This window comes from Camelus bactrianus, chromosome 16 (assembly GCF_048773025.1).
Source record: "Camelus bactrianus isolate YW-2024 breed Bactrian camel chromosome 16, ASM4877302v1, whole genome shotgun sequence".
NCBI classification, from domain to species: domain Eukaryota; kingdom Metazoa; phylum Chordata; class Mammalia; order Artiodactyla; family Camelidae; genus Camelus; species Camelus bactrianus.
Genome location: NC_133554.1, coordinates 40,375,873 through 40,887,418, shown reverse-complemented (window position 1 = coordinate 40,887,418; position 511,546 = coordinate 40,375,873). Strand labels below are relative to the sequence as shown.

Genomic DNA, 511,546 nt, shown 5'->3' with positions numbered 1-511,546 from the left:
CCACATCTAGCACAGAGCATGTCAGATAAGAGGTGCTAATCAGCATCAGTTTTCTCTTCACCCTTCCCTTGGGAGATGAGCCTCACTGGTGAGACACTTGTAATGGAGATCCACATGTTGTTTCGTGGCAAGTTCTGAACTGGGTGGTAACGGTCCCCCACACCCCTGAGACCTTAGGTGTACTCTGTCAAAAGCCTTAACGGCTGTCATCTCATAATTCCTTATATCGCCCCACGATGTAGGTAGGGTAAAATGTTCCCGTTTTGCAGGTGAGGAAATGAAAGCTCAGACATAGGGAGTTACCTGCCCAGGTGACTGCTGGCTGGTGGTAGAGCTGGGGTTAGAACCCAGGTGTCCTGACCTTTTGGAGGCTTCCACTGCCCTCACCCCTGCCTCTCCCTCCTCACCCCTAAAGAACAGAGCTGGGAACACAGGAAAACCTTGCTCCCCAAAGTGCTTCCTGAGGCTTCTTGGATAAGGACAGCCTGAATTGAGGAGGAAGAGGAGGGCAAGAGAGAGGGGGGCCAAGAGTCTTAGGGGTTGTGGTGGGAATGAACCAGCCTGAGGGCTCCCTAGGGACAACCTGGGCTCCTGGCAGAAGAAAAATTCAGCCTTCCAAGAGTCAAAGGCCAAGGGAGGCACAGGAGAGCCTGGAAGCCTAGTAGAGTGAGTGGGTTTCTCATTTCTGGGAATGCTTAAGGGGATTAGTCCTTAAATAGGCGCAGGGTGAATTCTGGGCCAGAGGTGGCTGCATCACAAAGTGATTATGTAATGACACAAGGTATTAAAATACAGCCACTGAGCCATCATTTCGTAATTCCTTCACTTGAGGAGCATGAGAGCATTGTCATCACCTGACAGATGGGGAAATGGAGGCTTCAGGAAGTCAAGTGACTGGGAACGACAGCCTGGATATCCTGACCCCTGACCCTGTGCCCTTTTGATGTCAAGACTCTACCCTTGTGCTCACGGGGACGGAAGGGGGCTGACCACTTCCTCCTGGCCTCTTGACCTTCAGTGAGTCTGGCTTTCTAGAGGATTGGCCCCTGGCTCTTGGCTCTGCAGGTGCTGGCTCTGGGAGGGTCCAGCCTCCAGGGCTCAGAGACAGGGAAAGACAGGGAATGCTGAAGAAACACGTGGCGTATTTGGGGCCAACCTCCGGCAGGTGGCAGAGTCGAGAGCCACTCTGAGGTTTGAGTTTATCCAGCCATGAGCCCCGCTGAGATGGGGTAGGGCCCCCTGGAGGGGTGGGGTTGGTGTTATCTGGACCAAAGTCTAGGTTCTAGAAAGAGTATAGACAGGGGAGTCAGGCAGACTTGGATTCAAAAGCCAGTGTCTCCCTATTCTTATCTGTGTCTGATTTGGGGTAAGTGGCTTCACTTAGGCTCACCTGTGGAAGGAGGGCGGCCACGAACAACCTCATGAGAAATGAAGGCGGAGATGTATTTAAAGCACCTGGCGCATAGGTAACAGGCACTCAGGGAATTGTCATTCTCGTGCCCCTGCCTTCCTGGTGCAAACCATTGTCATACACCCTGTGCCTGCCTCAGTTTCTCTACCAGTGAAATGCAGTTGGCTGCCTTCTCCCTGTCTGCTACAAGGACCACCTGAGGACACTGGGGATAGGGTGTTGAGAAGTGAATGTACTTGCCAAGGTTGGAGCACTGTCTGGTGTGTGTGTGTCTCTTTAAGCAGCTGGTTGTATCCAGAACCATCAATCATGTTGCCTTCCATTCCCTACACTGGGGTGGGCAGCTCGGCAGCTGGACCTGTCCTTGGAAAAGTTAACTGTGCAGAGTCACAGCCCTCAGGAACCCTGTATTCTTCATTCTCCCCTACCTCCTTCTCCCAACAGGCTTCTGAGTTCCCCCTCCATGCCCCCAACACGCACACAAAGGCCCTTGTCCAATTAGGTAGAAGTGGGTTCCTCGAAGGATGGCCCAGGCATCTGCATCACTGGGATGCCTGTTAATCATGCAGATTCCAGGCTCCTGCCTCACACCCACTGACTCAGATACGTGCCTGTGGACTCAGGCTGCATCTTAACGGGCACCCTTTGGTTATTTTTATGTACAATTATTTTTATGAGAATCGCTGGGTTAGAAGGTGCAAATGGTTTAATATTCTCACTTGTTTTGCTGCCCCCACCCTGTTTGATGTGCAGTACTTGGGGTGAGGGTTGGAAATTCTAGAGTGCTTTGACAAAGTCCCAATGGGGAGCCTGATTCACCCCACACTGGGCATTATGACTTCTTTCCTGGCTGAGAGTGACTAGTTACAGCCTTTCCTTCCAGGAGGTAACAGGCAGTTTAGAGGAAATGACCTCTACCCTGCACTTGGTTGGATGTCCTTGGTCAGTCTCTTTGGCTGGTGTCATGGGAGGAAGGCCCCTCCCTGGCCTTGGCCTTGGCCTAACATGTACCCCCAGTTTCCACCCTTCCCTGATTACTGGAGGAGCTCTTGGCCTGCTGCATCTCTGTATTAAGAGGAAATTTTAACAAAAAGGAGTGGCTGATTGAGGAATTCCAAGCACTTGCTGTTTGATGGAGAGGGACATTTCTGGGGCTCCTGTCCGTTCATTTCTTTCTGAATCCACACTCTAACAAATAATTATTGAGCACCTACCCCATGACAGGCTGCAGGCTGCATTCTGCAGGGGGTCTGATGATAAACAAAGACCCAGTTTTCTTTAGATTCCAGATGATGGAGGACAGATCAGGAATGGATGGGGGATGGTCCCCTGCCACTTCCTTAGCCCACACCAGGGCCTCTGCATGGGAAGGGCATGGGGAGCCAACACAAGCAAGTCACTGTAGGCATTTGCTGTATAGCCTGTGGTGGCTGCAAGGCAGACTGGATGTATTAAGCAATATTAAAAATGCAGCTCTTTCTGATAATTTATTACGCACATTTCATAAACACATTCTACTCGTCACAGTCCATTTACTGGCACTGGGCCTACCAGTGGGGAAAAACTGACACTTACCTAATGATGTTATTTCGCAGATGTCAAATGCTCTCGGAGATGCTGTGATGGCCTAAGTGGTTCCAAGAGATGCTTGTCTCCTTTCCCTCCTGGGACACGTGTCCAGTGGTCTGCAGACCACAGGTCTGGGAGCGCCTAGCCTCACCCACCCTTCTTGCTTTCCGAGGCCGAGAGATGGAGGACCTGGCCCCAGGTCACTGGAGGAGTCACACCCCGGGTCTGTGTGGAGGGACTTCGGCTCTGTCCCTCCCAACCCAGGCTGTGGTCTGGGCTGCCAGATTGGAAAGAGGCCGAGGTGAGAGGCTCACCTGCCAAGAGGGGCTTAGCCCAGGATCAGGCTGCCTCTGGCGGGAGATCAGATGCCAGGGAGGGATAATGCTGAATCCTTAGGGGAGGCTCCAGAAATAACCTGCAGGAGGACAGGGGTAGGGTGGGGGATGGGGGGTAGCCTGAGGCTTAGGTGACAGCATGGATGAGGCAGTGCCCCCTCCTCCCACCCCAAGCAGCCTGAGGAATGCTGGAGCCCAGGGTTTTGCTCCAGTGTCTTCTAGAATGGGTGAGCATTTCAGCATTATGAATGGGCTAGAATGGGCAGGAGCTCTAACTGGCAATTTTGAAACTCAGAGCCAACAGCCACAAATGTTCCCTCAAACAGCTTTGAATTATGGTGCCATTCAGAAGATAGTAATGATGCAAATGGTGGCTTCCAATTTTAACTCACTCTACTTTTTAAATGTATAAAATATTTCAGCCATACAGAAAAGGTCTAGAATATAATAGAAAGACTGCCCGTACCCACCAGCCAGCCTAAAAGCAAAACAGTACTGATTTCTCAAAAAGCTAAACATGGAATTACCATACAACCCAGCAATTCCACTCTTAGGTATAAACCTCAAAGAACTGAAAGCAGGGACTCAAACAGAACCCCTACACTGACGTTCATTGCAGCATTATTCACAACAGCCAAAAGGGAAAAGACCCATATGTCCATCAACAGATGAATGGAGAAAAATATGTGGCATGTTTATACAGTGGGACAATTACTCAGTCCTAAAAAGGAATGCAGTTCTGATCTATGCTACAACCTGGATGGATTTTGAAAACATGTTAAGTAAATAAGACAGATGCAAAATATTGGATGACTTTCCTTATATGAAATGTCTAGAATAGGCAAATTTATAGAGATAGAAACTAGGTTAGAAGTTACCAGGTCACAGTGAAAAAAAAAAAGTGACAATATATGTATGTTCATGTATAATTGAAAAATCGTGCTCTACACTGGAATTTGACACAACATTGTAAAATGACTATAACTCAATCAAAAAATGTTAAAAAATTAAACTAAATTAAAAGCTAAAAAAAAAAAAAAAGAAGTTACCAGGGTCTGGGGCAAGGAGAGTGAGGAGCTTAATGGGTACAGAGTTTCTGCTTGGGGTGATGAAAAATTTCAGAAATAGATAGTGGTGATAGTTCCACAATATTGTGAATGTAATTAATGCCACTGAATGGTACACATTAAAATGATTAAAATGGCAAACTTTAAAAATGACAAATTTTATGTTATATATATTTCAGCACAATTTAAAAAATTACAGATGCATTTGAAATCCCCTGATATTCCTCCTCTATTGTACTGCTGTCCCCCAGGGGCAATCACTGCCTTGAATTTGTTAATTATTACTCCATGCATTCATTTTTACATTACTAAATATGTATGCATTCATAAACAATATATGGTACTGTTTTGCATGTTTTAAAACTTCATATAAATGGTATCAGACTGTACATACCCTCATTCAACTGATTTTTCCACTTACCATTGTTTATGAGATTTATTCCTGCTGATGCACATAGCTATGGTTCATTTGTTTTCATTGCTGTATAATATTCCACTCTGTGACTACACCACAATTTATTTCTCCTTTGCCCTATTGTTGGCCATTTAGGTCGATTCCCACTCTTTGGTTATAAACCTGTTGCCATGGATAGCCCTGTCTCCTGGTCCACATGGGAGAGTTTCTTTGCAACTTCCTGGACAGGGAATTGCTGGGCTGAAGGACATATGTATCTTTAGCTTGACCAGATAATTTCAAAATTCTCCCTCTATGTGGTTATGACTACATCCATTCCCACCAGCTATGTCTGAGAGTTCCAGTTCCTCCACTTCCCCATTAACACTTGGTGTCATCTGACTTTTGAATTTTTGCTGGTCTGATTTGTATGAAAGGGCATCTCACTGTGTTTAATTTGTTCTTCTTGCTAACAAGGTGCTGTTGCATTTTTTTCTCACTAAGGGTGGGTACACACTGGCAATGGATAAATGTAGCAAATTGAAAATTGAAGCGTTTCTATTAATAAGGTATAGGTTAAATACCCTATGATTCACCTTTACAGTGGAATATTATTACGTAGCCATTAAAAAGGACAAGGCAGCTCTGAGTGCACTGACATGGAAGGTACACTGATATTCTGATGCACTAAAAATCTTTTCATTGCAGATACACTGTTTAATAAAAAAGGAAGAGGCATGAAACAGTGTGTTTCCTTTGTATATAAATAAAAGGATATATACACATGTATATTTTTAAGTATGCATAAGATACCTCTGGAAAAATAAATAGGAAACTGATAAAGCTTCATCTGTGAAAGGAACTGGGGGATAGGGAAATTGTTCTGTTCTGTGTACTTATACTACATACATGTATTACCCATTAAAACCAAGCCTAGAATAGGCAAATTCATAGAGACAGAGTAGATTAGAGATTACCAGAGGCTTGGGGAGGAGGGATGGGGGTTTATCATTTACTGAGGACAGTTTCTCCTTGGGATGATGAGAAAGGTCTGGGAATGGATGGTGGTGATGGGGGCGCAACACTGTGGATGTACTTAACCCACTGAATCATGTACTTAGCAATGGTTAAAATGGTAAATTTTATGTTGTGGATTTCTAACCACAACAAAAAAGAAGGAAAAGATTATTCTACAATGAAAACATTTAAAAATAATGATGATTTGTCACTCTCTGAATCTCTGGCCCCTGAGACAAGTCCTAATCCTGGCTCCACAGTGGGGTTGGTGGGAGCTGGGAGCCAGGACCTGGGTCCAGCAGGCAGGGATCTCTGCCATAGGGGAGCTGTGACTTCCAGAGTCCCCCAGAAGGCAGAGGTGCCAGCTCCTGAGGCCACATCCTTGGCCAAGCACTTCCTACTTCCCTACCAAGACTCTGGTCCCATCAACGTGGTGGCCTGGGTGCTCCACGCACCTCTGAGGTTCCCCAACCCCCATGCTTCCTTCCACAGCTGCTTCCCTCTCAGCCCTGTCCCTGTGCCTGACAGATCCCTGCTTCTATGTAAATAAGACATCCGAAGACCTGGGCCTCTCCCACCATCTTGCTCACCCTGGCCCTCCCTATCCCTTCGGGTGGAGTTCCCCCATATCCCTTTGAGGCTTTACCAACCTGCTGTGCTCCTGCCCCCACCAACACACCCACCATCCCCTCCACGTCATTCTCATGGCCCCTGACGCCTTTGCCCACCAACACGACAGCCCTGGTCTAGTACTCCTCGACTGGCAACCGCCTTTCCAATGGCTTCATTTCAGCCACCACTTCCCATGGCCACACCCTGGGCCCTGCTGTGCCCTGTGGCCGTGCTACTTCCTAAATCACGTCTGCAGTGCAGGCAGGGGGATCAGATGCCAGAGCAGGGGGTACTGGTCCAGGGGGCAGAGCAGCATCCTTCAGGCTCCCCTTTGCTGCTGACCACTCTCCCGCCTGCTAGTCCCTGCATCTCCACCTGCCCAAGCCCTCGGGTGGTCCCAGGCCCCCAGCGAAAGCCCAAAGCACTGCCAAGCAGGCGAGACCCCCTAACCTGGCATTCCCCAACCTCCATCACTCATAAACCAGCTTCTCATCCGGGACCGGCATTATTATTTACTATAAATCAGCTTGCATTAAAGAATGCTTTAAATACTCAAGTTAGCTTTGTCTTACCCATAATATCTGTGAAGGGAATTCATGTGCTAGTTATATTTCTCTATTATACATTGAAATCAACATATAATTATTACAATAAATAGTTTTCATTAAGTAAACGAGGTTAAGTCAATTGCCCGGGGTCTCATAACTGGAAAGAGGCAAAACTAACACTTGAGCCCAGGCAGTTTGGCTCCTGAATCTGTATGCTGATGTGTTCAGCCCTGTCACCTCCAGGGCTGTGACATTACTGTTTCCCCAACCCCCATCACCAGGCCAAGTTTGCCCCACGCTGAAGCTGAGGGTGACAGAACACAGCTCTGGGCAGGTGTGTTGGGGGTGGGGGCCGAGCATGGTGAGGTTTGCCTAGCATTCTCACAGCGTCTGCCAGCTCTGGACCAGCGCCTTCCTCACCGGGCAGTGGCCTAGGGGACAACACTCCTTCAGGGCCAAGCCTTAGGGCTCACCTCCCTCCCTCCTTGAAGAGCCCAGCGTCCGAATCCATGGCAGTCCCCCTCCCCTGCCCCACGGCTGGGTCTGTGTCCTCAGCTCTGGGTCCTCAGAGACTGGCTGGCCAGCACAGGAGGCAGAGACTCAGCCTCAGTCCTGCATTGTGGAGGTGAGGGAGTCAGGTCATTAAAGGGGGTGGAGGAGGGAGGAAGAGGTCCAGGCAGGACAGCTGGTGGTGGACCTGGCTGAGCTCGGGGTATGAAGCAGGGCCCTCTGGGGCAAGGAGGGAAGCCTGACGGCCCTGCTGACACTCACACTCTCCCTGGAGGCTCCCACCCATGGGCTCCCCCTGCCTTCTGGGCAAATGTGTGGAGTGATTTACTGCATCTGAATTTAGAGTTCAAGACTCCAGGACAGTGACAGGTCCTCACAGCTCATCCAGCCTCCCCTCCCAACGCCAGCCTGATGCACAGACACACCCATCGGCCCAGCCTGGCCGCTACACCTCTGCCTGCTGCCCTCACCTCCCCTACCTCCCCTTGACCCAAAGGCACACACCCGTGCTGCCCTTGACCCCTGCTCAGGTGTTGTTCCTTGCTGAGGCTGGGCATTCCTCCCACGATGCCCGCCCCCCTTCCCCCTGGCCACGTTAGAGCACTTATCTCATTTTCTGTGAATTTTGTTCAAGTTTCTGGAGGAACTGCTCTGCCTTTGTAGCTTTCAAAGTTGGTATGCCTCCAACACCCAGGGAAGAGTCCCAGGATTCCCCGCCAGGAGCCCAGCCTGCAGGCCCAGAGTGGGGCTGGGGACCACCCCTGCTCCTAGAGTTCTGAAGCTGGACAGCAGGCAGCCTTCCACAAGCATGGCCAGTCTTTGTTAACATGGAAACCTAAGCCCAGAGAGGTGACCTGCCCTGCCCAAGGTCGCTCAGTAACTCTGAGGCTGGGCTAGGGCTCGTGGGTCTGTGTCTGCATCTGTCTGGGGGACAAGGAGGGTAGGTCTACCCTCTCCTGCCATTTGGGATCCTTTGGGCATAGGCTTCAGCTCAGGACAGTTAGGTCAGTGGGATTTTCCTGGGACTGCGTCCTGGGCCCTGGTTGCGCTGGTGGTGATTGTACTTTGACCTCTTCCCACAGGGCTTTGTCAGAAGGTACTTAGTCCTGAAAAGGAATCCATTTCCTTTCCTTCATCCTACCCTCCCCTGTCCGGGCCAGCAGATATAAGCCTGGGTCTGCCTCAGGGCCTTTGCACTAACCAGTAACTGCTCCAAAATATCCTTGCACCACATTATCTGATGGAGGCTTATTCTCACCTTTTAGATCTCAGCTCAAAGCCATCTCCTAAGAGGCCTGACAACACAAACAAAGCAGCTGTGTTCAGGTCCTGTTTCTTGTTTATTGTCTGACAGCTCCTTGGAGGCAGGAACCTGGCACAGTGCCTAGCCCATGGCTGGCGAGCACTTGATCCACCATGGTGGAAGGAGAGAATCGAGCATATTGGCAGCTGGGACGACCAGCACCAGCTGAGGCTGTTGGGGAGAACCTTGGGGTTACAGGCAGGGCAGCTGGGTGGAAGGAGGGAGGGAAGGCCCGCAGAGGCCTCGCCAGCCTGCCCGGCCGGCTCCTCCCTGCCCGCACAAGCTCCCGCCCTGGGAAGGCTGTGGCCTTGGAGACAGCAGCATCTAGAGGGGGAAGGGGGGGGAAACGGAGGGTCATCTGTCAGCCAGGGACGTGGAGAGCCTGGTAAATCAGAGGGCTTGTCTGAGGCTCTGCCACCAAATGTCTGCCTGGTGCTCTAGACGTCTGGGAGCCTGGTGGGCAGGTGGAGGGGCCGCTTCAGCCCAGCTGCTCCTGTGGGGACTGGGGACAGTCAAGGGGACCCTAGGGCCATCTCCCCCTGGCTGTCCCCCAGGCACTTCAGTATGCGACAATTACCTTATACAACTTTCACCCCATCCTGCAAGGCAGGTTATTTTGTTTTAATTATATTGAATTTCAATACCCAAGTGTATAAAGGCTGACTTAGCAAACCCCAAAACACTATCCACCAAAATTTTCATCTTTTTTAAAAAGAGGTTTTAACTTAAAAAAAATGTGAACTCTAACATAGAAAATTGCCTAAAATGCAGATGCACAGTGTAATGACTAGTTATAAAGCAAACACCAGCATAATCACCAGTACTTCATCACAGAGGTCACAAAATAGGAAGTTACCACACCCCATCCTTCAGCCACCCATGCTGGGTCTCTCTCATTCTACGTGTCCCCTGCCTTTATATACTTTGATTTTTTGCCTAGACTAGTGTCTAGATTTCCTGGTCCTTTAAGTATATAAATACAATAAAAAATTACAGATAAAAATTTCCCTTCCTGAGTCCCATCCACCCAGCAGGCATCACTATACCATTCCAGGCTCTGTTTGATATTTTTACTATGTGTACTTGTATTAGAGAAATACGGTTTTATTTAGTTTAAAACTTTTCACAAGAGGCAGCAATACTGCATGTATAATTCTGCAACTTGCTTTTTCATCTGACTCTAAATGTTTTACCCAAAAAACATCTTTATTGAGGTATAATTTATACATCATAAAATTCAACTGTTTCAAGTGTACGATTTAATGGTTTTTAGAAAATTTACAGTTTTGCAACCATCAGCACAGTCCAATTTTTAGAACATTTACATCCCTCCAAAAAAAGTCTAAATGTTGTTTTCTCTGTTTCTCTAAGTGCTTTTTTGATACACATTTTGACAACTGCCCCCTATAAAGCCCCTACTATGTGCCATGGGTTCTAAGAGCTTTATGCACATCACTCATTTAACCCTTGGAGCACCTCTGTAAGGTGAGTTCAGAGAGGGTGAGAAACAGCCCAAGGTCCCTCTGCTAGAAATGGATGGAAGACCGGGAACCCAGCCGCTTGACCTCTGAGCCTGCAGAGCAGTCCCGCTCCCCAGCTGCTCGGAATCCGTGCATTTTGCCTGCTGCGAGCTATGTCCCAAGAACACGTTCATCCTATGGATGAGACACTGTGGCTCAGAGGGGCCAAGCGACTTGCTCGGCATCCCTGGGATGGGAACCAGCAGAGCTGGGTCTTCGTCCCAGGTCTGTGTGACTCCCAGGCCCCCTTTTCTGGTCCCCTCTGCTGTTTTTCTCTTCATTACAGAAAAGGGCAAAAGAGAGAGAGAAAGGAGGGGGAGGCTGGGCAGAAAGGGAGAGAGATGTCAGAACCAACTTCTAAATTCTTTCAGTGGCACACGCACTCGCCTGACCAGAGTCACTGTTCAGGGGTCCCTTGTGCTAAGAATGAAGAGAATGGCTGTGTGCGTGTGTGCGTGTGCGTGTGTGTGTGTGTGTGTGTGTGTGTATGGTGGGAGTCGGGGGTTCAGCCTTGCTGGGTCCCTTGGTGGCCCCTCTGTCAGGGTCCAGGCCTGGGAAATGCTCCATCAGGAGCGGGGCCCCTCCCTGCTAGGGGGGCTGGGTCAGCTTTCCCCCATCCCCCTCCAGTCCCGGTGCCAGCGAGGGACTTTGCTAAATAAAGTCTCAGCTCCAGGGAAACAGAGCTGGGCATGATCTCTAGGGACTTCACGGAGCTGCTGGAGCCACAGGGCCAGCCCGACTCCTGCGTTGCCAGGAGTTGAATCACTGTCTCTGCTCATTGGCCTAGATGCTTCCTGTCCCTAAAGATCATTCCTGTCCCGGGACTCACATGAACCTACAGAAACCTGCAAGGGGCAAGAGCAAACACAGCAGCATGACCTGTGGCCTCAAGGCAGGTTCACGAGGCATACGTTGTGGCTTCTGCCATTTTAAAGATGGAGAAACTGAGGCACTGGGATCCTACGGCTAACAAGGCTGGGCTGTGGGTCTGCTCCCCCTGGACTGGGGGGATACCCAGTCCCAGCTCACATGGCAGCACAGTGGCTGCCCTGAACCTGGAACCCAGGAGTTCTGGCATCCAGCCCCCAAGCCTGGGTCCTGCATGGCGGTTCACAGAAGCAAGGATGTTGACAGGTTCGTGATGAGGTTTTTACCCAGCACTGGCAAAATGGGAAAAACAGAGGACAATGTAGTAACTTTTTCACAAAGTTAAATTCCCTTCATTCAAAAGAGGTAATGTTTTTCTTGATTCTTTTTCCCTTCTTTTCTGAAATGAAAGTGATCTCATATGATGGTTATGATTTTATATTTTTATTCGGCAAGCTAAAAATGTTAACAGCTGCGTGCCAGCCCCCAAATCTACGGGAAGGTTTTTTCTGGCTTATGGACCCCCTAGAGTCTGGGCCTCTTTGGGGTCCCCACCACTCAGTCCACCTCAGCCTGGAGTTGGGACTTTCTTCTTTTGTATCTGTCCTCGCCAGTTTCATATTTGTATTTGCCAAAACAATCTAGTTGAGGAAGTCCTATCCAGGATGTTTGAAACCTTTATGTTACCAGCTCAAACTTTGGATCGAGTTAAGAACAAAACAGAGGAAAACTTTTTATCTTCTTCAGTAGTCGAACTTCAAGGCAACTTCCACCTGGGAACTCAGCCAGTTCCTGGGAAGTGAAGGAATCAAAGGCCTCTGAACAGTTAAAAAAAAAAAAAAAGTCTTTAGAACCGAGTTCAACTCAGAGTCCAGGCTTCGGCCTTAACAGACATTGAGAACAATGATTTGGTAAAGATTGTCTCCTTTTCACGGCAAAGGCAGTGTCCCTGGAGACAGCGCGCAGAAGGTTGGAAGGGAGGCTGGGACGACTGTCTGGGGCTGGTCTGTTGACAAGAGCATTTAGGGGAAGGCAGCAGCCCGAGTCCCTGGGGCCATGTAGTGCGGGGAGCCATGGGGTCTCCTCCCTTCCACAGCACCCTGAGTAGTCCGGCAAAGCTTACAATACACTTATACGTTGATCTGGAAAAAAGGGGCCTTCCTAATACATGTCAGAAAGGTTTCCACAAAATTGGCTAAAATGCAAGCATAAAACCGAAATGAAAAACAGACTAGGGAAAGGAGAAACTTCAGTGGTCTGGAAGCTTCAGAGACAGTGGGGAACACTATAGGGTGAGTGCCTGGGCTGGGTGGGAGGCTGGGGTCAGACTGGGGCCCCCAGAATGAGCAGTGCTGTGCAGGGGCAGGAGCTTACCTAGGGGAGCTGTCTCTTGGCACGGGCTGGTGCCCCAGACGGCCCCAGGGTCGTGTGTCCGCCCCTGCTGGAGCTACACTCAGAGTTTCCCTCTGATCGTGGCGCAGGAGCAGCCAGAGAGAGTGGGCGGGTCAGGGCATTTGTTGCCCTGGTTATGCACGAGCACCAATCAGAGCAAGTGTTTTACATTATCTCTTGTAAGCCTCACTACTGTTACTGCCAGGAGACTGAGTCTCAGAGAGGTTAAGTCACTTGCCTAAGATCATACAGCCGGCAGGTGCCAGAGCTGGGAAGAGAACACAGCTTTGTCTGACTCCAGGACCTGGGCGTTCTGCCCTTGAGTCCCTAGACTCTTCAGCCAGCTGGTGGCAGGTCCTGCCGCCTAAGTCTTCCAGGGAGGACACGCCTGCTCAGGGCCAGCTGTGCGCCCGGCCTGGGATTGACCTCACACTCTCTCCCACCCCTGGGGCTGCCCTGATGGCAGCCTGCAGAATGCTTTCATTTCTCTTTCCCTAGATACCAGCTCTGACATCTCCAATTTCTACTGTGATCACAGTGTTTTCTGAGTCAAGCAGGGTATAAGGAAAATCGCTCTTTCCTTGGAATAATTTATCATCTTGTTATTTTCATTAGCTGACTCTGTTTGAGCCTATTCCATGCTGAGCTGTTTGAATTCCCAGCCTGGAAATCCCTGGGCTAGGTGGGAAATACTATTTCCTGTCCTAGGAGTGGATGAGGGAGGTCTGCCAGCAGATGGAGGGCAGGGCAGGGAACCCAGTGGGGAGGGGGCTGATTAAGATCGGGGTTCTTCCGACTCCAGTAGAGTTCCACAGGGCTCTGCTGGGCTGATGGGTGGGAGTGGCAGAAGCTGGCTGGGACCCACAGCCAGGGGGCCCAAGGAAGGCAAAGCCTTTGGCAGGAAGGGGAGTGGTTCCAGAAAACTAGGAGATTCCTAGACCCAGGCCCTGGACCAAGGCACAGAGTAAGGCTGTTTGAGGATGCTCATTTCAACTTTCAACGAGTTAAGCATCCTCAGGGACCATGTAGATGAGCAAACAGCTTAAGTGCAGGAGGCTGGGCTTCAAATCCTTGCTCTGCCACTTGCTAGCTGTGTTATCTTGTGCAAGTGGTGTAACCTCTCCCAGCCTCAGTTTCCTCATCTGTGAAGTGGGAGGAATATGTCCCCCTCCCAGTGTTGTGAGGACTAACTGAAGTGAAGCGTGTAAGGGGTTTAGTCTAGCTTCCAGCGTGTCCATGCAACCCAGATGTCAGTTGTTTAGGATGAGTGACCCTTTCCAGGGGGCCTGGGACCTTTTCTGGCTTTGGCACTGAAAGTCCTGCATCCCAGAAAACCCCAGAATTGTGGGGACACTGGGATGGGTGGTCACCCCATCTGTATTCTCTGTGCTCCTCAGATCCAGGAGAGGAGGCTTCAAAGTCCACTTGGGCATCCTGGGAAAGGCTGAAGTCCTTGCTAAGATTTCCGCAAAATCCTGGAGCATTTGCATCACCTCTGGCTCGGGGGTCTTGCTTTGGCTAAGCTGACTCCATGTTGTGGGGTGGATATCATTTCCAGATCCAAGATTCTGGACCACGGGGATTCAGATGTGAAATCCAGCCCCTTCTTCCCCCAGATCCATCTCCACATGGTGTCTGGGTGTGCAGGCAACACCGTGGGTGTGTAGGGTGGGGTAGGAGTGGCTACGGCACCGCCATGCAAACAGCATCACAGGGAACAAGACAGGCCAGTCCTACCCCCTATGGGGGCATGTGGCCATGTTGGGGGCAGTGGCAGTTCTACTCAGGGATCCCCAGCCTCGCCCCATTTCTCTAGCTTCACTCTCTGACCTCTTTTCCTTCCTCTAAATCCCTGTCCCTTTCTATCTCTTTTGTGGTCTTGGCCCCTGGTTGTTCTCGGGATCCTCCCCAATCAGCCTTAAAAAGTATTTTCCCAAACAAAGACAGTTCCCTCCCCAAGAGGACCTGTGGGGACAACCATTCAGATAATAGCCGGTTGTTGCACACGGAACTGTGTTGAATGATCTGTTTAGACTGGGAAGGCACTCGGAGTAGGAAAGGCCACATCTGGGATCTGTTCCTGGTTGTGCAGGGCGCCCATCCCTGGCTCCTTCAGAGAGGCTGGTCCTGGTGTTCTAGCCCCGAGCCCTACCCACCTCAGACCCTGCAGTCTGGCTGCCGCTGTCGCTGTCGAGTGAGGCCTCCTTCCCAGATGACACCTTTGAGAGGCCCGTGGCCCCAGGCTGGCTCTCACCCCAGAGTTTAAGGACAGATGCTCCAAAGTCACCTCCTTTAGGGCCAGAAGACCCTGGAACATAGCTGGTCCACCTTTTATTTTTACTGTTTTTTACTGAAGTCTATTTACAGTGTTGTGCTAATTTCTGGTGTACAACATAGTCATTCATATATATATTCCTTTTCATATTCTTTTTCATTATAGGCCATTACAAGGTACTGAATATAGTTCCCTGTGCTATACAGTAGAACCTTATTGTTTATCTATTTTATGTATAGTAGTTAGTATCTGCAAATCCCAAAGTCCCAGTTTATCCCTCCCCACCCCTTTTCCCCCCGGTAACCATAAGTTTGTCTTCTATGTCTGTGAATCTGTCTCTGTTTTGTAAATAAGTTCATTTGTGTCCTTTTTTCCCCCTTGGGTTCCACATATAAGTGATAGCATATGATATTTTTGTTTCTCTTTCTTGCTTACTTCACTTAGTATGACAATCTCCATGTCCATCCATGTTGCTGCAAATGGCATTATTTTATTCCTTTTTATGGCTGAGTAGTATTCCATTGTGTATATATACCACAACTTCTTTATCTAGTCATCTGTTGATGGACATTTAGGTTGCTTCCATGTCTTGGCTATTGTAAATAGTGCTGCTATAAACATTGGGGTGCATGTATCTTTTCAGCCTTTTATTGAACAGGGAAACCGAGGCTCATGATGGCAAGGTGACCATCTGTACTCACACACTCTGGGGACAGTAGAGTCAGGACAGTGAGGAGTGGGGTGTCACAGCATATTTGAGTGATTTATTTTAAAAGACTTCAGTGTGAATGAGTTTAGCGGCTGCTCTGCATATGCATTTAGGGTTGGGCAATTAATATGTGAAATAAACCTATTAATCCCCATCTGCAAAACCACTTCAGTTGCTTTATTAGTACAAAGAACGTTGCAGTGGTTTGATGGGTGGAGTTTGTGAGGTTTAAGGTGGAGGGGCAGGAGATATCCTGCAAACTCTGGTAGGGGGTTTGCTGGGACAGGCTAGAGGGGCGCACGGGGTTAAGATCCTGACACAGGCCCTCCTACCTTCCATAGACCCCAGCAAGTGGCCCAGCCTGGAGTGGGAGCTGGACTGGGTGGGCAGCCAGACTTGTTACCCCCGCCCCCCAGGCAGCAGCTGCTGTGGGGTCTGGAGGCTGGCCTGGTGCCCAGGCAGGTTACCAATGGAGGACCTGAGGACTGGGTCCTCAGCAGCCTGGGTTTGTCTCAATGTCAGCTCTTCCCTGGGAGCCTATCAGCTGCTTGGAATCGAGTGAGCCCCAGGCAGGGGACCCCACAGTTTGGGGAAAGTGTAGGCTTCTGACCTGCTGGCCTTTCCCTAGGGATGGGGAACAGATGGGCCTGGACTTGGGAGTGTGTCCATCCATCCTCCCTCAGGACAGCAGTCCATCCTTTTGTCCATCCTCTCATATATCTTTCAATATATGGTCCACACATAATAAACCTTCACTTATCTTTCCATCCATCTGCCCAACACTCCATCTGTCCATTCCTCCCTCCATCTACCTCTCCCTGCCTCCCTCCCTCCCCCTATACCTCCATCTTTCCCTCCCTCCCTCCATCCACCCTGTCCGCCCACTTATCCACCTTCCCGCTTACCCATCTCTCCACCCAGCAATATTTCTTGACAGCTAACCAGGGACTCAGAGATGAATAAGACATAACCCTGCCTTTAAGGAGCCAGGGGTGGGGGTGGGAGTTGGGGGACGGACTCCAGGGAACTCTGCTCAGCTGCAGGTGCAGGGCCCTGATCCCAGCAGACCCTGCTTTGGGGGCAGGGATGACAACACCCAGCTTTATGTTCCCTTTTCCCCATTAAAGAGCCTGGGTAGAGGGGCAGAGGAGACGGCAGTCTGGAAGGAGGGACGGGGGAAGGGAGAGGCCTCATTTGTCAGCTGCTCAGTAGGTACAGTCAGATTTAAAATGTCCCCAAAGAGTGTCTGCTGAGAGGCAGGAGGTGAGCACGCTGAATTATTTCTCCAGTAATTGGCGCTGAAGAAGCTGCAGACATCCTGGGGTCTGCATCAAAGAGCTCAGAGCTCCGCCTGTCTCGGTGCTGCCTGCCGCAGGGCGGCTTGTCTGGGTCTCCCTGGGTTCTTCCAGCCCCCACCCCCTCTTTTCTCCCCCTCTCCCAGTACTGATGGGGCCACCATGCTCTCCCTGGCTTTCTGCACCAGGCAGCCTGGGGGTGGGGCTGGGCGTGTGCAGGCCAGAGTACCGGCCATCTGCAAGTCAGCTGCTGGGGAAGGGACAGGGATGAGGAAACTGGAGCACTGAGGCCCTTCTCCGCAGGGAACAGCCTTGCCCAGGGCTCTGCCAATGTCTGCCCGGCAGGGTCCCTCTCCCCACATGGTCTGGGCAAGGCCAGTGCCAGGTTTTCCTTTAGTCTTATCCCTCCCGTGTGCAGAAGATCCTCAGATGAGCAATTTGAACTGACTGGTCACACATGTTTTATAAACAGTTGGATCTTTCTGTGCCTGTGTGACTGCATGCGTGCGTGCGTGCGTGTGTGTGTGTGTGGTGCCTGGGGCACCCCTCCTGCAGAGGGAACCTTCATCTGGCCCCCTGATGCCCCTATGTTGGCAGTAGGGGTGGGGATGGGTCCCAAACTACCTCCTGGGACTACCCCCGCAGAGACTTCTGGGGACACATTTAGAAAACTCTCTATTTAGTTCAGCTCTCCTGTCTCACAGATGGGCTGGCAGCAGGGCCACGATGACCGGTGTCCCCAGGCAGCCCCTCAGCAGAGAGTGTGAGGACCACTCCCCACCACCGTCAGGCCTTGACTATGGATCTGGCCATACACTTACACAGTCTGTGCCCAGAAAGAACAGCCAGGACCAGCTACATAATCAGCAGGGCCCAGTGCAAAATGAAACTGTGGGGCCCTTTATCCAACATTATTGAGAATTTCAAGAAGCAACAACAGAGCATTAAACTGAGCTTGGGGTCCTGCGTGACCACACAGGTTGTGCGTGGGCCCGGGAGGCCGGCACTGAGGCCGGTGGGGTTCCAGACATTGAGGGAGCAGCCAAGGTCCCTGGGTGACTGCTGTTTCCCTTGCCATGAGCCACAGGGGGCAGAGAGACGCAGGAGGACAGCATCCTGCTTTAGAAGGAAAGGCCGAGTCTTGTGCGCTGCTGGTGGGGATGGAAGATGGTGAAGCCGCTGTGGGAAAGCAATGGTGATTCCTCAAAAAGTTAAGTGTTAGAACTACCACATAATCCAGCAATCCCACTTCTGGGGAGACACCCCAAAGGATTAAAAGCAGGGTCTCAAACAGATACTTGTACATCAATGTTCTCAGCAGCATTACTCACAATAGCCAGAAGGTGGAAAGATCTCAAATGTCCATCAACAGATGAATGGATAAACCATGTCATACTTCTAGCCAATGGAATATTATTTGGCCATAAAATGGATAGAAATTCTGACACAGACTGCAATATGGATAGATCTTGAAAATACTAAGCTAAGTGAAATAAACCAGACACAAAAGAACAAATACTATATGATTCCACTTGTAAGCAGTACCTAGAGTAGCCAAGTTCATAGAGACAGAAGGGAGAATGGGGGTGCCAGGGGGTGCGGGAGGGAAGAATGGGGAGTTAGTGTTCAACAGGCACAGAGTTCATTCTGGGAGGATGAAAAAGTTCTGGAGATAACGGTGGTGATGGCTGCGCAAGAATGTGAATGTACGAGCTCTACACTTAAAAATGGTTAAAATGGTAAATTTATGTTATATGCATTTTACCACAACAAAAAAATAAAGAAAAAAAAACAGGAAAGATGGGCAGGTGGTGTGGAAGACAAGACAGTCGTGTAGGGTTGACAGTGGAGATGGACGGGGGGTGGGGACTGTGGAGCTGCAGTTTCCCTGTTCTGGAGTTCAGGGGTCATGTTCGGGGCGGCCCCCACAGCCCTGGGAGGAGGTGCGGGTCAGTCCAGAGACAGGCTCTGACTCCAAAGGTGTTGAGGCTACTTGATTGATGGAAGCTTCTGGAAACCCTCGTAAGCCAAATGCACCTGCCTATACGTGGCCTGAAAAGACAGCCACTCCACTGAACCTATCCTGGGCAGACTCCCAAGAGCACAAGATATTCTCCGCCATGTGGGCCAGGGGCAGGAGACAGTGTCCGACATGGGGGCAAAATCTCTGTGCAGCCATTGAGGGTTATTCTCATTTGTTACATTAGCAGTGGGAGAATACCCCAGCGGGACAAGGGGCTGATTTTACCCTATTCATCTAGAAGTTTCAACCTGTGCCCTTCTCTGCCTGCACCCAGCTCCCTCTCCTGACTTGTTCTCACTAGCAATGCCCCCTCGCCCCCACTGCACTGAGCATGGTCTTTGGCAACCGTATCCGACTGCTCTGCACTCAAAGACAGTCTCTCTTGACCTCCCTGGGCCTCAGTTTCCTTTTCTGTAAAATGGGAGCATCGAAAGTATCTGCCTCATAGTGGGGTGAGCATCTCTAAATCTCAAAGCAGGTGCCTGACTCAACAGATGGTGGCCATGATAGTTATGACTCAGCAAAACGCTTTGGCTTCCCTGGCCTGGCTCAGTGGAACTGAGGGCTCTGTTTGTTGTCAGCAAACAAAGTTGTGTGAGGAGGCGGGGGCGGTGAGGGAAGTGAGCGAGGGCACTGCCTGGAGTCCTTGATGAGCCTTCCGCCTGGCAGCGCTCCTCTCTGCTGCCTGCTGCACTCCGGCTCTGGGGCAGAGCATGCAGCAGACAGTCCCCTGGAGAGGCAGGAACAGGCAGAAGTAGAGATTGCAGGCTTCTGGGAACCAAGGGATGCGACACCAGAAAGTGGGCGTTTTCTTGTTTGGGGAAGATGCCAGCCCCCACCTTTGTGGGTGGAAATGACTCTCACCTGCTGGGGCTGTGAATGCTCTTTTCCTCCAAGGCTAAGGAACAGCTGGGGGCGGCATCTCTGTTGAGGGGGTGGGATGAGGCAGCAGGGCTCAGTCCCAGGCTCGTCTCCTTCTGCCTGGGTTGGTCTGGGGGGTGTCAGTCCAAGGAGACATTGATCAACTTGTTCCACCAGGGCTGAGGTTTTCCAAGTTGGCCTCCCAACGAGGAGCATCAGCATCACCCGGGAACTTGAAAATGCATGTCCTCAGCCCCGCCCTGGACCTCTGAGACAGAAGCTCTGCAGTGGGGTCCAGGGATCTGTGTTTTAACAAGGCCAGTGGGTGATTCCGATGCCGCAGGAGGGTGGAGACGACGTCTGTTCTGTCTCCTACCGAACCTCAGCCACTACCACTGCACTTGGCACCCCAAATGCTGCCCAGTCAATGTTGCCCAGTCATCATTCCCTGAAGGGAAGAGCATGACCATCTCTGTGCCTCAGGCTCCATGCACTTACCTCCTTACATCCCTGAACAACTCCCGAGGCAAGTGCCACATCTGAATTCTATGGGAGTCATAACTAACAGCAGTGGTAGGAGTTTTCCATGGGCTTTCAGGTTTTTAACTTCCACCAGGATCCTGTGAAGGTATTATCCCCATTTTACAGATGAGGAAGCTGTGACAGAGGATTACCCATAATTTCAGGTACTAAGTAGTGGAGCTGGGATTCGAACCCAGGTGTCCAAAGTTCCTGAGCTTTCCCCCTGTGGCCTCTTTGAGGGACCACTTGGTTATCTGGTTTTGGGACAAATCAAATTTCTTTGCTTCCTGATTTTTACAGAAGACACAGAACACCCTCCACTCCTAGCCAGGAGAGTCTCAGGTCCCAAAGTTAATTTATAAGTTGGTTGCTTGAGACTCAGAAAGCATTTCTGTAAAGGAAGGAATTCTTGGTTCCCAGACCAGCCCACAAAGTACCCTTGACTCCTGGCAGCAACCAGAGCCCGGTAGGGAGATCTGTCCCATTTCTGCCTTAAAGCTGAGGGCTTCTGGGGTGAACTCGTGATAAAACTGCTTCAGAACCCTATCAACCCTGTGACGCATCTCTAGGAAACACATCTGGGACTCACAGGGGGCTGCAGGGATTGGGTCTCTCTCCTGGACTGGGTTTGGTCCAGGCACAGGGTTCTGGTGGGAGCTGAGTGTGGTGGCTTGTGCTGCATCAGGTCTGAGGGGTTAAGGGGATGTTTGTCCCAGCACTGAGGTATCTGAGAGCCGGGAGGCAGAGGCAACAGCCCCTTACAGGCTGGATATTTGGATATAGTGACCCCGGGGGCTGTATTTTCCCTGCTAGGCAAGTCCTCAACACCTCCTTACCTTACTTACGTGCTTTGGCCTCAGGGCTCTCACCTTCACTCTGTGGGTTTATCCTGTTTGATATGTATTTTCCCATTAAAAATTCCACTGTTAGAAATGTAATACAGTGTAAAGTTTAAAAACTGTCCTACAAAGTTTATAACACAGGGCAGCAATCCTCTGCTCCCCTCTCAAGTCTGTCTCTAGGCAACACTTAGAACTCTTAGCTGCTTCTGCTGGTGTTTACCTTTGTATTGAAATCTCATGCTGATTCTATTTCTTGATTCTGCAGTTTTATATATTATTATATATGTCCTGGTATATTGTAAAATATCATGAGATCATAGACAATCTCCCCAACACATGTATGCTTCTTATCCTTTTTGTACATTCTTGTGTATCTCCTCTGTCCTCATCCTCCAGTCTGGGCTGGCTGGCCTTGGTCTCTGGTCCAGCCACACAGCCACTGCCATCATTCTGGGGACTCTCTCTGCCCCTCTCCTGTGTCAGATCTCCAGTTTCCTGTTTCCCCCATATCCTCTTTCCTGGTATTCTCCGTTGTTTGGCTGGAGCACATCCTGTAGTAGCTGCCTGAGAAAGAATGTATGGGAGGTAAATTAAGGAAAAAAACCCCAACAACTCAAGTCTGAAAATATCTTCATTCTACCATTATTGAGATCTGGGTGGATATAAATCCAGATTAAAAATAATTTCCTGTCAGAATTCAAAAGCTACTGTTTCATCATGTTCTGGCTTCAAAATCTGCTTTGAGAATTTCAAAGCCATTTTAATGCCTAACCCTTGGTGTATGACCTGCTTTAAATTTTTTTTCTCTAAGTTTTTAGGATTTTTTTTCTTTAGGATTTTTTTTCCCCTGGTGTCCTGAAATTTCATGATAAGGCTTCCTATGGTTCTCTAATTTTTTTTTTTATTCTGAAAGATTTCAGACATACAAAAGTAATACAAATATAACATATAATGAAATATTATATTACAAATCCACCCATCCATCATCGAGACTAAGAAAACACTACCAATAAAAACCCCTCCTAATGCCTCTTCTTCTCAAGATGTATCTTGAAATCTGTTGTTTATCCTTCCTATGCATTTTATTCTTCCACTGCATAAAATATATGTTAATATATAACATTTTTGCATGTTTAAAAATCTCTGTGTAGACAGTGTCATAACGTACTTATTTTTTCTGCCATCTGTTCCTTTGCTCAGCGTGGTATTTAGGTTGTTTCCAGTTTTCAGCTAATAAAAAGTGCTGCTCCAAACATCCCGTGCATGTCTTCTGGAACCCACATAGAAGAGTTTCGGTCCTGCCAGCACATGGAGTCATCCTGATGTCAAGGCTGGGCCCCACACTGACTAAACCAGAATCTTTGGGGGCACGTCTGGGGGGCGCGTCCAGCGTGAGTGTTTATAAAGCTTGCCAAGTGATTCCAAAGAGCTGCCAGTGGTGACAGCCACTGCCCTGGACCAGGGTGCCTCAGAGTGTGGTCCTCCAGCCAGCAGCATCAGCTGGGAGCCAGACAGACATACACGCTCAGCCCCCGGCCCAGACCTAGGGGGTGAGAGTCTCTTTTAGCAAGACTTCAGGTGACAGGTATGACGCTGCGGCTGCAGGCCAGGTATTGTCACACGGCAACTCACAATGGTGGCAGCCGTCCACATGGCTATGGTTTTACATCACTGTGCGCGGCACGTGGTGAGTTCTTTCTCTACAAAAGAGTGTTTCCTTCAGTCCTAGGAGATATTCTTGTGTCATTTCTTCCACAATTTTCTCTCCTCTATTTTCTCCTTCTTGGTTTGAAATTCCTGTTAGTTGGAGGTGAGACATTCTGTGTGGATGGATCTGATCTTTTGGTTGTCCGAATGTCTTGACTTTTTCTTCCTACTTTTACATTTCTTTGTTTTGGTGTTTCATTTTCTGGGAGATTTTCTCACATCTTCCACCCCTTCTAATGCATTGAAACATTTGTGCTATTATATATTTATCTTTTAATTTTCAAGAGCTTTAACAGTGCCTTTTGAAAAATAACATTCTTTTCTTCCTGTTTCAAGGGCAAATATCTTCAGAGGATTGTTCTCTGACCCCTTTCTTCTGTGTGCTGGGGTCACTGTGTCTTCAGCTGTTGGTTTTGGTTAACTATGAGTGCAACATGGCAAAGCTAACAGGAAGCTCTGTACACCTGGGAGGGGCTTGGGAATGGGGGCCTCACGATGGTGACTGGGCAGAGATGGGGGAATCACCAATTTCAGCATCTGTCTGTCTTTTCTCTTTGGTCAGTTTCCCAGAGAGAAATTCAATAATGTCCTGCCGTGGGGGTGGGGGAGGGGCTGGATGGGAACAGAGCCACCTATGAGCAGGTGAAGAGGGCTAAGGGTCTCCCCATTAACTATCACTTCACCTCAGCTTTTGGTTGGGCTTAGGGTTCCCAAACCCAATCCTTCTAGCTCAACCTTGGCCAGCTGTAAACGCGTCTTCTACCAGAGGGAGAGAAGGGCCATCACGAGCCATCTGGGCTGGGAGACGAGGCTTGGGTGGCACTTCTTCCAACCGATACTATTTTCACACCCACCCTGAGCTTCCGCCTTAGGCATAACCCGGTCGCTCCACGTTCTGAGCATTTGGGGGATTCTGCAGAGTGAATGGGCTTGTTAATGGCTGGCTCTCCCTCTTGTAGACACTTTGGGGAGCGCGGGAAGCTGGCACTAAACAAGTGATGCTCTTCCATCTTCCAAAGTCTTCGGACCTCTCTTCCCTGCTGCCGTCGCCTCTCCTATTCCTTCTGCCTTTGTAGCTCATGCCATTTTCGCTCCTTTGTGTCGTTTTGGTGGGGTCTGGGAGGCAGAGGAAATACAGATGCGTTCAGTCGACATGTTTCACCAGGCATCCTTGTCCGTTGTTACACATGTGCCTACATGTGTGTATAAGTCATTTCGATTATTTGTACTCACACTTAACTTTCCCTTTAACGCAGGTGGCCTCAATTTTTCCATTCAGCATTGGCTTTGTGAGCCCTTCTAACACGCAGATCAAGCTCACACCTTTTCCTGCGGCTGGGCAAGTGTTCCCGCAATCGGTGTACCATATTTCCCCCATCCACTTCTCTACTGAAGGCTCTCAGAAACACAAGCGATTGTAGCCTTCTGGTCAACACACTGGCTCAATGCAAATTCTAATCTTTATTGTTTATGTTCTGAAGCATAACTTGTCGCAGGGCAACAGTGAGGTTTCCTACTGTCTGCCAGTGACAAAGGTAAAAGAGCTAACGGTGGGGGCCTGAGGGCCTGGAGAGGAAGGCCCTTCGAGGACCAGGCATGGGGGGCGGGCAGGAAGGACGGGAGGGTGTGGGCACCGCACACACATAAACACACGTTCTCTCTCCTCAGGGAAAGGGTTTTCTAGAAGCATCTGCCCACACTTATTAGATATTTTTTGAAGAGAAGTGAATTAATGGCTTAGGGAGGTTCACGCCCCAGCAGGGGACTCAGCTGAAGGCTGCTTTCCAGTGAGCGAATTCACAGAGTTCACCAGAACCCTTCCCAGCTCCACCACCCAGTGAGAGGCTGAGCAAAGCCGGGGAGGCCAAGGAGGCCTTCCAAGAAACCTACCAGCTGGCCAGGCTTAGCAGTAGCTCCTGAGCCAAGAGGGAGAAGGCTGCTCCACTCCCGGAGCTGCAGGGGGAGGGACGGGCGGGTGGACCTCTCATCCCACCTGCTCACAGCTCCTTTCTGGGGGCCACGTTCAGCTGTGACGGGTACCGCTCAGGGTAGGATGTCTTCCTCCATTAATACAACTATGGAGAAGGCCCTGCCTGGCACCCTCAGAAACTGCAGTGCATATGGGAAGGCCCCACACAGTGTTTTCGAATGCCCTTCCGGTGCAGCCAAGACGAGAGCAAACTGAAAATGAACACAGGGGTGGCCTAGGGGTTGGGGGAGGGCAATAAATAAAGGCCATGGCTGAGTGGAGTCGCTGGGGTCGGGGTGGAAGAGGGGAGTTCCCGAGAGAGAAGGGTGCAGAAAGGCAGTGGGTGGGGGAAAGCGGACTCAGCCCCCAAAACACTGGATGTTGAGTCAGAGGTCACGCTGGGCAGGGCTGGGCGGCACAGGCCTTCAGGACTGGTCGGGAAGGAGCCGGGGAGGGCCTGGCTCCAGCTCCCTCTCTCTCTCCCTCTCAGGCTCTTCCACTGGAAAGTCTGCTCCACGCACCAAACATGCCTCTGCCCAGGGCAGGCGGAGGGGACCGGCGGAGGCCACGTCAGCAGCGGGGACTCGCCCAGGTGTGCCTTTTGCCTTTGAGAGAGAGAGAAAAAAGGCCACTATAGGGTGAGCAGAGGTAGAGTCCCTCCCCAGTGACAGCTGGAACTTTGGGAATGAAATGCAGGGAAGGCGGACTCCTTGCTGGAATGGCCCGCACCTGAAGCGGCTTCCCCGGCTGAAACTAAGCCAGGGGCTACCCTGGAGGGGCTGCCTTTGCTGTGTCACTGCAGGCAAGTCTTCTCAGCCCAGTGGGGCCATCAATACCCCGCCTGTTTAACAGAGGTGGTCCTGGGACGCCAGAGGAGCAAGTGGACATGGGAGCATAGAACTTTCCTCCAGACCAGTCCCTTTCAAGTAACAACTGAAGCCCTGGAACCCTTTTTATGCGCTGGGCCATATGGCCTCCTCCATTTGTTACTGGACATTTCCTGAAGACCGGCTCATGGAGGCACTCCATGTGGACCCTGGACCTTACCCTCTCAAAGCCCCCGAGAGGGACACGATGTGGTCCCCACTTTAGTGATAATGGAACTGGGCGCCGAGAGATCAAATATTAAGTTGAATCATATGGAATTGCCAATGTTGAATTATTTCTGATTTACAAAAATGCAGTTTCCTGTGATTCTGCCTGATAGTTTGCCCACATTCACATGGGGATGGGTGGCAGGGCTGGGACTAGAACTTGAAACTGGTGGATTTCAAACTGCCTTCAGTGGAGGATTTCAGGAGGCGAGAGGGAGGGGAGAGGGTCTGCTCCAGGCAACGCCCAAGGTGCCTCCCTCTCCCTGAGACCTGCCTACCCACCATCACATCTGTGTTGGTCTCTCTCATGACCTACAGCTTCTCTTCCTGGGAACCATTGAGGTGGGGAATGAGGGAGGAGGGGAAAGGGTCAGGGGACGAGAGCCCCTGCGTGGTTTCCCAGTGGGTAGTGCCAGGCACTCAGGCTCCTGCAGCCACCCTGTCCATGTAGGCTGGGGGATCAGCAGTGTGTGTCTGTGGGTCCTCTGGTTGGAGAGGCACTAACTCCAGCTGGAGATTCTTTCTTAAAAGAGATTAGGGGCCGAATGTGGACCTGCACAATTTTCTCCAGCTTGAGTGTGAGGACCCCCTGCCCCTCAGCTGCATGATGATCCTAGGCTGCCCGGGGCAGGGGGCAGCTGGGGTTCTTGCCCTGGGCTTCCACACCCATCAAATGGGGATAATAAGCCTCCTGTGTGCTTGGCCAAGAGAATGAAAGTTGACCTTAGAGGTGCAAGGGCTCCATGCTGCCAGCTCCAGGGTCCTGAATTCTCCCTCTTAGGATTTGTCCTGCCCCGGCCTGGGCTGTTTTGGGTGAGCTGGCTCGGTAGGTTTCTGGAGGTTAAGGACTGTCCCCCACTGCACCTGACCCAGGCTGGGCGCATACAGATGCTCTCAGAACAGAGTTACTTCAGCTTCATGGAAATACTATGAAAGGTGATACGTTTTATAAAGCAGGGCACATAACAACTGTTGTTCCAGTTACCGAGAATGGAGAGGAATGGTCACCATTATTATTTTGGGTCCCTGTTTCTGTTCACTGCAGATGGGGTCCAGCTCACCTCTGCTCCCCTAGCACCCAGCACGATACTCAGTAAACACAGAGGACTGAAAACACCACCTCGCCTCTCCAGCTCTGAAGCACTGATGGGGGCGGAGGAGAGCAGATGGAGAGGAGATGGGTGGGTTGGAAGAAGCGGGGTGGTACTCACCGGGGCCCTTTGGGTCTGGCCAGGGCTGGGTGCCCCACTGCGGGTCTGCAGAGCCTGTCCCAGCCTCGCTGGCCAGGCTGCTCTGGCTCCCAGAGAGGTGGCTGGGCGGGCGGGTGGGTCCCATCTTGGGTGACTCCACGCTGCCACCTGCAAGAGACCACGTGAATGGCTCAGGGCTGGGTCCTTTCGGTCCTTGAACTGAGACAGGGATGATCTCAGCCTGACAAGGAGCTGAGCTAAAATCTCATTTGGAATTGTGACATGTGTCTCCGGAGCCAGAGCCCCTTCCCCTGGGAGCTGCCACCCCCTCCCCACTCGCAGGGTTGCCACATTCCAGCGGGACCCCATACTCTCTAGCCACTGCTGACTGGTCCTTGATCTACGAAGGCAACCAAATGGCCCCAGAGTCATCTGTGTGCATTTCTGTTCACCCACTTGTTGCTGCTTTACTAACTGAAGAATCCTCACCCAAACACGGTTGTTAGTTCCTGCCTGGCCGAGACAGCAGAGATGGGGGTCTGTAAGGCTCTCCATCTTCCCCCATCTCCCAGACCTGCTTGGTCACAGTGGAGAGTTGGTGTGAAGAGAGGGGACAAGAGCTATAGTAGTGGGGGGAGGGGGAGGAGCATAAAACCTGCCCCAGAAACCAAGGCTGGCAGGTAAGTTTCCTTCACCCTTTTCTAAGATAGAATCTTCAGCCTGAAGGGGCCTACAAAATCATCTAGTCCAGGGGCAGTTTTCACCTTACACATTATCCCTGCCTACTGATACTGATCACTGGGAAAACTGCGCCAAGGAGGATTCGGAGGCCATGTCAGGCTCTGTGGGAGAGAGAACCACAATCAACTAGTAATGTCTGCTTTGGGCACAGGAGGGGGAGTAGAAGCACGTGCACCAGGCACTTGCCAGGCACTCACCCAGACTGCCACCCCAGCAGGAATTCCTTCCATACCAGTGCTGGCAGATCACCCAGCCTTCCATTTCCTTCCAGTTTGGGGCAGTTATTAAAAACCCTTCTTTGTATGTACAAAAATCAGCCTCCTGGAATGTCTTGCAAATATCCCAGTTCAGCCCCAGACCCACTGCGCCTCCCTGATCTAGAACAACTCCATAGACTCCTGGTAGCCTGAGGAAGCAGCAAGGCCACTGCACCTGGGCTTGGGGAACAACAGTGCCACTTCCCACACTTACCTGATTCCCCACCAGGTTTGTCACCTTTTGGGTCCCTGACCCCAGCAGGCGGGTGTCTATCCTCTATGCTGGAGGAGCTGAGAGCTGAATCGCTGTCGCTGTCGCTGGAAACCACTGGAAAAGAGACACCAGCACAGGAGGTCACCCCTCACTGGCCACCACCAGCAGCCATGCTGGACAGAGGAGACCGGGCAGGCCTCCTCCTGCCAGGACAAAGTGGCACAGAACCTCCGCTGGCCCTTGTGTTTGGGGCACGGGAACAACGGTCCAGGGAGGGGGACAGCAGGGAACTCCTGCCTGCCAGTCAGAGGTGAGTACCAGTGCGAGGAGGCTGGGACTCAGGCCCAATGTCACCAGCACCAGCAGGGAGGGCTCACACCTTGGGCAGCCATCTCCACAGGTTGCCCCCTCCCTGGGGCAGAATCAGAAGCCTCCTGCTGGGAGAAGCTCGTTATGGCCTTTGGTGTAGTCACAGCTGCTCTGACATTTGCACTTGGCAATGCTTAAGGTTGCACAGCCAGGCTCTGCAGGAATGAGAATCCCTGTCCTAACTGCTGACCCTGACAGAGGGCTCCAGGCAGCTTGATGTACGCAAATTCACGGAGGCCTCAGAACAACCCCGCAAGGTAGGAAATAGCACTGTCCTCATTTCATAGGCAAGGAAACCGAGGCATTTGCCCAAGGTGGGCTTCTTACCCTGGCAGGCTAGCACCACAGCCCCTGTTTGTGACTACTCTGATCATGCTGGAAAAACTGAACCAGGAGCAGCAGGCCCGGGCTCTCATCCCAGCTCATCCAGTCACTCCCAGTGGGGTCTTGGGAATGCAGAAGGGAGCCAGGCTGATGGGGCTGGGATTCCAGGAGAGGGAGGAGGAGGGGAGCTCTCACAGTGAACACCCACTGTGGTAGAAATCCTCTTTTCTGGACTAACTGGGACCCTGTTTGGCTGGTAAATCAACAGTGGGAGTCATAAAACAGGATCTACTCATACATTAAACACTCTTTTAATTTTAAGCAGAGAAATGTACATCCACTCGCCAGGCTTTTGATGTAGGGCTTGGGTGCTTCTCTGAGATTGGCCCACATGGTCTCTCATGTTTAAACTGCATCCACACTGAGTTGTCTGTGATTCCAAGGTTCAGCTTCTTTAAATTGGAAAAGAGCTTAAACACACCCACAAAGCAAGATGAGGGCAGAGTCCTTCTCCGTTTTCCATTGCTTTCTCCTGTTTTTTTTTACAGCTGTGCTGCCCACACCTAATTCAACAGCTTTTTTTTTTTTTTTCAAGCAAGTGGTTTCTATCAAGACTTTCCGAAGTCTTGGTTTTAATGAAACAACTCTGTCTTTCCTGACTCTTTCCATCAGTTTACACGACATTTAATGAAATAATGTAATTGTTATAGCAAGTACAGCCACACAGAAAGGTTTGGGATCACAGGTGACCAGCTCTCACAGGTGACTAACTCAGCGGGTTGGGTACAAGTCGGTGTGTCTTAACCCAGAAATGAAAGATGCTGGTTACGGAGGGAGTTTGGAGGGGTTGAGTGTTCTGCCGGGCACTGTGCTAGGCACCTAGTGAGCATGATCCTACTGGATCTGTAAAACATCCCTGAGCCATAGGGACCTGTTTGGTGGGGGATGAGATCGGAAACAAAATCAGTCTATACCAAGGGCGGCTAGTAGGTTTCATCTGCTGCTCCAGGCCCCTTTGGAGCAGCGTGTAGAGGAGAAACCGGAAACCGTGTTAACGCCCGGCAAGGGGAAGAGCCCGGTCAGTGAGGGAAACCGACTGTGGGCTCAGGAGGGCAAACAGCAGGACCTGTGCCAGGTAGCTTCCAACCGGATCTAGAGCCTTCTGAAAAGCCTTCATGCCTTCAGCTCATGTCACCTTTCAGCTAAGGATGTCCTAGGTCCCAGTGCTAAGTAACCAGAGGGGCTGGAGCTGCCTGATCACTTCAGACTAAGAGATTCTCCACCCTGTACTTCCACAGCAGAGTGGCTGGCACACAGTAGGTACTTCAGGAAGCTCTGATGACTTGTTGGCTCCTCCCTCTCCCTCATCCCCACCTCCTGCCAGTTTCATCACCTAAGTGGGGCTTGAATCAGTGGCCTCCTCACCCTGGTCGCTGCTCTTACTTAGTTCAAGGCCGCAATGTCTCCAGCCTGGACTCCTGCAGCAACCTTCCTCCCCCTGCCCGGGCACCATCCACAGGCACCTCCCTCTGCACAGCTGGGGAGGCTCTGCTAACACATAAATCCCGGCTCCCCCTTCTTTACAGGCTCTCCGTGACCTACGGGATCAAGCCAAAATTCCTGCCCTCTGTCTACATCTTCAACCCACCCCACACAATCTGCTCTCCTACCTGGGGCTCCTCCAGCCCCACACGGCCTAGAGCTCCTGCCAAATGGTCAGTCAGCACCTCCCACAGTGACTGGCTTCCCTCTGCCCAGAATGCCCTCTTCTGGCTCAGTTTGGGTACCACCTTCTCCAGGAAGCCGCCACCTGGCTGGCTGAATGCCCTGTGTGTTCTGCTACAATGGCAGCAACCACTTCCTGCTTTAAGTGTTCTGTGTGTGTTTCCCCCTGCAGATTGCATGGTTCCTTGAGGGCAGGGCCAAACTATACCACGAACGAGGCTGGCGTGCTTCTCCTGGAGAGCATGATCCCTGGGGGTGGGGCACACGAGATGCTAACTGGATTGTTTCCAGCTTTGCCCTCCTCTGTCTGCTCAAGGATTTTGCCTTTTCTGCTCTGTTTCTTTCCCTTCTTGCCTTCAAGGAAGAGTTCTACTTTGGCTTTCTGGGCTTTTGTGATGTAGAATCAAAGGGAGATGGGGACAGGAAGGACTGTGGTCCACATGCCCCCTTCCTCGTATTTGAGAAATGCGAGTAAAGGACTGACTTATTTTGCAATTGCTTTTTTAGGTCTTGGACTGGGGTTCTTTGGTCATGAATCTGCTGAGACCTGACTCTATGGGCATCAGTTTTATTATAAGCATTTACGTATTTTTGACTCATTCACTGACTAGCTAAACGCCAACCCTGTGGGTCCCCAGACAAAGGGAGTGGGAGGTGGGGAGGAGGCAGCAAGCAGCCCACAGCTCCCTTGGGGCAGCTGTAAAGGAATCAGGGCGGCTTCTGCCCCCTCCTCTCAGCAGAAGGGGGATCCAGCAGCCTGTTAAGCAGTGGGGGACATGGTGACTAATCTCCACCTTGGTTTCCCCATCTCTCTGATAGAGATGCTTCTGGATAATTCAGTCCTTCTTCCTGGAACGTTCCATCTCCCCCATGGTTGATATGCAGGATCTTCATAATTCTGGGGTGGGGTAGGGAACATGGGGCTGGGGGCAGTGAGGGGAGTGGTAGGCGGACATGACATGGGGCTCCACAGGGTTGAAATAAATACTGGATCCTTTGGTGCTAATGAGCAGATGTCACGGGGCACAGCATACCAAGAGCCTGAAAGCAGATGATGGGAAAGGACGTGCCAGGACGTGAGTTACTATGGCCACTCATTCACCCCATCTCTTCACTCTGCTCCCTGTTCTGTCATCTGTTGTACATGGTCACACGAAAGTGGTCACGGAGTGGGCTTAAATTGTAAGAAGACTGTGCTGTGCCAGATTGGGGGATCATTTTTTACTGGGAGGAGTATATCTTATCCAAAGTGTCAACCCTGGAGGTGGGGTCTGGGCGCCATATTGCCTCATTCCCACGTGGTGCCAACGCTATGCAAGGTTTAGAAAAAAATAAACCTCCCCAAGTGACAGTCGGTTGGCTTGTTCTTTGTCTCCTTTTATAGGCTCCAAAGGGCCATAGTCATGGAAGCAGGGAACAGCCCCAGATGACAACAGAGCTCACAAAGGCATCACAGAGCAGAGAGCCAGCCAGCCGACGACCTGTTCCTTTTGGCTGCATCTCCCACGGCTCAAGCATCTTGGCTCATTGTGTCTGGGATTTGAGGCAGGGGACCAGACCTCTGCTTAGAGGTCTTTGTGGTGCAAACCCAATCCCATTTCTAATCCACTCCAATAAACCCCACTCGAAAGGAATAAACCAAAGGAAGCCGGCAGTGTCCACGCCTGGCCTTGGCACTTACTGTCAGCGGGAAAGAAACACACTGAGGAGACACTGCTGAGAGCATCCCTGGACACAGCCCAATGCAAACGCCATTTACCCAAATACTCCTCCGGTGGCAAAGGAAGAAGTTTTTCTTCTTCCTCTCCCTCCAAATGTCACCGTAAAACTGAAAACTTGGCTAATTTGCCATTTGATTACTGTTGCCACCTTTCTCCCTGCACAGCAGCTGTGATCGTAAATCCTCCAGTTCTATTAACAAAGCTTTTAGGCTCATAAATCTTTTGGCCCTTGCTCTTCCATCCTCAGCGAAGCACCGTGTGTCTGAAGGCTGATTTTTTTCCCCTCTAATTCCCCAAAGACTCAGTCTAGGATGGCTCGGTCAGTGGTGAGCGCTTGTATTCTGCCTGATTTTTTCAGACTGAAGATGGGAAAACACCAGGGAGAAGACTGTCCTGATAGCTTCCCCAAGAAGGAGGTATCACTAAATCGATTCACTGGGGCTCTGCCACAAGGCAGGGAGGAGGGGGGCCTCACCCACTGCAGGGGCCTGAGCCCCTAAACTACTCGCTTGGGGACCTGGCATCACTGAGATTTTCCCATCTTGCCCCAGCAGGGCTGCCCCACTCTGCCCAGCTCTCATCCTCTGCAGCGGACAGTCCCAGCGCCAGCCAGGCCCGCTTCTCTGGGGATGGGCCAGCTTTTTTCTTCCCCCTGGCTCACTCTTGGATGGATTTGCAATTTGACTATCACCATGGAAACTCAGAGTTTTGGTACATGAAGGTGGGGGGAAGTCTTCCCTTTTGAAAAATCTTTCCTGATTGCTTCAAAGGACATGTGTGGCAGCTGCTGTCTTGTGGAGACACCTTGCCTGGGATGATCCAGAGGACAGGCAGGATGCTAGCCACTTGACCTCACAGCACTGCATTGGGATTTGGGGGACCCGCTTCCTGGCTCTGCTCTGCCATCATCCTTTTTTGTGACCCTGGGGGCACCTCTCAGGGCTTCATCACACACAAAAAGAGGCCAACCTAGGCAGCTATTCTGGGTCTGAATCCTAGGATTCAACGTCAGGTCAGCTTTTTTCCATTAGCGGGGAGACCCAATGTCCCTCTCTGGTTGAGAGGCGGGGAGAGGTGACTTCTGGGCCACACAACATCCGCCTGCCTGGCACAGGGACAGCCAGCAGCCTGTGAGCTTGGGAGGCCCTTATGAGCTGCTGCTGCTCTGCTTGGAGGCTCCCAAAGCCCCCAGAAATTATGGGAATTAGAGAGGAAGAGATATTTTCAGCAAACATTCTGCCAAAGCAAAGCAGATGGTGGAAAATTTTGCATACTAAAAACAAAAAAATTTTTTTTAACGTAAAGGAAAGATGATAAGGCCCTGGGGAATGCAGAGACATCCCCAATTAGCCTTACTCAGCCCACCAGGCTGGCGCGGCTGCAGAGAAGTGTCACAGAGCCGTCCCCACTGGGACAGGCGAGGGCTGCCACACTTGCAAGCAGGGCCAGGCTGGCAGCCTGAAATCCCACTGAGATGCCACCTAAGTCTAGGACTAGGTTTGGTGGCAGCAGGAGGGAGAGATGGGGGTGGTGAAGAGGCACCACTCTCAGTTAGACAGTGTCCTGGCTCTGCCACTTGCCAGCTGTGTGACTTTGGGCCAGTTTCCTTACCTCTCTGTGCTCTGCAGGACCACCTATGAAATAAGGGGATGATGGATCCTCTCCTTGGCTTTCCTGAGCATTAACAGAGGTACCACAGGCAGTGTCTGGCATGCAGTAGGTGCTTGACAGATGGGAGCTATTTTATTTGAGGTAGATATCCTGAGCTCAGGGTCCACAACACCTGGCCTGGGGCTGGTCTCTGGGCTCACCATGCTTGGTGCTCAGGCCAACATCACAGGGATGGACTTGCCTTTTCCAGGGAAGCTTAGATTTCCAAGTTGTGCTTCATAGGACACCGAAGGCACTAGACGCCTTCAGAGGCCATCTGGACGCAAAGCTGGGACTTGAACCCAGGCTTATCTATTGCTGAATCTCTGCTCTCTCCTCCTCACCTAGGATGTAGGGCACCCCCTGGTCTGGCCTCATCCTAAAGGCTATGGTCCCTCAGAAGTACTCCCCTCCAGGCAGGCCAGTTTGTCCTCTGTCTCCCAGACATGCCCTTTCCTGTCAGAGGCAGGGGCTGCCACGTGGGTGACAGACAGCTGGTTTACCCCCAACAACTAGCGGGGAATTCCAGCTCTGCTCTGGGCACTTCTGGACCAACACCTTCATCTCCCTGAACCTCAGTCTTCTCAGCTATAAAATTGAGACAATAACAACTACCAATACAGTAAGATCAAGTAGGACAAAAGGCATCTCAAGTTTGAAAAGCCTGACAAGCCTCTAAATATTTTTAAAAATTAGATTCCAATTCACCCCCCCAGGTACCCATCCAAATAGCACCTCTACTGGAAAGTCCAGCCCTGGGGAGGGAAGGGAGGAAGACAGGCCCTCCCTTACTCTCCCCACAACTCTTCTGGCCCCTGTCAGACACCCTCTGGTACTGCATTTCTTTTATTCCAAATGCCTGCCTCAACTTCCCCAACTGTCCCAGGAACCTTGAGGGCAGGGCCACTTCTTAATCGGTGTCTGGCTCCTTCCCTCAGCCCCCAACACTGGGCCTTGGGCCAAGCAGGCACTCAGTAAATACTTGTTGACTATTTCCTGAAAAAACCTCCCCAGGAGAGGACAGGACAGCACAGAGAGAGAGGGGCTGGACCGCAGTCAGCAAGGTGGTGGCGAGCCAGCTTGGGCCGGGCCTTCCACCAAGCAGGTGCCTGCAGCCTCTCTCAGAAGGACACTCAAGTGGGATGAGCCAGGCAATGGTGGCCTCAGCCTGAGCCAGGGACAGACTAGTGGAGGGAGGGGCTGTTGGAAGCTGCTTGCCATGGATGTGGGATGAGTGGGCCCTGGAGGGGGTGCGGGGTGGAACGCCCAGCTCAGACAAAACCTTCTCCTCTTCCAAACTGGAGGCTTGAGGATGGGTTCTTCTTTTGTTTTGGAAACTCCCTCCAGGGCCCGAGTCATGGTCTGGATAAGGAGAAAGGTGGCCCCAAGGCTAGGGGGCTTGTCCTCATTGGGATGGGCTCCGTGGAGCCAGAGAGGCTCAGAGCCCTTCATCCTTCCCCCCTCCCTCCTAGGCCCGAGTTAGATCTGGATGACCCTCGCTGCCTAGATGCCTGACCACCCTGGGCCTCGTTTCCTTGTCTCTGAGGTGGGAACAGTCACAGGTTAGTCACAGTGAAGGGCCCAGGGAGCCTCCCTTCCTTGGCCCCCCTCTTCCAGGTTGCCACCAGGGACCTTGGCAGGGACAGAACAGTCCAGGCCGGAAGTTGAGAGTTGGGGAGTGGAAGGTTTCCTGTGTTTGCTTATTCATTAGCCATTGATTTTAATTAACTCCCTCCTTGGGGCCTGCAGACAGACAAGAGGCACCAGATAATGAAGACGAATCCTCAGATCAATAGTGATATAGTTGCCAGCAGTGAAATCCTGTGGTCCTGCTCTGGCTGAAGGAGCTCCAGATAGAATGGGAGACAGATGGATGGGAAATAAGAACAGCTCCTTCCAGAGAGAACATGATACTCTGGAAGGGAAGTGGAGAGTGTTTAGGGAAAGGAGAAGTCAGGGAGGGCTTCCTGGAAGAGATGGGATTTAAAGATGGTATGATTTCAATAGATAGAAATGCTGGGCCCAGGGTGTGCCAGGCACCCCTGAAAGAGTACAGAAAAGGCAAAGGCCAGGTTGTAGGCTTCTCTGGGGCCAGGTCAGCTGTGTGGACTCAAGAGGAAGGCTCCTGGTGCAGGCACTTAGAGGACGAGGGGCTGGTATGTCTTGAGTGTGTTCTGCACTGTTTCTCTCTGGCGGGTTATTGCTTCTGATTTATGGCAGAAATGAAGCCAAGCGGGTGAGTATCCTCTGCCAGCTCTTTTGCTGGGAGACAAAACACGCCTTCATCTGCTCATTACATCAGTACTCTCTCTGTCCTTCTTTCTGTCTCTGGGTGTCTCTGGGCCTTTGACTTCAACTCTTTGTGCCTCTTTTTCTGATGGTTTAAAAAAATCTCTCTCTGCCTTTGTTTCTCTTCTTTCTTTCTGTCTCTTGTGTATCTTTGTGTCTCTGCGTGTTCTGAGTCTTCTTGGGTTTGTCTCTTGGTTCCTCTTTCCATTTTTGTCAGTTTTGCTTACTCTCCAGTCCTTCCACATGTCTGCCCCTCTATCTCTGTCTCTCTGTCACATTTCCTCAGAGTCTGGCCTTCTTGGCCTTGGGCTCTGTCCCTCAGGTTCCCTAACCTGGGCTGGATTCTTAGCCCCTGCTCAGGCCCATGGGGTCTGATCTCAGAGCCTGGGTGGGGGGAGGGGCTGCCAGCTTTGCCTTGACCCCGGGGGCAACTGAGGCAGAGGTAGCCTGGCACCTCCTTCCTATATGAAGGTCACTGCGCAGACTGACTTTCCCAGCCTCTGCTGCCGCTCCTGGACCAGCAAGTGGAAATCAGCCCAGCCCCACCCTAGAGGCCGGCCTCCACCCCTTGATGGACAGGAGGCAGGGGTGGGGGTGAGGGGCAGGGGGAGAGGGCCGCTGAGCTGAGTGGAGCCAGCACTGTTATTTCCGAGGGCTTTACTGGAGTCAGATGAGGCAGGCGGGCCCAGATTTACGCACTTCACCCAGGTCCCCGAAAGCCAAGACATTTAGAGTGGTTGGAATTAAGTTGTAGGTTCACACGGTGAGACAGATGAGCGGCTGGAGAGGGCTGGGCTGTACTGCGCATGGTAAGAGCTCTATGGACATCCGCTGAACTGAAGCTGGCTAGCGGGGGTGGGGGGTGGAGTGGGCCCTGCTTTCCTGTTTCAGCTCAGATGGGGGTTGGGGGTGTAGAGGAGGAGTAAGGAGTCCCAAGACTGCACCTTGCAGCTGGAGTCATCCAATCAGCTGAGGCTGTCACTGGGTTTGGACAAATTAGAAGGGACAATCATCCCCTGACCTCTGTGGTGCAGCTAATGAGGGCCTTCTGCTCTGGGGAAATCAACCCCCAGGCCAGCCAAGACACTGGGACAGGCAGGAGTGGGGCTGGGGGCAGGGGTGGGGTGCAGCAGTGGGGATAATAGCGGCTCCTGGATGCTCAGGGCTTATGTTCTGGGGGCAGCCCCTCCATTCACATACTCCAGCATCGAGCTCATGTCTGGCTTCGCCAAGGGCTCTTAAGGTCAAGACAAATTAGTAATGCATGGGCTTCTCTTTCAAAACACAGCCACGCAAGACGTGGCCAGGCCTCTTTCCCTGAGACTTAGGGAAAGGGCAGTTTCTTGAAAACTGTGGGGATTTCTCGCTCTGCCCACGTCAAGATGACAGTGCAAGTTATCTCACCTCTCCAGGCCTCAGTTTCCCCTTCTATAGACTGGGACAACAGGACTCCCCCTGACACAGGTGTCGGGGGAATTACATGAACTCACAGCGCCCGGCACAGGCTGCAGTCAGTGGCATCTGAGGCCAGGGGCCTGCCTCTCACCTGCACAGACCCACAGGCAAATGGTACGCAAGCCCTCAGCTGAGCCTGGAGGAGTGGTGGTCACACGGAGGACCCACAACTGACCAACTGTCAGCGTTTGCCCCCGAGGGGCCCACAGGGGACTCGGGCAACTTGGCACCATACCACCCCCTTCTCCTGCCTCTGGGGGGATGGATGGCGTTCCTGTCCCTAAATGGCTAGTGGGAGCCATAGATGGGACTGTCCAACTATGACATCTTGGTTTATTTATTTTCTGGACCCAAACAGCAGACCTACATCACGAAGCCCGGGGTTAATGGCCTTCAGGGTGCGAGGCTGGACACACAGCACCCTGCTCAGGTGGCTCAAAGGCAGCCTCTCCTCCCTCCTCTCCAAACAGTGCTTTCTGGCTCACATCTGCCTGTGCGTATTTGGTGGTTTCTATTTTCTTTACGTATAAAAAAATCTCAGGCACTTTCAGCTCCCTGGGACTCTAGAACCCATGCAGGGAGTAAAAGGAACGGTGATAATGAAGCAGAAGAGGCGATCCTGGGGACAGGGCCGTGAAAGGAAGACTCAGGTGGTTCATAAGCGCTTAGTCAACCATTGCACAAGCACAGTGTGCAGGGCGGGGGCGGGGGATTTAGGAGAGGGGGTGCTGGGCGGTTTGATGGGATTGCACTGGCAGCACATACCAGGACTGCGTGTGTGTGTGTGTGTGTGTGTATGTGTGTGTTTGTGTACGCGTGCATGCACACGACGAGGGTGGGGCCGCTGCTGAAATAGGGCTGATCTTTCCAGCAGAGGCAGCCTCAGTGTGTGGGCTGGGAGCTGCTTTATCACCTGCAGAAATTCCTCCTCATCCCCTTGGATTTGGAACTGTCAGATAGGAAAGCTGGAAGAGAACGGACCCTCTGTCCTGACCCCTGTCATCCCCGTCCTACTCGTGGGGAAACCAAGGCCCAGAGAGGAAGAAGGACTTCTAAAGACTAAAGTTTTCCTGCCCTGGGTCGCGGAGGGGGTACCCTATTAAAACTCAGATGCTCTGCAAGGCTGACCTTTTAAGCCCTTACTGGTGAGGCCCTGGGGGTGATGATGGTGGGTCACCTCATAGAAGGCACAGAGCCACTAAGGGCAGGAGTTGTGGGGTCAAGGTTAGGAGTATGGATGCACAGATGTGACATGGTCAGGCTCTGGCCTTCCACTGGTCAGATGGAAGGGTCAGTGAGTGAGGTGGGCTAGATATAAGAAACCCTCACTTCCAAAGAGACGTGTGCCCACTTTTTTTTTTTTTTTTTTTGGCAACAGGTGTACCTGTTGGTCTAACTTCTATTCTCTCTCCTTCACAGGGATGTGGAAACAAGAACTATTTCACTTTCTTCTTAATAACCCAGCAGGGGTGATGATCAGAGTGTGAGAGACAATAGGGAGGGGTGGGGACTGCAGCAGACCAGAGACTGCCAGCCTAGGGTGAAGGGAGATGCTGCCACTTGCCTGTCCAGTTTTCCCAGGGAGGGGTGGTATCGCCAGACCTTCTGATTTTCAAAAAAGAAGCCCCAAATCCTTTTTTTTTTAAACGAGAATTCTCCACATTTAAATAAAGTTGAACATAAAGTAGTGAGCCAGATCGAGTCACCGTTCCACCAGCTGCGACCTCTAACACCGGCAAAAGTCCAACCCACCAAGGACAGATGGCATCCCCACTCTGAACATGGAAGCCCTCCTGCTTTGCTCTGCCTCCTTCTCCAAGCCTCAGCCAGCCTGGCCCCCTGCACGCAGCACACACTCCCAGCTGCTCCGAAGATGCAGGGAGTTCACGCACCACGGCCAGGCTGATGTGACAGAAACGGCGAGTCCCGAGTCTGCGGGGGAAACACTGGAGGTGAATGGTGAGGTGGAAGAGGGCAGCTGAACGCCCCGAGGAGCTTCCAAAATGTTACTTTCTCAGGAACAGAGAAAGAAGGAAGGTGGCACAGCAGCAACTGGCTCTGGGCAGTGAGCAATCCTGTCTGAAAATAAAACATTTTACAATCCACAACTGTGGCTCATTAGGAATGAACGGATTTACTGGTATAAATAGCCCACTGCGTTAAGAAGTCAGGAAACGGCTTACGCGTTTGATGGAAAAACGGCTGCCACACAACTGCTTATTAGCTCAGTCGGCTGCAGCTCTGTGCTAATGAGACAGAGGTCTCAGGTTCAAAGTTTTCGTGGGCCACGTGGCTTCCTCGATCTGGGGACATAGAATGTGTCCCCATCCCCCTAGTGCTGGGCACAACATGGGGGCATAACTCTGGGTATACAGTAACAAGCCCATAGTAAGCTTCCCCTATTTTCTGAACCATAGTATCCCTACCATATATCCAGCCTCTGCTTGAATGCTCCCTGTGACAGGGAGCTCACTACCCTGTCGGATACAAAATGCCCAATTCTGTGGTTCAGCGATTATTGATCAGGAGACACAAATTCCCCCTACTCTGTCCCAGCTCTGTTTTTGGGGAAAGCAGCCACAACTGGGCCTAACTGGCCACACCATCTATAATGTCTGATCAGGCTAGATGCAAAAAGGGCTGCCTGCACAGGAGGCGCCTGGGCCAGTCATGTCCTCCCCAGGTGTGGATGTGGGGTCCTGAGAGTGGCAGCAGAGGCTGAGACTGAAGGGCAGCCAGACTTGCGGCAGAGTGCACGCTGGGGAATGGAGCTCATCCCAAGTTCCCTGAGAAGCAGCCTCTCATCCCCACAGGCCTCGAAAGCCTTCCTCTCCATCCCGGCTTCTGGGAGACCTTCCTCAGCAGCCAAGCAGCAACCCCCTAACTTAAGCCGGCCTTGGTGGTCTCTGTTCCTGGCAACCAAAAACCCTCCAACCAAGTCCGAAAGGGTAAAGCCAGAATGTGTGGTGATTTGGGCAGTAGCTTTACTCCACATGACACTCAGAGGTGAGGAGCGTGGGCTGGGATTCAGAAGCCTGGGTCCCACACCCTCTTGGCCTCTGTGACCTTGGGTAGGCATCTCCCTCCTCATCCATCACTTAGAGTCGGTTTCACATCTGTAGCTGCCCCATAGGCTGTTCTGAGCATCAGATGAGACAATGGCCATGAGTCACAGAGCTCTGGCTGAGGTCAACGCAGCACCAAGAACTCAGCTTCTCCGGAGGGAACGGAGGTGGCAGCATGGGGGCGGACGGGCTGGCCAAGGGGTCATTCGCGAAGGGTGGCCCCAGGCAAACATTTGTAGCTGAGCTGAATGAGACCACTCAACCCAGACAACCCCAAAGCTTGCTTTCACTGGACTGCAAACAGCAACACAGTTTAGGATTTAAAAAAAACATTTTTTTTAATCTAGAGAGCCAATAAAGTGATAATGAAACTACCCAAATGGAATAAAATTTTCCTAAAGCTACGCAAATGGAATAAACCCAAAACCTCGAAGTACTTTTCCAGAACAGACCTTGAGATGAACCAGTATGTAATTCTGCTCAATTCCACCCAGGAAGCCTGTGTTGCAGAGCTCAGGGGGATGACAGAGGGCGGTGGGGTGGTGGCGGTAAGGATTCCTGCGGAGAATCCTGGGGAGGGACTGTTATCCAGGCCCCAGTGGGGATGGGAAAGTGAATTTGCCCTGTGGCTACTGGGTGCTCAAGGCACCTGCCTGTGCTTAGCTGGGGCTTTTTGGGGTCTTGAGGGGAGGACAGAATGGAAAGGCTTCCCTGATCCAGCCAGTTTGCAGGGCAGTGGTGAAAACTTTAGATGACGACAGGCCCCCTACACCTGACCCCAGGCTCCCTGAGAGAGGTAAATGCAGCAAAGCCTCACTGATCCAGGGGTCAGTCTCCTAGGAACCTTGGCTCTCCGGTTCCTGACTGAGAAAAGGACACATGTCCTAAAAAAAAAAAAAAAAAAAACCCTCAGAGTTCTGTATGGACTCAAGACTTGGGGCTTCAGCCTCCACCCTACTTGGTCTCAGCTGCTCAGCTACAACAGGCAAAGGCCGGATAGACCACCACAGAGCAGACCCAGGACAGGGCTGCCTCCAGGTCACAGCCCTCGGGGCTGAGGAAAACAAGCCCCATCAGGTTAAGCATCCTTGGCATTGGAGGCAGAGAAGCACAAAGTCCTATCTGAGAAAAACTTCCACATAATTACGTCATCTGCAAATAAGAGAATTTTTTCTTTTTCAGTAGTAACAGGTAAGTTTAGCTCTCTGTCACTAGGGAATCAGGCTCCACCAGCACAAGCACCAGCCTGATTCTATTATAATGCAAGGCTGCAGAAACTAAAAGTTTAATTTTTCAAGCCTCCTCTTTGATCTTTCTTCTTTTCTTTATAGTGATGGCTGGAACTGTAGCAACCATCTTGTGACCATGAGGGAAAGAACAAGAACTATAAAGACATCTGTTCTGATGTCTCTGAGCTGCTGAAACAAACCTGCGGTTGCCTTCTCTAAGCTTTCTAGGGTAGGAGGAAAAACATGTAATCTCTTATTACTCAAATATGCCAGATTAAAACCCCTGCTCCCAGTAAATATATTTCCATACACAGCCCAAGGGTGAGAATCCAGCTGAAAGGAAAGAAGCCTGTAGAAGAGGTGGGTCCAACTCTAAAGGGATTTAAGAGCCAAGAGCTGACCATACTGGTTCCACCATATATATCTTACATTTCTCAGGGGTACAAAGACACCTGGGAGTGCTCAAAACTGACTATATTTATTGCCGCCATAAACTTGGAGCCATGATCTGCCAAGGGAAAGTAGTGTGGAACACACACCCCTTTTGGACTGATTGCGTGGCAGAGTGGAGACCTCTCCCCAGAGGCAGACAGGTCAGATCCAGGGCCATCACCAGGAAGAACTCAGATCACACTTTTTTCCACCCCATCCTAGAGAAAGAATAAAGGTCCTGCTATGAGCAAGCTTGTCAGGGCTCACCAGGGGGTCTGCAGGGAAATCCTTGACCAAAATCAACACACAGTGTCCAGAGGAGAGAGAGAGTAGCAAACCCAGGCAGTCGGCCCACCTGTCCTGAAGGTACCAGAGTGCCAGCAGCTCTCTGAGCTTAACACAGAGGAAAGAAACACCTCCAGTCTTCTCTGATACGTTCATTGTGTTATTTTTAACATTCAGATCTTTAATCTGTCTTCAACGTGTTTCTGGATACACATGGAAAATCTAATTCTGCTAGCCCTGGCTGTTAAGTAAACCTGCTATTTTCCCACCGAACTGAAAAGCTACCTATGTTTAGCTTCCATACATCCTTAGGTCTGTTATTTCTCTTTTCTGTGCCATTATCTTTATAAATAAATATTCTATTTGTGTCAATACTCTACTGTTTCTTTTGATTATAGTAACTGTATAGCAATCTTTAACATCTGGTCAGGCAACTCCTCCCACTACCCTTGCTCTTCTTTAAAAAAAATTTTTTTTTGTTCAACTATCCTCTAGCTTCCTTACGAAGTTTTTAAATTGAAATATAATTCGTATAGTATAAAATTCACTCTTTGAAAGTACGCAATTCAGTGGTTTTAGAATATCCATCAAGTCGTGCAACCATCACCACTATTGAGTTCCAGAACGTTTACACCACCTCTAGAAGAATTCCCATGCCCATTAACAGTCCCTCCCCATTGCCCCACATCTTCCCCAGCCCCTGACAATCACTGATCTACTTTCTGTCTCCATGGATTTGCCTTTTCTGGACATTTCATATAAATGGAATCATATACAATGTGGCCTTTTGTGTCTGGCTTCTTTCACTCAGCATAATGTTTGCACCTACTTTTGTTGTTAAACTAAAAACAAAACAAAACAATCCTATATCAAGTATATGTTGGTAGGAACAAGGAGAAAGGGGTTTGGAGACGAGAGCAGGCAGAAGAGATTTTACTTTTTCATAGACTTTTGAATTGATCAACTTGTTAACAATATATTGTGTATGCTGATGTAATTAAAAATTAACAAAGAAAACTGAAAGGAGGAAGAAAAGGAACCTGCCTCAGAGACATCAATATATTTCCCTGAATGGCTCTGTGGACTGAAAAGTTCATGGCTATATCTATTGATGACCCTTTGTCTTCCAAGTGAAGGGAACTGGAATCAGGGGAGGAGCTGGGATCAGGGGAGAAGCTGGGAGATGCACCCACATCAGAGCAGCGACCGCAAATACCAAGGGGCCCCAGGCACAACAGTCCTTTGCTGTTAGGACCAGGAAAGCCAGAAGTTCCCCCCTTCCTGAGACACAAGATAAGCGCTGAGAAGAGATGGTACAGGCCTGCTTTGGAAAGATGCATTTTCATACGTTGCAAAAAACCTCCATTGACATCGCATTTCTGCAAAGATCCACAGTGTTGTTCACAGCATCCCCAAATTAGTGCTTGGTTGGCCTCCAGTGGACCCTCCCACTGCAAGCAAGCACCCTGTTGAGGTCCAGCTGCCCACGTGGTACAGGTTGGGGGAGGCCAAGGGCACCAAGGACAAAGACCAGTGTGAGCACATGGAGGTGTGGTGGGCATTGGCCTGGCACCCATGGCACTGCTCAGCTGGCTGACAGCACAAATGTTGGTTGCTGTCTCGGGACAGGGGGCAAAGAGACTTACCTCTCCCTCGGGCCCATGTGTAGACGCGGCTGGTCTCAGTGCTTCGGGGCTCTTGTTCGGCTGGCTCCACGGACAAGGGTCGGAAGTGGGGGTGATCAGTCTGGCTGGGGGTCTTCAGGGGCAGGATGTACTTGGGGAGTCCTTTGTAGAACCAGGCCCCTGACCTCTTCCAGACCTGGGTGGGGAGACATCTGCTCAGAGTACAGGATGCAGAACAGCCCTCCCTGTACTGTGCTCTCAGCCAGCCCACTCTCCCCTCCTGCTAGAACGTGCTGGGCACTGTGCACAGCACCCAGAAGGTGCTCAGGAAGCCACCTGCATTCCTCCTGCCAGCCCCTTCCCCTCGAGACTCTGGGTAGAGAGACAAGAGGCTAGAGGAAGGGCTGGGCTGGCCATGGTTGGCTTGGCCGTGGTCTTGGAGAGCTTCTCAGATGAGATCATCTCTGCAGGGGATACAGACGTCTCAGAGAGAGCCACAGATTAGAATTCAGAGCAGCAATGGAGATAAGGGTCCCTTAACCCTACTTCAGAAAGCGCCAAACACTCTGTAACCTCTTTTCTGATGAAGGAAATGCACTCAGGATATTTGGTAAGAAGAGTGTGAAGGGAGGATGTGACCTTTTCTGAGAATAGGAAGCCTTGGTGGTTCAGAGTAGATGTGCTGGGGTTGAATCCTCACCCTGCAGCCCTAAGATTTGGATGCATCAAGCTTCCTGAGCCTCAGTTTCAGCATCAGTTGGTGGGAGCGGGGAACGACGCTGTCTCCCAGGGCGGCCATGAGTACCAGACTCGTGAATGAATGTAAATTCCCACAGCCTGGTGCTGGGCACGGAGCAGCCACTCGACAGACTTGGTGACCATGATCGTTGCTGTCATCCTTCTCCTCTCATCTGACTAACGTGCGCAGCTTTACAACCAGGGGACCAAGTTCCCTGCTCAAAAGGGAGAATTTAAAATCAGAAGGCCAGAGTCTGCCCTGAATCTCTAGATAACAGTGTTTCCCACTCCCCAAACTTCCTCTGCACCACATTGGTTCTATAGGATGTCAGCAGGGGTCAGGCCAAAAACAGAAAGGAAAAAAAAAAAGAAAAAAAGAAAAAAAGAAAAAAAGAGTTCCCAATCATGTACCCTGGGAAACACTACATTAAACCAAGCTCTGTAACTGCAGGACTTCTCAGAGCCTTTAATCTACCAATGTGTACAGGGTTCTCCAACAGGGTGAAAGGATGTACAGTGCTTCCCACTTAGAATTTACCCAGCAAGGTTTCCTAAAGAAACTCCATCCTAGTAACGGGCGTGCACAACCTTAACTGCACAGCACTTACGCTTCACTTGTGGAGTGAGGCGTACCTATCTTTCCAAGGAGACAGCATCGCCTCTTTGTGCTCCAGAATGCCAGGTACAGGGCCACTGGGTCCAAATCCTATCCCTGGCACGACTCACTCAGCCCTCCCTCCCAGCTTCCCTGTGCAGAAGGGCCTGCTTTTCTGTGTGGCCCCGGGATAACACAGAACCCATCTGGTTGGATGAAGGCTTCATGGAGCTGCCTTCGGAAAACTCTTTCGGATCCTCTCACAGCCCCTCTACAGTATGTGTTTACTTTTTTTGAGTCGGTAACACATGCACATGATCTAAAATTCACAAAGTGCAAAATTCAGAAGTCTCCTCTCCCATTCCCAGAGGCGTTGGTTTGATAAGAGTGCTTTGTGGAAGCTCTATTATTATCCTCACTTTCAAGACGGAGAAACTGAGGCTCTGACAAGTTAAGCAATGCGCCCAAGGCCGGCCCACCATTCCATTGGCCTCTACTCCACACAGGAGGTCCCCGAGCCTCATCCCAACAGTTTACAGATGCAGAGTAGGGACTCACTAACTTGTGGTTGAGTGAGGGTTGACTCTTTCACGGGTCAGACATCACTGTCATGGACACTAAGTGTCTGGATGCCTAGAGGCCACAGAAGTGCCAAGTAGGGTGAGGAAACACACAAGCAGCTGCTGCCAAGGTCACCTTGTCCCTGCAGAGCTGCTGCGTGGCTCGTGAGAACAGGTGCCCAAGCCTAAGAGGCCACGGGGGCTGGCGAGGGGCTCGGTCAGCCCCCCTCTGCTAAGCCAAGGCCTGCGCGTCCGTCAGTGCTGGCTTGGCCTGCCCTCCCCGAGCACGCCAGCCTCCTGTCCCCTGACATGGACTGGGCCTCTGGGGACCACAAGAAGCCGGCCCTCCGGAGCCCGCTGTGGATGGTGGGGCCTGGGGGGTTTTAGGACCGGCACCGCGCTGCCTCCCTGACCCCCGCCAAGGAGGCTGCTTTGCCTTTTTTTCCCCAGAGAAATACATACACGGCATGCAAAATTAGGACAATAACAAAAACGCAAAAGAAAGAAATCTAAGTCACTCGTAACCTCACCACACAGACAGAGCCCTGCTTAGCACTGTGCTGTGGATTTTCTTACGCTCTTTCCTGGGCATATACACAATTTTGTTTCTTTCTTTCTCTCTTTTTTAAGACTAGGATCATGTAGATGCGATTATATGATACTTAACTATATATCTTAGCAGTTGTTTTGTGTTAATAAGTAATAGTCGCCACATGAAACTATGGGTCTGTTTTTAAAGTTTTTTAAAACAAAACAAAAATTTTGAGGGGGTATTTAGATTTATCTATTTATTTATTACTTTTGGTGGAGGTACTGGGGCTTGAATCTGGGACCTTGTGCATGCTGGGCACACACCCTACCACTGAGCTATATACCCTCCCTCCAAAACTATGGTTCCATAGCTTGGATTTATTAAACTTAATTCATTCAACCCCTCACTGGTGGACATTTAAATTGTTTCCAGTTGTTCACTCTTATGAACAGTGTGGCAACGATCATCTTGGCTCACCCATCGTCAGACAGGTGTCGGTTACCACCTTAGAAATACCTCCAGGAGCGGAACTGCCAGTCAAGGGATGTGTGTACATTTATACGATGACGTACATCATCAGACTGCCCTCCAGGAAGAAAAGTCAAATCCCCAGCGGGGCACTAAGTATCTTCAGTGGGGGTGGGGACCCCACACAGTGCTGTTAATTGTGTTAAAATACACAGAAAATTTATCAGTTTATCACCATAACCATTTCAAAGTGTGCAGTTAGTGTGTTAGACACACTCACACTGTTGGGTAGCCCCTCTCCAGGACTCTTTTTTATCTTGCAAAACTGAAACTTCACCCATCAAACAACTCCCCCTCCCCTTCTCCCCCCAGCCCCTGGTCACCATTCTCCTTTGTGTCTGTGAGTCTGGCTACTCCGCATGCCTCACAGAAGTGGAATCATGCAGTATTTGTCTTTTTGATGCACACACAGTATTTGGCTTATTTCACTGAGCGTAATGACCTCATGGCTCATTAACATATGTCAGAACCGCCTTCCTTTTTGAGGCTGAATCATATTCCATTTTATGTGTACACATTTTCTTCATCCAGTCATCTGCTGATGGACACTTGGGTTGCTTTCACCTTCTCACTGGTCCTTTATTTTTTTTTTAAATTAAATTTTTTTTCTTAAACCAGTTCTTTAAAGATGTCATTTTGGCTTACATGATTTTTTTTAAAAAATTGAAGTATAGTCAGTTTACACTGTTGTGTCAATTCCTGGTGTATGGTACCATAGTTCAGTCATACATATACATACACATATTTGTTTTCATATTCTTTTCCATTATAGGTTACTATAAGGTATTGAATATAGTTCCCTGTGCTATACAGTATTAACTTACTGTTTATCTATTTTATATATTGGTCCTTTATTTTCATCTGTCTCTCCCACTAGGGTCTACCATCCAGGAAGGAGGCTCAGGGCACCTCTGCTCACCACCGCATCCTTAAGCTCCTAGTGCACACCTGACACATAGTAGGTGCTTCTTCAACACCGGCTGAACAACTAGGCTCTTAGCTGGAATGTGTCCTAATGCATCGAGTCTGTCACCTTCCTGGGGAAGTGGCCTGAGGGTTTTGCCCAAGCTCTTGTAACTAATCAAGTGGGTTTAGACTGAAACAGGGATAAAGAGGGGGAGCCTAGCAGGTGCAGAGCGAGCTCCTGTGCCCCTCCCGACGTGCACCTCAGAGCACAAGCAGCCGCGCTCTCCCAGTCTTTCCTCCAGCACCAGTGAGCCCCGCAGCCCCAGCTGCCCCCGCTGGCCCTGGCACATCACAGCCAGTGGGCCCCACGCCACCAGCCTCACTTCCTGTTGTGATGATCCCCCTCCACCCCTACCACCCCTCTAAAAAACACTGATCACTCAAGTGCTTTTGGAAAACAGGATAAAGAGCACAGGACACAAAGTACTAGGTTGAATTGCAGGAAAATGCTGATATTCAACCTTTTTCTTTTTCTTTTTTTTTTGGTATTCATTTTTGACCTGTAAAAACTTCTGTCAATTTCATACAATTCCCCTCCATATTTATGCTCAGCAGGGGCCATGGCCCACAGGTCTGCCAGGCCTGCAGCGCCTCCCTGGGGTCCAGTGGGCAAGTGAGTTCACTGTAACGGGGCCTCAGGTCTGTCTGCTTCTCTCCAGCTGGCGCTGCAGTCCAGGTGGGAGCTGGACACTGCCGCAATGGGCAGAGACCGGACCAGATCAGATCGGCCAGCGATCCTGGACCAGCTAAAGGAGAAGCATTTTCTGAGTCCTTGAGGCAGGGGGACAGGAGCACACAGGTTCATCACCTGGTATGGGGGGCACACCTGGGGAGAGGTGCATTAAAGACACTGTCGATGTTTTGGAAAACGCCTTCCACATGAGAGAGCAGGATTGGGGAGGTGAGGCGTGAGGGATCCCAGTTCTGAGCAGCAATCCTTCCCCTGCCCATGCCAGCCCACACACATCCTCTCCATCCAGACCTTCTCTCGCCTCGCTACCCTACCCCCACCCTGCAAAACTCACAGCAGTAGCTTCTAATCACATGATTTCTGCTCTGTGCATCCAAGCCCATCACCTGAGGCCTGGCATCAACACCTGACCCCCTCCCCAAGGACAGTGGCCAGAAAAGCCCTCCGTGGGAATTAACCCCCCAACTACCCTGTCTAGGGCTACTGATGGGAAAACCTTCACTTCCTGGAGAAGCCCTGAGATTCTGCAGAGCCCGGCTCTGCTCCCCACGTGTGGTTTGCTGTGATAAGGCCAGCAAAGCAGCCAGCCTTGAAAATGCCATTTAGTGAGAAAAGACCGGCACAGTCGCCATGCTACTTGCAGGGTGGGGGAGGGGCGGGTTGTGGCCTTAAATCCTCCTCTAGCACCGTTTTGTGCCTTGTGCTCTGCTTGGAGGTTTTCATTCTGATTTCAGCTCACGGCCAACCTGACTGCAGATACTGATGGATATTAGCCAAGCTGTTCCCAGGGAATTTTAATTACCATGATAACAATCGCTAATCATAGGCATTTCCTAAACGGCTGGGGCTGAGAAGGTGGTAATTGGCAGGTCCTGTTGGACAGAAGGGCAGGCCTGGGGGACCAGCCACTGGGGAGGATGCAGGAGTGGGGGGCCTAAGACCTCTGTCCCTGTCCACTGCTCTGCCCCTTCTGTGTGTTACTGCCTCACTCCGCCTCCCATGCAACTCAGGAGTGGCCCTGCATGAACTCAGGTGAGGTGTCCATGTTCTCTGTCCCTCACCCCATGGGTCTGAGCAGGGGGACAGTTTGGGGCCTTTGCACATGCTGTTCCTTCTACCTGGAGTGCCCTTTACCTTCGGTTCCATGAGGCAGGGACACCTCCCCCAGGAAGCCTTCCGGGCCACCTTGTGTGCCACTGCTGCGCTCCCAGAGGCCACGTGGTTCTGCTGCCCCAGCACTTTACCCAGCTAAGGGGCTGTGTGAGCTCTTCAAGGGCAGGGCTGTGCCTGAGCCATCCCCATATTCCTAGGACCCAGCAAGGAGTCTGTCCGTGGCAGGAATGTTGCTGCCTGAGTGACTAAATGAACAAAGGAAGAAGGCAAAGCAAAGGAACTGTCCCCAGGGGACAGAACGTGGGACTCTGCCTTCAGGGAGACCATGTTCTGTTTGCTTAACAAGCTCCAGTCTTGAAAAGCCACAGGAAGTGGCCTGTTATTGAATATCTCTTAAAGGGTCAAACTACCCTGGCAGAGAGACAGTACAGCCCTCCTTATTCCATTACCTGAACACACACACACACACACACACACACACACACACACACACACACACACACACACACACACACGAGTGCTGGCCTCCCAGGAACTCTAATAGGAAAGCTAAACTCCACAGCAGGGCCAATAAGACCCCAGAGCTCCGCCAGCACCTGCCTCCCTCCCCAGCCTCATCTTCGCCTCCTCCCTCCCGTCACACTGGGGATCAGCCAGACACAGCCACTCCCACTCCCGGACCACACTAAGCTGTCTCATGCCCCTAGGCCTTTGTACCTGCTGTTCCTTCTTCCTTCCCTGGGCTGGGATAATGAAATCCAGCCTTTAGGAAATTACTTATACCCAGAAGCTTCCACAAAACCGTGCAGGTCTCCCACTGCAATGCACACACACTCTTATGAATGCCTATTTCTGTTTCCTGCAACTGATCAAGACATTCCATGATGCCAGGAGACCCCCAGGGCACCCAGCACATGCTAGATATCCAACAAATATCCATCATCTGAGACTACTGAACACGTGTCCAAATGTCAAGGCTTTAAGAATCTCAGGTTACTTAAGAGAAACACTGGCTCTTAAGAGTGTGCCATGGACCGAACCGTGCCCCAGCCCCAAATTCATATATTGAAGCCATAACCCCAAGGTGATGACATTTGGAGGTGGGGGCCTTTGGGAGGTAATTAGGTTTAGATGAGGTCATAAGGGTGGGGCCCTCACAGTGGGATTAGTGTTCTTATAAGTAGAGACAGCAAAAGATAGAAAAAGGAATATATGAATGTATATGTATGACTGAGACATTGTGCTGTACACTAGAAATTGAAGCAACATTGTAAACTGACTGTACATCAATTTAAAAAAAGAAAAAGAGACAGCAGAGAGTTTGCCTTTCTCTCCTCTGTGTGAGGACACAGTGAGGTAGAAGCCATCTGCAAGCCAGGAAGAGAGCTCTCAATGGGAACTGTATGTGCTGGCACCTTGGTCTTGAACTTCCAGCTTCTAGAACTGTGAGAAATAAACTCTTGTTTTCTAAGCCCACTGTCTGTGTTATTTTGTTTTAGCAGCCCGAGTTAAGACACAGGGAGAAGCTGCCTCGGAGGCTGAAGTAGATTGAAAACAGCCCCAAATTATTTTCCTCTCCTCCCACCGAGAAGTGGAGTCTATTTCCCTACCCCTTGAATCTGGTCTAGGCTTGTGATCTGCTTTGACCCAGAGAGTGTAGTGGAAGTAACTTGTGACTCTGACAGGTCTCGAGAGGCCCAGCAGCCTCTTGGAACACTGCTGTGGTCACCCAGTATCTGGAGGACAAAAGGCCACAGAGGGGAACAAAAACACCCCAGCCAACAGCCAGAGGAGTGAGCCTTCCTGGACCTCCACCTCAGTTGAACTGCCGGATGACTGCAGCCCATGAATGACACCAGAGATGCCAACAAAAGAACCACCCTGCTGAGCCCAGCCCAAACAGCAGAATCACGAGCAAATAAATGATTGTTATTTTAAGCCTCCACACCTCTGGCAGGACATCCAACCTACAGACACTTCTAAAAAAAAGAAGCAATCGGATATGTTGCTAATTAACTGAGTAAAGTAGGAAAGTTAAACTCAGGGACTTAAAATATACATAGACTCATTTATCAAATATGAACAACATGCTATGAAAATGGGACAGTGGGAGAATAAGAAGAGGTGCCTAGAAATTAAACATATAATGGAGAAATATAAAAATGTAAAATAAAGGAAGAAATTTGGAATGTGGAGCACAAAATTAAAGAGACAGAAAAAACTGAAAAGAATAAGAGACAAAAATGCTCAACTTGAAGGGTCAAAGTCCTAATAATAGATTCCCCAGAAAGACAGCAGTAAAAAACATTTCCAGGAGCTGAAGATGGACATGAGACTTCAGATTAAAAGGGTTTTATTGAATATAAGTCAGGAAAAATGAAAAGTAAAATAGACACATACTCAGAAAATCACTTCCTTACAAACATAAAAAGAAGATCCTAGGAGCTTCCAGAAAGAAAAAAATAGGTCTCCTCCAAGGAAACCAGAATTAGAACGATATCAGACTTATCAGCGACGACACTGGAGCTAAAAGACTGAGCGTGTACATTTCTATCAGTCAAACTATCAATCAAATAAGAAGACAGAACAGAGAAATCTTTAGACTTGCAAGGACTCCTATTTTCCTAAGCACATTGCCTTTTAAGAAGTTACTTCAGCATGGGCTCCAGCAAAACGCAGGTGAAAAACAAGAAAGAGGAAGGCAGGATCCTGGAAACAGTGTCTCCAACTCAGGAGGTGAGTCGAAGGGAAAGGCCATGAAGACAGCTTTCAGTAAGTAGCGCAGACTAGAGACGGAAAAGGGTCTGGAGGGGTTTCTGACAGGAAAAGAGAGGGTTCCATGCAACAGAAGGTAAAAATCAAGAAGCTGCATAAAAGGACATAGAGTTTCATTATTCTTTTGCCAGTGAGAAAAAAAGGTTGATAAAAATCTCCAGGGAAAACTAAAAATTATGCCAGAAAGTTATGGTCTAAATGGCAGGTAACTTAAAATGTGACATGGTTTTAAGATACAAAGAGTTAAAAAGAAATCCATTTGATCATGATACTAGGAACATTTTCCTTCGGATGGTCCAGGGATCACAAATTATCAAAATGTGATCCTCACGTATCATTTGACCTTGAAGTGTTTAATGTTTATAAAATAATAAAAATTTTAAAATCCCTAATAATTATTGAGTACTTTGTATATATCAGTACCATTCCACAAACTTAATATAGAACTTATTTGATTCTCACAAAAATCCTGTGAGGTAGGTCCTCTTATCAGCTCCATTTTACAGATGAGGAAATCAGGCCAGAGAGAACACACCACACAAACAGGAAGAACAAAATAGATTGGAACCTGGCAGTCTAGTTGTGGAAGCTGCCCTCTTCACCCTCGTGCCAAGTCACATTCAGGTTTGTGAAATTAAATGCTATTTATTGATGTTCAACTCTTAGCATTAACCTCGAGACAAAATGGTCTGTTTTCTTAGGTTCTGTATTTGTATCTGGCATCCATTAATCCCAGGACCAAACCAATGGCCAAAGTTGTTTACATCTTCCCTGTGATGGAGCTTTTGTGGGCTTGCAAGAAGCATATTATGAGCCCTCCAGCCAATCCTGAGTCCACACCCCAACCCAATCACCTCCTTGATCTAACTCTCAGACACCAAGTCAACACTCTCCCTGCCCTAACTCAACCCGGGACCAAGTACCAGACAACTAGGGCTAGCCCCTGTGCCCAATACCTGCTGGAGCTATTCAAGCTAGCCAATCCTAAGATACTTACCCTACTCTACCTTGCCTTTTCCTGTAGAAACCCTATTAAAGGCTATGGGCCATGCTTTCCCTTCACTTCTTCCCGCCTCCTGACAGAATCTGGTGCCTCCCCACATGGCCCTGCATGGACATGGCGTGTCCCCTTTTCTTGGGAACTGTAGGCAATAAACTCTTCTTTCAATGGCATTAGCCTTTCCCTATCTTCACTCAGTCACTTTTGTAAATTAAGATCCAGGCACAAATCACAAAGCGTGGAAGAATTAATTACAGCTAAAGAACAATCTAAACGTACAATTCTGGCAACCTATTACTAAAGGTATAACCTAGAAAAGGAGGGAGGTGAGAGAAGGGGAGGGAAGAATAGAGGCATTCCTACCCACAGCTCACACAGCAGGAGTCGAGGTGTGAATGACAAAGTTGATGGAAGAAGAAAGAGGCAAATTGTATATAAAGGTACTAAGTTGATCAGAGTTAAAAACAGTAACAGTATCAAAAATTAGGAGGCGAGATGGGAAGCCGAGTAGTCCAAGCTTGCCGGCTCCTCACTTTTCAGAATGTGGACTCAAATGAGAGGACCTGAAGTTGATAAATCAAGAAAGTCACGGCAGGAGCCCGCACATGAACTAAGACAGTGGCCTGTGCGTGATGGGCTGGGTGAGGAGGGGCTGGACAGGCGACTGCCACCCTCCAGTATAAACTCTATAGAACAACTGGATTTTTTTTAAGCACATGCATTTATTACTTTGATTTAAATTGAAATACAACAGATTGGTAATTGGATGTCGATGTTATGAAATCCCTGGGCTGCTTGGCCGGTTGACATATGGGGACTCGGGACAGGCTATGGCTCGTCTGTTGAATCTGGATGTGCTTAAGGGAGAAAGGCTGGAAGCTCAGGGAAGGAAAAGAAAGTAGTAATTAAAATTTTCTGTAGTGGAGCAACATAGGAAAGACTTGTAGTCAAGTCATGGATAGTTTGAAAACACCAGCACGAGTTCATAACACTGGTATTCCTGCCCCAGCAGAACGACAAGCTCCCCTTCGGATGTCACAGCACCCACCTAATCTCCAGGAATCAGAATTTTGACAATGGGAAAAACCTGGACAGCTTTTCAAAGGGAACCAGGGCTTCCCAAAATAAAGGCAGGAGGGGCTGGATCCCTAGGAAAACAGGAAGGGTCTGGGGCATCGTGCCATTGGCTGGAAGGGGGGCTGCTCTTGAGACAGCTGGGCGGTACCCTTTGAGCAGGTTTCCGTGGTGACAAGCTGAGTATGAAAAGCCACAGCTACTGCCTAGGCAGGTAACCTGATAGTGAGCGTCGAGTCCACATGAGATGTGCTAATCTAACACGTGCGTTTGTCTTCAGTATTATTTTATGCTAGAAATGCTCTCTGTCCAGTCAAACCAGATTGGGACCCTCCTGCTTTACGGCTGGGTTACCTGCGGCCCTCCTCACGTAGGATGGAGACTTGGAATTTACACGGTGTGTGTGACTGTGGCCTGGATGTGACCGTGTGTGTTGGTCTGTTCAGTGTGAGGAGCGAGTAGGGCAGGAGAAGGTCACAAGCCGTTTTACACACATGTAACCACACACAGGCAGCCTAGGGAAGACGGCACATCTACTGTCCTACGGGCGCGATGACACCTCCACCTGCCTCTGCAATCTGGAAAACGGTTGGGATTCTCAACCCAAAAGGGTGCTGTCGATCCCATCAGCAAAAACTGAAAAAAGATGCATCCGGTCTTGCTAAAAAACTGCTGAGAAGTATAGTTCGGCTGACTAACAGATGATTAAAATAAAAGGTTCCAGAATGGGAGGCCTCAATGATGCCAGAAAATTCACGGTGAGCAATGAAATAAATTAAAGACATGATCAGTCTAAATAACTAATGTAAATATAACTACAAAATGGTAAAAATGTGAAAGAAATGATGCTTAAAAAGTAGATATAAAATAATCAGGTAACAATAATAATCTGACCCCAAATTCCAGATTGTCTCTGGAATGAAAAAGAACTGACCAAAACAAACAAAAAAAAGCATTGGGTTCCTCATTCTTCATGACAGAGTTAACAGACACTGTTTCTGTTGTAATGTAAGCAATTAGACAAATGTTGGTTTGAATAATTTAAAAGTTACATATGCATACTACACTTTATTTATCTGTCTGTCTTTAAGACAACCAGAATTAAAACTAGGGACAAGGTTTGTCATATTGAAATACTCGATTTTCTGACAGTTTATTTTTCTTTCTCTTCCTTCCTTCTTACTTTCTTCCGTCCCTCCCTCCCTCACTTTTTTTTTTAATTGAAGTATAGTCGGTTTACAATGTTGTGTTCATTTCTGGTGTACATCATAGTGATTCAGTTACACATATATATATTCCTCTTCATATTCTTTTTCATTATAGGCTATTACAAGATATTGAATATAGTTCTCTGTGCCCCTGTCTCACTTTCTTGTTTTAAAATTTTTTCCTTGTTCTTGCCTTTTTTTTCCCCCCTTTGGTAGGAATTAAGTTTAGAGCAGCCATCTTTGCTCATGGCTTGTTTTCCCTACTTCAGAAAGGTGAAGCTTATGAACAACTTCTGCTGAGGGAGTTAGCACATACTAATTCATTCAAACAGCATTTATTCAGTACCTCCTATGTGTTAAGATAGAGCTACCGAAAGAAAAGAATAAATGTCCTTGAAGATGGGTGGCCCCAGGGCCTAAATACACGAAGGGCTGGGGTCTGGCTGTTTTTCTCTGCCATGTGAGTGTGTTCACACTGTCTTTGGGAGCCAGTCTGTCCTGGGAGGGTTTCCCTACATCCATCCCCCAAGCGTCTGGGGTGAAACCTTCAGTAAGCAATTTAGAGTCCACAAAGGGCTTTGAGCAGCCAGGGCAGCTGAGCAGAGGTCCCTCCTACCCCAGGCAACTATCAGGTTCCGGCTTTCCGCTAATCCCTTGTAAAGTGGTAACTAATAATTGAGGTGTTAGGGGAAAGCTAAGTGAGACCCCTCCCAGGAGTATTTGTAATTTAAAGGATAACACTTTAAAACCTCTGTGTGTGTGACTAGGGAGAAAGCCTCCAGCATCCTCCCAGTCCCCTAGGCCCCCCTTTCAAGAGTGCACAAGCTCATCCCGCCTGGGAGGTAGCCCCGCCCCCGTTCCTGCCTTCCCAGCTGCCTTTCAGGCTCCCACATGGGGCCAGGCCCAAGCCTCACCAGGAGATGGGCTGGAAATTAAACCCTCACCGCCGCCACAAAGACAGAGAGAGCACACACCTGCCCCTTCTACTAACCCTGCCCCAGCTCCCTGCGGGCAGCTCCTTGCTCAACCCAGGACCACGAGCCCTCGCCAGGGCCTGATCAAATTTCCCCTTCAGTTCAAGAGGGCTTTTGAGCAACCAGGTCAGTCTAGAAGGCAGGCAATCACCCGCATAACAGAAAAGAAAAAAATGCGGTGAGAAGAAATATTGAGGGGGCCATCTATTTTCTTGACAGATAATTTAAACACTTTGGCTAGATTATTTCAGAACCAGAGGAAACACTTTGGCTTCCATTAACCCCTGCTGAGGGGTTTGCTCTGGGGAGGCTTCTGCACAGTTAATGGTGAGGAAGCGATTGCCAGCTTCAGCAAGAGGTGGTACCCAAAAAGAGCTCTGGATGGTTGCGGATGGTTGCGGGGTCGGGAGAACCGCTGTGGTGGGTGGGCCAGCCTCCAGCACGGCCCCCATGGATACTCGCCTCCCCAGCCCTCACATCTCCCCTATTCCCTGTGACGTGGAAGGATCCCTGCAAGTCCCTGAGAACAAAGAGCACTATCTTCCTTCTCTCTCTGCTCCCAGGCAGACTGCCTTCTCCCCTGTCTAGAATGGTCTTGCAAGTTTAACAAATCCACGGAGGGGAATGACGCCTTCACGACTGTTCTTAATTACTTGCTTTGTCAACACTGTAGTCCGCCTCCTCTTACTCCTCATTTGCATGCAGCATGAAATCCCTTTGAATCCCAAATATTTAACTGTCTTCCCTGTTCCAAAACGGATCTGAGAGAGGGCAAGCATGCTGTGGTGGCGTTTGGCTGCGAAGCCAGCCTCTGCTCCCCAGTCGAGGGGGCCACATGCGGGAAATGAATAGGGCTGGAATCAGACAACTGAACAGGCCCGTTATACTCAGCCAGGTCTTTTTAGGGAGCTTTGTGATTTTGATTCAGTTCCCAGAACAACAAACGTGCCTCTGTTTAAACACAGTCTCAGAAATACATTCCAAAGCCAACGTGTGAAACCGTTTCTGGGCTGACCCCCTACTCGGCAGGGCTTGTGGGCCTTCCCAGGTGTGGTCTGGAATCACGGATGCCTTCCTTGGTTATAGATTTGGTTACTGCTTCATTACTAATTGGTCTTGTTCCTTTCGGGGGAAAATCTCTAATTCTAAGGTTCCACTGCCTTCTCTGTCTTGCAGATTCATCATTGTTTCCCTTATTGTTTTTAGCGCTTTGGGTTTTTTTTCCCTTGGCATTCTGGGAGATTTTAAAGGTTTTTCTCCATATCACTGATTCAAGCTCTTTTGGGCCTGATTTTTGGTGATCTCCTGTTATGTTTTTGGTGTGTGCCTGTGAAATCTAGCATACATATAAAAGTGTATGAAAACATAGAATGTTTCAAAGAACCACATTCAAGCAAACACCTGTGAACTCATCAAGAAATTAAATATGACCTTCCTGAAGTAACCACCATCAGGAATCTTGTGTTCAGCAGTCCTTGCCTTTCTTTCTATTTTAAAAAACTGCTTATGTGTGCATTTCTAAATAAAATATTTACTATTACCTGTTTTTGAACAACATATTTTTGAATCATTGTGTATTCTTTAGTGGCTTTCTTCTTCTTTTTTTTTCTTTGTTCATTGTGTTTTTTAATTCATCCTCTGAAATTTATCTAAACCACCACGTTTGGGGGGCTTCCAGGTTTTTGCTATTACAAAAATGCTGCTGCATGCATCCTTGGTCACATGTCCCAGGAAGCCTGTATGAGAGCTTCTCCAGGCTGCACAGCTGGGAGTGGGGTGTGAGGCTGAGCTTTGTGGATAGAAGACATTCATGCCAGTGCCAGGGGCAATGTGGAGACAACTAGCCAGGACCCCTACTGAATGGCCCTCTCTGATTTAGCTTGCAAATAGGAAGCATCAGGAGCAGACCCATGACCATGATGACCCTTGGGTCGATGCAGGGTTGGGAGCAGCAGGTAAAGTTCAAGGGTGAAAAGGACAATCAGGTGCTGGGACCCAAAACCAGGTTCAGGGATATGAGCAGTTAGATACTGGTCAGGGTCAGGCTGGGCTTCAGATGCATGAGCCCGGGCTGGGATATAACAACTTATACAGTCAGGGCAAAAAGTAGGATGGGGACCCCCAGGGAGTCAGGGACCACTACGCTGGCCACTGATGGTGGAACCTCCAGTCATCCATCCTGTCTTCCTCCAGCCTGCGGGCCGTCCGGGAACAGGAAAGGCAGAGGGCTGATTCCTGAAGTCAGTGGCCACCAGCTTGGTAGAAATTAGGAGGAGGAAGTCGGTCTAGTAGCAAGGGCCTGTCAGACAGCCCAGGTTCTGCACATCCCTGCTCTGCCACCTTGGACTTGCCACTTAAGGTCCCAGGCCTTCTGTCTGGCTGGAAGAATGGGGACACAGGGCCCCACGTCTGGCACAGACAAGAACCCCAACAAAGGCTGGTTCTCTTCTGCGTCCTTTTTCATCGAGGGATTTTCTGGCACTGCAGGAGGCACATATCTTGAGTTATTTCCTTAGGAGAGGGGATGGGTGTGTGTTTTCTAGGGCTGGGCACCAACTGGGAGCTTAATAAATCCCTCCTGAAGGAGGGAGCCACACTCATACTCCCCGGTTTCCATCTGTGAGACAGCTGGTGGCGGGGGGTGGGGTGGGCCCACTATGCTAGCCAGTGTCATTTGGCATTGGGAAAACGGGCAGAAAAATCTGATTATCCAAACTTTTATTCAAATTAATGCAGGAAAATGACCATATTCAGATGCTTTCTCTCTAGCTTTTCGCCTACCTCCCCAGGGCCAGGCAAAGGAGGGTATCATAGCAGGGAAAACCACGTGGTGCCGGCCCAACAGAGGGGGAGAGAGGGCGAGTAGGTTGTGGTATCAGGATGATGTCACAGGGACAGGAAAGCTGGTTCCACCTTGTTATTCTCAAGCTTGGTCACGCGGACCATGCAGTTTCCAACCCCAAGGACCGCCAAGAACATGGAGGTGGCTGGGTAAGTCGGGGTTGGGGGCGCCCAGTAATGTGATGGCCAAACACTAGGACTTGGGGACAATGTTCCTGGTGTGCTTGGACCAATTCGCCTCCTTCCTCCTCATGGCCAGAGAGTCTCCAACCCTCCCACATCTGCTTCAGGGGACCAACCCTCCCACATCTGCTTCAGGGGAACCCAGGACCCCACATATAGAAGACAGGGAACCTCGCTGGCTGCGTACTGGGTGCAGCCCTGTCCTGGGCTGCTCCTTCCCCAGAGAGCCGCGGGCCTCTCTGCTCTATCTCCTCCAAGTCTCTGCTCACATATCACCTCCTCAAAGAGCCCCATCCTGGCCAGTTTCTGCCCCTACCTTTTTCTTTCTCTGTGGTAAAATATACATAACAAAGCTGACCATTCTAACCATTTTTTAGTCCAGGGGCATTAAATGCATCTACACTGTTGTGCTACTGTCCCCACCATCCATCCCCAGACCTTTTTCATCTTCCCAAACTGGAACTCTGTTTCCATTAAACAAGAATTCCTCACTCCCCCCATCCCCAGCCAAACACCCTTTTACTCTCTGTCTCTACGAATTTAACCATTCTACAGCTCTCATATAAATGGCAATCTTACAGTATGTGTCCTTTTGTGTCTAGCTTATTTCACTTAGCATAATGTCTTCAAGGTTCTTCCATGCTGTAGCATGTGTCAGAATTCCATTCCTTTTTAGGGCTGAATAATATAGATAATAGTAGGCATAGACCACATTTTGCTTATCCATCCATCCAAAGGTAGATGCGTTGGGTTGCTTCCACCTTTAGGTGAATAATTGTGAACAATGCTGTAATGAACATGGATGTACAGTATCTGTTTGAGTCCCTGCTATCAATTCTCTAGGGTATATGCCCAGAAGTAAAATTGCCAGGTTATTAATTTCTTGAGGAGCCACCATACTGTTTTCCATAGTGGCTGCCCTATTTTACATTCCCACCGGTGATGCACAAGGTTCACATTTCTCCACATCCTCGCCAACACTTGCTATTTTCTGCTTTTTAAGTATTAGCTACTCTAATGGGTATAACATGGTTGCTGGTCTACTTTTAACACTGCTACCTCCCTCCCCACCCTGCACCTCATACTCCTGATCTCTTCGCCCTATTCTATTCTTTTTTCTTCCCATGCAGAATCTAACATACTATATAATTTGCTTATCTATTAGTTTGGTTATGTTTATTGTCTGTGCCTTTTCTCCTCCCCCAGTCTCTGCTAGAATGTAAACTCAAGGCAGGGATATTTGGCTGATTTGTTCATTGCTGTTTTCCAAGAGCCTGAAACAGTGCCTGGCACATGGTAAATACTGAATGACTGTTATGTGAATGAATAAAAAGAAAGTAGAGCTGTCAGAAGGAGTTTTGGAGGCAGATACACCTGGCTTCAACCTCTGGCTTCCATCTCTGGCTTCATCAATTGCTACCTGATGTCTTTGGGCAAGTGCCTTCCTTTCTCTAAGCCTCAGTTTCCCCACCTGTCACACAAGGACAACATTGAGCCCAGTGAAGATGAACCGAGATACTAACTGGCTCGTAGTGGGTATCCGGTTAATACCTGCTACTCAGAGCCAGACCGGACTCCCTTGACACCGGTCTTGATGGACTGGAGCGCTGCGGTGAGAAAGGCAGTTCCCTCTTGGATCAGGCAGCATCTGAGAGGAAAGTTCTTTCCCTAGTGCACGGACACAGGCTCAGGCAGGCACCCCAAACAAGGGGCAGGGAGGGGGTGGGAGGCCACTCTGCCTCCCCACTGGAGGAAGCGGGTGCTGGTGGGCCCCAGGAACACCCCCCTGCCATTTCCACATATGTGGGAAGCCAGGAGCCTGCACCGACAGTGACTCCACTTGTCACAGCCATGGCTCGTAGGAGGTGACCAATACACTGAGGAAGTGTGGCCATCCGGGTCCCCTGGGGCCGCGGCGACAGCAACCTAGAGCGAGCCAGACGCAGATGGCTGGGCGCTCGGGCGGGCGGTCGGCCTGGCGCCAGCCACCCACTCCTGAGCGCACTCACGGGCCTCCAGAGGGGGCACTCCGGCAAAGCTGTTTGCAGCAAAAATCCAAACTGCAAGTAACAGCAGGGCCAGGAGAGAACCAGCGTGGGGAGGCAGATGGCAGCCTATGATGAGCACAGGCCGCCTGCCTGGGAGGCAGGTGCCACAAGGATGCTAGGCTCCGCAGGCACGGCTGCTTCCTATGGGTGCTGGCTGGGGGTGAGGGAGCCCCCGAGTCTCCTGGCCTCCTACAGGCAGCTTGTGCCAAGGCAGGCTCTCCCCAGGGCCCCTAACTGGGCTACTGGTCACCCTCCAGGCTGGGTGGGTTGAGATGATTTAAAAACCACCAGGTGAAGCCACTTTCCTGCTCCACATCTTCCTCTTGCAGTCAGTCAACAAGCAGGAGAGAGGGGCGGAGGCAGGAGGAGTGGGCACTGTGGGACTCCAGCCAGGGCCAGTCTGTGATAAGACTTCAGGGAAATCAAAAGCCCACTGCTGGGAAAAGGTTCGCAAGTGATCTAAACAAGGACAGGCTTTCCTCCCTTGCAAAGGTCTCTTTCAATCAGCAAATGTTTTCTGAGCACCTTTTATATGCAACGCACTGCAGGGAATACTGTAAGTGTTGGTGCAGCCCAGCTTCCGCTGAGTTACAATCAGGATGCCGAGTGAAACACGGAAGGCGCAGCAGACGCTGAACGGAGAACCCTCTAATTGTATTAATCAGCTTCCAATTACTGACAAATTGGCCTTCTCTTTCTAGCTCATCCTCCCTCAGAATGCCTGCATCCTCCAAGAAGCCTTCTGACTCCAAACGTACATTTTAGAGGCTGGAGGAGGAATGGTTTCTAAAATCCTGGGGAATCTGGATTCCAGTTAACTTTCGCACTGATTACAGAATAACTTTGAGTGAGTCATTCTGGTTTTTTTTTTTTTTTAATGAATCGAGATGAAAGGCTAAACAATAAATGACATGAATTTCCGACTTGCAACGTCATGTGTTTAGAAGCCTCTGAGGCAGCCCTCCCCAGGCTCCCACTCACACACCTGGGAAAGCACGTGAGAAAAGGGCATGCAAACATCATTAGCACAGGAGGGATCTGATGGTCAATGTATGGACAGTCTCTCCTCCCACAACAGTGGGGTGGGATGGGTGATGGGTGAAGAGTGTGTCACTGGTCCACCCGCCGCTGACTGCCTGGCAGGGACCAGGGTGCAGTGTCCAAAGGCCCTGGGTGGCTTTCCTGCGTGGCATGTCTGCGGGTTTCTGGTGCCGCACAAGGGGGCTGTCCTCCCTCCTCCAACCCAGTCTTTATGGATGGATGACAGACTCCCAGAAAATAACCAGGCAGGAGTGGGAAGGAGCTGGCAGCGGTGAGCTGCATCTGGGAAGGTATATTTTTTTAAGTAAAGCTCAGTCATGGGAGAGCGAGGAGAGGCAGGAAGGGCCAAACCAGGGGCTGCAGATTTCCAAATCCTGCCTAGTTCTTATGGCCAGAGGGCCAGGTGGCAGGAGAGTCAAAGTGCCTTGCCCGTGGGGCAAAATTTCGGATAAACCAAAGGGACTGTGAACGGTGCTCGTGCTGGTAAACCTTGGGCCTGCACAGCTCACAGCATCAGAAAGGAGATGAAGGCGCATGACCACCAAGACCAAACACAGGAAACCACTAAAGTCAGACCGGAAAAAAAAAAAAAAAGGAATCAGTGATGTGGAAGAAAAGCTTTAAAATTTTTCACAGTGGAAGTAAGCCAGAAGAGAAAGAAAAATACCATATGATATCACTTATATGTAGAACCAAAAAAAAAAAGAAGACACAAATGAACTTATTTACAAAACAGAAACGGACTCACAGACACAGAAAACAAACTTCTGGTTCCCGGGGGGAAGGGCATGGGAAGGGATAAACTGGGAGTTCGAGATTTGCAGATTCTAACTACTATGTATAAACTAGATAACAAGTTTATACTGTATAGCACAGGGAACTATATTCAATATTTTGTAGTAACCTATAATGAAAAAGAATATGAAAAGGAATATATGTATGCATATGGATGACTGAAACATTATGCTGTACACCAGAAATTGACGTAACACTGTAAACTGACTATATATCAACTAAAAAAACAAAATTAAAAAATTTTTTTAAATTAAAAAAAGATTTTTCACAATGGAGGGAAAAATGAAGAGCTTGAAAATGACTTGGTAGAAGATGATGAAGACAGAGAATGGAAATGCATTCTTTTTGTTGTTGTTGTTGTTGTTAGAAAATTTCTTTTTTTTTTTTTTTGGGAAATGCACCCTTCAAATTAAAAGTGTCCCCAAGAAGAAACTAGAATAGTTTGAGAACAAAGTAAGAATCAAAAACATAATTAAAAAGCTTTCCTGAATCAAAGACCCAAATATGTTTGTTCTAGACAAAAATCAATGCAAATGACCTGGGTATATCCAGACAAACATTTTAATTTCCAAATATAGACATAAATAACACCACCAGGTTATTTAAAGGGGGATAGAAGCATACGTCTGGCTTCAGACTTCTCCCCCATGTCTCTGCTCCTGCCTTCATTAATTACCTCAGCTAATTATAGGTCAAAAGTAATAACTGAAAGGTCTATAAGAAGTTCTATAGGAACACTGATGTTTATTTTTCCCTTCTAGGTATCCATTCTGAGGATATAATCTAAGATGTAGGCAAAGAGCTATGTACACAAATCTACAGAGCAATTAGCAATAAGAAGGAAAAAAGGACATGACTCAGACAGCCTAAATTAGCAGAATATCCATGAGACAGAATGTTTACAAAAAGTTATTGATTACACTGAGAACTGCTTAAAATATAATGTTAATTTTAAAACACAGGTTCAACGATATAAAGAAAATAAACACAGAAAAAAGACCGTAATTACACAAAAATGTTAAGTGTGGTTGTCTCCGGATGGTAAGATTATGGATTTTGGGGCGATGTGTATTTTTTTATGGTTTCTAGACATTATAAATGTCAATGATCCATATTAACATATTATAATTGGAATAGAGTAAAATGTATATAATATTTTTAAAAATGAAAACTTCTAATGTTAACGACAGTCAAGAACTTAAACATCTGGGGTAATATTAAATAAGAAAGATGCTACTAACTCTGAGATTTATAGTCTATAATTTAATACCAACCCAGCAACCAGAGTATCCTTTAAAAATTGGGAGAGGATTCAGGTCATGCCTCTCCTCTACTCCAGACCTTCTGAGGACTCCCCATTTCACTCAGAATAAAAGCCAAAGTCCTTACAAGGGTCTACAAGGACCAACATGAACCCCTGACCCCCTGCCATGTCTCCAACTTCTCCTGACCTGACTTTGTTCCAGTCACACTGCTCTCCTTGCTATTCCTCAAACCTACCAAGGACATACCTGCCTCAGGATCTTTGCACTTGCAGCACCCCCTACTTGGAATGTTTTCTCTCCACACAACCACACAGTGTGTTTCAGACCTCAGCTCAAATGTCATTTTGTCATGAGCCCTTCCCTGACCCCTGTATAAAACAGCGCTACCCCTCCATGTCCCCATGGCCCCTTCCCCTTTACCCAGAGCACTTTACTTGAATGTGTTTGTGGTGTCCATCTCCCACTCAAAGAGCTCTTTTGCCTGGCACATAGAAGATGCTCGATAAATTTGCATTGAATGCCTGAATGAACAAATGCATTAGATTGTAAAGTCCTCAAGAGCAGAGGGGCTGAAGCGGACATCACTGCATCACTGATGCACACAAACCAGGCAGCAATGCCAACCTGACAGCCCCAGGGACATTTAACCCACATTCAACTCACTCTGGAAAAAATACAATTACAGCCAAAGATGATGGCAGTGAAGAGTCAAATGGAAAGGAAGGCAAGAGGGTTTGGGCAGAGTGCTATGAGAGTTAGCATCAGAAAATTTAAGTTCTTCCATCAGGATGTGGTTTTTGCTGCAGGACAAAACTCCACGTTTTTATCGCAGACTCAGAACCAGCTTATATGTGGCACTTAGGATGACATTTTAAATGCTCTCTCTATTTAGCTATCTCTTTGTTGTGATTAGATATTTTTCCATGAAAAAAACAAAAAGGCATTAGGAAGCCAATTACCTTGTCACTCTCCCACCCCAAAAAGCAGGCAGGAAAATGCAGCCCCTGGGTAGGGTACCCACAGGCACCCAGACTAGTAGACACGTTCTTTCAGGGCCCATCCATGCCTCCTAAACGTCCACGGTACGCCTGGGTCTGCAGAGAGGGCACAGAGCATCCTTGATCTTGCTCAGTTTTATCGGCCTCGAGAAATTCAAGGACAGACTGATAGCATAATGCACAGCCTCATATTCTTCGCCTTAGGAAAGATAAGAAAATTCATCCTAAGCTATTTCGGACTTTTCTGGGTATCGGAGGGCTCTGGAGATTAGGATGGGCTGGTGGCGGACATTGCTTGTGGCGGCTCAGGACTATTAAGAAGCGCAAGGGTAACTTGTGGTGGGGCTCGACAAGGGCAGCTGCCTCCCAAGCCCTCCACTAAATTATTACATTTGCTAAATTTGTCTTTCCTTTCATCTGCCTTTTTTTCCTTGACAGTTCCTTCATCTCTGTGCTCCCACAGCTCAGCCATGATCGTCTTTTCATCCTGCTAAGGTGTCTCCCACAGATCCTGTTTTAAGGAATTTTCCTCTCTCGTGGATTTTTGCATCTTAAAGGGGACCCTCTGAAGACCAGAAGGACCTCAAATTCAAGGGGGTGGGGAGGATTTTCCAGCTGGGTGAGAGAGAGAGGCCTCTAATGTATAATGGAGTATCTATTCTGTACTGGACATTTTGTACACTTTGTATACTTTAATGATCTTGCTGAAATCTCACAGTATCGCCAAGAAATGGGTATTATCGTCTCTATTTCAGGATGAGAAATCAGAGACCTCCAGGCAAGACAGAATAGAATGTTCATTCACAGTTGGAGGCCCCACCTGCTATCTCCCCTGTTTCAAAGACACAGCTGTGATACATGAAAAGGTTCTCACAAGTAAACTCAACTGTGCTCAAAAACAAGATATAGCTCTCAAGGGATCAGAAGGTCCAAATTTTTACTATTCTGAGGGGCTGAAGGCATAGCCCGCTGAGCTCAAGGTTCAGAAGCAGGTGGAGGCAGCTGGAAGATCGGTCTTCTAAGGGTATAGGGACTAAAAGTGACCCATGGGACGTGGGGGACCAGAGCCAGTGTCCCTGTAAATGGGGGCTGGTGAAGGCATTTCCCATGTGGGAAAGGCGGCTGAAAAAAGGCAGAGATACCACTGCCCCTCACCCTCCCAAGACTAAAGCATATCTAAGAATGCGAACACTGATGGAAGCTGGGAGAAACACACACACACACACACACACACAGCCTGGCCAGACTGCCAACGGCTTTGATGATCGGCTCCAGGAGTAAACCCATTATCACTGTGGACACGCAGCTCATCACAAACCCAAAACAGCTGGACCTGCAGCAGGGTACCCAGGACCTGGGTGAAGGCAACACGAAATCACTCGGCAAGGAGAGCAGAGGGGAGGTGATGAGCAGGGAGAGAAAGAGAGAGAAACTGACTCCCACTCAAGATGAGTGTACAAACTGCAATCCCAAAACACCCGAGGAGAGTGGTGGCTGAGAGAGACAACCAACGGAGAGTCTCAAAGAGTTAGTGCACTGGAAGGCAGTACCAAAGAAGTTACCCAGAAAGTATCTCAAAGAGATAAAAGTAATAACCAAAAAAGTGCAGTTGGGAGCTACAGAGGATGTATGGAGACACTCTGAAGTGTATTTGACAGGGTTTCCTGGAGAGGAGACATGGAATGATGGGCTAGCAATATTCAAGGACATCATGGCTGCAGATTTTCCGTAACTAAAGCTATTTTATGGATCCTCAGATGGAAGGCACATATTAATCACCAAGCAGATAAGTAAAAAATAAATCCACATGTGGAAAACCAGGGGCATCCTCCCTCTGCCCAACTCCTGTTTCTGAAATCCCTGTCCCCTGACCCTTCCCAGGAGCTGCCCGACCCTGTCCTCCACTGTTTCAGCCCCACTTCTGATTCTGGAACAGTCAGGAAAGCCCTGGGTTTGGGGTTAGGAGACACAGGTTCGAGCCCCCCATCTGTTACTGCCTCAGAGTCCTCACTGAACCTTGATTCTTCCCTTAAAATGGGATCAGAACTAGAATTATAGAAGCTTAGAACCAGAAGGGACTTTGGGGGTGGTGCCATCCCAGCAGACCACGGCTGCGTTGGAGTTCCAGCTCTCCCACTAACTAGCTCGGGGTCCGCAAGACACTTGACCTCCTCCTGTCTCTCCAGTTCCCCATCAGGAAAAGGGGGTAATGGCAGCACCCACCTACGGGGCTGTATAAGGATGAAATGGATTTATACTTGTAAAGAACTTAGCACAGTGTCAGGCGCACAGTAAATGTTCAGCCTGGGGCAGCCACTTCTGTGATTATAACAATAGCCCCCCAACAAAACGCTACTTGCACCTGTGCTCAGGGCAAGGGCTTCCCACTGAAGTCACCGACCCCGGCCATAGCAGAACCAGGGTGCACTGCCACCTCTGCACTGGGGGACGGACAAACCAGCAGGCTGCACCTCCCCACCCTTGTCCCTGGCCTCCAGAGAAGCCCCTCTCAGTGACCAACCGTGAACTTCCCCAAATTCGAGCATGCCCTGCCCCCGCCCCAGCCCGCCCCGACCCTGTTGCCCGGGGTACCCTACCTCTCTCTGCTCACTGCAGATCTTACATAGCCACAGGGGCCGCTTCTGGCCAGGGGAGGCCTCGATCCCACATTTGGTGCAGACTTTCTACAAGAGAGAGGACATGGGAATGTAAACACTTCAGCCCCCTTTCCCTGCAGCTGACAGGCTGGGAAAACTGTAACCAAGGAGCCCTTTGGCAGCTCCCAAGGGGATGGTTTTTGCTTCAGGCCAGAGGGCCAAAGGGCACAGATCATGTAAAACCTGTAGCTGGCTTTGGGGCACAATGGATTTACCCACGGACCTCCATGATATAAATGCACCCCGACAAGGACGTCCTGTTGGGATCACATGAAAAAAAAATCAGCTCGCTGATAATCACAGCTGCATCATTTTCAATAGCAAAGCACTGGAAACAGCCCAAACGCCTGATACTAGAGGAAGATCCAGGCAAACACAACAGAATATGATACGGTCTTAACACAGCAGACTGTGTCGGATCCCGGAAATGTGGGCAGGAAATGATGTTATTCAACAAAGAAAACATACATTTGTATATAACCGTGCGGAAAATTCACCTGTGTGCCTGACGTGGTGAGAAGACGATATAGGAAGAAATACCAGTGGCAGCTTGAGCACTTCTTTGATACCGAGGCTCTTCATTTACTGATTCCTGGAAACCCTATTATAAGCATCAGGCCCATTTTACAGGCAGTAGTTTGAGAATTTGCCCAAGTTCACACAGCAAGTAAGTCACGGACGCAGGTCTGCCTCTAGGGCTGTTGCACAACCGCCTGCGGCCACATAAGTAGCCAGGACCTAGTTTCCGTAGTGTTTTTCCTTCTACAGAGTTGCTTAAGCTCCTAACTTCTAAATATGTATTTTCCTTCCCCGAAATGCACAGGCACCAGCAGCAGTGGGAAGAGCTAGATGAAACGCACCGGGAGGCAGAGGGGGACTTGGTAGGGCTGAGACCTGTTCCCAACTAACCCGGGTCCAGGCTGATTTGGGGACAGCTGTCCTTAGGTCACACCAGCTGATCAGTCTTTCTGCCATGTGGAAGCTATCAGTCCCTGGGGGGCTGGGGGCTCTCTCCTGCCTCTGGGCCAAGGCAAGGCTGGATCTGTTGCTTGGCCTTTCCAGCAGGCTGCCAACTGAGCGAGGAATATACCTCTCTGTGGAGAAGGAAATGTCACCAACTTGGCTTCCCAGAGCATGTTGTCACCACCTGACTGGGTGGCTGAGCTGCAGGAGGTGGGGAGCCAGCTCGGGGCAGAAGGGAAGCTATGATACATCCGTGGGGGGCGGCGGGGGGGATCCATTTGCTTCCACCCAATGCTCAGGTTTAAGAAATGTCACTTTTATTTCTCCAAATAAATTGACGTGGTCCCTCCTGGAATGTGCCAACCTGCTGGAGGGAAGAGACACACAGAGACAGGAAACACTCCCTCGGCAGCAGGGGGAGGTGCGCCCCGTGCACACTGAGTGATTGGCGGGGCGGCAGGAGATCAGATGAGGGAGAATCTCATCCGGGGTGGAGTGTCCAGGGGCAGTGGGACCACTGTCTCTCTTGGCATGTGGGGCAGGAATCCAGGCTGGCTTGGCTCCAGAAGAAACGACATTGAGGGTCCCTTGCTAAGGGTGGGGGGCAGACATGTGTGCCCCGTCCTCCATGTGCCTGCTCCGGCCTGCCTCCCCAGGGGTGCATCCTGCAGGTGTGTGTAGACTCATTCCAAGGTCTATGGGGTACCGTCCAGTGCATCCTCATAATCCAGGCCACTTTGGTCACTCCAAGTTTCCCTGGACCCCCAATTCTCCAATCCAGCATCATCACCTTCAACTTCCCACACTGCAGGCCAGAGTCAGAGGCACAACAAGGCCTGAGACCCCACGGCTCGGGCACCTCATTCCTGGGTTGGGACTTCATTGTCCTCACCATGAGCCCCCAGGTTCCGAGGCAGGGTTCCCCAGCTGCGGCCGATTAGCAGCAGGGAGCGGGTGCTGTGCCGGTGCAGGGTGGGGAACGAAACTGCTCGGAAGCGGCCGTCTATGAGCACTTAGTACCCGGGAATCAGCCACACCCTCCTCGACAGGCCCCGAAGGCTTCGCCGGACCCTCATCCATCACACAGAAAGTGGTGTTTGTGATGTTCAGCCAACCAAAAAGAGATGAAATTGTGCTCAAATGTTCCACACAAGGAGCCTGGAAAAATGTACGCTGTGCTGCAGAAATGAATACTGGAGACAGTTAATTTGAAAATATTTGATGCTTCAATTCAACAAGCATTTATTCAATACCAGATGGAAGGCACTGTTCTAGGAATGATGAGGATGAGCAAGGCACAGCCCTTTGTCCTCAATGAGGGTCACATCAAACGGAGGAGTGGACGAAAGAGCAGAACGCATCTGGAAAAGGACTTGCCCAAGAGTTACAATCAACTGAAGTGTGTCGGTGAGACGGTCTCTCATTAGGAAGCAGGTGGCAGTGATGCTCGTCCCCCCAACCCTGACTGCAGGAAAGCAGGGGAAGAAGACATGACCATGTCCAGCTGCTCTCAGCACAGGCACAGAGCCACTGTGAAGCAGTCAGCCTACACGTGTGCATTTCACGTTGCACGGTGTGTTCCCGACGCTGGAACTCGAGTCTTCAACGAGGAAAGATCCGATTGTTTTGGGACAAAGCTACATGGCAATAAAAACGATGACGGTCTCAACAGAAAATCAGGACGGCACCATGTGTTCACTGACACAGAGCCACGTTCACAGTAAGTTAAAGAAGCACGTTATAAACAGTATGCCTGGTGTGATTCTCTACCATATGTAAATATGTACATGTGCCTGTATCTACTTAGAAGTCGGCACGGGCACAGGCAAGTATCTGCACGGGTATTGGTCCAAATGTAAGCCAAATTGTGCTAAGTCAGAATCTATTTTAAATGGGCGAAAAGAATTCTTATTTAAAGGAAGCCTGTGCTAAATGCTTTAGGAAACCACTTGCCCCCAGCTTCATTTTTTGACCAGATCTGGATTTTTGGTGGGTCAGGATGGATTAAAGAAGCTGAAAGCATATGCACAGGTAGGAGGGAGACAGGACTTAACGGCTGAGTGTGGCTCAAATGTAGACACTTAGCCGTGCCTCCAACCCCTCAGCCCCAACCCCCATAGATGGTGTCAACGGGTCACTGACCCCTCTGGTCACAGGCTCAGTGCTGCTCGGCCCCCGAGACATCATCAGCCAGGCCTGGAGATGCACCACCAGCCCCGGAGTGCGGGGGTTAGAAACGGCCTCCTTGCCGTAGACAGACTCCATCTCCAGAACCCAGGTCCCGCTGCCAAAGGGCTTTAAAGACTTTAGATATTGATGTACATATTATAAATATTTATATACTTTGTAGAGCACTGATGCTACACTAGGCACCAGGCTAGGTGTTTAATGCAGAACCTCATTTAATTTTTATAACCACCCTACGGAATGGGTATTATTGTCCCTGTTTCATAAACGTGGGATCTGAGACCTGAGGCTAAGTAAGTTGACCACGGGGAGCTGTGATGGAATCCCATGCTGTTTGAGCCCCAGGTTTCAGCCCAGACAAGAGACTCATCCCAGCCTTCATTCTCCCCTGGAGGCTCAAGTGCAAGGCAGGGACGGCTCTCGGCTCTGGGGGCCCCAGCCCCTCCTCCAGACTCCAGACTCATCAAGCCTCAAGTGGGAGAGGGCACAGCCAGGCCCCTCCTCTGTTGATTCAGACGCAGGCTGAGGGCCAGCAGGGCTGAGGGCACGCTGACCTGAGCCCTGAGCACTGCCAATATCAGGGCCCAAAGATGCACGGCCTTAAAAAGGCCAGCCACCTGCTGCTTGGTGTGAGACAGAAGCCAGGAGGTGACCAGAGAAGAATTTCAGAAGGAAGATAAGTCTCTCTGTGCTTCCACCCCAGTGCCCTGCCAGGGAGACGCCAGCCTTCCTCCATCTGGGCTGCGGGGGGGGGGGGGGGGGGCAGGTGCACTGCCCACACAGGGCTAGGCCTCCTTTGTTCGCTCAGGCCTCGGGAAGGCTGCACCGCCTTCTTTGAGTGGGCCCTCCCCCGCCCCTCTCCAGATGAGCCACTGACGCCAAACACACGGGGACCACCTGTAAACCCCAGGCCCTAGCAGCCTCTCCCAGCTGAAAGGCAGCACTGCAGATTTCAGAACCAACTTCCACCCCCGCCCCCACCCGCTTGCCACCCGCTACAGTCAGTACTGTGTCCTGAGTGGAGAGGAGGGTTAAAAAGGCAATGGAAGGAGCTGGGGATGAGCACTGACAAGTGCATGATAAGAAATCATGCCCTGGATGTGGCTTGGGCTCACCTCTGTGCTTGTGCCCCACTCTCTGATGGGCCCTGGATACCCGGGCAGGATGAAGCTGCTGGCTGCCTGGAGGTGGGGAGTGGCTGTTTCTCTATCCGCATCGGCCCCGGTTAACCCTTCCAGGTCCAGGTTATCCTCAGCATCATCTCTCAGGACGGAGACTCTGTGCTCGGTTTCTGCCTCTTTTCTAGGCAGTCATGGGAAACAAAGATGTGAGCTGTCTTGATGGGCCCCGGGGGCATGCAGGGTGGGTGACAGACAGGAGCATGAGTGGAGGCAGCCGTGGCTGTAAACAAGAATTTGGGCAAAGGAGTGGAAATGGGTTATTCAACCTGAAGCTGAGAGGGAGGTTTTAAAAACCAGCAAATTTATTAATGTACCATCAAAGGGGGACCCCATGAGACACAGCTGGGTCTCAAGGAATTCACTCATTCCTTCAACAGGCATCTGTGCAGGACATGGTGGGTGCCTGGTATGGGCTCAGCGTGGGTGTCAAGAGATGCCCATGACACAGTCCCTCGTGGGGAAGAACGCTGGCCTGTGTGGATGGAGCACTAAGTCCGGCCACGACTGCAGAGTGACAATGCAGACACTGAGTACAAGGGAATGACCAACCCAGACAAGGAAGGGACGGCGAGCCGGAGGAGACAGCCAGGGATGGTTCCCAGAGCCGGCCTGTCTCAGGCAAGGGCCAGATGTCACTGGGGTGCGCCTGTCACCGGGTATTTCTGTGACCATTCCACCACGGCCACTAGTCTGTGACTCCAACTGGGGTGCCTCTCCCCTGGGAGGGTGTCAGACCCTCCAGGCTGGAGGACAGGACACTTGTGGAGGGAAAAGCACATTCAATGTTACGCTCACTTTTTTCAAACGTAGAATATTATTTTGAAATTTCAAACAGCATTAAAAAAGTAGGAAGGTTTCCACCTCTACGAAAAGGGAGCCTGAGGTTTGACAGGCTCAATGATGCTGCTCTAAAGTCCTGGTGGAGAAGAAGCCCCACCTGCCCCCAGTCAGGCAGCCGGGTGGGGCTCCACATTTGTCCCTCTCAGACATCTAAGGGGACCCTGGGGCCTTGTGTGGGGCCAGGCGATAGCACGGACTCCCCCTGGCTCCCCGGGTATGTGAAGATAGAAATTGATGCATGTAGAGAGAACGGTTCTATCAGACACAACCCTCCTAAAATGTCCCAGGCCTGGTGTGCACCCCAGGGTCTGCGCCGCCCCACCCTGGCCCTGAGCCAGCCTGCCCAGGGAGGCAGACTCCGCAGTCAGTGCAGCACCACCACACTGAGGGCTCCCTGCCTCGCACCAGGCTTTCCTTAGGCTTGGAACACAGCCTGCTCCCCCCTGACTCGTGTGGCTCCTACAAGTCCTTCAGGAACTAGACTCCCTGAGCCCTTGTTAGCTCCTTTCAGCCCTAAAGAAAGAAACCCCTTGCTCCTGGAACTGACGGGGCTGTGACTGAGCTCATCAAGTTCTCCAGACTCCCGGCTGTAGGTCCATGTGGCTCCATCCAAATTACTGGGGGAGGACACTCAGGCCAGTGGTCTCCCAGGACCTCCACATCACACTGCTGCTCCCCAAACCAATTCTGGCCAGGAGGGAGTCAGGGTAGAGGAGAACCCAGGTGGTAGGACGTGGGCTCACATCCTCTTGCTCCCTGCCGTGTGGTTACTTAAGAGTTACGACTCATAATGATAACAGTCACCATTTACAGAGCACTTAACTCCATGCCTGGCCCTGAGCTCAGCGCTCAGCACACATCATGATGATCACTTTTAATCTCGTTTATGTTCACAACAGCCCTGCGAGGAAAGTTTTATGATCTGAACACGGTGGATGATGAATCGGAGGCCCAGAAGATCTTGGGTGGCTTAGCTAAATTCATGTCGCCAGGAGGCGGCAGAGCCAGGATGGGGACCCAGGTGCACAATCATAAAAGCAAGAGCTTATATAACACGTCCTGTGTGCTGGGCATGGCAGGGGTGCTTTCCGCGGATTAGTCACTCAACAGTGACAGCACTGGGCAGACAGCTCAGGTCATCTCTCTGGGGTCACACGAGGATAGTAAGTTGAGGGCCGGACCAGGGTCCTACTCCCAATCTTGCCTCCCACCCACACCCTCTGTGACCCCTGCTAGTTGAGAAGGATGCTTATGAGGCCCGGGAATCAGATGTCACTGAGAGAGAGGAAGTGGACTGAGCTGTCCCATGGACAGCCGTGGTCTGAAGACGCACAGCAGCCTGCTTGCCGAGACAGACATTGGACATCCCGGGAACATGAACTCAAGGAACTAAAGGCCCCACACAGCCAGCTCTGGCCTCTGCCAGCCAGGCTCTGGTTGCATAACCAACCTCTGTTTTCCCGAAGTGCCGGGCTGGGGCCTCCCACAGACAGTTTCTCACCCATGCCTGCCACCTGGCAGCCACCTGGCCCAGGCTCTGTTGCAGGAGCCCGGTTCTTGATTCTCAGAGCCACAGCCAAAGGAGCGGCTGGATCATTCTGCTTTTGTTGTCCTGAAAATGCTTTGCTCCTCTCAGCAGCACCCCGAGCTAAGGCTCCAAGTGAGCCTGGCTCCTCTGGGCCTGCCACAAAGATGCACCTTGGAGGGCCACACACGGAGCCTCGGGTCGGGTGTACTGGGCAGATCCCGCCTCAGAAATTCTGCGGTTCTCGGGTGCGTGACCGATCTGTGAGCCTGACCCCAAAGACACTGAAGTTGCAGCCCTGCTCTTAGAAGGCTTAAAATCTCCATGAGAAGGCAAAGCAGGGGCCTCTGGTGAACCTTCCACTATCCCTCCCCCTGGAAGCTGGTAGGCTGCAACCTTAGCTGCAGGTCGGGACCAATGACGTGAAGAGCATTCAGTAAACACTTTAATACTTCCTAAGGTCCTGCTGCTGCCAGGCCCTGGACTAGGCAGAGAACACGGCGAGGCTCCCAGGCTGAGGGCACAGATACAAGAAGACAGATACACACGTATGTGAGACCCTTCCTGCTCGGCCCCCACCTGACTCTCCACCCTAGCCAAGCCCCCCGTGCCAGCCCCCCGCGCCTCACTCTCCGCTCCCAATATCCTAGGTACTCCCCTGCTTCCATTCTTCCACCCAGGCTGTGCCTCATGGCTAGCAAACTCCTATGTATCCTCCAGGAACAACTCAAATGTCTCCTCTTCTGTGACGCCTTCCTTGATTTCCCCCCAGGGGAAGCACAAATTACTCCCTCCTTTGCATTCCCAGTATGGGTCAACATCTCCAGAGGACTGCTGATTGCATCACATTGAAAGTGTCTGTCCCATGACTGTGCCGCCTCTAGAAAAAGAACTTTGTTGTTCGTGTTTAAATCCCCAGGTTCAACAGGTGCCTGGCAGGCAGTTGGCTAGGAAGGGAGTAGAGGGCTGACTGACAGGCATCATGTGCTATGGGGCTGGGATTCCACAAGCATCTGGGGGCTGATGGTGGCTTTTAAGGAAGGGAGGGGACAAGATCAAATCTGAGTTTCAGAAAAGCACTTTTGCTGAAAATATGGGTTTAGTCACTCTCTCCTGGTCAACTTGTCCCCCATATTCTCAGCAGAGGCTCTTTTTCCAGAACATTCCCAGATGCCTGTAGAATTCCAGTCCCTTGCTGGGTATGGAAAGTGAGGAAGAGGAAGGACTCTGGTTCACTCTGAGGCTACCAACCGGCCAACAGGATGGACAGTAGTGATATTAACATAGTGGGACAAACGGCAGGAAAAATATTCGGCGTTGGACTCACTGACGCTCGCGGTGCGAGTGGACTCCTTGGCAGAGCTGTCCAGCAGCAGCTGACACCCAGGACCACGAAAGGGAGGAAAGCAGGCACCAGAGAAGAGGGAGGGCAAGCACGTGGCGTTGGCTGAAGCTTAGGAACTCACGGGAAGTGAGAGGTCCTGGAGATCAGTGAACTTTCAATATTGATCTGAGTGCATCTTCTGTCGGTTTCGCCACCCCCGAAACAGGTGCTTCACGAGGGCCAAGGCTGAGCCTGACCCTGAGGTCACTCTGGAACCCAGACTGGTGCTTGGCACACTGCAAGTGCTCAGTGAATGTTTGTTTAGGCTGAAGAAGACGTGCACACTTGGGTTCTGGTGGAACTAGTGGAGGAGGAGAGCATAAGAAGGGGAAGGGGCCTTCACGGGGGCCGGGGCCTGGGGCAGCAGGAGGGGCCCCACAGCACAACCACAGGGCCGAGGCTGGACGTAGCCAGCCGGCCAGACAACAAACTTGAGTTGCTGCCCAAAGGGAATAGGGTGGGGAGTGGGGAAGGCCAGTCCAGGGTCCACCAAAGCCAAGTCAGCACCAACACCCCTGGCCAAAGACAGGACGTCCTCCAGCCCTGCCCCCACCAACTCTGCGTGGACGCGGCTCCTCGGCAGCCCTGCCTATTCCAGGGCTCAGCACCATCCTCTCTGACTCTCCAGGATCATCGTGACTCTTAAAAGGTCAGTTTATGTGAAAACACCCCCTCCCTTCTCTGTGCCCCTTCCAGGGCCTGGGACACAGTAAATATCTGCGAAATCATGAAGTACCTGTCATCGGAACCGATTTTTTTTTTTTTTGGAAAAATACAGCAGGCTTGACAAACACCCAGGGGCTTCTCAACATTCCAGGAGCAACAGCACTAATGATCAATTAAGGACCCTGCTGATGTGCAGGAGCAGAGCTCAAAGGAGAGCGGTGACAGGTCTGGGCCAGGTGGAGTCAGGTCCGATCCTCAGGCCTCAGAACTCCCAGCCTGGGTAGACTGTTTATGCAGCTAAAGTCAGCAGCTGGTGCCCAGGGAATGAATGGGCTGAGGGCCCTGGATAACATGTGGAGGTGGTTAGACTTTATTCTAAAGGCAGTAGGGAGCCACTGAAGACTTCAGGGGGAGGGAAAAGCCACACTTGAGCAAGACAAAGAAGCAGAGAATGAGCTACAAAGCAAATGAGACTCCACTGCAGGCGGTCAGGAGCCTGGTGGTGAGGCACCCAGGTGCTTAGGCCTCACTCCTTAGGGGGCCCAGATGACACTCCTGTCTGCGCCTGGAAACTCAGCCAGGCAGAGGTGGTTCTTGGGCAGAGGGGTCTCTGGAAGGTGTGGCAGATCACAACCCCTCTCAGCCTTAGTTTCTCCATCTGTAACCTGGGTGAGTCACCCCTCCCACAGAAGGCAGGACGACAAGGGTGAGGAAAGGGTTTGGGAGGGAGAACACTCACAGCTTCCTCTGAGAAAGGCCGTTCTTTCTAGGTTTGAAGGCTCAGGTTAAAGGGTGCCTTGGGTGAGGAGCCGGCCTCCCCGCCTCCCCATCCATCGGCCCATCCACAGGAGCAGCGCCCCAAAGTCCCCACGGGGAAACAGACTCAATCCACCTCCAGTTAAGGTCAGTGAACGGCAAACAGCTGTGCGGGAAACGACGCAGCAGGAAAAACAGGAGCAATTTGAGAGCGCTGAAGAATCGCAGGCTCTCTGAAGTGTGGCAGCTGGTGGGGCACTGCCAGCGAGGTGAGGGCCATGTGTGCGGTGCCGGGCCACAGCCCGGACTGGAAATGTCATTATCTGTTATTTACCCCAGCAGAGGACAAGAGGCCGCACCAAATTGCCGTTCCTGGTAACAGCTGCTAAACAGATTTGCCACCCCTGCTTCCTGCTGCTGGCGCTCCCTTGATGCTATGCTGACCAGATCCTGGGAAGAGCCACTGAGAGGGGGTGGCAAGGGTCCCAACGGTGCTGGACAGGGGTCTAGGGAAGAGGCCTGGTCAGTGTTCCCAGCCCAAGCCTACAGAAGCTCTGCCCACTCAGTAAGGGGGTGGCCTCACTCAGACTGGTCTATGACTCAACAACCACAAATACCCCACGTGTGTCTGGCAGCTGTTCAGCCACTTTGGGGGTGTGACAAACTCTGTGGGGAGGTGTACCTGGGGAGGGGGGGTCCCAGGGCGCCACACCTGACTATGGGAGGTCAGTAGCATTGGGGTTATATCCCTTCCCCAGTGTTGGGGGCACTTATCCAATAGCCTTTGCACCCCATGTGTGATCTGGCACTAGACAGCACCTTCCTCTGGGGGTCTCCTGCATGTCTTTAGCTCTCTTTACTTCTCAAAGGGCACGTGGGCAGAGTTCTGAACCAAGCAGTAGGAGGAATGGCAAGGCCCTGGCAATGCCACCAGGAGCAAGTCATCTCTCCAAGCCTCAGTTTCTCCATCTGGAAAATGGGCATAACCACAGCCATTTACCTACCGACCCCCAGGGGATGCAAGGGGCTTACAGCATCACAGGAACATCAGAGGCAAGGGGGGGCTCTCAGAAGCACATGCCAACCCCCACCCTGGCTTCCTCCCGCTAGGAGGACACAGAGTCCATCACAGTCTCCGCGAAAGCGAATTGAGAAGCAAAGCCACCATGGCTTTAAAATAACAACCACCGAGCTGTGTTCCGGAGGTGCGGACAAATGAGCTTCAGCCCACAGCTGTGGCCACTGCTGCTCTGGTCTGTGGGGGCCAGCTCTGGGGAGGGGATCCTGTAAGGACTGGGCTGACCTGAACTTCACAGCAGGAAACTGCTAGAAGGCCAAGGAAACCCTCTCCTCCAACCCCTCTGGCCGCTTCCCTTCACAGGGAGTATAAGAGGCCAGCACGGGACAGGGTTCTGATCCGAGGTCACAGGGGTTGTCCAGAGCAGAGCACTTCTGTGCTCCTGACTCCTGGTCCACTCAGAGCAGGCGCGGGTGACGTGGGCAGGGCCGGCAAAGATGCGGCTGCATTTCACCCATGATTTCAGGCAACACTGCCCCCACCCCACCCCCACAGCTATGTACACAGGGACCAGTGCCCTCAACTGGACTTCTGACATGAGTGGCAGGGGCGGGGGTGGGGGGGACACGTGTGTCAGGAGGAGAGTGCTGAGCAAAGGAAGGCAGCGGAAGCCGAAATTCAGGGGGCCACCGCCCTGGGAGAGATGCAGCGAGGGGAGAGGCCAGGCCCAACAGGGAGCAGAATGGGGGTGTCTGCAGTGACACCAGGAACAGCACCCCTACCCCAGTCCTGCCCCTGACAGGTATCTGAGCAGCCTGGAAAAGAAGGAGCTACAGGGAAGGGCAAAATTCCCTTCCACCTCCCTTATATCTAAGGATGGAATTAGATTTCCAGGTATAGACCTGGAGGAGACATCTCTGATATGTTATTAAGTGAAAAAGGGAATTACAGAATGAGTATATTACAGTCCCATTAAAAATATGTATACACATACACCTGTGTGCATTTGCAGGTGTGTGGAGAGAGAAAGGTATAGAAGAACAAATGTTTAGGCTGCTGAGGTCGGGGGTGGGGCAGGGGGTTAATATTTTCCACGCTCTGTATTGTTTGATTTTTTTTATAATTTGTGTGCAGTTACTCTGGGCCAGGGACTGTTTCTAAGAGCTTACTGTATACCTCACTCATGTCTGTCCTCACCACCTTATGACGTAGGTCATACTGTTATTCCCTATTTCCAGGTGAGAAAACTGATGCCGAGAGGTGAGGTGACTTGCTCAAGCCAGGAGATGAAGCCAGGCAGCCTGAACCCAGGGCTCTTAACCTCTATGCATGGTGTAATACTTTTTAAAAATTCCAGGGAAAGAAAGCCGATAGGATAGTAAGAGGACGCCATCTCACTAAATTCTTTAATACTCTGGAGTCCAAGAAACCGACCCTGGCACCGCCCACCTGGTCCTCACTAACAGGCAGCAGGGAGGGGCCGGAAGCCACGTTCCTTCTCACCTCCCAGTGGCCCAGCGCCCTGGGTGGGGGCTCATGGTTAGGACAGGGGTGGCACTGTTTTGTAAAGGGCTGTAAAGTTCAGATCATGACTTCCCAGCATGGCTGATAACTACAGGGACAAAGGCCTCTGTTAATAGTGGCAGCTTTTGTTATTTATAACCCTTAACTGTCTTTGGAGTCCCTACCCTGGTGGTTCCTGCCTGAATTCAGGCCTTTTTGTTGCTAATTGGTTAATTCAGCATCTGACAGGCTCTCTCCAACGCACTAGACATTCCCTCCTCCAAATGTGCCTCTGGGCATAAGCTCCCCAGAGACCCACCTGGCTGTCATCCCCTGCTTAGCCCCCTCTGATGCCAAAAGCCTGGCACACAGGCCCTTCATGGCCCCCACTTCATTCTCTCCCTCCCTCAGCCTGTGTCTCACCATCACCCTCTCCTTTTCCCTCTATCTCCCACACCCACCAGCTCTGCCAAGTGCCCACCAGTCCCTGCACTTCCTCCACCACCCTTCCTCCTGAAATGCCCGGCTCCACCCGCACCCTGGCACCTGGGTGCCCACCCTTCCAGGCCCAGATCAAAGTGAGCCCCACCCTGCAGCCTCCCACAGCTCTCAGGTACCCGCCCCGCCACCCCTCTGCTCCGGGATTACCCCACGCCACCTGTGTCTACAGCACTTGTCACGCTGGGATGCAGGCTGTCACCAGCAGTGAGCTCCTGGGGGGCCGGGCTTGGCCTGAATGTGAGCTAAGCAGGCAGTGTCTCTAGAGGACCAATGACTGTGGGTTCCTGATCCCAGCTCAGCTCTCAGCAGCTCCTCAGCTGCCTTTGTCCTGATGACCTTGAGCTGAAGGTCAGCGGCAGAACGAGTGATGGAATGGGCTGTGAACTGCACAGAGTGGCAAGAAAGAAGCTACCCTGGGGGAGGAAAGGCCATGGCGCAGGCACCAGGGCAGCAAGAAAGAAGTGTGTCTTGATGGAGACGTTCTGTTTGTTAGACTCCTGAGCAAGGCAGATGTTCCAAGATGCTGCGTGGTGTCTGGTCCAATCCTCCCTTCCCGGCCGCGGCAGCCAAGTCAATTCCAGCCAAGCAGCCAGAGCAAGCCCTCGGGGTAGACGAATTAAGTGACTTTTTCCGGGAATTTGGGAAACATCAGTAGCTGAATGAAAAATCCATCTTCATAATGAGGCACAAACACACGTCTTCAACATCTGAATTAGGTCACGGAGGAGAAAGGACATTGCGGGGCCAATCTGGAGGCAGCTCAAATGAAATGGCTGATGTTCAAGGAGGCGGCTGCTCTTGTGGCCACCCCTGAGGGACAGAGGCGCTGAGGACTGGGTCTGGAAAGGGAGTGGGGGATAGGGAGCCACAGATGACTTTCACTGCACCCTCATTCGAGAGGGAGGCCCTGCAAAAAACTGTCCCCTGCTGAACCTTGTGCACTGCTGGTGGGACTGTAAAGTGATACCCCTGCTGGGGAACACAGCATGATGGGTCCTCAGAAAATTAAACAGAATCACCATGGGATCCAGCAATCCCACTGCTGGGTATACACCCCCAAGAATTGAAAGCAGCGTCTCAAAGAGGTATTTGCACACCCACATTCACAGGAGCATTATTCACAGCAGCTAAAGTGTGGAAGCAACCCGAGGGTCCACTGACAGATGAATGGATCAGCAAAACGTGCTACATACACACCGTGGAGTATTATTTGGCCTTAAAAAGGGAGTTCTGACACATGCCACCACATGGGTGGACCCTGAAGACATCATGCTAAGTGACATAAGCCAGTCACAAAAAGACAAATACTGCCTGATTCCCCTTATATGCAGTATTGGAGAAGTCACCTGCACAGAGACAGAAAGCAGAATGGGGGTGCCAGGGGCTGGGCTGGGTGGGAGTGGGGAGTGATTGCTTAGTGGGTATAGAGTTTCAGGTTTACAAGATGAGAAAGCTCTGGAGATGATGGTGGTGCTGGTAGCACGACAACGTGAATGTACTTAGTGCCCCTGAATAGTACACCTAAAAATGATTAAAATGGTAAATTTTATGTTATGTGCATCAATTTAAAAATAAATATATTTTTTAAATTGCCTCTGATTGGGAGGAATTCAAGTTAATCCAAGGAGGAGGGTGGGGCAGCCCCACTATGGAAGCCGAGCAGGGGCCAGGGTACAGAGCTGGGAAGGGTCATTTGTAGGGCCCTCCCCCTCCCCCTGCCTCCCTGGCCTCCTTTCTGTTTCTCACTTACAACCATGCTCTTTCCCACCCAGCGCCTCGCCCATGCCACTCCTTCTGCCTGGGATACTTTCTGCCCCATCTGACTTTTGCTCATCAGCGCCTCAGCTCAAAGGTCACCTCTTCACACAGGCCTGTGCTGTGCATCCAAAGTGAAACAGCTGCCTTCCCACACCCTCCCCACTGGCTGTCACACTGTCCCCCACCCTCAGTTTTTATATCTCTGCCTGTCACTCTCTGGAAGTATTGTATTTACTTGTTTTTTCCACCTCGACTTTCTCAGTCATAAGCTCCATGGAGGTGATATAGCACCGCAGTTAATGGTAAGGATGCTCAGAACCAGACTGCTTGGGATCAGATCCTGGCTCCAAGACAGACTGGCTGAGTGGCCTTGGGAAAGGTACCTAACCACTCTGTGTCTGTTTCCCCATCTGTAAAAGGGGGATGATAAAGGTGCTGAGCCCACCGGGTTGGTAGGAGGCTCAAACGAGTCAACACGTGGAAAGCCCTTGGAACAGAGTCTGGCACAGGCTCTTATTATGCTAGTGCTGGTCCCAAGGGCAAGGCCTCCTCCCACCCTGCTCACCACAGTACCTCCAGGCTCTGGTATAGAGTCAGTACCCAATAAAACACTGTAGAATGAATGCATGAAAAAAATTCTGCAGAGAAATAAGCTTTTCATGAAATTCAATTTCATTTGCAAGGCTGGGCCTACGGAGCCGAGTCAGCTCCAAAGGCGGTAAAAGCCCTCCCAGGAGGGCTGCTCTGTTCTCTGGCCTGCACAGCCCCTGTGCCCCATGCTGCGGGCTCCACCCAGCCCCGGTGCTCAGCTTTTGCACTGGGAACATCCCGAGAATATGCAGGCTGCTTCTGAAGGTCCTAGGAAAGTAGGTAGAAAAGCTGTTCCCCTCCAGTGGTGGTGAGGGCAGCCAGGAGGCCACTGCTGGTCCTGGAGGGAGGCCAGGTGGGAAGGTGGCCTCCCGACAGGGCCATCTGGGTGGACCCGGGTCCTCAAATCTTCCACTGCTTCACCTTAAAGTGACTCCTCCTGTGTTCTTTCTTATTTATTTGTTTGCACATTTACCTATTTACTTACTTATTTTTCCTCTGAAATATTATTTTACCTTCCACACTTAAATCTGAAATCAGTCTGCAATTGCCTCTTGTGCCCAGTGTGAAGTGGAGGTCAAGCACCATTTTTTCCATACGCGTATCCAAATGACCTTGCATTTATTCAAAAGACCATTCTTTTCCCACTGCCTGTCTGTGTCCCCTCTGTCTTAAGTTGGACTATTTATTTTCTCTCATTTTGTCTTAGGTGTATAGACATACAGGCAGGCCTCGTTTTATTGCGCTTTGTGTTCTACTCCACTTTGCAGAGATTGCTTTTTCTTTTTTACAAATTGAAGGTTTGTGGCAACCCTACTTTGACCAAATCGATTGGAGCGGTTTTTCCTATACCATTTGCTCACGTTGTGTCTCCGCGTTACACTTTGGTACATGTCCCAATATTTCAAACTTTTTCATTATTAAAGTATTTGTTATGGTGATCTGTGATCAGTGACCTTTACTGTTACTACTGTAATTGTTTCGGGGCACCACACACTGCACCCATATAAGATGGCAAACTTAATCCATAAATGTGTTCTGTCTGCTCCACCAACCAGCTGTTCGCCGTCTCTCTCCCTCTCCTTGGGCCTTCCTATTCCCTCAGACACAACATTATTGAAATTTTTTAGGCCAATGAATAATCTTACAAGGGCCTCTAGGTGTTGCAACTGAGAGGAAGAGTCACACGTGTCTCACTTGCAATCAAAAGCTAGAAATGATTAAGCCTACTGAGGAAGGTACGTCAAAAGCCAAGACAGGCCAAAGCTAAGTCTCTTGTGCCAAACAGCCAAGCTGTGAATGAAAAGGAAAAGTTCTTGAAGGCAATTAAAGGGCTATTTCAGTACACACACAAATGATAAGAAAGCAAAACTGCTTTATCACAGATATGGGAAAAGCTGTCGTGTTCTGGATAGAAGATCAAACCAGCCACAATGTTCCTTTAAGCCAAAGCCTAAGTTGGAAGCTAGCTGAGGTGGTTTCATGTGGTTTGAGGGAAAACAACTGCCTCCATAACCCCAAAATGCAAGGAAAATCAGCAAGTGCTGAGGCAGAAGCTGCAGGAAGTTATCTGGGAGATCTGCCTAAGAGAATTAATGAAGGTGGCTACGCTACAGGACAGAATTTCAACGTAGACAAAACAGACTACATATTGGAAGAAGATGCCATCTAGGACTTTCATAGCTAGAGAGGAGAAGTCAACGCCTGGCTTTAAACTTTCAAAGGACAGGCTGACTCTCTTGCTAGTAGTTAATGCAGCTTTAAGTTGAAGCCAAGTTTCATTCACTACTCCGAAATCCTAGGGCCCTTGAGAATTATGCTAAATTGACTCTCCCTGTGCTCTATAAATGCAACGGCAAAGTGTGAATGACAGCATATCTGTTTATAACACGGTTTAAGCCCATTATTGAGACCTACTGCCCAGAAAAAAAAGATTCCTTTCAAAATATTACTGCTCATCGATAGTGTACCTGGTCACCCACGAATTCTGATGGAGATGTACAATGAGATAAATGTTTTGGGTTTTTTTAATGAAAGGACTTGAGAGTCTCTTTTTATTTTATTTTTTGGGGGAGTGTGTCTAAGTAGGTTTATTTATTTATTTACTTTTAATGGAGGTACTGGGGATTGAACCCAGGACCTCGTGCATACTAAGCATGTGCTCTACCATTTGAGTTATATATACCCTCCCCAAGATTAACGTTTTCATGTCTGCTAACACAACGTCCATTCTGCAGCCCATGGATCAAAGAATAATTTCAACTTTCAAGTCTTATTATTTAAGAAACACATTTCATGAGCCTTTGGCTTCCATAGACAGTGATTTCTCTGATGGATCTGGGCAAAGTCAATTGAAAACCTTCTGGAGAGAATTCACTGTTCCCGATGCCATTAAGTACATTCATGATTCATGGGAAGAGGTGAAAATGTCAGCGTCAGCAGGAATTTGGAAGAAGCTGATTCCAGCCCTCACGGATGACTCTCAGGGGTTCAAGACTTCAGTGGAGAAAGTAACTGCAGATGTGGCAGAAAGAGTAAGAGAACTAGAATTAGAAGTGGAGCCTGAAGATGGGACTGCACAGCTGCAGCATCACGGTCAAGTTTAAACGGATGAGGAGCTGCTTCTTACGGGTGAGCAAAGAAAGTGGTTTCTTGAGATGGAATCGACTCCTGCTGTGAAGATTGCTGAAGTGACAACAAAGGATTTAGAATATGACATAAACTTAGTTGATGAAGCTGCAGCAGGGTTTGAGAGGATTGGCTTCGGTTTTAAAAGAAGTTCTATTGTGGGTAAAGTATTATCAAACAACATTTCATGCTACAGAGAAATTGTTCACGAGAGGAAGAATCCACCGAGGTGGCAAAATTCACCGTTGTCTTATCTTAAGAAATTGGCCAATGTTCAGCAACCACCACCCTGATCAGTCAGCAGCCATCAGCACTGAGGCAAGAGTCTCCACCAGCAAAAAGATGACAGCTGGTTGAAGGCTCAGATGATGGTTAGCATTTTTCAGCAATAAAGTATTTTTAAATTAAGGTATGTACACTTTTCAAACATAACGCTATTGCACACTTGATAGACTAATAGACTACAGTGAAGTGTAGACATAACTTTTCCATGCACTGGGAAACCAAAAAATTCATGTGACTTTCTTTACTGCAATATTTGCTTTACTGTAGTGGTCTGGAACCAAACCCACAGTATCTCCGAGGTGTGCCTGTACTGATTTTATTGTATGCATATTAAACTTGTACACAATCACCTTGCTAAATTCACCAGCTAATACTAACCATTTACATTCAGTCTTTCAGATTTTCTAGTTACATAGTCATGTTTTCATGGATAATGACAGTCTAAGCTATTCTTTTCCAATCATACCATACGTTTATTTTTCTTGCCTGATTGCACTGGCTAGGCCTCCAGTGTAATGCTGGATAGAAGTGGTGATAAAGATACATAGAACTTGTCTTCTTCCTGATTTTATGGGAAAAGTTGTCAGTACTTAACTATTGAGTATGTTTCTTCTCCTGTGTTCTTTAGAAAGATATTCCTGCTTCTCCAAGGAGGGGAAAGCATGAGATGTGAATGCCTTGGTCTGAAGGAGTGGAGGGGCAGCATGGCATAGCTGTGCCCGGGGGACCAGCTCCCTACTACCTGGCCACACCACCTCAGCTGAGCCCCTGTTCTCTACCTGTGAATGTGGAACAATCTTACCTCCTCTGCTTTCCTTACAGCCTTGTCCTAAGGACCAAAAAGGATGGTTTTTGTGAAAGCACTTATAAACTTCAAAGGACACCATAAGGTAAAACAGTGGCCTCAGTGTTCACTGTTTGCAAGAGCGAGGATGGCCTGAGGAGACCCTAAGTTGAAGGTGTGTATGGGGGGCACTGAGGTATATGTGGTGGGGGTTAAAGGGTGTGTGACATGTTTGTGGTGTTTGTGTGTGTGTGTGTGTGTGGTGGGGGAGGTCGGGGCTGTGGTGCAGAGAGGACAAGGGGAGAAGACAAGCAGAGGGAAGGTGGAGTCACCTGGGTCCTTCCCCACCGCCCTGAGCCAGGCCTGGAGCTGGAACCTTAGAGCAGGGGTTTTCAAGCCCAAGGAGGATCAGAATCCCCAGGGGTGCTGCTTGGGAAGCACGCAGAGTTCTGGTTCAGGAGGTGGTATGGACCAAACATGTCCCCTCAAGATTCACGTACTGAAGTCCTAACCCTCAGTGTGACAGTGTTTGGAGGTGGGCCGCTGGGAGGTGATGAGAGCTCAGTGAGAGTGCACGAGGGTGCGGCCCTCACGATGGGATGAATGGCCCCAGGGCTACAGCCTGCTGGGGGTCTGTGCTGACCTCAGCAGGACAGACCTCCTCAGAGCCTTGAGCAGGGTCGGCAACAGGGATCAGATCAGGCTCTGGCCTGGCTGCTTCCCTCCAGAGGCCCCCCATCCTGGCCAGGGGATGCCTGAACCTCAACTCCCGAGCTAGATGTCCCCTAAAGGCTTTGGGCAGAGGATGGGGCTGCCTCCTTCTTTCTCACCAGGACTCAGCCCACGTTACTAAGAGCATCATCTCACGGGCAGGCTTTTCTGCTCCCACACCATGGAACACATTTTAGATGAAACCGGAGAAAAATCTGATTGCTTCCCCAACACAGTAACAATGCCACCCTGGGCTCAGGCGGGCTCTCCTGCAGCCCTGCCCAGCCTCCTTATCATGGGTGAAGCCAGACTCTCAATTAAACAGAAAGCTGGCGGACTCAGATCCTAAGCAATTAGGAGTGCCAGGCCTCTCTAATTAACCAGCCAGCCCCTCTCCCTTCCCACCACAGCCTTCTGATAATGAGAGCAAGCTGCCTGGCCACACGGGCCCAATTAGAGTGGACGCTGCTCTGAGGACCCGCATCACAGGTTCCACCCGCACGCTCATTAGCTTGTGGCTGCTAAACACTGCCAGGGCTCTTGCTGGAGTTGGCTCCATGCGGCCGGGAGCACCTGCAGCCCTGCTCCCCCTTGCCCCGCCAGGCCTGCATCTGGACACTTCCATGTCAGAGACCTCCCAGCATCCTGTCTCTGCAGCCTGCCTGTGCCCACCACCTCCCGGGACCCAGGGCTGCGGGCAATCGCAAAAGGTGGGGAGGTCGAGAGTCAAGATAGAAATAAATAGGGAGGCACCCCAGAAATTAGTGAGCCCAGAGTGGAGGGCTCCTGACACCCCCAGTTAAACGGCCAGTGCCTTGTTAGAGCTCTCTCCGCCCCCAAGGGCTCTTTCCTTCCTGAGCCCCTCAGTCACCCCCTCGATCCCTTCCCCTTGGCTTAGAATACACTGAAGAGATGGAGTCTCTTGGTGTATGGCCCCTGTCCCTATATTGCCTTGTCCCCAACCCCATCATCTCCCAGTGGCAACCATCACCACCTAACTCATCTCCTGCTTTCACTCTATGTCGCCTTGCAATGCACTTGCCAGAGAGCAGCCAGGCTCACCTCTTAAAAACACAAATCAGATCACGTCACATCCCTGCTTAAAATGCTCCACTGGCAACTTGTTAAACTTAGAATCAAATCTCAACTCCTGACCTTGATTTACAAAGCTCTGTGTGATTGGCTGTGCCCACCTCTCGCTCCCTCTGCCCCAGATACCTTCATTAGTTCCTTGAACGTGCCCAGCTGGTTTCTGCTTCGGGGCCTTTGTGCTTGCTGGTCCCTCTGCCTGAAGCACTCTTCCATCTGGGTCGCCCTGGGGCTGGCTCCTGCTTGTGTTCTGGTCTGAGCTCAGAGAGGCCCTCCCAGTCACCCTCTGTCACATCACTCTGTTTTAATTCACTACAGAGCCCTTGTTATGCTTGATGTTATTTTATGTTTGTCTGTTAGTTTGTTGTGTCTTCTCCCACCCCTGGAAACAGTCTCCATGAGAACAAGGACTTTATCTTGTTCACGGCATTGTCAGCACCTAGGACAGGGCCTGCACACAGTAGGCTCTCTCCTATTTGTGCAGTGAGTAAATGAATGAACGGATGGATGACACAATCTTCTCAAGGATGAATGAAGAAAAACCCCAAATGCCCATCATTCAGTTACGGCCCCAACTGGCTCCCTCTCCCTCCACTTTCAACTGGAACAAGTCCCCTCAGAAGCTCAAGGGCTCCTCATCTCACCACCCAAGCCAGGGCCAAATCCTCGGCCTTCTGCAAAATAAGAACAATTTCAAATGGGACTGTTCTCCAGACCAGCCTCGTGCTCCAGGGTACGACGGGGTCGGGGTGGTAAGGGTGTCTGGAAGAGCATTCCCCGGCCCCTACAAGAGCTGAGGTCCTCCCCTGGGACTGCCACTGTTGCCTAGGAAATGGCTCTGCAAGGAGCCGCCGGCATTAACCCCTCAGAAACCAGGGGCAGCAGCCTTCCTCTGCCGCAGAGGCCCTGGACCCTTCCAGGGGAGGGAGACCAGGCTCTGACCGCCCTTCCCAGTCCCACAAACCTGGACATCTACAGCAGTGGTGGGGTTGAGGGGCAAAAGGAGGAAATAGGCTGTTGGGCCTCATTCTCCCCGGCAGAAGTCACATAACCCCACCTGCCCGGGTGCTGGGAGCAAGACATCCCCGAGTCCCTGGGCCCACTCCTGCATCGGTGTCTTGTCCAGGCCTATGGAGGCTGTCAGGAGGAGCTGGCACATGAGTGCCTACCCCCTCCCTGACACACAGGCTCCTGCCACACTTCCACTGTTCTTGGGACCCTTCACCACTTAATTCACATTCCTCAGCCCAGTTCCCCACATGTGACAGAACAGGGGTAAAATGACCTTAGCTGAAATCCTGGCTTTCCCACCTATTCGTCCAGTATCTTAACTTCTTTGCACCTTGGTTCTCTCATCCAGCTTTTGAATGTCACTGAAAATGCCCTTATCAAGGCTACCAACGGCCTCTGTGTTGCCAAGTTCATGTTTACTTCCTTGACTTCCCCATATTTTACAGTCCTCTCAACTCTCAACACCCCACTGCACCCCTAGTCTTCCATCTCCTGTTACTTCTCCCCAGAATTTACTTCTTCCTGAAACCTTCTTATCTATTGAATCATTACTTGCTTTTTGGTTCCCTCACCCAGCGTAATCTCAAGAGAGAAGATTCTTTCTCTGTCTTGTGCACCAAAGTAACTCCAGGCTTAAAACAATAACTGGCACATGGAAGTTACTTGAGGATGGATTCCAGTAAAACTAGAGTGAGGAAGAAAAAAGAAGAAAAGAAAAAGAACAGTGTCTCTAACCTGGGAGGGCAGTAAAGGGAAGTCCCATGACGGCAGCTATGCAGCAACTACTGTAGGCTGGAATGGGGATGAGTCTAGAAGAATTTTTGGCAGAGAGAGAGAAAAGAAGTAGGCCTCATGCAATAGATGCTATTAATATCTTGCTAGATGCTAAATAATCTTGAGAATTGGAAGGCATATTATTCTTTGGTCAATAAGAAAGGCAACTAGAAACTCCAGGAAAAACAAAAAGTTATTTCAAGAAGTCTTGGACTCAATATGAAACAATTTAACATGTGGCATGAGTTAGAACAATAAGTGGAGTCTAAGAAAAGAACAAAATCCATTTGAACTTGCTGCAAAGATCATATTCATTTGGGTGACCAAGGATCAAGAGAGCAGACTGATAGAATAGGAAATATAATCCCAGCAGACTGGCCCTGAGGAGAATTGTCTGTATTTAATAACAGCTAATAACATCCACTGAATACTTACATGCCAGACAAGGTTTTAAGAGCTTTTCATATATTTAATCCTCACAACTCTCTAATGTACATATTATCATTATCTTATTTTATAGATGAGGAAGGTGAGGCTTGACATAGTAAACAAATTTTCTGAGGTCATGCAGCTAGTGGAAGAGCTGAACTCACACCCAGACCATTTGACCTTCAGGCCCCAATCTTTGCCGAGAAGCACAGGACACACATGCGCAAATGTGTGCACAAACACACACACACACACACTCCTGGGAGCCAGGATGCAAAGCCACAGAGCAGCAGGGCTGGTCCAGGCTGGGGAGCCAGAGCAGGCAGGGCCTTACCTTCCTGCAGTCTTTGCAGAACACGGACGAGCTGGCCAGGAAGCCCAGTGCCTCCCCGCAGAGCAGACACTGTGAGAGGCCATTGCCCATCACGTTGCGCCTCATGGTCTCCAGCCGCTCCACCAGCCGCCTGCAGCACAGGACAGAGTCAGGTGGAGTGAGCTTCCTGTCTCCAACTCAACCACTGCCCAGGCACAGCTGCTGTGGGGCGCCCACAGTGTACCATGGCCTGTGGGCTGCTTCCCACGCTGGGGTACTGTTCCCTGCCCCACCCTGGCCTCTGGCTAACTCCTAATCACTCATTTACTCACCAAACCATTAACTGCACCTTTGAGGTACAGACACTGGGAATATTGTAGCAAACAAGCCAGAGATGGACATGGTCAGGAACTTATGTTCAATAAAAGGAGAAAGTCCATAAACAAACAAACTGACTTCAGCTAGGGAGGGGTGTTATGAAATAAGTGGGGGCGGGAGAAAGACTGAGGAGGTCGGGGTATGTTTGATGCTGATCAGCGAAGGCCTCTCGGTGAACATGCGAGCTGAGATGCAAAGGATAAAAAGGTCTAAACCATGTGAAGAGCTGGCAGAGCAGCCCGGCTCTGCACAGGAGAACGGCCGACAGCCAGGGGGGTTCCTGCCTCGGGAGCGGCTGGAGCCTGGGATAAAGGAGGCTTTAGGGGCGGGGAGGGACCAGATTACATGGGTTTTCTAAATCGCCAAATGGAGTTTGGATTATTTTCTAAGATCACTGTGAACTCCCCGAAGAGTTTTAAGTAAAGGAGTGACGTGATGTAAGTGACACTTCTTAAAGCTCACTCCAGCTGCTGTGGGAAGCTGGGCTTCCAGAGGGAATCAGGTGAGGAAGCCGGCAGGAGGTGGTGGGAGGTCCAGGGAAGCCGACAGAAACTGGGACGGGCTGTATTTCAGAGGCAGCACCGATGGATTTGGGGTGAGGGGAGGTCTGAGAAAGATCTGAGATGGAGTAGAGGTTTTTGGTTTAAGCAACTGGGCAGATGCAGAAGTTGGAGGGAGAAAGAGAAAGAGATGCTCTTTGAACCTCTGATGCTGGAGTCCAGAGGTTCCCTGAACCCCACTGAGCCTGGGATCGGTGCCTTTCCTCGGGAACCCCGGCCCCTTGGCCCACTGTGACCTGTTTCAGGACAACCTGTAATACAACACTGCCACGCACACGACACGGTGGCCACTTCTGTTTCACTGACCACTGTGTCTCCAGTGCCCAGTGGATTCTCAGTGAAAATTCCTGAATGAATGGAGGGTAGTGTGTGGGGACTGTTTCTCCTCTAACTGTCACAACCCCCCAGTGAGGAGCACGCTGTTTCCCCCCATTTAATTTTTTTTATAGTAGGGTAGCTGTCTGTATGTATTTTTTAATTTAAATTTTTTAAATTGAACTATAGTTGGTTTACAGTGTTAATTTCTGGTGTATGGCGTAGTGACTCAGTTATACATACATATATATCCTTTTCACATTCTTTTTCAATATAGGCTAATACGAGGTATTGAATATAGTTCCCTGTGCTATGCAGTGGGACCTTGCTGCTTATCTATTTTACATATGGTAGTTAGTATCTGCAAATCCTAAACTCCCAATTTATCCCTCCACCTTGCCTCCCTCCATTTTAAAGATGAGAAGACTGAGGCTCCAAGATGTGACATCACTTGCCAAAGTCGCACAGCCCCTCAGAGGTGGGACCGGGGCCACACCCAGGGCTCCGTCTCATTGCAACCCCACACTCTCCTCTGGGGTGATCAGGCCCTGCTGGGGGCTGAGGGTGGGCAGATTGGGCACTGAGGCTGCCTTACCCACGTGCTCTTCAGCAGGCACTCCTGAATTCCACAGGGGTCGCCGTCCCTCACCCAGGGAACTGCAGGGCCCTGGGAGCAAACCCAGCTTCAGCCCTGGCCTGATCATCTTGTTCTCAGGGACACCCCACCCTGTGAGTACTACCCTGTGTCTCCCAACTCATGGAAACACACAGGACGTGCCTCCTCCTTCTGAGATGATTAATGTGAGGCAGTACCTCCTGGGTCATTCCTGCCCCAGCCAAGCCCAGCACTCGCAGCCAGGGCCAGGCAATGTGGGCAGCACAGGGGGCTGCCTAGATGGATGAGGGGGCGCCAAAGCTTCCCACCGCTCGTGGGTTGGGGGGAGTCCACATGGACCACCCCCACCGGCTCCCAGCACACCCTCCTGGGAGAGCCCGAGGAGTAGAGTGCTGGCCCGTCAATCATCAGCACAGGCACACTGGAGATCCGTTGTACCTTACAGGACCCTCGGGCAGGTCTGAGAGAGGGCGGAGCCCCAGCCAGGGGCGGTGGGGAAAAAAGAGCCAAAGACCACTAGCCCGCCTGATATAAACCCTTTCTGTAATGACACAGCAGTCATATGTCCGCATTCGACAGGCACACGCAACCAGCTGGACAGCAGCGGGCTCTACAGTGGTTGCTTTTGCTTTCTAGAACTGGGCATTTCTACAATGTCTGGCTTTTTTAAATGGTCGTAAATGTAACAGAAAAAGATAAATAGAAAAAGAACAAGGAGCCCAGAACCAAATTAATTCCTGCCAGTGCCCGGCATGCATGTTTGCCTGCTCGTGTCTGTGTTTTTCAGATTGTCTGGGAAGTATGAATTGCTTTTGTAATTAAACAAACCCCCAAAAAAGACACAACAAAACTGAAGACTGTGTAGGAGTCAGCTCTAGCTGCCAGAGGCCAGGGGAAGAGCTTAGAACAAGCTGGAGAGCGGCTCCTGTTGGTCTTTGGTGGAACCACGGTTCAGCCCGCACATCAATCCCCCTCCAGGCTGAACCACACAGGGACCCTCTGGTGTGCAGAGCTGAACAGAGCCTAACATGCTTCGCCACACTCATGCATCCTCCCCACACATCAGCTGCTATCCCCATCTTGCAGGGGGGTATGCTGAGGCTTCGACAGGCTTGATCATGAATCAATGCCTCAGGGATATTCAGGCAGAGTTGACTGGCTCCCAGAGGTGAAAAGCCAGCACGAGGACTCAGGGCGCCAGATGCCCAGCTCCCCAGGCCTCACTCCTGCCCCAGCTCAGGAGCAGCCCATACCCGATTCTCTGCTGCTCCAGGACGTCCAGCCGTTCGGCCCTCTGGATGACCTGCAGGATGGCCTCCACCTCGGCCGGGCTGAGGCATTGGCTCTTCCTCTGCTTCTCCGTCTGGTAGGTGTGCACAGACCAGCCTGTCTGTAGCCTCAAGAGAGAACAACATAAGAGGCGTTGAGGCCATCCTGGTGCAAATCAGCACCCCCACTGCATCCACACAGCCCCCTTGAGGACAGTATGTGTTCCCAAGGCTACTGTAGCCAATAGTTCTTGCTTTGCTGACACTGTAGGAGTTCGGGGAGTAAAGAGCGTGTCCTTTCTCTGAAAGAGAGAAAGCCATACCGGGCTGGTGAAGGTGAAGGACACAGATCCTCACGTCCAGTGGACGGCCTGATCTTACGGCCCTGCCCCTTCCCAGCCAGCAGCTGCTGACAGCCCCACCAGGCTCCCCAGGGCATCCTCCTCCGAGCCTCCCTCTCTGTCTCCGTCTGATCTCCCACAAGCCCCAACAGTTTATGTGCTCTTCTCCCAGGCTTACTGCTCCTGGCCAGTCAGGCCCTGACACCCACTTACAGCCACAGCTGCCACCAAGCACCTTGCTCCCTGCAGCGCCCTCCACACAGCCTTGAGGGTCAGAAGTAAACAGGGCTGCAAATTCTTGGGATGAGACTTCAGAGGTGCCCAGCTCCCATCTGTATGTTCCCCAACTATGGTGCCCTTGTCTCTGGGCTCGCCCGGCCAGGGTTACCGATGATACTCCTACCTCCCTTGTGTTCCAGGAGGTGTGTAGTCCCCAGGACTTTGCTCAGGCTGTGCCCCTACCCGGAAGCCTGACCCTCTCCCTAACCCCCTTTCCACTGCCTCATTTCTACTCCTTTTCAGAACACCTTTTAGACATGAACTTCACAGGAGGCTTTTCCTTGATCCCCTCCAAGTCGGATTAAGAGTCCATTCTCAGAGCTCCCAAAGGGCCAGGCATAGCTCCACCACTAGGCTTAAACATTACTACAAGGCAAGGTGTCTCCCCCTTTAAAATGAGAGTCTCAAGGATCAGGCCCTGCCCTATCTGGCCCCTGCCCATCTCTCTGTCTTCTTTCCACATCACTCATCCCCTCACTCTCTGCATTCCAGCCACACTGGCCTCCTGCCCAGTCTTCTCCATGCCATGTTCCTTCTACCTCAGGGCCTTTGCACACACTGTTCCTGCTGCCTAGATGCTCTTCCCCCCATATTTCCATGTAAGAGTTACCCCTTCTCTAGGACTCAACATAAAGCATCACACCCTCAGGGAAGCCTCTCCAAATCCCCAGATTAAGTGAGCACCCCCATTCACCTAATTGCCTGTTTCCATGGTCAAATCAGCTGCACATGGGTAATTATGTGTATAATACTCATTCCTCCCCATCAGTGCCTTAAGACAAGGGACCATGTTGGTCCTGTTCACTGCTGTGCAACAGTTGGGCACAGAGTCGGGGTTTTGAAAATGTCTGAGAGTGGCTGGAGGACAGGAGGACAGACGTGAGCTGGAGCCAGGGAAAATAACTTCCCCAGGTCTCCCCTGGGATCCTTGGTGCCCAGCCTGGCTGCAGGGATCTGTAGCGCTCTCTTTTAAGGAGCCTAGCATTACAAGGAACCTGGCACTACAAGGCAGCACGCCCCAGGGAGGAGATAAAAGTGTTTGCTCTTCTAAAATGTGCTACAACAGCTTTTGGCTGCTGCTGAGCGTGAGACAATGTCAGGGAGAACTGAAGGCAAGGCTAGAAGGACACCAGGGGTCACACGGGGCCCTCCTACAAGAGTGCAGCTCTCCCCAGCTCGTCCAATCCAGCCATGGAGGACACATCATCTCGCCTGGTGTCAGAAGAGAGAGGGAGAGGGATGGTTTCATCCCAAGCTCTCCCCGCAGGGGCTACATAGGGCTGGAAGAACTGAGTCATCTGGTAAGACGAATTAACTACAGGGCAAAGACTCCTGCAAATCACGCAGGTCTCCACTCTTCTTGGGCATCTCAGATGAATTTTCCTATCTTCCTTTGATGTTTCAGCTCTGTCCCCTGCAGGCTCACAACATCTAATTGCAAATTTCTTGAACTTGGTCCCACTGGGAAATGCTTGGCACGGTGTGACAGATAAAGAGGTGCTCTTGGGCTGATCCCATACCAGGGACCCCCAACTCCTTGGAGGGATAGGAAGAGGCAGCCCTGAGAGGCCAGTAGGTGGAGACGGCCTGACCGAACCAGTGCTGAGGGCTCATGGGGCTCAGAGATAACAGGAAAACTGGAGGCAAACCAGAACTGGAGAGGCCCTGACACAAGCATGGCAGAAACCTGCAACGCTTCAAGGTGGGCTGTGCACCCAGCCCAGGGGGCAACTCTTTGTAAACTAGACAAGCCATTCCTGTCTGCCAGTGCAGGCGCTTGACCATAAAGTGGGCATCCGGAGATCAAAGGCTCCCCACCACCAGGGACATGGGGACTGAAGGCTCGGTGCCAGGGGATGGGTCCTCTTAACAGAGAAGGCACAGGAAGCAACCTGGCTCCGCGGAGCCTGCTGTGATAGGAAGAACACAGGCCTAGGGGTCAGATGGACCTGGTGAGCCCCAGCCCCGCTGCTCACAAGGTAAGTGACTTGGGGGAGGACCTCAGCCTCACTGTCCTCATCTGAGAAATGGGGGTAAATTCCGTATGATGGTTAAATGAGTGAATGGCTGTTAAGTACCCAGCTCAGGGCCAGGAGTGTGGTGTGTATTAGACAGACCCTTGCCTCCAAACTGCTCTTTCTGGGGCCCTGAATCTTGTCAAAGAAAGGAGGGGAGTAGGGAGAGAGGGGAGGAAGGCCTGCCCGGGTCTCGGAGGTACTCACTTGGCTCGCAGGGCTAGCTGCCGATCGTTGGGGCAAACCCACTGATTACTCCCGCTGCCGAAGATGGTGTCGGCCATGGCTTGGAGCGCCCAGCCAGGGTGGGGAGTCACAGCTGCGGTGAGAAGAGGGAAGAAGAAAGAGCAGGTCACTGGCTGGGGTGCAGATGGCAGGCATGGTCCCACAGGCACCAACGTCGGTACTTTCACCCTGTCCTCATACGTTGCCCGCCCCGCCCCCACCCCACTCCCGACGATGTCTGCAATCTCACCATCAGAATCACTCCTCTAGCAAAAGGCTATCCCTCAAAGCTCCTTTTTCAAAAGACTCATGATTCTGGGAAGGGTAGCTGAGGACCGTGCACCTAAGTGACAAGATTGGGCTTGACGGGCAGGACATCAAAGGGACAGAATCAGAAAGGAGAGAAGAGTCATTTCCAAGTCAGTGGGCAAGCCCCAAGCGCGTGTGATCCCTGTTCCGTCTGAGGACAACCCCTGCTGTACCGCTCCGTCCCCTGGGACCACAATGAAAATGACCCCCTCCCTTGGGAATCCTGCAAGGAGGCAACCCTGTTCCAGAACTTCCTGGTGGTTTAACTTGTGTGGTCTAGCTCAGCTAGCTTTCTCCTTGCCGCCAGGGATATGTGCTAGGGGAGAGGAAGGAGGGGAAAGGAGAGATGGCTTTGAGAGACTCCCAATCCCAGAGCAAAGAGGGGTGGTATTGAGTTATCCACACTCCCCTGGTCTAATCCCATCCAGACCAGTGGTTTTCAAACACAGGACTCCTTTACACTCTTAAAAACCACCGAGGTTGGAAATGAGCCTGGCAGTTCCTCAAACGTTACACAGTTACCATTGAGACCCAGAAATGACTTCAAGGTATAAACCCAAGAAAACTGAAAACATATGGCCACAAACTTGTACATGAATAGTCACAGAAGCGTTATTCATAGTAGCCAAAAAGTGGGAAGAATTCAAATGTCCATCAGCGGATGAATGGATAAAATGTGGCATATATGTACAGTGGAGTATTATTCAGTTATAAGAGGAAATGAAGTACTGACAGAGACCACAACATGGAAGACCCTGGAAAATACGCCAAGTGAAAGAAGCCAGTCACTGAAGACCATACATTGTACCGTTCTGTTTATGTGAACTGTCCGGAACAGGCAACTACACAGAGGCAGAAAGCAGACTGGGGGGGAGGGTATAGCTCAAGTGGTAGAGCGCATGCTTAGCATGCATGAAGTCCTGGGTTCAATCCCCAGTACCTCCTCTAAACATAAATAAGTAAACCTAATTACCTCCCCCTCAAAATAAAAAACTGTTTTAAATTAAAAAAAAAAAAAGGAAGCAGGTTAGTGGTTGCCAGGGGCTGGGAGAGGAGGGGAGGGAGGAATCCGAGTGACTGTTAATGGGTTCGGGGATTCTCTTTCAGACGATGAAAATGTTCTGGAATTAGATGGTGGTGATGGTTGCACAACTTGGTGAATTCACTAAAACCACTGTGTTGTACCCTTTAAATGTCTGAATTTTATGGTATGTGAACTACATCTCATTAAACAGTTATAGAAAATTCTCAAGAACTTCAAATGATGTGGGCTCTATCCATTGATATTTACCATGGAAATTAAAACTGAGGGAAAATGTTAAAATTATTAATTCATCAAAAAATTAACTTCAGTTAAAAATAAAAAAAACCCACATGAGATGATTACATATTATGTTAAAAAAGCTATATTTTCCAAACAAAAACAATTAGAATAATGGCACTGTTTTACATTTTTAAGATCTACAATGTCTGGCTTAACAAAAAACAGCTGGATGTTTGCATCTGATATTTCATTCAATCTTCTGTGATATGCGGGGTTGTAAAAGTGGATGAAGGACACCCAGACTCTCACAGACAGGTACTGTAGTTGGAAGAGGGTGGAGTATTTTAATAGCCTTCCCAGATAATTGTGGATATTTTTCTTTCACAACGCACCCAAACTCAATAGATGATCATTTCTTGAAGATTAGTTCCAATGTGCCATCCTAAACCATGTCAATGAACTTTTCATCTGTATATTTGTGGGAGAACTTGACCAAGTGTTTATTTTTTTCATTATTATTACAATAGTTTTGACCTTGTGGACCCTCTGAAAGGCGCTGGGAACCCCCAGAGAGCCTGTGGTTTGAGAACTGTTGTTCCAAACCAATGTCACTCACTTCTGCAATGACCAGCAGGGAGCAGCGTGCAGACCACAGTTAACTGACTCACACAGGGACTGAGCCTACCACCTCCACCGCAATGGTCTCTGTATCCCACTCGGCTGATCCGGGCACACAGTCCCCACACTGAGCCACCTCAGGAGAGAGACTTGGGTACCTCGGGGCCCCAAAGAGCCAGCTGTGGAGACCCCATGGCCAGGCCCAGCCCTGGGAGGGCTCCTGGTGCCACTGTCACCAAAGGCTTCTGTACATTGAAAGTTATGACCTCCCAAATGAGGCTCACATTTAGTCCAGGGAGACACAGCAGGGTCCAAAATGACACAGTCATCAAACAGCTTTAAATCAGTCGGTGTTCCACTTCTAGCCTTCAGTGTGCTCCGTTTTGTTTTGCTGCTTTTTTAAAAAAAAAATTCTGGTATTTTGTGAATAGCAGTCACACTGCTCCATGGGTGTGAAAATGTTACTCTATTCCAAGGAAACATTCAAGACATACTAGTAGCTCTGTTTCCTTATCATCATTTTAAAAAATATTCTGGGAGCTTCAAGAAACAGAAGTGATGGGGTCTCTCTAACGGGGGCAGACTGTACCTGGGGCTTCCAGGCAGCCACCTGTCGTCCCTGGAAGACGTTGCCACTCCTGCCACAGCCTGCAGGGGGGCACCACGACTCAAGCCCCTGCTCCCAAGACTAGAAGACCCTGAGCCTTCCTGCCCATCCTGTGGCACCCGGTGTAGCGGGTATGGAGGTGGCCCCTCTGCTCGGCCAGGCACCCCCACAGAAGCAGGGGTGCACCAGCGGTGACCCCAGAGGGGAGAAGCAAGCCAGGGGACCTCAGGCTGGGAACAATTCCATCATCTGCAGAAGCTTCTGAATCAAAAAGGAGTGGAGCTGAGCAGGGGGAGGAGGCAGAAGAAAGAAGGCATCCTGTGCTCCCATGCTCGGACCTTCACCACCTTTATGGTGGGACAGGTGGGGACATCCAGGAGACAGCGACAAGCACAGGGGGAGATGCAGCAACTCCCCACGGCCCCAAACACATCACCCCCAAATGAATCTCTAGGGAATGAGCCCCTATTGTCCCCTTGGGGTCACGTTTGAGGGGGCCAGAGTTTGGGGACCACTGGCAAGAGAACCATAAACTAACATTTATCTGTCCTCTGACTCATATGAAGTCTATTCCTTTTCTTCCCTTTTCTTTGTTTTTTAACTTCAGTCCAAACAATTCTGCAAACCACCCACAGGCTACCATCCTGCTCTTTCTCAATCTAATCATTATTTTTGCTGTTCAGCAAAAGAGAGAAGAGCGAGGTTAAGAGACTGAGAAAAGGTGACACCCCTGCAGGTCTGCTCACCCTTAACCAGTATTACCTTCTCTGCATCAGGTCACCCTGCACCGTGAGCAGGAAGGGAAGGGTTTTGTGGCAGTGAGGATGACTCAACCAGGAGAGAAGAGACCGGGAAAGTCTGGCTTTTATGCAAACTTACTGGAAGACCAGAAACAAGTCAGTTATTTCCCCTTTGGTTCCCAGGGGAGCTGAGACAGACAGGCTAGAGGGATTGCCCCGGGCAATTCCAACAGATTCCCACCTGTCGAGAGGCAGGAGGGAGGCAGGGGTGGCAGGTGGGGGACCAGAGAAGGGTCCTGGGGCAGGAGGTTGGTCGCTGCTCCAACCTGTAGGGGGGATCTGAGCTCCCACCCCAGCCTAGTCCCTGGGGCAGGGAGGAGGAGGCATCCTGTGTCCCCCATCCCTCTTGCTCCGGGGGCTTTGGGGCCAAACGGTACAGAGAGGTCCAGGGAGATGAGAGATGCCACCTCCCAGAGCCTGAGGCTGTGGGCACTGGCTGGCAGGGTCTTCAACAACAGAAGTTTGTGTCGGAGCACATCCACAGTGGTGGCTCTGATTGAGAACCTAGGCCCAGTCCAGGGACCATGGGGCCGGCTCCAGGCCACGGCTGGCACCTCGGAAGGCACAGCTGTCCCTCGTCCATACGGGGCAATCTCAGGACAGGTGGCGAGAGAGGAGAGGCAGCTCGGGAAACACATTTTAGGAAACTGACAACACAGTCAGCGTAAGTTCCCCAAACCTCTTCAGTCTGAGCCACCTGACAGCCCCAGGACCAACCAGCCCACCCCTGTCCCCAGCTGCCTGCACGAACCTCCTGGGCTCTGCTCCCCCCGCAGTGGGGACATCAAGGAGGACGAAGGCAGGGAGGGCCCCTTCCCAAGACCCTGCTGCATCAGGACCAGGCCCTCGTAAGAGTCAGGTCCTTCAGACTCCCAAAGAGCGGTCCACGTGAGCAGAACATGGACCGCACCCCTGGATTAACACACGTCAGTCTGCCCAGGACAAAAGTCAAATCACGAGGGACCAAAACGGGAGCTTAGAGAGGGGAAGTAAAGAGTAGGGAGCGAACCCACACATTCATGAGGGGAAGGACAGAACTGGCCTGACGCCGCCAGGAGGGGAGCAGACAGAGGGCTGAGTGGGGGCCTGGCCTTGCTCTGTTACCCAGGGGAGAAGCAGTTCATGGGGCCAGGCTGGAGGTCCTTCCTCTGTGACAGCAGAGATGCTAGGGGTGTGTGTGTGTGTGTGTGTGTGTGTGTGTGTGTGTGCGCGTGTCCATGTTCTGCTGGGGAACAAAGACCTTCCTTCTATTGGCATCTCTCCCTCCATCCTCCCCGTCTAGACTGGGGGCTCCTGGGGGGCTGCCCTCCATCCCGGCACAGGGCCCGCTACAAAGTAGATGTTCAGTGAATAACCCGGCAGTGGAACTGATTTCATAGGAGAGAGCCCTTCCCAGACAAGCAGGAATTCAGACAAGCCTGCATGCTCAGAGCAGGGCTGGGCTCTGACTACCCTTGTTCGCTTGTTCACTCCCCCGGCAGTTAGTTCCTTAGGACTCCCCATGTGGCAGTCAGCGCCCAGGGGCTCCGTCTGACAGCGGAGCCCCCTCCCTGCAGAGGGGCTGGTGTGCCCACAGGGCCTCCAGGTGCCGCCTGCATCCCGCTGGGCGAGACAAGCTGAGCAGAGGCTGCACCCTCCCCTGCACTTCTAAACCCTGCAGCATGAGAGCTGGGGACCCTGCGGGGGACAGAACAGGAGGTCCTAGAGGGTGGAGGTTTGTGAGCCCCAGGCAACTTTCCGAGGCAGAACTATGAAAGCAAACACATTCTTACAGGGAGATCAGTTCTCTCCTTAATGTCAAAAGCTCATCACCCTGGGTGTTTGCTGCTGCAGGCAAATGCTGGAGTCACAGCCAGACTCCCCCAGGCAATAGTCAAAATGCAACCTCCTGTGGTCGCTCCCAGGTGCTGTAGACTATGCACCCCAAATGCACTCACCGCCCACCCCCAGATGAAGACGCTTCCCACCTTCATGTAAGATCTCCCCATGTTTCCCTAGGTATTTGTGCAGAGATTTTAAATAAAATTGAGTTCTCACCACATACGCTGTTTGTTCTGTTGTCTTGATCACACTGTACTTTCTCACATTATTGAAAGTCCTCAAAAACATCATTCTTACTTATAACTTGGTATTCTGAATATCTTTTATCATTTTCCTGATGGGGGAGGCACAGAGATGGTTTCCAATTTTGTTCTATTATATTTGACACTAAAATGGATATCCTGGGAGATAAATCTTTACGCCCACCTCTGATTATTTCCTTAGGATAAATCCCCCAAAGGGAAAGGAAGTGCATTTTTTTTTGAAATGTACTTTTGAGATGACTCTCCCTACAGGTAACGTTCACAGCCGCTCAAAGGTGTCACCTGCAGGCCGCGTGCCCGCTTTCTCCAAAGCGCATCCTAGAATCATTCGCTACAAAAAGTTCTGTTGTGTCCTGTTGGCCTCATGTGGATTTTGTATTTTCAAACTCAGAACTCAGAGATGGAAGAATCTATCTGTCAATCTCCAATAAGTTGCTTTTAATAATGTGTACAGTCCTAATCACTAAAAAAAAAAAAAAAAAAAAAAGACCTTTTCTCTGCAAACATTCAAGTCTACTTAAAAGAAGGCTTCGCCCTCTTAATGGACTTCGTGCACTTTGACCCTGGTACAGGGGCAGTGGACTTAATGCCTAAGGTACCTGGTGGTCAGGTAACCCCATGCCAGCCGAAAGTTCTTGCCACAAAGGGGCAGGGTCTCCACTTCCACACAGGCCCGTGGCGAGGATGAAATGAAAACATACCTGTAAACTCCAGAGAGAGGCGCACATCACTACTAACCCAGGAAAACGCTGCTGTGTGACCCAACCTTCCAAATCTTACAACCACTTTAAAAAAGTGTGGAAAACCCTTCCGGCCTGCAGCTATCTCTGGGATGTACCAGGTTCTGAAAAAGATACCAGAGGGCAAAACAAACTGCCCTTTGAGAAGGATTACACCCACTCCCTGGGGCCATGCCCTGCCTACACTGACTGCCAAGCGAGGACAGCGCCTTCTCACTCGCACCTTCTCCTGGCGGGGGGAGGTTCCCTCTCCCACCTTCAGACCCTGGCATTTTTACCTCCTTGGTTTTATTTCAGGGACACTTTCACTGATACAACTGAGCACGACTGACGCCCCAGGGTGGGATGTGAATGGATGAGCTTTTCTGGAGCCATAGGGTCCGACCTTGTGGGAGGAGCAGAGAGGATGCAGGGAGAATGGCGGGAAAAAGGCAGGTGGGATGGCAGGTGCTGAAGAGAGCCGCAGGGTCTAGGAGGGGCCACCATGTGGAAAGGCAAACACAAGGCACCAGCAAGTGCAGGATTCCACGTCAACAAAAGTGCATCTTTCCACCAGGTGCAGGGTTGGTGGAGGGGTCTTCCGGGAGCAGATGAACCATGATGAATGAAAGACAAGGCCCGGCCAAGAGCAGCAGCCTACCCACAGACTCAGGTGCAATGAAGAAGTGGTGTACACGCACCCTGATGTTCACAGCAGCACTATTTACAGTGACCAAGACGTGGAAACAACCTAAACGCCTGGCGACAGATGACTGGATAAAGAAGTTGTGGTATATTTATACAATGGAATACTATTCAGCCATAAAACGACAACATAACGCCATTTGCAGCAACATGGATGTCCCTGGAGAATGTCATTCTAAATGAAGTAAGCCAGAAGGAGAAAGAAAAATACCATATGAGATTGCTCTCATATGTGGCATCTAAAAAAAAAAAAGAACATAAATACAAAACAGAAACAGACTCATAGACATAGATACAAACTTGTGGTTGCCAAGGTGGAGGAGGGTGGGAAGGGATAGACTGGGAGTTCAAAATTTGTAGATACTGACAGGCATATGTAGAATAGATAAACAAGATTATACTGTGTAGCACAGGGAAATATATACAAGATCTTGTGGTAGCTCACAGTGAAAAAAATGTGACAATGAATATATGTACGTTCATGTATAACTGAAAAATTGTGCTCTACATTGGAATTTGACACAACATTGTAAAATGACTATAACTCAAAAAAAAAGTTTGAAAAAAAAGAAGTTGTGGTATATTTATACAATGGAATACTACTCAGCCATAAAATGAATAAAATAATGCCATTTGCAACAACATGGATGGATCTGGAGATGGTCATTCTAAGTGAAGTAAGCCAGTAAGAGAAAGAAAAATACCATCATATCACCCATATGTGGAATCTAAAAAAAGAAAAAAGAAAATACTAATGAACTCATCTACAAAACAGAAACAGACTCATAGACATAGTAAACAAACTTACGGTTACCAGAGGGAAAAGGGGTGGGAAGGGATAAATTGGGAATTTGAGATTTGCAAATATTAACTACTATATATAAAATAGATAAACAAGTTTCCTCTGTATAGCACAGGGAAATATGTTCAATATCTTCTAGTAACCTATAATGAAAAAGAACATGAAAATGAATATATGTGTGTATATGTATGACTGAAACATTATGCTGTACACCAGAAATTGACACATTGTAAACTGACTATACTTTAAAAGAAAAGAAATGTTGTAGAAAGAGACTCACAGATGTAGAAAACAAGCTTATGGTTACCAGGGTGGGAAGGAGGGAGATAAATTGGGAGTTCAGGATTAGCAGATATAAACTACTACAGACAGAACAGATAAACAATGTATAACGGAATCACTATGCCATACACCAGAAATTAACGCAACGTTGTAAATCAACTCTACTTCAGTTTTTTTTTAAATGGAGGGGAAAAAAAGAAATGTTGGAAATCATCAAGTTAGGGAGTGATTATTATGTGGCATTACCATGGCAATAGTTAACTGGTACAAACGGCATCTGGTAAACAAAATCCCAATCCTGACCTCAGTATATTGCTGAGCCCCCTTCCCAGAAGTTGTTTGGAGTTTGATTTTCAAACTGAGCAGTGTAAAGGCCAAAAGACCACATGAGGGAGACAAACAGAAGCACAAAAAGCAAGAAAAACCCACTTTACTCCCCACCCACGTGCCAGAGGAAGGGCCTGGAGCCTTCTCAGGTGGCCTGTGCAGGGCTGGAAAAGGGGCACCATCCCAGTGCCAGATCCAAGCTGCGGCCTGCAGAGCCGCAAGGGAAAGGACCGGAGCCTGCATTCAGCCTCTGGAAAGAACGCTGTGATCCTTTAGTCATGTCTGCCCTGGGTGGAGCAGGGAGAACGGCTGCACATTCACTGGGGCTGCTGAGTTTGCCATCCAGACAACTAGCTGTGCCTGGGCTGGGGTGTCGGGGGAGGAGATGAGGGTCTAAAGGAGGGAGAAAAGGCAGAGAGGAATATGAAAGAATACTTGCCTCCCAGCCGGTGCTTCCAGAGGCCTCAAAGACACCATGTGAGAGCCCTCAGCTCTACACCCAGGTATTAATATTCCAGGGAACCCTTAGCAACAGGCCCTGACATCTGCTCTGTTTCTATGATACGGGAAACACGATCATAGCGGCAAGATAAGGTGAGCGGAGATACCAACATTTCCTCCACCTGTCACGTGGCGCTCAGAGGATGAAAGATTCAGACAGGAAGCCTCAAAGGTCTGTCTGAAACCCAGGGGAAACTCTCTGTGGGCTAATTATGCACAAGGCAGGGCTAGAGAGCATTCAGGAGATGAGACAGGAGCCCCTGGGAAGCTACAGACTGACAAACATCCCTAGGACTCACCCTGTCAGCAGGCGTCCTGCCAGAACGGTTTCCTGGGATGACAGCCCTCCCACTCCCGGTTTCAATTCTTCCCCTCTCTTGATCCATACTCTGGCAAAAGCTTCCCAATTGGACTTTGGACCTCCTAGGGCTCACCTCAGCCCCTTCCCTTGCAGCCAGAGAGGTCACCCTTAAAGCACAGGTCAGACCATGCGATTCCCTTGCTCCAAAACTTTCAATGGCTCCCCAGTGCCAAAGCAAAAAACCCCAAGCTGCGCTCAAGGCCATCCATGCATGACCTGACCCAAACTGCCCTTCCAGTCTCACCTGCCACCACATCCCTCCACAAAGCCCATGGTCTCATCACTGGGAACCTGGACGCATTCTGGCTGCTCAGCTTTGTCTCTGGAACTTCTCCCGTGACCTACCTTCTCTGCACCCCGTCTACCTGCAGAGGCCCAGTACCACCTCCTCTGGGAATTCTCTAACTCCTCCCCACCCAATCCTCACCCAGAATCGACCCCACTTGTCTCCCCTCAGTGTTTCATTCCACTCTGGGTCCCAGGAGGTATTTACTTCCATTACCCCTATGAAGATTGCAGCTCTCAGGATGAGGGATGCAGGTTCACCTTTATAGAATGATTGCTGGCCTATGAGAGCTTACTGTAGCCCATGCAATAAAGCCCAGCCCCCTGGCTTGGAATTTAAGGCTGCACAGTATGACACCCCCCCGCACTCCCACCTCTTAATCTTCCTCCCAGCCACACGCAGGCCCTTCCACTGAACAGGTCTTGCCTGTCCTGTCTGGGGCGCCCTCTGCAAAGAGGTTTACACCAACTAATGCTGCAGGGAAACCCCCAAAGAGCTCTAACTCTTGAAGGGCCAACAATGGCACACCCAGGAATAATGTCACAATCAATATCAAAAATGACAAATGACCTGGAAAAGGGCTTACAGCAAGACTAGATGCAAGAGGTACACTAAATGGTAGACACGCTGATGGCACAAGACAACAGTCATGTACCCACGAAGAGAATGCAGAGTTCATGCGTTAGAGAGCAGGGTTTGGGATTATGGGTGAATTCACTTCTGTTACCATTTCCTAAGGATGACTTAGTAAGAGTCAGACAAACGAGGGCCCTACCTATCTTCCTGGCCCTCTCAGATTCCTCCTCTCAGGTGGGGCTCTCTAAGACCCCGCAGCCCCTGTTTACATTCCTGCGGCCTTTCCTGTCTGTGCCCTGCAAGGTAGTCAATCCTGGATGCCCCTGGCGTATGTATTCCAGAGCACACCCTCCCTGAGTCCCAGGGCTAAGAGTCTCCTGCTGTCCTCAGAAAGACAAGAAGTACTACTTTGAGCTCCACTGCCCTCATTCATTCATTCAACAAACAAGCTCTGAGCACTGACTCTGCACCAGGCACATGGCACATCTCAGCTGACTGCAGAGCAAGCCAGGGCAGCTCCTTGCACCCCCAGAAGTCCTCACGTGGTGCACAGGTAGGAGCCCCACTGATTGCTGCAGGGTCTTCTCCCCAGGAAAGTAAATCCTCACCCCAAAAACCCAAATCACCGCCCGTCTCTTTGTTTCACTGAGACCATTTTCCCCCTTCCAAGCTGAAATGGTACCTGCAGCTTCCAACTGAAATGAACTGCAGAGCATCCCACTTCCTCCCCCTCTAACTTCAGGTGCCAGTCCTCCAATTTTAACAGCCACAAGCTCTGCCTGCATGTCCCCGGAGGCACAGCTCACTTCTGTCATTTCTAAAAGGCCTGTAACAGAGCGAGAGGAAGCCCCGGATCAAGATGATCACAGGGCTGACGGCAGCTGACTGCAGGGCAACCACACTCCTCGGGCAGGACTCGCCCTCGAACACACAGTGAGGAGGGGAGCCTCACAGGCCCAAAGCAGTGCTCCGCTCCCCGCCGGACTGCATGGTATTAGCCTCCTAGGGCTGCTGTCACCAAGTACCACAAGCTGGGAGGCTTAAAACAGTCCCAGAGCCTGGAAGTCCAAAACCAAGCTGTTGGCAAGGCCAAGCTTCCTCCGAAGGATCCAGAGAAGAATGTGTCTAGAGAGGAATCAGAATCGCTCTTAGCTTCTGGTGTTTGCTGGCAATGTTTGACATCCCTTGGCTGGTAACTGCATCAACCAATCTCTGTCTTCATTTTCATGTGGCATTCTTCCCTCGGTGTCTCCACATGCTGTCTCCCTGTGTCTCCTGACATAGTGGATTAAGACCAAAGCAGATTCCAATATGACCTCATCTTAACTAATGACATCTGCAATGCCCCTATTTCCAAACAAGGGCATATTCTGAGGTTCTGGGCATTAGGACTTCAACATGTCCCCTTGGGGGACACAATTCAACCCATAATACATGGGAAAAAGAGAAGCCAGAGCCCTGCCTTGGGCTGGGGACAGCAGACACAGTGGCCCTATATGTATGCACAGATGTTTTAACGAGTCTAAAATGCCCCCTGGGGTTCCTGGAGTGCTAAGGTCTATGTCTAATACAGGGAGTTCTTATGGTTGATGCAAAAAGAGGATTCAGGAAAACCATCTCCTTTGGTCACTGCTTGTCTTGGGAGTTCTTAACCGGGGAGCTGTGAACTTGGGTGGGAACAAATGACATCTTTATTTTCATTAACCTGCAACTAAAAGGATCTATTTCCCTTCATTATGAAAGTAGGCAACACACTACAGTTGTATTAAAAGGACCTGTGTTTTGGTCATTAGTAGAATCACAGATATTTTCATATCACAATACAGAGAGATATCTCAAAATATTATTTATGCTCATCACTACTTTAAAATTACAATATTTATTAGACCTACTGCAAGGCCATTTACTTAACAACTCAAAAAAAAAAAAAAAGCCCATAGGTGACTATATCAAAAGCTTGTTTAAAAAAAAAATTCTGATAATGATACATCAATATAGTTGGTTTCCTCTGTAATCGTGATTGTGCACTGAGAACCATTATTTTGAGAAAGGCTCCACAGGGTCAGACTGTCAAAAAAGAGGTCAGTGGCACAAAAAATAAAGAACAGGAGATGGAATCAGAACTCAGCTCAAAGGTTACCAGTATAAAATCCAGCCTTCAGGGTAAGCAGGAGTCCGTGGCTCTGGGGGATTCTGCTCAGAAAACTCCCAGTCCTCCCAGGGGCTGCTAGGCACCTGGCTCGGGGAGCACGGTGAGGGGTGCGAATGCTATCTGCCTTGTAATGCACAAATGCAAGCCTGCTCCCATCGATGCAACTTGTGTGGAAAGACCTAGGCAAATGGCGTTTTCGCCAAGGAAATCACACCTGAGAGTTGCTTGTCAGAGGAGCCCAAGAGAACCCTCTTCATGAAGCAGAGAAGCCTCTGGAAGGAAAAAAGGCCCACCCCTTCTCACCCAAGCCTCAGGTGTGCTGACAGGGGCCGTCCTCCGTGCGCTCAGGTCCCCGGGAGCAGCTCCGGCACCGCTGCCTCCCGCCGCGGCCTCTGCCCGGCCCCGCAGGACACCAGCTCTCAGGTGGCCCTACTTGGGCTCTGCCAGGTCCTTCATCCTTCTCCTGCCTATGTCCCCAGAGCCGGGCTGTTTGCTTAAGGCCAGCAGCCAAGGCCACCCCACTGACCCAGCTGCTATCTGCAGCCAGCTGTCCCCTCTCGTTCATGGAAACACAAACAGACGTTTCTCTGTTCCAGCTCCAAGGTTAAGTATGGTGCTGCCCGGTGCCAGCTGTCAACTTCTCTGCCCGCTCCCTGTTCCTCTGGTGGAGGCTAAGACCCCAAAGAAGCGGGGGTGCCCATCACAAGTGACCACGGTGGGGACTGCTCAAGACTCGGGAGAGGTGGGGGGCCCCTGAGAGTCAGAGCAGGGACCACCTCCAAAACGTGGCTTGATAAGAGAAGATGAGCAGGGAAAAGGCCAAACAGAACCACCAGCATTTTGCCAGTGGTTTCCGAGTCTTCTAGGAGGTGCCCACAAATTAAAACATATCTGCACATGCTCAGCCTGGCCCTGAGCTACCAATTGGGAAGGGAAGGCAGCCGACCCACTGAAATTCGCTGCAATCCCAAGGAGGGTGGCACGATCACCCTCCCCATCCAGAGAAGGGGCTTGAGAGGTGCAGCCACCTGCTCAAGGCCACACAGCTGGCCCCTGGCACTTTCTATCCCCCTCCCTGCCTCCAAAGAGCCCTGGCTGCAGCGTGTGGGGCCAAATGAAAGCAGGAGGCCAGGGCGTATTCTCCAAGCCTCTCCCTCTCCCATGCTCCCAGCACTCGAGAGTGTGCCAGGAGTTCACGGAAACTGAGACCTGCAGGAATTGGCTGAACAGGAGTTCTGAGAAGGCTTAGGGTTACTGGGGCCAGACCAGAGCTGGAAGTACTGCCGAGGAGGCAGGCTGGCATGGATTTCCCAGAGCAGGCAGGCAGCAGCTGGGATTAGAGGTGCGAGGCCCGGGAGAAGGGCGGCAGGGCCTCAAATGCCGCTGTGGCTGCACGTATGCCCACAGACAGATTGGCACAAAGCCACAGGTCTCTGACAGCCCCTGCTCCCCACCATTCCCACGGCCTGACCCAGCTGCTCACCCAGACTTGAGTCATAGTATGATCCTAAATGGTTCCCCTGCCTCCTGGCTCCCCTACTCAGACCTAGCCCATCCTGCCACCAAAGGGGCCCTGCAAAAGCCTGGCTCTGCTCAGACACTTTCAAATCAAGCCCAACATCCTCACAGGAAAGTGCACGGCCATTCACTGGCTCTACATCACCTAGCCAAATTTTCTCCAAATGGAAACACTTGGCATCATCCCCTGTGTCCAAGCCCATGTCTCCTCCAGGCAGCCCTCCTGCTGCTCCCCGCTCCACACCCACTGCCCCAGCCTGAAGCAATTGCTCCCTCCTCAGTATCTTTACAAACACTCACTTTTTACTTCTTCCCAGCACTTCCCAGTTTCTGGTGATTTATGGATGTGTCTGACTGCTCCTACTGGACCAACACTCTTGGGCCCAGATGACACTCCAAACGTGCACTGGAACAGAGTTGAGAGTCCAGAAATAAACCCATGCATCTATGATCAACTGATTTTTAGGCAAGAGTGTCAAAACCACTCAATGGAGAAAGAAGAGTTTTCAACAAATGGTGCAATGACGACATGCAAAAGAATGAAGCTGGACCCTTATGCTACACCCCTTAAAAATTTTACTCTAAATGGACCAAAGACCTAAATATAAGATCTACAACTATAAAGCTCTTAGAAGTTCAAGGGGGCGGGGGGTGGGAAGGGATAGACTGGGATTTCAAAATGTAGAATAGATAAACAAGATTATACTGTGTAGCACAGGGAAATATATACAAGATCTTACAGTAGCTCACAGAGAAAAAAATGTGACAATGAATATATATATATATATATATGTTCATGTATAACTGAAAAATTGTGCACTACACTGGAATTTGACACATTGTAAAATTATTATAAATCAATAAAAACTGTTAAAAAAAAAAGAAGTTAATAGAGGGGCAAATCTTCACCACCTCAGATCTGGCAGTGGTTTCTTAGATATGACCCCAAAAGCATAAGCAACAAAAGAAAAAAAAATAAAGTGGATGTCACCAACACTTAAAAAAAAATTAAAGGACTAACCCTAATCCGAAATGTTTTCCTGAATACGTATCTCTTTCAATATTTTTATGGTACATTTACAGAAACATACTAAAAGACAAATGCTCACCCTACATACCTTTTATTAAATTTCATAAACAGCAGAATTATTGTTGCTTTCTGACTCTCACCTCTTATGTCTGACTTCCCTGTTGCCACAAACCTGATTCAAATTACTGTCCTGATTTTTATGGCTCAGGTCTATCTCGGGAATTTGAAAGAAAAAAGGTCTATTAATAAGTACTGCCTTCCAAGATCTTGAACAAAACAGGTGGCCTCATGGCCTGTCCCTTGCCACCCAGGCCCAGACAGCCAGCACAGCCCACCTGAGTCTCATGGGTGTGAGTCTCTAAAGGTGACTATGTGACTACATAGTCCTGGGAGGTAAGAATGCTAAAAAAAAACAAAACAAAAAACTGTTACCCTGGTCTTGGAAATGTTTTCACCTCTCAAAAACGTGTTCCCATGTGCAACAAAAGATCTGTACAAGTATGTTTACAGTTCAATTGTCTTTAATGCACCCAAACAGAAAATTTAAAAAAATATTTTATTTTAGGAGGGAGGCAATTAGGTCTATTTATTTATTTATTTTTAGAGGAGGTACTGGGAATTGAACCCAGGACCTCATGCATGTTAAGCACGTGCTTTAACACTTGCGCTACATCCTCCCCCCAGGTAATCATTTCTAATGTCCATGTAGAGTGAAACACATAACTAAATGATTCATAAAATAGGGAGGGGGGACAAGAAAGAAGGTGAAATGATAACTCACAGAATGGAAAAAAAATATTGGCAAATCATATATCTGATAAGGGTCTAGTTTCCAGAATATGTAAAGAACTCCCACAACTCAACCAAAAAAGACAACTCAATTAAAAAAATGGGTAAAGAACTTGAATAGCCTTTTCTCCAAAGGAGATATATACATGCCTAAAAGCACATGAAAGGATGCTCAGCATCATTAGCCATCAGGGAAATGCAACCCAAAACCACAAGGAGATACCACTCCACGCTCACCAGGATGGCTATAGTTTAAAAAGTGGAAAATAACATGTGTTAGCAAGGATGCAGAGAAATCGGAACCCTCATACATTGCTGGTGTGAACGTACAATGGTGCTGCCACTGTGGAAAATAGTTTTGTAGTTTCTCCAAAAGTTAACTATAGAATTACCATACGACCCAGCAATTCTAATTCTAGGTACATACCCTAAAGAACTGAAAACAGGTTTTCAAATAAAGTACACAAATGTTCCCAGCAGCACTATTCACAATCGCCAAAAGGTAGAAACAACCCAAATGTCCATCAGCTGATGAATGGATAAACAAAATGTGGTGTAACTGAACAATGGAATATTATTTGGCCATAAAAGGAACAAAGTTATGATTCATGCTCAACATGGACAAATCTCAAAAATATTATGCTGGAAGACACTGGCCACAAAATACAACATAGTGTATGACTTCATTTATGTGAAAGGTCCAGAACAGGCAAATCTATAGGGACAGAAAGACAAGCCATTGTCTAGGGCTTATTGGCGGGGTGGGCAGGTAAGAGCCAAAGGATGTGGGGTTTCTCTTTGTGGAGATGAAAATGTTCTAAAACTGGCTGGAGTGATGGCAGCACCTGTCTGCGAATATACTAAAAACCACTGAATTGTATACTTCGCATGGGTGACCTATGTGGTATATGCTTTATACCTCAATAAGGAAAGCTGTTTAAAAAAGAAAACATGAGGCACAGTGGAGAATGAACTGGGGGTCTGGACAGGGCAGCCAGGTGCACAGTCTCCAGGGGACAAAGAGCTGGCCACTTACATTTTACTGTCACCCCCTGATGGTCTGGGGACAGATTAACTGCAAATTAACCTCAATAAAAAAAAAAAACAACAGATGGTGCATTTGTGAAAACACCGTGGGAGAGGGGCAGGGGAGGGAGAGAGAGAGAGAGAGAAAGCAAACATGGTCAAATGCTAAGAATTACCAAATCTAGGTGGAGGGATTTCTTTGTACTGTTTGTCAATTTTTTTCCTGTAATGGTTGAAAACTTTCACAACTTCCATAATGAGCTCTCAATGGGTCCAGCTGGAACAATTTGAACATCAACAACAAAAAATAGTACTGGATTATAACCAATAAGATAAAATAATTATCTGAGCCCCTATGATATAAGTAATTGAATAAGTAAACATGGGAGGGTGACAACTCTCTCCTACAGAAGGGCACCAGTTAATAAACATAGGCAGACCTCAGTTTATTGCACTCCACTTTGTATCTGCTAATCCCAAAGTCCTAATTCATCCCTCCCCTGCTTTCCCTTTTGGTAACCTTAAGTTTGTTTTCTATGTCTGTGTGTGTTTCTGTTTCATAAGTAAGTTCATTTTAGATTCCACAAATGAGTGATATCATATGGTATTTGTCTTTCTCTTTCTGACTTACTTCACATAGAATGACAACTTCCAGGTCCATCCATGTTGCTGCAAGTGGCATTATTTCCTTCTTTTTTATGGCTGAGTAGCATTCCTGTGTGTATATACCACATCTTTATCCATTCTTCACAATAAAGTATTTTTTAATTGAGGTATATAGCTTTTTTTTAGATAGAATGCTATTGCACACTCAACAGACTACAATATCATGTAAACACAACTTTTATATGCACTAGGGAACAAAAAAAAATTGTGACTCACTTTATTTCAGTATTTGCTTTATTACTGTAGTGGTCTAGGACTGAACCTGCAATATACTTGAGGTATGCCTTGTATAGAAGGAATGAAGGAAACAGAAGAATCAGCATTAAAATATTACAGTAATAACTGTTGCAGGCTAGATCCATGGATGGATACTAAAATTAGTAGGCAAAAGTTTGAGGAGAAACAGGACATTTACATTGTCTCCTCTAGATATTTATTAATTACAAAGTTAAAAAAAAATAGTAACTTACAGAGGAGAAGCTTGGCAGGCACTGCCTTAACCAAGGGATCAAGACTTAACATCACCAGTGATAAGACGTATTACGGACAACATGTCCCTCCTGATACAATGGACTAAGAAAGACACAACATCCTTTTGATGATATTCTTGCCAGAAATGGGTAACTACAATCTAATCATGAGAAAATAACAGATGAATCCAAACTGGAGGGAAATTCTACAGAACAACTGACCAGGACTCTTTGGAAAGGTGAAGGTCATGAATGATATGGAAAAAATGAGGGGCAGTTATATCGTTACATCAGATGTTAACGGGGCAAACAGGGTGAGAGGTCTGCAGGAACTCTCTGTACCATTTTGGGGGCAACATTTATAGAAGCCTAAAATAATTTCAAAATAAAAAGCTTTAAAATTTTTTCATAATTAAAAAACAAACAACTTTGATTAAAGGTGTCTATTGTTTGGAATCACTTCTACTAAGCGATATGTGATGTGAGGTGGCCTCATAGGATGGTGCACAGTCGAGGAACATCCTGTCCTTGCCCAGATCAGCAGCTGAGGGCCACCTGGGAAAGGTGAGAGGGGATTCAGGGGGTGACTGTGGGGCTCCCCCACTTCTTGACATGGACTCAAGGCTGAAGGGAGCAGGAGTTAGTGGAGGAAGGGGTGAGAATGTCTGCCAAAGTCTTCGCTTATTTCTGAGACAAAGGATGATCCACACAAGGAAAGAGAGGATGTAATCTAGAATTCTACCAACGTGGCCCTCTTGATGTCAGACAATTTATATGACTTCTGTTTGTTGGAAACAATTTCATGTGTATTATGTCTCTACTTTAAGATGGTGTGGGTTAAATACTAGATGACATATTTAATGCAACAACTTTCCAATCTGCTTAGTAACTTGTTTTCATTAGTTTTGCTTAAACAGTGAGTAGGGTCATGCAAGACCCTTTATCTCCCCCCATTAACCTGGTTAATGAAGACCATTCTGTCTCATAACCACTGTCTAGGTTATTAATGTCTTCTCCTTGTGGAGAATTTATAGCGTGCTCACTGACCCACCAGCCAGAAACGACGCTGACCCGTGTTCCAGGCAAGGGAAACAGAAGTGTAGTAAAATGTTAATAGCAGAACCCAAAGGGGTGGGCATAAAGGTGTACACTGCAAAATGCTTTCAACCCTGCCTTAAAGTTTAAATTTTTCATACTAAATTATTGTTTAAAAAAAGTAAAATCACAAATGAGTATTTTGGGCATTCAAACCGTAAACCCAGATTCCCAGCCTCAGTGGGAGAATGTTCCCAGGAGGCCCCGTTTGCAGAATAACACACCCACGCCTGTTCCTTTTCCCCACAGGCGTCCACAGGTGACTGGGCTGTCCGAGGGAGGAGGAAGCAGTGGGGCTTCCCTGCCACGGCCAAGGCTGGGGGCCTGTGGAGACAGTCTCCACATAAATGCATTCAGCTCCCTGGGTTCAGACTGAGTCAGGGAATGGACAGCAGTCACCATTTTTATTAGCTCCAAACGAATTTGGCAACAGATGCCTGGGCTGACTAAAAGGCCCCAACCTGGTCACATACCCCAGGTGGCCCTGCCAAAGGCTGATGAATTCTCTTCTTCTGCCAGATAATAAAGGGCACTGGTTCATTCTGAGTCTGTTCTTTGGGTCAGGCCTCTGGGATCTGCATTCTGGCTGTGTGAATGACTAGCTCAGTGACTAAGCCTTAGGCCGCTTCCTTCATTTCTCTAAGCCTTGGTTGCCTCACCTGTAAAATGAGTAGCTGTCTCCTGGCTTGTTGGGAAGAACAAATTAGATCAGTGGTTCTGAATCAGGGTATTTTTTGTTCCCCAGGAGACACCTGGCAATGTCTGGAGACATCTGTAGGGCAGGGGTGCCACTGGCTACAACTCAGTGGGTAGAGGCCCAGAAGCTGCTAAATATCATACAATGCACAGCAGAGCCTCCCACAATATAAAGTTATTCAGCTGAAAATGTCCCAGTGGCAAGTGTAAAAAACCCTGATTTAAGTGGCGCATGTAACCAATCTAGCATAGGACCAGTAACACTGTGCACTCTCAGTGCAGGATTGCCTCATCATCACCATCATTGTCACCATCACCACATCACCATCACTGTCATCGTCACTGTCATCATGTTATCATCACCATCATCACATCATCATCATCATCGCCATCATCATCACTATCACCATCATCGTCACCACCACCATCATCATCACCATGTTATCATTATCATCATCACCACCAGCGTCACCATCATCATCACCATTACCATCATCACATCATCATCATCATCATCAATATTATTAGCCTGGAATTCCTGGTACCCAGAAGAGCACAGGCAGGGAGCATCAATGAACACTGCTGTACTAAACTGAATAAACAGGTCATTCCTTTGGGTTAAGGAATGCCCTCTTCCAAAATGTCCCTTCAAGTCTTCAAGCTCACCTGAGGGAACTGAAGCAGTGCGAGGCAGGAGGTGGGAGGCAGGGGAGGGGAGTGGGAGCGGGGGTGCCTTGGTGGAAAGGATCTGAGCAGATGAAGATGATACCAGCTAACATCCTTATTCAACACTGAACATGAGGTCTGTTATAAGCATTTCACATGTATTAATTCATTCACTCTCTCAATGACCAAGGAGGTCCGTACATAATAACCTATCTCCCCGCTACCCACCCACTCACTGTGATCATACCCACTGAACTGCTGCTTCCCTGGCGAGAGGGCAGCAGGGGACACGCTGGTGAGGCCAACTCAGAAACCAACCCACAGGCCCATCTCTAAAGGAGCCAGGAGCCGGCCAGTCTGGAGCCACTGCAGGGAGGATCCCATCAGCCCAGGCACTTTCCCGTCTCTGACTTTCCCGCCTCTCTGACTTTGCCTCACTGCCACCGGCAGGAACTCCCTCACACAAAACGGGCCTAGGGTTCATCCTCAGAGAAGTCAGAAGAGGGAGCAGCTGGGGTGTCTACACACATAGCCAGGCTTGGAGAAACAGCAGTCCAGGGGACACGGCGGGAAGAAGGGGTGACCAAGAAGAGGAGAGTGAGTGAGTATGGGGCTCCCGACAAGGGAGTGAGAGGAGGCTGGGGAAGGGGGCACTGCCAGGGCTCCCCACATGCACGTGCACCCCAACCTTGCACTGTAAGCACAAATGGGATTCTAGTGGGTTCTGGGGTCTCAAAGACAAGGATGCAAGGGAAACACAAAATGTCACACGGGAGAAGCGAAAAGTACGTCTGCTGACTATCCACAAGAAGAACCACCACTTACTGAGCGCTTACTGCTTGCCGAGCTCGGTGCCAAGTGCTTTACAGTCCCATCTCCTCTATTTTTCACAGCAGGTTTTTTTTTTTTTTAAAGAATCATTCATATTTATTACCCAAGCTGGATATAACAACAATGAAACGTAGGTGGAAAATACATATAAATCCTATCCTAAACACGACACAAAAGTTCCTCCTTTGCAAAATACACATGGGCACTATTGTGTTCTATGAGACGGGAATTGACCTTGATCACAGAAGGTTTTAGCAGCTCCATTTTACAGGTAGCAAACAAGCTCAGAGAAGTGAATGATGCACACAAAGGCACAGTTAGTTAGGGACAAAGCCTAGGATCTGAACTCCAGGCTCAAGCTCTTAATCTCAAGGGTATCCCAACTTCTTGACATCAAACAGAACTATGTGTGTTTGGGGCCTATTCCTCTCCCAATCACCCCCAAACACACACACAATCTTTCCTTATCCTTTCAAGCAAGTCAGAGACAATGAATAAGATTCTAAATAGGGAAAACACAATTTTTTTTTTCAAAAATAAAACAACCTAGTTAAAAAATGGACAGAAGATCTGAACAGATATCTCACACATACAGATGGCAAATAAGCATAAAGATGCTCAATATCATATGTCATTAAGGAACTGCAAATCAAGAGAACAATGAGATACCACTACACACCTATCAGAATGGCCAAAATCCAGAACACTGACAACACCAAATGCTGACAAGGATGCAGAGCAACAGGAGCTCTCGTTCATTGCAAAACGGTCCGGGTACTTTGGAAGACCGTATCTTACCAAACTAACTATACTTTTACCCTATGATCCAGCAATTACATTCCTTGGTATTTACCCAAAGACTTGAAAACCTACATTCACACACACACACAAAGTGGCACACTGACATTTATACCAGTTGTATTCATTATTGCCAAAACCTAGAAGCAATGAAGATGTCCCTCAATAGGTGAATGGATAAATAAACTGGTATATCCAGACAATGGAATAAAATTCAGCAATAAAAAATGAGCTATCAAAAAAAAAAAAAAAAAAGAGCTATCAAACCATGAAAAGACATGGAGGAAACTTAAATGCATATTGGCAAGTGAAAGAGGCCAACTGAAAGGCTACATACCATACGGCATTCTGAAAAAGGCAAAACTCTGGCAGCAGTAAAGAGATCAGAAGTTTGGGGAGAGAGAAGGAAGGATGAATAGGTGGGGGACGGGATTTTGAGGGCAGTGAAACTGCTGTTCCGTATGATACTGTAATGGTGGATACATGTCATTATACATTTATCAGAATCCATAAAATATACCACCAAGAGTGACCTCTAATGTAAACTACAGACTTCAGTTAATAACGTCTCACTATCGCCTCATCACTTGTAACAAATGTACCACATCAGTGCAAGATGTTAACAATGGGAAACTAGGGGAGGTAAGGGGGCATCTGGGAACTCTGTACATTTCACTCAATTTTTTTTCTGTAAACTTAAACTGTTTTTAAACTGAAACTGTTTTGAAGGAAAGTCAAATGCTACCAGTGCAATGGAAAATTTTTTTTAATTTCCTTCTACAGAGGAAAATACTACTCTAATCTTCATCTATGGGAAAGAGTCTTGTGATACTACAAATACTATTAAAGTTAGATTTGTATAATGTGTCCTACCTTCAACATGTTTTTGTGCCAGTTAACAATTTGATCTCACCATCCCTGACGGCAAAGGAGGCCAGTGCATCCTGTTCATGTCTTTATTCCAGAGTGTCTTCTCTCTCCTCCCTACACAGCCCACACGGGGGACACAGCCTAGTGCTGAAGACGGAAAGGTCGACAAATACTAGCTCCCAATTCTTTTTCTTCATTGCGTGTATCACAATTTGAATGTGTGCATTTATTTCTTTGCTTACTTATTAATCTCTGTAAAGTCCACAGGGAGAGGGGCCACCTCTGTTTTGTTCACTGTGAATACCCAGCGCAGACTGTACATGAGTGGGATGGATCCTGAATGAATCAGACAATGGCTCTGATACATGCCAGGACTATGCAAAGAACCGTGAGAGCAAAGGGCAGACTGGAGATTTCTCTCTGTGGCAATCCCAGAGGGCTTCCAAGTGGAGGAGGGTCTGATAAAGCGCTGAAAGGGAAAAGTAGGGCCTTGGCAGGCTTTAGGCAAGCATTCCAGGTAGAGAGTTGTCCTGGAAGAACTGCCAGAAATGAAGAAGCCTCTGTGAATCTTAGAGCTGGACAGTAACTCAAAAGACAGCTGGTTGGCATCACAGGCAGTTAGGACCCAGCTCTCAGGCACCAGCTTAGGGGCCTCCTGGGAGCCCGCGAAAACAGCGAAGTGCACCTTTATTCTCAAGCTTTCACCTAAGTAAGACTAGTGACAGGGGAAAGCGAACACAGATCCCCTTCCTTACTATACACACATCCCCCGACATCCAGGTCAGACCAGACATAGCCAGCCCGAGGGCAAAATGTCTCCGAGGTCAAATTTTCCCATTCTATGTCATATGCACTATTTCAAAATTAAAACAATGGTTCTCCCCCACCCTAAGTGACTAGGCAGGACTGCATAAACTCCAGTTCTCGCCACACTAGCAGTAAGAGCAGCTAACACTTACACAGCACCTTAGCTAGAGCATAACTCATGTAATTCCCACGGCAACACTGTTGCGTGCTCAGCACCCCTTTTACAGACGCACCCACCACGCTGCAAGGAGCAACCCCACACTAGACAGGGGAGGGCAGACGGTGAGTTATTTCTCTCAGGTATGTATCTGGTCCGCATTCTCACTCCTACCAACAATACCAGTGTGTGAGTTTGGAACCAGGCTCTGCAGTCAATCGACTGTGTCATTTGGGACTGGTTAAATTTCCCCACACCCTGTTCCGTCCTTTGTACAATGCAAGTAATAATACCTTCCCCAGCAGGCTTTGTTCAGGGTGAACTCTGACAACAGAATGAAAGTTACAAACACAGTGCCTGGCACATAGTAGACCCTCAAAGGAAAAGAAAAAACAAAAACAACCCTGTTTTTTAAACCAAGGCTGTCTCTGAATTCCTGGTGAATTTTTCTGCACTAGAAGGAAGAAATGAGAGAGTTAAACAAAAAAAAAATCTGTGACCCAGATGATGGCAGGCCTGGTTGATGAATGAAATCTTGGCCTGGGGCTCTCGGCCAGACTGCCTGGGCCAAACTCTAGGACAGGAAACTGCAAGCTTCCTCCTCCTGCAGGAATCAGCTCTCTGACCCAGAGAGGAGCTTCCTGCAGCCGACCTCACCCACATCCCCCAGAACATTCCACACTTAGCCAGGAGACCAGGAACAGACCACTGGGCCCAGCCGGGAGAGGCAGGAACCTCCCTTCCAGGCCTCCGCACAGAGAGACCTAGAATTGGCTCGTCCACCCCAGACCTGCCTTTCTCCAATGTCTCCACGCTGTCGGCCAGAGACGGCGGGAGATGGGCCGGGTGGCTGGGCTGCTGGTCCTCAGCCTTGGCCCGAGTTTGGCCTCTTATGCTCTCTTTCCTAGGCCCCGGGCTGGTCATCCTCCCTCCAGCCCTGGTATCCACTACAAATAAGTAAGTCTCTTTAAGGACAATCATGAACCACTCCCCCACTCCAGCACCTTCAATGGCTCCCACTGCACCTTGAATTAAGTTTGGAGTCCGTACCCTGGGATTCGAGATCCTCCACAATATAGTCCAGACCCACCCTACAGGACTCACACGTCCCAGCTATAATGGATTCTACCAAGATTTGCACACACACACCTCTGGACCGGCCAGTACAGATCACGATCTCCCATCTCCACCTGGCTGGATCCTACTCCTCCCCAACCCCAGTTGACTCTTCCGTGAGCCCTTTCCTTTCAGAGCCTCTGAATTTCTCCAGCACGCTATTCCCAAACCTCAGGCATTCCCATGACACCTGCCATCCATACTATTCTTAATATTCTCCTTTAAATAAACTCACCCTTTAACCTAAAGTTATTTTCGAAGGAAACTTAGTATCACCACCATTAATAGAAAACCGTATCATCTGCTATAAACAGAAGGGAACTTTTTAAAAAGTTTTGTTCTAATGCACATGAAAATAACTACTTAATCCTTAAAACGTTTTAAACACTCATCTGTGTAGAATACTTAATATTACTGTATAATATATTTAAAATTCTCTCACACACTAAGAAACAATGCCTATGCATTTCTTTACTTTTGCCTCCTTCTGGCCCTTGGTTTTTTCTGGTCCTGTCTCATAAACCATCTGGGGACTTGTGAGTCTTATGCACATTGACCCCAAACATCACCTGGGGGGCTGTGTCCCCTCTTCCAGTATTACACAAAGCATGATGTACAATAAAAACATTTAATGGACAGAATGTTCCAATTTGGTCAGTTGTAATAACATGGTCCCATTCTCCACCTGACCCTGGGCCCACCTGCTACCCAAGTTTCTCCCAAAACACACATCCCCTTTGCCTGCCACTCCTAAATCAACCCCTGTCCCCTGGGGTCTCTCAGAGGACAGGACACAAAGTGCAGCAACTGTCAGGGAGGTGATGGGAGACTCCCGGCTCTTCTCCTAGCCCTGCTGCCTCTTCCTGGGAAGAGCAGGCCCTGGGGTAACCCGGAAAAAGCAAGTCAACCATTAACGACACTCTCCCAGCACAGACACGCCCTTCCCAGGACTTAGCAAAGTTCTGGGAAAAGCCCCAGCTCCAGAAAATACAAAAAGTCATCTTCCTGTCCCCTCGTTGTCGGAGACCCCAAAACACCTACCAGAAACCTAGGGGGCTTCGCTGGGGGCCTGGCCCTACTGGCGTCCCAGGCAGAGGAGGTCAGGCTCTGGCCCGCCCACCACGCGTTGTCAGGGACGACCCTGATGAAGATCTGAATCACTCCAACTTAAGTCAATAAGTGGCAGCTGCAGGAAGGCCCAGCTGCAACCAAACCAAGGCCTGGATTCTCCTGGGTTGGACGGCAGCCCAGCTGGAGCCCGCCCAGACCAATCTGAGGTCCCTGACGACAGTTTTCTAAACCTGAACAGGTGAAGGACAATTTCTATTAGAGGGAGGCCTCGTTTGGGAACATTTGCATCCTTTTTGGTGGTGGGTTTTTTTTTTTAAAGTCTGGCCACTTTTACAAATTTCAAGGATCTTATTGTTTAAAAAGGGCACATTTTATGGGAAGGTACCTGAAATAATCATTCCTGGCAGCACTCATCCACAGGACGTCAGCCTCTCATAACTTCCTGAAACTTCTGCAGCTGGGGGTGGGACATGCATCTGGGTGTGGCTCCCCAGCTCACTTGACCAATGCCGTAAATGGAGCGGCCTCCCACGTGCAGCTCAGGAGGACGAGGGTCGTGAAGGGAGGCCTTGCGTGGCTGGGGAGCGCTACACCCTGATGCCTGCCCGTGGGGTCAAGGAGGATCTCCTTATCGACCTTTTCAGAGTCTGAACAAGGTCATGATAGGAAAAATGGCATGGTGGGAAGAAAAACACCACATCTAGCGGTTATCCCCCATGGGGAACAAAAGCAGGTGCTAATAAAAGGGATGGTTGGAGAGAATCATGCAGAGGTTCTCAAACTGGGTTCCACTGAGTCCTCGGGGGTACCATGTATCTCTTTGGGGCTGCTGATCTGGAATAGGTTGGGGAGACGGATGAAGGGGGCGTATTCCAACCTAGCCCAGGGCAACTCTGCTCTTGTCAGCTTCATATATTGGATTTTCAGGGAAGATAGCTGTTGAAGAAAAGGTTCTGTAGCTAAAAATGTTGCGAAGTGCTACTGTGTGCTGCCAGTTGTATCACACAGCAGAATATGATGTAAGTCTCTCTGAGTTTGTGGAAAGCAGTCGCCACATACCCAGGTGTGCCAGGAACCAGCTGGTCCTTCACTCTGACTTTAGGAGAAGCGACGGAGGAGAGGATCTCCCCTGCCAGGTCCAGCCTGGCCACCCTGCCCTTCCCCTGGCAGGGCCACAGGATAGAAACTGCAGGTGACACCAAAATCAGGCCAAGCCTTGGGGCAAGTCAGGCATACAGAAAAGAGACTCAAACCTCAGCAGGGATGGGGGCCAAATGCAGACATCAGAGCCAGATTTGTGGATCCAGGGACCAGAGGCCAAAGAGATGTGAAAAGTGGTGTCAGAGCCTGGAGACAACCTCTGGGACAGACATGGTGATGAGAGGTTGGTTTCCACATGCTCCCAGCAGCTTGCTGCACAGAAAGGCCGGCTCAGTTTGAAGGTCCAGGATGGACCAGACCTGAGAACATGAAGACGTCTGAGTGTACAACCTCTGCTCGACGGAGGACAGCAGGCATGCTGCCTCCCTGCCACGTGGGTGGTGCCCTGAAAACTTCCTTCAGCCTCCAGATGGCTGTGCACCCAGGGCCTCTGCTGGCCTTCCACAATGGAAGTACATTTGTCTGCCCAGCACTCCTCTCTTTAAGAATGATTTCCTCCCCAGGGCCAAGGAAATCATGCTCAGTTCTTCTAGGTGGGAGAAACGGGCCCCTCCCTCTTCCTCAGGGTGATTATGGCTGGGGCCCGCCAATTAGAATATCCCCACCCTCTGGGCACAGTGACTGGCTCAGGGCTGGCATGTGACCCAGGCCTAGCCATACAGAGTCTTCCTTGGGCTGTCACCAGAGTTACTAAGACAGACCCTCTTTCTCTGTGACAGCAAGCTCTAAGAACAGCATTGGCCTGGGATGGCTAATGGCCCTCTTGTGGCCGCTTGGAAACAGCCTGAGAATAAAGCCAAGCAGAGCTGAGAGATGGAGGGAGATAACCCTGATGGTGTTGTCAGCTGCTGGATCCAGCCATGCCTGAACCATTCTTGTGATTCCCAACTTGTCAGGTCTACAGAGTCCCCTTTTTGCTTCAGCTAGTTTAAGTTGGGTCTTTGTCATTTGCAGTCGAGTGTCCTGAGTAAGTCACCTATCCAGGAGCAGGAAGGAATAAGAATGCACCGCACTAACTACCCTGAGTGAGCCTCTTACAAACGTCTTAACAGAAATGACAGGAGCATTGAGAGTGAGCTGCTCCTGTGCTGACTTGCCCCTCTGGAGTTTGTGCCAGCAGCTGTCTGGCCCGAGATGCCAAGGCAGGAGCCGCTTTCCTCTGAAGCCCCAATGCTCATTCCTAGGGCTATTTTGCTCCTGTGTGGCAGTCTCATGGTCCAGAGGGAGCCCTCCACTGCGGGCTTCTTCCACGGCCCCTGGATAGTGCGGCAGCCTCTCCTGTCTCAGCACCCACCCAGACCGCTGCAGGAAGTTTCCCCACGTGTTCACACTCCCAGGGACGCATAAAGGCTCATCTCCCAGGTTCCACATTCCGGCTCCACTGTCCACCCCTGACCGCCCAGCTCTGGCTAGTCTTCCGGGTTAGCACAACCAGAATGAATGTGGAAAGGAGGCCTTGCATGCCGCCTCAAGAACCTTCCATGCTAATATGTGAGGAGCGTGTGCATCCATTAGCATCTCTCCACCCAGTGTCATCCTAGGATCCAGGAATCACAAGCAACGAGGCTCCATTGCCGCTGCATCTCCAGTCAGAAACCTCACTGAGGGCGTCTGAATGTGGAAGTAGGTGCCAAACTGCTTAGCAAATCCATGTGTGAGGTTTGCAAGAAGGAGGCCAAAAAGGATCAACTGAATGACTCATGTGAAATGGAGTAATTTGATAATTAATATAAATAGAAAATAAAAGTTCCCTAGATATGTGACTGAAAAAACACCTTAAAGAGCTCAGGAGGAAAGAAGTTAGGAAAATCAATCTCTATCTGGAAGATCAAAGACTATGCTCAAGATTCTATGCTACGAATATGATCCATACACATTTGACTTTAAAATTAGAAATGTGTTGGCAACAGTGTAATTGGGTGAACTAGCTACTCGGAGCGCCAGAGAGAGCTGGGCCAGGCTAGGGGGAGGGGAGCAGCATGGCTGGGGCTGGCCTGGGGTCCTGGGGCCAGAGCCTGCCCAAAGGGGGTCCCCAAGGGTCGTCAGGCATGGGAGAGGAAGGATGTAAACCAAGTCCCGGGAGCAAAGGCTGTGCATTCCCCCCAGGCACTGCCTTGATCTTCCTCCAGCCCCCAGGCCTCCCTGATCTCTGTGGCTCTCCTCCAGCCTGCCTCTCCTGCCTGGGGCCCTTCCTTCCCCATCCCTGCTCCGCTCACAAATCTGCTGTCTCCCCCTCTGCTGCCCAAATCAAGCCTGTGGGCAAAGCTCCAGCAGCTGGCTCAGACCCACGTTCCCTGGTGTCGCTGCTCCTGCTCCCCAGCTCTGCCCCAGGAGCACCCTACAGTCACTCTGGCTCTGCTCTCCTCCAGCCCTGCCTCCCTGCTCGGCTCCTGCTCATCCTTCCAGACCCAGCACAGGGTCCTGCTCACCCTGAAGCCTTCCTTGCTCTCCCCTTCCCTCTGGAAGAAGCCTTTCCTCCTCTGAAGTCCCTTAGCTCCTCGCCTGTCCCCTCCCTGCAGCACAGAGCACTTGCCACCTTATGTGATATTTATGTTCTATCGTCCACTTCATCTTCGTGCCCTCTTTATTCTTTCATTCCTTCCTTCCTTCATTCCACAAATATGTATTGAGCACCTACCACGTGCTGGACCCTGTGCTCACACTGGGGATACCATGAACAAGACCGACGGTGTCCCTGCCACCTTGAGACTCATGTCTTGGCGGGGGGAACACTAAACAAATAAACAGAACTAAACACATCTGTACACACAGTGATACAGGCCATGGGAGAAAGGTGCAGGTGATGTGATTTGTGAGCTCTGACGCAGAGGAGTCAGGAAGTCGTCTCTGAGGAAGTGATGTTGAACTGGGATGAGGGAGTGAGGACAGTGGGTCAGGCACTCTTTCTAGGCACATGGTAGGCATTTGCTAAATATCTGCAGAACAAGTAAGCAACTGTGATGAGTCAGAAATTCCTAGTGTGTCCCCTCAGTCCCTCCAAACACACAGAGCATGTGCCATCACCCTGATGGGTCCCTCCAGCTGTCCAGGTTTTACAGTGAACACACCTCCAATGGACAACAGGACAACAGGACATGGTATCCACTCATGCCACCCCTGCAGAGGTGCTGGCCCTGACTTCGTGTGGCTCTCCACTCAGCATTCCCTCATGACTCCCGACACCACCATTACTCCAAGAGCTGGAATGGCAAGCGGGTTTCGTCCTGCATCCTGACCCAACATCACTGGTAACGGCTGCCTGGACCACCATGCTAGAAGGCTGGAAGGCTCTCTCTGGCCTCAGTGGGAAAGAGCTGTGATTGATTAGTGATGTCTGTCATGGGAGGAGGGACAGAGAACAGTGGTTCACATGCCACGTACTTCCCTCGCCGCTCAGTCTTGTAGATGACCACCCAGGCAAGAAATTTCCTTCAGATCTAATTGCCTGGAAAAGCACTCAGCATCTGGTCTCCTGCTCCTTATGGACCCCATGAACCGTGTAAATCATACATTTTTTTCCTGCTTTGACCACTCATTAGCTCAAAGCTAAATCTGTGGTTCACATACAGTAAACTGTACCGCTCTATGGCCTGAATATATATCCTAACTGTCTCCCTGGCTGTGACCTTCCAGTTAATTTACGTTTTTCCTGGTCTTAATTCTTATGGGTTTCTATCTAATGACACACACACACACACACACAAGCATATTAAAAAAAAATGTATGCAGAGCTCTGACATTAAGTATCTACTTTATCTTTTCATTATAAATACGTATTTCTATTTTTCTTGTATATCCAACATACACAGAGAAATATATGTTCTTGTTAGTATGTCAATTCCTTTATAGAACAAGATGGAGGAATAAATGGAGAGATGGATGGATGACAGACAGGAAAACCGGGAAGAATAAGCTACAGTCCGTGCCTGAGAGAATTCAGAAGATCATTACACTCTGCCATGAACAGTCTGGGGTCTGAGATCAGAAGGCAGGCTTTTAGTCCCAGCTCTGACCAGCTATGTGATGGTGAAAGGGAAAAAATTACTCACACACCCTCTCCATCCCACACCCAGGCAACCTGAGGTTTATCAACTATTAAATGCATATAAAACAATCTGCCCTTCTTCCTTCACTAGGTTATAACAGACATGAAACGGAGGGGCTCATGCTTGCTAATCAGAGGGAAGGCACGTGCACATCACCAGCATCATTATTAGTATTAGAAACATTCCAGGCAACCAGTACATGGCTGTGAATAAGAAGATGCCAAACCGCACAGCCTCCTATAAATGCTGCAGGAATTGAAAGAGACATGAGCCTTCGGAACCCACATCTGCATGCAGTGTCCTTCCCTGTCTCCCCCTCTGATGTCTGAGAGAGCGCCTGACTGAAGGTCTTCAATGCCCTGCTTCTCACAACAAAAGAAAAAGCCCCATCCAGGATCAATCTCCTCCCCAGCACTGGAAACAGTGCCCCGGGTGTGAAAGGCCTGGGGCTCCCAGCACCCCCGGCTCTCTCCTGACCACAGCATCCCCTGCAGAAAGGACGGCTGCAGGCCAGCTAAAAGGATTGAGCTGAGGCTGGAAAAGGTGGGGCTGGGGCGATGACTGGCAGCTGACCCTCACACCTGCCTTCCACTGGACTTCACAGACATTTCCTGTCCCCTCCGGTCCCCAATCAGAGGCCCATTTATTCCACAGTCACCAGGGTTTCCAGGCACCTGAATCAGCTCCACTGAGTTTCAAACAGCAGATGAAAATGAGACAATGACAATAATGGAGTCCCTTTCAACAAGCTTTTCAGCAGGGCATGGGCTCGGCCTTGCTCTTCTGGGGGAACTGACAGAATGCACAAAGGTAGCAAGGCTAATGCTGAATTCTGGAATGTTCCCTGCCCAGTCAAGGGCTGAAAGTGATGGCCCAAAGAGGAAGGCAGAGGGACAGGCAGAGGGCTGTGTTTGCAAACCAGTTTCAGTGACAAAATAAGGTCTTGTGTATCTAATCACTAGGGACAGGCATCCCAGGCGGTGAGTTCTTCAAAGTGGGGGTGGAGGGACCCTTGACACAGGGTCACTTGGCATCCTATCGGATGTCCCTTCCTGTCCCTGGCCTTACTGTAGCTGCCCAGCTGCCTCTGGGGTGGGCTCCAGAAGCCCCGAATTTACACTGGGTCCAGACCCTCAGGCCCAGCTGACTCCTCCAGAGGTGCACTCAGCCTGAGCCGGTGTACCGAGGTCCCCCCCTTGAGAATCTGGGAAATGGGCTAAGAGATTGAAGTCTCAATTTAACTGCTCTCTGAAATAAAAAGATGCAAACTTAGGAGCTGATGCAGGGGCCATTTTCCCCAGGTGGAAGTGCCCGGTAGGAGAAGGGTGGCCTGCAGTGAGAAAGGAGAGCAGAGGCGAGATAGAGGCTGAGCAAACACGAGGCAGCGGGAGGGCTCCTGGGTTTCCCTCTGGTCCATGCGCTTGATTCAGCCGTTCCAGGGGCCTGGGCTTCTGTGAGATACTCCAGTGTCCTGGCAATAAATCCTCATTTTGTTTAATGTCTACTGTTTGCAACGAGGCTAGCCCTAATTAGCCACCAGTCCTAGTTAGCCTGATTAACATGATGTCCACTTCACCTCCGCCACTCTCCGGGCTGATTAAGAACACTTGTGGGGATGTAAATTAGTGGCCGGCGGAGAGCAGAGGTGGCGGTGCCAGAGGGACTCAGGTCTGGCTCCATCTAGTGGGATGACCTTGAACAATAACCTCCCTGTCACGCAGGTTCATCTCACCTGGGCTACTGGAGATGCCTCCCCAATCCCACTCCTGGCCCTCTTCAATCTGGTCTTCTCACAGTCACACTGAGCTCTTCAAATCCTCCAGGAGCTTTCTACTGCTCTAATGATAAAACCAAAGGCTTCCCACCCCACCCCACCCAGCCCACCTGGGGCCTCTCTGTATTTCCCTTAACGCACCACACTCTTTCCCCTCCGGGCCTGCAGACAACCAGATGCTCCTGCTGGGGGAATGCTTCCCTTAGCTCTGCCCCTCCCCAACCCCTTATACCTAGTTACCTCTGTTTTGACTTTTTTTTTTTTTAATTAACACTGGTATTGAGATTTAATTTATGTATCATAAAACTGACCCTATGAAAATGTACAATTCAGTGGTTTCTGTTTATTCAGAGTTAGGCAACCATCACCACTATCTCATTCCAGAATATTTTCATCACCCCAAAAAGAAACTCTACCCATTAGCAGTCACTGCCCATTCCCCCGTCTCCCCAACTCCTGGAAACCACTAATCTACTTTCTGTCTTTATAGATTTGCCTATTCTGGACATTTCATATAAATAGAATCATACAATAGACGGTCTTTTCTAGTCTCTGTTTCATTTTTCTGTGCTCTAATCTTTATGAATTATTTCCTTCTGTTTGCTTGGGATTAAGTTTGCTCTTTTTCTAGTTTCTTCAGGTAGAAGAAGGCTACTGATTTGAAGTCTTTCTTCTTTTTTAATACAGGCATTTACAGCTATAAATTTCCTCCTAAGCACTGCTTCTGCAGCATGCTGTAAGTTTTGGTACGTTGTATTTTCCTTTTCATACATCTCAGAGTATTTTCTAATTTCTCTTATGACTTCTTCTTTGACTTATTGATATTTTAGGAACCTTTTAACCTTCCACATATTTGTGGATTTCCCAAATTTCCTTTTTGTTACTGATTTCTAATTTTGTTCCACTATAGTCAAAGAACACACTTTGTATGATTTCAATCCTTTTATATTTATTGAGGCTTGTTTTATGACTCCTGGAGAACACTTCGTGTGCACATGAGAAGGATGTGTATTCTGCTGTTGCTGGGTGGAGCGCTCTGTGGATAGCTGTTAGGTCTGCTTGGTTCACAGTGTTTTTCAGGTCTTCTATTTCCTTATTGTTCCTCTGACTACCTGTTCTGTCCATTATTGGAAGTGGAACCTTAAAGTCTCCAACTATTGTTATTTCTTCATTCACTTCTGTTACTTTGTGCTTTGTATATTTGGGGTTTCCTGTTGTTAAGTGCATACGTGTTTATAATTGGTATATATTCTTGATAGATTGACACTTTTATCATTACAAAATGTCCTTGTTTGTCTCTAGGAAATATTTTTGTCTTGAAGTCTATATTATCTGATATTAGAATGGCCACTTCACATTTCTTTTAGTTACTGTGCATGTGGTCTATCTTTCTCTATCCTTTTATTTCCCACCTGTGTGTATCTTTCAATCTAAAGCAGAGTTGGGTTTTCGAACTTGTTCTTTCAATTTCTGTCTTTTTATTGGAGTTTTTAGTCCATTTTCATTTAACATAATCACTGATAAGACATGATTTATATCATTTTGCTATTTGTTTTCTATATAGTCTTATGTCTTGTTCCTATATTCTTTCATTACTGCCTTCTTTTGTGTTAAATAGGTATTTTCTAGCATACCATTTTAATTCTCTTACAACTAACATTTTAAAACTTAAAACAATCTAGTTCTGCTTAATGCCAACTTAATTTCAATATATACAAAACTTTGCTTTAATACAGCTCTGTTCCCTCCCCCTTGTTTTATGCCATTATTGCTATACAAATTACATCTTTATACATTATAAGCCTGTCAGCACGGTTTTATAATTATTACTTTATACAGATAGGAGAAGAAAAGAGTTAAAACAAAATACATTTATATCTTTAAAGGTGCTCCTTATTTCTTCATGTGAATTTGAGTCACTGTCCAGTGTCCTTTTGTTTCAGCCTGAAGTACTCTCTATAGTATTTCTTGTAGGGTAGGTCTTACAGCAACAAACTCAGGTTTTATTTATCTGGGACATCTTGATTTCTCCATTCATAAAGGATGTTTTTTCTGGACATAGACTTTTTGGTTGATGGTCTTTTTGTCTCAGTACTTTGTTGTTCCGTTGCCTTCTGGCTTCCATGATTTCAGATAAGAAGTCAACTGTTAATCTTATTAAGGATCCTTTGCCTAACTAAGTCTTACTCTTCAGTTCTGAGCTCAACAATCTCTTCCTCCCTGGACTAGGTCGGGTCCTTTTGTACATGCCCCCCAGTGCTCTGTACTTGTCCTCTGTAGTGGTGATCACAACCGCAATTAAACAGTTAATGGTAGAAAGAGCTCTCTAGTTTGCTTCCATCACTAGAATGTAAGTTCCATAAGGCAAGGGCCAGGCTTGTTTTGTTCACCACTCTATCCTCAGAGACAATACAGTGCCAGTCATATTGTAGCCTTTCAAAAAATATTTACTCAATGAATGAAGGAAACTCATCCTAAAGTAGGCTGAATTATTGGTGTCAATTCTTCACTCTCTGTAACAGTATGAGATAGCCACACTCTGCCATGGCCTAAGAGTGGACAGTGTACTTCCCTGTCCCTTGGCTTGCAATGGGTTATATGATTTGTTTTGGCCAATGGGATGTCAGTGGATATGATATGGGCAGAGGCTTGAAATGGACTTGTGCAACTGAGCTTGCACTCTTGCATTCCTGCCTGTAACTGTGACACAAATGTGCCTTGGTGGTCAATGGTCCAAGTGGGATAAGAGACACAGGAAACAGACCTAAACCCAGCTCACAGCTTGAAGCCAACCATGTCCCACTGAGAGCAGCCTAGGTCAGCCAAAGCCCACCCAATCCACAGATACGTGAGGGAGGAATAAATATTTATTGCCATATGCCCGTAGGTTTGCGGGTGTTTTGTTACACAGCAATATTGACGTATAAATGACTGAGACATATGCCCTGACAAGTCTGAAGAGTGGCAGGATGTCCTGGGGAAGGTCTCACATCAGGTCCTTCACATGGCCCACAACTGGGTCCAGGCTGATTCTACAATCAAATCCACATCCCACTTACAGACTTACAGATTAAACTTTCCAGAATTCTATAATCCCACACCTAGGATAGTCATCTACCAGCCTCCTGAAGCAGCCCAACGTGTATTAAGTACCTACACAGTGCCAGGTGCACAGTGGGTGCTTAATAAGAATTAGTCTTTGTCCTCCTCCACCTACCTTCTCACCAATTCCAGCACTGGAATAGCTGCAGTTTCTTCTCACAGCCAGAAGATCTTCACAGCCAGAATATCTGTTGTGAATCCTAACTTGTCCCAGGGGCAGACTTTTCTTACTGCCTCAACTGACCCTCCAGACTCGGGTAGAGAGGAGGGAACAGGGACATGGGTGGGCAGAGCATACATGCCTCCTTACACCATAGCTCTGACTCAATGTAGGACCAAAAATTATATTTATTCATTGGAAACTTATTACTGCTTACTTTAAGGAGGAAGTTTAGGGGCTGAACACAGTAAAAAATAAACCATTTGAGGATCAAAGAGAACAGAGGCCCGGCAGAAAGCAGAAGGAGGAGGTGTCACTAGAAATCAGATGCAACACATCTGACTGAGATTTCCAGCAGCTGTAGAAACAAGGCAAGCACGTGGGCTGCAGAATTCAATATAAAATGAAAGCAGCAGCCTTCAAGGCTGAGTGTGAGCCCCATTTGCAGGCAGCTCGGGGGCCAAAGGACACACATCAGGCCAAACTGGGGAGACCTCAATACTAACAATAATAACCACCATCCACGCACCAAGCACTGTTCCAAATGCTTTGTACACAGCTGTTCATTTAGTCCTCTGGACAATGAGACACATAGTGTTATTACTTCCATTTTACAGATGAGGAAACTGGGGTCCACAGAGGCAAAACAACTTCTTAAGACCACAGGGTGAGCGAGTAGTAGAGCCAGGATGAAAGCCTACAAGTCTGAACCCAGAGTGGAGCCCTCAGCCACTTAGCAATTCAGCTTCTGCCTTGCTCGTGCTGGGCCCACCCACATCTGGAGACACTGAGCACTGGGCTTCTGGCCAACTCTCCTCCTTGTTGAGGCCTCATCCCCCGCACTTCTGAAGATCTGTCCTAAGGCTGCCCATTGCTGGCCTGGCCTGTGTGATGAGCCTCTGCAGAGGGCCCGACTCAATTCCCATCTGCCAACCTCTGGAGATGCACCTGACCTTCCTTCCCACTAAACCTACACTCTCACCACGTCCCTCATGCCAGCCAGCCCTCCCTGAATCTACTTCCAGCTCCTCCAACCTGCCTCAATCTGCTCCCCACCCCCATGCCTGCCCCAGATTCCCACACTGAGAGTCCACATTCTACATCTGTTGGCAGAGCCCCCCATTGAGAGTGAGGTCCAGTGAACATCCTCTAAGGCGATGGTCCCTGGAGTGCAAACCTTCAGCCCCTGACAAGCTGCTGTGTGAGCCTGTGCTCTGGATATCAAGTCAGCCCACGGTTGAGTCCTGGCTGCCCCATGGGCCTGTCCTCTCTGCCCTGACCTCAGAGTGACCTAGATGCAAAGTCTTAATTCTATAAAGGCATTTTAGAGTCCATACAGGACCTTCTCACTCCCAAGTTTCCCCTTTTGCTAAATTATGCCCCATCACCCTGTTGAAGGTGACCCAGTTCAACCCATGACACCCAAACCTGAAGTCTGGGGAAGCCTGAGGCCATCCCAGACCACAAGGCCCTTTTATGTGACGGAAGAGGAGATGCCCCTTCATGGAGAAAATTGCTGTCATAGACTGATGATGCTAAAACAAGATGTTTCATGTCCGTTTGTGAGAAAATCACCATCATAAGCTGCAAATCGAAGCCCTCTTCCATGCAGTCCCCTCATATGGCCCTCAACCGGCAAAGATGACTTTGGCAGCCCACCACGTCCACAGCCACCTGCAGCAGCTCTGGCCAAGCAAGATACTCAAAGCCGCTAGTTACCTACTCCACGGAACCCTAGAGATGGGGGGATCGTGTGGCTAAGCACCACATCCATTTTCTACTGTGCTCAAGTTAGAAGTGCAAGGTCCTTACAAGCCCAGAAAATGGGAAAAAGGTCCTCGTGTCCAGGCAGGAGTCATCGGCCCTCCAGCAGTGGCTTCTGTGAATGAGGCCAACCACCAGCAGGATTAGAACTGGTGGGGAGAGAAGGTCACCGTGGGAACTGCCTCTCGAGAAAAGCAGAGGAAGGACACCTGGGAGACGTGGGCAGCTTGGTGGCTGCTCCAAGACACAGCCTGGATGGAGTGCTGCCATTTGGGGTTCAAAAGAATTTCACATTCATCTCTGACCTTTCCTGGGCGAACCTCACCCACGGCACCGTCCCTCTGATCAAATACCAGCCCAGATCCTGACATTAACAAGGACAAGCACTGACAACTCAGACCAGTTGAAATTGGGTCATTTCCTGTCACTAACCCGTGTGATTCGATGACAGTAAAGAAACCAGGAGAGAATTCATTTCCTATTTTACCTGTAAATGAGGCCCCACTTAGAGCAGAACAATTTCAATGTTGAGCCTTCTTAGGCAAAGGATTCCTGAGGGATGGCATGAAAGAATTTGGGGGTCTAGCCCTAGTGTTCTGATCGCCGCACCAGACGCCCCCTCACCTAACCTCTGTGCTCTACACCGAGGAGCAAGAGAAATGAACCTGGTTTCCAAAAATGAAGTCTGGAAAATAATACATACACCTACCTTTCACCTTCTAAATTAAGCTGGTGTTCTCCATTAACTTTCCACTGGGGACAGAGAGAAAATTATTTCAAAACTGGGAACTCAATTTAAAGTTAGGGATAAACAACAGCATATGTAAGATAAATGAAAATATGTGTTAACTAGAAGACTTACGGCCACTCCATTTATTATAGCCCAAAACTAAAAACAGCCCATGGCTCTATGGCTCTATTAATAGGTGAATGGAGGCACGGAGGGTGTAGCTCAGTGGTAGAGTGCATGCCTAGCATGCACAAGGTCCTGAGTTCAATCCCCAGTACTTCCATTAAATAAACAAACCTAATTTCTTCCCCCCACCAAAAGAAAAGAAAAAATTTTAAGAGGTGAATGGATAAGCAAATTATACATATTCATACAGTGAAATACTGCTCCACAATAAACAGGAAGCAGCTATTGATACAACATAACAACAGGAAAGAATCTCAAAACATATGTCAAGTCAGAGTGAAAGAAGACCTTGACAAAAGAGTGTATACCGTACGATTTCATTTATATGAACTTCCAGCACAGGCAAAACTGACCTGGGGGAAAAATCAGAATGGTTGATTCTGGGAGTGCAGGGAAGGGTCCTGCCTGGGAGGAGGCATGAGGGAACTTTCTGGAGTGATGGCCATGTTCTTTAACTGGATAGGGGTTTGGGTTGCACAGACATATGCATTTATCTGACCTCTTTGGATGAAACACGGAAGATTTGTGCATTTCACCGTACACACATTTTACCACAAAACAAAAGAAACATAAACAAATATTGAAACCCAGTTAATGATAAGCTTGCTAAAGTATCTGACTGTTTTGTTCATCAAAAGATGCTATTAAGATAGTGAAAAAGCAAGCCACACACCGAGACAAGCATTTGCACCACATAATAAACAAAGGATTTGTATCAGAATGGGAATATGGGAAGATCTTTTATGAATCAGCAATAATCTAATAGGAAAAAAAATGGGTAAAGAAAAGTACGGGCGTGTAAATGAGTAAACACAAGTAGCCCATAAACATGTTCAACCTGAGCAGTAATCACCAAAACGCCAAGTTAAACCACCATGAGATACTGGTTCACACTTAGCACACTGGCAAAAACTGAAAGTGTGGATGGTACTAAATAATAGTGAGGGCGTAGAGGAATAAGCATTCTGGTCCAGGGCTGGAGGAAAGACACACTGCTTCAGACTCCGGAGAACAAGGGAAGGTGAAGACACACAGACCCTATGACCTCACCATCCTGTTCCCAAGTACACATCCTAGAGAAACTCACACACAGAAAAGATGTTGGCAACAGTGAAGAAAAGCGGAAACAACCCAAATGCCCATCAACAAGTGGAGGGGATAAGTAAACTGAGTACCTTTACACAGAGCAGTAAAAAAAAGGAATGAACTATGGCTACATACTACAGGATGAATCTCAAGAACACACAGATGGACCTATTAAAAAACTGGAATACATTGTGACTGCATTTATAAAAGTTCAAAAGTATCTAACATTTAAAAAACATATTGTTTCCAAATATACGTATGTATATGCATGACTGGGACATTGACACATTGTAACTGATGGTACTTCAATTTAAAAAAAACAAACAAACATATTCTTTAAAGACATAAACCTACAGTGTAAGGCTGTAAAGAACAGCAGGTTAATGATGATAACAGAATTCAGGCTGGAGTATCCCCTGGGGATGAGGAGAGACGCAGACTCACCTAAGGAGAGACATAAAAGCAATTTCTAAAGGGCTGTTGATGCTCTAATTCTTCAGTTAGCGGGGCATATGTCTGCTTTTTTCTTCTTCTTTAAACTGTACATACATGTTTTATTTGCATTTGTATATATAGAGAGATTTCACAATAATTTTTTAAATTAAATACTTTCTTATATCCCAACAATACCCAATTATAAATAAGATCAGGGAGAAATGATCCCATTCTCTAGCAATAAAAAAACATGAAACACCTAGGAACAGTGGTAGAGTGCATGCTTAGCATGCAAAGTCCTGGGTTCATCCCCAGTACCTCCTCTAAAAATAAATAAATAAACTTGATTACCCACCCCCCAAAAAGACTCACTGATATAAAGGAAGGGTGAGAATAAAGAGAGAATGATGTATTTAGATTGTGAAAAAAAAAAAAAAAAAAAAGGCACCTAGGAACAAACGTAACAAGAAATGTTCACAACCCCCATAAAGTAATCTAGGAAACTTTAGTGGATGTGATTAAAAAAAAAAAAAAAAAGAGGAAGGAAGACATGAATCAACATGGGACAGACCATAGTTCTAGGGAGAAAAATTCAATATTATTATCTTATAAATTTAATGTCACTCCAAATTACATTCTAATGATATGTGTAGAAAAGCTATAAAATGATTATAAATTTCACCAAGAAGAATGAATAAGTAGGCATGCAGAACCAAAAAGATGTTGAGAAAGAATCTGCACTGCCAGGTGTTGTAAAGTCATAATAAAAAAAAATGTGATAGAGGAAGGAAAAAAGATCGGTTAATGAAAAAAGAGAAACCTGGAAGCCCCTATAGGGTTTGCTCTACGATAAAGCCACCATTTAGAGTCAGTCGGGGGAAGGCAGAAGGAAACCTAGTGTCCAAGACCGAAATCTACTAACCCAGTAACACAGGTTACTGGACCTGGGAGGCTATGGGAGAAGGAGAGGGAGACTCTCATTGTTTGTCATTGTTTTTGATTGTAATGTACAGTTGACCCTTCAATAACATGGGGTCGGAAGGTCAGAGGCACCTGCCCTCGTGCAGTCAAAAATTTCTGTATAACTCTACCCTCGGCCTTCCATATCCATGGTGACACATCCTCGAATTCAGCCAGCCCCGGACTGTGCAGTACTTATTTAATGACAAAAATCTGCATATAAGTGAACGCACACAGTTCAAACTCACGTTATTCAAGGGTCAACTGAATATTCAAAAAATAAAAATGAATTTTCAAATGTAGTTGGTAGGAAGAGGAATTGAACTAAAAGAATTGCTCAACAATTTGGAAAGAGATAAAATCAGAGTCCGACTTCATACTATAAAATAAAGTAAATTTTGGTAGGATTAGAGCTCAATGGAAAAGAGAGAGCTGAAAAGAAAAGCTGACACCAAATGAAGAACTAGAAGAAAATACAGGCGAATATTTATCTGAACTTGGGGTGGGGAAGACCTTTCAAACCCAAAAGCAAGGGAAGAAATCATACAATGAAAGGACTGATGGACTTAACCATGTGGGTTAGTCTTCTCGGGCCACCACAAGCAAATACCATCGACTGGGTGACTTAAACAACAGATACTTATTTCTCACAGTTCTGGAGGCTAGACGTTCAAGATCAAGGTGTCAGCCAGTTCAGTTCTCAGTGAGGGCTCACTTCCTGGCTTGTAGACAGCAGCCTTCTTGCTGTGTGTTCAGCTGGCCTTTCTTCATTGCATGGGGGGGATGGCAGGAAGGAGCTCTCTGGTATCTCTTCTTATAAAGGCACTAGTCTAATCAGGAGGGCCCCATCCTCGTGGCCTCACCTCACCCTAACTGCCTCCCAAACTCCCATCTCCAAATATCACCACACTGGAATTAGGGCTTTGACATATGCATTTCAGGAGAACACAAATATTCAGTCCACAACACTACATAAACATTAGAAACTTCTCCAAGTTTAATAATAACAAGAAAAACAAACACTGGATTGAGAAAAAATTATATTACATATATCTCAGTTAATATTCCTGGGGTAAGAAAATGTTAAATAAAATGCAGGTTATAAAATAATCTCTATAGAGTGATCTCAACCTTTAAACATTAAACAGTGGTTATCTCTGGAGGTTGGGAATCGCAGATATTTATTTTCTTCTTTGTGCTTTTGTGTATTTTTGAAATTTTCCATAATGAATATGAATTACTTTTAAGATTCAAAAAAAAATAAACCATTATTTTTTAAAAAGTGTTACGTCATGTTCAAGCAACATTAGGGACAATGGGTCCAGTTCTGCAAAACTTTAGGCAGATGGTTGACAAGACAGGTGCCCAGCACAGCCTGGACTGTGGTCCCTATCACCCTACAGACTCTACAAGGAAGCCCTAAAAGAGGCAAGTCCCTCTTCCCAGAGGAGGCAGGAATGAGGTCTTGTACCAGTGAAAACTCTGCCCCCTGCAAAAGGGCAGACTTACCTGAGATAGCACCAAAGAGACAGACCCAAAAGCAGAGTGACAAAGAGGCAGATCTCAGCTCAAAAGAGGAAAGAATTTCTACCTATATGAGCTGCCCCTAAATGCAAAACACCATACAATGAGCTTTGCTTCACACTCCATCCATGCCTCAGGGATGGACAGAGGAAGGCTTCTTGCATCAGGAAGAGGGTTAAATTAGACATTAATTTTTAATTATATAATTACTTTCCCTTTAAAAAATTTAAAACAGATTGTATACTGAAGATGAATGAATAATTTGAGGTATATAAATTATACATCAATCAAATTATTTTAAAAATTTAAAATGACAGAGAAGGCTAAATTTTTCTTTGATCATCCCCCTCCCCCAACACACATACAATCCTGGGTCCCCTCCCCCTTCCATGGAGAGAACAGCTATAAGTCTGGAATGCATTTTTCTAGACCTTTTTGTATGCTTTCACGTGTAGATGTGTGTTACAGGTATTTGTATTCACATGAAGTATGGGGGACTATGTGTATCCATTTCTATAAAAGTCATCATAATGTACTTAGCACTTAGAAACTTGTTTTCTTCACCTTATAATCTTAGAGATTCATCACTATTGTTACAGAAAGGTCTAACTAATTTTTTTTCAAAGCTGCAGAGTATGAATGTATGTATGTATATGCATGACTGGGACATTGCACTGTACATCAGAAATGGGCACTTTGTAACTGACTATACTTCAATTAAAAAAAACAAAACTGCAGTCTTCCCCATACGAAAATGTGAGTCAACAGACGGATCCTACCACCAGCAAACATTCAAACCGCGCATGCACCGTTTTTCACTGCTGACTGCAAACTGTCACAAAGGCTGTCCCAGAACGTCCTCACCTCTGTACACATGCCATGGTTCCTTTAGGACAGATCCTGAGAGGTAGAATCCTATGATATAGGGCTTTTTACTTTAACAGGTCCTTCCAAATTGCTGTCCTTTCCAAGCCTCCGATCACATGGGTTTAAAAACCTGATCACTGTGAAATGTCTTCTTGTCAGTTTCAGCTTTTGGCCAACCTGGCATGTTCTGCACCTTGGTTTTGTCCCATCGCTCTCCCTTAACTATTCAAACATCATCCAACTATGAGATGGGCTGCCCTGCTCACAGGCAGCACTCAAGCCAATGGCCACCCTCCTGGCTCCTCACAGAGGGGACTCTTGAATGGGGAGGAGGCCCTCTGAGCCCCTTCTGAGCTTCAGAGGATGCTCTATCAGTAAATGAGAAGGGGATGAGGGCTGAGCAAGAAGAAAGTGTACAAACCCTGGCATCAACTCGGCTGCTTGGATGGGCCAGGCCCAAAGGTGAAAATGCATGGACATATAAATGAGGTGTGAGCGCAGTTGAGGGAGTCAGGCGGGGCTGGATACTGATGGTCATTCACCCTCCTCACCTGGCAAGTCAGCCACCAACTCCATGGTGATGTCCCCCACGGTCACCGCAACACTGATTCATTAATTGTCCGTGGTTACTAAGTGCTTTTACATAAGGTGATAACTACGTAAGGGCCGTCTTACATAAGGTGCTCCAGTATTTTTAGCAGCTTATAACTGCCATGTGAAAGGAGGGGCTGATCTCCCAGTGAACACCACTTACACTCTAGGCTGGTGCAATCCTTGAAATACTGTGTTCTGCAGGCAGTGCGCGGCTATGGGAGGGGTGAGGATGTCTGTGCAGAGGGCTGCAGCGTCAGCTGTGTGCTGCGGTTTCTCCACGGCAACCAGACACCCTTCAACCAGCAGAAGGCGAAACACATCACCTCCTTGACCCCTAGTCTCTGTTGACAACAGAGAGAAAAGGACCACTTCATGGACTTAGTGGAATCCAACCAGCCACCTCCTAGCTTTGCAAACTCACCCCAAATCCAACAGAGTGGAGGGGGACGGGAGGAAACCAGAGCTGCCCCTGGCCCTGTTCCCACATCCCCAAAGCCAAACTCCAACCCAGAACCTGGGCTCCCACCCTCACATCACCTTCCACCTCTCCGAAGAAATCCAAGATTCCAGGTACAGTGATGTCAAAGGAAGTGATGCCCCTATAAGGGAATGGAGCGTCGGTATTCATTCCTGTGTTTAGGGCCACTGCTGTCTGTTTCCGTTTTGGTAAATGATATAGAAGTATCTCACACACACACCCACACACACCCACAAGTACACATACCAAAATTGGTGAATTTTGAGAATATAAACACACCTATATGACCAACACCCAGATAAAGAAACCGAACATCACCAGCCTCCCAGGAGCCTTCCTTGTGCCCCTGGGACCAACTACCCTGACTTCCAACACCTTATACTCATTCTGCCTTTTTTTGCTCTTTATATAAATGAAACCACATGTTACATGCTCTTTTCCATCTGGCCCCTTTGCTCGACAGTGTTTGTGTGATTCGTCCACACTGTTCCGTGTGGCTGTAGACTGTTCTGGGGTACGGTGTTCTGCTCCACATATTCACCCCGGTGTATTTGTCCATCCTACTGCCCATGGCCATTGGCTGATTTCTAGTTTGTTGGCCATTACAAACAGTGCTGCTGTGAACATTCTAGTACATGCCTTTTCACTGCAGCCTTTTGCCTCTCAGAAGACATAATAAGTTGAAAACTACTGCTTTAAATCAAATCTTGAGAAAGCTAACCGCTCTGACCTCTCCAATTCACCCTTTCATTTTTTAAAACATAGTCCTTTCACTATCTATGTGGTGCCAAGTAAAGAGCACTGGCCACAGGAGTCCAGCTTCCTAGGGCTAAAGCCCAACTCTACTGCCTATTTGCTGTGTGTCCTTGGGCAAGCACTTAACCTCTCTGTGCATCATTTTCCCTACCTGTAAAATGGGGAAAATAATAAGACTGCTGCTTCTACTGGGTTGAGGATTAAATAAGGGAACAGGGTCTGCACACAGTAAGCACTCATCAAAGTTAGTAGCTGTGGTTACTGCCAAAGGCACCCTGTCTTTCTGAGCGCCCTGCCAGGAGAGGTGCACAAGGCCCTCCCACAGGAGACAGCCTCTAAAGACAAACAATGTCACCACCTCCAACTGGAACAGAGCTGTCTCAACAAGCCCTCCCCACCACCAGACGGCTCTCCTTCTGCCTCTCCAGACACTGAGGATGCATGGAGGCCGCAGCCACTGGCCTTGTACCCACAGGGCACTGGATTTCACTCAGCAGGTGACCTAAACCAGAGGCACCATTTGGGGTCATTGTTAATGGTGTGCCAGCAGTCTGGTGACAAGCTGCTGGGGCACTAACAGTGCCTAGAAATCGCTGCCTGAAAGAAACAAATGTTTTAAATGTCCATGCAAAAGGAGTGTAAAGTAGAATATTTAATTTTTTTTTTTTTAGGCGACAAAGGCTGAAAAAGCCCCATCAAAGCAAATGGTGCAGAGACCTTGGAGCAAGAGACTTGCACTACTGGTTGCCATGGCAACAGTGTTTCACAGCAGGAACTCATTTTCATATGACAGTGACCTGTGAAGGGATGGGCAGGGCAGCGCCTAAAGAAACTTAGTTGAAGGTGGAACTGTTTGGGGATGTGGAAGGTGGCGCTGATTTTGTTTACCAAAAAAAAAAAAAAGCATTAAAAGTGTCCAAAGAGACAGAAATGATCTGAGGGCTCCATGGGGGTTCTCTGTTCCACAACTTTTACCTAAGACACACATACACACGTTCACACACACACAGCCTGTTTCAAAGGCCTCTGGGACAGTTGTCACAGTCTCCCTTAGTCACTGGTCCCACCATTAACCATCTGCTTCTGTCCCAGAGTCCTTTCCTGGAGTCCAGCGGAGTCCCAAGCAACCAGGCAACCCCACCACCAGTACTTCCCAAACACCTGGGCCAGGTGCCAAGAGGACCTGTAACACACTCCCTAGACTGAAGCATATGCTTTCCTGGACAAGCAGCAAATCCTACTATCAAAAAATAGGCTCAGGAGTCAGACAGACTTGAGTTCCAACCTCTGTTCTGGCCACCTACAAGCTGTGAGGTTTAGGCAGGTCCCTGGTCCTCACTGGGCTTGTGTCCTCACAGGCAGAACAAAGATAAGAATCGTAGCACCGATCCCTCTGGGTGTTGCAAGGATAACACACACAAGGGAAGATCAGCTTGGAAAGAGCAGTGCACATCCAGCACGTACTGACCACTCGATAAACAGCTGCTATGATTAAGAGCTGGAAAAGCATCTCTCACACCCATGATACAATCAGAGGCTAACAGTAGATAACAAAAGATCAAATTGGGTGGCACAAAGTGTAATGAATCCATCCGTGAGCCCAGCAGGAGTGCAGGCCAGTGGGAATCTGGAGGTGGGCCATGAACCAGACTCTTAAGGATGACCGGAGATATTCTTGGAGGTCTGGGGAAGGCAATTTCTTCACTGAGCATTGACAGGGTACCAGCGTACTGATCCTGGGGATCCAGAAGGAAGGAAAGAGGGTTCAGGGACACAAAGGGAACTGTGAACAGCAGACAGACAGCTGCGGTCCTGAGGCCAAGGAAGGGGTCCCCAGTGCAGCTAGGAGAGGCAAAGCTTTCCCAGGAGACATCCTCTGAGCTGGGTCCCAAAAACTAAGGCCAAGAGGGCCAACCACGGTAGAGAGGGAAGAAGTCTGAGGACTGGAAATTCGTTCCAGAGACTGAGGCCACGTGACTGAGGAACTAAACGAGGTGGAGGAGCTGAGCTTTGTGCGGGAGGAAACTGGGAGCCTCTGAAGACTTCCCAGGGGAGAGGGTCAGTGACAGGGGAAAAGCAGCAGTTAGCCAGGGACCATGGGTCTAGAGGCAACATGCCAGATGGACGGTGGGGCTGGAAGGGATTCTAGCATCAGACAAGTTAAAGGGCCTCTGAACTCTGGCCTGAGATGTTTAAGGCCTGGAGTAGTTGCCTAGTCACAAAGGTGCAGGGAAAAGCGAGACAATTCAGGGAACAGTGTGACAAAGGCAAGGGGTGGGGGAGGGAGGACCCACCGCTGAGGAGTGAGAGAGGGCAGTTGCCTGCGAGGAGGACATGCCGAGTTTGGGGTGTCACTGGGCATCCAAGGAGCCAGGACTAGAGCTCAAATCCAGGGTCGGGGGGACTTTCCTGAAGGCTCCTGATGCCATTTCTCTGAGAAGCTAAACACGAGGGCTCACAAAACATCCCAGAAAAGCGGGAAGAGGGGTCAGAAGAGGAGAAGAAACGATGGAGAAATACGAACAAAACCAGGAGAGAGGGGTGTCCCAAAAACCACAGCTGAGATGGCTGCAAAGACAGCACAGGCCCACCGGGGTCTGCTTCCTGGGTAGAAGGACCGGCAGCAGGACCAGGCCAACAAAAGAGTGGTGTTTGGAAACAAGCTGACTTTCAGGGAAGCAGTTTCAGCAAGTGGTGGGGCCAGGAGCCAGGCGTGAAGGATTAAGAGGGGCGGCATGGAGCCAAGAGGCAGGCAGCAGGTGCAGAGCACTTGTCGGGAAAATGTCACAGTGAGAGAAAAGAGGAAATGAAGCTTATTGCTCCGATGAATGTGATTTTTCCTCCAAGAGATGGGAGGCCAAGGGGATGTCAGAGGCAGGAGGATGGAGGGGGCATGGACACCCGGGGAAGGGCACAATCGCCCAAGGTGTGGGGGAGGGAGGGGCAGAGACTGGACTGCAGCCCTGGCTCTGCCAATGCTCTTACCAGGGTGTCCAGGGACACCCTGACTCCCCCAGATCTCTGGATGCTGGGAGGTTCCCAAGTAGCTACACAGATGGAGTCTGATCTCTCCCTGAATCCCCCTGGCCCTGAACTCCCTGAGGATGGGTTTCCACCTCCAGCATCACACCCCTCTCCAGGGCTACCTCCGGGACTGGGGGGGAGCGGGGGGAGGATGGAAGTATTACAGACCACGCAGGTCCTCAGCCATCTGAGCAGCCAGGCAAGGGACAAAATTCTCCAACTTCCATCAGAGACCTCGCTGCAGCCCAAAGAAGGGTTCCACCCCAACAGCTCAGGTGTCACCAGCACCGCTGTGAGCCCAGAGCCTTCATCCTGAAGGCAGTGAGGCACCCGGGGTGGATTTCTACACTTCCTCCAAACCTTGGCCTGGGAAAAAGAGGTGGGCCCCACAGGAGAGCACAGGGTTTCGGGAGGACTGGAAAAAAAAACCTAGGGCAGGACTCTCAGGCTGAGAGGTGGCGAGGAATCCTGTCTGGCCAGCGAGAGCTATCTCCATCCCGCCCTCCTCACACCCTCCTGTTCACCAAGTGCCATCCTGACCACCTAACCAGGGGCGAAAGCCGCAAGGGCCAGGGCCCAGGCCCGCCCGGGTGCCCACGCCCATCACCTGGGCTCCTCACGGAAAGCGAGGCCGAGCGCGGAGGGGCGGTGCGCGCCGTCCCCGCGAGGCCCCGAGGCCCCTCCTGCACACGTGCGCGCCTCGCAGGCGCTCGGTAAACACCGCACTTGTTGACGCGCCCGCCGGAGCGCTCGCCGCAGCGCCGCCTGCTGGTCGCCGCCGCCCTCGGCCGCCCGCTCCCTCCCCCACTCGGCCGCCCCCGCCCGGCCCCGCGGTCCCTCAGCGCGGGCGGATGACCGGCCCCCTCCTCCCCGAGGGCCCCCGGCAGGCTGCGAGCCGGACGCGGAGCGCCAGGCGTTCGGGGGCCGGGCCCAGGCGCTGCCCCGGGCCGCTCGAGACCAGCCCCGGGTTGCGGGCGCGCGAGGCGGGAGGGAGGGAAGGAAGCAGGGAGCGCGGCTCGGGCCCTGCGCGCGCCCCGCCGCCCCCGGGCTCGCCCCCACCCCGTGCGCAACAGCTCCCGGCGCTCGCCCGCCGCTCCGGGGCTGCTCTGCGTGCCCCCGAGGTCCCCGCCACCGAGCCTCACGCACTCCCCAGTCCTCGCACACTCGGCCCCGAAACGGGGGCACCCCCCCTGGAGCCAGACTCACCTGGGGTCCCGCCGGCCGCCGGCGCGCTCCCTGGCTGCCCTCTGGCGGCGGCCGCGGGAACCCGGTGGCCGCCCCGCCCCGCCCCGCCCCGGCCTGGGGCCTGAGAAGCGGGCTGAGGGGCACCCTGTAGGCCAGGGCCCCTCTGGGTGGCTGTCCTTGCCATGGAACCGGTCTCAACGGCCCCTTCCTCTTATTAGGTTACAAATATTACTGTCTGTTCCCCAGGCAGCTTCAAGCCCCCAAGCCCTCAAATGACCCAACCTAACAACCCCAGGAGGCAAAAGGAGGGCTCTATGACTTCCGGGGCCTGAGACAGCACCTGGCATCAGCTAAGCTCAACGCGCATTTGTTGAATGAATGAACGCTCCACTGATTGATGGACAAACTGAGGCAACTTGCCACAGTCACTAAAGGAAACAACAACGACACCCTAAAGCTTCATCAGCCCAGTGTCTTGCTCCACCATTTCAGGAACATCTGCCACAGTGTCCGCTTCCACCCACTCTGAGCCTTGGTGCCTGGCTCTGTGTCCAGGTGGGGTGGGAGTGAGAAGCACGGAGGCGCAGCGCTGAGGCCCTGTCACCCTTCATTCTCTACCGGAAAAACGATTCAACCAAAAAATTGTTTATGAACTGATTTCCTGAGATAAGCCCAGAAAATGTACCTGAGTGACGACCACATCTGGAAGTCCTGGTTCCCAGACTCACACAGCAGCCTCCACTAGTACTTGGGTCATTTAGGTTCTGCATCTCGTCTGTGGGAGATGCGATCTTGGGCAGGTGCGCAAATCTCTCTGAACTCGCACTGTCCCATGAACTCTATGCCGTGACGGAGATGTCATCAGGCCGTGCTGTCCACTAGCCACTGGTCACGTGGGATGGACTTTTTCATTTCATTTCATTTTACTTCATTTCAATTTAAAACTGCCAGTGTAGCTAGTGGCTAAGCCTCGGTTTCTTTATGTGCAAAAGGGAGGCGAGGACTGAACGAGATCATATAGGGGAAGCCCCTGATTCTAGGCCTGGTTCACGCTAAGAGCTCAGTCAGGAGTTATTAACGTCATGCTCACCACCATCATCACCTCCCTAACCTTATGACCTCAAGCTGCAGGGATTCTACAGGTCCTAGCTCACGACCCACCCCACAACCACCCCTCCAGGAGTTTTTCACACCATTGCTTGCACAGCCCGTGAGAGAGCGCTCACCATCTCTAGGAAGACCCAGCCTCTCTTTGGACTGCCGGCCACCTGAAAAAGACTGCTTCGCTGAGCTGAAGTGGCCGCCCCGCGGCACCTCTTCCTGGCCTACCTCTTTGGGGCTCAGACAAAGTGAATCCCCACCTCCAGCCTTTCTTCCTTCAGTATCAAAACTTTGAGCAAACCCCTCCCCGCACCTCCCTCCGCTGTGTGCCAGGCTCCGGCCAGCCTGGGGATTCTCACTTGTTTCGCTTAACCCTTGTTTTCCCAGGTTTCACCGCGTAGTTCCAGTGATGGTAACAAAACAGCACTTGTCTAGCTGTGTCCTGGGGTAGCTCATGTGGGAGAGCAGATACAACCTCCTAGCTCCATTAAAAAGGTTTCCTCCTGTCCTGGCCCAGTGTTTCTCCTCTTGGCGCAGGAGGCAGTACGTTGGGCCCAGCCCATTTCTCCACCCCGCCCCACCATCATCACCACATCCTCTTGGTGGTGGGTCCTGTCATGCTCACTGCAGAGGGACACGTGCTTGCACACGTGTGCGCACACCACCATACAGGGACACACCACCCTCAACGAACCAGGAGCTGCCACGCAGCCTCTCACCCCAAGGTCATGGCAAGAGTCTGCTGATGAGGCCCTTTGTTTTGAGAACACCTCTTTCTAAAGCGTGGGAAAGAGCGCCCACCCCCTACCCCTCCACTGTGAAGTTCAAAATGGCTGCCTCACCTCTGTTTTTGCAACTTAGTCCAAACAAGCTCATGGCTTCTCTTTCTTCAAATGGATTTACGGGATGATGGGGCAACAAAAGCAGAAAACCCCTTCGAGAAACTGAGGGTGCCCGGAAGATGGGCATCTCGCACTCCCCCGCAGATGTGGGCTGAGCTGGTGACACTCCGTACCTCCCGGAGGAAAGTGTGGTGAGCAAAGACGTTTAGAGGAGTTGACTCTGCCTCCTGGAGATTTGGGGGCCAACATGAACCTAGAACACGGTCACCGAGCCACAGCTCTGTTGCCATTTTGGGCTAGTTAATCCTATCTAGTGGGGAGGGGCTGTCCTGTGCATTGTAACGTGTTTTGCAGCATCCCTGGCCACCCACTCCCCAGTTGTGACAAACAGTCTCCAGGTGTTGTCAATGATCCCAAGAGGGTCTACCCTCCTACCACCACCTCCTATCATTAAAAGCCATTGGCCTAGAGCCTGTGTCTCTTCCTAGCCTAGAGAATTATGGAGGGGAGGGCAGGGTGCTGCTTGGTACTTGCAGTAGTGGGTAGGGTAGGGTAGGGCAGGCCTGCATTTCCACTATTAGGCCAGAGGAGTTTGCTAAAGACCGAGAGGAGACTGTGCAAGAGAGCTGGGTTCAGTCTTGAAGAGGTTCCTCACCAAGAAAGTGGCTGGTAGGGCAAGGGAACCCTGGTCATCAAAGGCTGCGGGATACGGCGTTTGGGGAGACGCTCAGAGGGAGAAAGAGAACGTATCGCGTAGGGCTTCCTGGAGAAACCCTAAATGCTCTAATCTGGAGGAGATCAAAACAGAAAAAAGATTAAGGGAGGGAAAGAAGGGAGCTCTCCTCCTTCCTCCCTCGAGAAAAACAAGGTAATTTCCTGTTTCAGCCCCATCAAGTTGAATTTGTTCAACAAATTCTTTGCACAATCAAATAAGAATATTTTTACCCAGACTTCTGCTTCCTTCAGGATGGAGTAACAGGAAACAGAGTCAGCTTCATGCCTGAAACCATTAAAATATCAGGCAAAACATATAAAACAACAACATTCAAGACATTGGACATCAGGCAGCAAAGGGGAGTGATCCTCAGGAGAGAGGAAACAGCAAGGTGAACCCTGTTACTGCCTAGAGAGAGTCCAGGCCATGGTTCAGAGAAGGAGAAATAGGCAGAGTCTAGCGGTTAACCTGAATGGAAGAGACAGAGCTGGAGTCTAGGGAAATGAAACCAGCTAGAGTTCGCAGGGCAGAGTGCTAGAGAGGCGAGAGATGCAGAGAGAGAGAAATCTAGAGGGCTGCAGAAGGTCCCCCCGCCCTGAGAACTCAGTGAGTACTGCTCAGTACGGATGTGGGAGAAAGCTTCTGGGGCTGGGAGGGTGAACCACCCAAAAGGATTAGTGGGAACAGCTCCCAGGGCCCCCACAGGGCGGAATAATGCCTGTTCCCGACAGCCAAAGTGGAAAACATCACAGTTCAGGGGCCACTAGTTAGAACCCTAAGAGTCTTGCCTCAGGACTAGAAAAAATTAACCTTAGACTAAGTCCAGAAATCCAGTTCTGGCCCCACCTAAGAAAGCTTAAAATCAAAAGTGGAAAGGATCAAACTCTTTCCAGGTAAGTTAACTGCCACAACCAAGTTCAAGAATGTTTATAGGAATTCAAAAATATCCTGAACCCAACAAGGTAAAATTGATAGTGTCTGGCATCCCATAAAAACATTACCAGGCACACAAAGAAGCAGGAAAATGTAACTCATAAGAAGAGAAAACTCATTCATTGAAACTGATTCAGACACAACACAGATGACAGAATTGTAGATAAGGGCACTGAAATAGTTATTAAGGCCGTTATTTCATATGCTCAAGAAGCTAGAGGAAAACTTGAATATGTTAAGTACAGATATGGAAGTAAAAAAAAAAAGACCCCATCTGAACTTCTAGACATGAAATCTATAATGGCAAATTAGACATTGCAGAAGAAAAAATGGGTAGCTCCCCTACAAAATCCTCAGCAAGGTCTGCTTTTCTCTCTGACACTTCTGTGTGAGTGGATTTTGGTGGACAACTCAAAGAAAATGTTGAGGAGAGTGCAGAACAACAAAGACCCGTAGGGCTCAAGGCAGGGAGTCATGGGAGAGTAAAGGCTTCATATTAGGGATGGGACTGCTTTGATTTCCAGACTTAGGGGAGCCCCAACTGACATCCTAGTTATTAAGAAATCTTTCCCAAATTTCCTTTGGTTGCTTCTGCAAATTGGCTCCCCGCGCTGCCAAAAAGGCCTGGTGTTCCTGAGACCACAGCAGATGTGCAACTTGGAGGGGCACTGAAATCTGCTACATGAAGAAGATGGGTAAAACACCTGGTCTTCAAGAACCTCATGGTTCAGCAAGGAAAACAGAAACATGAAATAATCTCTGGACAGCGGAGTGTCTGCTGTAACATGCTGGCTACCATGTACTGATCACCTGATAGACAGGTACCATGGACATAGGACATCGTTTATCTCCATTTTTCTGCTATGAAAGTTAAGACATAAACACCTTAAGAAATATACCCAAGGTCATCCAGCCAGGTAGTGGCGGAACCACTACGCTATCCTACCCCTGAGGCTGCATAAGATACAGAAGAAACACAGAGGCGTGAACTAGAGTGTGGCAGGGCTCAGCGGGGGCTTTTTTGAGGAAACACTTGTTCAGAAACTCAAAGGAGTAGGAGTTTGCCAGGTGGGCCAGATGGGAAAGGACATTGCAGGTAGAAGGAACCGCAGGTGCAAAGGCACAGAGAAGGCAGGAAAGGGAATGTTGAAAAGTTGGGAGTGGAGAACAGGGAGGTGAAGCAGAAAACAAGCCCAGAATTGTGGGTCAGGACCAGTATGAAAAGGGTCTCAAACACACTGCTAAGGATGCAGATTGTAGCCAGCTAGTTGTTTCCAGTCTTGGGTCTGAATTCTGAGGCACCATCAAGAAGTAAAGGGAATCGGAGGGGAGGCTATAGCTCAGTGGTAGAGCACATGCTTGGCATGCACAAGGTCCTGGGTGCAATTCTCAGTACCTCTGTTAAAATAAATAAGTAAATAAATAAAACCTAATTACCTCCCCCCAAAACAAAAACAAAAATAAATAATTAATTTAAAAAAAAAAGAAGTAAAGAAAATCAGCAACCTAGGTGCAGGTGTGTGAAGAAGACATGCTTTTCTGTTGAGTCTGTGAGACAAAGGTATATAGACATTAGCTTCCACAGATTCACTCACAGTTGGAACTGCTTGCTAACAGAAGACTTTATGAATAAAATGCATCCTCGTTATAGAGTTTTATAGATTTCCAAGTGCCACTGATTGATGTAATTATCTGTGGCACAGATATTCATGTCCTCAGGTTACAGACGTGCTCATTTATGTGCCCAGAGACACGCTGGCAGGAATTAGTGGTTAAAGCTCAAACTCTTCTTAATTCAAGGTGTATGGTGTTCTTTTGGTCCAATAAACCACAGCTCCTTCTATCTGTTTCCTATGACACTTTCAGAAGGTTGGAGATAGGGAACAGGCAGTGTGGACAAGTTAGGTGGCAGGACACCCCCTCAAGAACCCAAGAATTTCCAGTGTCCTTAGTGATCCAGGGCCCCAATGGCTAGTACCCTTTGGCCACCGGATCATTTAGAGGACCCAGAAACCCTCACTTCTGGCTTCCCAAACTGGATCTCTCCAGGTTGGTTTGGAAATACAGGCAGCCCAGGACATTTCTATAAATGCCCCAGCCCCCTATGAAGTGTACACTGATGAGGTGGAGGGGTTTCCAATCCCTCACCTTCCCTGCTCTGACACCTTTGGAGTTCAACAGTACTTTTTTTTCCTCCCCATTTTGCCTTTAAAAAAAAAAAAAAGTAAAAACTATTTTTAGAACAGTTTTAAATTTTGTTAACCTAAACCAATAAAACAGCTGGTTATTTTACAAGCAAAATGTGCTTATTCAGGAGCAGCACAGAATTGCAATTTGGAACATGTAACTATGGTGAAGCACGAGCAAAGGAGAGGAAGTTCTTTTATAGAGGAGAAGGAGAAGATGGGAGGGGCTATTATAAATAAAAAGTCCATTGGAAGAAACTGGGAGTTCAAAGTATAGTGGCTTTTCATTGGCTGAGTCTTAACCATCTCTCATTGGCTGAGCTGTTGCCAGGCAAGGAGAAAATCTTTCTTCCTCCTGCTGGCCATAGCAGTGTAGTACCTCCTGCCATACAAGGTGCAGCTCTTCCTGTTGGGATCTGCATTTACGTTGAATGGTATGTGGGTGACAGTTCCCCTTCTGACTTCCTGACTCCATATTAATGAGGTATCCTTTCATTAATTTTTACAATGTACAGAAAAATTAAGCAGATAAAATAGAGTTCCCATATCTCCCTCCCCCCACCACACACACACACACACACACACACACACACACACACACACACAGTCTCCTTATTATTAACATGTGACATCAGTATGGTGCATTTGCTTCTAATGAATCGATATTGAATCATTATCATTAACTAAAGTCTACAATTTATTCAGATTTCCTTAGTATCTGCCAAAAATTCTGTTTATGTTCCAGGATTCCATCCAAGATACCACATTATGTTTAGCTACCATGTTTCCTTAGGCTCCTCTTAACTGTGACAGTTTCTCAGACTTTCCCTGTTTTTGATGACCTTGACAGTTTTGAGAAGTACAGGTCAGTTATAGTGCAGAATGTTCCACTATTGTAATCTGTTTGATGTTCTTCTCATGGTTCCACTGGGGCTATGAGTTTTGGGAGGAAGACAGTAGAGGCAAAGAGGCATTTTCATCACGTCATATCAAGAGTACCCACTACTCAATGATTTATCATTGGTGATGTTGACCTTGATCACCTAGCAGAGGCAGTATTTGTCAAGTTTCTCCACTGCAAAGTTACTCTCTCCCTGGAAGTCACAATACACAGCCCACATGCAAGGAGTGTATATTCTCCCCTCCTTTAGGGTGGAGAAGCTACATGATTTACTTGGAATTCCTCTACATGGGAGATTTGCCTCTTTCCCTCTGTGATGCTGTGATATAAGAAGAAATATATATTTTGGACTTCTTCCTGGTCCCAGGTCAGAGCTCCTGAAAACACCCTCTCATTTCTATGTGATTAAGAGCTATAAGATCAGCTCTTATTAAAATAGTTTTTGTCCCAGGCTCCTGAAGCAGCTCCAGAGTGATCAAGGTGGAAGGAGCATCTTTTGTCATTCAGAACAAGCCCCTACACCTGAGTTTCTGTTCCTTCTGTGACTTTTGAGAAGCCCGGAAGGATGGGTGAGCTGGTTGCTATGGGAACCAACCTTGTGATTAGAGGGTGACCTCTGGAGATTGACTTAATCATCAATAGCCAATAATTTGATCAATCATGCTTACATTATGAAGCTTCCATAATAACCCTAACTGAAGGGGTTTGGAGAACTTCCAAGCTGGTGAATCAAGCTGCTGGGAAGATGGTGTACCCAGAGAGGCCGTGGGAACTCCGCACCCCTTCCCACAGACCTTGCCCTGTCATCTCTTCATCTGGCCATTCACCTGTATCCTTTAATATAGCCTTTGTGATAAATTGGTGATAGTAAGTAGACTGTTTCCCTGGGTTCTGTGAGCCATTCTAGCAAGTTCTTGAACCTAAGAAGGGGGTCATGGGAACCCCCCATTTATAACCAGTCAGTCAGAAGTACTGGACTTGCAATCAGTATCTGAATGGGACAGGGACAGTCTTGTGTGACTGAGCCCTTATTCTGTGGGGTCCGCACTAACCCTGGGCAGTTAGTGTCAAAACTGACTTAAATTGTAGGTCATCTAGACTGTATCTGCCGAGAATTGCTTAATGTGGAAAAACCCACATATCTGGTGACATGAATATTGTGTGACTAAAGGAAACAAAGAAAAGTGTTCCTTTTGTTGGTGTCAGAGAGGTGGGATTTGCTGGAATGGCTCTGGCTCATGGGAAAAGGGTTTGGGAAGACAAAGGGTGAAAGTGTGGGGGCTGAGGAACCTTTGATCCCTGGGTGGCTGCGTGGTCACCCAGGGTGTGAAGCAGCAGCTGTGCAGCAGCAGTTACTAAAGGTAAAAGTGACCAATGGGACTTAGAGCCGAGGCCCTTCCCAGGGAGCTGGTTCACTGGATGCGTAAGGAAATGCAAACTAGTAAGGAAAAGGCAAAACATTCTCTCCCTTGGCTATTGTTACCTGGAACCGCTAAAATGAAATTAAAGAGCATTCTGGTTTGGACTTTGATGATAGACCAAGTGCAGATTCGGGGGGGGGGGGTGTCAGTCTCAACTTTGGCCACGAGCCTCAAAGCCACCTGGCAAGAGGAAAATTATGCAGTGACAACAGAAAGTACCTTTGAGGCTTCTTAAAGAAGATACCAAGAACATACTCAGCATGGGAGGAAGGCAAAGCCACGGAACTACTGAAGGCAGAGGGTATAATGTGAAGGAGTGGTCTCATTTTGCAGGTCAGCATCATTGGTACAGGTTCCCAAGGAACCTTTATTAAAATGGATTGTGAGAGTTATTTAGAGGCAGTGACTTTGATTGGAAGTGCTGAAGAATGGAAGAGCAAGTTTGGGTTGGTACAGGACCCTCACCTCACTGTGGAGTAATTACAGATGACTTATATGTGATCTGGGCGCAAAAGCAGCTTCTAGGGGGAAGGGTGTATATAGCTCAGTGGTAGAGCACGTGCTAAGCACGCATGCGGTCCTGGGTTCTAATCCCCAGTACCTCCATTATATAAATAAATAAACCTAACTATCTCTCCCCCCAAAACAAACAAACAAAATCAACCAATAAAATAATTTTTTGTTTTTTAAAAAGCAGCTTCTTTCTGCCAGAACAGCCAGCCTGGTGGACTAGAGAAGAGCCACTGTAAGACCTGTATACATTGAGAAGGGGGACCATCCATCTTTCCCTGTAAATGTCAGGTGGTGTGCCGTCAGATGAAGCAGCTCATGTGTTTTGATGTAAGCCACGTGGGACGGGCTTTATGATGGCTGGGAGAGTCACCCACCAAATATGTCTAGTACCCAGGTCATGGTCAATGCTGTGGTTAATGGGGTGCCTTTTCTATGAGTACCTCATAGAACCTTACTGCTGCAAAACCCAGCAGCAGTTCAGGAAGCCTTATCGCATTTGCTGTCTTGGCTTTCCCTCATGAGTCTTCCATTAATAAAAAAAACACATTATGTTAATTAATGAGAGAATGGGGAAAGTTAGAGAGAGGCAAGGGACTGGTTTAAGCATGGTGAGCACTTTTAAATGGTGATTAAGAAATAAGGTGAATAAAGCACACACTGTTAGGAGCAAAACAAAAAGGAAACAGAAAGGGAGTCACACAGAGACTCATCCCCACAGGGTGAAACGGTTAGTAGAAAATAGGATGAAGACATCAATGGAGTTAAAACAAAGGTTTTAATGCAGCACTACCAAGGGTTGGGTGGGCCAAAGGGACTCCCTGCTGGTTCCCCAAATTTAAAAGACACCAAACAGGTCCACTCTATTGACTCCAATTTGGAGAAAGGTAAAAAGGCAGAAGGCAGAGATTTTAACTAGAAAGCTGACCAGCAGTGCCTTGGAGCAGCCGTTAGATAGATACATCGAGATAAAGGTTGAGGAATGAGCCAAGGTGGCCTGACGTATTGCCAGGGGCCCCAGGCCTTTTGCACTTTAGGTGGTAAAATGGCCAGGGGGCAGAGAAGAGAAGTTTCTGGAAGTCCTTTAGGTAGGAGCCCCACAAACTGCGGTAGGAAAACCCCCGGGCAAAGCTCCATGCTGCAATTAGGCTATGAAAACATAAAAATGTGGGGGTTGACGGGGTTATGAAAGTTGGAATGTTTAAACAGGCTCTATGTAAAGTTGCGTCTCCTTTATCTGAATGTTTTATGGGAATGGATATTACGTCTGGCTGGGGAGTACTTCCTCTACCCAGTATTATAAAACCAAAGCCTGGTGATAAAGTCCACAGGAATATGAGGGCTGATGGAATTAAGGTGAGAGTTTGTAGGAGAACTGAAATGTTCGAACAGGCTTCGTGTGGAGTGAGTGGTTGTGTAGAGACCCGGTTGTACTAGGGGGAGATGGACATGTATCTGACTGGATAATGTTCCCCACCTCGTACTATAAAACAGAAGGCATGCAATGCCACCCTTCAAGCCATATTACTTGGACACACTAAACAGGCCCCAACAAGATACTGGAGCCCACATGGTGTGGAGCAAAAGTTGGAGCGCTGGTAGGGAGAAATTCTCCGACATTTATTTTATAGCTGGATGTTGGTACCTCTTAATCCTTTTCACCTATTTCATCCATCCCTCTGCCCACCTCCCCTCTGGCAACCACCAGTTTGTTCTCTGTATCTAAGACTCTCTTTCTGTTTTGTTTGTTTGGTTGGTTGGTTGGTTTTTTAGATTCCACATATAAGTGAAGTCATACGGTATTTGTTTTTCTCTGTCTGAATTATTTCACTTTGCATAATACCCTCTGGGTCCACCCATGTTGTGGCTAAATGGCAAGATTTCATTCTTTTTATGGCTGAGTAATATTCCATTGTGTGTGTGTGTGTGTGTGTGTGTGCGTGCACGTGTGTGTGTGCATGTGCTACATCTTCATCCATCTTATTGCAGAGATCGTTTCACAATGTATAAAAATACTGAATTATTATTGTACACCTGAAACTGATATAATCTTGTATGTTAATTACAACTCCAAAATACTCTGCGTGCCAGCCCTTTATGGAGTGTAGACTGGGCTTTGGTAAAAGCCTGTGAGCACCTCCCAGCCATGACTACTGGGACTTTGGACTAGAGAATTTCCATCTGAGAGGTATTTACTAGCTTGCTATATGATATTAATTGAAACTGCCACTATGACTAAAGGACAAAAAATAATCTTGAAACCTGAAATACCTGTGATGTCTTCTCGGCAATGTCAGAGAAACACTCTAAGGGGGAAGGCAATGTCCAGAAAAGTTCCAGAATAACACAGAAGTGGTTGACATGGGGTCATGCTGCCTGGGGAATGCAAGGAGGAGATAGGCACGGGCAGGGAGCCTCTTTTCCCCCAGGACCGACCCTGGAACAGTGTGAGGAGCTGCTGGCTTCTACTGTCACTTGGACAGTGCCCCGTAAACAGCTCTCGACTGGCCGACAGAGTGCCTGCTTTGTGAATACCAGTTCCAAGGTGAGTGAACATCCTATTTGAAAGGCTACCTCTCCAGTTGAAGAAGCAGTTCCAGGACCAGGGCTGCAACTACAAATCTTGGAAGCAGGGATCCTTAGCAAGAAACTGTAACTACATAGGAGAAATAGCAGGATGGTGAGTGCGGCTGCAGGGAAGTGAGGAGAGGGTAGCAGGTGTGAGCAAACCATTCATAAAGCTCTCTTCTTCTCCACGGACACTCTCTTGGCCTTTGTCTTGAATCAGCCTAAATCAGGCTGCCTCATTTTGCTTTAGAAGCTCCCCAGTTGTCCGCCACATGGATATAATGCAATTTATTCAATAGGTTGTAGGGTTTTTTTCTTCTCTTCTCTTCTCTTCTCTTCTCTTCTCTTCTCTTCACTTCACTTTTCTTTTCTAAGGGACCAGGAGGTACGAAATGAAGATCAGGAAGCAGTTGGAGTGGGTTATAAAAGGAGGAAAAATAAAGGGCAAGCCTACTCTTAACAGTTGCAAAGCCAGGGCAAGAGTAGAAATGGAGGTCCACGTGCCAGATGTCTAAATATTAAAAGTTATGAAATAAATTGACATACTATTAAATAAAATATGTCCCATCTTCTCACCTTGACAAACAGACCTTCACACCAGTCTGGAAGGCCAGATTTAAACTGAGAATTGCAGGCTCTCTGGGGTTCTGCACCCAGTCCACAGCCTGCCCCCCCTCTTCTGACTCAGCTCCATCCTACACTGAGAAGGCCCTTGAATGCGCAGGTCTGGACACCTCAGCCTGCCTGTTGAGTTTCTACCTATGCTGCCCTCGGCCCGGGGCTACTCGAGAAGATGGGCTCAGGAATGAGGTCCTACAAGCAGGCAGGGGCCCTTTGGGCAAGAAATTCCTAGGGGCCAAGAACTCAGATTGTGGGTTTGAAGTTGGGGGAGGAGTGGGAGGTGCTGGGTGGGCAGGACCCCTTGATTTCCAGACTTCCTGTCCCTTAGGGAGGGATACAGCTGGGGGAGAGTCAGAGCAGGGTCCTGTGAAGCACAAGGCCCAGGGGGGGCCTACTTGCCCGAGTCTAAGGCTGGTGCTGCTGGAGAGTGGACATGCCTGCCTCCCTTGGGGAAGGAACTGACAGCGTGGAGAAAGTGGGCAGCAGAGAGCAGGGAGCCGGCGCCAGCAGCCCAGCCAGCTGGGGTGACCTGGGCTGAGCAGACAGCAGGAAAGGACAGAGCTGCCAGCTCTACCCAAGCATGCCATGTCAACAGTGGCCAAAGGGGCAAACTGATCCTCATAGAGAAAGAAACCTCAGCAACTACCTGCTCAAAACAGTAACAGCCGCTGAAACCGCAAAGAGAAAGTGTAAACAAGGAAGCTGAAACAAACAATGAAAATACCATCATCTTTTCTGCTGGTCAATGAACATCACTGTAAAGCTGACTGCTCTCCCACAACATGGGGATGTGGATTCCTGGCCCATAGTGGTAGCTAAGTAGCACTGAGAGGTGAGCGGGTCACTGTGCATCTCTGTTTCCTCATCTGTCAAAAAGGGATACACTTGTCCTAGCTCGCTCTGCTTGCAAGGGACTTTTATGATAATTTTAAAAAATGTATTCCTTTGCTGGATGTGAATTTTCTCTCTCAAAGTTGACGGGCTGGCTCAACATAACCTTGATGCAACCTTCATGAAAAGTGAGAAGAGAAGTGGTCAAGCTGCCTCATGCTAGATAAGCATCCAGGCAAAGAGGACTGGCCGAGAGGGAAGACAGGCCAGCCTTTCTTGGAAAAGGAGGGTAGCCGCTCTTTGTAAGCACCTGTCTGCGAGCACCAGGGTAAGTAGGGTATAGAGCATCTGGAAAGCAAACTGCATACATCTGCACTAGCAGGTCATTTACACACAGGACCTCTGTCATTTACATTTCACTTAGCTTCTGGGTACAAAAGCAGACAAGCGAGGAAAGATTTCAAGTACTCGCTGTGTGCAGAGCTGTGCTGAATACTTTAGGGAGCTTGACAGTGGATGAGCGACTGAGGAAAACAGAAAAACAGAAAGGCCCTTTACAGAGCAATGTGTTTATCCATGCCTGTGTGTGGATCAGTAATAATGACTGTCACTACGGAGTACTAGGAGTGACGAAATTTATAGATTTGATGCCCTCCCCATACAAATCGCAGCTGGCTATTTTGAAGAAATAAACAAGATGACTTGAAAAAGTATATGGAAAAGCAAGGGCTCTAGAATAGTCAAAACAACCTTCAAAAAGAACGAAGTTGGGGGACTTAACACTGTTTAATATCACGACTTACTGTGGGCGGGGAGGGTATAGCTCAGTGGTAGAGTGCCTGCTTAGCAGGCACGAGATCCTGGGTTCAATCCCCAGTACCTCCATTAATAAATAAATAAACCTAATTACCTCCCCCAACAAAATAAAAAAAGACTTATAAAGCCACAATAATCAGGACAGTGTGGTATTGTTGTAAGGAAAAGACAAATAACTTAATGGAACAGAATAGAGCCCAGAAATAGAGTCACACACATACAGTTAATCGATTTTCTACAAAAATGCCATGTGAAGTCAATGGGGGAAAGGAATGTCTTTTCAATGAAAATTGCTGGAACAACTGGAAATCTCTTTGGGAAAAAAAATGAATCTTGATCCCTATCTGACTTTATCCACAAAATTTATTTGAGACGGATTGTGGACCTAACCTAAAACCCCAGAACCATAAAGCTTCTTAAAGAAAACAGAAGACTATCTTTGTGATCTAGAAGTAGGGAAAGGTTTCTGGGCCCACATACAAAAAGAACAAAATTTTAAATGGTTTCATCAGAATATAAAATTTCTGCTTATCAAAAGACACCACTAAGAAAATGAATTGACAAGCTGCAGACCTGGAAAAAAAAAATCTTTGCAGCAATATACCTGACAAAGGATTTATATCCAAGACATGTAAAAAGCTTTTACAAATCAATAATAAAAATATAAACATTCCAGGGACAAAATGGGAGAAGACTTCAACAGACACTTTACAAAGTAAGTTATACAAATGGCCAATAACAGTTTAAAAAGTGCTCAACAACATTAGTCACCAGGGAAATGGCACTTAAAACCACAGGAAAACACGACTTCATAAATACTAGAATGGCTAAAACCAAAGACTGATGTTCCAACTTTCTACTGCTCCATAACTTATCACCCCAAAACTTAGTAACTTAAACAATTACAATCATTTTTTTTATTTCTCACAGTTTCTTCGGGTCAGGAATTGAGGAATTGTCTGGGTAGGGCTGGTTGGGGAGTCTCTCCTGCTGTTACAGTCTGACTACAGCTGGAGGTGGGAAAGTGGGGCCTGGAGCGGCTAGGACATCTCTCTCTCTCTCTCTCTCTCCTTTCGTATATTCTTAGGATCTCTCCATGTGGTCTAGTTCGGGCTTCCTGGGGGCACTCAGACTTCTTACCAGGAGGGTCAGGTCTCCAGGAGCAAGTCTTCTGCTAACCACGTGGATATGCGTTCTCTTTTATGACCTGGCCTAAGAAGTCACATAGTGTCACTTTCGCCACATACTAGTGGTAACAAGTGGGTCCACCAACCCACCTAGATTGAAAGGGAGTGGAATTAGACTGTCTCTTGTTGTGGCAAGATTCTAGAAGAGCAAGTGGGATGACAGATGTCATTGCAGCCATGTTTGTAAAATACAGTCTAGTGGATAAACCTGGAAAGAAAAGGTTACAGCTTCTACCAGGCCTTAAGTCACACTAAAGTTCAGTCTTGATACTGCTTGTGATGGGGCCCCACTGGAGGCTTTTAAGCAAGAGAGTGAAATTGTCCATCATCTTAAGAAGTTCATTCTAGCAAATGGGTGGATAAAGAATTTGTGGGCGTGTTTGGAAGCAGAGACCACTTAAGAAGGGCGTCCAGAAGTTCAAGTCCTACCTGTGGTGGTCAGCCCTGCCCTAGGTGAGCGCACAGGGAGAGAGTGGGGGCAAGGAAGGCTGCCAGGTCTCTGGCCTGACCCTCTGTTTCTGTCACAGAGATGGAGAATGATGGAGAAGTCAGTTTGTTTGGTCATGGGCTTGAAAGGCCAGGGTAGACGTACAAAATTTGAACTCGGGGTAAAAATTTAGGAGAGAACACACAGCATTTAAAAAGGCGCAGGAGTGGACGAGATGTCCGTCAGCCCAAACATTCAGAACCTCTACCCTCTCTTTCCCTTGGCACCGCCGACCACGCCAAGCGCGCAGGCCGAAATACGCACGCGCACATCTGCGTCTACAGCAGCTCCTGGGTGACAGCCTCCGGAATGCGCACGCGCGGTGTGCGGCGGTCGCCATGGAGACGCGTGGCTTGGCCGGGTTCTTCTCGCCCGGAGCCGCGGACTCAACTGCAGCTGCGGGTCTCGGGCTGCCCCGGGCGCTGGGGGTTGGCCCAGCGGGCGGATGGAGGGTGGTGGTGGGGCCGGGGCGTCGGGGTATGGTGAGAAGGGCGAGGACAGCGGGGACGAGGAGGAGGAGCAAGAGGGCGGCAAGGCGGGCTCGCATGGGTCCAGACTGCCCCCCATCGCAGGCTGCGCCTCAGAACTGACCAAACGGAAAGTAAAGAAGAAAAAGAAGAAAAAGGCCAAGGGGTCGGGCAAGGGGGACGGTAAGAGGAGCAGCTAGCGCGGCAGCCTCAAATCCCCTACCTGAGATTCTTCTCCATGGACACCCACTCCCACCTCTCAGAGACCCCCCACCCCGTCTACTTGGGGGCCACGTCAGCCCAGAAACAGAAACTTGCCAGTCCCAGTCAGAGGTCTTCCCGCTCCCCGCACATACCACTTACCGCTGCACAGTGATGCCCCAGCCCTACCCATAGAGATCACCCTTGTCCACAGAGACCCCCAAATCCTGCGTTGAGAATTCTCAACAACCATGGAGACCCTTAACCCCACACAGAGACAACCCACAGATACTCAGTGTTATCCCCACAGAGCCTCCCCACCCAACACTGTGACTCCTAGCTTTACACATTCATTCAACTTTCTTAATCCCTAAGTCCAAATTCAAAATCCTAACATCCGTACCTTCTGTACAGAAATCTCAAGCCCTCCTACAGAGATGCCTTTATCCTCACACACAGACTTTCCCAACCCAAAGATACTAAGGCACTAGTGACAGCCACTCACACACAGAATCGCAGACTCCTGCCTTCCACCTAGAGACCCTCCTTATGCCCTCGTACATTAGGGCACCTGCTTCTGGATGCTGTGTTGACACTCAGGACACGCATATAAAGTATCCTCCCTGCACAGACCATCCTCCCCCTTCCCTCATTCACCAAGGCCGGCCTTTGACTGCATACACCATCACACCAGTCACAGCTGCACACTCTCTTGTAATCCCCAACACCCTCAAAAACACCCGCTTGAATCACTATAACTACCAAACAAAACTAAAGCGCAGATACCCCAGCAGGCACACGCATTCACAGTCTGCACAAACAAGCAGACACTCTGGTACACACTCACCGCATAGACCCCTCCTGCACACATATAATCACACACACGGGGTTCTCACTCCAGGCTCTCCCGGGGACACTTCACAGGTGTACACACACCAACAACTGTCACAGACCCACAGAGTCCCTATAGCTCACTGAGCTCCTCTCATAGAACCTGCTAGTGTCATGACAAAGGCCCTGAGCACTCACTTTACAAAGAGAGAATGTGTCTGTCCTTGGGTGCTGTAAGTCTCCACTGTCTCTTGTGTGGTCCACTTCAGGGTCTCTGTCAGAGAGGTGGCTCTCATTGACCCTGGCACAATGGGCCTGACCTCCGGCACAGCTAGTCCTGGGTTCAAGTTTCTGGGCCCTGGTCCTTTCTGTGCAGAGCCGGCTCCCCTGGCCAGCTGGAGGCAGATGGAAAAGCATCCTTCCCTATATCAGCCTTGCAGTATGGGGAAGGGAGCAGTGGGCAGACTATAATTCCTTCTTCAGGTGGAATTGTAATAAAAAGGGAAGAAAACAATTCTAGAGTTTAGGTCCAAAAGCCCCATGTGTAGCTGCCAAACCAGATTAGGAAATTTATTATCTTTGGGGCTTAGCTTCTGACTCTAGAAATTACAGTGGCACGTACCTTATACTGTCAGCAGGGGACACCAAATAATTGTTGGGTAGTGGGAAAGTATAGAAATATCAAGAGAGGATTTTTTTTTTTTTTTGGTGGGCAGAGGGAGATCCCCCCCCCAAATAGGATGAGCTGATGAAGGAATCACAATTTGTAGTGTTTTATATGCATGTTACATAATTCAGAAATTCTATTAATATTTTCCCAAAAATCAGTACAAGCCACACAGCAGACATATTTCCTGGCTTGGCAGAATGCTTTTGGGAGTCAGATTTAGGAAGCTTTCCTCTTGTTCTCCATTTCTTCCATCATAAAGTGTCTAGACTAGGAGTAAGTCACAGACTCCCAGAACTGGAAATTACCCTGGTGAGCATGTGGAGAGAGGAAGAGGGGGGTGCCACACGGAAAGAACAGGGCACTGGGAGTCAGGCCTGTGTTCAGATCCTGGCTCTGCCACCTGCTATGTGACATTGGCAAGAGACTGAAACTTGGAGTCTCTTTTCCCACCTGGTAAACAGGGCTGATAGCCTTTACCCAGAGGACCTGGCTCATAGGACATGCTCGATAAACAGTTCCTCCCTCCCCAAAATGACAACCCAAAGCATCTAGGCAGTGGGTGTGTAGGAGGCTGGTGGGATTGGCCACCTGAGCCCTAGGTGAGGAGGGGCCTCCACTTCCCCTTTACATCTTTGGTGGTTTGGGCATCGTCTCTGAGCAGGCTGAGAGCAGGCACCACAAACGTTCACACTACCCATCTGCTCAGCAGATAAACATCAGAGTCGAACCCTGAAGAATCAGCAGCTGTCTTCATCCTTCCATGACATCTTAAGACCCAGCAAAGATCACGGGGCGGGGCCGGAGCACAGACAGGACAGGAATGAAAGCAAGCTCACCCCTTCTTACTCCTCCGCCGCACGTCTCTCCCACTTTACCGAAATAGAAGAGAACCTTTCCAACCGGGTCAACGAAAGTCTGCGTTGGGATGGAGCTCTCGCCGACCCAGAGGCCGAAAAAGAAAGGATTCGCATCTATAAGCTGAACCGGAGGAAGCGGTACCGGGTTTGGGCCCTCAAGGGCTTCCACGCGGACCTCGGTGCCGAGGAGACCCCCGAGAACCCAGCCTGCCTCTTGGACCAGGACGGCGCCCGAGCCGCAGGCGGCACGCACTGAATGCGGGGCAGCCGAATTGCTGCTTTAAAGGAAACCTTATTCCGAAGCTCCTACACTCCGTCCGATCTAGCTACAACTATGCCGGAGTGAAAACCCACCCATGACGCGGACAAGCTTATAATTTATCCTAACCACGAGCTGATGTGTTTAAAAAAATAAATAAATAAAAATAAAAGGAAATCAGACCTACCTCTGAAGCAAGCAGATGTCTGAGGTCTTGACGAGCTCAACTCTCCTCCCGCCAAGACAGACTTCGTTGCTCAGAAAAGCCACAGCTGCTTCAGAGTGAAAGCAAAGCCGTGAACTAAACTCTTTCCCGAATTTCCTGTTTTTCAAATAAGCTGGCATCCTCTAGTTATGTGACTTCCCAACACAGATATCTATAATCTCCCCCCCCCCAACAAGAAAAGAGTGTGTAGATGGTATCAATTCTAAATCTTAAACTAATTTCATGGGTAAAACTCCTCACGTAGCATGTTTCTGTAGGCCCATGGAAAATGCCCCAAATATCCTGGAGACCATACTTTAATTAAATATACTCCCTGCTCTTATGTGGCTTTCAGAATAAACGAGTTCTGGGGTTGGGGGTATGGCTCAGTGGTAGAGCACATGCATGAGGTCCTGGATTCCATCCTCAGTACCTCCACTAAGAAAATAGAATGGTAATTAAAAAAAAAAAAAGGGTTCAGCAAAATAAGTGAATTCCAGAACGGCATCTCTGGGAGGTTATGATGTGACGTCTCAAAGGAATATTGCTTCTCTTATCAATATGGTCCTTCCCTAATCCCCCAAGACAGCATTTTGAGCAGAATTCTGGAGCATTAAAAAGACCCTACTATACTACTTGCTCTAAATTAGCATTCTTCCCTTCCACAAATACTGAGGGCCACGTGCTGCCTTAGTTTGGATTCTTCAAGAAGTAAAGACTCAAATGCAAGTAGATTGATTACCTGGGAGGTGAAGAAAAAATCAGCAGAGGGGATACCGGGAAGGAGAGAGTCAATCCATGGATCCTATTAAACCAGCTTCCTTACTGGGCAGCTGGGCCTTAGTCCTACCAGGAAACAGTGTCGGGACTATCCTGCCCGAAAGGGAGGGAGCTGGGGTATTAGACTCCCCAGAGGCCTTGGTTCAGGGGTCCTGGGGACTGTTAGTTCCCTGGCATTCCTAGAGGCCAACTTCAGTTGGGGAAAACCACCTTCAGGCACAAAGATGCAGCCCAAAAGTTCCAAGGGATGGGGTGGTCTCTGGGGTGGCCTCGGTCCCCTCTGTCCGGCACAGTGCAGGCCCTGAGTGGGACAGAGTGGAGGTTTAGGATGAAGGTCCTGCCTTCAAGGCATTAAAGACACACCGTGTACTCAGGAGAAGCTGAAAGCCAACGCCAAGCATCATAGAATGTGTATTTGAAAGTTGAGCAGAAGTGGTCCTCTTGGTCTCTGCCAGCCCCCAGCCAACAGGCAGCCCTCATCCCCCTCCTTAAAAGGTCAGGTACAGAGTTTTCTCCTGTCAGCCCTCGGACCCTGGGAAGATACACTGAAGGGCCTTTCAGAAGAGGCCTGTCCTCCCCAGGCCAGGACCGTCCCCTGCCACCAGGTTGGGGGGTACCCATGGAATCAGGCAGAGGGGACCAAGTGCTTGGGTGCGGCTCCGTGGGGAGGAGCAGGTGGGCAGTGAGCTAGTACTCAGCCTCAGACCTCACCCAGTGCCCCAGGTTCAAAGTAAAGACAGCAGAGGGTGGGGCAGCTGATTTGGCATTTCCTGTGTCCTCTGGCTCAGCCCTTGTGGCTGCAGGTGCTGTGTGTGGAGGCGTCGCATGCCAGCCTCGGGATGCTTTGATCACTTTGCACTGTCTTCCACCAAGGGTGGGGAAGGAGGCGGCCTGTGGTCACCTTTCTGCTTTGAGATATCCTGCGAGAGTGGTGAAAATTATGCGCTTTGATCTCAGAGCTGCATTTACCTCTTTCCCACCATATACTCACTGTGTAACTTCAGACAAATTGCTTAACCTCTCTGAGCCTTAGTTACCATATCTGGAAACAGAGATGCAAATACCTACCTTAGTGTTGTGAGAATCAAATGCAGGAATTACATACAGCATTTAGCATAACCCCTGGCCCTCAGGAAACACTTCAGTCTACTGCAAAAGTTTTTAAGCAATGATGTTTTATGTTGGGATAGCTACACAGCCACTGGGGACTGTCCTGGGTGATGATGTAGCGCTCACCTTGTCAAAGGGTGAGCTTCAAAAAGAACGTGGCTACAGTGGCTGGCTGATGGAATTCTAACAAACTGCAAAACAAATTACAAGGGTCTGGAGAAGAGGGAATATAGGAGGAATTAATCAAGGCTCTCGAAGCCCAGTGTTCTGGGAAGGGGGCTTTGGGCCAAACAAGAATGTGCCTACTTGTATCCTGGAAGCAAGTGGGAGATACAAATAAAGGAAGCAGATGGGGGTTAACGCTTCCACAAGCACAGAAGTGGCTTCAACTCAAACCACATTGGGTTAAAAGTTTTAAGTATCTTTCTGACACCCAGCCTGTTTCAGTGAGGACCCTTCCAGTGGCAAGGAATAGAAAACCCAGTGAAAACTGGCTTGCAGACAAGGGACTGACTGACTTATCAGGCCAAGAGTCCAGGGTTGGTTGTGGCTTCAGGCATGGCTACATCCAGGAGGTCATACTGTGTCATTAAAATTTGTCTCTTTCTCCACATCTTGTCCCTGCCTCCCCTGATTAGCCTCATGTTCAGGCAGGTTCTCATAGCAGGACTGCAGAGATGACCACTGACATCCTTACAGTTCATTCAAGAAAAGAGAGTCACTCCTGTGTCCCTATTTAGTGTCACTATCAACAACAGAGAAGGTCTCTGGCATGGCACAGGTCATATGCCCATCACTGGACTAATCACAGAGTCCAAGAAATTGAGTGCTCCACAGACCTAGCGTATGGTGAAGGCATGGCGGGGGGAGGCAACCCCAGCCGACACATGCACTGAACAGATTGTCATAGAATCTATATGAAATCTACGTAGAATTCAGGGTGGCTCCGTAAAGAGCTGCCAATGATTCATTTTTAAAAGACCTTGACTAAGGGTCATGGGAGTGGATTGCATAGCATGAGTTCATCTCAACGGTCTGGATTGACTGCACACTTATCTCCAGAACTACTGACCCTTGGCCAACACTCGGGAATCTATTAACTACAGATGAACAGTGCTGTGTAACCCTGGGTCCAGGAGTTGTTTTGGAGCAGAATGTATCAGCCGGTGAGCACTGTTTAGTAATCATAATTGGGCTCATGATTTGCGCCTGGGTTGGGTGGCACCTAGGGGGTGGGTTTCAACCTTTAAGGCTGATCACGTCACTAGAATGTGCCTACGTGACTAGCTCACTATAAGACGCTCCCACCATGAGTAGCCTTTGGGTTTCCACACCAGTCATGGTTGGAGACTTGGAAACAAAGTGCTTCTGTGTGAGCCCTGTGAATATCCATGAGGGACATCACAGGAAGACAAATTCCAGGGATGAAATGACTGGTGTGGATTGGCGTGGGAGATGTCCCCTGTGATCTCTGCCTCCTAGCGTTCATACCCTCCCATCGGGTACCTATGGACTCTAAGGAATAGAATGTGGCCAAAATGATGGAATGTCTCTTCCAAGATGGGGTTTGGAGCATCTTACAGCGTCTTACTGGTCACGTAGGCACATTCTAGTGACATGATCAACCTTAAAGGTTGAAACCCACCCCCTAGGTGCCACCCAACCCAAGTGCAAATCACAGAAAGAGACTGTGTTCAGGGGAAGGAGGGGAAGCTGAAGAGGTGGAGCACAGGTGGGTGGAGGGATGAACGGGGCTGTGAAATTCTTCTGTGCGAAACTGTAACGGTGGATACATGTCCTTACACGTTTGTCCAAACCCATAGAAAGGACAATGCGAAGAGTGACTCCTAAACCCTGGACTTCAGTTAATCACAACGTGTCAGTGTGGGCTCATCGGTTGTAACAGATGCACCACACTAATGCAAGGTATTAACAACTGGGGAATCCCGAGGGGAGGCTCACATGGCAGGGAGCTGATGCCTCCCACCAACAGCCGTGCAGCTGAGCTCGGAAGCAGGACCCACCCCCGTTAAGTCCCGAAGGACACCTTGATTACAGCCTGTGAGACTGGACACCAGAGGCATCCAGCTGAGCTACCCCCACATCCCTGACCCACAGAAACTGCGAGATAATAAAGTTGTTTGAAGCCACCAAGTCTTGGGGTCATTTGGTCGCTAATACACTTGGCCTCTTCCTTCACCATCAGCTGTGCTGATTCTCAGCGAGCTGCCTCCACCTTGACCAGAGAGTGGAAACCCCACCGCCCGACCTTCTCAGAAGCAGCTGTGTGTTATTCGGCACCACAGGGCTCCGAGGAGGCCTCAGTGTATTTCCAGGGCAGGGGGCGCTGCTGGGCGAGTTAGGTGCTAGGTCCAACTAAATGGTTTCTACCTGTTATGCTCACAGGTGGAGCCGTCAATAGCTGTTTCTGCTTTCCCAGTCTGTGTTCTGTGCCCTGCCCCCCACCTTGTAATGATACTATCTTAGGTCATTTTCTAGTATATAGATCTTCTACCTGATTTGTCCCTCCGTTGAAATATTCCCTGAGTGGTGGGGGTTCTTATCTCCATTTTACGGTTTAGGCTTAAAGAGAAGAGGTGACTTAGAAGACTGGCCCCAAGGTCTCCAGGGGTCTTTTTAGAAAACGTTTCTCCAGCAACTGCTAAGTATGCAGCTCTCTGCTGACTGCTGCCAGGATACCGGCAATGACAGCCTTCTCCCCTGCCTCGGCCTTCTGTCCGTCTGTCTGTCCGTAACGCCCGTGATTCCATTTCATCTCTGCAACCATCTCTGAGATGCGAGATGTCACGGTCCCAGTCACACAGGATGAAACGGGCCCAGACAGGGAAGTGACTTGCTCAGAGTCACACAGAGACTAGGGGGAGGCGCTGGGATGTCACACCCAAGTCTGGCTTGTTCCAAAGGTCCAGCTCTTAATTGCTCTGCTGTGGTGCTCAGACAGGCTCCCCAAGCAGGTGGGAGCCAAGTTCCTTCCATTCAGTCCCAGTGTTCTACCACCATGGAAAGAGGTAGCAGATGGCACTGGGGCTTGTCAGGAGGGCTGGCGGCTGAAACAGGTTGATGTGTCATCAGAAGGAGGGAGTCCTTCCTGGGAACTCTGGCCAGTAGGGAAGCATCCTGGGGAGAAGAGGTCTGCGGAGGAAGAAATCTCTGCCCACTGTCTCCAGAGGGCCCGGGGGTGATGGGAAAACAGTCTCTCAGGCCTCCTGGCCACACTGTGTACTTGTTCATGGTCAGATCTGGCCTTTGAGACCTCCGACAGCCCGCCTTCTGACCAGCACGGGGAAGGGCTTGGGAAGGTTCCGCCTCCTCACAGCACCCGAGGCCCGCCCGCCTGCGGCTACTCACTGCACGAGGATGGTGAGGAGGCCTCCCTGCTCAAACCCTGGGCCTGGGGCCAGCAGCCCACGCATGACCTTGTTAGGAGCTTGTTAGAAATTCTCGGGCCCCAGCCCAGACTTCCCAAATCAGAATGTATAGTTTAACAAGTCCCCAGGTGGCTCACATGCAAGCTGACATTTGAGAAGCTGCGGTGGTTGGGAGGTGATTCCCCACAGACACGTGTCTGCGCGTCCGGAGAGGAGAGACGCTGACTGCCTGCGTTCTCTTGCTCTCCATTCCAGTTCCTAAGCTCAGAGTTCCTCTCCCCTAACACGACCCTTTATGTCCTGGTACCACCTGGCCCCCTCTGCATCATTCTGTGGGGATGGAGGCCCTGGAATCCAACAAACAGAGGCGGAATCTCTGGCTATTGCTGTGACTCACAAATCGTCCTTTGTCACTGACCCAAGAGACTCGTGTCTTCAGCCAGCATCCATGAAAGTGAGGAGGAGGCTAACATGTTAGCTTGCAGTTAGTGTAAAAGCCCAGACTCTCCATAGCTCTTAACCCCGGTCTGAGGGACAGACACACTGATCATTGAGCTCTCTGGCTTCTCTACGCTTAACTCACCAGGAAGTTGTATCATGTTCCACACACAGGTTTTACTTCTCAGATTACCGAGGAAAGGCCTACATATTACAGACAAATTAGCAAAAAAAAAAAAAAAAAAAGTGTTTTTAAAACACCGAATAGTCCCACCATTCAGAGAGCTCTAGACTCATCCATTTGGTACCCATCCTTCCAGTCCTTTACTAGTCATGCAACTACAAACAGGAAAATAAAACTAATGGGGTGATAATACATGTGCTGTCCTCTGACTGGCGTCTGAAAAATACAGCAGGGACATCTTTTCAAGTCCCTAAATTCACATCCACCTCATCATTTGTGATGCTTCCCTGGTATTTCATTATAGAGACTATTAATTCAACCCCTATTTGTGGACATTGACTTAGTTTCCTTTTTTTTTTTTGGCTATTCTGAACAAGTTTGCAAGAAACATCTTTAGATGCACATTTTAGTGCAGTTTTCCAGTGCTTTGTGTACATTCTTGGGAGTGAAATCACAAGCCAAAAAGTAATTAAAACAAGAAACACTTGTATAGTTTTTAACTCATGGCCAGTACTGTTCTAAGCACTTTGCATGTATTAACTCATTTATCTTCACAAGTTCTCCATGAGAAAAGAGGTCTTCTTATCCTTATTTTACAGAAAGTTTAAGGGACTTGCTCAAGGTCACACAGCTCATAAATGGTGGAGCTGAGATTTTAATCTAGGCAGTCTAGTGAAGGCGTCCAGGATACGTCACCCCCAAATCTGCCACTTTGGCATAAGGATTATTTTGAGCTGAAGGCAACTAAGAATCAACAGATGTAGATTGCTCTCCCCTTATCTGCCTAAAAACAGGGCATAAATTTCCCTTTGTGAAGGTGGCAAAGATTGTACCCTTTTGAAAATAAGTGAATACAAATAAATCCATGAAAAACAAATATACAAAAGAATCCATCTAAACTAACTTTTTTGGACATTTCTTGCTTTGTAAGAACTTCTCCAGGCTGGGAACAGTTGCGTGGACATTCAGAACATCCTGTTCATTGTGCTTGCCAGCTTAATTCTCTACCCTCAGCCCCAGGGCTTTGGGAGAAAAGCAGTAATTTGTAATTATCAGCAATCGGTTTGATGCTCCCAAGACCCCTGCCTTCTCACTGGGCAAAAGAAACCAGCAAACATAAAGAACAAAAATCTCCCACTAAAACAAAACAAAACAAAACAAAACCAACCCAGCCCCTTTATGCTCTGATGACTTAATTCCACCCCTACTATTCCATGCTACTGTGAGGTTGAAAATAGCATTTGCCTTGTCGCCATCTAAAAGCAATGTAGTCTGTTAGATTGGTCCATTGTACCACCATCAGAAGCTACAGTTCTCCAAAAATCAGTAATGCTTTATCTCCTGGGGAAACAGGAGTGATTTTTATTTTTGCAAATATGTATTTTCCAATTTGTTTTAAACAAGCACTTACCAGTTGTGTCATAGAAACATTATTAAAGATATACTTCTTCCAAGTTTTACTGTGGAAACCTTCAAATATATATAAAGTAGACATAGCATAATGAAACCCCATGTATCCATCACCCAGTTTCTAGAATTTTCACCTTCTACCATTCTTTTTTTTATCTGTATCTCCATCCACTCCCCATTCCTCTCATTTTTTATAATTCTCTTTTCTTGGAGGAAAAAATTACATTAGAATGCACGGATCTAAATTGTACAGTTTTGACAAAGTATATACCCAGGCAACTCACTCTCATCATGATATAAAATGTTTCCATCTGCAAAGAAAGTTCCCTCACTCCCTTCCCAATCATCCTCATCACATACACCTCGGCAATCACTATTATTTTTTTCAACTTAGATTCGTTTTGCCGGCTCTAGATGGTCATGCATATGCAATCGTGTGGTCTATAGTCTCTGGTGCCTGTCAGCATCATGTCTGTGAGATTCATCCCAATGTTACATGTAGCAGTAATGTATTCCTTTTACTGCTAAGTGGTATTCCACTGTAGGAACACAGACCAAGGTGGATTACTTCTCCTGTTGATGGATGGACATTTCAGCTCCTTCAGCACATGGTGAACTAAACTGCCATGAACACTCTCGTATTTTCATATGAACACTTTCATTTCTGTTGGGTAAATTATCTAGTGGCATTTCATTGTGATTTTAATTTGCATTTCACGATCACTAATGATGTGGAACACTTTTTCACAAGCTTATTTTCCATCTGTAGATCTTCCTTTGTGAAGTCTCTTGCCTGTTTTTAATAAGGCTGTAATTCTCATGTTGACTTGTGAGAGTGCTTTATACAGTCTGGAGATAAGTCCTTTCTCAGATGTGAATTTTTTTTTCAGTGTGTGGCTTATTTTTTTTCTCAATGGAGTCTTTGAAGAACAGAAATAAATAAATAGTTCGCTTTTTTCAGATTTTCTATTTCATCTCATGCCAGTTTGGTCAGATAAAGTTTTTTTTTTAATTGAACTATAGTTGATTAACAATGTTACGTTAGTTTCAGGTGTACAGCAAAGTGATTCAGATATATACATATAATATATTCTTATATATTCTTTCACAGATTCTTTTCCATTAGAGGTTAGTACAAGATATTGAATGTAGTTCTCTGTGCTACACAGTAGGTCCTTGTTTATCTATTTTATATATAGTAGTGTGTACCTGTTAATCCCAAACTCCTAGTTTATCCTTCCACCTCCTTCCTCCTTTGGTAACCGTAAGTTTGTTTTCTGTCTGTGAGTCTCCTTCTGTTTTGTAAATAAGTTCATTTGTATCATTTATTTTTTAGATTCCACGTATAACTGGTATCATATGTTATTTGTCTTTCTCTGACTTCACTTAACATGATAATCTCTAGGTCTATCCATGTGAATGCAACAAATAAAGATTTTTTTAAAGGAATTTTTCCTTTTTATCTACGTTGTCAAATTTGTTGGCATAAAGTTTTTCCTAAAATTATTTTACTATGCTTTTGGCACCTGCAGGATCTCTATTTAGTTATAATGTTGGTAATCTGTACTTTCTCTTTCTTGATCAATCTAGCTGAGGTTTACTAGTTTTTTTCAAAGAATCAAATTTTTCTTTTTAAAATTTTCACAATTATTCGTCTGTTTCTATTTAATCAATAAAAATATTATTTCCTTCCTTCCTCTGACTTTGGGTTTAATTTGCTTATCTTTTTCTTAAGGTGGAAATTGCCACAGGGGGGGCCTAGGGGTGGGAGCCGCTTCCTACGGTTACTAACAATTAGGGTTACTTAAGGTCCCCTTTTTGTTCTTTTAGCCTTCCCACATCCGTGTGACCAACTCTCTGTATGAAATCCCTTCTGCTGGAAATATCTTGTATGGTTTTGGTTTTCCTGACCGCACTCTAATTGTTATACATATAAACCAGCATTTGTTAAAGTGTATTCCAAAAAAACGTGAGTCCTGTGAGATGCACATGGGTTCTTTGGTCCCATGAGCTTTGAAAATGCTACATACTAGATCTTCCCTTTTGAAGATCCTCAATGCCCTTTACCATATTAAAGGCTATGGTAGATTATTGTACAGCAAAAACTCTCTCCTTCTCACATCCATGACTGAAGTATGGTTCCCCCACCCACTGCTGTGAGGTGTGGCCACGCACCTTGCTCTGGCCAGTAGAACGAGGGTGAGAGTAACAGGGTGCCAGTTTCTAGTATGGGCCTGAAGAGGTATTGCGTGTTTCCACTTGCCCTTCTGGGAGCTTTTGACCTCTTCCAGAAGACTGTAACCTTCCCAGCCTACTTCAAGGACAAGTGGAACAAACTTGAACTCAACATCCAGCCTTGGGCAGCAACGCCCTATCAGACCTACAGACTCGTAAGTAAGAAAAAAATGCTTACTGCTGTGTGTCACTGTGATTTTGTGGTGGGTGTCAAGCAGCGACAGTTGTTAATACAAGGGTTCCCAGAAGCCTGCAATAAACATATTTAGTATTGGTCAACTGTTCACTTCCCCAGACTTATTTGATCAGAGCACCTTATTTTATTCTGCAGAAAGTACTGTGGGAAATAGTGATATAAACAAACCGCTTGATAATGATTACACTCCAAAATGAAATTATTAGAATTTAATTTTACAAGAGGCATTCCATGCAGTAGGAATCATTACCTAATCAATAGAGTTATTCACTTAAATGTCTGGGGAGTATACCAAAAAGGCTTTCTAAGATTTATTGTATTATTGTTAACTATACCTACTACTGTTTCTCTTGAGGGCATCAGCTTAACATGATATATACTTAGATAGTTTGGAAAAATTGAAACATTGTTAGTTTCAACACACTTTTGCTTCTTTCTCTCTCTCTCCACACACACACAAATTATAGTTTTAATCTTACATGCTTTACATATTTTTCCATCAAAACCTTAGAACTACTGATTGGCCCATTCATTTTATGGAAAGTCTACACCATATAATCTAATTGGCAAAATTAGCCCTCGTTGTCATCCAAGTCAGCCAAGGTAGACTTAATTCCTATTAAAAAGAGACTGATCTTTAAAATCTATTTGTAAGAATGATAATATGCATTCCTGGGACATGTTTCTTTGAGTCGCAACTCAAGACTAACGGACAAGACACAGAGCCCTGCTGTGGATTTGATGCTGGAGTGAAATCAGACGCCTTCACTTCCCATAGCGCTTACCGACCCTCTCTTCACTTTGCCCAAAGGGACTTCTCCTCAGGGAAGACAACAGTGAGATTGAAGAGATGTGGGTTCCTACCTGGCGTGTCATTGCTCTGACCATCTCACTTTACTAGATGTTGGAAGTGAGACCCTCCCGACGCAGGCCCACCTCTGCTCCCACCACCAGGACAATTTATGTGCAGGATGCTGCAGACAGACAGACAGACAGACAGACAGACATGAAGCCTACAGACACCATGTTTGTAGCTGTTCCTTTGTCCTCCCTATTGATTTTTCCAGCCCAGAGCAGAACTCCACGATAATAATTCAGGCTGGGTTGGACTAAGGCATGTATTTCTTACGCAAAGTGGAAAGAAGGCAATTTGAAAGGGTAGAGGGGAAGGGGCTGGCCTGATGTCGCCGCTCACAGGTGAATTTCAGGGCAGACTGCTTTGGGGAGGAGTAAACGTGGAATCTGGGAACAAATCCCTTAAAACTACTGGTGCCCAGGAACCCCTTGAGAAATCTTCTTGCACCCCCAGGAGTTCGCATGCCCCAGTCACAAGTGTTATACTATTAGTATATAATCTTGTCTTAAAACTTCTCAAGGAGCAGCCATTTATCTCATTTTTCTTAACCAGACATTCTGATTTTATTCCAAAAAAGAGAACCATTTCCAAGGTTTTTTTTAAAAGATAATTTATTATTAAATGAAGAAGTCATAAAGCCAAATGGTGTGGGACAGATGTCAAGGATAAATTTTAAAAGTAGTTTCCATCAAATACTATTCCTAAGGTTAGAAATAGGAAAAGTATTAAATGAAAAGGTATTTAGTCTTTTGAAAAGGTCTGTGATTTAAAAAGAAAATCTTTCTCTGAAAGTACAAATCATCCTTATTACAGAGAAGACATTTAAGAGTCTGAGGGGAAAAAAGGCTTTTTAATTCCTAAGTAAATGGTATTTCCCAGACACGCTCAGGGATGTTTGCTTTTAATCAGTGAGTTTTGAAAATCATTGCTTCCACCTTGCAAACTAACACGACCTCTGATCAACGTCATTCCATCCCCCCGACAGGTCCTGTTACAATCTCACAAACGTCCTTCTCTGCAACTTTTAGCAAAGCAGATTTGGACAAAAAGAAAGGATTTGCGGGAACTACAGTTGGGTCCCTAGTGAATAAGTTAACAAAACAAAAACTGCTTTTCCATTCACATGACACATCCGCAATTGCTCACGCCTACTTACGTTACTGATAAATTTCGTATCAAAAAAAATCTCATGCGTGCATCTCAACATGGGGCTGTGTTCAAAGGCCACGTCCTCCCACCCTGGTCTCTCTAGCCGCGCTGCCCACAACATCGTTCTGAGCTCACCAAGTGTGCCCCCTGGGTCAAAGCCAAACCCCGGGAATTCTCTTACCGTACTTCAAAATTTACATTTACCACTTGTCTTAAATGACAAGATTGTGAAATCAGTGGGGAAAAAAAGCATTTCTATCAATAAATGCTGTGTAATTTGCTCTTCAAAATGCAGGAAGTGTTTGTTGCTCTGCACGATGACTGAGGGGTCCTGGGGTGCCCCCACGAGGGGTCCCTGCTGAGCATCACCCCAGCAAACTCGGGACAGTGGAGCCAATCGCAGGGTCCATGGAAGGGATGGTTGGTTCCAATCAGGCACACAATGGACTGAAAGCTATTCACTCGGAAGAGGACAGCAGACACTTTGGCTCCCAAGGCCTCTGATGACTTCAAATGAGAGTGACCATCATCACACCTGCTGTCCTCAGAACAAATGTCCCTGCTGTGGCACCAGGGGACCCACAGAGCCATCACTTCTGCTTTCAGGACAGATGGAACCCATCAGCAGAAACCTGAAGATATAGCAGAAGCCTGAGCTCCCAGGACTCAGCAACCTCCAAGCACCAGATATAATTTGGATGCAATCAAAGGAAAATACCCGTGGCTTCATTCTTTCCAGTATCAGAAGAACCAAAGCCATCTGCCACTTCCTTTACTCAAAACCCACAGGGATGGGAAGGAGGAAAAAGGGCCAGGGCGAGGCAGGGCAGGCAGGAGGCTGAAGGCCAGGGCAACCTGGTCACATCGCCCTCCTGGCCTGGCCCAGCCTGAGGCCCTGCTTCTACGACCCGCTCAGCTGAATTCACAAAGTTCCTTCAGCTCACAACCAACGACATGACTGTCACTTACACTAAAATGAATGCTTAAACTTGTATGGCCACCACGGCACCTAGGTTTTGGAGTTTGACTTGGGACATCATTCCCTATTCTGAATTCACCTTTGCTTTACTTGGGTTGGGGGTAGGGGGGTGTAGAGTTAATTGCTTTTCAGCTGAGACCTCAGGCGCCAGCAGAATTCCTCTGCAGTGTTGACACGACACAGACCTAAAAGCAGTTGACTCAAGGTCTCTGGAAAGGACACCCACCCTGCTGAACCAGATCACCAGAAACATCTATGTCCGCCTCCTCCCAGGGGGTGTCCAGTGCCAGGTGTGGCCACTGGCTCTCACTGTGAGTGAGTCCCCCATTGTGAAGTCCCCCCTAAAAAGTGTTTTTCCTAATCGTTCTTGCAAAATGCCATTTCTCTCCAAAGGGCCCTCTGCTATATTTTGCCTTATGAAAAAAATGGGAAAGTATTTGGAAACCCAAAAATATAGGAGAGTTACACAGGCCTGTGGAGACTTTAACAGATGCCAAGGCTTCGAGGTGCTTCACCAGAGCCCAAGTATGAACCCACCCAGGGAAGGAGCTGGAACCAAAGCTGTTGCTCTTAAACTTGGCCATCCGTTGGCCTGAGCCCTCTGCAGAGCTGAGAACAGGGCGAACCTTTTCTTTCTTCCTTCCTTTTTTTCAAGACATCTTATATTGGAGTTTGGGGTTTTTCGATATCACAAAAAAGATTTAGAGAATTCCAAGGGCTTTGGTTTAACAGGAAATACAAATGGAAATAAAAAACGGAATGGAACTCAACTCTCCACAGATTGAACCCATATGGGTGTCACAGCTCACTGAATTAGCACCACTTTCGTAGCAGTGAAGCCACCCGGGGCTGAAATTTCTTCAAACTCACTTTTTCCATCTCAGAGATTTCCTCTTACACTCCTCCTCAGAACTACTGACCAGTGGAAGGAGAGCTATCCCTACCATCCCTGCTTCAAATTGTGGCCATTTTCCTGTTGCTCTAGCCACTCTTTTATTTTCTCATCACATTGAGACTTTGGGGAAGCCAGGTAGCAGCAGACTAGGAAATACACTCCTTTGAAAAACAATTTGAAAAAATTGTAAAAACCAAATTCTCTGAATAATTAGAAGATACTGTGACTTATTTTTTCCTTCCCTAAGCTGGGCTCAGAGGTATCTCTGGGTTAGACTCTTCTGGGGCCAGGATGACACGTGAGGGCCACTGGGCCCCCCTCGACCAGGACGGCTAACGCTGGTCCAGCCCCCCCAGCCCGCTCCAGTCAGCTCTCGTCCGACAGGTAATCGCCGCCCACGAACTCCGTGGCTTCCAGCTCCACGCTGGACAGGAACCTCCTCAGGGTCTTGTGGCGGTTGTAATCCAGGGTGGTGGTATAGACGGTCTTGGGGTACTTGGGGTAGACAATGGTGGTGCTGAGGAAGCGGGCGGGCTTGTGGCGGGGCTCAAAGCGCACCTCGGCCTTGTAGTTGCGCCACGTGCAGCTGGGGACGCAGGTGATGGTCTGGCTGCAGGAGGCCACCGCCAGGCCCAGGGGCAGGTGGACGTCGTCGATGAAGTGCCGCTCTGAGTCGTACTTGACCGAGGACGTGTACCTGGGCAGGAGACATAAGGCCGCGTGAAGCCGCTCCTCTGAGCTAGGGGCCTGGGGGTCCCTCCTGTGACCTGGGACCTTGAGATGGGGGGGACTCCAAGGAGAAGCAGCAGAGTTGATGACACACGTACTGTGTGGTCCTGCACTAAGCACCTGACTTTCAGGATCTAATTTAATCTTCCCAACAAGCCTGGGAGAAGAAATCTGCACCTGGGAGGCACAGAGGTTAAGGTCACGTGGGAGGGGGCAGCGGAGCTGGGATTTAAAGGCGGCCGTGCAGGGCTCCCAAGTTTACCCGACACTCCCTGGGCCTCACCGCAGGCAGCAGCCCCTGGGGTCAGCTCCCACTTACTTAAGCTACGAGACCTTGGCTGAGTTACTTAACTACCAAGCCTCAGGTTCCTCTCTGTAAAAGGTGCCCATTGTAACTGGGAGGGCGCTAACCCACAGCAAGCGCTGTCGATGGGAATTACTGTATGACAAGGCGGATTCTCCTGTCCACGACGGGTGAGTGGTCTCTCCTTCTGTTCCCTGAAGTGAACAATCAGCTCTTTAATGAGAGGATGAGGGACCCAGACATCCTGAATGCTGGTTCTGGAAGCTCGGTGACACCATGTGCTAGTATGGCCTTCAGTCTGGTGACCCCTCAAACCCAGGGATTCCGAGATCTGACCTTACCCATCAAAGCCAATCACAGTCTTGATTTTCATAGAATAAATTAACATCCACGTTCCTCAGCAGCCACATTAGTATTTTTTTTAAGTCCTTCTTTGGCAATTTTTTGGTTAATTTTTCAAAGTCCTTCTTTGGTTAATTTTCTGGGGGGAGGGCGAAGCATGAATTCATTTTACTTTCTAATTATTGCATCTTCACAGATACCAAGAGAAGTACAAGCATCGCACAGAGGCCTGGGACAGCACTGGCCCCCAGCAGCCCCCTCCCACTGGTCAGGGAGTAAGAATCAGCATTCTTTTAAAAATGAGTCAGATGGAAACATCTATTCTCCCTGGGCAAGTAGGTTAAGAGGCTGGTGGAAGCTGATGTCATGAAGTCATGTCCTCATTTTGTTCAAAATACAAGCTCCTCAGGAATAAAAGGCTGAACTGCTCACCTCCAAACTGGTGAGCCTCCTTTGTTCTGTGTCAAAGGGCCCTTTGTGTTCACGCAACTGAAACTCCAGCTACCAAAAGTAAAATGCCTTTCTCTAAAAAGACATATCTTGAATGGAGCCTCTCAGTGGAGCTCTGCCCCCAGATGATCCTGGATGAGATTAAATTCCCCAGGGAAGACTGGTACTATAACTGAGACAAGGTTCACAGCACCTTGATGCTGGGGTAGGGTGGGGGTGAGGGGATGTGGGAAGCAGCTTCTGGAAGGAGGAATTACATCATCACAAAATTTTCAACACCTGATGGTCACAATCTATGAAGCCCAAAAAGCAAGTTGTAGGACTTGATGTATAAAGTGATCTCGTTTTCATTTTAGTAAGTATATCTATATTCAAATGGTTAGAATACAAAAAAAAATCTGAAAGGGTACCCCCTTAAACTAGAATAGTATTTGGTACACTTTTGTAATTAACTTTTTTTTTAATAACGAGCATTAATTACTGGAAGAAAATATGAAAACAGAAATAAAATGCAATCAGGTCCTGCTATATTTACCTTACTTCTGTTGGTGGTAAGGGGTCAAATTCCACTCCTTCGCCAAAGGACAGGGGGCATAATCTTGGTGAGTAGCCGGAGGCCAGGGGGTTGGGGAGAGAAGCTGGATTCTGCAAAGATGGAAAATGCAGTTAGACCACAGGCCCATCTGATGCATTCCCCACAGAGGGTCCTGGCTATGAGCCTCCAGCTGATGGGCCCAACTATGATTTGCATCCCCGTCCTGGGAATGATGCCAGAGAAGGGCTGCCCCATAGCCTGGGAAGAGCCCCCAGAGAGAGTGCCGAGGGGTCTGCTCGAATCCCAGGTCTGTCACGAATGTGCTCTGTGCCCTCGGCAGAATCACATTAGAAGCCCTGCGACCTCATCTACACACCGAGGGGGTGTCCCCTTCCATCGAGGTTTTGGGAAAGGATGAAAACAAGATATGAAGTTGAGCTCAGCATCACAACCGTGGCCAGACCCTGGGGCTTCTGCCTCTGCCTGAAGCCAGGCAGTAAGAAAAACGCAATGAACTGGGGCTTCCCCACCCCAGAACCCTCAATTACGTGTCCCCAACCCCGTCATTGTCTCAGCAACTCTCCAGAAAAGGCCAAAACAAACAAAAAAGAAAAGCTAGCAGAGATATTTTTTACACTGGAGTTTCAGTCCAACTTCCCCCACGTCCTCTGCCTCCAGGGCCACCAGGTCAACATCCAGCCAAGATGGACGAAACTCACTGGTAAGACAAACACCAAAAAGTTCTCTACGTCACCTGCCACTACCCAGAAAACTCAAAGAACCAGGGCACAGCATCCCAGGTGAACCATCTTCCAGCCTGGTCGAAGCATCTCGTTTTCTGATTTACCAAGTAGCCTGAGTAAGAGACAGGACCCGCCTCCACACAGGTCCTAGTGTTTTGCTCTTTCTGATTGGAATCAGGGCTTCTGTGTTAAGTGAGTGACAGAAAACAGCCCTTTGGGTTCTTAGCTTTACCAGGAGCTGTCATTTTCTTGGCCTGATTTGAGAGAAGGACCCACACTTGGGTCAGGGTGTGGCCATGGCAGCCCCACCCCCATGTCTTCCAAGAAGCAGACATTTCTAGAAGGTCGGCTCTAAGACTGTTACGTTACCAGGACAAGGTGTCAGGTTGGGGCGCAGGGTGGCTTTTTGCAAAAGCCAAAGGGGACCAGATAGGACAGGAGGAGTCAGGGAGTCCCCAGGTCCAGAACTGAACTCGAGGGAAGAGTTTAATAAGCCCTCACTGGGGCGTGAGAACTAAGGTGGGTGGTGGAGGGAGTAAGGTGTGGGCACTGGCTGCTGGAGAGCTTTTGGAAACAGCCCCCTGGAGTAACAGTGGGCCCTGCTCAGCCCCCAGTTCTCTGGCTGCCAGACACTCCCCAGCCTAGGCAGTCCCCTTCCAGGCAGTCCTGGGGGTGCAGAATGACACAGCCTCCAAGAGGAGGCAGACAGCTACCAGCACTCACACTAGATATAGCCTCCTTCTCGGTACCCATACAAGCACTCCTGTTGTGTGTTCTCTTGCTTTCTCTGCTCCCGCATCCCTGCCTGCCCAGCAGACACCCTGCGCACACACCTTGCTCCAGGGAAGGCTGGAAGGGGGTGGGGCAGCAGGAGTTAGACTCATAACAAGGTGCCACCAAGGAAAGGGGACGAAGCCACAGCCTCTGGCATGGCTCTGGGAGGCATCAAGGAAGACCTCCTAGAGGAGGTGACAAGTTGGGCATTCAAGGGCTGGCAGGAGTTTGACAGGTAGAAAAGCCAGCTGCGTGTTGGGAGAGGTAGAAGTGTGGCCTCAGAGGGAAAAGACTCGCCAGTTGGAGGGAGCAGCATCAGAGGCACCGATGTGTGTATCTGCCTGTGGTCAGGGATGTGGAAGATGAGGCTAGAAAGGGCTAGATGGTGAGGCTTCTGTAGGCCAAGATGAAGCAAGTGCTATCTTCTAATGGAAATGAGAGAACCCACTAATGACCACTGAGAGACAGGATCAGTGGCCAGGAATTCATTCCACCCACCAGCAAAGTGGGTGGGTCCCTAAGGAGCAGCAGCTGCCACTGAGTACTTCACCCTGGGGGAGAGGGCTGTAAATACCCATCCCCAAGGAGGAGGGGGCAGGCTCAGAGCCCCACTTTGGGTTTGACTGTAGACAGGATGTGGCTTCCCCTGAGCTCTAGGTAAAGGCAATAAACACCTCTGCCTGAGAGATTCCTAAGGTAAAAGGAACTTGGTGCTTTTTTTCTTTAAATAAAAGTTTTAAAGTAGAAGGATTCATTTTTGAAAGGTTCCACTCATCTAAAGGCCTCCCACTCATTATGTGCCACACACATGCGTTAGTGACAGGACAACGGCCACTGATCTCAAAAGGCCCTCTCCAAGGCCACTAACAGTCCCCCAAGGCTGGCCCGCTTTGCTCCAGAGCAGAGCGAAGCACACGGCTCTCCCCAGGACCGGCCGGGAGGGGGCAGGCCCTTCGGAGCCGACGGGAGCAAAGCTCTGGGGTGCCTGGGGTTCCCTCTCGACCCTCCAGCCCGCCGAGTCAGGAATGTGGCTGGGTCGCAGCCTGGCAGCCCCGGGGGGCACCACCCCAAAGGGAGGAGGCGGCGCCTCGCCTCTCTTGGGGCTCCCGCGCCTCCCAGGCGATGACAATTTTCCAGCCACCGGCTCCAGCTGGCCAGGCTCTCGCCGCGTTCCCGCCCCGGGCTCCCGGCGCTGGCCACGCCGTCCCGACGGGCGGGCGGCGGCGCCGACAGCGCGCCCCTGGCGGGCCTGCACGCCTGGGTGTCCGGAGCTCGGCTGCAGGGGATGGAGACGATGGGGAGAAGGGGCCGGGGTGGGGCCACTCACCGGGGCCGCGGGGGTCGCCGCCGCGTCGGGCTCCAGCGCCCCGGGGGCGGGCGTGCGCTCCCCACCGCCGCCGCCACCGCCCCCGCCCCCGGCCGCCGCGAGCGCCCAGTGGCTGGGGCTGGGGCTGGGGGGCAGCCCCGAGTCCGGACTGTCCAGCACGCCGTCGCCCTTCTTCTTCGTGTCCACGAGCTCGGGCACATCCTGCAGGCTCAGCCGGCCCACCATACTGGTGCGCGCGGCGGGGCCGGGGCCGCTGCCCGCCCGGCCGCCCTCCCAGCCCGCCGCCCGCGCGCCGTCCGGGTCCCCTGGCCGCCGCGCTCCCGAGCCCGCCCCCCGCCCCGCCCCGGTCCCGCCCCAGCCGCCCGCCCTCAGTGGCAGAGCCGCCGGGCCGAGCGCCAGGGGCCGCTGCTCTCCTGCCGTGCGCCGCCCGCGCTGCGCTCCGCCGGGCCGCCCAGCCCGCCCTGAGCGGCCGATCCCAGGCACGGGGGGCGCCGGCCTGGACCCCCGCCCCGCCCGCCTCCCTGCCACGCCGCAAGCCGACACGCGACCCCGCTCACACCCAGCCCCGAGGGCGCCTTGCCCCTCGTCCTCCCCAGCTGGGCCGGTAGGCGCTAGTATCTGGAGCCTTGGCGTCGGGGGGAGCCCGAATAGAGCCCCGGCCCGCAGAGGCCTGGGGAGCCGGCTGAGCCCAGCGAGCAAACAACTGGAAATTATTAATAGTTAATGCGCTTCGTATGGCTCCAGCCGCCTGTTGGCTCAGCCGGGCGGGCTCTCAGTCTGTCTCTGGCTCTCATTTCTGCCCCGAAGTAAAAGAGCGCCTACTCCTTTTATCCTCATGGGACTAAGGGTAGGGGGGCAGTTGGAGGTGAGGGAGACACATCACTCTCTGGCCTGGGTGCTCAGCTGGACAGCCTGTGGCCACAAAGGGCAGGGAAATTCTGCATGGGGGCAGAATGGATCTGGAACCAGATGGACCGCTCAGAAGACCGTCCACCTGCTGTCTGAAGGGCCAGGGGCTCCCTGGTGGGGGGGGTCACAGCTTTTCAGACGGGGGACTTCTTTCTTCCTCCTTAGTTTGACAGAGAAGCCCTATCTGAGTGGAAACTCATCGCAGTAACTGCCAGCTGAAGAACTGGGTTGTGCTCACATCTAAAACTACCAGGAAAATCGTGTACTGTTTCTTACAGAGACCTCCCTGATTATCAGTAAGTGTAGAGAGCCCCACTCCCCACCAGCCACCCTACCCTGAGGGTTTCTGATGGGTGTTCAGCTGGGTCCTCAAGCTGGTGCTGTGTCCAGACCTAGCTGGCAGGTGCCAGCTCAGGAAAGGAGTAATGCCCTGGGCTAGGGACCTCTCTGGTGGGATGAGAGCTGGGCTCCATGCATGCCCTGCCATGGTGGCCCAGGCTGTGTCTTTGGCAAAAAGAAGGATACTTGTCCTGCTTGGGACCTCATGAAGTCAAAATTTAGAGCAGGTAGATGTTGGAGATCTGCTGGCAAAGTTCAGTCCTGCTAACTTCCTCACGCATCACTTTCAGGTAAGGAAACAGAGAAGGAACTTGACTTGCCCCAGGTCACACACACAGCTGGTACAAGGCAGCTTGCCATGACCAGGAAGCCCAGGACCATCCCCTCCACAGAGAATAAAACCTGGTACATGGCTGTATGCTGGGAGGTCGTACATTCATTTAGGGCCTGTGGGGATAGGCTACGGTGCACAGTCCTAGATCAGTGGTTAGTGCAAGGACGTGCCGTCAGCAGTGGGTCTTAGAAAGTGGGTCAACCATGTGGCTACATCTCCCTACCCCTGTTGACTCCATCATCTGCACATCCCAGACTGCCCCCAACCTGGGGCATCATAGGAGGAATCTAAGAGCTTCCTGGGGGTGTGGGGTCTGTTGGCAGCGGGAGGACTCAGTGCAATAGAGGGAGTTTGCCCACCAGGTTTCCTAGACAGGTCTTGAAAGCTGGTCCCTAAGCCTGGCCAGGTGGGGAAAGGTGTCTAGGAAGATGGCATTTGCTCCAAGTCAGTGGTGGCCTTCAAGCTTATCAGTCTGGAGGAGGAGGATGAGAATGAGGAAGGTCAGCGTGCAAGGCCAGTGCAGCCGCTGTCTCCATCAAAGTGTGGATTGTTGTGAAGATCTGGGGAGGGATCTCTCCCTGGGGAAGCCCTGCGTTGCCACCTTCTGATGGGAATTCTGAAGGGTTCAGATTATTCATATTCTGACAAAGGCCCACCAAGACATTAAAGTTGCCGCAGTGAGCAAGGGGGTGTGAAGCTGCCAGCTTTGGAGGGTCCAGGCAGATCAAGGGGATGCCTTTGAGGCACCCTTCCTCCTTGGCACTGGGGTCATCAAGGAGGTGGCCCAGGACTTCACACGGGCGTCTTGGCCCTCACACTGGACCAAGGAAGCCTGCATGTGCTGAGTTCCATCCTGCGAGGGTTCTGTCTGATCCCCAAGATAGCCTCTCCCCAACTCCAGAGGGGTATCTCAGTAAACGTTTTAAATAGAGGTCAGGACAATTACCAAGTTGTTCCCAGAGCAGAAGATGACTGCACGCCATGACCTCCTGCCTTACAGAGGAGCCCAGTACTGACAAACACACACAAGAATCTGGTGAAGCTGGAAGAGGAATTCAGCCCCAGGACCTGATGCTGACAGAGAAGCAAAGGTGGAGCCCGTGGTCCCATGGACCACTTAAGTGCCCCTCCCTCAATAAGCTGCACCAAAGTCTCCCCCTCCACGGCCCCTAGGACTCTGTTGAGCCAATTAAAAGGCAACTGGGACCCTGGGTTTGTCCCTTCCTGTCCAGACTGTCTTCAAAGAGACAAGCCTGAGCTGACGGGAAGCTGCGTGGGTTCAGAGGAGAACGTGGAAGGCACGTTCAGCCTGGCCCAGGCATCCTTGAGCTCACGGTGTTCCTGGTGTAGACGAGCAGAGGTGCTCTTAACACGGGAACCATCCAACTTCAACCTGCCCCTGAGTCCCCTGGGTGGGACAGCAGGGACACTTCCCTCATAACCTCACGGGAGCCCTGCAGCTCAGACCCTGGAAGTCAGCTGTTTCCTCAGCCCAGAGCAATGAGTCCGTGCTGCTGCGAATCCACTGTCGTCCTTTGTAAGAGCCCTGCTCCCTGGGCTTATCATTGTCCTACATCTTATTCCAGATTATTTTCCAAAGAACATTTCTTTAAAAAAAACAAAACAAAACAAAAACTAACCAAAGCTTGAGAAAGACAACAGATTTCACTTTCCCTCTCCTGGTCTGGCTTCAAAGACAGGCCTTCTTTTCAGGCGTAGCTGGGGTTAACCTAGAGACCAGGAGTGAACTGCACAAAACCAAATGAGACCAGGGCACCTGCATAAAGAGTGGCCTTTTCTCAAAGCTGTCCTTTCAGAGCAGCCATCGTCCCCTGCCTGGATCACAGGGACCAGTGTCCTCATAGGACTTGGCTTCTGGCCTGAGGCCTCTCCCAGCAGGGTCTGAGAAACAAAGCTGCGTAACAATGAATGCCAATCCTGCATTTTCCCTTTTTCTCCACTAAATTAAGCTGATGCCCAAATGGGAGTTGAGTCAGGCAAGAGTAGGGCAGGACCCCCACAACGGCTGCTGCTTATTGTTTTTGGAACAGCTTGTCTTGGGTAAACCCAGCCCTCCAGCAGATTAAAAACACTCCGGCTCCAGCCTTGCTGGCTTGTGCTGCATGCCCAAGGCACCTTGCAGCCCTGGCCCCTGGGTCTCTGTGTTCTGGGATTTACAACACAGTGGATTCATCTTAGTATTAAACCAGGTTCCCCCCTTGCCTTCCTATGCACCCATGTCAACCAAAATGCTCTTAAAAAAATAGAACTTTATTTTGTTTCCTTAAGCATTTTAAGATTAAGGTTATCATTTTCAGAGAACATTGAAAAGGACCTGCCATATTCGTTAAAGGAACTGAATTAAAAAGATGTACTCGGACACATTACAGCCCACAGAAGTCTGTGCACATGCGGCAGTGAGGTTGGTTCATAACTCTGTCCGAAACTCACAAAGGTGACATGAACCAGCTCAAGGCAATGGACACCAAAGCTTGGTGATTTCAGAGCAAAGCGGGCCTGAAGGAACAGGCCAGCTCTTTTTCTGACCTCTCAAATGGGAGACCACCAGTTCAAGTGGAGACACTAACCCAGATACTGAATGCTGCTTGGGCTGGAGTCAGGCCAGTGACCAGTGTGTGGGGCACCCTACGACCCCTGTCAAATATAGGCTCCACCCTCGAGGCCTCCTATTTGCAAGCTGAGAGCTGTTCTCCCAAGTGCTCCCTAGTTACACAGAAAAGGGCCATGGCCTCTGCATAATAAAACCCAGATGGGATTTTGCAAAGAGCTGGGGCACATGGCCTCGTTGGAACAGCATCTGTACACTTGCACTCCTGGCTCTGTTCTGTGTATTCACGCTGGACAAGGACTTGCAGCCCAGAAAAATAGCCCTTGGTTGAGCCACTGAAGTTAAGACCCTTGGCTCACTGGCTGAAAAGGCGTAATAGAAGGGTGTGCTGGCGGACAGATGGCAGGTCTGCACGGACACGCTCCAAAGGCAGCCTCCAGATGCCATCATGTGTTGGGACCCTGGAGATTTGGGTCTGTGGGGACTGCATGGGAAGGGGTGGAGAGTGGGAGCCCGGGGCGGCCAGGGGGCTCCACTGCTGTCTGACCCGCCAGCCCTCGCCCCTCAGTGCTTACCTCTCCCACCCCAGATTCAGAGCAGAATCCATTCCGGCAGGAGGTGGCTGTGGTTTGCAGCTATGTGCTGCTGGGAACTCCTGATACTCGCCGAAGACATTTACATGCCTTTGAAGAAATGTTTTTCAGTTTTGAGTCTCTGCTGAGAATTAGCCAGGGGTGGGGAGAGCATCTGGGGTGAGAGGAGAGATACAGAGGAAGAACTCCACGCGTCTCATTTTTCTCAGGTTGTATCCGCTGGAATTTTATTGCCTCTCGACTTGCACTCCTGCAGGCTGACCCCAGCCATTGACAAGTATTTCTGGAAATCTCTGAAGGTGTCTCTCCTACGCTCATAGATAAATCTGGTCAGACACACAGGATGTCTGCCCTTAATTTTCTTTTCCTTTTTCTGCCTCCATGGCCCCCTGACAGGATGCCCCGGTGGAGACCACCTTCAGCTCCACCAGGCACCTAGGAGAGGCTGCAGCCACACCACAGTGGGCACCACTTCTCTGTCCTTGGCAGGCACTGCCCAGGGCCCTGCACGCCGCTGCCAACGCTGGTGGTGGGGGAGGGCCTGGAGCTCAGAGGTGACGGAGCTGTGCTGTGATCTGCAGCTAAGTGCCTCTCACCCCTTCTGGTTCCATTTATCGGGTGGTCCTGGGGCAGAGTGACTTCCTTAATGCTTGCCTCCCACCCTAGGATTCAACTCAAACCCTGCAGGGCTAGGCCAAGAGACATATAGCAAAACAAACAAGCTAAAAAACCCTGAATTCCAAATCCCTCTCCCTTGAGCCAGGCTTATGCTTCTGGCCCCTTCTCCTCGGACTTCTCTCAGGGGCTCCCAGGTCCCACGTGCAAAGAGGGCGTCTGGACCAGAGAAGGATGGGGATGCTCAACCTCAGTCCCCGCTGGGACCCGTGCTCCACCAGACACCCACCAGACATCACCAAAATCCCATCTCAACACCTTGCTTTTCCAAGACTGAAAGGTAGACTCTGCTACTTCCAGGGATGTCAGCTAACTTTTTTAGCACCAAGGCTATCCTGTCACCTGAGAAAGAACCCTCTGCTGTTAGCAGGCTGTGTTGGGAGCAGAAATTTCTAAAATGTCAGACATCACCATCTTCCAAACCCTAAGACAGTGCCTACCTGTTCCACATGCTTGTAATAAAAAGAGAATTCACAGAGCCCAGCCCCGGCCTTCCAGCACATATGGACATTAAGGAATCTGGGCTTTGTGCTCCTAGTCGGAAGACTGTTTATCAGCAGACATCCAGGTCTTGTTCCCCAGACCCACTGCACCTTTGCTCCCAAGGCTGGTAGCTCTTACCCAAATCTGCTTTGGGTTAGAGTTTTGGAGGTTTGTGTCTGCTCTCCTGCCAGACCCATTCATTCAATCAGCATCTACCAAGGGGCTACTGTGTGCGAGGCAGAGTATAGGAGCACAAAGAGAGCTCCACCGGCCTCGTGAGGGGGTGGGGGTGAGGCCTGGGGAAAGATTTCCAGAGGAAGCAACTGCTGGTATTAAAGCACCAAGGAAGGTACAGACCGTCAAAGAACGGAGTGGCAGGGTGCTCCTTCCAGGCAGAAGGAGGGGCCTGAAGAAGGCTGGGAGCTCTGATGGTCTTTTTCTATCCCCGAGTTGTGGACCATAGGCATCCTCCTTATCAAACGCCACCTGCTTCGTGGTCAACCTTGGGAGCTCTTGGTGGCTGCACCCAGCAATGCCCCTGACTGCCTGCACCGTGGGAATAAAGGCCAGGTTGGAATCCAAGCATGTTTCCTCGAGTTTGCCTAATGCTTTTGGCACAGATCTTCAGAGACCTCAGGGCAGGGCTTTGGTGGTCATCTTTCTCCTCTGGCTTAGATTCATTGGGTGGAGAGCATTGCAGACCTGACCAGGGCCCCAAGTTCAATCCCTTCTGGAGTCAATCAGCTCCATTCCTGGACATGCCTCCTGCAAAGATGTTGCACTGGTGACACAGGGAAGCAAGAGTTAGGGGGGCTGGCTTAGTCAAGCTGTGCTCCTGGCTGGAATTGCCATGTCAAGGACACAGTGACAAACTTACTTCTCCTTTTGCACTTGTAATGGGTATTGTTTTGTGGCTATGTACTCTGCTGTATAAAAGGTTAATGTCCTTTTTATTTTTTTAAACTGAAGGATAGTTAACTTACAATGTTATGTTAGTTTCAGGTGTACAGCAAAGTGATTCCATTATACATGTATAGATACAGCTATTCTTTTTCAGATTCTTTTCCATTATAGGCTATTATAAGATACTGAATATAGTTCCCTGTGCTAAACAGTATATCCTTGCTGTTTATTCTTTTTTTTTTTTTAACTGAACTCAATTTAGCTCATAAGCCCCCAGTTTCTCTCGACTGGAAAAGTGTCTTGTCCGTACAGTTTCTTATCTTCTGGGAAATGACAAGTGGCTCTTCGGTAATTACTCCTCTCGGCCTTCCCTTTGGCCTGCGTGGCATCTGGGGAGGCTTCTGTAGCATCACGGCAGCAAGGATGGGGTGGCTGGTGGTGAATGCCTGTTCCCTGGTCATCTTCCTACCTCCCTGGCCTCTACTGAGCCGTAACTTGTTCTGCTTGGTCATGGAATGCCACCCTCTGCTTTTGATGTCCCTGTGCCACCTGTTCTGCCTCCTACTTGTCCCAGCATAAAGTTTCTTCCAGTGAGCTGGCCCTTTCACTACTTCAGGGAGCTCGGGGAGCTTGGAAGCCATTGCCTCCCCATTAGGGGTGTGAAGGACTCTGAGAGGTGCGCCCTCCCGTGGGCTTATGTGGCTGGACAACACTCTCAGACACAGTCTCTCCTCCCCAGGGGCCTGGATGAACACCTCACTTCTCTATGGGAACTGCAGTCTCCCAGGTCAATTGCTGGAAGGCAGGCCATGGCTTCTAGATCAGGACTTCCCTCAGACTTATGGGGTTCTTCTTATATTGGGCTCAGCCCTGAGTTGTGGGTTCTGGATGTCTTCTTGGTGACCTTTCAGCCTTTAAACCAAGTCACATCACTTTAGATTTCCTTCCTTACCTGCTGATCAAAAGTCTCTCTCTCTTTTTTTCTAATAGAAAACATGTTTATGTCAGGATGCACTGTCCCTGTGATGATGTGTGGACTGTGTGCAAAGTCCTCCAACATTTTGGCTCTTAAAATGTAAAGGTCGAGCAAAGATTGCTGCCGGGTCCTGCCTGTCATTTCATCACAAGGAGCAGAGTGGAGTCCAGTCTCTCTCCCACTGCGCACGAGCTGGCCCACCACCACCTGAACGTCTCCATCACCAACACAACGACCAGAGCAAACTATTTGGTCTCCAGTTTTTCCTCCAGGGAGGCCTTCATGAAGGTTCTCTTGGCTAGCAGCTCCATGCCCACTGATGCAGGATTGAGCCCAGTGGAATGAATACAAAGGGTAGAAGTGGGGAGGTCGGCGGCATCACCGGCAGGCTGCCCGTCCTGCCTGTGGGCAGGACAGGAGCTCCCGGTTCAGTGAATGGTTGGACATCTCCCCCCAGGACAAAGGGCAGCTGGGGGAAAAAATGCAAAGGTCCACTTTCAGAATAAGGAACAAAACCAAAACCAAATGCTGTTCCAACAATTCTTGCAGCTCGTGGCTTTCAAGACTTTCTTCTCTACTCTAGAATCACAGAAGTCTCTGTGTGAGTTCAGAGGCGAGGGGTGTCAGCTATTATCCCTATGCTGTCCATCACTCTGAGGACAGTGCACACAGGAAGCCCTGCCTGGTGATGGGGCACCGGGGGGGGGGGAGGGCAGCACTAAAGAACAGGAAGGATGCCCAATTTAACATCAAACTATTACCTCTCTACATATACAAAGGATGACCATTGCTTTTGTGAGCAAACATGCACATTCTCCAGGAGCCCCGACCAGGAGGGAAGCCACAGGTCTTTTGCTCAATTAGAAAGTCTTCTAGCAGCAAGACACAGCACCAATTGGGTTATATTTGGTTTTGTGCAATGACAACCAAAAGGGAACTTCTGCTGGCTGGGTTTCTACAGATAGAGCTACAACTACATCCTTGAGATCAAAAAGCAGGAAAAAACACGGAGGCAAGTGAGGGTGTGGAGACGAGGGGACATTTGTACACATGGCTGATGGGAGCGTGCGGCAAACCAATCTTTGCAGAGGGCGTTTGGCAGGAGCCAGCAACATTTCGAACGTGCCTGCCCTTTAATCTTTTGAAATAGGAACTGAACAGTTTTAGGAGAGTATCCTACAAAAAGGTGAGAGCAAGTAAGCAAAGATGTTTACGGAAAGATTTCCACTGGTGGTGTGTTTCTAATTGCCAAAAAACAGAAACCTATTTTTTCCTATCAGTATCAGATAGGAGACTAGGTAAATGATGGTATACCTGAACTATAAAACATCATGTAGCCATCAAAAAGAATGCACAGATCTAGGGGGGAGGGTGTAGCGCAAGTGGTAGAGCACATGCTTAGCATACACAAGGTCCTGGGTTCAATCCCCAGTACCCTCTCTAAAAATAAATAAATAAGAAACCTAATTACCTCCCCACTAAAAAAATGAAAAAAAAATTTTTTTAAATAAAATAATTTAAAAAAAGAATGTATAGCTCTATATATGCTGGGGGAAAATATGTCCAAGATTTACTGTTTAGCTGTAGAAAAATACACAAATAGGCTTAATATTAATTTTGTTTGCAAAATGCCCCTCCTCCACAGCATAGACACAAAGTCTGGAAGGGGAGTAGGACCTCTGATATATTTCCATATTGTTTAAACTTACTAACGTGAAGAATGCTGTATTTTAAAACTGAGTAACACTATTGCAATATTTTATAAGGTAAAGAAAGTAGAAACATCAGCGCAGAAACACTCAGAACCACCAGTGTTACCAGTAATGAGTGAGGGGAGGCCCAATGGAGCAGGGTCTACGGCAGCTCCTTCTCAGAAACCCTGGGTACAAAGAGGGACCAGATGCTGGCGCTGATGCAGCTAAATTGCCATCTATAACCTTAAGCTGTAAAACGCTTTCTGTTTACTGAAATAGTTTCAGTGGTCTCACTCATTGGCTTTGAACTCGCAATATATATTAAAAAAGTACTTTTCTCTGTTGTGTAGAGTGAGTTCCATGTAAAGCTGGGTCTCATAGATGGGAAAACCACTGTTGCAGTGCAAACAGCATGGGTGCTGGAGTGAGGCTTGAGCCAAGCCTGGGCCCCAACACTTGGGATGCGCTGACAGCATCCCAACAGCATCCCTGCTGCCAGGATGCAACAGGGCGTGGCTATGAGGTTGTGTGGGGGGTGTCTCTGAATGCGAACTCGCATTCTGTTCAGACAGCATTGGGTATTTCCCCATTTGCCTGCTGAAGCACTCTGGTCAGCCGGTCGCCGGACTTCAGCTTGTGAAGAATCCTGGGGAATGCAGTCTCCTTAGCAGCTGGTAGGCTTCCCTTCCCCTCTCCCGTCCTTTTTTCCTTCCTGCTCCAACGGCACAGAGCAAACAAGCGGAAGCAGCTGGAGTTGCTCTCCACCATTTCACCTGGTACCCGGGAAAGTTGCAGCCCACTTGGTAAATACTTTTCTTGGCCCCAGGAATCAAGGGCAGTTTTGTGGAGAAGCTGTTCTTAATTTCTCACTTGCTGAAAAATTACCCTGAACAGGAGGAGGCACGGCTATCGTGCAAATTCCACTTGACTGCTGAGCAGAGGCTACCAGGGCTCTCAGATTAAGTGATAAACATTCCTAGGGCACAAAGCATTTACTCTGGTTTTCCTTCATATCACTCACTCACCCAGCATTCTCTGTATCAATATCCCCAAAGGGGATTGGAAGAGCCTGGTGGGTACTTTCCAGCTGATTACAGGGATACAGCTGGCCTTGGGCAAGGTCTAAACTTCTTTGAAAGGCAACTGTCAAGTCATCCAAATAGCTGGTGAACTTCTGGCTTCCCTGTTAGGACTGCCTGTCTCAAGATAATCTTGCTTAAGAGTTTTCTGGGCAATGAAGTTCCAGAAAAAACAAAACAAAACAAAAACCAGAGGCATGCAGGCAAGAATTTTGTCTCTGCCAGGGATGGCCAATTGAAGTCCATTCTGTGGACACTAGACACCATATCTAAAGACATTTTTGGGGAAGGAAGCCTTTAATAATCCTTCCAATTTGCATTCAGAGGAAACGTGCCACATTTTCCATCATAGGCAGCCGAGCCAACACCAGGGGGGTGGGGGGAGGACGCTCCTTCCTCAGTGTCTGTAGGTTTATCCCTAAATGCTATGGAAATAGCAGCTGCCAGGGCAAGAGGAAGAGACGACGGAGAGCCTTAAAGCTGTTGAATAAGTTGGCTACCACAGGCAGGACCTAAGAAGGCAAAGGCTCCATATTCCGGTGCTTGCTTCAGATGCAGCCTGCACCCAGCAGCGGGCTGTGTTGTCACTTGGCCATCCTATTTGAGGAAGCCCAGGGACAGAACAAGCCCTGTGGCCCCCGCCATCCGGTCAGGTCGGTCACGTGTGGTTCAGGCCTGGCGAGTGGAAATGAACATGTCACACTTCACAAGGCCTCGTGGCTTATAGAGCATGTGCACATCACAGGCTCTTGTGTGACCCTCAACGCCCTGCTCATTAGAACCCCTTTTACAGACACTGAAAACTACTTGTGTTTCAAATGGGCACGTTCTTCATATCCCACCGCTTACCTGGTTACGTGGGTGACAAGGGAGAGAACCCGGCAGGTAAATCACCAGGCAGTGCTCTTCCAGGTGGGGCACACAGAGACGTTTCTTTTCTCATCAGGTTGATCTCTGGCTACCCGATTCAAGTGTGGAGCTGGTGAAAAGTCAAGAATGGAAACTCAGTAATGGTCTCAAAGCCAACTTAAAGGAAGTGCAACCACAGATTTTCCACAACTGAGAGGAACAGCAGACTTCTCCGGAAGGTCACTGCAAAATGCCCACCCAGCTTTATTAAGGAAACGGGATTAACTTACCGCGCACCGGACAGGAGGCATTTGGCAGTCACGCGGAGAGGCAGGCTGTGGTGGGAACGGTGAGAAGGAGAATGGAAAATCACGGGATAGAAATTCAGAGCACCACGAGGATTCCAAATCAGAAGCAGAACACTTTATATTTACAGAGGATTTCCACCACAGCTGGACACGCCGGGACCTTGCTGATGAACATCACATTCCGATTCTGTGCCCTGCTTCCTTAGGCTGTCAGGGAAGGGGAGCGGCTCCACCAGGGAGACGGGAGCCTGAGGTTCATGGGCTTGCTAATTCTTTCCTACAGTCCGTTCTGTTTTCTGTCAACAGGAGGGAAATATATCCGAGCAAGTGACATCCAGTCATGCCTTAATTAACTGTAGTATTTTATGCTCCAATATGCACCAAGAAATCACTTCCAGATGGGAAAAATGAGCAATATTTACACAAAAAAGCAATCTATTTTAAGGAAATCGATATCTCCCAAAGGTATAGAACTTTGGGAGCTCTGCGCAGCTTATCTATTTTGATAAATACTAGAATGAGGCTGGAAATCTTTCTATATAAAATGCGACAGTACTCTTTCTGCACACCAGTTTTTCAGTGGCCATGTTTCCAAGGCTATTGTTTAAATGGCCCGATGCAGTTTGAACGATTTTATTTTTAGCCATCTGACTTGGAGGAGACAAGAAGTGTGAAACACTTGCTTTCACCCTCAAGCAAGCTAGTTATTTTGGAGATTTCTGTACCGAGGGAGAGGAATTACATTTCCAGCTGTGAACGTTTGGCATCTTCCCCAGCGTTCCATCAACAGGGCACTCGGGCTCCTTGTCCAAAGGCCATTCAAGAAGGGCCAGGCTAACATCCTCACACCCCCTGCTCGCTCACCCTGCCTGCCCCGTAAGGGTCACACTGGTCTTTGGAAGCCTGCCCTCGTCCTGCCTGATCTGCCCCGAGGAACACCCTATTCTGGGTGGTGGGCAAAGTCCCAGGTACTGGTTCTTTGTTCCTCAGGAGAGGGAGGAGCGGCAATGGTTAGCTTCTTCAATTCCAGAACTGAATTTGGAGGTCAAAACCACCTGGCCATCCTGGTCCCTGTTCTACCCTTATGATCCAAACAGAACTTTCTCCAGCCTGGGCACTTCTAGCCAGCTCTCAGGAAGTCTGTCCCTAGTGAAAACAGTAGCCAACTTTATCCATTATAAATTACCAATATTTATTTTAACCACATAAGGCAACTTCAAAGATTTTTTTTTTTTAAGGAACCAGAGAAAGTAGGGGGAAGGAATGGGTACAATATCTCACTTAGCTGAATAACAGAGTTGTTAGCTATTGTTTTGATCAATGAGTGCTCCTTTATATATATTATTATTTCAAGGTGACAATAATAAATAAACCTCTGTTGGGGCTTGGTCATCAAAACAGGAAGAATCCTAGTCAGTATGGGGACAGCATGATTTCTGCCATGGTCCCCACCATCAACACAAATTCAAAATTAAAGCTGCCAGCTAGCGGCAAAAACTACCATTTGGGCACCAGCTCAGTGGTACAGTAATTACACTTGCTTGGAGTCAGAAAAAAAATACATATTTATGAAAATGTGTTACAGGAATAACCCTTCAATAAAGCAAATTTCTCTCTATACAATGGTTCTTCATAAGGAGTAAACTTCATAATCACCTGTGGAACTTTTAAATCTATATGCTGGACCCCACTCCAGACTTACTGATTCACAATCTCCAGGCATCTGTACTTGTTAAAAAAAAGAGCCCCAGGTGACTGTGATGCATACCCCAAGTTGAGAAACACACTGGCTTTACAGGATGCATACACAGCATTCGGATCCCATCAACAAGACACTTAACATAACTCCTACTGACATCTGTTGGCTCCTTGGAGATTACTGACTGTAATAAATCAAGAACGCAACATCCCTGGCTGTGACCACCAACCGCCGCGGGGGTGGGGTGGGGAGGGTGGACAGCGGCTTGACATCTCAATGACTTTATGGAGGCATCCAGAAAATGACTCCCCATGAATGAACCAAGAAGAGAAGTGTGGATCTGTAAACACTGAATGACAAGAACCAGGTGCAGGAGTCCACTGGCGTTTCCAGCTCCCCTGGTCGATGACAGACGGCTGAAGCGGCTGTTTGGAGATGGGCCCATAGCCATCACCCCTGCTTTCAGGAGCGGGGAGAGAACTGTGAATCTCCATGAGTGTGGGCGGGGCAACTTTACCAGGCAATCCGACGGCGGCGGTCCAAGCAAAGTGAAACCTGTCCAGTGCTCCCCCAGTCCCCTCCCACCCGTCCTGCCCTTTCCTCACATAGCAAACTTCTTCTAATAGGGCTCAGCTAAAGGCCACATCTCTTTCTTCCACCACGTACTTTTCTCAGTGTTCATGAGCCTGAGATGCTCCATACGTAAGAGTCATACTAACAAGTGAGAACAGGCCAGGGGCTGATGAAGAAATGAGGCCCAGGATCAAAGCTGGGGCTGACAGACTGAGTCTGGAGGAAAGGCTGCTGGAGAAGGAAGGAACAGAGCAGACTGGTTCTACTGGGGAGACAGGAAGGAGAGAAATAAGCAATGTTTCTGGACAGATTTTCAAACCTTCAAGTTCCCCATTGTATGGCTGTCACTAGAGTTATCCTGTGTGCGTCCCGTGCATTCTCCGCCTTCCCCCCTTAGCTCTCTCCCCACCTGAACAACACACTGCTCCTAATTCCTGACCAGATGCTGACCAGGCGAATCAGGACAACTCTGTGGCCCGTTTTTGTGATACAGGATGACCTGTGGAGACTGAAGCGGTTCCGCAGGGCACGCTCTTCTGCACAGATGTGTCGCCAAGAGCCTGTGGTGACAGGATGGGTGGCCCAGGGGCCATGTGGGCTCTGCCTGGTTCTGAGGTGGTGTTTAAGGTCAGTATTCTGGTCTTCGGTATCCATGGACCAGGGTTCTCCGTCGTTAATGACAAAGGCATATGTCACCCTGGCAGTGCACATCACCCTTTGCTGTTTCAGACGATTCTGGAAAGTGCTTTGGATTTGAAAATGAAGGGTGAAGTAGGGGATTAGAGGGGACAGGCTTCTTGGACTTCACAGCTTTATCTGAGCAGAAAGCCTAGGAAAGGTTTTCTAGGAAAACTTCCTGGCTTCCCTTCACAGAAGGCAATCCCTACCCTAGAAGTCAGTCGAGAGCAGAGTGGGAAGAAAGAAAGAATCAGTTTACACCACACAGTGTGTCAAACAGAACCCTCTCTCCAAGTCAGATGCGGGCCTGCCCCCACCCCCAGGCCAGGAGCCCCAGAGCAGAGGGGACACCTGCTTCTGAGGCTGCCACAGACAATCCTCCGGGGAGGCAGACACTCAGACAGAATCTGTGTATCTCCTTAGTCGTACATAGAGAGGGGGTGGGATGAGCAATGAGGCGAACATGGATAACTAGGCCAAGCCATAAAAAGTACCAGAAGCAAAATATGTCCCAGGAAACAGGGATTTACCTGGAAGATGCTTCCTGCTTCCACTGCCTCCGTGAAGAAAGGCTAGTTTCCCACACCCGTCATCTGCCACTTCCTAACTCGGGTTCCTAACTCGGGCCCTAGAGCCAAGCCCAGAGGACATCTCTTAGGGCTCCGGCCTCAGAGGTGACCTCAAACAGCAGCAGGTGGAGGAAGCGGTGAGATCCAGGCTTTCTCACTCAAGTTGCCAGGACGGAAGCATGGAAGGGAACAGGGCCACAGGCCAGAGGGGGTGACCGCGGAGGTGAGGCTTCAGAGTCAGTGACAACAGCCTGGGAACAGCAAGTGACGCACGGGGAACCTTTCACTGATGCCTCTGCTGCAGGAATCAGAGACCATCTAAACTGCCTTCTTATAATCCAGCCCTGACTCGGCTTCGCCCACTAGCACAGGAATTAAGATCGGGCATGGGAGAGACACATGAAGGACCCAAATGTCCCAAGTTTCAAGGCTGACAATCTGAGAGTCGGGGAAGCACAGGGGAGGGGAGGGCTTCCAGGGATCTGGGTGCTGGGGGGTCACTGGCCAGGGGGAAAAGTGCCCCCCGGGATGCTCCTACAGTCTCTTTTTAATGAGTTTCTCCAGTTTGCGGATGCGAGATGATTCCTGTTCTGGAGTTGGAGTCAGGAGGGACAGGGAGCTGGAGCCTTCGGGCCCTGAGGGTGGGGTGGGGAGCCGCTGGCGGAAGAGTTCCAGCATGCTGCTTTGTTCACTTCTCTTCAGCCCCTAAGGTTGAGAGAGAAAGGAGGGTAATGGTCAAGTCTGGCTCCAGAAGGGCCAGAGGGAAAGTGCGGTGCCTGGTGTGTGCGTAACTCTGCGGACAGCCTAATTCCTCTGGGCTGGGGTGGGGTTACCAGCGCCGGGGGGTGGGAGGTAGCCGGGGAGAGAAGCAGAGGAAGAAGAAAAGGTAACAGGGGAGAAGAGAAAGAAGGGGTAGAGAGGGCAGAGGCCAAGAGGCAGCATCCGGGAGTGTAAGGCCCTGTGTGCCCCATGCCCCGCCAGCTCCTCATTGGGCACAGAGACGTCAGAACAGGGACATTTCTGTACCCTGGAGCTTCCTCCTCTAAGACTTCTTAGAATCCGCTCTGCAGCCTGGGCCAGGCTCCCCTGCGGCCCGTACCCCACCCTCCAGTGAAGAATCACTGAGTGTGCGGAAAATGTGCCCGAGGACAAAACCAGACACTGAGCTAACCTTCATGTCCAGTATCTTCTGGAAGGTTTCTGTGTTGCAGTCCGTCAGGAGCTTGATGTAGTTGTCCACAAACACCACCAATGGCTCGTGAGGGGCCATCACGACCTACCCAGGGAGAGAGACGAGAGTAGTCCCTCCAGGAACGCTCAGGATGGGAGCCTGGGACCGTCTTTCCCCACTGGTGAGCCCATCACACAACGGGCCTGCGAGACTGCCTGCAGCTGCAAACTCAGAACCGCCCTGACTCCCCGATTCGTCTCAGCATTCAGCGACAGCCACGTGCCCTCCATTTGCTCAATCATACACGTCACCTGGAGTGCTTTTTAAGGGCAGGCTCCCAGTGACTTTTAAAAATATCAGAACCATGGGAAACACTGTGTGGGAGTGTGTCTCTTTGAGACACTTCCTGGGTTCATGATACCTGCACACGCTTTTCAAGACTTAAAGTCTGGAACTTCATTTAACTACCTCCAATTCATGTACCAACAGCAGGAAAACAACGGCATCGCAGGCCTCACGTTCATTTCCACTTGGCTGTGAAATGCAGTGTCTGATCTTCCTCCTGCAGCAGACTGGCTTTGTTTTGAATTTCTGAGAATGTAACTCAGAGCGGCAAGGAGCAGTTCACTCAGAAATTCTCCCCAAGCTCTGCTCCCCACCTCCCCCAGTGCGAGTTAAACCAGCACGGGGAGAAACGGACTAGGCTGCTTCCAGTTCCCTCAGGCCAAGAGCCCAAGGTGTGTGCAGGCCCCTCACTGGTCCCACCCAGGTGTCAGGTCCGGCTGCTACTTTTGACTCTTGCCATCATCGGAGTCCCTCTGCTTGTAGACAGACCTGAAGAGCCTGCAGGCCTGGACTTCTAAGAGCCTCCGCCGACAGCTCCCTTTGTTCTCTGGCCTCCTCCTCCCTCCCCAGCCGGCCCCCTCCCTCCCGTCTTAACAAGTACAGGTGGAAATTGGATGCAGGTGCTCAAGGCTTCAGACACTCTCAGCATCATCACCCCACGTACATTCTGTTAAATGAGGCCTTAGAAAACCCATTTGCTGATTAGAATCAGTTACTGTGACATCTGTTGGGGTTTCATGTAAAGTGGCAGAGTTCAGAAAGCCAAAGAGGCTTATGTGGAAGGGAGTAATCGACAGCGGGGCCGGAAATCCCTGCTGAGCAGCAGTGATCCCTGACTTAGACGCTGATTGACAGTGACAACCACACCCAACCTCCAATCTTGGCCAAATCTTGTTACAACAAGAGGATCCCATTACAACGAAGAATTCATTTGTCAGATAGAATTACTGACCCCCGAGCAACAGTCCACCGACTTTCAATAATGTCTGATGAGACCAAAGTCTAGTGCAGCCAAAGGATGAGGACAATCTTTTGGGACAGGTGGGGACAGGCCCTAACCTGTGCTGAGACCAGAATTCAGTGGTCCTTGGAATAAGTGATTGGATAACCAGACCCTTTTAACTGCAACCCCGAGGAAGACACAAGCCCCACCTTGAGGATCATTTCCGCGCGGGTCATGCCTTTCACTACGATCTTAGTGTAACTGGCAGGGGCCTTCCTCACCACCTGAGAGCCAATGGAGGGCAGATCGAGCAGGACCATCTTCAGGGAATGGGTGTCCAGCAGCAGCTGCGGGAACAAGGTAGAATAGTACCAGCCACTTCACATGGACACAACATCTAGTACAATCACGCCGATAAATAACAGTTTCCTGATTTTAAATGTAGTACATTCTCAGTGGAGAAAACTCAGAAAGACAAAAGGAAAAACATGAGTTCTAATTACTATCACCCAGGGGAAAAAAAAAAACCCCAAGAAGCCACGGTTTAATGTGGTACAATTCCTACCACTCTGTTATGTGTATAAAAAACTAGAATTATACTGTAGGCACAGTTTTCTTTTTTTACAACCTGGTTTTTCCACTTAATATATGAAATTTTTTTAATTCTTTTTCCCCATCCTGGCAGCCTTTAAAAACAATCGTGATTTTTAATGGCTATACAGTACTCTATGGGGTGTGTGTGTGTGTGTGTGTACTTTAACATTTAACCATTCCCCTATACTTTGTTCCCAGATTTTCATTATTATAAACAATGAATGCTGTGATGAACAGCTGTGTGGATGTAATTCTAGGTCTATCAATGGCATTTCGTTTAGGAGACAGTCTTTGGGACAGATCAAAGGACAAGGACATCTGCAAGGTTCTGGATATGTATCTTGAACTGCTTTCCAAATGGAATGCACCTATTTACATATTTGGCAGCAGTGCAGACTGCACCCTCATCATTTCTGAAAACTGCCATAAAATTTTTGCTTATTTGACAGGCAAAAATGGTAACTCCCTACTGCTGTACCTTGAATTTCTCAGGGTGCTAGTAAGGATGCAGGAGATTAAACCAAATTTAAACATCAGTATCTTGGCAACAATCTGCCTTTTTGTTTTCTTTTTTCTTTCTCTCTCTCTTTTTTCTTTTGGTTCTCTTGGATGCCAGTTATTTGGAAGGATATCAACTTTCCTGACTGACTGCCCCCCAACTGCCAGGGATGATGCTAGCAATGTTTCATCTACTAGTCTTTATAAGACAACCTGCCCTGTAGGCATTTATTCTTCCCATTCTATAGATGAGAAAAATCAAAGTTCCAGAGGTTAATCAACTTGCTGAAAGAATCTCACACGATGGATGCGGGTGAGGTAACGAGGTGGACAAGAAGCTGTATATCCATCTCCTGCTGCCCAGGGGAGTGCCATGCGACAGCGTTGGCTTACAGCTCACACTGTTTGCTCCCGACTCCATGTGGACTGCTAAACTGCTGCTGCTCTTGGCAATCAGGGGGCATAGAAATGGCACAAATACATGGCCTGCTCAGATAGTTTAGGAGAATGGAACCACATGTCACCCAACCAGACCAAAGCAGCAGTGGGGAGACAGTCCCACTGCCGCCACCACTATGACTCTGATGGTCAATCTTATGTTCGGGACGAGGCTTTCTCCTCTCGGCAAGTCTTTGAATAATTACATCAAGCAGGGATGGAATGGGATCCAATCCCTTAAAGCCTTATAATGCTCTCCATTTTCTCATTCTCCCTGTTCTTTGCTATAGACAGGAGAATTAACTACATAATAAGGTAACTAAAGAGAATATGAACTCACTAATGGAGATACTATTAACTTAGTGGTCATGGTGATGATAATTTTGACAATGGTATAAAAACTTGGAGAAGACATCAATGTTTTACTTGGAATAACTTAGAGGGAGATATTGCTCTCAAAAACTGGTGAGTTATTGACAAACTGATTCTAAAACTTGTGTCCAGAGGCAAAAGATTCAGAATAGCCAACACAATACTGAAGGAGAAGAACATAGCTGGAGGATTGACATGACCCGACTTAAAGACTTATTATATATAAAGCTACAGTAATCAAGACAGTGTGGTATTGGTGAAAGAACAATCAGATCAATGGAACAGAAACAGAGAACCCAGAAATAAACCTACACAAATACAGTCACCTGATCATTAACAAAGGAGCAAAGACAGTCTTTCCAACAAATGGTGCTGGAACAACTGTACATCCACATGCAAAGAAAAAAAAATCTAGACATAGATCTCATACCCTTTACAAAAATTAGCTCAAAATAGATTGCAGACCTAAACGTAAAACACAAAACTATACAATTCCTGGAAGGTAACATAGGAGAAAGTCTAGATGACCTTGGGCATGGTGATGACTTTTTAGATATAACACCAAAGACATGATCCACGAAAGACACAACTGATGAGCTGGACTTCATTAGAATGAAAAACTTCTGCTCTCCAAAAGACAGTGTCAAGGGAATGAGAAGACAAGCCACAGACTGGGAGAAAATATTTGCAAAAATACAGCTGATAAAGGACTGTTATCCAAAACATACAAAGAACTCTTAAAACTCAACAATAAGAAAAAAAACCCAATTGAAAAATGGGCCAAAGACCTTAAAAGACACCTCACCAAAGAAGATACACAGATGGCAAATAAGTGTTTGAAAAGATGTTCCATATCATACATCACAAGGGAAATGCAAACTAAAACAAGATACCACTACACATCTGTAAGAATGGCCAAAATCTGGAATACTGACAACAACAAATGCTGGTGAGGATGTGGAGCAACAGGAACTCTCATTCACTGCTGGCAGTAATGCAAAATGGTACAGCTACTTTGGAAAACAGTTTGGTGGTTTCTTACAAAACTAAACGTACCTTACCATACAATCCAGCAATGGTGCTGCTAGGTATTTACCCAAAGGAATTGAAAACTTACATCCACACAAAAAAGCCTACACAGGGAAGTTTTTTTAAACAGCTTTAATCATAATTGACAGAACTTGGAAGCAAACCAGATGTCATTCAACAGCCAAATGGATAAACTGTGACACGTCTAGTCAATGGAATATTACTCAGTGTTAAAAAGAAATGAGCTATTAAGCCATGAAAAGACATGAAGGAACCTTAAATGCATATGACTAAGTGAAAAAGACCATTTGTAAAGTCTGTATACCTCCTGATTCCAACTATATGACATTTCTGGGAAAGGCAAAACTATGGAGAAAGTAAAAAGATCAGTGGTTGCGGGCATTGGGGGTGGTGCATGGGATGAACAGGTGGAGCACATGGGATTTTTAAGGCAGTGAAAACTACTCTGTGGATAAGTAATTATACATTTGTCCAAAGCCTCAGAATGCATAACACTAAGAGTGTAAACTGTAACACTGTAGTGTAAATTATAGGCTTTCAGTGATAATGATGTGTCAGTGTAGGTTCATGGACTGCAACAAACCTACCACTCTGGTGGGAGACATTGATAATGGGGGTGTGGGGGGCTATGCACGTGTTGGGGCAGAAGAGCATATGGGAACTCTCTGTACCTGCCCCTCATTTTGCTGTGAACCTTAAACTGCTCTAAAAAAAAAAGCCTCAATTTAAAAACAATAGTGAGGAAGTTATACTAAATAAAGGAAACAGGAATATTGTGCACTAATAGTGCTACTCAAAGGCCTGAACTCTGCAGGTCATACAGTGGCTGACCAGGAAAGTGCTGGGGCATTTGGGACTTCTCTAGGTTTCCAGAGATGAGCATTCTTACTCTCCTCATGGCTGTTTTTTGAAAAGGCCATGGGCTCACAGAGAAAGGTAGCCAACCACGCATACAGGACAGATGAGCAGACACTGCCTGAGGCCCTGCGAAGGGCCTGGGATCAGCACACTTCCCAGACCCCACTGGAAATGATCACTGCTCGTCCCCAGGGGGATCCCAGCACATGCCACTAAAACACAAGTATGCTCAATTCCATGCAGATTAAAAAACCTAGATATAAAGAGGAAAACTTTAACAAGAAAACAGAGATTATTTTTGTAGGGAAGAGAAGAATGTGAAACAGGGAAAATGGGAAAAAAATACTACCTTAAAATAAGTCTGTATCAAAAGAGACATAAACAAAGTCAAAAAACCCCCCACAAAGCAGGAGAGGATATCTGCAAAACTGGCAAAGGGATACTATTCAGAACAGATAACGATTCCTGAAAACCAGTAACAAAAAGGCCACCAGCCCCAGCAGCAGCAGGAACAACAATAAACAATAGTGAGGCGAAGATCCGAACAGGCAACTCAGAAAAGCGGAAACTCGAGCGCGAACAAGGCACGTGAAATAACACTCAACCTTATTAGTAACCCAGCAAATGCAAATCAAAACCGCAGTCGTATACTCCACACCATTTCACAGCAAAAGGCAAAAGTAAAAAAGATCAAAACCAGCAAGGGTTGGCATGCCTATGGCACAATGAAACTCACATTTATGATGAGAACATAAGCTGGTTAAGGCGCTTAGGGGGAAATTCAGTAATATTTCCTTACTGGAAGATGTTCATAACCGTTAACACAGCACTCATACTTAGATCCTTTTGAGAAATTCTGGTCCAGGTCAAAAAATGTTCCCTGCACCCACTGTTTGTAAAAGTAAAAGACTGGAAACAACCTAAACGCCCATTAACAGGAGAATGGATGAACAAATGGTGGCATAGTCACACAATGGAATATGATACTGAAGTCAAAATGAGCGAACTCAAATAACCTATATCAACATAGATAAATCTCAAAAAACATCAAGTTGGGGAAAAAAACCCAAAAAAACAAGTGGGGAAATGATATGTATAGTATCATTTATGTAAGGTTTAAAAATGTGCAAAACAAAATTATATACCATTTGTGAACTGATATACCTGTAATGTATCATAACACACATGGGAATGATAAAAATCAAAATCAGAATAGTGATTACCTCTGGGCATGGAGGGAGGGGAATGGCAGGGCAGGGCCCACGGGGGCTTCAGCAGTACCTGTCATGATTTACTTTATACAGAAAAGATCTAAACAAATGAGGGAACATGTTAAGATCTGAGTAAGTTGAGTGGGAAGCTGGTATTCTTGACATTATTTTCTGTACTTTTATTAACTGGAACTATTTCTTTTTTTTAATTTATTTAGTTTTTTCAGTATGCTATTTGAGCCCAGTGAGGATTCAACTTTATCTTCTATGTTTCAAATTTTCAGAGCCTTGTCAAAATCAAAGCCGTGTCTAGCATTATTTGCTAGTAAGAGAAAAAAATCAAATGATTGTATTTTAAAACATATGGGGACATTTCCTAGTTTTTCTATACTTTCTACTTTCCAGAGATGTATTATATGCATAAATAATTGTACAGTCTTAAGTGACAAGAAGAGTTTTGAATAAACCAGATGTAATTCTCTAGAGTTTCCCATATTTTGAGAGATAGGACATTTTCAATTCCTGGCCAGTCACAATAAAATTCTGTCCTCACCAGACAGCTGAACAGATGGAAACCGTGGTCTCAGGTGTTACAAAAAAATGATGCAGTCAGAAAAGGCGGGAGCTAGTCTGATAGGCTTAGCAGCTGTCTGTGGGAAGGGAAGGTGAGAGGCCCCATTTATCATGAAAATCTGCTGGTTTTCATCTTTGAAAAAAAGCTGAAAGGTCATCCCCTTAGGCACGAGGCATTGGGCAAGGGGTGGCCATCGGTCAAATTTGCCTGAGCCTCAGGGATAATTTTTGGGGTGGTGGGACTCATGCTGACGGGCTACTGAGGTGCACAGCTGGCCAGCACGCCATGCCTTGGAAAGGTATCCAGCAAATCACCCAGCAGCAAAAGCTTTCAGGGGTTTACTTCTTAAAAGAGCCCCCTACCACTCTTGGGAGACACCATGACTATGACAGTGATGGAAACCTTGAATAGACAAGATAAAGGCACACTCCTAGAAGGTGAAGGACAACACATATATGGCAAAGTTCTTCAATGAGGTGGCACAGAAGACAGTCAAGGTATGAGGAATGGATGGACCAAGGTGAGGACATGCCCAGTTTCTTTCCTCTTTTTTTCTTTTTTTTTTTCAATTTAGGTATAACTTTCATACAGTAAAGTGTACAAAGACCAAGAACACAGTGTGAGAAACGTTTACATATGTATACATCCTGTTGCTTAATTAAAGACATAGGACATTTTTCGCATCCCAGAAGGCTCCCTCATGTTCTCTTCCAGTCAGTGCTCTCCCTTCCTTCACAACAAAGGAGACCGCTCTTCTGGCCTCTGTCACTCAGGACTGGTTTACTGCTGGTTAACCTGCTATGATCATTCTTGTGCATGTCTTTGGTGGTCATATGCCCTTGTTTCAATGGGGTGGAATCTGCATAGAATTGCCAGATCATGGGGTGGGCATATGTTTAGCTTTCGTAGAGAGCCAAACAGTTTTTCAATTTGGTTGTGCTTATTTCAATTCCCGGCAGCAATGTGTGAAAGTTCCGGTTGCTCCACATCCTCACCAACACTTGGTATTGTTGGTCTTTTTCAGTTTAGCCCTTCTGATGTTGTGATTTTAATTTATATTTCCCTGGACATTAATATGCTTTTTGGTTTTCTGGAGATCCTCTTTTTGAAGTGCCTATTCAAGTCTTTTTGTCATTTTTCTACTGGTTGATCATCTTTTTCTAATTGATTTGTTGAGGTTTTTTTAAAGTAATATTTTCAACTTTATCGAGAAATAATTGACAAATACACTGCAATTGTATATATTTAAAGTGTACAATGTGATTATTTGATATACATATCTATTGTGGAATGATTACCAAGATCAAGGTAATTAACTCTTCTTTTCTGTGTGGCAAGAATGCTTAAGATTAAGTCTCAGCAAGTCTCAAGCATATCATACCATATTATTAGTTATAGTCACCATGCTGTACATCATGTCCTTAGAACTTATTCATCTTGTAACTGAAAGTGTGTACCCTTTACCCTACACATCCCCGTTTCCCCCTTCCCCTAGCCCCTGGCAACTACCATTCTTTTCTCTGTTTCTATGAAACTGTTGTTTTTCTTGGGGTGGGTGGGTGCTGGGAAGGGGTAATCAGGTTTATTTACTTATTTATTTTAATGGAGGTACTAAGGATTGAACCCAGGACCTGGTGCATGCTAAGAACGTGATCTCCCACTGAGCTATATCCTCCCCTCAGGTTTTTTTTTTTTAATTCAACATATAAGATAAGTTAGAGGTTTTAAAAAGTATATATTTAGAATATAAGTGCTTTGTTAGTTACATATATTGCAAATATCATCTGTTAGTCTGGCTTGTCTTTGGATAAAAACATGTTCTTAATTTTAAGTACTCCAAATAACCTTTTACGATTAGTACTTTTAATGTTTTGTTAAGGAATCTTGACTAACCCAATGTCATAAAAATATCCTCTTATTATCTTCCAGAAGTTTTGTTGTCTTATCTTTCACTTTCAGAGCTATAATGCAGTTGGAATTGATTTTTTAAAATTTAGGTATAATTCATATACCATAAAACCCCATCTTTTAAAAGTGTACCATTCAGTTCCAGACATCTCATCACCCCACAAATAAATTCCATACCCATTAGCAGTCACTCCCCATTCCCTCCTCTCCCCTCACCCTTGCCAACTACTGGTCTACTTTCTGTCTTGTGGATTTGCCTGTTCTGGACATTTCATATAAATGGAATCACACACATGACCTTTTGTATATGGCTTCTTTCACTTAACATAAAGCTTTCAAGGTTCATCTATGTTGTAGCACCAGGAGGTGCTTCATTCCTATTTATAGCTGAATATTCCCTTGTAAGTTTATAGCACATTTTGTTTATCCATTCATCAATTGATGGGTATTTGAGTTGTTTCTACTTTTTGGCTATTATGACTGCTGCTGCTTTGAATATTTGTGCACAAGTGTTGGCGTGAACATACTTTTCCAGTTCTTTTGGGTTTATATCTAGGAGTGGAATTGCTGGGTTATATGGCAACTCTATGTTTAACTCTTTGAGAAACTGCCAAACTGCTTCCCAAAATAGCTGCAGCATTTTACATGTTCACCAGCGGTGCCTGAGGGTTCTAATTTCTCCACATCCTCGCTGGAACTGATTTTTGTATGTGGTGTGTTGTAAAGGTCAAGATTAATTTTTTTCCCATGTGGATATTCAACTGCCCAGCACTGTTTACTGAGAAGACAACCCAACCCAACTGAATTACAGTGCCACTTTTGTCACAGACCAAGGGTCTACATACGTGTGGGTCTATTTCTGAACTCAGTTCTGTTCTGTTGGCCCATTTGTCCCTGTGTGCTTGATTACCTTAGCATTAAAATCAGTCCTGATATCCTGAGGTTTAAATTCTCCAACCCTGTTCTTTTTTTCAAGTTCTGTTAGCTATTCTTGGCCATCTGCATTTCATCATCCAATTTCTAGAATCTGCTTATCAATTTATCTCCAAACCCACACCCACCCCACCCCTGCTGGGGTTTTACTGTATCTATAGATTGATTTTGGAAGAAATGACATTTAAAAAATACTAAGTTCTTTAATGTATGAGCATGAGCTATCTTGCCACTTTAAAGGTCTCCTTTATTGTCTCTTAATATTGTATCATTTTCTGTGTATTAGACTCACGCATGTTTGACAGACTTATTCCTAGCTAGTCAATGTTTCCTGATGCTGCTGTACATGGTTTCATTAATAGATTTTTCATTTTAAATTGTTTGTGGCTGGTACATACAAATATTAAAAATAATTTAAATACTGACCCTATATCCTGTACCCTTACTAAATTTATATTCTAATAGTTTGTCTGTAGATTCTTTTGGTGTATAGCATAGGTTTTTTATGTTTTGTTTTGTTTTTTTGCGGGGAGAGGTAATTAGGTTTATTTATGCATTCTTTCAAGAGAGGTACTGGGGATTGAACCCAGGAGCTCATGCATGCTAGGCACACACTCTACGTAGATTCTTTTGGATAATGTCATTCACAATTATGTTTCTCTGTGAAATGCGAAAAATGACAGTTTTGTTTCTTCCTTTCTAGTCTGTATACCTTTCATTTCTTTAAACATTTATTTTATTTTTTGCCTTATTGTTCTGGCTAGGACTTCAAGGGCAATGTGGGACAGAAATGGTGACAGCAGACATCCTTGTCTTTTTCCTAACGTCAAGAGAAAATTTTCCTATATTTGGCCATCAAATGTGGTTTATTGCAATTTTTTTCTATCAGCTGATTCACTTATTTCATGAGCTTGCTGGGCCCTCCCATCTCCAGGACCTTGATGGCCCTGCTGATGGCTGTAAATGCCTCTCCTCTGGAGTGTGGCTGTTCCTGTCCCTGCTCCATGTGGCACAGAGAGAGGACCCTTTTGACTGAGTGACAGAAAAGGCTTCAAGCTCTCACTGGGAAGGATGGTCTCATAAAAATCAAGATGGGCCAGAGCTTAATGAGACAGAGAGAACTGAGCAATTGGGTAGCTAAGAGATTCAAAACACTCTTTAGACAGACAAAAGGGCTGTGCAAAAGGGAGAAAGCTCTGCTCTGGGGACAGAAGCACATCACACAAAAAAAGGAAGGAGAAAGTTCAGCTTCTCTGAACATATATTCTATAATCAGAAAATCTAGAAGGAAGCTAGCTTAATTTCAGGAAGCATGGGAGTTTTGTGTCAATTTCCAAAATAAAATTTTATTGTGGATTACACCTGAGTGGGTATATGTGTGTAGGGGAGTGTACCACTATTATTTATTTAAAAATCTTGTTATTATGGAGAGTTTCAAACATATGTGAAGTAAATGAAATTGTACGGTAGCTCCTTACGCACCCAGCTGCAACAACCAAAGACATTCTGTCATTCTCATCTCACTTCTATGTCTCAGGGGCTCCTGACTGGGGGTGATGTGGTCCATTCTCTCACCCACCCCACACTCGGATATCTGGGACTGTATGGAGACATTTTTGGTTGTCAGAATTGGGAGGGTGTTACTGGCCACCAGTGAGCAGTGGCAAGGGATGCTGCTGAGCATTCTGTAATGCAGAGGATGGCCCCCACCACAAAAGCGTCTCTATCCCAAAATATGCACAGTGCAGAGGTTGAGAAACCCTGCAGTAACCACTTCCTGTTCCTCACCTACTTTTTTTTTTTGAGGTGAAATTTACATACACGGAAATGTACAACTCTTAACTGTACAGTTTTAACAAATGGATTTACCCACGGAATCCTGACCCTCTCATAAGTTTTTGTATATACCCTTTTTTAATTTTTATTTAAAAAATTTAAAAATTTTTTTTGCTGAGTTATAGTCATTTTACAATATTGTTGTATATACCCTTTAAAAAAATCAGATTCAGCACATTTCCTTCTATTCCTAGTTTGCTAAGATTTTGTTGTTCTTTTAAAAAATGTATCCTTATGTTTATTAAATTTTATCCATTTTTTTTAAAAGAAGTGCTACACCCTGCCACATTTAGGAGATCTACCTAAACTGAACTATTAGATGAACTATGCCTGAGAATAACCATCCTATTTTCTCATTTTTCTAACTGCCATGCACAAACTACCTGATTCTTTTTTCTCTCTTTCCTTGGTGTTCGGGCTTTAAAAAAAAAAAATCTAAAATTTGCTTTAAATATTTTTTTCCAGGTGGTTTTGAATTATGTGCATTTAAGAGTCAATATGGTCAAAATGTGGTAATACATACAACGGAATATTGTTCAGCCTTAAAAAGGAAGGAAATTCTGAAACACGCTACAACATGGATAAACTCTGAAGACATGCTAAGTGAAAAGAAGCCAGACACAAAAGGACAGATATTGTGTGATCTCACTTATACGACATCCCTCGAGCGGTCATACTCATAGAGATTGAAAGTTAGAAAGTGGTTACCAGGAGCTGGGGGTGGGAGGGAATGGGGAGTTAGTGTTTAATGGAAATGGTGTTTCAGTTTGGGATGATGAAAAAGGTCTGGAATTGGATGGTGGATGGTTGCACAACAATGTGAATGTACTTAATACTACTAAACTGTATGCTTAAAGATGGTCAAAATGTTAAATTTTATGTTATGAATGTTTTACCACAATAAAAAGTCAACATGGTATATAAAGACCATACAAAGCAAAAAAAATTACTTCATAGATGTGAAATATACTGCTCAAAATATTTTCGATCCATAATATGATAGATGTAGAAGGGGTGTGTTTAGAGTCTGATTCAAGGCTCTTATTTAAATGTGAGGAAACTGAGCCCAGAGCAGGGAAGCAACTGCTCATGACCACAGGGACCATTAACAGCAGGCTGGGGACTGGACCCCAAGTTTTAGAGTCCTTTTCCCAGTACCATAATGTGCTGCTTCCTCTCTGGTAAGTTTGTACAAATGGATTCCATTTCTACTGTGTGCTCAGTCGTAGATACCATGGCCAAAAGACTAATTAATGACCCTGCAAATCCCACCAGATTCTCTGAAAATTGGAAACTAGCAAGAAGCATTACAAATACTGGTATGGTTCAGTTCCACGTGCCCCTGCAATTGCCCAGACGGACTCTGGAGCCCAAAGATAAATAAAATGTGCTTTATACAGTAACCAGGAAGAGAATAAAGAGCAGGCAAGTGTCTCCTTTCCTATTTTCAGCACAAGTATTAAAGCATAATCTAAATTTAGGACCTAGTATTTTCATGGCAAAGCAGAGGCATCTGAGATTGGGCCTAAATCTCAGCTCTGACTTTCACAGCTTCTGTTAAAGCGTGGATTATAAGACTTGAGGCAGAAATCTGTTTTAATCCATGAGCATCTCTTTGTTAACTTCTTGATTCCTAAGGTTTTGCTGCCTGAGTGATCATACCTCCAGCTATATGACTGCTTGGGTTTCTAAGCCCAGATACTCGGGGCAAGTGTGGACCCGGCTGAACCTGAGCTTCACGTGGGAAGCCTCCAAGGGCCACACTGCCCTTTAGTTCCCATCCATGGCCTCCCCCAGGCTGGGCCTGCTGAGGTCTACGCTCCCCTGTCACCCACTCATATTTGTCTGGGGTCTGAGAGAATAAAACTCCAGTTCCACAGATGGTTTTCTCATCCACAACTCAAAGCAGGAGTAAATACTGGCCAAACTGATATTTTTCTGAAGATGTGGGCTTTGGAGTCTGCTCTGATTATTTTAACATTCCTTTAAAGAAGAGAAAATCTGAGGAAAATAGATATGACGTTGGATTTACGTGACGATAGGGAAACATGGTTACTAGCCACTAACCCAGCTGGCGAGGCCTGGGCAGAGCCACAAACTCATAGAAACACATTCCCAATGAGTCAGCTTTGTGTTCCAGTGGCTTCATCAAGTCTAGGGGCAGAAACCTGGTAACTGAGAGTCTGAAGCTTCTCTCAGACACACGGACAGCAACCATTCCACCTCCTCCCATCACACACAACAGTGAGGTGAACAGGGTGGATTCCCGGTAAACATGTGCTAATGAGACTGGGGACAACGTGCTGGGGCACTATCTGCTGTTTCCCATGGAATTCGTTCTGTGCTTATTACGACATGCAAGGGGCAAGAATTTCCAAACAAACACTGACACTCTACACTCAGACACAGTCCGTCAGTGTCTGAATCCACTCAACCTCCCAGGAAGTCTACTGAGACAATACTTCTGACTCTGCTCAGCTGGTCAGCCAGACAGCCCGAGGCAAGCATCGACGAGCTGTTACTACGTGGGGAGACGGGCGCTGACAGCAGAGACAAACTAGTAAGAGCTGGCATCTGTCCAGGGCTTCCCATGCGCCTGACGTTGTTGGTCCAGCACTTCAGTGCGTTGTCATGTTTAATCCTCATAATGACCCTGTGAGGCGGTGCTGTGATTATCCCTGTTTTATAGATGAGGAAACTAAACTGCTGGGAGGTTAGTAACTCGTCTAAGGACAAACAGCTGCCATGTTGCAGAGACAGGCTTCAGCATCAGACCCCAGTGATTCTGGAGCCCAGGACCTGAAGGCTCACACATTCTGCCTTCTCGTAGCCTAGGAGGGCCACTCCCCGAGAAAGAGTATAAAACATACTGCACTTATCAGAGCCAAGAGATGCCTGACAGTCACAGGTATTACATCTCCGGCTTTGACCCTCCCTGAGGGACCCGTGATGCACTAGGGCACAGGCCCACTTCCCACCTTCCTGAGGCTCCACTCAGGCCAGCACAGCCGAGGGCCCAGGGCGAGGGCAAGTCACGGAGCTGGGAGGGAGCGGTGCCTCCACCAAGACCACTAGTTTGGTGAAAGGGCAGGAGATATGGAAATGTCCTGAATTATATATTCTTCTTACTCAAAAACATAGTTCTTACTTAAAAATGCAGTTCTTTCCACTATTGAATATATACCAAGCTAACCTGTTTACCAATCTTACAAATTCATTTCTTTATAATTAAAAATATTTAATTGTGATTATTTATTTCAAAAAGAATGTAGTTCTTTCAAATACAGAAAGTAACTGAAAAAGGTTCTAAGTATTGCTAAAGAGAGGTCTAGAGAGGATCTAATTTTATAAGAGTCATTTATGATCAGTACATGAATAGTTTGCGTCTAAGTACGTGTTTAAAGAATTAGGGGCTGAATATTATTGTTTGTTTTTTTTTAAAGTAGCTTAAACTGCTCCCCAAACTCAAGCTGCTCAAATCTCAGAGTGGGAGCAGGTGGCAGCTGAGAAGAGGTGTTTTTGTTGGAGCACAGAACTCAGCTCATCGGTGCTGAGGTGATGCCATCTATGAAGAGATGTCCGGAAGCACAGAGCTCAAGAGAGCAGTGGGGTTAAACAAGGAAGCCTTCTTGGGTGAGGTGACCAGAGTTTCTCAGCACCAAAAAGATAAGCCTTTCTTTGCTTGCTCCTCTCAAGTGGTCTCTGCCCTGGCCACTACGGGATCCAAAAAAATCAGAACTTTGCTGCTCCCTCTGCCTGGACACTTTTCTCTGAGTCCTCCTCAAGCCGCAGCTCTCACAGGCGCCTTCTCGGATCATCTGATCTTAAGCCATTGCTCCCCCACCCCACTAAGATACTCTTTCATATAACCTAGTTTTATACCCTGGAGCATACCTAAGTTAAAATGATCTTCTAATTTATTAACTTGTGTATTATCTGTCCCTTCTTACTGGAATGTAAGCATCATGAAGGAGAGATCTTTTCTGTCCTGTTCACTGTGGTATACACCCTGCGCCTAGAACAACACCTGGATACTCAGTAGGTGCTCAACAAAGATGCTTTAAATAAATGGATAAATGAATTAAGCTGCCAGGTCATCCTTCTGACCTCAAATAGGGGAAATCATTTTATTTCAGACTAGAAAGGTATGTGTCTGATTGATGACAAAGGCCGTGAGGAGAAGCCCTGTACCAATTTCATCTCACCTGTTCTGCTCCCACCATGCTAATTGGCTTGCACTTGAAGAGGTGGGTGATGAACTTGGGAATGAAGGAGCTGTGGATTAAAAAAGAAGTGACAAATTAGGCTTATTGTCTCTTTGGTAAAGAACTGCAGAAACTTTTTTTTTTTTTTAAAGGCCCCACTTCCTTCTATAAGAGAACTGAGAACTCAGGTAGATGTGACTGTGGCCCACCGGCCCCCACTGCCTTCTTTTGCTTTCCAACTGAGGCCCTGGTTTTATTTAGGTAACTCTGGCCTTGGGATGCTGGGGAAAAATTGATCCCTCCTAGACCACAGAGGTGAATTCTAATTAGCCTCAGGTAGTCAGAACATGGCGTTCCCATGGTGATTGGTGCTGATGTGGGGACATGGTCCAGGCCAGTCCAGTAGGGCTGGAGGGAAAGCCTTCACTGCACGGTGGGGGCAAGACTCTCTTCTTCTGAAGGGTATTCTTGTGTTTGGAAATAACATCTAGAGCTGCCATTGTGCCACCATTCTAAGGATGAAACCAGTCTCAAGGAGAGCAGGGTAAGCGAAGATTTGGAGTCCTAAGTGACACTGCCGAGCCACTGAACCAAGCATCTTCGGCTCTGTCCTGTCTCTTGGCTTCTGGGTATGTGATATAAAACATTCGCCCTTCTGTTTAAGTCAGTCTGAGTCAGGGCTTCTATTACTCTTAGCTGAAAACATCCTAATAGATATGATAGTGGAATATCCATGAGGTAGTTATGGGATCTTAAATACAAAAATAGGAAATAATTACTACGGGAGTAACTGTCAGATCAGGAGGAAAAAAAATACATGATCTCCAAAAAATTTACTGGGGACTGAAGGGTGATGGGGGCCAGGTGGCCTGATGATGCTGGTTTGGGGGAAAGGGAGAATGTCATTTTAATAGGTCAGGAGGGCTTTTTAGACAACACTGAAGAGGACTGAGTTGGGAAAGCTGAGCTGTACTGTTGCAGGAAGGAGGATGTGGGGAATAGAGATCCTGTCATCGGGCCAGATGCGGAGTGAACTGACCAGGAGAACTCAGGGCCCAGGACCACGGGAGAACCCCAGCCATGAGGCAGGAGTTGGAGGTGGAGATAAAGGCTGGCTAGTATCCTCTCCTCACTCTTCAAATGCTGCTCTCAGGCTTGTGACCTCTGTCCTCTCTGACCTCTCTACATCTTTTCCTGAAGCCTTGTGCCCACTCTGACATCCAGTGACGTACTGGACCTCTCACCAGAACGGCACTGGTACCTCCACCCCAGCATATCCAAGACCCAGTCCTGCTCAGGATTCCAGGCTTAGTGGACCAGATCTCATCTACCCAGCCACCCCAGTCAGAAACCAGGAGGTTTTCCAAGACCATCATACCCTCGCCTTCACCCACAGTATGCAGCCCTTTCCCAGCCCTTCCCCTGAACGCCCACACCCACCTCTCCTGACCACGCCCATGCTGCTGCCCTCATCTTCTCTATCGATTGAGAACTCGAGTTCTTTCAACTGTTTCCCAACCAGTCTGCTTGCCTACAGCCTCATCATTCCTAGTCCAGCAGCCGTCAGAGGGATTTATTTCAGGTACAAGTATGATCAAGACCCTCCCTGGATTAAAACTCTTATGACAGTGGCAGACAGGGCTTCCTTGATTGTCTTGATTCTCTCTCGCCAGCCTGTCTTGCTCAGCACCGGTACCCTACGCTTCAAGCCGGCTGAGCTCCTTGCGTATCCTATGATTCTGTAGGCTACTTAATGCCTCTATGCCTTTGCTTACCCCTTACACTGCTCCCGCCGCCTGAAATGCCCCTCTCTAAAGCCTTGTGGGTCAGCACACACACATCTCCTGGACCCTGATCAAGGACATCTCTCCTGTGAAGCCTTTCCTCTGTCACCTCCACCATACTCTGCAGAGTCCACAGATCTAATACATTACCTACTTTGTTAAACTTATTTGCTTACATGTCTTTTTCCCTCCACTTGACTGTAAGGCAAAGGAAGAAGGACCATGTCTATTAAGCCAAAGCACTTAATTCCGTGTCTGGAATGTAGCAGGTGCTCAAGTGACTGCACGTTGAATAAATAATACTGGGAGCAGCTAACACTTTTTAAATGTCAGCTTGGTACCAGCACTTTACCAGGAAGTTTACACATGACTTCGCATTTTATCCTCTCCACCACTATTAAGAGATCTGTCTTATCACCTCCATTACTGAACAGAGGAGAATCAGCTTAGCGGATGAGGGAAGTCGCTTAGGGCTCAAACAGTAGTTTCAATCGGGGGGGGGGGTGATCTGGATGTCTAAACAGAAGAGACTGCTGCTGCTTCAGAGACCACACGGAGGCAAAAGGAAACATCTATGGCTTTGCATTAATGAGAGAAGAAAGGAAGTTAAAGGGAAAGGAACGCAAACTTCAGAGATCAGACCTAGGGGAAGGCCTGCTGATCAGGAGGGAGTGAGAACAGGGACTACCTGGAAGAGATTCTTCATGCTCTAAACCAGAGCCAGGCCAAAACGAGTAACGTGAGATTAAATTCATGACTAATTGCAATGGTACACGCAGTTCTTAACCTAAGTTACTGCACACTAGAGCAGGCATTGATTGTGCCCTTGAACTGGCACTGTGCGCTAGACCACAGCGGTTGGGGTGAGAAAAACATAGGGACCAGGGACGTGTCTTTGGGGGAAGAGTTCCAGCAAAGTGATGGGTAACTGGCTGGGGCTCCCCCAAGCCATCGAAGTGGTGGCAGTTATTTCTCTTGGCTGGAGAAGGGTCTTCTCACAGCCCCTCATTTGAGGCTTCTGGGCTTCAGCTAGGATTTTACAAGGATGAGAGGGTACCATACATTAAATCAGAACACCACCTTCTAGATCAGAGGTTAAACTTTTCCAGATGTGAGACATGGGCATCTAACTCCCAGCTCACCCAACACGGGCTGAGTGATAGAAGCAAAGGGCCCCGAGAGGACGTGAGGCTTGTGCTGGGACATTTGAAGCGAGAGGACCCCTTCCTCACTTTAACATTAACTCCATCATCAGACCCCTGTGCAGCCATGCTGGAGATTCTTGGCCACAGTAAAATTTTATAGACACTGTTTCTCCTGGGGGTTGTGGGGAATGTCACAATGTGATTTATCAGCAAGGCTTTTAACCACACTAATGAGCACTCGGAGAGGGAAGGGAATGTCAGGTCCTGGTCCATCGCCATCCTGCACACGTTAACGCCTCCCTGGAGGGTCCGCTGGAGCCTTTCCTGACAAACTGGGAACTGAGGCTCACGCCACAAGCCACTCCGTAAGTGTTGCTCCTGAGGGGCTGATTTGTGACGGAGAGGGAAAGCCTTAATTGAATACAAACTGGGAGAGACGCAGGGAGACAGAAACTTGGAGCCCTAAATCACTCTTTGGGACTTGGATGAGAACAACCTAAATTCAGTAGCTTGGACGGGGCTGATTTTCCCAAAGCCCTTCTCTGAGAAGTTTGCCAAAATGGTTGTTTGATAATTGGTCAGAGGAGACGCTGACCCTGTACGTTGTCCGGTCTCAGGGGAAACTGTGCTCCTGCCGGATGCTGGCTGGCAAAGGACCAAACTGTTCCCCCGATCTACAACAGCAAGCCAGAAATGGCCACACACAAGGACGAGGCAGGAAGACACAAAGCTCGGTGTTCACTCCACCTGCTTGGCAATGCGCCTGTCCCTGACTTGCTCTGTCCCCTTTCTAGCACCTTCCCTGGGCTCAGGGATGTCCACTGGTGGACACATTGTGGCAGCTACAATAATAAGTCCTATGGGGAAGGAGGAAGAGAAGGCTCAGAAGAAACAGAAGTGATGGTTCCTACCCTTAAAAAGCTTATAATCTGCATCCATGAAATCACTGAAAAATAGTTATAATTATCCAAACCTGGGAGGAGGCAGGGGTGCTGTTAGGCCTACAAACAGAAGCCCCCAACTCATTTCTCTCTGCCTTGATGGGGTGGGTGATTCTATTGTTGTTACTGTTATTTATGAATTTAAGTGGCAAATTTAGTTTTATTATCATGCTTCTTCGGGGCACAAACAAATTAGGTGGCTGATGGGGACCTCTGGACTGTACGTTTATCGGGGTCAGTGTGGCAGTCAGAATAACCCAGGGATGGGGACGTTTCAGGACTTACTTTGCAAATTTAATGCAGAACTGAGTGAAGTATTTCCGTGTGGAAGCCAGGTTGTCACGGATGATGGGGACGTTCTGCTTAATGTGAAGAATGACAGAGGTGACGTAGGGGCTCTGGTCACCAACGTGCTCCACATTCTGCCACTGCATCTGAAAACAGAGACAGGGCAGGCAAGCCTTTAGAGCCTTCGCAGAAGGAGAGCCTTACCTGTTACCAGGGATGGGGCAGGTGGAGTGGAAGTGAGGCCACGGTGTGCTGTCACAGCTGCCATTTTGTCTTGGGGAGCCTGTCTCTCCCAGTCTATAGGAGCTAACTGTGAATAAGACAGTGAGGTATGAGTCAGATACCTCTTCCTACCTTGTCCCCCTCATGCTTGAAACAGCCTTCCCTTCCCATCTGTGAGCCTTACAAAGGAACCCTCCCCAGGCAGGTGAGCTGGATCCTACTCTTCCATGAGTTGTTCCGCAGGGAAGGGACTGTGGGGGGACAAAGGAGGGACACCTGCTTCTGAGCAGACTGGCAGCCTGGGAGGCCAGAGAGGTGGCTGGGTGTAACAAAGTGAAACTTGGACGAGTGTTAACTTGGGGCTTTCTTTCAAGTAAACTGGGAGGAGTCGGGGATTTTAGAAAAGGAAACCAGAAGTGATCTGACTTGTGAGATCAGGCTTGGGAGGAGCAGATGAAAAGTGTGTGAAGCTGGGTGACGGGTACATGTGGTTTAGTGTACTGTTTACTTTTTTGGGGAAGCATTGTTGCTGTACAATATTACGTAAGTTACAGGTGTACAATACAGGGAGTCACAATTTTTCAAGGTTATGCTCCATTTATAGTTATTATAAAATATTGGCTATTTTCCCTGTGTTGTACAATACACCCTTGGAGCTCATTTTCTCTACTTTTTTTGTAGCTTATTTCTTCTACTTTTCTGTTTTCTCTACTTTTGTATATAATTGAAAACTTCCATAATCAAACATTAAACTCTTACTCCAAGAGCCTTTGGGATTATGTGGGATTTCAATCAAGGGAGAGGGAAGAGGATCTCTGGCTGACAGACACGAGGGGCAGGTAAGAGGGTAAGACCGTGAAAAGCAGGGCACTCCCAGCCTGCCCGGAGCTGACAGGGCCCGGGCCCCTCAATCCTGGAAAGGAGCGGGGATGCGTGGAGGAGCTGTGCTGAGTCGGCCTCTCAGAATGCAGCTGGGCTGTCCGTCAGAAAGATCCTAAGCCAAACACACACCATATAATACGTTCATAGAAGGAGGGCAGTCATTCTGAGGGCCTTGATGTCTCTGGCAAGAAATACAAGTTTTACAGAGCTCTCGGGGAAAGGAAAAATTCAATACCAAGAGAACTTGTTTAAAGGAATCATCTTGTATGTGGACGATCCCCCAGCTCTTGGGAAGCTCAAATGACTCTATGTTGTGTCCTAATGTTTCTTCAAATCAGCAAGTATTTCCATCCTAAAAGCTTTAGGTGTGTGTAAGCACAGAACCACAGAAAAGCAGGAAGGCGTCTCCATCTTCACTTCACAGAGAAGAAAACCCAGGCCCAGACACGTGACGTCTTATGCAGGGTTTCATAGCAAGGCTCCAGAAAGAGAAAAATCTCTATCTTTTTTTTTTAACTAGGAAAAAAATAAAAACAAAGAATGGAGAAATGGTAGAGAGGTCTAATACGAATGGACTTCACGTTCTAATGTTTTGGTTAAGTGTAATGTTCTCCTCACTCTCTCCTATTTAATTCAGGAGGCTTCTTTTCCCACCTGATTTGAGAGATCTCACCCATCCAAACAATGAGCATCCTCAGGGGTTTTAAATGCGCCCATTGGGTGAGGCCAAAACTGACAGGTACTGTCAAACTTCGGGGCAGAAGGCCCTGGGACCGCAGGCCAGAACGGGCGGAGAGCTTGCCACCCCACCCTCCAATCGACACAAAGCTCTCCCATAGTAACGACTTTTGCTTCCCAAGCTGGTAGCAGTTTATGTTTCAACAGCTCAAAAAGTTCATCAGCCACGGTCTAAGCATCACAGTCCTCCATTAACAGGAGATGGCCACAGAGAGAGGTGGTGACATAACCTGCCGTGAGTGAGAAGGCATCGCTGGGGCAAGATGCACGTGGGGCGGGGGTCCACGTTCCGCTGCAGGGCTCCCTCCTGCTGATCAACCCTGGCCACGTCCGCACGCGGCCACTCTGGGAATCTACGTGAAAAGATCTGATCTGCTTTAATGCTTTATCCAGGTGGGACTCCCCCAGTCAAGTTAAGAGAAGTATTGGCCAAAGCCTTGCGGATTTGTGATTTTTAAATCTGTCAGATTAGTGAAGGAAAAGAACTTAAAGTCCTGGAGAACAATGAAAGTTGACACTGCTTTGATTATATTCTTAAAAAATATGTAAAATATAGTTGGCACAGATGCTGTCGGGCCACGGCCTCAGATGGACACCTGCCTCGCCCACCCCGCTGACTTAGGTCTGGGCTGTAATGTGAATGGCCCAACAGCCCGACATCAGGACCTACCACGTGCAGGTTGCCTGGCCTGGCGCTTGGCCTACATCATCTCCCATACTATTCATTCGTGATCTTAGTTCTCACCACAGTCTTGGAGACTAGGGGACTCAGAAAGGTCAAAGAGGAGAGGTAACCTGCCCAAAGTCACACAGAGGTCAACGGCACAGTGGAGGGAGCCCAGGCTCACCTAAAGCCCAAGCACCACACCAGGCTGCTTCCTAGACACTGGTCAAAAATAATTTAAAAGAAAGAAAAACAAAAAGCACTGAACTGGGCCTTAGTTTAAGGGGAACCCGGTTTCTCAAGGAGAAGCTAATGGAATACACAGAGATCAAGCAAACTTCTCTTCCAAAAGGGGACACAAAGGGCAGCCTGTGCTTAAGAACACACATCGTGAAAAACCACTGGTGGAAATAAGACGCCAACTTTTCCAGGTAAACTTTGCACCTGACATTTACCACTTACCCCTCCAGATTTCAAGTTTTTCCTTTTGTGCTTTTTGTTTAAGGGGCAGGGTTTGAACACTACTGGTGCTACAAAGACAACAAGAAAAACAGTTTGCAAAAGAAGTGGTAACTAGGATGCAGGCTTGACAGAAACAAGCAAGGGAAGGATCAAGATGACGATGCCAGGGCTCCTGGGACCCCACATGGAGCCACAGGGAGAGGCTGCGAGGCCTGGGGCATCGCCAGTGCCCGTGGTTTCTGCTGCCTGAGGAAGGAGTGTGTGGCTGGTGTCACCATGTCACAGGGAAGGTCAGGGAGACAACCGCTCTCCCCACCGCGAGCCTGCGGTGGCAGAGTATCCTGACCGACGCCCTGATCCGAGGACGGGCTCCATCACCAGCTTTCTGTGGGACTTGTCTTTCTCCATTGCCCTGTGGAACTTGGAAAGAGGCCTCCTGAGAAGGCTAACTTTCCTCAACTGAAAATTCAAATTTCCACACGTTCATCTGGATCACAGGACTAGAGACACAGAGAGCGCAGACTCAGATATCCGGAGTCTGGGACACTCGGGCGACCAGTCAGTGTTACGGTTCTGGCTGCTTTGTGGAGGCTGCACGAATGCTCACCTGCACTCTACTGTGTGTCTCGGCTACTTTTCTCACACAACAAGCACCTGCTGTTTCTAGGCACCCTCACCATGTACAGCAAGGACTGTGTTGGAATAACCACTGAACCAAGTACCACGTGGGGAATAAAAAAGAGGAACATTGATCAATCACCTCCTATGTCCCAAGCACCATGACTGACAGGTTCCTGTGAACCTACTGCTCACAATGATGCCGTGAAGGAGGTATTATCACACCTGCTTTCTGGATGAGACAGGCTGGAGGACAACCCGTGACTTGCTTAATGAAGCAGGATTCAGAGTCAGCAGGGCTGAGATCCAGACACTGGTCTGACTGACTGCAAAGTCCATGTTCTTTCCACTTTACCATGTTGCTTTCCCAAAGAAGTGTTACTACCTTAAATGAACTGGAAGTGGGGTAAGCAAAATCTAAGTTCAGAACGAGATGATGTGGTCGTGGTGACGGTGGTGCTGAGGGGGAGAGAAGAATGACTCTTCTAACCTCTGTGCTCGAGAACACACGTTCCTTAACTCCAGGAAGAAAATCAAGAAGCTCCAGGATAGAAAGCGGAGCGATAGAGGCTTTAAGAAGACATACAGACACAGAAATATAGATACAGATTTTTTTCCCCCATTCACTGCAGGGCCAATGGGAAGATGAATTTGCATAACCTTTCTTAAAGGCAATTTGAAAATATCTACCCAAAATCTTAGCATTTTACATGGCTTTCGATCTCTGCAATTCCCTTTATGGCAATTAATCCAAATACTTATGAATGCTCAGAAAACACATACACACACACAAAGCTGTCCATCGCCAGACTTAATAAACGTGAAAAATTGTAAATACCCTAAAAATCCATCACAAGTGAAATGAACATCTGCACTGTAAAAGCAGCAGTAGAGGACAGTACTTCAGATACGGGAATCTGGAGTCATCAGTCACGAGTTCTACTTCTGCCTGCAACCTGCTAAGTGTGTGACTTGGGCAAGTTACCAAACCTCACTGAGCCTCCGTTTTCTGATGTAAAATTGGGATGATGGTGATATCTATAAGCTATTTAGTTACTGGAAGACAGTGCATGGAATGCTCTTAACATAGTGCCTGGCATGTACTAATTCCATGGCAAGTGTTAATTATTGTTACGATTTTAACAGTAAGTACTGCGTACTGTGGAATACTGCATAATCTAAAAATACCCTAGCTCCATACTAAATGATGCAGAAAACTATTAAAATCTGCTAAATGAGAAAAACAGGTTATATAGCACGAAAAGTATAAACTTTTTATATTTAAAATATATGCATAAAAAGAAAGATAGACATATGTCTATTAATTGGAATTATGGGTGATTCAAAATTTCTTCTTTTTAAAAATCTGTAATTTTCTATAATGAAGGTGATTTGCTTAAGTCATAATGAAAAAAAAAAAGACTCCTTTATGAAGAAAGAAAGAAATGTGTTTTGATTATAGATGGAAAGTGAAACTGAGGGTTTCTAACCATGGAGCTCTGTGGGCCTCCTGAAACAGATCTACATTTTAATGACTGGGGAAAATGAGAACAGATTTGAGGACTGTTCTAGCTATTTTGAAATGTCTTTGGGGGATAGTAATGCAGCCTCCTAAATGAGTACATGTTCACAATCTTGAAAGTTCGCAATCTTGAAACCTAATAGAATTTACATGCCAGACTGTAAGGAAATTTAATTTGTTCAGTTTCTTTTTTTTTTTTTCCCCTCTAAAACTACCATTAATGGGCAAAAAACTAAGTCTGTTTGATTTTGGACAGAGACTTAGATTCTTTCAACTTAGTGATGTGAGAAGCCCTAGGAAAATGGATAGAATGAGGAGCGGACCACGGGACCAATGGTTCCTTTTAAGTAAGCCATGGATTTTTTTAAAAAAATCCTACTTGTAAGGCCATAATCAGACATACTAATTCTTTAGAATTTGCAGTTTACATTTAAAAGACAGAACTCTTCACATTTCGACCAAAGCACTCCAACAACTTCCTTGTCAAGAATCAAGAGACTTGGTTTTATTTTGACTTCTTTGATTATAAAGCTTTACGGCTTTGGGCGTATTATGAAAAAGAAACTCCATCAACAAACACACCAGAATGACAATTCATTGGTTTTAGGGAGAAATACGCAAAGCAGATTGGAATACTTGGGTTGGCGGCTCAATTATTTTTCTCCCCTGGAGAAGTCATGGTGGCAGATCAAGAAAAGCTTAAGACCAGCCCCTAGCAGATGACCGCTTGAAGGGCTCACGGTCAAGTGAAGTCACACTCGCGTGAACACAGCAGAACCGGGTGCACGCCGACATCACTCTCCTGGTTTTAGGTAAGATACTTAACCTGATTTGCCTCAGTTTCCACACATGCCAGATAGACTAAGTATGGTGTGGTACAATCCTATAGAGAGTGAGTTTGAATCCTGGCTTTGCCAAAAGTTAGCGAAGAGATCTGACACGTGACCTAACTTCTCTGAGCTTCAGTTTCCTTATCTGTGAGAGTGAGAAGGAAGTAACATAGTTACCTTACGTATTTCTCAGAATTCAATGAGATAATGCATTTGGGTGCTGATTCCTGGTAAAATACTCCATAAATAACAACTTACTATCATCTCCCAGAGCTCAGCTGAGAAAATAACTGAGAAAATAACGCAATATGGGAGGGGAAAGTGGTCTGAAAGGCAATTTTGACATAACTTATCAGCAACACTACTGTAATCTCAAGTTTCAGAGAAACCACTAAACCCATATTTCGCTTTCTCCACGTGGGCTGGGCCCATTTAAACCTATTCCTGTGGATTTTCTACCAACCTTTGCCCCTCTGTGTTCTCCGATCCACTTTGGTGAGCCCAACGCTCATTTTCTCACCATTTATAAAATACATTTATTTACAGCATCGGTTATTCTAAGTTTTTGCTCCACCAGAATATAAACTCCTTAAGGGCAGCCCTGTTTCCAGGTTTTTTTTTGGGGGGGGGTAATTAGTTTTATTTTTATTTATACATATATATTTTTAATAGAGGCACTGGGGATTGAACCCAGAACTTCATGCTTGCTAAGCACATGCTCTACCACTGAGCTATACCCTCCCCTCATTTCCAATCCTGACTCTGGGGATACAAGTACATACAGAGTTTCTCCACGGAATTCTAAAGATGTGTAATGAGACTGGCAACTTCATCAAGGTTCTGAGCTTTCCTAACTTTATAAACCTTCGCTCATATCGTCACTCAGTTCAGAATGTCCTTCTTGCCACAAATTCGTTCAATACTTCGCCATCATTGGTGGTCTATTTCAAATGCCACTTCCTTAAGAAGACAATGTTTGCTTCCCCACCTGGCTGTGAACTCTTTCCTTTAAGCAGGATGTATTTTGTACTTTTCTTATGGTACTGATTTCTGTGTACCTTACACTGCAGTCACTGGGGCCTTCCTCTCATCCCACACATTTCTCATCCCACACTTTCTGGAAACTAAGCACCTTGGAACAAGGTCCACATCTTCTCCAGCCTTGCAACTCCTGGCACCGTGTTTGGACAGAGTCCGAATTGAACTGTTTCAACTAGCAGCAAAAATGATGGAATCACAGACAGGAATAAGCATGACCACAAAACAGAAGTTTTAAAAAATCCTAGAAGAAAGGACACAGAACAGAATGCAGGCACAAATAACAGAGAGCTTGTGCTCAGTCAGTTTGTGGCCACTTGGCTTGTTTATATCTGGTCATTTTCATCACATGGATTTCATTTTGCTAGAACTCCAGAAGACTCAGACAAAGAGTAATGGCTGCTGCGTTCCCAAGTCTGTGGTTTTGCTAGGATATAAACAAAAGATTCTGGAGGTATGGTCTCTGTTAATATTTGCTGGTGTGAGTCTGGGGGAGAAATGGGTGGTGGGGGCAGTTTGAAGGAAATCCACCTAATGAGCTGACAGTTCATATAAGCAACACCTGGAGTGTTAAACGCCCTACAACTGTTATTTTACTGAGAAAAAAAAAAATCCACTCTTCCTCTGGTAAATGTAAAAATTCTTTCGCCAGCTGCATTCCAATCTAAAGTGTGTGGCAGGTCAGGAGAGATGGCAGCTGGAACAGATCATATTCAGGATGTAGGGAAGGTTCACCAGCAGCAGGGGGATAATCAGAGCCCACAGAACGAATCTTCAGAGTCACGTTCCTTTAAGAAAATGGGTGAGCCTCAGTTTGCCTGCTCGGAGTATCCTCGTCAACACTAGGATGCTGGAAACACCCATCCGCATCTGATTTTTGAATGGAAACTTTGTGATGGCAGCTCTTCAGGACTCCCCACTGAGCTTCCTAAAACCCTGAAGCTTAAGTTTTGGTTTTCGCCCTATTTTTGTTAAATATTTACAGTCTACTACAAAACCAAATTCAGACCAAATGTCTGCTAACACACCCTTGTGACACAGCTGCTCCTCCTGACAAAAGGACCACGGTTCACAGGCACCAGGCCAGGAACTCTCCTTGGGCTCTGTCCTCACAATGCTCTGGGAGGCAGAGGCCCCATTTCATGTACCGATGAGGTGACTTGGGCCCAGAGAGGGTAAGTTATTTGCTCCACACACCCAAAGGAAAAATGAAAAAAGTTAGGTCTGTTTGACTCTGAAGCCAGTGTTCTTTCCACTGAACTCTGCTACTGGCCGGTATGCCCCAGGGAAGGTCTTCCTCCAGAATTTGTAAGAATGCTGCAAGAGTCTATGACTCTAGAACAGCACTGGCAAACTTCCTCTGCACAGCACCGGGCAGTTAATATTTTAGGCTTTGCCAGCCGTGTGGTCTCAGCTGCAATGACTTAATTCTGCCACTGCAGCACAAGAGCAGCCACAGATAGTAAATAAATGAATGTGCACGGCTGTGTTCCAATCACACTGTAACTGGCCATGGGTCAGATGTGGCTCACCGGCTGTAGTTCGCTGACCCCTGCTCTGGAAGAGTGGGCAGCTTCATGTTATTTGGCTTAGAAATCAACAAAGAACTGCCTATTTCCAACTAATTAATTAACAAATGAATCTTCTATCTTCTATGTGGTCCATGCACTTCAGGAATTTAGAAAGAAAAGACATAGGCACTTAAAAGCCAAATAGCCAAATGAGGCAGCACGTGGTTAAGAGTCAGTCAAAGGAGGGGGCTGGGGACTGAGGGCTGACTGGTGGGCCACCAGGGTATTAGCAAACCAGGGTCCACAACCTAATCAAATAATCCTGCACTGGCACCAGAGCTCAGAAGGAGCTGGAAAAACCTCTCAGGAGGCAAGGATGAAGATGGGTCAGGAGTGACACCCCTTCTGGGGAGGCCACACTAAGGGTTCTCAGCCCGTGTCAACCTCGCCTGTAGACCTACGAACCACACCCGCTCCCGCTTCATTCTCAAAGGACCAGCAGTTGACTTCAGGTGCAAGATCAATGGGGCACTTGGGGAAACTCCCTTCTCCTCCTTTCAGCATGGAAGAGTCGAAAGGAGCTAGAGGCAAGGGCCGGGAGAAGCCGCCTGGGCTCACTCTTGGACATTTGGGGCGGAGCACCTCCTGAAACTCACCTTGCTCATGGCCGTCAGGGCGGGGTCGCAGGCGCCATCCAGATCCTGCACCAACAGCTGGATGCTGCTGGAGATGACACTGCAAATCAAACACACGCTGTGGGCACAATGGACAAACGGGACTGCGGAAAGAGAGACACAGCCCCTTCCAGACGTTTTAGGCATCCGTGTAAAAATCACTTCACCAGGAAAACTTGAGTTTCCTTTCAGAGGAGAATGAATGACCATGAGGAGCATTTCGTTCTTGCTGTGTGTCCTGGTCTTGCTTGGTGTGTCCCCACTTGGGCAGGACACAGGACTCCATGGCTTGTCTCCCTAACTTCCACACCCAGAACCCCTCTTCGCAGCCCCCTCCAAAGGTACCTGTTGGCCCAAAATGTTTAAATCAGATCTTGGGGGGTGGGCGGAGCTGAGAGAAAGAGAGGAAATGAACTAAGAAGAGAATTTGGATTTTTCCTCAGTACATGGTAGAGGCTTGGGCTCCCCGGATCTCACTTAATGACCACAACAAAATCCTGCAAAGTAGCATCAGGGCAAGAACTGTTTCAAGAAAGCTTTACCACTGTAACTCCTTGGACAGACACCCTCCCACCCCAATACACACAACCCCCACGTGGCTAAAATCAGGCTGCTTCCACTTTATATCCTAAAACCCTGGAGGTGGGGCTGGTCCTCTGGGGATTTAGGGGGTAGAGGAGGCCCTGGGCCTGACCTTCCTGCAGGAACAGCCAAGGAAGGATTTTTTTTCCCTCTTGTTTTTCAAGATAATGCAACCACAAAATCCCCAGAAACTAAAAATGACTGTAGCTGAGGAGGCAGAATGAGGGGCAGCTGCCCCAACTTCCACGGCTTCTCAGTAGCTGGTGGAAAAAATAATCCTGATCCGACAGAAGGCCCTGGAAACCTCTCAGATTCTGCAGAGACCTAAAGCCAATGGCCTGGGATGTGCTCTCTGCACAGGGGTGAGGGCAGGCCTCGAGCAGAGATGCACAAATACATACGTGCTGAATGTGTCCATTTCTCCAGTCAGATTGATTCGTTCAGTCAGACTTACGTCAACCTTCTCCTTGAGTTTCTCTTCCAGCTATTAGAAAGTGAGGGAAAGGATAATGTGCTTAATGATTATTGGAAGGAGCACCATGATAAGACTACGTAACATCTACCGAGAGTGATGGTTCCGGTACAGTTCCTGGCACTTTTCGTGTATGGACTCATTCAACTGTCACAGTTCTATGGGGAAGATTCTGTTATTATTCCCATTTAATAGATGAGGAAATGGAGGAGTGACCGCCCCACGACAGTGAGTGGTAGGGCCAGGAATCAACCTTCCTCCAAAGGGCTCTGGCTCATCACTGTCCTTGATTCTCATGACATACTGACGATGCGCTTCATTAATTTAAAAAAGACCCCCCAGTTTTAGGATACTTCCTGCCCTGTGAACTGCAGGCTCAGCACCGACACTGGAAGCCTCCGGTGGTGGGTGGCAATAAAGCCAGGTAAAGTATTCCCTGAGCCCTGGGATGGGCCACCCGCCGTGCTAAGGTGTTGGGGACACTGAGGTAAACAGAGGGAACAGCCCCTGCCTTCACCAGCCCACAGCCAAGGGGAGAAATGCTCCCAGCCGCCTCAGAGAAATATACAACTGACTGGGAATTGTAAATATCTCCAGACATCCTGGGACCTGCTTCCCCTAGCATTCCTAACACCTATTTATTACACAAACTCTCAGAATAATGAATGTTTTGTCTTAAATTTAAAAATGCCTCTTAGGGGTGGGTAAATTAATGTAACCTTTTGGGAAGGCAATTTGTTTAAAAAGCGAACATTTCAATATACCCCCTCTTTAAGCCAGCAATTTCACATCTAGAAATCAATTTCAATGAGTAATGAGAACAAGGTACGAACATCCGCACGTGTTTTTTGGTGCATTCATGAATTCAGCCAATATTTACGCAAAGCCTGTTCTGTGCCAGGCTCTGTGACAGTGGAAGGGAGTAAGTCAGTGGACGAAACCAGATAAGATCCTTTTCTCATAAAGCTCACATTCTGGTGTTGTTTATGCTTCCAGTTTGTGAAAAACTGGAAACAACCTACACCTTTATGGGGAAACAAAACATGGCACAGGCTACAAGGCTTAACCCTTCGGCAGCCTTTCCCTGATAAACTCCCAACTTATAACTATGATTTGGGTCCGGTTGAGCTCTCCAGCCCACATCCTGCTTTGTCCCTTGCCTGCCTGGCTTCAGTTATACAGACCCCTTAAGGTTCTGAAACACGCCAAGGTCTTTCCCCTTCTAGGGCCTTCACATTTCCTACTTTCCCTCCCTGAAACACTCCCTGCTCACCCCTCCTCACCAGCTCTCTTACTTTGCTCCCACCATCCCCCCAGCCCTTCCAGGCTCCTCACTTGGCCGTCTCCTTCCCAACTCTCAGGTCTCTGCTTCAATATTACCTCCTCAAGGAGGCCCTCCTTGACTACTCCACCTCAGTAGGCAACACCTGCTGCCTTCCTGGCACTTACCACAAAATTAAGGTTATATCTGAGCTTACTTATTTATTATTTGCCTCCTTTATCAGTTCTAAATTCCATGACAGTAAGAAATTTGTCTCCTTTGTTCATTGCTGGGAACACCAATTCCAGTGCCTGGTGCACAATAAGTACTTCATAAGGATCTCAGGAAGGCATGCCCTATGCAGGTGTTAAGTGTAAAAGTGTTACAATTAATCAACAGATATTGACACATTATTGGCATTGGCTTTTTAAGTATTATTTTTCAATTCTTCATTGCTTGGATTCTTAAGTCTCTGGTTTCTTCCTCCATTTCTTTTTGCACATCCCCCCACCTCCTGTAATTTTTTCTCAAGGAAACTGGGTTGCTTGCTCTGTAGATTTTCTCATAGTTTGGATCGTGACTGCATCCACAAGGTATTTATTAACATGTTCCTCTGTCCCTTGTATTTCCTGTAAATTGCAGTTTGATGTAGAAGCTTGATCACATTCAGGTTCCTTTTTTTTTTTTTTTTTTTTAAAGAAAACTACTTCATGATGGTGTAGTGCATTTGCATCAGGAGATACATGATGTTTGGTTGTCTCTCTGTAATGTCAGCAGCCGCTGATGGTCAGTGCCCAGATCTATTATTCCATCAGGAGATATAAAAGAATGATATTCAAATTCTACCTTTCCTTCTTCATTTATTACCTGAAAATCTGCTACAAAGACGTATATCCCATTGTTAGTGATCTGGTTATCCTGAGGCACAAGTCAGATCAGAAAGGCTGGGTAAAAACTCTCCCTTTATTTACCAGTATTCAATTTATACCAATGGTTTCTTAGTATCTTCAAAGGTGACAAGTGAATTAAAAAAAAATCATTACAATCAAATGGATTTAAACATATTTGACGTTTTCAATACATTGTAGCTAATATTCTCACTGATCTATTCATACGTCTCATCTTTGGTCATTAATGCTTATTCAGGTTGTGCTCCTATAATTAGCTTCCCAGGACTGCCATAGCAAAGTACTACAAATTTGGTGGTTTAAAACAGAAATTTGTTCTCTCACAGTTTTGCAGGCCAGAAGTCCACAGGGAAAAACGTATTAGATGTTCTCTGTAGGGTAACTCATAAAAGTGAAAACTTGAAGTATGCATAAACAATTATCAGGGCTACTGTTAAATAATTTATGGGACAGTCCCTTACTGGAATATTGCATAACCATAACCATCACAGTAATGGAGACATGACAGCAACAGAAATGCTAACACTGTGATGTGAGGAACAACAAAAGGATACGAATGCGAATTAAGTTAATTACAGGGCACGAAACTATGTTCATGAAAAGGGATTGAAAGAAAATACTCCAAATTGCTAATATGATTATTGGAGGGTGATAGATTAAGAGTTATTAATTTAATAGATTTTTCAGTACCATGATTATTTCACTTTTAAAATACTATTTTTCTAAGTGTGTAAGTTTTTCTCTTTCTGCACACACACAAAATAGTTCAATTGTGTTTCTCCATCAAAGAACTCGGGGACCCCCCACCTTGGAGGTCCTCACAGATACTGTCATCCTGCCCTGGGACTTCTGGGACTAAACGGATTGCTGTCTTGGGCTCCAAGGCCCAACTTTTATAGGTCATTTCCTGTGTGACTCAGTGTGATCATGTCCCCACGCAGAGCATGCTCCTGCCTTCACCTCTAGTTGGCTTAACCTCAACTGTGAAGTTTTGGGGGGAATCCTTATTTGGCCTCCTGTACTCCTGCTCTGGCTCACAGGTGCCTGTCTGAACCGTAAGTTATGACTGCCTTCCTGTGATCTAGACATGTGCAAATAATAAACCCAAAAAGGGAGGAAGAGCAGAACCTTCCCCAGTTATTTTCTTTCTCTTGGCCTTCGGTGAATTCCAGGCCAAATGTGGAAAGGAACGTCTAATCCCACGTCTTAGGCTGATGGAAAATTCTTCTGGGTCTTCCTTCTGCTAATGGGAGCTCCAGTAGCGGCATCACCCTTTCCTGCTTCCCAGTTCCTGAACGTCAGCATCCAAACAATGGTTATTTGTTTAGGCAGACTGAGAATGCCATGTAATATTTCAGGAGAGGATTTTCGCTGAGCCTAGTAACACCCCTGAGAGTGAATGACTGGCTGGGACACCCTGACCGAGGCTGGGGCCTGGTACCCTCATGTTTGCTACTGCTTTTCTCACATGGGAGATGGTGGTACTGGCCTACTTTCAAGAGGGCAAGTCACGCCTGCCCTTGCTGAACACAACTCTGGGAGGAGACCAGTTGCACTTTCTTGTCCAGTCTCCTTTTAACAAGGTCCTTCTGCAAGATGGCTGCCTGGGCTGTCTCCTCGCTGGACTGCAAGTTTCCCACTGTGGGAGGCCAACTGGTCTGCCCCAGGCTGTACGTGGCCTCGTTTGGGCCTATACTATTACCTACTGAGCCCAGTGGCCCGGACGGTTCTGGGAAGGGAGGTGGCGAGCGGGCAGCGGGGCTGCTCACCTGCTGGGTGGTGGCCAGGCAGTACTCTGCTGTGCTCAGGATGCTGCAGATGAGGCAGAGTTCCTCGACAGTGAACTTGGCGACTTCTGAGCCCTCCTTCTCCTTGAGGAGGCTGCTGATGGTCAGCCCGCCACTGCTGCTGGTGGTTCTAGGGAAAAGGAACAGGAACTAGTCAGGCTGGGACTTCTTGCTTGCTTCCTGAACTGGAAACTGCACCTCTTAAGACAAAGAAAAGGGGGAAGGAAAGGCTGGACATGGCCCAAATAAATCCACACACAATGAGTCCCTTTCCTACTGACCTTACCTTGGCTGTCATCTGTTTAAATTCTCTGGCCATCAGAAATAGGAAGAGACGGTCCCCACGGTGAGCTGGTCATCAGTCCTATGAACTACGATGATGCCGAAGCTCACAGAGAAGGCTGCTGTGTGGCCTCGGCTTAGCTTGAAATTTCCTGATCTACAGAGCTCAGCCAGGATCACCTGAAGCACAGCTGCTTCTCTCAGTTAAGAAAGTTCTGCATGGTAATTTGTATTTGTGTGCGTGGAGGGGTTCAAAAGCGAATGTTAAGGCATAGTTTCTGTCCAAAGGCCTGGCTACCTCCAGAAGCCAAAAAACACCTCATCCCTTCCTGTTGATCTAATAATGTGTTCACAAAATATAAAAATGCAGGTTTAAAAATCACTCCCTGCAGTTATAAAATTTCAACTGTAAGATGCTATGTTTTTAGAAGATAGAATTCAATGACATTTACCTTAAAAATAAAAGAGAAGTATTTCCTTAAAAAAGTTTTTATTACTAGTAATCAAGGATTTGAAAATACCTCAATTTCTAGCACTTATCAGGGTGTGAGGACACCAGCTCTCTCCTTCCACTGTTAGTTAGGGGCGCCAAACTGGACAATCTCTTTAGAGGTCTATTTTAGGAGTTTAAAGAAATGTTTAGACTATGTGACCCAGCAGTTCTCCTTCTGTTCAAGGGTGCTTTTCTGAGTGTTATTTAAATTATCAAAATAGTGAACCCAGTGTAAACGATCAATTAAGAGAATGATGGATAAAAACCTCAGAAGTTAGCTGAGGTCCTTCTGTAGGTTGGAACATCAAGGCACCACTAAAAGTGTTCTGATGAATATTTTTTACTGTGCTGACTGTTCTCTGCTCTTCTCTCCCCTTCTCTGGCGCTTGGAAGGAAGACTGACCTCTACAGACTTACCACCCAGGCTACCTGGCCCTCCTGCCTCATGTTGGTTTCAGACGACGGCAGATGCTCCAGGATGTCGGGGAGGTTGAGGAGGGAGAAGTCTGAGTATCAACTAGTCCTTCTGGTCCCTCTGCTTCAGTGTGATCCTGGCGGTGACTGTGGCCCTCCATGACTACAGTTTCTGTTGGCCAGCTCTTTGTCCATACTCCCAGCTCTCAAGTGAGTTTTAAAGTAGGTACCAATCACTCATTAGTGTCTGGATGCTTCAGAATCCCGTTACTTCCTTTCTCCTGCCCCTCTTTCTGTGAACAGTCGCTTTACAACAATATCCTAGCTGAGTACAACGTTTGTTTCCTGCTGTGACACTGGGAAAATGCTCATAGCGTGATGTTAAAGGAAAGCAGCAGGCAATAAAACTGTAATCAATACAGGCCCGCTTCTGTTAAATAAACAAAAGCACGCAATCACCCATGTTATCCGTATCAAGAAAGAACAGAAAAATATATACTGAGAAGTTAAGTTTGTTTTCTCTGGGTGGTGAGATTACAAGTGATTTTTATCTTCATCTTTGTGCTTTTCTGTGTTTCCTAAACTAAAATGAACTTGTATTATTTTGAAAATCAGGGTAAAAGTATTAAACATTAATTTTTACCAAAGAAACTCTCATTTGTGAAACACTTCTGTTACTTCAGATCTCTTGTAGAGTGTAGGGATTTTATTTTTCTTTCCTCCAAATAATGTGAAACTCCTATATATGACCCATTTTAGTGACAACAGAAACGAATTCCAGAACTGATGAATTTAGCTACGAGGATGACTTATAAATTACTCAATTCTGAGACGTTACTTTAGGTCATATTCTATTACAATCGAAATTGGTATGTAACCAAAAACATCTCTGGCATTCAAGTCGATCCACTTATTTCAAGCAATAAGGACTATAACAATAATCTAACACTCTAGAATAACACAGGGAAGCCATAATTAGAAGCTATAATTAGGAGCTGTGCTATGCTCTTAATTATATGCTCCCCTCAAATCCCACATCTTTAAACATCAGACTCCATCCAGCACAGTAAAACACACACACCGTAAGAGAGACATTGGCATGTAATCAGACGGAGGGAAAGGCAGACCTTCCCATCTACCCATCATCCAGGGCACGCTCTCCCTGAATGGGGCCTGAGTGAAACTGCCCTTGCTGTTCAAATGTCATCTCTACCATCACCCTACTTTTTTCACCAAGTACCTATTGCCAAAGCCACTTAAACCAAATATACATATAATGGGACTGACTCCCTTAAGCCCACTATGGGGGATCTGAACCATGCTGGGAGCCAGCGTGGGCATCTCTTCTGCGGGACCTGATCAGCTGTGGAATCCCATTCGAGAGGAAACAGTCTCAGACCCCTGGGAGCTCCCTAAGGGCATTTTCCTCCCTGACACTCTCAGTAGTTCAGTAAACAACTTCAGAGTGGATTTCCCTAAAGATCGCCATATTTGGATATATTCAGAATCCTACGTCACCCCTCAGACCAGGAAGAAGAGGACTCACTTGGGCAGGTTGCCAGAGAGGATTTTCCAGGCATATTCTCGGAGGTACTTCTGGAAAATAGTGGTCAGAGCGATCATGGGCTCCCCGGTACTGAGCTGGGAGCACTGCACCATGCACTTCTTGTAGTAGACAAAGAGGTCGGCGCAGCTGGGCAGCACGGCTCCCCCCTCCTCAGGGCCCGGCTTAGGCGGCCCCTGGGCTTTGAAATCAGCCACAAATCGGTCTATTAGTTCTCCAAGGTTTCTAAGAGGAGGAAAACATGAAATGTTATTCTATTTCAAGAAAGATAAAGCAAATGTGCTTGACTGTCATAAGGAAATCAGTCCTAATGCTTCTTACATTTAAAACAAAAAAAGGTCATGATGGCAGCAAATATTTAGATATCATTAACCTAAATGTACCGAGGAGAGAAATGCCTAAACAAAGAGAAACTGTGAAGAAATATTCTAACGCTCTTTCTCCATTAATGCAGTTTCCTCTTACAACTTCCAGAATCAGAGGTGGAACACATCTGGGGAGGAGAGAAGGTATGAGCAGCTCCAGGCTTGCCCCAGGTCACAGTGGTGATGATGGTTGCAATTTTCTCCCATTTCCCATTCAAACATCACTGAATTTGCCTCAGTCACACTGAGTCATCACTAGTTAGAATTCCTCAGGGCTGTGTAATCGGTCCCTGCGCTGTTGTGCTGTATGAAAGGTGGAGGGTGGGAGGGAGGATGTTCCCACCCCTCTCGACATTTTACGTTGCTGTCTCAGGCTACAGGGAATCTAGCTGTGATTTTAAAATGTATTTATATAACAGGGAGAAAAAGACAAGAACCACACATAGTATCAGTTAGCAGGAGCAGGAGAAAACTGACGGAAGCTTCACTCAAGAGCTTTTGTCACTGAAAGTCTGTCACCTCTGGATTCAGCCACTCTGCTCTCATAGAACCTCAGGCCTGGGCACGTTCCTGGTGATGGCGGCAATGGTCAGCAAGTGGAGAAGGGGCTCATTGGCTGATCGCCCCTTCCTTACACCCTCTTTTTCCCTCACCTTCCTGTTTAATCGCCCACTTCTCCACTGTGACCCCACGCTCCCGCCAGCCTCGCCCCAACTGCCCATCTGCTCCTTCTCTACCCCAACCCTGGCCAAGATGCTCTCCCGTCCCCAGCCCTCCGCCCATCCTTCATGCTCAGCTTGGGGGCACTCAGATGACTCCTATCCCAATTTCACCTTCTGTCATCTGTAACACACTGACACTTTTTTTTTTTTTAAACACTTTACTGTACGGTGGAAGGACGTCAAATATTCAGGAAACGTGCTGACCTTTGCCCTTTCCGGGCCCACGTGGGCAAAACTCATCAATAAGGGCTCTTCTTCACTGGTCTCTGGTGTGATTTCACCTGAGACAGCAGCGCTCTGGCCAGTCACTTCTAATGAGCTCCAGTTGCTACAAAAGGGGAAAGCTGTCTGCTCAGAGGGCTAGAATCTTCTCCTCTGTGTCATGGATGTTACCGTAAGACTCTTGAGAGGAGAGATAATGTTTATGTGACTGCTACGCCCCCTAGGCCCACCCCTCATGCTTATGTGGGAAGCTAATCTCCCATTCATGCAATTTCCCAATACATACTCAGCTGATCAACCTCTACATTTTCTTCCTGGGAAGGGAAGGGCGGGAAGGGGTGGGGGAGGGGGGCAGGGCTGGTGCACTGGCGGAGAGCATGCGACAGAAGGCAAAGGTTCCACTTCTTATGAGAGATTCCAATCTCCGAATCTAGAGTGCCAACCAAAATGCGGGCCCGAGCTCAGAAGCGTTTTTAATTTAACCATGCATCTAATTCCCCTGGAAGCTGAAGTCAGCTTACCTCCTCACCTATCTCCTATTTCAGAGCCAACCTGATGAGTAAGACTGTAAATTAATTATGACCGCAGAGCAGAGCAAACTTCCACTCAAAAAAAGGGACTCTAAAGATCTTCTGTATTTTGCCGAATGTCTACTGAGTTATTTCCAACACTGTTCTCTGGTGTGAATGAGAAATACACCAGAGGAATCAGCCTCTCCCTTCCATCTTGCACTCTCCACCAGCCTGCTTCTATGCCATGCAAGACACTAGAAAACAAGTAATCAGTGTCACAGAGCAGAAGAGGAAGAGTTATCCGCTTGGGAATGGGTAAGGTTCATTCGTTTGTGTAGAGGATCCAATCCAATCAAATGCTGATAGAACACTTGGTGTGTGCAAGGCTCTGTGGGCTGTAAGTATGAGATATAAATGAATTCAACTAAAAAAGGGAAAAGATTATCATTTTTCCAGGCACCAAACACTAGCTTGAGTTTTGGCAAGTTCTTACAGGAAAGACGACTGGAGAAGGGGATGTGGGCAGGTTGACCCGTTGACTGGAGTCACAAGGATGCGCCTTTCATACCTCAAAGCAATTCCACTCGGGTAAGAGTTTACAAAGGATCAAGTCCTGACTACGGTGCTGTGGGGGTTAAGACACAGCATCTGCCCTTTAGAAGCTCTGACCTGTCGGGGGAGAGAGGACCTCTGACTTAGGGTCTCCAGATCTCAAGATGGTGACAAAATGCTAATTTTGTGGTACAGGCTATGAATAATTTGTTATAGACAAAGGAAATAACAGGAAACTAGAGAGAAAATCTCATAGCAGATCTAGGCAAGAGAACAAAGGCCTGGGGTCAGAAGTACAGAATACAGTGTGAGAAAGGAGGATGGGAAGGAGGAGAGGGGTTGGCTAAGGAGAAGATACAGATGGAGAAATTCTGACCCACAGCTTGGTTTACACACGCCTCTGGACTCCTACAGCAAACTATTCAGACCTTTATCCCTCCATTCTGTGTTCCTATTTTTTTGGGTCTCTCTCTCCCACTAGCCTATGAGCCTATAAACAAGGTGCTGTGCTGGGTGCACTGTAAATGCAATTCCATTTAATCTTCACAGCAGCCCTGGTACAGGGCATTAGTACCCCCATTTTATAAATGAAGAAACTGAGGCTGAGAAAAATAATATAACTTCCCCTAGGTCACAAAATTCATTGGAGCTGGAATTTGAACTTGGGCCTGTCTGACTCCAAAGCCAAGCTCTACCCTCTCTACCACGCTTTGATTTAAAAACTCTATACAGATATGTGGTATCACGATTACTGCTGTGATTCACTCTCTCCAGCTTAAAGAAACATGTCAGGGATGCAGGTGGTGTCTTCTACCTTCTTCCCTGTAGCTTGAACTTTTTACCTGAGAACGGGAGAAGCCTTACAGGCGGCTATGTGAAATCCTGCTGGGAGTTCCACGGATACATAGAACGACCTAGGAATAAAGACGATGGGAGCAGTGATAGCAGAGGGAAAGATTAAAACATGAAGCGAGGAAATTAACTCAAAATAAACAATCAAAAAATTTAGTTTCAGAGAGACTCTAGGCTTGACAAAGCCAGAGGAGGACTCTATTTCAACAAAAGCTACTACAGGGAACTCAGGAGAAGGCGCAGAGATGGAATCACTAATAATTTCTTGGACTGAGAATGTCACTGCCTGGAGTGAAGAAAGGGCCTGTGTAGAGAAACCTCTTCTGCAAGAGTCAGCCAAAGAAAACCATCACAGCCCCAAGAGTGGAGGAGAGACCACTGACTTCCTCCTTGAACCCACACAAAAACTGAGAAAGTCGCTCAAACAGCTTAGCCCAGCCAGCTCAAGAGGTGGCTTTGGGACGTCCCCACTCCTCCTCCCACCGGGGCCCTGGCTCGCAGTCCTCCTACTGCTGCTTGGCTTGTGTCTGGGGCAGGTGCTGCCAGAACCCTCCCTACGCAGGTGGGAGGCTGGGGAGATGGGAGAGAGCAGACCCTGTGCCAGGTCCAGCGGAGAGCTGGCAACACCGACTGGCCACCCAACTGCCTGGGAGTCCGGAACAAGATCACAGGAAGGGCAGGGCAGGCCCAGTTCCCAAGCGCTGTTTACTTGTGCCAAGTGCCAGTATGTCACCTCATTTCATCCTCACCACTAATCCTGGGAGGGGGCATTATGAACCTCACTGCAGAGGGAGGTTAAGCACTGTGTACTCGAGGTCCCAGGCTAACGAGTGTATAGCTCGGACTGAAATCCAGGTCCATCCGGCCTCCAGGCCCACACTCCTTCTACCACACTGTGCTGGGTCTCTGTCATCTGGGAGTTTGTGAATGGCCTAAGGTTTTCCTCCCTAGCTCAACAAGAGTAGTAACTTGAGCAAAATCCCCACCTGAGTTCCCCACTCAGTCCCCACCTGAGTTTCTTCCCCAGTCTCAGGATTCTCTGGCTGAAGGGAGGAAGGGCTTTGAAGAACCTCTTAAAAAAAATTGTACTCAAAATAGTGTGTGGGTTTATGTGGATTTTTTTTGGCAGCCGGTCTGCGGCTTTCATCGGGATGTATGACTCAAAAGAGGTTAACAACCTACTGCTTTAGGCATTATTCTGTCTGATGCTCTCCTTTAACAGACGAGGAAGGGGATTTCTGGAACCCTGTTTTCTCCTTCAAGCTCCAGCTGCTTATTCTGGAGCAACAACAGCACGACCTGCGTAGTTCTCCTTCAAGTAGCTTCTGCTGCTGCCCTAGTGCTGCGGAAACACCCCAGTGAGGCCAGATGGCAGGGTGAGGGGCCAGCACCTCATTTTTCACAGAGAAATGGATAGTCCCTGAGGAAGGGAGGGCTGGCTCTTGGCCCAAAGTATCATGAACAATGAGTATGGCTTTATCTGAATCAAGGCCACGTGAAAGAGCAGATCCCAGAATTATACCAGACAACGCAGAAAAGTGACTCTGCAGGAGCCGGGTACATTGGGGGAACGTACATGGTTATCTCAGATAATGCACTTTAATAACCCCTGGACCCAATTGCTTTTAAGCCTTTTTAAAAATAAGAATTTGGATTGATAGAAGAAGGGGCTATGTCCAAAAACAGTCATACAGGAGGTTGCTCCAAGACCTGTTAATCTAATAGGCAAATAGCTCCTCCTTTTTCCTGCCCCACAAGGGTGTCATTAATATCCCGAGAGAAAACTTTCCGAATGCAGGAGGCAGAGTGCTTTCAAAGGACTAAATGGCAACAGTAACTACTGTCCATTTATGTTCCTTCAGACAGAAGCCCAATGGATAGAGAGCAGGAGAAAGCTGGGGCTTTACAAGGCCAAAAATGTCAAGACAGCTTTTTTTTTGGCGGGGGTTGGGGGAGGTGTGGCAAGGAGGTTGTTTTCAGTAACATGGAAGCTCTTCTATAAAGTTCATTTTCTGGGGTTTTACTATGAAGCATTTTGTAATCACGGAAGGAGTAGAAACAATCTATAAAATCAAATAGGTTAAAATCATAATGTTTCATGTAACATACAAATACCCACCTGAAATGTTCTCTTAATCTTATGGTTTACCACTGAAACATACTTGAAGCAAGAATTTGATAAAATGAAAGAAGCATTAAAAAAAAAAAAAAAAAAAAAAAAAAAAAGCTGGGCTTCAGCACCAAAATGCTTTTCCAGAGAACTCCCCTCAAGAACTTTCTCACAGCTGCTCTTGTCCCTGTGTGAGCCACTGTCTGGTCCTCCTAAGTGCATGCTTCAGGCTATGTGGCCTCTTCTCGGGGCCTGGACCAGCCTATCTCCAGTCAGTTCAGCTGTTCCAGAAAACCAGCCTTTCCAAAATCTGCCTCCTGGCATGGAAGGGCCTGCTACAGTGGCCCTAGCTGGGGACGGAGATCCAGGGATGAGGAGGGGTCTCCATCCGTTGCATGAACAATGGACACTGGAAAAGGAACCTGCTCCCTGGCTGTCAGGAAACTCGGCGGCAGTGGGCTGCTTTGTAAACACTTTCTGGAGGCCCTGAGTTTATAAAATGTATATATATCAAATGGATGACAATCCATAAAAGAAAATAAGAACCTATCAGTCCAAACTGACATAAATAAACAAACCAACAAGTGGGGGAGAAGGGGAAGCTCTTCCTTAGAGTAGAACCCCAATGAGTAAATGCAGAAGAAATAAAAGAAATAGACTATCAACATGTAGCAAACATTACAATAATAACTGCTTTAGGCAGGAATCGTCAAGGGATGTCAAAATGAGTGGGCAGAGTATAAGAAGACATGGGACATATTTACACAGTCCCAAAGTATCCCCCACAAGACACTTATTAATTACAAAGAGAAAAACAGTAGCTTCATAGGGAGACCGCTAGCAAACAGAACTTCAGCAAGTGGTCAAGGTCAACCTCAGCAGTAATGGGGCAAATCCGCGTGAGGTGCCTCCGGACATCATGCACTGTGCACTGAGAAGGACGCAACGTCACCTCTGTGGTATTCTTGCCCCAAAAGCACTACCTGGATTTAATCAAGAGGAAACACCACCAACAGAAATGAAGGGCACTGGATGAAATAGATGATCAGCACTTTTTAAAAGTGTCAAGGTCATGAAAGACAAAGAAAAGCCTGAGGAATTATATCTCAAAGGAGACTGGAGAGGCCTGACAGCTAAATGCAGGACTGGATCTTGGACCAGAAAAAGGATGTTCGTGGGAGGAGGTTACCTTCCTGATTCTCATAACTGTGGTTATACAAACTGTTAACATTCTCTGGGCGAAGGGCAGGTGAGAATTTTTTATAACTTTTTGGTAAGTCTAAGTTACTTCAAAATGAAAAGTTTAAACAAATTATACTTGAGAACACGTACATCCGAGGTGAGGCTTTCTTTCCCCCCTTCCCAGTGCCTGGCGCTGCAAGGCCTATGGGCAGACACACGGAGCTAGATGAGGACCCAGTGCCCGCCTGGGAAGGGGGTGCTGGCATCTGTTTGGGACGTCATTAGAGTCAAACTCAGGCTGCTAAGATTTATAGGCACAACACACGATAACATTCAAAAGGCATAAAAATATCCTTAACAGGTTTCCAGGGATGGTCCCAGGCAGGCCAAGTGCCTCCTTCCACCTCTAGAAGGAGCTGTGCCCTTGTGAGGCCCAACCCGGACCAGAGGCGCGAGAAATGCAGGAGAAAGTGGCAAATACTCGTCACTCACTTGTCCTGGGACTCAATGTACACGTAGAGATGAGGCTCAAAACACTTGGAAACGATTCCATGAAATGGATTGTCTGGGGCTTTAGGCTTCCTTGGCTGTAGAGGAAAAAAAAAAAAAACCCTCTGCTTGAGCCATCTTTGCAAATTTTCAAGTGGTTTCAAAGAAAACATCCCTTCAAAGTTCACTCCTAACTTATACATAAGAAGCACTCAGTGTAACTGGACTGGGACTATGTCCTGTACTATGATTCATGCCAGTTTGTGAACAATAAGCCAGCTCCGCTGGCATCGTTTGCGTGCTCTGTTTGTGTGGTGACAGATTTTCTGCTACTTTAGTAACACACGCATTTTCAATTTGGAAGATCTTCATCATCTGACTGATATTTTAAAAATGTAAATCCGAGCTAATAACAGCAACTTATAGCTGTGCAGTGCTTTGGAAAGTATAGAGTGCGCCCACAGGATCTAATTACAATAGCCTCCATGTAATACATTGTCATCACGGGCCCAGCACTTTGACACAAAATAGTATATCATCTATTCCTCACGACAACTTTCCATGTAGGAATTACTACTACTATTTTATATCTAAAGAAAGGGAGGCTCGGAAGGTTCTAGCAGTCTGCCCCAAGGCATGTGGTGAAGCTTCCCATCTCCTAAACTAGAACTCTTTCTATCAGATCACTGCTTCCTGCAATGCTTCCCAAGACTGCTGAATTTCATCAAGTGTAGGAAAAAGAAGGGTAGGGGGCCAACACAGGGTTGCTAACTTTTTATTTTGCTACTTTCTACTCTCACCACAAGTTCCTAAAAGAAAGAGTATTTTACACTCAAACATCTAAAGAGAGAAGACAATAGCATAAAGGGAGTCCTTCCCAAGAAAAGATAGTTGGTGACTTTATATCAGACAGAAAGATAGACAAACAGAGGAGCTCGTTGTTTTGTCTTTATTTTTTGCCTTGGACCATGAAAACCTGGCTCAGCACTGGTCCCCAGCTGATAATGGGAAACCACTCGATAAAAAGGTCATCTGGGCAGGCAAGCATTGAAATACTGTATTTGCTACTTAGTTCCCTTCCAAAACATCTGAAAAATGAGCAAGGATCGTCCCACAGATTTCTTTCTGTTCCTAAAAAAGAGTCAATTCTACCTATTTCCTTTTGTTGGCATTTGAAAATAGAGGACCCTGAGCCCTTGCCCAGGGTTGATACCAGAATACACTTTGGGTATAAATTGGCACCCAGAGTATGTAAGCATATGAGTTAAACTGCTCATATTTTTAAAATTAAATATAGGAAAAGCTAAGCCCCTAATGACAGACAGAAATAATGATCATCTTCTTCTAGTAATTAAAAAAAATATAGTAATGGTTAAATACATCTATAAAAGCTGGTAATGATCACCAAAAATTAAATGTTAATCATAGATATAGCCCATTCCATTCCATATTTAGCTTTCTTCCCTTTTTACCTTTTATGAATTCCATATCTTTAATTTTTTTGTAGGATTTGGAGAAACTCTGGTCCATCCCAAGAATGGCTATTCTCTGGGCTATTCTCTCTTTTCATCCAGAAGTCACTGCCAAAGTCAGGCCCTAGGCTGAGACTGTAACAGACTCTCAAGATTGGGTTCACTGAGTTACTGGTTGGCTCCAAAGTTCCACTTCACTTCAGATATGCCTTAGGAGTTTCCCCACATTTCTATTCTATTCTATTAAAATGACATAGTATGATGGTTGTGACGGTGTGGTCCTTATTTATTAGTTTTACATTCCCCAAGTCAGCTATTTAATTTTCATTATTTTATTCTTTTCAATAAGATGATCTGCCAAATGAATAGATAAATGTGATTTAATTTGTCTAACTTTTGCAGGATTAGATATCCTGATTTTAAAACTGGAAAATATGGCCACTATACCCATTTAATTAATTCATTAATTAAAACAGAATCTCCATAATTATAATTATTCCTTTATTTATATTTTGTTCCCTTGATAAAAATAGTCACACGTCTTCAGAATAGCTTCCAGAAATTATAACTGGGAGTTTATATAATATAGAATGCCGTCATGCTTTAAATCAACATGCATATTTTTGTATTGGGCTTCATTTACTTACTAATTTATGTGTACTTTTCCAACTATTGACAATGTTTTAATTTATCACTTTAGGATCACACTATGAAATTTAAATAAAGTCTGTAAATGAGATGACAGTATTGTATACTGATGTAAAAATTTCTGATTTTGATCTGTGGTCATTTAAGTGGATATCCTTCTTAAGTAAATGTATTTCCTAAAGGAAATACATGCTGAAATACTCAGAGGTAAAGGGCATGATACCTATAAACTTACAAACTGTTCTGAAAGAGAGAAAGAGACAGGGACAGAGAGAGAGACAGAGAGAAGGAAGGAATGGGGAGGAAATGATAAAGTAAATGTAGCACCATATTAATAACTGGTGAACCCAGGTGAAAAATATTTGAGAGCTCCTTGTAATATTCTTAAAACTTTCTCTAAGTTTGACATTCTTTTGAAAAAAGAAGAGAGAATAAATTAAAAATGACAATAAAACATGTTGGAGATGGGTGTGCCAACAGCCTGCAGATAATCCCAGATACAGCAGTGGAGCATTTTGAGAAATGATGCCTCATCCACACTCCGGATGGTCCGGAGGACGATAACATGTGGGAAAACACAGATGTCCATGCCTGAGTTAAAACAAGTTAGAATCAACGTCCAGGTTCTAAGGATGCTCTACGGGCACATTAGCCACCACGGGGGGAAGCAGGACCTCTCTGGGCAACTTCTTATGAATCTATAATTATTTCAAAACAGAAAGTTTTTTTTTTATTAAGTGGTTCGGGAGAGTTGGACTCTGAATGTGAAGAAGTTTTAGGATATCTAAACCTATTTATTTTGCTTATATTTCCCTTTTATGCATGCACAAAAGTGATATATGATAAAAATTTATGGGTAAGTCAGAAGAGCTCATTCAGTGTAAAATATAGATTCTAATGATAAAGAACATGGCTACATGATAGTCCCAACAAACTCATCCTGATCAGTCTCCCAGAGGCCCCGTGCTCGATGAGGCCCCACAGAACCCAGTGGGTCTGGCACCCCGAGAGCCGCATAACCAGGCAGAGCAGGCGTCCCGGCCCTGCCCGCCGATGCCTCTGTTCCGCCTGGCCTCTAACGGAGAGCCTGGCCGTACGGAGGGACCTGTCACCACTGCTCTCTGTCCTCTCACAGCGTTTTCAGTGTGATTTGGAAGCAAGAGGGGGACAAGGGGAGGGACTGCCTGAATTTTCCTTTTTTTCTTCTTTCCCGCAGGGCTGCCTCCTGCCTATGGCTGCTTTATAGATGTGCTCATAGTCAGATAATCGGGGCTGGAATTTCAGCTTGCACTGGTGTCTCCCTTGGCACTGCCCAGCTCCCCAGAGGGCTGCTTCTCAGCTTAAAGAATATACTAAGTCATTTAGCAGTAGCACTCAGGCTGGATTTTGGAGTGTGTGAATTCTGTCCAAAAGCTGCAGATGTTTAAGCTATTTCCTCCTGGAGTTTGATGGAATAATAAAAGGTTACTGTTGTCACAGTAAGGAGGTCTGCAGCTGGTCCCATTTCCTTTTATTACTATCCAATGTAAACAGATTAAATCTAACTGCTCGGATCACCAGAAGAGTACGTTTTAAAACTAGAAATTCCTTATTTCTTCTGCCTTTCTCTTATACTCTGAGCACCCTCAGTCCCCTTTCAGATGCCATTTATTTAATCATTGGGAATATGTTTGGCAACTGATTGTTCAAATTAAATCCCTCTTTGCAAGTTCACTCTCCCTCTCTCTGGCCTAATGGCAGTGGTGAGCAGAAAGTGACCCTTACCTCGAGGGCCTCCGGTCTGCTGACGGCAGTAAGGCAATGGGCTGGTGACCCAGGACAACGGCTGGGGCCTTCCTCTGCCACCTCTGGCTGAGCTCACTGCAAGTACCCTAGGGACTTTCTCCCCAGCGCCCCACCCAGCTCCTGATCTTTCTGTGTACCCAATTCTGGGAGCCAAAAAGTAGCCGGGAAGAGGGGAATCCTGGAGCTCCTACCTAGTCAACCACAAGCAAGACGGTGCTGGAGAGGTAGTGGGAAGGTGGGGATGGGCGTGTGGGGAGGCCTTAGTCCCTGGTGTGTAAGTTTTATTACTAATAAGTAACAGCCCATGAAACTATGGGTGGATCATCTAGTCCAGGTTTTTTTTTGGGGGGTGGGGTGGGCAAGGGAATTAGATTTGTCTACTTATTTACTTAGTGGAAGTATTGGGGATTGAATCCAGGACCTTGTGCATGCTAAGCACATGCTCTACCACTGAGCTAGACTCTTTCCACCTGGTCAAGGGGTTTTTAGTGATTTCTTTTAGAAAACATCTAAAACTCCTGATCCAAAAGCAATTTCACCTGGAAGTCCATGAAAAACCTGACTCAAACTAGAACTGTTCTGTTTGCAGGGACAAGGGGCTCTGGTCTCCTCCCAGCTCCCCACAGTGACACCTGACGGGGTACCAAGGAATACAGTTGGAAAACCACTGGCTCTCTCGAAAGATGAAGAAACTAAGTCTCGAGAGAGTAAAAACCAACCTAAGGTCACAAGGTCAGCTATCGGCAGACCAGCGTCTGGCATCTCCCCCAGCACGCAACTCTGCTTTACCCTGTGTACCTATGTTCTGTGTCCTCAGAATGAGCAGGTCTTTGTCCTTAAGACAATAACCCCAAGCTTCCTAAATGAGCAAAAAGTTCCACAAAAAAGAAAAATCACACTTTACCTGGCAAAACCAATTTTGTAGCTAATGGGGAATTCCTAAAATGTTTTTTAGGTAAGTAGACAACAAAATTTATTCAACTATTCATCAGAAGTATCGGACGACTAGTTACTTTTCATGGCAGCAATACTAAGCACCTGTGTATTCACCTACACAATCCTAGACATGACAATGACAGTCACTTGCACTGGGGAGCCATGAGGGCCCTGAAAATGGTCCTACTACACAAGGCCAGCTCAGATGGTACAGGTGACTGAGTGTGGGTGGAAGAGACACCAGAAGAATGAGCTCTACGCCTGGACTCTTCTTTTCCATCCCAGTCCATCCTCTCAAAGTGTGATAGGTATATTCCTCTAGTTAGAAGAAATCTTTTGTTTTCTCCCAGGTTAATTTATACGACGGCTTTAAATCAATTACATCTAATCCCTGGGACAGCCTCAAGGCATCCCTTCAGCTTTATTCATTCACTTCTTTTCACAGGATTCATTTCTATGCCTTCCAGTTTTCGGGGAGACATCATGGTATAACAGCAAGAGCTCCAGGAAAGGAGGTCTAGTCTCTGACTTCTAGGCCTGGCTTCCGGGCCTAGCTCCTCCACATCTAAATTATGCAACCCTGGGTAAACCACTTAACCTTTCTGAGCCATGCGCACAGCAGCTCATATTAAATCCTATAAAAGGAGAGGCAGGCATTGTGAAGATGAAGTGAAATAAAGCCTGTAAAAGACTTTTCAAGTCTAAAACACCATAAAAATCTGAGGCGTCCACATTATCATAATTATTTAATCAGTGAATCAGACACACTTTATTGCATCACTTCAGAACTGCTCCTGGAAACTCTGCTCTGTGGGCTCCTACCAGGACGGTCCCCCCACCCTCCCTGTGCTCAGAACGCAGGGTTAACCACCAAGTGCACGGGTCCGGGTTTCCCAGAGTGGCTCTTCCTGGCCAGCCTCCCTTTCGGTGGTGTCTGGAGCAAAACAGTCCCAGAAAATCATCCTCCAGCAGCCAAGTGGAGAAAAATTAAAATGAAGGATCACTAATCCAGACAGGAAAAGTCCTGATTTATTGCTCTAACCTCTGTTGTCATAAAATGGCAGTGAGACAAAAACACCCTTCTGTAGGATGAAGGGAGAGGAAATTTAGAGTTGGACAGAAATAGCCGAAGGAAATGAAAGTGCTAGTGTTCCCTGAAAAGTCACTCTCCAAATATGCCATTGGTCAGCTTGGTGTCTCCGGGCTGCCCCGATGGCTTCCACAGGGCGGAGGCCTCTCCTGGCTGGTCGTGTGCTAACTTCACCGGGGATCTTTCAGCCTCTCGTGTCATCACTGGGCCAGACGAGGGGACAACCGGACGCTCAGCTGACAAGTTCAGGGGACACTGATGGGGGGGTTGGAATTCTGCTGCCCCACCACGTGGGCTCATGAAGCTTGTGCGTGTGTGGCTAATTCCAGTGATGGGAGCAGAGGGCTGGGGCAGGAAGGGCTGCTCTTCCACTCAGTTTTCTAAACGTACATTCAGATAAAGGCTTTCTACGAAGACCACCAAAGCTGTAATTCCTGAATGTGGTCAAGAGCCAAGGGATCATGTTTAGAGCGAGCAGACCCACTGTCAGGAAGTGACATTAGGTACGCTGCACGAGGAAACCCAACCCAGGCTTACCTGCTCTAATTCTCCTTTTTCCATCGCCAGGTCCTCCATCTCTGGTGTCGGCTCATCTTCCAGGAACGGATTGGTGGAGGCAGGTGGAGACTCGAGTTTTTTCTGTTAAGAAAACATGAGAAAGAGATGGGTATTGTCTGAGCATATTCAAAAGCTTTCCCCACTGAGCTGCTCTGCCAGGTCTCTCCCACAGCTGAATCATGAAATCTGAACTAATGGGCAAAAACAGACAACATGGGCCACATCCTCACCTCCAGGCCTTCACACGGCTTTTTCCTCTTCCTGAAACCTTACTGCCCACCCAATCCCAATCCCAATCTAACTCAGTCTTCAAGTCAAAAGTCTCCTCTTCTGAGAAGCCTTCCCCATCTGTCAAGTCCAAGTTAGATGTCCCTGCCACTTGCTCCCATCCTACCTGGTACGTCACCTACCCAGATATTTACTAAAATCCCACAACTGCTCATTTCTCCATCTTCTCCCCACTAGATTTTGTGACAGCAGGGATCTTGTCTGTCCTGTTCCCCATCCTGTATCTGGTGCCTGGCATGGTCTTCATAAATATGAATGAATCAAAATGCCAGATGGGTTTGAATTCAAGAACAAACTACAGGGGGGTGGGGGGTTTTGCTCAGTGGTAGAGCACATGCTTGGCGTGCATGAGGTCCTGGGTTTAATCCCCAATGCCTCTGTTAAGAAAAAAAACAAAAAGAACAAACTATAAAGCTAATCTTTTGTGTTTGAGATTACAGACAGAAGTCCCTTCCCAAATAAGTCCCTTATCACAATCACAACAAAATCTTCTGGAGAAAAATGACTTCCCAGCTCCTGAATATGACCACTCTTGCAAAAGATATCACTGGGTGGGACCACAGGCCGGTGGGAAAGCTGGAGGCAGGAGGTGTGGGTTTCAGCTCTAATACTGCTGCGTTGGCAAAAACATCTAGCTTCTCTGAGTCACAGCAGCCTCCTGTGCTGGATGAGGATTCAGTTACAGGACTACTTGAAGGATTAAATGTGATAAAGCGTGTGAAGTCCTGGAGGAAGCACATGATACATGTTAGTGATGAAAATTGCAGCGCAACAACAGAATCGAGGCAGCTCTTTGGAATTTTTTTTTTCTAACAATTTGACCTCCAGATGTTGTTTTTGCCAGGGAGCTGGGTGTTCTGTCAGAAAGGAAACTAGATGGACAAGCAGGATAAAAGGGATTGGCGGGTGCTGGGGAAAAGGGGGAGGGGAAAGGAATGGCTCTTTGGAGACAAGCCACATGGAGAGGGAGTTTCTAAATGTACCTGGGACATCGAGCATATATCAGGGGAGCAACTCAAACTAATCCCTAAGCCAAGAAGGATGGCAGGTGGACTAGAGTGTGTGAATGACTCTGTCAGGTGCCAGGATATCAGCTGAAGATATTACTAAAAAAATAGGAAGAAAGAAAGGAAGAAAGGAAGAAAGGAAGAAAGGGAGGAAGGAAGGAAGGAAGGAAGGAAGGAAGGAAGGAAGGAAGGAAGGAAGGAAGAAAGAAAGAAAGAAAGAAAGAAAGAAAGAAAGAAAGAAAGAAAGAAAAGAACAAAACAAAAAGAAAAAATAAAACTTAAAAAACAAAAACCACACCTGTGTCTGGTTTAGGCTTTAACACAGTTCTGCTTACACTCATGTAAACGACTTCATTCTTGGCCAAAACACTTGGATGCTATGATGTGGCTAGACAAAGCCTCAGTGTAGCAAGAAAGTCTTGTGATTAATGCATTAGCTTAAGGTAATCAGTAGCAGGACAATGATTTTTTGTGGCACCTTGCTGAGAAACAACAGGGTCTAATAACCCAGCAAACATTTCCAATGTACACGCTCCAAACTCTGGCTTCCTTACCTGACATGGGGGAAAAAAAACCCAAAAAATGTAAAGCTATTTATATTTACATTGAGAATTAGGCTATTTTTAGAAAGCAATTTTTAAAAAAAAATCGTATTTCTAAGTTTTAGTTGTCTTTGTGAAGGCTGCTGGTATTTCAGGGAGAGGGGAGTGGTGAGAAAGGGAATCTGATGCTTACGCTTCAACAAGTTAAATTAGTTAATAGCATTGGATTCCTGATCCCACTGGCTCAACAGCTGGTTTGGAAATCATACTGTTAAGCAGAACCCCAACGATTCTGAGTCTTTTGGTCCTCTGGACATAAGGAGAGCAAGTCAACAAAAGAAGTGAAAAGCTGTGTTCAAAATCATTCAATGATAGAAACGGGATATGGATTTTTGAACTAGACGTTCCCCATATACTGCTAGGTCTACCAGGGTTGACAATAACATCTCACAATTAAATACAGGTGGGTCTCCTTGAAAACAATGTGTTACTGGAAATCATGACAAAAGGGGGACATTGGTGAAGTGGACAGAGGGTGTTGCTGGGCTCCACGCTCACCGGTGGGGTGTCCAATGGATGGATGTAAGTAGTAAGAAGCAAACATAAAGGGTATCATGGAAAAAGCAGAGTAACATGGAAGGCAGTAAGTCTCGCGGGGACTAGCTGTTTGGGGTCCCAGGTCAGAAGATTCCTAGGAGTAGATGGGTCTTTCCTAGCCCCCCAGGCTGGCTCTATGAACATCCTGCTGGGCCTGCCGAGGGCATCGGGGCACTCAGGAACTCCTTGTTCATTCACGTGAGGCACACACACTCCAACTGGGGACTAAGCTGTTACCAGAAACGGGACTCATCCTCCATTCACTAGCTGACAAAGGGATGTGCAGGGCAACAAATATAGCAGGGAGCAGGGCAGACCGCTCTCTGCCCTCAGGGGGGTCACACTCGGGCAGGAGACAGACTGGAATCAAATAATCACATGAGCGGGAAAAGTAAAGGCAGAGGGTCACAGAAAACTTCCCTGAGGAAAGGACATTGAAGCCAGAACTGAGGGGTCCCCCAGAGTTACATACGGGAAGGGTATGGGACGACGGGGCTTTCCAGGCAAAGGGCACAGCTCATGGTGCCCTCCATTCACCTGCTATGCACTGAGCATCTACTCTACTCTGGGCATTCTTCTAGGCACACTGAATAAGACAAAGTAGGGAGGATTGTGATGAAAATAAAATTTAGGAACAGGGGTGGGCTGGGGGTGTGGCTGGGGAAGTACTTCTTTTCATGGTGATCCGAGAGGGCCTCTCTGAGGAGGTGAGATCTGAGCAGCCCTGAATGAGAAGGAGCCAGTCTGGCAACAATCTGGAGAAGAGCATTCTCACTGGGGGCATCCAGCGCTCAGGCTGGAGCGAGCCTATTGAGTCTGCGGGACGGAAAGGAAGATGGGGGCACGAGGAAAGGACGCAGCAGGAGCCCAATCACACAGCCTGCTGTGGGCTGTGAGAAACACGGTTTTCTTTTCACTGCAACAGAGCAATCAATGGGGGTTTAAACAGGGCAGTGCTAGGATCGAGTTTTACATTTTGAAGAGGCCGCTGTAGTGTCCTGGGTCAGAGGCTGATTTGGGAGAGGCTAAGCTAGAGCTGTGGAGATGAAAAAAAGTGGCCAGATCTGGGACATATTTAGGAGACAGAACCCAGAGGACTTGTCGAGAGAGTGGATGTGAGGGTGAAGGAAAGAAAGGAAGCAAGAGTCATGCACCTTTCTGGTCTGAGCAACTGTGTGGCTGGTGCAACCATTAACCGAGGGATGGGCCTGGGTTCAAGTCCAGGCTGCACCACTTGGGTATGTTGCTTAACTTCTCCAAGCCTCAGGCCTTCCAGCTGCAATGTGAAGGGATATTAATACCCGCTGCCTGGAGCTGTCATGGAAATGAAATGAGGTAACATACATATAGCATGACTATGTATATTAAGCAGCTTAACATGACGTCTGGCCACAGGGGAAGCTCGGTACATAGGGGCTTTCACTGGAGGTTAAGAGGGGCAGGCGAGTAACTAACCCAGAATTGTGGCTGTGCCTCCCTCAGTGAAGCAACCATCAGGAGGGAAAGAGATGGGAGTGCAGGACTTAGAAGACTTGTAAAAAGAATTCTTTTTAATCACAAGTGAGATCCTGTCCCTAATTTTCCATCACTTTGGGATCTCTCCAGGAAATGAAAGCAATGGGCCCATCAAATTACAAGGCAAAGGTCCCCAGAGTGTCTCTGTTCTCCCCTAGTCTCCAACGAAGCCCTTGAAGTACTGCATGCACCGCCATCCTATTGGCAAATGTTATATTACAAAACCCTGAGGGGTGGGGAGGGACTCCTGCTATTTAGGGGGCTGTGTTACTGCTCAGATTAATTTGCTGTGATGAAAGGACAAGTCTTTGCAGGGAGCAATCACCAGCACGACTCAGCCTCCTGTGTAAGAGCCCTGCTGTCAGAGCCAACCAGTCCACACTTCTCAGTCCTGCTTTGCAGCTATCCTGGACCACAGAGAATTACAAGTTTAGGTTTAGGTTTTAAATAACTCAAATGACATATTCCATAAGCTCTGGGGCTGCTAAGTGAAACTAAAAACTTGTCAAGAAATGAATGACTTTCCAATTTTAAAAGAATTCATTCTTTTTGCTATGATGATGGTTGATTTCAAGTCCATACAGGAAGGAAAAATTCTTCATACTGCAAGTTAATTCCTACTAATTAAACCACTTGGGATTCCCAGCACCTCCAAAACAAGAAGTGCCACAGGACAGCCAAGCTATCTAATTTACTGCTGGGAAGAGAGAAGCTGGCCTTAGGCAGTAGTATATTCATACCTGGGTCTGCCTGCACAAATCCCTTTCACAGGCCTTAGCTGGACATTTCAAATTATCAAAGAAGGAAAGTAATATTGGCAAGGATGTGGAGAATTCTGAACTCTCCTACACTGGTGGTGGGAATGTAAAATGCTGTAGTTGCTACAGAAAAGTCTGGCAGCTCCTCAAAAAGTTAAAACATGGAGTTACGATTCAACCCAGCAACTCCACTCCTAGATACAACCCTGAGAAGTGAAAACATGTTCACACAAAAACTTGTACACAAATGTTCATGGCATTATAATAACCAAAAAGTGGAAACAGCTCAAAAGTCTAACAACCGATAAATGGACAAGCAAAATGGATATCCATACAATGAAATATTAAAACTGCTGGGGGGCAGTTCTTTGGGAATGATGGGAATGCTCTGGAATTGGGTAACTGGGATGGTAGCACAACCTTGTGAATATACTAAAAGCGGCTGAATTGCACACTTTAAATGGTGAGTTTTTTTGTGAAATTTTGTTATATGAATTCTACTTCAATTTTAAAAATGAAATAAGCAGTAAAAAAAAAATGTGCTTCAGAAGTACAATTTCAATGGAATACTACTCAGCCATAAAAATAATAAAACAATGCTATTTGCAGCAACAAGGATGAACCTGGAGAATGTCATTCTAAGTGAAGTAAGCCAGAAAGAGAAAGAAAAATATCACATGATATCACTTACATGTGGAGTCTTAAAAAAAAGACAAATGAACTCATTTACAAAACAGAAACAGATTCACAGACATAGAAAACAAAGTTATGGTTACCACAGGGGGAAGGGATAAATTGGGAGTTCGAGATTTGCAGATACTAATACATATAAAATAGATAAACAAGTTTATACTGTATAGCACAAGGAACCATATTCATTATCTTGTAATAACCTATGGTGAAGGAGAATATGAGAATGAATGTATATATATTCCTATATGACTGAGGTATTGTGCTGTACACCAGAAACGGACACAACATTGTAAACTGACTATACTTCAATAAAAATATATTTTTAAAAAATCAAAAAAAAAGAAGTGCACTTTCAACTGTATAAAATGTACAGAACAAACACAGCCAAATCCTCATTTCTGACTAACGGTAAAACAAATGACTTTTTTCTGCTTTTCCATTCTTGCCTATGACTTGCAAATTTTCTATCTTGACCATGGATTACTTTCTTCTCAGAAACAAATTAATTTCCTCTCAGGATGTTATTCAAATGAAGGACTATATTCCTTTAGCATCAAATAAACCATATATAAAATATTCTGCAACACCAAACATTTGTGGCTCACCAGGCAGGGAAAGCTACTTCCTTGCTCAGGACGGAAGTCCTTGTTCTGTGGCAGGACTGCTGAGACCCTGCCTCTTCCTCCTCCTCCAAACTCTCCCTAATGCAGCTGTTCAGCTGTTGGACGACTCAGGCATAGGGTAAGACGCACTGTGTGGCCTTTCACATGTAGTGAGCCTTTTGCAAGTACTCTTATGTTTAAATCATATGGTCGAAAATCATACCTATATTTATAATGTAATTTTTTTAACTGGGCAAGTATAAATGTTTATTAAAATGACCCCTATAAGCCAAAGGACGATTCTATTTAAAAAGGCAGCTTATGCAATGCCAAGAGGAGGGGAAATTCAGCTGCATGAAATGGGAACACTTTTAATTTTATTTAAAAAGAAAAAAAAACCCTCCCAAGTTCAGTGAGCCAGTTATAAAAACTTAACCCAACCTACTCTGCTTTCATAGAGGCTGAGTATAATGTTTACCCTTAAATCTAATCATCAAGTCACTAATAATGCATGTGGGTATAGTTAAGTCATATGCAGACATTTGCTTTTAATTTCAAGGCATTTTAATTTACAGACTATTTTAAATCCCTCCTAAAGGGTCAAGAGTTTAGGCAATTAGCGAGAAGTCCTGGCAGCTCCCTTCTTCCACTAACAGTTACAGGACATTATAAACCTGTAGGGGCTGGTAGAGTAAAAACAAAACAAGCCCTGTCTGTCCTTCAGGTTCTTTCAGTCTGTATTTCTAAAAGATGTCAATTTGCATCTGTCAAAAAAGAGCAAAAGATGAATGCATCACACTGATCAGTTAGGAACAGCCCCCTCACACGCTCACCCTCACTGTCTGTCAATCAGTCACCAAGGGGCTTAGAAGGACCTGAGTGAAAGGAGGCAGGAGGCAGGCCTGGGAAGGTCTCTGGTCACCTTGGCCCTTTGGCTGACTTCTTACCTTTTCTATAGTTTTCCAAGGAATTCACTAACATTCTATGAAATTTGGCATATGTTAAAGGGTATCAAGATATACTTTGGTTCATTTTGTAATTTATTCTGATAGCCAGAAACAAAATGGTGACCACAAAAGATTTTGCAAAAAGCATATCCTGGGATCAAGGCAGGATGGGGAAGAGCTAAGGAGACAAGGAGCAGCAGGTCTTCAGGTGGGGTGTCCAACTGCTAGACGAGGCAGCAGGCAAGTTGGAGCTCCTGGCCCAGCCCAGGCCAGCCTCTTCCCAACACTGCCTGTTGGGAGCAAAGCCAGGGGTCAGGACTAATCCCCCAGGTCCCTGACACAGAGGCTCACAGGCTACGAGTGAAGGTGTGGCCCCATTTGGTCCCCCAGCAAGGTGCTGGGAGGACCAGGCTCAGAGTGAACACCACCTACACTGAGGAGCACGACCTTCACATCGCCCCACAGCAGGGCTGCGGTGAACCGATTCCCCAAGACCTGGCCTGCCTTGTGAAAGAGGCGAGGGGTTCTGCTGCCTTTCCAGAAACTAATCTTTAAGGGAAAAATCCTGGAAGGCTATGGAGCAGCCCCCATCAGGACTAGGAAGGCAGAAAGACTGCTGGGTCATGATAACTGGGACAAAGAACAGTCTGGGGGAAGAGTCTGACTTCAAGAAGTTGAGTCATGAGGAGAAGTCTGTGCAGAAGACAGTGGGCAAATTGGAGGGGTGACTACAGAGCTCCCGGCTCAGCAGGATTTTCCGGCCAAGGATTTGTAATCTGAAGCTCTCTGCAAACTTGACGGGAGAGGAAAGTCACAGCTGAATAACTCGAGGAGACGTTGTCAATCGATCATGCCAGGAAATTTCAAAAACAGAAGTCGGAAAAGGAAGGGATTGGTGGGAAAGGTTCAGGTGATCCATGTGACCCCGCCCGACGCCACAGAGCACGGGGCACCCAAGAGATGGAAGGCTGCAGTCCAGGAGCCTGGTCCTGGCAGTGAGTGACTGTGGAAGGAGGACAGGCTGCCAGGAGAAACAGGTCCCTCCAGCCCTCTTCTCCCTCAGACACAAGTGGGTAAACAGGTGACCAACTGCCACTTTGACATCTCCATACCGGTTTTCAACAAAAAAGCACTGTCTCTGAAAACTTACATTCAGCTCCTGCCAGTTATTCATAGTCTCCCTGTGGTGATTCCGCACAGTAGCCTCCCCTTGTCTAGAGGGGGCCCTTCCTGCCCACATTACTCTAGTTCCTTTGACCTGTGGGGCATTTCCTAGCACAAGTGAGACCTGACGTGTCCCGGGACAGCCCCAAATCTACAGGCCATCCTGGTCATCAGATACAGGGGCTGGTCATTTGTTCCCCTGGCACCCTAAAGCTCCCCAAATCACTAGGAAGTAGGGTCCAGCCAAAGGAGGGGAAGATGGCTCAAAACAGGTATTTAGCACTTATGTTATTTAAGCACTCTTCACAGGGACAGATTTCCCAAACAGTTAGCTGGACAGAGCCTGTCCATGTGACACCTACTTCCTACAGGGGATGAAGCCAAGGGATGGACAGCAGGCAAACACAGCCAGCACAGTGTGAGACACATGGGGATGTGCAAGAATTGTCAGCTACTAGTCTGTGTGGATTCCACATGAGAGTTTGTTAGAGGAAAGAGTTCAGACTCACAGACATAGAAAACAAACTTACACTTACCAAAGGGGAAAGGTGAAGGGATAAATTGGGAATTTGGAATTAACACATATACACTGCTATATATAAAACAGATAAACAAGGACCTACTATACAGCACAGGGAACTATATTCAATATCTTGTAGAAATTTATAATGGAAAAGAATCTAAAAAGAATGCATATATATGTATGCATACATATATACATATAACTGAATCACTTTGCTGTACACCTGAAATTAACACAACATTGTATATCAACTATACTCTGTTTTTTTAAAAAAGAAGAATTAGAAGAAAGAGTTTGGAAGTCAATGTTTGGGCCATCTCCCTCATTAAAAAAAATATTGAAAAAAAAACTTTGTTACAGTATGTAAATGCAAAAAGTATGTTTAAAAAGTATGTAAATATATTTGTGTAAGAAAAATTCAAACAACATACAAGAGTAAAATGAAAAAAAAAATTCTTTGCTTCTCTACCTATTCTCACTCCAACGTCCTTCCCCAGAGACATCCACTGTTACAAATTCCAGCTCTTTTTCTTACATATATACATACATAAACATGCTATTTACATGAATGGAATTATACCATATGTACTGGGCTGCAGCTTACATTTTGGACCTAAGGTATCTGAAAGGTATTCTTCCTATGATTACACATCTAGATCTAACCCCCATTCTCCCACTTCCAAACTGCTGTAACCCCCCCACAGGGTGGATATGCCACACTTTTTGTAACCACTCTTCAATGATGGACGATACAGAAATCAGCATTTTCTGCTTTTCAGGGTGTAGTTCGCCTCTTCCTTGGTACATCTTCCTCCAAACATATCCTAATTCTAATAAAATTCAGGAGTTGATCATGTGATAAGGTATTTGCGACTGAGTAAGTGGGGTCTCTATGACTCACAAAATTACCAGTCTGTAAAATGGGGCTAACTCTTTGATAAAATGATGAGAGGACATTCTAGAAACATGAGGCACTGCCTAGTAGACAAATAATAAATCCACAGAGTGCTCTGTATGACTATTCACATGAATTCAGTGAAATCCCTAGAATAGGGGACTAAGCACTTGAGCCAATGGATGGAACCACCATGCTGTGAAAAACTTCTGAAGTGAAGCCCACCCACCCAACCCAAGCCATTGATTTCCTGGTCCAGCCTCTCTCAGGATGGTCTTACCAGAGTTCCATCTGTCAGGGTGCATCCGGAGAAGCGCTTTGCAAGAAATCCCTCAAAGTTAGTCGTTCTCTGAATAGCAAAAAGAAGCAATTTCACTTCAATTTCTTTAGCTCTGGTGCGCATGATCTTGGCAAGTTCTGTCCTTCAAATGAGAGAGATAAGAACGCTGTCGAACAAACTGATCATTCGAGACAAAACAAAGCAAGTGATTTTAGCTTATACTAAAAACAAGCAAACAAACAAAAAACTTTATGGTCATTTCAAATCCTGAGGTCTATTACCAACTAAGTTTAATGCTTGAGGAATAGAAATATATCTTCTAAATAAGAATTTTAAGGTGGGAAAAAACCCATCAAGGATTATGGACATCAATCTGTTTACATAGCTACTACTATTTTTATTATCTCTAAACCTTTTGATAATTTGTTAATAATATATATGAAGCATTGACATGGTATTTTATAAAAATGCATACATTCTATGTAATTACACAAGTCATTAATTACTGACTCACAAAGCCCTCCCTCTTCTAGGGAGCTCAATAACTATCTCTCCAACCAGAGAGCAGGAGCCCTAGAAATAGACATGAGAAGTGGGAATCCCCATGTGGCAGTGACATGTACATGTTTGGGTGGTTCCTGCCTATAAAGCTCTCGTGCCACTCTGGCGTTGCGTTCTCAGAATGTAAGCTGGAAGCGAGCAGGGACAGGAAGAGCTCTCAGTAACTGCTGAGCTATGACCATCATCTCATGCAATTATTGACGAAAGTCAGACAAAGAGCCTCTGAGTTTATTTGAAAATTATGTATCTGTAGGATTTTAGCCAAAACTTGAACAATGAAAGCTTGGCTGCAACACTGCCATTAGCTGATACAACAGCAGCAGAATATTGGCTTCAGTATACTCCCAGTCTCCAGCCGACTTCATTTTTCACAGACAATAAATTCTGCAAGTCACTGAACTGTAGGCTAAAGAGAATTAGTTATCAATTTCTCAAGGAATTCGCTCCTTCTTTGCTAATCAGGACTTGGAAAGTGACAACCACAATCGACCTTGAATCAATACTAAAAGGTTATCTAAATCTATGGTAGCAAATGTGTTTCTGAAAACAACCATCACATAGGATGTACAATGCCAAGGGTGAACCCTAATGTAAACTGCAGACTCTGGATAATAATGATGTGTAAAAATAAATAATAATAAAGAAATGAAATGTGTAACAATGACGTGTCAATGCAAGTTAATTGACTGTAACACATGTACTCTGGTCCGGGATAACTGATGATGGGGGAGGCCATGCATGTGTGGGAGCAGGAGTGTACGGGAAGTCTCTGTATCTTCCTCTCAATTTTGCTGTGAATCTAAAACTGCTCTAAAAAATAAAGCCCATTTAAAAAAAACACAAAACAAAATCACTAGCCAATGTCCCTTAAGAAACCCCCCCTCCCCACACACAATGTGCTTTCAAAGCATACAACTTGACTGTACTCCATGACTTTAAGAAAGATGACTACCATGAATTGCTCTAAGTTGGTGGAGTTCTGCTTAATATGGGACTTTTTGTTTTAAAGAAACTTGGAATTAATGTAAATGTGCACCATTAGAAGGACTATATAACTAATAAAACCCAGTTACACCACTGTTGTGGTACAGCTGCAAGGCAAGATTAAGAACTTCTGACTCCAGCTTGAGCTTTGTCCTGGATACACAGATCTATACTTCCTGGGCTTTAATTCTTTGATATAAATGGACTATCTGGCCCTGGGCTACACTCATGGAAACTGAAGACAGGATGAATGAGAGAAGCTCTTTAAAATACTCAGAACACTCAGATACCAATTATATTAACTATCCAAAGACTATAAACACTGTACTAGGGGTAGGAAATTTGCTCAGTGGCTATTTCCTGAATGTCCACTATTTCACTGAAGTAGACGCTGCCCCTGTCCCTCTGGAACCATCTACCAAGCAGGTCAGAAAAGCAGAACGATGATGGATATACACTCACTGCACAGTGAAATATGTGGTACAGACACATGGGGAAATGTGGGGCCATGAGTCACTATAGGGAGATCTGGCTGATGAGCTTTCAGTTGGTTAAGTCAGAAGGCAGGCTGTTCAAGGCAATGTCTTTTCACACAAAAAGGAAAGTCCTAGAGCAAAGATAAGAGCAGACTTTGCTGCTGTGTGTGCACGTATCGCTCTTCCGGCAAAACAGACAAATGAGTGCTCTGGATACAGGCTACTGGTCCAGGGCTCTCATGGGCCCTTTTTCATTTTTCTTTATCAAGTCTTTACCCTTTCTTCACATGATGCTCTCTCCTCCAGGGTTGGAACCCTGAAGTTGGAGAAGGTGGGATACAGCTACAGTTGGAGTGTGGGAGTTGGTTTGGGGTACATAAAATCTGACTTTCAACAAAAAAGGAGTCTTCTGAGGGAAGGCAGTTCAGCATAGGTGAAGAAGTTCTCATTAGAAAGATGACTTTCCAGGGTGGGGTGTAGCTCAGTGGTAGAATACATATTTAGCATACATGAGGTTCTGGGTTCAATTCCCAGTACCTCCACTAACAAAAAGGAAAAAAAGAAAGAGAAAAGCATAATGACTTTCAAAACACACAAAAAAAGTCAAAGTGGTAATCCACAAGAGAATATGGAACCCACAGAGATGCAGGGATTAGTTTCAATCAACTGATTTCAATTGGTTTCGGTTTACACCAAAACCAGTAGAGAGCTGGCATCTACCTTGTGATGTGGCAAAATTCTACTGCAATCCTCTCGGCCATGTACCACTCGCGTGGAAACATCCGGCCGTATTTCTCCTCATAGTCCACAAGCTGCCGTTTTATCCAGGCATAGCGTCTGTCGATTTTGTCCAGCCAGGCAACCTGAGGAAAGCAGAGAACAAAAGCCACGCCAGTGCTTAGAAGCAGTATTGACAGTTTAAGGAAATAAGCAAAAACACAAAACCAAGAAAAATACAACCAGTCTATTTCTCATGGTTTTAAAGAGTCTAGGCTACTTTTTCACTTGATCCAGAGGTTCTTTACCTGGGGCTTATGCCTGGGCTTCAGGGGTCTATAAATTTCCTGAAATGTTCTGCACAGGTGCATTTTTGGGGAGAAGATCTGTAGCTCTCATATAATTTCTCCAAAGGGTCAGTGACCCCCAGATGGTTAAGAATCACTGAACTGTACAGTCAGCCACTAATTCACGGGTCAACAATCAACACTTTAAGACAGTAATACTAATAAAGTATAAATCATAGACTTGAGGGCATTCAATTTTCAATAAAACTCAAATGTAACATCTGATTTCATTTTGTCAACACTTACATCTTGGTTTTCTTGAAAAAGTACCAGATACTCTGACAGATGCTGTTTAATAAACTTTTTGATGATTTCCTGCTTGATTCTGGGGTCCAAAATATTAGCAACCAGACACGCATCTCGTAGGACATTGCTGGGTCCTCCCGGCCTCTGGTAAAATAAACACACACACACACCAGTCCAAAAGCCAGAAACAACCTTTAAATCTTATGGCCTCTGACAGCTGCTGCTTCTTGTTCCATTCGTGATGTTATTATTCCTTCCACTCCCCTGACACTCATTCTTCTGCTGTGGATGGATATTTTAGTTACTTGTTCCTCGATGAAAGAATCATTAAGCTGGTCTGCAGAAGCCAATACAAAAGTTAATCTGCAAATCAGCAAGGAGACATTTTGGAACCAGGGCCAGCTATGATGGTAGGAAATGTTGCTTTCTGAGTACCAGAACTGAAATCACTTTCCTGAAGAGCCCCTGAAAGTCAGAGCAATACCAGTCTCACTCCATGTGTTCACTTTCCTGATTCCAACCTTGAATTCCTGTTTTTAAATGCTATATTTGTGTCAAACAGTATGGTGGCATTTAAAACCTAAAACCAGGTTCCAAACCACCAACTTTGTTTCACTGGTAGTCAACCATGCAGACAGGCAGCCAAAGGTAAAATACTCTGCTACTGGCCCCATGACCTGAAAAGAACAGTGGAAAACTATAAGGGGCTATGTTGATACGTCATGGGGAAGGCCTTTGTTATTACTGAAGGCAATTCAAATCTTGCTGAACCTTTCTTTATAGTAATTTACTGAATGAACGTGGTTGGCTGAGTGGCCTATGGTAAAAAGAACGCTTGGCATCTACTCTCGGCTTGGCTGAATAGTCATGTAGCTTTGGCACAGTTATTGAAATTCATCTGAGAAACAAATGAAAAAAATGGACTTTAACTAGGTGATGAGTAAGGGTCTTCCAAACCTCTATGAATTTTTTTTTTTTTGGTCAATTCCATCCAGTTTATCTATTTCAACTGAAGATCAAGAGTTTCTTAAGTGTGGGGAGGGAGGGTATAGCTCAAGCAGTAAAGCACATGCTTAGCATATACAAAGTCCTGGGTTCAATTCCCAGTAACTCCTCTAAAAACAAATAAATAAATCCAATTACCTGCCCCCCACCCCCAAAAGAGTTTCCTAAGTGTTACTTAAGCTGCTGGAGAGCTAAATTGTTAAAATGCTGACTTGCTCTGTGCCAAGTGGCTGAGCACTCTGCCTGCTCAACTCTGGTTTCTGGATGAAAATATTTGATCTGATGGTGACCTCACACAAGTTAAAACCTATGGGTTCGTGGGCTCAGAGTTTTTCATTTAAAAAGGACTTAAGAGGTAACCTTGGGTAAGTTTTTTTAAATCTTGATTTTTCCATTTATGAAATAGTAATAACAACACAATGCTTTTAAAAGAAGTCAACAGTCACTATCAGGAAAAAAGAAAATTGTTAAAAAAAAATTAAGTCACTCAGTCTGAGAAAAGGGAAATAAGTTGTTAAAGAAAACCATTTTAACCTCATCTGCCTGGTGGGGTCTGAGAAAAAAGATATAAACTAGGTCAATGTTATTTTTTCCCGAAGGATAAAGCTAGACTTCATCCACATCTTTCTGAAACTTCTTAAAACCAGGCTGGACAGCACAGGATAGTAAAGCAGACCCTGGACTAAGAAGAGCCTAGTGTATACAATTTGTGAATATCTTCTAACTCCTTTTTACAGAGCAGCTTTCCAACATCCACTCCCCACAGTTAGAGCAAATGAATAAGGAATATGAAGTCTGCAAAGGAACATGCTTTACAAATAAAATATCCGATTGCTAGAAGACAGCCACGATATATGCAGACATTAAAGTCAGGGGGAGGCTTCCTATAGAAAGTAATCGACAAAGCCAGGGCAGCCACCCCCACCTACTTCCTAAGTTTCTTTTATGAGGCACCAAGAAAAACGAACAAGATATTTCCAGTTATTGAATTAGTAGAGCAGACCCAGGAAATGTTCCTTGGCTGGGTAAACGGACACGTATCCCCCATCTCCACCCACCAAGTGCTGCCTGCCTGCCTGTGGTTCAGGTCTTCTGTGCTGCACAGTTCTTTCTCTTGAAATCGCTCAAATAATTGACAGAAAAAAGCTTCAGAAGGTTCTCCTCTCCCTGACACATGCAAAGCATTAAGATTATGTCTGCTGTAATTCGAGGGATGGAGCTAAAAGCAGTGACCCCAGCACAATGTTGGCCAAGTGAGGCAAAGCTTGTTACCTGAGAAGTGTAACCAATAGCTCACAAGTGAAATACTGCGGACTTTGCAGACACAACACAAACAGCTACCCTACCGGTGAGAGCTAAGGGGATTAATTCCAGAGAACAGGATTCTGATCATTAAGAGTGAGCCTCCCAGCTGTGTCACTCCAGGAGTTATATAAGCCTGGGGATGCTCCTCCCAGCTGTCCCTTCACCAAACTGAAACCAAAATGTTATGTAACCACCCTAACACATGAAGGCCCGAAGTTTTATGGTTTTTTTTAAAACAAAGCCATGAGGAAGAATTTACTGGGCAGACGAGATATTAGGCTTGACACATAGTAAATTAAACCAAAACAAATTCTCACTTTTTGATGCTGGTAGGACATAGAGGAGGAATCGATACTGCTTTGGGATTATTTAAAATCAAGGATGGTCTCATTAACCTGAATCTTTAGCAAACTGACTTCATGGCTGCCAGCAAAGGCTTTGGGGATGCTGTCAATGAATAGCAATTGCACTGAGTGTGAATCAGACGAGAATAGGGGTGGTATCTAAAAGACTGAAGGGAAAACGCAAAACAATACCTTGGTACCCTGGGAAGGGAACGCTTCTTCAAAATCTGCCAGGATTTGCTGTCCTAACTCAGTCTGAGCAGCCTTCACCCTGTAGGGAAAAGAGAACATATCACTCACTGCCTGGCATAATTTTCAAATGTCTGTGAGTAATTGTGCAAAGATCCACAGGGGTCAGAATGGCTGCAGTCTTTAGGGACCAGCCAGGAAGGAGGGGGGAAGCTGTGGCGCAATAAGAGGGGTCACACACTAGTTAGTAGCAGGTTCAGGACCAGGACCCACTCAGCTGACTGATTTTCACTATGGATTTTCCACAGCTTGGGCTCTACGACTTTTCACTTTGGTGGCCCAAAGTTCTTCTAGGCCACCCCTCACCTGTCGAGAGGTAGAATGTGTTCACCTTTACAAAATGTCATCAGGGGGTAGTTATGCTGCAGGAAAACGCTATGTAAGAATGCCCAAGCTGGATAGAAATCCATTTCAGGTTACTGCTCTAACAACTCTCCTGCTCCCTGGAGGACAAGAGGGGAGGGGGCTCCGTACTGCTTCGGAGTGGTTGTTGTTTCAACCCAGAAACCAACAGTAGGGTCCTAAATGTTAACAAATGAACAAAAAGAGTGTTTTCTAAATAGAAAAAGATCCAAATGATAAAATGAACTGCTAACTGAGCGTGAAGGCCACTGAATGAAGATCTGAGTTCACACAGAAGACCATGAGGATGAAAACGCATTAGAGAGGGAGGTCAGTGCTGAACATGGTGGTTTGTATGGAAACTCAGAGCTCAAGAAACAGTTTCGGGCTTGAAGGAGAGAGGAGGGAGGAGAAGCGGCGGGAGGAGAAGGGAAGTGCTAGTCAGGCCCCCCGCAACGGTCTCCACCAGCCCCAGGAGCTGGACGCCTCCCACCAGCCATCCTCACAGAGCCAGACTGCCCTAAGCTCAAGGCACATATTTTATCTTTGCTAAAAGCACCATAAAACAGTGTTCTTCCTTTTTTGGTCTCCACCCTGTTACTTTGGAATTAACTTTATGAAGTTTCTAGAAATAGCGAACAGCTCAAAACCACAATTTCTTTGGCTACTAGGCAGTGCCTGGCAACCTACAGTTTTTTTTTTTTTAAATGAGGGGATAGGCAAGACCTAAATCAGTCCAGTTTTTTTTTCCCCCTGTGGCATAGTTATAATTATCCCTTATTCCAAATACTTTCCAGGGTTTTTCCACTATCTTCAAAACTTTTAAAACCACTTTCACAGGTGGGTTTGTAGCCTCTTCAGTCACTTTCCAAGGGGGCTAGAAATGACAGAGATAAGGCTATTATTGGGGTAGCCTCCAAATCAGAATCAGGGCCATGCATCCACAGTTGCCCAATGGACCATGGGAACCTACCCTGAATGTGAGCCCTGACAGGAGAGAAGAGAACATGCTTCTGTAAAACCGTACATACGAGGTCTTATGACTCCTCGTAATGGGCCAGGCAGACAGACTCCCCTGGTGCCAGGTCACAAGACAGAGCTTCCCGAGTCTCGGCCCCTCTGTTCCTACCCTCCTTCTGGCAGCATGTGGAGAGCATGGGTTCCCTCCTAAGCCACAGGATAATTCCTGGAGGGGAAGTTCCACCCCCGCCAGGGACAGTCACAGTCTTAATCTCAGGTCTCCTGAGCATGCCAGTGATACAATGGTTCCAGCTCTGCCTGTCACCTCACCCACCCCTCCACTCCCTAACTCCATGTTCTTTACCAGATTTGAAATTGGAGTACCTGAAAAGACAATCAGAGCCTGTGATCAGTGCAGGAGAGAGTGTGAAGTACCAGACTGTGATCAGCAGACCCCCTTGCCCTCTTCTTCAATCCATTTCCAAAGTCACCTCTTGAGATAGTCTAGACTCAGCTGCGTCACCAGTGAGCTCTGTGTAATCCTAACGAAATCATTTCCCCTACATGGGCCACAACTAAGATCAGTTGTGAAATAAGGGGTTGGGGATGGAGGTCTGGACCAGAACCAGATGCCTTTCAGTATCCTCTCCTGGTCTGATGATCCTATGACACTCGTCTTACAGCGCCAGCTGGCAACAGCATCCATCTTTATAGGTGACCACAAGTTGGATGTATAATTAATGCTGAAGCAGAATAATAAGCTTTTGCACATAGATGTTTCCATGTGTACCTTTAGAAGTGTCTCTCAGTGACTCAGATGAAAGAGCAACCATTTCCCTTATTGACATTAATGATGGTACCTACAAATCCAAACCATGATTCATGCACTTTCGGGGGTAGGATGTGAACAGTAGTCTTTATAGTCTGCTGCCTGAGCAGGATCCTAGAAAGAAGTCAACATACTTAAAAGTATACGTCTTGAGGGGAGTGGGTAGCTCAGTGGTAGAGTGTGTGCTTAGAATGCACGAGGTCCTGAGTTCAATACCCAGCACCTCTGTTAAAACAAGTAAATAAATAAATAAACCTAATTACCTCCCCCTCAAAACAAACAAAACCAAGAAATTAGAAAAAAAAAAAGTACACATCTTCAGCCTCACCCCCGTATACTCCTTCCTCCTTTAACAATGAACACAAAGTTCCTATGGTAGAGAGATGGATCGACAGACTCTGTTAGCAGAGCATGTAAATGAGTTCAGCCACCATGCTCTCCTAGTCATCCTTATGAAAATCAATCTACAACTAAGAGAAGAGGGAGAATAAAAATTCCTCCTGGCATCCAGACCAATGCAGCCTGGTTGGCTGGTGACAACTCAGGGTTGCCCACTCCTCAGGAATGGAAGATTCACTGAGCTGCCCAGTAAAAAAGGTCAACCAACTGCTCCTGGCATCCTCCATGGGTCAATCATGTGACCACAGGTAGTCCAAAGGCGCCTTTCCCTAAATGCGCTGTCAGATTTCATAAAGGGGACAGCAAACCATGAAAACCATTTAGACATTTATAGATAAAATAACCTTGATCCTTCCAATACCTTGTGAATGACAGTCCCAAAGAAAATACCCTCAACTGTTCGCAATAAACTGACTTCCCAAAATACAGAGCCTGTACTGGGCAGAACGGTTAGTCAGTCAGATTAGTCAGATGCTCCGTTTCCAGACAAACAGGCTCTATAAAGAATCTCAACCCAGAATCTCTGAGTGACTCAGTGGGACACTGAGATCAAGCAAAACCTTCACATTTTTGAAATCCTTACTTTTGAAACTCAAGTTCTTTCAGAAAGAACCTGTCACAGTCATCCAGCCAGCCAGGCCTTTTCATCCTGACTTTAGTTTCTTTTATCACTTCGCCATGTGATTCCTCTCAACTTACCAAGTATCTCTCATGTATAAGGGGTTAGAAATAGCCCTGAAAGATCTGTTTCAGTCCAAAGGTTTCAGGGGGTTCAAGAGAATGCAGGAATCTTCTCATCTTTCTCAGGAAATACTGACTGATTACTAAGACGCATTTGTTTTCATGGATATTCTTAAGCCAGGAGGATTTGAAATGTAAAGATGACATTAAAGAAAAAAAATCTTTCCTTCAACGCTACATTAACGTGTAAGTATTTTCCAGAAGGGTAGTTGGAAGAAATAGCTATATTCAAATCAAAGTCCATGACCTTCATATTTCAAATGTACAGGCACAGCTTTCAGGACACAATCTTTCCTATGACTTTCACAGTTTACAGACAGCGAGCTATTAAGTCAGAGAAACCGAAGCAGTGTACAGGGTGTAACTCTCCCGCCCTCCCGCCTCCCCCCAAACAAACAAGCTATTTCTATCACTTCCAGATGGTTCTACCATCACTATGTAAACATGAGAGGAAAATTCACCAGAAATGATGCTAAAAATAAGAAGTCTGGACTTTCCTCAGACTTTCAGTACCTCTTGAGAAATAATTGTAGTCAGGCACTGAAAACAAGAGAAGATCTCTTCTCTTCTGCTATTTTTCATGTTACTTAATAGCCCGCATTCTCTATTAATCAACACACATTTTTTTTTGCAAATGGAAGTTGTGAAATGAACTAAAAGAAAAGCAAATCCTCCCGTGTGTGCAGCAATCCTACACGATAAGGAATGGCTAGGGCACCGAATTATCTTGATAGAATGCTCTATTTTTCCCCTTTTAAAGGGAATGTCATTGCAACAGTGACCACAAAGTTCCTTCAAATTTATAAAACCACCTCTTCAAAAAAAAACGTTAAAAAGCAAATAACCCTAAAAGACTGCATTCTTTTGTTTGTTTTATGAATCAGATTCAGTTCTGCCACATCCTTGCCATCAACGATGCCCATCCCACACAATCTTCTGGTAACTAACCCTTCAACACGTCTCCTTGACCTCATGGTCACTGTCTGGTTTGGTCTTTGTCTTTTCTAATCCAGAACATAATCTCAGTCTCCAGGCTCTTGTACCTACTAGAATCCACAAATCTTTTACAAAATACATATGAGATCAGGCCTCTCCTTGCTTAAAATCTCTCATCGTCCACAAAATGAAGAACAGATTCCTTATCAAAGCGGCTAAAACCTGACCCTGCCTACCTCTACAGTCTTTCACCTTCCACTGTCTCCCCATGTTCCATGATGTTTTCTCTCTTCTATTTCCCTCCCACCTCTTCTTGTCTTGGTGGTAAGATCCTACCCATTCTTTTAAGATCAGATTAAAATTGAATTCCTCTCTGACCTCCCCCCTTGGCCCCTGAGACCTGCTATGCCTGTACAGCAGAGACCAGTTTTGTTATATCCATACTATACTGGAATTTTCTTAGTATTTCCCTTCTCTACACAAAAATGGTGAACTCCTTGAGGGCAGAGAGTATTTATTTCTTGTTTTTGTGCTCTCAATATGCCAGCACAGGACCAGGATACAGAAACTGAATGGTAAAGGTCTCTTAGGTAAACGAAGGAATGAAGACATGAATGGGAAATGACTAACGCTGGGTTATCAGGAGGGTAACGGAGGTGCTGCTGCACTCCCGCCCCCCTATCCACTGACAGCGAGTCTGCTTCTCCACCCGAGCTTCCTTCTTTCTTGCAGCTCATAAAGCTCTGTTCGTCTGCTCTCTTGGCCACTTCCTACCCTCAGTGTGACACGGCGATCGGCCAGCTCTAAGTGTGAGGGGTTAGGGGCGATGAGGGAAGGGTGGTGATTTCCCTAGCATCCTGCCCAGCTCCGCTCCGACATTCCTGAACAGGGCTCTGGCATTTCCACTGTTGGATGGCACATGGAGAACGTGATGTATCCTCTCCCTTTCCCGCCCCAGATCCTCAGAAGCAATGAAACGATTTTAATAAGAATCCAGAACCAGGCAAGAAAAGAAGTGGCTGACTAAGAACTCCAGGAGGACAGGACTGAAGAAGGACACCCCTCCCTCAAGTGGCTTCTCAAAGATGACAGACACGAGGGGAGCCAATACCAAGGTGGGGGGGCACCCTGGGCAATGAAGCTGGGGTCCAGGTCTGCACTCTGGCCTTGAACACCCAGGTTGGGGTGGGTGTGGGTCTGAGAAGCCCAGCAGTGGCCAGAGGGCTGACAATATCCAGGCGGATCGGGGAGACCACAGGCCCAGAAGATGAGCCACCAGCATATCCACCCGGCAGCTCCCCGCTCCAGCCCCACGGGCTTGGGCAGAGCCGTGGGCGGCACACCCAGCCGAGCGGCGCCTGCCTTGCAAGTGCATGGCAGCGAAAGCGTATCCCTGACCAGACTGGCAGGAGCTCACAGCCAAAAAGGTGCCTTCAGCTAGAAACCCCCGAATACTGCAAGAGTGCTAACACCGAGCAAAAGAGTCACCACGCTCAACGGAAGACCCTACGTGAGAGAACAGAGGCATGGAACAGGCAACTCAGAGCTTTGAAACACATGTAATTTATACTCACTGAGAAATTTAAGAGGATACTATACCCATGAAAAAAGATTGACAAGACTCCCTGAAGAGTAAGGTGGATCACTGAGATAAAAACTCAACAGCTGGGCCGAATAACAGAATGGGCACGACTGAGAAATAAATTAGAACAGGAAGGCTGAGTTGAGGAATTCAGCTTAACACAACAGAAAGATACAAAGGATAGAAGAAAAATTAAGAAACATGGCAGCAGACCTAGAAGTTCCAATGTTCAGGTACTGGGAATTTCACAAGAAACATTTAGCATGTTTTCAGGTTCATTCATGTTGTACCATTCATCAGAATTTCAGAACCTATCATCCAGAAACGATCCCAGAGAAATACATGCAGATGTGCAAAGGAGAGTGTATTCTAAAAGTCAGAAGCCAAAAGTCTAATGATATGAAAATGGTTAAATAGCCTGTGGTATGGTACACCTCAGAATTCTGTGAATCACTGAAAAAGAATGAGATAGGTCTATATGCACTGATATGGGAAAATCTCTAAAATACATAGCTAAATTAAAAAGAAAGTTTCAGAATGAAGCATATGGTATGAAATCATGTATTCAAAACAACATAAAGCAAAATAAACCCAGAAACTGAAACTATACATTTATGTAAACGCACAGAAAAAAAAATCTGGAGGATAAGCAGGAAATGGCTAACAGTAACGCCCTCCACGGGTAGCACTGGCATGTGAGGTACCGCTAAAGAGGACTTACGTTTCATCTGTATATTGACTTTTTTTAATAAAGAAATTGTACATGTGTATTACTTATATAATTAAAAATAAAGAAACTGAGAAAAAAAGAAGCCTGCAACAATCAGGCCACATAAGAAGGCAGAATGGAAAACAATGGCTCCTGCTGAACACTGGCCCCTTCGTTTCTTCTCTGCTGCAATAAAGATTAAGATCTGCCAACTGTGACTGTCTCTGTCTTCTTAGTATTTTCCCTGCTGCTACTTCTAACAGAAAAGGCATTAAATTCCCCACCCCCTCATCTTCCTTCAGATCCTCATCTTCCTTCTCTTTAAGCATCTGCCTTTCTTGTTATTGGCTCTGAATCTGGATTTAAAACTCAACAGAACAGGAAGAACAAATTTAAAGAGGCTAAGTCACTATTTTGTCGCATCTGAAGTTCTAGTGGCAGACTGAATTTTCCAAAGACTGCCACAGCAGTGTATCTCAGCCCACGGGCTCTTTTTACCAGCATGACTTGGACATTCCTCTCATTAGGGGTAGGGGAGACTACGTTTCTTCCTCTTGAATCTTGACAGCCCTGTGACTATAGGAGTGACACTATGTGACTTCTAGGACCTGGTTCTCTTGGGATGCTCATTCTTGGGCCACAGGCACCTCACCAGGAGGAAGCCCATGCAGCCCATGGAGGATACCCCAGCTGCGCTCCCAGCCGACAGTGAGCGCTAATGTGCCACCCACCCACGACAGTAAACCAGCGGATCCTCCAGCCCCAACTCGAGCTGCTCCAGCTGACGCTGCATAGAGCAGAGACGAGCCGTTCCCGCTGAGCCATGCCAAACTACATGAGTGAAATAACTGCTGCTGCTAGCCACTAGGTCTTGGGTCTTGTTGGTTAGCAGGAAACAGACAACTAGAACAGCTTCTACTACAAAAGTGGACAGCTGAGAGTTGTCCACATATACAACTCACCGGCTGCCACTCTAGGGAGCCAGGCCAGCAACTAACATAGGCAGCTTTAGAAGACATGGTAAGCAGTTGGTAAGGGTACAGCAGAGGGGGTGTCTGCAACAGGTAGAGTCAGATCAGGTGACATCTGAGGTTCCTTCCCACGGTAAGATTCTACAGTGACCATGCCGAGCTGAGTGCTGGAGCGCTGCCCGGCACCATCTTTCCTTACAAAGGAAGATCATTTTCTCCAATGACATTTTACCTTTCTGAAAGCTGCCGGATCTGTGGAATCCCCATATATTTGTGGAAGTGCTCCAGAACATTCATTACACCTTGAAGAAGATTAGCAACTTCTCCATACTGTCTTCTCCTGGTCATGGCTCTGCAAGGAAATAAGAAGTTGAGTACTCTGGAAACACACTAAAGACACAAGATACAGACACGGAACAACCTATTCTGGGCTCTAAAACAGACACCAACTCAATTTGGTAAGTGTTTGCTAAGCACTGAATATATATGGTACTGTGTACTGGGAGAGGGAAAAAAAAATAAGACCTGGTTCAAATCCTTAAGAGGATATCAGCTAGTAAGGAAGAGTACACATCTAACTAACACCAAGCAAGATGAACTCAGTTCTTACAAGAAGTCCAAGCTACATGCCATGGGAGGTACAATAGAATGTGTAAGTGATGGATTCTCATTGGGTGGGGAGAGAGGAAATTGGGGAGACCATGGATTTGGGATTTGGGTTGGGAATTATGGAATCAGTGGGCTTTTGACAGGTAACAGGGGTAGGGATGTCATTATTTGAGAGTTACAGGACTTGCGCAAACCAAACATCTTCCCAGGTTACAACAAAGAGCATTTATATGCAATCTATTAGCTGTAGATTTTAAGCCAATGTTAAGCAACTCTGTGTCAAGTATGTTTAGTTTCCCTACTGCTAAGGTTAATGAGGCTTAAATAAAAGGATGCTGATAAAGTCAACAGTTACACACAGCAAGGAAGGAACAAATTATTAGACCTAAATTTTTCATTTTTTTAATTAACTGTATAGTTTATGACTTCCCTGAAGAGGCATTTAAAAAGATAGGATCAAGTTCAAGCCAAGGTGTCATGTTGCTACCACTGCCTGGTCTGCTAGTTGGGTGGAGAACACTGAGCACCTGAGGAAAGGGACAGGGACACTGCTCTTCCTGTCTCCCGCTGGCCTGCCCACCTCTGATCACTACTCGCAGGAGAATGGACCAGGTTTCGCTGAAGCTCATGCGATGTCTGGGGGAGATGAGGCAGGAATCTGTCCTCTAATCCCCTGACTTCAAATCCTGTATCTCAATTTCCCTAAAGGCGCTCTTTCTCTGTTCACACATGAGATTACACTGAGACTTGGACGGGGGATTCTCAGCCTGAGAGGGACCACAGAATTGAGCAAGAATGTCAGAATCTTGCTAGTAAAGGAGGCATTTGGACTGCTTCTGTGAGGTAAGCAAGCAGCTCTTCCTTTTAACACTGTTCCTAATGTTCTCATGTACCATTCCCTATAGGTCCTCTACAAGCGAAACAGGGAACTACTGTCTTTGAAAAAGTGGGTTGAATGATAGGCCTGTTTCCATGTGGCGCATTCAACAGTGGTGCAACTCCGCCCAACACAAGCAGGAACATTTGCCAAGGCAGAGACCGTGGGGGTGATTAGGGCCCCACATCACCTCGTCGGCTGGCACAGTACAGCTCTACCATGTGTAAATGATCCGTATCCTTGGACTCATTCTCCAATGCTTTCCCCTTTAGACTCACCTGGCCCTCACTTCAAAGTCTCAGGTGTCTGTCACACACTGAGCACCAGAGGGCACAAAGTCAAAGTGGTGACTAAACATTTAAGACCGATTTGCAGAACGCAGGGCAGGATGGTGAGACTTTCTGGGCTGAGAAGTAAACAGACCTAGGCTGCTGCTCTCTCTGTGACACAGTCACTTCCCCTGGACCCACAAGAGAACGAGACATGCTTACTCCAGGGAGTCGACACCGCCCGCCAGCATGTGCAGGTGGTTCAGCGTCGTGATCGAGGTGGTCAGGTGGCGTTTGGCATGATCTAACTGCTTGATGTCGCGGGTGATTTCTTTAACCTAAATATTGAAAAACCACAGGAGGAAAAGGAGGACAGTTAAGAAAGACGTAAACCCATCTGGAAGTGGCCTCACAAGAAACTAATGCAAATGAAGTGAGGAAAAGACATGTCAGGTGAGCCCTAGGAGAAAACAGGTGTTCCCCCAGTACATACTCAAAATGATTTCCAATCAGCCTGTTTAAGTTTAATTTGGCATTTCTTCAGCAGACAGACTTTACTTAGGGTTACAAAATCGTCAGCTGTGAGAATGAAATGAACTTTACTCTTCACCCCAAATGGAATGATCCAAACAGCAATTTAGAGGGTTGTACGGGGTCCAGGAGCCAAGTGCATCGTGTCTTCTCTTGAACAAGGTCAGAGAAGTATGCCTTCTGGCACTGGGGCTACTATGTTCGCTACAAAATGGACAGCATTGGGGGTGGGGGTACGGTTCAGTGGTAGAATGTGTGCTAGCATGCACGAGGTCCTGGGTTTAAGCCCCAGCAACTCAAGTAAAAAAAAAAAAAGGACAGTACTGGTCAGCTAATACTATTGAGATGGTCTTTATTCATGGTATTAAAGTTTTCTGCCCAGTCTCCAGTAAAGAAAGACTTCTCAAATGTCAAGAAGAATAAAATGCACAGACTTAGAAAACATGGTTACTAGGTGGGGCAAGGGGGTGGCAAGGGATAAACTGGGAGTTCAAGATGTGCAGATACTAACTACTAAATATAAAACAGATAACACGTTTCTATTGTACAGCACAGGGAACTATATTCAATATCTTGTAGTAACCTATAATGAAAAACAACACGAAAAGGAATATATATATATATGTATATGTGTGACTGAAACATGATGCTATACACCAGAAACTGACACAACATTGTAAACTGACTACACTTCAATAAAAAAAGAAAAAAAAAAGAGTGATCTGTAACTCCTCTAACATCAGTTTAACAGGTAATGTAAGAGGAGAGGCACAGTCTTCAGGGAGACAGAAGGCAATCAGAGGAGTAAAATTCTAAATGTTGACCCACCGGGTCCAAGACAAAGGAACTCCGTAGCTGGGAATGTAAGCATATTTCAGTCACTAGAAAAGTACATTCAGTAGTGAGCGGGGAACAATCCTCCAACTCTGTTAATGCCCAGGTGGACTCTTCCACTGAACTGTCTGCGTCCATGCTGACCAAGATACGGTCTAAAGAGCAATTTGGCTTCCCAGGTTCCCAGAGGGAATGGGGCGCCCTGGAAACTGGGCACAAACATTCTAGTCACTAGAAAGACAGATCTCTCTTTAAAAGTGGAAAAACCCTCTAGTGAGTGACCTGGGTTTTTAGAGCCCGATCACCTGGATGGAGTCATGAAGATTACGACCTGCACAGCTCAGTTCCACACCCACAAACCTGCTAGGCTGACCTGGATCTTAGTAGAAAAAGCCTCTTTCATGGGGACTTGCCCCATGAAGCCTGCTCTTTCTCCATAACCCTCGGGCCACCAAAATATCTTTATTTCTATTGTGGGGGAGGGGAGCGTGGGGTTAAGAACCTACCACCTCTTGACTGAATAACCAACTGAATTTTGGGAAAAAGCAGATCAGGAGTGGTATAATAAACTACATATGGGCGTTATTACAGGCCCTATAATCTGATCATTCCCTCACAAGGCTGAAATCATTCTCTTTCCCACTGAAAAATCCCTGTGCCATCCCCTGGGTTCCTTAGCTCCAGTGCTAACATCAAGGGGTCTTTAACTACTGTGTTAAAAGCCAGTCACTCCACTAATTCCTGCATCGTTAGTCAATAAATCCTGAATATTCTTCCTCCGCCTCACTAGCTCCCTTCTGCTCCTCCTTCAAGTCCCTGTGGCTCTGCACCAGAGCTGACTGGTCTCTTCACTCCCAGTGTCCCCCATCCCTCCCCATCACATAGCCTGTGCTTCTCCAGACACACTCAGCTTTTTGTTACCCCCCTAAACCAAACCCTTAATGGCAGCTCACACAAGGGGTGCTCAGGCCAAAGGCACATGAGACTGTTCTGCAAAACTAAACACTGGTAGTTAATTTACCTTAACTCTTATCCCTGGGCAGCCAAAAAAGGATAGAACTCAACATGGCAGGTTTGGGTGTCAGAGAGTTCTAGGGTTGAATTCCAGCTCTTCTGCTCCCCAACTCGGTGTCCCAGATCAAGCTGCTTAGCCTCACTGAGTCTCAGTTTCCTCACTGATAAAATGGGCGTTCATAAAAATAATAATGATAATAAAACCTAGTTCATAAGGCTGCTGTGAGGGCTAAATTCGTTCACTTGTATAAAGGAACGGGTACAGGGCTGGGCATGCTGAAAGAGTCCACAGACATCAGTTCTCTTCACCCTGCCTCCTCTTGCCTTTAGCAAAGTACTGTCCAGGAAAGCAGGCTGCTGGAAAAGAAAACATCTCATGACATCAGCAGCAGTCTCCTCAAACTGCCGTTGCATCCCCACGGGGCTAGAAGAGGGAGTGCAGTACAGAACAGCAGATCAGCGTCATGAGGAAATCTAGGAGTAAGAAATCTGAGCCCAAGAAACGCTGGCAGAAGTCACATCTGATTGTGGCACCTGAGCATCGAGCTTTAGTGGTCCATGGGTGGTGCTGAGTGCAGTGCCTCCCCGGGGAAAGGAGCACAAGTCCAAATCCCTCTCTGACGACACATCACCTCCTCTCAAAGGCTATTTAACTCTGGGATGAAGCACAAGTATTCATTCTGTTTTCCTTTGATGGAAGAGTTCTCCTCCTTTGACCCTAGTTTGGTAGTGACATCCCTAACGCCACCTGCCTGGGAGGAGCAGGAAGAGCTAAAGGTAAGAACAGCTATGACGGACACTCAGCCAGTGCCTGCCTGTGTGCTGGCATTATCTCACCGAATCCCCACAATTCCACAATGCACACACGACCATGATCCCCACTGTATGGTGAGGAAACTGAGGTACAGAGGCGTCAAATAACTTGTTTAAGGTCCACGGTCAGTAAGTGGAGGGGGTGGATCTGAAGGCAGGCAGTCTGACCTTGGAGGCTGTGCTAGTCACTAACAATATCAAACTGCCCACCCCGCCCCACTGTCCCCTCCGTGGAAGCCTGGCCCTCCCGCCCCGCATCCCAGACCCTGCTCTCTTGCCAGAATGGCCATTGAAGAGAACGGAAGGATACACAGGAGCGTGACTTCAGATCTGTTCCTGGAGTAGATTATAATAAAATGGAGGGCAAGAGGTCTGCAGTATTTTTGTAACCAAAAAAAGTAGGGGGGAAAAATGACATTAATTATGGCTTTCGTTCACTGAGCAACTAACACCAGCCCAGGACTATGCTCAGCGCTCTCCGTACATTTATTCTTACAATGACCCTTTGAAGCAGTATTATTCTCACTTAGAGTGGAAGACACTGGCATTCAGAGACATTACAGTCTGTAGTCAGAAGGGGAGCCCCGGAGCGAGCATGTCATAGGGCCTCCCGTGGAGCAGGGGTATGCGAGGATGGCCCCTCGATTGGCAGAGAGCTCTGAGCACCGCACCGGGGGTGGCGGGACACCACTGAGCAGAGGGAGGACTTAATCAGAACCAGCAGCACATATCACGGGCAGGATGCATCCCACCCCCAGATTCAGTTTTCCAGTGATACCAAGTTACATGTCAGACATCTTAACTGAGAAATATGTGATACAAACCAATGCTGGAGAAAGGAATCCAAAATGACTCGGAAACTATTTTGGGGAAAGGAGAAGAAAACTTGCCCTATTTAAAACCAAGGCTGCAAATGTAGGGCAGCAGGGATGGTGGGTCACTCCACGTCCAGCAGTGCCTCCCGAATGGATCTGGAAAGTACTCCCAGGGCTGGCCACGGAGATGTGGGTGTGGGGTTGGCAGCAGGTGGGAGAACAAGCCCATTAATTAGCACGATGGGATGAGACGCCACCTTCCTCTTCCGGTGCAGAAATGGCAGGAGGAAACCTAAACTCACCATTTGCTCCGATTTTTCTGCTTTGTCCTTGATATCTTTGATTTTTCCAAAGAGTTGCTGAATAGCTTTCTGGGCCTCTTCAAGTGCCTAGAAGACGAGAAACAAGTGAAAAACAAGACATTATCAGTCCCTCCACCGTAATCAAGTGGAGCCTCAGAAGAAAATTACAGAAGCTCCCCTGATTCATTGCACTTGCGCTGACAGTCTTACCAGACCCAAACAGTAGAGACAGAGAGAGTCCAGTGTTTGGATACAGGCAAAAACTCAGGATTCTTGCCAAGCTGCATCATAACGTTTTAATTTAAAAACTAAACAACTTTCCTCTATCTCAGTGATTACTACACCTACTGATGATAATAAAGAGGACATGCTCGTGTGTGTGTGTGTCTGTATGTGCGTGTGTGTGTCTGGGTAGCAACCTTCAAAAGCCTGCAGAAAGACAGAGGTGGCTCTGAGTTGGGGGCGGGGGAAGCTCTGGATCTTGGGAGTTCTAGAAGATGATGCCTTCAAAAAAAATCACAACTGTGCCTGGGGACCCCAGAACTGTGGCAAATCTTAAAGACATGTATAGTACCCCACTTGGAAACCAATGAAATGAAGTTAGAAAGGGATTCTTTAAGCTAATGGTGACCCAAATGTTTCCACTGAAATAAAAACCTACAAAGACGGGCGCTACCCATTAAAAGCATTACAACCCACAGTAGCTTCTGCGAATTTGGAAGCAAGATTCAGGGAGTTGAGAGGGTGCAACACCGCACACACATAGAATGTGCATTCTCAGGAAAGATGCAGTGGCCAAAAGCAGCACTCACTCTTCACTTCATCAAATGCACTTTGTTTATTTTGGATTGAAGAGTGGCCTGTCCCAACTGGACCTCCTGAGCTCTTTACAAATGTAATAAGGCCAGTGTCACCATAGAGCTGTGTGTGGCCATCTTTGTCTGTGCGGAGGAAACAGCCAGCCCCCTGGAGAAGGACACCCTAACAGAGGAAAGACGAAGGTGAAGCTGAGACGCAGGGAGAAAGACAAAAGCCCTTAGACAGTTCTCTGAACCTCTGCCTCCAGTGGTACCCAGTGCAAGAGCTACCTCTGGACTACGAGCTAACACAATTTCTTCTCTGCTGAAAAACATCCTCCAAAAGCAAACCTAAGCCGCTTCCTCTGCACGAAATTCAACAAGGAAGGACTGTAGCTCCCTTTCCTCCCCAGGTAATCTGGGCTGCCCACTTCTTCTGGTACCGGGACTCCTTTCTGGCTCTGGAGGTCCTCGTCCTGTGTGTGGCTCAGCCCCAAACAGAACTTTGTTTTGCTCTTTTCCCATCGCTGGGGTCTACAGGAGTTTCACACGTGGGGACAAGGACGCTGAGCTGCTGCACGTGACAATGTTACGGCTTCTGAGGTGAACATCTGGAAGCCCCTCTGCGAAGTTGCTCCTTTGGGCCATTTGCCGCCAAGTCTGAGGTGACACTACTCAAACAGGTGCTCGTCCCACCCCCTGGACAGGCAGGGAGAGGGCATCTGCCCGATCGCTTTACTTACAGCTACCAAGGCTTGTGAACAAAGGAGCTTTTAAACTTGTCATCTCTGCCGTCTGGACACAGGTATTTTAATCATCAGAAAGTCTGGTCTTAGAACAACAGATGGCATCACTATCAGAGCCAAAAACTTGTAACTTGGGACATTTTACCTGAAGAGTAGTAAACAATCAAAAGTGCTGATGGAATGGAACTGGGGCTCACTGAGCAGCCCCTCTCAACCCCATTCCAGCCCAAGAGGATGCCTCACTCAGCAACTGCTTCCTCTTGGCTTCCTACCATCCTGCCTTTCTCAATCCCAGATCCAGCAGGCCTGAAACAGTGGTGGCAAAGTGAGAAATTCCTGTACTTTCCAGCCGGAAGGCAGGAGTCTGAGGCCTGCCTCTGCTGTCACACACCAGCCATACGGCCTCTCTGAGTATCAGTTTCCTCGCCTGCAAAGTGCTGACAGGGGCACCTACTTCCAGTGCTGTTGGGGAGATTCAATTCCCTAATAGGTGTAAAGAGCTACACAGACATTAAGTTTATTTCTGAGCAAATGCACGCATGCACACACGGGTATGCACACACAAATGCCCTGTTCTTCCTCTCACTCGCTGCCTCTAGGCCAGGCTCCCTGATACGTCCTATCCTTAGCTACTCCCTGAGCGAATCCACGCCCACCCACACCACCTCCCCACCCTCCTAGGAATTCTCTTCCTCGTTTCTAATACTCGCCTCCTCAAAACCAGGATACGAGACTCAGTTGAGCACTGCTGACTGCCATCCGCCCCACCTTAGATTTCATAAGGTTATGACAAACTAAAATCAAGTCCTGGCCAAATTAAAATGAGAAAGAGGAATAAATGATCAAATGTCCATTTACAACCAAAGGAGCGAACCTTTAAAATAAAACGCTCAACACACCTATTGATCGCACGCAAACCTTTGTTGTCTCCCGTGGCCATATCTTCTCCATCCTCCTCCCCGACTTCCCGTCCCTCCCAACACCCTCTCCCACAAATGTAAGTGCAGCAAACAGCAGAGTCAATTCCGTCATTGTCTGGGTGTCCATGGTCCTTTACATATACTTAACGATTGTAATGATTTTTTTGTGGGTCTGGATTTTGGTTGGACCAAGACATTCCAGAAGGCAGGAATCTGTCTCGTTCACTGTGACTCCCTGACACCTGGGACAGTGTCCAGAGTAACATAGGAAGTGCTCAATACGTGTTTATTAAGTTGCAATTTAAAACCAGTCAATCCTGGTGTCCACACACACTCCACCTCTGCCCTCGGAGACAGTCAGGCAACACATTGGCCATGGTAATTAGGGCTGTGTCAGCACTTCAATTGCAGACTTTCTTTCAAGCAACACAATTTAGTGTTGCAATCCTCACACACTGAAAAAAATTACTGGGTCATTAACTCAGGACAAAGATGTTAATTAGCCATGCCATCAAATTATAAAGTTGTTGCTAGAGTAATAAATTATTGTAAACCATTGTTTTTTATATATGTATTTTTTCAGATGAACTTCATCTACCTCAGACGACCTACATATATTCTTTTCTCTCTCCATTTAAGAAAGGCACTTTTCAATGAGTGTCTATTAATAATCTATATTTTTAGATTCTTTTAGACACTTGACTTTTTTTAAACATTGGATTACAGTTTTTCCTTTTGCAACAATTTAAAATCTCTTTTTTTTCCTTTTGGCCACCTCCCTCAGGAACTAGAACCAATTTCAATATCCATTTCATTCAATCAACAAATACCACACTGGAGATGTAGGGATGAAAAAACATAATTCCTGTTCTCAAGGAGCTTACAATCTAGGAAAGGAAAGAGGCTACTGAATACGAAAAAGCCGCATTACTGAGTGTTGAGGGAGCCCAGAGAGACCATCACCAATACTGGCTTTTCTGTTTGTTTGCTTGGTAGTAGGAGAGAGAAGGGACGGAGGTCCAAGAAGCCCCCTGAAGGTCACAACTTCGTAACTTACTTGGGCCAGAGCATTTTTACACAACAGCAGTAAGAGGGCGTGTACTAAATGCATTTGATCTGAGCCAAAAGGCCGACAAGTGGGAAGAGTAGCAGGCACCAAATAAAAGACTATTTTTCAAAGCCATACTCCACCATAAACAAACTCCCACTTTCCAGCAACATAGATCTGCACTGTCCAGTGACGTGACTGAAGACTATCTATATCCAAACTGTTATTCTGAATTCCTGCGCCAACTGGAGTCCCATCTACATTAGTCAACATTTCATTAACTCAGTCCTTCAATCATTCAATAAATATCTTCCACATACCAGGCATTATTCTAAGCGCTGGGAATCCAATGGTAGACAGATGGACATGGTCTTTCTCCCTGTCCTCAAGGAACCTACTTTGAGAGGTGGCAGATGGGAAGAGATATTGGCAAAACAACTAAAGAAAGAAAGAAGAAAACGTCAGAGTGTGACAGGCATGATGGAGGAATTAAGCAGAGTGAGGAGAGTGAGGGAAACGGTGGTCACAGGACTCCTGAGAAAGAGCACATGACTCAGGACCTGCAGGATGAGGAAGAGTCGGGCTTTACAGATCTAGGGGAAGAGATTCCAAGCAGAGAGAACAGCAAATACAAGACCTTGATACAGAAAATACTTGGGTGGTCTGGAGACCAAACAGTCAGGCAGCGGATGGCAGGATGGTATTGGAGCGAGAGGTGTTAGTAACTTGGGGAAGGAGGGCCTCAAGGGCCACACAAAAAGCCTGGGACTTGCTCTAAGTGCAATGAGAAGCCACTGAAGGGCTTTAAATGGGGGGCTAGCAAATATGTGAAAGACTGCCCTAGCCACTCTGTGACAAGAGGGCCGCACAGAGGAGAGAAAGCCCTGTTAGGAAGCTGCTGCAGTGTCGTGGTGAGGAAGGCAGGGGTCTAGACCAGGTGGCCAGTGGTGACGGAAGAAGTGGAGCGATGTGGGATTTATATGAAGATATAATCTGCAGGACTCACTGATGGACTGGATGTGGATAACGAGGGAAAGCAAATAATCAAGGGTTACCCTTAGGTCGTGGTTTGAAAAGCCAATGAATTATCCCATTAGCTAAGTCAGAGAAGACAGGAGCAGGGACAGGCTTGAAGCAAGAGTCCCCATTTCCGCACGTGAAAGGCGCAGAGTCTATTCGATATCCAGTGGAGATACCAGGTTGGACATATGAGTCTGGAGCTTGGAAGAGAGGTGCAGACTAGAGATGAAAATTTAGACATCATCAGTTTATAGATGATATTTAAGTCTGTAGGACTAGAAGTCACCTATCAAGAGAGCACAGACAGAAGAGAAATGGCCCAGTGTTTCAGAGTCTAGAGGAAAAAAGGAGGGAAGAAAGATGCAAGAGAAAAGCCACCAGTGACAAGAGAAAAAACCAAGGACTATGGTGTCACAGAAGCCAAACAAAAGTGTTGGGAGGCAGAGGAAAAGACTGATTATGTCTTATGTTGTTGAAAATTCACATTACAATTAGGACGGGGGCTGCTACTGAACTGGACACCAGGGAGGTCACTGATGACCTTGACAAGAGCAGTTTCAGTGGAGTCAAGGGAATGGAAGAGGACAGTGACGAGGGGACGAAGTGGGGACAGTGTGTATGAGACAGGGGCCAGCACACGATGGCCTGAGGGCCAAATCAAGCCTGCCGCCTGTTTCTGTAACTAACGTTGGCTTGGGACACGCCAATCCCATTCGTTTAGGTATTGTCTGTGGCTACTTTCACCGTTCGACAGCAGGGATAGGAAGCTGTAAGAGACCACATGGCATGTAAAATCTAAAATATTTACTCTCTGATCCTTAACAGAAAAAGTTTGCTGACTCCTGGCATACACTAGTTTTTTAAGAAATTCTTGCTATGAGAAGATGAGAGAGAAAACAAAAGAGAAGAAACTGGGAGGTGGAAGGTGGGGGTGTAACGGGACAATTACAGAAGAGTAGGACTTTTTTATAATGCTCTCCAATTGTTTACTATGTGAGTATCAGCTCTCTAACAGAGCTGTAAGCATCCTTTAGAGTGCAGACCAAGGACGTGAATGGCATCCTTACACCCTCAGCTCAGGCGATCGTCCATTCCAGTTGCCAGTTATGACAACTGTCCCAGTATAATCACCAACAGCTCCTTCTCACTCTCAAAAGTGACTCTGGTGATAAATCATACCGTCACCTCAACTACAGCATCTAACCAAAGCTGGAGCACAGCTGGAACTTGACAAATGTTTGCCAAAAGATTAAAAAGCATCGTGGGGCCCCTCTCAGGAGAGGAGCAGTGCCAAGACCACCAGCCTGAAGGAGACGTGCTGATGCTGCGGCTTTCCCTAACTTCACACACAATGGGAAGCACCGGTTCAAAAACACAGCATCACACTTTCTGTAACTGTTACCTAGTTGGCTAATAGGGAGTCTAATGCCCAGGATGCTGCTGGGGGTGAGTAAACCCACTGGAACCTTCTAAAAAAATGTTGGGTCATGATGTGAGAAAGCACTACAGAGGCGCCTGCCCACAACTGCCCACCGGAAAGCACTGGCCTTCTGGGGGCACAGCTTGCATGAAATTCTCTGATATTGTTGGTCCTGTCATGTTGAAATGATGTGCTGATGGGATTATAGGCACCGTCTTCCAGATAAACACCCTCGGACACATGATATTCAGCTAAGAAAGGCAAAAGAGCCAAGTTCTATACTTAGACCTGAGGTCTGAAGAAGTTTCCATGATTCCTTCTCAGAAAAAGGTTTCTACCCCTATTTCTCTCTGGTTCTCAATCTGGCATCCGACCAGAACTGTCTCTACTCAAGGTACCACTTTCTTCTTTCAGCAAACAAGTTAGACTCACACAATCTTACATTTCACAGTCTCAAAGAAAGATAAACTGTCTGCCAGATTTTTTTTTTAGGCTGGAATACTTTTGCTTGTTATAACCACATACTGAAGTCAAGGAAATTTAATATAATTCATTTTCCAGAGTCAAAAAGGTTTGCATTCACTCCATCAAGCAAGTCTGTTCTCTAAAGGCACCCTAATATTTGATATCTAATCTCTAATAATCAATTACACAGGAAGGAGTGTTTTGTATTTGAAAAATCGTTAAGACCTACAAAAGGTTAAGATTTTATTTTTAAATAACACTCAAATACTTTTACTTCCTAGCTAATCAGAAAACGTGTTGAAAGAAAGATTCTGGCACTGTCCCTTGACACTCTTTAAAATAAAACGTGGCTACTTTTCCATTCCAAGCTGCATGTGGATTAAAAACAGAACTAATCACCCAAAAATGTCTGCTTTCAATCCACCCTTCCCACAGTGTCTGAACTGAGCACTGGAGCTTGGCTACAGCCTGCATTCGAGGCTGTTAGTAGGAAGCAGTTACTGTGGTGGTCCTCCTCAGTAAGTCAAATTCTGCAATCGGGAGATGCGAAGTGACCCACTGAGCTGGCCTGGAAGATGCAGCAGAACCAGTTCCGCTATCTCTGTATTTTTGTGCATCATTAACTATAACCATTACTTTAAATTTTCCTTGGCTCCAGAAGCTGACTTTGAACAGGCTTCCAGAGCCACGCTAGGTCGTGTGCACCGAAGATAAGCAGCATGGAACCCGGCACCGACCCCACTGCTTTCTTCCTCTTTCATCTTTTTTCTTTTTTCAGAACTGTTGTCTGCCACCTGTGTAGACAGAGGGGCTCTGAGCCAATGGAAATGCCTTGAGAAATTAACATCTCCTCTAGCTCTTAGATGCATCTAGTTCTGCAGTTTGCTCTGTGAGATATTATCCTGGGAATCCAGAGGCAACCTAGAAGAGATTTAAAACGGAGATTCCATTTGCTGCCCCTACAGGAAGGAGGAAAAGGCTACTTATTTTCAGGAGAACTGATACGCCTTTATGTTCTTTGGAAAAAATAAGGTGCTAATATTCAAGGTTAATGGGAAGAAAGTCTTATTTTCCCACTATTATGCTATCATTTCTGTTGTCCAACTTTATACCTGTCTGCTGGTCCCTTTCTTTTGTTTGGAAAGGCAATGCACCATATTAGTAAAAAGCAGGGGGTTTTTGAACCAGCAGACTGGACTTCAAATGGTGGCCTTGCCACTTCCTGTGTGATCTCTGTCAAACTACTTAACCTCGAGGAGGCACGGATGCATCATTTCTAGAGCAGGAACAACAGTCCCGACCTAAAGACTTGTTCTTAGGAAGGAATATCGGGCTTAGTAGTGAACACCTTCGGTACTGTTTACCCAGTACTCTTCCTTCCTCCAGGGAACCTTCCTCTCACTGTGTTCTGAGTCCACTGTCCCAGAGGCAGGCCAGGCCCGAGCTGGGGCTTTTCTGTGACTTTCCAGAATGAATTAGGAAAGAAAGTTCACCTCTCTCTGGTGGTGGCAGCCCAGGACGTGAAGTCAGGTTAGACAGTAGCTGGTCTCTGGGTAGAGATGATCAAGCCAACACCGGGAGACAGACAGACACAGAAATATTCAGAAACCTTTATATTCCAAGGCCGGCTCCCGTAGTTAGAGAAGCCCAGAAGGGACACTACTTTTTCACAGACTTATTGTTCAACTTCTCCTTCAAAACAAGAGAAGAGTCTTCTGAAGACTCTCCCTTTAGCCAAAGCCAGTTTGAACTGGGATTTTGTCTTCTACAGCTAAGAGAATCCTGATGGAGGACTCAGCTCATAATAGGGGCTCACTAAATGGTAGTTATTAATATTATCCCCAGATCTCCCAGATGGAGTGTGATGTTTCAGATGAGACCATCCCTCTAAGAACCAAAGGTTGTCGACGCACATTGTAGAGCTTTGCAAGCTGGTTATGTTCAACATGTGCAGGCAAACACAAAAGAATGGTTCCTGGGTTCTTCAAATCATGTTGAAAATGAGCCGTTCTCCAGGAAAAAAAAAGTTTCAGTCTTTTATCCTTTCAATAAAAAGTGCGTGCCTCCTGTATGTGCTAAGCTAGATACTGAGAGAAAAACATCGCAAGATGGGGATATGCCTTTAAAGAGCTTGTTAGGGATATGTAAGAAATAGAAATAGCTGAGATGTGAATGATAGAAAGAGGTATGAATGCCAGAATCAACTGAAAAGCAAGGAACTCGGCAAAAACATTGCTGAGGGCTACCACATCTGATGAGCCCTAAACAGAGGGCCCTGGGACATCCATTAAAGGCAGACACCTAAGGGTAAGTAGCCTCATTTATCGAATGTCCCTTCTTTTGATACTGCTGGCCAGCCAGGCACCACTGAGAGCTGTTGCTATGGAAACAAGACATCCCAGCAGGAGGAGAGGTGCTTTAAGGAATCTCAGCAATAATAACAATGCAGCCCATTCCCCACGATGGTGCCAAACAGCAGCAGAGGCTACAGGACTCTCACCGCCATGGACGGCTGCATGTGAACAGCAGCATGCTTCCCTGTGTCCTCGAACACCCCAGGTACTGTCTAGGTCTGGTGGCCCTGGTTAGACACCAGGCAGGCACCCATCAGATGCGAATCACTGGTGCTAACACTAATTCTGCCACAGTCCTTTCAGAAACCTTGAGTATAAAGAGCCTTTATTTAAAGCACAGATTTCTCTCCAAGTTTGTGAACCAAAAGAATGTGAAGGGCAAAAGGAGTAATTTTCGCCTTGTTAAAAATGCTCTGTTCCACCTAAGTTACTTTAATTTATGATTTCTGTGAATCACAACCACTGAAAACGCGAACCAAAGAGTTCATTTTTACTGTTTTTAGGAAACAAGCCAGAAGTTAAAATCATAAGACATGACGGGGACACAACTCCAGCGGTGCCCAAACAAGACGAAACATTTACATTTTCAAGTCCTGCTTGTATGTTATTGTCCATAACTTAAAAGTCTGTTCGCCCTGAAATAGTGGGGAGTGGTGAATGCATTCGTGCATGGCTTCCTTTGATGAAGCGGAACCCTGGGATGAGCGTGTGTGAAGCAACAACTCCAAATGGAGCTGGAGAAGGAAAGGTTAAAGCAAGAGTCTCAGTTGCTTTTGCTGAATAAAAGGGACAGAAATTCAATACTTTAGAAAATGGGGCACATTTAAAGGAACAATCTACCCAAGCTTAACAAAGGACTACTTCCCACAGCCAGGACTTTTCAGCTGCCAAGTTAAATTTGAATCCCCCATATCTTACTATTAGTTCTTTTTTTTTTTTTGGAAAGGGTGGTAGTTAGGTTTATTTGTTTGTTTGTTTGTTTATTTAAATGGAGGTATTGGGGGTTGAACCCAGGTCCCCCTGCATGCTAAGCATGTTCTCCACCACTGAGCTATGCCCTCCCTCCCCTCCTTTTCTTTTTCTTAAAATTTTTTTGAAATTTTGGGGCTAACTAGGTTTGTTTGTTTGTTTGTTTGTTTGTTTGTTTATTTAAATGAAGGTATTGGGGGTTGAACCCAGGACCTCATGCATGCTAAGCATACACTCTTACCACTGAGCTATGCCCTCCCCACCCCTTTCTTTTTCTTAAAATTAAAAAAAATTTTTTTGGAGAAATGTTTTGGGATAATTAGATTGACCGATTGACTGATATTTAATGGAGGTACTGGGGATTGAACCCAGAACCTTATGCATCTTACTATTACTTCTAAATGTAGTTACTTAGTAACAGTCATCTATATCACAGGTCCTCATTCAAGTCTTCACTTGGGGTTGATAACAGGATGTTCCTTCAGTTGGTTTTTAGAGGAAACTTATGTACCAAAGCCCTTTAGGCTATGGCCTGCCTTGGGGTTTCATCTGAGTAACTTTCCCTCCCTGTTGCACTCTTCTTCAGGACTGCTTCCTGGGCGTTCAGGACCACAGGTGTGCAGTGAACACAGTTTTCTCCTTCCCTCAGTCCAGTTTCTTCTCCGCTAGCTGGTTAATGAGGTCACAGTCATCATCAGCACTTGGATTCCCTTATGAACCAGTTAACTTTTCAGATTCCACAGTGAGGAAAAAAAGAAGAAAAAAAGGCTCCCAAATGTGTTTTTACAGTTTGTCACTGTTTAAGAAGAGAATTTGGTACACACAAGCACGGACAGATCTGAAAATCTGGACCCGTGATTAACTCACTGGGTATGATTTTGAGCATGTCATAGAACGTATCTGAGCCTGTTTCTTCATCTATAAAATGGGGAGAATGACGTCTATATCTAATTCACATCTTTGTGAGGATGAAGTGATCTATGCAACAATATTTTGTAGAATGAAAGATAAGCATACTTGTATTGTAATAAAACATTAGCATTATAGATAAAGACAAATAACCCAAAAGATACCTTCTGCCATACAACTCAAAATGTGTCTTTGCTTACAGTGACTCATCAAGAAAGGCATTAGTCTTCTGAAGTATGTTTTTCATTTTAGAGATCTGGATAACTACAGAGCTGACGAAGGTACTGGAACCTGACCACAAGATGCTAATCCAGTCACCAAAATCTCTAAATATCATAATTTCCAAGTAGTCGATTAAAAAAAAGTAGTATAGCACTTGGCTTAGCATAAATGATATTACTGTGTGAATCATAGTTGGCTATCTGTCCCTACTGCTCTCATGTGACTGAGAACGAGAAAAGTTCAGAAATATGACAAGAAAATAGGTGTGACTAATCAGGTCAGAGATGGGATAAAGACCCCTCAATTCATCTCTTTTGTTTTACAAAAGATGGTACTTGGATCATCAGATTTACCTGTCAGTAAGTTTATCTCTAGAAGAAACGTTCCCCTTCTAGTTGGGGGCCATTATTAGAGTAGCACTCATGTGGTTAACCTAACATGCATATTCTAGGTACCACATACAACCCCTAGAGGTGAACACAGCATCTGTTCAGAGTCCACAAAAATCAGCAATCCCGGCACGGGATCCAATGCTATATGAATGACGATAAGTGTCTTGTATATTTTAGAGCTTTAATCTGGATGACTATAGAACAGCAGACTGAGACAGACCAAAAAGGCATTATCTGCAGTTTTGCAAAATTAATCTCCTTCCAGAGGAAACCTCGGCGTCCACATTAGAGCAAAAGAAATTTAATAGCTACATTACAGACTCCTGAAAATAGGGATTTATGAATGGAAATGTTGACAGAACCATCACAGCACTGAATTCATGCTGCTCTTAATTCTGTATTTCCATGGATGAAAGAGGGGAGAGGAAAAAGGAGGTCAAGTTCTAACACAAGGACAGAGTTTCAAATTCTCATCCACTGTTCAAACACACCTGAATGATTTCTTGTGTCAAGAATCTAAAACCCAGAAAGCTTCGCCCTGTCAGCAGTGATACTGCAATTTTTCTACTGTGCAACCTCAAACTAAGGATGGAATTTTCCTTCCACCACTAACTACGAGCAGTCAAAAGCCAGAGGAAGCTGGGTAACAGCCAGAGCAGTTTCAGTTGTGATGAATTGCATCTTCCTCTTTAGATGCTGAGGCGCGCATTTAAACTCGTGACTGCCCTTAACGTAGAAACAAACAGATGGCAAAAGTTATGCTTGACCTTTTTTCTTGGCTCCTGAAGAGTGCCAACTTATATGGAGATGGCTCAGAAGAATAAACTTCAGTGTTCCTTTTTGGCAATACTATTTTCCTAAAACCATTTTCAATAATCATGTTGCACACAAGTGGGGACTTCATGTGTTTCTAAGGCCAGGAAGGAAATAGTCCAATTGCTGGACATGCTAACCAGAAGAAATCATCACAGGGGTTTTCTTCTTTGGAGAGGGCAGCATCATTATTATTAGGTAGTGAACACAAAAACGTAAGACTATAGCTAATCCGAAATACATCATCTGTATAGGTTAAATGAAGACAAAATAGGAACGTATGCTTATCTGGAATAAAAAAATATTAAAGTTCAGAACAATATGGAAAAAATGTTTCCAAAGAGATTAAATGTTGAAATGATTAAAAATTACCATATGATCCAGTAATTCCACACTGAGGTATATACTGAAAGGAACTGAAAGCAGAGACTCAAATAGATATTTGTCAGTATTCGTTATAGCACTGTTCATGTGTCCATGAACACATGAATGGACAAAGTGTGGCACATATAATGGAATTTTATTCTGTTGTGAAATAGGAATGAAATTCTCGAGCATGAATGGAAAATTCCAAGTAAAAATACCAGAATTCAGCAATATATTAAAAGGACAATACACAATGACCCAGCAGGTATTTAAGGGGAGTTAATATTCAAAACAAAATAAAACAAAACTAATCACCAAAATTGAAAAATCATATGTTCATACAGTAGAAGATGCAAAGGCTTATGATAAAATTCATTATCTTTTTTCTGGCAAACAGGCTTAGTGAACCAAGATCATGAGGATAAGTCTTTAATACAGAATTTGGAAATAAGAGAATGTCACGCTTCGTGTCAGCTCTAGAACAGAAGGCTCTTTGCTTTGCTCACTGCATTATCCCCAATGCCTAGGATAGAGCTCAGAACAGAGAAAGCATTGACTTTCTGTACAAGTGAATGAACTAATAGACTAACTGGAGCCATTGTTATTAAAATCAAGAACTGCCTGCCGTTCCTACTTACTTAACATGAAATATTATTCAGAAAGGGCATTTAGAAAAAAAAAATTTAAGCTTAAAAAAAATACTATTCCAATGAGGAGGGGTAATTAGGTTTATTTATTATTATTTTTTTAATGGAGGTACTGGGGATTGAACCCAGGACCTTGTGCATGCTAAGCACACTCTACCACTGAGCTGTACCCTCCCCTAGAAAAATTTTTATCTCAGGATCCCTTTATACTCTTGGAAATTATTGAGGGTCCCAAAGAGATTTTATGTGAGTTATACCTATTGGTACATACCATACTGGAAATTAAAACTGAGAAACTTAAAAAAAAATTAATCTATTAATCCATTTAAAAATAACAATAATATATCTACTACACATCAACATAAATAACATTTTTATGAAAGGTAATTATATTTCCCCCAAATTTCTTGAGAAGAGCAACACCATTTCTGTGCCTTCATAAACATCTTTGGTGTCTGCTTTAACAGACACCAGGTGGATTCCCATATATGCTTCTGTATTGAATCCACTGATGCTGTTTTAGTTAAAAAATATGATGAAAACCTGGCTTCACATCAGATTTGTAGTTTAAAAAGAAAGAAATATTTCGATACCCTTTTCAGGTACTTGACAATCCTTTTTTAAACTACATCAAAACTTGAAAAGTGGTAGATTCTTTAAAAAAATTTTTTTAAACTGAAGTATAGTTGATTTACAATATTTTTTTTGATTTACAATATTATATTAGTTTCAGGTATACAACATAGTGATTCAAAAGTTTTATAGATTATACTCCATTTAAAGTTATTATAAAATATTGGCTACATTACCTGCACTGTATAGTAAACCCTTGGAGCTTGTTTGTTTTGTAGATAGTAGTTTGTACCTCATAATCCCCTCCCCCATCGTGCCCCTCCCCCTTCCCTCTTCCCACTGTTAACCACTATATCTGTGAGCCTGTTTCCGTTTTGTCATATTCATTTGCTTATTTTTTAGATTCCACATATAAGTGATAATATACAGTATTTGTATTTTTCTGTCTGACTTATTTCGCTAAGCATAATACCCTCCAGGTCCATCAGTATTGTTGCAAATGGCAAAATTTCATTCTTTTTTATAGCTGAGTAGTATGCCATTGCGTGTGCGTGTGCGTGTGCGTGTGCGTGTGTGTGTGTCTGTTGATGGATACCTTAGGTTGCTTTCACACCTTGGCTATCATAAATAGTGCTGCTATGCACACTGAGGTATATGTATTCAAATTAGTGTTGTCTTTTTCTTCAGGTATACACCCAGGAGTGGAACTGCTGGATCGTATGGTAGTTCTATTTTAAGTTTTTAGAGAAAAAGTGGTCGATTCTAAAAGATTGAGTACAATGCGGACTCTGAAATCTTATTAATGAACTTCTGATGCTATGCTACATAAAAATCCACTGGTCGGTTGTGCTTTGCCTGGGATGCAGAAAGTTGGACTGTTGCTCTTACATTAACCATGAGGAAAAAATTAACAGGAAAATCACTTTTCTTGAACTCATCAGAGAGCTGAAGGCAACCAAGTATCTTGAAATCCAAGAAGAGACGAGGACACCTGAGGATTGTCCCATGTGCAGCAGAGCCTCAGAGGAAAATGGGGATGTTATTCAAGCAGACAGGAAGGACTCAATGGTTTTTTTAAATTGCTAGGTGCCAAACGTGGGGCTGGTGCAACAGCAGGGAACCTCTGGGAACTGTGCACTTGACAGTTTGCATCCCTCTCAGGCTCCTTCCCAAGGCCTCTACTGGGTGCTTGTGAGAAAACCTGCAGACAGAGGGGGAGACCAGAAGGAGACTCCCTTAGTGGTACAGATGTGGAGGCAGGGACTGACGGGCACTGCAGGAAAGGCATGAAGCCCTGATAACCCTCACCCTTGCTCGAACCCACCTCTCAAAGGCCTTAAACCTCTGAGTGAGGGGCAGTCCTGGCAAATGTCTGATGTGGGTCCTAAGGACAGGAAAAGAGAACAGAGCCTTTCACCACCTCTGAGGCAACAATTCCAGACCACAGGCAAGCTGTGCTGCAATGCTCATTCATGGAGAACAGCACACTGGGGACAGTAAGGAGGCTTCCAGGGCAAGGAAACTTACAGGTGCTGTAAAGCAGGGCAGTAGGGATGGAAAGGAGGGGAGCTGATGGAAAAGCCACAAGAAGCTGAGAAATGCCTGGATGCCTAGGATGAGGAACGTGGATATTCCAGTGGGTTACATCGTAATCAGCAGCAGCGTTATTGCCATTTACAGCTGTGCCTGACACTGTGCTCAATGTTCTTAAATAGTTAACTCTGATCCCCACCACCCTGAAGTAGGTATTTTCATCTCCATGTCACAGATGAAGAAACTGAGGCTCAGAGAAGTTAAATAACTTGTCCCAGATCACACAGATTGAGAGTGGCATAAGCCAAAACTTAAATTCAAAGCTCAGGTGTTTTCATTTGACCAGGCTGCCATCTAATGTTACATTAGGGACAGTGTCTAATTCCTCCAATCCTTAGAGAATACAAATAAAACGCTCAGTCCTGTACAGAGAGGAGAGAGAAGATAGCTGTTTGGATTCCTTACAGACTGTCTAAAAATGAGACATCTTAGAGGACAAGTGGCAAAAGGTTCCAAGATGCAGGAGACATGCCCAGAATCACTATAAAGGCTCATGTGCAATAAACAAGATGAAATATGGTGACAAGACTGAACCCAGTCCCTACAGTGCTAAATAATGAAACTTCTCTGTGATTCTGTGCCGTAACTATCGTCAACAGCTCTAGAAGTAGGCAAAACTGAACATCCACCTGGATGCAACTTGCCAAATAAAGAAAGGCAAGCCAACCCTGACCTCTGCACCAGACGTAAGAAATCCAGGTTGAGGGATGGCGGAGCGCCCCAATCAAAACCAGGGACCCTGTTCCCCTGCAAGAGACTGAACTACCACCCGACCCTAGCACCACCCCACTGAGTCCCAGGGCTTTCTGCACTTCCAGGTCATTCTCACGCCGTAGCAATTTCTCAAGTTTTTGTGTTATCTGCAGACAGACTGAAAAATATAATTCAAAACTATTAAAAAGAAACCAAAAAATGCTTAACCTTTCTCAGACACTAACGAGAAAATCTGAGCCTAAAGGGTCAATTGCTTTAGATTTAGTATGTTTCAGTAGGAGGAAGCAAGTGACAGTTGCCTCCCCCCTACCCCAAACTATTTATGGTCCCTTTACTACTAACTGCCATTTACTTTCTTCCATCAAAAGGCTTCATATTCCTCCCAAAGAGAGGATGAGAGAAAGGATGTATCTGAAATGACGGAGGAGAAGAAGTTGAGCCATCCTGCCAGAGAGCAGACAATAGTAAATTCATGATCCCACATGATGAATGTCTGGGCTGTACTGTGAGGCCCACCGCCTACATTGTTCAGGGCCCCAGAGAGCACAATTACTTTTGCTCTAAGGCCTCAGTTAGATGATGTGCTGGTTTTGAGGGTAAAAAACAAGGAACGCTTTCTCCCTGGAAGGTAACCTGCTTTGCTGACTTAGTTAATAAATCTTTATCATGATGTCTCCATGTAAAGAGAATGAGGCAAATATGATGAACCTCCCTTTCTGAGGGAAATGAAGACATGGAAAAATTAAGAAACATGGCCCTGGGAAGATACTGAGGGCAGGAGAAAAATCCTTTGTCCCCTGAGCCTGGAGCTTGGTACTAAAATGAGGATAAGAAAGAGAAGAATGAACAGTCTGGAACAGAATGCCACATGGCTCTGAACCCGGCCTGGTCAACTTTTTCATCAGCAACATGAATGAAGACGTAGAAAGCAGCATGTCTGGCAGATCTGCTCATGATACATGAAGGTCATCAGGATCCCGAAGGGTCTCAGCAGCCTGGGACAACCCAGCAGAGCTGGCAAGGTGAACCCGGGGGAGACACATCAAGTCCGGCATTTGAGTTCAAAGACTCCCTTAAACAAACAGAAAAGGGAAGGGCTTAAAAGCAGTTGTATGAAAAAATATTGCAGATATTGCAAACTGTTGGCTCACAAACATATTTTGTTTGGCCTTTGCAGTATTTGTGAAAGACACTAAGGCAACATTTAAAAATTGGGAGAGTCTCATAAAAATCCGGATTTCCGGCTGCTCTTGAAAAACTGACAGATCTGGCAATGCCATGTCTGCGTTCAGACATGACAGCAGTTGCTTAGGAATGAGTCGCTGCTGTCCCCCTTAGACAGGGGTCCACTCCCCCAATGGAGGCACACAGACCAGGCTGGACTGGTTACCTCCTTAGCTCTGTGGGCATCTGTCTGCAACTCTTGACCTGGGTGTTTCAGCTAACTGCTAGCTTAACAGAGGCCAACAGCTGCCAAAAACTTCACCCAATCCATGGTAAGGGGAGAAAAGCGTCCAGATCAGTGGCCCTTAACTTCTGAAGAGTCACGGACTTGTCAAAGAACATAAAAAAAATCATGGAGTCTTCTCTCCAGACACACGTCTATCCGTACAAAAATTTACAATTAACTTCTGGCTGTTGACAGACAGACTCCTGAACTCCCAGTTTCCAAGTTAGCAAGCCCCGTCCAGAACAAGGAGAGAAACTGTCCCACTGTGTGTTCACACAGCATGTCTACTTCTTGCCAGGAGGGGTGCTGGCAACCAAGATGATAAAGTGTCTGGAAATCGTATCATACAGCTGAAGAAACTAAGAATGGCTAGCCTAGGGAAAGGAACACTGGGAAAGGAACAGAATACCCACTTGTAATTTTAGAAGCTATCACAGGGAAAAGGGGTTAGGCTTACATCTGCCCAGCTGGCAGAACTAAGACCTATGAGAAGTTACAGTGAGGTCTCTTTTACTATTTCAGTTGAGTGTAAGAAAGCAGTTTCTTATAATTAAAGCTGCACAAAACTGGAGCAGACGGTCCTGTGGCACAGCAGAGTAGTGAGTTCCCCCACTGCCACAAGCATCCAAGCAGAAGCAGGATAATGGAATGTCAGAGATGTCACAGAAATGATTCCCAAACTGGGTGGCAGGCTGTTCCACAAGTATCTAAAGCTTCTTCCAAATCTAAGTTTTGGTGGGCAGAGCTGAAGATAGCAGTAAGAATTTCCGTCTCCTCCCAAACCTTAGTCTAGCTCTGATGCGGCAGTAACATTGGAGCCAAGCTCCACTCAAGAGACGGAGGGAAGCCCAGTGACTGATCCTCCCCGCGATTCTCAGTGGGCTCACCAGGACCTGGTCGAGGTGTGGCCACTCTTGCAATCTCACACACCAACTTTTTCTTCTTCTAACCCACTCCTCTATTTACCTCTCTCTACCTGCCTTCAACTGTCCATTTTTCTTGGGACGCTAAGTTTTGTAGCGTTATCAGTTAATGTACTTCCTGAATTGACTCATCTTCCCCACAAGGTTTCAAACATGTGGGCATTTAACTACAGCTTATGCCTGATGACTTCAACAGATAAAAATGGGGGAGAATTCTGTGCTGTATTAACTTTGTATGAGCTTCACAGTCTGGTTAGAAGAGGTCACAGACTGGACCACTTCAAGTCTGCCCATGGAGGAGGTGGTCAACACTGAAGGCTCTCTGTAATGTGCAACAGAGCGCTAACCAGGGAGCTGGTATTCCAGGACTTTCAAGAAACTAAAGAAACTGCTTCACTGTGTCTTCAATTTCTAAATCACTCCCTGCCCACAAATAATTTTCGAGTCAGAAACACTGCTTCCCCAAAAGAACTTTGCTGTTACAGACATCCTTTAAGACACCATGAATGTGAAACACTTTCCCCTTCTTTACACAGATTACACAGCATATCTGTTCTGGCTGCACACAATCAAGATGAAAATGTCTAAAAGGAAGATTTCCTTTTGTCCACATTACTGCTCTCCTCCTGAGTGTTTCCTCCCCACCAGCTTCGGAAACAAGTTCTGAAAGCAAACTTTCCCTCCATTCCAGGGAAGAGGGGAACCTGGGGCCTCTTGACCTATAAAACTCACTATTTTGGAACATCTTCATTCTCCCAAGCCTGTGCCAGTCGAATAGAGTCTCTCTTCAGCAAGACGCTGGCCAGCTGGGGCCGGACAGCAAGGCTTCCACCCCTAGGAGCCAACACAGATAGGGCTCAAAAGCTCCCTGGAAAAAAAAGTCTCTACTTGAGCTTGCATTACAAACTGTTGGAAAAGACAGATGGAGGGGATGACAGGAAAAGCAATTATTTCTTCTGGGCTTCCTTTCTGTCTGGATTCTAAGGAGACGAATACAAAATTCCATCACAGATTGAAATGCTATCTAAACATTCTTGAAAATGTGGTCTTGCTCTCTGAAATATGACCTGCTTTGCTGCAGCAACCTGTAACTTATTAATATGGGAAGGTGGAGAGGGCGGACATTCCTGCAGGCTGTCTAATTCTGGGCCTGACTCCCCAGTACTGCTCGTTTGTGACCAGAGCTTAGAACATAAATAACTAAAAGATATATTATCTACAGAGCATGACCCAACAGAAAGTCCTGATGAAGCATTCACTTCATTTTCCCATTCCTGGGTTTTTAAATACCTGGGACACTCTGAAGTGTTTCCAGGTTTCTAGTGAGTCGTTCTAAATATAGGCAGAAACACACTCAACAGTAGTGTTATTATTTCAAATGGTCGTTAAGTTGGGACTAGTCATACACAAATCAAGCTTTAAACAACTTTAAAGGGACACACACATTGGTCAAAATGATGTTTTACGGTAAAGGGCTTTTAGTTATTTATAATTAATAAATAATCTCCCACAGACCAAATATTCAACATGCCTGAATAAAATGTTATTGCAGGTGGACTGTGTGTTCTGAGATATGCCAAGATGATGAAGATACAGTTTTTGCCTCAAGGAGTTCATACACTACTCAGTGGGATAAGATGCGTTCACTAGGGAGTCAAAAGAGATCACGGAAGCCAAGTGAAAAGCACGCGCACAGGGCAGTGGGAGTTTGTGGGCAGAAAGACTGTATATCTAACTGATGGATGCTGGGAGCGATTTTCTCATCAGTAAAATGAGAGGAGTGGACCAGATGAGTTCCAAGTCCCTTCTGGTTCTAAAATTCTCATTCCTTTGGTGTATCTAGTTGAGCTGAGTAGAAAAATTCACAGAAGAAGTGGTATTTGAGCTGAGCAAGATTTTGAAATCAAGAAAAAGAGGAGAGCGAGCATTTTAGGCAGAAAGAAGAACATAAGCACAGGTCCAGAATGCTGGCGGAGCACCGGGCTCTCGGGGTGGCAGGATCACAGCAGGGGGCAGAACCGGAAAGGGAGACTCAGGCCTTGACTGTCACGCAAAGGAACTCGGATTTAAGCTGGCAGACAGAGGCCACTGGGGTTTCTGAAGAGGTAGACAACACGACCAGAGAGTAGGAAAGTGAAAGAGCAACATGAGGCTGGAGTGCTGGCAGGCTACCCTGTTACTCTATCATGTCTCAGGGCCCCCACGTACGTGGGCTTCACCTGCCAGAGAAACGGTGCTTCATGGGAGAAACCTAAACAGACAAAGCAATAAGGACGAAGAACCAGGCAAGGATCAGGAAATGGGAACCATTTTAGGAAACTAATATGTCTCTACACAAACACTGATGATGACAACAAGGAGGAAGGCAGACGACTTACAAACACGCCAATGGAAGATAACGAGTAGGAGGAAAAAGAAAGTCATAAAAGGTAGGAAAAACAGAGAGATGGATAAAACTGAAAATGTAAGAGAAAAAGAGACTCATAACAGCTGGGAGCTACTAGAGGAAGTAGCAGTAGGAGTGATCAGAGGATTACACGCTGTACTCTTCAAATTTGGGCAGCATAATGAACGTTTTAAGAAATTCGCTGTACTAAAAAATGTCAAAGAAGACAAACAACTGAATTGAAAGGCGCACATCTGACCTAACTGAATCAGCACTGAGCGCAGTGAACTGGACACTGTCTAAGAAGACGACTAGACCAGGCACACTCAGTATTTCTGTTAAGATGGTAACTTCTGAAATACAATGCTTTTTATTAAGATTTATTTACTTATTTACTTTTAACAGGGGGACTGGGGATTGAACTCAGGACTGGTGCATGCTAACCATGTGCTCCACCACTGAGCTATGCCCTCCCCTTGAAACACAATGCTGAAACAGAAGACTAGAATCCAAATGAAAAGGAGCATGGTAAACAGATAACATCCAGCCCCTCAATCACTGGAGAATACCTCTTCCCCATATACTTCCTTCATTCCCTTCCAACAGCCCTTCTTAGCCAGACCCAAAAAGAACTAAAAAACTTTGAAATCAATCTACAGTTACCTGCTTGGTGACAAAACTAGGTATGAAGAATTATAGCTGTATTGAGCTACTATTATCTTTTTCTTGGGCAATATATCAACTTTATTTCCATCTTGCTTTTTTTATTTTTTTTTTAAATATTTTATTTATTATTGTATTATTGAATTATTTTTTATTTTGGCAGGGGCAGGGGGGAGGTAACTAGGTTTGTTTGTTTTTGGAGGAGGTACTGGGGATGGAATCCAGGGCCTTATGCATGCTAAGCATACGCTCTACCCCTTGAGCTATACCCTCCCCCACCATCTTGCTTTTTAAAAAAAAAAATGTTAAGGTAAAATGCACATAACATAAAATTTACCACCTTAGCCATTTTTTATTGTACAGTTTCACTGACACCATTGTGCAACCATCACCACCATCTACCCCCTTATTAATTTTTCTTACCTTATAAAACTGAATCACTATACCTTTCAACAGTAACCCATTCTCCCTCAGCCCCTGGCCAACTACCTTCATACTTTGTCTTTCTGATTTTCACTACTCTAAGTATCTCGTATAAGTGAAATCATCTGATATTTGGGGGTTTTTTGTGTGTGCCTGGACTATTTCATTTAGCATAATGTCCTCAAGGTTCATCCGTGATGCAGCATAATGCAGAATTTCCTTCCTTTTTAAGGCTGAGTAATATTCCACTGTATGTATAGAGCACATTTTGCTTAGCCATTCACTGTCAATGGACACTTGGGTCGCCTCCATGTTTTGGCTATTGTGAATAGTGCTGCTATGAACATGGGGGTGCAGATAACACTTCAAGACCCTGCTTTCAGTTCTCTTGGGTATACGCCCAGAAGCAGAATTGCTGGATTTCATGCTCATTCTATTTTTCAATTTTTTGAGGAACCACTACACTGTTTTACACAGCAACCGTGCTGCTTTACATTCCCACCAACAGTGCACAAGCGTTTCCACTTCTTTATGCTTGTTTGTTTTTTTAACAGCAGTCATCCTAATGGGTGTGAGGTGGTTTTTGATTTGCACTTTCCTAATGATCAGTGATACTGAACATCTTTTCATGTGTTTATTGGCCATTCATATATATCTTCTTTGGAGAAATGTCTATTTAAGTCCTTTGCTCATTTTTTTAACCAGGTTGTTTGCCTTTTTATTGTTGAATTTTAGGAGTTCTTCATATTTTCTGCATATTAAACCCTTACCAGATACACGATCTGCAAATACTTTCTCCCATTCTGTTGCCATTTTACTCTGTTGATTGTATCTTTAGATACACAGGTTACAGCTGTCTTTGCAGCAACAAAAATACTACTGAAATCCCAACATTTAGCTGATAAATGAAAGCAGTGAACTGGTTTAGCAAGAGTTACACAAAATAAAGGAGGGCACAGAGGCATCTGACGCTAAGAAGAAAGACAAGGAAACTTCAGTTTTCTCATTTCTGTGTGCATTTCACCCTGGCCCTGGGTGAGCTATGTTACAATACATGTTTCTGCTCCCAGGGACACTGGGTGACAGTTCATGGCTGGTGTGGGAGGCCCATCCTGCTACCAGCGAGACAAATCATGCCAGTTTTCTGCTGTGTATGGGGCAGATCAGTATGAAAGTGCTCTGTAAGCAGGTAGATGAACATTTTGGTCCCTTGGTTGTGGGACCCTGAAGAAATCACGGGATATAATAAACATGGAGGAGTAAGTCACTTACCTGCCTGCCATCCTGTCCCACATTTGTCTGACCTCTTACGACAGTTCGAATATTGTCATCCAGTCTCCTAGCAAAAACGTTAAAAGATGCAGATCATTAAAATAATCTCGATTCTAGGTTGGCCAAAAGAAAAAAAGTTAGTAACTTATCCACCAATTTCTGCAGATTGCAGCTACTTGCTCAGAAAAATATCAAACCAGTTTGAATGATAGAAGAAAGACTGAGACCCTGGACCCCAGCGAGGAGGCAGCAACAGTGGTACAGGAAGCCAAGCCCAGCACAGGCTAATGAGTCACTTTTTTTTTTAAAGGCTATTTTCACTTAATGTTCAGAGCTGTTCAAAAGGGCCAATATACCTTTTAGTATTTTTCATGGAGCAAACCAGAAATGACAAAGTTGCTGAAACTTTATGGGAACAAGCCAGAGAATTAAAATTATCTCATACAAAATCCTTCCTCAGTAACTTCCTCAGGAACCTTAAAAGGGATGAGGAGCCAGGTGACACATGAAATTGGTGCTTCACCTCCTGATGGTGCAATCTGTGTAGGAGACAGATCTGTGGCCTCCAATTCCTTTCTCCTGCAGCTTAACAGGGATCATTTAATGGCATCTCAACCAGAGAAACTCACATGAGTCAATTTTTTTGTGTGTGTATATCTATATAATTGCCTTTGTTAATACCACTTTCATTCTTTTCAAAAGATAACTTTACAGTCAGCACAAAGGTAGGACTTTATATGCATCCTAGTTAATCCTCTGAAATGAAATGAAAATTTCATTTTTCATTTGAAGAATTCATTAAAGGTATGGTGGGAGAAAGCTGAAAATAACTGGCTCGCAACTGACTTATAGATCATCAGGGAATTTTCATTCTCTGTGCAAAGTCCACCAAAACAACAAATAGGCATCTTTGCACTTCTTAAGGCATCCAACTGAACAAAATATTAATGGCAGAGATCTTCACCTAGAAACTCAAAGGTTTTCAGGGGGAAAAAAGAAATCATCTCCTGAATTCAAAATGAAGGTTTCTGTTCATCAAAAAAAAAAAAAAAAATATATATATATATATATATATATATACACACACACACACAAATAAATATAAATATATATATATATACTGTATATGTTTATTTGCAAGCAATATAATCTGTATGTGCAGTCGAACTGTAATAATTCTACCTAATAAAACTAAAAAAGGAAAAAAAACCTAAAAAAAACTATATTTAAAGAAATGGTATCAACCATTATAATAATAATTACAATGAATAAACTTTGACTATGTATCCACCACGTGTCAAAACTGGGAATTTAGACATGGATAAACCAGAATGAGGCTATTTGGCAGGAAAGACATTTGATGACCATCCTAGACATCCTAGATTAATCACCATGTTTAATTCTGAGGCACCACTCATGCCAACCAGCAGATCTGATCACACTGTTAGCTGATATGCGGCCAAGGAATACACATATAAGCCCATCTTCCTATCTAAGCATTGGGAATACCACCCCCCTCCAAAAAGAAAGTAACTCTGCTAGGGAAATGAAGCCATTAAAAATACAGCAGAAATAATTTTGCTTCCCTCCATAATCAACTGTTTTGAATAGTCTGTTACAGATTCCTTCCTTCTTTTATAGATAATTGAAGATTGATCAAAGAATCGAGTTCTTTCCCACAAAGCTCAGGCAACCCAGATAAAAGAACTATTTTTTTTTTAAAAAAAACTTCCATCTCTGGCAAACTTGAGATTTCAGTGTTCTCATAGATGTGTGATCCAGAATGTGATTAACTAAACGATGAGCATATTTTCATTAATTATTAATAATCACATGGTGCTACTTACCCTATTTTCAGTCTAATTTTGTTCACAACTTCATCGATGTTTGCCAGAGACTACAATAAAGAAGAAAAAGAGTCAGTTATTATTTCACTTCTTGGAATTACTCTTCCACAGGGGAATGATGAGCTGTAACAACTATTCATGATATCTCAAAAAAATTATTCATACAGTGTGATACAACTTTTACTTTAAAAAAAAAAAGTATAGCAGTAGTGGGCAACTACTGCAAAATCCAGCCGGAAATCTATTTTTTGTAAATAAAGTTTTATTGGAAAACAGCCATGCTCATTCATTTACATATTATCTACAACACCTTTGAGCTACATAGACAGAGTTGAGTAGTTTCAACAGAGACTGAATAACCCACAAAGCCTAAAATTAGTATCTGGCCCTTTACAGGAAATTTGCTGACTCCCAGTATATAGGATTGTGACAAATTTGTATGACAAAATACTCAGAGACAAAAATGAATGAATGATTACAAGACACAACAACATGGATCCATCTTACTAATGTTGAACACATACACAAACCAGACACGAGCGTATACTGCACGACGGCATTTATACAGTTCAAAAGTGAGTGAAACTATTCTCGTGTTAGAAGGCAGAATAGGGGTTAACTTTGGGGGTTGGTAGTGACTATGAGGGGCAAGAAGGGGCTATGAGAAGAGGTTTTATGAATGTTTTATTTCTTGGTCTGGGTGGTGGTGACACGGCTGCATTCATTCAGTGAAAATTCATCAAGTTATACACGTAAGATCTGTGTACTCTTCTACATTATGTTAAACATCAATAAACAAATAAATATTTTTTTTTAAGTGTCCAGATCCATTAGAAAAAAGTTTGAAAGGATACAACACTAGCAGCTGGAGTCTAGACCAACAGCTGTCACCTATGAAATCAGCAGCAGTAATTGTAATCTATGAAAAGGAGAGATTTTAAGTTTTTCTTTTTTGTCTATGAGAATTTTCTAATTGCTTTATATTGACAATGCATTGCAATTATGATAAAGTTATTTCCATTTTTAAGACAACAGTAAAAACAAATGGTCTATTAACCAATTTAGAGAGCAGAAAAGTGAGGAAAGGGTGCCCCCTACTGGAATAGAGATGGTACAATTTTATAGCACCATTTTAACTAAAGTTTTCAAAATACAATTTTATAAGTCCTCTTTCCCTCTCCCTCAATAGATCTTTTATCTCAGAAAGAATTGGGGATGATGCAGGCATTGTGCTTATAAATTGCTACTGGCAACTTTTGCTGGCAGGAAGAGGCCAGAAGCCTGCCAGGAGCAGGTCTGGTAAGAGAACCAGGTCACATAAAACAAGAGGAAATCCTGCCATTTGCAACAACATGGATGAAACTTGAGGGTATTGTGCTAAGTGAAATAAGCCAGACGGAGAAACATAAATACCATATGATTTTAGTCATATGTAAAACATAAAAAAATAAACAAACAAACAAAAAAAAAAACAAAATAAATGAACAAGCCAAACAAAAATACATACATACATACAGAGAACAGAGTTGTAGTTACCAGAGGGGAAAGCGTGGAGCAGGAGGGGGGCGAAATAAGTAAAGGGGATGAACTATATAGAGAAACTAAATGTGGTGGTGAGCATGCAAAGGACACAGAGAAGCAGAAAAAATAATGTGGCACACATGAAACTCACATGTTTTAAACCAATGTTACATCAATAAACAAAATAAAAATTTAAAAAGTAATGAACTAAAACAACTATCTTAATATTATAGATTAAAATGTTTTCTTTGGGGGAAAAAAAATTAAGAGAGAACCAGGTCACAAGTGTCTGAGATGTCAGAGGGAGCCATTCACATCTTGTCTACTGTCCTGACAGAGCCAAAGATGACTCAGCATTTTCAGAAAGCCAAGAAAAGGTAAAGATGACTCTCAGTAAAGAGAAGTTATTTTGACCCAGGAATCCACTGCCACGTCTATCATTTCAAAACCAGACTGGGTGGAAACAGGAGCTGAGCTGTCGGAGGACCTGGGTTTGGCACAGCTCTGCCACTGTTGACTTGCCAACAGACCAGTGGGCAAGCTGTTGAACCTCTCTGAGTGTCTATTTGCTCCAGTGCAAAATGGACATACCAGTTCCTGCCTTGCCTATATCTGCTGGAACCCATTCTTAAAAAAAGGGGGGGGGGGTGGTATAAGAAAAAAACTATTAAAAAAATTAACATTTGGGGAAACCGGGTGAAGAGTATCCATGAATTCTTTGTATTCTCACATTTTTTCTAAAAATGGGACATTATATCAAAAATTTAAAATTGTAATCTATTTAAAATTGGTAAGATATATACATGACTAAAAATTCAAATAGTTAAAGGTAAATAGTGAAAAGTAAGGCTTCCTCTCCCTCTGTCCTGCCCACCCCCTCAGTCTGCTCCCCAGAGGCGATGGCTCTGAGCCGTTTCTGTTGCACCTTCAAGGAGACTGTCTGGGTATTAAAAGCATGCCCTTCTGTATCAAAAGCACACTGTCCTTTTTTCACTTAATATAACCAGGAGGTGATTCCACATCAATCAATGTTGATTTTTGGTGGTACAGTAACCATTTCTTAAATTTAATACTCCTTAGACATGAAGGTTTTGCTTAAGCTGTAACATTTTTTCTAAGAACTCAAAATATTTATGACTTCAGACTTCCAACTGTATGTAGTTCAAAAGAGCAAAAACCTGGGAACGACTTACCCTGGGGGGAGGTGATCACATGTCCTCTTTGAGAATCACTCATCTAGTTTAGTTGTAATGTGGCTGTACAGTTTTAATTTTATCATTTAAAAATGTTTGAATGATTGAAAAGTACTTCCTGATTCTAATGGCAATTCTTGCTGATTACAGAAAAGACATAAAAATCATCTGTACCCTCAGCTGAGTATAGTCACCATTAGCATTTTGGTATACTGCCTTCTACAGTTCCTTCTATGCAAATATTTGGCTTAAAAAAAAATTAAACTGAGATAATAAGCAATTTGGCGTCTTATTTTTTTCACTTAATAACACAGATCCAAGAGCATTTTGGAAGTCATTAAAGATTCTTTATAAACAACTTCATATGACTCTTTTTTTCAAAGTTCTAATTATAATAGTTTCATATTAGTTTGGATTTTTAATTTTTTTTTCTTTTGGGGGGAGGTAATTAGGTTCATTTATTTACTTTTAATTTTTTTAATGGAGGCACTGGGGATCGTTCCTAGGACTTCGTGAATGCTAAGCACGCACTCTACCACTGAGCTGTACCCCTCCCCTCTTCGTATTAGTTTTCAGTAAGTGTCATCTAGATTCCCCTCATCAGAACTCTAATGAAAACATGACAAATGATCATCTGTAGTTTTCTACTAGGAGACTAGAAAGGTTTTCCAGATCATTACCAAACCTGGCTACTCTTCAGAATCACCCAGGGAACTCTTAAATACAGAAACCTGTGTTCTTCCCACCTGGACCTGGTGAGTGAGAGACATCTGGGATCTGTTCCAATCCACACTCCTACCTCCGGATAACCCCAGACATGCAAGCAGATGCCACTTAACAGAATGATATACACACCCTCCTCCTTAGAGTGACACTCAATTTATTCTTGATATACTGACATCTACTTTAAATATTTGAAACTCATAATTCACAAGTATTTACTGCATGTCCATGTGGTATATAGATGGGTTTGCCCAAGATCTAGCAATAGTTAAAAGAAACTGTAAATCATGTCACTACTTTCTCTTACCTTTGCATTAAGGTCCATGGAAATCTGGGTTGGAAAATGAACTGCTAAGTATAAATCTGGGATTGGGGACATAAAGGTAACCCTGTGTCACAAAATTTCTGAATTACCTAAGAAACTTCACTGTATGTTACCACGTACATGGCAGAGGAAGAGGTGAGAACCTGGTGGCTCCCTACTTATGTAATTTTCAAATCTAACCATTTGTTTGGTGAGTCAGCAGTCTTGATAGGTTGGGGTAAATGAAATATTTTCATGGCTAAAATTGCTATCTTTATACCAGTTGTTTCCAAATTTCTCTCTCTAGCTAATCCCTAGAATTCCTCTTTCACAGAAAATGATGAGCTCTAAAGCTTACCTGTGAAATCTCAAAATGGACACACAGTAAGTACTATTTTTCCAACTTTATTTAAAGAATTAACATGTCCGCCAGAAAAAGATGGGAAGGACATATGCCAAAATATTAACAATGATGGGGATTATGAGCTCCAGAATCAAATATCCTACTTCGCATTTCTACCTGGATGACGCAGTTCAATAACTGAGCTGACATGGCTCTTCCTCCTCACTCCTAGCATAGGGGAAAGGGGCCAGCACCCACCCAGTCTGCCAGGCTAGAAATCAAAGTTCAAAATCCTTCGTTTGTCCTATAATGTGCAACTTAAATACCACCTCCGGGAAGCCTTTGGGGATCCCTCAGACTATTTGACTTCACGGTATTTAGCATGCTTTGTGGCACTGCCATCACATTCAAGGTGAGTACTCTCTCTCTGTGTCTCGTTATTCTCATAAAAAAATAAGCATGCTAATAAAGTGGAGAATGCTTGGTGGCAGGGGGTGGGCGGGGCTGTTGCCTAACATTTACTAAATGTTAACTATTACTATAGTTGTAGCAGTTAGGAATCCTTTTAAGAGCAAGTAACATGTCATAGTAATTATACAAACAAGTCACTGTAACTCCATAATCATTTCCTCATAATCTGTTAACGGTGTGATTATTAACTAAGAAGCTGGCCTGGAAGTTCTCTGTAGGACCATCGCTGCCTTGTTTACCCCTCTAGCCCTGAACTTCCTACAGAGCTAGGCAGAGGAGGTGTTTGTGTTGAGTAAATGAGTGAATTTTAGATTCTTTGTCCCTTCCAGCACCGAATCCCATGACTTCCATCTCCTACGCAGCCCTCAGATCTTGCTCTCTCTGTCCCAGTTCCCCGGGGCTCCTGTCGTCCCTCTTAAGTGCTCTCCTAACTGCTCTTCCTGCCCTCAGTTCTGCCTCCCCCAGCTCCTCATCCACACTGCTGACAGATGGCATTTAAAAATCTGATCCAGTCATTACCATGCTGAGAGTCCTTCCAGGAACACTCCAAGCAGCAGTCTCCAGAGGAGGAGTGTGCATCCCTCACGGTGAGAGGAGAAAATATGAAAACCTCTATATGTATTCTTCACTTAGAGAGCAAACACGCCTAACACCTGATCTATATGAGACTGGTACTAGGATTATGTACCTACTACATTGGACAGGGAGTAGGGGTGGATATGGGCTTAAAACTTTAGCTCAGTGAAAATGAGTCCTGTGGAAAACAGATCACTGAGAGGCAGGTGGTCTCCAAACACTGGAGACCCCGGGCCCAGAGGACACAGCACCTTCAGGACCCTTGCTCTGCCAAGCCCTTCGGCCACATCTCTGGTGAGGCTACGCTTCCTGTGCACACCCTGTGTTTCCCATCTCTGGGCCTTGGCCTTGTGTTGAGAATAACCTCCTTTCCCCTGTCATCCTGGAAGACTAACCAAGCAGGTCACTCTGCCTCAAACAGCATTCTGCAAGATGCCACATGCCCAGTCCCTTCACAGCACCGGGCCTCAGCTTAAAGGTGAGCACTGCAGGGAGACCTTCCCTGCCGACCAACTAAGGGAACCCCCTCCCACCCCCTGCCATCGTGCTCCGTCACTGCACCTGCTTTTCATCACAGTATCAAACATACAATTCTGCGTTTATTTACTTGCTGATTTGCTTATTGTCTTCTTCCCCACACCAGACTCCACGAGATCCGGACCTTGCCGGTCACACTTACCATTGCTCCCGTTTCATAAGCAGTGCCTGGCACGTGGTGGACACTGAATAAATAATTGCTGAGTTTGACTAAGTGAATAAATCCTTGAAGATCTGGCAGAAAGGCTGCCTCTTCTCAGAGGTTTTAATTCTTCCAGGGAAGAACTGTTGTTTTGTACCTCTCTGAACTATTACTTACCTCTTGTACAGCATTCACCACTGCCTCTCCCAACTTAATCACATATAGGCAGACCTTGGAGATACTGTGGGTTCAGTTCCAGACCATCATAATAAAACACAGAACAAGTCATATGAATTGTTTGGTTTCTCAGCACATATAAAAGTGACATTTACACTATATTGTGGTCTGTTAAGTGTGCAATAGCATTAGGTCTCAAAAAACAATGCATATACCTTAATTGAAAAATACTTCATTGCTAGAAAAAAAAAACCTAACCATCATTCAGCAAAGCAGGGTTGCCACAAAACTTCAATTTATTTAAAAAACGTGTTATCCGTAAAGGATGACAAAGTGAAGCACAATAAATCGAGGTGTGCCTGAATACTTAAGGCGCACGGACTGGGTCTTAGTCATCTCTGTATCCCCGGCGCTCAGCACAGTGACTGACAACATGTGACAGGTGCCCACTGAACTTTTCCTGAATTAATGAAAAACCAAGCAGAACTCTAGCTGATCCTCTCCCAACCCTGCTGCTTCTAATTCTACTTCTCACCTAAACACCCAAAAAACATATGGGAGAAGAACACTATAGGCAATTCACCCAGCAAAACAAAATGTCAAGTCTGAAATGTACATCTTGAAACAGTAGTAAAAGTAGCTTTCTAACTCCAGGTTTATCCTGCCCACCTCACTCCCATTTCCCCCTATTACATTAAAAAAATCCTTTCTTCTTCCTGATTTACTACAGAAAATCTGGGGAGACTCTTTCAACCTGAGGGTTTAATTTCTAATAATATGTTCAATATACAAAGAATTCCACACAAACACAACAGCAGTATTCAGTATTCGCTAACTCCTCCCAGCCCAACTGGTTACAGTGGAGTCTGATTTGCATTTAACTCTCATTTTTTTATCGAGGCCCCTCAGATTTTGTGGAATTGAAAGGGAGAAGGACCCTGTGCCCCTCCCACCTGCCTCTTGTTTATAGAAAAGCTGAAGTCTTCCAGGCCTCCCTGAGTCATAGAAGAGCAGGCTCAAGCAGTTGATGGGGACAAGCCTGCAGGCAGTAGGGATGGCAATGACTCTGACCACCTATCTCAATGATTAACTGAGATTATGCCTTCATTTCCCTTTACAACTTTCATGACCAAACAGAATCTTTGGAGATGGGTTTTTTGGGAGGATGCTGGGTCCACTTGATTGCAGACATTCTGATTAAAAGCAACTTTCCTTTTTGTTACCAGGACTGCTGGCCCCAGGATCATACCCCTGCCCCTCCCTCAAATAGAAACCAATTACTCTTATCTAAGTCTCAGGAGACAGCTGCAGAGAAGAAACAAGAACTAGTTAGAACCCAATCCAAGATGGTGAAGGATCTGACTTCCAGTGGAACTTGAGTCTCGTTATATACTCACTGTAATGTATTAGCATGCTAAATGACACACCCACCAGCGCTATGACAGTTGGCAACTCCCATGACAACAACTGGAAAAGTCCATACAAGGACAGAAAAACTCGGCCAAGGACTGACTGGCTCCACTACACCCGGAAGGAGGATTGGATGGTGGAAGCCTCTTATAAAAGTCCACGACCTGGGCAGGAGCTGTCCCTACCGCCTACCTTGGCTGATGGCTTCTCACTTGAGTCACCTCTTCCTTGCGCAACTGCTTTTCTTCCCTTCTCCCTGCTCCAGCACTTTCCTTCCACTTCCCTTTCTGAGCAAAAAAGCGGCTGTTCACTTCGGCCCTCTGCCTCTGCTGTGCAAATTCTTTCACAGCCACCAGTAAGAACATATACTTTGGTGGGCTTCCTAACTTAGGGGTTTCTCCATCTGCTAACAGTATAAACACACCAATCATTAATACTCAGGATGAGCCAGAAGTCACTGGAATGAAGGAAACTCTGTACTTACCTGCTCTGTTGGGAACAGGGTATTGATATACTCCACAGCGTTGAAATCTGCTCGATCTAGAGGATCCTGGCTTGGAAATACCTGCACAAAGATAGAGGATTAAACATACCTGTCATCTTTCTGTCTTGCTTTCTATATCTTTTCTTTCCTCCCTATTAGTTGGCAAGTTCTTTGAAGGCAAAAACTGTATTTTTTTTTCCTTTTATAAGGCTTAATACACAACAGATGCTCAATAAATATCTGGGGAATCTTTCATTTACACCAACATCTGTAATTTTAACCTTGTGGTGAAACTAACAGAATGCAAAACAGTGAAAAGTTCCAGATAGCCACGAAACCCCAAGGACAAGGTAAAAATAAGTAGGCACCATGGACTGTTAGATTAAACCAGCTGACGACATGGTTGTATTAAGGGAGTCTTGATAACAGACTTATGTACCATGTCTCAGTGACATCTCAGAAGAATTCACTATGCACTGAAGTGATTTTCACACTTCACACAGTGTCAGGAAATGGAGAGCCGGCATTCAGGAACTGTCCACCTCTTTCAGCTCATAGAGGAGCTCAAAGCTGTGCTGCAGCTCACTCCCCCAATGACATACATCTCTCCACCTTCTGAGGAACAGAGACAGTTTCTTTCAACCTGAAGAACACGTACCAAGGTGGACTGTAAAAGCAGTCACATGATTCCCTGGGTACTAGATTTCCCCAGCTCAAGACAGTTATTCTGGGAAGCAAATTCTTTTCTGATGTCTGCTTAGGTCAAACCTATGTTAGAATTCAATTTAAGAAACAGCAAAAATATACTCTTAGAAAAGCATTGTCAAACAACTGCTGACTCAGTTATTTGTTTCTTCTATAGTTCCAAAGAGCAAATGAAATGTATGCCTTTTTCAGACAGATAGAGGTGGATGGGGAGGATTGTGGCCTGAACACCAAAACCTCTGCCCAGTGGTCTGGCTTCCTTAAGATGTGCCCAATGTGCTTTGTCTAAGTGATCCAACCATTCCCAGAAAAACACACATCCAAAAATCTATAAATGGAACAATACAAATAAATTTACTTAGTTCAGTGGCAGACCGTTAGTAAGTATTAATGATCAATAAATATTAACTATTAGTAACAGAAGTAGTAAAGTTTTACTTCGGAAAACTTCCCAGCCATCATTAGATGTATCGATAGCCCTCCTTTTTTTAAAATCCCCTATGCCAACTCCTTTAAGGGAGATTTTTCTCCCTTTGTTGGGAGCAATACCCTGTACAAGGGTCTAAATCACTATTTCTGACATCATCACTCTTAAAAACTCAATAAACTTGAAAAGAGAATTTAGTTAACTGAAGCATTCTTGCAGGGAAGACAGGCCACCTGGGAATATTCTTCAACCTAATCCAAACTAATCAACAGCAGGAATCCTCAACCACTTAAGTATGGTAAAGGAGTCCTTTCTTTTCTTTTCTTTTTTTAACTTTTCCCCTCTCCTTTGGGATACGCTTCAGATATAGGTTACCCCCGCCTCTTAATTCCGAGTCACTCACGAGGGTCTAGACAGAGAATCCGGAGCAGCGGGACAGCAGCCTGATAAATGAATGAACAGCCCCATCCCCCAAAACCTGAGGTCCCTTCTTCTAGGTGCATCCTTTCAACGGGCACAGCTCCTTTGCCCAAACCCACCGAGCTGCCCACCCTCCAAAGACAACCAAGGCCTAGGAAGGATTCTCCTCCTCCTGCAGATTCAGAAACCCCTTCCCTCCACCACCTCCCCGAAACCTTTCCTTTGCCTTCTACGCCTAGCTCCCACGTCCCCGTCCAAAGACAGCTTCCTCCGTGTCCCACCCTAGGTCCCACCTTCAGAGCTGCCCCAGCCTCCGCAGTCTCCTCCCTTCAGGGGGCGGAACGCTCACCTGCTCGATGGCGAGCTGCACATCGGGAGTGAGCTGGAGCACGGCTTCCAGCTCCTCCACGAACTCTAGTTCCTCCTCCTCCATCATCCCGCCGCCCAACTCCAGCCTAACAGCCACCCCAACCTCGAGTCGGACCTCCAACGACCACCCACGCCCCAGAACGGCAACTGCCCAGCATCTGCGTTCAGGCGAGCCCCGGCTGTGTGAGCCAGACAGGCACTTCCGGGAAGCCAGGCACTTCCGGGGTCCGGGGCACTCTGGGATAGCGGCGGACTGACCTCTGGTCGCCCTAAGGACGCATTCCTGTCACCTTCCAGGAGCCTTCTCCGGCAGCCCTGTAGTCCGGCGGCCCCCGCCCGTGCTCAGCTCTCCTTAAGATGGTGGGGACCCTCTTCACCTCGCCGAAGGCGCGCCCCCTACTCGGGCCCTGGCGCTGGGGAGGGCTCGGCCGCCGGGTCAGGACCTCCTCCTCCTCCCCCCAGAGAGGGTAAGCCCCGGCAGCGTCGCAATCAACGACAGCAACCCTCACGGGCCGCGAAGCTGACGATCCTTCTGCTCCCGGGGTCCCCTTGCCCAGTGGCAGTAGGTGTCCCCCCGGCCATCGGGGGAGAAATGACCCCAGCTGGTAAGTGGCGATGTTGCCAAGGACCGTTTGTAGAATGGGACAGCGTCCACTTGACAGAGTTAAGTTACCCGAGTGCCAAGCCTCCAGGCAGTTTTCTGTGGGTGTCTGCAGCTTCCTCCTTGGGGGGGAAAAAGAGCCAGATTAGGCAGTGTCCCGCCGCTGGGGAAGTGCTGACTTTCTGAGACTGAATATCTGGAGTCGAAGTCCCATTCCACGACTGATGAACTGTGTGATCTTGAACAAATTACTCCATTGGCCCTACTTACCCTGCAAGGATTTGGCGAGTGTTAAGTATTAAAAGCGCCATGCAAATTTAAGCTAGTAATACAGGTAATATGAGGGTGTCTAGCCCTTATGCACCACAAATTAAAAAGAGGCCAAGTCACCCTGTGGAACTATTTTTCCTCTAGACGCTTAAAACAATTAGATAATTGCAGCCAAAGGAAGAGTTGTTTTACCAGTTAAACATTGTGAAACTCCATGATGGAAAAGTTCCTGGCCCCAATGAGATTTTTTTTAAAAAATCATAATTGTAGTAAAGAAAAGATGGAAGCAATACAATAAAGGAAGGTTGAAAAATATAAATTGGCTATACAGGAGAATATTATTGACTCAAAAATCATGGTTTTGAAAATTATTTCATGACATGGAAAATGTGCATAATATATTTCAGAAAGCAAAAATGTGCAGCATGGTCCCAGTTTGTGTGTGTGTGTGTGTCTTTTGTGCCTATAAAAATGACAGCAAAGAAACATTACTTTTCTGCAGATGATGGAATGTATTTTTCACACATTTTCCCAAAATGTCTACGAGCCAGTAGCACTTTTATAATCAAAAATGTAAATGCCTTTTTTTTTTAAAGGAAAAGGTAATTATATCCATCTGTCTTGGATGTTTTCATTCTCTACAGTAAGAAATAATTTATACACAGTAAAATTCACCCACTTAGTTTCTAATGCCGTAAGTTTTAGTAAATGCATATAGTCATGTCACCACCACCACAATCAAGTCCTAAGACAGTTCCATCATCCCCCTAAATTCTCTCAAGCCCCACCCCATCCCCTGGCAACTAGTGACCAGATTACTGTCCCTATAGTTTGTCCTCTCCAGAAAGTCATATAATGGAATCATAAAACATGTCACCTTTTGAGTCTGGCTTCTTTCACTTAACATAATGCATTTGCATTTCATCCAGGTTGCATGTATCAGTAGTTTATTTCTTCTTGCTGAGTAGTATTCCACTATCTATACCAGTTTGTTAATCCATTCCCTGGTTGAAGGGACATTTGGATTGTTTCTAGTTTGGGGCAGCAAGGAATAAAGCTGCTATAAACATTCATGTGCAGGTTTTTGTGTGAACGTAAGTTTTCCCTTCATTTGGGTAAATACTTAGAAGTGGGATTTCTGGGTTTAACTTCATAAGAAACTGGTAAACTGTTTTCCAAAGTGGGCTGTATCATTTTTGCATTCCTACCAGCAATGTATGAGAGTTCTGGTTGCTCAGATAATAACTCACATTTCCTAGCCCTTACCATATGCCAGGCACCAGGCTAAGTATATACGTTGTCTCTATTAATCCACGTGGCAGTTCTGAGGTTGTTAATTAAACACCTTTAACAGATGAGAAAATGGAGATGTAGTTAAAAACTAACAAAAACGTGCCCAAGGTCCCATAACCAACTGCCACTTATTCACTCATTCAACAAATTTATTGAATTTATTGAATGAATGAATGAATGAATGTTCTTGCTGGCAATAGGGACTAGGCCAGGTGCTAAGAATTTAGCAATCAACAAAATAGACCAAGTGCCTGCCTCCATAGAGCTATTTTCGGGTATGAAAAGGGTACTCATACAAATAAACAAAGAATTGTGACAGGTCTAATGAAAGACAAGTAAACCATACGTTGAAAGACTATATTGATAGGATGCTCTTATTGGATTTGGAGGTCAGGAAAGGCTTCTTTGAGGAACTGATTTTTAAGCTGAAGCAAAGGGTGGGGATGTGAATAGGAGATGACAGACAAAAGGAACAGTATAAGCAAAAGCCACAAAGATGGAAGAAATTGGCCAAGGTGATGGCACTTTGAAAGCCCAGGGGAGAATGGAATAAGAAGAGGCCAAAGAAATAGGTAGTGCCAAATGGTGGAGGCTCTTGAAGGTCATGTTGAGGAATGGAAAGGCTTTGAAAGCCCATAAGCAGAGGAGTGATAGATCCAGGTTCCCCACGGCTGTCCTCAGTCCTACTGCCCTCATTTTTGTTTTCTCTGCTTCTGAGCCACCCACACACTGTCATGGAGAGTCATGAAACCAGGGCGACCATCTCCAGTACAGATTCATGCTGTCCAATTTCTACCGATTGTCCTCTTACAAATCCATTGTCAACTCTTCAATGGCATTCCACCTGAGACCCAAACCTTTCCCTACTCTGAAGCTCCCAACACCATTATTTCCCTTTTCCCTCTTTGCAGATAAGATATTAATAATAAATATAAATTTGGGTTTAAGAGAGCTACACAGTACAAAAGTGTAGGAAGATAAAAGAGCAGATATGAGTGGACATTAGGTGAAAAAAACTGCATTGAGATAAGTAATAACCAGATTCACTGTTTATTATAAGCAAAAGACAGAAATACTTTTAATAGAAGGAGGAAGCCTGAAAAGACAGATTATACACCTTTAAGATAAATAAAATATGGAAGTTTTACAGACAGGAGAAATTTGGGTATGAAAATCGGAGCATGTGGTATTCACAAATGAGCTGGGCTTTTTTTTTTTTTAAACAAAACAATTTCCTGTTATGGAATAGGGTGCGGATGATGACAACCTTGGAGACCCCACCCTTTAATCCTCTAATAGGCAGAGGGAAAAGGATGTCTAAAGTACTGCAACAGTCTGTAGGGGAGTTTTGGGGTGCATCTGTGAGGCCGGAATCTGAATAAAATGGAAAAATAACAGTGACCCTCCAAAGGAGGGATTTTCATAACGTTTCTCTTTTGTGCCAAGAAATTATAAGCATATATAGGCTGGAAATAATAAGTAATTTTAAAAGAGACTTTGTTAATGAAATCCAGTGAGATCTCTAAATTTCATGTACCTCTGTCAATTAACCCTTTCTTTCTAGCTCTGTTCAAAGGAGTCTCCAATATCCTATTGTATTTGCAACTGGTTTCATTGTTTTTGAAGTAACTGTACTATAATAAATTGAGTAGACATTATGCAGAGTATGTTATTTTATAAGATCAAAATAGTGTGTTTATTCCATTTAATAGGGATCTCTGTAAGGACCTTCTCCTGAGCAGCTGGGCTTTTTGTGAAACTTCTTGTGAAAAAAAAAAAAAAAACTGCAGAATATCTGAATTACCTGATCTTTACCCACTAAATGCCAGTAGTATGGCCCCTCCCCCCAACATTGTGATAACCAAGAATCCCCGCTACGAATTCCCACAATGCCCCTTAGGACCCTCAAACACCATCACACTTGGACCCTGTTGTCACTATGGGTGGCAAAAGCTCCCAAGCCAACTTGGTAGTAGAGGAATATAGTTTAATTTCTACATTAAATCTTGTTCAAGATGCCTTTTTGGTGCTCCTTTATGGGCCGTTTTTAGTGCATGACTTTTCATGCTGACAGGTTCTTTTGCTGTCCTTCATTCGAGAACTTTCTGAACATCCTGGACACTGGCGTTGGTCTGTTCTTGATTGATATCCCGACAGTTCTGAAGGTTCCGATGTCCTTGACACCCAGTTTTGTTTTGATCGGTACTCTGGTTCTCCTTGCATGCCCATTCTTGTTAAAGAGATTATAATCTCCAGCTAGCTTTAGCAGCTCCCGTTCCCACGGTCATAGCTCAGGTATTCAGTCATGCGCAGATGCTGGCTCCCAGGTGCTTTTAAATGAGGACCCTTCCCCATTGGCTACACTGGGTTCACGTTAATTCCTTCCCTCACTCAAGAAAGTGATAATCACACAGGCCAAAAAGACAAGTCTGACACATTACAACAAATATAAACACTTGTTTTATGAGATTGACATTAACTAACTAGTACAATTATCACAATGTTGCTACCATTAATTAAGGTGTCTCACACCCTCGAGTTTCTCACAATGCCATGGCCACTTCCACCCCTCTTTTCTCGTGGTCTTCCTGTCATGTTCTCTTAAATTCCCTGAGCCGGATCATAGGCTGCTACTCTTCTGACCTACACTAGTAGTTCTTAATCTTTTCTGAATCTAGACGCCTTGGAGGAGGTGAAGAACTCTATGATAGATCCTTTCCCCAGAAAAATATACATCTGTACCACATTTCATATGCAATTTTAAGGGGAGGGGATCCCACTGAATCGTTCTTAAAACAAATTTTTAAGCCCATCTTGCTGCAGCTAAACATAGTAATCTTGTGAACAACCCTCCCCGACACAGTATTCCGATCAGAGATGTGAGCCTCAGTCCTCCAGTTTTACATCACTGATCTATAGTTGATATCTATTCTCCACCAGCCAAAGATGTTTTACCCAGCTAAGCATTTTTAGGTCTACATCCAAAAGCCAGTAAAAAGTTTTATTTCCTAAATATAGTACTGCTCAGGATCCAGATAGCTCCCTCCACCCCAATCTCCCACTGAGATTCACTGCTTTTGGGAGACCACTCCCACTGCTGTGTCTAGGCTCCAGATCTTTTCCAGCCACACTTGGCTTTCTCCCCTCAGTGCCAGTCACACTTTCAGCTGCTTATGAAAATCTTCACATTGCTTATCCTTTTCTCTTTCTCTTTGCCCTCATGGCCCTAGCCTAAGCACATGTATATGTTGGGTTTAGAGTTTAGCATTTTATGAGCAGATCTAATCCGCCACATTAAATGATAGGGAATGGTATTAGGAATGAATATAATACGGTGTATTTACATAGTACTTCATGCACGGTATAAATGTTTTCATATATATTATTTCTTAGTCTTCACCATAGCCCTCAAGGTAGGTAGGACAGTAGGTGAGGAGTTAAGGTCAGGCAGCTAAGTGCTGGCCTGCTAGGATGACACCAAAGTCTGTTATGTTCCAGGACAGTGCTTTTGCTCATTAAATGAATGCCTCTCTAACCTCTCTGAGCCAGATCCCGTTACAGCATTACTTAGAAAAATCAAAGCCGTTGCTTTCCAAAAGCTTATGGGACACTCTGACATTTTAAAAAATGATGACCCCCCAAAACATGGGATATGAATGTCATATTTTTTTAATTACCTTTCATCTATTTTTCGAGGCAGCGTGCTTTTCTTGCTTTATCAAGTGTCTAGCTATATTTTTCAAAATCTTCATACACTTGTACTCAACCACGTTCCACAGAAAGCCAAGCAGGTTGAACAGTTAGAGCCATTACTTTCTGGGGGCTGATTGTGTTTTTCCTTTCTTTTATATTTATGTAATGAATAATGAATTGTTTTTATTGGAAAATCCCATACAACACAGGCAAATGTAAAAGTCATTCTTAACTCACCTCACCCCAAAGACGCAAAACCAACACACTTCTCTCCCCGGGAGTGGCACTGTTAGTTTGGGATTCTCTTTCCAAGCCTTTCCTTGCGTGATTATGTAGTCGTATATGTACCAATCACATTCATAGTTTTTTGCTTAAATGTAAGTTATATCTCACCATACTTCTTGTTCAGTGATTTGTTCTCTCCCCTTTAAATTCCCAGTATGTTCTGGAGATCTTTCTCTGTATTTCGGTCTAGTTCTCCTTTTAGTGGCTATGCAGTATTCCAGAGCTTGACCATACCATAAAATATTTTATGTCAGACAATCCCCGACTTGACTTCTGATGGTTGAATTTACGATTTTCCAACTTTATGATGGTGTGAAAGTGATATGCATTCAACAGAAACTGTACTTCGAATTTTGAATTCTGATCGTTTCCCAGGCTAGTGGTGTGCCATCTAGTACGCCCTTGTGATGTGTTGCAGAGGCAGTGAGCTGCAGCTCCCGGTCAGCTTTGCAGTCAGGAGGGTAAACAACCAATACATTTATAATCATCCTGCTTGTCCCTTTCAGTACAGTATTCAGTACCTCACATGAGACAGTCAACACTATCATAAGATAGGCTTTGCGTTAGATGCTTTTTGCCCAACTGTAAGCAAGTGTAAGTGTTCCAAGCACTTTTAATTAAGGTAGGCTAGGTTCAGCTATGAAGTCCAGTAGGTTGAGTGTATTAAAGGCATTTTCAACTCACGGTGTTTTCAACTTACGATGAGTTTATCAGGACATAACGCCACCATAAGTTGAGGAAGATCTGTACTCTATTACTGGATATTTAGGGCATTCCTAATGTTTTTTTCACTTGTTACAAACAATACTGTATCCTTGCAATACAAATTTATACTTCTACCAGCACTGAAAAAAGTGCCTATAATCCTCATGTCTTTACGTACACTGGATAGTATCAGTCTTGTAAATATTTACTTACAAAGCTTTCTATTGGACTTTTGTATTTCTGTGTATTTCCATTCTATATCCTTTGAATAATTCTTTTGGGTCATTTGTCTTTCTTCATAAATTGTAGAATTTCTTTATTCTGAATATTAACTCTTACTCTGCTGTACACTGCAGGTATTTTCTTCTAAACTGTTACTTGTATTTTAACTTGTTAATGGTGACTTTTGATGTACAATTTTTTGCTTTCTTTTAATGTACACAAATCCGTCAGCCTTTCTATGTATGACATCTGGGTCTTATGCCTTGTTTGGGAAAGCTTTCTCTACCTGTGAATTATAAAAATATCATTCAAAATTATCTTCTAATACATTGATAGTGTTGCTTTTTGTGTGCAGCCTTTAATATATCTGGAGTTGATGTTTGTGTTTGGTGTGTGGCAGGACATTGTATTAGTTTCCTAGGATTGCTGTGACACATTACCACAGGCTGGATGCATTATGACAACAGAAATGTATTTTCTCATAGTGCTGGAGGCCAGAAGCCTAAAGTCAAGGTGTTGGCAGGACTGACTCCCTTCTGGAGGCTCTGAGGGAGAAACCCTCCCAGGCCTCTCCCCCGGCTCCTGCGGGTCCCAGCAGTCACTGGCCTTCCTTGGCTTGTGAATTCATCGCTCCAGTCTCTCACTCCATCTTCGCTTGGCCTTCTTCTCTGTGCCTTTTCCTTTTCTGTCTCCTGTAAGGATGTTCTCATTGGATTTAGGGCCTCTCATGATCCCTTATGATTGCACCTCAATCCTTACCTCAATCAAAATTCACATTTCCAAATAAGGCCACGTTCTGAGGTTCTGGGTGGACATGAATCCTGGGGTGACACTTTTCAGCTAATTTAATTTTTTCCAAAGACTGATAGTTTCTGTGGCTTTCTTCCATTATCCTTTTTTCCTCACAAGTATGCTGTGCTGGCCACAGATTAAATTGAGTGGGTCTGGTTCAGGATGCAGTTTTGTTCCATTGATCTGTTTCTTGTTCACTGTTTCAATTATGATAATGTCTGAGATGTTCTGATATGTTGTAAATTCCTCTTCCCACCCCTACCGGTGCTCTTGATTCAAATATTTCTTGGCTATCCTTGAATGTATCCTCTAATTCACACAAGCTTTAGAAAGAGCTTACGGAGTCCATTGAAAACACATTGCGATTTGGATTTGATTGAATTCAGAGATCAAATTGGGGAAAACTGACATGTTTACAATATTGAATCTTCCCTTTAGGGCCATGCTCTGTTTGTTTAGGCTTTTATGTCTTTCAGTAAAGGTTTGCAGCTTTCTTCATAAAGGTCTTTTAGGTCTAAAACTAGTGATTTATAAATTTTAAAAATATTATATGTTTTCTTTTTCTATTACCTTTTCTAATTGTTATTTGCTGGCTTATAGAAAAGTCATTTATTTTTGTATGGTTGATCTTGTATCCAGCCACCTCACCTCAACTACTTTATTCTATATTTCAGTAGATTTTCTTAGTTTTTCTCGATAAATTACCATACTGTTTGAAAAATAGTGATAGTTATTTCTCTTCCTTTCCAATGTTAAAATCTTCTGTATGCTCTTATATGGGCCAGGACCACAATAGTAGATGTTAAACAGCAGCAGATTGAGTGAACAGAATTATTTATAAAACAGAAGAATAAAACATATAAGGACAAACCCATCAAGCCACAGATACTGCATAAGGAAACGATGGAGTTATAATACACAAAGGAAGGAAAGTGGCAGACGACTGGCAAGTGCTCCCTGTCCTTCATCTTACACTAATATTATTTAAAACCTTCCAGATCCTTCTAAGACCTCTTCTAGGTAGCTCCATCATGTTACCTGCAAGGCAAACGTAGTTCAGCCCGGCTCTTCCCTCAGCAGTTCATTCGGTCTTCAGACTGACCATTCGTAGTTCTTGAGGTCAGTCACAGACCAATGGTGGCACACAGCTACCACATAAGCATGTGCCCGTGTGCTTGGGGTGGAGGGTCTCATCGCTATATATACTGAAGATTCCTCCCCAAGTTAGACTTGTGAGTCTTCGTACCTAGTCAGCTTTCCCTACGTTCTTCTAAGTTTCTGGCCATTTAGGTTTTCACCCACAACCTTGCTGAGGAGTAATTCCCTCTTGGGGTTCAAACTGGCCAGCCATGCACAGCTCAAGATACCACAGACTAAGCTTCACAGGAATGCTTTTCCTTCACTCATGTCTTAAGTACCAAGCACTTATGTAATTGTTGTTTACTACACGAGTTCATAGAGCTCAGCCTATAAAAAGAAAAAACTAGATACTGAAATAGGAGCTTGGGTTTCTATAGACATTATGATGCCACTTTAAAGACAAACTGAGTGCTAGGAAGGATGGATCTCTTAGTATTTTTAAGGATAAACTTACCAGAAAAGATGAAGGCCTTGTCTTTGTGTGCCAAGGTGTGTCTGTGAACAAACCTGCTCTCCCCCAGTGAAGAATTCCTTTCAAAACCAGTGAAAAAAATGAGGTTTGCAAAAATTTCAACATTGGAAGTACTTATAAGTGAAATATTAATATTCTTAATTTAAAACATGATCTCAATCAAATATGTAAGAAATGCATATAAAGAAGACTGGGAAGACTTCTACTAAAACCTGTCAGTGACAGCATTATTTGTGATTATTATTCACCATATTGGGCATGTTTTCATTTTTAACATGCTACTTTTATGATCAGGAAACTAAAAAAAAAAAAAAGAGAGAGAGAAATCATCTGAGCTTAGTAAAGGAGAATGAGCAAAATACATCTTTTATGGAATTACTTATGATTCAGGAGACACTGAAAATTGTTGATCTGGTAACTTAGGAAGGCAGCTGGATTTGTTCACAGTGATTTGCTGGTTCTAACTCATTTCAAAGGTAATTCCCTTAATGGTTCTACATCCTCAAAACATTCTTTAAGCTTGAGTTTAAGCTCTACTTTTAGTTAGGTGTGGCTATCTGCAAACCAGCAAATTTTGGTATTTATAACAAAGAAAACGCATATGTGAAAGGACTTTGAAGAATACAGAGTAATACACAAAGGCAGGCACAGTATGATCAGTTCTTTGTGTAAATTATGGTTTTTATTGACAGGAATCATTATCACTGTGTACAAAAGCAAAGACTTCCCTGTAGTGCGCAGCTGTGGTCACTGTTTGCAGAAGCCATGTGCTTGCTGTGTGACTGTGCTTCTTAGACTCACAGTTTGCTTTTGCAGATAGTCCAGGATAAAACTGAGGAAGCTGCCGCCTGGAAGCTGGCTCAGGCCAGGCCGAGGGCATCTTCAGTCCAATAGATGTTTGTTGAAAAGCTGAACAGCAGGTAACTGCTGCGGGGCTACCAAGAGAAAGAACAATAGTCCCTGACCTCTGCCTTGCCCACAGTTTACATGTATTTTTGAAAAGAGCTCACCTAATTCTCACAGCCACCCTGTGAGGTAGTTCGAGGGTACACAGGGAGGGTAAGTAGTTTTCTCCAGGTCACACAGCTTCTCAGCAGCAGAGCCAGAGCAGGTCCTCAGGGACTCTAATCCCGACCCCGGTGCTGGCTACCATGGCTGCCTCCTGGATAGATGGGCCTCCCCTGCCCAACAGGAGCATTCAGTCTGGAGGGGAAACATATGCAGGTATCAGTGAAAGGGCATATCGATCAGGTGTTCTTCCTGAGTGCAAAGTGCAGGAGGAAAAAGAGGAAGGCGATTGACTTCCTCCTGGCCACACTAGGAGTCCTAGGAGCTAGTTGCCTCTTTCAAATGCAGTATGGCCTTGCTGGTGTTAGCCTGAAGGGTGTTGTGTTCCATTAAAGGCCATCAGTTTTTAATTTGTTCACCTCCTTTCATCTCTATGTCTTCTAGCCCTTTTCCCCTTGTTCACTTGGTGTCATGAATTCCAATCTCTGGATCTGTCTCTCTGTGTCTGTTTCCCTGTGTTGAAGGGTGTATCTTGGTCTTTTTATTCCCTGTGACTGTGTTTCAGTCCCTTTCCATTGATCTTCCTGTGCTAGATCTTTCTTTCCTCATCTCTTCCTATCACTTCGTTTCTCCCTTTATCCTCCTTGCTGCTCTGTCTCTGCCTCACAGGTCCCTAATGCAGAAAGGAAGTACGGTTCTAAACAACATAATTTTTATTTCAGAAGAGTTTCATTTTCTCTGTTATGATTTTTAGAGTAGAGACCACCAAGTTCTCTTTCAGTTCTGGAGCTCGATGTGAAGATGTTTCAAGTGTGAATCTCACTTTTTTTTCCCCAACAGATGGGTTTTTTCTGGATAGGAAGAAAATGTCCTTGCTCCAGGGTAGCAGCCCACATATCACATATGTTAATAATATTCACTTGGGTATTCTCAAGCTATTTTACAAGTGAATATGGTATTTTCAATTTAAGGCTGGAGAAACCAAGGAGCAGACAGGGGGAGAGTTATGGATTCTATCCCCTAATGGTATCCAGTAGGAGGAGGAGAGACAGAGACTACAAAGCATGATGGGGACAAAAAACCTCAGTGGCAGAAGAAACCATCAAGAAGTCCCACCACAGCGGTTTAACACTGGGAGCTTTATTAATTCCCATTCAAGGGCTGAGATTTGGTTAAACAGTTTTTACATTTAGTAACCCAAACTTCACTCCTGAAACCCACAAAAGCACCACAATCAAAACCTCCTTAAATCCCAACCCTACAGCATGAACTAGCCGAAGTCGCCCTGGAATGTGACTCAGGAGTCCTGGGTTCTAATTTTGCGGCTTGCCACTTCATAGGGTGGCAATTCAATTTACCATTTGCACCTAAGTTTCTTCATCTATAAAACAAAAAAAATATATTCACTTACCTCACTGGGTTATTTTGAGAACCAAGTGAGATAATATATGTGAAAGTGCTTAGAAAAATGATAAAGTTATATATAAATATAAAATGGTGTTAATAATAGCAGCACCAGAGCCCATAAACTCCACCCCACACATTCATATTTGTGAGTAAACAATTAGGAAGAGTAGTTATTAATCAGAAACCATGCTGTGAAAAATAATTATATACTCTGTCCTTTCTTATCAAGTTTGAAGGCAGTATAGTCATTAATCACATTGACCTTGAAGGCAGAAAGTACTGAATTCAAATCCCACCTCTGCTACCAGCAGTGTGACCTTTGGCAGTATTTTAGCTGCTTTGGCTCTTATTTTGCTCACACACACACATACACTCACACAGAGTGAGGATAATAAATTTTTCGTGAGGAACCAATGAGATAATAAATGCAAAATGTTGGATACAGTACCTGGCACGTAGCGTTCAAGAAGCATCAACTTTCAAAAGTAGCAAACATTTCTTGAGCACCAGCAGTAAGCTAACCTCGGAAATAAAATGAAAAGACATCATCCCGTTTCAAAGAAAGGGCGTACAAATAAAAAACAGCATTCTCACTACTCAAAGGCAAAGGCAGTTTAGAAAGTGAACTTATAAATTTGCCTGGAGAGACAGGTAAATAGAAACCTTGGAGGAGGAAACATTTGACTCAAGATCCCTTGAAAAGCCGAGGCTCATGTTTATGCTTGTTGCCTTTCTGGTGATTCAACCTAAACATGTTGGTGACGTCATGACACGGTGTTGGAAACTGATTTTACTGGCTGTTTTCTACATGTGAAACATCTGTTGTTTTGTCTTCATTTCATAGACTCCTTAAGAGCTGTACAAATGACTTCTTGCATAGGGAACAGATTGATTCCCATCACTTTAAAGTGTTGGCATCCTTGATGCATGTTGCTGATGCCTTTAAGGAGAGAAGGCAGGGAGGATTATAACTGCTTGTCACTCTCTGGAAAAGCTGGAGCTGGAGGTGACTGGGATAAACGGGGTAGGGACTACAAATGGGAATGCAGAAGGATTTGTTCTCCCAGAGAGGATGGAAGGTTTACAGGTAGCTGTCCTTTATCCATATGCAAAAATGAATATACAGAAAGCTTTTTATTGACCAGAAACTCTGCTACCAAATTGAAGTATCTTTCTCATTTCACCAAGTGTGTTAGCAGTGAACTTGGGAGTTAGAGATACTGCCCTGAGTGGAAGAAATATCAGACTTTTCTTTGGGTTTTCTGCTCCCTTAATGTTAACCCAATCCCTCACCTTAACAACATACAGGAAGATGTTAAAAGCTGTGTTTACTCTTTGTCTGCTTCTACACCAGCAACTGCCATGTTAGAGAAATTTAATTGGCATCTAACAGAAATCATCTGTTTCCTTACAAAAGTCACAGAATCATGAGAATTTAAGAGCTGGAAGAACCTCAGAGAGCTTGTAATTCAGCCTCTTCATTTCACAAATGAGGAAACAGTGGCCCCAGGAAACAGCTGTTTCAAAACTCTCTCATGGGGTTTTGGTCAGCACTTGCGTGATGGTGACTTGACGAGACCCATGTACCTTTCAACTGCAGTAGACACAAATGAATTGTATTCCCTCCACATTTGTAAACTGAGGAAGATACAGACCAAAGTAAAACTCTGGCCAGTCCCAAGAGAAGCCAGTAATATTACAGTTACTGTATTGGTGCTATGTGATCGGTGCTGAGTGAAAATGACTTGATTCCAATCCATTCAAGTTCAGGGCATCTGGCCCAAGAACTTTTAAATAAGAATGACACTGTCAACAACAACAACACAGTCACCAAGACTGGATCGTATCTTGACCCAAAGCCAAAAGACAGTACCGCAGTACGGCAGTACCACAGAAAAGTCTGCAGCCGTGATATTCCACCTCGATGTGTACTTTAAGGAACTGCTGGATTCTGTAGCAGGATTTCATGTTTTTCAGAGCGATGCTCCTCTGGAGAAATTCCAGCAGTTGGCAGGACACGGAAAAGCCATCTTTGGCGGGCAGAAAGGCCATTTCCTTAAGGCTCCCATTTGGAAGCAAGAGTGCTTGGTAGATAAGCCAGGCGGGCAGATAGCCACAAACCCACCCGCCCTCCCCTTCCTTCCCCCCGGAGAGATGCCCACCGCACCGTTCGCACCCAGGCTTGTCCCTGCTCCACAGACTCGCCCCACCCCGGCGGTCAGGGGTCTCGACCCGGTGCCTTTTCCTACCTGGCTTTCTCGGGGCCTCCCCCACCCGCCTGCATCGCCTCGCCCGGGGCTGGGGAGGGAAGGAGGGTCGTGGGCAGGTGCGGGGCAGTTCGTCCGCCAGGCGGGTCCCCGGGGGAGGGGGAGGCGTTCGCCGTGACGGAACAGAAGCCCCGAGAGCCTCGGCACTGCCTCCACGGCCTCCGCCCGGCGGCGGCCACTCGCGCGCCGCTGGTCGTGGGCGCAGGGTCGGCGCACTCGGGGCCCGACGAACAGCAGCTCCCGCCGCCGCCCACTCGCCGGCTGGCCAGGGAACCCGAGGAAGCCTCCCGGCCCAGGGGCGGCGGCGGCGAGACCCCGCCCCGCCCGGCCCGCCCGCGCCTATCGCGGTTCGCGGCCTGGTCACGCGGAGAGTGGCGCCGCGGGCTTGGGGCCAGCGCCCGGCGGCGGCCGGAGTCGCGGTGGGACGGGGCCGGGGCGGGGGCGGAGGGTAGAAATAGCGGCGGGCGGGCCGCGCCAGTCCCGGAGCCGCGCGGAGCCGACCGAGCCACGCCGAGGGCGCCAAGCGAGGCGGCCGAGCCCGAGCACCCATGCTGCTGCCGCTGGCCTGGGGCTCGCTCTTCTTCCCGGGGCTCTTCGGGCTCTGCACCTGGGGGCTGCGGCGCGCGCGGCCCGCCTGGACCCACAGTGACTGCGTGATGATCAGCACCAGGTACGGGGCGAGGCCGCGCCCGCCGCCCGCCCGGCCCCCCTGCCCGGTTGCGCCGGCCCCGCGCGGAACCCAGGGCGGAAAAGGGGGGCAACAGGAAGCGAGGGGGCTGCCTCCACGGTTCTCGCCCCCTCTGCGGCGCTGGCCCCAGAGCTCCGAAGACCCTGTGCGTCCTGCCCAGGAGGGAAGGAGACGGAGGAGGCGGGAGGGTGGGAGGCCGCCCACACCGATGAGCATCGGGAGGGACATCTCCGTGCTGCCGACATCTGCTAGCTGCCTTGGGGGTCGGGAGCGCGCTGGCGGCCCTACCATTTTCCTCCGCTCCCTGGCTGCCTAGGGAAAGTCAGGTGGAGTTCCGGCTTTATGTCCACAGGACGGGATTGAGCGCGTCCCCCGCCTCCCTTTTTGTTTTCTGCCCCTCTTTAGGCTGGTTTCTTCAGTGCAGGCTGTGTTGGCCACCGGGTCCGGGATCATCATCATCCGTTCCTGTAGAAACGTGGTCTCCGACAGGTAACATTCAATGCCAGGTGAAAGCTGCACAAATCACAGGGCTTAACTTTTTCAAAGTTTCCATATTCGAGTGGCTCACAGGCGCTAGTTCTTTATCAGCATATACTGTCAGGTAGCTGATTAATGGGTAAAATTTGGGCACCATAATCAGTTCCCTCCTCTTCTCACCTCTTTCAGCATTGCTAGCTTAGGAGAAGGTAAACTGAAGAAATGCTACAGAATGAGAGAGTCTAAGTCTGATTTAAGGTGCTGTGTTAGAGGACCGTGTGGTCTATCAATCCAAGTTCTTTGTGGGACAGATCAGTGTGAAAATTATTCAAAAGTGGAAGTACGGCTTTAGCTTCCTTTAAATGATCTCAGTGGGGCCCCTACTCTGGAGCATTTACTGGCCAAGATGTATCCAGTGTGGTTGCAGAGCCCTTCTATGGAAAGGAACAGATCCATCACCCCTTTCCTTACAAATGCTGCTCTTATTTTTCCTCTGGATTTGTTAAAGGTGATGAGTTTTGTGGAACTTTCAGAAAACTGAATTGTATGTGTTTTAGAGCTCAGTCCAGAGGCAGGACAGGAAATGTGCATCCAGAGAAACAAATCAAATGCCAGACAGGTGTACTTTGTATAGTATTTAGACCTGGGCAGTGGTGGTCCCACCCACCTCCTTTTAAAGCCATCCTTTTCACCTGTCCTCCTAGAACCACCCCCTTCCTCACAAGTTGAAGAGCGATGGTCAGATGTGCAGGGAAAGTTAATAGCCTTTTCTGATCCTTTTCTTATGTTGACTCTGCAAAGTGTCCTGCTTTTCCACCTGTTGAGGCTGGAATGGGAGGGAAGCCTGAGGGGGGCATCTGTCTCACTGTGACCTGCAAATTTAGTGCCTGGATCTTACTTGGGGTTAATCCTGCCATCATGGTTCTTGTGCTTTTTTTCTTATGCCTTTTTTTAGACAAAACTAGTTATTGGCGATGAATTGTAGATGCTGAGAAGATAGTCAAATGACTTTGATTGCTTACACCAAGGGCTAACAGCATTTGCTTGGCTGGGTTCAGTTTTTAATTGAGCATTTTCTGATCATGCAGCAAGCTCCGTCACTGCCTCCAGTTTATCAGGTCAAACTTGAAACCTGCTTCATTTGCAGAGATTAAACTAAGACAAATGCAGCCCCACAGCATTGACAGGAGCTGACTTGAGGGCAAGCAGCAGGCAGCTGCTACACATTTCAGAAAGAGATCTGGGCACAATTAACTTTCAGTTCCATAGCACTGTTCTCCCCTCAGAAGCCGTGTCTTAGTGGCTTGAGCCTGGTAGCAAACCTGACTTTGGCTTGCAGGGTCCTCCTCCTTTTGTGTATCTTTATGCCTTACATTCTCTGCTTGCAAAATGTAGACAGACACCACCTTTTTGTGCCCTCACCTTACATGGATGCACAAGGATGCTCTAAAGTCACCTAGATCATCAAAAAAAAAAAAAGGCCTTTTGGAGTTCATATTCTGTACACCCAAATGTTTTCCTATTATGTGTCTTTTCATTTTATGCCTTCATATAGAACATCTATAGATAGGAGAGGGTATCTGTGAATCCCCCAAAATTATTTCATCAGATTCTTAGAGATCCAGATCCCTAAAAAGGCTGAGGGTCACAGCTCGAGGCAGTCTCTCAATTTAAACACTTTAATGTGGATAGTACTTTTTACATTTAAAGGGACTTTCACACATCTAGTTTTTTTTAATCTTCACAATAACTTTGCCAAGGAAATAAGACAAAGATGATTATCTTCATTTTATAAAGAAAGCTAAGGTCCAGGCTACTGGTAGCTAAGGTTACAAACCAGATCTCTCACTAACAACTTTTCAGGGAATTCAACTAACAGCCACAATTTCACATCTTATTGAACTGGTAGTATGTGCAAAATATTAAAACCTTAGGCTCCATTCAAGGGAAGTGGTCAGCTATATTTCAGCTGAGCTTTCAGTAGCTCTTCATAGTTATTTTACTAGGAATTGCTTCAAGAAAGCACTGGACACCACAGATGGGCAGTAGAATAAATACTGCATCTTTTTGCCTCAGTGGAACTTGGCTAATTAATTTGCCTGCATGTATATTAAATTTGCTGTTACCTGTTTTATTGTTTTTTTATTATTTGGTTATGCTGTGGTAAGCACGGGTGCTCGACAGAACTCTGTTGACTTAGTGGATCTAATCCTTCCCAGGATAGTACATAATTTCAATTTAGGTTTTTTTCACATGTATTTTCTGTAGAGAGATTATTTATCATTTGGGAATAAAGTTTTGGAAATTATAGAGACTTCCCTTCTAATCTGCTCTGGGACAGTGATAAATTTTGACTCAGCTAATATTGACTTCACCCCTCTGGACGAGTAAATAGGAACACTGTCTCTTGTCCTAGCTTCTCTTCTGGCACCTGACTGCTGTAAGGTAGTCCCTGAACTCTGGGCTCATTTCCAGACATATTTTTCTTAATGAGTGAAATTGGGTTTAGCTGTAGAATTGTAAGGAAACTAGGCAGGGTTGCTGCCCAGAACCTCCCTAAAATGGGGCTGCAAACAGATGCAAGAGGAAACTCCCAACTGTTGAGTAACTGAGTGGAGTTAAACTGGAAATATTGGATTTGAGATTTGGGCCACCTTCCAAACCAGTTTCTTGGTGGGGCTGTTGAATCATTGGTAGAGATATCTATATCAAAGTCAGCTTACATCACAAAATACCAGAAAGTCCATTACAAATGAGTATCAAAATCAGGCAAATAGTGACATGTGGTGCTGAGTGAGTTCTTGCTTTCTGCCTTGGACACTTACGAGTCTGCCCTGTAATTTGTTCACTCTCCTTATCTGTCAGTTTCAGCATCTTCATGGTAAAGTATTTGGAGAGAAAACAGATAATTAAATACAAAGCTGAAGCAAATGTGTTTTAAGAAGAGGTTGGCTTTGTGCCCCCCTAAATGATACCCATAATTACTCCACGGACCATCCTTATGCTCTCTTTCAGGCACTGGCTTGCTCGAGAATATGTCTGGTTTTTGATTCCATACATGATCTATGACGCCTACGCCATGTACCTCTGTGAATGGTACCGAACCGGGGACCAAAACAGCAGACATTCCCTCACCATTTTCCGAAACTTCCTAAGTAAAAACCGCCTCATGATCACACACCACGCAGTCATTCTCTTTGTCCTTGTGCCGGTCGCACAGGTAATGGCCTCCCAGGACAGCCACCAGCAGGCTCAGGCACTTGTTTCTCCTGTTGAACTGGGCATCCCATTACTTAGGAGTCAGATTGCCCCTCCTTTCTTTCCCTTTCCTCCTGCAACCCCCTGCCCTCTGGCCAGCTGCTTCCACAGTGAAACACCCCATTCCACCAGGCACATCGTGTAGAAAGGAATTCAATCTGAAATGTTTGAGACCCCCTTTACCAGCAATCCCCCAGCCCCCTGTGATTCCATAGCACCTGTCCAAGGTTCTGCCTTTAGTTCACACAATATAAAAACAATGTACAAGACAAAACAACATAAAAATTGTTTTAAAGAAATAAGAGTGGCTCAGTCAACTGGTTATCTGCTCTACCAATGCCCAGAGAGGGCTGTCTGCATTATTTTGATGTCCCAAAAGCACAGACTCTCAAAGCAAATAGCCTCATAAATATCTCCCCAGATATACTTTTTCCCATTTAAAAAAGCCCCACCAACAAGGAAGAGACATGAGAATACAGAGAGGAAACTAGTCATTCCTGAGTGTCTACCAGGTGACAGGTGCTTGATTTAAAACTCATAGCCTTTGAATGATCATTAGGAATTATTAGAAATAATCAGAAATAAGAATTAGAAATTGTTAGTCCTATATCCTAGATGAAGAAACTGACTTCCCTCACCCAGTGGTACTAAGACACAGAACCGCTATTCTATGCTCTCTTGCTTTCTTCCAAGGATGAAAAGAGAGGCAGAGTGCATTACCTTTAACAAGTCTCTCCTGATTGTGCTGGGACCCTACTATCTAGCACAGGGCCTGGCACATATTTTGTTGAACTGAACTGGCTTAAGTGCCCTTGGCCAAGTGAACGAGTTATAGACCCAGAAGTAGGCTGCAGCTTTCGGCTGATGTGGAAATTCAGAGAAGCTCGGTGTGTGATGCAATCAGCCCACCTGCAGCTGCCTCTGGACCCTGGGGATTTGACCTCTGAGCACCACTGCTCTGGAGGCCGTGGGGAATGAACTGGGCTGCGCTGGCCCACTAAGCACTTCCCTTTCCCTATGTGGTTGCCCTTTTCAATAGCCCCAGGTAGAATTTTCCTTCCGAGGTTCCTTAACTTCTATTGTTTTTCTCTCTTTCTTCTCTTTTCATCTGCAGAGGCTTAGGGGAGAGCTTGGGGACTTCTTTGTTGGCTGCATCTTCACGGCAGAACTGAGCACTCCATTTGTGTCGCTGGGCAGAGTTCTGATTCAGGCACGTATGAACCAAGTGGCAGAGACAGTACTGAGGGAACTGACTCTGCTCTACCCTGGTAGACTGCAGGGTCTGGAGACACCCCCTTAGTGCTACGAGTAGGCGGGTAGGAGAACCATGAACAGACTGAAATGTCAGTTGGTATTCCGAGCCAGAGGGGACCAAACTACATTTGATTCAAATTTGACCCAGTCCTTTATATATACTTTTCCTGGCCACAGATTTTTCTCATCCAGGGCTCCTGTTCTGGGGCTACTGTCAGCTGGGTGGCTTAGGTCAAATTTAACATCACTGCTGGAAAAAATACAAGGCTCTATGCATATATACATACGGCAGCACTCAATCAGCTTTTCTACAAGTGTCAGAAACGGAGAGGCTTAGCCTTGACATCGTGGGACTCAGGCCAGTCATTCCCCGAAGGTGACCCTGCAAATTCCCCTTCCCTCTTCTTTTGCAGCTAAAGCAGCAGCACACCCTGCTGTACAAGGTGAACGGAATCCTCACGCTGACCACCTTTTTCTCCTGTCGGATCCTTCTCTTCCCCTTCATGTACTGGTCCTATGGCCGACAGCAGGGACTGAGCCTGCTCCAGGTGCTGTTCAGTATCCCTTACCACTGCAACGTGGCCAATGCCATCCTCATCGCTCCCCAGATCTACTGGTTCTCTCTGCTGTGCAAGAAGGCAGCCCGGCTCTTTGATGCTCCCCCGACCAAAAAGGATGGTTAAGTGCTCCCGGGAGTCAAGCAGTAAGGGTGCCTCCCCACACTAGCTGCCTCCTCCACTCCAGTATTCTGTGGACCAAACTGTGCCCTGGGTGGCCTCAGCCTTTTGGGTACTGATAAGCAGATGGCTTTGAGTTTTTCTAAAGAGTATTCAGATTACCTCCCTCTTCTAACCTGCCCCTTTGGCAAAAGCACTTTTCTTGTAATAATGACTATTGGATCCTGTCAGACCTCTGTCAGCAGCACGGCGGTTTGAACGCAAGCCCAAAGTGATAAGTAGTGGGGCACCTGCCTGGCCCTGATGGAGGTGGGCTCCCCACCTGTCCAACCACTAAGGGCAGTATCCACACTTCCTGGGTCAGCAGAAGCAAGTGATGACTCGGTTCTCAAAATAATTTCTTGTGACACTGGCCTTGGAAAATTGTTGTGGGTCGGCAGTTCTTCACTGTTTGCTAGATAACCCACTGGTCCTTTGCCTCATCCTTTCATCCGTGTGCCAACGTTGAATTCTCCTATCTACCGACTTCCAATCAGAAATCTCAGGCAGGAGGCAGGTATGGGAGCCTGAAGCACTTGAGTAGGTAGGAAGGCCAACAGGTCAGCCCCTCTGCAGGCTGACTTGGCAAGACCAATGTCCAACTTGTGAGCCTGTTGCCAACAGTCACAGATGTTACTCCCTTTTTACCATGTCCCCCAAGCCCAACTTTCCGCACATCCACACACACGGAACGTGCTTGTTAAAAACTATAGGGGTAAAGTGAAATCATGGCTACCGCGCTATTCACTGGGTAACCCCACCCTCTGACACTGTCCTTTTCATATGAAGTGGAAATGGACTTCTGTATTCTCAATCACAAGACGTCTCACCTAGATTGCTTCCTGATAAGCCAGAGCTTGTGGTCCAAAGCCTGTACCTATGTGAGTTACCACCATTTAGCCACAGAAGGCTGGAGACTAAGAATACAGGACAGCCCTGGCCGAAGTACGTGGACTGACTCCTCCACCTGCTGTTTGCAAAAAGGATCCTCTGGTGCCAACACTAACTGTCCCTTATCAACAGGGATGGATTTTAGAAACTGCTACCATGAAGTTTTTTCCCAAGTGGTAGTGAAAAACTAGATTTTTTAAAGTGCCTTTTAATTCAGTGTTGTCCGTGAACTTTTGAAGTACTGAGCGTGTAACAGTGTCTCAAATTTTGACTATTTCAGTCTTTAATGGGTGCCATTTAAAAAAAGTAAAATGCTGGTTTTTTTTTTTTTATTTTTTTTTTTACTGTTTTGTTTACTGTCGGTGTATCTATAAATCACCCCTGTGGTGATTAAATTGCACTAATATTTTCCAACTTATTCTCGTTTGTGAAATACATCCATGCCTAAGACCCATCCTGGAACTGACTGGAGTGGCTGCATCGTGTGCTGTTGTCTCTGGTCTGTGTTCTTATCTGTGTATCTGGCAGAGGTGGGGTTGTGGGTGGGGGAGGGGTACATGAATGCTTTCAGCCTCCAGAAGGGCCTAGCTCCTCCCTCATCTAACTTGTCTCTGTCATTCCTGCTTCCAAGAGTACACTGCAGGGTTCTAGAGTCCAAGCCCAGTGGTCACGTAATGTCAAGGCCTTTCTTCTCTTCCCAGGTGAATCCCAGTTAGGAGTCGGGAGGGTGGAAGCCCAACTGTAGGCCACAGAGCCAGCCCACTTTAGGCGAGGGAGGGAACGCCAATACTGCCCTATCGTGATGGTGTGGATCCAAAGGAGGTGACGAGGCACCTCCTTGGTCCTTCCTTGCCTCCCAACTGAACACCTCACCAACCAGTCCTCAGAGTTCTGTGAGTTATCCTGGGCGCCTTTAATCTGCATTTTCACACATCTGCACACACCATTCCCTGCTCCCACTCTCCAAAACCATGACAACCCACCCCAGGCAGAAGACAATTATACCAATCCTTCAAACATGTCTTTGCTCAGCTTACCAGACAGTTTTACTATCGCTTCTTTTGGATCCAATGAATGGATGGAGTTAATTAAGACTGTGCGGCAGAAGTGCTCGATCCAGAAGACACACGTTTTCCTGAGGTCATTCATCTACCCCTCAACGTTTAATTTTCTTGGTCCAATCCTCTCCTTTTACAGTGGTTACAGGACTTTGGGGCCCACAAATCACATGGCTAACTGGTGGCAGAAAAGAGTCCTTTTCCTGGTTGCTGCCCCTTCCAAGAAACTGCAAAATAACTCTTAAAAAGAGAATTTCACTACAAAAGAACACATGGACCTCATAATTTGTCCACTTGGGTGATTTCACCTTTAGGCTTATTTGCCAAATTCTAGGGTGAAGAAGTCCAGCTATGAACATGTTCCTCCCAGCTTGACTTGACCTTTAAGACGGGGCTGAGCCCAATTTCAGAGAATATTGATGAGCTCAGATAGTGATGAGACAGGCTCAAAAGAGACAAGATGAAACTCAAAAGAGAATTTTATTATAATTTATACGTTACAAATACCTAAGAAACTATTTTCTTTACACTGTCATTGTCATATCTACGGGCTCACATAACCAAAAAAAGTTTGTGTTTCTCAGCTCCAGCCCTCACAGACCCCACTAAGCAGAGACCCAGCTGTTTTCTGAGCCACAAAGTTCAGAAGTTGCTGATCTTCTGCAGGAGGGTTTGGCGCCGCTCCTCAGGGCTAATGTTCTCAGCGATGGACTTTAAGAAGCGCTGCTCGTTCACCTTCTGGAGCAAGGAGCTAACGGAAGTGTTGGTCTTGCTCAGGGTTTCGTAGCAGGTGAGGATCTCCAAGGCCAAGACGTAGAGGGGGTCACACACCTCTTGGTGGAGCATGGCCATGATGTGCAGAACATGACAGAACACCTGGGTATAAAAAAATAGGGTTTCCTGGGTCAGGTTCTGTTCCTGTCCTTGGGCCCAAGGGCCAACTGATTGTATCAACCTAACTGAGTCCAGGAGGTTGGTCAGACTGTTACACAGGAGTCTGACCACATGAGTCCAGCCTTCCATGGGAAGCCAATTGCGACAACTCTGGCTGCAGAGAAACTGGAAGGCTCTCAGCAAGAGCACAGAGAGCTGGAACTCCTGGGCAAAGGGCTTCAGGTTGAGCAAAGGCATGAACTGAATGTACTCCAAGCTGTAAGGGACATGCAGGAGCTGCTTCTCCAGCAGCCTCCTGGTCAGCCGTTGGAGGTACTGCCACTCATGGGGGCTGCACCAAGGCATGACTTGCACCAGGGCTACCAGGAAGCCCTTGCTGAACAATCTGACCTCCTCAGGGTTGCCCACATCTACCACCAGGAGGGCGAGCATCCGCTCCGAGAGGCCGCTAGACATGCAGCAGCACTCTACCCAGGCCAGCAGGCCTGTGCCGGGCCCGTACCCAGGGTGGGCCTGGGAGGTCCACTCATCCTCAGGAAGCTTACAGATCTCAAAAAGCGTGGCCGGCACCTCACACTTGAAGTGGCCATCAAAGAAGTTCTTCAGTCTCAGGCCCACGGTCCAGTCCAGCTGCTCCAGCTTCCGGTGGAGCCAGGACAGGGACTTGACCCAGATGTCTGGGGAGAAGGTCTCGGCATTGGCTAAGACCACCTCGCAGAGGAGCTCCAGGATGTGGATCGCTCGGTCCTTGCCCTCCAGAGTGAGGCACCGCTGCTCCTTGGGAAGCTGCCAGTATCTGCTGAAGCCATCCAGGAGCTGGCACAGGCTGAAGATGAGCGGGAACGGAGAACAGGCCTGCAGCCAGTACTCCTCTAGGCATGCGTTTCCTTCGAGAGTCTGGGTGAAGATCCTCAGGCCGAGGTCCACCTCTTTGGCATCCAGCATCAAGAAAGGCAGGACGAATTCCTTCAGCACCTCATCTGGTTCAAGAAGAGCAGCAACCGGAATCCCTTGGGGCTTCACGGGACTCACCAGGCAGCTCAGGAGCTCCAGAAACTGCTTCTCTTCCCTGGGCGTGGATAACTTCGTCCAGACGGTTTCTTTGAGGCATGACACCACAAAAGTGGTGGATGGATTTGGACCCTGCTCCTCCGTGAACCTGAGGGCGGGAAAGGCAGTCAGAATCTGTGCCAGGAACTTGTGGGTGCCGAGATTGACCACAGCCAGGCTGCACACCTTCTTCACTGTGACCTCCGGGTGCAGAATCACCAGGCGGGCCACAGAAGCTATGGCTTTCGCCAAGCCCTGTTCGGATGCGCTCTGCGCGAGCTGGTTAAAGGTCGTGTTGAGGTCTTCCTGAAACCCCTCCAAGTAAGCCAACAACTTCTCCGAGAGGCCCTTGCGCCCCCAGGAAAGCAGGACGCCTGAGAGGACTTTATTTTTATCTGGCAGCGAGAGGTGTGCGTAACACTCCAGGATCAAGCCAATCACTTGTTTGATCTGAGGCTCAGGGACGGCCCAGTCATTCGTGCCGACGTCCATCACTGTTTCCAGCAGCTTTAACACCAGGCCTGGCTCTTGGAAGAGGGCCCTGTTGTTGGCCAAACAGGCCAGCCACTCATCTGAGAAGGCCCACTTCTTCTCAGAAGCAAAAATGTAGCACATTTCCATGTGCCGGTCCATCTTCTGCTCGATGATGGCCATGGCGATGGAGGCGGTGATGTCCTTCTCCGGGCCCTTGTTCTCCAGCACCCTGTTGGTGTTTCTCAGGAAGTCCCCTACACACTCCGCTAGCTCAGAGACCACCTGCCTCTCCTCCTTGGATAGGCTGGTGGTCTCCAGGTAGAGCTTCAGATTCTGGCTGAAGGAAGTCAGGCTGTCGCACAGCCGGTAGCTGTCGTAATTCATCCCCTGGCTGCTGCTGAGCACGGCCTGCAGCTCCTCGCCCCACTCCCGCAGCAGGCTGCGCAGGAACTCGAACCCCACGAAGATGGTCTCGTTTGGCAGTTTGGCCAGGGAGGTCAGGCTGACATCCCGCTCAGCCTCCTTCACCTTCTCGGCCAGTGCTTGCTGGTGATATGGGTTTTGGGTGTCCGAGTTCCACACAGAGATCACCGTGGCCAGCTTGTCTAGATACACGGTCGCAGACACTTCCTGAGGGTCATCCTCCATCAGTGCGAACACGGTCAGCATGTCAGCCAAGTTGGCTAAGGTGCAGCACTTCATCCCGGGGCACAGGATCCTGCTCTGGATCTGCTTCAGCCCGGTGAGCAGCATGGCCAGCAGCGGCATGGTTGGACACACGTCTGGGTCTGACTTAAACCTCTTTGGAGGGTGGGAGAAGTCATCCGAGGAGGCCAGGTACTTATGGGCCATCGTCCGGAACTGGGAGAGCAGGGGGTCCTGCTGGTTGCCCTTGTGCTTCATCATCTCCCACCAGACGTCAAGGAAAAAGGCCACGTCCTTTGAAGAGGTGTCAATAGTCATGTGCTCCAAGAAGCGCTCCAGTTCTGCCCGGCAGATGGTGGTGGGCAGGGCCATGAGGAGCTGGATGAAGAGGCTGGAAGCTTCCAGGGACTTGAGCAGCTCAAAAAGGACTGTGTGATTGATGGTGGGGATCATGTTGCCCACAGAGAAGAACACATCCTCCTGCCACCGAGTTTCCGTGTCAGAAGGGGTGGTGGGGTAGGGCTGAAGAACCTTGGCCCAGATGATGATCAGAGCCTTCTTCTTCCAGGCGAAGGGCTGGGAGCATGCCGTGGCGGAGGAAATCTCCCTCAGGGCCTCCACAATGGGCTGCCCAACGTGCTCCCAGTCCGACTTCGTCAATTCTGCCAAGGCTTTGGGGCGGAACAGCTGCTCGGCCAGCAAGAAGCCCCCGTGCAGAATAGTCATTTCTTCACAGATATTCAAAGGTCCTGCACAGACAGAGTCGAATAGGATGGAATGTGGTGAAAATTCTTCAGAAGAGAAAGCAGAGGTTAGACAGAGACAGCAATCAGTGGACTGGCTGTCACCGTCAGGGGGAGAGATGATGAGGGTTCTAAACGAAATCAGTGGGAGGGGGAAGAAGGGATGGATCTAAGAGTTGGAGTCAAAAGGACCCACCTGGGGAATAAAAAAAGGACTCCCACACTCTCTAGCCTGGAACTAGGAAGACAGCGGGCACCACTGGAAACAGGAACACGCAAGATGGACTTGGAGGCAAACCCTGATTGGTTTTGGCTATTTGGAGTTCGAGGCAGAACACTAGGGTAGAGGCATTCTCCAGCAATGGAAATGCGGGGCTGAAGCTTGGGAGTAAAGTCAGCCTTGAAATGTGACTCAGGGAGAAGCCTGCCCAGAGGGGATGAATGGAACCAAGGAAGCAAATGAGATCCTGCAGGGAAAGCACTGTGTAAAGGAAAAGCTGGATTGCTGAGGGAAGGCCCTTGAGCAGAAGGACGGGCCAGCAGAGGATTTGGAAGGAAGGGCTGAGAGAGAGCAAGCAGGAGCAAGCACAAGGACAGTACCAAACTATAGCGGCCACCAAGTACGCACTGTAGGACATGACAACTAAGCTTCCAAGTAACAGTACAGAGGAGGAGGGGCAGGGACCAGAGCTGCCTTCCTTCTTTTTCTCTTAAAGCACTCAGACAAGCCCTGCCTTCCTTCTTTTTCTCTTAAACCCCTGTCTTGCAAACAGATTTCCTATGTCAGGCCTCTTAGGGAAAGTTCAATTCCCACAGCTCTTTCCATGGAGAACAAGCTACTTAATGGTCCTGGTTCTCTGGTGGAAACCAAGAGGTAGATAGAAAAAATACTGCATTAGATTCAGAAGTCCTTCCTTCAGAAAGTCACGAGTTGATAGAGACTTATCAAGAAAGGCATCTTGAGGGGGGCAGGGTATAGCTAGGAGGTGGAGCATGTGCACGAGGTCCTGGGTTCAACCCCTAGGATCTCTATTAAAATAAATAAACCTAATTAACCCCCCCAAATTAAAAACACCACCAAAAACAAACAAAAAGTTTGTGGAAAAAAACGCATCTTGGGATGTTTAATCAGACATGAGTTTAAATCCTAGGTCTGCTATTTAAAAGCGGTGAGATCTTAGCTTACTTCTCTGAGCTTCCCTTCTTCATATGTGGCGATAATACAGACTTCACATTATGACAGTGAGGATCAAATAATATACACTAGACCAGCCCCGGGCACTGGGTCTGTGCTTGCTGTTGGCTCCTGATCCCACCTCCCAGGGCTACTGAGCATTAAATAGGAAATAGCTACAGTAAGACTCAGGCTACAAAGAGCCTGATTAAGTGCTCACTAAACGCTGGCTCCCCTAAACCTTTCCACTGTTGGCAGGACCAGAATCTTGTCACTATTCTTTGCCTCCCCCAGCTTAGAAACAGGACATAGGTCTTTCTCAGGCATGTCTCCTTTGGCCCATAAACTAAATCAGAGTGAAAACACTGCTCACTCTTCAATATTCCGGATTCCTCTCCCCCATCCCAGGGCCCCTTCCTCACTCCCTCATGACCCCAAGAACACATCTTCCCCATTTTTAGAGGCCAGGAGCCAGCAGAGAATCGTGATTCCAGGAGACTATCCTGCCCCTTCGACCATTTAAGGGAGCAGCACTCCTATACCACTCACTGGTGAAGGCAATCCATCTCGGTGGCCCAGTGGCCAGGGCAGACTGTAGAGGGGGGAACAGTGGGGTGGGGCTGGGGGTGTTAGGTTGCTGAAGAGTCTCTCTGAGGGTTCAGGCCCTTCTTTCTGGTTCAGGCTGCTCTCCTAGGGCCCCCCAAAATATGTTCCCTTATGACTCTGTAAATTTGATTTTATTGCACTATCAGCTCAGCTGCGCTACTTGAAGGAGTAAGTCCCAGAAGCAGTTAACGGCTGGGCAAATCCTGAGCGTTTTATCACTGGTTAACTGGTGCTAGTGAGTGCCCACTCCATATGTTTACTAAGTGCTTACTCCCTCCGTACCAGGCACTGTGCTAGGTGGTATGTGGATGAGATCTCTTAATCTTTTTGAGGCCCATTTCTGTTTCAGAGATGGGAACATTAAGACTCAGAAACAATTTGCTAAGTATGCCAGAACTACAAAGTGGTGGGGCTGGAACAGAAATCACCACAGGTGCAGGGCTCCAAACTCTACCCTGACGAGCTGGCTGGAGCCAGGGGCCAGAACATCTCTCTACAGTCTACTGATGCCGGGACATCTTGGAGTGTCTCAACACAACTCTCCCAGGACAGCTCTCTGATCTTATTCCCTTAAGAGCACGTCCAGCCAGGAGGTGGGTGGGTAGTGGGAAGGCTGGGCAAGGAGTCTCCAACTTATACTAGCTATTCCCGACCCCCGACCCCCGACCCTGCCTCTGAGGAATCACGATACACGTGCCATCTCGGCGGCTGCAACCCCTCCGCACAACTGCAGGTCTGAAGGACGCTAGCTCTGCGAAAGGCACCGGACGGGACTCGGTACACACGTGATCTCAAGGAAAACGTTCCCCAAACTGTGAGGTGTATACTACCGTATATCACCATCCCGTTTTATTCACGAGAACCTCAAAAGAGTTAAGATACTTGCTCAAGAACTCAGTATAAATGAAACCGTCGGGGCATCTGGCATTCCCCGGGGCGTCCTCCGAGCCCTGCTTTCTCCAAAGCACGTGCCCGAACCTGCCCACAGTCGGGAACACTAACTTCACATCCGCTTGGCCCTTCACCTGGAAAGGGGCCAGGAGCCGGCAAAGGGCGGGCGGAGGAGCTGCAGGTCCGGAGCTAGAGCCCAGCCGACCCCCGGTCTCCAGGACACCCCCGGTCTCCAGGACACCCCCAGTCCCCAGGATACCCCCGCCCTCCCAAATCCCTCCCCGACCCGGAGGTCCCTCTTAGTCCCGGCCCACTCAGCACTGTGGTCGCCGGTTGCCGGACGCGGCCCACGCGGGCCCGGGGCAGGGGAGCGGAACACCCACCTAGGTCCATGGCGGCGACGCTGGCGGCGACGCGGGCCGCCCCTCCCCCGCCACGCCGCCAGGGCGGTGCAGGCGTCACGGCACAATGGGCGGCGCCGGGGGGTGGGACAATGGGCCGCGCCTGAGTCCCCGCCCGCAGTCTCAGCTCCGGCTCCGCGCGGTCAGCCGCCGCTCTCCGCAGCTCCGCGCGCACGCGCGGTCCCACCAACGCGCCCGCGGCGTCGGGAGCGCCTGACCCACAGCGCCCTCTATCGGCCAGAGGCCTCCAACCAGCCAACAGGCAGGTACCCAAGACAGGTCCGGCCGAGGAGCGCCCCGCCCCTCCTTCTCCCCCGGCCCCGCCCTAAAATCGCCCGCCCCCCTTATCCAGGCTCTGCTCGGCTCAACCACGTGTCTGTGCGGTCCCCTGACTCCTGAGCCGCAATCAATCCAACCCATTAGCTCCTTCCCTGGCCCCGCATTCTTCCGCACCCAGTTCCCCTTCACAAAGCCGCTTGCTAACCCGCTCAGACGCACCGCTGCTTGAGAGGCTTCCTCCAACGCAGGGAGAAGACTCGCTCTCGCTCTGACCTGCCTGGTCCCCTCAGCGCTTCTTTGGACAGCGGCGGCAGCTCCATAATTTTCTGGCATCATAGACGCTTTTGAAATGTTAATAGGTTGTCCTTCTCCCCAGAAAATGCACCCTGCGAACCAGAACACCTGTGGGAGAGATCTAATCCAATGGGTCCCAGTTTGCATTCTGTACTTTTTATTAAAACATACATTCGATTTCTCACTGAGGAAACACAAACATCCTATGTTCTTCCCACACATTACCCAGTCTCCTTGTTCCCTTTCCCTCCTTCCCAGGCTTAATCACCATCCTCAAGTGTTTCTAACTCTCCATCCTCCAGGTTCTAGCGCCAGATCCCCTAGAAAAGGCAGAGGGGCCCAGCCTCAGCTGCCCTAATGTGCCAAGTGGAGTTTGAAATGGCCTGCGCTGCTATCAAGCAGTTGAAAGGGCCGGTGAGTGATCGGGAGAAATTGTTGGTGTACAGCTTCTACAAACAGGCCACTCAGGGCGACTGCAACATCCCTGCCCCGCCTGCCACCGATGTGAAAGCCAAGGCCAAGTGGGTGGCGTGGAATGAGAACAAAGGGATGTCCAAGATGGATGCCATGAGGATCTATATTGCCAAAGTGGAAGAACTAAAGAAAAATGAAGCTGGCTAGGGAGGACAGAGTGTCAAACAGAATGAAGTAGCATGGCTCTTCTGGTAGGGAATGGGGCTTCTTAAAAGACCTTGATGGCAGAAATGTCCCGAAACCGTAACAACCGAATCTGAGACATCAATAAATCACTTAAGCTGCATGATAGTGGTTGTCTGCTGTTGGAAAACTGATGAACTCAAACTGATTGTGAGAGTTCTGGGGAGGTATCCAGAATGTATAAAAAGCATCTCTCCTTTAGGGAAAGTTCCATCAAACTGGCTTTCTGTGTGATTCTGAGTAGAAAGTTCCCAGCCTTCCTATTGCCAAAGCACATGTAGATACTTGGCAGGAGCAGAGGAACTGGAGGAGAATCATGCTTTGAAATGCTCCAGATTTGAGGTCAGTGAGACCATTCTCCAGAGTCTTAGCCTCGGGCAGTGAAGGGGGAAAGGGAGAGGAGGCTAAGCCCCCTTACCTCTTCAGGGCTTGTTCATTCACTGCTAACCAACATTACAGAGGGGAAAGGGGCTTTGTCTTCCAAAAAGCTAAAGTCAAGTCCTATTATCAAAAGATCCTACTGAACACAGGCCTGATGAAGTTACTATTTTGAGGGAAGTCAAACTTTCAGTGAAGTAACTGGTGAATTGATGCATCCATCACAGCACAGCAGTTGAGAAACACTGGAACAGATGGTTTCAAAATCCCAGCCTCTGAAAGACTCATTTAAAGCCACGCAACCAAAATTTTCCTGGGGCTCCTCCCTTAGCTAACCTTGATTTCTGCTTGGGGATGTTTATGGGACAATATGCATACATATGTAAATGGGATTTATTTTAGGAGCACAACACATCCCTTGACCCATGCAAAGGCTAGGCTTGTTGCAGAAAAATGTGTTACAGCTTGGTGTTACAGCTCAGTGTTACAGCTCAGTTGTGACAGCAACCTGGATCACTCAGAGACTTGGAGAACTCAGAACTCAGGTTTATTACACCAGCAGGCCCAAAGGAGTTAACACTCCAAGCTCTGGACCCTGTCTGTAGGTTTACACAGGCTTTTATAGGCTGCCAGTTCACACTCTGCAATATCATATGCAAATAAGGTATAACAAAAGTTGATTAATCAGGAACACGCTTTGTAGAAATGGACCAATCAGGAGGGAAAGAAATAACCAATCAGGAGTGAAGGAAATAAACAATGAGGAGTGAGCTCAGGGAACCAATAGAATTTTAGGGGTAAGTTCCACTTTCCTAGAAGTAAGCCCTTTCAGAGGCAAAAAGTGAGATAGAGCCTCTGGGCCAGGGAACCGGATGGTGCTGGCAGGAGAGTAATGGCCCTGCCTGAGGGTCCTGCTGGGCTTTTTATGGGGCTTTCCACCTCAGGCTAACTGAGCTCAGCTTTGCTCTTAGTGTTATGATGGCGGCATCAATGTACATGGGGCACTGGGATATGGAGTGCTAAGTGGTATTATTATTAAAGGCATGTCAGAGAAAAAAGTCTGCTGTGGCACAGAATTTCCCAATACTTTTCCTCAATTAAAAACGATTTTGGGGGGGGGGGAGTATAGATCAAGTGGTAGAGCACATGCTTAGCATGCACAAGGTCCTGGGTTCAATCCCCAGTACCTCCCATTAAAAACAAGCCTAATAACCCCCCTCCCCCCCAAAAAACAGTTTTCATAGCTCATGATACCAGGTCAGCCCCAGTTCATGAAGGATTATTAAACAGTAGAAGCAACAACCATAAAGAAGACTTCAGGGGATCAAGGAAACCAAATCTCACCAGGTATCTTCAAGATCTTCTGTTCACATATTTGCAGGAAGTTGCTAAAGACTAAGTATATTAAGAATGAAGTAGACTCAGGATACCACAGTGACTAAAGAACTATTCGTTGTAACTATAAACTGGGCAAGACCTACACTCCACAATAGTGTTGTTCTCTCTTCTTCGGAAGATATTAACACATTCTGATGCTTTTAGGACCATGATTCACATTAAATGTGAACAATAAAAGTAATAGAACATCTTGCTCCAAAATGTGTTGTCAATTTAGGAGCTGTAGGTATAGCAATACCATTCTGTAAAATCATTATAAAACCTGGTAAAATGGAACCACAATTAGGACTACAGCCGGCAACTGCAGGATGCATCATTTAAAAAAAAAAAAAAGGTACAAGCTACACAGTGTGCTAAATTTTGTGGGGAAGAGGGAGAAAATAAGAATATATTTTTTATGCTTAATAAATATGAGGCAGGAGGAGTGGGATTGATGGGACAGGTAGGAGCAAGACTTTTCAATGAGTACTTTTTAATGTAGTTTTGATTTTTGAACCACTGACTCTATTACATAATGAGGACTGAGCCAAGGGCACTTCTCTGCTGCTCTTTAAGGCCAGGGTAAATTTCCTACAGGTTTCCCAAGGGTAAAGGTAAGAAATCTTAAACCAAATTGAAATTTCCCATTAACTCTTACCGTACATTTCAGTGGACAGGTTGGAGCCCTCCTGAAAACTGCTAAATCACAACGACATTGTACGACAAGTGGCAGGAGAGATGGGCAGAAAGTTACATTAAGGAGCACTAAATGTCTATGGCTTTGCTAATTCCACCCAGATGTCAGACAATTGTGGACTTCATACTAACTCTCCAGGCTAACCTGAGAACTCCCACCATATAGCCACTCTAAATCTCTGTGGATTTAAACTCAAGAGGTCTTTTAACTTAATATGCTAGGACCACAACCCCTCAAGTCAAAAAACCAAAATGGCTACTCTGAAAACACAACTCTGAAGAAACTGAAGAACTTTCCAATTTCATCTGTTTAAAAACACCAGCTTGGGCAAAACTATCTTTAAACCTTTAGGGATGGGTACAGCTCAGTGGTAGAGCTTACCTTAGCATGCATGAGGTCCTGGGTTCAATCCCCAGTGCCTCTATTAACAAACAAAACAAAAACCTTGCTTAGTAGTTGATCATACCATCCCCAGAGGTGGGAAAGTAATCACAACTTTTGGTTTAAAATTACTAGCTGCACTGTGCAGAGGTAAACTTTTGTATTACTTGATAAAAGGCCAAAGTTGTTAAGTGAATGGTTTTAGAATTAATAAAATGTTACAGATTACAACAAAAGAAAAAATGACAGGCATGAGTTAAAAGGAGGAGTGATATCATAAAGCTAAAATGTCCCAGGTAGATAAACAGCATTCACTTCTATCATGGAGAGCTGTACATTTATGAGAAAAAAAATGGGGGATATATTACAATATAAGATAAGCAGACAAAGAGGAATCTATTAAGTGTTTAGTACTTACATAAAGCACTTATTTTATTGTAACAAACTTAGAAGGTCGTATCATAGCAGCCTACCACCGTGGGAAAAGTACACTTTCTTTTCAGAACAGTACTACTAGAGATAAATGTCATTGATTTCATAATAATCTAATACAAAATCTGTGAATTGACAAATCATAGTCAAAGAGACAGAGTTTACCTGGTTATTCAAAATTTATATCATAATTTCCCCATATGTAGGAAAAAAGTTGAACTAACTGTCCAGAGAAGGAGTATATATATAGCTTGGTTTGCTTTGAAAACTCCTTTTTTTCTGAGCTGCTTCCCTAAGATCAAGAATTGAAGTTGTACTGTGGAGCAAGGAAAGGATTTTTTCTCTTAGTGAAGGTAAGATCATGCTATAAGAAGGTGAGCTGAAATTTAAGGCTGAAATTTCCCTACCCCTCCCTGCCAGCAAGGGAGAACAGCAGAGCCTGTCACTTACAAGTAATTTCATGTATATTATGCTGGAACTGGTATCCTCTGAGTCAACCCTTTCCAATCTCCTCAGTTTCTTTCCCTGAAGTTTGAACCTGGCCACCACTTTTTAAATAATGAGTCTTACAGACGGGTTTTGACAGTTTGATTTCAGAAGCATAATTTCAAAAGATATTTAATAATAACTATGCTCAACTTAATTGTTTCCAGTTATTAAAATTGATTTGTGCTGCAGAATCAAATATTTAAAAAAAATTTTTTTTCAGGCTGAAGAAATCATCTAATCTATTAAGAAATCTAACATGTTCTCTTCTTATGAGGATTAAGTATATATGTATATATAAAGAAACTAGCACAGAGCCAGGCATGTAGCAACACGACACATTTGATCCTTCCATCTGTTTTCTCTGGCTACCCAAAATTTTAAAGCAAGGAATGTGGGAGTGTAACCAAAATCTTTTGGTTCAAAACACAAAATTTCTTTAAAAATTTTTGTACGTAAAGGTCTGCCAGAGTAAGACATTCGAAGAGCAAACTGTCATCAGATGCTGGAAGTACTCCTGCTGTAAGCAACTGAGTTGGATTTATTTGGATTTAGTTGTTCTCATTAAATCTACATGGTTATCAAAATTTTCTCCATCCCCAACCAGAGGTATTGTTCCACATAGCCATCCCAGGCTGGAGAGTGATTTATTACTAATCTAATACAGTTACACACAGAATGTGCGCCTCCAGTGACAGTGCATATTACAGTAAGGGTGCTCCTCTAAATGGACTGATAGGATTTTCTAAAACATCATCAGAGCTTTCGAAGATTAACATACACAAATCTTTACCACTCCAGCCTCCTTGCCTGTACAGTAAACAACCAAGTTGTGAGAGCACTTATCATACAATGCATACGTCAGGCCTCACAGGTGTTCGACAGGAATCACAAATGCTTGTTTCACGTGATGTCTTCTGTTAACCTGAAGCCTTTGGTTTATTTCGTACAGCAAACCATTCATCACTTTTATCTTTCGCCATTGCCTATAGAAAGAGAATTAGAATATTTATTTATTCTAAGTGCACCAAATAAAACATATAGTCTACTTTGTACCGCACTGCACTGACCACAATAGAGAAATGAACAATTAAAGGTGCTCAGTCAGTATTTATGTTTGACAGAGGGTGCAGGGGGGTACGGAGCAACGGCTTGTCCATTCTCACTTTGCAGAGTAAAGGGCAGAGCTGCAGCCAGGAAGTGTGGCTGCCCACTGACGGGAGACAAGGCCCGAGCACACCAGGCTGCAGGCTCTTTGGTGGACAGGAAGTGCTGTCACTCTTGGCATCTGGCTGGGCTCTCAAGAATCTTTAGTTTTCTGGGGACTCTAATCATGAGAAATGTGAAAAGCTATTTTGACATTTTAGTAATGAGCCTAGAACAAATGATTTCCTTTTTCCATGCCTCCTCCCATACCATTCCACTGATGTTGGTAATATTTGGTTGGTTTGGGGCCTCTTAATTAAAAAAGAATCCTTGTTAATAATATGCTTTGGTTCCACCAGAGTCCTTTTATTCTATTATTCCATGAGGCTGAGGCCACAGAGGTGGGTTTGCAGGCAGGGTTGTGCTTAGAACTGAAGTCTCTTAAAATTTCCAGTCTTTGTGTGGGAGAGACTTACCCCACCTACCAGCCTGTGGGGCCAAAGCAGTATCCTTATAATAACCTCTACCTGGAATGAGGCGGCGAGCCCAGCAGACAACCTGAGCCAGTGGTTCACTGTGAGATCTGAGGAAGCTTCGTGGGCTTTGTGTTCCCTAACTGACTCCCTCAATCCTACAGATTAACCTTATTGAAACCCCTAATAAAACTCAGTGCTGTGGGGAAAAAAAAAATCTGGTCCAATACAACCAAGCATAGGCTAAATAGCTATTTGGTAGGAAAATACATTCATTTATTCATCAAAAAGCAAGTACAGAATTACAGTCAGCCCTCTGTATCCACAGGTTCTGTATCTGTGGATACGCAGGGCTATGGGACTTAAGCATCCTTGGATTTTGGTATTCCCAGTGGGTCCTGGAACCAACCCCCCGTGGATACTGAGGGACAACTGTATCTTTAAAATGCCAGTTTTCATTATGAGCTAGATATTATGCTGGGTTCAGGTGTGGAAGCAGAGACAGTCTGAGGCTTTGAGGAGCATATAGAATAGTTGAGGACGCAGATATGGAAACAGCTATTTTGCACAAGGGCATGCACGTGTGTGTGTGTGTGTGTGTGTGTGTGTGTGTGTCTTGGGGTATTTGCTGTAATAGAACCACAAAGTGTTATCAGACCAAAAGGAAAGGAGTAACTAACTAGTAGGAGAAATAGTGTGAAAACACTTAGCAGGAAGTCAAAAGATGTCTGCAACTGAAAATGAAGAAACAGAAACATACAGGGGGAGGGTATAGCTCAAGTGGTAGAGTGCATGCTTAGCATGCACAAGGTCCTGGGTTCAATCCCCAGCACCTCCTCTAAAAATAAATAAATGGGCCTAATTCCCCTCCCCAAATAAATAAAATAAAATTAAAAAAGAAACATACACATTTTTCATTTAGAAACAGTAAAGCTGAAAGTGGCTGCAGTGGGACTCTGCAAGATGGGGCAAGACACCACTGCACTGCACTCATAAAAAATCTTAGTATTATTTGATTTTTTATTTTGATGAAAATAAAATGGATTTAAAAATCAAAAATATGCAAAACAGAACAAAAAACCCCCACAAAGATACAGAAGTTCCTGTCTTTTAGGAGCCATCAAAAGTGAGCAGAAACAACAAACTGTTGTGGAAAACCCAAGAAAGCTTCTGAATCTTGAAAGATGAGCTGAATAAGAGGGAAGGGGAAATAAAAAAAACCCAACTCTTGGGTGGAGGCAAGAAGATACATCTTGGTTAATATAAACAGTTCACTGGGACTGGAATGGGGTGAGTTAGGGAGGAGAGGCAGCACAGATCAGGGCCAGACGTGTGACAGGCTCTGCCAGAGTCTGGAACTTATCTTGGAGGCAACAGAGAGCCATTAGAAGATTAAACAGTTTTTCAAATTACTGGATTTGTGCTTTAGAAAGCTAATGCTGGAAGCAGGGATTGACTAGAAAAGGGAAGGAAGCTTTTGCAGTATTGTGGGTGAAAATGAGAGCCTTTTCAAAAGGGAAGTTGACAGACAAAGAATTTCAGAGGTAGAACTCAGCTCTTGGTGACTAACAGCTAATAGAATTTAGGGGTGAGGAGAAACAATATTCAAAAATGGCCCTGTTTGTAAATCTAAAATTATCCTAAAATAAAAAGCATATTAAATGTTTAAAAAAAAAACTGGCTCTGAGGATTACAGCTTAAACAACTGGGATAACAGATACACAGTGCTGCTCAGAGGAGGGAGCAGGGTATAAGAGGAAGGAAAAAAACTGGCTTTGAAACCTGAAAGGCCTCTGTGCAAGCCCTCACCCTGCCACTTACTGAATGTACAATATTGGGTGACTTACTCTTTTGAGCCTCAGTTTCCTCATCTGAAAGGGGAATGCCACCTACCTTGCAGATTATGGTAAAAGCTAGAGAACATATATAAGGCACTTAAGAAAATGTCAATATAGGACTTGATTAATAAAAGTAACTTATTTTTCCTTTTTTTTTTTTTAATGGAGGTACTGGGGATTGAACCCAGGACCTTGTGCATGCCAAACACGTGTTCTACCACTGAGCTATCCCCTCCCCCTATTTTTCCATTATTAAACGAAGAATGGATTGGAAGTAAGACATTAAGTTACGGACACATGGAGTTGAAACGTCCATGGTTTATGAGTGAAGAGGTTTCTTTGGCTGTAACACTAGTCTAACACAAAAAACACTAGGTATAAAAGAAAAAGCTGGTAAGTTGGGCTTAAAGAAATTTCTGCTTGAGGGAGGATACAGCTCACTGGTAGAGCACGTGCTTAGCATGCACGAGGTCCTGGGTTTAATCCCCAGTACCTCCATTAAAATAAATGAATCTAATTACCAGCCCCTCTTCCCACATACGCAAAAAGATCATTAAAAAAAATTTCTGCTCTTCAAAAGATCCTGTTAAGAAAATAAACAGGCAAGCCATCAGGAATAGTACTTGCATTTGCAGATAATTAACAAATGACTCATATCTAGAATTCCAACAAATCAACAAGAGGTAATTTTTTTAAAAACATGGATTTAAATGGGCCTTGAAAAATAAGCAAATATTCAAATGAGAGAAGGGCCACTTTAGGAGAATAAAAAAATGTGAGCAAAGACACACAGAATGAAAATAAATTCATGTTTAGAGCTTAGAGCATAGACAAGGATGGCTAAAATGTAAAATAGATCAGAGGTGTGTCTTCCAATTAGTGTACCACAATACTCCATGGATCAGATAAATTATATAATCTAATTACATGAAAGCTAATTAAAAAATACATAGGGAAAACCAACTGTATAAAACCATTTTTAGAAGATCAGGTTTAATACGAACTGGATTTTAGGAGACATTAAAGATATACTGTTGATTTTTTAAGTGTGACAAGGTCAATATGGTATATAAAGAAATTCCTTAATTTTTACTTTTGAATTGTCTTAGATGTGTAAAATATTTAAGTATTTAGGGTTGAAATGACATAGTATCTGAGATTTGCCTTAAAATTCTCCAACAACCCCTCCTCCCCCACCAAAAAAAAAAAAAAAAGAGCGGGGGTGGAAAGGAATGATAAAAAATTGTGACACAGAGTTGATTGGTGACAGTCACATAGGGATCTGTTGTACTCTCTTGTGTATATTTGCAACTTTTAGCCATGAAGTATTAAACATAAAATCTGTTATGGAAAGAAACAGACAAAAAACTTGAACGTACAATTCACCAGAGAAGACAGCCAAATGGCCAATAAGCATATTAAAAGGTGCTCAAAATCATTAGTCATCAGGGGAATGCAAATTAAAACTACAGTGAGACACTGCTTTACATGTACTAGGAGAGCTAAAACCAAAACCCCCCAAAACACAAATGTTGGTGAGCATGTGGAGCAGCTGGAATTCTTATACATACAAGGCTGACAGAAGTGTAAAACAGTTCAATTACTCTGGACAACTGTTTGGCAGTTTCTTAGAAAGTAAAAGCAATTCTACTCCTAGGTACCTCCCCCGCAAAAATGAAACATGTCTACAAGAAGATTAGCATGAGAATGTTCTTAGCAGTTTTCCTTATGATAGATAAAAATCTGGAGAAAACTCAAATGTCCACCAGTGGAAGAATGGATAAGCAAATTGTTACAGTCATAAAACTGAATATCACTCAGCAAAAAACAAAAACCCAAAACTCTGACATGTGGAGGAATCTCAAAAATATTATACTGACTGAAAGAAGCCATTCCGTTTATATGAAGCCCAAGGACAGACAAAACTAGTATGTCAGAAATCAGGAAATGGGCAGGAGAGAACTTTCTATGATGATGAAAATGTTCTATGTTTTGAGTAGCAGTTGTATGAGTGTGTAGAACTGTCAAAACTCATCAAATGGAACACTAAATTTCTGTACATTCAAATCCTATGTATATTTTACCTCAGTAACAACAATCAGAAATGCTTGTTTGGAGCTAGGAAGGAGAAATTAGGGTGAGAGAATGGATGATGGCTGAGGCTGAGAGCAGAGGTGACCAGAGCAGCAGGTGACTTCACTCAGAGAAAGACTAAAGAACCAGAGAGTAAAAGACAGCCCAGGTGGGACTGTGGGTAAAATCATTTCAGGATCGGACACAAAAAAGGTGCCTGGTGCTGAGGGGAAGCTGTGGGAGAGGTAAGAAGATGGCAGGGTCTCTCACACCAAAGAAGAGAGCTTGAAAGAGAAGGAAGGTGGTCAGTGAGAGGAAAGATCGGGAAGAACATAGCTGAGCAAGCTTGCCAACTGAGAGGTTGCCTGAGAGTCTATTTTCCTTTATGGTAAAATCTGTAAACACTATTTTCTGCACATTTCCTGGTTTAATTAATTAACATCAATTGAGCTCTCTTATTATGTCAGCAGTTTGCCAAGCTCTATAAATCACACAACAATCCTAGGAGGTGGATAATCTTATTTCCTCAAATTTTTAGATAAGAAAACTGCAGTTTAGAGACAAAGTAAATTTCATAAGGTCAGTCACATAAATATTAAGTGAGAGAACCAGGACAGATTGCTTCATTCCTTTAATCCTCAACAGAGTATTCACTGAGTGCCTACTGCATACTTGGTACGTGCTAGAAGCCAGGATACAACACTGAACAACTGCTCTGGATGCTGCTAGAAGAGTGTGCCTGTTGAGGATAGAAAAATAGCTGCCGGATTGGGCAAGAGGGGGGTCACCGATGACGTCACCACCAGCATCTCCCTGCGGGACAGGACCAGTGCGGAAGAGCAAAGCGCGCACGGGAGGGAAGGAAGAGAAACGGTGTGTAGGCAGATTTCTAAAAAGAAACCTGGAGAAAGGATATGGAGTGAAGAAAAGATTTTTCAAAAGATGGGAAATAGATTGGAGTTTTATGCTAATGAGAACAATTGCCAGAAAGGAAGAGGAGGGGGATGGCATCCACATCTTTCCATTCACAGAGCAGAATGGTGATGTACACAGCCGTGGTCCCCAGGCCACATGAGGTGGAGAGAAGCACAAATGCTGTGCCAGATAAGAGTCTTACAGGTGGCTATGAAGCTGACAGTCTCTGGCTCAAAAATCACCCCGATGGCAAAAGGACACGGTTCTGACAGTAAGAACCGAACCCTGATGCTCTGGCCCATCCCCATACACTTTTCACACCATCCACTCAGGCTGACAGTGATACAAATTTAGAAATGAGACTCACGTCATCCAATAATTTGCTTCCTTCTGGATCCATCTTAGAAAGTTCTCGAAATGCTTCATCCCCCACAAAGCAAATTTCATGTCCATCCTACACCAATAAAGAGAAAAGAAATTTGGCAAAAGGACACCTCGGAAGCAATGCCTGGTGCAGCCCGTCCCCTCTTTGAGCAGTACTTACAGGGTCAGCCAGAATGACCACTTGCACTGTTGCTTTCCCAGGAGTGTCCAGACTCACCAGGGGAGTCAGAATCTTCTGGTTCTCCCTTTTCATCAAGGCTTCCAAGTCTGGCAACTTGAGGAGAACAAAAAGGCAAAGTGAGCAAGGGGTCATGCACGGCTCTCAGGCCGTGGTCCTCAGCAGCCCCAGAGGACTCCCAGATCAACCAGAAAGAACCCTGGCGCCACTTGTTTGACTTTATTATCTCAGCTGCTCTTGAGACAAAGGCTGTACTTGATACCAAAGCCACAATCAGCATGAACTGGAGAAGGGAGGGCCAGCGTTCTTAGCTGTTTGAACTAGCTAGTTATCACAGAGCTTAAACAAAAGACCTGGTACCACACATTACCTCTTTCTTGGGGCAAGAAAAGGCAATTCGTCCAAAAGCTGCCGCGTGATCTACTGCCCCCTTGATGCCCTGGAGCTCCAGCTTACACTGAAAAGACATAAGAAGTGAGTTTATCAAAATAGGTTATACGTTTAAAAAAAAAAAAATTCAAACCATACTAGGAATAAAGTAAAAGAAATATAGTAAAATTAAGTCTCCCTCCTACTCTCACCCCAGAGGCAACTGTCAGCAGTTTCCTGTGAATCCTTCTAGACACATGGCAGGTATCCTTTTTTTTTTTTTTTAAACACAAATGGTAGCATAATTTACACATTATTCTGTCCGTTGTTTTTCTCCAACTAACGTTACCATATCAGCACATAAAGACTCACTTCATCCTTTTGACAGTTGCTCAGTAATGCATTCTATGGATTAACTATAAATCATTGAACTAACTATTCCTTGAACCCATAGGACATTTAGGTTATTTTTTACATTTTGCTACAACAAACAATGCCACAACAGATGACCTTGTACCCAGTTCTTTGCGTACACGTATGATGAGTATGTCTGTAACAAAAATTCCTAGGAGACCTGCTGGGTCAATGTCAAAGGACTCAATCATGCTCAAATGCTAGGTTATTAGAAAAAAAAAGATGAAAACAGATCATCATCACAACATTAAATCTTGTCTACATCTGACTCAGCAAATCCACTTCTGACAGAACATATCCCCAAATATAAACACAGGTAATATCTGGGTGGTGAGCTTATCGGCAATTTTTATTTTCTTCTTTCCATTTTAAATACTGAATCACCATGCAGAAAACTATCGGAGTAACCTTCATGTATAAACCAAACTCAAAGTAACAGATTATCTCTCTCCAAGATTGCTCACCTGGTTATCAGCATAGCCCAGCAAAGCCCTTTGCTTCTGTTCGTCTTTTTCATAAATTTTCATCCCCAGTAAATTAGACCAATAGTTCAAGGACTTCTGAAGGTCAGACACTGCTAGAGTTACTTTTAATACAGGATCTGTAGTGTAATAAAACAGCAAGAATGGACTGGATAGTGCAACGGAATGGAACAGAAGGACCTAAGTAGGCTCAAGTATATATAAGAATTTAGTATATGATAAAAAAGAGATCTCGCTCTCTTTTCTTAATTTAAGTATAGTCAGTTACAATGTGTCAATTTCTGGTGTACAGCACAATGTCCCAATCATGCATATACATATGTATATTCGTTTTCAGTATTCGTAAGAAAGGGATCACTTAAGTCATTTTCAAACGGCACATTATTCACCAAATGGCACTAAGATAACTGGCTTCTCATTTGGTGGGAAGAAGTCACACCATCAAGCTGAATGGCAAAATACATTCCTGACAGGTTAAAGGATTAAGTTTAAAGAATGAAACCATGAAAACAGTAGAAACAGGTGATTATTTATTTATATAATTTGGGGCTGGAGAAAGTTTTTTTAAAAAAACTGACACTAAAGACAGAAAAACGATGAAGGAAAAGATTTGCTAGGTTAGTTACACAAAATGGAAAACTGGACAACAACCAAAAAAAGAGCTACAATCAAAATTAAAGAATAAACAACAAAGTAGGAAATATTTTTTTGCAACATATATGACAAAAAAGTCGTTAATATTTAAATTACCTTTAAACATCGATAGGAAAAAGATCCACATCCTAGAAAAACAGGCAAAAGGCAAGAAGCAATAATCCACAGAAAAAGGAACTGTAATGGTCGATGAACATAGGAAAGCATATTCAACCTCACAAATAATCAAAGAAATCAGAATTCAAATAAAATATTTGATAATTGACTATTTATTTATTTATTTTTGGTGGGTGGAGGTACTTTAGTTTATTTACATATTTATCATTTTTAAAGGAGATACTGGAGATTGAACCGACCTTGCACATGCTAAGCATGCACCCTACCACTTGAGCTATACCTCCTCCTAGCAAATAATTTAAAAAGTTTACAGTGTTAACTGTGCCACTGCAGTGGGGAAACCACCATCATATGATACTGGTAGAGTGTAAATTAGTACATTTCTGGGCAACAATTTGACAGAATGCATCAAAAGCTTAAAAAACTTCCACTGCTTTGGAAAGAGCAAGCTTATTTTCAGCAAGTAAAGAAGTAATTGTGGATGTATGAAGGTCTTTCATAACAGACATTCATCACAGTGTTGCTCACAACAGTGAAACCCTAGAGACAACACAAATATCTAACAATAGACAACTGTTTCTCTTCCCACGATGTAATACAATGCAATCCTATATCTATATTTAATTATATATTTCTCTTTTTGATAAAAGATTGGAAGATATACTCTAAAATCTTAACAGTGGTTCTGTTTTCTTCTTTCTTCTTTTTTTCTTTTTGATTATCTGTTTGTCTAGAGGGGAAAAAAATCTTTTTACTTTGTAAAAATAAAAAAGATATTAAAATACTTAGCATTACTGAAAACTTTTATACCAAAAAGTTACTTTCTGAAGAGCTGTTCCAAGTCTATATCTGACTATGATAAGTTCAATATATTTTTCTTCAGTTTTCACTGCCTTAGTCCCATTTGCTAGACTAGTAGTTCCATGACTAAAGCAAGGTGTTTCTCACAGGTGCCTCTACCCAGCAGACTTAACTTTTAGTTTTCCCCATTCACTGAGAAATCAACAAATTCCAGCTGACCGAGACCCGGAAGGGGTGCAAGGACAGGAACAGGAACCGTGGGTGAAACTACATAGGAGTGATTAATTCAAGGAAGGATGGACACCAGCTAGACTGATAGATTTGACTAGTTTACCAACCAGCAATTAATGCTCCAGAGGTATCATCATTTTAAAGAACAAAAGCATCTTAAGATTGTGGGGTCCTCCTTTATTTTATGAACTGAAACATCATTAAAACCAGGAGGAAAGTGTACAGTGGAATTAGTGGCAGAACTTAAGTTTGAAAGTTAGTATATAAAGCACCAATCACCTCTCAATAAAAATAATCACAGAAATCCCTTAATCATCAGTGAAGTACAGAAATACCATCTGAGTAAGTCCCATAGCAGGAGCCTACCCTCCCGTGCTGGAACGGATCACTCTTTCTTTTGCTGACCTCCCAGTGAAACGCAAGCAGAATTAAACACAACAATCAGACTTGCTATGAGGGGCATCTGGGACTTGAGGCAGACCAGTGGAGGAAAGAGACTGTCTCCCATCCCAGGTCCACTTAGGGGTGTGTGTTCACGGAGAGAAATGGCAGGCAGAACTACCTGTGCTATTCACCAGTATTTTTTTCCTTTTCTTGCCTTCATTTTTGTCTTGGCAGAGCAGGTAGCAGACTGGCAGGAATTAAATACATCATGACGAGGATGCCTCTGCCGTAAATGAAAAACGATGCGGTTTCCCTCCTGCTCGCTGGGGCAGTCAGCATGGGGGGCTCCTCACTCCACTCCACCCCCATGCACAGAGAACCAGCACAAGTTTGGGAAACTGACCTCAGCTGAGCGATACAACTTAACTGGTCTAAGGACGATCTTATTTCTCTTTCTAGTGATTGGCTCAGGAGCAAGCACGTGAATGAAATCTGACCAGGAAATATGCTGGAAGATTCTAGGAAAAGTTTGCTCTGCTTTTAAAAAAGAGCAACAGGAAGTCAGCCTCTCCCTCTCCCACCAGATGAGGATGCAGGAGCGGGCGGCCAGCCTACAACCATGAGCGTCTAAGAGAAGGGGACTCTCGCATTAAAAGAGAATGAAGAGGGAGAAGATCTGGGTTCTTGACGCCATTGCTGAGCTGCTGAATCTACTAACCCTGAAACCCTGCCTGCTTGGAGAATGCCTGCTCTGTGAACTAAAACATTTTCCTACCGTTCAAGCTAGTTTAGGTGGGCTTTCTGATACTCACAGCTGCAAGTATCCTAGATAGAAGAGAAGCAGTCTAGATCCCCTAGAGTGATGCACTAAAGTTCTAACCTGAAAATATAATTTCTTAGAGAGCAAAGAACAACACTGGCTTGGGAAAGACACGTCATGTCAATATAAAAGATTCCACAGGAGAAAGAACTCGCGCTGCCTCTCTCCTTCCATCAGATGCCTTTTTAGACAGAGGGCTTTCATCATTCTGGGTATAATTACCTGACTGAGGTGGACTGCAGTTCTGCAAAAAGAACTTATATCCTCCTGGGGCTTCAGTTTCATAAATACCTTCTGCAACTTCATTAAGCGGCCACTTCAGCTTCCTGGCATTGCTGACAGCCTGGCTGGAAGCGAGTGTGATTCCCTGTGACAAACAACAGTATCACCCAAGTGTACAATCATAAAACAGATCTTTTGTAGAAGACAATGAAGCAAAACCCCGTTGTCCTTAGTCAAATCACCTAAGATTTAACTGTCTTTCCAAATTTTCTTCTAGTGGTTTTGAAGTAGGTTTTGGACATTTCTCTTCCATAAAGATTCCAAACTTCATGAATCATAGGACAGAAATTCAAATACCAGAGAAATTTGATCTCTTTAATACCAAAGATAATGTCTCCTAATTTTAAAGATCTAGTAAGAGAAATCTTGATCGTACCCTTGGCTTGCTAGCTATCTATCTAGAAATGTTTTGTTTTTATTTTTGCTCTTCAAACAAAAAAATATAAACCAATTATCAAGGCATTCTTTATTTCAACTTAATCAAAATATCTAAAAATGCCCACTATGCTTTCTGATGTGTCCAGCCTCGTCTCTACCTTAGATCATTATTACAGCCTCTCTGCCTCCAGTCTTGTCAATCCATCGTCCACTCCGAGGACAGAGTAAATTTTCTGAAAGACACCCTACAGTCTGTTCTCAAGACGGCGACCCCATGTTGTTTCTCCTCTGCTTAAAACCCTTGACAGCTCTTCGTTTCACTCAGGGATGGCTTCTGACAGCCTGAAAGGACGGAGACGATCTGATCCATATCATTTCTTTTTTTTTTTTTTTTTTTTTTTGCAGGGGAGAGATCATTAGGTTTATTTATTTAGTTTTTTGATGGAGGTACTGGGGATTGAATCCAGGATCTCGTGCATGCTAAGCACACACTCTACCACTTGAGCTATATCCTGGCCCCCATGTCATTTCTGATTCCACATCCTCCCACCCTCCCCTCGCTCTGTCCCAGCCATGCTGGCCTCCTCGCATTTTCTCAAACATGTCAGGCGCTGTTTGAGGGCTTCTGCACCAGCTAGTCTCTTCCTGGAATGCTCTTTCCCAAGAAACTCCTAACCCAGCTAACTCCCTTACCGCCTTTGAGCCTTTGCACAAATGTCACCTCCTCAGGGAAACCTACTCTCAACATCCCACTTAAAATTAAAACTGGCCGTTGGCCCCCATGCTCCCAATCCCCCTTACTCTGCCCTCTTCTTCCCCCATTACAACGATCACCTTTGAAGTAAACATATTACATGATTTATTCATTCATTGTATTTATTACTTATTATCAGGCTCTGGGCCCCCTCCCCTGCCAGGCATAGATTTTTGACTGTTTTGCTCACTGGTTACTGAAAGTTCATGGAACAGTGCCTGGCACACAGCAGGCACTCAACTTCATATATTTGTTAACATATACGTAAACGAAACCCCTCGATGTGAATCTGCAAGGTCAGAGGTACATGCATTAGTTATTCTGATACCACCGAACTGAAGCTGCACTGCTTGACACCTTCATTAGTAATGTAGGAGAGTGGCAGCCTCTCCCACCCTGCCTAAGTGCTGTCACACCTTTTGATTTTTGCCAATTTGATAGATGACAAATGGCAGCTTGGGAGCTGAGTATCTTTTTTTCAATGTTTAAGAGACATTTCTAATTACTGTGGACCGTCTGTTCAGTTTTGGCTCTTTTTTAAAAAAATTAAGTTGTTGATCCTCTTCTTTTCATTATATGTGAGTTCTTTATTTATATGGGAGTGCTGTTTAACCTGTTTTTCTTTTTGTTCCATGAACTGAGGAGCATACAAGGTACCTTCCATCAGGGATGTTTTACTACCAAAGTGTCCTAGGAAGACCCACAGCAGAGCCACCAAGCTCTTCTCCACCTCCAGCACCTCTGGCACCTGCAGTCCCACCCGGCAACATCTGTCTTGAGCCAGTTAATAAATGTTGATGGCACCAAGATGGCTTTGCACTTTTTCCTCTCCCTGATTTAAATTTGGAGAGCAAGGAAAAGATAAGGAGAAACACAAAGAGACCTTCACATAGACTCGATCACCAAACCTGTCAACTCTACCTCCTACACATTTCTCAAGTCCATCCACTTTCCCATCTCCCACTACCTCCACGTTAGTTAAGGAGCTGTTGGTCCCTGCAGCTCCTCCGAGCTACTTTCCTCACTGTCCAGTCTTGCTCCTTTCCAACCCAAACTCCACGCTCTAGCTGCGTGATTCCTGCACACCACAAACGCGGTGCCACTGCCCTGCTGAAAATGGCTTCACTCTGCTTTTCAAATAAAGTCTAAACCTCCTCAGATGATTTGGCCCCAGCTTCCTTCTCAGCCTCAGCGCTACCCACCCCTTTCCTCACATGCTAAGCTCCGGCCAGACTGCATGGCTCCCAGCTCTGAGTGCCACGCTCCCCCTCACCTCCAGGCCTATGGGCCTACTGAGAATGCCTGCCTCACTACCCACCCCAACCCCCTCACCTGGCTCAGACGCCACTCTGGGAAGCTTTCCCTGAACTCTCACCTATCTGAGAACAGGCTGGGAATTCCTGTGTGCTCCCACAACCTCCTGTTCTTATCCCAATTTTAGCACTGATCACACGGCATTCTTGCTGTCTCTTTACTTGTTTCCCCCCACCAGACAGTGAGCTCTTTAGGCCAGGGAACAAATGCTTCACCCTTTACTATATCCCCAGGACCCAACAAGGAACATGGCATAGAGTAAGTCACCTATCTGTTAAATGAATAAATTAGTGAGAGGCATGGAGAGAAAGAAAAAAAAAATAATACACGTTAAATCTGAGCAGTACTTTCCCTTTACAAAACGCTTTTATAGATATTTGATCCTCATAAAAACTTCCATCTAGGTATCATAATTTTAACATGAGTTAACAGGAATAGTGAGACCAAATGGCCAAAATGACATCTAGCACGAGGTAGATTTGCTCAGTGGATTCTGAGGAGAAACTTTGTTACTCCACTCTTGCTATATGTGTAGGCCCAGTGACATCTCTCACACACAGAAACTGCTCAGTAAGTGGCAGACACCATTACTATATAACAGGTGCACAAAAACTTGAATGCATGAATGAATGAACGAACGTGGTGCATGCAGTGCCTTCTTCTTTTCATCCTTAAAACCTCCTCAGATTTTTCTCTGAGGATTGGCTGCAATAGCCCACCCCAACCATAACAGTCCCCTAGAGAATATTTCTCTGGATGGTGATCAGGACCTGAACCAAGGACTCTGGCCCTTCTCAAGGTTCAGTCATTCCCCCAGGGGAGTCTTGTCTCTTCAAAGCTGCCTCTAAGTCTTGAGCATGATTCTTAAACACTGTGAGAACACACTTCATCCTCAGGCCAGCTCTAAGACAGGTTGCCCAAACAGGTTTTTTGAGTTTTGTTTTAAATAGAAAGTATCATTAACAAATCACTAAACGGCACCCAAAAAGCCATCGATTCAACAGCCATCAGATCTAAAGTCATCAGATCTGAAGCTGTATCCGTACTCTCTATAAAAGATACAGCCAGAAGTCTGCTAGAACAAAATGGTACTTACCAGGAAGTCATTGCCAAGCCTGTAGTCTCCCACGCCATAATTGTAAGTCAGTTCTGCAACAAAGTGATCATCCTCAGGCCCAAATCCCACCATTGTTTTACTCCACTTCCCATCATAAGGCCTAGAAAAATGAAAAAATGAACCCAGTGGTCACAGAGGTGGGCAGTCTCTTCTGGTCCTCTAAGTCCCCACGAGGGTGAGATGGCCTCAGCTGGTGCTCAGAACAGCTGTGGACAGTGTTCAGGGGCCCTATTACCAAAGGCTCTGAAGATCATCTGTCTGGCACCTACTTGAGGGAAAGTCGTTACTTTCTCTTTAAAGAAGAGGGCTGAATCCTATAGGGACAATTCTCCCCACTGAACTTCACTTGTTTTTTTGCATATTCGTCAACAAGCATGCAGTTTCCACCAGGCCTTGGAATTTCCCAGCTTGCCATGGCTACTAAGCTGGAGAGACTCCACAGGACATGGCTTCATCCAGGAAATATACTTATCTGTGCTTCTGAAGCTGCCTCCCTAATTCATTGCCTTATTTTATCTTATTTTTTAATTCTTTGAAGTTTTATTTTGATATAATTTAACTTTTCAGGAAAGTTGCAAGAATAGATTGAGAAATTCCAATGAATTTTTAAAAATTTTTTATTTATTTAATGTATTTTGAGAGAGGGAGATAATTAGGTTTACTTATTTATTTATTTTTGGAGGAGGTACTGGGGATTGAACCCAGGACCTCGTGCATGCTAAAGCATGCGCTCTGCCACTTTAGCTATACCCTCCCCTACTCCGATAAATTTTTTTACCTAAACTCTTTGGTTGTTTACATTTATCCATTTGACCCCACTGTTGCCTCCTTAATTTATTCTGCTGCCTTATATTGGCTTTAAGAAACTGCTTTCGGTTCTCCAGGGGTATTCAGAGCCTAAAGGAGATTTTAGGAAACAAAGTGTCATACCCGTTACAGGCAGCTTTGCAGCCTTCATCAAATTCCTCATGCCGCAGAATCTGGTAAGGGAATTAGAATAAATTGTAAAGTTCTCCTAGTACAGCACATGGCATATTTAGCATAAACTAAAATGTCAAAACGCACACATTATCATTGGTAAGCTTTACTTGTAAAACAAACAAAAAGGAAGGAGCTGTATATTTTCCCCAGGCTAAGTAAATTTATATAAATCCAATGTAACTGAAGTAGCAGCAGTAAGAAAGAACAGCTTGACACCAACGGTCAGGCAACCAAGCAAAGTCTTGAAATCTATTTAGACTGGGGAGTCAGGGAGCAGTATTGTGCAGTAACAAACAAACAAACAAAAAAAAGTGTGGCTTTCACTTAGTAGTTGTGCAATTCTGAGAACAAAGCTTAGGATCTGAGTCTTCTAATATGTTATGAAAATAGATCATTTATTAAAGCATTTTACACAGAATCTAATACACAGTAGGCTCTCTATGCGTTAGTTTTATTTTCCCTTTTGAGTCCCACAGCTACTGCTCTGGTACAAGCGTCCATTATTTCTCTCTTTTACTATTAGAAGTCATCTTTACTGATCTCTGTCCTTAATATCACCATGAAATTAAGTCTCTAGAGTACAGCTCTGATCACATCATTGCCCCATCCTAAAACGTAATAGAACTCCCTACTTACTGTGACATAAAATGCAAATTCCTTAGCACATTATTCAAGATACTATCAGAAGCAGTCCCAACCTGTTTGTCTTGGTATCCCATCTCCTCAGTCTAAGTTAAAGGCACATAAAACTAGTGGTGCTTCCCAAACTTATCTTATCTTTGCACTGGCTATTCAGTTTTTCCACTATACTCCTCCCCCTAATCTTGGTCTGTGGAAATCCTATCTTGAGAGGTCAACTCAAATGTAAGGTCTCCATGAATTATTTCCTGAGGACCAAGGTTAGAATTAAACCTCTCCTCCTTCTGTATTTTTATAATAATAGTAGCTAACACTTATATAATACATATGATGTGTCAAATACTACACATATAACAACACATTTAATCGTCACAACCACCCTTTAATCAATGAGGAAACATATTAAGGAAGAGCTCTGTGGTTTTTCCACCACTTATTAAATTTCAACTTCCGTTACCATTAGCAATGTACAAATCTTATTCTCACTCCGATCCTAGGCCAGGAACTTGAATTCAGGACAGATACCAGGGTCATTTTCATTTCTGCCACCAAAGCTCAACACAGAACTGTGAATGGGGTGATATTTTTTAATTGACTGGTGAGTTCAGGTAACTCCCTTTGCATTCCACATCTTTAGTGTCTACATTCAATTGCACTCTTGCACACTGTAAACAAAGAATGTTGCCCGCCATTTCACTTCTACAAGGACCCAGCCCTCAGCCTTGCAGTCACCAACTAACAGTGCACCCTGAGGGGAATTCAGGGTGGAGAAAAACAAGAAATATTCCATGCTTGGGATACTGGCCCTGGATATTTAAGATGCATATCTAAGGAATAATTTCAACGAACCCAGATTTTTGCATCTTCCCATACATAGAAAAGCATAAAATCATTAACTTGAGATATCTGTTTTTTTTGTGATTACCAGTAACCTTTTGATGTTGGGTATTTTTTTCCCCCAGCCAAAAATTCATACATATCCTGGCTCCTTCCTTACCTCTTCAGAGCAATTCCTCAGAGGTATCTGAGAAGCTGTCTCCCAGGCTACAGTTCTCAGTAAGGTCCCCAAATAAAATGTATCCCTCAAATTTTAGGTTGCTCCTTTTTCTTTCAGTTGACAACATCTTAAGCCCCTGCTTATCAAGAGCACCCCAACAGCTTCCACATGGCGTTTGCCACCCACGTGACTCATGCAGAATCACAGCTGCTCAGGGCTTGAGAGCGGCTACTCCCAGGTGTTGGAGAGGAGAATAGATTCTGACTTCACACTGAGATCTGGACTACTGAGAGGAGAGTTGGAGCATTCACCCAGAGAGATTAAGTATTCGAAAGAGACCATTCAAACCAGCCCCAAGAGAAGCAGAACTCTGAATATGCTAATACCTAAACCGAAAGAGACTGAGTCACTGTTCACTGGAAGAATATTACATAACTTTTTATTGATTTACTGTCTTTCCCGCTAGACTGAAAGCTCCACAAGGATAGGAACTCAATAAACATTTGTGAACGAACGTTAATGGAAGGATGTGCTTAGACACACAGTCAGTGACTAATAAGTCTGAGCCCCCTTTCAAAGGCCATGCAACCTAACCCGCGACTCGCGACGTTTCCTGAAGCTGAAAACCTTACAGAGCTAATGGAAAGTTCAGGGGCTGTGGCTGGAATTCACATCACACCCGTTTCTCCCCTCCTTCGGCCAGGTGGGCCTCAGCCGCCCGCGACCCCCTCGCGCGCCAGCCCCTCTGGCCCCGTCTGCACCTTCATTCCCAGGACATCACGATAGAAACTCGCTGTCTGGAAGCGGTTTCCCACTTTGAACACGAAGTGCAGAGCTCTACGAGTCGCCATGACCAGCAAAACCACCGAGACCACCGACACCACTCACGTTTCACGCGTAGAGCACCGCCCCGCCCCCAGAGGACGCAGGCGGGTCGGTAACGTCATTGGCCGCCGCCGGCGCGCTTTCTTGACGCAGGCCCCCTCGCGGGGGAACATGGCGGCGCTGTTGAATCGCGTGGGCTGGGCAACGCGACCTGTGCTGCCAGTGGTCCAGATTTGGGACCTTGACGCGCGGCGCTGGGTCCGGGCGCTGCGGCGAAGCCCCGTGAAAGTGGTGTTTCCATCCGGTCAGGTGGTGGAACGGAAGCCCAGTCCCGGGAAGCAGCCCCGGAAGGCGGCGGCGGAGGCCAGTCCCCGCGAGCAGCGGCTGAAGCAGCCGTTTCAGGTCCCCCCATCTCAGACACCAAGCACCTGGGAAGAGTCCGGGCTTCGCTATGATAAGGCTTTCCCTGGAGACAAAAGGCTGAGGTGATGTGTTTCTGAGACTTACCGAGTATTCCTATTTCTCTTCCCACCTCACAGAAGGATCTTGACCTCTCCTCCCATTGGAAGACTTCCAGTACAATTCGCTGGATTTTATGATGCACGGAAGGCAGAATAAGTGTCTTTTTTCAAATTCGTTTGTTTCTTTCTCTGTCAAGCTCCTCCAGTCTGTTAGAATTAGGTGTGTCTCCGTAACGAGGATGTTGGTAATTAACTGTCTTTTTATTTCCACCCACAGCAGTGTGATGACAATAGTTAAGTCCAGGCCATTTCGGGAAAAGCAAGGGAAGATTCTGCTGGAAGGTCGTAGGCTGATCGCAGACGCTCTCAAGGCTGGTGCTGTGCCCAAAGTTTTCTTCTTTAGCCGTCTGGACTACATAAAGGAGCTGCCCATTGAGAAGCTGAAAGGTGTTGGCCTCATTAAGGTGAAATTTGAGGATATCAAGGATTGGTCCGACCTAGTGACACCACAAGGAATAATGGGTTAGTGGTTATTATACAGTTTGTCTCTAGAAGTAGAGACCTAGGATTATTTTTTCATACTTGTCTCAGGGCAACAAATTTTATTTAAACCAAATTCAAACATTACTGCCTAACTTTTTCTTAAAACACCCAGAAAAATTTATGCATCTTGTATTTCAGTGGAAACTGAAGACAGTTTTTCTTCATCATTTGTTTGTGGTTTTTTATAGTCTTTAGGAATTTTTGAGGTCACTTCTTCAATCTTTAATGTCCAATTAAAGATTAAGAAAATGTTTACCAAAATACCCTCCATTTCCACAAAACTTCTGCCAGTGTGGCTGATACCTATATATCACTGACCCCCTTATTCTAGAAGCAGGTCTGAGCAGTAAGCTACAATTTATTGCTCTGTTTAGCTCATTGAACAGGAAACCTTGTTTTCATTTGGTGAAATCCAACTCAAGATTCTAATAGACTGTGATGTTTGTATGCACTTAGAAAGTTTTTTTTTCCTAAATATAGAGGAGTTATCTTCAAGATTCTAATGTTTAAGCCAGGGCCTGTCAAATAAGTTGTGCATGTATTCCCTGTAGTGAGCTCACTGTGCAGCTGTTTGTTGGGAGAGGAAATTTTGGAGACCATCTCTTGTTTCTATAACCCAGCATATCACAGGGATCTGTGCTTCTGCTCTCAGAACTCTCCCCTTGGGTGGGGACTTGGACTACTAAAATTCTCCACTCACTCTTGTTAACTATACCTCCCTAATCCCTACTCCATGCTGCAGTGAAAGTGTCACTCATTTTTACCATGCTTGCCATTTTGGGCATGTGTGTCAACAGTGGCTAGCCCCTTCTGGACTTCTGTAACCCCCTTCATTATTATGACTGCTTTCATCATTTCATGGCTTTTAAAAACATGTTGGGGAGGGTGTAGTTCAGTGGTAGAGCATGTGCTTAGCATGCACGAAGTCCTGGTTTCAATCCCCAGTACTTCCATTAAAATAAATAAACATAATTACAACCTTCCCCCCAAAAAAGCTATATTATTTAGATTCTCCTTACCCTGTTTTATTTCAGATTTGAGGAGGGGGTAAAAGGAGAAATAGATAAGATCTAGTACTACCTCTCAGACATTAGGCACATCTCTGAAATCCAGTAATGTAAATGGGTCCTCTAGAAGTGGAGTTCTCATACCACAGCCCTTCAACCAGAAGTTAAAGGACTTCTGAGGTCCTCTGTCCCACTGGTCTTGTGGCTATCTGTGACTCTTAAGTGCCAGGTCTTTTACAGTACACAGATGCCTGATAACATTCCATTGCCTCCACTGTTGAGAAGTTAATTAGTTAGTTAGTTAGGAGAAGTTATTTATTTATTTTATTTTGGGGGGGGAGTAGGTAATTAGGTTTATTTATTTATTTATTTTAATGGAAGTACTGGCGATTGAACCCAGGACCATGTACATGCTAGGCACATACTCTACCACTGAGCTATACCCTCCCACCAGGTTAGGTAGAGGTATTTATTCTCACTGTGAATAAGCTGGAATAGCCTGTGGGGAGGGCAGTTTGGCGGTATCTGTTAACATTAGGAGCACACACACCATTTGTCCATTTCACTTACAGGCATTTTTCCTAGGGAAATATTTGGACATATGCACAGACTCATACAGTGATGTTCATTGCAGCGTTGTTCACAATAGGGAAAAATTGAAAATTAAATGTCAGTTGGAGAAGAGCTAAATAAATGTGATATTCTTGTTACAAAATAGCATGCAGCAGTTACAAGAATAAGGTAGCTTCTTATTGACATGGTAAATTCTCCAAGACATCTGATGTTATGGAGTTAAATAAGTAGATTACAGAATAATGTGGAGAGTATGATTTCTTTATGTAAAAGAAAAAGCACTTATATATGAATAGATATACATATATGTAGGTGGATGCAAGGAACAAGTTCTGAAAGGATACACTCCAAGACTGAAAAAAATTCAGTGCCTTCCTCTCCCCCCATAACCATTTTCAATCGGAATGTATTCATGTATTATGCAATTAAGAATATAGGAAGAATCATAAGTAAATAAAAAGATTATTCCTCATGCTCAGATCAAACAACTGAATAACCTTTTGTGTTTCCTTAGGGATTTTTGCCAAACCTGACCATGTTAAGATGACATACCCAGAGACTCAGCTTCGTCACACACTGCCCTTATTATTGATCTGTGACAATCTCCGTGACCCTGGGAACCTGGGGACAATTCTGAGATCTGCTGCTGGGGCAGGCTGCAGCAAAGTATTACTCACCAAAGGTAAGAGCGCTTGTTACTGGGTGGAGCAGGTGGCCATCGGTGAGCAAGCTGGCTCTGTGGGCTGATGTGCATGGGTTTGAATATTGGATCTGTCCCTTGTCCCTCACATGTAAGTGAGCAGTACTCTGAGTGTCAGTTTCCTCATCTGTAAAGTGGGCTTCACAGAAGGGTTGTTTTGAGGATTAAGTGAGATGATGCATGTAAAGTACTCAGCACTGTGCGAGGCACACTCAGTAGATGTTGGTTGTTTTAAAATTATTTTGACACCTGCTAGGTTATTAAAGAAAGAACTTAAAATTAATCAGAGGAGAAATAGATGTTGGTTTTAACACTTGGTCATCTCCTCTCGTCAGAAATGGGAATTAGTAGGCTTGGTATCAAACAGACTTGCCTAACAGTTGGGACATGTCTAAAAGGCCTCTTACAAATTGGGGGGAGGATGGGCGGGAAAGGGTCATTCATCAGAAACAGTCAAGCTACCGTTCACTGTGACTCAGTAGTGGTACCCATGGCTGAGACTTGCCTAAATTGCTCAACTCTTCTTCCCCGTCATACCTTGTCAGAGCACATCTCTCCACTGGCATGAGAGCAAAGATGCTGGGGTTCCATCATCGGTACCCCACTTACCTGACTCATTGTTGAGACTTCTAAGAGCAGGTGTGGTTTGGGAAATGTACCCCTATAATCCAAGCAGTGTGGTTTCCACGTTGGTGCTGGTGGCTGCTGTGTAAGAGGAAGGGAAGGAGTAGGAAACACTTGGGGTGGTGCCCAGTATTGAGGACGAGGAGGAAGTCTCATCTTGTCTCTTACTCCCCACTGGGTGGAGAGGTCAGATTAGATAGTGCCCCTCATGAGTCTGGGTCCCTCCTTTGCCCTCCTTGCCTCTCATCCCTGGTTCCCTGCAGTCATGGGGAAAGCCATGCTCGAGGATCCATGTGGCCATTGTACACGCTCCGCGTTTTATTTTCCTTTTGAAACTTGGTTTGCCTACTTAACCTGTCCTGATGTTTGACAGATTAATTCTTAAAATAATTTCTAACAAGGGCACTTGTGCTAACAAGTCAGGGAGGAAAGTGGGTACGCGGTACCTGGTCCTGCTGTCTCCCAGTGTGTGTCCTGGGAAAGGCCCCAGGACTGCCGATGCATAGAAGCGGCTGGGCTTAGCACATGGCTATAGGGAAGCCTGCCTCTTGCGGTGGAAGTGGAGGCGTGTGAATGATAAGGCTGTTGCTGTTGCCTTGGTTCTCCCTGGATTATTGTAATTGCCTTCCATCTAATTTCCCCATCTCTAGTGTCTTCCCTGCTGCAATCCAGATTCAACATCGAAGCCAAATGGGTCTTTTTAAAATATAAACCAGATTTGTCACTACTTTGCTTAAAATCCTTCAATGGCATTATGTTGTTTTCTGGTTAAAATCCTAAGCTCCTCAGCCTGGCACACCCCGCCGCCTTTAAATTAGCCCTTTCCTGCCTCCCATATCACCTCCCACCTCAACCCTACCCATTAATTGGCCTGATTACCTTGGTTTTGGGACGATGGCACTCTTCCCCCATCTGTAACTTTGTCCTCTGCTCTGGTCTTTCTCACAAGGTCCTCCTGTTCTTCAAGATCCAGCTCAGTGCCATGGTCTCTGGGTTGTTTTTCCTGATAACTCTGCTTCGTGCCCAGGTTTCTGTTGCCCTGTTCATACTTCTTTTACATTGGTTATTACTAATATGATAGTCATCTGTTTAAATGTCATCCAAACGCCATTGTCCATTATGTCATGAGCTCCTTCAGGTTGGGGACTTTAATGCACTTTGAATCTCCTGTACTGTCTGGCACATACTTATGGTATAGGTTGAATGGATGAATAAAATGTTTCAGCACTAGCAGGAGATAACCCACCAGTCCCTTTGCTGGACACTCCTGTAGCTGGGGAAGCAGAAGTCCCAGCCATCAAGAACGCCACAGTAGGAAATTTTTTGCTTTATCTCTTGATCCAGAATTAATCTGATTGACTTCAGAGTCCCCTTGTCTGGGAAGGTTTGTAATCTTAACTGGATCTTGTCTTTTATTTTCTAGGTTGTGTGGATCCCTGGGAGCCCAAAGTGCTGCGGGCCGGGATGGGCGCACATTTCCAGGTGCCCATCATCAACAATCTGGACTGGGAAGCAGTGCCCAACTACCTGCCCACCAATACCCGGGTCTTCGTGGCTGACAACTGCGGCCTTTATGCGCAGGCCCAGGCCCAGATGTCTAATAAGGCTAGTGACCATGGCTGGATATGTGACCGACGACTCCTAAAGTTTCACAAGTATGAGGAAGAGGAAGAGGATCTAGAAGATGGAGCCTGTGAAGGCTGGCTCCCCGAACTTGAGGTCCAGAGTTACGACTCGGATTGGACAGAGGCACCAGCAGCAGTGGTAGTAGGTGGGGAGACCCATGGCTTGAGCCTGGAGTCCCTGCAGTTGGCCGAGAGCACCAGGGGCGGGCGCCTGCTGATCCCCATCGTACCTGGTGTGGACAGCCTCAACTCCGCCATGGCTGCAAGCATCCTGCTCTTTGAAGGGAAACGACAACTGCGGGTAAGGGCGGAACACTTGAGCAGGGACAGGAGTTACCACTGAGGGGGGATGACAGTCAATCCTCGGTTTGAGGCTGTCTCTGTGGTTACTGGAAAAATAGGAATTTCCATGAAGTTCTGCTTATCCTCAAAAATAAGAAAGGTTAAAATTCTTCCTGAGCTCTTCCAACTAACGTGTGTGTGTGTGTATCTGTGTGTGGGTGAGAGAGAGTGTAAGTAATGATCCTCAGGGCTCTCTATGTGTTTTTAAAAATTGTCCACCAAGGAGCATTTTTGTGCCCAGAAAGTTCCTGAAAGCGTCATCTTGGCCAGGGAGGACCGCTCTCTCCACCGGCTGGGGGTGCTTCGCAGTCGTGGAGCACTGGCTGTAGGCCAGGCTCCATCACCAGCTCCTCTGATGGTTGGTCAATGGAAAATAAACTCCTGTGAAGTGTAGACCAGCAGATTACATTAAAAAAGGTTTTGTTTCAGTGTGGTCAGTGGTCACAGTGCATATCTTTTCATCTTTGGCCTAATGATGAGGACACTGCTGAGAGATTAATGGCCCAGGAAGCTAAGGGCGATGGCCTTCAATAGCTGGCTGTTCTTTTGGCTTGGCTGTGTTAACTTCTGTTCGTGTAGGTTTTGATTTAAACACTGTTTATGTTTGACACTTTTTTTCCCCATTTCTGGTGAACAGTTGGTGGAAACAGCTTAATTCATCAGGTGGTATTATGCCTTCTTAGCATCTTGGCAGATAATTTTTTGGGGACTCTTGGTCCAGAAAAAGAGGAAAGTTTTTTAATCTTTAGCTTAACCCAGCATCTGTCAGCAAAGCCATACTCTTTTTACTAGCTTCCTGCTGTTAGTCCTTCTTTACAGAACACTTTTGGTTAAATGTAATGATTGACTTATTTACATTAATCTCCCGTCCTGCATGAACAGAACTGCTTAAGGAAAGGCCAGTGTTCCTGGATGTTTTGTGAAGAGAGCCTCCTATGAGGGGAGGGAGGCTGAGGTTCTGAGGATCAGAGCTTGGGGCCCTTGGGCCCACAGTTCTGCAGCAAGACCCTGCTGGAGCCCCCAGGGGACCAGGGCAAGCTGGATCCTTACTGGGTACCAGCTAGGATGTAATTGCGGACATGAGGAAAGGCACGTTGGTAATCACTGTGTTTGTAAGTCACTGTGGGAAGGGGGTAGGTGGGACCAGAATGTGGGACTTACTTCAGGCAGTGCTTTTGCAACCAAAGACAGTATGGTTGGAGTTGAGAGACCCCAGGAGTGTGGTTTCACCACATCTCTTCCACACAGGGGCTCCTGTACTGGTTGGGATTCCTTGGGAGCCCTTCAGCTGCTCATTCCAGGGAGTCCCAGTGAGTCCCAGTGAGCATGGGAGTCCCATGCTCGAGAGAAACCGTGCACCCCTACCAGCTCCCTGGTAAAACGAAAAGGTCAAGCTTGATGTGTGTCCCAAATGGTGCCCCAGTGGGTTTGCTTTGCTATGTTTGACGGGAGGGTTTTTGCAGGGACAGTCTCTCTGGTTGGCCAGGCTCTTGGGCTGACCAGCAGAAGCTGCTTGGGTGCCCTGCTCTGGTTGGGGCCTGCCCAGGGCCCCACACCAATGTTGATGATGACAGTGGCCCCCAGAATGTTCTTGAGACCCTCCATTCCCCTCAGCTTCTAGAAAATAGAAGAGCCCACAGCCTTCATAACTGCTGAGCCCACAAAGGCTGGGACTTCGTCTGCCAGCTTCACAGCCATAATGCCCGTCACACCAACAGGCGAAATCTGGGGGCAGCCCAGAGCACTGTACCACGTTTGTACTGCCATCCAGTCTCCCAACACCTTGGGAAAGCGCTAAAGAAGCAGACATCACTAAAATGAGTTTCATGCCTTTTCAGCATGAAACCAGTCTCCTGCAGCTTTTGTCCCCTGGTTATTGTTCCTACTGATTTTGTCACAAAATAGAAATAAAAGCACTGCAAAAGAGCACATCCAGCAAGTCTTTCTACACCTAGTTTATCTCCTGGTGTGAGAAGTTTACATCCCATTCATTTTATAGTCAGTGACTTGTATATCACGCCTTGTGAGTTCTTTTTATGTAATTTAGCAGAGGGGAGGGCAAATTTCCCTTTCTTTAAAATGATTACAGGGAAGCAAATGGTGAACTTGTTTATCCAGTGTTGGAAATTCACCATCTCGAATTCTCAATTTTGAGGCCAACATTTATGTCACCACAAATGAAACAGGAGTAAAAACTGAACAGTAGGTGACAAGTAAAACACATTGCTTGGCTGAAAAAGAAGCCTTCAGAAGGCTGGCCAAGCTGCCCCTTGCCTTTGTGTCGCACAAAGCTGTCATGATGATTTATGCCACAAGGGGGCAGCCACGCCTCAAAACCACTCCCAACCATGAGGGGAGGGGTCGGGATTTTTCCTGGAAGTAAAAGAGAGGATGGAGTTCAAAGTCCCCCTCCACCACTGTGGGCATTCTGCAAGTTGTTTGTGCTCAGAGGTGCTGAAGTTGGAGACCCATCCAGATTTTCATTCATTTTCGGCAGAATCTGACAGAACATTAGACCAAAAACTAGAGGAAATGGATAGAAATAAATGGAAAGTTAAAAACTAACAAAAAACTAGCACATCTTTCTCTTTGAACGGAGCCTCTGGGAAAGCAGCTCTGGACAAAAGCTAATGCCCCCAGCCACCAGGAACTTACTGGGGACCCAGTGCCTCACCCTTGGCTTGGTGTTTCAGGGCAGGGCAAGCTGAAAAGTCCTCTTCCCTCCCCCAGCCACAGCTGCTTGCTCATGGTTAGAATCAGTCATTAAGGCCCAGAGGATAAACAGGCCTCTGGGGACTGATTTCTACCAGCTTCACCTGGGACCTCCTACCACTTGCCCCAGGGTTTTCCAGCAACACCAGATGTCACCAAAAGCTAAGCTGCTTTAATCTCCACTTTTGTGGTTCCGCCATGTGAAGACCCCAGGAACAGCACCTCACCCCAGGTTCCCTGCCTGGTGCTGGAAACCCTGGGTGTGCCGTGCACCTGGGCCCCTCTTGGCCAAGCTACCTCCACCTACCGAGGGAGCAGACCCGACTGGCTCACCTGAAAAATGTGTTATAAAGGAAACACTCAGGTAGACACCTTTACGCTCCAAGATCTTATTTCCTCTGTCTTCATCCGTGAGTGTGCAGAGAAGCTAGAAGCCAGATGAATGGGTAAGCTGGTGTGCTGCTGTCTGTGGGTGACTGACAGTCTCTGAACTGGGCTGCCAAGTTACACTAGAGCAGCTGCAAGCGCTGAAAGCATCAGGAAGCCAGGCCTGTGCTCAGAGGCCACGTGCAGCTGAAAATCTGAATACATTACGGATTGTATCAGTTCCGTTTTACTACATTTGTTTTGTAGGAAGGAGCAGCTTTTATCAACTGAGGCCTCATCGCTGGAGAGGACCACCAATAACACTGCTCCTTCCTGCAAACGCAAGGAGGGAACAGCGTGGGGAGAGATGTGGCTGCAGCAGGGTCTGGCCTCCCAGCCTCCTTTGCTTCTCTGATGGTCAGGGTGCATCCTGACTGCAAGCCGGCAGTGGCTTGATTGGTTGGGGACCTCATTTCCTCTGATGTCAAAGGAGATTTGTTTTGTGGGGCCTGGGTCCTAGTCATGCCTCCTGTATCCCACTGCTAGCCTGTGTGGGTGACTTGTCTGTGTGAGGCCCGAGTGCCCAGCAATTCAGACTTGAGGCTGGCTGCCCCCCTCGGGCTGCACACTGCTCTCTACAGGCCTGGGGACGGAGGCGTTCAAGAGATGGCACAATATTGATTAGAAACCCAACAGTCCCTTAAGTCCTACCCAGATCTAGTAACGTTTACTGACTTGGGAAGTACTGCAGAAGACCACGAGGATGAGATACATCCAGGCCAAAAAATGAAGCATAGTAACTTCTCTGCGTTCACACTTAAGGCGTACCTACAACATCCTGATGTCAGATTTCCCCCTGCAGAAGAAATCCCAGCCATAAAGTAGACCCAATATAAGATTTTCCTACATAGAAGCCTCTTGTTTCCTGGAAAATCTCTCCCTTCACACATGCACCGTTTGCTAATAAAGAATAATCAGTAATTAATAGACAATAGCCATTTGTCCCCAAAGAATTTTCCCTTGAGCAGCCTGCCTGGAGGAAAGCAGTGTGTGCTCTTGTCCTGGTTGGTATCAGCAAGGAGGGGATGTGCTCACTTCAACACAGCCACTTCCGGGTGAGTGGAAGATCCTGAACTCCAGGGGCCTGTGCTTGGTTCAGAGCAGCATCCAGAGGAAGCTGCAGGGGGCACTACTGAGCCTCCCACAGCGTACACTGTTCACCACCTCGGTGTTCAGGTCCTGGCCCCACCTGGCAAGCCTAGGCCTGCCGGGGGAGAGGACAGCAAACAGAACTATGGCCTGGCCAGCCGCCGCGCCTGCGGACTGCAGGGGCTGGAGTGGGTGCTCGCTCAGGCCCCTCCCAGGACACTGCCATTCCAAGCCTCAGCACCTCTCCACGTGTAGTTTTCTCACTAGGAGGGCCCTTTTGGGTCCAGCTGATCTGTTCCTGGACCATATTCTGTATCTCTGTCCCTGCAGAATTCAGTTTGCTGCCCTGAAACAAGGCAGCAGGAGGAGAGAACAGCTTCTTAGTGTCTTTAATTAGACAACAGGAAAAAACACAGTCTGGCTGAAAATTACCACTTAAAAAGCTTGGCTGATGCCAAAAAAGCAGTCCCAGCTCCCTGCACTGGGATAAGTGAGAGCCGCTGGTTCCCAGGACACACTTGGGGTGAGGGGAGCAGGAAGAGAAGCTGGTTCTTAGTTGCCGTCTGGCCTTTACAGCTGCCCACTGAATATGCCAGCCCCAAATACGTACCCTTTTCCTTCAGCAGATCTTTATGGTTGGGGACAGGTAAAGACTCTCATCTCTGTTGTGAAAGTGGGTATAGAGCTGGACCTGGAAGTCACTGCGGTGAACACAAGTCTGGAACCCCAGGGTGGCATTTTTACAGCCACCATCCTGCCTCATCCTGCAGGGCATGGTTTCCCTTGCTCTGGCGGAAGCCCTTGAATATGTCACAGCTGGTGTTTTAACCTGCTTCCAATTAGCGACAAGAATTTTAAGGTATTTTGGAGCTGCTTAGTGGGAATTAAGAAGCCACCCACTTCGTCTGCATCAATAACCTTTAAGATCTCCCACGCTATTGAGACGGAGTTCTCCACTCCCCCAGTGTTTCCTCCCCAGACCCCCACTATATAAATCGAAAGCACCTTTTCATTAAACCTTGCTGTTGATCTCAGCTAACCTCCACACTCTCTAAAGGGGGAATTCTGGTGTCAAGGGTCCAGTTGACATTAGTGGCAAGTAGTTCAAGCAGCCCTCTGTGGGCCACAGAAAGATCACTAATGACCTAATTTTCTGCTGCAGTGACTTATGGGGACTCCTCACTGGATGCTGTTCCTTTTGATCCCGAAGATACGTAGCTGCTAACAGACCACCTTTCCTCCACGGCCATCATGATACAGGGTACAGATAAGAAACCCTGCTTATCTTCCAAGTGAGGCTGACCTCACCCTGTCCCCACCCCTTCCCCAGCCCCAGCCCCAGCCCAGGGAGACAATGGCAGTGCTCCGAGGGCAGCCCCCTGCCCGAGGACAGAGCAAGGTCGGAGTCTCCAGCTACTCCCGTTCCTCAATGGGAGACCTGTGCAGGGCTCCCTGCGTTTCTCCAACTGCCTCCTCAGGATTCCGAGTGTGCGTTCCTTCGAAGGGGAGGAATGAGCACGTGTGTCCACAAGGATGTCTGTAACCTGAGAATCCACCCCCGGCAAGGGCCAGTCAAACCCGGAGAGATGGCAGCCAGAGCTGCAGCGGGGACCTGCCTCTGGCACCCTAATCCAAAGGAGCATCCCGGCTTCTGGAGGATTCGACAGATGATCACATCAGGGCTCCGTTCTTGAACATTCTGAAACATAGCTACCAAGTATCTGATGAAAGTCAAGAGGATCTTGTATGCCTCACCCCCTACTGCCCACCCAGTAGAGCACAGCACCCCAAGAAAAAGAGATTTTTGTTATTAAGAACAGGAAAGGCCAAGTGGTTGATAACGTCCAGAGATGCCTGTTTTATTTCTCACTAGGTGATTGCATTTCAGGCTGGTGACATCAAGTAACAGTCTAATTATCAACTAATTTTGTACCTCTGAACTACAGATCAGCAATCCAGTTCGGCAAGGAGCGACCGTGTCAACAGCTAATCTGGGGGCTGGGTTTTCCAAATCAATGGTCTTGGTTGGCAGGATACTTTGAGTGGAGCCAAGGGCAAGGCCTGAGATTGTTTTAAAGACCCTGACACCTGGCTGAGATAGGCTGAAACCCTGTGAATCCCTAGGTGAAGCCCTCCATCTCAAATCCTAAGGGCACAACTGTTATTTTCCTTTTGAGGTCAGTTCAGCCTAAGCAAGGAGCCAAGCCAGGCCTTGCAGGGTGGGTCCAGGGCCTAGTTTTAGCTGACATTTCCTCTGCCTTTACTCCTACCTTAGGGCACAGCTCTTTCTCAGGTTCTTAGGAAAAGCTAGGCTTCCGGTAATCTCTTGTCTCTCTAGTTCTGCTTTGAAAAGAAGAGGGAACGCAGGGGTGACCACGGGTGGGCACAGGCACCTCGGCAGAGCTCCCATGGCCCGGGCCCAGAGTAGGGCTGAGTCAAGCCTGCGCTGGTGAGTGGTGCTCCCCTCGGAACGCAGGGCCACTGTATCTTCTTGGGAAGATGTCCACGGGGAAGAATTTATTAACGAAATTCCAAGATAGTAGGGGCTGTTCATCTGAGGAGGCAGAAACTGGGAGAAGGTCAAGATTAAGGAAGAAAGAGCTAGAAGGAAGAAATAAGCAGCTCTTTCTTATCACATGCTAGGCGCCCCATCCAAGTAAGCAATTACTACATGGATCATTACTGTAGCTACTCTTAGTTCTCACCAGAAATGAACACAAGCTTCCTTTGAGAGCTGGAGACCCCCTGCCCAAGAACCAACTGACAAGCTGGCTTTCTCTCTCAGACCAAGTCACTGAGGAAGGGATGTTCTCACCAGCAGCTCAAAGCTGGGGCTGCCGCAGCTCCTCTCTGCTCCACCTGCACCTACGTGTGTCTGAGCCATCTCGGGCTCTGTGCGTGTGTGCTGCCACCTGAGGCAGAGCCAGAGCTCCGGTGCTCTGTCCCGTGGTGCCCGCTCGGCAGAGGGCACCCAACACACAGCTCCCCAAGAGCCCGCAGCTGAGAGTGCACTCCAGCCCCTGCTCTGGCCGGGTGTGCCAGCCCCATGAATCCCCAGCAGAATCTCCAGGCACGGTGGGTTCTTCTGTTGCTGAGAGGATGCGCACCCAGGGTGCTAGCTGAGGAGTTAATGCAGAAAACAAGGCACCACAGAGAGGTTGGACACTTGGGTTGTGTGATTTGGGACACGCTGGAAAAGTCCAAGGGTGGAGGGAAGGGGGGGAGGGGGAGGAGGAGACTGAGTTTTAAATAATGTCCTGGGAAGCCAGAGCCCCACTAGATGGGCTCTGGTTTGAGCTTTTCTGCTAGGAAGTCATTCACAAAGGCCTCCACAATGGCGGGGGTGATCTCCTCCACGTCCATCACGTACTTGGCCCGGGCTGACATGTCCAGAATGGTGAGCAAAGGGGCAGCCTCGGGCAGGTTGGTGTAATCTCGCAGGGAGTCGGTCATGTCATCCTGGAAGTCACCAGAGGGAGAGAAAACCAGTCAGTTTTCTAGAAAGGGTTCCTCAGATGCCCTAGATGGCACGGAATGCAACCACTCCATCATCCTGGGGAAGCGGGCCACCCTCCCGAAAAGATGGGCACTCAGAAGGGGAGCTGGGGACCCTGTCCTGCCTTGGGGAGGGGGGAGGCTGGTTCACAAAATTCTCTCTCTGCATCACTCGAAACCCCAGGCAAGTCATCTTTCTTTATTAACATGAAAGCAACTTTTTGTGAAAACGTGATGGCCTTTGATTACTTACTTTTGCAGTCAACTCTCAATTATCTGCAGCTCCCCTGTGGATTGCCGGAGGCCAGTCTGGACTTTAATTTTGCAAGGTTTTAAACAGAAACAGCCCACTGCCCCCACCTCCATAGCTTCGGGGGTTGGGGGGCTGGACCTGCACAGCCAGTTTTTGAGTCTGGGCTCCTAAAGTACTGCAGGCTTACACGGGTCACTATTTATCCCACATTCCCAGTGACCGTTCTGATGAACGTCCCTTGTGTCAGATGTAGCTTTATTAAGCATAGAGGCAGACACAAATCCAAAGACAAGGAGAAAGATTTGTGAGGGAGCAACCATTTGAGGTTACCTTTCATGCTGCTGAGAACAGAAAACGGACCCTATATACCCAGCCCCAGGCTGTCTCGCTATAAAACGTGCAAAACTCTCACTGGATGAAAAGGCCTTGAGGAGCCCGACAGAAAGAGGGCTTGGGGGGTATTCCTGGCCTTCGGCGCTGGTGAGCAGGAGGCTCACCAGTTTCTGAGACAAAAACCATTTCTTTCTACAAGGGCAAGTCTTCAGGAAAGATTATTAGTGATTGTCCTTCTTGCCCCACCCTATAAAACAGCACACACTCCCCAGCTAGGCGGCTGGGTGATTCAGCATCCCTGGCACTGTTCACCCAGTGCAGGCCCTCCATAAACAACCTTCATGATAAACAAGGGAGACACCTGGACACATACCAGACATCAAATTCCCATTAGGAGGCCCAGGCCAAGCCCGGCGCTGCTCTGCCTCCCCTTCTCTCTCCCTCTGACCAAACCCAGGGAGATGAATTTTATTGTCTGTTAAGGCTTCAGAAGGGACGACTTCTGCCTGCCAGAGAGGACACAATCAAGACAAAGGAGGGACCCCTTAGCCCTGGGAGGAGTGTGAGGGGCTGGAGTCTGGGGCTCAGAGGCACTCAGTTGGTACCTGACCTTCCAGCACCCAACCCCCTTCCAGGCTTCCTTGCTTCTGAGGTCAGAGAACTGGACCAAGAGAGCTGCCAAGTCCAGGAGCCCAGGTGAGGAGCATGGGAAGGTGGGTGGGGACTGGAGCAGTGGATGACCCTGGTCCTCTGTCCGACTTCCTGGTCCAGGCATCCTGTACTCCAGGCCGGGCTGGCCCACCTGCGGGACCACCTGGACAGGGAGGGTGAGAGCACCACTTCTGGGGTCACTACTGATCTCACGTTCACTCCTCTCTCTGCCACCCACTTAATGTGGGCCTTTGGCAAGAAATTTCTCAGAGCCCAGGTCTCCTAAATCCTGTAAAATGGATTCAGTAATGGCTCACATGGGCCTCTGCGAGGGGTGAGAGCCGGCCAGCACGCACAGCCCAGCCGGCCAGACTCGGAGCAGTCTGACCCTCTCCGAGCCTCACTTTCCCCACCTGTGAAACGTAATGATGCCATTCCCGCCGAGAGGTGAGTACGTGGGTAGTGCAGGTGAGGCACGTGGCGCGGGGCCTGGCTGTAGGAAACCTGCCGGCCTCATTTCTAAAGTGGCCCTTGGAGCCCTCCAGCCCCACTTCCGCCCCGGCTCAGCCCTTTCTCCTTTGCACTCATCTTTTCTCTCCCAGCCATTTGGAAGGAGTTAAGAGTTTAATACATTCAGAGCCGCTTTCATTCGTGCTTTGTGCGGGGTGGGCTTGCCCCCAAGGCAGGGCCCTGTGAACCTGCTTTGTTCCTTTCACCCCACAGCTGAGCAGGGCGACTTCAGCTGCCTTCGAGGGGCCCGCCGAGCAGCAGTGGCTATTGAGGTGATGAATGGGTGGTTCAGGGTGTCTGGCCGCCTCTGCGTCCCCTGGGATCCAAACACAGCATGAAATGGGCATGGGGCTCTGACCAACTAGAGGTATAGATGGGAGAAAGGAGGGCAGGGGGCTTCAAAAAGTGTATCTGTCAATAACTGGCTTAGGCAGGGCCGGGGGAGGTGGTGGAGCATGCATGGAGTGGGGCTCAGGGGCTGGGGGCTGAGGCGGAGTGGCGCTAGATTCCGTCCCCCACCACTGCGGGACACGCTGCGGGACCGGGGCTCCCACACCTGCAGTAAGGGCAGGCACCTGCGGGGGAGGCAGGCCAGCTAAGGGGCCCGGCTATGTGCCCCGTGGAAAGTGTTCTGCTCTGCCAGAGGCCCTGGGAGGACAGGCCTCGGGTGGAAGAGACAGGGATGCTAGCAACCTCGGCACTCTCCCTGGGATGGCTGGGTACCTGCAGGTCTGGGTGGTGGCCCCCTGACTGGGATCCTGGAAGGGGAAGAGCCCACTCTGCAGGCCAATGTAGGGATACTGACCAAGCAGACTCTTTATAAAGCATCAAGAGCCTGGTTTGGACCCAGCTGAGAGGAAGTAAGTATTGACCATGATCTTTGGGGCTCCCAGCAGCCTGGCTGCAAGACAGGGACTCTGTCCTGGGAGGGCATCCTGCTGCTCCGAGGCCGCTGAGCCAGAGATGGGAAGAAGGAGGCAGCAGGGTGTGGAATTGGTTTTCCATGACTGACGACACATGTACCTTTTCATGCTACGTTTGTCTGTGGGCTCTCCTAGAAGCACCGTCACCCCAGACCCCTGGCCCTTTCAAACATCCCCAAGGGCCACATCACTTGTGTTCTAAAAGTCGGCCAGCTGGGCCAGCCCCAGGGCCAGACCCCTGTGGCACTCACCTCCCCCGCCACAAAGAACAGGAGCGGCGCCTCCTCCTCTTTGGCTTTGTACTTGGCAATGATCTTCTCAGCTATTGGCTGGATCAGCTGCTTGGCCGCCTCAGACTCCCCGTCATCCTCAGAATCTGTGATGGGGGAGAGAACGACACAAAACGGCACTGGCTTGTCACTCAGACAGAGTGGTGCCCCCTGAGGGAGCCTGGGTCCAGGGTCCAACACATCCACCTGGGCAGCCCCTGAATGGAAAAAAGGCCTCCTCCTGGACAGCGGCCTGGCCTCCTGGAAGTACAAGGGTGTGTCTGCATGCACAGGGCAGCTTGCTTGCTGCTCTCCCACACAGGGCTGTCCTGCACCAAGCCCCCAGGGAAACACACTCACTTCGCCGAGTAGCACTAATGCCCAGGCAAACACAACTTTTCTCACTGACCTTTTCACAAACCCACCTTGGAGGCTGGGCTTCCCCTAAGCCAGGAACAACCTGAGGGCCCACAGTTTTTCTCTCAGTCACAGAATGAGATGCCGTGACCTCAGATCTCTGACTTCCTGATGGAAACACCAGAACTGGTGGTGGTAGTGGTGGGTGAGGACTGTGGTTCGGTCAGCAGCTTTGGTGGCAGTTGGGAAGCACCAGGGCACTGGAAAGCCAGCTTCATAGCTGGCAATGTGACTTGCTTGGGAGGGGACAGGCTGACTGCAGGGGAGAACCCCAGACTGGGCTCCCAGAGCCCACTTTGAGCAGCTTTTGCCTCCAGTGAGACAGCAGCATGGGAGCAGCTCACCCCTGCTGAACCTGTAACCAAGAGCAAGTGCAAAGCAGGGGAGGGGAGAGCAGGTGCCTGCAAAGGACCACCACCCAGAAACACCGCACCGTCCAGGAGGCCCAGTGCGCAGGCTGAGCATTATACACTCTAAATCCACATCTAATTACTCGGCGATACTAGGAACTCGCTTCGCCTCTCTGAGACTCGGTTTCCACATCTGCAGATGGCCGGTGAGGCTCCCAATTGTCCCTCACTTCAGAACTGTTTCCCAGGGTCCCAGGATGTGGGCGTGCAAGCCTGCAGCAGGCAGGAAAGCCCTAAGGTGAATGATTCCCCAAGGCCATCACTCCCCAGCGGCCTCTGTCCTCCAAGCACAGGGCCAGCCTGCAAGTCAGTCTGCCTAAGAATTCCCTCGAGTCTGCACACTGGCACCCCTCCTGGGGGCCCTCAAACCAAACCTGCAGAGGATGGGGGTCGGAAGCTGTGCGCAGTGAGGTGCCTACAGTGGCAGCTCAGCCATGACCCATGATCCTGGGACCCAGATATATTCTGAGTCAGAACTGAGCAACAAGTCCCAAGGCAGAGGGTGAGATGGCCCTTGGGCAGCAGCCGCTCCATTTGCAGAAGGAATCTTAAGGGCCACCCCGTGCGTCTGCAAGGATCCTGGAGTGGATGTTCCTCTGTCCTCCTGCCTGAGTGGGTGCTGGAGTGGGAGAGAGGGGGAGACTGAGGGACATGGCCCCGGAGAGGCCACACTGGGGCTGCTCATCAGAGCACAGGTGAGCAGGAGCAGCAGCTGGGGGTGCGCCCTGGCCTAAGGAGGCCCAGCCCCCCGCAGCTGCTGTGCTGCGGCCCAGCCTCCAACAATGGGTCTGTTCATCAGGGGGCCAAGGGCCCCCTCCCAGCCTGACCTCTCCTTCCCAGCTGGCAGCCAGAGCAGCCAGGAGGGAAAGCACAGCAGCAGCTTCCAGAACACCTCCCACGGGGTGGTGGGGGGAGAACCATGAATAAATCACCGGGGTCAAAGGCACGGCTGGGCTGCCAGGCCAGACAAAGGCCCTGGCTCTGCACGGCTGGCGACAGAAAGAAGCTGCAGGGACAGATCCCAGCCCCTCCCCCCACCCCGGAGCTCTGCCCTCCCTGTCCCACCCTGGGGCTCCCACTGAGCTTCATACCTACAAAAAGGACGAGGCAGGGGCCCTCGTTGAGCTGCACAGCGTTGGAGTCGGAGAGCTCCAGCACGGGCTTGGGGTGCCATGGGAAGCCTCTGCAGTCCTCATCGTTCAGCACCTCCACCCGCCCCTGCCGCGTGATCACCTCGCCCTGCGGGTCCAGCACTATGAGGGTGGGGATGCCTGCAAGAGACAGAGCGAGCTTGGCCAGGGCCCACCCACAGCCCATGGGACAGCCCCCACAGAAACACAGTTCCAGTCGGAGAGCCCTGGGATGGAATCCAGGCTCAGGCTCTTGAAGAGCCACGGAACCCCCTTGGGTCCACAGGTCACTTCTCCATGGAACCTGACCTCTCTGCGCCCCAGTATCTCCAGGGCCACGTGGTGAGTGCACTGCAGGTCTACCTCACCCACTAGGTAAAGATCAACGGGGCTGTCCATTTAAGAACTCAGCACAGGGTCTCAGCACACAGAAGCAGTTGAGAAATTCTGAAGAGATCCCCCACCTGCAGGGAGTCTAAACTTAGCAAGGTGGCATGAACACACACTCTCCCGCAGTGTACTCACTATAGTGCACAGACCAGTACAGATCAACAAGCAGGGGGGCCCAGCATGTGTAGGTGCAGGGGGCCTGTGGAGCGAGGGGCCTGGGGCAGGGGCTGCTGCAGGAGAACAGGAAGAGGATAGCTGGCCGCCAGTGAGCCCCCCCCCCCCTTCGCCAGCCCTGCTGCCTGGGGAGGTTCCAGCACCCTCTCTGAGGGGGGCAGTCCCTAAGGGAACACACTGATGGCAGTGCTGCCACCCTCACGTTAGAGCCCTGGGTTGGGGTAACATGCAACACAAAGCTCCCCACCAGGCATAGCCCCCCCTCCAGCCATAAAGCCTCCAGTGGAAAATCAGAGGAGACCCCCATCCGGGGCTACCGTTGCACTGGGGTTTTCCACCTCCCTGCTCTTTGCACCCCACTCCCCGCTGCTACCCCCCAGCCAACTGCAGCCCACAGAGGCCGCCTCAGCCCTGCCCTCCAGGGACACCTGTCTCTCCACTGGCAGCTGGTCCCCCCCCCCCCTTGCACTAAACAGCCACCTCCCCTCTGGACCTGACCTGAGCTTTAATTTTATATGTGCCAGTGAAAGCCAGAGCAATTTAATATTTATAGATTCCACAGTGTTCAGTTAGTAATTTGCTCCACTGACATTTTACTTCTCTGTTGGGGGGGATGCTGAGGTACCAGAAATACAGCCCTGGAGGTTTGTAACCTGTGTGGTGGCTAGGGCATCGGGCGTGCTGTGGTGGGCCTACCTTCAAAAGGAAAAATGAGTCCATTCTGTTCACATCTATGAGAAGAAGTGGCCTGGAGTGGTAGGGTACAGGGCCAGAGAGAAGCGGGCTCTGGGGACTGCCCCCCCACAGTACACGTCACACACAAATGCACGCAGCCGCAGCCCACACTGTTCGGGTGTTCAGAATGTGCCCAGAGCTGTCCAGGCCTCAAGTCGGGTGTTTGAGCCCAAGAGACTCGGAGCATTTCCAGACCCATCTTCACAGCTGCACGTTAACCCCCAGAGGCCTGGGGCTCCCATCCAGTGGGTCCCCATCCTGGATTGGGCTGGGCTTGAGTCAGCAGCCTGAAGGAAGCCGGAGCCTGGACAGGCCAGCCAGCTGCAGACGAATGCCTCCCCGGTGCCATAACCCAATCTCAAAGATGTTTTGACCAAGCTTTTTAATCAGTTTCTGAAACTGGGCGATTTTGAGCGTTGTGTTAAACCAGGGCAAGCCCGCCGCCATGATTAGTCATAGTAGCAGGCCTGCTTGTAGCCCAGATGTGGGACGCGGAGTCAGTCTGCAGGACAAGCAGGCGTGGAGGGCAGAGAAGCCCACTTCCTGGTCTAGTGCCGCAGTTTCATCAAGTGGCTGCTCACAGGGGCCTTCTTTGTTACCACAGCTGCGGCCTCTCTCCGGTCCCTGCGGGTGGGGTCCAGGACAGCAGGGCAGGGACACGGAGCCCCCTGCTGGCCGTGGCGGAGTCCCTGGTTGATTCCACTGAGGAACAGCTCCCCTGGGCCCCAGGTCTCCCCACCTTCCCCATGGCTACGCAGAAGCGAAGTCCCCCTTGTTTTTGGTGCTTTGAGCACCGAAACCATGTCTGGGAGCCCAAGATGACCAGGCACATGTGACCGGTGATTTGGTACAATAACCAGTCAGACTGCAATCCAGAGAAGCCCATTTCTGGCACACAAGACAGGTGAAGAGAATCGACAAGCACTGGGCCAGGCCGCCTTCCAATCACCCGAACTCGGGTCAGCTTGGCCATGGAGCCCTAGGTGTGGAGTCCCTCCAGGGATGAACCAGAGGGAGAGAGATCTGCTCTGTGCTCCGCATGGCGCCTGGGACCCCACTCACCCCGGGAAGTATGATTATCCTCCTTCTATGGATGGTCGAGTTACCCACCCAAGCTCGTCCGGCCAGTAAGTGGGACAGGAGCCCTGGTCTGCCTGTTGGAAAAGATGCTGCTCTTTCTACAAGGCCAACCACTGGCAGGCGCTCTCACAGCCCCTAGGTTGGGGGCTCTCGTCCCCAGGGAGAAGCCAGGCAGGGAGCCCTGCATCTCAACGTCCTGTACCACCCGCTCCCTATTCTCTGAGGCTGCGGGGAAGGAGGCTGAGATACAATCACCTCTCCCCTTTTCTCCCCCACCATGCATTCCCTGTGCCCTGCTCCCTTGAAGCAGGTTCCCCAAAGCAGAGACTTCTAAGGAAAAAATAGGGCAGAGCCTCCAATGGGAAACTTGAAGGGAATGGAACATTTCTAATCGATGCCTTTGTACAAAATAACTTCCACACCAGCAAGGGGCTGCTCTGAAGGGAATGAAAAAGGAGCAGTTCATCTCTGCTTCCCTTGAACTTGGCGTTTCCCGGCTGGGATGGCGGGGATGGTGAGGATGGTAGGGGAAGGCGTACAGGGAGAATTCTAAGGAAGATCTAGGCAAGTCACTACTTCTCAGGGCCTCGTCCACAGTCACATGGGGTAGTGATAGTTTCCTATCTTCTTTGGGTGTTGGGTAGAATAAACAAGATGACAAGTCTAAATGCTCTTTAGCAGAGAATCTGGTCTACGTAGGTAATCCATCAACAGGAGCTCTTATTGTAAATAACTTCATTATTATTATTATTTTTGTCATCCCAAAGTTGATTATTTGGCTTTTAAGAGGGTATAGAAGACTGGGGCCTGGCTCTAGGGAGATAAACAGAAACCTCCACGCTGGCTGGAGAGAGTGAGCTAAGGAAACAGGGCATGGAGACCCCACCGACACTGCAGGAGGGTCCGGGGACAGGGTGATGTCTGCCACATGTGGGGTTGGTATTCTTCTACTTACACGGTCCCCAGCTTAACCTCTGGGCATAAGACACATCCTCTGCGCTCCTAGAGAGGGCTTCAGCCGCAAGCCCCTGCCCTGGGGAGCTTGGGCAGACCACAGCAGTGCCTCAGAACCCCCTTCCCCATCTCCCTCAAAGCCCAGAGAAGTGGGGAGGGTATAGCTCGGTGGTAAGCACATGCTTAGCATGCATGAGGTCATGGGTTTGATCTCCAGTGCCTCCATTAAAATAATAATTAATAATAATAATAATAATAATAATAATAATAATAATAATAATAATAATAATAATAATAATAAAAACCTAACTAACCCCCCCAAAAAATTTTTTTAAAAAATCAAACCTAGAGAAGAAAGAACAAGGCCCAAGAAGCTGACTGCAAACTGTTTCCTCCTGAGAGGAGCCAACTTATGAGTATTTAAAACAGTGCCAAAGCCACATGTGCCAAGACTGTCCCACAGTTGAGTCTGGTTGCTTTTCTACTGCCAAGGAAGGAGGGCATTTTGAAGGAGGGGGTGGGGGGTGGGTGAGGAGACACTCAAGCCGTCCAGCGCCCTGGGGCGGGGTGCGGACAGGAGCTGGGCAGGGGCTGTAACCCAACTTTCTTTCTCTGTTCCTCGGTGGCAGTGTGATGGCAAAGACTGCCGGGGGTAGGGAAGAGAACAGAGATCAAAAGCAGACCCCAGGACAGGAAGAGCAGGTCCGGGCCCGGGGCAGGGCAGCGTCATCCGTGGTCACAGAAACAAACGGTCATGATGAAGACTAGCAAGATGGGAAACGTCTGTAGCGCATGGTTAAACGTAAAACACAGAATGCGCAGTGCTACGTGTACACTTACAACGATGCAGAAACATGCCTGCAGGCAGAGACCAGAAAAGACTCAGAAAAGTGAAAACAGTTGTGTTAGGAAGGCAGGAATGTGAGTGAGAGATACGTAGTTGAGTTTTCTTAAACGGTGTCACGGTAGATGCATTCACATAGAATAAAAATCAAACGAGATCCGCGGGGCAGTAGGGGTGGGGTGACAGATACAAACCACGCCTTGGCCATGTCATCACATCCCTCTTCTCCCCTTTCTGTCTCCCTCAGACCTTGCCCTTGCAGGGAGAGCTAAGGAAAGGAAGGTGGCAGTGGGTTTGGATGGTGATGCTCAGAGAAAACCAAGGGAGGTCAAAGGGATGAGTCTAGGTGCCCTTGAACCTGGCCAGCAGGCCCGCGTGCCTGCATCAGGAGACATAAAGAAGATATTTAAAATGGCCACATTCTCGTAGTACAGAAAAACCAGAAGCAAACAAGTGTCCACCAACAGCGGACCAGAGAAACAGACTGGTACAACGAAGCCCTTCATGGCACTGAAAAGAAAGGGACCAGATCTAAATATTAACATGGACAAACCTCACAAACGTCGTATTTAGAGAGAAAAGCACGTTGTAGAACAACATTATGGCACGTCAGCACTTCAGCTTGCTTCTAAAAACACAGCCAGCATGACTATATATTATTCATGGATTCCTATAAACGCAGTAAACATATGAAAACAGAGGAGTAAGATGCACACTCAACGGCTGGTGGTGTCATCACCCCCCGCCCCACCCCGCAGAGGAGCCAGAGGAGCCCTGGCTTTGCCTGTACTTAATGCACACATTTGTTTCTATTTTAAATACCTGAAGCAAAAGTGTCAAATTCTAGGCGGTGGCCGCATGGTGTCTGTTACATTATTCTTTGTCCTTTCCTATTTTTCTCTTTTTTTTATGTTCTCAAAATGAAACAAGGGGAGCAGAAGACTGCACTGAGGCTGCCCTGAAGGTCCCGAGGAGCCCCCAGGCCCACGGGGCCAGCTCCACACAGCCTGCACCAGCCCTTTAAATTTGCCTTAAAAATCCGCCTACGGAAAACACCAGCATCGGCCCCTCGCCCTCCACTGATTGAGAAACAATCACCAAATGTTCGTATAGAAAACAGACTCTGCCTCAAGTGCATTTTTTGAAAGGGGCAGGGAAGAGGGCAAAAGAGGGAAAAGAGACAGTTGAACGGCGGGAAGTGAATGAGGAAGGCAGGGTAACGGGAAAAGGAGAAGGAAAAGCCGGGATGTGAGGATAAGGAACCAGAGGGCCACAGAGAAACAGATTCCAGGAGAGCGATCAGCCCTCATACCACTGCCTCCTAGGCCCTCCTAGTGATGGGGCCACTGTCCATTCCAGGAAACAGATCCCAGGAAAGCGATCAGCCCTCACACCACTGCCTCCTAGGCCCTCCTGGTGATGGGGCCACTGTCCATTCCAGGACCGTTTTGGGGACCCAAAGGGTGGGGTGGGGGAGGGGAGAGGAACCATACCAGCGAGGGCCCCTAACCCAGGAGAGAAGGGGCTCTGAGCCTCCCTGCAAAGAACACGGTGCTCTCTGACAGCCAGCATGAGACAGTGGCTAATGGGATTTGCCTTTTGCCAAGTTGATCTAAACCCTTCCGCTTAGAAAGGCATTTTTCAACAGCATATAGGGCTACAAATCTCCCAGTCTGCAGCAAGTGCTGGGAGGAGAGAGGCCAATCCGGCAACTCCCCAAGACAAAAGAAGAGGATGGAGCCAAATGCCAGGGCCTCAGTGAACTCAGGAGGCCCTGTGAAGACCACTGGTTAACACAGCCTAGGCTTAGCCCAGAGTCCAGAGCACCCAAGGGAGCCAGCGATGAGCCTGGGAGCAGACTCCTCCTTAAGCCTTGGGAGTGTGTCCAAAACTTGTGTGGAATCTTGCAGAGCTTATGAGCTCTCCTTAAGAGACTGCTGTTTTGTATCCACTCTGCTACCAAGAGCCTTAGAAGCATCTCATAGAACACAGGGAGGGTAGAGAACACCCCCCCACCACCACCACCATACTGGCTATGCATAATGTAGACCATCCTTTGGTAATTTACTGCTTTCGGGTGACCCCAGGGCCTTAGCACTGACCACCAAGAGTATGACCTGCATCTGGCTGGCCTCTATACCCAAGAAAGGGCAATCCCCTTCCTTAGAGAGGAGAAAACTGTGCTCCACGGAGGACTTTTGCTTGGAAAGAAGCCACCTCCATGTGGAGAGACCGCCTGACTGAGCAGGGCGGCTGCATAAGGCCCAGCAGCTGGCTCTCCTCTCTGGGACAAGTCCAGTCTTCTAAGTCCTCCTACCAAATGGTACTTGTTTGACCAACACCTTTTAGTTCTTTAAAAGACGTCATCCTACTCTGCTCTTTAGTTATTTCACAGTGTAAATTTCATCTTGTCCACTCAAGGGCAGCACTGGGACACCTTTCTGGTTTCCTATTTCCCACCGAGTTCAGTATACAGTATAGTGGTTAGCTGGAGCCCAAGAAACAGAATCCTATGCATTAAAATCTACTCCACCTTTTTTCCAAAAAAGGATCTGAGGCAGCTTAAAAAGTGAATGGTACAAACCAACAAAAATAGGTGAAAACATCCCCCGAAAGGAAAACAAAGAAGGAAGAGAAAACGACGCTAGGGTGGTCAAGGGCTGGCACAGAAATGGTCGGCTTCGCAAAACTGCTAAAGGTGGTTACAAGGTCAGCAAATACTTGCTGAATGAATGAATAAGTGAATGGAGAGACATCAAGTTTTACTTATCCCCACCAAGTGGCAATTCAACCCTCTGCTCAGTACCACTGGCCTGGGGTCATCCTGACACTCATCTCAAGAAAGGAACTGTGAGTAAGGAATCCACGTTATCCTATTAATGCTCTCGGCAACTCTGTGGCAGATTTATCATCTGCAATTTGCAGATGAGGAAACCAAGGCCCAAAGAGCCTGAGTGAATGGAATCAAGTCTGTTTGACGGTAAAACCCTTGGGCTAGGGTTCTGGCCAAGTCACTTGGGGGCGTGTGCTCGGTAGCCCAGCCACGTCAGAACCCACTAGGCCGGGTGGTAAGAAGGAGCTGTCTCACCTGCACAAGCTCTTATTTTTTTTTTTTAATGGCTTTAATGAGGTATAATTTACATACCATAAAGTCTACCACATATTTTTAAGATGGTAAAGAATGTGAACATTCATGGAAATAAAAATGTTCTTTTCCCTCTAGAAGAACAGCGAAAGAGGTGGTGAGCCTGGGTGAGCGGGATTCCAAGGGGCTGGAGTCGGGGACGCCTACCTTGGATTCCGTACAGACGGTTCAGGCGCGACCGCCGGGCCTCGTCGGTGTAGGGGACGGCGAGCCACGGCATCTCGCTGAAGTACTGTTTGAAGGAGTCCTCTGACCTGCAGAGACATACACGGAGACAAGGCTCTGTTACCCCCACGGCACCGGCCCTGGGTCCTCCCCACCTCCTACCCGGTGGTGCCCAGGGCCCTGCAGATGCCGGGGCCTCTAATCACCGTGCTCCTTGGACACCGGGCTACGGGAAGACGTTACCCTACCCAGTCCCATGTACCCCAAACCAAAAACTCTGCACAATAGGCGGATGCCCAATGGAAATGCCAGGCCATCCCAACAGCCCGCTCCTCTGCATCCACCCGTAACTTTTCATTTTCAACACGGACAGGTCTTACTTTTATAAGGAGCCTGGGTGCTCAGCACTGCATTCCCCGTGATGCTTCTAATTTGTGCACGTGACGGTGATGGGTACAGGACCACACTTTTAACCACGCATAAATAATTTCACATCTAAGAAATTCTAGGAATGATTAATCTAATCAAGTGATAGAAAGCAAGTCAGGGGGGTCCGTGGGGCTGGGGCTTGGGGTGGGGACTGACTGAGAAGAGGCACGAGGGGTTCTTTTAATTGACAGGGATGTTCTATATCTTAACTGTGATGGTGACATAGGAACATACATTAGTCCAAGTTCACTGAACTGTATACCTAAAATGTGTGTGCTTTACTGAAGTAAAGCTGATGTTTTTTAAAGGTTTAAAAAAGGAAGCAGTTTCTCCACGTGGCATAGCTTCAAGCTTGCCCTGCTCACATGCAGTGGCGGGGGGATGGGGAGCAGTGGGACAGGGCCATGGACCAACAAATGGAGCACAGCATTACGCAGGTGTCAAGGAGAACGCCGTGCACACGACGCCCTCCGTGTGTTGGCATCTCAGAGACCCTTCTTTGAACTGGAACTTAAGAGGCAGAATGCCTGGTGGCTTGGTCTGAACTGGGGCTGGAGTTATGAGATGAAGGAGTCCCTGATGAGTAAAGCCAGTCAGAGGGCAAGTAGCAGAGGAAACTGAGGCTACAAGACCCTGACGGGCTCCAGGAAGAATGTCTGTTCTTGTTTTTAGGAGACCCCCCGGATAGAGCCCGTGGCCAGAGCTAGGAAAAAGGACCGCACAGCCATCTAGGATAGGTGTCACAGCCCACGAATCTCTGGCTCTCTTATTTCCATCCTCCCCTTTCCATGCCCTTTCACCGCGATCCAAAAAGCTGAACCAATCAGAAAAATGCATTCTAAGCTCAAATGCCCCAGGCTGGAAATGGGATGTCCCCCAGTTTTACAGCAAGAGCGGGTTTTTCTTGGCTCCTCTTCAGACAATGACAAGTAAATATGAAACGTATCCGTCCCTCTGCCAATCCCAGCTACGTCTTCCTCAACCCCTATCCCCAAGCTCTACACTAACGAGGCGAGAAGTGTGAGGCAAGAGACATCCGCCTGCGGGGAAGGGGAGATGCTCTGCCCCTCTCCGCAGCACATGGTACCTGTCCGCACTAACAAAGATGATCTCGAATTTCTGGCCGGCCTCCTTGATCTTCCGGTAGGACTCCACCAGGACCCGGGTGAGGCTTCGGCAGGGCGGACACTGAAAGACACGAGTGGGATCCTGCCACGTCTCATCCTACCTTCTCCTCCCTGTTTCCCAGCCACCTGCCAGCAGACGCCAGGCCAGCAAGACCCAGTGTCTGGACGAGGCAGAAACAAACGTGCCTCTTGTGATGGGGATCGTCCAGCACAGGCCCCACACATCCACATGGGTACCAGCGGCCAGCAGTTAAAACGAACTCTCTCAGGCACTGTTAGGAGCTTCACCAGAACGGGTGAGGAGAATGACCCTTTTAGGCCAGTCCAAACAAGTCACTTTCTTGCTGCTATCATTGTTCATAATAATAAGCATGTGTCGTCCGCCAGCAATGCAGCAGGCACAGGAGAACACGAGAACGCCAGGCAGTGACGCTGGAGCAGTCACACCTCCAGAAGGCAACCCCAGCTGGTCTCGGTGGAAGCATCACGGCTCCCTTCTGTCCGGACTAAAGAGGGACCGAGCACTCACCCAGTGTGCGGAGAAATAGACTCCCACGTGAGACCCCTCCAGGCTGCTGCTCTCCAGGGACTGCCCATTATTTCGAAGTAAGGGCCCTGCAATGACTTCCCTGAAGGGTTTAGGTCCCCAAGGGAATTCCAAACCTGAAACAGGCAACAGATGGCGAGACTGTTAAGACTCTTCATTGTGGCCTCTGATCCCAGAGGCCTCAGGGCTGCAGGGCATGACAACTTTATCACCACATAGCATTTGGCAAGTCCTGGGCAGCTAAAGCACAGGAATAAAGGCAAGACTCACCACTGCAGAGCCCTACCTTCCCGCAAGGCAGTGGGTCCTGTACCTGATGATCACAGGCCAGGGCTTTTGAAAAGTACAGAAGCCCAGGTCACCCCCCCAGCCCCAGTCTCCGTCTCAGCATCCGGGGGCAAGGCTGAAGACGTTTATCCAAAACAAAGTAAAATGACTTCCCAAGCGACTGTGAGGATGGGGCAGTTGGGGAATCACTGCCTCGGGCATTATCCATGCGTTTCTTCAGTTCCAACCCTGGACTCTGAGTGGCTCTCAACTCTGCATTTTAGAACCAGCTGGGGAATTGTAAAATACAATGCTCCTGGGCCCCACCCCCAGAGATTCTGATTCAGCTGGTCTGGGTTGGGGCCCAGGGGAACCAAATGAGATGAGAATTTCAGTCCAGCGAAAGGAAAGTGTAAAACTACTCAACCCAGATGGTCGACATTCTGATGACACGTAAACCCCAGGCAGGAAGAGCCAATGATATGCTCCGTGCTCCACAGAAGAGTGTTTGCTCACAGGGTGGTCCCGGACCACTGCCTCAAACTCGCCTGGGGTGGGTGGAGGATGGGAAGCCCACCCCGAAAAAATGGATCCCCAAATCTCTGGGGGTGGGGCCGGGGAAGCTGTGTTTTTAAAAAGCTTCAGAGTGTGCGTGTGTGTGTGTGTGTGTGTCACTGTGTGTGTGTGTGTGTGTGTGTTTATATTTCAGAAGGTAAAGGCTTGCTTCTACCTACCCTTGTTTTTAGAGGGCAATTCTTTTAAGCAGGTAAAATGTTTACTGGGAAAATTTGTGACCAGGGTTGAACCCTCTAACTGGATCAGTTAAGTGAGGGATGGAAGATCTTAGAACCCTCTTATGACTCCAGTGCACAGGGGAAAGAAACAGGCCCCGGACAGCCTCTGAGCAGGGAGACGAGAGCTGCCCAGGCACGGCCATCCATCCGGCCGGTCAGCAACACCAAGGCTGGGAGCCTTGGGCAGCACAAAGAAACGAGGGGCCCTCACCGCTCAGCCAGGAGAGCATCACAGAGATGCAGCTTTGCTACAGTGATATATTCATGAGAAAGGAACCCAGAATCACTCTGCCTGCCTCTGACTACGAAGGTGACAGCTGCCGTTGAAACAGCACTAGGAGTCAGTATCTGGGCTCGAGCTGCTTCTCCATAGCCTCCACAGCCCTCCAAGCTGAACAGCCTTTTTCAGATTCCATCCCCTTTTGGCCCATGAATTAAAGCCCCCATGAGGAACATTCTGATCTCTCTAAAAATCTTAACCATGACCGGCAGAACACTATAATTTCATCAAGACAATATCCGCTAGTCAAATAAACCTACTCTTGTGGATTTCCTTCCTGTGCTCTCGCCCAGCAGGGAGGGGGGCAGGGGGGCGGGGGCAGGAGTGGGGATGGACATGCCAAGGTCTTACCTTCCGGGTCATCACGGATCACCAGCAGCCCATTCCTGCACACGACCTTCCCCGTGGTGGCGTCTAAGAATATTAGTGATGGAATGTTGGAAATTCGATATTTGTTCCAAAGTTTAAGCTATAAAGAAGAAAAGTAAAAGAAGTTGGCTAAGTCCATACTGGGTTAATTGCAGAATTCTTTCAAGGATCCCCCCCTCCCCCGGGCCTGAGGGGCAGATGGGCTGGAAAACACTAAAGTACAGGTAAGTGAATTACTGATCAGAAGTAGGGCTGACCAGGCAAAAGGGACACGTGGAGGGGAACCTGCATCTGAGTCACACCAGGGCGCAAGCCGCGGCAGAGGCCGAGGGAGGACCATGCTCGTTCTAGGTGAGCTTTTCTCTCCTCCCTCCCCAGTAGGCATGTCTCTAAGAGGCATGAAGATGAAGACGGATTAAGCGTCTTTCAAACACAATCAGACCTCCGCCAGATGGCAAAGGCAGGAAGGCAGGCTTTTTATTGGTACTTCCCTATCCTATCAGCTGGCAGGTGCTTCCCTGCTCCCCTGCTCTGCCATGGCCCCTGGTCCCAAGGGAGAAGGGGCAAGGGTGCCCAAGAGAAGACCCAGTAAGTTAAAATCAGCCCATCTCCCCACATCGCCAGGTCCCTGCACTGGGGATGTCAGCAGTCACTGTAAGCATGTGCCACTCAGCCTGCAAACACTAGGAAGCATTGGCCTCAGCCAGCCCCAACCCGCAGCTCCCCATGCCACTCAAAATGATCCCCAGTCTCCTGGCAGCTTCCTGTGGCTGGCTGTGCCAGCTGTCCAAGGGCCAGGGTCTAAGCGGGCCGAGAAGGGCTAGGAGCCGAGTTATGCTGACTCCCTTGTGAGCTCATGGCCGCCTGGGTGGACACTGTTCAGGCGGGTCACCGGGTTCTCTGGAACTTAATTGCTAAGCCCAGAAAGCAAGGTAATGAGACGAAATATCGAACTATCCAGGTGCCTCCAGAAAAGAGAAAATAAGGGGAGACTGCAGGATGGCCTACTGGTGATTCGTCTGTGAGCCTCCCTTCCAGGGGCCTGGAGCCCCAACAGGAGGGCTGGCTGTGTGGCCCTGGCAGAACAGGGTACAAAAGGGTCGAAGGAAACAGGCATCAGAGGTCCAGCGGTGGACAGAAAAGGATGTCAAGGCAAAGGCACGTGTGGCTGTGACACCATTTTTAATTCAGTCCCAAGCAGCCAGGGAGTCCAGCAGGGTATCTGCCAAGAAACGTGAGGCCTCCTCTGCCAGTGGAGACCTGGATCTTGACAGGAAGGCTTGTGGGACCCCCAGCTCTAACTGGGCGGCCCCCGTCAGCACTGTGTGTTTTTCCCAGCCCCACTTTTCCACTGGGCTCCCTGAACCAGCCCATACCTCAGAACAAGAGCAACTCTGCACATACATTTTCAGTGACCGATTTTGCATTATTCTAGAGAAACACGATACAAGATTCAGATTCAACATTCTAAAGTGGTTCAACAACAGAACGAGACCATCCCACCGCTGGGGTTAGCTTTACAAGTCTGCTGGTGCCAGCATCCAGCCAGGTTAATAAAAGAAAAAGAGTGGGGTAGGGGGCAGGGATTAAAATGATCAGATTTTTCTGGCTTAAAGAGTAATTATTTGGGGGGGCTGGAAGTAACTATTGGGAAAAATGGGAAGCATAGCAAACCACAGAAATCGAGATAAAAATCACCCATGACTCACCATTTACGAAAGCTTAGACAATTTTCTACTTCCGCCAGAGGCAAACAACAGCACCATTTCCTGGTACTTTCATCAACATTATTGTGACCATTAATTTTCCCAGTTTAATAGGAAAAAAAATGATATCTCATTTTGTTGCTCACCTTTCTTTTACTTACTGATGTTTAAGAGATATAAATATATCTTACTGTTATAAATGTTTTTCCCAGTATGTTTTTTTACAAGTAGGAAGTGCAGAAATTCATTCAACAGACATTAACTGAGCCCCTGCTACGTGCCAGCCCTGGTCTAAGCACAAAAGATACAAGAAAAAGAACAAGGCAGATGAAGTCAGAGCTTCTATTCTAGTGGGAGAGGCAGACAATGTAAGCAAGAACATAGAGAGAAAAATAATTTCAGGCACTTATAAGTCATAAAAGAAAAACAGAACAGGGTAAGAGCAAAAGCATGCTGGAGGGAATGGTACACATCTCAGCACGTGCTCTGGGAAGGCATCTTTGAAGTAATGGCATTTGAGCAGAGACCCCAATAATATGAAGCAAGTCACGTGCACATAAGGGGTGGGGGGGTGTCACCTGAGGCCCAGGGAACCTGTGTAGAGACCGGGAGGCTGAATGGGGAAGGCTAGAGTGGATGCAGTCAGGGAGCGGGGCCACGATGCAGTCAGAAGGGCACTCATGCACCAGATTTTTAAGGCCCAGTAGACTGGTAAAAAGAATGAAATTTTATTCTATATGAACAGTCAGCCTTCCAAGTCCACAGGTTCCGCATCTGTGGATTCAATCTAGTGCAGATCAAAAATATTCAGAAAAAAAAATCCAGAAAGTTTGTAAAAGCAGGGCTTGAATTTGCCAAATGCAGGCAACTATTTACATAGTATTTACTTGTATGTATAACTATTGACGTTACATGTACACTGTATTAGGTATTATAAGCTATCTGGAGATGATTTAAAACATCCGGGAGGATGTATGTAGGTTATATGTCAATACCGGGCCATTTCACTTTGAGGGCTAGCAGGGGAGGGGTCTGATCTGATTTACATTTTAAAAGGTCACTTGGGCTGCTGTGGAGGAAGAGACTGCAGGGAAAGACACCTGGAACTTCAACTGCGGAGGCCCCGTGAAGAGCCAGCCGGAATTGAGAGCAGTGGCGAAGACGCGGGTTGTAGCAGCTGAGGAAGTGGGGACATGATGACATATTCTGAAGACAGTCAATAGGGGAGGCTGACAGATGGATGTGGGGAAGGTGCAGGGAAAGAACAAGACCACGCAGGTACCATATTGTGGTTTTGGGGGATTGAGCAAAAGTGTGTCAAGGGGTCCCATTAACCATGGTTTATGAATCTGGATTGTGGGGTGGGAGGGACAAGATATAAATCAGGAATCCTCGGTGCCTAGATGCTGTTAGGGGTCATGGGCCTGGGTGAGGTCATCCAAGGAGAGGATATGGCCAGTGAAGAGAAGAGACCCCAGGGGAGCCAGCAGGCTGAGGAGTGATGAGTGACATAGGAAGACAAGAAGACTCTGTGTCCCAACAGGCTGGTGAGGAAAGTGTTTTGGACAGGAGAGAGTAGGTGGCCGTGTCAAATGATGCCGAGATGTTGAGTAAGATGAGGACAGAGAACTGACCAGTGGATGTGGCACCAAAGGTCACATATGACCTCATGGAATCAAGGAGGAGTCGGTGCAGTGGTGAAGCTGGAAAGCAGACTGGGATGAAAAGGGAGGGTGGGGCGCAGCTCGGTCCAGCACACATTCCTACAGGGGGCCTGGGACTCTGACAAATCTGATGTGAAACATCAAGAGGTGAATAATAAAAAGAAAAGAGGTTATAAAAAGGGAAGGAGAAAATGGGAGCTCAGGGGCTGAGGTGGTGGCTCCAGACAATTCTCTTTAAGAGTTTTGCTGTAAGGGAGCAAAGAAATGGGATTGTAGCTGGAAAAACACATCATGAGGTCAGAGGGAGGATTTCTTAAAGATGAGGTCAGAGGATGGATATTTTAAAGGAGGGAGATACATGCCACTGGGAATAATCCAGGTGAGAAAGAAAAAAAACTGATGGGAAGGAGAAGTGTAAAAACAAAGTCCTTGAATAGGCAAAAAGGTGGGATCTAGGTCACAAAAGGAAAGGCAGAGTTGTAAAAACAGCTAATTTTTAAATATAACATCATCTCTCAGTATCCCAGAGAGGACTGGTTCCAGGATCTGCCTCAGAGACCAAAATCTGGGAATGCTCAAGTCCCTTAGGGGGCCCTCCGCATGCTCGGTTCCACATCTGCAGGTTCAACCATCCGTGGACACTGCAGTACTATATAGTATTTATTAGTGAAAAACACTCAAATAAGTGGACCCGCAAAGTACAAACCCATGTTGTTCAAGGGTCAGCTATAAGCTATATACACTTCCAAGTAGTCTTTCAGTCTGAATAGAAAGTCACGCTATTTGCAAATAAAGACAACTTCATCTTCTTTTTTCAGTAGTTATACCACTTATTTCCTTTTCTTACAGAACTACACTGGCTGGAATTTCCAGGACAATATTAAGTAGCAAGCATCCTTTTCTTCTACTTGACCATAACGTCATATCTGTAATATTTTACTATCATATGTAATACCAACCATTGGGTTGAAACAGTTATCCTTTAACATGTTAAACAAAACAGTCCTGAATGTTACCAGCCTTTTGAAAAAGGAAGCATATGCTCCAATATACTACAATATGGACGGACGCTAAGTGAAATAAGCCAGTCACAGAAAGACAAATACTGTATGATTCCACCTAACTGAGGTGCTTAGAAGTAATCAAAATCACAAAGGCAGAAACTGTAATGGTAGCTGTCAGCGGTTGGGGGGCCGGAGAATGATTTATTGTTTAATGGGTATAGAGTTTCAGTTTTACAAAGATGAAGCATTATGGGGATGGATGGTGGTGATGGTTTAATGAATGATGGTGAATGCATTTAACACCACTGAAATGTACACTTAAAAATGGTTAAGAGGGTACATTTTATGTTATGTATATTTTACCACAATTTAAAAAAAATAGCCTTCCATAACTTTTTGAACAAAAATTTTTATCAGGAATGGATGGTTACTTTAAGGTTATTCTTTTGACTGGCTGTGGTACATTTCATTAGTAACCACTCTAAGGTTAAACCATCCTTGCTTTCGTAGAAGAAATCTCTGCTCACATGTATTATTAAGGGATCACTATAATCATATCTCCCCAGGGTCTTGGGGCTCCCACAAGCAAACGGCATCTTGTAACAAGACTCTCTTTTTGGTAGCTAGACTGTTTCCTAAAGTAATTGCAGGCTGTGAGCCTTAAAGATAGCAGATGCAATAGGATTGTAATAGAATGGAGGTACCCATACTATACTCAAAACATAAGCCTGTGATCGGCTCTTGGTTAGATATTTTTTGAGGAATGGTGGTTTTAGTTACCTGGGCAACCCAGCCCCAAAATGCTGGGCCACTCAGTGTGAGTCAGAACCATCTCCCAGCTGATTTATAAAAGGAGGACCTGAAGGCTGGCTGGCCTGCTTAGTGCAGTAAGTACCTTTTAAGACTAAAAATAGAGGTGCTGTCCCCTTGACAGATAAGGAAGGGCTCAGCTTTTTGGGGGTCCCTCATGTAGTCAGAAGGGCTAAAATACCCGGCCTCGTCCTACATCACATCACCACAGACATGTCTTTTCTCCCAGCATCCTCCGTACAGAGGGAAGAAACTGCAACCTCGGTGACCCTTATCTTCCTCCCTCCCTAGGGACCCTCCCCTTTCTTTCCCACTGGATCTCAAAGAAGTCAGGAAGTGGTAGCTTGTGTTTTATCCATTGTTGTCAGATCTTGTTTCCAAGTAAAGGCCCACTGGTTTGGTGGGGAAAAAAATGTCAGACTCACATCGGACACTGAAAAGTTGGTCCTTCCATAGACTGACACATCATGGCCTAATTTTATATGCTAGTGATTTATTTAGGAACTTACGTCATTTGTCAGTGACTAGTAGATTTGTACGGGACTGTCTGTCTAGCCCCTCGTTACTCTGCTCTGAAACTGTGCAGAAGGCGTAGCAATGATCATCCCAACCATGTCCATTCTGACACCTGGATCAGAAAGTGAACCTTACGTTAGAAGTCACACAGGGTCACTTCGATGACTCTCTTATGCCGACTGGGAATGAGAAGGACATGAGTTTAAAGAAATGATCACCAAGATTCACTTCTGTGCCTTTTTAAGTGTGGGTGACACCTAAAGTCCACTAAAGGTTTTCAAAAAGGCTTCTTAAAACACTGGTTTCATAACCATTTTGGGGTCACAGACACTTTTAATGATAAAAGCCATATATAGATCTTTTCCCCAGAGAAAAATGGACATACACAAAAAAGTCTATGTGTAATTTCATAGACTTTGTGAATTCCTGGAAGCCTATTACTGAACCTGTCTGATCCTAAGAGGTCTACAGACCCCAGATAAAGACCCTCTTGTCTTAAGAGTTCATGTTAGCACACAAGGCTTGACCTTGATTCAGAGAGAGCTAAGATACTGCCCCACCTTTACTTCTGTCATGAAAATTCCCTCTAATAAAAGTCAGCATTTGCCTAAACTCTAAGATGATGCAATGGTGAACGATGGGAGCTTAAAATCTCACTATATGCGGCTGCCATCTTCCCACACTCATTCGGGAACTGGGTACCACCAGTGGTCTCCAGTTCATCCCTTTGCCTTCGGGATGGTGAAGATCAGAACCACCCAGGACAGAGCACTCATGTCACTTGCTTTCTAAAGATGCCCAAGAAATGAGTTCTTAGTCTTCCTTGGTATGACATTAAAGCATTTAACCAGAGTCAGGAGTGTCAATGCTCCTGACATTGGTCAATGCTTCCTCGTCATCTCAGAGTTCGTCGTGGGAAGAAATAATGGTGGTGGAGGATACAAACGGGTTTCGAGGGTCCTGGGTTTATATTTTGGCCCCAACATCTCCATAGATGTCAGTGGGTGACATGGTACCAGACCTTGGGCAGGTCACGCCTGCTCGCCTAGCACAGTTATACCCACATCACAGGATGAATACAGAACTTAAACGAGGTGACGTGTCTGGAGATGCTCTGAAAACTAAAGCATCATACACAGGACACATCATTAATATCTGAATCAAATTTAGGCTTATTTCCCCCTTGTCTTGTCAGTATCCTTTTCAAAAACATTTTCCTGTCAATTTCAATCAACTGTATAATGGGCTGTATCTAAACCTCTTTAGAAAATGGGGATTTCCTTCTGTAGCAAGTGGGATTTTTGCCATAAGCACCTTCTGCAAAACACATACATGCACTGGGGCCAGTTTTATGTGGTCTGTTTGCCTTCCCTCCCCCCGGCCTTTCTTTCTCCCTCCTACCTCTTATTTGAATTCTCAGATTTTAAAAGGGCATCTGGAGTTTTTTTTTTAAACTGACTCTGTGGATTTTGCTTTTCTCTCCACTTAAGAGAACACTGACAGCATGTCTGATTCTGACAGGAATTCCTACCTTGTTTCCTCACCTTCTGGCTTAGAAGACTGAAGTGTGAAATCCCATACAGTCGGCGACAAACGGGTGTAGGAGGGAGAGGAGCTGAGTCAGGAGGTTCCCATCCCTGCACCTGGCTCCAAGACTCCCATCCCAGCACCGGGGCAGGGAGCCGGGCTGAGAGTAGGAGCTCCTCCCACTGGTCATCAGTTCAGAAAAGGCTAAGGGCTCCTGAACAGGCTTGTTAGCAGGGCCACGCTGACTGTAGGTGGGAGAGACTTAGTGACTTTCACATCCAAAGCTTCCTCTCTCTCCAGTCACTGTCCCGGCACAAAGTCCACCCAAAGTTCATTTCAATGCCACATTCCACCTCCTTTCATAGCTACCCAAAGGCCAGGCGACTCAGATAGAATGGGTCCCAGCAAAGCCCCAAAGTCTAAAACTCAGAGGCAAGGCAGCAAAGTTGAAATAGACAAAAAGAAAGAGGAGACCATATTAGCTTGACTTGGCTAAAGGCAAGAAGGATGACAAACCAGGCTCTCGGGTTACTTAGAAGTTCCCACTCGTCAGCCCAGCGGCTGGTTCTGGTTAGAGACTCCAAGGCTGTGGTTGGAACTATCGCCCTAGGAATGACGGCCAGAGGCGCTTTCACAGTGACCCACGGAACAATGAAGCAAATATCAAAAGGGCTGGGGTTGGGAACTGGGAAACTGTAAAAATGCCGACTACAGAGCCCAGCCCATCTGACAACCTGGGGGATGAGTCAGCACCACACAGGCCACAGGGACACGCAACCTGGAGATTTCTGAGAAGCCCCAGCTCCCGAGGGTGACGCAGAATCTGCTTCTCATTCTGAGGACTGGGTCCTGCGCTTGACAGGGGGGCTAAGTTTTTATTTCTCAACAGCTGCTGCAAATCTGTGATCTCAAGCCAAAGTTAACACAGATGTCGGATTCATCAGGCAGTTCCTGGGCCAGGTCAGCCAGAGCCCTCTCCGGGCAACTTCACCCCTGCCCTTCCACCGAACGCTGCCTACGGCCAATACCATCCTCTCAGTAAGCAGCGTGTGAAAACAGATCCTCAGAAAGGCCCCCGTCCTTCAAGCCAAACATGACCAAAGCCCACTACATATGCAGTCAGGGAAAGAAAATCCCCCTTTCCCCCCTCTCCAATGTCAAGGCAGTCCCTCCACTAGAAGTTACTCAGCACCAGCTCTGGAGCACAGGTCTAACTGCTCTGGCCACTGGCGACCTCAGGCAAGCTACCTAGCTCCTCTCTTATTATCTCACTTGCAAAATGGAGATAACCATACCTACACCTCTGTTGTGAAGTTAGATGTGTTCCACAAAGTGCTTAGAATAGGGCCTGACTCAGACGAGGTGCTAGACAAGTGTCAGCTGCTATTATTCATGTCAATGACCACTGTTGTTGTATTTGTCATCCCAGAACCATCCTCAGTGCTCCAGCAGGACCTTGTCCTCAAATCCCCAGAGTTGAGACCAAATCTTGCTTCTGAAGCATGGTTCCCAGGATGCGATTTGGCCTGTGACTGCAATTTTCCCAGCCTGGTACTGTGGTCGGACAAGTACAACGCTTGGCACATGTTGTGTGCTCAGTAAATGACGGTGAACAAATGAAGGAAGGAGCAAATGGAAGGAAGGAAGGAAAGGAGAGAGGAAGCACCGTTGATGGGCCAGCCAAACCAGATGCCCAGCTATACAGTCAAGTTCAGCTGTTTAAAGGCTTCTTGATGACCAAGATTCTTCCTTGTTCCTTGGGATACTTGGGGACCCAGAAGGCTCTTTAAACTGCAGAATAAACTGCCCCCAAATAAGTGTAAGTGGGATGAGAGCTCTTCTCCCTTTATCTAATAAGTGCCTTTGATCCCTGCCCTATCCCCTCCCCAGCTCTCCTCTGCCTGCAGCCAACACAGAGAACGGACCTGTGAGATGAAGGAAGAGGTGCGGGTGGGCTGGGGCAGGCTGCTTGGAACCTGCACCAGCTTACAAGAAATCAAAGCCCTCCAAGTGGATGTGCAGCTCGGAAGCTAGATTAACAATCAATTTCCCCTTCACTACAGCTGGTTGAGAGAGAGGATCTGTGCCCTAAGGGTCATGGGGTGTGAGGTTTCCAAAAGAATGTGTCCATGCTGCTTCCTGCATACACAGGAACCAGGCATTAAATACACCACACGCCCTCCTTCCAAGTCCACATCTGCTACTCCAGGCTGCTGTAAAAGACAAGGCTGGGTAGAAGAGACGTTAGCAATTTACTCTTCATTTCTCGAAATCTCAGAACAGCCAATTTTCTAGCTGACTGACAGCTGACCGAGCTGGGCTGCGCACTCCAGCAGAGATTTGTCAGGTGTGATGCACTTACAATGCTAAACACAGTGCTGCAGGGGACGTGAAGGGTGCGAGACACCAGGCCTGCTTTCAGGAACCTTACGGCATAAGTGGAAAATGGTAAAAATGGCCATGGTATGCTATATCTGTTCACACACACACACACACACACACACACACACACACACTCACACTCTCTCTCTCTCTCTCTCTCTCTCTCTCTCACACTCACACACACACAGCTACAACTACTGCTCAGGCATAACATGCGGCAGCTGCTAGAAATGAGCAAAAAGGGGCCAGAAGGAAGCCTGGCTCCATCTAATTTAGTGAACAGGCCAGGAATGGCTCTGCATGTTCAATCAAACACACTTACTGTCTCACACATCCTCCCGGTAACCACTCTGATTCCAAGCCGGGGCGGCCCCAAGAACCAACAGCTCAGGGCTGAGTTTGGTCCTTGGTGGTCAGCCAGATTTCTCCTCAGTACTTTCGCCTATCAGAGGGCAGTATGGTGTGGGTAAAAGGGTTAAGATGATTCTGGAACTAGACTGCCTGGGTTCAAATCCCAACTCTACTACATCCCTGCTGGGTGATCTGGGGCAAGTTACTTCACCTCTCAGAGCCTCAGTTTCCCCATGAGTAACGTGAGGAAGACAATAATGGCTGCTCCATACCGCTGCCATTAGAATGAACTCGATTAATATACGTGTAAGGCTGAGAATGCTGCCTGGTGTACAGTAAGAGTTCAGTAAATGTCGCAAGCGACCATGCAGCCTAGAGGACACTGCCGTTTCTCCTTGACCCTCAGTGGGAAATGCGCTGACCCCTCTGACCCTGGTTTAGCAGCCCTGTCAGCTGCAGGTTCTGATTTTGGCGCAGGGGGGTGGGCACGGGGTAAACAACTTCTTAGGCCTTGTATCAACTTGGGACACCTGCAGACAGAGGAACAGGCCGGGGACATCCCTTCAGAGTAAGTGCCGGGTGCTTCCAGACCAGTGATATGGGGACTTGTTAAGTTCTTAGGAGCCTCACTTTGCTCTGCAAAATATTCTCTTACAACAGAAATCACTTTGCTGCTAGTACCAGGTGGAGGATCTGCTGTGCCACTGCTTCCTTTTATCTCTTTATCCAAGAGATGTCTGTCCCCGTCTGCCGCCAGCCTTCCACCACACACCTCACCGGTTGACAGGAAGCTCTGCCTCCATCCTAACTTATTGCTCCGAAGTGCTACCAAAGACCCTGCCCAGGACACAGGGCTCACACTACGAGGGTGAACAGAGACCCACCACTGCCCCTTCATCCTTCCTCCAAGTGGGCCGCTATGTCCTGGCAGCCCCGAATCCCCACTGCACAGGGTGCAGTGGGTGACAGCACAGGCTCGGGAGCAGATGGCCTGGGTCTGAACCCTAGCTCTGCCACCTCGGACAAATTACACAGCCTCCCCTAGCCTCGCTGTCTTCAATGGCAAAATGGCCCCATGGTACCTACTTCCTAGGGTTACCATGATGATAGATAATACAGACGCTAATCTGAGAACTGTGCCTGGCACACACGAGAACGCTTCTAATGGGTGCCCTTCCAGAGTCTACTGGTACAGAAGTTGATGAAATCTTTCGGATGAAAGCTCATTTAGGGCAACTGTACATAATCAAACTGCATGGGCTCCTGATAAACAGTGTTTGACCATGGCAAGCAGGACACCACAGGGCCACTGGGTCCCTGCCAGGGCTGGGACCCAGAATAATCCACACAAATAAATACAGAATAGTTTATAAGAGCCCTTCTGTCCGAAGGTAAGCGGATAGACTCTGACAAAGGAGGGGAGAGTGGAGTCTACTCCCCCGGCAACAGCTATGGGTGGAGCAACAGCTCTGTTTCTTCGTAGAAATGAAGATGCTTTCTGGACCAGCATTCATCCGTACATCCTTCTTTCTCATAAGGTGGGGTAGGGTCTGGAGGTGGGTAGCAGAACAAGTAAGAAATGGACACTAATTCTAACCACGACCCCCGCAGACAACAGGGGCTGATGGTGGCCCTGCGGACAGACATGAGAAGATAGACAATTTAAAAAGTGGTGTTTCACATGGCTCAGAGGCCGGGGTCTGGCTGCCGGCACTGGCAGTGGGTAGCAGTTTTGCACGTGCAGGGACACAGTGGCCACCGCCTCCGTCTTCCTTCCTCCCTCCTTCCTAGGAGTCATTCACCCAGCACCTTGGCCACTAAACTTCCTCTCAGACAACTGCACCTTTAGACTGTCTTCAGTCAACAACAACAAGGAGTTAAAGAGATAAGAAATGATACTCACAAATATAAAGACCAAAACATCAGTGTTTTCTGCTTGCTCATGCTTTTGAAAAGTGCTGAAATGCACGCTATTTCTTAATCCCTCTCATTCACCTCGGGCTTGTTCGTTCTACTTGGAACCTGGTCCCCCTTGCAACACCAATTAAAGAGTTTCATGGACTGTGGCACACAACTGCCCGCCCTCACGACTCAGCAGGCCAGGAGATGAGCAGCTGCCGGAGGACAAAGGGACATGTGGCTGCCAAGTCCTCTCTGGCTGACAGCACAGACAGAGGGAGAGGCGGCTGGTTTCCCCATGCTGCAGCTCTCACAAGCTGACAGAGGAATCTCCTAAAGCCCCATCTGGTATAGCTGCCTCTGCTGGGCATAGTGGTTTGGAACCTTAAGAGGGTGGCTGGTCACAACAGCTGAGGGCCAAAACCATAAAGAAAAAAGAACTAAAGAAGCAGCCAGGAGTTTTCAGAGCAGAGAGGACAATGAGCCAGAATCGATGTGGAATGGGAGGGAGAGACCACATCACAGCCCTCAAGGCAATCGCTTCTGGGGGGAGGGTGTCCGGTTTCTGTGGCTTGTGTCACTGCGGATCCATCCCTCTGCTGATAGCCCCGGGAAGTATGCCCACATTCACCCTGAGCAGTGTGTTTTTACTGGAACACTGGGATCTGGGATCTGCCACCTCCTTTGAGAGACGAAGTCACCATGCAAGTTCAACCCAGAATGTTTACCTTCAAACCAAAGAGAAATAAATTCTGAGGGTCTGCACACCACGTTTTTCTAGGGCCCATAAGATGGAAACAAAAAAAAAAAAAAAAAAAAAGGGAAGAAAGGACCCCTAGGAGTAAGGACCCTGGGGAAGGAAGAGTGATATCCCTTGCAGATTTGGGGATTCTGCTGGAGGAAGCTGCTTGTCAAGGCAGTGTTATCTCCCACCCTCCCTCCTCCTCAGCCAGAAGATGGTAGATACCATCAAGTTACCCCAACTAATCCGTCCCTCGAGGTTGAATACAAGATGAAAGGCCATCAAATTTGGGGTCTGACCAGAGCTGATAAAGGGACTTTTGAAAAAACATATATATACGAGCAAGGTTTTATTTTAAAAAAATGTCTAATCCATACTAAGACTCCTCCTTCATCTGAAAACAGACCTTTCCCCCAGGAGATGGCGTTAGTGCAGGTTCTCAAGGGAGGACAACAGAGCTCCCCCAGCCTCCTCAGTTCTCGGTGGACTGACAAACCATGACCTTGGAACTCCAGGCTCTGGTTTTCTACTGACTCTCCAACTCAGCACTTGAATGACACGTCTAGCACTGACGTACTGCACACGATAGACCCCTAGGACCAGGTACCGCGGTAAAAAGATCCAACAAGAAAGAGAGCGAGATTTCATAAATGACAAGAACAAGCAAATTTAAAGAGGTGAAGTGATCCATCAAGTCAATAGCAAAAGAGAATTCCACCGTTCCAGAACCCCACTGTATTCATCCTTCTAGGGCTCGAAACCAAAGACCATCTTTATCTCCTTCATCAGACGAGCTCCGCCAGGGGACTAAAGCTTATGCCGCTTTTGCATCTCCAGTGTCTTGCGTCTGCTAGGTATTTAACACGTGATGATGATGGTGGTGGTGGTGGTGGTGACGTTCAGGCCAAGAAAGGGTGTGTTTACTAGCTTCACACATTTGACCCTACAGAAGCAGCATGAAAAGACACGCAAGCTGGTATTTCGTCCTCACCCATTCACCACGGTTCCTAAACAGCTACTAAATAAGTTGTTATCCAAAAAAGAAAATCAGGCAAATAGGCTCCAAACTTTCTGCAGCTTCCAGTAGATTAGGAACGCGATTGCATAACACCTACTAACCCAAACGCTATAAATCACAAGGCCTCAGGGTGAGCGTTTCCAGGTCCTCCCTCCAAATGAAAATAGGAGCAGGAAGTGTGGTCTGTGAGATGTTTATCATGTCAGCACCCTCCATACCTGGTCCAGCGTGGAGCCATAAGCACTCAGCAGAGGACTCTTCCATTTCCTACTTGATTGTTATTTCGTCAGGGTTTTTGTTTTATTTTGCTTTTTGGGTTTTTGCCCTGGCTGCATAGAAAGCTCTGTTTCTTGGCAGAACTTTCTGAGTGCCCAGTTAAATCCCTTGTTACCACTTTCCTGCTTCAGGAAGTCTCCCTAGAGCCCCAGCCAAGTGACAAGGGGAGGAGAGGAAACATTTACAATGATGTGAGAAATTCCCAGTCTGGGAGGAAAATAAATAAATAAATAAAAGATCAAAGAGGAGACTCATAAGGGACTGTTCTGCATGGAGCCTGGCACAGGAAGGCCCTCCACAGATGGGACTGGATTGGTCCAGGATGGGAAGAACATTACCTCACTGGGAACCCAGCAAGCCAGGCTCCTCCAGAGCTCTGGACACAGGGGCAGCCACGCAGCTCTGTGCTCTGGACCAGCTGTGTCCCGAGCAAAAGGAATCGCATCCTCTACAAAGAAGTTGTGCTCGCCAGGCTCCCAGATGCCTTTATATCGAAGTAGATCGTGGCCTACACTGTTCCCCTCCGCCAGCTCTTGAAATGAAAGGGTTTCGCCGCATAGTGAAATAAATAACAGCAGGGAGAGAGAAGGAGGGAGGTAAATTGTTTGGAAAGTAGAAGACAGGGTGGAAAAGATGAAATTCAAGACAGATGTGTGAGAGCTGCAAACACATGTCCTTGGATTTATGCATCCAAGTGATTCCTGTAGAATAAGTGAAAAAGAGCTACGTACCCCATACAGAAATAAATATGAGAGTAAATACAGAACAAAGTATTATATCCCCTTAGTCCTACAAAGAAACATCAATTCACACCTCTCTTTGTGTGAAATAAAGCTGTTCTAAAACAGGACGAGGGAAGGATCTGAGATGAAATTGATTAAGCCGAGGGTCTCTGTCACTCTCAGCAGGATGTCAACCAGCAGCAATTGATTTCCAGTTAGTGAATGCTGGTTTCTTATCTCTGAAAGGCATGGCCTGGCCCGCTGCTTGCTTTGACATCAGCAGCATTTAAAAAATAGTAGAATTTGCCAAGTTAATGTCTGACCATTAAGAAAAAAAATCAAGCAGGAAATTTAGACGGGCGTTTCCACAGAAACACAAAAGTCCAAGACACTGGCCGGAAAGACATTTTTACAATGCAGTATTAGTGTGTGTTGTTTTACTTCTAAACAGCTAACTCCAAGGGGCCACCACACAATTGGTTCCAAATGCCTCATACTGAGAAAAAAACACAGGCAGCCTGCCTCACTGGTTAACGGCTCTCCGTTTGAGACTTCAGATGGCAACAAGAAAGAGGAAAATGGCACGAACACCCTGGTTGCAAGATGTGCTAGAGAAATGGGGGTGAAGCAGCGTCTGGGGACAAGACGCAGGGGGGCAGGGGAGACGGCTGAGTTTCCCAGATAGGTCAATGTCTCCCTCAGTGAACACTTTGTGTACACCATGCACGTACCCAGGTGTGCTTATCCAACAATGGGTACTTACTGAGCATCTAAATCCTACCAAGGATTTGTGCCAGATGCTGTGGAGCAACAGAGATTGAGGACAAAGGTCCTCGCCCTCAGGGGAGGAAAGGAGCCTGAGAAGCCGCTGGACCTGCTTGCTATTTGGATGCTCCACCTGCGATGCCAGTCCCTGCCCCATGCACCCCCCGCCACCTCTGCAGTGGGGACCCCGGGGGGCATGTCTGTTCCACAGGTGCCAGCCTCGGGCCGCAGGTGACTGCAGCAGGTAAAGACACTTGATGTGAGACCAAGCCTACTCCATCCTGGAGATTTAGAAATTGAACACAAAGTTCGGCTCAGTAAGGGCAGAGCTTCCCAGCCAGCGTGCTACAGAGAAGTCAGAGGAAGGGGCCACATCGATACTCTCAGCCCTTAGGGCGGCTGGAACCCCCCACCTCCACCCCTCAAAGAGTCCTTGGCCTCTGGTGACAACCGGCCTTGTCTCTTTATCCCAGAAGACAAACAGTGATCATTTTCTAAGTGTGGCAGGGATGTGAAAACGGGGAAGTACTGATTAGAGGATGGTGGCGGTGGGGACAGAGACTTATGTAAACTGGAGGCAGGACAAGGCACAAGAAAGGAAACACACAGTATCCCAGCCCACTTTTCTCACAAAGGAACGGAGATGGGAAGCGAGGAAGACAGACACCAGAGCGTCAGCAGACAGAGAAGCAAATGAGAGAAACTGCACAGCCCCTGAGGAGGGCAGGAGAGACCTGCTTCTGAAATCCTGCTCTGGTGCCGCTGCGTCCCAGCTGAACCCTATTTCCTGAATCTGGATGCCCGCGTGATTAACAGCTGTATTCTGAGAGCCTAACCCAATCTACTGATGCCAGCTTGAGTGAATTTCTGTTCTTTGTAAACAACTCCTAACGAAGACAGATGTGGGGCTGAGTGTGCGCCATGGAGTCCTCACTGCTCAGAAACTGGCGAGAGAAAAGCAAAACTATGTTCTGCTCTTAACCCTTTCCAGTCCCTTCCCCATCTACCCTTCTCTCTTGTCCCCAAAGGCTCCAGGGACCCTGGGGAGGAAACTCCTCCCTATGCTATGGATGCAGAGATGGGAGCAAGATGGCTCACCAGGCGACAGAACAAATCAGTACCAGGGCCTTGGCTCTCTGCTAGCCACCAACCCCTAAAATACAGTCTTTCTTATATATATGTGAGCTGACGATCCGATATGCAGATAGAGAAGAATCAGCCTGCTTCTCTGGCGTGTGGGTCAAAGGGAAGGCGGCCGGCTGTGGTGGACAGATTGTTACAAACTTGCAGAGAAGAGGCTTCCTCTTCTTTTTTTTTTTTTTGAGTTTCCAAGGAGAGGGCAGCTCTCCCTCCAGGAACGTTTTGCATTCTCCAGGGCTCCAGGAGACGCTGCCCTGAAATGACTCAGGAGGGAAGAGAGCCTGAGGTTTCTTCTACAGATAAGATGAATGGCTACTTTAAAAAAACAAACAAACAAAAAAACCAAAAAACAAACAAAAAAAAACCCACCATGTCCTCTGTATTCGCAAGGAACAACAGCGTGTGTGACACTTAGAAGCAGACACAGCAAGTCTTTCCCAACTTTTATTTTCCAAATGCAGCTTAGTGAGGGGCTGCCCTTTGCAAACACTCCCAGGCCAAGGACGCCAGCACTTCTTGTGGGCTGATTTCAGAAGCCACCGGTGCCACAGAACCAAGAGGGACAGAGGGCGGAGAGTTTCCGAGGTGGCGACTGGACTGATGGTCTCCTTCTGGACGCAAACATCCCAGTGAATCAGACCTTGAGTATACCACTAATCACTTGTTTAAGAAATGTAGACTGCTGAGGCCTTCTGAATAGAAGCCACACACAAATTGATTCCCCAGAAGGAGCCCGGGCTTTCCAGGACACATTGACTATTTTCAAGAGCACAATAATCCTGTCAACCTTGAGCAGAACTGAATTGTCACATGTCAACAAGTCTGAAACTGGGCTCTGGACCACCCAGGGAATAAACTGTGTCCAAAAGCAGTTCAGTCAGGACCCCGGGGCCCAGTGCCCTCGAGTTGTGTCTTTTGCTTGCAACAATGAAGACCCACACCTCCCCAGGCTGAAAGGAAGGAGGCCGGGACAGAGAGTGGGGGAAGCCCTGCCTGCTCCTCGCAGAGCAGCTCCAGCTGCAGACAGAAGGGGGAAATGCCCTGAAAGCAGGAAGCAGAGCAAGCAGGGAAGCTGAGGGGCACAGGCAGTGACTGCATGGTTCCGTGTCCCCATCACCGAAGGCAGAGACAGCAGAGGGAAGTCGGCCAGGCTGGGCGAGTTATCCCCCTTCCTGGAGAAAGTCACTTCCGCTGTCAGCGGGGAAGATGACTGGTCTTGCCTCACAGGGTTGCTATGAGGATAAAACGAGATGCAAAATCCAGATGCAGATGGCTGCTTCCAGGGCCCATCCTGCCCAGACTCAGTTGTTCCCATACATCATTTACAGTCTGTGCCCCTCTCTCATTTACTTATTTTGCTTTAAGGAAACCTCATCTTTTAAAATTTACTTTGAAAGGAAATTTGATATGGCTGTTGGAAACAGAAAACCAGCCCTGCTTACCATCCATAGACAGTCAGTGTCAAAATAAAAAGAACAAAGCCCCAGCAACTATTAAGCTGGATCTCGCCCCTGTTGCCTGCAGAAGGTTTTGAGGTCTGCTTTCTCTATTGAAAAAGAGATGAGTGAGTGTTCCAGAGCTTTAAAGAAGGAGAGCGCACCAAGGCTTCTCCCTGATACAACCAGAGACTTGAAACCGAGAATGGAAAAAACATGACGTAGTTTAACTGGAAGCTCCAATCCCAGGAACAGCCCTGCCACTTCAACTTCCTTAGGTCCTGTGCCAACGGAGGCAGCAGTGAGAAAGGGGGATGAGAATCTGGGGGGCCTTACAGACCCCTGTATGCCGGTTATGGCCCCACAGCCTCCAGAAAGCTCTTCGCCAGGGAGGAAACTGCTGGCTTGGTCTTAGCTTTCCTGCCACGTGGGGACATCACGCTGACTTCCCCCCACAAGCCCCAGCAGGGAAAACCCGCCTTGGCCACAGCCAGTGGCGTCTCCATCAAGGAACCTCATAAAACTCATCCTGACCAGGAAGCTGGCAAGGTTCCCCTGAATGCTTGGGGTTCCACTTATGCCAAACCTAACAGCACTCACCCTTCTGAAGGAGGCTGGCGTTCAGCAAGCACTGCCCATGGGGAAGAAAAGGGCTTCCCCAACAACGTTTAATGCAGTATTTCTCCAGAAAGACCTGTATCAGAATCCCCTGGGGAATGCAGTTTGGTGGCGCCATTATGGAAAACAGTACGGAGATTCCTCAAAAAACTAAAAATAGACTTACCATATGATCCAGCAATCCCACTCCTGGGCATATATCCAGAGAGAAATCTAATTCAAAAAGATACATGCTCCCCAATGTTCATGGCAAGTCTATTTACAATAGCCAAGACATGGAAGCTATGTAAATGTCCATTGACAAATGACTAGATAAAGAAGTTGTGGTATACATATACAATGGAATACTACTTAGCCATAAAAATAAAATAATGCCATTTGCTGCAACATGGGTAGACCTGGAGATGGTTATTTTAAGTGAAGTAAGCCAGAAAGAGAAAGAAAAATACCATATGATATCACCTATATGAAGAATCTTAAAAAAAAAAAGGACACAAATGAACTTATTTACAAAACAGAAAGAGACTCTCACAGACATAGAAAACAAAATCATGGTTACCAGGGGGCTGGGGGTGGGAAGGGATAAATTGGGAGTTCAAGATTTGCAAATATTAACTACTATATATAAAATAGATAAAAAACAAATTTCTTCTGTACAGCACAGGGAACTATATTCACTGTCTTGTAGTAACCTACGAAAAAGAATATGAAAACGAATATATGTATGTATATGTATAACTGAAACATGATGCCATACACCAGAAACTGACACATTGTAAACTGACTATACTTCAAAAAAATTAAAAAAAAAACAACAAAAAAAACCAATCCTCTCGGGGTGGATAGAAATTTGGCAGCTCCACCTTTGATTCACTGAATCTCTCTGGGGGTGAGATGCAAACATGTACATTTTAAGAAAGCTCCCAGGTAACGCTGATGCCCACTGAAGTTTGAGTCACACTCTTTCACACCGTATCCCTCTGCCCGTACTGCCCTCCAACATCCCAGGTTATTTTTTACTCATCCTGCAGAACTCAGATCAAATATCAGTTCTTCGGGGGAGCCATCTGCCCCCTGCCTCCACAAGTCTCAACTGGGTTCCACCTTCTATGTCCAAGCCTGGTTCTCTTCCTTCACAGCCCTAATCACGATTTCCATTATGTGTGTGGTTTGTCAAATCATTTCTGTCTTCCACACTGGCCTGCAGGGCTCTGTGAGGGGCAGGGCTGACCACTGAATCCCCAGCATCCAGCACAGGGCCTCGCACAGAGCTGACACACAATAAAAACATCTATTGGTTAAATGAACGAATCTGGAATCACTGTTTCTAATTCTCATTTCCCACCATACCTCGCTCTTCTCACTAACGTTTGTCAGCTACTTGAAAATCTTTGTCATAGCAGGTCCTGGGAAGGGGGAATCCTGTTGCTGAGATCTTTTTCTGTTTAAGGGATTTTTTTTTTTTTTTAATAGAGGTACTGGGGATTGAACCCAGGACCTGGTGCATGCCAAGCATGCTCTCTACTACTGAGCTATACCCTCCCAAGGGACTTTAAATGACCCCATCTGCTCACCTGAGTAGAGATCTAAATGTAAATTTTTTCATATACCAACATGCAGTAATAGGAGAGGCTGAAAGGCTTCTCAGGGCCCCCTGCTCTTCGCAGCCCTTGAGTCTCCTGGGTCCCACTGAGTCCTAAGAAAATCCAGGAGAGTCACACCCTAGGTCACAGGCAAAGGGAAGACATCAATTCCTACCCAATCCAAAATACCTTCCCTAAGGCTAATAACAAATGGATTGCTATCCTAGAATCAACTTATCCCATAAGTTCTATTCATGAATAAGTTTGTTGAAAAGTGTTGTTTGAATTAGCACAACCCGCTCTGAAAACATGCCCCAGGAGGAAGCGACCCTTCCATTCTGCAACAAGCATAGACTCGGCCCCACGGGATCCACCACCAGTTCTGGCAGCCAAAGACCCACAAATGTTTAGCTCTGCCATGGGATATGTAGAATAAATTAAGTTTAGGGGGGAAAAATCATAAAACAAGCCTCTAAGTCTAAAGACTCTGTGTACCTTGGCAGGGGAAGCGTATATGCTGCAACAAATCCTTCTCCACCGTGCCAGAGAACTCAATCAAAACCAGCAGAAAATGATCCCTGTCATACGAGACAGGCAGCTCAAAGGCAGTCCCCGAGGGGAGATGGAGATAAGGGGGCCCAACCTAGCCTTGCATCGGCCAAAATTCTTTTCCTTGATGGCTGAAGAAAGAAAAGGCCTGAAATCCTAAATGAGAGGAGGCAGACATCCTAAAGTCACAGAATTTGTAAACATAAAGCAAACATTAAACCCCTCAGGAAAGCTTTCTCCTTGAGGTCTTCACCTCTGGGATTCTGACTGGATGTGCTCCAGGCAAGGCCGGGACCCCACCAGGTCTTAACGCATGGCTCCTCTGGTCTTGCTAAGCCCTTGTCTTCCACTAGAAACTCTGACTCCCAGGCCTGAGCTTGCCCTGCATCTGGATGGCCAAGTTCACCTGGTCCAAGGTAAACCCAAGCTAATGAGTCTAGAAGGCTCAGCCATCTCACCCACAGTGAAGTGAGGCTGACCTATCCCTGGCAAAAGAGCCAACAGAGAGGACCGACCTGTTACTCGCTTACTAAGTCAGAGATTCCTGGGCCGATGTTTCAGACGAGGGGCAGGCCACCTCACACCCCTGCTAAACATTTTACCACTCTGTGGAAAAATCTACCAGAAACATCAGATTATCTGTGGCTCTGAGGGAACCTTTGCTTCTTCAGATAAGAAAAAGGTCCTAGGCCAAGGGCATGAACCCAACTCTGTGCTACAGAGGCTCATTTAGTCCTTGTAATGGTAATACAAGGGTCATTATTAGAAATGTTTCCTGGGGGGAGCAGTTTCAACAGATTATAACAAATGTCCACTCTGGCTTCTCCTCTTTGTAACTTGTTTCTAATGACCTCGTACGTGAGGCTGCTCTAGGATGAGCTGGGTACACACTGGCTCTTGAAGGAAAAACACACAGGCCTTCTTTTACCATCTATGATGCAAGTTTATCCTCTCCAGCAGACAACTGACTTTGCTAATTAACTGTTGCCAGAACTATTCTAAAGCTAAAGTAGTTATTTTTGGAAGACACTTCCCAGCTTTCAGTTGATCTGTAAATTAAGTAACAGGCCCATGTGACAAGCTGCTTCCTTGAGTTACCGCTGCAGAGAGTTCGCTGGGAACAAGGATCACAGCTAGGTAGTCTGTGGACGGGTCTGTTGAGAGTTTTCCTTCTTGGCCAAGGTGACTGAATGGGTTTACACACTTGAAACTGTGTTCAGTCTCAAAACACCATATTGAGTGGAGCGTGGGAACTCCATCACTCCCCCATCTTCCTGGGGACAAGGGCGGATTCAAAGGAGTTTCTGAGAGGAGTTTGGATCCCCACACCCCACCTGTTGTCTTCCTCAGTGAGCCCAGAGTCAGATGCCCTTCCAGCTGGTTCTCACTGAGTTCCTTGGCTTTCTCAAGAGGGTGCCACCCTCCCGCTATGGTCCAGGCATGTCCAGGAAGTATAGTATTCAACTCACCACCATTCTCCTGAGTGAGGGAAACCACTCTCAGGAAGGAATGCTTGAGGAATATACTTGCGGATAACCTAAAGTAAGTGCCTACTTCAAGGCCGAGTGGCAGGGAGCTGAACTTCATACTGATCACTCTCAGCAGCAGTTTTACTAAATTCTCTTTGGTAGAAGAGTCCATCTTCTTTATTTCTCTGGCCACCAGAGTCTGTCTATCAACAGCTATCTTACGAAAACTATACATTGATAATAAGATATTGTTGAAGGCATCACTCAACAGACCACAAAATTTCTATGAGGGTTCCTGAAAGAAATGCTCGTGTTTTCCTTAAGCAGTTGGTTTTTTTGTTTTTTGAATTTTTATTGAAGTATAGTTGATTTACAATGTGTTAGTTTCTGGTGTACAGCATAGTGATTCATATATATATTATATATATATACATATAATATATATATATAATATATATATTCTTTTTCATTATAGGTTATTATAATCTACTGACTATAGTTCCCTGTGCTATACAGCAGGACCTTGTTGTTTTATCTATTCTGTATATAGTACTTTGTATCTGCTAATCCCACCCTTCTAAGTGATCCCTCCCTGCGACCTTTCCACTTTGGTAACCATAAGTTTGTTTTCTGTCTGTGAGTCTGTTTCTGTTTTGTAAATAAGTTCATTTGTGTCAGTTTTTTAGATTCAACATATATGTGACATTATATGGCATTTTGTCTTTCCCTGACTTACTTCACTTAGCGTGATAATCTCTAGGTCCATCCTTGTTGCTGCAAATGGCATTATTTTATTCTTTTTTATGGCTGAGTAGTATTCCATTGTATATATATACCACAACTTCTTTATCCAGTCATCTGTCAGCGGACATTTAGGTTGCTTCCATATCTTGGCTATTGTAAATAATGCTTCTATTGGAGCAGGCGGGTTTTTTTTTAAATCCTACAAATATTGAGAATTGTGGAACAGACACAATTTCCCTTTTTTCACTGGCTATTAAGAAGCTCATGCAAAATTTTGTGTTCCCATGTAGCAGGTGTACAGGTCACTACGATAGGAATTTTTATTCTTACTTCTAATTCTATTTTGTCCTCCCCTTGCTTATTTTTCCTATTATATTTCTTATTTATCTTACTTTCATCTTTATCTTATTTTGCTTCACCTTTATTTTATTCTGCCACATTTTATGCTTCCTTATAAATCAACTTAAATCTTTTTTGGAACATAGATTTAAATATGCACATGAGTATTCTGTTTCTAGGGGAAATGTGGGTGCTTTGATCTTAAATAAGTTTTTTTTTTAAGACACATGCCCTAGTTTTAAAGGACATTTTAAAAAGTTGAACACAGAAGCTATCTATATCAATGGTTGATACCACCTTCCCAAATATAACCAAAGCAGTCAAAATATGGCACTGGGCAGTGTTTCTCTAAGTGGAATTCCATATCTATACCAAATAGAGATCTTTTCTTAGGTGGCACAAGTAATCCCACTAAATAATACTGAATCAAAATGTTATTCTTTTTTTCAGTTTTCTTTTAGTACTTCCAATTACTTTAGGGGAAAAGTCTTAGTTTGATGCCAATAAATGATTACCATTTTTCCAACACCTGCTTCTTTCTCCTTTTGATAATGATATAAATCTAAAATTTTTAAGTGTGTATCTTTAAAGAAAAATATTAGGTGAATGGTAATACAACTGGTATCCTGGCATGACAAAACCACAAAGATGGTGCTGGAATGACTGAGATTTGGAAAGTAGCAGTGAAAACCTCACACTTCCCTTTCTCGCCCGTATCTAGCTAAGAGTAGGCAGTAGTCAATTTTCAGAGCCTATTTACTCTACGCTGAGCACCCTGACATGATCAAAATGGGTTTCATCTGCCAAGGAAGAACTGACAAAATGATTTAATTTTGGAAGGAGCTGGTTCAAAGGCCATCCCACCGCCTATGTCTGGGAGTTTCTTTACCAAGAACATTCACCATTTAAGAAAAGGACCAAGTCATTCCAGGAAATACTTTCAGATCCAGTTTCCTGTCCAGCTAGAGTTCTAAGATTAACCCTTCTCAGTCTGACCCCAAAACCGTTTTAATGGAATCTATAAGAAGGGTTTATCCACATTTACCAATAGTTCAAAGTTGTCCTTTGGAAGTGGGACAAAGAATCACTCCCCAAACTGACCGAGGAGTTAAGGCCAGAAATACTGGAAGAGATTCCTACAGGGGTCATTTGGAGTTTAGGGGAATTTTTGGTTTGGGTTTTCTCCTAGTTTTAATAGCTTATAAAAAAGCTCCTTAATGTCAAGTAAAGAACAACACCAACAAATGTGAAAAGTTAACTTCCCCAAAATGTTTATTCTAAAGAAAAAGCTTGTTCCCAGCAACGCTTATCCAGGAGGGGATTAAAACTAGATAATATTCCATGAAAAGGAAAGGGAAACCCAAATTACTCAAGTGCAAAACAACAGCTGAACTGAAAGGCGCGCCAGAGAGGCAACTTATCTGCTTAGTCCAAGTCTGTTTCACGGATCCCAGATCTGCTCTGGGGATACCAGAGTCCGTTCCACCCCTGTCAAAAGCGATTAAACGGACTATCAAAACCAAACTCAGACATCTTCATCCTACTTGAAAGGCCTGCACCTCAGGTCCTCCCAGTCACCCGTTAATTATCCTCCCACAGAGAGCTTTTGCCTTTCGCACAGATGACTGAGCAGCAGAGAAAACTAAGCAAATTAACAGAGCGAGGTAAGATCAGGAATGCCAAATTTCCCTGTTTCTAACACATTCTCTCTGGTGATGGCTGACCCTGAGAACCAGCACTTCCAACCATTCCTGTGTGCATAAAAAAACAGGTCCTACTAATACAGATAGGTGTTGGTTATTTTCACAGTAAGGAAGACAGAAAGGATAAATCAGAAAATAATGGAAATGCTTACTCTGGCAGTGGAAGTGAGAGTTCTCTTAGTATATAGTTTTATCCAGTTTTGGCTTTTGCACATGTAAATATTTTACATGTTAGAACGATAAAATAAAGTGGAGGAGGGAAAAAGCGAATCTTAAAAGTTGAATGTGAACAGAAACACATGAGCCTAACTGTGTATGATAATGATTACACTATCTGCACACACACAAAAATGAAATCATTCAAGAAGACTTTTGGATGCAGTTTTCTGACTGTCCACTTTCCTTTGGACGTAGCCAAAGGATAAAAAGAATTGAAAAGAGCTACATCAGCAGCTGAGATCACTTAATAAACGGTGCTAAACTTGAAAAGAAAAAGAAAAAGAATGCTGAACTTTACTTAGCAGGTTTACTGTTGGCCACGGTATCAGTGTTGTCAATCTGTAAACAAGGATCTCACTGTCAGACAGGAGGGACACAAATATGCAATAGGCACCGTAAAGAAGTACCCTGTGATGCTGGTTCTAAATGGAACATATTATTATGAGTTCAAGATTTTTTAAATAATTAAATTTTTAAATTTTTTCTACGGAAAGTATCTGGAAGCAATGACACCTCTAGCAATAAGCACATTTTATGCCCAGATTTTGGTTTCTAAACACCATTTCTTCACTAAAAGGAAACAGTGTTTCTTAGAGAAATAGCTGATTCCAAGACTGGGCCAAGGAAAGAACAAGCTGAGCTTGAGCACCTTATTGTGTCAGAAAAGCAAGGAAATAGTCGAAGAACGTTGGGCACATGTTAAAAGGACCCAAGAGCCATACTGAAATGGAGCTTATTTACCAGGTTTGGGATCATAAGAGCACGAAAAAGCATAATGCAGTCACAGCCTGGCAGCAGCATCATCACTTCAGGAACGTAAGCAGCAAATGTGTACAACCGGCACATTTAGGTGAGGTATAGACGATGGGTATTCACTGTGGGATTCTTTAACTTTTCTGTAGGTCTGAAATTTCCCAAAATAAAACATTAGAAGTGGAGAGAATAAAGTCTCAATCTACTTCCTCATCAGAGAATCTAAACCATGGTTCTTCGAATTGTTGGTTCTTGAAGGTGCCAGAGTGCTGGAGAGGACTAAGATGGACAGATCCATGTTACCACGCTGCATACAACATGGGACTAAGACATCAACCCCAAAGGTATCGGGTCGGGGGTTACAGGAGAAAATCACACAGAGGACCAAACTGGGCACTGCCACCATGTGAACTGCTGCCTTCTTTGTTCAGGCTGCTTTTCCCTGATACACATCAGTTCCATCAAGATGAACGTGACTTTGGAAGAACTCATTTTGCATTTCTTCCTGCTTCAGACAATTCTCCAGTCCAACGTCTCAGAAGTTTTGTTTTGTTTTTTTTTCTTTTTACCAGATTTCCACCCAAAGATCACTTCCAAGCTGACTGTAACTTACTCTGAGGACCTTCTAATAAAGGGCCTCTGGAAGGAATGTACTTGGCATTAAGGGAGCACAGTTAAGTAAACTGCTATGAAACCTGACAATGTATGTAGATGACCCAGGAGTTGTGCAGGCTGTGTCCTGCCCAGGGAAGGGCCAGATGCCCCAGAGCCTTCTTCCTTTGTTCAGTGACGATGACAGGAAAGGATCTAGAAACTGAAGGGCTGATTCTGGCATTTCGCCTCCTGCTGAAGCCTCTCCTAGAGGCTGGGCTTCTGAGTCTCAGAACTAGAACTGGACCTGGGTTTATGTAAGATCATGAATGGGACCAAACAGGTCATCTTGTCCACAATGAACAGAAGAGAAAACCGAGGTCCCCAGAGGTCAACTGTCTTTGTCAAATGTTATCCATGCTCCTCGCCAGGGCTAGCGCTGCCTTACAGGCTGTAATGCATTTGCTTACGGCCTCTGTACTAGGGAGCAGCAATGTTTTCTGGGAAAAGGAATCTACCAGCATTTTAGGCTGGCTGTCAGCAGCTGGAGTTAGACATTTTCAATAATGCAACCCCAGCTCTGTCCCCTCTCTGAAGGACCTTGGCAATGTCCACCAAAGTTGACAATGTACATGTCCTTTGGTTTAGCAATTCCAGTTCTAGAAGTTCACCCTACACATGCGCATGCATGAGTGTACAAAATGTATGTGCAGGAATGTTCATCATGGTGTTATCTGAAATATCGAAAGACTAGGGGAAGGGAGGACTGTCCTTTATAGGAAACTGGGCAAGTAAATTATTCTATATTCATTCAAGGGAATGAAATCTTATTTCAAAAATTGAAGCAAGTCAGCATGTGCTGAAAGGGAAAGTTCGTCAAGATACAGAATTAAGTTTCTTACTTAGGTTTTCTGTAAATAAGACAGATATTATCCATACATATATGAATGTTTAGAAATGCACAGAGAAGGATATATTATACATATATATTCATATTTTAGGTGGATGTGTGGTTATTGAATTACACTTCTGTTATATCCTTCAGTACAGCTTAGAACGTTTAACCATATGCATGTAGTTCTGCTTTTAAAATTAAAGAAAAAAGGGGAAGGCCCCTTCTTTTAAAACTCCTGGCAGCCTCAGAGGTCACTTCATCTCAGGCCAGGCCCCATCAAATAAAGACTTTTTAACTGAATCAGCAATTAAACTGCTGGCTGTGATTTAATCTAGTTTGCTATCTCAAAATATATACTCTTGGTGAAACAAATGATTTGAACATGGGTCAGGGCAAGGCCAGCATTCAAATACTTCTTTGCTGCAAATGCTCAGCTGGTGCCAGCCTCAGGCTGGAGTCAGAACATTTGAGTGGAAATATTTTACAGGAAACAAAACGGATGCCAGCTTGGTCAGCAAGTTCCCTGGCTTCTCCAGGGAATTCTTTCCAGTCCCTTAAACAGTGTTCAGAGTAGGGCCCGCACGGCTACAAAAGTACACTCTCCTTTGTTGAAAGAAAAATTCAGTAAAACTGGCGCTAAAAGACCCTAATGGCTTTTTCTCAAACCCTGGGAGAATAGCAGTTTGGTCCTCTGGATAATCCCAAATGTGTAATTAAGAGAAAAACAGCTTAATTGGGGGAAGGATTCAAGTTTAAACAAACGTATTAGCAGTCAATTAACTTATAAAGGATACACTGAACATGTCAAAATGTGAAGTGAACGTCCTGGATGAGGAGTCTGCCTTGTCATGAAAGACCCTCCAAGTTCTAGGAAACTGACCTATTCTGCGGGGCAGAGGGGACACAGAGTTTCATTGTGGGCAAGGCTGTGGGGCTTGCTGTGTGTCATCTCCTAGCTGGCCCTCTTTTCAGCTAGCCCCAAGTCCTGGTCTCCATTCCCGAGACCACTCACCTCCATCTCCTGCCCTCCTCCACACACCTGGAGGCTGTGTCATTTTACTAAAACGCCTGTATAAAACCATTTTCTGTTTGAAACTCTTCTGACACCTTCAAGATGAAGTCCCCACCCCTTACCATGTAAGACTTTTGCTCCCGTTGCTCTTTCCAACTGCCCACCTGGACCCTATTTGTCAACATTTGAGACTGTACCTTGGGGTCCCTTGAACTCACGCTGCCCTTTGTCCTTTGCATATGCTATTCCCTCTATCTGAATCGCCCTTCCTTGTACCGTATGAACAACTCCTATTCTTCTTCAGACTCAGTGAGTCTTGGGGAAGCCTCCCTGAAGTCACCTCTCCCAAACTCTCATGCAGCCAGCAGAGCGAGGAGGACTGAGTACACCTTCACTCTCACCCGTGTACTCGACGCCGCCGCATCGCGCCCCGACCCACACCGAGACTCCCCCAGGAGCAGAATCCGCAGTAGCCCGAGTGCCGGGTTCACCATCTGGTATGTGTCTGTAGAAGGAGGAGATGAGCAGAGAGAGAAATATCCAGGAAGGACAAAGAGTAAAGATACTTTCCTTGCATCTCAGAAACCATCACAAGTGAAAGGTGCAGAGCACGCAGAAGCCACGCCATCAGCTCTTTGTGGGGCTGAAAGGTCTTTGCAAGGCTGCTCCGGTCATTCCAGAAGCGAGGAGGCAGCCAGATGGGCCACCACCCCCAGCTGGGGGATTTAATCAAGTCTGGCCCTTCTCATGGATGAACCCTGAAAGTTGGGTGAACCCTATGCACTGAGCAGTCCCGTTCCTTACGTCTCTTTTTCTGCTCTGTTATTTGTTAGTTTCCAGTCCCCAGTCTGCTCCTCTTTGAAGGGCAGGCAGTTGTAACACACACTGGGCTACATCAAAGGCCAGAGTGCCTTGAGGAGGCATCCAGAACAGACACTGGCTCCTGCAGCTCCTGACGCTGACCCGGGAGCATCTCAGCGTCTGACTCCCCAGGCACCCACTTGGGCTCTCTGATCAGGAAGCGCTGGGCAGGCAACTTTAGGTTCCAGGGTGCTGCCTGACACATCTCCGTTCTGATCCAACCAGGGCTTCGGACCCACACAGATGACAAAGTAGAGGAAGGTTTCTGAAGTACCCAAAATGGCCCAGAGCTGCAAATGAGACCATCTTCCCAGGGCATTTTGGCCAAAGTGCCTGTTCCTGTTCACTTCCACATAGTTTAGAGTAATATTTCTGCAGCATTTAAACCTAATACTTTAGAAAGAGGCTGGAAGAATAATCGGTGTACACAGGTTTCAAAAGAAACACTTCGTTCCCCAGCTGTACCCACTAGGAAAAGACAAGTCCTCATTTCAAACACTCAGTTCTGTAAATTACCTGGAGAAATGAGTGAAGAGGAAAGGAGAAAGTGTGAAATAGGTAAAATCCTGGTGTTGCTCTTTATTTCCTCCACTCTTTCGTACTCCACAGACAATTAAGTGCTAAGTTCTGCGATTCTTCCTCCACGCTGGGAGCCTCTGGGAACAGTGATCTCAGGGAAGCATTGTGAACCTGGTGCCCCATCTCCTGTCCCACAGGCAGGATGCCTCTTGGAAGGCCGGGTGTCTAGGAAGGGGGATGCAGCCGGGCAGTGCTTGCTTTAAGCCAGTCATTCTCAACCGAGGGTGATTTCACTTCCCCAGGGACATTTTTGGTTGTCACAACTGGGGAGAGAGAGTGTTACTGGCATGCAGCGCACAGAAGGCAGGGACACTGTTAAATATTCTACAGTGCAAAGGACAGCCTGCCACAACAAAAAATTATCTGGCTCAAAATGTCAATAGTGCCAAGGCTGAGAAGCCCTGCTCTAAGCCTCTGCTGGAATTCTTTTGGTTTCCATTTGCTCTTGAATCACTTTCTAATTCCTATTTTCCAACATAGGGATGCAGTTAACAGATTAGAGAAAGGAAGGGAAAGTTAACCCAGCAAAGCGCTGGTTCTGCCATGTACTAACAACAGGGAAGGGACCGTGAATTTATTGTGTGATTTGAAAGATTCATGGTCTCATTTTTATAATCTGGTAAGAAACAGGAGGCCTTAAAGGAACATGGTGGAACAGGAAGGGGCCAAGGTGAAGAAGGAATCCCAGCCCCACAGTCTTTCCTTCTGAGCAGAGTTTGGGATCACCCACACTTTCGGAGCTTTGACATATGTTTGATTTTTAGAACAGCGATCTTCATTCACAGCTCGAATTCTAGAGCCAGGTTTGCAACTGGCATTAACCAAAAGAGTACCTCTCAGGCCTCCTACAACAACAGTTATAAGACTAGTCTCAATGACAAGATAAACAACAAAACCTACCACTACTACCACTTAAAGGCAAGTTTCTAAATCATTCCTTTTTCAGATGTAAGTCACAGCAGATGCATTTGTTTTTGATAAGCTTCCTTGAGTGGAAAAAGTTCAAGTACACTAGCTAACTGGGAATTACATGTTTGAGCCATGCCCCATCTAGCTATGCTACATTACTGATGACCACTTAAGAGTTACTCTCAAGCTTGTAAAATGCTTTTATGAACAACATGTCACAAGGCATCTGCGTTGCTATTTGCTTTATTTCTTGGGAAACATGGGGATGGGGGCCATGGGGGAGGGATTGTCAAAATCTGGACATGCCCGTAGAAGTATGTTATGCGTGGAATTTTATACACCATGTGTGCTGCAGCCAAAAAATAAAGTTGAGGGCTATGGTTCTAATGCAGAACAAAGAAGGCCTGAAATAAAGCCAGCTGGAAGTAGAAGGGCCTGGGATGAAATGAAGAGTTCCATATCAAGTCCTGATCTTTCAGCTAAGCGGCCAAATGCTCAAGGCTAGGACACTGAACTACATCATTAAAAGACAGACAGACAGACAGACTGACAGAGTGGGGAGCCAGCATGGATGAGCACTGCACCTATGATGGTTAATTTTATGTGGCAACTTGAATGGGTCACAGGGTGCCCAGATAATTGATTAAACGTCATCCTGGGTGTGTCTGTGAGGGTGTTTCTCTGGATGAGATTAACATGGGAATCAGTGGACTGAGTAAGCAAATGGCCTCCCCAGTGTGGGGGGGTCTCACCCTACCCACAAGGCCTGAACAGAACAAGAGGCTGTGTAAGGGAGAATTCACTCTCTCTGCCCGTCTTCCACCTGGAATGTAGGTCTTGTCCTGCTCTTGGACTTGAACTCAGACTAGAAATCACACCACTGCCTCTCCTGGGTCTCTAGGTTGCCAACTGCAGATCTTGGGACTTCTTAGCTTCTATAACTGTATGAGCCAATTCCTTATAATAACTGTCTTCATTTAGAAATATATATATATATATATATATTTATATGTTTTTTTACATATATAATAAATACTTTAAATATATTAAATGTAGATAGACAGACCCTACTGGCGCTGTTTCTCTGAAGAACCCAGAGAACACAAAGCTCAAATCAATGACTTTTGCAGGCCGCAGAGAGAGTCTATCATTTTCAAGATTAGACACTGGGGGATAGACTCTCATTGGAATCTTCTAACTTCTGCTTATCTGAGACTTCCTTAACCCTTGTGCTAGGAGGTCTGGGGGAAGTGAAGGAATAGAGGCTTTGTTCCCGTTAATGATGATAATATCCAAATGAGCTGGTAGGAAATTGCCTCCCTCCACCAATGAAAAAACAAATCCTCCCACAGTTGATTAAGAAAATGTTTAAACCTGCACTTAAAGCCCTCCCTGGGGAAAAACAGGAGTTGTTCATTTATTACATGGGACAGCGAGGCAGAGGAGCAGGGTGTGCAGAGACCAATGGGGGTCCGGTGAGAATAAACAGTTCTCAGTTCCTTTTAACTTTCCCAACACTCCTAAGGCAGAATCACATCCTTCTGCACGAGTTCTCCACTCTCAAGCACAATTCTTTCATCACAAAGGCAACCAGTCATCACTGCAGAGAGTGTCCTGCGTAAGAGAACCAGAATCTGCTCTAGATGAATAAATAAATAAATTAGCGGGGACAAAAGATGATAGTGGCAAGAGAAAAGAATGATTCTGAAGAAACACATTAACAGTGCAATTAACATAATGCAACTTATTATTAAAAGTCAAAATAATGCTGGTTATCATCGCTTGAGCACTTCACTTTGTGTCAAGTACCATATGCTTAGAACAGTGTCTGGGGCTTAGAGTTAGTGCCATGTAAGTATCAGCGATGTTTATTATTTGATCTTGTTACAAGTTAGAGCAAGTAAAGGAGAAAAGGAGACATCTGAGCTGCTGTTTTGAAGAATGGACTGGATTTTATTAGGCAGGTCATGGCCAGGATGGGGTAAGACATCCAAGACAGAGTGAAAGGCAGAGTAAAGCCCGGCATATTTTGAGGGGGAACTGCAAGTTTTTAGGACTGTGGAATACAACTCATTGGGGGCTAGTAAGGAGGGTGGGGGAGGGTGGGGAGCAGTGGGAGACTGTGAGCCTGAAGCCGGACAGGCTGACAAGTGTGACTCTAATTCACGTCATCATTGAAACAAACGATTGGAAATGAGGCCAGGCCTAGGAAACCTGGGCTGCACTCTGGGGACATAGTCTGGAGGGGGGGACAGAAAAGAACTAACTATAATATGGGTGATGGGTGCCATAACAGACATCCGCAGGGCCAAGTGATAAATACCGTGGAAGGAAGGTTTCTTAGAGTCGACGGCAGCTGAAGGGACACTATATACAGCTTACTTTGAGCACAACCTCACCAGACAGAGAAGGGAAGGGCATCCCTGGTGGAGGAGCTGGCACACACAGAGGCTCAAAGGTGAGACAGGAGGTGGTGGTGTGAGGATCTCTGGTGCAGGTCAGCGTGGCAGGGCGTTAATGCCAAGGTGAGAGGTCAGGAAGCTGGGTGGGGCTCGGTGGTGGGAGGCCTTGGAGGCCATGCCACGGAGTTCTGGACTTAATCCAACAGTGAAGGTCTGTATGTAGGGCAGTGACATGAACAACTGATGCTGGAGAAAGGTCATTGTGGGAGTTGTGTAGAGGAGGTGACCCTCGAGGCCAGGGGACTAGCTAAGGGATTACTGAAACAGTGGCGCTGGGATCTGATTAGATCCAGAGAAAGGGGGCTGGGGGTGGGGATGAGCGGGGAAATGCCAAGGTTTGCAGTGTAGGTAAATGAGTTAGTGTAACACTGTTATCAGAGTTAACCAGAGCCTTAAAAAGCAGGTAGAACCAGTTCAAAGCTCAACTATTTGTTGAATGAATGAACGAATAAATGAATGAAAGTATGGATGGGTAGAGAGAGAAGGAGAAAACAAAGTGGAGGAAAAATTAGTGGAGGTGGGGGAAAGAGTTTGATTTTGGACCAGGCAACCAGAGTCCTCTCCAGCAACCAGGTGGGGACACCACCGGCTGACTGATGAGCCAGAGACCTGAACTTGAATGAAAACGGTAGGTTGTGGGACTTCGCCTCTCCCCATCTTGGGAGGCTCCATCTTACACAGAGAAGAGCTGATGGGAAGAGCTTGTGCAACTGTCTGTTTTTTGGCCAGGGAAGGGGGGTGGGTAGTGCAGCAAGAAGGATGATTCAGAAGACAGAACTTGGCTAAGTGTGTGCCTTTCAAGCCAGAGGTCTCTAGCAGCTTCTCTCACAGGTATGGAATTCAACCACAATGCCCACTGTGGTGAAGCACTGTTTTGGTCCAAGAAGAAAATGACGAATGAAATGACATTAAGACCAATTCGTCTTTCAAGTAGAATCTCTGAGCTGTATTTTGTTTGGTTAAGAATGGAAATTCCACTTTTATTCCAAGCAAATCTTCTGACGCACCAAATTCAAGGATGAGGTTTCATTCAAGAAGAAAATTTTTTTAAAAGTGAGATCACAGTAATTTTTTAAAATTATTATTTGCGGGGTGGGGATGTGGTCTTCTCATTCAGGGCATAATTTCTAATCCTGGTCTCTGAAGACAGCCTTGAGCAAATCGTTTTCTTTTTTATGGTGGGGGGTGGGGGTAGTGGGAGAGATGTTTCTTTATTTCCTCATGTGTAAAATGAAAGAACTTAATGAAATAACTTTAGATTAACTACTAGGGCTGATTTATGATAAGATCGTGATTAGGGGCACATAAAAGGAGAAAATACCTTAATAAGTGCTTCTTTGTTGCCTGTTTGAGCCTTTCTTAATAAACTAATAAGTTACACTTTTCCTGGACAGAAAAACCTTGGAAATGACCCATTTCCCCAACAGGAGATCATTTCCTGTAATTTACATGTGGTAGAGTTAGAAAAGATCATTTGAACCTAGCTCAGATAGGTCAAGGAGAAAATTCAAAATCAGTGTTTATTTTTCTGATTAAAACCAAATAATGAGACTCAAAAGAGAGAGGCCACAGAAAAGCCACAGAATCTTCCAAGACCTCTCCTAATGGGGGGGAAGAAATAGGGGAAAGAGGAAAAAGTGCTCCCCCTCCCCCAAAGGGGCAGAGCTGGGGTCCGTCGGTCAAATTACTTCCATATATTTAGGAGCAGAACATCCTTTCAGCCAAAAGAATAAGCTGACTACGAACAGCAGCTATGTGCAACCGGAAACTAAACAGGGCATTTGGTCTGAAAACAGGATAAGCTTCTCTGAAACAAGGCTCTTCTCCGTAGAGCCCAGGGCCTGGGCCACAGCTCCCAGAGGCCGATCAGATCAGCATATGGAAAGGTGTTCAACGTTATTAGTCATCAGGGAAATGCAAATTAAACTCACTTCACACACAGGAGAACAGCAGACGTAAAGACTGGCAACACCAAACACCAGTGAGGAGCTGGAACCACCAGAACTCTCGCGCACTGCTGGCCGGAGTGTAAGATGGTACGACCACTTTGACGAAATGTTATAAAGGGAAATACACACTTACCCTGTAGCCCTACCATTCTACTCACAGATATTTACCCAGGAGAAATGGAAAAACACACCCATAGAGAATTATACAAGAACGTTTATAGCAGCCTTCCTCCACCCTCAACTGGAAACAATTCACACTTCCATTCACAGAAGAATGAAGAAATTGAGACACGTTCAATGGAATACTTCTCAGCAGTAACAAAGAACAAACTCTTGACCCCTGTGACGTGGATGGTCCTTATGGACATTACCTGCATCAGTATGGTTCCATTCATATAAAGTTCTAGAACAAGGAAAAACTCTAGTGACAGAAGACCAAAAGTGATGGTGGTGGGAGGGGGAGGGAACAGCTGACAGGAAATGAGCATAAGGGAAACTTCTAGGGAGCCAGAAATGTTCTACATCTTTTTTCGAATGATATTTACATAACAGTTGTCCAAACATGCTGAACTGAATGCTTAAGATCTGGGCATTTTATTGTAATAAGTTACACTGTCCAAAAAAAAAAATCTTACGCCAAAAAGAAAAATAAATTGTTCCTCCATCCAGGGGAAGGCAATTGAGAATTCCAGAGTGAACACGTGGCGCCTGCCAGCTGGGCGGGTTCACTTTCCCACCAGTGAACACCTCCCCTTCCCTATCTTTCTTGGCTATTATTGTCTGTCTCTGTGACTAGCACCAATGACCCTCCAAGTTTCCCAAGCCAGGAAACTAGGGGTCCTTCCACACTCTTCCCTCTTCCTCTCTTCTACTCAGTTACATCTGCTCCTGAACCAGCCCCTCTTCTCTCCGTTGCGACTGCCTCACCTGAAGTTTGCATCCAGGTTACTACAGGTGCCTTCTGACCATTTATTTCCCGGCTGGTGCCCCAATCTGTCCTTATCCAAAAACAAACCCCTCTGCTTAACATCCTTCTCAAATCACCCTGAGGATAAAGACCAAACTCCTCAGCAAGACAAGCAAAGGCAGTCACTACCCTTCGTGCATCAAACATCTCTTTGCTTTAGCTGTTGCATCTGCCTGGAGCACCTCCCTCCCTCCCGCTTTCCCCCTGATGCTCCCCTCCCACCGCTATCTCCACACCTGTCCACCTGGTCAGTCCCTATTCTTCCTTAAGACTTACATCAAGCATCACCTATTCTCACAAATCTTTCTGCTAAGTACCTCTCCTCAGGCCTCTGCCTCAGACATCCTCTCACACTGGTACAGGGCTTATAGCTTACAAAATGGCTTATGGGACTGGGACAGGTAACAGGTGTGAGCACGTTAAGTACGTTAGCTCATTTAATAGAAATTATCACTCCACACAGTGATGGCTGGTTCTCTTTTGTCTAAGTGGACTCAATTGTAAATGGGGGTCATTTTGTTCAACTTTTCCCCTAGTACCTTTCCAAGCACTGGGAAAACATAGGTACTGCCTTAACTATTTGCTGAATGAATGAATGTCACACAAGTGAAGGCAGGAAATGCTTTGTATTTTATTTTACTTCAACAAGCGACTGAATGTCCAGGGCAGGCAAGATGCCGAGGCGTCCACCTGGCTTGCTATGGCCTAACCCAACTGTACCCAAATGATTCTCTAGGGATAAGTCACTCACCACCCCCAATCCTCCAATGTGTCCAGTGCTCCAACAACCAAGCCCCTTACAACCATCTCTTATGAGGTGCTTACTGTATACCCTGTGTTGTCCTGGCCTCTCACAGATATAATCACATTTAACCCCTACAACAGCCCAGAAAAGCGGGCACCATCACCCTCCCCATGTTTATAGATGAGAAAATTGAGGTTCAGAGAGGTTAAGTAACTTTTTATAAGGAATCAGAACCCTTGCATGGAAAAAGCTAGAACAGAAAGCAGTTCTCATACCAAAATCCTACCTTGTTCCCTACTTGCCACGCTGCTTCCCAAGAAGACAAAATGGAAAACCATTCATTTCCTGCTTTGGGGCAACATTTTCTGAGTCAGTTAGATGGATGTATATTCACTTTTTATAGAAAGGGAAATCAAGACTCACTGTGACTCTGTGACCTTGCTGAGGCCACTCAAAAAGGAGCCACAGGAGGGAGGCAGGATGGGGTCTGTACTGCCAGGCAGCTGCCAAACGACTGGACAGCAGGTATCTTGACTCCATATTTACTCCATGCATCGCACTTCTACCCACTTCAAACCTATTCTACAGCTGCGAGTTTTGTTAAAGAACTGGGCTTAACGTACAGAACTTCTACAGAACTAGAGATATGATCAAAGAATGTTTACAGTCTCTAATGGCTCTGGATGAACACAGCAAAAATCTTTAAAGTTAAACCTAGTAGGTAAAGATTCCAGAGCTGAGCAGAGAATGTTTCACGTGAGTATTGCTTTAAGGGACAGGTGATGTGCTGGAGGAAGTTCTGGGAGGAGAGGCTGCAAGGCTGGAGGACCAACAAGACACTTGTGGGAAGCTGTCTGTTTAAAGCTAGGTTGAGGATGGGAGGGGCGATTAGCTCGCAACCTCCCAAGAAGTGTGAGGAAGCTGAGGACAGGGCTTATGGAATTGTGATTATGTGGAGGGCAGAGCCTGCAGAACCCAGGAGAATGCAAGGAATATGAGCTGGACTCTGCTTGTGGCCACAAGTAACCACAAGACCCAAGGGCCAGGCCCTGGAGCACCCAGAGGAAGCTGGCGGGTGGGAGGTCCTGTCTCTCCTGAGGAAGGATAGATATGGTGAGAGGAAGATCTCTAAGAAACTGATCCAGCCTCTTTCTCCTCCATTGTGTCCTGGATGTCAATTCACAGAATGTAACACACTCATTTTTAAATGGGGAAAAAAAAAGAGACTTTTCCTATTTTTCCTCCCCATTCCTTCATCCTTCATACCAACACGTGCAGGAGCTGGAGCTGGGCCATTTAGGACCGGATGGTAAAGACAGTGGTGGTGGGGGTTGATTTAGATAAAGGAGTGAGTCTCTTTTACTGAATCTTAGTTTCTCGGACTCAGAAACACCCCGTTCACAGCCTCTCCTTCTCTCTTCTCTTTTCCCTTGAGCTCCGCAGGCAGAAGCTGCTCCCTGGCTGTTGTAAAAGTAGTCTTTGTTCTTGGAGTTCAACCAGCATGGGCCTCAGATTTCCATCACATCCACACTCTAAACTCCTCCTACACCACCTTCCTGACCTCCGGCTCAAGGAAGAAAAAAGCTGGCCGTAAACATCCTGGGCCAAGACATAAAACCTCCTCTCAACACTCTCCAGAGAGATTACCTAAAGGAGACCCTCCGGAATCCTCTCCAGAAAGCAGGCACAACCCTGCGAGAATCAGACATTCCTGCACAGACGAGCACAGAGGAAAGCTCACTTAGTAAATAGTTCTGGGGTAACTGTCCCACAGAGGTCGGGGTACGGAAATCGGGGCACTGTGGGTGGTGATGTGGAGTGTGGTCAGCAAAGAGTGGAGAAAATCAGGGTTCACAAAAGCAAGTTCTGGAAGTATGCCCGGCCCTGTCTGGGGGACAGAAACTCAGTGGACACAAGAGCTGGGGACAGGTTGGGAGACATACCATTCCACCTCAACATCCCCCTGCCTTTCTTTAAAAAAACAAAAAAACAAAAACCCTAATTCCTAATTTGGTTTCTAGTCCCCTAACTAATGGGGAAATGCCGTGTCCTGGATGGGGAATACAAACGTTCAGATACCAGAAAAGGGATGGACAGCCCCTTGTGAATCAAGAAACTAGCCTGAGATGATGTCTCATCGCCTTTGTGTCTCTTCTTCTCTGGAGGTCCTGGTAAAACATGTTTCTAGAACACATTCAGACAGCTCTTAAGCAGCTGTATCCCCAACACCAATCTAGATCCTAGGGAACCAGAGATCAAAACCATGGCTTCCATACACTCACGTCAGATTAATCCACCCCAGAAACGTCCCCCGGGGAACTGAAGATCCCAGTGGAGAGCTGGCTGACCTCGGCTCAGTAACAGCCATGCGCTGCTGGCCGGGGCTGCCCACCGTCCTGCACTTGTCATTTCTAGACACGATGAAAAGGAAGTATTAAAACCCATTGTTTATTAGTATTACTAACTTGTGGGTTTTCCCCCCAGATAGCTAGCTGAGGACAAGGAAGGATGACTGAGGTGTGTATGAAAGAGGAGTCTGGCAAGGGCCATCTCAGTTGGGGCAAGAGGGACAGCAAGACAAAGCAGTCCTGAGCCAGGTCTCCCGGGTGGGATGAGCTGGGCCAAGGGAGAGGCTTCCAAGGAAAGGGTCTTGTCGGGATGACAAGTCCCATAAAGATCAGGCAAGGCTTGGATGGTGACTGTGTTTCTGAGATATGCAGGTCTGAGCAGGAGAGAGACATTAAAAAGGGTTAAGGATTCCATAGGGCATCTCCTGCTTCGTCTTCCATTTCTCCTGCTCAGCCCCCACAATTAGATAGCCTTTTTCTTTTCTTTTTGCACATGCTCCATTCTGAAGACAGGCTCTGTGCCCACCTGGGGGTTATGATACTTGCTACAAAATCCCAAACAAAGGCTCCAAATACAGCTCAAAACCCTGGCTGGGAACCACATAAAAGGCAGGAAGAGGCTGGCGTGAGGTGGGGTCCAGCAGAAGTTAAAGGCTCTGCGTTCAGATGCATCACGTCCTGACCATGGTGCAGGATTTCTCCACCAAAGCTCCCGGGTCCCGAGTATAAGGCAGACTAGACTCCTGTCAGGAAACCAGGCAAGGCTATGCTCTTGTACAGAATCTTTCCGGCATTATTCTTGGCTCAGCTAACATTGCTTTGGCTTTAAGAAATCAATAAATAAAGCAAGCAGCAGGTCCCCTCACATCCACACTGGACTGAAGAGTTTTGCCCTTACCAAGCCAAAGGAGTATTTAGTCCAAGGAGATCTATTCTGCTGGATACCTGACACCTTCACATGATTTTTCCTTGGGAGGGCCAGCAGTCCACAGGCGGCTCTGCTCCATGAGATCAATGTTGCTAGGTTACCAGCAGTCACCGTGGTGAGGGAGCAGCCAGGGATTCCAGTGGGGTGGCTGGCGGGGTGGGGGTTGGAATCAGCAGGAGAAAGGGGTGAAGGGACAGAAAATAAAGTCCCAATGACACAATGACTTTTAAGGCTCTGAAGGGAAATAGCTGGATCCTGAAAGTTTCAGTTAGTTCTAGAAAGTAGATCAAAATCCTTTCCAGTAATCCTGAAAGATCTGACATAAAGAAGGTATAGAAATTACAGCTCTTACTCCTCTGGGTGCTTTGAATCCTGACCTAATCAAAAGGAAGAATGCCTTGATCTCATTCTATTATTTATCCTGACATTTCTGCCTGACAGTCTGGGAACAACAAACAAACTTTTATCCAGTAGGAGCTCAATAAGTACTGGTTAGCGGACTGGCCAGGACCCTCCCAGGGAAGGAGACCACAGTGGTGAAGGACAGCCAGGGGAGGGGGAGAGTTGTGTATAAAGTTCTGCAGCCACAGGGCAGTGTGTGATTTGTGGATGTGATGCAAGAAGCTATCACTCATATGCTCTTGTCACCAAGTCAACAAGGATACGGTCTCCTATACCACACACCCGGAGATTTTCCAGATCCCAGGCCTTTTCAGTCCTTTACTCCTGCCACTAAAATCCCACAGCTTCTTCCCAGTGAAGAGGCCTATGAAAAAAAAATCTGCTTTATTTGTTACAACGAGCCATAGATAAACAGATACAAAGAAAGTGTGTGCTGGCCAATTAAACAGAATGGCAGGCTCATGGCAGCTACATCACCCAGTGTTTCCATCCACTTGATGTATGTGAACCCCTATTAATGAGATGGCCTCTTTGGCTTCAGGTGGGGGTGAGGAGAAAAAAGGTTTTCCGTATGTTTCTCTAAGCCTTCTATACCTCCTTTTCCCTAAGGGAAAGCAAAATGCCATTAAACCCAATTCCTATTCAATGGAAAGAAGTCCAGTCAAGTAGAAAAGACTGAGGCTGATGTCACAGAGGCCTGGTTTGAATCCTTGTTCTATTATGCCATGAGGTCCCGAGCAAGCACCCGAGCAAGCATGGAACCTCTCCAAGGCTCACTGCCTTGGACCTAGGACAGAGACGTCTACAGCTACCACCCAGGTTGCTGAGACAACTAGGGGAGGTAATCTACGTTCACAGAGTACCTGGGATGAGCATGTGCCTGGTAAAGCTTCCTTTCCCTTCAACTGGGGTTCAGACCACATCAAAGGAATGTGGTGCTGGTATCATCACAGGTGCAGAAATGGACAGAAGACTGGGCTTAAGAAGATTTTTAATGCAGAGAGAGAGAGAATCCACATCGCAGAAAAGAGCTGGGGAAAGTTCAGCAAGATTTTTTTAAAAATAGGGTGTTTCAGCTTTTCACGAAGATGGCGCCGAAAGCGAAGAAGGAAGCCCCCGCCCCTCCCAAAGCCGAAGCCAAAGCAAAGGCTTTGAAGGCCAAGAAAGCAGTGCTGAAAGGCGTCCACAGCCACAAAAAAAAGAAGATCTGGACGTCACCCACGTTCCGACGGCTCAAAACACTGCGGCTCAGAAGGCAGCCCAAATATCCTCGGAAGAGCGCCCCTAGGAGAAACAAGCTTGACCACTATGCCATCATCAAGTTCCCCTTGACCACCGAGTCAGCTATAAAGAAGATAGAAGACAACAACACACTTGTGTTCATTGTGGATGTCAAAGCCAACAAGCACCAGATCAAACAGGCTGTGAAGAAGCTCTATGACATTGACGTGGCTAAAGTCAATACCCTGATTAGGCCTGATGGAGAGAAGAAGGCATATGTACGACTGGCTCCTGATTATGATGCTTTGGATGTTGCCAACAAAATTGGAATCATCTAAACTCAGTCCAGCTGGCTAATTCTAAATATAAAAAATTTTACTATAAAAAAAAATAGGGTGTTTCAAGGTCTTCAGACAACTGCTATTATCAATCACAATGAAAAAAATACAGCTGGGATGTCAGAGGACTTTCTAGACTCATTGGAACTTACACAAACTTTGACTAATCCACTCAAAATTCCAGACTCAAAAAGCCAAGAACCAGAAAGCTGGCAGTTTTTCTAAGTCTTAGAGCACAAAGACAAAAGACCACAGCCTCCTGGTTAAAGGCTTGATTTCGGTCAAGAAACAGGTTCAAATCTCACCTCCTCCACCCATCAGCTGTATGATCCTTGGCTTCTTGGAGGATCCAGTAAGAAAGCAGTGCATTAAGCCCCATCCCTGCACATGTTAAATGCCTAATAGGTGGTGAAGATAGTGTTGTAACAACAACTTGAAAAGCTCTGAGCTCTGATACCTAGAGTGACTCTGCAATTCAAGTCAAAAAGCAAGACTGTGGGAAAGTGGAGATAAATGGGAAATGCAGACAGGTTAATCCTTGGGGGTGGCGGGATGCAAGGTGAGGGTGGGGCCTAGGCTTTCAAGTTTAAGGGTGGGGCCTAGGCTTTCAAGTTTAAGGCCAGGGATGCTCATACTTCAGGATGAGGGACAAAGCACCAAAAAACTTTGTCTTTGCTCCTCCTGGACTTGCCACACAAAATGTACCCTCTCCCCCAAACAAAGTGCATTCAGGAACGCGTCCAGATCACAAGCTCTTACCCTTAGTCTAAAGAAAAACGCCCCAAAACCAAGGTCCAAACTTGCCAAGACATTAAATTTGAAACAACCAAAGCCAACACCTCACGTGTGAAGGATCTTAATTAAACAGTATCCAAAATGCCAGTGTGAACTCAGTGTCTGGACCTACTTATTATGAAATAAACTTGATTAAGAACAAATCCCTTTTAAGAAGAGGAAAGAAACCAGCAACTCTCATGCACATCAAATGCTGTTCTCAATTAGCCCTTTTCCTCTGAACTTCACAAGGTACCAGCAGGTGGGAGATAATTAACGTTTTAATAAAACTTGTCCTACATGCCTCCATTGGAACCTTTTTGTTCTGCAAAGCTTTTCCCTCTCCAGCCCAAAGATACATCCACAAAGGAAATTTTTTTTTCCAAAAGATCATTTTTCTGGTTACATTTGGGGTTTTATGGCTTCAGGAAGATGAGAGTGGAGGAGGTAATTTATGAAAAGGACTATTTCTCTTCATCCAAATTTACATTTTATAAGGGAGTGAGTATGGTTTTTGGGTCCTCCTCCCAGGCCTCTCAGGGGAATGAAGTCCTTGCTCCCACTTGACAAGACTTGCGGAGCCATGAGAGGTCTGCGGGGCAGTGCAGGCCACGCCACCCGTTCTTGAGTACAAGCCCTCCATTTGCAGGAACTGCTGACTTTCACAAAGCTTGTATTTTTCCCTTATAAATCTCGTCTTGAAAGGCAGTCATCTTATAGCTCGCCACCCTCGCCCGCAAACCTCAGCATCCACGTAAGCCCTTTCTAGTAGAAAAATGCTACTGCTTGAGCAGTTTCAAATTAATTAGGTCTTCAACAATCTGTCCTGCTGCCCACACCATGACATTGGCATCACAAGAGCTTACGGTAGCACATGGCAGAGAGCAACTCATGAAGACACTCTAAGTCGAGACAAGGACAGAAAAGGAAACCCAGGCAGTGAGGAAAAAAAAAAACCCAACAATGTTGGTTAAATACAGGGGATCTGAACCCAAGACTTGGGCTTTTAACTCTGGATGGATCCAACTGCATTTAATTTGAGAGTAACCTAAGCTAACCCCACCATGCACAACCCAATAATTATAATTTTTGGCATTTTAATTGGACTCAGACCTCAGAGTTTGAATTTAAGAGGGTGAGTAAAAGCAATGTGTGTAGGGATTACAGCTGAAATGCTGCCTGCAAGTTACAGTTCATTTTCTTCTCAGGACTTTCCAAGTCTTCCCAGGCGCCTCTCTGCTGCCAACGCACAGCCAGGCCTCCCACCATCCAAGTGCCAGGTTCCTGTGCAGCACTGGAGCCTCTCTGCCCCCACCCCCACCACGCACACAACCACACCGGCGCGAGTGTGTACAGCGGGGCTTGGCAATCTTGGCGCCGTTGACTTTTCATTGGGGCACTGTCTTGGGCGTTGTGGAGTATCTGGCAGCATCCCTGGTCCTACTCATTAGATGCCAGCAACACCCAACCAGCTATGACAATCAAAAACATCTCCTGGGGGGAGGGTAGAGTGCTCAAGTGGTAGAGCGCACGCTTACCATGTACAAGTTCCTCTAAAAATAAATGAATAAATAAATCTAATTACCTCCCCCTCCCCCACCCAAAAAAAACCTGAAAAAAAATTTTTTAAATCTCCAGAAGCCACAGGGGATTTTAGGACAGTGAAACTATTCTGTGTGACATTGATGGTGGGGACGGGTCATTCTATGTTTGCCAAAACCTACAGAATGTATGACACAAAGAGTGAACTGAACCCTAATGTAAACTATGGGCTTTCGTTGGTAAGTTATCAATATTGGCTCATCAGCTGCAACAAATATGCCGCATTGATGCAAGATGTGAGTAACAGGAGACCCTGGGGGAAGGGCGGGGGTATATGGGAGCTCTCTGCACTTTCTGCTCCATTTTACTATAAACCTAAAACTGCTCTTAAAAATACAGTTCATTTTTTAAAAACGTCTCCAGACACTGCCATGTGTCCCTATGGGGCAAAACTGGCCGGCTGGGAACCCCTGCTAGGAGGGCAGGCCGAGTCCCTCCCACTGCTCTGCTGGTGTCTCAGGTGGACCCATCCAGTCATATCAGGTCGCACTTCCAGATGGAGTGAGTTTTCTCAGTGTGCACAGACTGTGGGGACCCCTCTAGAGACTCCTCCTTTTATTAGGGGAGCAAGCGAGGAGATCTCTTAGGAAAACCCAGGCAGAGACTGGACAGAGGGGCTCAATCCTCCCATCCTGGCCTCAACGACAGCGCCCCGGCCATTCCACCCCATCCTTGGTAAGAACGCCCACCCTCCCTGGTCACCTTGTCAAGAATTATCTCCACAGCCCAGAAGCCTGAGACAAGGAATGAAAGAATTAGGCTTCTGAGAGGCCAGCCAAAGTAGGTGAACCCCCCCACCCTGGGGTCCTCCTGGTGGTGGCTGGCATGGCTTTGGCAGAGTTACGGTGGAGACAGGGGCCCATGTCCACTGTCCCCTGGCTTTGCAGCACATGTGCTAACACACTCCCGTCCCCGCAGGATACATAACTGGGATGTGACAAATATGAAGTTTAAATCCGCTGGATGGAGCACGGCATCACCTCGGAAATGTGGGCAAACACAGGGCCCCCTTGCAGCCCACCCGGCCGGTCACTCCAGACATTTCCCTGCAGTACTGGCTCTCCCCTTCACTTAACCCATGGCCTGATTTCCTTCCTCTCTTCTCCTTTCCTTGCACTCCTTCCCTTTATAGTTCATCTTCTCTAAAAGAAAGGGGAAGAAAAAGGGCTTCCAGAGAAGCAGAAGAATGAGAGAGGGTAATCGGGAGAAACCCTCTGGGACGCGCTGGCATGACAAAGCTAGGTGTGGGGACAAAATGCAATTAAATACCATTGAAAAGTCGCTACAGTAATACTTCTCCGCTCAAAAAGCCCTCATCTTTCCCAACATCATTCATTTCTCTCCACATTGTCGACTTTTTCCTAGGTTAAACCTCCTGGTAAAATGGGCCTCATGAATTGTTCCTGCACCTTCCAGGGTTGTGGGGAGGGTTAAGTGTATATCCCAGAATTTAACCTAGCGCCCGGCAGACCCCTCGTACTTACTAGATGGTTTCAGCTATTATCCGTATTTGTATTTTGACTGCATTTTTAACTAAATCTAAACATTTATTAAGCTCTCCAGCCCCCCTACATCATCTCATCCACCCTAGCCCAGGGGTATATCTGTAGAATTGACATTTGTTTTTACAGAGAGCTGTTCCTGGTAATAGGACCTTCCCATCTAATTCAAAACTCCCATGAAACCCTCTCCCAACAGACACTTCAACCTTTTCAGATCTCTGAGACAATAAAAAGGACCAAGCAGCCCTGGCCACCGAAACTGACACCAGCTCAACCACTCACATGTGGCCACTCAGTTACAACTCACCCATTTCTCAGCTGCCACGCATCACAGAGACTACTCTCTCTTTTTTCAAATCGGTCCCTTCTTATGCCTCACTGTTTAAATTATGCCTCTCAGAGAAAAACCCCTGCAGCAGATAAACACAGGATCTGTAATGGAAACTCCAGCACGCCCAACAATAGTGCCACTGTCACACACACGTGAGCTCTCATGAAAGCAAGGGATTGGCAACCCAGGGCTGCCATGCCCAGGAAAATTATTTCCTGTGGGAGAAAGAAAACAACCTTCAGCTCCTGGCAGGTCCCGGGCAAGCCCAAGCCAGGCTCACTGGAGGACTTGAAGGCTCTGTCTTTGGGAAGGGGAGGCGGAGGTAAGAGTGGTTCCCACCCTCAAATGCCCAGGTTGGGAAAGGCAGTTGGGTGAGCCTCAACGCTGCAGCACGGAGGACTGGCTTTCCTCTAGCAAAGCAAAAACAAAGCCACCAGGGGCTGCCCCACACTGCTTCCGGGACCATCAATTAGCAAGATGGGTCTTGTGGTCATGTGAGAAAAAAGAAACTCCATTCCTTTTTGCAAGCACCTTCCTGGGTTGGATGCATTTTTATCCCATCAGTTAGAGGCAGAAAGGCAATCACTTAAATTTAATAAGAGAAGGAAAACACTGGGCTGCCTTACTGACATCCTGCATGTTCCGCTATTACTGAAAGGAAATAGAGAAATTACAGACAGCACGAGCTATTAGCTTAATAATGTCCAGTCCAGGGGTAATCAGCAAAGACTCCTTCCATACGGGGTGCGCTTCAACTCAGTGTTAAGGGATTCCTTCCTTCAGGATTATTTAAGGATGACTTGACACTGTGCGCCTAGGAGTTCTCCGTGCACTGAGCCGGCCAAACAATATTTAATTCTCAAATTACCTACCCACTGCTGCCCTTTTCTTCCTTCTTCTATTCATCTTTGCCCCCCCCACCCCATCCGGACTTCCTGACCCTGTTCTTCACCTAACTCAGGGTTTCTCAATCTGAGGTCCAGGAGGCCAGATAGTTTCGATGTGGCAAGGTGGGTGCCCACTGCACTGCCAGAGGTTCAGCAGTACCCCCTCCTGTCAGGACAAATCCCCTCTCTTAGGGCAACACTGCGTTCGGCTGAGAACCGCTGTCCTATCCTGTACATTGTACTCTTTGAAAAAAAAATTCCCCTTCACTTCCCACTGCCTGGAATACTTTTGGTCCCATTTTTATCTCCCAACTCCTATATTTTGCTGTTAGGAACCAGTTTTGGACATCACATCCTTTGGAAAACTACCCTGACACCCGCCCTCCACTCCCCTCCGAGGAGGGAGGAGGGCTGGGGTTCCTCCTCTGCATGCCCATCCTGTGCACGCTTTTCTGATACCCAGGTGACAGGACCTGTCTCCTTCATTTAATAATTCATCCATCCATTCATGAATTCCACGAAATGGGACCACAAGTAAGATATTTGGGTTTCTGCTCTCATGGGTTTATATCCTAGTGATGGAGAACAGGCAATAAACAAGAGCAACCAAGAACATGGCAGATATCAATAAGAGCTACAGAGAAAACAAAGCGGGTGTCTCCCCCTCAGGGAGACTTAGCTCCTCAAGAGCAAAGACTGCTTTATTCATTATTGTATCTACAGGCATCAGCAGTAAGCCTCAAAAAAACAAACCCAAATAACCTAGCCCTTTCCTCCTTTCTCTCTAGGCATGTGCCATTTTCTGCTCTGTATGGGCACAGCGGTTCTCTCCCGGGGGACAGTAACCTTCTTGAAGGCTGCTGTCAAATCTATAGATTTTACAGGGAGAAAAATCAGAGAGTTTTTGTTAAATGATTTTCCTCCAACTATAGCTTCTAACACTGAAATTTTACTACAGATATAGTTTAAAAGCTTAAGAGAAACAAGCATTTCATAGCGGGGGAGGGGAGAAGGCTCAGAAGCAGCGACTTGTCCAAGGTCACACAGTCAGTAAACCGGATGACGCCCCTGGCTCCAAAACCCAAGCTCTTTACTCCCCACCACGTACAACTGCCTCTTGTAGAATCAGACAGACCCAGATAGGGTAAAAATGTCAGGAGGAAATCTCTTTCCTGACAGAAGGCTGTTGGCAAACCCTGGCCAGCACTGAGGATCCTCCCTGGGTGGGAAGGGGGAGGTGGTGAGTTTATTTACAGGCAAAAGGGATCTGCCCGTTCAAGGAGAAGAAAAATGAATGACATTAATTTTTCAAATTTTTACCACTGGGACTGGGCCTCCACTTCAGTGCTTTACCAGCAAGGCCAAGAATCACTCAAAAGCGAACGCCTATGAAGAAGAGGGCCAAAAATGTTGGCCTTTTCTTCTTTTCAAAGCAAAAGAGGTTTGCAATATTTAAAAGCATGGAATCGTTCTGCACAGATGTTAAAAATGACCCAATCTGTTGGGCTGAAAGCATCTTATGAGAGTCAGGAAGGCTCTGAGGGACAAGCATGGACGTCAGGAAGATGGATCTGTATTCTAATCTGCATCCATTTTAGCCTCTTCAAAATCGGGGGCTAGGAGGGAGGAGGTATGAGATCTAAGTTAAGTGGGACAACACCACCTGGCACAGAAGTGGACACTAACCTCTTCTGCAGTTTATGCCCGGGAAGAACGTTGGCCTGGGAAACAGGAGATCTGGTTCCACCTCCCAGCTCTGCTCTGCCTCAATGTGACTCCAGTGGGTCTTCTGCCCTGACCTCAGTTCCCTCTCCCGTCCCTCCCGCAGACAATGGTCACAGGATTAAGTGACACACCATCAGTTAAAACCAGAACAATGCCCGGCAATTTTAAGCACCCAATAAATGTTAGCCATATCTGATATCAATTGGATTTTGTCCTGTAAACACTCACCCCAAAAGCTTCCCTTGACTGGCTATTTATGCCTGGTCTAGGACCGTTCCATCTGTCTGACAGCTGGACAGCAACACCAGTCAGCCCTCCATGGTCATCTCCCCAAAATACCCCTGGAGTGTCTGCCCCAACTGATGAGTCAAGAATGAACCTGAAACCAAGGGCAAGTATTAATACTATCCACCTACCTCTCACCAATCTAACCTACTATTCACTGCTCCCACACACACCAAGAACAAGTATTTATAATCCATCCCAGACATAAATCAGCATTAGCGCTCTCATGCTTAGAAACTACAAAAGTAATAGAAAAAAATTTTTTTTTCATTTCCTATATCAACTTCTGATAACCATGACCTTCCAGTAGGCGTCGTCAGAATGTCCTTCTGGACTCACAGACATAGAAAACAAACTTATGGTTAACAACAGGGAGGGGGGCGGGGGAGGGATAAAATAGGAGTTTGGGATTAGCAGATACACACTACTATATATAAAATAAACAGCAAGGTCCTAATGTATAGCACAAGGAACTACAATCTATAATCTACTATGAAAAAGAATATATATGTATAACTGTATCACTGTGCTGTATATCTGAAACTAACACAACATTGTAAATCAACTAAACTTCAATGTAAAAAAGAGACTATCTTTCTGAACCCCGGAAATCATGGTGAAGGTCTTAAGCATCCCTCCACAGAGACTGGCACAGACTGATTAGGGAGAGAGTAGTGATGAAAAAAGACATAAGAAACATGCTGCCTCACTGGGCTCTCTGACCTGGCCCCACCCTGCCCCAAAAGCGTGTGCAGAGAAGGCTATTTACAGTCCACGGTCATTCAGTGGCAATGCCACAGGCTTTCCACCAAAACCTGTTCACAAAGACATGAGGAGGGATTAAAGGGAAGAAAGGAGAGCACAGAGACATAGTGGTACCTGTCTCCACTTGTCATTCTAACACAGCGGGCTGCCATCCAGAACAGTTCAACGCAATGAACGATTACAAACACATCAGCAACCAAAGCGCTGACAGTTATCCGGTGCCTACCTCTTCCACTCGCCCACGAGCTTTATCCGCATTGGCTCCCGTAGTATCCAGACAACTCCCCGAGAGATTATCATGCCCACTTTCCAGACGGAACACTAAGGTTCAGAGAGGCTAAGGAACCCGCCCGAAATCATCAGCCCCTAAATGGCTCAGCAGGATTTGAACCCACGCTGTCAAACTCCACAGCCTGAATTTAAAGATCAGAGTAGCTCCCTTCTGGAGTAATCTCTCAGAGCCCTCCCTCGACTCTCCAGATTCTTAATAAAGTTCATGTTGCTTTGCTGTGGGGGAGGGAGGGAGTCACTAGACCTGTGGACCAGGAGGAGTTAAGGCCACACTTGTGGGCTTAGAACTCCAAGTTTTCTAGTTTTGTGGGCTGAAGTCAGGCTTGTAGCATTAATTTTAATGTAAATTTTTGGGGAGGTGATTCATGCAGAATTCTTGCCAAGAATTTTAATAATTAGATGGAATTAGCCCAAACTCTGTCTGTACATGCTAACAGCATCTGCTGATTCCAGTTATCCCGGAAGCCCCACGGGGCCTGGGGAGGGGCTGGCCAAGGCTGCACGGGGATGGTCAGTGGAGAAAGACACCTGTGGCCCGCCCGCCATATCGGCCTTCCATCCTGTGAACAACCTGCTCCACGTTTCTAATACCCATCACCACCCAGGACCAGAGGAAGGGAGGAAACCAATTAGAGAAAGCTCATAAAAGAAAACCTTTCCCAGTGGTCTCCTTTCTACTGAGAGCTGAGGGCTATAACGTGGTCCTTTCTAATGTGATGATTTTCAGACTTTCCCTGCTCTGGGTCAGTACACCCCCATCAGCAACAGGGACTCATCTACTTGGTGGTATTTCTTTAAGGAGAGAGAGAGACAGGGGGAGAATCCAAATCTTTACTCCTCACCATTCAAGAATCAGACTCGTTAAGGGTGGAGACCTGCAGAATTTGGCAGAGCCCCCAGGAGAATCTGTTTCCCATCTTCCTCTCCCCTTCTCTCCTGGTCACACACAAGCACATACGTACACACACGTGTGCTCACATACAAACTCACACTCTCACACTCACAGCCCCATGGATCTAACGCACACCCCCCCACCCCAAACAAGTACAGTGCCAATGAATCAAGTCTTTCCTGGAAGGTGGTGCCATTAAGACCACAGAAATTATGTTAAAATTATAAGATAATTCATAAGCTTCTTAAAGCAGTCTTCAAAACAGAAAGGAAAGTTTAGATCAACCTGATCCCCTCCTGCCCCAAAATGGGGGATGTGTTGTTATATGCCAGGAGAGTAAAATATAAAGGAATATTATTTGCCTAAGACATAAATTACGCTATTAAAAATCATGGAAAATTGTTCAAGCCATTGCTGTCCAACAGAAATATAATGTGAGCCACTTATAATTTTAAATTCCTTGATAGTCACATTAAAAAGGTAAAAAGAGACAGCTGAAATTAATTGTAATATATGTTAACTCATATCCAAACTAGTATCCTTTCAATATATAATTGACATAAATAAGTATTACTAAGGCTATTTTATGTTTTTGTCATACTTAGTCATTGAAATCAAGTATGCATTTTAAACACTAACACACACTTCAGTTTGGACTATCTACATTTCAAGTGCTATACAGCCACTAGGAATTGGTATCTTAAATTTAAAATTTTAAAAAGGTCCAGATTTCCAACTTACTTCTAAATTGTGTATTTCTGAATGACTATAAGTAATGAATACTTACTATGTTCTTTAAAGTTTTTTTTAAAAGAAAAAAAATGTTAAGCTCACCCTTGCCCATTTACTACTAAACAGCTCTGGACAAGTAATTTCAACCTTCCTGAGCTTTTGTGACAGCAATTGTAAATGGAGATGAAAAAAGCCAATATGATTTCCCTTACAGGGCTGTTGTAAGGATCCCATGCTATATGCATATCAAAGTCTTTTGTATAGTATTATTCAAATGCTAACTATCATTATTACAGATCCTGTAAGAAAACAGATCATCCTTGCAAATCAATAGCATTCCTTTTTGGAGTCTATAAACGTTTTGCACACGGCTGTCCTTCCTTCCCAGAGGCATGTGAACAATAAGAAACGCTTATCAATAGTCCCCCAGCACTACTGGTACCCTATCACAAGCTATAAACCTTCACTTTAAATGAAAAATCCCCTCATAATTTCCAAGTGATACTTGAACTGCTTTGTTGAATAGAGATTTTGTTAAAATGAAGACCTTGCTTTTAAAACAGGAAGACATTCCTGGTCAGTAAATTCTAGAGGGAACTAACTAGTTTTGCCTCCTAGAGAATTAGCCAATTCAAAAGACAGGTTCTAAACTAGTGAACAAAGATGGAAAACATCCACCCCTCCACCTCATCCACCCACCCCTCCACCTCATCCACCCACCCCATCTTGTTCCTTTCCCTCCAGCCTTCTGGTTCTTTTAAGAGTTTTCACAAATTATTGGTGAATCTGGATGGTTAGAAGCAATCAATATTTTAAGACTGAGAAGAAAGCTGATGTCTAAACATTGGACAGCTGAACAAAAGACCTTCAAGACACCCCTCTCATGCTAATCTGTTCTGATAATGGAAACAATAACCCAAGCCTCAAAGTGGTGATTAAGTGAGTGAGTGATTAGTAGGCAATCATTTTATGAAGAGTGACTTATATAAAGAAAAATCAGAGAAAGCTTTTGTCTTTGAGAATTAATTGCAGGCAGAGAACAAACCTTTGTTTCCAAAGGCCATCTGAGGGACTTGGCATCAGTACCCCTCCCTGGAGACACAGAACGCTGATGGCAGGCATGAAGTATCCTCACTTCACAGCTCAGCCATACCTATGGCTTCTGAGGTTTCTAAGTCCAGGTTGTACCTAAGATCAGCCTTTCCCAAAATGTGTTCTGCATGATGCTTCCAGGCATTACAATTTTGGGGGTTGGGGAGGATGGACAAGCGAGTTTGGGGATACCCCAGATCCGCACGAAATTCAGCAGGTTCTTCTACTGCTCAGAGATTTAAGATGAGTGCGTCCTGCAGGAGAGAGGGATCTGACATGGACTGGACCTTTTTTCAGATATCAGATCTCAAGTATTCTCAAATTGACATGAATACATCTTCAGGCGCTTCCACTTTCATAAACGGTCATAAAATACATTAGGTGGCAGAAAAAAAATGAAAGTAGGTTCTCTCCTGAAACCAGCTGAGAATCTGTTTCGTTGTTTCCACACTTGTAGAACTAACTGCACATCAGAGCTGACCCACAACAGCGCCAGACTCAGCACCCACAGATATAATGGGAGTAGCTTCACCCACCTACCTGTGATTTCTCTGTTCTACCTCCCAGGCTCTCCTCCCTCCCTAGAGACACCTGTGGCCCCTAATCAAAGGTATTCCTGCTTTTGTACCTAAAGGTACTGATATGAAAGGTATAAACATTCTGATATAAAAAGTGTAAACATTCTGGAACAAAATATAATCATAGTAACTTTTATTGTCTTAACCTAGTGTTCCACAGAGCTTGCTCAGAGTAGCAACAACAAAGGAAGAACCATTTCAGTTCTGACCACTGACTTTTGACCTCTAGACCCAGTGGGGCTGCTTCAAAAATCCACTTCTTTGGACTGACACCGTCATGGTCAAATCCGAACAATGCACTGCAGTGGTTCCCAAACACAGGCCAAGGGCCCCCTGATGAGGGTGCCAGAGTCATTTCACAGGTCTTCCAACCACATGAGCACCAAAATTTGTCTGCAGACCAAAAACTCAAAAGTACAACTGCTATTATAGGAAATCCATGAAACATTTTGATTTAAAAAACCGAAAACCAAAACTTAGCGCTTTCAATAAATACACCCCTTTGCCAGTGATCTGTCTTATTAGCAAAAGAATAACATATCTCAGTATCTTCTTTCAAGTTACAGATTAATTAAATGATTTTAAAAATTCTTTGATTTTGTTTCTCAGTCTTAATCCCCTTAGACGTGGCTACATTTGAAATGACAAATGCTCATAAACCCAAACATTACTCAACTCTCCTCCTTGAAATTCTACAATTTTCTCTTCTTTGGCAAGGAACAGATTCGATTTGTTTATTTTTCAGTAACACCAAATAGTGGGAGCTGTACATTTAGAATAAAGCCTCAATATAACATTTTGATAGACCTGCACTGACTAGAAAAAACAACAAAGCCATCAAAACCATGATGACCTCTGACTATTCACGAAAGACGGCATTTCTTTATTTCTGGGGAGTTTCTCAAGGGATAAAAAAAAAAAAAAGGAAGCTTTATAAACTTGTGTTCCAAAGGAAATGAAAGTTAAAGAAGTGATGCTTGCAAACTAGACTAATGAGAAATGGCATACAATAGATAACATATCTTAAGAAATGTTCACAAGTAAGATCTCCTTTAATATCTAGTTCGATTCCCTATGGACTATAAATGAATCATCATGAAATACTCCTAACATAAAGACAGTTTATTTGCCAGGAGAAAAATCTTAGAAGTCATTTCACTTATTCACAGGGTAGATTTCGTGAAGACCTACAAAAGCCATCATTTTTCTACTAAAAGTTCTATCCAGTTCTCAGCTGGAGCAACATGGCACACCTTCTAAATCAATCTATGGCTTAAATTCTAATCTTTACAACTGGCACAGAGAGATGATAAAATGTTTTCCAAATGCTGTGGGAATTTTTTTTTTAAAGCTCCCAATGTATAATAGTGTTTTTTTTGTTTTTGTTTTTTGAAAGAATTTATCATCAGTTCCAAGTTAGAGTCCGGTTGCAACAAATGCTCAGAACTGATAACTTAAAAAAAAAAACAAACCACTTTCTCTATACAGCATCACTGCTTCGATGAATTAATGCCAACAAATGTGGTCAGTATTGTTTCCAGATTCTTCAAGCAATTGTACTCCTTGTATGGTCGACCCAGTCCGTCTGTCCTTGATTAGTTAATTTTCAGTCATCTGCAAATTCAAAAGTGAAAATGCAGAGGCATCTGGGCCCCTTTATTCAGCAGTAGAACAAGAAATGTGGGCACAGTTCATAAACTTTCTCACATAGGTCTTCATAAAACAAATACACTGCAGAAAGAGTCCCCTCCCTAGATGAAAAAGCCTTTGGGAGGACAGTATTTTTTTTTTTTTTTAAGAATATGGACTTTAGGAAAGATTCCTTCTTGTTATAGCTTATCTTTTTTCAGTTTTTTATAAAGTATCCTTTGCTGATTAACTCCATTCTGTCTATTATCTCAAAGGATTCCAAGTTCCCACAATACATATGTATTCAATTTTATTGCTTTGCACTTGATATATTGCTTTGTAACTGTTCAAGGCATTTTTTTGTGAACATTATGTTTCTGTCTCCCAAACTATACTCTAAGCTTCTTAACGATTAAAAACCATGCCCTGCCTCTTCCTTGGGATTTTTTCTTTACTATGACTGCATTAAACCTATAAATTAATTCTGATTAAATGACATCTTTACAATATTTCATATTTCCAGCTAGTCTGTTTCTCCATTAATGCAAGTTCTTTTTTCCTTTAATGTCTAACCAAAGTTTCCTCTATAAAAACAAAACATGCACATGGTTAAAAAAAAAAAAAAAAAAAAAAAAACAAGTGAGTCTCTCTCTCCCACCCCAGATTCCGGTCTCACCCTGAGAGGTAAGCCCCTTACATAGTTTCCGGAAGATGTTTGTGCATATGCTTATTTATATAAGCATAAATACCATCTTTCCCTGCCCCCTTGTTTTTTTTTAAACATTTTTTTATTGAGTTATAGTCATTTTACAATGTTGTGTCAAATTCCAGTCCTGCCCCCTTGTTTTTAAAAAGCTGGGCCAGTTATCAATATATTACCTCTCAGTTGGCTTAAAAAAAATAAATTTAAAGAGAACAGACCCATTTTCATAGATAAGGCAAGAAGAGTGAATTTGGAGCAAAGAGACAATAAACTGATATTGGGCACAGAGGCTAAATATAAGCACACTATACACAGCACCAACTATAAATCTGTTCAATGGCTGAACTGTATTCCACGGTGTGGATATACCATAATTTACTTAACCAGTCTTTTACTCACAGGCACTTACATTGTTTCACATTTTAACTACTGCTAATACTGCTACAATGAATATCTTTGTAAAGACATCTTTGTTTATAATTTGCAAATTCTATTAGATAAATTCCTAGAAAATTGAATCGGTAGGTCAAAGGTTGCATACATTTTCATTTTGAGTGACATTGCCAAAGAAACTCCATCAGTTTACATGTGTAAGTGTCTGCTTCTCCACACCTTTCCAACACCATATGCTATCAAGTGTTCTTTCTGCCAATCTAATAATGACATACTGCATTTTACCAGGTGCATTTCTTTCATTGTAAGTAGAACTGGGCATCTTTTCATGTTTACAAACATGTTATATTTTCTTTCTCTCTTTAAATTCTTAACTCAAATTGATTGTAAGAGCTCATTATGCACTAAGGAAAAAAAAATGGCCCTTTTCTCAGTTTGTATGATGGAAATATCTTTTCCTGGTCTATGGTTTGTCATCTGATCTGGTTTCTGGTATTCTGAACCACACAGAAGTTTTATATGAGTCATCTCTTTTATATTCATCAACAAAATCTAGCTTAATTTCCTGAAAACAAATATATGCTAACTTCCCTCCAAGAGAGGTGAAAGACAGAAAAATTAACAACCACTCACCCAAAAATCCTTCCCCTGAATTTGTGAGAATATGGAAGAGCAAATAGCTGCTAACCAAACCACTGCCAGCACCCAATGACAGAAAGGAAAGGGCATCTGCAGAGCCCTGGAAAGGCACGTTTTCTCCTTTTGTTTTCAAAGTCCATATGCTTGTCAGCTTCCCAGAGTCCAACAACCCTCTTTGTCTGCAGTAAAATATGCCTGGGCTTAGCTGTTTCAGAACAGAAGAAGTGATTATGGATGAAGATTTTGGCCCTTGCCCTGCCACAGCAGAGACTCTTCCACACAATACCCAGTTCAAGAGGCAAAGAAAGGAGATTTGGTCAATTTCCCAGAGAGATGATGGCCCAACACAAGACCAAAGGGAAAAAATGGTACTGAGGCAGGTTCTCCAACTACCCACGAAGTCCCTGGGCAATGAACAGATGACTAATGTGCTCAGATAACTATTTCTCTCCGGGCACCTTCTTCTTCTTATCCTTTCTAGTAGACGAACAGAGAAAAATGAAGTAGAAAAAAACATTAAAAATGATCTCTCTCTTCCCCTACACTGGCATAAAGTCACTCACGTTACAGCAAGGACATGAACTCTAATTAGAATGGAGGGCTCTCCCAAATTCAGGGAAGAGTTTTACTGCATTCTTTCTGTTCTTAATATTTGAACATGATTGTACCACATGAATGTCCATACAAATGGGATAGTTAATAGTCTGTGATATGCAAAGATTCTTTGTAATAAGTATTTTTTATTTAACCATCATTTCTTGAGTACTTGTCATGTGTCCAGATCTGTAGATTCGGAGTCCTTGCCTTCCAGAAGTATACGAGAGATTGAAACACATAAAACTGTGATTTCGGTAACCTGTTTTAAGTCTTTTCTTGGAAGAATGTACTGAGTGCTAAGGAAAAACATAGGTGGCACATCCAATCAGACTGCAAGTCAGGGAGAGAACCACAGGCAGGGTGAATGTGGACTATTCCAAAGAGAAGTCTGGAAATAAAAAGCAAAGTGATGGGACAACGGCTTAATTGAGGATTCAGTAAGGAAGAAAGAAAAAAAACTTTTTTTTAAGGAAAAAGAAGGTAAACAATGAGATAGTAGAGATCAGACTAAAAACCAACACAGAGGTTTGTAACTGACAGAGCAAGCAGGATTCCCAGAGACAAGAAGATATACAATTCAACAAATACTTATTAAATGCTACCTTGTGTCAGCATTAGACCAAGTAGAGACAAAGATGAATAATAAAGATTTGCTTCTAACCCTCAAAGAACTCACAGTCCACTGGGTGAGGTAATGAACTAAACGTGTAATATAGCAGAGAGAGCGTATCGTAATATGAGAAGTACAAAGCACTGTTTAGGTACATGCGAGGCGTACCTAAGCCAAATTTAGGGAATCACGACTTCCTGGAGGAACTGATGATAAGTTCATGCGATCAAGAGCAGACATGGAGGAAAGAAAGAAAACAGGACAAGTAAAAATATTAAAGGGCAGGGGGAGGTGGCAGAAAGGAACTTGTATTGGAAAAAATAGGATTTTATAGTTGAGAATAAGTGGGATTATGATTAGGACCTTTGGAGCACAGAAAAGTTAAATTCTAGATGACCTCTGGGAATTGTTTCTAAGAAAGAAATAAAAAGGGGAATGAGTTAGTGCATAGTGTATTGCTCACCAGCTTTGGGGCAGGAACAAAGTCCCTAACTAGCAAGGATTCGCTGGGGCTGGAAACTTGGCATGGCGGTAGACCCAAAAGAGCAAGGGTGACACTTCTCAGAGACCAGGAAGCACAACACTAAAACGGGAGACCACAGACAGGGGACAGAGCCGGAACTTCCCAGAGTTTCCTAGGTCTTTTCCCCTCATCCCTCGAGTTTTGGTCTCCAAGCAATCAGTTCTGTGCTTTTATTTCTATGCTCGGTTTTAAACCACATTTTGAAAAGGCACTTCTCTTGAAAGGCAAAGATTGGGAGAAAAATACTGAAGCCCTTAAGAGCTCCTGTCTAGCTGCCAAAGCATTGTTTTAGTCAAATGTCAAATGAAAAGGGAGAAGCAGAATGATGATTTTATTTGAATGGCTTCCAAGGAAAAGTAACCTCCAGCAAAACACTGGGCCCACTTTGCTGGAAATCCTGGCATGTCGACAACAGAGATGGAAGCAGAAAATTGCATCTTCCAGAAAGCACGGTATCAAACGGGAAAAACTACAAGGAGTGATGTGCTTTCGGGTCCCTGTGGCTCGGGGTCCATTTTACTCTTTTCTATTTATTCCTGCTGTAAACGAAATTACTTTTAATATAATTTTCCCTGGAAGAGGGGCTTAAAAAATGAGTCAAGGTCAAATCCCTTGCTTTAAGTAACATAAATTACATTCAGTTCTAAATTTGCTGAACTAAATGAGTAGGGAATAAAAATGAATCTAAATATGTTCCAAAACTTGAAGATTTCGGGATATGGTTAAAGGATGGTGCCTCCTAGTAACATGTGACAATGCATCCCAGCTAGATTAGCTACTGTAACTACCCAAGGAAGCGAAGTTCTAAGCATTCAGGGATTCCAGGGATCCCCGTGGCCCAGAAGTAAATGTTATGGGCAAATGGAGGAAGGAAAAGAAGAAAAGATGGGCCAGTGATCTCGGAGCTGTCAAACTATTGCAAGGTACCCAGAGCTTTAATGCTTATTTGAAAATTACAGCAGCCAACAGGCCTCTAGGTTAATCACCATCTTAACCTCTTCCTTAGAAATTTTCTTTTTAATGTTTCAATATTCCTTTTTTTCCCTCCAGCTTTATTGAGGTGTAAATGACACACTGAAATTGTATATATTTAAGGTGTGCACTGTGACGATTTTATATACACATATACTGTGAACTAATTACCATAATCAAACTACATGACATCACCTCACCCAGTTACCATTTTTATAGCATGTGTGGTAAGAACACTTAAGATTACTCTCTTACTAAATTTCGAAAGTGCAATACAATCCTGTTAACTACAGACACCATGTTGTCCATTCGATTCCTTCTTTAGAAACTTTCCCAGGAAGGGAGCTATTAGAAGGCAGATATTTCCTGTGGGTCTTCATCTTCATTCATTACTCACATTTATTAGACACTCACTGTGTCCTGTTCTGTTACACACGTTGGAGATACAAATCAAACAGACTTGCCTCTGGTGAGACGGCTGCTTCTTCCGTGAACAAAAGAACGAAGTGTTCTGGGTCTGCGACTCTTTTACTCAGGAAACGAAAGCCAAAATACAGGTACTCCTTTGTCATTTGTGGCAACTGTCCCAGATTCTCCTTGCTCCTTCTCCACCTGCTCCCACTCTCTGGTCACACTACCATCTCCTTCCTGACCCCCATGCTCATGCCCCATTTTTAAGTTTCATGCCTACTCCTTGAACTTAGCATCGGTACCTATGGGCACCTTGGTTCAGTGGTCAGGACTCCCTCAAGGACGTGGCTCAGACCCATTTCACCAGCCCAGCCCCACTCAGACTACCCACCCTGGGAGGATGTTCCTAATTGGTTCAACCTCCAGGAGGTAAACCTCAGTGTCCAGCTTGACAGGAGCCACGTACAAAGTACATCATGGGGACAATGGAAGGAGTAGCTAACTCCTTCTAGCAAAGCTTTGCAAAGTGGTGATGGCTAAATGAAGTCTCAGAGAATGAGCAGAGTGGGAAGGGCGGGAAGAGCATTTCAAACAAAGTGGAGTGTACGTTAGTGAAGAAAAATAATGTGTTGTGTAGTCACTTTTGTGGGCAAGAACCCCTAATGGATAATAATAAAATGTTAATGGAGCTCCCTCATTATGGAAGGCACATGGCCCAGTACAGGGCCTGGCACTTCACAGAAACTCATTAAGTATTTGTGGAATAAATGAAATATCAGTTTTACTTAAAAAGTAAACTCGTGTGTCTAAGTCAGAAAATAACCTATAACATGACTGACTACAATTCCCCAAGCCAAAGACAATCCAGAAAATTCAGCATCACCTCTCCCAAGACTACAGGGCCTTTTCCTTCTGTAATCAATCACAGAATGACAAATGAGGCTGCGCTCGGCATGGTCCTTTGTGCCAGAAACAGAACCCTGGGCCCAAAGGGATCTGGTCTTGATTAAGGTTATTTTCCTTTGTAATGTTCACATTGGAGCGGAAAGGGAGGAGGACCTAAGAGGAAACTGAAGGAACCCAAGACGCATCAGCGAGTTTCACCGCAGCCTTTTATTTCCTTTGTGAGCAGGACTCAGGGAGCCCACAATTCCTGCCTTCACCTGGCTAGTGAGTCAAAATTCACTTCAGTTCTAACCACCTACGGTCTTAGTTTCTTGACTTTAGACGGGTCTGGTTGAACCCTTGGTGAATTTCAGGACTCAAGTAACAAAATTAATTAAATCAAGTTTGCAGAGCCTCTTATTAAAAATGTTTCTGGGATAATCATTCCAATTAAACAGCCTTTGTTAGAGGGTTTTGTCAATGTTGTGTGAAAACTCCTTAATTCCATGATGCTGGTAAATGTGAGTATTGTTGTAACAACAATGAAAAAGCTCTGTCATCTCAGCATGATTGGAAGTTAAATGACTGCAGCCAGTTTTGTGAAGACTCAGTCAAATCCCTTTCTATATATAACCACTCTTACTGCGGGTTACAGAATCTGTGTTCCCCTGGCCTCACTCACTGCAGTCCCTGCACTCACCTCAACCGATCGTCAGGTAGGAGGAGCGAGAACAGCACGAGTCAACACTTACCAGGTAGTGCATGGAACAACTGAGAAAATTGCAACTGTTGCATGCAAGCAACAACTGAGAAAATAACATCAGAAAGGAACTCAGAAAACCCAACTGGCTGCAAACCAGTCCTCTTAGAAAACACTGGGGACACCTCCATTCAGTCACAGCAGACGGCAGCTCGGTGCAGGCTTGCCTCTCTGTGCCCCCTCTGCTCACCCTACAAATCAATATGCACTAACCTCCCGGCCTCAGTTCCCACCAGCATCCTAGGTCTCTTCATCACCCACTAGACTGCCCACCCACTTCCACAACCTCCTCCATGCTGAGGACCTTTACCTCCACTCACTTTAGGATGGCCACATCCTGAATTGTGAACACCCAATGAAATACTTGGTAGTAAAAATACTCCCAAATCCCAAACTGCAAACTTAGAAATCCTGCTTCCCGTTCTTTCATCTCTCCCAGCCAGTCTACCTTTTTGGCCCTGAGAAACCTGACAGCATCCCATGATTGTTGAAATTCTGCCTATGGAGCCAACACTCCCCCATGGCCACCCTCTCAGCCAGGTGTACCAGAGGACACCCAGGTCCCACTGGAATCTGACTTTACAACCCAGCAATGCCTGCACAAACCCCTCAGCCTTGGTGCTCGCCAGGCCTGCCTGGGTTTGGCATAGTCTCTTTTTCCAATTCCTCCAACACTCCCAGTCCCAGGGTCCAGGTCTCCCCGCTCCACTTAGAGGCGAGCCCTCACCAGCTCCCTCCAGGGCTGCATGGCTTTCCCACATTCTCCACCCTTATTTACACAGATTGACTTACTGTCCAGCCTTTCCCCCCGGGGCCAGTCTCATCAGTTACATTCTCATTGGCAGCATCTACTACACGCTCAACTAGCTCTTGATTTATATGTACCGCCTGGCTAATCCATTCTCCACCCCGACTCGGTCCACGGCATCAGGAAGCCTCCACATCCCAGAAACCCTTCTAGTGATTCTCTTCCAGCTCCCTGACTGGGGCCCACAGCGATCGTTCAAAAGTCTACCTTCTGCCTTCAACAATCTTGTCTCATCTCCACCTCGAAAGCAGAAGGCATCGGGAAAGCCTCTCACAGTCCCTCCTCCCCTCCTCCCCCCAGTCTCAGAAGTTGGTACCCAACTCCCCCAACCAACTCCCTGACCTACGCTCTTGTTCCGTCAGCCCAAACCTGCCATTTAAACACTATGTGACCTTTAAAAGTTACTTCACCTCTTGTGACTCAGTTTTCTCACCTGTAAAATACAGAGAAGAGCACCCAACCTAGACCTGAGTGGAGGTGGAGCATGTGGAAAGCCCTGAGCACAGCGACGGGCACGTACCCGGGAGCACTTTCCTTCACTGCTCCCTCTCCTCGCCTCAGCCTATCAATAGTCAGGTCTCTGTCACCCCAAAAACGAGCTGTTTATCTTCAGGCAACCAATCGCTCTCTCTTGCTCAGCACCAAGCTTCTTGACTCATCTCCGCCTCCTCCTTACCCACTCACTCCTTGGCTCCCTGCAGGGGCCCGGGGCATTCTCCAGAACCGGCTCTCAGCAAGGTCACTGAAGACTTCTTACGGCAAATCCCGTCTAGTTCTCAGTCCACTCTGCCCTCCAAAACCACAGCCCTCAGTCTCTTTCCTGAACCTCTTCACTTGCCTCTGTGCTGTGTTGCACCTGTGGTTTGTCCTTCTTGTCTCCTACACCAGCCCCTCTGCCTGCCCCTCAATGCCAGGGCTGCTGGTTCCACACCTGGCTTTCTCCTACCCCTGCCCCCTCCAAATGAGCTCACCAGCTCCCACTGCCTGGACCATGCAGGGAGTGCTGGCGATTGCTCAGCTCCCTCATTCCTCACCCAGCCTCCCTTCCGGGCTCCACCTGGGTATTCCAAAGGAGCCTCAAACTCAACAGGCCTAAACTGAGGTCACAGCTTCTTCCTCTGTGTTTTATATAGGCTGATGACACCATTATCAACCCAACTCCCTGCTTCAAGCCTTTGCTAGTGTGCTGGGCAAAGGGCATAATTCTCGGAAACCCATTTTAGTGGGTCCTTGAGACCACACTGGTAAGGAGAAACGGGTTGACCCTGTATTCGTGGACGTGGATTCCAAGTGTAAGAATCATTAGTCAGAAATGGGATAGGGCCACAAATAAAATCTAAGGGCTACATTCCCAAAGCAAGAGCTTATTATTCATACAAGACCTAGTTAGCTCAAGGTACAGGAAGGGGTTGAATTTGGGGGCTAAGAGCAAGAGAGATGAAGAACTCTCAGTTCTTCCAAAGTGCTGTGTGTGACTTCCAATGGCTGGAGCCACGCTCAGCTCCTCCCTGCTTCCCTCTTCAACTCTGGCATCCACTCCACTCCCAAATCCCTCCAGATTTCTCCTGTTCTCCCTTCCTTGCCGCCACTATCCCACCAGTTCGGGACTTATCTGTTTCTCACCTTACAAAATACAATCACCTACTCACCATCCTCAGCCTTGAGTCTCTTTCTCATTGGTCAGTCTTTCTAAACCATAACTGTAGTCACATCATTTCTCTTCCTAAAACTCTCCATGGCTCCCAACTGCTGTCAGGAGCGAACACAAGCTCTTTGGCCTTCATAGTGTAGCCTCCACCTGCACTTCCAGCATCCAGGTGGCATCACAGCTGTGACAAATGACGTGCTCTTTGCTGCCCTGGGACATGCCACACTCTAACCCCTTCGCCCACCACTCAGGTTACTTCTTCTGTCTGAAACAGTCCTCCTGTGGCCACCTGCCCACACTCCTCTTAAACGTGCAGTTGGCTGCAAAGGTCTCAGCAGGGAGGTTTCCTCCTCGGGCAGAGAGCTGCTCCTTCCTCCTTCCAGTAGTCTTCCCCACACACCCTGGGCCCCTCAACGGCAGGGCTCTAGTCTTATTCAGCCAGTTGATATTCCCAGGGGTGCTTTTACAGTGTCCAGCACAGAAGAATAATGCAGAGAGCCATGAGTGAGCGCTAAACTTTTTACAGGCACCGACTCATTTAATCCTCACAGGAACTAGGTAAGTGCTGGTTCGCTCTGCTTACAGGTGAGTGAGTCAGGCTGGCCAGTCCGCTCCGGAACGACAAACTGACTTTACACTGTGAATGGTTACAGTCATTCAACCTTAAGGAGACCCTCAATAAGACCAGAGTCGTTAAGGAGACAAAGGCTCCTGGCCACTCCTGCACACATCATCAAATTTTGAAATACTCTGTCTGGCAAGTCCTTCCAAGAGATTCTCAGGTTCCTGTGGAGAGTGTGCTTCATAAATCTCTACCCTTTGCTGCCCCGCTCCCTGAAATCAGCTTTCCTCATCGTTGGGGGCCTCGGTTTTCCCTGGCGACTGCAATGTTAGTTATTTCTTCACAGATTGGTTACAGGTGAGAACTACTCACAAAACATCTCAGAATTCTGCCAATTAGAAGCTCATTTGGGTGAAACAGATACTCTTAGAGGAAAACATAAAAGACCAAAACTAACTTAAGAAGTAAAAAAAACTTGAATACAGTAATAATCATAGAGTATCTGTACTTTCTTGTCAAATTACCGCCCGCCCCAAAAGGCGCTGGGCTCAGGGAGGTTCATGGGCAAGTGCTAACCTCTAAGGAACAGATGATTATCAGCCTATTCACACAATTCCAGAGCCCAGAAAAAGGGCTGTGGGTGAGCTTAATTTATTTCTTTATTCTTTTCTTTGTTTTCTGAAACTCCACACAGAACATATATTACTTTATATTAGAAACACTTAATCTATTTGACTTATAGGAATTTTTAGTAAGGAAATAATTAGATTTGTACAAAGTTTTATCTATAAGCCAAGGAGCTTCTGTGTATAATCCATGAGCAAAAACTCAGAAAATGAAATGTCCAACAATATATTCATTTATTCACTTTCAGTGTGCACACCTACAACAAGCCAGGCCCTGTGTTAGGCACTGGGGATGATACAGTCAACTGAACAAGCACAGTCCGCACCCTCAGGGAGTCTGCACTCTCGTAAGGCGACAGACACCAAATAATCTCCAAATCATATATAAATTCTGAAAAGCGGCATGAAATAAATACCTAGGTTACAATGAGAGCACATCTGATACCGGGAAGAGGGCTTTATCTGGGGATCAGGAATGATGGACTATCAAACAATTGTTCAAACTAATGATATGTTGATGAATATTTGAGGACATAGGAGCATATTCATGACATAGCAAGTGAAAACTACAAAGCAATGTGTATAGTTCAGTCTCACTTTTGTATAAAAATGATATTTACACAGAAAAAAGCGTGGAAAGATATACAAAACCAGTACAAGGCAAAATGCTAGCAGTAGAGAGATTTATGATTCCTGTTTTCTTGTGCTTCTCTGTATTTTCCAAATTTTCTTAAAGATCTCTTATTACTTACATAATATGCTTTGTGAAAGCTTCATTTGATTTTTTAAATTCTTTTTTTTATCCTGGTAAAGTATACATGCCATAAAATTTACCATTTTACTGCGTGCAATTCTGTAGCGTTAAGCACATTCACATTGTTCTGCAATCATCACCACCATCTGTCTCCAAAACTTTTTTACCTCCCCAAACTCAAACCCTGTACCCATTAAACACTAACACACCAGTCCCCACCATCCCCAGACCCCCCCAGCTCCCCCCAGCATCACCCCCCAGCAACCATCAAGCACTATTTAATTTTAAAATTCAAACATTTAAAGACCAAGCTTCATTCATGCTTTAAATGTCAATTACCTTCATCTGCTAAACTTCCATCACTAGAAAAGACTGCCTGAGTAAGACAGGAGCTGGAGTTGTATAGAGCTGGGAGACAGGTCTGGGTGGCAGTTTGGGACAATCAGGATGGGAGGTGGGGGGTGTGGTAGTGGGAGGAGATCCTAAAACAGAGATGGAAAGGCAAAAGGAAGTGCTCACTTTGAAGTTTGCCCCAGGGCCCTGGGAGCAGCAAGCGTATTCAGGTGCAGGGACTAACCAACCATAAACCTCTGCTTCTTTCAGTTCAACAGTGATTGCCTCTGGCTGCCAAGACAGACAGACAGACAGACAGACAGACAGACACACACACACACACAAACACACACAAAGATGGTGAGGGAAAGACACAAAACTTAAATGTCAAAGAATCAAGCCTCCCAGAAACCAAACGCAGGAATTTCCCGCACAGTACCCTTGACAGCTGGCCATGTAGCACCTGCCTGAACACATCCAACGACAGGGGTCCAACGTAGCCTGACATTCCGAAGAATATCCAGACAGCTCCATAAATCCCCAAATCCATAAATACAGAAAGGGTTGTAGAGGCTTCTGGCTTTTCTGTGATTTTTTTTTTCCAAATGTCTCACCTCCCACTGCAAGTTAGCCCCCTTCTCAACCTTCTCCAAAATTATCTCACCAGAAAAAATGTTGTCCTGGCTCAAGCAACTGCTAAAACTTTCACGAACATCCTTGTTTCCTGATGAAGTATGGTATGTGGTGGGCTTATTCCTGGTGCAGCAAAATTTATCATTCTAGTTTCTTCTTTATCCAAAACTCCTTTTTTTTCTGGCTAAGACTTATCCCTTCTTTGGATATCTTTGCTTCTTCTTTCCTAACATCATTACTACGCACAGCTGATTTTCTTTTGGAAAGAGCCATTTTTCATAAAGAAAGTTTTAATTAGTTAAAAGTTACAACAGAGTTGCAATTCAAATCTGTATCTCAGCAAAATTACAAATGACTACCTGTCAGGAACCTTAGGGATCGCTTAGAGCTCTTGAAAAATCAGGGCAGTGTTAGGTCTGCAACTTTTAAGTATGTCCTGTCTATGTGGCTTCCCCCTCACCTTCCTCTCTTTATTAAAAACAGCATCCCATATTTCTTGGGATTTGTAGAACACGGTTCTAGGTAACAAAAGCAACTGCGGTTAAATACATTTGTCCATCTTCCCACCCAATGCGGCCAGGAAAAGTAATAACCACCCCCACCCCCGAAGATGAATGGGCAGTCTGATGGAGGGCTGCGAGGGCTGGGAAAGGAACAGGATGTGAAAGAAGCAAAAGGTAGACAGGGGGTTTGGGCTGAGCTAGAGGAAGGGCAGAGTCGGGGGGGACTTATGTGGGAAGCTCTGCATACCAGTCAGAGGGCACCGGGCTCCTGGGGGCAGAGAACAGAGAGAGGTCGTTTTTGGAGACAGGCTAAAAGTTAGAGAGGTGAAGCTAATTTCAAAACTGCCTAGAGATAGCCCTGCCCACCTCCTCACCAGCTGTCCTTTAATTACTCAAGTCTGCACTTAATCCTCCTCCTGTTACCTAGCATCTCACCAGCCGGAGAGGCTTGTTTTAACCAAGACAACTCCTCTGAGAAGCTGAGCTGGTGGTAATTAAAAAAAGAGAGGAGAGGCTAATCATAGATCAAGGAAAACCACAGGCTGTAAGTTCGAAGCAGGCCTTGACCAAAACTCTAGAGGAATTATTTATTTCACAGGACTGCTGTAAGGAACTAATGAGGGTGCAGATGAAGGCATTCTGCAAATAAAGTCTGTACGACGTACAGAGGACAGGGAGCAGGGCTCAGAAGGGCTCAGCACCACTTCTCTTAAAAGGTGACATCTAACTAACTTCCTATTTTACTTCAAAAGTAAGAATGGCAGTTTGGGGAAAGGTGGGGATGCCTGGCATATCTGACTCCATCAGGAAAACGATGAGATTTTACTCCAGGGAATCCTCGTGGGCAGGACGGAGACCTGAGGGCTAGATAAGGTGAACTGGTAAGTGGCCAAACCAACATGCCCCCAAAGTGCAGGCTGTTAAGCGGATATTAACCTAGAGGGAAGTTTCTCACTGTATCCTAAAGGACTCCATTCTGGCCATGTTCAGCTCAACATTATTTTTAATTTCCTTGAAAAAAGGTATTGGGGAATATTGCAAACAGGTACAGCTATCACAAAACTCAGAGAAGACAAACACTATAATCAGCTCTGTAAATGCAGTATTCAGAATAACTTTATGCCTGCAATTTCCATGTAATCCCCATACAGTAAAGCAGAGGCGTTAAATTGGTGAATTGCATATGTGCTTTGTTTAGCTTGCCCAATGTTAAGAAAGAATTTAAACCGGCTAATAGCACATAAAAAATCCAGACTGTAAGCTTGGAAAAGAAGACCTCATTCCTGCAAGGCAATTATCACCAGAGATGAGTGCTGCCATCCAAACCCTGAGATGAGCCGTGCCCCTCCATTCTGGGCCCCCAACATGGCTCAATTGATCTCATTTCACCTGCCAGGCCCTTACTGGCATTTGACTTGGTGACTTCTGCAGTAAAACATTGGTTCATTTTATTAAATATGTCCAATTTACCGTAAATTTCATTTGATTGCGTATTAGACTCTAATTCAATCTTCTCCCATTTTCAGCCTTTGCAAGGTTTTGCTCCTGCAGTGAGATCCAATATCTGATCATAACTTCATAATAATAACCCATGCATTGAGAACATCTCAGTTTTCCACTGTGCTTTCCTAATCTTTGTTTTATTTAAGCTCCCCAGTATTCCAGGAAGTCTGAGCTTATTGTCTGCATTACAAGGGAGATCAACTAGCTAATAGGGGCCGAAGGCAAGCTTTCAAATCAGGGCTTGGGTCAAATCTTAATCTACCATCTTCCACCATATCATGCACCCCTCCACCCCTGGAGACAGCCCTGATTCTAGGCTGACCCAACTTGAGGAGATGTAAGTCCAGATTGCAAAAACCTCTGGGCTGCTCTGAAAGGGGCCAGCATTTGGAATCCTTGCTTTACTTCCATTTTTAATCTTCTTTAAAAAAAAAAAATGTATAGGAGTGTTTAATCCAAAGACAGCTGATTCTCATTTACATTTAACCTGTGTTGAACTCACTAAATTTTAAAGCTCTGCTCTCAAAAATGCATTCTTTAAGATCTCCTTGGTAACACTCATATTTAGAATCTGGGCTACAAAAAAAAAAAAAAAAAGCATGGACCCAATCAGTGACCAGAGTTAGAATAAAATCCAACTGGAAGTTCAACTAAGTAAAGTTCCAAAATGACAGTTGTGTAACAGACTCAGAGAACAACCTGTCCAGATTGGAGGAAGACTGGAAAGTCCCAGGAAAGCAGGACTCTCCAAGGTAAAAGGAGAAATTCAATAGCATACCTGATTGAATCGAGCTTGGGATGGGGTGGGAGGCGTGGATAGTTGAGGACATAATCAAATAATACAAAAAGAAAAAAAAGAAAGGCAGTTAGTAACTTAAGGAAAAACAAACAGCTGCCCAAAAAACTGTAATCATAAGATACCACTTGAATTTGCCCTGAACAATACTGACAGATTTTCAACTGCACACAAAGCATGAATCCCAGCTAGATAACAGAATGTAAATATCACCAACTTGGACAAAGTAAAAGTTAAGGTACAGAAAACAGGAGGAGGAGAGGAAAGAGAACTAGGGAAGAGTAGGAAGAAAGATACCAACATCTTCAGATCATACAAAGACTATCAAAGGACAAGAATTAAAGGTATAAGCATGATGTTTAAAGCTAAAAGTGTAAACAAGAGAGCCCTAAATGGTGATGAAATCATATCAAAGGGACTGGGAAGGGAAGGTAAGGCTGGTTTAAGTAAGCTAAATAATCACCTATCCTAGCAGAAAAGCAACAATAATGTTGAAAAACGATTGACAGAGAAAGAGCAGCAGGAACATATATTCATTTAGAGATATGGCTGTTATTACCAGCATCTAAAAAAAGAAAAAAAGTCACAACACTTTAAAGTGGTAGCTCTTGGGAACAGAAAGAAACAGAGAAAGATCATTTTTATCATTTTTTTTATTATAAGTCTGTATATACTGTTTGACTTACTTTTAAAAATAATTTTAATCTATTTAGAAACCTAGAGAAAAAGCTAAGGCAAAGATCATCTAAAAAGTCCACCTCCCTGTCTGGCTACTAACCAATGTTGCCAGGTTTTATCTTCAAGTGGTTCTTCGAGTGTGATCCCTGGTCTAGCTGCAAGAGCAGTATCACCTGAGAGCTATTTAGAAATGCAAATTTGGAGGTCCACCTTAGGCCTGGTAGTCAGAAACTCTGCAGCGGGGCCCAGCAATTTGTAGCTTAACAAGCCCTCCAGGTGATTCTGATGCAGGCTCAGGTTTGAAAACCACAGGTCTTGAGCAAAACAAAACTCTACAGCAGTTTTTGGTGCCATCATCTCCTCCTCAGCTCAAGTATTAACTATGCATTCAGGTCACCTCAGGTGAAGGCCTAAGTGGTCTGGAGCCCCTTCCAAGAAAATATGCATTTTAAAGGAAACTCTAGTTTCCCTAGGGTTGGGGCCACAAAGATGTAACCGCTGCCCTGTGTGAGTTCTGGTGGTGGGCCAGCAGCAAGGACCCATCCAGGAAGAGGCTTCTGAGAGGTACCCATTTGCCACAGCCATCAACGGGCAGTCAGTGGGCTGGGGGAACTGATGGCTGAGCAGCTGAGTGGGTGGGGAGTGCCCTGTGCTGGCTTTGCCGAAGTCATCTGCTATTATAAGGAAGCAAGAGGCACTTTAATTTGGCTCCTGACACTCTGAACAGAGCTCTCGGATATCCTTTGGCTATTTCAGACTTAAAATAGACCAAAGTGGGAGGGGGAAGCAAGATCTTGCATCCTATATCTGCTCTGATGATGGGCTCTGGGGTTCATGCTTTGCCAGCTCCTTTCTTCCACTTCTGTTTGGAAGGAGTCAGAGTTCCAGGAAGGTAGGGAGCATTTCATGACTGCCACTATTTCCCTCTACAGAGCCCTTGACAGACACAGCAATCAGACAAAGCTTCAGAATCCTTCTTAACACTCAGCTCACAGAGCTAATACTAATCAGTGCTGGCAGACAAGATGAAATTTATCATACCTGATTCAGTACACCCGAGAATTTTACCATCAGGAGTCTCTTAGTAGGAACAGGAGACTGTCATTGATGATTTATAATTTTCCAGGTATTTTCCTTCTTAGGATAATGAATTTCATAAACTTATTACCAGCTACATGAAACAGGAGTCATTTTCCCTTCTCCTAAACAGCCTTGCTAGAATTTAGGTCTGGGGGTTGGTGAGCTCGTCTGCGGGCTTAACCATCCTTAATGAGAGAAATTAAAGTGGAAAGTTCCAGAAACCCAATTTAGAACTGGTGTGAGTCCCACCTGAACATAAACAGAGCAATCTGTACTTTCAGTCCTATTTCCTTCCTTCAAAGTGCTTATAATACAGTTTGGAAAGCAAAACAAAAAATAAACATGAGTAAGTGCCAAGTAGCTGATAAGAAAATAACACCAAAGTTTCCAAAAAGGGAACATCCGAGAGAGTCGGAGGAGGCTTTATGGAGGGCATGGCTGGGCTTGGACAGGAGGACTGTCCAGCGTGAAGAGAGGGCGGTGGGAACGAGCTGGGGTGCAGGGGGTGCGGGGTCTGCGGGGGCAGGCTTACCTGCCGGGGGATGCTTTGGAGACTGAAGACTGAAACTGGACTCGGACGGTGGGGAGCTGCGCCCAGCGTGGAGGGAGGGGCCCAGGAGGCAATTGAGAACTACTGCTCAAATGAGTCACTGAGTGAAAATGGTGCTTAAGAGAGATTAGTGCCTCGGCGCAAGGGATGACCTGAAGCTTGGGAGGGTAACAGAAGACACGGCTCTGTGGTGTACTTTCCTAGGTCTCTTCTGGGTACAACACTGAGTGGTCTGTAGTCTATCCCTGTGGGGCATCTACAAGACAGGGAATTCAGAGCAACCTCCAGCCACGTCCTCCTGCCCCTGCTGTATCAGTCCTACCAACCCTCATTTTGCTGCCACACCCAGCACCATAAGGAACCCTGAGGCTACTCAAAGTTACCTGAGGGCTGGGAAATCATTCTGGGGATCCTATGTGACACACTGGTAATGAGTGGATTCTAGTGGCAGCAGGTATAATGGTGAAGAGCTTGGCCTTGGAGTCAGCCTGTCTAGATGGGAATCCCAGCTGTATCACTTACCAACCTGTGATCATATAAAAGTTACCTAACCTCCTGTACCTCAGTTTCTGCATCTATAAAATGGGGCTAATAATAGCACTTACCTCAGAGGGTTGTTCTGTAGATTAAATAAATTAATATATGTAAAAAGTAAGACAATGTGGACAGAGAGTATAGCTTGATGGTAGAGCATGTGCTTAGCACACATGATGTCCTGGGTTCCATCCCCAGGACCTCCATTAAAATAAATTAAAAAACCTAATTACCTTCCCCTGCAGACAAAGAAAAAAGTAAGACAATGTCTCATACATAGTACATGTTCATTAAATGTGGCTGTAATCAATAGTATTATTATCTCACACGTTAACTATACTTGTTCTAAGATTATTTTTATGGATTTATTTCAAGTCAACGGTTTTCCTTAGAAAGTCTAAACATCCCTCAACTGCATCTGAATCCACAGAACCACCAGATGTTCACATAAAATTGTAGAGCTGGAGAGAAGTTAGAATTATTCAGTCCAACTCCCTCTTTTAAAGATGAGGAAACTAAGACACAGGAAACGATGTCAGTGCTCAGTGAAAAACTTCCTTCCATTGATTCGAATTGTCCAAGATCACAAAGGAAGTTAGAGATGAAGCAGCCAGGTCCCCTCTTTAAACTGCTCCCTCTCAATCTTCAGGACCACTTGTAATGGTCCCTTCCCACCAACTTTAATATTGCAGCTTGAATCTCCCAAGAGGATTTAAAATTCACTCGTTTCCAAATCCTCAGAAGTTCCAAATGCAAGATAATTTAGCGTCTCATTCTGGGTGCCACTGGGACCAAGACACAGTACAGTCAGTCACAAAAAAGGTATTCGGTTTTTCTGATATGATTTGGTACTCCAGGTGGCGGTCACTACTGAAGCCAACATTTGCATCTGAAGCACAGAACCGTCTTAACTGGTGAGTATGCATCACAAGACCGAGGCCAGGCCTTTGGGAGAAAAGCTTGGCCAAGGGAGAAAATCTGATTAATAAAAAGATAAGCAGCCAAGAAATAAATTAAGTGACTGCTCACGGAGAGAGCACAAGAGAAAGGAGGGGGAGAGCCTGGTGCACACAGAGACGGACAGAAGAGCTTTAAGAATACGGGTGGGGGATGGGGAAGAACTGATTTTCTAATATTAGACTCACCACATGCTCAATTCCCAAATCCCAGCCAAAATGAGGGCCCCTGGACTGCCCAGGAGTCCCAGGCTGCTTTCTGCTCCGGGACACTTTCTGCATCAGGGCTGTGCATGAATGCCGAAGCAAATCCTATCCATCTCAACTCCTCACTGCAACACAGAATTACTCACAGGGCTTATCTGGAAATGTCCTTTCATCCATGCCTCCTGCTAACTTAAAACAATGACTATAAAAAATATCCAGGACCCCGACAGTAAATCCATATCCCTATTATGCACTTACTAGACAGCTGTTTATCCTGAATGATACGTGGTCAGTTTGAGAAATATGCCTTCATTTAAGCTGCTTTTTATAAAATAAAATAAACAAAAGCCTTCAGGAATACCAGAACATTATCAATATGGACTAAATTCACGGATTCCAATGCAAGCAGCCAAGGTCCTCAGGCCTCGAGCACAGACATCCCTTACCCTGTGTCAATTGAAAAATAAACAGATGGGGGAGGACACGGGTCCTCACCTTGCTATGCAATTTAACAAATGATGTGACGTTCTTGCTTCAACTTTAAGTAGGCATTTTATTTTTAACTTTATAATTTAAAAAGCAATGAAAGGAAGTACAGTAAGAAGAAAACCGGCAGTGGGGTGGGAGTCACTTCTGAAAAAGTTCTTGAATTGATGACTGATGGTCAATAAAATCCCAAGTCTGGTCAAATTCCAACCCAAGAAAGAACATTCTCCTAACCCTCCTCCAAGCTGACTTTCCAGTTGGGCAGAGTATTCATTTGCTGCCACTCAAGATTACAACATTTTGCTGTGCTCTTTAAGAGAGCCGCAGGGCTCCACCCCAAATGCTAAGTTTCTGGAGATTCTCTGGCAAGAAGTCACCAGCCCTCCTATATTATGTGGTCTACGTGACAGCCAGAAGTCCCCTCGGCTTAGGAACACTGAGAAGTAGGGGGCTACCACTGGGTGACGGTGCCGACAGGACAAGGAGAAATCAGATGCTGTTTTGTGGGTAGCCAACCAGGCAGTGAGGTTCGGGAAAGGGCAAGTCTTGGAAACTGAGAACTATGAAATTGGGTCCGGGTGTGGCCAGTGAGGGGAGCTCAGAAAGCCCTTGAACCATCTGGTCAAGGCAGAATGAGGAACTGAGGTGATAATGTTTGGAGCAGACCTGGTAAGATCACGTGAAAGGAGCAAGACACCAGCTTGGGGACTCCATGGAGGGCTGCAGTAAATGAGCATCCCATCCATAAGCTATGTGCGCGCTCATTCAACGTGTATATATTGAGTGCCTACTGTGTACAAGGCTCTGGGCTGTGCAGAACACAACCATGAATAACACAAGACATATCCTCTGATAAACAGGGAGAGAATGCTATTAACGTGGATACTGACTGTTGTGGTCCTTCAGAGAAAACAGCCACCTTTCATACCACGCCAACCGCACGAGGGTCTGCTTAGCATCCTTCAAACATCCCCATATAAAATCTGTAACCCCGCTTCCAGGAGACTACACTACCCTCGGTCCCCCTCCCGCTCACATCAACTGTCCTCTGAAGGATGGCTGGGGTCTCTGTGTATCACCAGCCCACCACGCATCCAACCTGTGGACAGAAGACATGGGCTCTGGCCTCAACACAGGCTACACACCATTCACTAGACGGCCTGGCTAAAGCAATCTTCTCTCTTAGATCAAAAATGCTCTCGAGAAAAAGCCTTCCGGTTCTGTCTTACCTTTATTCCTCCCATTGGAACAGAGGCGCTGCCCTTCGACCGAGCGTCGCCGGCGGGCATGCCTTGGAGCGTGGGTGTGTGGCAGGTGCAGCCCTCGCACGCTGCTTCTGCTCGTGCCTCGACCCCAGGAAAGCCCTTTCTGAAAATGGACACACTGTATGGCTCAGCCAATGATTCTGTTCTTCCACCCCTTCCAGTCCCTGAAAGTGACCTGAAGACTGGAAGCTACTGTGGGAAAGAACAGACCTGGAAGAAAAGCACTAAGCCGGGAGAAGCAGGGAGAGAACAGCAAGGCACGCCGGTCTGCCTCCCTTCCGGGATGCCGAACCCTGGCCTCATATGCAACCAGTGAGGAAAGAAGGATGCTACTGACACCTGACTTCAAGAGGCATGTGGAACATCAGTCAGGTGTCAGAGCAGTCAGCGGAACCAGTTTTCAGGCTACGTGGCCTTATAATAGTTTTCTCCTAATTTGCAGGTACACGTGGAATACTTCATAAAGGTGTTACAGTTCATGCTTATAAACTCACCTTTTTCTGAAAAATTTAAAATGATGTAAAACTGGGGATGTCCCAGAAGATGCAGGACACGTGTTCACCATCACAAGATCTACTGATACAAAAGAGAGGGAAAATCATCCTTTCTCTCTGGTCAATAGAAGCTCATCTTTAGGGTTATTATAAGAATTAGAGACCTAATATGCGTAAGGGCTCAAAACAGTGTCCGGGACAGTGAGTGCCATGCAAGTTTGTTAAATAAAAGCAAAGGAATGACATTTTTAAATGCTATCGTTTGGTACAATATATTTAACAAAAATCTGAAGTGACCCCAGAGACTCACAGTTTATGAGGAAACTGTCTATACCTTCCAGGGGGCTCTAAGACCAAAGGGGAGAAAGAGGGAGGAGGGTATAGCTCAGTGTTAAGGCACATACTTAACATGCACAAGGTCCTGGGTTCAATCCCCAGTACCTCCTCCAAAAATAAACAAATAAGTAAACCTAATTCCCTCCCTCTCCAAAAAAAAAAAAAAAAAAAAAAGAAAAAAGAAAAAAACCCAAAGAGGAGAAAGAGCCCAGGGCTCTGGCCACAGCAGCTGTCTGGCTAGGAAGCTCTGCAGCGTGCAGCCAGCCCCCTTCTGGGTAAGAAGCTAGCCAAGCTTCCTAGGAGGGCTGCCTTTCACTGAGTTCCCCTGTTCATTATTAGAGCTCTTTATTCCATGGCTGGGTAAACACTTAAGTGAAAGAAAGCTTGAGATTAACCAAATTATACATGTAATTTTAAATGCTGCCATATAGATAGATATAAAATCTCACACCCACAGAGATATATATGAAATATTTGAACACTAGATACTCGATGTTATTAAGAATTATTGATTTGGGGAGTACAGTAATAGTACTGGTTATGTTTCAAACCCTTGACTTCTCAGGATCACCTTTAAATATTTACGGCCGAAATGACACAATGTCTAAGATTTGCTTCAAAACAACAGAGGGGGTGGTAGGGTGTGAAAGGGTACAGATGAAACAAGACTGGCTATGAACCCATTATCGTTGCAGCTGGATGACAGGTGCATGGGGTTCAGGAGATAATTCTCTCTACTTCTGTACAATTGGAAATTCCCTGTAATAAGAAATAATCTTTTGTTGGGCATTTTTTTTTTAAAGAAAAAAAGAAGGGAGAGACATGGCTAAAAAGAAGAGCCCGAGCATTCCAGATAGGGAGATGGTCAGAGGAAGAGAGAGCCTGCTTTGAAGAATTCGGGAAACAACAAATTTCTCAAGAAAACCACCAGGCGATGGACGATCACTGCACCGTGAAGGCTGAAGGAGCAGTTTAAGGCAAAACTGGGTGGGGGAGGAAAGGAAAGGAAAACTGAATATTCTCCATAATCAGGGAGAACATATGTTCTTCCAGGGTTATTGCCAGTGAAACCTCATTTCCTTCCGAACACGTACACAGAGTTTCTGGGGTTTCTCCCTCCCTCCCTCCTCAACACACTCACACCAGACAATTTCGCTCTTCCCTGCGCAGATTCCAGGGAGGTATCCTGGAGACAGACATCAAAGGAATGAGAGCCGGCAGCCCAGAACAGGTCATGCTGTCAGAGGGAGGCTAGGAACCACATGAAAAGCAGAGGATTCATGGGGCGTTTTATTATTATTATTATGATTATTCTTTAAAGAGCTCTGAAATGTCTTTCGTTTGAGTTTTAGTTTAAGGACAGCTACCTCTGGGGGAACGGCTTTGAAGTCACAGAGCCCAGAGCAGCCCTCGGCGGCAGGCCAGGGAGTGGAGGAAGGTGCTGCACCCAGTGGAGAACAGAAGGATCCACACCGGTTGAGGGGTTAGCCTCTGTTCCCTAAAGAATAACTCAGAAGATTTATGCTTGATATAAGGAAACGAAGGGAGGGAGGGAGGGAAAGGAATTGCTGCTGGAGAGAAACAGTGTCGCTGGAGTCCGATTTGAAAAGGCTACCGAGGCCAAACTTGCCCTTGCCCTTCTAAGCATCCACAGCAGGATACAGAGATGGAGAGAGAGAGACCCTGGTGAAACCCAACTAATGACCTCTGACACAAGGGGCCAGCGCTGGAGGACGAGAGTGGCCTGAGAGCTAGAATAAGCATTTCACTTGGACTCTCATGGCTCTGGAAAGCAGTATCTGAAAAGCACGGGATGGGGGTCCTAGGGCAGAGGTGTGGTACCGACATTAGGGTGGCAGGCGCGGATGTGACAAACAGGTGGGCCGGCCACAGTCGCGGCTTACAGCTAGAGGGAAGGAAAAAGTAAAAAGCCTCGAGCATAACACTAACCCCATGTCAGCAGCTCCAACAAACACAGAAACGAGAAAACAAGAGAGGCTCCCTGCTAGCACCGCCCATGGGCCCACATCTTCACCATGCCCATCGGGAGAACGAGGGGCTGAAATAGAGCCATGAATTTATACTAACGACCTCAAGATCCGAAAGGAGATTCTGTCGCCAACAGGGCAGTCAGAGGGGAGTCGAGTAGAAATGGCATGCCCTGTCTGTGGGTAAGTCTAGGACCTGACCAAACTTTCTTCACTCCAGGACAAATAAACAATACAAACTATGAAGCTTCCAGAAATATTCTACAGTGCAGCAGTACTATGTCAAATGTTATATTTAAGATTCAAAGAGTAGACAACTGGAAACAGAAGAAAAATGTGGAAAATGTATGCTTGTTTTCAGACCAAGATTCTTTTTTTTTTAAAAGCCGAACAGAATGAGAAAATACTGTAAGGAAACCAAAAATGCAATTGCATTTTTTAAAATTTCCAGTTAAAGACAGTTAAAAACTCAACAGAACCAATACTGTAGAATTGAGAAGAATAAAAAGAAAACAAGTCAAGTCAAAAGAAATTAATGAAAAAGATGATGAAATTCACGCTAGAACAAATGAAAGGGAAATAATAACTGAAGATGGAACAGAATCACTGACCCAGTAATTCTTAGGAATTTATCCTATGAAAACTGAACCAAAGACATGAACAAAGATGTATATAAGAGCAAGTTTATAACAGCATTGATGATTACAAAACTAGCCTAAGTTTCCCATAACTGGGAATTGTTAAATTATAAATTGTTATTTATAAATTATAACTTGTTAAATTATAAATGGTTCATTTATATAGTGGAATACTATGTAGCTCTTGGAGATCATCTTTTCCAGAAGAACGTATTCTTACATGGAAATATCCACACATAGGAAAGATAAGGCTGCCTTGTTACACAGGAGGGAAGTCACTTCCAGTAGGAGATCTAGAGGTGATTTTCCCTTCTATACATTTTTCTATATTTTCCAATTTTCTACAATGATCCTATATTACTTTTAAAAGAGAAAAAAAAAATCCCAATAGATGTTTTGGTAAAAGAAGAAAAAAGAGCTTTGAGTAACTTCAAAATGCAACAATAGGGCTGCCAAAAATCAACGCCACTGAGGTCAAGGGTAGTTCCCCTTGTGAAGCTATTGCCCCAAGTCTCCCCACTAGTCCTCAGGACCGGCACCTTATCCCCTGCCTTATTTTATAACAACCCAGAGGGTCTTCCAGAATCCTTCAAAACAGGATTCCACTGAGCATTTCACAGCACATGTTTGCCTCCTTGAATTTACTGTGTGGTAGGCAGGCGCTACACTCTGTCCTCCCTTCCCAGTGCCAACATCCTTCACTGTTTTTAAATAAGCTGTCAATTGCTGAAGGTAAATATTAGGGTTAGCTCCTTCTTGGGAGTCATAATTCTCTCTCGCCTCAAATGTTTGTGAATTTTAAATCTCTCAACTGAGGTACTTGTCCAGCATGGGGCTACCCTGCAGGCAACAGCCTCCTGGCTCTGTATTAACTATTCCAGTTTACGGACCTCCAGAGAAAAGTCACAGATGGGGAAACGGAGGCTCCAAGGAGACAGACTGACCAGAGGGTTCTGAGATCACAATGGAGAGGCAGGAAGGATTCCCTGGCCAGATCCCAAGCACTCACCCCCAGGTGGGACCACTCGCCACAACTTAAACACTTTGTCCATGTTACTTCTTCCAGCCTTCAAACACTGACCATAATAAGTAACACCTTGTCATTAAATCACGTCTTTCTCTAAAGGACTATTACTAACAAATTTTAAATTAATTCCCCCCACCCAAAAAAATTGATCATCATCAGTCCTATTTTATGAATAGAGAGAAAAATGAGGTTACAAAAGGAAAATCATGGGAGGAGGATATAGCTCAAGTAGTAGAGTGCATGCCTAGCATCCACAGGGTCCTGGGTTCAATCCCCAGTACCTCCTCTAAAAATAAATAAGTAAACCTAGTTACTTCCCCCACCCCAACCCCCCAAAAAAGGAAAATCAGAGAGTCATAAAATCACAATATTGGAAAAGACCTTAAAAGTTAGCTTGGGGGTTGGGGGGCATATAGCTCAGTGGTAGAGTGCATGCCTAGCATGCACAAGGTCCTGGGGATGGTTCAATCCCCAGTACCTCCATCCAAAAAAAAAAAAAAACAAAAACAAATTATCTCCCCACAAAATAAGAATAAAAAATAAAATTTAAAAATATAGCTTAATGTCTCCTGACAGATGAATGGATAGCAAAATGTGGTATATTCATACACTGGATACTAGTCAGTCTTAAAACAAAGGAAATCCTAACACGTTACCACCTGGATGAGCGTGGACTGAGTGCAATGAGCCAGGCACAAAAGGACAAATACCACCTGGTTCCACTTAGATGAGGCTCACTCCAAGGCTAGTCAAGTTCCGAGACAGGAAGTAGAATGGTGGTTATCAGGCCGGGAGGAGAGGGGATCAGGAGTTATTATTTAACAGGTACAGAGTTTCAGTTGGGGAAGATGAGAAAGTTCTGGAGATGGATGGTGGTGATGGCTGCACAACAATGTGAATGTAGCTAAAGCCACTGCATTGCACACTTAAAAACGGCTAAAACAGTAAACTGTTATGTATATTCTACCACAAAAGAAAATATAACCTTTTTTTAAAAAAGTCATTTAGCTCAACAACTCTTTCACTTGAAAAATCACCTGCTGCATAACCTGCTAACACGTCACTAAGGAGTACCTGGAATCCAGGTGACTCGTGTTCTAATCACACCCATATTAGCCCCAAACTCCAAGATCAAATATATTTTGATCTTGAGCTTCAAGTTTATACCAACCCTCCCCATACAAGGACTGTCTCCAAAAGGAGTGATTTTCCCATCAGCTGCAAAGGCCTTGCTTTGTGCTGCTGTAAGTGATGTGGTTTCTCTTACCTGTTCACCCCAGTGGTTAAGCCATGAGCCACCGAGGGCCCTTTCAGTTACACAGATGGCCAAGGGCCAATAGTCTGGTGGATTTTTATTTATTTGTTTCAAATAGCTAAAAGTGACCAGAGCTTTTTTCTTTTCTCTCTGACAAGTTATGTGTGTCTGAAAAAGTCACTCTGCTAGCAAGCCAGGTGAAGGTGGTGAGAGTCGTGGGGAGGAGGGTGGGAAGCAGACCCCCTCATTTCCACCTGGAAGACACTACACTTTGTTTTGGCATTCCCAGCCAGTTCGTATTGCCCCCTCTTAGAAACTAAGCAAACAGAAAAATCCAGAAATGCTGGGGCAGAGGTGAAAACATTTTAAATGGTGGCCAGTAGGGTCAGGGTTTTCTTCCAGGTGAGGGCTGCAAGGGGGGAAATTTTTAAATCAACAATAACAAACCGCCTACCATCTGTGAGACACAGTGTGAAAAGAAAACCGTGTGTAAAATAGAAATGAATTTTTCTAAAATGGAGGCAGATGCCCAAAGGGCCCACCAGAAAGTTCAAAGAATTGGTTGCCTTGGTAATCAACAACACGTGGGCGATGCCTAACAGGGAACATTTCTCTCTAAAGAACTCATGGCAGTGCCAAAAGGGGCTGAAAACTGTCTTCTCCAGCCTTCGGGCCTGTCCCTGTGACAGCCATGCCCTCTCATTAGCCTCCCAGGCTGGTCTGTCCCTGTCCAGTTCCTCCGACAAAATTGTACCGTAACAATTTTGCTCACACACCACAAACATCTCATGCCTCAGCTTCCAACCCTTTCAGAGTTGTTTAAATCATCATATATCTGGTGTCAACTGTCTAGCCTGCTCTTCCAGACCCACCTTCAGTATAGACTTCCATGCCCAACAAGCATTTCCATCCCAGGCCCTCTTGGAACCCGGGTTCGAGTCCCCGTTCTGACTGTTACAGCTTTGTGGTCCAGAATGCTTATGTGACAGAAGGAGGCTGGGCTTGGGGGACAGGCCTGAGCTTCAATCCCACCTCTGTCACCTGCTAATCCGCATGGCTGGGGTGGATCACTTTACTTCTCTGAGACTCCATTTCCCCTCTTGCAAAAACGGGATTACCACCTGCCTCAGCGGGTTGTTTGGTGGATTCAGGGAGAGGAGCAGGCCAAGTGTTGGCATGTGCTCGGTCCTGGGCGCGTTCTCCCTCAGCCTCTGTAACTCGGAGCTCCCGCCACTCACAGCACTGCTGTCAGGAATACACATCGGGGAAAGCGCTGTGGAAACAGTCCACTGCTATGTGGAGAGTGTGTGTATGTGAACACTTCCGAGCTCACACTGGGAAATCTCCCTCAGTGTTTTCTCCCCTGCCCTTCCAGGCCAAGGCAGGTCCTGCCCTTCTTGGAGGAGCTTCTCTGACTGATCCCAGGGGTCCTGGGCTTGCATTCGGACTCTTCCCACACTGTTCCACACAGCTGAATGCCATCTTCTCTTCTTTATTGCTTCTCTGATCCAAGTAGGGTCTCTTCTCTGTAAGACTATAAACTCACTGGATACCAGGCACTCCATACCCCTGAATGCTCCTGGGGCCTCCCTGTGCAAAACTGTCCGCAGGTGCCCCACCGCTTGCCAGGGATAGACAGCTGCTTGCCAGGGACAGACAGCACAGTGTTGAGAGTTGCTGCACCAGTGGTAGCCCTTAAAGCCAAAATCACCAACAGGCCACCAGGGGCCACACCGGGCCCTTACATGTGTCATTTGACACACATAAAATGGTTTACATTTTAATTAGCTAACAATTCTTAGCAAGCAGAAGAATCCACATTTTGTAAACATTTTGCAAAATCTGACCTCCAGGTCTGCATTCCAGCCAGGCTGCTCCTTTGAGATGGGGATGCTCTTACCAGTTTGCCCCTGGCCCGCCACGCCCTGTCACCTGCCGACTCATACCTACTAATTTACACAGGACGGAGCTGAGGTCCGGTCTCTGAGCCCATCACCCAGACATACAGAGTCCAGAGTGAGCTGGAAGATGTGTCCTTCCTTCCTGTATCAAGTCCTCAGCATATTGCAGAACCCAGGGCTGGCTGCTCACCACTCAAAAATCAGTACTCAAGAGAGACAAATGTTGATAGAAGGGAAAGTTGCCTTTAATCAGAATGCCAGGAATCTGGGGAGATGGTGGACCCAGTGTCCCCCAAAAACCATCTCTGAAAATTCTGCTCCATCATGAAAGTTTTAAAGGAAAAAGAGGAAGTAATCTCAGTTAACTGTGTGACGGCTGGTTGACTTCTGATCTTTAGATAGATGTGCTATCTTGTTAGCACAGTTCTTGAGATTACTGAAGGACAAGCTGGGGAAGAGATCTGGTTGTCTATTAATTACTTTTTCTCCATTTCTACTTCTTTGATCTACAAAAAAATAACGAAAAAACAAAAAAACCCAACAGGTTAGCCAAGATATTGTCTGATCAGAAGATTTGAAAGGTGTGCTTGGGCTGGAGATGAGCAGAGCATGGGGGCGCCTGGTTTAAAAGTTAGTTACAAGGTGGCTTTGCTAAAGGGACAAGAAAAGGGGTTTCCTGCTGAGGGCGGCTTCCTGCAAGGAGCTGCTTCCAAGGAGTCATGCAGCTCAGGCCACCGCAGAGAAGGTCCTGATGACGATGAGCGTTCATGTGCTTTTAGGTCCGTACAGTTCTCGGGTATCTAGTGCTTTGTGATCTAGAATGAGACACACAAAGGGGGACGCTGAGCAAAAACAATCCCAACAAGAATAAAAATTACAGCTTTCAATTACATACTGGGTGTGCCAACTTTGCCAGGCCCTGTTTAAAGGCTTTGTATGCATTTATTTAATTCTCACATAACCCTGTGAGTGAGGCACTATTGTACTGACAGTTTATCTAGTGGTTGAGCCAGTATTTGAACTCTGCCTCTAGCCACCTACCCCCTGGAGATGTGCTGAGCTGCCTAACAAACCCAGGCTGTCACTTAAAGAGGCATCTTTCAGGAGCCAAGCACTGAGTTGGAAAGAACTTCACACATGCTGCCTCGTGTAACTTTCAGAAGAACCCTAAGCAGTAGACACCATGACCCCCATTGTACAGATGAGGAAACTGAGGCCCAGAGGGATAAGAGATGTGCCCACAGAGCTAGTAAGTGGCAGAGTTACCTGGTCCGTTGGCTTTCCTTCCAAAGCCTATTCTTTTTCCCTGTGCCCCACTGTGTCTGCTGGGAAGCATGGTGTTTGGCACATTTGGGGAGAAAATAAGTCTTCTATCTTTTGGCAGGAATTTCTCAGCCAAAGTATGACTGGAGATAAGGTAGGCTAGGGTCTTCAGCACACCAAACACAGAGTCTTGGAGAAGGGAGAGTTTAGGAGAATGGTTGAAAACGCTCATTTCTCAGAAATGGCCTTCTGAACTTTCAAGCACGCAGAATCCGTCAACCCTTTGTCCTCTTTTAGTTAACCCAGGACCCCCAACACACACAAACACACACACACATACGAGGCTTTCCCTACCCCAGGGAAGAATGTCTGTGGCAGCAAAGAAAGAGCCCTTTGAGCAGCCAACAGGGTGAAAACAGCCAAGGTCCCAGGACCCCAGGGACATTTCCAGCCTGTGGTTTGCCGACCTAACCCAAAGGACCTCCTGACTGGCTGGTCATCTTGGAAAGATTAGCATTTCTGTGAAAGGGCAGAACTGACAAGATTGTAGAGAAAGAACGTAAAAAATAACCCAAGAGATAAGCAGTGCTAGCACATGGGAGAGGGATGCCCCAGACACCCTGAATGTAGGAAGAGGTGTGGGGTTACCTGTGCGCCCTGTGGTCCCCGTAGTCTGCTTCTCCCCCTCTGTTCATTATCTTGGGAGAAACTTCCATACCCTTAGTAGCCACCGACTTTCCGGTGTCTAACTCCGTAATCTAGGAAATGCTCATCTATTCCCCAAGAGTCCTTTAAGAGCCCCTTGGGATTTTGCTGTCAGGTGGCAAGCTCAGGTCCCTGCTGCCACCTGACTGCCTGAAGCACGGGGAATTTCCACATAGACTTTCTGTGCTTAGGAAATGTACAAGAGCAGGCTTCTTTTCTTGCCCGTTCTTCTGGAAACACAGATCCCTTTCAGTGTCTCTTCTATTTTCTAACCTTTGACAGAGACTTAGGACATAAGCATGAACAAGCCCTAGGAATCTGGGTGACTGAATACCAGCTGGGGCTGAAAATCACCCCTTGATGTTCCACCTGGAACAAGCACTCGAGGGAAACCTAACAGAACTGGGATTCCAACGCCATTCCTGGTCTCTGCCCACTGTACTTTGAGGCTGAGAACTGTATTCCCTCCAATAATGCGGAATCCACGATTCAGAGCAGGGAAAGCAGAGAGAGACTCTCCTCTTCCCTCCACTGGCCCCCTGCGCTATAGCCCCACCTCCCTTCCCCAATCTGGAAAGAGCAGCAGAGTGAGGACCCTCCACCCACCCCGGAGGCTCGGGATGCAGCCTGGGAGCAGCAGGGGGGCTGGGACAGGCAGACATTATCCGTCCTTCGCCCCCAATGTGCAGGCCCAGCACCCTGTGAGAACAGCCATTTGGTCGGCAGCTTCGGGGAGGATAAGGCTGAGGCCAAACAGCTCTACAGCAGAAGTAATTTGCCCCAAGTATTGGTCCCACTTGGAGGCAAAACAATTAGTGGGTTGATGACAGCCTGATGTTTAAGAAATCATTTTTTTCAACAGAAGAGAGGGGGGGAAAGGGTTGCTTAAAAGAAGCCCTTTAACTCAAAAGGCAGTCCCATACACCTTACAAATTCAATGCCCTCTGAATACACATCCATCTGTCACAGCAGGGAATCTTTCAACTCGCAAAAGAGCAAGAGAAGGAATTCAGATCAACATCATGGACTGCAGCAATAAAGCTGGTGCTGAATCACCCCTTACCCTCGAGGCAGGAAAGAATCAAGAAAGAATTTCAAAATCTCTTTATACAATTAAAGAAAGGGATCTGGTGGGGGAAGGGGCGAACACAGAGATCAAGAAGTTTAAGGTTTGCTATTTTTAAGCTCAAAATAAATCATAAGAAGGAACTAGAAGGCTCAATTTTATTTTTAAGATCTTATCTAAGGCCGGAACAGCATCTAGTGTTTGGGGGGAAGGTGGGGTGGGCAAGCCGTCAGGCCAGCATCAGTCTTTTTACCCCCTCATCCAGTCCTGCACCCCCGCAAAAAAAAAAAAGTCTGTTACGTGCTTCCAGAATTTTACAATCTTGAATTACAGCTTTCAAATAATTCAGATTCCACTATAACAAATCTCAGAGATGGGAGGCAGACTACAAAGAAAATCCAGCAAAATATATTCAGAGAACTGTACCCAAAATGGGAGCAAGGCAAAACAGCGGATGATGTGGTAAATCTGGAAGCAGAGGACCAGCAAATAACACGACCGACCAGTCAAGACAGCCCCGTAAGAACTGCACATTTATTATTTCCCCAAAGCTACTTTCGGGTCCACTGTTGTCAGCTATTACTTTTTAAGAAGTCTAACTTTTACATGGATCATTTATGAAACCAAAGCAAACCACCCAGAACCCTAGCACTGTGCATATAAAAATCATTTCCTTAAGAGAACCAGAGTTCTTTAAAATAGATATACATCAGCTGGCTGAGGGGCCACGGCAAGGTCTACACCCAACAGGATTGACGGCCCAGGTGTGGGTTGTTTTTGCCACTTCCTTGCATCAGAGCACAACTCTATTTTGGTTTGGCCCCCTCACGATTTTCTTTTCTTTTCTTCAAATCAGTGAGAAAAATATATGTATGCTCAGATGTTAATAAATATGCACATATCTCTTTATAAAGTGGGATCTCCTCCCCACCCTCAAAGCTTCTTTACCTATGTGAAGATATAAAAGCTTATCGCTCCCATCATGAGAACTTTCTAACCATCACGGAGTTGGAGGTAAGTGTTGTGACCACAGCACTCAAGGACCAGACTGCGATTTTTACTGCCTATTCTCTCTGTTAAGATGCCTGAGTTCTCTTCTGGCAGAGACACGGGTGCTTAAATCCAGGGTCTTTTTCAATAAGTACATTTTTTAAACGTGAGCCAGGGGGGTGTCTGTCAGCCGTGGGGAAACAAACCTCCTGCTCCGGCAGAGGCTGGCAACCCGGTTTCCATGTATGGAAGTGAACGAAAGCAGTAAAACCTCAGGCATGAGTCTGGGCAGGGCTGGGGGTGGGGGCAGCATTCCTCGCTGAGAAAGCAAGTCCTGGCCCAGAGGGATGGACTCTGCCCCGGGCCTGGGGTCCCGTGGATTCTTTAGTGGAACAGCCATAAGGGCAGAAATGATGGGAAGCAGGAAAGCTATGGGGCATCTGGGAAGTGGAGGCTAGTCTGCTCAGAGAGCATGGACAGAAGGGGCCAGGCGGTCCCAGGAGCAAAGCCTGAGCCCTGGAAATCAGTGCCACCCCGCACACGCGTGCATGCGCTGACCTCAGCGCACTGGAATGCAGAATTCTCCCCCATTTGCCGTCCATCTCCATTGCCCCCACCAGGCCAGCCCTCGAGGAAGGGGAGAGTTTCTGTGTGGCCTAAGAGACTCATGACTGAGGCAGAAGGCGCAGTGACCCACTTCTTGACCAGGGTGAAAGAGCTGCAAAAAAGCTGAGGTCACACCGTGGGGGCTGGAGTTGGATAATCAGCGCTGGAGCCCTGCAGGGGTCATGGACTCCACGACTCTGTGCCTCGGTATCCTCCTCTGTGTAATGGGGATAGTAACAGTAGCTACCCCCATGAGGCTGTTGTATGAAGCCTACAGTGCTGTGTGCTGTGCCAGGGACAAAGTATATGCTGTAAAATGTGAAGTATTATTATTAACAATAGTAAAGTACAGAAATGGATTCAGGAAGACTTATGGTACCAGTCCTAAACTGAGAAATCCAAGTGGTACTTTGCAAACTTCTCTGACATCTCATGTTCACACCATTGCTCGCCCCCTCTGATGCACCTTCCCTTGGGCACTCTGACCCCCCTATTTGTGCTCCTTTCTGTGTTCCTTTGCAGTCTTATTGCCAGGTCTCTGCTGGGGTTCCCCAGAACCTCCCCTCAAGACCCCCCTCCTCTCCCCACACGCTCTCTGGGACCCTCAGTCCCTTTCACGGCTCTATGTGCCAGTGATTCACCCATCTTTTCCAGGCAGAGACCTACCCCTCCACATTGCTGGAATCCAGCAGCCAGACAGATAGACATCTCTACTGCTTTTACCTCCCATTTTCCCTGCCTCAGTTGGTGGCATACCTTGATGACATTAACTCCTTCCTGCCTCACTCTGTCAGCTCAGTCTGCTCTAATGAGTGACACAGACCAGGCAGCTTAGACCAGAGACATTTATTTCTCACACATGTGGAGGTTGGAAGTCCAAAATCAAGGGGCTGGCAGATTCAGTGTCGGGTGAGGACTCTGGTTTGCAGACCACTGCCTTCTTGCTGTGTCCTCACACTAGGAGGTTAGGAAGCAAGGTCTGAACCCCTCCTCTTGCCAGGGCACTAATCCCATGATGGGGGTTCCAACCTGATGACCTCATCTAAACCTGATGACCTTCCAAAGGCTCCCACTCCCAATACCATCACACTGGGGGTTAGGGCATCAACAGGAATTTGGGAGGGACATAAATATTCAGTCCACAGCACCCTCCAGAGCCAAGAAAGCCATCAATTACATCTCCTAATGCTTCTCCAATCCACTCCCTCCTTCCCATTCCCATCCCCACGACCCTGAGAGGAAGCCCTCATCTTTCTCCCTCTGGGTCCGGTGGTGTCCACTAGAAATATACACAATTTAAAAAATGTTAGTAGCCACATTAAAAAGTAGAAGAAAACAAGTAAAATTAGTTTTAATAATACTTTTTATTTAACCCACCTTATCCAGAAGATGATCATCTCAACATGCCATCGGTATAAAAAAAACTATTAATGAGATATATTCTATTCTTTTTTTGTGCCACATTCTTAATATCCAGTATATATTTAACATCAGCACATCTCAGGACCAGCCACAGACAAAGTGCTAACAGCCACACGTGGCCTAGTAGCTCCCATAGTGGACAGCGTGGTTCTAGTTTCTTCCTCTCAAGTCTACTGTCTACACAGCTACCATGGTTATGTATCTAATCTGATTAGGGAGTGTCCCTACTTAGAACCCATCAGTGGCCCCTGTCAGGACTCAGTCCACACCCTGACGTTCCTTCATTTTCTGCCCCACATGCCTGTAAAGCTTTGCCCCTCAACCCTCACTCCTGCCTCTCGTTTTGGAGGGTACAGCTCAGTGGTAGAGCGTGTGCTTAGCAGGCACGAGGTCCTCAGTTCAATCCCCAGTACCTCTGCTAAACAAATAAATAAAATATAAAAATAAACCTAATTACTACCTTCATTTTAAGCTCCAGCAATGAGGAACTGCAAAATGCAGATTCCATATCAGTAAGTACAGTATGACACTGTTTCAAATACACTCATGTATGTGTACATATATATAAAATGTGTGAAAGTACAGACAATTAGAAAAGACTCTGGGAAGATAGGCACTAAAATCTAAACAATGCTGATCTCTGGCTGGCGGAATTTGGGTGTTCTTATGTATTTTTCCTTTTGCAGATTTGTATTTTCTAATTTTTAAAAAAATAACCACATGATTAAAAATGTGGAGGGGGGCTAGGATAACTTGCTGGAGGACTGGGCCCCAAAGCCAAGCAGTATTAAATTATAGAGGCTGTTCTGCATGTTTAGCGTAATACTTTGGGAAAATGGGCACAATCGATCCTCGTTATTTACTAATTCCATATCTGCGAATTTGCCCACTTGACAAAATTTATTTGTAATCCCTGAATCAGTCGTGGTCATTCTCAGCTGTGCACAAGGTGGTGAAAAATCAGTGTCACCCACCACACGTGTTCCGAGCTGAGGTCAAACAAGGCCACACTCTGCCTTCTTACTTCAACTCTCTGTAGTGCCATATTTTTTGCATTTGTGTTTTTGTGTGTATGTGTGTTTGGTGATTTCACTGTTTGAAATGGCTCTCAAGCATCGTGCTGAAGTGCTGTCTAGTGTCCCCAAGCACAAGAAGGCTATGATGCATGTGCCTTAAGGAAAAAATGTGTGTTAGATCAGCTTCGTTCAGACATGGGCTACAGTGCTGGGCCGTAAGTTCAGCATTACTGAATCATCAACATAGACTGAATATGGTGTCTTCACACAGAAACACAACCAGCTCTGCACATGGTCATATGGTCACCATGCAGGGCGTGGCCAGGCATGCACAGGGTCACCAGAGCTCCGTGCCGCACCTCCTCACTCCGCAGAGCAAACTGCAAATCACTTCAAGAGGACCTGCACTGGGTCTCTGCCGGTACTTTAATGCACACCAGGATGAGGCATTTGTAAGGACTGACTTTAGAAACAATTCTCACTCCTAATTTTCAGAACATGTAAATTCTCCCTCTAGTAAAACAGTGAAATAGCTGAGCTGACCCGGCAGCCCCTTTTCCAAGTGCTCAAGGCCGAAGCCAAGTATGTGTCCCGTGCTGTGCCTGTCTCCATGGCAGTTTCCATCTTCCTGCTCAGGTTGGAATGACCTCCTGGAAGCTCGGGGCAAATTCCCGTGACCCGGGCCCCAGGGCCGGCTGCCAGGGGTGCAGATCCAGGCTGTCCGTCAACACGGGAAGGGCCCCGGGGTAACGGGCCTCCTCTCCCTTCCCTGCTGGCCCAGGAGGAAAAAATACTGTGGCGGCCGAGTCATCCGAATGGAATTTCTCTTTAACACTTTTGAGTCTCATCAGCCCAGATGCACAACTTGAAGCACCTGGCTCTTTGTAAATCCTTTCTTTACATTTCACGTGTTCCAGCCCTGGTAATCCCCTTCTGAAGGGCTGTTGTTCAGTGTGGCCACACGCTTGTTTTTTCAGCCACTGGAGACTTTCCAGAGAGGAGGTTTGATCGGCACCCCGGGCCTGACCCCAGCCCTCCCACAGGAAAAGGGCTCTGCTCACAGGAACAGGCTCCTGGGACCGAGTCCTAGAAGCCAAGATACACAAAATTACTCAGGAAAAACAGGACTGCGGCATTTCCCTCTTTTCAGGATGCTTATCTCACTGTTCTCTGAGCAAAATCTGGCAGTAGCTTACAGACACTGGTTGGCCTTTTTTTTGTTTTTAGGGCCACAAGGAAGAAAGCCAAGGAACCCTACTGACCCAGCAACGAGAGCCTGGAGGCTGGAACCTGGAGGAGGCTGGTCAGCCAAGAGGCTGCCTCCTCTCTGGGCCTCAGTTTTCTCATCTGTAAAGGAAGGGGGCTGCGACCTAATCCCCAACATCCTTTCCAGTTTAACATTCGATCACATGGGCCAACGTTATGTAACAAGAGCTTTTGTTTAATCGTCATCACAGCACAAATAGACAAAAGAATGCATGCCTCTGTTTAACTTCAACTCACCTTTATGCTTGGAATTTCATTTCTTTTTTTTTTTGACTTTTATTTTGTTTTTGCTTTGTGAGGGGAGAGTAATCAGGCTAGTTTGTTTGTTTGTTTATTTTTAATGACCGTCATTCCTATTTCTATCCGAATCCTATCAACTGGTCATCCATTCTTTATTTCAGTACATATCTGTGCCAAATATGTATCAATCTGATCTACCAAATGTACTACATGTGAATGATACAATGATGAACCTTACAAGGGTCCCTGCCCTCAGGAACTTTCTGGTCTGGCAGAACAGAACAATAGTCACCCCTCCTGACTGAGGACCGTGTGCCTCGCACTAGGCTGAGGGACCTCTTATATTGCCCACCATCTCGAACCTCCACGGCAACCCTATAAGTAGATACTACTATCATTCCCATTTTACAGATGGAGAAACTGAGGTTTGGGAAGAGTAAAGTAACCTGCCCAAGGTCTCAACGCCAGAGAGTAGAAGAGCTGGATCTGCACCAGGCCATCCACGAGAGAGCTCGGCCTCTCCGGCTGCTGTCTGACCAGGTCGGGGGACTTTTCAGTTCTCGGAGCTCTTCTTGACAACCCCAGCCCTATCAGAACCAACACATCAGACGTCATCCTATATAGACTCTAAGTTTATAATATATATCATATATATCATTCATATATACCTATGTATATGTCATATATACGATGCCTTATCTCCCCAGCTAAATTATCAATGCCTTTGAGCACAGAAACTGTCACTAATTTCTCTGCATCCTGACACTCTCAGAGGCAAATCAGATACTCAAAACACATGTGATTGACCAAGGATGAGCAGTGTTAATACAAAGCCCTGAAAAGCGCAAACTTGATTTTCGTAATATGAACACACATACGAAGTCAGAAATCCAGTTTAGAGCGTCTTAGTTTCTGTCATCATCACCTCCCGATCCCTTTCTCCTCCACATTGTACAGGAGTGGAAAATCCCCAGATTAATTTCCTTTCCTTTATTTAACAAACAGAAGCCATTAACCCAGCATTTCTTCTTTACCATCTAAGGAAGCATATCTAAAACGTGTTTCTGCAACCTGACCCAGGATGAGGTTCTTTAGCTCGATTTTGGCCTCCTTGGTACAAAAAGCATCTGTTTCTTACTATATGGCATGTCTGGAATCCAGGCCTCCTTTCTCATCTCAAGCCCAAGCCCCCGAGAGAGGCCACCATCACCTTGCAAACAGACCGCGGCAGTCGGCTTTCCCAGAATCTTCACGCACAAAATCACATCTCCCAATCAGCATCACAGACAGCGTATTTTCCTGACCATCTGCCAAAGGAACTTTTGTTTTCCTTAGGAAAGGTAAAAATGTTCCCCATCGAGCACAGGGAGACTCTGTCACTCATCAAGTTTCCAACACGCGTCGTCTCTCTCCATCTCATGCTCACTCTTGAGCTGGATCAAATGAACTTTCTCCTTCTCAGCTTTCCCCCTTCATTCCCACACGGTTATTTATATCCAGAATATCTTTCTTTCTTAATCCACTGGACTCCCCTCCCCCTCATTTGAAAAGGTCATTTTCAACTCATTCTTTCCAGAAAGCTTTCTGGATTGTAAGTGGCTGCAAGCTGATTCTTTCCCCCCATGTTTCTTTGCCTGATAAGCAATAATAAGCAAGTTACCTAACCTTCTGAAGATGCCTCTCTCTAACTGCTACCTCGATTAAAAGGGTGGGAGGGAACCCTGAACTAAAACGAAGCACTCACACAATATTGTAAGTCAACTATATTTCAATTTTTAAAAAAAGCAAAAATAAACAAATAAAATGAAGCATTTGCAGGGAGGATATAGCTCAAGTGGTAGAGCACATGCTTAGCATGCACAAGGTCCCGGGTTCAATCCCCAGTACCTCCTCTAAAAATAAATAAATAAATAAACTTAATTACCTCCCTCCCCCCACCAAAAAAAAAAAGTATATATATAAGGAAAAAAAATGAAGCATTCAAAAACTGGATGCCCACTCTTTCAGGCAGGAGTCCCATGATATTCTTCACATATACTTAACTTCTCATTAAAATGTATATATATGCATGACTGAGACATTATGCTTACACCAGAAATTGACACATTGTAACTGACTATACTTCAATTTTTTTTTAAGTGATTACATTCCGAACATTTGGAAATCAGTGACCCATTATCCAAAGGCAGAACCACCTTAACATAACAATAAGTAATTTGGGGTATTTACTTCAATCTTTCTTCTTATATGTCTGTTTAAATGGTGTCTGTGTGATTTGGGATCTTGCTTTTTTGAATACAATATCTGAAGTATGGCTTTATGTTCCAGCCAAGGCCATTAAATCATGTTCAACATGATTCTGAGCACTGTAATTTACTTAACCACTTTGTGACGAACATTTAGGACATTTCTAACATCTTACTATTACATACAGCTTTGAAGAATACCTTCATGAAGGTAAGATGAGGCAAGATCACTAGTTTCATTCTGACACATTTAGTCTGCACTTATGACTATCTGCTCAGAAAATATCCTCACTTCTAAACTGACACTAATTCCCTTTCTGTTCTTAAATCAAGGGCGCTTTAAAGGTTCACCAGATCTTTGCAAAGTTTGCTTTTCATAATTTCAATTATCTATCCATCTATTTACTAAATCTATTTAATTCCCATAGCAACCCTTTGATTTTTCATAAGCGACTTGCCTACATGAATCTACCACCAAAGGAGTGATAATCTCAGCTGCCTCATACAGAAAAGAAAAAGGAATATTCAGGGGAAAGGGAAAGTGTGTGTGTGATTTGGGTAAAAAGACCTCTGATGTAATTTGTACATTTTTCTCAAAGCAACAGATGCATTCCTATGATTCTGTAGGGGAGTTTTTCTAAGAGGCAGAAATCACATCTCAACGAGCTCACAGTCTAAAACAATCCGGCCTAATAATGAAATCCGACCTTCTATAGTGAAAATAGTAGTCACTGGACCTTACTTTATCTATTTCTTAACTTTGGATTCTGGAGGTGATGGGTTTTCTAAAAGTGCAGCACATTTTAGGAAACAAAAACTTATACTAAATACAAGTCGCCTAATAATTAGTCACCACAAAAGGCACAGCAGAATCCAAGAGGCTGGCCTGGGGAAGCCTTTTGTCCCTGTGTAAATCTGAATACTCTTGGAAGGGGAGACTGACAGCCTCAGAGAAGGAACCTCTTAGTTCTATCCAAGTGGCAGGGCACAGCAGTGGGAATTTCACCGACATTGTCTTCTCATCGCTTTATGTCAGTTCTAGAGGGGGCCCCTCTCGGAGGACAGAGAAACTGCTTTCAAGGTCTCCTTAGCTCTCTGTGCTCAGTAAGCATGTCAGGCTAAGTCATTTTCCTTCTGGGGACCTTGGTAGTTTGGGAGGGATTCTGTTCCTTGTCTCTATCTTTGTTGGGTTCATTACCAAGGCAGACACGATACCAAGTTATCAGAGGGTTGTATAATGACATTTCTAGTCTTTGCCCGCCTGAGACAGAAAAACCGGCACCTGTCAAGGCAGCCAAATATATGAGCAAGATCTACATAAAAGGCCTGGTTTAAAAAAAAAAAAGGTATGTGTGTGTCAGGGTCACACACACACACATATACATGCTTATATATGCACAAAATACCTTTTTTTCCTTTTGTTGAAGTATAGTTGCTGTGTGATACTGTATAAGCTACAGGTTTATAATGTAGTGATTCACAATTTTTAAAGGTTATACTACACTTATATTTATTATAAAACTTTGGCTTTATTCCTCATGTTGTACAATATACCCTTGTAGCTTATTTTATACCTAGTCGTTTGTGCCTTTTAATCCCCAGCCCTAGACTGTCCCGCCCCCTTCCCTCTCCCCACTGGTAACTACTAGTTCATTCTCTGTATCTGTGAAGCTGCTTCTTTTTTTTGTTGTTATATCCACTAGTTTGTTGTATTTTTTACATTCCACATATAAGTGATATTATACAGTATTTGTCTTTCTCTGTCTGACTTATTTCACTTAGCATAATGCCCTCCAGGTCCATCCATGTTGCTGCAAATGGCAACATTTCATCCTTTTTTATGGCTGAGAAGTATTCCATTGTGTATATGTGTGTATGTGTACATATACGTATATACGTATACACACACATACCACATCTTTATCCATTCATCAGTTAATGAACACTTACGTGGCTTCCGTATCTTGGCAATTGTAAATAAAGCTGCTGTGAACCCTGGGGCACAGGTATCTTTTCCAAGCAATGTTTTTTGTTTCTTCGTATATACACCCAGGAGTGGAACTGCTGGATCATATGGTAGTTCCATTTTTAGTTTTTTGAGAAACCTCCCCACACTATTTTCCCAAAATACCTTTGAAGAGACCTACCAGAAACTGATCATGGCGGCTGCTTGGAGGGAGGCCAACTACGGTCAGCGGTGGAAGTGATGCTTACTTTTCCCTGCATGCCTTTCATTTTATTTGAAATTTTTTTCTAACATGTGAAGGCACTATCTTTTCAGAAAATAGAAATTAATTCCCAATGCTAAATCTGTTTGTGTAAAAGAAAAAAACAGTTAAGCACCTCCACTTACATGTATCTCTTCTTTTTCTGGAAGAATATACAAGACACTATTAACAGTGGCTATCTTTGGAAAGAGAATTCTTTTTACAACGAACTAATGAAATGCTGGCTTTCTCTCGGAAATGGGAAAAAGTGAATAGTGGAAAGATAGTGTTTAAGTATATGCTGAATGAAGGAATATAAATGGCTTTTTAATGTAAACAGCAGTAAAGCCATAATCTATGCTGTGTATGCATAACGACAAACAAATCCCACTCTCCTCGTGAAGGCGCACCATGTTTTGTTCCAAAGGTCTGGATTCACCTAGTAACTACTGTCTCTTTGGTCAAATCAACTGAAGAACAGACTCAGATGATCTCAGGGGGGAAAGTTATTAATTGAGCCTCTGCAGGAAAGCAGCGCTTCAAAAAGTGCTTCAAAACTAGAGTGTTCCACACCACAGCCCCTACAAATGAATACTTTACACAAACCCAAATGAAGGAGAATATGTTCAAGTGGTATCAAGTAGTATTTTACTCTTAAGAACATTTGTAAAAGCTTAAAACAATGCATCCAAGCACTGAAGCCAGCGGCCTCCTGCAAAGTTAGGCCAGTAATTTTCACTAGGAAAGTGTTTCAAGGCATTTAATTCCAATTCATCCTCGTGCCTAACATTTGAAATGTCACAATTGTTAGGGGCCAAACTGCAAAGCAGACAACAGATTCATGGGTAATTGTAAACAGGCAAAGGCATCTGGGGAAGAAAGTAAATCTATTTTAAAATAATGTAAATTGTTCAAAATAAATGGGCTAATTCATCCTAAAAAGTCAAATATTAAGAAAAATAAATCTATCTGCATAAGACACTGGGTGGCTTTGTTGCTAGTTACTGTCTCTGGTTAATTCTGAAACAAAATGCCACACAATTAATTAGCCAGCCGATTCTCATCCTGCCTGCGCTGATGGGGAGAAGTGGCTTTACGGAAAAGACTCCCTCAGGCTCTATTGATGCCCTAATGAGACGCTCGGGGAAGGGGGGTGCTGGGATGCTGGGATGGGGACAAGGCAGCCACTATTGCCACACAGCCTCAGGAAGTGCAGGATCTGGGCCTCTTGAACCAATGAGGCTCTCTCAACTCTACCCCGACTTCTTGGGGTATCTGGCCACAGCTATTCTTACAGGGTCCTCTGCAGGGGACAAATGTCCCAATGCTCCACACATGCCCAAGCTGACCTAGCAACTCTTCCTAGAAAGTACGAATTACTTTGGAGGAAGAGAATATGTGCCCATAATATCAGCTAACTGCAACCAACAGATGGATGGAGTATCAACATTCAAAAGGGCTGAAAGGGGGAGATGCTGCAAAGTACAGGTTGGCGAAGTTGACGTTGACCCTTGAGATCCTATAGCTTAGCATAGAGAACTACATTCAATACCTTGTAATAGCCTATATTAAAAAAAGAATATAAAAAGGACTATATATATCATATATATATGATTCATATATATATTCATATATATATATGAATCACTATGTTGTACACCAGAAATTAACACATCACTGTAAACCAACCATACTTCAACTAAAAAAAATTTTTAAATTAAAAAAGATCCTACAGCTTATTACAGGTCCTAAACACTTAGGAAAAGAAGCAATCAAGTTAGAAGTAAGTATGGGCTCATCAAACACAAGGCATTTCAGTCTATCTTTCCTTGAAAGGGAAATAGCACATATCTAAGTTATCGCAAGCTATCAGTTACAGTCTCCTAGGATAAACATGCTAACCAGATGGAGAAATGTGAACTGAAGAATAATACAATTAGGCAGACTGAGAACTGACTGGATTTGAAGTTGGTCGAACTGACCAACAGCCCACTCTTAGCTAGCCATGTGCCCCAGGACTCCATCACCAGACTAAGTCAAGTCTGGAAAGGACCACACAGTTCCAAGCTCAGACGGAGCTATGATCATTGTGGATGACTACAGGGGCATAAAAAAGATTTCAAGAGACTGTAAAAAGTCATCAAATCTAGATAAACTGATTCCTGGGGAGAGAGGGTATAGCTCAGTGGTAGAGTGCATCCTTAGTATGCACAAGGACCTGGGTTCAATCCCTGATACCTCCACTAAAAATAAACAGATTCTTAAAGGTGACAGACAGAAAACTTGGGACTCTGTTCTCATTTGTTCAGGTATAAGACTGGCAAGAAAACACTTTGGAGTTTTGCTGACCAAAAGGTCAGTGAATCAACACCAAGTGATGTGACTGTCAGAAAAGCTAATGCAATCTCAGGCTATGACAATGTAAGAGATTAAAATCTAGAACAAAGGAGGTGATAAGCTTACCCTTTGTGCTTGGTGCAGATCACACTGGAGTCTGTGTTCAGGTTTGGGGACTACTTTTTAAGTGAGGTCCCAGACAAACCTGGACAGGGCTCAGATACAAATGGCCGGGAGGGTGAGGAAACTGGAATACGCATCATCTGAGAAATGAGAAAAGTTGTCTGTAGTTCTTTAAAGGCTAGCTAAAGCTGGGGGTGTCAGAATGGTCTTCTCAGGAGGTGGCATGTTGTGGTCACTAGAAATGCCCCGGCAGGGGGTCGGGGCCCACACGGAGACGAGCAGAACAGAGGGATGAAGAAGGACAGCCGTAGAGCCACGTGTGCCTGCAAGGTGACCCACACCTGGACTTCTCAGCCACAGGAGGCTAGGGCCCTTTTGAACCCAGGAGTCAATATGCTAGAGACCTGGCTAAAGAGGAAAATACAGATAAGAAAGAGTTGAGAATGTGGCAAGGGGGCAGACCCAGAAGAAGACAGAGAACGTGTAAATGAAAGGCAACAACAAATAAATGGTCAGGGGGAGGGGAAAAGAGATTTTAGAGATATAGGTACCAAATGTAATGGGTAGACCTTATCTGGATTCAAACAACTCCAACTGTTTAAAAAACAAAAACAAAAACACATGAGACAATCAGGGAAATTGGAATACTGGCTGGATGTGTGCTGATAATAAGGCATTACTAGATTTTAAGGTATGATATGCTATCTATCATGGTTACTTTTTTTTTTTTTTTAAGAATTACTTAGTGAAATGTTTAAGAAGGAAATGATATGATGTCTGGGAATGTCTTCCAAGTAATCCAGTGAGGGGTGCAGGGAATGGGTGTCCATGAGTTGATTGTATTTGGGTGCTGGATGCTTGGGGGTTCCCTGTACTATTTTCCCTGCCTGTGTGATGTTTGAAGTTTTCCATAATAAAAAGTTAAAAAAAATAAATAAATGGCAGGAGGAATAGGCATAGACCAGTATCTCTCCCATCTCCCCTCCCAGCTCAAAAGTGAAAATAGAATCCACTCGGTAAAACTGAGCATTCAAAATAGCTCACTGGTAGAGCACATGCTTAGCACGCACGGGATCCTGAGTTCAAACCCCAGTACCTCGATTTTAAAAAATTCTAAAATAAAATAAAAACTCTTAAAAAAAAAAACTGGGCAGTCAATTAGTCACAGAGATGGCCTGCAATCATACCTATATTCAAAGACATGGATATGTTATCAGATCAACAACTGACAAAGAATGATTGCTGTCCCTGTAAGAAACTGAAGAGAAACCAGATTACACGATAGACCATTAGAAGCAAAGAGCCAGGTGCTGAAGGTAAAGAGCATACAAAGAAATTAAAAAGCTGAAAATTCCTCTCTCTTGCAATCTAGATAACCATTTTAAAGGATGGAATGACCAAGCACCTGGAGTACACATTTAAATGGCACTTACAATACACCAGGCATTGTTCTAAACAATGTTCAAATATTGCCTCATTTAATTCTTAATGACACAACCCTGTACGGTAGATACTATGATCTCCATTTTACTGACCAGGAGCTTAGAGACACACACGTTAGGTAATCTGCACCAACGTCACATTGCTAGAATGTGGTGGACACAGGATTCAAACCCAGGAAACTCGATCCAGAGTCCATACTCTTACCCGCTGTGCAATGGATTGTAAATGTCCACTCAAATGGGGGTATTTTGGAAGGTCCGTAGGTTTAAACGATTTTGTAAGTTGCAGTCAAGTACGTGCCCAAAGGTGAAAAAAGGCTGCCCTCAGACCCACATCCAGTGCCATTCAGGGCTCAGAGGGAAAGACTGGGATTCTGCCGACTGCATACTGTTCTGCCCAATCTTATTTCACAACAAACCCTAAAAAATGAGTAACAGATGAGGCAGCTGTGCTGTGAGCCACCACGATCAAAAGAAAACTGTCTTGACCTGATCACATATTGATGGGGGAGGGGAAAGGCAATGTCTTCTGATTTTCAACCTACTCAATCCATTCCGATTTTTGATCTCAGGGATATTGACCAAAAAAGACATAAAACACTGTAAAAACCGATTCATCTGGATAAAATTCTCCTAGGGAAACAAAGAGGGAAATCTTATCCCTAGAACAGCAAAACTCACCACACCCTGTTATGACTACTCAACAATGATCCAAGATAAAAACATTATTAACCGTAGAAATATTACTTGAATTTACCTGTAATTGGTGTCTGCCTCAAAATAATCTAATGGGGAGTGGAGGATAGATGTATTAGAAAGGAATGCTGAACATTAAGCTTAAATTGTTTTTTAAAATGGGTTTTCTGAGGTGTAGCTCATACAAAAATACCTTATGTGTGTATGTGTGTGTGTATATCTATCTGATCCAAGAGTTATATGACTAGCAACCAGCAGAAAAATTTATGTTTGCCTTTAATCACAGATGCCACAGAACAAAAGTTTCCATTACAGGGTTTCACTCCAGAATAACAGCTTTCAAGCAACTTTCAATTACTATACTTCTTACTTGTCATAAAGCAGAAAGCACATGTTTGAGATTTCACTGGAAGTCAGAACAGCAGTTTCTGAAAACCTCATAAAAGGGAGGACTGATTTAGTCCTAGGATCTCGGCAGGATACCTGAAGTTCAATTTCATCTCTGAACAAAAGCACGAAAGCAGCCCTAGGTCTTTACATAGGATAAAGGGGAGTTGGAGGCACTTTACCGGCTGATCTAGGAAAAAACCAAATCATTAAAAGACTCTTAGAAACCATCGCCACAGAAAGGTAGCAACAGCAAAGTTCTGGCTCTCCTGTCTTCCTTGCAAGAGCAGATTTTTTTTTTTCAGCAAACGTTTTAAGCAGTTAAACTACCTCTATCTTATTTCAGAGTCTATTATGCATATCTAGAGTGAATCCACACGGAAAGCTATTTGTTGAAAAGAGAAGTTTCAGCTCCCTCCTCTTCCCTGGAGAATGTCTGATGTGAACATTTTTTAAGATTCAATTTCTTGAACAGAAAGGACTGAGATGAATTCAAGAGGGTTCAGTTGGGCCCTTTCATCCAACACTGTTACCCTGATCTAATAATTGGTTCTCTTTGCATCAATTCTCCAACTCAAATATACTCTGAAAAAGTAAAATGTTTAATATCTACTGATTACTAGCTGCTGGAAGACATAGTATGCATGCGGTTTGAGTTCCTCGGAAGAAAGATGCTAGAGAAATACAAACTACTCAGGAAATATAAAAGTATGGAATAATAAACCTGCAGATAGAAGACTGTTTTAATGGCCAAGATTTTGACATTTCAAAAATGGAGAGGCGAGTCTTTTCCTATTTTTGAGCACAGAATTACAAGGCAATGGAGTTACACATTCACTTGCTCATGTAAGTGCTCTTTAAAACACTCATTAAGAAACAAAAACAAAAACACCCACGTACTATGGGTATATGCAATTACACAATTCAGTTAGGGCCCAAATCTAATATTAAATGTTAAAATTAAAATCAAGCTAAGCACTAGGGAAAGTGCACATTCCCACTCACATAACATGGAAGCTACCGTGTTTTCGAGTCACCCATCTGAAAGTCACACGCTTGCTTTCCATGACCAGACTATCCAATTCTCAGCACCTAAACACTGATCATCTTCTGTTTTTTGTCCTCAAGGAGCTCACAGTCAAGTGAAAAAGATTCATTAAAAAAAAAATCACAAAGGTTAAGCGCTAGGACATCCGTATATTCCATCTACAGACGCTCACGGAAGCATCCCACCTAGAGAGCAAAAAAACAGGAAAGCTTCCTACAGCTGGGAAACCAGGACTGAATTTAGAAAGGTCCAAACTTAGCCAGGTGGGAGGAGAGGGAACACTGCCCAGGTGGGAGATGAGACAGGAGAAGAGTTGGGGACCACGCTCTAGAGTTTGGATTTGACCCCAGAGGCTATGAAGAACTACTGAAGAATTCTTAAGCAGGAGAATGACAAGATCAAAGTTGTGCTTTTGAACTTGTCATTCCATTCTGGAAACAGCCCAGAGCAGTGCTATTCAAGGTGGGTCTGAAGCCCAGGGCTTGTCCATGAATTCTTTGCTACTGGTCCACAAGAGGGCAAGTACAGAAGTGGAGAGTGAGCATCTGGAATCCTTAACACCAGCTCAACGTTCTAGCAGCATCCAAGCTTATTATCAACAGGCTCATCGTGTTGAACAGGACAGAGACCAATCTGTGCACAGACAACTCAGTGGGGAGTTGTAGGCAGTTCAAGCTATGCAGGAAGGAGTCATGTATAATAGGGCCATGTATGGATGTGTGACTGACTGGAAATTAACAAAACAAAAGGAAACTGATCCTGGACGACAGACAGTTTGAAGAGCTCTACTCTGGAGAATCAGGGGTCAGGACTGGAAGCAAAGAGCCCATGGAGAAGGCTGCTGGTACACAGTGGTCCAGATGAAACGTGAACTCAAGAAGGGATGGTAAGGATGGAGAGAAGGGGTCAGAGTTAAGAGCTATTAAGGAGATCAAATCAACAAGACTCAGTGCTCTTTCGATGCGAGGGATAGAGGAGAATCAAGGATGACTCCTGAGACTCAAGAACTCAGTCACTTTTTAAATTATGGCAAGATGTGAAGCAAAAGGACCCAAGAGCTTCACGAAAGTCAGGATTAGCAAAAAGATCTGAAATTATAGCTGTTCCCTTTGAGTGCCTTTGTATAAACATAATGATAAATTAATGGAATACAGAAACCGAAGCATCCTGGTGGTTAACACTGAGCACCGCTGGGAATTCAGAATGTGAAGAACACAACCAATGCCAAGCTTACACCCTCCTCCTGAAACAAAGTCATGCAGTAAGGAGTCCAGACTAGTTCAGAACGGGGCCAGCTGGAGCCCTGGAGCCCCAGGTCCTAACAGAAAATAAAGAAGAACCCCGCCCCCCACACTCTTCGACTGAGGGACTTGTTCATCCCCCTGCCCACCCCTACCCCTGGCTTTATACAACACAAAGCCTTCTTTCTCCAATTTGTGCAGATATTAAAAGAAGGTCTCAAACCACAAAGAACAGTGATAGAAAGGGGCTGGGGGCGGCAGGGGAGGGTGGGTAAATGCAATCAATGACCCTAAACTCAAAACCCACTGCTTTCCCCTGTGCTCTGGATCACACCTGACCCATAAGAGAGGACAAATCAATCAACAAGAGCTGCGGACAGCCAGTCAGTCAGGCCTGAGCCACTACCTGGAAGACAAGTATTCCACCCACAAAGGCTTCAGTTCTGAGCAAACCTATCCTACAACATTCCAGAGCTGGGAAGGGAGGCGGCTCCGTGTTAGGGGGTGAGGTTTCTACGGCTCCGGAGACCTGGCACCATCCATTTCCCACGTGAAAGAGCAGCAATCCTGCACCCCCCACGCTGCCCAGATCGGGGGAGCCAGGATTGGCGGAAGACATGCCTAATGATTGTGGCAAACCACAGAAACGATCCCCAAGCACGTAATTAATTTCTCTCCAGAAGGGTGCCTCGTCGTCTGAAAGTTGTTCCCCTTCACCATGCCTAGGCTTCCCCGATCTGTTCCATGGGCAAATATAATAAGTATGGAGCTCAGTAAACATCAGCCCTGTCAGTACTTCAAGGAACCCTGTTTGTTATATTCATTTGCTTTTGTTTCATTTTTCGAGGTCTTCCTCCTCGATTATAATTTCTTCCAGGGCAGTTCTTTCAACTCCATGATCATATCTCCTTGTATGCTTATAAAAGTCATTTGTTTGAAAAGTTAAAAAATACCTTGTAACAGTTTTGCAATTCTGTAATGTGACTCATTCCAAAGGCTCACACTGTAAAATGAATTACTAAAGTTCACGATCATTTACTAACAAATAATCATTACTAGCACTTACTGGACACAGACTCTATGTCAGGCATGTGTCTGCTATCCTGTGTAGTCTTCACAACAATCCTATAAGGCAAATGTTGCTATTATCTCCACTTTACAGATGAGGCACAGAGAGGTAGGGTAACTTGCACAAGGTCACACAGCTGATAAACAGCAGAGCCAGGATCTAAACTCAGGCAGATGAACAAAAGTCTGTATTTTCAGCCACTACACTAGACAGCTTCATTATGCAGAGAAGAAAAATGAGATTGAAAAATACATTACAAATAATGGAACGAAGAAAAAGCCTCTTAAGGAAAATTGCTCTTATTACTTTAATCACACTGTTGTCTCTTATTAGATGGATCTAAGTCCTGGAAACAAAGTCAACAGAGGAAGCTTGTCCTGGCTGGTCCAGTCTCCTTATGTGGAAGGCAGGAAATCCCAATGTTCAAAGAGGTGACTTTTTGCCATCTTTTATCACCTCGAAAATGGCACGAGCTTTCTATGACCTCAGTGTCATAGAAATCATTTCTTAGTGGCAAGGGTATTTGCATCTGAGGAAGAGTTGGGAGAGATATAAGGTTATTGGAGTTGGTACCAAATCTTGCCCATCCAAAGAGCCAAAGGGATTCAGGTGAATTCTTGGTCAAGCTTCTGAATCAAAAGAATCACCCAGAGCAAGCAAACCACACAAGTACAGGAAGATATCACTTCTTTTGGCTGGAGTGGGCAGACCAGAGCCCCTGACTCTGCCGCTCTCTTGCTCTGACTTTCTCATCCTCTCTGTGGGGCAGGAAGTTCCAGGACCAAGCCAGAGCCCACTGAACCTGTCCAGGGCAAGACCAGTGGCACCACGCCGTTTGATGTCAGGGCACGCAAACTGACCAAATGTCTTCTGTCAGGCACCCAGCCCAGGCAGAGCTGAGTCCTGCGGCTCTAACGCCAAAACCAGTGCTTTTCTCGGTGATGCTGAAGCAGATCTCTGTGATCAACCCTCCACTTTTTACAACTAAGAAATCTGCACTAGTCTAAAGGGGTAGATCAAATCCCCAAAGTCCAAGTCTTCACCACTATCCAACTACTCATCACATTTTCTCTCCAGAAATCTGAAAAATGCCTACCAACAAAACAAAAAACAAACCTACTTATTAAAACAAATCTAACTGCCTTCGCTTCAGGATTATATGTTTCCTGACAAAACTGCTCTTATAAAAGCACTCAGAGTTCTATAATCATCTAATTACAATTTCTATACAGCTATTTACATGGGTGTGCTTGGAAGCCAAAAAATCAAGCTTCAGTTACCTTTACACCTACCACTAAAGCAAGTTGAAACAGGACAACCTTCCATAAAGAATTTTTTTTTTAAGATGCTGGAATTCTGTTATTTGGTGTTTTCTCACAGCTCCAATCAAAATGCAGGGTCAGGCACAACAATATGTCTTAACATACATGGTCATCCCCAAACTTTTTTACTATATAAAGGGGAAATTAATAAAAGAAGAAAAAAAGAAATACCACACGGCATTTTCTTTCTCCACCATAATTTTTCAATTTTCTTTAGAGAAATGCCAGCCAATAACTAATTAGAACCATAGCCTTTGTTTTCCCGATGGGAAGTACATGAATGGTCCTACGAACAAATGTTAATGAGAACTTAAAAAAATTAGTAATCTGGAACTTTGGTTTCCCTTCAGTGTAAAAACAAAATTCTCTCCTTTAAAGCTATTTTTATAGTTGGTGAAACAACATGGACAGAGTCCATCAACAGGAAGGAAAGGGTCCACCCATTTAGCACCCTGAACTGGGGGTGTCCTGGGTTTTTCACTGTTCTTGTCATGGAACTGGCATCACAAGTTCACAGACTTCTAAGAATCCTTGTTTCAAAAAAGAGAGACAAAGACTCAAACTTACGGAAAAGGAATTTGCTCTACATCTCTTTCAAAGTGCATACACAGCTTTTGTGATTTCCAAATGTATGTTTTCCATGAGAAACATAGCTGATGTCTTTTCCCCTGGTACATCACCACGACTAAGAAATGTTTCTAGGATCAGATCGTGAGTTGCCTATTCATGAACACTCAGGAACAGAAACAAACTCCTTGAAAACTGGACTTATTTTAGACAACAAAGTGAACTATAGAATGCAACTCAAAAAAACTGTAAGCAAAAATAAATTTTTACCATGCCAGCGCACCATGGTTTGGGCATGTGCCAGCAATCAGAACTGTATTTTCAAATGAGGGTCCACCGTGGGTCATCCAGAGCCTTATCCTGGTGGAATCAGTAGGTCCAGGCTAGGGTCACAGACCACTTTTTTTCTTGCAAAGGGACGGGCCAGAGCATACAGAATCAGGCATGGCCTACATCATATCAAATATTCTCCTTTTTTGAGAAAAAGCTTTAAGTGTTAGCAAAACATCTCAGTCTGCTCCATATTTTTACTATCCAGCAACTCTATTTCCCCCATTTGTGGGGGTAAACACAACAGGCCTTAGGTCTGTAACATTGTACCATCAATTTGCAAAAAGCTAGAAATCATTTGTATTGCCCAATAAGGACATCATTTTACACAGACTTCGGTAGACAATAGAAACTGGTCTTAACAATGAAAATATTTTTTGGTATATCACTTTCTGGACATTACTCCTCCCCAAAAGGATCATAAAAACCACCACCAAGGAAAACAAAGGATTCCCACGTTTAAAGCAAAAGAGGACTGACTGGCCATTCATATTCATGTGTTGTCAGGCATATAAATCAAATTCGGGCAAGATCACCTAAAAAGTGGTTAAAACTCCAAGTTTTGCCTCTGCGTGGTTATTAGTGAGCCGACGTTTTTCCAATGTTAAATTTACAAACTGTATTTGTTCAACTGTATTTCATACTTTAAATACCAAATCTGTACCTTCCGGGCTTCCGTGGAGGATTTACTCCAAGACACATGGGGTCACAATATAAGCCTTTTGCTCTCACTAAATCTAAATCATGCTTCTCAACAAGGTTCTGTACACGTTAAAGAAACACATGGCATGCCCTTACTATCCTCCCTAGTGGAGCCTAAAACGCCCCCACCCCCACCCCCAGCCCTTCTGTCCACTCCATAAACTGAGATTCTCCTCAGGAAAGGAAGGGGCTGGAATCACACATTACGTCAGGCAAGAGCATTAATTAAGCAGGAGCACTCCAAAACTTTTTCTGCGTTGATTCATGGCAAAATTTCCTGAATTCCTTTTATTAAAACAGACATTTTCATCCAAAAGACACACTAAAAAATCCAAGCTAATTTCAGCGGCAAACTGGGGGTAATAAGAAGTTGACAGCGAAGTATAAATTTCCCCAAATCCTCGTTTTCCCGGTGATTCTGCACCTATGGGATCAGTTCAGCATTTAATTCGAAGTATGCCAAGACCACAGTGGCCCACAAACCAAGCAACTAAGAGCTGAGAGGATGGGTCTGGTCCTGCGACCGGGAGGCATCTGGGGAGGCTGCCTGGACAGCCAGACAATGAAAGGCTCCCCGGTGGCCACTAGTTCAGCCCGAGGGGGCGGAGGGACCGCGAGGGGGAAACGAGCGAGCTCTCTTCTCGCCCAAAACCACGGTCAGCGGCCGACCCCCACCTCCAGGGAGCCAGGCGGCCTGGCCGCGGCCTCGCCCTCCTGGTCCCCATCCCTGGGGGGCGAGGGGGGTCCAGGAAGGAAAGCCGATTTCTCTGGGAAAGAGAGGAAACTTCCTGGTTCGAGCATTATGGGTAGGGGGCTAGGGCCCTCCCCCACCACTACAGGTATCCACGGGGAGGCTACCGCGGAGGGAAGGAAGCGGCCCCTCCCCGCGCCTCTGCCCGGAGGTGGGGGTCACCGAGTCGGGACTCCGGAGCGCAGCCACTCCCTGTGCAAGGCTCCCAACGTGTGAGGACTGGGCTCTCGACTCCCCAGGACGCGAGCCGGGGTCCCAGGGGCCGAGGGGGTTTCAAACTTCCCCCGCTGGTGCGGCCTGGCACCGGCACCGAGGAGTTGCAGCGGGAGCCCCAAGCCGGCTGGGTCCCGGGACGGAGGACGGGCAGAGGCAGGGGACGCTGAGGGGCAGGAGGGGAAGCGCGCGCAACGATGGAGGAAGCGGCAGAAGGGGCGCGGGGAGGGGGGCGGCGACGACTCCGCTCCGGAGAACGCGCGGTCTGCGCACCCAGGCCGGGGGCGCCGACGAGGCCCGCGCCGCTCACCTTCCTGTGCTTCTCCTTGTAGGGCAGCGCCAGCCACGGCATGTCCCGCACGAAGTCCTGCCACTGCCGCTGGTCTTGGTCCGAGGACACGAAGACGATCTCCAGGCGGCGCCGCGGCTCCGGCTCCGCCGCCGCTCCGGCCCCCGGCCCCGGCCCGGCCCCGGTCCCCGGCCCGGCCGCCGTGTCCCCTCGCAGGCGGCCGTAGAAGGCGGCCAGGCTGGCGCTGAGCTGCGCGCAGGGGGCGCTCAGGCTGCAGCCGAAGTAGAGCCCGAGCAGCGAGATGCCGCGGGCGCCCAGCGAGTGCACGTCCACCTCCTCGCCGCCGCCCGTCACCAGCTTCTCGCCCAGCAGCTCCTCCAGGAAGCTCGACATCCTGGCCCACCGCAGCCCGGGCACGCGGGCACCCGGGCGGGCAGGCGGCGGCGACCCCACTCTCTCAGTCCTCGCGGCTGGCGGAGGCAGCAGCGGCGGCGGGCACAGGAGAGACGAGAGCCCCGCCCACCGGCCCGCCTACGCCATGCCCCTCTGCCACGCCCTCGCCACGCCCCCTTTGTAGCTGCTCTGGCTGCCTCGGCACTGGCCGCAGCTACGCGGGCACTAGGCGCTGGCTCCCACCGCGTGGCAGAAGTGCTCGGGAGACTGCCCTGGAGAGAAAGCTGACCCGAGACACCCCGGTCTGTCGGGAATGCCCGGGGCCTCAGTGAATAAAGGAGAAGGGGCCGCCGAACTGGCCTTTCCGAGGCTGCAGTCCCGTGGGGCTGGGCTTGGCCTCAACCCCTCCCTCCGTTTCCCCTCCGCTCCCAAATTCCAAATTCTCTCCGGACTTCTCCAAAGATTCCCCGAGCCCCCCACCCCGAGTTCTCGTACCCCTCCTTGTTCCTACCCCTCCTCCTCTCTCTCCCTACACACAGCCTAACCCTTTGGCCATTTCGTACCACATTAATCTCATAATGCTTGTAGGATTTACCACCTTCACCATACAGTTGTAACTTCAGGCTAGGTCCCTCTGTGTGTATGTTTTGTGTTCTCTACTACAAGAGAACTAGAGAACGCCACCTCATATTTCTTGTGTAGCTTCTGATCTACTGCTAGGCACACGGGAGGGAATCCATAAGTACTTGTAGTCTGATCGCAGGTCGCATTGTGGGATTTCCGTCCCCAGGTCGCGGCGGCCGTTCCTCACCAGCGAGTGGGTCTCTTCCATCTCCACGAATGTAGGCAACAGATGCCGCGGCATCTCTAAATTGATGCTGGCTGCTCCCCTGAATCAGTTCCATAGCTTATATCAAGTCTACTGAGTTGAAAAAAATTCTAGGGATTTTTTTCCAGCTGGCAAGATGCTATCCTATGCTTAGAGAGAACCTGGATTAAACAGGTGGTCTGTAGCAAATCTTCCGTTCTCCCCTCCACCAAATACACACACACACACACACACACACACACACACACACACACACACACACACACACACACACACAAAAATAAAATGTATACCATGCCCACCCGCAACAGAAATACAGTGGGTGTCAGCTCAGTGACCAACAGTGAAAGGAAAATACGCCCCTTTCACCGCCCTCCACCAGCTCTTTGGAAGTTATTTCTTGGGTATCTACCGCCATCTACTGGAAAAAGTGAAAAAGAAAAATCTGGCAGCCAAGCGGAGTATTTTTGTTATTTTACAGCGGCTTTCCACACACACAAATCATAGCATGCATTACAAGAGTTCATTTAAACCTCAGAATATAACCCCAAGCCTTTGGCACAAATGTAAATTTTCATGCCTAAGGTTCTCAATTTTTCTGGGATAGAACAAGGAATTATACTGGTTTTCAGCTCAGTGAAATGTTACCACATAAACTGGCTAAAGGAGTGTAGTTTAACATGATAGTGGATTGGCAGTCTCTAAAAATGATACTCACTGTCTTAATATTCACCTAACACTGCTGCTTGTTTCATAAGTAGTATCTGGGGATTGGGGATTGCTTTTAGGCAGGCAAGAACCCAATCACAAAGGCAAATTCCAAGTTAATTCTTAATGTCATGCCAAAGTTCTGTACCACTGCAGGGACAGTATTACCATCAAACACATGGAAAGCATCACTTGTTAGTGAAAACATGTAAAAGCTGTTAACATAGCAGACGTTAAGTTGTTAGATATCTTCTAAAATACTGAAAATGGGTTAAGATGCTTTATCTTTTCATCCAAATCATATTTGAAACACCTATGGGTGGGTTACACTAGACACCATCTAAACCATTTCAGACAGATAAAGTCCTACACCCTGATGTTTTCAAATGGACACTGAAGAGGTGTAAGAGGACTGTCAGCATCGTATGGAGGCCAAAGGAAAAGTATCTGGTGTGGAGGTAGGTAAGGAGGGAATTGGGGGGAATTGCAATTTTGGGAAAATAGTGAAGTCATTATTAGGGTACTTAACTTTGGTATACTAGGTGCAAGTCTTATAAAGAAGTGGTTTGTTCAGCATTTTCCTTTTTTATTTTACAAGAAAGCACTTTCCACTGGAGTGTATCCAAACCAGCATCTGGCACCTGGGAAAGTGAGAGTTTGAACATACTGCACATAAAATGTAAATAAAATTTGGAGAATTGTCGGTGCAGCATGCCTTGGTTAGATGCCAAATATTGCAGCTGCCTTTTAAAGGGGTGTGGAAAAGAGGGGATTTGCAATGGAAATGATTCCAAAATCGTAATTCTAGTGAGTGTTTGTTAAAAGAAGAAGCTTGAGGAGACTCACTTGGTTTCCTGTAAAGAATAGCCAACATCCTTGGATTTACGGAAAATGTTCTTTCTGTTTATATGGTTCGAGAGACCCACTTAAAGAGAATGTCCCTACTGGTACTTAGCTAGCTATGTTATATGAATTAACTGGCTATTCTGCAAAGTATTATTATCTTAAAATATATGTTAAGGAGCTACAACATGCCTGACATGGTACAGAACACACATATTACAGAGTTTTCCTTTTGGGAAATTGCATTCTAAGGCATATGATGTTACACAAGTCATGCATAGAATAAATACATATCTGTCACCTTTAAGATTCATAAGCCACATTCCTTGGTCTTCAGTTATAGCAGCATATGTGCACAAAGATGTATGTGTACAGATATTTACTGATACATTGGTCAGAAAAAGACTGGAAAACTGGAAAGAGCCTAATGGCGTATCAATGAAGATGATTAAATGATGCTATGTTCATCATTTGGACAGCAATCTAGTCATTGAAAAGAATTAAGGAGATTTCTAAGTATACTCTGTCAGTCTGTGTTCTCCAGAGAAACAGAACCAATATATAGAGATTTACTAGAAGGAATTGGTTCACCTGATTATGGAGGCTGAGAAGTTCCAAGATCTGCAGTCAGCCAGCTGGAGACCCAGGAGAACTGATGGTCTGGCTCCAGTCCGAGTCCAAAGGCCTGAGAATCAGGAAAGCTGAGGGTGTCAGTTCTGAATGTTCCTGTGCACGGCCAACATTATGGGTCAGAAAACACCCAGTTCATGATGGACAGCTCAGGTAGCATGGTAACTTGGTGGCCCAAGCATTCAGTCTCTATTAAGACCCAGCAGCAGACCAAGGGCTGTTTCTCAAAAGGAGAGTTGTTATCTACAGAGAATGGCAGGCCTCACCTATAGGGGCTGCCAAAGGCTCCAAACAGCATCATTATCTGCCTCTGACATACTTCAAGCACCATCGGATTGGATGGATCATATGGTCCAAGAGACAGAGCAGCTGGTACAACAGCCTGGACCTTCTGCAG

The 511,546-nt window shown here is 46.6% G+C and overlaps 11 protein-coding genes and 1 long non-coding RNA gene across 27 annotated transcripts; 5 read left to right on the top strand and 7 right to left on the bottom strand.

Annotated features, from left to right (window-relative positions):
* Positions 1–24,221: 24,221 nt before the first annotated feature.
* On the bottom strand, positions 24,222–166,717 carry RPH3AL (rabphilin 3A like (without C2 domains)). 6 transcript variants are annotated; one of them, XM_010958216.3, is made up of 9 exons: positions 166,309–166,717; positions 97,869–97,980; positions 95,012–95,155; positions 91,911–92,040; positions 68,936–69,022; positions 44,435–44,609; positions 28,245–28,358; positions 27,054–27,200; positions 24,222–25,353 (listed from the first exon to the last, which is right to left on the bottom strand). In XM_010958216.3, exons 2-9 carry the CDS (start codon positions 97,943–97,945, stop codon positions 25,319–25,321), a joined length of 909 nt encoding a protein of 302 aa, XP_010956518.2. In that variant the 5' UTR covers positions 97,946–97,980; positions 166,309–166,717; the 3' UTR covers positions 24,222–25,318. The 6 variants fall into 6 exon arrangements, with proteins under 6 accessions (XP_010956518.2, XP_074199304.1, XP_010956517.2 ...); XM_074343203.1 differs by lacking the exon at positions 166,309–166,717 and adding an exon at positions 147,739–147,783; XM_010958215.3 differs by lacking the exon at positions 166,309–166,717 and adding an exon at positions 123,856–124,009.
* LIAT1 (ligand of ATE1) lies at positions 162,880–166,299 on the top strand. Of its 2 annotated transcripts, none has more exons than XM_010958332.3 (2): positions 162,880–163,486; positions 165,715–166,299. In XM_010958332.3, the coding sequence occupies exons 1-2, from the start codon at positions 163,282–163,284 to the stop codon at positions 166,116–166,118; spliced, it is 609 nt and encodes a 202-aa protein (XP_010956634.1). In that variant the 5' UTR covers positions 162,880–163,281; the 3' UTR covers positions 166,119–166,299. The 2 variants fall into 2 exon arrangements, with proteins under 2 accessions (XP_010956634.1, XP_074199307.1); XM_074343206.1 differs by having other exon boundaries at positions 165,712–166,299.
* An 11,370-nt stretch (positions 166,718–178,087) lies between the features above and the next one.
* Positions 178,088–185,459, bottom strand: RFLNB (refilin B). Its single transcript, XM_074343201.1, has 3 exons — positions 185,152–185,459; positions 182,308–182,417; positions 178,088–180,644 (listed from the first exon to the last, which is right to left on the bottom strand). The coding sequence occupies exons 1-3, from the start codon at positions 185,374–185,376 to the stop codon at positions 180,314–180,316; spliced, it is 666 nt and encodes a 221-aa protein (XP_074199302.1). The 5' UTR covers positions 185,377–185,459; the 3' UTR covers positions 178,088–180,313.
* A 3,524-nt stretch (positions 185,460–188,983) lies between these two features.
* On the bottom strand, positions 188,984–316,511 carry VPS53 (VPS53 subunit of GARP complex). 4 transcript variants are annotated; one of them, XM_074343194.1, is made up of 24 exons: positions 316,187–316,422; positions 314,286–314,366; positions 306,405–306,454; positions 304,558–304,624; positions 281,473–281,559; positions 277,386–277,501; positions 275,641–275,760; positions 267,883–267,961; positions 265,037–265,180; positions 264,447–264,589; positions 261,706–261,847; positions 251,874–251,975; positions 245,409–245,503; positions 238,382–238,624; positions 235,629–235,776; positions 231,620–231,702; positions 230,619–230,697; positions 221,473–221,621; positions 217,318–217,387; positions 203,050–203,187; positions 201,553–201,657; positions 196,845–201,086; positions 196,555–196,684; positions 188,984–196,380 (listed from the first exon to the last, which is right to left on the bottom strand). In XM_074343194.1, the coding sequence occupies exons 1-22, from the start codon at positions 316,271–316,273 to the stop codon at positions 200,916–200,918; spliced, it is 2,499 nt and encodes an 832-aa protein (XP_074199295.1). In that variant the 5' UTR covers positions 316,274–316,422; the 3' UTR covers positions 188,984–196,380; positions 196,555–196,684; positions 196,845–200,915. The 4 variants fall into 4 exon arrangements, with proteins under 4 accessions (XP_074199295.1, XP_074199296.1, XP_074199294.1 ...); XM_074343195.1 differs by lacking the exon at positions 316,187–316,422 and adding an exon at positions 316,465–316,511 and having other exon boundaries at positions 196,555–201,086; XM_074343193.1 differs by having other exon boundaries at positions 196,555–201,086.
* Positions 316,512–326,335: 9,824 nt separating this feature from the next.
* LOC105071526 (uncharacterized) lies at positions 326,336–330,648 on the bottom strand. Its single transcript, XR_835534.3, has 4 exons — positions 330,344–330,648; positions 328,543–328,611; positions 326,690–326,882; positions 326,336–326,614 (listed from the first exon to the last, which is right to left on the bottom strand). It is a non-coding gene; the product is annotated as an uncharacterized LOC105071526 (long non-coding RNA).
* A 92-nt stretch (positions 330,649–330,740) lies between these two features.
* Positions 330,741–338,111, top strand: TLCD3A (TLC domain containing 3A). Of its 2 annotated transcripts, XM_074343199.1 has the most exons (5): positions 330,764–331,031; positions 331,455–331,538; positions 334,542–334,746; positions 335,899–335,994; positions 336,452–338,111. In XM_074343199.1, the coding sequence occupies exons 1-5, from the start codon at positions 330,910–330,912 to the stop codon at positions 336,719–336,721; spliced, it is 777 nt and encodes a 258-aa protein (XP_074199300.1). In that variant the 5' UTR covers positions 330,764–330,909; the 3' UTR covers positions 336,722–338,111. The 2 variants fall into 2 exon arrangements, with proteins under 2 accessions (XP_074199301.1, XP_074199300.1); XM_074343200.1 differs by lacking the exons at positions 334,542–334,746; positions 336,452–338,111 and having other exon boundaries at positions 330,741–331,031; positions 335,899–335,988.
* A 1,053-nt stretch (positions 338,112–339,164) lies between these two features.
* On the bottom strand, positions 339,165–345,767 carry GEMIN4 (gem nuclear organelle associated protein 4). The gene is made up of 2 exons (XM_074343192.1): positions 345,564–345,767; positions 339,165–342,515 (listed from the first exon to the last, which is right to left on the bottom strand). Exons 1-2 carry the CDS (start codon positions 345,571–345,573, stop codon positions 339,346–339,348), a joined length of 3,180 nt encoding a protein of 1,059 aa, XP_074199293.1. The 5' UTR covers positions 345,574–345,767; the 3' UTR covers positions 339,165–339,345.
* Positions 345,768–346,511: 744 nt separating this feature from the next.
* Positions 346,512–347,034, top strand: LOC105071528 (diazepam-binding inhibitor-like 5). Its single transcript, XM_010958220.3, has one exon. The coding sequence runs from the start codon at positions 346,512–346,514 to the stop codon at positions 346,773–346,775; it is 264 nt and encodes an 87-aa protein (XP_010956522.1). The 3' UTR covers positions 346,776–347,034.
* Positions 347,035–350,043: 3,009 nt separating this feature from the next.
* Positions 350,044–369,235, bottom strand: GLOD4 (glyoxalase domain containing 4). Its single transcript, XM_010958222.3, has 9 exons — positions 369,065–369,235; positions 366,617–366,666; positions 365,666–365,786; positions 362,064–362,208; positions 358,817–358,953; positions 357,940–358,026; positions 357,552–357,665; positions 357,375–357,461; positions 350,044–351,548 (listed from the first exon to the last, which is right to left on the bottom strand). Exons 1-9 carry the CDS (start codon positions 369,152–369,154, stop codon positions 351,483–351,485), a joined length of 897 nt encoding a protein of 298 aa, XP_010956524.1. The 5' UTR covers positions 369,155–369,235; the 3' UTR covers positions 350,044–351,482.
* A 23-nt stretch (positions 369,236–369,258) lies between these two features.
* On the top strand, positions 369,259–381,075 carry MRM3 (mitochondrial rRNA methyltransferase 3). 4 transcript variants are annotated; one of them, XM_045519005.2, is made up of 5 exons: positions 369,259–369,613; positions 369,867–370,111; positions 372,227–372,394; positions 374,460–374,962; positions 380,393–381,075. In XM_045519005.2, exons 1-5 carry the CDS (start codon positions 369,300–369,302, stop codon positions 380,393–380,395), a joined length of 1,233 nt encoding a protein of 410 aa, XP_045374961.1. In that variant the 5' UTR covers positions 369,259–369,299; the 3' UTR covers positions 380,396–381,075. The 4 variants fall into 4 exon arrangements, with proteins under 4 accessions (XP_045374961.1, XP_045374960.1, XP_010956523.1 ...); XM_045519004.2 differs by lacking the exon at positions 380,393–381,075 and adding an exon at positions 378,349–379,076; XM_010958221.3 differs by lacking the exon at positions 380,393–381,075 and having other exon boundaries at positions 374,460–375,436.
* On the bottom strand, positions 381,069–508,284 carry NXN (nucleoredoxin). 3 transcript variants are annotated; one of them, XM_010958223.2, is made up of 8 exons: positions 507,768–508,261; positions 398,904–399,021; positions 397,194–397,327; positions 396,625–396,725; positions 395,091–395,197; positions 387,583–387,762; positions 385,647–385,771; positions 381,069–382,689 (listed from the first exon to the last, which is right to left on the bottom strand). In XM_010958223.2, the coding sequence occupies exons 1-8, from the start codon at positions 508,137–508,139 to the stop codon at positions 382,507–382,509; spliced, it is 1,320 nt and encodes a 439-aa protein (XP_010956525.2). In that variant the 5' UTR covers positions 508,140–508,261; the 3' UTR covers positions 381,069–382,506. The 3 variants fall into 3 exon arrangements, with proteins under 3 accessions (XP_010956525.2, XP_074199298.1, XP_074199299.1); XM_074343197.1 differs by lacking the exon at positions 381,069–382,689 and adding an exon at positions 382,696–384,788 and having other exon boundaries at positions 507,768–508,275; XM_074343198.1 differs by lacking the exons at positions 381,069–382,689; positions 385,647–385,771 and adding an exon at positions 385,783–387,110 and having other exon boundaries at positions 507,768–508,284.
* On the top strand, positions 440,573–441,117 carry LOC105071532 (large ribosomal subunit protein uL23). The gene has a single exon (XM_045519007.2). The coding sequence runs from the start codon at positions 440,593–440,595 to the stop codon at positions 441,061–441,063; it is 471 nt and encodes a 156-aa protein (XP_045374963.2). The 5' UTR covers positions 440,573–440,592; the 3' UTR covers positions 441,064–441,117.
* Positions 508,285–511,546: the final 3,262 nt, after the last annotated feature.

Excerpts from the sequence above, each read along its gene's own strand:
- RFLNB (XM_074343201.1), bottom strand. The coding sequence starts at position 185,376 with ATGGTGGGCCGGCTGAGCCTGCAGGATGTGCCCGAGCTCGTGGACACG. Across the intron at positions 182,418-185,151 it reads CGGCGACCCCCGCGGCCCCG|AATCCAGCTTCTCTCCCCAA; the intron begins GTGAGTGGCCCC and ends CCATCTTTGCAG. Across the intron at positions 180,645-182,307 it reads TTACCACCAACAGAAGTAAG|GTACACGTCCTCGGTCAAGT; the intron begins GTAAATATAGCA and ends TCTCCTGCCCAG.
- LOC105071532 (XM_045519007.2), top strand. The coding sequence starts at position 440,593 with ATGGCGCCGAAAGCGAAGAAGGAAGCCCCCGCCCCTCCCAAAGCCGAA.
- TLCD3A (XM_074343199.1), top strand. The coding sequence starts at position 330,910 with ATGCTGCTGCCGCTGGCCTGGGGCTCGCTCTTCTTCCCGGGGCTCTTC. Across the intron at positions 331,032-331,454 it reads TGCGTGATGATCAGCACCAG|GCTGGTTTCTTCAGTGCAGG; the intron begins GTACGGGGCGAG and ends GCCCCTCTTTAG. Across the intron at positions 334,747-335,898 it reads TCCTTGTGCCGGTCGCACAG|AGGCTTAGGGGAGAGCTTGG; the intron begins GTAATGGCCTCC and ends TTTCATCTGCAG.
- MRM3 (XM_010958221.3), top strand. The coding sequence starts at position 369,300 with ATGGCGGCGCTGTTGAATCGCGTGGGCTGGGCAACGCGACCTGTGCTG. Across the intron at positions 370,112-372,226 it reads GACACCACAAGGAATAATGG|GGATTTTTGCCAAACCTGAC; the intron begins GTTAGTGGTTAT and ends GTGTTTCCTTAG. Across the intron at positions 372,395-374,459 it reads CAAAGTATTACTCACCAAAG|GTTGTGTGGATCCCTGGGAG; the intron begins GTAAGAGCGCTT and ends TTTATTTTCTAG.
- LOC105071528 (XM_010958220.3), top strand. The coding sequence starts at position 346,512 with ATGTGCCAAGTGGAGTTTGAAATGGCCTGCGCTGCTATCAAGCAGTTG.
- RPH3AL (XM_010958216.3), bottom strand. The coding sequence starts at position 97,945 with ATGGCCGACACCATCTTCGGCAGCGGGAGTAATCAGTGGGTTTGCCCC. Across the intron at positions 92,041-95,011 it reads CTGGAGCAGCAGAGAATCGG|GCGGCTGGTGGAGCGGCTGG; the intron begins GTATGGGCTGCT and ends CCTGTGCTGCAG. Across the intron at positions 27,201-28,244 it reads CAAACCTGGTGGGGAATCAG|GTGGCAGCGTGGAGTCACCC; the intron begins GTAAGTGTGGGA and ends GGTCTCTTGCAG.
- VPS53 (XM_074343193.1), bottom strand. The coding sequence starts at position 316,273 with ATGATGGAGGAGGAGGAACTAGAGTTCGTGGAGGAGCTGGAAGCCGTG. Across the intron at positions 230,698-231,619 it reads GAAATGGACACATTCAGCAC|TGTCATCTCCAGCAGCATCC; the intron begins GTATGTATTTGT and ends TTTGATTTGCAG. Across the intron at positions 221,622-230,618 it reads CCCTGACGGCCATGAGCAAG|ATGCAGTGGCAGAATGTGGA; the intron begins GTGAGTTTCAGG and ends CTCTGTTTTCAG.
- GLOD4 (XM_010958222.3), bottom strand. The coding sequence starts at position 369,154 with ATGGCGACTCGTAGAGCTCTGCACTTCGTGTTCAAAGTGGGAAACCGC. Across the intron at positions 365,787-366,616 it reads TGCAAAGCTGCCTGTAACGG|GCCTTATGATGGGAAGTGGA; the intron begins GTATGACACTTT and ends TCATTTTTCTAG. Across the intron at positions 351,549-357,374 it reads GAAGCAAATTATTGGATGAC|GCAATGGCGAAAGATAAAAG; the intron begins GTGAGTCTCATT and ends CTCTTTCTATAG.
- LIAT1 (XM_074343206.1), top strand. The coding sequence starts at position 163,282 with ATGGAGGGTGGTGGTGGGGCCGGGGCGTCGGGGTATGGTGAGAAGGGC. Across the intron at positions 163,487-165,711 it reads GGGGTCGGGCAAGGGGGACG|CAGATAAACATCAGAGTCGA; the intron begins GTAAGAGGAGCA and ends CCATCTGCTCAG.
- NXN (XM_010958223.2), bottom strand. The coding sequence starts at position 508,139 with ATGTCGAGCTTCCTGGAGGAGCTGCTGGGCGAGAAGCTGGTGACGGGC. Across the intron at positions 396,726-397,193 it reads TCTATTTCTCCGCACACTGG|TGTCCGCCCTGCCGAAGCCT; the intron begins GTGAGTGCTCGG and ends CGTGTCTTTCAG. Across the intron at positions 382,690-385,646 it reads TGTTCTTTGTGGCGGGGGAG|GATGACATGACCGACTCCCT; the intron begins GTGAGTGCCACA and ends GGTGACTTCCAG.